Source organism: Melanerpes formicivorus, unplaced genomic scaffold (assembly GCF_026170545.1).
Source record: "Melanerpes formicivorus ecotype bairdi unplaced genomic scaffold, bMelFor1.0.p_v2 SCAF_1, whole genome shotgun sequence".
Classification (NCBI taxonomy): Eukaryota; Metazoa; Chordata; class Aves; order Piciformes; family Picidae; genus Melanerpes; species Melanerpes formicivorus.
Genome location: NW_027142353.1, coordinates 52,681,104 through 53,207,819, shown reverse-complemented (window position 1 = coordinate 53,207,819; position 526,716 = coordinate 52,681,104). Strand labels below are relative to the sequence as shown.

Genomic DNA, 526,716 nt, shown 5'->3' with positions numbered 1-526,716 from the left:
CTTCCATCTGACTCCTATTCATAAGTGACACCCTAAGCTAAGAATTTAAGCCTACATTTTCCAGTCTTCCTGCTCCTAGCTGTGTCCTTGGAAATAAAATAGTTATGGACACCTTCCTCCTCATCTGCTCACATCATGGGGCAAAGAACCCAGAAGTTTCTTTCCTGAAGAGAATGACTCATAAGAAATCACCTCCTTCAGTGGAGAGGATAGCAGCTGGGAAACAGTTGACCAGTGAGGACAGAGCAACCAGAACTAGGCCACTGGCCATCCTGACAGTTCAGACCCCCTAGGAAGGAGCAGGGGCTCCCTGTGGAAGGAGCTAAGAGAACTGTATGTCCCTGCCTTTGACCTACCCAGTGCTGAGTACGTGCTGAGTCTAAGATGATGCAGATCCCATCACAAGTTCAGCTGCCATGCCACACCAGTTCCTCCCCACTCTCTTCACACCTCCTACATCACAGCTGCATTCAGTCATGGCCTTCCAAAGGCCACAGAGCTTTGGCAAGATACATCTCCTTCCTTCTCCAACAGATGTCATCAGCTCCTGATCCACCCAAGGAACTGAGGACCAAGGGGGGCAAAACTGAAATCTGTTCCTAATCCCTCATCTTCATATGTTAAAGGCAGGGAGAGATGTGGAGCCTGCATGGAAACTGAAAAAACCTCAGTAGTAAGATATGGGGAAGAAAGAGGCAGCAGACATCCCAATAAAGCAGAATGGGACAGTGAGAAGCCTGTATGTGGCTGGAACAGGATGAAAGGCACCTCTAAACACATAGGCCAAAAGCATCTTGACCGATGGACAGTGTGTTTGTGAAGGGGAGAGCCTATTTGACCTTATTTATTGCGTACTACCATGTAACTGGCAATACTTAATAGGGTGAAAACTTATTTTGGAGTTTAAGGTGCTGTGGCCAAACAAACACTTTAAGGAACTTGTCAGAGACCTGTTCCAAGCAAATGTCCATTCTGTGGGCAATATAATCTCTTCATACCAGAATCTCAGGGCTTGGTTGATAAGTAGTGGGTGGCATAGAGTAGGACAATTTTTACCCTTGGAATAAAGGATACATAACAGTTGTTGAGTTCCCTTCATCTCTGAAATATAGGAAATTTATTTTTCCTAGCATTTGTTATGAAGGCTATTACTAAATGTTAGAAAGGAAATTAGCCAAATTTAGCAGCTGAGAGTAAGGCCTCTTTGAAACATATCCGGCAAACATCCTTGCTGCAAGGCAGCTCATCTGCTCTATCTCAGCACTACAGAAACTGCAAAACAAGAGAGGAGAAACAATCTTTACAGTAGACAACATCTTTTTTTCAGTGTTCACTTGCAGCACAGCAGTACCTCGTATTGTTGAATTTTACCCTGATCTGGAAGAAGATGGCATCTACCAAGCCTTTTGCTTGAACAACCCACACACCATGACATTGAGCTGTCAGGCAGCAGGAGTACCCAGTTTCCAATATGCATCCCTTACCCCTCCCTGGCCAACACTCATTGGAACAACACAGAAAGTGGGCAACAGGAAATTTGACTGAAAGATGAGTAATCAGAGCATTCAGCTTCTGAATCTGCCATGAGCAGCACAGTACCATGCTGCAAAGAAACACAGACACCACCATGAGCACATAGAACCTTTCACAGCTGTATACTTAACCAGGGCATTACCTCTTGTCTGCTCTCTACCAGTCTTTATGACTCTTGCATGTCTGGCTTCAAGAGTTAGGTGGAGTAGAAACTCCTCTCAACCCGGATATGACTTAGTCAAGTCACTGGGATACATCCTGAGGTTGTGGATTCTACCCCCCGTTGGAATTAGGACACTTGGAGCATCCTGTGTTAAGGCTTTAGCCAAGTCTCCTGGGAGGAATCACTCAAATAGTTCCCGTGGATCGGACAAAAATACAGATCCTGGAAAACCCCACTCATACCAGCAGCTGATACCCTCTCAGCCTGATTTGACTCCTTCCAATCATGAAAGCAATTTATTTGGTTTTTTTGCACCAGTGCTCAAAATATTTCATTGTGGCACTGGTTCCAATGATCAGAGCATTACACAAAAGACAACAAGCAGCACCTGCACAGCAGGTGCTTGCCCATAGAAGAAGATTGCATGGGCCAGAGTTACAGCTGAGGGACCTCATGGTATCTGCTGATCCTGTTACTCATAGCAGAGAGATAGACACCTCACAGGAACAGTCTAGACTACCTTTCAGATGGTCCCAAGCTCCAGCTGTTGGGAGAGAAGATGCCAAAGCAGAGCAGATTTGATCTCCCTCTGCAGGTCTTCTGCGGAATCTGCATCTGCCAACTGACTTCCTTTAAGAGGGCTGGGTGCTCCCAGGACCTAAAAACTTGAACTGATCATCCAAAAACATTACAATTTTTGTTGATAGCCAGCAGGAAAGGTTCTGATGCTTTCTGTCCACCAGTGGAAGCCTCTTCCATCCATAGGGACCCTTGTCAGCTGAACTGGCACAACCATATGGACTCACAACTGTTTCTGAGGGTCAGTGTAAAACAGTTTGGTCAAATAACTCAGGATGTAACTTGCCTGCTTTCTATGGAGGGTCACTTATGACCTGGGTAATTTCACTGATACTGATTACAATACACCCACACAATTGGAGACCCAGTGAACTGTGACCATCACAAGAATATTGGAGCTTTTGATGCTGATCTAGCTACTGGAAAGACTATAACTTGGATAAATATCCTAGGGTAACATGGTCTGGATCTCTCTACCCAAGGCTCTGACCCTCTTTTATTCTCTCTCTCTTTTTTTTATTTCTTTTAATCAGGTGTTTTCAATCACCATTAGTTTGACATACTTTGATCCCAGCTCCCTGTTGTGGGCACAGAGTTTAAGCAGCACACTATCAAGTAAATCCCACTTCCCATCATCACTGTAATTTTGCCTGCTGCTGTTACTTGGATCTTCCTGCTACACTGAAAGCTGCATGCAAACCAAAGTAAAGTTCTCTTTAGTTTTATCCAGGACTGTGAGGACAAAAACCTGAGACCTCTTCTCTGTTCCATAGTGTTTGCTGGGATGGCCACTTATACCTGCCCACCCGGCACAGTCATAGGTATGTGATAGTGTCACCTCTTCATCTGAATTTGCCACTTGTATCAAAAACAGATCCACTTTTAAGGGCAAGGAAAGCAGGCAGATGTCTAACCATAGCAAGAAAGTAGAGACAGTGGGGACATGTAATTTGCCACTGCTCAGTTTTTATCATTGTAATTTATCACGTGGCACAAGCAATTAATCAAATTACCTGGTATTTTAATGGGAGATTAGACAGCTAATGAGTAAGAGCTCCTGCAATATTTGGGAATGCAGGACAGCCTCCTTCTAATGGCTGGGTTGAGGACCTTAGCTGATGGAGTATAAAATCAACACTTCCTGTGTCATTAGCTGTTGTGGAGCAAGCTGTAGGTGAGCATCTGCCCCCAGTTTCTTGGGAGCTGCTTTTAAACTGAGGCCATAACACTGAACCCTGCTTATGCTACGCCATGGTTCATAGCAGCTCTATCCATGCCTGGGTTTTTACCACCACTGTGGCCTTGCTGGAAGATCACCAGGCACTGTCTGGCCCTGACCACTGTCTCTGGACCTGATCCTGACCTGGACTTGGTGTTCCTCATGCTGGCTCCTTGGTGGTGTAGCAACTGCTCCCAGCTGCCTTTTACTGCTCTTGGCTCACTTGGGAATTATTCCACCCTCACTAGTCCCTGGCATATCCAGCATGATTTTGGCTCTATCTGCATCTCCTTTTCCTGTCAGGACCATAGGGCAGAATGCCAGTGATTTCACTCCCCTTTCTGAAAGCAAACTATGACAATATACCTTTTCTTTCAAAATGCTACACAATTGATTTTATATGTGCATTCAGCATTATTTCACTGGACAGGAAAAAAAAAAGAAAGAAGAGTGGAACAAGAATTTTTTGTCCCTGAAAAACATAAATACAATAGAAGAATGCTAGTAAGCATTTCCACTGTATGCTGGACCCCACTCACACACATGCACAACTGCATCAATATGGGAATGACCTACTTTTGGCATAGCTGGGTTAGTGTGGTGGTGACATAGTGCTTTTAGTTTCATCTCACAGGCATCACAAATCCAGCCTTCAGCCATCACTTCATCCTTTTATCCAGGATATATTTATGTCTTTCCTGAAGCCATCAGTACATGAATGTACCAGGGTAAGTGTTTAGAAAGAGGCAAGACCACATGAAAAGACTGATTGCATCTCCTTTCTGTGGAATCAGGCCAAGGTCACTGCATTTCAGTGGGAAAGACAACCAAAAGGTCAGCAAAAGAACCACAAAACCAAACCAAAACATGTCAAAAAGGGAAAACCACCCAAGAAAATACTGGGCTATGAAAAGAAAACCTGCCTCACAATGAAAAACTCTTTTCCTTTTACCACCCAAAACACGAGCCCCTAGGGACTTGGTGTTTCCCTCACCGTAATGTAAACCAGGCCTCCGTGCCGGGAGCCTGTGCAGCTGCTGCTCACAGAGAAGCTGGTGACTCAGTGATGTGCACTAATGCCTAGGTCCTGATTATTTTGGAACAAATCAAATACAAATTGTGAAGAAAAGCAAACAGTTATCTGACCACAGAAATTATGTTCACAGGAGTATCTTGGGAGCTATAGTGGGAAATGTGGGATACGTGCAGCACTGACAAGGTCCTACAGCACCAGAATAATGTGCATGGTTACACCACAAGTGCCCCAAATAGCAGGTTTGGTGTATTCCCTGACCCACTGGTGCCAATTCACTTACGTGATTGCAAGCAGAGCAATTTCAGAAGAGGATCCAGAGAACAAGTTTGGAGCTCTGGTCCCAGGGATATTCAACTGGGCTAAATGAGCAGCAGTGCAAGTGGTGGAGGGAAAGAAAGAGAGCCCACTGCACTGTTGGCCCAGAACCATGTCAGACCTATCTCTAGCTCCATCTGCAAGTAGCAAGGATGATGTTTTACAGAGGAAAGCAAAGGAGAGCTGCACTCATTCAAGGGAGTAAAAAGCTTCCTCTGAAATATACTAGAATTTTCTTTTGTTCTGTTGTGATTTAAATTGTCAAGACAGTTTTAAGTTAGCTCTTTCCCACAACTTATTTCCCTGAAAATAAACACAAATTTAAAAGATAACAAGTGTTTTTTAAAAGTTTATATATATATATATAAATCTAGCTCACAAGAATAGTTAAAAGATTGTTTCATGTCCTGCTCCTCAAGATACTCATGGTGATGTAGGCAGCTATTGGTGTCATTTCCATGCTATGAAATGAGTATTTTTCGCTTTGTACAAAGGTAACTGGCAGATCGGCACAGCAGAGAGGTAGAAAAGGGTGGCCTGCTGACTCAGAAGGCCTCAGAGATGAGCAGTACTGTGTCCAGTTCTGGGCCTCTCAGTTTAGGAAGGACATTGAGACACTTGAATGTGTCCAGAGAAAGGCAACAAGGCTGGTGAGAGGCCTTGAGCACAAGCCCTATGAGGAGAGGCTGAGGGAGCTGGGATTGTTTCACCTGGAGAAGAGGAGGCTCAGGGGAGACCTTATTGCTCTCTACAACTACCTGAAAGGTGGTTGTAGCCAGGAAGGGGTTGGTCTCTTCTCTCTAGCAACCAGCACCAGAACATGAGGACACAGTCTCAAACTGTACCAGGGGAGGTTTAGGCTCGAGGTCAGGAGAAAGTTCTTCACTGCGAGAGTCATTTGCCATTGGAATGTGCTGCCCAGGGAGGTGGTGGAGTCACCATCCCTGGTGGTGTTCAAGAGGGGATTGGACGTGGCACTTGGTGCCATGGTCTAGCCATGAGGTCTGTGGTGACATGTTGGACTCGATGATCTTTGAGGTTTCTTCCAACCTTGGTGATACTTTGATCAGATGCTCTGAAACCCTGGGAATGCACTCTTGTCACCAGGTCTGGCAGACAGGATCCAGCATAGGTCTAGGAGGGGGAATGATCTGCACATAAACTAAACTCATAAGTACCCTACAGGTGATGCTGATACACTTTATCTGTCCTTACTTAGCAAAACTACCAACTCATCCCTGAAGCTGAGGTTTAAATTGTTGTTGGCAAAAGGGGAAAGACACAATGAGCAGACCAGAAGATTTTGGTGACAGGACTTTTCTTGAGATCCTCGGAGTTTGCACTGATTTCTCCTCAGTCCCAGTAAAGGAAGATGAAGAAGCCAAGTCTGGGTTGCAGTCACTGAATCAAAATCCACATGTGCCCAAACACCACAAGGCAATGAAGAAGAATCACAGAACTGCATAACAGCATTAAAAGAGCAATTGTAGAATGTGTATTATACTCCATACACACAGAGGCTTTGTTGAGGTAAAAATTGCCCCAAAGGTCTATGTCTATACAGGACTCACCAAGTCTTTTTTAACCCTGTAATAGAAGGATTTAGCGTTTCCTGGGGAGAGCCAGATTGGAAATACATTTTAATGTTCTGTTAATAAATGTGTGGCCTTTCTGGGACAAGCATTGTACAAAAGCTAATACCACTAGAAGTTTTTTTCATGGAATCAGATTTTACAGGTAGCATGAGCTGTCAAAGGGCAAGGCTGGCGGTCTCATTTTTTTAACTCTCCAAAGTCTTTGTCTTCTTGCCCTCTCCTCTCCGAACCTCTCCTCTCCTTTCATTCCTTTTCTTTTCCATCCCACCGCTCCCGCCCCCAAAAGGAAAAGATACGCAGGCTGCATCCTCATCCAGAGAACGAGGAGCCGCCGTGACTCGCCGTGCCCCCCTCAGCCCAAGGCAGGCAGAGGGAGAGCGGAACAAACCCAGGCTGCCCTCTGGCACTAAGGAATCCCCTGGAGACCTCCCCTAAGCCCGAGGCTACCCTAGGCGGGAGAGGCGGCCAGAGTGGGCAGGCGGGACTGTGGCGGTTGGAGAGGGAAGGAGCAGGGCGGAGCGGAGCAGGGCTCCCTCCGCGGCGGCGGCCGTGCCCGGGGGCAGCGGAGCAGCATTCGCATCTTCCCCTGCGCAGGGCAGGATGAAGAGAGGAGTCTGCTGCCGCTTCCCTTCCCGAGAGCCAGAAAGCCGAATTTCCCGGGGTGTGTACGGTCAGCAATAAAAAGAGAAACGCACGATCCAAGCTAATTTTCCACCCCCGAAAGGAAATGCTGCTTCCTGTATTATGCAAGGCTGGTGCCAACAACACTGACACAGGAGTCTATTGTCCTTTTCACAAAGCCGTGGTGGGGAAGGACGCCTGAGAAAATAGTCCTTCTGCAACAGCAAGGAGCTTTTGATCTTTAGTGGGGAGGGGGGAAGAAAAAAGAGAGAGAAGCGGGCGGGCGTGGGGGGTTGGGAGCGATGCACCGGGCGGAGCGGGGAACGCTGCGCGTCCGGCCCCAGCCGGTACCAGGGTGCCCATCGCCGTGCCTCCAGTCCCGCTCTGGAGGCCAGGATGCGCCAAAGTGCCTGCAAATGTCTTTCCTTTTCCATAAAAAGCGATCACACAGCTTCAGCTCTGCTTCCGATGTGTGCGAGCCGGAACAAAGACACCAGGGATTAAGAGCCTCTTCCTGCCTTCCCCCTCCAACCTCCATCAACCCCATCCCCCAGTTTGAAGCAGACGATTTACAAAACCTGGAACACCGGGAAGGAGCTAATGTCTCCCCCGTCGGTGCCGGCGCTGCCCCGGCTACCCCTCTGCTGGCCCGTGCCTCGGGGACACGACTGCGCAGCAGTCCCGGTCCTCCCAGGTGGGAGACAGGCAGTGCCGAAGCCTCCCGTTCCCAGAGCCCGGCAGTTTGGCACACGCCGGGGGCTGCCACCTCACACGGTTCCAAGGTACGGTATCCCAGCCACTGGGCCGTCGGGCTGCCCGGGGGGTCCCCCAGACACACTGGCCAGGGCACAGCGTACACCGTGCTTGGGCCAGCTGCGAGCCCCAGCAGGTTCTTAGAAGGAAAAGAGAAGTACTACCTGAAGAAGAGGCACGATGTTTCCAAAGGCAGCCTGGGAGACGTACTGTCCCTATCAGAGGCTTTAAAATCATCACGCCTTTCTTTCCCTTAAATAAGTAATAAAGGCTGAAAACATTTTATTCCTACTCTAGATCATGTCAGTCTACAAGAGGCTTTTTGGATCCTTGAATATACGGGTTCATTCAACGTTGCTGATTCTATCCCTTGTTAAATAATTGTTAAAGAGTTAATCTTTCCTTAAACGAGCTTTTAAAAGAAAATTCTTGTTATTAAAATAGTTCTTATAAACTTTCTTATTATCTCTTATTAAAGGCAAGTTCCTGCCTTTCTTAATGGGACACAAAACCCATTTCCAAGGGAAGTCTACATCCAGCAAGAGCTGCATTCTGGCAGCTGCCTGCAGGATGGAATCACTTTGGCCGACTAATGACTGACAGTGGCTCATTACGAGAAAATGCAAATCATCTTCTTTAAATGTGCCTGCTTGCCATCAAAAAGAAAACCTAATGTTCCTCTTCACACATGTAGATAGCTTGATTTGAAGACGTTTTAGGGAGAGGGGATATGGGGGAGCTTCATGAACGAATCTTTTCTCTATAAAAATAGAACGGAATTTCCTATGACCAAGAGCAGGTTTGTTTTTTGGTGTTGTTTTGTGGTTTTTTTTATTAATAAAAAGTTCTGAATATTGCAAATTTTTTTTGTGTCTCCTTTGCTGTGAAAACAGAACAGAACAAAAACCCCGAAGTAAAACAGATCATCCGTGTTTCCATTATCTTGTAAAGTGCTTACTGCTGAATACAGCTGCTTGTGAATGATGATGAGTATCACTGAGAAGCTTCCAGCTCTGTAGCTGTACCCGCACACCCTTGCCTCCTTCCACAGAGACACAGGTTTGGATCTGCAGTTTCTAGCACCGTGCCTAACTTTGGTCCACGGTCCTTACTCCTCATCTAACATCAGATACAGTCGTTTTTAAAGCTGCCAGCATGCCCTCTCTTCAGGCTCTTTCCAGGCTTCCTACGGAGGCTAAGCATACTGCAGGCAAGAAAAGCTGCGGTCTTTCTGCCTGTGATAGTACCTACCCTTCCCCCAGCCCTCAGATGTGGGCAATTGAAGTTTATCTCCCAAAGACTCTGCCATAGGCTTCTGTTATCTGGAATAAGCCCCAGAGGCACAAATCCTTAAAGGCATTGAAGTGCCTAACTCCCACCAGAATGAGGGATGTAGTTGTCTAAATACCGCTGATAATCTACAAAGTTGTTCACGATTTGTATAACAGAGATCACGTAAGTACCTACAGTATGACACAAGCCAAACACTAAATAAAGTTTCCTGTGTTATTGCTGCTGCTACTGCTAATATTCCACATCCATGCTAGAGTATACTCACTAGTCGGAGTCAGGAGCTCACTGGAAGGAGGGGCACAAGGAGATTTCCCACAGAAGAGTATGCTGAGAAACAGCAAGTGCTTCTGACACAGAAGTGATAACAACAGAGAGATTGTCATGAGCTGTCTGAGACCAGGAGTGCATTCAGCACCCCAGCCACCGTCTGCTTTCAAGGGATTTTCAGGGTTGGCAAGAGAAGTAGATTTGTAATGTCATAAATATGTTTCTCCTGCCTCTCTGATGATGGCTGGTCACTGGGTATCAGAAGATGCCTACTGGAACATCTGTCATCAAGCCACAGAATATCATGGTAGCCCCTGTTCAGAACAAGTCGGAAATGAGAGGGATCCCTTCCTTGCACCCACCTATGTCTGTGTGTCCAGCCTCCTCGTGACAAAATACAAAGCATGCTTGTGAATTTAGAACCTTGGGAAATGGCTAGTTATCTACTGCTTTACCCTGGATTCAGACAGCAACGGAGTTATGATGTCCATTATTTTGGTGAGATGGATGAGGCTCGTTAAGAGAGGAAATAGGCACAGTCCTAAAGGATAGGATATACCAAAAGAGCCTAAAAATAAACTCTTTGTTTTCCTGTTTTATGAAAGCTATTGTTGAAGTTGCCACAGAAATATTTCATAATTGTCAAATAAAAAAACACCCAAGAGGCAGTCTCTCCTCTACCTGCAATTTCCCAGAACATTAAAAACTTTGTAAAAAAAATCAGTATATTTGAAGTAATCAGTCCCTCTCCGTGGGGGCAAATTTGTAACTGTTTAATATGAGTAAAAGAACTCAACCAACCTACTGTTACTAACAGATCTAATTCAAACACTTTTAAGCTGAAGGTGTCAGCTTGTCTGGTCTGTGAGAGGTAAAGCTGGACAAATGTTCTGATTCTAAATGCCATGTGAGGAAGAAATGAGGTCTCTCATTTCACACAACACAAGCAATGGGGTCTGAAAATGAATTCTCTCAGTCAAATCATTAAAACCATTCCTTCTGCAGATAGACGCATTGTTTAAGCCTTTTCAGCACTTACCAGTCTGAAATGTAGTGCTGTGACCACAGGAACTACAGAAACTTGGTTTCCTACTTAGCTTGAGGTTTCTGTGTTTGAGAAAGTTTGAGCTCTGCTCCATGCCTTTCCCATGGGTGAGCATGCATGAGGCATTTAAATGCCCTAGGAAGCCCACGTGGGTAACTAAGGTCTGGCTTCACACAAAAGCCTTTCCCTCAGTTGGTTCTCATATCGGTTCATTCTAACCAGGTGGCCAAGAAGGCAAATGGTATCCTAGCCTGTATCAGAAACAGTGTGGCCAGCAGGACTAGAGAGGTGATTGACCCCTGTATTTGGTACTGATAAGAGCACACTTTAACACTGTGCTGTTTTGGACCACTCACTTACAAGAAAGACCTTGCTGGAGTGGGGAGCAAGAGAAAGGGCAATGAAGGGTCTGGAGAACTAGTCCTGTGAGAAGTAGCTGAGGGAATTGGTGTGGTTTAGTCTGGAGAGAAGGAGGCTGAGGGGAGACCTCATTGTTGCCTACTACTACTTGAAAGGAGCATGCAGTGAAGTTGTTGTTAGTCTGTTCTCCTAAGTAGCAAGTGACTGGAGGAGAGGAATTGGCCTCAAGTTGCACGAGGGAAGGTTTAGGTTAGACATTAGGAAAGATTTCTTCACTGAAAGAGTTGACAACCACCGAAAGAGTCTGCTGCAGGGAAGTGGTCAAATCACTGTCATTATTTAAAAGACTTGTGGTGCTTAGGGGCATGGTTTAGTGGAGGACTTAGTGTTGTTAGTGGTTGGACTGGATGATCGTAAAGGTCTTTTCCATCCCAAATGATTTTATGATTCTGTACTCTAACTACCCCCTATTTTAATGAATACTGTAGGAACATAACTATCTTTAAAACATACTACTTCATATTAGCTTTAATAGAATAGAATAAACCAGGTTGGAAGAGACCTTCAAGATCATCGCGTCCAACCTATCAACCAACACCACCTAATCAACTAACCCATGTAACCAAGCACCCTGTCAAGTCTCCTCCTGAACACCTCCAGTGACGGCGACTCCACCACCTCCCCGGGCAGTCCATTCCAATTAAAATTGATCAACAGATTCCAAAGGGAGGAGGAATCTTTTTTGGTGAGGTAGGAGCCATGTAGGTATACAGTGATTGCTCATACAATTCATTTCTTTATAAAACAATTCTATTACTTAGATTTTCTCCCAGATCTTTCTAAAGACAAGCTACCGAAGAACCTAATTCCCCTACTTTAGAGAATTTATTCAGATTTCTAGCCTAAGTGAATTACTGCCAAGTTTGTAATTTTCTGGGGTTATGCTTACATTGTGTTTCAGGCTTAAATGCCAGCTGTTTGCAGATATTTATGCCTCGACAAATACTTACATCAGACATAGAATCAACTTTATTTTGACTAGAATTGCCTTCTCTCATAGGACAGGAATCGCCTAGTAGACATTCCCTATACCTATCTCAGGTTTATCTCATCTTTCTTGAACATGTGAAAAGCAAACCCACCATGCCTTTTCCTCGCAGCTTTGCTGAGATGTTGAATACAATTCATTGTTCTGTTTTGTCTTCTTTTTCCCTGTTATTGCCAGTTTATGATTGCCAAACTTACAACAGATATTTAGAGGAATTTTCTCAGAAAAGAAGTCATTGAATTGTTCTGCTTCCCAGTCTCATGAAGTTGTGAGCATAGCCTGACTCACAGATTTTGGTAAGCTCTTTTAAGCCTTATACACAAAAAGTTTCCATTTTGAAAGCTGGATTTACTGGAGATTTTCTGTTCTCTCACTCAATATGTACACAGAAATTTGTAATGTGAAGCTTGTGACTACAGGGTATGAAAACTAGTTCGGGTTCACTTTGCCAAGAAAAGATATCAGTGCTATCTGCAGAAAATCTGCAGAATGCAATATTGCAAAACCAAACCAAAACAGAGAGCTATTCCAGGAGACAAACCTCTAAAAATGTGACTGAAACAGTTTTCAACCACCAAGATTCCATACCCTGTCAGAAGCCAGCTGCACAACTGAAACAGAAATGTGTTTGCAAAACCATAGTCTGTTAAAAACCAAATCTGTGAATCTGAAAGTGAATGCTTAGTTCTGTTTCACAGAAAATGTACTTGGTTGCATTTCTGTCTCTCTTTCCAGGCAATGATCTTGATACTTTAAAAAAAAAAAAAAAAAAGAATAAAAAATATCAGCAGATGAACATTTGTGACACTTTGGAAACGAGAAACCTCTTCATTTCTGAACCAGTGTACTTCTCAGTGATTGCATGCTACTGAGGGCATGAAAAGGCTTTACAGGCCCTGCCTGTCCAGGATGAAGTGTTCCTTCAAGATCTGTGACGTGAAATATTCTCCCTTGAGCCCTCCCTGCTGAGGAGAGGAATCTTTCAGTCAGACACTTCATGTTCCTTCAGCATCTCTGCCATTCTGGGCCACACACAACACTCAAATTTTATTGCCAAACATAGGTGTCTAATCCCATCAGTAATATCATGGGGCATGTGAGCTGTCCACACAGAGGAGGCACTGATCCAGTGTGCCCAGGTCTCTCAGGAGAAATGGCCATAGTTCAGGAGGGATTCCCTGGAGTTTGTACAATGGCTGGATAACTGAATTATCCTCAAATTCCTTTTTCCTTTTTAGCATGTTTCATAACCTTCTATTCTCTAGCTAAGACACTGCTGAATTCTTTTAAAATGTGTTGTAATTTAATACCACTTAACACCTGAAACGCCTGATATTTTCAAAGCAATTTACTTTCAAAGGTATTTAGACCTAGATTTAGGCTAATTTCTTGTAATTGATATTTTGTACTATTTGCACACCTTTGAAGGCCTAGAGCAAGCCAACAGTAGCCACAAGCTATGGGAACCAAAGACAGAACACAACCACAGTCACACCAGTAGGTATAGATAGATCTCAAATCACATTGGTACTATTGTTAACCTTTCAACTGGAAATAATGAGGAGTTGAGTTGACTCAAAAAAACCCCAGCCTGGGTAGGAAAACAGTAGACTAATTTCTAGCTGAAACTATTTCTCATCTAAGACACCTTAATGCAACCAGTATATAGGCTTTGACTTGCTGGAGCATGTCCAGAGAAGGGCAATGAAGTTGGTGAGGGGTTTGGAACACAAGCCCTATGAGGAGAGGCTGAGGGAGCTGGGGTTGCTTAGCCTGGAGAAGAGGAGGCTCAGGGGTGACCTTATTGCTCTCTACAACTACCTGAAGGGAGGTTGTAGCTAGGTGGGGGTTGGTCTTTTGTCCCAGGCAACCAGCACCAGAACAAGAGGACACAGTCTCAAGCTGCACCAGGGGAGGTTTAGGCTGGAGGTTCTATTCTATTCTATTCTATTCTATTCTATTCTATTCTATTCTATTCTATTCTATTCTATTCTATTCTATTCTATTCTATTCTATTCTATTCTATTCTATTCTATTCTATTCTATTCTATTCTAAGCATCTACCTTTCAGGCTCTCTTGGTTTGTGGAGATACTCATGTTGATTTTTCCCTCCCCCTGCATTTTCTTCTAAGTGAAGGTGGAACAGCAGCTAAGTTGGAAGGTCTTTAGGTCTCTATTTTAGCAACCAATTCTGATTGAAGATGGTGAATGCAGTTGCTTCACTATCATTAGAAACATACATCTTAGAAGACATGAAAACAGAAACCCTTCCTGAACCTTTTTGCTTTCTGAGAGAATGTGTTTAAAAACTCTCTTTTTTTTGTGGTGCTGCACTTCCAGTGCAATCAAGATTTTCTAGCAATGCCTGTTCTGTGCTCATTTATGCTGCTTCTCTCAGTGGTGTCAGCAACAATTCAAACCAGAAGTAGTAAGTAATGGATACTGATTTCTATTCTTGCTGAAACCTAAATTGGATGCAATTTCTACTTACATAAAATCTTACATAAATCCTTGATGAAGATCCTTGCTACAAAGGCATACCATAGCACCTAAGATATTCCCAAATATACTGGGGTGGTGGTTGCCTAAATGATATCTTTACACCTAAAACCAGAGTGAGAAACACCTTGTATTGCCTCCCCCCCCACACACACTTGAAATTCTCTTTCAGGGTTTGTCAGTCTTTTGGTAATGTAAAGAATACCCAGCCTTTTAGAAATAAGGCATATCTAAAGACAGTTGCTAGTAGGGTTGCTACAGAACTTTTCACTTAATTCAGTGAAAAGTTAGCTAAACTGCTTTTTTGTTTATTTTTCTATAATTCATTTGGCTTGCCTGTTTGAGTGAAGAATGTGTGCATGTGTGTTCTTCTGGCTGAGATACGGAAATTAAAATCACTCTGTGGTTTACTGTTTCCAGGATCAAAATTAACCCACAGGCAGTAGCTTGAGGAATTGTGGTTGAAGGACTGATCTTCCTTTTTGATATTCAATATGTGCTTCCCTTTTTTGTCAGCAGTTGTTTCCTTTATTTTGCCTTGGATAATACTGCAGAAGGCCTCTCTGCCTATGAACAGAGTACAGCACACACTCAGATGCCAGTCACTTTGGTCACCTTTCTTTGCCATTGTGTTTACAACTTCCTTTCATTTCAGAGAACAGAGACTTAATGATATTTCCTCATCACGACCATCAGGACCTTTAAGTGTTTCTCCATAAGTCAATCTTCACCTGCAGCATTCTAATTTGGTGGTTTGGGTTTTTTGGGGGGTTGGTGGTTTGTTTTGGGTTTTGTTTTTTGGGTTTTGCTTTTTTTGTGGTGGTTGGTTGTGGTGGGTTTGTTTGTTTGTTTGTTTGTTTGCTTGTTTGTTTTGGGGGTTTGGGCATCTTTCACTTCCATTGTGCTGGGAATTGCGACAGTGTCCTCTGGAGTGTTTCATTTTCTGTTGGCACTCTTTACAACTGTCATGCCTATAGTTTCTCTCTGCTGTTGTTTTGGTTTGTTTGTTAGGTGGTTGTTTGTTTGGAGTGCTGTTTCTTTGTTTTGTTTTGTTTTTAACATTTACAAGGACTTGTTTGGTGTTGATTCACAAGTCAGAAGATCTGAAAGACCATTTCACTCTTCTCTTCTTCACAATGGAGTACAGCTTCCTTGATGAGGTTTTCCATGTATTTCTTCTTCTTTCTTCTTGTTAGTGCTTTGGTTCTTATTTAATTGAGACTTTTATCTGCTTCTTTGTTTAGAAAGGCTACTGTTTCCTTTCATTTATTCTACTTCTTTCACACTGTTCTATCCAAATTTAAGTTATACCTGCCGGGAAGTCAAGAATGGGTATTGAAGGTTCAAAGCTATTAGCATCAGCTGGCAGGGACTTGGCATCTTCCATGCTGTTTTGTTTTTAAAGAAAATTAAATTACTTGTCTGTATAATAATAATTTTAAAAAATCTTTCATGGAACAGCAAATAGAGCCCAGGACATCTGGCCAATGTATCCTAACCACACATATATCTTTTCTTCAATCTCTCTTTCTAGTTGCTGCAATTACAGAAGAAATATGACCAGGTCATAAATCACTTCACCCTTTTAAATATCACTGTATAAATATTTAAGCCTTTAAAAAATGTTTTTAATAGCTTTACACAGTACTTCCTCATAAGCTATATCACCATCACTGCTCCAGAATATGGCGATACTTCATTTCTGAGCTTTTCCACTAGGTGTTTCCAGATGGTAATTTAAAAAGAAAACATCAAGTCCATTGACAGACAGAAGTGGCCCTGGGCACAAACCCCAGTAATATGATTCCTATAGAAATGGAAGTAGTCATTAACAAATCAGAGGAGGAAACAAGGGAAAGACTAATATCAGAATCAAAGAATATTAGAGACACTAATGCTGTAGAATGAGGCAAGACTTAACATTCTACAAAAAATCAGCTGATTGGGTGATTTGGTGATTAATAGCAGGTAGATGAACCAATCCTTTGTCAGTATATGTTTTTAATAAGAAGAAATATGGAAAACCTACCTTAAAATCTATCTCTTTGGCTCATGCAACAAAGTAAGAAGTTACATTTGCATTTTGCTCATAGCAGTTAATAGTGCACCCTTGAGCACTGTGAGCAGAACTTGCAGAACACATATAACCAACTTGCAGAACACATATAAGCAACATAAGACAGGAGAAGATTTAGGAACGTTACTAAAATGTGTACAAAAATGTTTGTTTCGGTTTGGTTCAAAATACCTGCTTAATGTTTGGGGTTTGGTTGGTTGGTTTGGTTTGTGAAGAAAAAGGCAAAGAACAGAAGCTATTTATCCCCTTCCTGCCAAGAAAGACTGGGGACATCCACAGACCCATGTTGCACAGATCCATGTTGCACAAACCCATGTTGTACACGTCCCACAGAGCTTTCTTAACCTTAACCTGACTTCTATTCAGCATGATTTTATTCAACTGGCCATAATTAAAGCCATTCTTGAATGCCAAAACACAACTTCTGTGCTGTATAACTGAAACAGGTTATTGCAAACTTAGATTTCAGTGACTACAGAAAAGGATAAGCAAACAATTATGAACTCATTCATGCATCCTGCTTTGCTGACAGCATATCTCAGCTGAAAGGCACATGTAATATGTTCTTATCACTTAACTGCCTGATGGTTGCATTAGTTTGCCCTTTTTTCTTTATATCAGTTATCACACCCCCACTTTTATTGCAGTGTATCAACGTTTCATTGAAGTAATGGATCACTGATGGATTTTCCTCTGGGTTCACGGGCTTCAGTGGATGAGCTGGTAGAATCTCCACAGAGCGTGGGAAGTGGTTGTATACAGAAAAAAACAGTCATTACATGATGGGCTTCTGTATCCTTGCAGGATCTTGGCAATGAACAAGCCACCCTATGTCAAATGCTTATTCTTGAAAGAAAGAAGTGCACTAAAACTTACTGTCAAATACAAGCAATGGATCTGGAAACACCTGCTCAGGTACATCAGTATCATTATAAAGCTTCATATGCTTCAGAAGTAAAGAAGACAGGCTGGAAGCAAATTGTCATGGGGTATCCCTTGCAAAAGAGAAAGAAAGCATCAGTAATGCAGTGATAACAGTTGATATCATTATCATACTTGGAACATGAGAAAAGTGAGATCCCTGACCCAAATCTCAGTCTCCACATTGTGAGAATACAGAGAAAAGTGCCTCCTTGCTAAACAGCATTAATTTGATGAGGGAATGGAGGCACCCATCACAGAATTACCATCAGTGAAGTGCTTAACTGGAAGATTTTCAGAAAGCATCAGGGGCTGACAGTCAGGGCTTGCAGAGACTGTCATGTAAGCTGCCTGCCCACGAAATTAGGCAACAAAATCATCTCGGATGATCAGTAAATGTAGTAGTTGCTTCACTTTTTCAGAAGAAGTGTCAGGGAAGCAAGAGATGACACTAATGTCAGGAGATAAGACTGCAATAGTGGAAAAAGCTGTAAACCATAGATACATTGGTGACAGCAGGGAAACTGTTAAGCTAATGAGGAAGCAACTTGAGGAGAAGTACAAAAACTCCTCCATTCCAACCCACACAGTATCTGTAGAATTGCCTTTTCCATTCCTGTTACTAAATGCAGTCATTTGTTGATCTTAGATTCTCAGACCATTGACCAAATAAATAAAAATCAAATTAGATAAGAGTGAAAACAGAACACTAGAGGGTTTAGTTTCCCCAGCCAATGGTCAGGTAAAATGTACACAGCATCACTGTGCTCAAACACCAACCCTGCCAACTCCAGCCACGTCCAGTGACAGTATGAGATACCCTCCAGCTCACAGAGTGCAGAAGCTCATTGCACTAACCTCCCTCTGCAGCTGTCCCTCCAGACAGGTGAGACATGATCTTCTGTCCTGTGATTTGGCTGCAAAAGCATGACGTTTCTCTAACCCTCCTGAAAGCATTTTTTCATGAGATACAAAAACAATATTTGTGAGAAAAAAAATTAGGAAAAAATATTCTTACAGACTTTCAGTATCTCCTGTTGACTGTTTTTACTGTCAGATTGCCTGTATTGCAGTCTCTTCCTAAACACCTCCAGTGATGGTGACTCCACCACCTTCCTGGGCAGTCCATTCCAATGGCCAATCACTCTTTCTGTGAAGAACTTCTTCCTACCATCCAGCCTAAACCTCCCCTGGCACAGCTTGAGACTGTGTCCTCTTGTTCTGGTGCTGGTTGCCTGGGAGAAAAAACCAATTCCCACCTGGCTACAACCTCCCTTCAGGTAGCTGTAGACAGCAATAAGGTCTCCTCTTCTCCAGGCTTGAACAACCCCAGCTCCCTCAGGCTCTCTGTTCAAAGTCTATCTGCCAATGAACATTTTGCATTTCTATATGCTCTGTAAAATGTGCAAAAATGTGCAGCACATCTGTGAACACTTTGGGAAGCCTTTAGCAAGCCTCTCTTTGCGCTCCTTTTGCCCTTGAAACCCATCTATCCAAAGCCTTCTAGAGCAGCAGTACAATAAGTAGGTAACAGCATTTGGAACACAAGTTTACCGCTGAAATGTGGTGGTTTTGTTTTTTGCTGAACAGAAACCAAAGGCCCAATCTATTCAGTAGAAGGGTTAATATGAAGTATGCATTGTGTTTTCTGCCTGAGTTCTAAGAGTGACATGGGTTAAAAAGTTCACTTAGATTCTTGTCTTAGCATGAAAATACACTTCCTTAACTCTAATGGTGCTAAGAATTGACATTGTTAAATGAAGTTGATGGAAGGTACAAATGTTCTGCCTCCTTAGGAATAACAGGACACAGTTACCTTCTTGGTTGTCTAGTTTTAGATATCTATGGTTAAATCAATTTTAAACAGTATACCTTGTGGGGTCAGAACGCAAAGAAGGTAAGCCAAAAGGAAGTGGCAGCTGAAGTAAGAGGTAGGATATAGCATCAGAATAAAAGGGATCAGCACAGCATATTTTTAGACGCTTGGGAATGGGGCCCAAAAAGAACATAACTGTGCAATCAAGGACACTGCTTCCCCTTCCAATCACACACACTCTCTCTATATATTGTATCTAATCGCTCACAGTTATAGAGTCATTTCCTTGGGAGTTCTAAGGGAATCACATTTGGATTCCAAAATGTGTAAGCAATGCATTAAATTGATACTAAAGAAACTTGCATCAGATGTCCTTGACCAAAATATTCGTCACTATGAGCATGGTATCATTCGTCCAGTCCCTTCATATTTTTCCATCTGGTATGTTTTGGAAGGATGTGTATTAGCTTAGAAAACAAAGACAATTGGTAGTAAATTTACTGTAAACTAGTAATGAATCCTTGCATGTCTTCACAGTCACACCAAGAAATATATTTCAAGACACACACGACAAAAGGAATCTTGCCTAATTTTATTGTTTCTGAGAAAAGGCATGCGGAAGAAAGAGTGGGTGGCTGAATAAGATCCCACAAAACAGTCACTATTTATGACACAATGGAGAATCTGTTGATAAATGGAGTGAAAACTCAGTGTGTTATCACTGAGTCACACACAGAGAGGCACATCTGTTGACACAGAACATAGAAAATATCAGAAGAATATAGGATAACGCCAAACAAGCCCTTAGAGGAGCAGCAGAATGTGAAAGACTTTACACACAAAATCAGGTAACATCCACACAATCTGGCACTTGTGCTGGTCATTAGGCCAAACAGAATTAAAAAATAGTAAAGCCATTTAAAGCAACTACTTGTGGACTGAAGGGTTACAAAACATCTTTGTATTTTACATTAGTACTAATGTCTGAAACTCCACCTTGTTTGAAAACTCAGTGTAGTTTTGAACGCCTGCCAACCGACTGACAGTATAGTGCCAACTAGACATATGGTACAACAATACAAGCACTGGAGTAATATATATTTATTTATATATATATATATATATACAAGGAGACATGATGATTGTTATTACACTTTTCAAAGTCTCTATGCCCTAGGGCATAATTAACAGGCAATAAATTCCTACACGCTACTGAAGTTTAGAGATTAGCGTTGGCCTGTCAAAGCATGGAAACACATTTGCACCTCATAAACTAAGGCTAATTAGCTGTTTAAACGATAGGAAATGTCAGTCAGGGGCCACAAAAGGCTATGAACAATAACTAAACCCACCACCAAAAATTAATAAGTGTGTTTAAAGAAAAGTTAAGCATATAAAAGAGTCTTAAACATTTGCCAAGTTATCCAAAAGAGAAGGAAATTTACTTAAGTGATGAAAGCAATAATTTGTGGTAGAAACTCACACTTACACTCTTCAGTACAGTAGAGTGTACAGAAGTACAGTAGGGCACATGTCACTCCAGTCATAGAATCACAGAATCATAGAATCAACAACTTTGGAAAAGACCTCAAAGATCACAAAGTTCAACCTGTCACCCAACACCTCATGCCTTCTAGACCATGGCACCAAGTGCCTCATCCAATCCCCTCTTAAACACCTCCAGGGGCAGCGACTCTACCACCTTCCTGGGCAGCACATTCCAATGCCTAACAACTCTCTCAGTGAAGAACTTTCTCCTCACCTCGAGCCTAAACTTCCCCTGGCGCAGCTTGAGACTGTGTCCCCTTGTTCTGGTGCTGGTTGCCTGGGAGGAGAGACCAGCCCCCACCTGGCTACAACCTCCCTTCAGGTAGTTATAGAGAGCAATGAGGTCTCCCTTGAGCCTCCTCTTCTCCAGACTAAACAATCCCAGCTCCCTCAGACTCTCCTCACAGAGCTTGTGCTCAAGGCCTCTCACCAGCCTTGTTACCCTTCTCTGGACATGTTCAAGTGTCTCAATGTCCTTTCTAAACTGAGGCCCCCAGAACTGGACACAGTACTCAAAGTGTGGCCTGACCAGTGCTGAGTACAGGGGCACTATGACTTCCCTGCTCCTGCTGGCCACACTATTATTGATGCAGGCCAGGACGCCATTGGCCTTCTTGGCCACCTGGGCACACAGAGTGATTTAGGAAAATCTTGTACATACTGGGCAGGAATTCAGCAAGAGTCTGGGGCACAGTAAAGCTTATTAGGCCATGTTTTGGTCTTGACCATTGTAGGATTGCATGTAATATCAAAGGGTATGTCTGAACCACAGGGCAGATGCACTCGGTGGAGTGCTCTGCACTTCCCATCTCCTAGCTAGATACATCTGCTGGAAGATGCAGTCAGCCACAGCTCTGCCCTATTGTTCTCCTTCTGTTTTCTCTCTCTCTTTTTTTTTTTTTCCCTCTAGTTTTGCATTTCAAAGAGGTTGAAGCCATCATTACCCAGCACTTATATAAAAAGTTGAGTAGCATCATTTCTCATTGATTTAATGGTTTGGTCTTCTACTCTGTGAATCCCCAAATCTAATGTGATTTTTCCTTGGGATACTTGAGGTTGCCAAAATTCCATTGAGCACAACCCTTACTCAAAGCATTCAGCACCTTTCACAAAAGCTAATGAGAACAATTTGTTGTTCAGTTGAGACTCTCGGAAACCATACATTAAAGTAATACATTGCATTAAGCAGAGGTAAACTACAGAAAAATTTATCAAATACATTTTTGAAACAAGAAAGGTTTTGGAAACAAAGGTCAAAGGCAGTTAGTGTTCACTGAATTAGTGGACTTTTCCCAATCTTGCCTGTGGCAGGAATCAGCCCTCAGGTAACAAAACAGAAATGGTCTCACATGGCTATGAATAAAAACAGGACATGCCTAATGCTTGTGATATGTCTACTCTTCTATATTGTCTGCTCTGCATCAGTATTCCTGTGCACTCCCTGAATGATAACCACACACTGCATTAACGAGAGCACAGCCAGCAGACTGAGGAAAGTGGCTTTCATGCTCTGTTCAGCATTTATGAGATAAATCATAGAATCTGAAGTACTAACTCCATTTTAAAGACCCTCAGTTCAAAAGAGACAGACAAACCAAAGCAAGACCGGGAGAAAGGATACAAAATGTTTAAGGGGATGGAGTACGTGACATAGGGTGTGAAGGTAGGGAGAACTGGGTTCATTCAGCTTGGAGAACAGAAGCATAAGGAAAGGACTAAGTGCTGTCTACAGTTAATTGGTGGTTATAGAAAACAGTTTCTTCTCAGACAGGCAAGCTGTAGCTGGGGAGCTTTTATTAGATATTAGGAAAAAAATTTCCCAATGGGATGCTCCAGTGGGAGAAGAGGCAGCAACACAATCCTCACAGATAACCCAGGCCCTAAGCAACACATAGTTTCAAAGCCAGCCCCATTTCTAGTGGGAGACTGGATTTAGACCAAATGAGGTCCTACGATACCTTCCAGGCTAAATTATTTCATGATTTGCAAGATGATGACAAGAATGCAATGTGGGGAAACACCTAAGTGACATGATAAAATGCAGTGTAGTTTCAGTGGCATTTAAGCATGTGTTTGAATTATTCCTGAAACAGAATCAACAAATAAATATAGCTACATGATGTAAAGGGAGAAAGTGTCTATAAATAGCTTCAAAAATATCTGAAGAGGAGAAGGATGCTTAGTCTAGCCTGCCAGACTGGAACCAAGGAGACCATTTGTCACTTCTGATGTTTTTTATAGGCTCTTTTGTGATTTGGGGCAAATAACTTAATCTCACTATTATTCAGCTGTGGATTTATTAAGTAACAGGATAAATCTAATAATACTTAGATATTTGTGAGCCCTTCATATAATACTAAAATTAAGTTCATAAGTAGATTCCAAGTGGGCAAAGGAGAGTTAAGTTCTGAGTCATGTATCTTAGTGTAAGACAAAAAAAAAAGAGTGTCATTGAAAGCAAAGCTGGGAGGTTTAGCTCCAGGGTAGACGTCTATCATATAGACATCTGCATTTGGTTAGAAGAATCTCACCCAGGAAGCTATGATGCAAAATTGTTTCCTCATGCCAGAAGCCCTCAGATGTAGAATTAATCAGAACAGAATAAGAAGTAAAATGGATGTCTCTTTTCTCCAATCTCTCAATAATTGCAATTGGGGAAGTGTTGTTTTTTTGGGGGGTGTGTGATTTTCTGTTTGTTTCAGGGGGGGTTGGTTTTTTTTCTGTTTATGTTTCTGGCACTGTTGTAAATAATACATTGACAAAAACACACTGTAATCTCTGTATTTAAAACCCTAGATTATTACAATCACAAGTCTGCCCCAATGACTTCCAAGAAATACACTTCTGGATGAAAAAAAACCAAATGGTTTCAATTAAACTTGGTTAAATATGAATGATAGCTGGGAAAGAATATCTTTGGAATTGTCCTAGGAAAAGTACATTGACTGCTTATATACACAGAGATCTTTGCTTGTTCTTTAAACAGCACAAATCCCTTGTACTCTTCAATTTGCACTGTGCTCTCTTAATGCCAGGATCACCACAAAAATGAAACATGACTTCTTCCACATGAAGTTTAGTAGATGCTGTGTTCTGTGTTTGCAACTGGTGGTCTATCTTCTTGCACTTTCCACACATCCAAATGTGATGATTACTTCTCCAGGTGCGATGCAGTAGTTGAAGAAATACGTAAGTAAAGGAAAAGTGGGTCTCTAGCACAACCCTGAGTTCAGTAAAAGAAAAAATCCATCTTAGAGCAAAACGCTTCTCCAACTGCTTTATCACTGATATAAATGAATGGAGTTCTCCCAAAAGCAAATTAATTCACCAACATACCATGTGCTGCCACATCTATTTTCCTACCCATGCTTCTAGAAAGTCCTGTCTCAGCTCTCTCTTCTGATGTCTACCACTCCAACATTCTTCCCGGAATTACAGCTAGCCCAGCTTAATTTAATTGGCATAATGATGATGCACACATGTTCCACCACAGTATTACTTACAAGCCCTATGAGGAGAGGCTGAGGGAGCTGGGATTGTTTAGCCTGGAGAAGAGGAGGCTCAGGGGCGACCTCATTGCCCTCTACAACTACCTGAAGGGTGGTTGTAGCCAGGAAGGGGTTGGCCTCTTCTCCCAGGCAACCAGCACCAGAACAAGGGGACACAGTCTCAAGCTGCACCAGGGGAGGTTTAGACTCGAGGTGAGGAGGAAGTTCTTCACCGAGCGAGTCATTCGTCATTGGAACGGGTTGCCCAGGGAGGTGGTTGAGTCATCGACCCTGGAGGCGTTCAAGGGGAGATTGGACGTGGCACTTGGTGCCATGGTCTAGTCATGGGGTCTGTGTTGATAGGTTGGACTCGATGATCCTCGAGGTCCTTTCCAACCCAAGTGATACTGTGATACTGTGATACTTACAGTCTCATAAGCATGTGTCTCTATCCCCAAGAGCTTCTTAGTCTATGTCTAGGGCAGTTTAGATCCATGTCACTTACTCAGAATGACACAAAAACATTAAAGGTTGTGTTTACGGTCTGCAAACTTCACCTCCTGAGTTTTCTTAAGAGGGAAATTATTTGTAGTTTAAGAAACCAGTGAAATCTATGCATTCAAGGATAAGTAAAATCCAGGAGAAAAAAAAAATATATCTCAAAATCCATTTTTGCTGCTGGTACATTTTAATGATGGTAATAATGTAAAATGCTTAAACCCCACACTGATTGGGTCTAGGGAAAATCGTAAGGCAGATTCAAGCAGATGAGAGCACCAGCTATATCAGCCTAGCTTTTCACCATTGTGGGCTGCTACAAGGTCTTGGACAAACCCACTGAACCAGTGTGTGTGAAGCACGCTGGCTTCCTTATGCTACTGTCTGATTTCCTCCTCCCTGAGAACAATGCAATGAATGGGACTGGGAGGGTAGGAGAGCAACTAGCCCTGGAGGACAGCTATTCACACTGCTCCAGCCAGAGGCCTGTCAGCATTTCCACTCTTTCACACGCATCCCAGCTTCAGACAGGGATTACATCATTTCAACCACTTTTCTCACATTTAAAAAAGTCAAAATTAGTCAAAACAAAAACAGCAACCATGTGTGCTCAGGGATGTGAGCGGAGAAATAAGGATAAACAAATCTGCTGTCTTGCATATCCTACCAGCAGTTTGTCTCAGCGTGATCCTTAAAAACAGCAGGGTGCCTAGCCTCAGCTTTTATCAAATAACATTTAGAGGACACCCCACATTCCCTACCAGTGGACCACAAAGAATCAACAGGGAACTAATAGCTTGTCCTTTATTTTTGAAATGTTAGGATCCAGCTTACTCAGAAAATACTATGATGTATTTTATTTTGTTTTGGGCATTTTTTATAGCATGGGAAAGAATGAATGAGAAGTGACCCACACAGGCTAACGTATGAAAAATTACAGTTCATGTTTATGAAAACAGCTGTGTGTAAGGACAAATACCCTTCAAAATCACAGCTCTCCATCTGAATGGACACAAGAAGTTTGCTGTAAAGTCTGTTTTAAGGGAATGTGAATTTTCCAGTATAGGAAGAGGGAAGGCAGGCTCTAGTGTGTCTAGACAGATGTGTTCGGGGGTGTTGTCCCTAGACAGCAGAGGATATATGGCATTTAAAGAGGACAAAGATTGGCTTTGCTATAAAAGAACAAGCCACTTCCTGGAGAGGAAGATGCACTGATTTTTTAGGAAAATGCAGACACATTGTGAGCTCCAAGGAACAGCAATGTAGAGAGGAAGGAAGAGGCTGTAGTGTGAGGACTAAACATTACCTACCTATAAACTTTGTAGTTAAGGCTCATAGCCTGCTATAAATGAGTCTTTGTACAGTCATCTAGGTGGCAAGAAGCAATGCCTTATTTTACATCTTTATTGTTTTCCTCTTTTGATTCTCTTCTGCTTGAGCTGGGGAAAAAATCTCATAAAATACACCTGTAATATGGATTTCACTGCTTGCAAGGAGGAAAGGCAAAGCATAATATGTATTGCAGGAGAAGCAAATGGCTCTTCACTCAGGAAAAGACAAAGAAAGGAAGAGGCTGTAGAGGTAACCTGATAATGCAGGGAGACTTCCCAATGAGGTGTCATGACTCCATGCTCAAGAAAGAAAGAAAATATGAAAGGGAGACAATTAAAAATGTTTTTTTAGCTTCCACAGTCCAGTAAGCAAGCTCATAACATCCCTCTTTTGGCTATAAGATAGCCATATTCTCTAATATTTTATTATGAATAAGCACAGATACGGGTTCAAGGAGTTCTCTTCCATGATTCCTGCTGCAGTTTTTTACTTCCAAATAAATGTATTGAATTGAGTTTCTCCATAATTCTCCAAATATTGAAATTGTGTTAACAATGCTATGAAGACTAATGTATTGATGTTTTGCTTATCACAGGTCAGTAGCTTGCAATGTTCTTAAAATGCTAGTAAAGGAACTGGGGGAGTAGGACAGATGTAAAATCCTTTGAACACAGAAGTAATCCTGAAATCTTCTCTTTCTTATCACCTGCCATTCACCTCTTATTATGTTCAAATATACCAGACAGAGGTTAATAATAGATAAGTGTATCTAGAATGAAGGCCAAACACATCATTTCATGCTCCTTATCTCTGTAATCTTCATTCAGAGGAATTCTCTTCTTCTTCTGGAATCTGGGGCAGCTTTTGTGGAAACAGCAGAAATAGCAAACTCAATACGTTACCAGTCCCAACAACATGTGTGAGTTGTGGTTGGAAGCAGAGCAGACGAAGATATTGACTAACTATTGTTTTTTCCATAATATCTGTCATTAGACTAAAGAAAGCAAGAGCATTGAGTAGGAGAAGAAGGGTGAATAACTTCACAAGGCGCTAAAGAAAACAGAAAAGGCATGCCAGAAAAGGCATGGGGAAATGTGCCATTGAAAGAGACTAGTAAGGAATTAGCTGAGATTGTTAATAAATTAATTGGTGGTCTCCATTTAGTAGACTTTGGGGAACATAACTCAAGGAGAGAGTGCAATTTTTAGTTTGTCTTTGAAAATCATCCAGGGAAATTGCAGAACCACGTGTTATAGGCTGGATCTGAGGACTGCTTCAAGGAATAAACAAAATACATTGGCAGGCAGACCTGAATATGGGTAACGCAAAATGCTAAGGTTTTAGTCCTGATGTCTATAATCTTGTCTTTATTTAATAAAGAATGGGGAAATGCTTATCTGAGGGGCTTTGGGAACACAATGGATATAATTTTCTAAATAATTTTGTGACCAACACCATCACAGCACAGTTTTTGTCTCTGTATGGTAGCTGCATGTAAGGCCTGGTGGGTTAGTCCTGCATTCATGAAAAAGACTTGTGAAATAAGAAAGAAGTATCTCTCTTCTGAGGGAGAGAATGGTTGAAACATCTTACTACCCAAACCCAATGCTACTTCTCAGCATTTAATAAAAATAAAGTTGTTTCCCTTGAACACATAGAAGATCCACATGTCACCTGTAGACTAGAAAAAGAAGATCTTGTCCTCCCTTAGCCAAATCTTGTGCATTGAGAAGCAACAGTACAGCACACCTTTTAGGGCATTATCCTTATTTATGCTCTTTAGACAGAAATATCCCAGAGGAGAAGGCTCCAGACACTTTCCTTCCTCTCTTTTTCAAAGGATTTTTTTCATCTTTTCAGGATGGTCAGCCTCCTATTCTCAAACAGAAGGCAACAGTAGCTTTTACTACAAACAGATTTAACAGAAATGTAGAGGGAGAATCAAACTTGGAAAAAAATAATAATCATAGTTTTAATGTAGACACAGTTGTTGAAGTCTAGCGTAGATCCAATTTCTAGCAAGAGACGCCCAAAATGTGCATTCTGTCTCATTTTCCAAGCAGAATATGAAGATGCAACATGGCAGCAAGGATGGATGATAAGAAGAAATCTGTACAACTGTAAAGGTCTATTTCCAAGGTGGCAGAAAATGTTTAAAACTCAGATAGACTCCATTGAATAACTTAGGTAATTTTCATCTTCCAAAGAATCAGCACAGCATTCATACATCTTAAAGATTTTTCATTAACTCTTATAAATCTGTAGTGCTGTTGTCTATTGAGTAGTGGTTCGTGTAGGGGCTGTATTTAAGAAAGAGATGGAAAGGATAGATTTGACTCTAACAATATGCATAATTTTAGAATAAACTTTGGATGAGAGGATAATTAGGCTTTGAGTAATTGGAGAATAGAATAGAATAGAATAGAATAGAATAGAATAGAATAGAATAGAATAGAATAGAATAGAATAGAATAGACCAGGTTGGAAGAGACCTTCAAGATCATCGTGTCCAACCTATCATCCAACACCACCTAATCAACTAACCCATGTAACCAAGCACCCTGTCAAGTCTCCTCCTGAATATTTTCTAAGAGGAGGTTTTGTCAAAGCCACATAACAGCCTTCCTTGATTGTGTAAAGAAGACTCTGAAAATAGTAAAGTACAGCTCTCATCTATCATAATTTTAGCTTAGTATTTGATACATGTCACAAGGAAAAATATTGGTTATTATGGAGAAAAGGGGTGCTAATGGTGGAACTGAAATTTGAATAAAACACTAGTCAGAGAGAGGACTGTAATGAAGCACCTTGGAATGGGATGATTGGACATATTTGACTTCTGAAATCTTATAGAACATTTCCGTAACTGATGGTCCCACAATTAGAAATACGCTAATAAAGTTAATGGTAGCCCAGAAAATCAGGAGGTGTCAAACCAGAGGAACATCAGGGTAATAACCTGTGGATTACTTTGGAATAATAGAAAAATAACAGAATAAAACAAGGTCATTGACTAGAGATTAAGAACAAGACTTTCTGTGGCAAACTAGGAGCCTGCTAGTTAAAGGTCTGTGGTGAAGAGAAAGCCTGTGAATAGCCTACGAAGCACCAGTGTGAGGCAATTATTAAAAACCCCACATGATCCTATATGGATATGAGAACTGTATTACCATAACTTTGTAGGCACTGGTGTGACCTCATCAGAAACACTCTACAAAAGTCTGACTACCTGTGTTCAATAAATGACAAAGTGGAACATGTTTTGGGAAGTGTTACTGGGTTTGTGAAAGGAGCAGATGGCCTGGAGACTTCATGTCCTCTTCATGAGGGAAGAATCATGTGAACTAAAATACGCTGGAACAAATAGGTATAAACTCTCTTTGAATGATTTCTGCCCAGATAAGAAGTTTTCACTATTAAAGCAATGAGGTTCCAGCACAACCTCCCAGAATAAGAACACTCAAGGAAGAAGAAAGAGGAATGATATTAAATTAATATGTAAACTTATTAAGAAGTTATGAAAATAATTATATAGCATGACTCTGTGTAACACCAGTGGACAGCACTCAGTAAACCAAGCAGAGCCCTTGAATCCAAATGTGATCCTATGTCAACCTCCCTTCCTCCTCCTCATGTCCCTTGAGCCCATATACTACTTTGATCTGCCCACTCTGATCCTCCACCACAAAGGTATTCACACAAATTTACTCTCAGAGGAGGATATGACAGTCTCTCTTGAAATGTCCACTGTATATATTTCCCAAACCCCTTCAGGAGTGTTTGCTCCTTTGAATAAATGGCTTGGGGTTTGTTTTTCCGGCAATCTCCTGCAACTTAAAAAAATCCTTCTGAAGAAGAAACCACACAAGTTTTCACAGCTAATTTGCATCTTCTTTGTTGTAGCCTACATCTAATTCTTTAAAATATTTGCCTTTCTTTTTTTTAAACCTGGAATTTCATTCTGAATCCAACTCACAATCTTACATTACAAAAATGGAGTTCCTTATTTTTCCCTAAATTAAAAATATGCTTGATGGTATTATTGTAACTGGTTTCCTTTCCCTTCAGCATTAGTTCAATATGTTATATAAAAACCCCCTCTAGAAGACTGCAAGGTTGTAAAGGTATGTGCTCCCATAACTCTGTGCAAATAACCTTGTATCAGCTATCTGCTGCAATGTTCTTTTCCTAATAGGCTGCCACTCTTTGAATTCATTGACAGCTTCTGTCACTAGCATTTCCTAATGGTCCTATATAGACAGAATAGGAAATCTCACTGTAAAGCAAAGTTTCAGCTGCACGCTTTCAGCACCTTTCAACAGTAAACTTGAGCACAGGGGCATGACTTAAGCTGTTGGCATTGCACATATAATAAAAAAAGTAATTAATGTCATAAACCAGGTAGCTGTACGGACTCAGAATTAAGAGATGCAATACAAAGAGCAGAAAAAAGTTAAGGCCATTGTGTGGAAAACCTGCAGTGAGGAAGTATGAATAAAACCATCCATGGAAAATGTATAATCATAGCTTCCAGAAAAACGAACAAAAATAAAAGTTGTTAACACATTATTTTCTCCATAGAGACAATTAATTAACTGCCAACACCCTCTACAATATCATAGCATTGAATTTCATACAAGCTTTTCCTGAAGAAACCCTGTAATAGTTCTTCTGTACAAAAACAACGTTGCTGTTTTGCTCCCGCCTTGACTCAGAGAGGTCAGCTCCATGGGATGATTGCACCTATGCACAGCCCTTTTGGAATTCAAGCAAGCAAGCTCTCTGCGTGTGACAAGGTTTGCATACAAGCTGTTTACTGCCAGCTACAACTTCTCTTTACCTACATGCAAGCAAAGTACAGTTTTCTGTCAGAAATGAGTCATCAGATTCAAACACAAGCCCAAGCTTGGCCAAAATTCAGGAGGCTCTAGACTCACTTCTGATTTTGCTGGCTAAACCTGGGCAAGCTGGCTCACATCCTGAGGAGTTCAATGCATAATTATCTTTGAAGATTTGAGCCTTAACCATTGCTAAGACAGCCATCACCATGCCATCCACGTGATTAATGACTTAATGTTCTTAAGCAGCGCATTGTGGTTGGATTAGAAGCTGTCACACTTTTGGTTTTAAAATGACAGAAAAAGTACGTGGAGAAAATCTTCTGTTGACAGTTTCTTGTAGGGAAAAGAAATGTTCTTTTCAGTGATACCTTTTTATTTTCTTTTGCTTCCCCCCCCCTTTCCCTGAAATTCTCTATTTTCTGTGCAAAATGCCAGCTTTTCAGCTTGGTGACTATTGCCTCATTGTCTTCAGCTGTTACAGGAAATTAAGGTGACTGCTGATTATCTTGCTGCTTAATGGATGTGGTTATGAGTCACAGCAGTCTCAAACTCCCTTTTAGCTGCCAGGCATTTTGGTAAACTCTTGGGTGTTGTTTTTTTTTCCTGCACAGTAGCAGGAATGGGAAGTGATGTTACATTCAATTCTTTCAGCTGTGACTACTATTAATTATTTTCAAGGTTTCCCTTAGGAAGACCCTCTCACAGGAAATGTGCTCTTAAGTCTTACCTATATGTAGCGGTTGGTTATGCTTCTAGGAGGCAAATCACTCCAGGCTAAGAGGGAAGGCAAAAAATATTTTTTCTGTGATTTCTCATGAGGGATTTGGTTTCAGTGTCAAAAAAGGGGTTATGGAGCAGTGACGTACTGACTACGTGAATATTGGCTAGGGTAAAAGTTGGACTGAAGGATTAGTTTAATACTGTCACCAGGAGGTAATAGAGTTTACTGAAAATAGTTATTCAGTCCTGTAACAGGGAAATACATTTGCCATCATTCCCCCAGGAACTGCCTATGTAACCTCAGCTGCTGTGTATACATTGCTTTTTATCCTTTGACCTTGGGTTGTGGGGTTTTTTTCATAATTCGCAGAGCTTTGTGAGCGAAGAGAAAAAGTACTCGAAATAAGTTACAAGCGTCTAACTCCTAGCCAGCCTGAACAGAAGTGGCTGGCAAACGCCGAGGAAGTAGGTTCAGGGTGTTTGGCTACTGAGCATCCCCTAGTGACTGGTTTTCTCCATTACAGCCTACTGCTTTTCTGAGACCAGAAAAAAGGAGCAGGGAGAAGACAAACCCAGGTTTCTCAAAGTCCGAACAACAGATTACTACAAGTAAAGAAGCCCTAGACCTACAAAAGCATTGACAGGCTACAAAATAAGTCATACCTTCCAAACAACAAGGACTTATTTGTAATCCAAGTGCATAAATTGGATTAAAAAACAATCAGTATCCCTTGTTTGACCTCTCAAGTCAGGAACTGAAGACACTCCTACAGACATACTATGTTTTTACTTAAAATTACCTAGTGACTTATAAATCAAACAAGGAAATGAATGATTGTTTGTATTACTCCCCTATTGGATCTTACAGCACATTAAACCAGTTACATTTCAGAGAGAGGCAAAAATGTACCTCTTCTGGTCACCTATTTGACCGCTTAATGCGTTTGAACGATGAAGTTGGGCAAGTTTCGACTCAAGAAAATCTCATCAGCTGTAGCATTTGCTGGTAAACAAACAGGGTAAAAATCATCTGCTTTGGCAATATATGGGATTCTTCTTCTTCTCTTCTTCTTCTTTTTTTTCAGTCCCTGCAGCAGTAACTTTTTTTCTAAATACTTTCACCAGCTTCAGGAAAGGGTGGGTTAGAGTCAGGGGTTTCCTGAGCCTTTTCAGAACATGGCTTTAACGTAGCCGTGTGTTCAGAAGGGCCCCTAGAGAGTCTTGTTTTGGAACACTCTGACGCCTACACATTATTATCTTTGCTACGTTTTGCAGTTTTGTGTGAAATTTATTTTTACTCTTTAGCAAAACATGCCCCTGTTTATCTTAAATTCAGAAAAGGTTTAATAATTTAAAACAAAATAACTTGAAAATAATTAGATTTACAATGAAGGCCAAAACATAAAAGTATAAAGCAAGCTAACAAGAAAGGACTTCTGAAAGATCAAAGCAAACGTGTTTATTTGATTTGATTAAAAGCAAATAAAAGGTACTTTCACTTTAACAGGTTATAGCTGGCTGTTGACAGAAAGCAGCAAAAGTTTCCTACTCCCACAGGACAAAGGTTTTCTGACAGAGGTTCACGTACTCAGAACAGATTGCCCACTGACACGTCTAAGGAATTCTCTTTGGAAAAGCAGCAAAATTGCATCAGTGTTAAAGACCATGGATACAAAGGCAAGTTCCCTTGAACAGTGTACTCCTTCTGCCTACATTATGAAGTAGGATTGATGCGATGTGATGTGAATCAATGGGTATTTCTATCTTTCATCTCTCTATACACAAAATGCATTAGCTCAAAACCTGCTCTAACATAGCAGCAGAATTCCCAGAAGAGAGCTTTCACAGATCTCCTCTTTTATGGGCAGAGGAGGCTGGTATGTGGCAGCCTTTGACCCACCAGCCATGTTGTGCTTCTGTCATTACCAAGTTTTGACTCTGCTGGTTAAGTCTCTCCCTGAGGTTTCAATGAGAAATGTACAGACCTCTCATGAAATGATGCCATGTTGGGATCCAGGCAAGATAAAGCTAACTAATTGAAACAGGAATTTGCTTTATGTCAGGCTGTCTAATGTTGTTTAATGAGGGTTTTGTGTTTGTTAATACCAATTTAATTGCTAAAAGAGCATTTGAAACAGCATGGGGAGGGGGAGATATGGGGTATGGCTTTTCTTTATTTTTAAAGAAAAGATTAAATTCTTACCTCATTCAAAAACATATCAAAGAATCTATGGTCTAAAGATCACTTAAAACCTCAATGAAGTTTCCCAGCTAAATTGAAAAGACCAGATTTGACATGCCAAAAATGCCAAGATAAAAACCACCCAGAAAATATTTGAAACATTCATCTGTTTCAGACCTCCTACACAAAAAAAAACCCAAAAACAATAAAAACAAAAAAAATAATAATTTGCAAAGTATCTTTAAAAGCACCATGCAAAATTAATCAGCCTAACTTTACAGAAATAATTATTTTAGAGGAGCAGTAGTCATTTTCACACTAATTTTAGAGTGACCACACATTTCGAAGTATGTCTACATACTCTTTTAAGAGTGTTCACATACAAAAATGTCCTCTTTAGTAACCACAGCCACTGTATCTCACTTCCTACCCTGCCACTATTGGCCTTGCAGAGTATCTAGACCTTCAACACTCCCCAGCAGGAGGTTTCAGCACAGGAGCCTGCATGGTGGTGGAGTCACCGTCATTGGAGGTGTTAGGAGGAGACTTGATAGGGTTCTTGGTTGCATGGTTTAGTTGATTAGGTGGTGTTGGATGATGGGTTGGACACAATGATCTTGAAGGTCTCTTCTAACCTGGTCTATTCTATTCTATTCTATTCTATTCTATTCTATTCTATTCTATTCTATTCTATTCTATTCTATTCTATTCTATTCTTATCTTGCTGGGGGTGCTACAGCAGGCACAGTGCCTACAGGGCACTCTGGAGAGTCCAGTGCTGGGGGTAGCTTAACATAGAAAGCAGCCATGCCTACTGCTTCTGAGAAGGGAAGACACTCACTGCTCACCATATTCTCATTTCTGATCAAAGGTTTGGTCAGCCCAACAGTGGCTCATGTTCCTCCTCTTAACTTGCAGCAGGGCTGCAAAGAGAAACGAGATACTATTCTAATCATCCATCATTGAGATCCTCACTGCAAGAGCATTAAAACAAAGCTGGTTGGAAAAAAAAAAATCAAGCCTTGCTGCAATTGAAAATACTTGGTAATTTGATGAGAAAATATGTGTGTGATTTGTGTTTATGTCTGGAAGCTTTCCCTAGCTTGAAAGCCTTTAAAGGAAAACCAGATCTTTCTTGCAATGTATGTTCTTTTATGTTATGTGGCCTAGACTGTGGATTGCAGTGATGTCAAAAATGTACATGGAGTGATTGCATCCTGTCTGTGTCCTGCAAGAATTACTTTGAAAGTTAGATGTTTCATCTCTACAGTCATATCCTGGATCAACAAACTCAGTCAATAAATAAATACATTTAGTGACAAACCCAGCTTTTTCTGTAAGCTGCAGTTAAACAGGAACTTGATTTGTTGTTTTGTATTCACATCTATTCTATAATAGTGAATTCAGCACCACAATATCCGAGCACCCATTATAATTATAAGATCAGAGAAACCTTTGTGGCACCCGTTTTCCTAAAAATTATTTGAAAACCCCAGTCCTCCATTTGCTCATTCTTTTGAAGTCTTTGCTTTAAGCCTAAGAGCTGAATACAAAGGGCCAGAACTTCGGTTGAGAATGTGGGGTGTGTTTTTTTTTTTTTTTAAAGTGGTGAGCTAATTTTGCCTGAGAAAGAAGAAAAAAGTGCATAAAGCATACGGATTTTTCAGTAGTTTTTTCAAAAGCTGTGTATGCTGTTAAAACACACACAAAATTACCATTGAAACATTACTTTTTGTGTAAGATTTGGTGTCCCGTTGTCATGCGCAGAATTTGTAGCACCAGGGCAATCTGGGACAAGATTTAAAAACATTGAGTGAGCTACAGGTCTCAGCAGAAATATGTGAAACAAATACACCTCAAGCTATGTAGCAAAATGGAAAACTTTCCCATGATTGCCAGAGAGTCTTTCAAATTTCAAGCGCCAGCTAATATTAATCCCGTTATCATACTGCTGTTGTTGCTATTATTATGTGCATGCAAACCAGCATTTACCTACTCTTCACAAAACTAATTTCCAAAGATTAACCTGCCACAGACCTGTCCCTGTTGATTCCTGACAGGCCAGGGCCCTGAAGGCTGCCCAAGGTCCTTGGTAGCACAGTGCACCTCAACACCTGCTGGTCACGCAGCGCTGCCTAGGGAGGCTCTGCGGCTGGCCCAGCTCCTGAGGAGGTGTTTACCTCAGGAAGCTTTGCTGCCTCATTTCACTATCTTGGTCAGTCAGTGCTGTGATATTTTGGGGTCAGTCAAGCTCTCTGCATTTGCTGCCTAGGGCCCATAGCATTACAATGTGGCAGCCCTGGCCTACTGTGGGAAGCCAACTCCAGCTCCTGCTGGGGGCCAAGGTGATACTGTATCATGGGCTGCATCAAAACAAGTGTGAACAGCAGACCAGGAGAGATGATTCTTCTACTTTGCTCTGCTTTGATGATACCTACCCTGGAGCACTGTGTGCAGTTCTGGAGTCCTCAACACATGAAGAACATGGACCTCCTGGAGCAGGTCCAGAGGAGGGCTATAAAGACCATCAGAGGGTTGAAACACCCTTCTGCAGCTGACAGGCTGAGAGAGCTGGAGCTGTTCAAAGCGGACAAGAGAAAGCTCCAGGGGAGCCTTATAGCAGCATTTCAGTATCCGAAGGCTGAGGGAGCTGGGATTGTTTAGCCTGGAGAAGAGGAGGCTCAGGGGTGACCTCATTGCCCTCTACAACTACCTGAAAGGTGGTTGTAGCCGGGAAGGGGTTGGTCTCTTCTCCCAGGTAACCAGCACCAGAACAAGGGGACACAGTCTCAAGCTGCGCCAGGGGAAGTTTAGGCTCGAGGTGAGAAGAAAGTTCTTCACTGAGCGAGTTGTCCATCATTGGAATGGGCTGCCCAGGGAGGTGGTCAAGTCACCGTCCCTGGAGGTGTTCAAGAGGGGATTGGATGTGGCACTTGGTGGCATGGTCTAGTCATGGGGTCTGTGTTGATAGGTTGGACTCGATCCTCAAGGTCTCTTCCAACCTTGGTTATACTGTGATACTGTGACATACAAGAAAGCTGGGAAGGGACTGCTTAGAAGGGCATGTAGCGAAAGGATGAGAGGCAATGGTTTTAAACTACAGCAGGGTAGATTTAGGTTGGACATTAGAAGTTCTTTGCAGTGAAGGTAGTGAAACACTGGAACGGGTTGCCTGGAGAGATGGTGGAGGCTCCGTCCCGGAAGACATTCAAGGTCAAACTTGACAGAGCTCTGAATAACCTGATCTAGTTCTGCATGGACCTGATGGAGTGGGTCCAGAGGAGGGACATGAAAATGATCACGGGACTGGACAACCTCTCCTACAAGCACAGGCTGAGAGATATGGGATTGTTCAGTCTGGAGAAGGCTCCAAAGAGACCTTCCAGCTCCCGAAGGGGGCCTACAAGGCAGCTGGAGGCAGACTGTTTACAAAAGCCCTGCAGTGATAGGGTAAGGGGCAATGGTTTTAAATTACAGTAGATTTAGCTTGGTTGTTAGGCACAAGTTCTTTACAATGAGGGTGGTAGAACACTGGAACAGACTGCCCAGGGAGGTAGTTGAGGCCCCATTGAGATTTCCAAGATTAGGCTCAACAAGGCTCTGAGCAACCTGATCTTGTAAGTAATAGGGAGTTGGACTAGACGACCTTTGGAGGTCCCTTGCAAACCAAACTATGACTATGTCCCTGCTTACTTCAGGGGGGTTGGATTAGATGACCTTCAAGGTTCCCTTCCAACCAGAACAGCCAGATTCTCCTAGCATATAGGGACAGGTGGTCAGCCTACGAGCAGAAGCCCGACAAGAGGGCAGGCCGTTGCCCCTCACACCGCTTCTGGCCAGAACCAGACACCCACCATCAACCCCCATGACTCGCTAAGGGAAGCCACCACTTCGCCCCCAACTCGGTCGAAACGCCTCCCTTCCCTGCGTCTGACGCAGCGCGCCAGCTACGGAGCGGAACTGAGGGGGAGGAGGCGGGAGTTGGGAGGGGAGGAGGCGGAAGTGGCTGAGCGTGAGCGGCCAAGATGGTGAGCGCGGGCTGGTAGCGGTGGCGCCGAGGGGGGGGTCGGCCTCGCTGGGGAGCGAGATGGATCGGCCCGGCGCGCGGGTGCCTGTCTAACCCACCCGTTCTCTACTCGGGCTTTGGGGTCAGCAGGGTGGCGGCCATTGGGCGGGGGGCGCTAGGACCGTGCTGAGTCATGGGGTGTCCGGCGTGGTCATAGCGGGCGCTCATACTGCCAGGCTGGGGCCCTCATACTGCCAGGCTGGGGCCCGCACCGGGGGAGAGGCACTCCTCGTCCTCTCCTGCGCGGTCCGGTCTCCGCTAGGGATTTTCCTGGGCATTTGGAGCCAGGAAGGGGAGAAGGGTGCCTGGCCGCGTTTAAAACCCTTCTTGTTGGGGGCGGGGGGAGACGACGGAATGAGGAGGCCGAGAGCTCTGGTAATCCTCAGCCTCATGGAGCCGCAGCCAGCTCGGTAGCTCTCTTGGCAGGGTATCATCCCTCAGTCCTGTGATGTGACCTCCTAAGACGAACGGGGCACTGGCGTGACTCGAGAGCACTACTTTTGGGGTCTTTGGTTTTCTCCTAACGTTTGACGTTCGCTTCCCTGTTGTCACATCTGGGTAGTGTATCTTTAGTACTTACAGCAGTCTCACAACGGTCTGGTAACAGCTGAGTACGTTAGTTGGTGTGCTCTATATGCATATAGTAACAGGTATCTTAGGATTTTCTAATAGCTGTTAAGTTATTGGCCGTTAACTCGTTTGTACAAAAGGTCTTGACTGTAAGCATGAATTTTCAGACGGGTCCGACAGCGCTGCTGGCGGAAACTCCTGTGCTGAACAACTCAGTGCTATTGCCTTTCAGAGATTATTGCTGCCACCTTTCAGAACGTGTTATACATTGGCCTATTGCTGCAGCAGTTCCTATGAACAATCCTAAAATCACTTCACTGAAATCAGGCAAGCTGGCATGAAATCAGTGGCCTGGGTTAAGATGGCTTTACTTATTAAGTCATTGGAGATGTGTGTTTTGTGGTCTCCTGCTACAAGTTGCTGGGTTTACTTTGTTTTTTTCTCTTAACTGGCATATTAGACTGCTTCAATACAGCCTGTCCTCTTCATGGCAGCTGTAAACCGTGGACAAAATCACTTTCATCTTGATTGTATCTGTATTTTGGAGTCAATGAAGGAATGCTCAGACATGTTCCTTTCTGTCCTGTCAGCTGAACACGACTTGCCTTCTTCCTTTCAATCTCTGTAGCCCAGGGTGGGAATGAACAAGGAGTAATTGTGAGTTCAGCTGTTTCAGCCATATCCAAAAAATGTGTGATCTCTGAAAGAATTCTGATTTAGTGTGGGGTTTGTGTTTAGATGCTTTTTGATTTGGGGTTTTTTTGGGGGGCACACATGTATATGAGTACTTTGAGTCTTTGTTTCACTTGCCTGGCCTAATGGCCCATACCAAAGGGATCTGTTTTTGTTAACTAATCTTTGCTCCTTTTTCTTTCCTTTTTTTCTTTGTTTTATTTTTTTTCCTTGCTCTTTTTTCTTTTCTTTTTATTTAATTTTTTGGTTGTTGCAGAATTCCAGAGGTGCTTCTTCCCTGTTGAAGGATAGTATCCCAATTACTGAATTTTCAGCTTCAGAAGCACTTGAAGGTCATGATCTTCTGCGCAGAGGGTACACTTGACTTTTTGTTGAATTGTGCCATAGCTGATGTGTAACTTAAGACAGAGGAAGAAAGGGTGTATTAGATGTTGACTTTTAAGGAAGGTTTCAGCAGATGTACCTTGGAAGCTGTAGCCTAAAGCACATATATTTAGTCAGATTGTGTTTCAAGTTTGAATTTTCCTATGAAGCATTTCACTTCAAGAAGTAGGTAACATTAATGTACTTTAACCTGTTTGACCCTTTTAGAAGGAAGCTGACCTAGCAAGGTATGCTAGGTATAAAATACATGTATATGAGCGTGCCGTAGCTCTATGGGAAATTAATTTCAGCATTGGTCTAAAATATAAAGTTAATGTAGTAAAAATAGCATTTTTGTTTGCTGATGTTTTTCACGAGTCTGAAACTACTACATGTCTTGGATAATGAAATTAATCTAAATTAATGAAATGAATGTAAAATAAATCCATGTTGCTAAAAATATAGATAATACAACTCTGAGAGGGATGTACAGTCTTTGGTTCTAAAAGCTTGGAGACTTCTATCATCAGATGCCATGTAGATTGGAGATGCCTAAACCTGTGATGTTTTTACCTATTAATGTTTTCCCTTATTTCTGAAGGTGATGAAGCAACAAAAGCTATCATTCTGTTTTGTCAAGCATAAAGGAAAGGACACTTGAAATTGATTAGAGATCTTATTTGCTGCTTCACACTTAAGCTTTTAATTTTTTTTCTGTAGTTCAAAGTGTGCTAAACTTATGTGCCTCTAGGTTGATAATTGTGTCCAGGATTAGTTTTGGAACACAGCTTAAAAAGTGTGTGTGTGTATTGTTATGTTTTTATGTCATTTTAGCTTTTTGCTTGTATTTCTAGGTTTAGGGCTGTGAAAAGTGAATTGTTGCCCAGCCACCCTCTGGAGCTGTCAGAAAAAAATGTAAGTAGAACATTACATTTAGTTGTCTTCTCTTAACTAATTTTGAAGGTCACATTAACAATGTGGTTACAGGGACCACTTTTTAAGGTAACCAGTAATGAGTAGGGTCTGGCCTTTAACCAGAAGAAAGATGTTAACAGTAACAGTTTCATTTGCAAATAACACTGTTGCCAAATTTCTTTAACCTCCTGCTTGTAACTTTCCCCATTTAAACCCATGTAAAGTATGTAAGCAGGTTTCCAAGCAGAGGTTTACTTAGTAAGGTCCAGTTATCTAGAAACTACTGAGCTAGTTGCATATGCAGCCTCTATAAGCTAGATGGAGGTCATTCCTGTCACCTCTGGAAGGCTGATCCTTCTGTTTTTGTCTGTAAGTTTGCCATATATCTTTATTTTCAGACTCCTTAGTCTGTGAACCTGTAAACACTGTTCCTTAAATTATTTGATCTCGTCTAGAAATTCTGCACATATGATTTGCCATAAGTGTACAGAGTCTTGTCTGGCTCAGTCATCACTTGTGGATGGCTTAAGAGTGGTCTGTGGACCATAGGTTGAAAGTAAAGGAAGATGCCTGACAGATTTGGCTGAAGAGTTGGTCGAACTGAATTTTGGCTCTGATGCCTCTTATCAGCACAGAATATCTGATGTAATAAAATGTTCTGAAGCAAAGGCAATATTTAGGTGTAATGTCCCAAACTGATAAGCTAATCAGCATGACAAGGTCTGAATACAATGTCTAACGTGTTCTAATTTTAACCAGTGCTAATGCTGCCTTGTGTTAAAAGGATGATGTGAATGTGGCACCTTTCACAAGCTTATTTATAAATACAATAAATGAAACCTGCATAGTTAAAAGGTTACATGCTAGAGAGAAAAAGTGCAGAGGAATTATTAAAAGAGACTATGTGACCCCTCCCCCTAAGAAGTATGGGAAACTTTTAAATCATCATTTCCACTTACTGTTTGATTAGTATATCTGCAAGTTTTTGGCTAATTGAGCCAACAGTTATTTTCATGTACATTTGAATGGGCAAAGGCTTAATTTTAGCCTGAGATTGTTATGCTTGTTTTCACTGCCATAAATGGTAAGTTATTCAGGTAGCACTGGTAGAAACCAAATCTTTCTGCTACCCATATAAGGGCTCCTACATTTATAAAAGAAACAGAAACCAACGTAACCAGAATTGCAAGTTTGGGGTAAGGCATATAAATAAGTATCTTCTAGTAACTTTGAAGAACATTCAATACAGATTGTTATGAAGGCATTTTATGCCTTTGACTTGTATTTTCCTGGATCTCCTTTCTTTTTTTTTCCTTTCCTTTTAAAATCCCTCTGCATAAACAGGATGCTGCTCTCACATTAGGCTTTTGTCATGGTGATTAAGTACAGGTTTTAAAATAAGAGGTTTGTCATTTTTGTTTTATTTCACAATATTGTCAACACTACAGGCATGCAGTCACTACTCTAAAAGCCAAATTTGAGAGTGGATTATTTAAGTCTAGGTTTAACATTAGGCATGCTACTTTTGTGTGCTTCAGTATTGGTGAGCCAGCACTTTCTTATTAAAAGAACCCTCTACTACGCAGATTTTTCTTTGTCTTTTTGATCAGGTTTAGAGCAGTTGGTAAATTTACCAGTGCTTTTTTTTTGCCTTTTAGAGTCATGTGGAATATATGTGGTTCCCTGTCTTTGTACTTGACCAGAAAAATTTTCAAGTGTTTTCAAGTAGAGTCTTTAAAGCCACAATTGATGTTACTGTTAGCCATCAAAGGTTGTGTTCTTACTTTAAACCGCTTGGCTTCCAGTTTGTGCTGACAATATTGTAGTACAGTGCAAAACTGCACCACTTGGTGGTGTTACGTGTCCTGATTGTCAGAAATAACAAAATAAATTTGCTCTGACTGGTTTATAATAAAATCCCACAAACCCCAGTTTTGGTTTCATAAAGCAAGTATTGCTGCATCACCATCTTTTGTGTCCATTTGAGACAGGCGTGACGGTATCACTGAATTTTCTTGTGTGAATTTAATGTGTGTTTGTTTAAGTAGGATATCATAAATATTGTGTGATGGCACTCAAAAGGAACATTTTCTGAAATAAAGATTGGTGTTGTTTGTGTTAGTTCCAGTTAAATCAAGATAAAACAAACTTTGCTACACTGAGAAATATTCAAGGAATTCATGCACCTTTAAAGCTGCAGATGGAATTCAGAGCAGTGAAACAGGTAGGCGTTTTTATCCAACTGGTACACCTTAAATCACCTGAAAAAAAATCTCCTTTTGAAACATGCTTGCAGAGAGACATCTTTCTTTGTGGAAATACCTTATGGTGTTTCCAAAAAAATTCTTTCACTGGACTGCTTTTGTTAAAACCAACCAACAATTTCTGGAGCAGTCAGTATGCTAAAACCTTTCGCCACTGGGTGTTTTTGTTGTTTTGGTGAAGTGATAACTGCTGTAGTTTTTCTCTAGACTAGCTTCCTGTAAGTCTTCAGAGAAAAGCAGGAGGAATTGAATGTTAATTCCTAAAATGAATACTCTCTTCTGTAGAATGTGTGACCTTCATGGGAAGGAATCTCTGCACCTGCAGAGAAAAGAGACATAGAGGTCTGAAGCGGGTAGTGATTTGGGAAGCATGGTTGTGTGAAGTGTGAGGCAGAGAATTTTCTGTGTGCTTATTTTGTTCCACAATCTTTCTTGTAAGATGACAGGAGGTCTACAGGGAGTTAAGTTCAAAGGTTTTAACTCCTAATTGTGAAGCTGGGTCTGTGGGGTTTTGCTTGGTTGGTTGGTTTGTTTTGTTTTTTTCTTAGGATGGAGAGTAGCTAGAGGGAGACTGACTTTGTCCATTAGGAAATGTGGAAAGCTCATTGGCCCTAGTAAACCTTCTTTGGCTTGTTGATGATTGTCAGGCTATGAAGACTTGTTTTTCCAACTGTTGATCAGATGCTACTGAACCACAGGGAACTGCATTCAACTTGGCAGAAATACTGGGTTCTGAAGACGTGAAAGTCAGACAGGATGTATGAAAGTACCACTTGATTTTCAGATGTGCTTTCTTGTAAGAAAAAAACACTTTCCTAACTTGTTAGCACATGGCAGGAAATAAGACAGGTGAGGCTTCATGTTAGATAATCAAATTCTCCTAGGGCTTAATTTCACTGCTGTGAAATATTTACTGGAATAGTGTATTGAATTTTGGACAACTGTACCAGCAGTGATTATGGAAATCTGATGTCTTATCTGTAAAGAAATAGCTACATGATAATTTTGTGGTTGTCAAAAGGTGTTCATGGTGTGACTGAAGTATCACTACTGTTAGTGAATGCAGTTGTGAGTAGAGATATGCCATTCTCGGCATACTTAGGATGTGAATGCTGTGTGTAGCACTTGAAACTCTTTTGTAATACTATGGGTGAAATGTACAGAAGAGAGTGATGACAGTGACTGGACTTGGAGCTGGAGAATTGGTGGGGATCAGGGAAATAATTATTGAGACAAATTGCAAAGAGGATTATGCTTAAATGTGAAATTCAATATAGCTCTTTCACTTACATTCCTGACTTACGTCAGAGATGTAGGAAACTTGGAATGTTGCTTCCAAACACTACAATATAGATCAATTGCCCAAGACTGACCTCAGGGTATAGATGTATGTGTTGCAGTCAGCCTCCCCAGCTTTATGTGATCACAGAGAAGAAACTGCAGGGAAAGCTACAAATCTAGTGAAAGGCTGTTTATTTTAACAACAGAGATAATAGAAGACGGTGGCACTAGGTCAGTGTTGCTATCTTTTTGTGAGCTACTAAGAGTAGTTCTCTAGTTTCCTCCTTCAAAACCAACAATGAAATTACTTCATCTGTTGCTTTTCTCAGTCACTTCAGACTGAGAAATGCAAATATAAGTCCTCTCAATTTCAGACTTGCAGAAACTTGAACTCTTGTCTTTCTACAGGTCCAGCGTTTCCCATTTCTTCACAGCTCGAACATGGCACTGGATACTCTGAGGGGAAATGATGATAGCATCAGCTTTGAGGATATCCTTAATGGTAAATATATTCTGGTTTGAATATTATGGAAACATTTAAAGGTAAAATTTGGGAACTGTTGAAGTTCTTTGCCTCTATAAAACAAGAGAATTAAACACACAAAATACAAGTTAAAAACTGAATTCCTAGAGGCTATGTATGGTTCAGGGGATGGAGCAATGGCCAACATAATTTACAGGAATTTGGTTATTTAACATTACTTTACAACAAGCTGTTACATATTTATAAAGTGCTAAGAGTGTATCATAGTAGTATCATAGAATCAGTCGAGGTTGGAAGGGACCACAAGGATCATCGAGTTCCAACCCCCCTGCCATGGGCAGGGACACCCTACACTAGATCAGGCTGGCCAGAGCCTCAGCCAGCCTGGTCTTAAACGCCTCCAGGGACAGGGCCTCAACCACCTCCCTGGACAACCCATTCTAGGGCTTCACCACTCTCACAGTGAAGAACTTCCTCCTCACATCCAGCCTGAATCTCCCCACCTCCAGCTTCATTCCATTCCCCCTAGTCCTATCACTACCTGAGATCCTGAGAAGTCCTTCCCCAGCCTTCCTGTAGGCCCCCTTCAGATCCTGGAAGGCCACAATGAGGTCTCCTCAGAGCCTTCTCTTCTGCAGACTGTACAGCCCCAACTCCTTCAGTCTGTCCTCATAGGAGAGGTGCTCCAGCCCTCTGATCATCCTTGTGGCCCTTCTCTGGACACGTTCCAGCACCTCCACATCCCTCTTGTAATAGGGGCTCCAGAACTGGACACAGTACTCCAGGTGGGGTCTCACCATAGCTGAGTAGAGGGGGAGAATTACCTCCCTTGACCTGCTGGCCACACTTCTCCTGATGCAGCAGTGAGTGAGTTAAAAGTTTTTTTGGAAAGGTTCTATTTATCAGCTGGAGCTGAATTATCTAATTTTGGCATCTCTGAAGGAATCAGAGGCATTAGCATGCCTTATATAAGGAAGGAAAACACTCTTGGTTATACCCATTTCTACTAAAATGCAGCCACAACCTTTTTTGTGGGCTTTTGGTTTTTTTTTCAATCCAAGTTTTTCATAGGGAAATGAAGATCATAGTGTCAGTGGTATCTCTTGTGTCCTCTGCTTGGTAACCTTTGAGTACAGTGGCTAATGTCAACCATACTTTTCAGAATGAAGAAAATCTTGGAGGTATTTAAGGGTATAGCATTTTTGTGAAACTAGGCAGTTAGGTGGAGTAAAGAAACAAAGGTGTCCCAGCTAACAGGAGGAAGGAATGTGAGCTTATGTTGGGCAGTGAAGTTGCACTGGAAGGATATGGGGTACCTGTGGGGAAGGGATTCAATCAGATCCAAGTTTTCTTAAATGCGGAACAAACAGTCTTGAGATTAAGGCTATGGGAGACTGTGCTTCTGTATAACTACTTGGTTTTACTTGAAGTGTGTATAGGTCCTTGGGAAACAGTGTTCCACTATAGATGTATTTGCTACCAGATCATTGCTTTGCATAAGGACTTGGGAGTTTCATAGTTTCATAGTTTCATTCAGGGTTGGAAGGGACCACAAGGATCATCTAGTTCCAACCCCCCTGCCATGGGCAGGGACACCCCACACTAGATCAGGCCGGCCAGAGCCTCAGCCAGCCTGCTCTTAAACACCCCCAGGGACAGGGCCTCGACCACCTCCCTGGACAACACATTCCAGGGTTTCACCACTCTCATGGTGAAGAACCTCCTCCTCACATCCAGCCTGAATCTCCCCACCTCCAGCTCCATTCCATTCCCCCTAGTCCTATCACTACCTGAGATCCTGAGAAGTCCCTCCCCAGCCTTCCTGTAGGCCCCCTTCAGATACTGGAAGGCCACAATTAGGTCACCTCGGAGCCTTCTCTTCTGCAGACTGAACAGCCCCAACTCCTTCAGTCTGTCCTCGTAGGAGAGGTGCTCCAGCCCTCTGATCATCCCTGTGGCCCTTCTCTGGACACGTTCCAGCACCTCCACATCCCTCTTGTAATAGGGGCTCCAGAACTGGACACAGTACTCCAGGTGGGGTCTCACCAGGGCTGAGTAGAGGGGGAGGATCACCTCCCTCGATCTGCTAGCCACACTTCTCCTGATGCAGCCCAGGATCTGATTGGATTTACGGGCTGCAAGTGCACACTGAGAGCTCATGTTGAGCTTTTTGTCCACCAGCACCCCCAAGTCTCTCTCCTGCCTTGCGCAACACTGTCAAAAATCAGTCCAGTGACTAGCACTAAGCATTATGAGAAAAGACAATAAAAAGGTCATTTTTGTAGTTATTGTAGCTTGGTAAAAGCCTCATGCTGTTGATTTTATTTTTTTTTTTTTTTAATTTATTTATTTATTAATTATTTTTTCCCCCCCAGATCCTTCACAGAGTGAGGTTATGGGAGAACCACACACGATGATGGAACACAAGCTTGGGTTATTGTAACGAAACGTACTCCCCAAAACTGGTTTCTTTGTGTGTCTTTATACTGCAGATCTAAGTGCATGATACTAAATTGACACTCAAGAGTGTTAAGCAGTCCTACAGTTAATTTGCCTTCCTTGATGAAAAGGCACATTAAATGTTTAAAGTCTATAAAGTGTTCTGTGCTTGTTGTCAATTATACCAATGTCCTGTAACTAGGTAGTTTAAATGATGTCTCTTCCTACACTGCTCAGGATGATAGCTTCTTAATTCTGGAAATGCCATATATGTGTCCAGGAAATCAGAAATACCCATGCATTTTAAAACTGATTACTGTTAGGTAAATGCATTTAATGGATGTTCTTGCAGAAGAACTTTTTATGAGGGGGAATTACAAAAAAAAAAAGGTGTTTTCCACTGAGTACCTCTTTGTTCATGAAAATTTCCATATACTTTTTAAACTATTGAATAAAAGTTTGCTATAAATGCTACTGCGTTCCACAATATATTTAATCATAAAGCAAGAGTCTCTTATCCCCAACACAAGCAGAGTTCACATCTTTAAAGATCTTTAACTTTTGCACTGCTGATGGAGTCCTCCCATGTATGTATTATCACCTTCCACCCTCTGCCCCGTGGAGTTTTTCCTGAGTGAGATGTTAAGTTTTTGTGTAGGATTGGAGGTATCGCTGTAAGAAGGGAGTTACATGGTCTGGAGTTTTGTATCTGTGTCCCTGAGAGGATAATGTGGTTTCTGAAACCAGAAGTAAGTTCCACTTGGAATTTAAAGAAGTGTTTTAAAATCCATTTGGGTGTATAATCCAAAAAGAGCACCCCTAGGTCTAGGTATTTTAGTAGTCAGACATTAAGAAAGAGTGCAGTGCTTAATTATGACAGTGCCTAGTAGAGCTGCCACAGTGAGAACATGAAGATAGGATGGTGCTAGATGATAAATGGGGTTGCTTAGCCTGGAGAAGAGGAGGCTCAGGGGAGACCTTACTGCTCTCTACAACTACCTGAAGGGAGGTTGTAGAAAGGCAGAGGTTGGTCTCTTCTCCCAGGCAACCAGCACCAGAACAAGGGGACACAGTCTCAAGCTGCACCAGGGGAGGTTTAGGCTCAAGATGAGGAAATTTTACACAGAGAGCGTGATTGCCCATTGGAATGGGCTGCCCAGGGAGATGGTGGAGTCACCATCACTGGAGGTGTTCAGGAGGAGACTTGATAGGGTGCTTGGTTGTGTGGTTTAGTTGATTAGGTGGTGTTGGATGTTAGGTTGGACGTGATGATCTTGAAGGTCTCTTCCAACCTGGTTTATTCTATTCTAAATACATAAATTTCTTGTGAGTTTACCAAAATCTCCCTTCATTAATGGAGAATGAGAGATCTGTACTTAAATACACTTTTTAAAGGAGCTGGCCTTAAGGTGGAGGTGTTACTAAATTTAGGGTTGTAACAACTTTTCTGATATCGTATGAGTACGTTTGTTACAACTCCTACAAGGTAGCTCGATACTATGTGGCATGTTGGGAGGGGAAAAAAGTGGCTCAAAAGAGGTAGGAGCTGCCTTTATTCATCATTTTTAAAATTATTTGGTTAAAGTTTTAACTGCACTTAGTGTTCTTTTGTAGACAGTTTAAGGAGAAGGTTGTTCTACACCTCCTTTCACAAGCCCAAATGACTTCTGGTGCTTTTCAGTGTGCTTAAAGCTGCTGCAGCTTCCCTATCCACGTGGGCAAAAGCCTTGAGCTTCCATCCTGTGGATTTTACAGTGCTTTTATGTGCATTTATTGCAAAACATTGCAGTGAATTAAAAACATTGAGATGAGTATGAGGCATTTTATTGGTGGTATTATTTGGTTTAATACTTAAATGTGTTTAAGAAGTGAAGCTTCTAAAATTGTGGGTTTTGTGCTTCAGAGCTGGAGAGATTAGGGACTTGTGCTATGAAATACAAGCTATTTAATGTACCTTGCTGAGGTTAAACAGTGGACCAATACATTGAATATGCACATGTAGACCTACTCACTGTTCTGTTTTCCATAGCTGTCCTGGCCCTTCTGTCAGCTGATACCTTTTATTAAATATCAGAATCAGCTGTTATTTTATAATTGACAGGTTTCTTGGCAATTTTGTACAAAGCAAAAGTGAACAGTTGTTATAATGCAAGCTTGGGGTTCAGTAGCCTCTTTTACTCTAGACTCAGGACAGAAAGGCTAAGGGATTACCCAGCCAAGTCTGGGGTAAATTAAGGTACTGACATGGATTTTTTTGGAGGATTTTTCAGCCTCCCTTCCTACGAGCACTGTTCCAGAGAGCAGGGAGTCATCACATAGCTATATATTACAGTACCAGTACATTACAGTACCAGTAACTATACCTTTATGGTACCTCAGCGGCCACCCTAGTTGGCCTTTCCTGGTGTTGGTTGGAAGGTGGATGCTGTTGTATCAGACCAAAATGACACTAAGACAAGTAACAGAGTTATTACTGAGTAAAATGTGGACAGGGATTAGGAGGCTGCATGTAATTTCTAGGTGGGTTTCTGCAATGGTTAGTATACTGTATTACAGTCTTGGGTGAGATTGAGTCATATTCAGAGCAAGGAAGTTGCATTGTTCATTATGTCTCTAAGGAAGCTTATTTTAGGGCTTAGCCAAGCTAGAAATCAAAACAGTACCTCTGAGCAGCTTGCAGAAGAATGTATGCTGTTCATAAAGTAATGGGAGTCAAACTGGACTGAGGTAAAGAACTTCTGAAATGAAAGGGTTGCATTTGTGCACTGTTGTAGTGTGTTCGGCTGCAGAACCAACCTCTTCTGTTTCTACAAGCCTGGTTCTGCAAAGCAGGTCCTGGAGGTAGTGACCCATGGAGGCAAGGTGGGCTGATGAGTGGAACTGGGACAGAGCCAGCCTTTGTTTTGCATTGGATCCAGCCAGGGCAAGGGGAGTAAGGCACTTGCAGATCCTGACAGGTGCAGTACAAGCCCCCACAGTGGCTTCTTGCAAACAGCAGTGCTGTCCCCACTCTGCAGTTCTCTGCCTCCTCTTGATAGTGATGTTATATGCAACATCTTTTCCTCTCCCCAAGTGCAGGAAGGAGAAGGAAAAAAAAAAATCTTCTTGCACTGCTCTTTGTTATGACCACAAAAAGTAGGTGATACCATAGTGCTGCTGTTATTGCTGTTTCTGTAAACATTCTTCCACCAGTCACCCCACTGGCCATTTATCAAAAAGAAAACCAAAGCAAGAACGACAAATACAGAGTTTTAACAAAACAAACTTCATTATTAGTTTGTCAAAATAATTTGCATTTATGTACAAATATAGCAAGTATTATAAACTTGGAAGATTTTGATTCAGTAACCTGAAGCACATTAGTACCTGGTTTCCTCAGCTTGCACCACACTAGGCACTTTAAAAACAGTCCATATGCTTCATGTGTTCTGACCTAAACTTACAGCTCTTCTTAAATGCTGTGTCTACTAGAAATATTTTGCAAACAGTAAGTACTTCATACAGCAAAATCAAACCATAACAAAGCCATTCCTGAAGTGTATGTCCTTGTTCTCATTTGGACTGACTGGCTTGCTTTGCTGTTGCCTTCTGAGTGCTAGCAGAGATGTGCATTGAAGGGGAAGTGAAGGCACACATGCCTTCTTAATTTGCTTTGCTTTTTTCAGGCAGTTTTGGGTGAAACAGTTAATTTCATAAAGCCTTACATAACTGCATAATGAAGAGGCAAGGGAGACAATGCCATCTTTGTGCAGAAATCCTTTCCATCAGTGTTTTCTTAATCTCTCTACCAGTGCCCATTATGTTTTGGACCCACTGATTCTTGTAAAACCTTAGCTCTCCAACCAGTTTGCAGCATCTTGGGCACCTCAAGAGAGGAATGAAGCAGTTTTATTTACTGGCTAGTACCTAAGCTAGCTAGGAAAAGCTAACAATCTTTAATTGCCAACATCACCCTTGGTAGTTCAGGAAATGCTAAGAAGCATAAGACCTGGCTCTAAGTGTTAGCTGTGCAATTATTCATTCCCCCTGTCCTAGATAAACAGTTCTGTTTTCACCAGTGCAGGCAGCGTGGTCACCAAGATAGAGTAAACTCACTTTTATTTCAACCTTCTTCCAAACTGCTTCTGACCACATAGCTTGGAGACAATGTTGCCATTCAAACAATGAGGAGATCTACAACAGTGTCATCATGATGTGGAACTGATATTTTTTTTTTGGTGGAGAACCACTAAGAAGTTGTGCAGAAGTACTCTGTTCACAGGATGGATATTAATGGCTGTAAGCAAAGCATTGACCATACAGCATATATTATGTGCATGTGAAGTCAATTCCCATCCATCTGCTTTCCTACAGTTTTCCTTCTGTAAATGTGACCCACTTCACATTGTTTTGGTTTCTCTGCATCTCTGTTTTGGGGGAAGACAGTCACATACCACCTACCTGTACTTTCAGGGACGAGAACAATATAGACTGTCAAACTCTCTGAAAAAAACACATGGGAGCTGTCCTTAACATGATGATATATTCACACTTCTGCTGTGCATTCCAGAAGACAGCACTGTAAATAATTTCTGCTTCATTATCTCAAGCAAAAAGGTGGAAAGTTCATGCAGAAACTGCCTCCTAGGTTTGGCAGTCTCAGCAGTTTGCACTGTGGCCCTGGGCAAGTCACTTGTCCGCTCTGTTAATGGCTCCCTTTCTGCAACAGGAAGGGTAGTATCCCTTATAGAAGGAAGTTCTTAATGGCATTTACAAAGTGCTTTGAAGATGAGAAATACTGTTCAAGTTGCTCATACCTTGTGCTGCATTCACTGCAAGCTGTTTAGATCCATTATGCAGATTCAGTCACCTCATTTCAGGGTTGTTAAAACAATAATCAAAGATCCACTGAAAAGAAATGCTATTGCAGCCTTGCTCTGGAAGAAACATTCAGGCTAAGTACAGCCAACATAACCTGAAAACAAGAGATACCTATAGGGCAAAACACAGAGGTGCCGGTGTGCACTCTCCAATGCATGGAAAATGGTAAAAATAAATGTGAGGTGTAGCCTCTGCAGAACGTAGGCCTGGGCCTCACTTCACACTCTGCAAGCTGGGTATTTTCTAACTATGACAGCTCCGTGTGAAAATCCATTTTAAGAACTAAGTCACAGGCAGGGCCACACATCGCACATTAAACTTGCACAGTCTGTGCTAACTGCAGAGCAGTCTGCTTACAGCAGGTGCAAGCATTGCCTACACTTTGGTTGCTTTCTGAAAAAAAACCCAAACTTTAGTTTGGTAATTTTAGACAGATTTAGTTTGGTAATTTTAGACAGATTTTGGGGCTTTACCATTAAGACAGGCCTACACAGTGGACTGCATCCTCAGCTGGCAAGAGCTCCACTGGCTTCATCAGTACTGCCAGCACCCTCTGAGTTGAGAAGCTTATCTCTGTCACCTCACTTAGAATGATACAAGAGTGTGTCACACTCCCCTGCTGACAATCTCAAACTTGAGAAAGGGTAAATAGAGAGTATCATCCTAATGCATTTTTTTTTTCTCCATGCTGAAAGCAGCATTAAAATCTCCACTGTCAGCCTATTTGCATAGTTAAGAGCTAGCTTTATTCAAGTGCTACAAAAAGACTGAAGAGAGTGCTTGCTACCAGTTTAGTGCTTACTGCTGCAGAGCTGCTTTGAGATTGCATCTGCAACTGTTGTGTTATCTTTATGGTCTCTGTATGACGTCATGGGCTCTGCCACTACATGTCAGATTAGAAAACCCAGGTGGGTGAATCCTTTGTTCAACTATCAACACTGTCTATGCTGGATACTTCTTCAGGTGTAAGCAGAGCCAAGTCTTCCCCATGCCAGCTTGTGCACAGAAGCCAGCTGTAAGGACACAGATAAGACATATCTTTAGCTGAGACAGTTAAATATAGCATGCTGTTTCAGCACCAGCAAAAGCATCCAATAGCACTGTTACAGATATCTTTCATGGCACAAAGCTGTTGATATATCTTAGTAAACAAAAGCAATGTCAGTACTTGCCCTTATTGCACAAGTCAAAACCACTACTGCTGTCTTTGGTAAGTATTAAACTACTATGCCTGATTTATTACTACTGGACCAACTACAATTTCTGTTCTCAAACAGCACCACTGCATGACGCTCTCAAAAAGAAAGGTTTTAGAGAAAGGTTATTCAAAGGGTGGGATATCTGAGACACTGGTGACAGAAGGAAAACCAAAATAACTTAAAAATGTATGGTGATAATAGACGACAGTCCTGAGTGCAGGATAGACTGCTGATAAATACCCGTTTACCTTTTTGCACAGAAGAGAGTGCTTTTTTAACATAAACTTTCTCTACAGTACTGAACTAAACAAAATAATAAAGCAAGTATTTACTTTGTTAATATAACTGAATTCCTTGATTTTTTCATTATTTTACTGAAAAGTGTCCTACACACACACAATCCCTTCGCTTCAATTCCCTCAGGTCTGGGACCCATCACTACCTTACTCTTAAGTTACCATTAGCGCAGCTTCTCGGAATAGACTGTTGAACACTGTAGTGAGGCAGACAGAGACTTGAAATTATATGAAATGCTCTAAAAATACAGCCTTATCACTGCCTATTTAAAATTCTTAAATGAAGCTCTTGTAGAACTGAAAAGGTGGTTGAGATAAAGTCCAAGCTTTAGGGGAAAAGATACGAGTCTCCAGCATGAGTGTCACACTCTTAAGAAAAACATATTTTTCTTCCTGAATATTAACCTGTCTAATGAAAAAGGATCCTTCTGCCACTTAGAGCTATGCTCCAGCATGCCCCAAAGACATAATTTATATTAGAAATAATGTAAAGTGAATTTTGCTTTTGTGAATACTCATGAATATCTCACTGTCAGTATTACTTGATGGTCATTAGATATGATTAGATGCAAATACTTACAGAGGCATGTGTTTTCAACCTGTCTAGAGGCTTATCCATATGGGCCTTAAAGCTAGTGTAGATCTTTTACAGATTTTAATGGCACTGGGTCACAAAAGGTACCCATGACCAAAGACCAGGACAGACTTTCCAACAAATTCACTGTGTCATGTTTCTTACCCTCATTAGCATCTAGAAGAGCTCAGATAGTGAAACTAAGCTCACACTTTTCAAGTGATATTTGTTCCTCATAGAAGACTTTCCTGTAAGAATGACTGTGTAGAGGTGCCAAACCAAGGGAAGGCATGTATATGCAGTCAAGGGTAGCTATCCCAGTAGTAGTACATTTAGAGTAGAATTCAGTTTGGGGGAATTAGGTGACAAGTTCACAGCATGGAGCTCAGGAGAGGTACTGCATCAGAGCCATAATGGAACTGATGATGGAAAATCTGCAGCAAAGGTGTAGGGGAGTAGGTGTTGAAGAGAGAAAAAGTGTGATACTAGAGCACATTAGAAAATAACTTAAGTTTGAAAACTACTGCACTAAACAATCAGCTTCAACTCATGTTAAACCAAAAATTACTGGTAAGAGCAGTCAGAAGCACTTCCCTGATCTGTACTTACCATAGGACAGCCAGTGGAATTAGACAAAGGCCTGCTGATAGGAGGAAGCTGAAGCCTGAAAACCATGCAACAGTAGCTGCATAGATAGTGTTAAAAACTAAAAGGGCAACAGTGCCGGTCACAACTTCTAAACAGGCAACGCAAGCAAACACAGCACCTGCCAAAAACAAATGGACAAATTACAAACAAAACAGGTTTTCTGAATGATCTATGTACAGTTTTTTATTGAATATGCAAGTAAAAAGCACCCAAATATCACATGTCTTTGCTATGGAACCTGATTCCTGCATCAAACTCCTTAGGTAGTCAAAGCCCTGAAGAATGCCAAGAAATTGCAAACCCAGAGGTATATGTTAACATAGTTAAGTACAAAGAGATCTTTGTTTTACTGTATAACAATACATTAAAAAGATTAAACCAAACTCAGGAAAATGCTTCTAGAAAGTACATGCTCCTCAAAACAAAATCTGGCATACTAGAACCACCTTCTGAGGCCTAACATGCCCTTTCCTGTGCTTGAAAAGGAAAGGACCTTGAGAAGCAATACATTGTATTTTTCAGGACATGTTTTAAGTAGCTGCAGGCACCCTGAAGACAGGTACACAGGTCCAAGTATTTACAAGTGCTCTGAGGGTTTGCCACCTACTGCTTACCTTTCTAAATTACTAAGTGTGACAGACTAAATAATCAAAATGTATCTTTCTCTGCATGTCAAAATCTTCTGAATGTAGAAGCACATGTGAAATCACATCTGTATAAACCCCAAGCATTCCTCTGCTTTCAAGTTCCCCATGGTCTTTATTTCTGGCACAGTAACTCCTTTGAAGGTCGAAACTTGGAGTAGTGTTTAAACACAATCTTGTTTATATTAAGTGAAAAAGCCATTAATAGCAGGGCACAGGGTCATATTAGATGGATCTGGAAAGAAAAGTGGACCTAAAATACCAGCAACTATCTGAAATTCTGTATTATTGTATTGTTTCAAATCAAATTCTACTCACCCTGCTCACCAGCGAGAACCACTTTTGACAGCATGGATCGGAGAACCGGAAGAGGCATAAAGCAGAGCAAAGATGGCAATCTTACTGTAAAGCAAAGAATCAATCCTCAGACATTGAACTAATAATAATCCCAAGATTTTATAAATACTTTGCAAATTAATTAGCCATATTCTTTTGAAAACTCAGTTCCCCAGGCAATAGAAAAGTCAAAGTAGACATGCACTGAGACACAGTTATCTAAGCATAGGGAAATTAATAAATCAAACATATCTGCATGGCACGAAACCCAAAACCTAAGCAAGTAGTTCCATTCTCTCTCCACAGACTTCATCTTTTAATTAAACATTAAATCAGTCTGAACAACCTTGCATATTTTACCTAAGACCCTTTCAAGCTGGTACATCTAGCAACTATCATAGTAGTATCATAGTATCAGTCAGGGTTGGAAGGGACCACAAGGATCATCTAGTTCCAACCCCCCTGCCATAGGCCGGGACACCCCACACTAGATCAGGCTGGACAGAGCCTCATCCAGCCTGGTCTTAAACATCTCCAGGGACGGTGCCCCAACCACCTCCCTGGACAACCCATTCCAGGGCTTCACCACTCATGGTGAAGAACTTCCTCCTCACATCCAGCCTGAATCTCCCCACCTCCAGCTTCATTCCATTCCCCCTAGTCCTATCACTGCCTGATATCCTGCATTCACTACACATAATACAGCAGTATTCTCATTGTTGACCAGGGAACAACTGATTCCCAACTCACCTAAAAACATGAGCAGAGTAGTTTTGGCAAAGGCAGCCATGACTATTCCTCCAATGTAAGAAAATATCCCAATAAAGATGATATAAATGTCTTTGAGACATTTAGAAAATAAGTACACTCCTATAAAACTGGTCAGGAAAATTGAAGTGGACGCAGCAGCTCCATATCCAATGTACACTTCATTCCAGCAGAGTGGCTCGTCCAGTTCATACAGTATAAAAAGTGAACTCCCCCCAGTCACCGCAAAGAGGTAACTCATAAAGGCAAGAAGTAACATAATTATTAAAATCCTTTTTTTATAAGGGGCAGTTTTAAAAAGCAGGTACACTCCAGAAAATGTTTCTCTGAGAAGTTCTTGAAAGGATGCCGGTGCCTCGTGCTGGAATTCAGATGCGCCTACTGTATCTCCCAGAAAAAATACAATATATATAATATTAATGACATGAAGCAGAGATGATGTGACAAATGTCCACGTGAAGCCTATTCCTCTTAGAAAGTAGCCAGATGACAGTCCTGCCAATCCAGATACAACTCCAAAGATCAAATCCACCACAGCTATTCGCGTTGTTTTCTGCTTCTCATCATGACACAGATCTGCTATAAAAGCAAAGCCTCCGCCAAGGAAAGTTGCCATACTCCCAAATAGTCCAGTTACAAACGCAACAGCAAACAGGACAGAGAGTGACAATGAAAAATATGATATTACAGTGAGACAAGTATCAGCAATCAAGGCTCCCACTGATGGTAACACAAGAGACCTTTTGCGCCCCTGGCGATCTCCATTGGCTACAATGACAAAGGCAACTATAAGGCTGGGAACTGCTCCAGTTAAGTCCAACTGCATAGTTAAAACAGAGGCTTTTCCTTGAACTTCCTGCAAGCAGAAACAAAAAATAATTGTAAATACTACATGACATTGTAAAAAAGCTTTAAAATCTGCACATAAGAGTATTACACTTACATAATGATTAGCATGCAATGTATGGTACACATTTATAGGTTATAAATTGTATTATTACAAAAGATAATACATACAATGTAATTTTATATGATTATAGAATCAGAGAATCAGTCAGGGTTGGAAAGGACCACAAGGATCATGCAGTTCCAAACCCCCTGCCATGGGCAGGGACACCTCACACTAGATCAGGCTGGCCAGAGCCTCATCCAGCCTGGTCATAAACACCTCCAGGGGCCTCAACCCTGGACAACCCATTCCAGGGCATCACCACTCTCACGGTGAAGAACTTCTTCCTCACATCCACTCTGAATCTCCCCACCTCCAGCTTCATTCCATTCCCCCTAGTCCTATTGCTACCTGATATCCTAAGAAGGCCCTCCCCAGCCTTCTTGTAGGCCCCCATCAGATACTGGATGGCCACAGTAAGGTCACCTCAGAACCTTCTTTTCTCCAGACTGACATTATATTTTGCTGCAATAAAATACATTATCATATGTTTATAAGAATCTACTATATTAAGTAATCACTAGTAAATACAAAGGAACTGCATATTCAAAGACTCCTGCTTTTGCCATTATACTTCCAATATCACCCTACATTTTAAGCCAGAACTTACTTCTTAAGATACAATTTTATGAGTACTCTTGACAGAGAGGTTTCAATGGAGACAAGACGACAATTTGTTTGGACTGTCTTTTTACAAGAGCTGGTGCTTACACTGTATCTCCTTCAGTACAGGGTATGGCAAAAGGACACTGGGCCTATTTTTATGTTTCAGAAATCAGCAGTAAAAGAGTCTCTGACTGAGAAACACAGCCCATGTTTCCTACTCACAGGAGATAATTATTTCCCCCCAAATAATCCTGCTAAGGGGGTTATGAGAAACAATTCACTGACTAGCACATTGTGCAAGTAAACAGCTAAGGATCCCAGCCTACAATGTTCATAATAAAACCCACAAATGTGAAACACAGCATTAAAAATTACACCAGCTCACAGATGTGTGAATTAACTGCTCTTAAAACCACTGGAAAGCTCTGAGTTCAGAAACTGTCCAAGTGAGTGATGTCTCTATAGATATGCTACAGCACGCACTCAGATGAGGAACAGCAGCTAACGCTATGACAATAAATCATAAATACCCACTAGGGGAAAAATTTCTGAGGTCTTTCTTAACAGAAATGCTGAAAACCCACCAGTTAACAGAACATGAATGGCTGGGGGAAAAAAGAAGAACTGAAGAAGGAAAAAAAAGAAAATCTTGTAATGCAGACAGCTGATACATGACACTCAGCAAGCTAATTCAGATCTCTCTTTTAATGCATCAATGCAGGCTTAGGCAGCAGCCACAACAGCCTTTTCAAGGGCAACTGCCTGATCAGACAGAAAAGCAGCAGGAAAAAAGGAAGGAACTTCAATCACACAAACCCTTTATACTCTGTAACACAGACTTTCAGACAAAGTAAAGTTACTTTGCCAGTTTTCAAGTTTCCTGAGGTATCACACTGACCTGAGCAAGGGTTGCACTCTTCAGTCAGTAGCAGACATAGCCATGTAAGTTTATTGTGTCCAGTTTTGGGCACCTCAATACAAGAGAGATGTTGAGGTGCTGGCATGAGTGCAGAGGGAAAAGAAGCTGGTGAAGGGCCTGGAGAATAAATCTTATTAAGAGCAACTGAACGAACTGGGGCAGTTTAGTTTGGAAAAGAGGGGGCTGAGGGGAGACCTCATTGCTGTCTACAACTACCTGAAAGGATGTTGTAGAGAGGTTGGTGCTGGTCTCTTCTCACAGGTAATTAGTGGTAGAACAAAAGGGAATGGCCTCCAGCTATGACTGGGTAGGTTTAGACTGGACATTAGGAAGAAGTTTTTCACAGAAAGAGTGGTCAGGCATTGGAATGTGCTGCCCAGGGAGGTGGTTGAGTCACCGATCCTGGATGTGTTTAAAGGTGGTTTGGATGTGGTGCTTGCAGATATGGGTTAGGAGTGAACCTTGTAGAGTAGGGTTATCAGTTGGACTTGGTGATCCTGAAGGTCTTTTCCAACCTGAATGTTTCTGTGATTCTGTAATTTCCCAAGCCATTCTCAGCCTGTACTCAAGTCATCTATATTCCGTGTTTCAGCTCAGCTGTTGCCTCTGTAGCTAACATAATTTTAAGTGAGTAGCATCCAAAAGACGAAAACCCCCTAGAATTTCCAGGAATGTACTTTGAGCAATTAAAAAGCTGCTGAACGCTTTATTAACTTCATATTTGTATTTACTGGCAAAGACTATCAATTTCTAGTTCAGTCTCTTCCTTGCTCTGCAAAAAAGCAGGATTTATTGCAAGAGGAAAATTCAAGTGATCCTGAGGCCCTCAAGGAAAGCAGTCAAGATCCCCAGCACTCTGGAGTGTTTTACTCCCTTTTCTTAAGGTGTCTGACTACTTTAGGATTAATTATGTCCTGTCCACCAAGACACCACTTTTGTCACCCTGGAAGGGTCAAAACTTTGGAAGACTGAACAAGCTGAGGTGGAAAATGATACTCTGATCCTTAGCTCCTCCGCTGCTGACAAAGAGAACTCTAGGTAATTGTAAGTATTGCTTCTTTACTAGAATCACCATGTTCAAAGACATGAGCAACAAAGAAATGCTACTACATTAGAAGTAATACTAAATGTTATTATGCATCTCAACACAATACAAATATTGTTGCCAAGCCATAATGAAGGAACAAAGGAATGAAACAACAAAGACTGTACATTTTGGAATTAACTATGCAACATAAAGAACATGCCTACATATCGAGATACCACAAATGACCATAACCTCGCTAACATAACTTGCTGTGTACTGACAAGAAGACTAACAGACAGAAGTACAGGAAAATTCCATTTGGAGTGCAAGGCACTCAACTCTGGTTGGTCTCTTCTCCCACGCAACCAGGACATGAGGATACAGTCTCAAGCTGCACCAGGGGAGGTTTAGGCTGGATGTTAGGAAGAAGTTCTTCATAGAAAGAGTGATTGGCCATTGGAATGGGCTGCCCAGGGAGGTGGTGGAGTCACCATCACTGGAGGTGTTTAGGAAGAGACTTGATGGGATGCTTGGTGCCATGTTTTAGTTGATTAGATAGTGTTGGATGATAGGTTGGACTTGATGATCTCAAAGGTCTCTTCCAACCTGGTTAATTCTATTCTATTCTATTCTATTCTATTCTATTCTATTCTATTCTATTCTATTCTATTCTATTCTATTCTATTCCATTCTATTCCAACTCCCTCAACTCCCTACTTTATGTTTTAATAAAGTCAGTGGAAAGGAACATGGAAAACAATGGGTCATACCCTCAGCTGCTTTAAACCCATGTAATGCTATTAAGTAATCCATGGAACTACATAAATTTGAAGAGAAAGGTCCAGTTTTTCAACCTGTAAATTCATACTACTCTGAAAAAATACTCATGGTGGACAGAAATAGTTTTTAGAAGTGCAGGTTGCAAAATCGAAAGAAGGAAAATAAGGAAGCAATTTGCTTATAGAAGGATTGAGAAAGGAGGATTAAGAAGTGCAGCATCTGAGACTCACCAATGTACAGGACAGGATAACCTGACAGGCTTATAAAATTTAAAATTATTACTGAGCAAAGGAAAATGTATGGGTTGAATAGTACATACAGTACTGTATGAGGATAACAGATGAAACTGGAGGATAAATAATGCTTCATTATTAACAACACATCTCTTTCCGAGCTAAAAACCCCCAAACATTATCCAAGCCAGGGACTAGAATGCTTCAAATGTTGCATTCAAATTACCTTCTGGCTCTTCTTATTACAAAACAACTTATCTCCTTCAAATTGAAAGACTATGCTTTTTGAACTACATTTGACTTTTTTGGAAGGCTCCAAATGATTTTTGTTTTCAATTTCCTTTCACACTTTAATAATAATAATAAACCAAACCAGGTTGGAAGAGACCTTCAAGATCATCGCTTCCAACCCATCAACCAATCCAACCCACCCAAACAGCTAACCCATGTCACCAAGCACCCCATCAAGACTCCTCCTGAAAACCTCCCATGATGATGACTCCACCACCTCCCCAGGCAGCCCATTCCAATGGGCAATCACTCTTTCTATATAGAACTTCTTCCTAACATCCAACCTAAAACTCCCCTGGCGCAGCCTGAGACTGTGTCCTCTTTTCTGGTACTGGCTGCCTGGGAGAAGAGACCATCATCCGCCTGTCTATAACCTCCCTTCAGGTAGTTGTAGAGAGTGATAAGGTCACCCCTGAGTCTCCTCCTCTCCAGGCTAAGCAATCACAGCTCCCTCAGCCTCTCCTCATAGGGCTTGTGTTCCAAACCCCTCACAAATTTTGTTGCCCTTCTCTGGACTCATTCCAGCAAGTCAACATCTTTCCTAAACTGAGGGGCCCAGAACTGGACACAGTACTCAAGGTGTGGCCTAACCAGTGCAGTGTGCAGGGGCAGAATGACCTCCCTGCTCCTGCTGGCCACACTTTTCTTGATGCAGGCCAGGATGCCATTGGCCCTCTTGGCTGCCTGGGCACACTGCAGGCTCATGTTCAGCCTAAGGTGAGATTAGTATAAAGCCTCTCTATTCTCAGAACAGAAGGACTGATACTAAATTAGCCGTTAAGGGAGATGTTCTTCTGAAACTTATGGCCAAACAGGGCCTATTTGGAACAGTTCACAGCAAAATTTACAGCATCTGTAAACATAAGTCATTTAGGGTGCTCTTGGAAAACACAGAACACCTACTTCATATATTCTCAGGAAAGAGCTTGAGACTGAGTTACTGGATCTATTCTTTGCCCCTACACAGGACTGAAATTAATGTGTTTTGAGCACTTTACATTCTTACACTACAGTAACAAGTGGTATCAAAATGTGGCAAGACATCCAGACAAGAGCATAATTGTTTAAAAGCTGGCAATCATCAACAGAGATGGAATACAAAGGTTGAAGGAAAGGGAACAAATGAACTTGTTGGCCATTATTCAACTACCATCTTAAATGCTTCATTTTCTCAAATATCAAATCAATTGTACTGTGTATCCTTTATGCCAAAAATCCTGTAATGATTGGTCTCGCCACAACAGAGACACTATGATACAGCTGAGATTAAGCACTCTGCATCAGTGTCTTGCAAAAACCAATATGAAGTCTTGAATCCTGAAACACAGGTGATCAGGTTGAATTTGGGGGATTTCTACCCAATCTAAAATGCAGGAAGGTTTGTGAAAGGTAGGATTGTTGATGGGCTCTGTGACTAGAACTGCATACACCACATACAGTTTTCTTAAGAGTTGCTCCTTCTACATGAGAAAATGCCCCTACAGAGCACTAAACAGAGAGCTAAAGGTTTTGTTGTTTGTTTTGGGGAGTAACATGCAAGCATTACTCAGGAAATTGGTTAACATCTCCAAATCAATTTCAGTGGGTGGCATACATTACTTTTACTTGGCTGATAAGACAGACCATAAGGCATGCTGGACTACAGTTCTGCTGACCTTTTTACTTTCGCATTCTTTCCACTAAGATCAGTTTCAACATGAGGAAGAACCTACTCCACGCTTGAAATCCTGAATTAGTTATTTGATCATCTTCAATGGAACCACATACCATTAAAAACTTTCTTTTATATATGACAAATGAGGCAGAGAAGCTCAGATGTTCAGCCCTGTGCATATGCAGCACATCAGAGATGGAAATCTGAGACGTGAGCAGAAATTTTCAAACGCCATCCTTTCAACAGCATAGGGGAATACCAGGTGACTGTTTCATAGTATCATAGTATCATTCAGGGTTGGAAGGGACCACAAGGATCATTGAGTTCCAACCCCCCTGCCATGGGCAGGGACACCCCACACTAGATCAGGCTGGACAGAGCCTCATCCAGCCTGCTCTTAAACACCTCCAGGCACGGGGCCTCAACCACCTCCCTGGACAACCCATTCCAGGGTTTCACCACTCTCATGGTGAAGAACCTCCTCCTCACATCCAGCCTGAATCTCCCCACCTCCAGCTTCATTCCATTCCCCCTAGTCCTATCACTACCTGACATCCTGAGAAGTCCTTCCCCAGCCTTCCTGTAGGCCCCCTTCTGATACTGGAAGGCCACAATTAGGTCACCTCAGAGCCTTCTCTTCTGCAGACTGAACAGCCCCAACTCCTTCAGTCTGTCCTCATAGGAGAGGTGCTCCAGCCCTCTGATCATCCTTGTGGCCCTTCTCTGGACATGTTCCAGCACCTCCACATCCCTCTTGTAATAGGGGCTCCAGAACTGGAGGCAGTATTCCAGGTGGGGTCTCACCAGAGCTGAGTAGAGGGGGAGGATCACCTCCCTCGACCTGCTGGCCACACTTCTCCTGATGCAACCCAGGATCTGATTGGCTTTGTGGGCTGCAAGTGCACACTGAGAGCTCATGTTGAGCTTTGTTTCCCTAACTCCAGCTTCTGTGGAATTTACAGTCAGAGTAACCTACTATTCTGACCCTACAGTTGTTTCACATTATGCTTAATTCAACGTAACTGCTACTTGTTGGTGCCAAGGCTGGTTCTGTTGTACCTCCTCTGGAAGCGTGTTCCCTTTGCCATACTCATAGTAGATACAGCAATCATGTGGCCACAGTGGGTCAGAGCAATGCACTGCTTCAAAAAAAAAACCTCAAAAAATTAGATGAGCTTTCTGTTGAATCAGTGCCCAGACCAAATTCAAATTGTAACCTGTAAATGTAGAACTGTGAGATAAACAACGGGGACAGCAATAACAGGGAAAGGAAAACTGACTATTATCATCTTTTCTGATGGCAGCCTACAATTAGTTCTGCTTAAGTGTAGCATTAAAACCACACTGGAAGTGTGATAGCAACAACTTGCTATCTGGCATGCTGAATACTGAAAAAGTGATAAAAATGTAACTGACCATGGGATGCCCTCATCTTGATGTCTTTGGATCTCAGCAAAGCAGACTAGCACTTTGAATGATCAACTGGACTATATTTGATTGTGCAAAGATCATTTACCCTTTTTTTTTTCCCCATTTAAAGAATCTTTTTTAAAAACATTTAATTTCCTCCATTCTCATTCTTGTAATTCCTCTGAGATAAATTTATTCTCAGATAGATCCTATTCCTGAAAGTTACAGGGCATTTGTTAAACTTTACACAGTTACAAGGAATGCTAGAAGTCACAGGGACAACTGATGGCTCATAAATACATACACAACTGTTACTGGAATGAGGAGCCTTCAGTGGTACCTGTTGTAATGTCAGCCTAGTGCCACCTTAGGCCAAATCCTGCCCAGTCCTCTCAGATGAGTTTCAATTCCTCCTAAAATATGAGTTTATCTCAACATCTTCCTGGAGACAAATCTTTGTCTTTAAAGCACTACCTCCAGGATGAGAGGAAATGACCTCAAGTTGTGCCAAGGGAGGTTCAGATTGGATATTAGAAGAAACTTCTTCACTGAAAGGGTTATTAAACACTGGAATACGCTCCCCAGGGAGGTGGCTCTAACCCCATCCTTGGAGGTGTTCAAAAGACTCATATATGTGGTGCTAAGAGATGTGGTTTAGCACCAGACTCAATAGTCAGATAATGGTTGGACTTGGTAGTCAGATAATGGTTGGACTCGATCTCAAAGGTCTTTTAATCTTTTCCAGCTGAAACTATCCTATGATTCTAATTACCTACACCAGCACAACAGGGCAGTGATGTGACAGCCGGTTACAGAACTACTGCTTTTCCATAGAGAAAAGGTTAAGTAAAGTTATATAAAAAGGAAGTTACACTGAGACAGCACCTCCTGGCTGCAAGTTTATTTACCGTTGTTATTCTTTTTTCCCTTCTTACCTTCTGCTTGATGTAAGCCGGGCTACTTTTATTCTGCTCACAGTCAGTGACATTGCTGTTGCTTATGAAAGTGGAGTTGTACTCTTCCTCCCACAGCCGCCGGTAGATGAACTGCTGTGCCAGCGGTCTTGTCAGAGCAGATGCAAATATGTAGATAAAAATGACGGGCTCCACGAACATAACCTTCCTCATTTCTGGGTTTGGGGTTTAATCCTGGGTACCAGAAAACAAAACGCAATTACTCACAAGGTGACGGGCGAACACCCGACTTGCCGGAACGCTCCACGCCGGCTGCTGACAGTTCCTACCTGCTTGGCAGACCCCAACAACCAGCCCCCCTGCCCCGAGCGCACCTGCCCCGGCCCCCTCCCGCCGCCGCTGCCCGCCGCCCGCCGCCTTCGCCGGCCGGCTGTGCCCCGCGGAGGACGCCCCCCGCCCGCTGTCCTCCGCCCCGCACCGGCCCGCGGCAGAGGTCACGCAGTGCCGCCGGTGCGTAACACCCAGGAGTGGGACGAGGAGGACAGTCGCGTCTCTCATCAGAGAAGTGTCCCCCGCCCCCCGGGGCCTGTCACCGCCCCCCGTCCGCGGCCGCTGGGAGGGCGAAGCGGGGCGCCGCCATCTCACCCCGCTGTCTCTCAATACCCCGCGGCCGGCGGGCGGGGCGCTGCGGCAGGCGGGCCCGCGGCCTGCTGCTGCGCGCCGAGCCAGGGATCCGCGGAGCAGCGACTGGCCCTGCGGAGCCCTGGCAAGACGAGGGGCCGCGGCCCGCTCTGCAGCCGTAGGGCAACGCTCACCTGAGGGGCCGAGGCGAAGGGTCTCCCCCGCGGTGTTTGTACTCATGCCGGGAGTGGCTTGGGGCTGCTGCACTTCATGACAAATCAGCTGTTTAGTGATTTCACCCCCGAGCAGCAGCGTGCCAGGCGCTGCTGGCACTCGGTGTTTATTGGGCCACAGCGTTTGTTTTGGTCCCTTACGCAATAAGGCTGTTTCTTATCGGCGTTGCCTCGGCCTCAGCTGACACCGTGCCAGTGACCTGGTGCCGCAGCTCTCGCTGCCTGGTGCTCGGCTTGGGCCCGCGGGGTCAGCCTGACCGGGGGCAGGGCAGGGGAGAGATCCGCACGACCCCGTGTCGTGGATATGCCCTCAGAAATGCACGGCAGATCCATCAACGAAAATAATAAGTTTATTTATATATATACAAACTCTGTAACGGGGTATTTACAATCGCCCTTCACAGGTATCAATATTCGGTTAGTGGAACTATCTTTACAGAATGTTACGTATGGGCATTTAAACCAAAATGATTCACAGAACTTAGAACCTAAACTGAGTCAGAGAGTGGCGGGGGAGGGGTTGGTCAGTGACCGGCAACCCTCCACCCGGAGCAATATAAACGCTACCCTAAACGAAGCTCTACAAAGGGCTCGGCTTACTCACAAGCTGAGAACTTCGTGGAGTCTTTCCTCAGTAATATTTATAATCCAGACAACGTGGCACGGATGTGCCGTAATAAGGAGGCAGGAAATGGTGCTGGCCGCGTGGCCGCACCGCGTGGCTCTGCTGTTCTCTCCCAGGATACAAAATTCCTCGCTCAGAGGGGGGGTAGTGGCAGGTCAGCAACGCTGGTTCACACGGTCTACCAGGTTTTCTCCTACGATGGATCACGCAGCGGTTGATCCCACGGAGTGCTGTCCACGGCACCGCACGCAGCTGGGTGACGGTGGCAAAAGGACCACGAGGCCTCCCGAAGCACTGGCTGGCACGCACGCACACACAGGCTCCAACACCGAGGTGGGGGGGCTCATTTGCCAAACGACCCCTATTTACCATTTGCCCCAGTGAATACTGGCCCAATAAGCATCTGTTGCCAACGCAAACATTAACCAATGAACTACCAGCTACCAAATGTGGCCTGAGTATATGCTATACTCGGGGAAACAAACATATAGCCTGCCTCTAGTACTGCAGGGGTGAGACCACGCCCAGGTAGGCTGTTTACCTGGACTCAGTGGCGCCAGGATCCCCCCTGCTGCCTCCAGAAAGGAGGGGGGGGACAAAGGAGGGTTAACACATACAGAAATATATTCTGATCATAAGCATCCTTCACTACACCCCGCTGTCCCGAGGAGAAAGCTGGGGGTTGTTTCTGCACTATGCTCGCAGTTTCCGCTCACAATTAACATGATTTACAGGGTTTGATTCCCCACATGTCTGCAGGGCACATAAACTGGGTGGAGTGGCTGAGGGTTGTGCTGCAATTCAGTGAGACAGGCTGGAGAGCTGGGCAGGTAGAAATTGAATGAAATTCCACAAGGGCAAGTGTAGAGTCTTGCACCTGGGAAAGAGCAACCCCGTGTATCAGTGTAGGCTGGGGACTGACCTGTTGGAGAGCAGTGAAGAGGCAAAGGACCTGGGGATCCTAGTGGATGGAAGGTTGACCATGAGCCAGCAATGTACTCTTGTAGGCAGGAAGGCCAATGCCATTCTGGGATGTATTAGAAGTGTGATTAGTAGGTTGAGAGAGGTTCTCTTCCCTCTCTGCCCTGGTGAGGCCACATCTGGAATATTGTGTCCAGTTCTGGGCCACTCAGTTCAGGAAGAACAGGGAACTGCTTGAAAGAGTCCAGCACAGAGCCAAAAAAAAATTATTAGGGGAGTGGAACATCTCTCTTATGAGGAGACAGTGAGGGAGCTGGGGCTCTAGCTTGGAGAAGAGGAGACTGAGGGGTGACCTCATTAATGTTTACAAATATGTAAAGGGTAAGTGCTGAGAGGATGGAGTCAGGCTCTTCTTGGTGATGCCCAATGGCAGAACAAGGGGCCATGGGTGGAAATTGAGGCGTAGGAAATTCAATGTAAACATGCGTTAAAATTTTTTCACTATGAGGGTGAACACTGGAACACTGGAACAGGCTGCCCAAGGGGGTTGTGGAGTCTCCCTCTCTGGAGATATTCAAAACCCATCTGGATGCATTCCTGTGTGATCTGGTATAGGTGATCCTGCTCTGGCAGGGGGATTGGACTAGATGATCTTTAAAGGTCCTTTCCAACCCCTAACATTCTGTGATTCTGTGATAAAAGCAACATCTGTTAGGTACCAGCTGATCCCTGGTTAATACAGCTCGTTCTCCCAGAGTCTGACATAGCTGGTGGCATGTTTCAGGGGAAAGGTGAGGTAGCCTGTGCCTCTGAACAGCTGCTGTGGCACATACTTTGGCTCTACAGGAAAGGTCAGAAAGGCCACCCTGGTTAGGTATGACCTCTGCCCACCTTGATGTACACAACAGAGGGAACATGCCGTGGCATCAGAGCTGTAAAATTCAGGGTGTGTTTTCTGGTACAAACTACAGAAGACCTCTGGTGATAGCTGCTTGTTGCGTTATGGATACTGTTTTTTCTCAGTTTTGACATGGAGTGCTCTGGGACAGACATGACAGTACCTCCGTTCTCTTCTTTCTTTTTGGTGCATTGTCATCTTAAAACACCAAGTAGCGACTCTGACTCCTCACAAGTGTGGTACACCACAGAGAAGTGGCATAGCTGGGGAGTCCCAAAGTCCTTTCAGTCTTAAATGTTGCTTTTCAGTTACATATATTGCAAAAAGGCATGTTTGCCAAAAGCACATCAAAACTTCAAAGGTTGTCTGATGTATCTTTTATCTTAAAACAAGTAGTACATGTGACATGTCATTCATTCCCAAATTTAGAGACAATACTGGCCTGTCATATGTCTCATCATAGAATCAACCCGATGTACAGACTCAGTGGCCTTGATCATTTACTTCAGATAGTGGACTTGTTTGGACTGTCATATAGACCTACTCAGAGAGACACACAGGCAGACAGTGCTTCAAAAAAAGAAAAGGTGGCTCTGGCCTCAGATCAGCTGTAGAGAGTATTGTCCTTCTTCTCAAACCAGGTCCAAAGTCTGGTTCATCCTGTGACAGCATTTTGTTTGTCACAAGGTAAAGAAGCAAAACAGATCATGTGAGGGTTGCAGGCAAATGGGTTGCTAGATGACAGCATTGGCATTTAACAAGTCCAAGTGCCAAGTGCTGCACTTTGGCCACGGCAATCCCATGCAGAGCTACAGGCTGGGGTCAGAGTGGCTGGAAAGCTCCCAAACAGAGAGGGACCTGGGGGACTGATCAACAGCCGCCTGAATATGAGCCAGCAGTGTGCCCAGGTGGCCAAGAGGGCCAATGGCATCCTGGCCTGCATTAGGAATAGTGTGGCCAGCAGGAGCAGGGAAGTCATTGTGCCCCTGTACTCTGCTTTGATTAGGCCACACCTTGAGTACTGTGTCCAGTTCTGGGCCCCTCAATTTAGAAAAGATGTTGAGTTGCTGGAATGTGTCCAGAGAAGGGCAACAAAGGTGGTGAGGGGTTTGGAGGAAAAGCCCTATGAGGAGAGGATGAGGAAGCTGGGGTTGCTTAGCCTGGAGAAGAGGATGCTCAGGGGAGACCTCATTGCTGTCTACAAGTACCTGAAAGGGAATTTGTAGGCAGGTGGGAGTTGGTCTCTTCTCCCAGGCAACCAGCACCAGAACAAGAGGACACAGTCTCAAGCTGCACCAGGGGAGATTTAGGCTGGATGTTAGGAAGATGTTCTTCCCAGAAAGATTGATTTGCCCTTTGAATTGTCTGCCCAGGGAGGTGGTGGAGTCACCATCCCTGGAAGTGTTGAAAAAGAGACTGGATGAGGCGCTTGGTGCCATGGTTTAGTTGATTAGATGGTGTTGGGTGATAGGTTAAACTTGATGTTCTTGAAGGGCTTTTCCAACGTGGTTAATTCTGTATTCTGTATCAGTATCACTGAAAATGGGGTCTTGTTCTGAGCCCCTCAGCTGCAGCACAGGCACTACCACTGACTGTAGTCTCCATGTCATGATATTTGTAGCCATTCTTAAGAGCTGCCTTTAAATTTTTTACTTCTTTGAATCCTCAGGCACGTGTAAGGCATCAGGATACAATTATTTTCTCTGAATTTGATAACTGACATTCTTGGCTGGCCTCTCATCATGCACAGCACATAGCAGCAGCCGTTTCCAAATGGTGTGCATTATTAAGCACTTTTGCTTTTCAGTATTTTCCTCTCATTCTCATGTCTGTGCAAATCCTCAGCGCTCATCTCTGACTGTTTCATGTTTCAGATTTGGATGTCTCCATTGAAAGCCTTTCACTCTGGTGGCTTTCAGTGGAGGAGAATTTTGCAGCTGCCTTCACACTGGGGTTGGGTGATACTTAGGCAGACAGCATGTTAGGGTTTTATCCAGTGCAAAATAAAGCTACAAGGAGCTACCTGCTGTGGCTCACTTTTAGGCTTCTTGGGGATTTAAAATTTATTTAATACAACTACTTGATTCCATTTTTGTTGCCTGTTTGTTGTTGTTGTTGCTTTTTTTGTTGTCTGTTTGCTTTGGTGGTGGTGGTGGCTTGGGGGGTTTGTTTCTTTGTTTTTCCTTCCTATTCTGCTTTCAACTACGTTTATGTACGAGACATGTGATAGTCCTTCACTGTAGACAGGTGATGTAACTTGTGTAAGTCTGACAGCATTGCTTAACACAGAATTTCTACTGAGCCATTCTACAACTCCAATTTAGCACCTTTGTCTTACTTTGCAAAACTAGTTTGAAAGATAGCTAATGGCAATGCTGCCCTGCCTGCCACTCTACCCCCTCCCTGTGAAGCTGTTTATTGGGTGGGGATGATCATCAGCAGACTGAGGATATTTCTGACTACCATGACTCAGCAAAGTGCTTCTCTCTCTGGTCTGTATACCACTTCATTTGCAGAAGTGGACAAAGGAGTTCTTCTGCACAGGAGAATGTTTTAATCTGGAATAGTGGGTTTCCTTCTTTTTATCTTGCCCTTTTTAATTTTAAATACCAACTCATGTAAACAATTTAAAACAAGGAACTGAAAGTGAGCAGCTGAAGCAGGGCAGGAGTGGCTTTGTCTAAGTCACATGACGCTCTGTTTCACAAGGCTGTTAAATTTTATCTGCTCTTAAAATTTTGCTAAAGCAAAGTGCTTTGCCAGTTTGTTCAAGAGTGCTTTTCACTCCTAGTAAATTGGTGGGACTGGCCAGCTGCATTACTTTTTCAGAGATAAGGACTTATCATCTGCCATCACCTTCAAGAGAAGCAGCAGTGTTTTAGGGAGTTTCACCAGCACCAGTAAGCAGAATGCAGTGTAGTTAAGATACAAGAATATAAATGGAGTACTCCCAGGAAGACTTCCTGGTGGTGACAGATGACAAGTTGTTCTTGTCCTTCAAAGCCAGTAGAAGATTTGCTGCTGTTCTTCCAGGGAAACATGGATCAGGCTTGAGCTGAGCAGCCCAACATAGACCCTGAGACCAGTGACAGTGTCTCTGTCACTCAGAGGAGTTTGAATTACAATGAGTGAGACTGTGCCCATACCCCAGGCAGGGCATAGCTAACCTCATGTACTATTTCCAGCTGTATATTATCTGGGGGGAAAATCATCTGGTGTCACAGGGGAAACCTGTACAAAGTTTCAGTGGAAGCAGCCCTGTCTTGGTTTTGCTTAGGTACTGATGGTGTTTTTCTTCACCAGCTGACCACCAAAACCATTCTTGAGATTCAAAGCATCAGGCAACACAATTATCAGTCCTTATTTCCTATCTGTAAGAAAATACCAAAACACAATGTTTCCCTCATTTTCCAAACATCTGTCCAGAGAGATCTGCAAAGCAGTGTTCATTGTGCCCCATTACTTCTTCTGGCACGAGTCTGCTGTGGATTTATGCACATAACATCACTGGATTTTCATCCTGGTTGTATTTTGATTGTTTGTTTGTTTGTTTTAGAATAGCTGTGGGGACTTTAGGCTTCCTGATGGCCTTTCAGGCATCATGGAGTAGCAGCAGAAAATGCCCTGGGTTCTTTTCAGTATCGCAATGCCTGAAGCAGATTTGTCACACACTGTTTTCAGACAAATTTCTTGCAAGATTTCTTATGCAGAAAGATGGGGTAATAATGTTGAAAATAGCATGGCACTTGAATCCAGCTTTGGCCATCATAATAAGTGATTTTTTTAAATACAATAGTACTGAGTATTGTTTACTGCTTCCTCAGGGACAGTAAATAACAAAGCTGCTCCATTCCTTTGGAAACTGGGCCACTTAAAAAGGGGAGGTGCTCAGTCTATATGGAACAGCAATGCCATGATGGGGCAGGAAGAAGAGATGGATGAAGTGATGATGATAATAGGTGAGTGATAATAGGGAAGTGCTGGATTTGGAAATAATGAGAAGAAAAGCCCAGAAGCTTCCCTCCACTTCCCTCTCCCTGGAAGACTGGACCTGGTTGCTAAGAAAGGACAAAATTAGAGGATCATAGGTTCAAGAAATAGTGAGATGATATCTGAGGATGAGGAATTAAAGGTGAAAGGGGATGAAATGTAACTAAGCAATGAAGAACTGAAGGAAGACAAAAAGTACTGGAGAGGACAGGGAGATGGGTGCAGCTGGAGAAGACCTTGAGGTGTTCAAAAAGGGATTGGATGTGGCACTTGAAGCCATGGTTTAGTAGTCATGAGGTCTTGGGTGACAGGTTGGACTTGATGATCTTTGAGGTCTTTTCCAACCTTTTTGATTCTATGATTCTATGTTAGGTTGGACATGATGATCTTGAAAGTCTCTTCCAACCTGATTTAATCTATTCTCCTCTCCTCTCCTCTCCTCTCCTCTCCTCTCCTCTCCTCTCCTCTCCTCTCCTCTCCTCTCCTCTCCTCTCCTCTCCTCTCCGAACCTCTCCTCTCCGAACCTCTCCTCTCCGAACCTCTCCTCTCCGAACCTCTCCTCTCCTCTCCGAACCTCTCCTCTCCGAACCTCTCCTCTCCTCTCCGAACCTCTCCTCTCCTCTCCTCTCCGAACCTCTCCTCTCCTCTCCGAACCTCTCCTCTCCCCTCCTCTCCGAACCTCTCCTCTCCTCTCCGAACCTCTCCTCTCCCCTCCTCTCCGAACCTCTCCTCTCCCCTCCAAACCTCTCCAAACCTCTCTGAACCTCTCCTCTCCAAACCTCTCCGAACCTCTCCGAACCTCTCCTCTCCTCTCTGAACCTCTCCTCTGTTTTAATGATAAGTGTGAAGCCTCAGTTTAAACACCTTAAACAGGTGACCTATTAAACTCAACAAATTAGCCATGACAGATGAAGTTCCTGGTTCAGGAAGTTCCTGGTTCAAAAATTTCCTGAACTGCTGATTCCTGGAGGCAGAGAAGACATTCTGAGAACAGTCAGCACATCTGCTTGCTCTTTATCCTGTTTCCTAAGCATCTGTTATTTGCCACTGTCAGAAAAGGGAATATGAACTAACTAGCTGAATTTGAAATAGCTTTTAGCTACTCAATATGGCCATACTTATTTTAGTAGGACTTAAGTGCTGATTGAAGAGGTAGCATTTTGAGACAAATTCACAAAACCTAGGGGCATAACACAGGATACATGAGGAAAAGGCTGTATGAATTAATGAAGAGGAGAAGACACTCAAATAAGGTTGTGTAAAGATGCACACTTTGGATTATAACATGGATAGTTACTTACAATATTACACTGAATCGTTCAGCTGCACAAATGCATGACATGGCATAAATCCTGGAGAAACCTTCAGTTCTCTGCATGGGCCTGGGCATGTTGGTTTTTCTATGAGAAGGTACAAGTATTGTCCTGATAACTTTGCAAGTGACTTTCTGAACCTGGCCAGAACTTGCTGAGTGTTAAGCCTGCCTTGCTGTGGGGCAGTATGCTTTGGCCTCAGTCTATTTTCAAAATGAGTTTTGTGTTGGGGAAACTGAAAACCAGTTATCAACTGCTTTTGCAGAACACTTGATGTTAAGAGTGTGCCTTAGAGATTCTCAACCTCCTTTTCATACTATGCTGTACTGGTGGTGTTGGATGATAGGTTGGACATGATGATCTTGAAGGTCTCTTCCAGCCTGGGTCTATTCTATTCTATTCTATTCTATTCTATTCTATTCTATTCTATTCTATTCTATTCTATTCTATTCTATTCTATTCTATTCTATTCTATTCTAACTGTATTTGTGTGGCATGCCCATGGATGCTGAAACTGCATAGTATGAAAAAGAACTGCTAGTGAAGAACTTAGAGGCTTGATTGAAAAATCAGCTTGGCAAGCAGAAAAATAAATGAATAAAAATCTATCTAAGTCTTTAAGGTCTATTTTTCTTTTTGTTTCCTTCCCAGCTAGCTGTTCTCTGCTGATGATTCTCATTCTTGTTGACTGTGTCATGATGGTCTTCCTCCTTGCACCTCCAAACTTGCTGCCACCCCATGCCCTCCTTTGGTACATCTTCTCCTAGATTCCTATATCCCTTCTACTCTGACCACTTCTGCTTGGCTGAGTGTTTGTGATGGCCTCAGGAACTTCTGTCTGCTGGCATGCCTGCTCCCTGGGAATACCGACTGTGATATGTGTTTTATTTCCCAGCATTGACACCTAAGAGAAGCAGCTGGGCTCCCTACCATAATTGTTTCCATTTGTTTGCAGATGTGTCAGACAAATGACATCTGGAAGCACAAAAAGGACCTGGAAATGAAAAAGCTGAACTGTCATCAGCAGATCTATGAAAACAGCTGGTGCCCTTAGCTTAACTTCTGTTTTTCACTGGTTTCACTTTCTGCCTGTCCTGTTCTATCACACGTGTTTCAACATTAGCAATCCAGTCTCTGTGTTGAAGTGGTTATACATTCTTGTGTCTTTTATTTCTAAACTTGAAAAAACTCTGCTTATTCTATGTCGTGAAAAACTCCTTTACAAGAATGCCATCTTGAGCTCAAACTTGTGTGCATCCTCCAGGGCAACAGAGTAAGAGTTCCTCTTTCAAAATAGAACATTTCCGTTGTTTGTAAAACCAGAAAGGCATTAGTGAAGACTTTGCTAAATTGCTTCAATGATTCAACGAGAATCATGAAATCAGTTTGTGAACAGAGAAGGACTTGTGGGCAATGTAAGGGTTGGGCACAGCAATCAGAAAATGATAGAGTTCTCCGCTGTTGGAGAACAAAGAGGAGGGTCAGCGGAACTGCCACCTGGGACTTCCAGTGGGCAGACTATGGCCTGTTTTGAAGACTGGTGGACAGAGTCACTTGGGAGGCTGTTCTGAGGGGCCAAGGAGTCCAGGAAGGCCAGACACTGTTCAAGAGGGAACTGCTAAAGGCATGGGAACAGGCTGTCCCCATGTGCTGAAAAATGATTTGGCAGGGAAGAAGGCCATACTGGCTGCATAGAGAGGTTTGGTTTCTGCTTTGGGAGAAAGGGAAAGTCCATGGTCATTGAAAGAAGGGGCAAGACACTCAGGAGGACTAAAAGATTGTCATGAGATTATGCAGGGAGAAAATTAGAAGAGTGAAAACTCAAATGGAAATCCTGTTAAAGACAACAGGAAATCCTTCAACAAATATATTAACAACAAAAGGAGGACTAAGGAGGATCTCTGTCCTTTGTTGGATTCAGAGGCGGAACATAGTGGTCAATGATGAGGAAAAGGCTGAGATACTTAATACTTTCTTTGCCTCAGTCTTTAATAGTAAGACCATTTGATCTCTAGACACACAGCTTCATCAGCTGGAAGGCAGGGATGGGGAGCAGAATGAAGCCCCCATAGTCCAAGAGGAGATGACTGGTGACCCCCTGCACCACTTACGTCTACATACGTGTATGGGGCTGGATGGCATACATCCCAGGGTACTGAGGGAGCTGGCAGAAGTGCTCACCAAGGTAGTTTCCATTGTTTACCAGCAGTCCTGGCTAACTGGCAAGGTCCCAGCTGATTGAAGATTTGCAAATGTGATCCCCATCTACAAGAAGGGCCAGAAGGAGGACCCAGGAAACTACAGACTGTCAGTCTGACCTTTGTGACAGGGAAGGTTGTGGAGCAGGTCATATTGTGTGCCATTATGCAACACGGCAGGGCAACCAGATGATAAGGCCCAGTCAGCATGGGTTCATGAAGGACAGCTTCTGCTTAACAAAGATGATGTCTTTCTATGACAAGGTGACCTGCTTAGTGAATGAAGGAAAAGCTGTGGATGTTCTTTATCTGGACTTTAGTAGAGCCTTTGACACCATTTCCCACAGCATCCTCCTGAGACATTGGCTCCTAATGGCTTGGATAGGTGGACAATTCATTGGCTTAAGAACTGACTGAGTGGCCAGGCTCAAAGAATGGTGGTGAATGGAGTTAAAACCAGTTGTTGGACAGTTACTAGTGGTGCTCCTCAGAGCTCAGCATTTGGGCCAGTTCCCTTTAATATCTTTATCAATGATCTGGAATTGAGTGTACCCTCAGTAAGTTTGCAGATGACACTAAATTGGGTGGGAGTGTTGGTCTGGTTGAGGGTGGGAAGACTCTGAAAAGAGATCTGGATAGGCTGGATCTGTGGGCCAAGGTCAGTTGTATGAGGTTTAACAAAGCCAAGTGCCAGAAGTTGCCTGGTGGAAAAGGACTTGGGGGTGTTGTGTGACAGCCATCTGAATACGAGCCAGTAATGTGCTCAGGTAGCCAAGAAGGCCAACAGCATCCTGTATCAAGAATAGTGTGACCAGCAGGACTAGGGAAGTGATCATACCCCTGTACTCTACATTGGTGAGGCCCACATTGAACACTGTGTTCAGTTTTAGGTTCCTCACCATGAGAAAGACATTGAGTTGCTAGAGCATGTCCAGAGAAGCATGCTGATGAAGGGTCTAGAGAACAAGTCTTATGAGGAACAGCTGAGGGAACTGGGTTTGTTTAGTCTGGAGAAGAGGAGGCTGAGGGGAGACCTTATTGTTCTGTACAACTACCTGAAAGGCAGTTATAGTAAGGTGGGGGTCAGTGTCTTCTCTCTAGTATCAGGTGACAGGATGAGAGAAGATGTCCTGGAATTGTGTCAGAGATGGTTTTGGTTGGATATTAGGAAAAGTTTCTTTATGGAAGGAGTGGCCAGCCATTGGAATAGGTTACCCAAGGAGGTGGTGGAGTCACCATCCCTGGAAGTGTTTAAGAAATGTGTGGACACAGCACTTCAGGATATAGTTTAATGGTCATGGTGGTTTTAGGTCAATGGTTGGACTCAATGATCTTAGAGGTCTTTTCCAACCAAAACAATTCTATGATTCTGTGACTTAACAATGCACATACTGTGTGCAAGCATAAATAATGTTCACCTCAGGAATAAGCCAGCCATGTGAGACAGTGAGTACTTGAAATACCATTTTTTTCCCCCTCTTACTTTATTTAAAACCCTCTGATGACCGGACTGTCACATCACTTGATTCAATATTGCTGTTGTATTTAAAAAGCCTGAAAATATTTGAAGAGATAAGTGGAGGCCCACTCAGAAATATCACAGCTTGAAGTTTCTCTTTTCTATTGCATATTTCCTGACTGTGGGTTATGTTTAATCTTTAAAATACTGTATAAGAACTACTAGAGACATTTTGTGCCTGTCTCTGCATTTCCTGAGGGCCTAGCACTCTTGGGCTCCAGGAGAGTACAGCCTGCGCAGGAGTTACCAAGCTTATGCAAGTCTACAACCTTAGTAGGGAGTGCTTTGCTTTGCCTAAATGACAGCCATAGTCTATCTTCCTTTGTTGTGTAAAGCTAGTATGAAAATGTGAATCTCAGAAACTTCTGTTTTGATTTAACTTTATTTAAGTGTGACTGCAATGCCTACAGCTAATGTGGATCAAGTTGTGATGTGATCTGGGAGTCCATAATTCATAGTGAATATGAGGGTGGCAGGGTGTTTTGCTTCCTTGGCCTGACTTTCTGGCATGTTCAGAGGGCATCAACAATGAATATATTTATTTAAAAGATCTTTACCTGATATATTGTATGAATCAAGGACATGTTATATCTTCACACTCAGCCATTTCTTTTTAATCTCTGATAAGTGACACTGCTGACTGGTGCTGTTATTGTGCTCAGACCCTGGGTTAATAAAGCAGGAAATCCAAATTATCGTGGCTCATCCCAGATCCAAACCACCAATGCTACTTCACGCTGATAACATTTATCGCAGGTCAGATAATATCTGACCAAACCACTCCAATGCTTTGCCTAATTGACAGCCATGGCCTAGCTTCCTTTGTTGTTTACAGCTAGCATGAAAATGTGAATCTCAGAAAATTCTGTTTCCATTTAACTTTGCTGAAGTGTGGCTACAATGCCTACAGCTAATGTGGATCAAGTTGCGATGTGATCTGGGAGTTCATAATTCAAGGACTGGCAGTGTTAGAGAACTCGAGGAGACCCAGCCTGGACATGCTGCCTCCTCTCTTCAGAATGCCTGGAGCAGCAATCCACCCGGCAGCAATGAGCTGTTGCCAGCACAATTCCCTCTTCACAGCTCATGAGGAGCCAAATGTTCTGTCAACTGTGCATGGAGAGGCACTTCTAGTGCTTTCCCATGTAAATTAGATCCATTGCCTTTTGGTGGCTGTGCTGAGCTGAGCCAGGTCTCAGCCTGCTCTTTGGTTGTTTGCTTCTGCTATCACTTGTCCTTTCCTTTTGTTTGTTTGTTTTTTGTCCACATAAGAGGCTGAAGTCAGCTCAGTTAAATCATGCTTTTTTTCATGGTATGACAAGAAGAAACAGGCTTGTGGTTAAAGATACTGAAACTGTCCATTAAGCTGTAGCTTTGGTGGCTGTCACACCAGAGTTCTCTCTGGAAATTGTTCATTATTGCTGTGAACAAATTCAAGTCAAGTTTGCAAGAGCCTTGACTTAATTGCTCTTGCAGTGTTTTTTGCACTGTCATTTCTTTGGGTCCTGAGCGAAGCACAGGTAATGTGATACAGAATACAGGATGCAGAATTAACCAGGTTGGTAATGACCTCAGAGATCATCAAGTCCAACCTGTCACCCAACACCATCTAATCAACTAAACCATGGTACTAAGTGCCTCATCCAGTCTCTTTTTAAACACTTCCAGTGATGGTGACTCCACCACCTCCCTGGGCAGCCCATTCCAATGGCCAATCACTCTTTCTGTGAAGAATTCCTTCCTAACATGCAGCCTAAACCTCCCCTGGCGCAGCTTGAGACTGTGTCCTCTTGTTCTGTCACAGGTTGCCTGGGAGTAGAGACCAACCCCCACCTGGCTACAACCTCCCTTCAGATAGTTGTAGATGGCAATAAGGTCTCCCCTGAGCCTCCTCTTCTCCAGACTAAACTACGCCAGCTCCTCATAGGTCTTGTGTTCCAAACCCCTCCCCAGCTTTGTTGCCCTTCTCTGGACACAGGCTAGCTATTGACTGTTTGTCAAAGCCTGGACATAGAGAGGAGAAAGGTGGCTAAGATGGGGCTGCATTATTTCCTGGAGGTTCCACTTTCTCTTTTCCCCACACTCTTGCCTGGGTGTATGGTGTAGACTAGATATCTCACTTCAGAATGATTGAGTACTTGAGTACTGTGTCCAGTTCTGGGCCCCTCAGTTTAAGAAGGACATCGAAACACTTGAGCGTGTCCAGAGAAGGGCAACAAGGCTGGGGAGAGGCCTTGAGCACAAGCCCTATGAGGAGAGGCTGAGGGAGCTGGGATTGTTTAGCCTGGAGAAGAGGAGGCTCAGGGGTGACCTCATTGCCCTCTACAACTACCTGAAGGGTGGTTGTGGCCAGGAAGGGGTTGGTCTCTTCTCCCAGGCAACCAGCACCAGAACAAGGGGACACAGTCTCAAGCTGCGCCAGGGGAGGTTTAGACTCGAGGTGAGGAGGAAGTTCTTCACCGAGCGAGTCATTCGTCATTGGAATGGGTTGCCCAGGGAGGTGGTTGAGTCATTGACCCTGGAGGCGTTCAAGGGGAGATTGGACGTGGCACTTGGTGCCATGGTCTAGTCATGGGGTCTGTGTTGATAGGTTGGACTCGATGATCCTCGAGGTCCTTTTCAACCTAAGTGATACTGTGATACTGTGATACTGTGAGGTAGGGTGAGACTGTCTTCATCCTCACATTTGGTCTCCAAGTGGGATTAATGCCTGGAAAGGCTCTGGGGAGAAACCAGCTCACACTTGTTTGTAATGGTTACAATCAAGGTTCAACCTGAAAATTTTGAAATATTTTTATTTACTGTGAGAAATAGATATTCTGTTGCCATGTCACAACCTCCCAGAGCTTATGGGGACACAAAGACTGTCCAGAAGAGGCAGCTGACAAATATTAGTCATTCCATATCAGGCAGATAAAAGCATCATAAGGAAAATGGGACTTTGGACCTGGTAGGTATAGATCACATTTATTACTGCATGCCCGTTAGGCTGACACTATTAATTGCAGCTGTAATCAGCACATCAGCATTCTGCATTTTCAGAAGAAAATTTGATACCAGTATTTTAGCTAATTTGCACTACATTCGCTTCTTCCTTCTTAGTATGATTGGCATTATTTACCTGTCTTTGAAAAGCTGCAAAAATGGATGTAGCCTCAAGGCTACTTTAATTGAGGGGAACGAAATTCATTTTTTTAATAAGTAGGCATCCTGAAGTCACTGATTAAAGACCGATTTAATTTTCCACCCTAGTGCAATTTTCAGCCTAAGTCAGATACAATTTCACAGTTCATTCATGCTGAGATCAGCATAAAATATTTTATACCTTCTGTGTGAAATCACCTCAGACTCTTACAAAAACATTATACTAATTACCTTTTTAATGAGCACAACTGAAGGAAGTGTCTGTGCTTACAGGGCGCAGGGAGCACCGTACTGAAGAGAGAACAATATTTTTCTCAATGTTTCGAGACTGGATTTTGTTTCAGCGCTAGCAGAAAATTCATCTCAATTTCAGAATCACATAGCGTGAAATCCCGTAGTAAATGGTAGAAATTTATAGTGAGAATTGAAGAACCACGCTCTCTACAATAAAGAAGTGAAGCTCCAAAGAGTCTTGCTGGATTACATCCGTTTCAATAGCCAGACTTGTTAGAGGGAGCAGGGTTTAAGAGAATGTGAAGCAGGTCAGAACACTGAAGACAAGACAACTCCAGGAAGGAGAAGGGGAAGTCTTGGGGATAGCAGTTTCTCTACTGCTGCTTCCTTCAAACTCTAGGTTACTTGGTGAGGTATTCCAGGAAACACAAAGCAAAGGCCATGTGCTTTATTTTCTCTTCTCTCTTTTCTTTCCTTTTCTTTTCCTTTTCTTTTCTTTTCTTTTCTTTTCTTTTCTTTTCTTTTCTTTTCTTTTCTTTTCTTTTCTTTTCTTTTCTTTTCTTTTCTTTTCTTTTCTTTTCTTTTCTTTTCTTTTCTTTTCTTTTCTTTTCTTTTCTTTTCTTTTCTTTTCTTTTCTTTTCTTTTCTTTTCTTTTCTTTTCTTTTCTTTTCTTTTCTTTTCTTTTCTTTTCTTTTCTTTTCTTTTCTTTTCTTTTCTTTTCTTTTCTTTTCTTTTCTTTTCTTTTCTTTTCTTTTCTTTTCTTTTCTTTTCTTTTTTCTTCTCTTCTCTTCTCTTCTCTTCTCTTCTCTTCTCTTCTCTTCTCTTCTCTTCTCTTCTCTTCTCTTCTCTTCTCTTCTCTTCTCTTCTCTTCTCTTCTCTTCTCTTCTCTCTTTTCTTTTTTTTCTTTTCTTTCTTTTCTTTTTTTCTCTTTTCTTTCTTTCTTTCTTTCTTTCTTTCTTTCTTTCTTTCTTTCTTTCTTTCTTTCTTTCTTTCTTTCTTTCTTTCTTTCTCTCCTCTTTCTTTCTCTCTTTCTTTCTCTCTTTCTTTCTCTCTTTCTTTCTCTCTTTCTTTCTCTCTTTCTCTCTTTTCTTTCTCTCTTTCTTTTCTTTTCTTTTCTTTTCTTTCTTTTTCTTGAAGTGCTGCAATACACTTTAATCATGGTGAAAGCTCTTCTTCCTTGGAAAAATCAGAAGGAAGGCATGGCCTCAGTGTCACTCCCTAGCCATCCTCAAAGGCTAGGTTAATGGAGCCCATGCAGGTGGGCAAAACTCAGTAGACCCAAGGAGACCTGCCTTTCTGGCATCTCTGCTCAGTGACGTGGTAAGCACTGATCCTATTTGCTTGTGTAGCTGAGTCCTACCTGGCAGGGATCTAGCAAAGGAAATCCAATTTTAGTAAGAAGCAGCTCACCAGAGCTGTGTGTGGCCCAGAGCCAGGGAATAAACTGGAGCAGAAGAGGAAAGTGGATCACAGTGCAGTAGCCCACCTGCTGTGGTCCTGTATAGTGAAGCAAGCTGAATTCAGGTAGATGATGCATGAAAATAAACAAATGAATAAGACACCTGAATATATGCACATGGACAGGAGCAAACAATGGGGTACCTTGAAATGGAGGTTATGAAGTGTCACCTATGCATTTAATTTTCTCTTGTCCTCTTTGATAGAATTATGGCCTTTTATTAAACCTTATAGCAATGGTATAAAAAGATTTCTTTCTGAAAGAATTAAAACATTGTAAGGTATATTTTGCCTTGCCTTTGTTTGACTACCACTTTAGATTTGTAATTAGGAGTTTAAAGCACATATATGCCACTTACAAACAGTTTAGGGAGGATGAGGAAGATAAAGAGTCACCTGCTGTGCAAGTCAACTTCTTGTCTCCCTACTTAAAACAGATTAGGAACAGTAAAGCAAAGGAAGCCTTGTAGAAATCGGATCATTTCTCATCACAGCCCCACTCACCTTGTTAATGCAGATGCAGAGTGTCAGGTACTGAGGCAGAGTTACCACTCCTGGCCCTGCATCATCTACACTCCAGCTATCCCTTACCATGTCCAGGCAGCAACACAAAAACTCACACCAATTCTCTACTGAATGCTGCAAGCTCACCAGGATGTTGAATAGTAATACTATTTTTGAGTAGCAATTTGTTAGAATGCAATGAAAATTCTCTTAAATGATTAATTTGCAATGGAAAAAAAATGTGAGCAAGGTGGGACTTGTAGTTCTATTTGCCTTAAGACAAATTAAGATGATGTGAAACTCCATGACTATTAGCAATAATACCTGTGCAGCAACCATGTCCTCACTGCACACGATGGATGCAGATTAGGGACAGGAATATAGCTATTGTGATACATTGATGTGTTCTGAAGTGATATAGGAATTTAGGAAGACAAAGTGAGTGGCTGTTTGCTTGTTGATGATATATTATGCATCCCCTTTCAATAATGGGCATGATGTAGAAATATCTCAGCAGGATGAAGAAGCTGCAGGTAGAGAACACCTGTGGTTACTTCAGGAAAGTGAAAAGTAAGGAATGATTTAATATCCCTCAGGAACACATCTGATGGATGCAGCTGCTTCAGTTTCCACATCACTGACTCTTGTTAAGATGGTATCAGTTAGATGGTCCTCTGTGTTTTAGGAATTCATGAGAAAATAAGCTGTCACCCTCAGAGTGTTGTGACACTTCCAGCCTGTCTCAGTTGCTGAGTCCTACCAGCTAGACAACAAAACTGAAATCAAGGTAATAATTACTCCTCAAAGCCATTTTTTATTGAATGCTGACAATTCATTCAGCCAGCAAAAGCTGTCAGAGAATCTCTGTTTTCTAATTGTACTTTGAATTTCTCATTTTCCAAAATACTGACTATAAATGTTTTTCCTTGCCTATGCACATGTGTACAACGCTGAATGTGATCAAATTTGCTCCAGTGTGTGTGAGAGCTGTAACAGCACATAGCTTTCAGCCACAGCTGTGCTGTACATTTCTGTGTAATATTCCTTCCTTCCACCCCGTTTTCCATGCTGATGAACCTGTCCTGAATGCCATGCAACACCTTATAACCTCTACAATGGCTATTAGGGAGCACTTGCTTTCATTTCACTCATGCTGTGTGTGGGACTGGGATGGTGGCAGCTGGCAATATTTGATTTTTGCAGCTGTCATAATATCCTATCTTGCCCATCTGCCTGAGGCTGTTATTATTGTCTAGAATCATCTGCAGGCAGCCTGATATGGCTTACAAGCAGACAGATCTGAGAATTTTTTGCTTCTCCATACTTTGAATATTTAGTTGAGAAAGCTCTGCTTTTAGAATTTTTTTTTCCTTAAAGCTGTTGTCAGCTATTGTTTACACTTCTTCAGTTTGATGGGAAAGCACAGAGGAATGCTCCAGCCTCATCTTTCTGTGGCTTGACTTCAGTCCTAACAAGCTGGAAACAATATATTCCTATTAGCATCTCACTGTATCCTCTTCCTGCTGATTTTCCTGATGTTTAGCCACCAAGGCAGGATTCCCCACTGGACTGTGCCTGGTCTGACCTTCAGCACTTCTCCAGTGGTAATTGCTATAAAGTGATGCCTGGCTGCTGAGCATGTTAAACAAGGTGAGGTGAGTTGTGCCAAAACGTCTCTGTGCAGGAAGAAGAGTTTCTTCAACTTCTGATCCACTTTCATGTCCTCTATTCATCTTCTCGACCCAGATGCAGCCTCTGCACTACAGATGGATGATACAAAGATAAGGAAACTCCAGACTGGGCCATGCAAGGCACACAAAACAGGGCACAAAGCCAGCGTGACAGGTACAGTGATAATCACAGTACTGCCACGATCTGGTCATTGAGTATTAGTTGGCCATCCTTGCCCTACATCACCCTGTGATTTACAGGAGCCACTGACCTGTGTTCTTCTGTTGTAGGTGTACCAAGAATGTACTCAGCAGCTGTCTGGGTACAGCAATACTGCTCATTAATATCCTTAACTGTTTGTTTCCCCAAAAACATTCCTGTCTGCTTTCAGAAGGAAAAATCTAGCTACGTATCAGAGCTATCATCACTGGATCATTCTTCTGAAATCTGCTGTCATCTTTGCCAAGCTTTTGCTGTTTAATAGTGGAGAAAAACAGGTAGGTCAATACATCTTGATTTCAATATGGCATTATATTTGTGTCTACTATTTTAGGTTGTGGATGCCTGAAGTCAGATACATCTGAAAGCAACTGGTATGTATTGATCTCTTTGATTTGATGCCGCCCATCAGTACTGGGAATCTAGAGGGTCTTACAGTTTGTAGTGTGGACCTCAGAAGTTGGTTTAGATCACATCCTTTCTATTCTGGATTTCCCCATGAGTAATATGAACATGGTGATATTCTTCTGGTACAAGGAATACAATGCAAGTTCATTGGGACCAAATGCTGTTCAAGGTTAAAACATAAAACTGCCTCTGGAACTGATGAAGAATCATGCAAGAGGAGAATACCTTTAGTTCCTCTGGTCTGAGGGGAGATTTTGAGCTGTCAAGTCATAAAGAGCAAAGTATAATCTCATTTTCTCTGCAATTGACAGAGAATGATTTCCTTGCTTTACAATATCTGTTTTGTGAGTAATTGTTTTATTTTTACCTACCAGGTCATTTACTGTGGGTTTTGTCTTGTACAGTGTGGATTGCAGCCACAGCCTAAAAGTTTCCTTTTAAAGGAAACTATAATGTCCCAATCTGTTTTTTTGGCTTTATGTCATTTATAGACAAAACGAACAGGATCAAACTACAGCTTGAAGAATCATGGCATTTTTAGCTAAGGAAATGTTCTTGATGAAAACCCAGATTTTATTAGTGATACTACAATTAAATAAGCCATTATCAACTTCCTACAGATCTTCTAAGAGCAGCTCTCTTTCATTCTGGAGCCCAAATTACGGAAGCAATCTTCATAAAGGCCACTTCCCCAGCTATAGCGCCTGCTGTGATATGATTCATGCCTTTTGTCTTCTGCTTGGAATTTGGGGATGTTTATGAAGGACTGTTATAAATACTGCATCTAATTCCTCCTTTCATAAAATGCTTTATTCACAAGGAAAAAAAAAAAAGAAAGAAAGAAAGAAAATTGCATCACGTATGAACGTCATATCATTTCCATTCCCATTGCCATCTGGCACTATTCTTGTTGCCCCCTTCAAATACGTATTGAAAGGATGTTAGAGTTGTGTCAGGCAGACATTCTGGAGCACACATTTCATGTTTGACACAATGAATCCGTGTAAATGTACATTTGAAGGCTGGAGCTGGGATAATACATGCTCAGGAGCAGAAGTAGAAGTAATGCATAGGAATCCCATTCTCCACACTGTGCATTACTAATGACCTTACACAGAAGGTATGAAGGTCCACGAAGATGATCAGAGGGCTGGAGCACCTCTCCTATGAAGACAGACTGAGAGAGTTGGGGCTATTCAGTTTGGAGAAGAGAAGGCTCTGAGAAGACCTTATTGTGGCCTTTCAGTATCTTAAGGGGGCCTACAAGGAAGCTGGGGAGGCAATGACAGGACTAGGGGGAGTAAAACAAAAGTAGAAATGGGTAGATTCAGACTGGATATCAGGAAGTTCTTCACCATGAGGATGGTGAGACACTTGAACAGGTTGCCCAGGGAGGTGGTGGAAGCCTCATCCCTAGAGGTTTTTAAGTCCAGGCTGGATGTAGCTCTGAGCAACCTGATCTAGTGTGAAGCAGGGTGATTTGAACTAGATGATTCTCGAGGTCCTTTCCAACCCTAACAATTCTATGATCCTATAAGATGAACAGCATAAATAATTCAGTTCTAAACTGTCATCTGTACCTGGAAAATACTTGGCTGTTGATCTACCCCCAACTGTTGTCTAAAAACATGGGTCAGATCTTTTTTTGCATGGTAATCTCTTTCATTCATTAGCCACCATGGTATGTCTATATACTGGTAATTACAGCAGAATCCTTTCCTAAACAAAAAAAAGTTTGCAATGGCTGAGAAAAAATGGCAGATAATGATTGCAGACCCACCGTGTTCCTTGCACCTCTTCCAGGTGAAGGGTGATGGCAGTGGTTGCATTCATATTCAAGCAGCATATTGTGTGTGAACCATTATGCTAATCACAGACAAAATTACTGGTTATGAAATCCACATAAATTATGGTCATGTGACAGGGGAAAGGAAGGAATTTAGATTCCAGGGATTTCATATCTGTGCAAAACACTTTGAAAGGACAGAGAAATGATGTAGCCATGGATTCAAACACAGAGGTGATCCTTCAATAAGGATACTTAGAGGTTACACTGCTATGATCTCTTCTCTCTGTCCATCCCAAAGTCAGTGTTAACCTGCTGGCAGCTCTGACAGAGTTGGACATGCAAAAGTCTGTGTTGACTGCCTTAGCTTCTGTCTCCCCTGACCAGCCTGGAGCTCCACAGCATTGACTTAGAAAGTCAGTTCAGCTGTACCAGGCAGCTGTAGCCTAACAGCACCGCCTAACAGCCTAACACACATAAGGAGTGCACGAGTGGCCAGAGCCTGGGAGGAGCTATTTTGGAGATCAAACAACTCTCAGCATCACTGAGATTAGCCCAGCTCAGAATCGTTGTGGAGCTCACTGGATGGAAGAGCAGTGTTTGACTGCCCTCAGGGAGTGTAGCTTGTTTAGGCAAGAAAGCTAAAACTGCAGCTCTAGAGCCTGCCGGTAAATGAGACCCAGCAAACAGTGCTACAGATGGAGCATAAACCCAAACCATTTTGTGGTGTTTTCTTGTGATTTTCTATTTTAAAACCTTCAGATGAATAAAGGATCAGATGGATTATTACACATCCTATTTTGTGGTCTGGCATTAAGTCATTTAAAGTGATGTATCTTTGCAAAGAGTGATCTTAATCATCTGAGCACAAATTAACTGAACTAGAAGCAACAAAACAGGAACTTGTGAATTATTCATACTTAATAAGTTAAAGGCTGGATTCTCTGAGTAACTTTGTGCTCTGCCCTGAAACCCCAAAGAAGACCACAAAGTGAAAGCTCCCTTGATTGTGGCTCTGGGGTTCCTCTAGCTGATGTGTCACTACTGATACACAGGACGGATACTGTAAGAGAAACAAAGTCCAGGAAGACAAAATATAGCAAACGTGTCTCAGTGATCTGTGTGACTCTTATGTCCTTAAACCAGCATTTGGGATTATCAGCTATAAAGGAACAATTAGTGGAATTACTCAAACTTAAGGAAATACTTCTGGAGAGTTCCCTGAGTTCAGATCCTTCAGCTGCAAAATTCCCAGATAAATAACAGCAGATTTTTAGTACCACTGACAGTGCCTGTGTAGGCATCTCAGAACAGGGTCTGCTGCCATGGTGGGTGAAACTTTGACTGGGTGAAACTTTGTCTGACAGTGGCTGGTGTTTGCCACTGTCAGACAGGGATTGGTGTTTGTCAAGGGAGCAGTGATGAATGCTGTACAGCAGAGTCGTGTTTCTAGAGGGCTGGAATTGGATTAATTGGTTTCCCAACTGTAAAACAAACTTTCCACTCATCAACTTTGATGTGATTAGGAGCAGGAGCAATAAAATCAGTCTAATCCAGAGCAAAGATATATCCATCCCTGAAGCTGCCTGGAAGTAACAGTTCCCCATGATCTGTATAACATAATCTATGCAAAATGCAGTTCCTAACCTCTTTTTATTCTATAGGAATTACAAAGCTTGATGCACATATTTTCCTTTCTAAAATTACTTCAAATCAGAAAATTTTTCACTGAGGGGGTTCTCAAATGCTGGAACAGGCTCCCCAGCAAGGTGGTTGAATCACCATCCCTGGAGGTGTTTAAAAGATGCATTGATATGGTGCTAAGGGACATGGTTTAGCATCAGACTTGGTAGATAATGGTCTTTTCCAGCTGACTCAATTCTATGATTCTGTGATTAAGGCACATCATTTCAAATAGGGTAGGAGAACAGAGAGCTCCCACTGGTAAAATAAAGACAGTTGAATATAGCCTTTTGCTCTGAATCACTTTTAAAATCGGTGCTTTCTCTTGATTTATGAAGGGAAAACTGAGAGTGGCTTTCAATGCAGATGATGCAACACTGCCTCCCACTGTTGCATCTCGTTCCTCTGATGTGTCAGCCACCCCTAGCCAGCATAAGCCCTCTAGTGCTTTAGTGGGAAGGGAATGTGACACAAGAGATGAATGCTGGAACCTTTCTCATTTTTTTCCCTATGCTGTTGATTTTACATGTTCACATGTAAATATCTAGATGCTTCTGCTGGGCATAAGTCTAAAAGCTGCTGGTGACCTTCAGTGCACAAATTTAGAATGCCATCTCTCTTTGCAGAGGGGGATTTCAGGGAGAGAAGATAGCCAGATTACAAGTCTCTCAGAGACAGTACAGGATAGTGTTTCTTAATTTTTACTAATCAAAGGGCCATTTGCAAAGAGCATTTGCATGGACAAGCCTCCACGCTGCTGACAACAGTTTTCACCTACAAACAAACAACTTTTTTGGCCACATCTAAGATATTTGGAGGGGTTTTTTCACCTTAAGGAATCAGTATTTTGTATACTTCCATGCACAAGAATGCATACATACATTTTAAAATGTATCTTTGCCATCATTTCACTGACCAAAGCCTAAGTCTGAAGGCAAACCAGAGGCTGAAAGGAAGGACCTCCTATGCCAGTGGAGGCAGGCAGCACGGTGGTTCACTGGAGGATACTTGTTTTTCCAAGCTGGGAGCTTCCCTGGGAGCTTCCCTGACTCCATGGCAGGCTGCCTAACTTGCCTTGGCAAGTACATATGTGTAACCACTTGCCACCAATTCCCAGGAGAGCCTTTCCCTCCCCCACAGATGTTCCCAGAGAAGAGAAGACACTAAACATACTTTTGACACTGGCATTGACCTGAGTCTGTCTGAAAAGAGATTTCTGTTCTTCAGCATAGGTTTGATGGAATGGATAGGAAATACCTTACTAACGTTTCCTAGCTTTGTTCTGACCTACCTAGGTTGCAACAAGCAAATACCAAAGCATCCTGCTGAGTTTCATAAACTCTCACAGCTTTTCATATTTAAGGAGATCTTGGGTTTAAGATTGCTGATTCCACAATATTTATGTAAGATCAGCTTTCAGAGACTGCGTTACACAGTGTGTCAGGCTCCTGCATTGCCCTGGTCTACAGTTGATGCTGCTGTGGGGGATTCACTTCTGTTCTGCTCTGCCTACCAAACCCCGTGGGCAGCTGGCAGCAGGACAACAGGCCTTACAAAATTTGACCCTGTAATCCCTACTTGTTAATCACTCAAACAGGTTTAACTTGTTTAGTGAGATAAAGGTGTTATTTCCAAAAAACCAAACACTTAGAGTTACTTTAACCATTTCCTACCTCTCCTATGGCAAAACCCAGTGTTCTCTAGTGTAGAGGCTGTGTGTTGGCTCAGCTGGCAGCCTGTTCTAGTTGAAAATTGCAGTGCCTTTACATGGTTTGGGGTAGAGTCTGATATTTCAGTCCTGGGAGACCATAAAATTTGAGCATATGCCCCCTGACAGCCTCTGGTTTTCTTTTGATTTCATAGGTAGGTTTCCAGTGACATGCAAGATTTAATCCCTTGTGTCTGGTCTTGCTTTGATGAGGTTGCCTGTTCTTTGATCCACTGGGATGCTATGTTTTTCCTGGCAGTCAACAATGTAACACTCATTAATCAGTTTTGAAACTATCCCGTGTCATCTCAGAGAGAGAATTCAATAACTAAATAGCTGGGGGAAAGGAATCTATGACTTGTACTATTTTTTTCCCCCAGTCCCTTGATAACACATCTGTATAATTTCTGCCTTTTTATGCCTTCACTTCTCCTACTGTAAAGGACAGCAAAATGAAACATGCAGCTGATTTGTCTTTCTTACAGAGCTTGGAAGTGCAGAGCTCTAAGTTGGTGCTTTCTTTTGGGGTGAGGTAAGTTGCATCCAGGAAGCTGAAAAACTCCTTAGTATCTTGCAGTTGTAGGCTCGTGATTCGTCCTTGGGCTGCGTGCAAGTCCTGTGGGGAAGCAAGGAGAGGAAATCCTTCCTCCGGTCTCCTCGTACGTGTGGAGCAGCGCACAGCTGGGGTCCACGCCGGCGTGCTGGGAGCGCCGTGGTCAGCGTGCTTGCCTGCAGACACGGCCGCTGCTCTGCAGGGAGGGGTGAAAGCATCCCTGCTGTGCTGCAGGTCTTGTGCAGGCTGCTCCTTATCTGCAAGAAGAATAGGCATTTTCGTTTCCTCCAGGCATTCAGGGGCTGGACCCATGCGTTCGTGTTTCAGAGCACGGCACTGGCTCTGGCAAACCCTGTGAGATGCTGCATGGCCTCACAGGCTACGTGTATTGGCAATATAGTCATGGAATCCTACAATCATAGAATTGTTTAGGTTGGAAAAGACCTTTAAGATCATTGAGTCCAACCATTAACCTAGCATTGCCAGGTCTGCCACTAAACCTTGTCACTAAGCAGCATATCTACATGTAATTCACACACAGAGACATTATTCCTGGATGCCAAATACTAGCTGGTAATATTGATCTAAAAAAGCAAAGTATGAACTATATATCAGCCTGCAAGAACATGCATCTCTCCTTGTTTAATGCAAAAAGTGCAGCAAACTGCCATGCTTTGGAATGCAGAGGGACACAGCAAACCCAAAGCCTGCCACAGATTTTACATAAATGCTTGCAGCTAGAGTGAGCAGATGGGTAACACCCAAAGCTACAGATTTTATACTTGTGCTTTTTCCCATTCCAAAAATGGAAAAGTCTGTTCAAGGATCCTCAGTGGTTCACTGTGTTTCATAAAGAGAAGAAATAAAAGCAGCTAGTGGTTGTTTGCTCAGAAGCTATATAGAAAATGCAAACTGAGTAATAAAGACCTGAATGGGGAACAGCAGCTACCTGTAGTTTACCAAATGCTGGAGGCACTTCCAGGCCCTGACCACAGAGCAGCATGCTGTTTAATTAGGAAGTTCATAGTCTTTTAACAGCAAAAAGTAAACTGAATTCCGTAGAAAACACATTGTATCCGATATGCTGGAAAGGAATGAAGAGAAAAGAAAGCTGTGTGTAGCTTGGAAACCTGAAACTGCCACTATGGGAATGAGATCAGAACAGATGCCGTTAGAATCAGATGCAGGATGCTGTGTCACAGAACTGGGCAAGAGAAAAGTATTTGTGAAGCTTTTCCTCTCTAGGGTGGGAAATAAAGAAGAAGGAATGGGTTTTGTCATCCTTTGATTTTCATTAGTTTCATTTGACTTCTAATTGTCATTAATCTAAGTTATAGGAGTATTAAAATTATTGTGTATCTTTGCTGCCTCATGATAATGCAGATAGCAGCTGCAATAGCATCCACAGTGATTCCCTGCAATAGTCACATGGGAGGTCCAACTCCCTTAGTTCTGAACTGGAAAAGCTCCTGAGTAGGATGTCAAAAGTGGACAGAGTTGTTTCCTTACACAAAAGGTGTAGTCCTGGTTCCTGGAAAGGTGTGACAGAGGAAGAGAACAAGGCAGTCTCTGAGTGCTGGGGCAATGGAGAACAGGGCATGGTTTTCATCATCTCTTCTGGTAGCAGGCACTTGAAGGAAACCATCAGATAAGAAGTTTCAGGGCAAAAACTATGGTGGCTCTTCAAACATCATGTATGGTCTCTGTGGAGCTCCCTGCCACAGGAGATGGAGAGTGATAAAGGTCTCTATGGATTTAAGGAGTCATCAGAGGAACCAACAAAGGGCTGGTGAACATGAACACAGTCCATATGGGTCCAGGCAGTCCCTGCTCTGCAGGTTATTACTGGTTGGCAGGATGTTCTGGGTAGTATCTCTACAGGCATTTCCTTGTCTCCTCCTTATTTCCAAGCATGTTGAAAACTCCACTATCTCATTGTCGCTGCACCCTAGACAGCCTCCCACCATCACATCTCCCACCAGCCCTTCTCTACTTGAGAACAGCAGGTCAAGCAGGGCCTCACCCCTGGTAGGCTCGCTTAACAGCTGCATCAAGAAGCTGTCCTCCATACATTCTAAGAACCTCTGGACTGCCTCCTTTCTGCTTAGTTAAGCTCTCAGCAGTTGTCTGGCAGGTTAAAGTCACCCACAAGGACAAGGTCTGATGATCTTGAGACAGCCTTCAGTTGCTTACAGAATATTTCATCAGGCTCTTCATCCTGGTTGGGTGGTCTATAACAGACTCCAACCAGGATGTCAGTTTTGTTAGCTCTCCCTCTGATTTTAACCCACAGGCACTCAATCCTTTCATCCTCTACCTCAAATTCTATGGCATCAAGAGATTCCCTAACATACAGGGCCACCTCTCCTCCTCTTCTCCCTCACCTGCCTCTCCTAAAGAGCTTGTAACCACCCAGTGCAGTACTCCAGTCATGTGAATCGTCCCGCCGTGTTTCTGTAATGGCAACTACATCATAGTTTTCCTGGTGAACCAAGTTCCTCTTATTTGTTACCCATACTCTGTGCGTTGGTGTACATGCACTTCAGCTGAGCTGCTGATTTCTCATCTAGCTCTAGTTTATGTCCCTCTCTCTCCTCTCCAGAGAGACTGGTTTCATCACCCACCCTCTTCAAACCTAGTTTAAAGCCTTCCCAATGAGCCCTGTGAACTCAGGTTTTCATATTCTTAGAGACTTGGCATATAGGCAATGACTATTTTTAAGAAGAGGCCGGAAATCTCCAGTGCCTCTGTCCTTCCAGGTTTCCTATCTGTTATTTCTGCCTGGCTTGTGGCTCTGGTGCACATCCTCACTGTGTTAAGCGTCTGCTCTCACCTGAACCCTAATCTGACACAAACTCCACCCTCCACGAGGTGTGGGGGGGAACCCAGGTGCAAAATGGAAGTAATCCATCCACAGTGCCTGCCCTTTGGATGCCAAGGTACCACCTAAGTGTGTGTAAGACACATTGCCCTGAATTATGCACCCTGGATCTGGTCCAGTATTTATACCGCTGCTGTCATGGTTAAAACTGCTTTCTTACAAGTTTATTTTCAAGGCCACACCAGAATTCCCATTTGTTTAGTTCTGCAGCTTAGAATCTGCTCCATTTTGCTCTGCTGAACTCACATTTAAAACTCATGTAGCTTGTTCACAGGTTTTACTGCAGTCGATTGCTGCATGGTTATTACATAGAAATTCAGAATTATTCTTCTGGGACCTTGATAACTCCCTTTGGTTTTCTTTGTGTGTGTGTGTGTGTATGTGTGTTCTTTCATTTGCTTATCACCTGTATTTGGAGAATGTTTCATCTTTGTCTGCAGTAGGTTGAAGCCTGATCCCACTCACGTTAGCAGAAGGAGGTCGGGGTTTGGATTACACATTCGTGAGGAGCCTGCGAAGTTATTCCCGTGTTTTTGTGCCTCTGTTGCCCTCTGCTGACAGGTGGCAGTTTGGAAGATCCCGAAGATGACTGCAAAGCAGCTAAGATGACTGCAAAGCAGCTCAGATGCCTGCAGGCATCTTTCAGCTCCCACAGGGATGTGTGCTTGACCTGGGATGTCAACTGCGCTCTTCTTCTATCTACAGTTAGCTGTGTAGCCATGTTATGAATTCCCAGTAATTCAACAAATAGAATATCTCCCCTTGCAATTAACATTTTCAGCCTAGCTGACATTTTATTTAAGTTTTATTCTAATTAGCAAGTACAATTAAATTGATGAGGCTTTAAAACAGGCTCTTTATCACCTGTGAACAGTGTCTAATGCTTGTGTTTAGAAAAGCACAACATGACACACTGTATGGAGAGAGGCTGGAATCTGACATTAGTTGACACAAGAGCTAGTTTTCAAGGACAGGAAAGGGAAACAGCAATTATTTGAAAATAGATGCAAGTCTGTGAAAAGAGAGAAATCCATCAGGAAATGTGAAGTCAGAGATGATTATGTACTCAGAGCATGAACCACTCCAGGCTCATCTTCACGAATGAAAGAAAACTCTATTACTTGGTTAAAATGTGCTCTCTCTTGCCTCCCTACAGAAAAGCAGTTGTCCTGGACCCTTATCCTTTCCCAGGAGGTGACTGAGGCATGGCATTTATTCAAATGTTTACAAAGATGTGTGTGTCAGATGCAGAAAAGAAATTTGCCCTTTGACATGGCAGGTTCCTATCTTAAACAGTCTCTCACATAAAACCAGCCTTGAATAGCTCTACCAAGATTTCAGCAATATCTTGTTAATAAAGCTTACCTCCTATTTGTTGTCAGCTTTGAGAGCTACAATTGAAAAAGCAGAGCCCAAGCTGGAGGCAGTGTTTGTTTTATCTACAACTGAATGCAGAAAGCAAAGCAAGATTGAACGATGCTGGTAGACAACACAACAGCCAGTAACAATCCTGCAGGCACAGATGCCCTAGATCTGACTTGCAATTTCATCCTGGATTATGGTCCTTTTTAAATCATCCAGGCTCAGGACAGGCTGAGCTGAGTATGTAAGATCAGTTTAGCTAGAGAGCTAACATCTCGGGCACTAAAAAAACTCTCAAATCCCTGCAGAAACCACTATTAGCTTGGATAGTGCTATTCACTCTTCCAATTTAATAAAGCTGTGCAGTAAAGTCCTGCATTTAAGATTGAGGCATTTGGGCTTGAGCTCTCATTTGGTTATGAGAGAGTTTCTTGCTAATAAGCACTACATTTTAGAACCTAAAGGTAAGTGCAGCTGCACAGCCCTTTGATACCAGAGTTGCCCCTTTTCATCTATGCTATAAAATCCCATCTTGACAGCGATACTGCCTTTTCATACATGATTTCAGCTTGTTCTATGTGGTTTTTATATCTGATTTTGAAAGGGAAAAACAAGGCTAAATGTGGATCTGTAATATCACATGCAATAATGAATGTTACATCATGCTCTGACAGGAAACAGCTGATTGATGCGGAGCATCAGTCTGCCCCTGCTTACATTAGGCTCAGCAGTGCTGCTGTTCTCTCTCTCTCTGAACATCCAAAACATGTGGGTAAGCCCAGGTATAATGATACCTGCAAGCCCACCTGTCATGGGTTTGAGAGAAAGTCTCAGCCTTCTCCCCCCACAAAGAGAAAAAGAAATAAAAACACAGCTAGCCACAGCTGGAGAAGCAAAAGTAATGCTATATTTACAAGCAATTTTTAGGGAATGCAGGATATATATATATACACAATTTACAGTATTTACAATATAGACACAGAAATATACAGCAAAGTAAAAAAACAATAATATAGGAATGAAATTCCCCCCCCCCTCTGGAGGAGGGTTCCCCCCCCCCCGTACCCCCTTCTCTCCCCTTTTTCCCCAAAGAGGGTTAGAAAGAGAGAAAAAGAGCAGTTGTTAATTAAAGTGTTAGTAGGCCACGCTTATCTGTCCAAGGTCAGTCTGGCAGAGAGCCTAGAAGTGGACAAGCTGGAAAGGGAGGGAAGCACTCAAAACTTAAAGTTGCATTCTACCAATGAAATTCGTTTAGACCTGTCTTTTGTTTACAAAACATTCAGCCACAGTGCCCCAGTACTGTCCCTTTCTTAAAGGCACAGCCTCAAACGGTCACACCACCAAAACAAAAAAACAAACAAACTTGTTTCAAGTGTACAAATTTTCCTAAAGAAAGAAGAGAGAGCTTCAGAGAGCTGCTTCCACCTGTGATGATAGAAGAAGAGGTGTATTGTCATAAACATGAGCTAACTTCAGGGTCAGGTTAATTATGGACACTCAAATATGACACAAAGTTTTGCACTCTCTAGATGAATAACTTGTGGTTGATTCACTTCTTACTTGAAATGTGGTTATCACTAATTGTTGTACATAGTGGAATGACTTGTCCAGGGAGGTGGTTGGGGCCCCATCCCTGGAGGTGTTTAAGACCAGGCTGGATGAGGCTCTGGCCAGCCTGATCTAGTGTGGGGTGTCCCTGCCCATGGCAGGGGGGGTTGGAACTAGATGATCCTTGTGGTCCCTTCCAACCCTGACTGATACTATGATACTATGATACTGTGACTTCTGACTGTGTTGATAATGTCGATAGTGTTTTGGGGAAGAGATATTATCAGTTGTCACTCCTTAAGGACAATGCAGATGTCACTGTAATTAGGAACTATGCATACTGCTTATGTTTAAGAATAGCAAGATAAGGATGGTCAGGTTTGTTTGTTTACTTCAAATCTGATTTTTAGCTTGGAGAACACTAATGGGATAAGAACGGCTGCCAGGGGTCCTCTCATCTTCTGCCCCTGAGGATTTTTTTTTATAAACATGAGTGCTCTTTTTATTGGCAATTACATGAAGTGTATTCTTCACAGCAAGTGGTTAATCCTTGGGACAGAATCATAGAATCATAGAATCAATAAGGTTGGAAAAGACCTCAAAGATCATCAAGTCCAACCTGTCACCACAGAACTCATGACTACTAAACCATGGCACCAAGTGCCATGTCCAATCCCCTCCTGAGCACCTCCAGAGACGGTGACTCCACCACCTCCCTGGGCAGCACATTCCAACGGCTAACAACTCTCTCTGTGAAGAACTTTCTCCTCACCTCGAGCCTAAACTTCCCCTGGCGCAGCTTGAGACTGTGTCCTCTTGTTCTGGTGCTGGTTGCCTGGGAGAAGAGACCAACCCCCTCCTGGCTACAACCACCCTTCAGGTAGTTGTTGACAGCCATAAGGTCTGTCCTGAGCCTCCTCTTCTCCAGGCTAAACAATCCCAGCTCCCTCAGTCTCTCCTTATAGGGCTTGTGCTCGAGGCCTCTCACCAGCCTCATTGCCCTTCTCTGGACATGTTGAAGAGTTTCAACATCCTTAAATTGAGGGGCCCAGAACTGGACACAGTACTCAAGGTGTGGCCTAACCAGTGCTGAGTACAGGGGCACAATGACTTCCCTGCTCCTGCTGGCCACACTATTCTTGATGCAGATCAGGATGCCATTGGCCTCTTGGTCACCTGGGCACACTGCTGACTCGTGTTCAGCTGGCTGTCAATCAGTACCCCCAGGTCCCTTTCTGTTTGGCTGCTCTTCAGCCACTCTGACCCCAGCCTGTAGCATTGCATGGGGTTGTTGTGGCTAAAGTGCAGCACCCAGCACTTGGACTTATTGAATGCCATCATGTTGGACTCTGCCCATCTGTCCAGAACTCCTGAACAACACATACAGCTTTTGTTTATTGGCATGTGCACTGTAGTCTCTAACTGAACAACACAAGGAGGCTGCAAGTAAATTTATATCAGATTAATACTGAATTTATTTTACCTCATCCTACATTTCCCCCATACTTTATGGATTTTTCCATTACTTGGTTATTCCCAGATAGTCTCTCTCTTTTCCTCCCCCCCCCCCTACTATGTACTATGTATGCTGCTCCAGTATCAGGACACTCTCCTAGTATGGTTCACCTCCACCTTCTTTCTCTACAGGAAAAGCTCTCACAAGCTTCACCAGGTACCACCATCCTTTCCAGGCACTGGGACATGGTCAAAGGGGTGGGCAGCAGCCTGAAATGGATATGTGTTTAGTGGGGAGAGTGCCCAGGAGTGTGCACTTGGCTCTGTGGGTAGCAAGAAGAGAGTCCTTATCTCTTGGCTGTCTCTGTTCTTTATTGCATACAACCCTATGGAGGCTTACAATGCCTGGAACTGTGATAGTCCCTGAGAAACCACCAGTCCTGCACAGGAAGGTGGGCTTGGGATTCAGATAGCCTTTCCCAACCATCCCCTTTTTAAACTGAAAACCCTGTTGGCAAGCAACTGCCTTTAGCATCTGCAGGGAAATCTCAAACCCCATGATGTCTCTGCAGCTGAACTCTGGCTCAGGGATGTCCTTTGAAAACTTGCCCTGGTGGAAAGTGAGGAAGGAAAGGACCTCAAACACTCTGCAGTCCCCATGGAGCAGAGAACTGGAGGCTCTGGTCCCAGTTGCTGCACCCCAGCATATAGGGAAATGCGAGAGTCAAAAGTTTGACACTAAAACACTGGGATGGTACTGTATGGTACTGTGAAGCCAGAGCAGCTTGATAGAGAAAGCAAGAGAATGGAATAGGTTTTAACATAAGCATGGTGCAAATAGTGGTCCCTATAAGATTCTAAGTACTCTGTGGCATGCAGAAATCTCTGTCAGCCCTGTTCTCATCACTCCTCTTTGTGGCTGCTGGACTGAGCTGCCCTTGGGAGAGAAGCTGCAGCCAGTGTGTCACTGATGCTTGCCAGCCTTCTGAAGCATCCTCTTGCCTTGGAGCTTGTCAGAGTCACTATTATGATTTTACCTTCTTCCACTTCATTTGCAATATAATTTTCTGGAGGAGAGTCCCTGCCATTTAGGGCTGCTGATAAGCCCTACTGTCAATCATATCTCCACAAACCTCATTATTCCACATCCACATGAGTGTCAGTTCTTTTTCCTTTCCTGATTGTGACTGTACAGCTCTTTTTTCCCCTCCTGGTCTTCATTTGTGGCTATTTTCCCCTCCTCACATAGTTACACACAATGAATTTTCCCTGGAAATTACCCACTGCAGCTCTTCCAGCAGGTAATGCCACAGGTCTTCCATTGCCAAAGGTAATGGCAGCTCCACTGTATTTTCTTTAGTGTTGTTTTCTAAATGTACTCCAAGGAAATCTATCTGATACCACGATAAAGCTGAGCAGATCCTGCTTTCAGTTTATTCTTGATTTTAACAGTTCCCAGCTCTCCCGGGAGGACAAGCAGAGAAAGGCACTTGCATGCCTGTAGATCTGCCATTGCTCCAGCAATGCTGGGTTGACTCAACTAGAACTTTACCATGCTCTGTACTCCCTAGGCACTATTTACACTGCATCCTAAGCAGTGAGACTTCAAAAGAAGCAATCCTAACAGAAACTTTTTGTTAAGAAACTTCTCTGCTCTTTTCCTCAGTCTGATTTATCACAGGTCCCAATAGTGATAGCTGGAAGGAACAGGGTGTGGTGTTCTACTGCTGATTTGCAAAGCCCCAATGAAAATCAGACAAGCAGGCACCTGAGGGGGCTGTCTTTGGGCATGACTTTACAGCAACCTGCTCAGACCATTGCATTGCTAGCAATGTGTACAATGGGAATGTCCAGCAGGTCTGGCAAGGTCCATAATCCTCTGAACAAACATCTCACTGCAATGCCATCTCATAGGTGACCTTCCTAAGTCCCCACAGCAGGCCTGACTCCCCAACAGCATAAATACAAATACAAAGCTCCAGTTTTGAGTGCATTTGAATTTTCCTGTCCACCATGCAGCAACATCAAGTGTCTCAGAAGCTGAAAGCATGGGCCCCAGAAGCGTTGTGAAGTGCCTTCAGCCCTTACTCTGGTTAATATGGAGCAAAACCACAGAGCCGTACTCCCTTTTCCCACTGAGAATATGTTCCTGAAAAGCTGCACAGTGGACAGCATGGCAGTTTCCCCCATCAGAGTTGATGAGCATATCACTGTTTGAAATTGTCTTGGCTGCTCTGTCTGGGAGACTGAGCGCCCAAGCATTATTTGCCATTTCTGTCCTTCACGCTGCATTGATTTGACCGATCTTGATTCATCTGAGGAAGATGATAGTGACTGTGGCTGTTCAGAAAGAGGCACCAAAGATGCTCACAGTAGGAGATGTGTGCTGAGTGTTCATTCTCATTGATAAAATAGCTAAGACAGTGGACTTGCCTGTGTCCCCTGCAGGTGATGATCTGGACAATCCTGCTCCTGCCTCTTCACCCTCTACATTATTTTACACTGTTCTTGTGTATGTAAGCTCTCTCCCTTAAGTCTGTGACACATCCTCCTCTGTTTCATTAGTTCTAAGGGGGAAACTGCTTTGCCCTCCAATGAATTCAGTCACTTTATCAGTGAGGCTGAATGCCTGACGTAAAATTTCTGAGAGCACTCTTACTGTTGCTTTTTAATAGTCACATCTTCCTCCTCCTCTCCCTCCTCCTCAGATGAATCAAGAGTCAACCAAGGTAAAGGATAGAGACTGCAGAAGTGAGGATGGCTGGTGGAGCAGGGGTTTGAACAATCAGTGGTGGATCTCCAAAGCAATGGATAGGAGTGTGATGGACAAAGGGGTGCCGCTGGGCTGCCAAAGTAGAGCTGGCTGCATATGTATCCTTAACTTTAACATCCTGTAAAATTTAGGTCCAGGTTCTTCTTCTTACCTGTGGTTTCTGAGCAGTGGTGTGTCTCTGCTTTCTGCACAGGTAGTTCCCCTCTCCCTCCGCAACTTTGATGCACAGGTCCTTTCCTTCTGCCCTTCATTTCTGTGTGTTCCTGGCTGAGCAGCACGGCAATGTGTCTGGCATGCAATGTCACCTCATGAGTGGGCCTCTGCATCCCACAGTCTACAGACCCTTCTTCTGCCTCTGCTCTCTTATTTGTGGAAGTCCAACCATTTGTTGCATTCCACACTGTTATAATTCATTTCACACAAGAACAGTTTTTCTAAAATTATTTTCTTGGAATGTTAAAAATCAAGTCTCAGTTCCCTAAGGCAGCTCAGGGTGTGCTGTGAGTTCTAATACTCAGGCTGTAGTTTCCCAACTGATGTTAGGTGGAACCAGAGTTCCTGATAGCTATCCTTCTGCCTCTCTGTTCTTTCCCACCACATTCCTTGTGCAGTCCTCTGGAAGAGCTCTCAGGGAGGAAGGGGAGCCATCCTGGCTGGTGGGAAGGGAAGGTTTTCTGGCCAGTGAGCTTTTAGTAAGCAGAGCTGAATGATACAACTGAGAACATCTAAACAGTTCTACCAAAAGTTCAAGTCCTTTTCCTCTTCACTCCATATCCTTCTTTCCTTCATTCCCAGTCTGGCTCTCCCCATGCCATGTACCAATGCTGGCACTCACTGAGTTCTGTCCCTGGGACAGTTCAGTTTCTTGGCCTGGCAGAAAATGAACCTCTTCCCAGAAGGACTAGCTGTTAGGACAGCTGAGGATGTATGATTCTCCAGGCCTCTCCCCACTCACAGTCAGCAAGGTGCAACTTGGACAGAGTGTGTCACTAATCTGATGGCAGCAGCCCAGTCTGTGCAAGCAGCTACCAAGGTGCAGTCTGGGTCTGACACTGCAGATTCTTGTTTCCTGATTCTGAGCTCTGCTGATTTCTAAATCTCACCTTCTGGCAGAGGAGAAGGAGGGAGGTGGCTCTCCTGGGATGTGGCCATTCTGTTGTCTTAGACATTGCTAACCCTGTGGAGTCACTGTCCCTGGAGGTGTTCAAGAGGGGATTGGACGTGGCACTTGGTGCCATGGTCTAGTCATGAGGTCTGTGGTGACAGGTTGGACTTGATGATCTTTGAGGTCTTTTCCAGCCTTAGTGATACTGTGATACTGTGAATATTTGGATTGCCTGTATCTAAGGACTCTGTTTTCTGTGGCCCAAAAGACACTAGATGCAGTCCTAGAAACAGATTCCTGGATACATATACGCATATATATGTGTATATGTATGCAACTGCATAAATCCATGACACCATCCTATGCAACCTGCTCTAGGTACACCTGCTCTGGTGTGTGTGGGGGTTGGACTGGATGACCTTTAGAGGTCGCTTCCAACCCAAACCATTCTATGATTCTACAATCTCCAGAGCTTCCCTCCAACCCCTATCCTAGAATCATAGAATATGATCTCTGTGATTCTGGGTAACTCATAAAATGCAGAGAGTTACACTGCTCAGGCTATCACAACAGCTGACTTTTCCTCCACTGTAATGTTTCCTTGATACGAATTGGTGTGGCAGTTTTAGGCTGATGCCTAGGAAATTTGGCACAGATTGAGTACAAAGTGGTAGAATGTAAATAAATTACCATTGGACGTAAAGGGAAAATAATGATAAGGTCTAAATAATACCACTGGTCTGATAACTAACATAAAGTTAGTTGTATAAACTAACTCTCTCTTTCATGGTTCTTCGCTCTAGCAGGTACTAGCTGGTTGCTTCTGCTGGCTTGCTGACCTTGGCTGTGTTTCTTTGTTGTGGCTAAGTACTAACAAGCTACTCTCTTCTTTTCTCCTCTTTGTCCTTCCCTTGTCTAGGGGGCAGAGGGGGAATCTATTGGTAGCCTCCCCACCCCTGGTTTTGTCCAGAGGGGTTCTTGTGTTGTTTATAAATTGTAAGTACACGTAAATATTGTATATTTTGTACATATTCATTGCATTTCATATTTCTAGATTGTAGTTTTGCTTGTAAATATAGCTTCATTTGCTTCCATCAGCTGAGATGGTCTGGCAATTTTATTTTAGGGGGTAGTCCTTTCAAATTAGTCAGGGGGCAATGTCAACCTGCCACAATTGGGAAAAAAAGAGAAAAAGAAAGAACTGTAATATGTCACTTAAACTGTGCAATCCTTTCTCATGATGATTAGAAATTATGCACAGAAAAAAAGTTCCCTTTTGTCCCAGAAAATGTGTGCAATTGTATCTGTTCTGATAGGGAGCCGATACATCGAGTGAGCTGCCATTTTTAACTGACCGCAATTACTCTTCTTCATGGTTGAGATTCCTCAGGTCCCATGGGACAGATTTCTTCCATGGTGTCATTCACAAGAGCTCACATCAAACCGCTTTATCATCTGTCTGCAGTGTTTCACTGCTTTTATCAAGCAGTAACACAGCTCAGAGAGGCAACTATTGTGATCCCAGAAGACTTTGAATTTATGTCTTAAAATAATCCGAGCAATTTCAGAAGAGCATTTGAAGTCACCCTCACCATTTGACTGTACTCTCCTCAAAAAATGATCAGGTTATTGCTGTTAGCGTGCCTAATGCAATATGTTGTTTCAGGACTATCAGTCACTAGCAATTTGAGCGTACAAGATGGTCCTCATAATCTGAATAAAAGAGCAATCTCCTTCATAGATTAAGTTAATATTTTTCTGGCAAGACTGTGTGCTTTACGTGGTAGATTAGCCCTGGCTACAGCCTTTTATTTCTCATTAGTTGGCCAGCCAACATTCACAAATGAGAGAATAAATTGGTTAAGCTGTCATTTATATAGAGCTCCACCACAGCTTTACAGCACAGGTTTATTTGGGAGACTGTGGCAGGTTTATTTGAGGCTGTGAGGCAGAAAGGGACCTAGGGATACTGGTTGATAGTAGGCTGAACGTGAGCCAGCAGTGTGCCCAGGTGGCCAAGAAGGCCAATGACATACCAGCCTGGATCAGGAACAGTATGGCCAGCAGGAGCAGGGAGGTCATTCTGCCCCTGTACTCAGCATTGGTTAGGCCACACCTTGAGTACTGTGTCCAGTTCTGGGCCCCTCAGTTTAAGAAGGATATTGAGACACTTGAACGTGTCCAGAGAAGGGCAATGAGGCTGGTGAGAGGTCTCGAGCACAAGCTCTATAAGGAGAGGCTGAGGGAGCTGGGATTGTTTAGCCTGGAGAAGAGGAGGCTCAGGGCAGATCTTATTGCTGTCTACAACTACCTGAAGGGAGGTTGTAGCCAGGTGGGAGTTGGTCTCTTCTCCAAGGCAACCATCACCAGAACAAGAGGACACAGTCTCAAGCTGCATCAGGGGAAGTTTAGGCTGGACATTAGGAAGAAGTTCTTCACAGAAAGAGCGATTGGCCATTGGAATGTGCTGCCCAGGGAGGTGGTGGAGTCACCATCACTGGAAGTGTTTAGGAAGAGACTGAATAGGGTGTTTGGTGCCATGGTTTAGTTGATTAGATGGTGTTGGATGATAGGTTGGACTCAATGATCTCAAAGGTCTATTCTTCTATTCTATTCTATTCTATTCTATTCTATTCTATTCTATTCTATTCTATTCTATTCTATTCTATTCTATTCTATTTCATTCTATTCTATTCTAACAAGCCATTCTCTTCCATGATAAGAATAGCAGCAACCACAGTTAAAGCCAGTTCCTTGGTGTTAATTGAGATACAAGAGTTGTCTCACTTTAATTGCACTGATAATAGTTTAAGTGACACAGTCACCCTTCATGTTGATGCAATAGAAAAGAGCTTATGATGTTACAGCTATTCAAGACCAGATGATACCTAAGTCAGTATCAGATACATTCATTCTGGGACAAGTATGTCAGCACTTGAGTTTTAGCTGGTGTCACTGAAATTTAAGGTGGCACTTAAATAGCTGACAGGACTACAGTAATTATCTACATTAATACAAACAAACAAAAAACACCCCCCCCCCAACAACCCTCCCTCCCCCTGCCCCAAACTCAGCAAAACCCCAAACAAATAATCCACAACCTCAAACACAAACCAAAGCAGCAGGAAAACATACTTTCAGCTGCAAAAATGTTGCTGATAAAATGTGTGTGGGCCAGACCTGAAAGGCTAAGGAAATTTCCCTTTGGAGATGACCTTTCCTAGCCAGAGCTGGGCACTGGCAGGCAGGCTGCCAGCTCTAGACATCCATGTATCTGTGCCCTCAGGCAGCAGCCCTAACCCCTTCTCCCTGCTTGCTGCAGGCTCTGCCTGTCACCTACCTGCTGGTAGGGCTTACCAGGGTCAGCTAGGCAGCTGTCAGCTCTTTTTGTGCCCTGAGTACTCTCACTCCTGGCAATGCATCCCAGGAGCTGTTCTGTGGATTCTCCCTTGTGTGGATCAAAGCTGCATCCTCCCTGGTACAAAGGCCTTTAAAATATCTTCTGGAGCCAATAGCCTTCATATGATGTTGCAGATGGGGAGAGGGGAGGGTATTTTTTTCCCCTGACTTACATTGTTCTCAGGTAATCTGCAAAGCTGAATGCTGACTGTGCCTCTTACTGATTTCTGCAGGGAAATAAGCCTTGTGCAGCCTGCTAGCTCTGTGTTCACCATTAAATAAACAGAGCCAGGAGCTGCTCTCTGATCCCTAGGCCAAGTGGCACAGACTGGTATATCCATGCTGCACAGTGCTTGATTCTGGTCTTCCATCTGGTGCCCCTGTGGCCCTAAGACACTGGTATTAATGTGTAGATGTTTCCCTCCTTTCGCTGTGTATGTTGTAATTTATGCTGTTTGAACTAAAGTAGTAACTGGGTTGCAGCCCACAAGAATCCTGTTTTATTCTATGAGACAGGGCTTTTATTGTGTGAATTAGGGTGTGGAAGGAGGGAAGCTTGTGGCTGCAAAGCCTCCTGAGACAAAGCTGGAAGTCTGTGTAGGGTGAAGGCAATGGGAAGCAGTGCAGTCTCATTTGTGCTGCTCTCTGGGACGAGTCTCTCCTGAGTGCCAGTTCACAAGGCACTGGCCAAGACAAGCAATGTATTTGATCAGCAATCCATATTGGTCCTTGGTCCCACCATGTCCCTTAGTGCAAACACAGACACTTAAGATGTCCCAATGCTTGTTTAAACACCAGGGATGAAGCTTGGACACACAGCAAAAGGCCACTGTACCAACTATCTATGCCCTTAGGAAAGGGAGGGAAGACTTGTGGGGCTTGTTGTGTGTGATCATGGACAAGACATGTGGTTACTCTGTTCCTCAGTTCCATCAAGGGCCATATCCAGTCCTGTGTGCTCACTGACAGGGTGTCCATGCTCTGGGCCATGGGTTCCTCACAGCCTTCTATTTCTAGGCGTGTGTGTGAGGCTGTTCTGCCACCTCTCTGTAGCTGCAGCAGCTTGCTCCGAAACACATCAACAAAGTGTTTCTGGCTTGAAACTGTGCTTGGAACTGCTCTGCCTACATTCCTAAAAGCCATCCACCGCTTCAATTTCTCATCATATTATTGCACCCTTTAGAGAGTAAGCAAGAAACTTTTGTTATCCTTTCTGCTTGTTGGAGTCACACAAGGAATCTTTCCTTGTACATTTGTATGGGCTACAGATGTCTCTTCCACATGTTGAAGAAAAACAAGTTTATGTGAATTATCTACAGCAGATAATTTAAGTTCTGCACAGAATCTAAAAATAAAGCTGAGCCCACATTCTACAGCTAAGTAGCTTTTAATTAGGTGTGATAATGGCATGAATTATCTTTGAGAGTGCAGTAGCTCCGTGATCAGAAGTCAAGTGCTGGGAGTGATAATTGTTTGCAAAAATGTTGCAAAAATTGAAGGAAGAACCTCAATACTGGCATGTATTCAGGCTCTTTTCATATAATAGGTTTGACAGACTGATTAATATTTTGTGTGAATTTGGACTTTCTCAGTTATTGCCCCTGCTTTAATACATCCAGCATGTCCTTTCAAGTACTAATAAAAAATGAGGACAGTAGAAGCCTCTAAGTCCCTGTCATCAACAGTGCATGGTAATGCCTTTGGACAAGACAAATGGCACTGCTGCTTTCTTAAAATCAAAGGCTGAGGTGCTGGATGGCTTCATTCATTTCCTCAGGATCCCCTCCCATTATTTTCACCATAGGTAAGCTCGAGGTTTGAATATAAATAATGTGAATTGTGAGCTGAGGGGTGCTGGGATCTGGGAAGCTCTAGCAGAGATGGGGTTGGGGTGGTGGTTCATGCCATAAACCACTACAGCTAAACCTCCAAGTGCCTGTCTTGTCAGGGTCCTCCTCTGTGCATGCAGAGGCATGCTCTCAGTGACTTTACCAGCTATGATGCTTTATCTTCATTGTCTTTGTACCTCAAGCATAACGTTTAGCCTAGTGCAGTCGGGCTGGGGATAGGGAAAACATCTTTGTTCATAGGGGAAGACAAACCTTAAAGGAAGGTCTTTTAAGGATAAGAGGCGCACTTACAGAATGACAGAATTGTTTCAGCTGGAATAGATCTCTAATGGTGCCACAGGGATGGAACTTGGTACTTCAGACTGGAGACAGAGAGGCACGATGTGTTTGAGCACAAGCAAAAACAAGGCAGTTATTGCCTGCCTGGGCAATAAGGATACATCCTGTGACAGTAACTGTCCTGCCATATGAAGCTGTAGCATCAGTGCAGTCAGACAGGCACTGGGTAAGGGAAGTCTTTCTACAACACTATACTAGATCTCAACTGCTGAAGGATCAGGCTGCAGTTGGTATGCAGACCATGGACATTTCTGCCCAGGTCTTCCCAGACTCTTAGGCACTTGCTGTCCCATGCTCCTTGCTCTCCTCCTAGTGCCTCCAGGCCTTGTTTGGGGGTTCTCAGGAAGGAGGATGCTGTGTGCCATCTGGCCAGACATCATAACTGGGAACCCCTTCATCACCTTTTCCTTCATGCATTTGCCTAGAGGACTTAATAAAAATTAATTGAGTTGCCCAGCATTAGACACAGATCATAAAACTCCCATCTGATCTCGTGCTTGCTGCTGACTTTAACAACTGGTTGAAACAATAAGCACTGGTTTGTCAGGTCCATAACAACAATAGGCATGAAGACAGCGGTAGCTCAGGCTGTCCATGCAGATAAGGCTCTAAACAGAGAGCTTCTGCCTGTATTATGAATCTTGCTGCCCTACCTAAAGGAGCAGAACCCCTGGGCAAGAGTTTAAGCACAGTGAGAGCGATGGAGATTACTGCCTGAGTTGGGGGTTTTGCTGAAAAGCAGATATGTGTGTCTGCCTGTTTATTTGGTTAGCATTTTGCCCACTTTAAGGTGAAGGAGAAATCACCTGAAAGTGAGGAAGAGCTAGAGAACAGCTGGGCAAGGAAGGGAAAGCCTTACTGTGGACAAGTCCCATTTCTGTCTGATGTCATTTGAGGCATCGTAACGCCTTCCTTGGCAGCCGCTGACCTGCTCCTGTCATTTCTAGCCCCAGGAAAATTCCAATAATCCGCTGCAAACCATCTATTCGTTGCGGGGTGCTAATTTGCACGCGTAACCACGGCGGTTCCCAGGGATGCCGGGCAAAGCCAGAAGCGTCCCACAGACGCGGCCACGAGAACTTTCTGTATTACGTACATCGCCGCCTCTGTCCTGACGCCTGTATCTTCACCGGCAGGTCCTTCTGGGGGCTATCGGTGACCGGCAGCCCGGCGGGGGTCGGGCAGGGGGAGGGGGTGGCCCGCCTGGGGCGGCTGCGCAGGGTGAGACGCAGTCCCGCAGGGGGCGCTGCGGGCCGACCCGGCGCGGTGCGGCGGCGGCGCGGGCGCGGGCGGCGGCGGGCGCTCTGGGCGGCTGCGCCCCGCCGCTATATAAACACGGCCCGCGCCCCGTCGCAGCTCCGGCCTGCCGGCAGAAGGAGGCAGCCGCAGCACCGGCGCCACCGGCGCGGAGGCAGGTGAGCACCGCACATCCCCTCCGCCCGTGCATCCTCCGCCGCCCACGCATTCCCTGTCCCGCTGTGGGCAGCGCGAGCTCCGCTCCCCTCCACCTCCCGGGGGTGGGGGTGCCCCCTTCCTGCCCCGCATCACCTCCTCTTCAGGACTGAAGAGGGTACCAGGGAGCCGCTCTCCGCTTCCCCTGCCCGGACGCGAGCCTTCCTGCCCCGCGGGGTCTGGGCTGCGCCTCCGCAGCGTCGTGGCTGGGACAGGGGCAAAGAGGTCTCGAGATGGGGAACGGCTCGTGCGCGGGGGATACGCGGGTGCCGGGATGCGGCAGGTCTGTAGGCTGTTCCTCATCGCTGCCGGCGGTGAAAGCGCACGTTCAGGCGGTGAGACAGCGAAGCCAGCCCAGCTTGTGAAGGTGCATAGTATGTGTTCTCAAATCTGTTCAGACAAAAGTTTCGAGGATGCTAATGAGTGGGCTTGCTAAGCGGGCATCACTTGTTTCGCGGCAGCGGCGCGCTAGCGGCATGACAGTGATACATACGGGAAGCCGGATCCCGCGGCCGGTTAGGGACCTCCGGACCTAGGCGAGCGCCCAACAGGGGCAAGTGGCGGCGAAGTGCTGAGCTGCTTCAGCTCACCGGCTCCCGGACTAAAGGTACAGATGCTCTCTGACTCTTCCGGGAGTTGAACGGCGTCTTATTATTTCTGTCAAGAACGACATAAGGTAAAGCAGCTACTGTGAATTGCAAGATGCTGCTTCGGTAGGAAGGGAAAGGTAATAAATTCATGGAGGATAGTGCAGCATGTCCAGCTCTCCTTACAGGAAGCATCACTGCCCCGAGAGCTGTTCATTTAGGTCTGTTGTTTCCACTCTTTAGGTGTGTCTGGGAACCTTTTTCTTCCCCTCACTTCATCTCCCTTGCCACGTTTGCCTCGACTTCTTTTTGCCCGGTCCCTGTCACTGCAACCCGAAGGTGACAGAAGTGAAGAGGGGGCTTGTGTGCTGTGCCTTAGCCTTCACGTCAGCCTGTGCTCCCTAACTGAGCCAAGTGATTTCTGATCACTCTAAACATGAAAAGAGCAAGCCAGCAGGAGCTTTGACATGCATCCTTGCATTAAAAATGTCAAAGATCAGAAAATTAATAAATATTGATCAGGGTCAAGGATTAGAAATATTTACCGTCATTAAGGCATTGGTAGCAAAATAATTAAATGTCAAGTGTTTGTATACAGAGTAACTTTGCAATGGATGACTGCATTAAGGAGGCACTTGGCAGCAACTGAGCTGGATATAACATGATGCATACATGTCTTGTTCTGATGTGATTTCATACAGGAATTGGTTTATGCTCTGTACCTTCATGTAGCATTTCCAGGTTTTGCTTTTTCTCATCCCCCAGTTTTAAGCAGGGATGTGGGCTTTTCTATATCTCCTGCTGCATAAACTCCACTAGTCTGCCCTTTTCCAATGCAATTAAATACACCCAGCTACTTGTTTCCTATTTCTGCAATCTGTTGTGATGAGCACTACAGCCTGTGCTTCGGCTGAGTGGTAGCAGTGAGCTACATGTACTCAAGTGAGGTTTAACTTCCCATTGTACTTTATTTATCATCACCCCAAAAATCTGATTTTAAGGTACAGAAGGGGGATTCTGTAAGTGATGCTTTGAGCAATGCACTGTCAGTTTGGAAAGCACTCCCTGACATGAGAGGGGGTTGAGAAAATCTTTGCAAGGCTGTGTCCATGTGGTTTGTTTGAAGTAGCTTTTGACATGGTACCCTGTCTTTCCTTGCATTCATTTCTTTCAGGACAGAGGTAGATGTTTGGCTACTGATACAACAAATGCCAGAGGAGCAAATCTTCTATGGTAATGTTTTCTAGAGTGCTTCCTGTTGTATTAGTGATAGTAGCAAACAAAAAAAGCAATTTAAATCCTGGCTTTGATTTTTGGGAGTGTGTTTCTCTGCAAAATACATTGATGGTAGAGTAAGCAATGCTAGATACTTAGGAAGATGTCCATCTACTGCAGAAGTGCAGTTCTCCACATCTGTAAAGCACAATAGCACATCTAGTGTGGGGTGTCCCTGCCCATGGCAGGGGGGTTGGAACTAGATGATCCTTGTGGTCCCTTCCAACCCTGAATGATCAGAGACTGTGCAGAGAAACCAAGCAGTTTTTCTTCATCAGTGAGGAACAAGACTTACAGCTTCCAGTGTGCATTTTTTATTTCCTAAGTTCATGCAGGAAGCATTAGAAATTAGCATGGGACAGAGCTGTAGCCAGAACTGGGGTGTCCAGTCAAAGTTGCTCTCTCCAGAGGGGCATACAGTGGTAGTTGGTTTAATATTTGATTAAGAATTCTGGAAGAGAAAAAAATTTAGGCATAACAATGGACATCTGGGTAAAAGTATTTGCCAAAATGACAGCAACAAGCAAGAGGATCTCTTCCTCTTAGTATTCCAACTTGCATACTGAGGTGTGCTAAAAAGGCTGTTGAGGCACAGCTGATTTAGCAAGTGCTTTCCCTACACAAGTACTGCATTTATCATAAGGTAGCTATAATTACACTGGCCTTGTTTCATGCAACTTTTACTGAACACTATGCAGCCAATTTTGTTACAGAAATCGTAAGTAGCAGAAAGTGGGAAGAAAGAAGCAAAGATCAGCAAAACTTAAGTGTGTGATAGCTTGTTTTGTACTAGCTTGCTATAGCAAACTCAAACGCCTTGAAACAGTCTTTAGAAAATAATTTGTGTAACTTATTCTGGCAGCATCCTAATATAAACAGCGTTCTCATGAGCCTGGGAACACGCTCACTTTGTGTTGCATTTGATGCTTCACTCTCTGAAAACCTTGTTTGTTTGTTTTGCCCATTGTCATTCTATGATGTCATCTTGCTATGCTGGATTTTCCAGTGAGGAACTTGTAAAAGGATAAGGTCTAACAATTCATCCCAGGTCAGTCACCAGAAATACCTCCCAAGTATGGCCAAATGCTGTAACCACCTGACTGTCCCCAGTCATTGGTTTAATGAGAGCCCCTACTTGGTTAGGGTCTGCAGGAGGGGAATGATTAACTGTTGTAAATTCCTGAAACTTCACAACCAAGTGATTCATACCAATTAAAGCTCTGTCCCTTGTTACTCTGTTATGATATAGAGCCTAGTTAGTATTTTGCAGTCAAAAGGCATATCTGTAAAACCTGAAAAATAGGTCTTCAGTACAAGTAAGGGCTGTTAAAAAAACTATCTAAGCAATCACCTTAGTGATTTCTTAAAGGAATTCTACTCTTTCAATTAAGTGGCTACAAAGCTGGCAGGCTAATAAGTTCAAAGATCCTGGGGTAGTGAATCTTCACATATCAGGGCAGGAACTCTGTTCTGCTCAAGGAAAAGTTACTGCTCTTGTGGTGCAGTGTGGCACAGCATGTGCTGCTGTATAGAAAGCGGCATCAGTGATGAACTGGCTGAAAGGTAAGCAGATTCAAGTTATCTTTCCATGTAATTGTGGTAAAGTCAGTTTAAGACTGTGCCTTAGCTTCCTCTCCAAAAAGTGGGAGGAGTATGCCAGCCCACTCTTGCAGTGTGTTTGGGCACCTGTGGATGGAGAAGTTAATTTTGTTCCAGCAGAGGCATCCACATCAAGTGTCTTTGCAAATCCTCAGAAGCATCTGGTATAGCTGCAGTTATCAGGCTTTTGTTGTTAGTGACATCACTTGCAGATCAGTGATTTTATGCAATCCTCAAAACTAGCTAAAGCATCAGCTGAAAAAAAATTCCTTGAATTCCTCTCCCAGCCTGAAATCATGACTCTTCATTTAGATGATGATGTAATGCAGGTTGCTGCTCCTTATATGAGCCTGAGGGCTATTCTGCCCAGGGATAAACTTGCTTGAAACAGCTATAGTATGGGTTGCAGAGCTGGAGGAAAGGCATAACTTCTTTGCACAGCTGTGAGTTTCACTTCATGGGCATAATCACCAAACATTTACAGGAGAGGAACTTCCTTTGAAATCATAGTTAAAAAGCAAACAAGCTTCTCTCCTTTTTGAATTTTAACTGTTTGATAGCTTTTACTAAATGAACTGGCTTCTAAGTTTATTATCCCCCACAGGGTGCTCCAAGTTATGGCAAAATGCTAATGCTGCCCAAGGGCCAGTCTGGCAGACAGGGACAGCTTGAAAAACAGTGATGCTCCGGTAGTGCTTTCACCCTCTGGCATGTGTGTGGTCTCTGCCAAATTTTGCATAAGGCACGTGTAGCAATAACCCTTTAAACCACTTGAGTCTTTTTTCAGTCCAGGGCAGTTCTCATAATACTTCTCAAGTTTATACTGCCAGAAAACCTCATAGGGACTGGATGATGCCCAATTGGTATATTTCTGTGCTATGGGGTATGTTAGTCTTACTGAACAAGAATTAGATTGTGGTGGAGGAAAAAAAGCTTTCTATTAAGCATTTTCAAGCTTGATGCAATTTGTTTGTGCCAGAATGCTGGAAGGAATCATGATGTGCTTTGTACAGGGAAAGCTGGCAGGGTGTTGGGCACAGATAAGACATTCAGAAGTAAATTACACTTGAGTGTGCTTGGCAGAGCACACTCAGAATTAATATATTCCTTCTGGTCTACCAGGCCATCAGGATTTTAGGTTTTTCTCTTGCTGTTGTGCTGAAAGATTGGTTAGCTATTGGTGTGATATAATAGGCTTTAAAAAGGGGAAAGAAACAGTAAAATAATCTCTGGAGACAATATACATGAGCCTTGGTGAAATCAAACAGTTGCATGCACAAGGTTAGAAATGTTACAGAGATCAAGAACAGGTACTTAGGACAGGGTTGCTATATCATGGTCACAATCTGGGTATGTTATTTGAGAGTTAATGCTATGACAGATATGGACATGCTGGGACATGTCCTCATGGCCCTTCTCTGGACAATTAGAGGGTGGGAGCACTTCTATGAGGACAGGCTGAGAGAGTTGGGGTTCTTCAGTTTGGAGAAGAGAAGGCTCTGAGGAGACCTTATTGTGGCCTTCCAATATCTGAAGGGGGCCTACAAAAAGCTGGGGAGGGACTTTTTAGAGTGTTGGGTAGTGATAGGACTAGGGGGAAGGGATCCAAGCTAGAGGAGAGTAGATTTAGATTAGATGTCAGGAAGTAGCTCTTCATGAGGTGGGTGAAACACTGGAACAGGTTGCCCAGGCAGGTGGTAGAAGACCCATCCCTGGAACTTTTTAAGGCCAGGCTGGATGTCTCTGGGCAACCTGATCTAGTGTGAGGTATCCATGCCCATGGCAGGGTGGTTGGAACTAGATGATCCTTGGGGTCCCTTCCAACCCTGACAATTCTGTGACAACACAAACAAATATTCAGTATGGGCTGTATTCACTTCAGCTATTTCTTCAATGTGTTAAAAGTTGAAGGGCTTGGAGAATAGGTAGAAAATGAGATCTATGTGAAAAGAGTGCTGTTGACATTTAAGAAAATTTTAAAAGGCTACATGTAAAGAAGGGAGAATGTTATTTGAGCATAGTTTGTAAGCTGGAAAGACATTAGTAAGTTTCTAAACCTAAACCAGACTGGGTGAAATGCTAATATTGATACAACAGGAGCTTGAGCAAATTACCAGCTAGGGCTTCCTAAAACATCTGCATCTACCTCTCCTTCATATTGCTGGACCATGACTCAAATGCATGAATTAAGTTGCTTACAGCTGGGTCAAATAATAGACTTTGTTAATATGCATATGATGTGGATGTGTAGATGTGTAATGTAAAGCTGGCTGTGTATACATTACTGTGTTACCATAAGTATTATTTTACAGTAATAATTTAAGATGAGGAACTCTGGAGACTGCCAAATGAGCTTGCACTTTTCACTGATGAAAGCTTAAGTGTCAGATGCTCACAGCCACCCTCCAATCCATGCAGCAAAGTTCAGGGCCAGGTCCATGGCCTGAATTCGTGTGAGTAAGCCTGTAATGTCAGTAGAACAAAAGCAATACTGATGCTGAAGAAATTAAAGCCCTCAGGCTTGATTCAGATGATACAAATTCAGGCCTGCTCAGATGTCCTGGTGGGAAGGTGGACGAAGGTTGCTTTATTTCACCTTTCTGGATCTTGAGGCCTCAGGATGAGAGCTGAGTCACTGTCCCTATAACTACAGCAGCTTTAAAGCTAAACTGATTAGAGTGAAAAACATAACACTGAGTTTGACAGACCCACAGTGTTCATTTTTAGCTGCTCAGCACTTTTGAAAAAATCAAATCACAGAAAAGCTGCCCTGTTTGATTGTTCCTATTACATAACAGCAACGTCTTTGGGATTTGAAAGAAGCCATGAGCAACATGTCCCTTACATAACAAATCCAACTTGCTCTAATCCATGCTGTGCTGCTGCTGACCCAGGACAGCTGGGAATAGCATGGGAGTGGTTCTGAGCTACTCAGGCTCTCCTCTGGGGATGCAGGGTTGATGTGGAGCAGAGGTCCTTTCTTCTGAGAGTTTTTTCTGCCACTCATGCTTGCAGTCTGTCTCTGCTAATAGGGTCCAATAGGCTGAAGCAGATATCTGCTTGCTACTAGTGGGCAGAGCTCACTTTTTAATGAAATGTCAGCCTTTATTTCCATTTCCACCTGGAAACAGGTTATCTCATGAGCTTGGTACCTTTGCTCCCATGCCTGCTTAAAAAATGCACTAAAGGCCAGACCTTTGAAGCAGGTCATGAGACTTTCTTCTGCCATGACCTGATGTCTGAAGTGGTATGCTGGGCTTGCCAGGGTGGGTGCTGTGAGGGAGAAGAGCTGCAGCCAGGTATTACCTTGTATTTTGGGACCTCCTGTGTCTAGCTTTGGTGGGGTGTCAGTCTCATTCCTGCCCTATGATTTCATGTTCTGTGTGTGAAAGTGGTAGACCAGCATGGGGGGCTCCCAGAGCAGGAGGCAGGCTATTAGGAGAAGTCAGCTGCCTGTGCCTGAGGCTCAGTGTCAAAGCAGAGGGTGTGACCCTTCCCTTGAGCCTGTTGGGCTCGTGGGTTGTCTTGATTAAAGTGAGTAAAATTGAAGAGTAGTTTAGCCCTGACCGGCAGGTGTGTGTGCCTTGCTGGCTGCATCTCCTGCCTTGCATTCTCCATGGGAAAGCACTGCTCTGCCCTCATCACCTTGGCTGCCTCTAGTGTAATTAGGAGCATTTGAAGAAGGGTAACACAAAAGAAAAGCAGTGTTGTGAGATTGTTTGGGGGGTAGGACTGAGGTAGCTGTGCACAAAGAGACCTATGTAATTAAAACCACAGGGGAATGGAGATGGTGGCTAATGAGGCTGAACATATGACTTAATTTAACTGAATTATTTGGAAAGAAGCAACCTGCCTTGCTGGAAAATGGAAGATGGGATCAAAAATAGAACATACCTGGAATTTCCTATTAAATATATTTAATTGTAATTAGTGCAGGTTTTGCTGCAAGTTATTTTGGATTTGGATTGTACACACTTTGTGAAATTTATTGTAAACAGCAATCATCGCTTGCATGTGAATAAAAGCTTTTAAAATCCTATTTGATTAAGTCTCTTACCTAAAATCCCATTTGTATCTTTCATCTTCTAATATTTTCTAACCTTTTAATCTAACTCTTCTCCACTTTACCATAAGGAAAACCAATGAGTGTCACATGACTCCCCCCTTTTCCTCAGCTGTCTTTCCCCATTCTTTCTGTCTCTGCCTTTTTCCTGTCATAGTCACAAGTCTCTTCTGAACTCCAACTGCTTTTCTCGTCCCACAGTCACATCCTTCTGGTCTTCCTTGCGCTAATATTGCTTAATTCTTCACTCTAATACCTTCTGTCTCTTCCTCATCATGACACAAGTAAATAGACATCACTGACATATTAAAAAGACCAAAACAACTCCCAAAACTAACCAACAACAACAAAACCCCAAATAAACAAAACCAACAGAAAACAGTTGTAACTTTCCAGCATTTTTTCCTCACACTGATCTAGTCAGTCCTGCTTGGGAGAACTTTTTCTACTTTCATCTTTGGTTCTCAGCAGTTTCATTTTGGCCCCTTTTACCACTGGTAAAACCACATCTCATGACCACTTATCAAATCTCAGGATTGGCTTTGTTTCCTTCTCTGCCTTCACACATCTTTTGATGTAAATATCATTCTCTGATTCATAATGTCTGTTTCTTGTGATTGTAATATTTTCTTCACTTCTGGGAGAAGTCTTCTGTGTGTTTTCAGGATGATCTTCTTCACCCTTTCTCGATTCTCCCCTTTCCTTTTTATACTTTTTCTCAGTGCTCCCCTCACAAGCAAATTCAGCTAAACCTCCCTGAGTAACATGTCACCCTTATCCCATGAAAACATGGTGTAGGGATAAGGTGTCAAATAGTATGGAGGTCCTTAAAGCAATGATCTCTGAAAGTATATTAAAACCTGACTAGGTTTAACTTGTGCTTCCTTTTCAGCCTGTATACCTAAATTTGACTTGAGATCATTAACTAGAGATACTCCAAAGGAGGAAGAATAGAAAATAGAGTTTTTGTTTTGCCAAGTTTTTGTATCCTTTCCCCCTTTGGGGAGTATTATAGAATCAATAAGGTTGGAAAAGACCTCAAAGATCAAGTCCAACCTGTTACTCAAGACCTCATGACTACTAAACCATGGCACCAAGTGCCATGTCCAATTCCCTTTTGAACACCTCCAAGGACTGTGACTCCACCACCTCCCTGGGCAGCACATTCCAATGGCTAACCACTCTCTCAGTGAAGAACTATCTCCTCATCTCAAGTCTAAACTTCTCCTGGCACAGTTTGAGACTGTGTCCTCTTGTTCTGGTGTTGGTTTCCTTGGAGAACAGACCAACCCCCACCTGGCTACAACATCCCTTCAGGTAGTTGTAGACAGTAATAAGGACTGCTCTGAGCCTCCTCTTCTCCAGGCTAAACAATCCCAGCTCCCTTGGTGCATTGTTTCATTTCACTCCTAACAGGGAGCAGTTTATCTATGAATGTCAGGAAACATGGACAGGATCATAATCAGAAGAGCAAGAGGTTTAATCTTGAGCGCTGCTTACAAAAAAATTGATGGTGTATTCCCTTTACTACCTATTCTAATAATTCTTTATTTTTTTGAAGGTTTCCACCCTGGGACTGTCTTCTAGGGCAAATTATCACCAATGGAAGTAAAATTTCTTCTTCCACAGTTCTGGGTAAGCTCATCTTCCATATTATAGTCTGTTTGTTCCCTTGTAAATACACTTGTCACCAAAGAACTCCTCACAACTGCGTAAACAATGAAGTTAGAGGTAACTCTTTTACTGAGGGGAATTACTGAATAAAAAAGACCTTTACTTTGTTTTTGGCTTCTGTCTGGTAGGTAGAGTGCATATTGATAGTATAAAGATCTAAACCAATGTATTGTTTATCTAAACAAAATCCAGGGTTGAGATAATATGCCCATATTTGAGAGCAGCCTTTTATGCTTGGAAAGGTAGAACCTTATTGGCTGGGAGATGACTATGATGTGGATCCTGGTTATGTTGTGTTGTAGTGTCATGAGGTTGTGTTCGATCATGAGCAATAACGCCTTCTGAAACCTCTGAGATGTCAACAATGATGTTTTACCTGGGAAAAAAGGGCAGCTGTGCTGGCAAGTTATGGAGCAGTATTTGCAACCTGGCTGGCAGTGTTGGCTGTTTAATTGCCCACTAGCTGCAGTCTGTCAATGGTCCCAAAATGGTTCAGGAAAATGAAGATAGTACATAGTTCTCCACAGGGTTGCTGACTGTATGGGGTACTGCCGAAACCTGGAGGGGATGAGGAAGGCCACAGATTGCCTCATTCCAGCCTTACCCTTAAGAAGGCTGGCCATTTGCAGTCTTGGCTTTGGCCCTGTTGGGTCAGACAGACCAAAACAAAACCAAGGTTTGGAAGTTGCTTTTTCTGTGAGGACCAGTTCATGACAGGACAAAGCCTTTTTTTACAATCTTATGCTGTCCCCAGTTTTACAGCAGCCTCTCAGCTGATTTTCCCTGTGCATTAGTAGAGTGTGACAGCCTGCTATGTCTTGCTGGTTGAGTAGCCATGTGGAGGAAAAAGAACTACTGTCCACATACTCCCAGTATATGCATCTCCTGGGGACAGGTCTGATCCTATCCTTCAAGTATTAAAATACAGTGAAGTTCTGATGGCAACCTGGCATAAGTGTTGCTCTTTGGGGAGACTTGGACCTGGTCTGACCAGAAATCAAAGGTCTGGCAAGTACAGCCAGCCCTGGGAGAGGGTCGGGATCCCAACAAAGCCTGGGAAGCATCCAAGAGGTGACATTTGTGTGGTAATCAGGCAGAGGGCAGAAAGCAGATGGGAGCAAAGAGAAAACAAACCCAAATTCATTGTCTGGGATGTTCCAACCCAGATTACAGGGCTGTTACAGACTGTCAGGGTGAGATAGGTGAAGCAGACATTATGGCATGATCCCTGGCTTTCAATGAACTCTTGATATGCGAAGGAGTCCTTGGGATCTGTGCAGTGTGATAGAAACTGTATGGCTGTAGGAGCTTGGAGCGGAATATCCCATCCCTTACACAAGTGAAGAGCTGTTTCTTTGGCCACACTCATGCTCAGTCACAGATTATGTGGTTTTGGCTATGAAATGCATGCTTGAATTGATGTTTACTGTCTTCTGAGTAGCACATGCATCAGGCATCTGACACTAAATGAGGGAAGTCCTGTGTTTATTGGCTGACAGGTGGTGTGTAGTGCTCCAGTGCTCTGTTGCCTGATGTGAAGGAAGGGAATACCTAGTGCAGTGAACGTGTTTGACAACAGTGGTAGGACAGTGCACTGAATAATAAAAGATGTACAGAAGTGCTTTTTATGCAGTTCTCATACAAATTACTTTTCCTTTAAAAGCAGTTGTAGATGTTCCTGTCTTTACTGGGGTTGTAAGTGTCATAACTCAGCTCTATGTGAGCTAAAGCTGTATGACACTCGTGTGTGCAAAGAGTCGCTGTTTGGACCCTCACAAAGAGTGTTCCAGTGTACAGCTCTTTGTCATTAATTGGGCAGGGTCAAAGATTTGGACACTGGATTTGAAACTGCAGAACTGAAAACAGGAGCTCAAGTGAGAAATACAGAGGAAACCTGTTGAGTATTCTTGATTTGTCTGTGTACGCCTGTGGATTTCCCAGTTTGGTTGAGGATTGGTTCTGAGAAACTATATCAATATGGAAAAAAGGAATTGTACAGTGTTTCACTGCTCTGTAGTTGCATCTAAAGGAGATAAGATTTTAAAAAGCAGAGGAAATGATTTCACAGTGGTTTTCTCCAAAAGGTTATGTTAAGGCAGTTCCTTCCATGCAACTGTTTTCCCATTAACAGCTATTGACTACTTGGTTTACTAACGTGTCCTCTTCCTTTCTGAGCTGACATTTTTGAGGCCTGTGAGAAGCACCTTGAAGCTTTTGATTCCTTGTGGTTAAAAGGATTGGAAATCAAAGAATATCAGCTGGAAAAGAGCTCTGAAATAAGAATTTGCTCTGTGCTGAGTGTTAGAGAAGCTCAGCTTCTGAGGGGGAAAATTCTACCAGAAGTAGATGTTCAATACAGCAGGAAACATAAGAGGCTATTTTGCAATTTGAGCACTTGCTCTCCAAACCTGAGAATATAGTTTCTTGGTCCATTCCAGAGTTGTCTACAACTCCATTTCAAATCCCTGTGTTCTGTTTCAAATAGACAGGAGCAAATTACATGTTTGGTGGAGATAATGTAGCATTTACCTCTCTTGTACTGATCGTAGAGCACTGGATGGGAAGATGAGTATATGAGAGCATAGCCCTGTGTAAGACATTCCTGTGAAGCTACTGTCAGTCTCAGCTGTACCTGATGGGAGGCTTTCTCACAGGTCACAGAAATACTCTTCTGATAGCACATACTGTAAAACCATTTCCTAAGGAATAGAATAAACCAGGTTGGAAGAGACCTACAAGATCATCCCGTCCAACCTATCATCCAACACCACCTAATCAACTAAACCACGCAACCAAGCACCCTGTCAAGTCTCCTCCTGAAACACCTCCAGTGATGGTGATTCCACCACCTCCCTGGGCAGCCCATTCCAGCAGGCAATCACTCTCTCTGTGTAAAACTTCCTCCTGACCTCTAGCCTGAACCTCCCCTGGTACAGCCTGAGACTGTGTCCTCTTGTTCTGGTGCTGGCTGCCTGGGAGAAGAGACCAACCTCTGCCGGTCTACAACCCCCCTTCAGGTAGTTGTAGATGGCAATAAGGTCACCCCTGAGTCTCCTCCAGGCTAAGCAGCCCCAGCTCCCTCAGGGCCCCTCATAGGGATTGTGTTCCAAGCCCCTCACCAACTTTGTTGCCCTTCTCTGGACACGCTCCAGCAAGTCAACATCCTTCCTAAACTGAGGGGTGGTCTGCATGGGAAGTTGTGTATTAAGAGCATGATACAATACCTCTGCATTTATGCAAGAAGATAATGAGGTACTTCAAAGAGGGATAGATTTTTGCTGCTTTCAGCTAAAAATCAAAAATTCAGGGAAGCAACTTGATAATATTTTAAATTGTCCAGTAATTTAAAACTGGATTACAGTTCAAATCCCATAGAAATACTCGAGACACTTTATGCTGTATCAGATGGATTAAGCATGATTCAGTTACTTCATTAAACTCCAGAGGGATTAATAATGTCTGGATCATTGTTTCCTAGGTGTATGAATTTAAAGACCAGAGGGACCTGCTCAGTGCAGGTCAGAGAAATGCAGGATATATCAGTAGTAGTCCTATAATACTTTCTTCTTGTAGCATATCTTACTGAGAGACACCAAGGTCTTGATTTTATCAAAGACTACCAGTAGTAGTGAGTCTACCATTTCACAGGTAAATTGTTTCAGTAAATGAGTCCTGCCTTTTGAGGTAGTCTGAAGCTCTTTCAAATGCTGTACATCCTTTTTCTTCCCTGCTGGACTGACAAGGAATTTATCTGAATGCTGACTCCCCGTTTAGTTGGCCACTTCCAAAATTAATTTACTATGAGCAATGTTGATGTAGTATGGAGAATCTTTTCATTCAGGATTTTATGTATAGTATGGCTTTAAATTGCTGCATAGTGTGACATTAGGACGAGAAATATGTCCTGTCAGCACACTCCCATTATCAAATGGTGATGTAACTGCATATAAATGATCAGATTTACATGACCAGGCCTATTTTCCATACAGTTGTGTTGATTGGTGTTAATTATGCTTCTGTTTTTCAATGCCTTATTGATTGTGTCCCACAATAACCTTTCCCTGCTGTTGCTTACTACTGATGTCAAACTGTTTGATAGGTTATCTCACTTAACCTTTTTAAATACTGCTGTGATATTAACTCTTTCCAGTCACCAGGAACTTACAGCCTTTCTGTGTTTAAGGGTAACTGAACCAAAAGGTGAAAAGTTACTGGTTCATCTGCTTTCTACTATAGAATGCAGGGTTTTAACTGAGAAGCTATGTAAAACCCTATCCAGTTACTGATGGCATGGTAGGTATGCCATTATCACTGTAAGATGTGAAAAGATGCTATCATCATGATCTTTCTGAATGCAGAATAGAAGTGGTTGTCAAATACATTTGCCTATTTCTGAGTTGTTTGATAATTATTTTTCTGGAAGTTACTGAAGTCATTGGGTGGCTCTCACTCATTCTTGTTCCATTTAGGGAGGATCTTATTGTTGTAAACATCACTATAGGTTTTTTTAACGTCTTTTTTATTCCAGAATTTGTTTGCATTTCTGCAATGTTAATTTGTATTCATTCCTATCACTGTCTCTTCCCCCCATCTGTTATGTACCGTGGGTTTGTTTTGCAGGTTTCTCTGTTGCTGTCATTCTTCTTAGCCAGGATTCTTGAACCAAAAATGTTTTCTTTCTTGAATGTAGCACAGTGGGTTTTCTCTCTTCTTGGCACGTAATAAAGCGTCTCTTAGCAGATCCTTTTTGTATTTTCGTGTGACTGTTTTTCCCTGCTCATGATTGTTTTTTTGTTTGAGAAATCCTTTTTAAACATGTCCAAACAAGTAAAATAGATATTGGTGAAGATTATTGTATTTGCAAAACAAATTAGAACACTGCCCTTTGCCTGTAGTGAATCATAATTTTCTAGTTTAAATGGTTCACCTGTATCCAGTAGGAATCTGATATAACATTAGCTAGAGTTGACTTTGCTACTCTTGTACCTTCTGTTCATGGCTCAATACAGATTTTCCAGAAGTCTTACTAGCAAAGTGGTTCTTCCAGAACAGGTTCTCTGCTAGAATAAAAGCCAATGTGACAGTATTTTTCATGACTTCAAGTGTATATGTTTGAGGAGTGCTTCATTCTGTTTCCTTACTTCATTTGATGGATTTCTAGCAGCCCTTGGCCTCAGCTTGTCATTTGCCAGTGCTTCAGATTCTGCTCTTCTCTTCGCACATGCAGAGTCCCATGGCTTTATCTTCTGCCCATCCTGTTTCTCTAAGTACAAGGCTTTTAAATATTGGTTCTTATGTGTTTTATCTCTGTACCTTCTTAACCTTTAATAGCATTGAGCTTCCTTTTGAAAATAGCAATTCTAATTTCTATTGAAATGGAGCCCAGTTGTTGTTGTAAGCAAGCTTTCAGGGGAACAAATTGTTTGCCCTTTAAAAGAAAAAGCTATTCAGATATTATCACTGTGATGCAAACATTGCTTTCTGTTTCTAGCTCTGCAATACACAAATCACAAGTGTTTTTGACAATTTGTATTGACATGGAGAGGCTTTTGTTTGTTGGTCAGACCTCTACAGTAGGCAGCTCCTGGTCCGTGTGGCCTTTTGCAAGCGCTGTGGCTGCCAGGCTGCTGCACAGGCAGGATAACATTTTGAGATGGAATTCATACTGCAGTTAGTTTTGGTGCTGGCTCTGGAGAGCATGAGGCAGAGGGAAAGGACAGTAGCTGAGGTCAAAAGGTGATGTACTTTGTCCTCTTATACTTTGTGAAAATCTTAGAAGTATAGTCTTAAATGAGATAACCAGGTAAACTTTTATTAGTGAAAACAGCATGCACTTGGAAATTAACTTCTTGTGATTTGAAGCAAGTGACTTGTCAACCTGTGGTTTTGCTGCTACCAGAACTGACTTGTGCATCCAGCCTTGATGAGGGTTTGTAAGGACTTGTGTGGGCAGAAGATGATTCACATGAGGTGGTCACATTCCAATGCCTGAGTGTCCCAGTTGGAGATCCACACCTTTCAGAATTATACTGTGCTGGGTTTGTGGTTGGACTCAGTCTTAAAGATCTTTTCTAACCTAAATGATTCTATAACTCTAAATTACTGATTTCCTTATAAGCACAGTATTACTGAATTGTTCCTAAGGAGCAGTATCCTAGCTGGGACTGAGTCCACAGAGCAGGAATTTGTTTGTAAAAGCTTTGGGACAAGAACAGTTTTTGTTCAGTGTTGTGTAGCTTAGTATGAGGGATGCTACTCTATCATCCTTTCAGTACAAAGGTGTGGTGGGTGGAAAATTCCCACCCAACATTAAATTTGCCAGACTGGCTCAGCCGGAAGCAAATGAAAGCTGTATTTACAAGCAAAACTACAATCTACAGAGGAATACAATTAATATGTACAAAATATGCAGTATTTACAGTATTGACAGGTATTTACAATTAATAAACTGCAGAAGGAATCCTCTGGTCAAAGACCAGGGGAAGCTAATAGCTTCTCCCTGCCCTTCTTTACCCTCAGACACAAAAGGGACAACAGAAGGGAGCAGAGAGATGTTAGACTTAGGCAAAACAATGCAACCAAGGTCAAGCAGAAGCCAGTTAGTATCAGGAGTGAAGAAGCAAGAGAAGAGTGAGGAATTGTTTTGCAAACTGAATCTTATGGTAGGTAACTCTCCAGTGGGATTGTTTAGAACTGTTGTCATTTTTCTTTTTACACCCAATAGTGATTTATTTATATATTACTACTTTCTGTTCAAGATCTGTGAAAATTATTTAAAGGCTATAGCCTAAAACTACCACAAAAAGATTAGCCAAATAAAATGAAGGATATAAAAAAGGGCTAAGAAATGACAGAATAGAAACAACTTCATAAGCTCCCAGTTTAGCCTGCTTAAAGTTACTTGCAAAGAATCTTCTGATATGTTAATTATATTATTCATAGTGTTTTCCTGAATTTTAAAACAAAGTGTGACCTTGATTTCAAAGTAAAAGTGCATAAAAGCATGCTGTGCTTATTTTTCATAATTAATCATGTATGAGCCAATTTTACAGCAAAGCAGATAAATGAGATGTCAGAATATTTGTTTGTAAATACTTTGCTACAAGATGTTAGTGCAGTTTGGGTTTTAGCCCTAATAGAATCCGGTATTTGTTTTGGTTTTGCTGCAGGATAAAAGCACAGTGTGCAATACATACTGCAGTTAAGCTCTGAATGGATACATTATAAGAAGAATATACATTTTCTTGGTGTTGTATGTTTTAGTGCTCATACTACAATGAGTAAAAATATTTTCCCCTGTAATGGACTAGAGGAGTGATTCTTGTCCCCAGCATCCCTATCAATCACATGTGCAGGTCAGGTTGCATGAGACAGTGGCCTGGGCTGCTGTGAGGCAAATATTGAAAGGCTTGTTCAAGGGAGGCTGCTGCTCAAACCAGTAAATGCCAGTGACCTCTCCTCTGAATGTCAAGGGGGATCCTGAGGCTTCCTTGGAGGCTGAAGCCAGTGCTTTTCTAGACATGAATCAAAGATGGGCTTTTCCTCCATTAAGAATAGAAGACAAGCTTATACACCTGTTTGCAGCTCATTATGCATTGATAACCCTTGTATGGCATGGCAATTGACCATGGTGTGATACAATAGAATCATAGAATGGTTCAGGTGAGAAGGGACCTCCAAAGATCATCCAGTCTGACCTCCCCACTGTCAGCAGGGACATCCCCTACTAGATCAGGCTGCCCAGGGCCTCATTGAGCCTCACCTTGAATATCTTCAGGGAAGGGGCCTCAACCACCTCCTTGGGCAACCTGTTCTGGTGCTCCACCACCCTCATAGTAAAGAACTTCCTGATAGCCAATCCAAATCTGCCACTCTAGTTTGAAGCCATTGCTCCTTGTCCTGTCACTACAGGCTTTTGTAAACAGCCTCTCATCACCCTTCCTCTAGCCCCCTTCAGGTACTGGAAGGCTGCTATCAGGTCTCCTGGGAGCTGCCTCTTCTCCAGGCTGAACAGCCCCAGCTCCCACCTGTCCTCATAGCAGAGATGGGGCAACAAAGTTGGTGAGGGGCTTGGAACACAAGCCCTATGAAGAGAAGCTGAGGGAGCTGGGGTTGCTTAGCCTGGAGAAGAGGAGACTCAGGGGTGACCTTATTGCTCTCTACAACTACCTGAAGGGGAGTTGTCGACAGGCAGAGGTTGGTCTCTTCTCCCAGGCAGCCAGTACCAGAAAAGAGGACACAGTCTCAGGCTGTGCCAGGGGAGGTTCAGGCTGGAGGTCAGGAGGAAGTTGTACACAGAGAGAGTGATTGCCCATTGGAATGGGCTGCCCGGGGAGGTGGTGGAGTTGCCATCGCTGGAGGTGTTTCAGGAGGAGACTTGACAGGGTGCTTGGTTGCATGGTTTAGTTGGTTAGGTGGTGTTGGATGATAGGTTGGACACAATGATCTTGAAGGTCTCTTCCAACCTGGTTTATTCTATTCTATCCTCATGGTCCTGCTCTGGACCCTTGCCAGGGCCAGGCTTGAGGCCAGTGCAGCCTCCTATCCTCATCACAGGGAGGGGTGAGCTGGAGTGCTGTGTCAAACTGTAAGGCCATTCCAGAGTGACTGGCTGGAGACACAGGATCCTTTACACGGTACCCACACAGGCAGTGTAATAGTGTGGGGATGCTGTGAGGTGAGCTCAGAGGTGCAGAAGAGCCACTGCCAGCAGGGATGGTTTTAGATCTCCAGTAGACCTTGGGTTTCCATTCTCTCAGGGCAGCCAGAAAGCCACACTGGAGCAGTGTGTGAAGCCATTTGACTAAGAACACACACTCGTGAATGTCAAATGAGTAATTTTGCATAATGAGTTAATAGCTGATAATAGGTGTATTAGAAATGCTTTTTAAATAGGACTCACTGAGTTCTACTGTAGTGTCACAAGGTCCACTTTCTGCCCACTTTAGTTGTCTCTACCTCTAAGAAGTCCTGCCACTTTAGATCTGTTACATAGGCAGTGCAATAGGTTTTGGCATTAGCATTCAGTGCTAGTATTAGTAGGAGTCTTACAGCCCTTCCTCCTGAGTTGCCAAGTTGGTAGAGGATATAGCTGTGATGAGAGGAAACAATTTAAACTTTCTCATTGAACCAGTTTTGAGAAGAGTTTTTTCTCTCAAATGCAGTGTTTCACATTGAAGCAGTGTGATTAAAAGCCTATGGGGGAATCAAGCATGGGGATGGTTTTAAGGAAGATCAAGGGACTGTGTGCAATTTTTTCTTCAAATGATAATTAAAGAAACAGCATCCTCATTAGCATAATGCAGTCAATGATAAAAAGAATTGGACAGATGCCTAATCTTGAAATGCTTCTTAATTTACAAGTACATATTTTAATAAGAAAGCAGTTGAGGTCTGTTCCTTCTAGCTGCCTGTCTGAATCATCAGAACCACTGCTTATGTAAGTTACTGTCTCAGAAAGGAAAAATACACAAACAAGTAGTGATCCACTTCAGGACACTGTCCATACAATGTCTGTGGCACATATATAGGTATTAGAGCATCCAAAATACTTCTGGTCTTCTGAGACTGGATGCCTACCAGACAAAATTACACATTTGAGCAGAGATTCTCACTTGGGCAATATGTGGCCCCAGAGGAGTCCAGAAGCAGCTACCACAAAAATTAAATACTCATTTTCTGTTGATCCTTGACTCTGCTTATCTAGAAGGTGACCCAGTACTGGGTGTTTTGTGATTGCATGAGAAGCTACAGAGAAATGTATTCAAGAGTCCTATCAAGTTTAGGTTTTGCGAATTTGTGAATTCTTACTAAGGACAAAATTTTGCTTTCTGGTTTTAATGAAATTGTGACTCAGACGTGGCAAGGAGAAATAGATGACATACACACTGGTGCCTCTCTGACTTACCTGTATTCTGTTGTGGTCCAGTATAAGATGCAATGGTGCAGTTTCTGTGTTTCCCTTTAAATATTCTGGTTCTCTTCTTATATCATCACATCCACAGATTCCCAAAGGGTTTTGAAGTGAACCAAAATTTAGTGAAGCTTGAGTTACATTGCCACCTGCAGATGTGAGGAGGCTCATTAGGCTGTGCCTGCAGTATTGAACAAGACATGAGTATGTGGCAGGGAGTGAGCTGCCTGTACTGCTCAGTCCACTTTGCTCTGTGCTGGGAGCTGTTTTGCTCTATCCAGCACTCAGCTGGAGGTCTCTTCTGGGAGTCATAGAGTGCCCTGTACAATATAACTATTGTGGTGTGCAGGTTTTTTCATTCAAAACTTGTGAAATATGGTGAGCATCGAGTACTTTTTAGAGTGTGAAACTGACAGTATGTGCTGGGGGGCAGAGAAGGTCAGCAAGAACAGGTATTGGGAGTGATAAAAATCATTGAGCTAGTGATGAGAAAATGTGGTGTTGGGTGTGTAGGAGCCAGGTCTGATTTGGTCTTGCCTATGCTGCTACAGAATGCTCCCTGGTTAAATGGTCCTTTGGAGCACACTAGGGTATTACTAGACTGTTTTAAAGAAAGGCTTATCTTAATTAAATGACAGTCCTTTCTTTGTCTAGTAGTGCTAGCATGTGCATCTCCAGAAGACTGGAGTGAGAATTACACTTTTAATAAGAGGAGAAAGCTTGGATTCCTCAGTTGGAGCTGACTTTTGAATTATTCTACTTAAAACCCCAGTGCAAGATAGAGACTGGATGCACATGGACACAGCTTCTCTAGCTGGAATGAAACATCCTTTTCCCAAATCCCAAAGCTTCTCCTTAGAGAGCTAGTAACCACCAGCTTGTGAAGAGGTAGTGGCAGCCAGAGATTCAAGAGAGAGGCTGGAGTAGGCAGTCTCTACCAAAGCAGTATCCTGCCTCTTTGAAGCTTACATGTTGGTAAGAAAAAAACCTCTGGTTGAGTAAGTTAATGAGGAAACTCCAGAAAGTTCAGAAGACTTTTCAGCCCCCTGCTATTACTGGTGATAGTGCTAACTCTGTTGTAGTCTGGGTTTGTGTTTGGCATCAAGACTGTTAAGAAACAAGGCGGATGATTTAATGTTTTAGAGTAGATATTAACACTGCTCAGAAGATATGGCAGGCAAGTTATTCTGTTTCTGTCTTAACCTCCAAAGCAATTTGGAGTCAAAGACATGCCTGTTTGATTCTTTTTTTCCTAGTGTCTTTGCACATCAAGCTGAACCTGATCCCTTTATATCCTGCTAGTCTTTCATATATACTGAAGTACTAACTGTGGAACTGGAGAGTTCTGATACATAAAAGGCAACACTATTGATCTTGCTGATACAAGTTCAAAGCCTCATATGACAGTTCTGGAGAATGAATAAGTTGAGTGATAGGTGCTAGGATGTGCATTTTTGAGGCCATGCTGTATCCTGCTCAGATCTGTAATTGCTGCTGTTGAGTCTACTAACTCTAAGGCATGAGCACCCTTACTGTTATCTGGTCTGAATGCTGGCACCACTTCAGCTATTAAAAAATCAACACTGCAGTCTGTAGGACTCTGCAGACATTCTGATGTCTGCATGCATCTCTCTACTCACTGTGTATGCACCTGCTTAGTTGGGCACATATTATGGAACTGGAGGGTGACCATTCCTTGTCTAGCTCAAGGACTTTGGGATACACCGGGGTCCGTTATTGGCATTGCATGTGGGATTCTAGTGGATGAGAAAGGTGGGGACAGGGCAGTGTGGAAGTGTGGTGCTCTGCTGGAGTTGGGATTTAGTGGGAGTGCTCTTCTGAGCCTGGGGATTCAGTTCTTCCCCAAACTATACATTTTCATAGTCTGTGTTCATGGAGGGCTTGCTATGGCTTCTGCATCTACTAGGACAAAGTTTGAAACAGTCTTTCTCTCTTTTTTTTTTTTCCTAGTAGAATTTGATGATGATTATCAATCTCACTAATTTGTCTTGTGGGTCTCCTGATATTTCATAATTTTCTTAATGCCTCATTTGCATACACATTATTTATATAAATGTGTTTAAGCTGCTTCTTGTTCCTACAGTCTGAGGGGGAAACCCAAGAAAAATAAAGCAACTGCCCTCAAAGGCTGACCAAACAATTGACAAATGTATTATAACTTGTTTTTAATGATTAGGGCTTAGAAGAATTACTCAAATTTGTAATTGCAGGGCTTTTCAATATTAAATTTGTTTTACTCATTCATTTTAATGACTCTTACAGGTACATCGATGCATGCTGGTATACTTCTACTGGAAGCAAATAAGATTGTAGTCTAGCATTTTAATTTTTCTAGCATTCATGTAACTCCTGTCAGATCTCATCTAGTTACATCTGAGCTGCTGTAACAGATTTTTCTGTGCTCCTCTGTTGAGATCTATCCTTACTGTAGCCAGGAAGTTTCTCAGAAACCTCAGCAATGAGGTGTCCTTTCCCTTTCAAAGGTTTTAATTTTTCTGCAATTACACCTTCTTTCTCCCCCTCAGTTTACCTCTAAATACTGGAATACAACCTTCTGTGTGAATTTTGACTTTCTGAAAAAGAGAAACATACCAGAACTTCATTATAATCTTTTTGTATACCCAAATGTAGAATCATAGAATCAATAAGGTTGGAAAAGACCTCAAAGATCATCAAGTCCAACCTGTCAACCAAGACCTCATGACTACTAAACCATGGCACCAAGTGCCACATTCAATCCCCTCTTGAGCACCTCTATCACTGAATATGAACAGTTATCAAGTGCCTCTAAAGGAGAGATTCAGGCTGCTGCTTGCTTAAGTGAATTTAACTCTGAAGGCAGGGGAGGTACTTGTAGACATAATAAATCATTAAAAAATAAAAATGTAGGAAACTTGGAGGCTCTTCTCTAGTTTCTGATTTGCAAGAGCCCCTGATGCTTCTTAAAAATTGCTTCCTGTAAATTTCAGGAATTTTAGTTTGACTTCTGACTCCAAAGGGACAGTATTCTAATGTATGCCTTGCATGCTGGGTCCATCAAAACTAGAAGAAAAGTAAACAGTTGTTCCTCTTCTGAATATCACAGTATTACTTAGGTTGGAAAGGATCTCGAGGATCATCGAGTCCAACCTATCAACACAGACCCCATGACTAGACCGTGGCACCAAGTGCCACGTCCAATCTCCTCTTGAACACCTCCAGGGTCGATGACTCAACCACCTCCCTGGGCAGCCCGTTCCAATGATGAACGACTCGCTCGGTGAAGAACTTCCTCCTCACCTCGAGTCTAAACCTCCCCTGGTGCAGCTTGAGACTGTGTCCTCTTGTTCTGGGTCAAGAGTATATCAAAGGCCTTTTTTAAGAAGTAAAGAAAAAATAAAATCATTCCTCTAAACCATCTTGAAGAATGTATTTGTTAGATGTTTGTCACTTAAGGATTTTCTCAACTAAGGGATCCTGAGTATAGGTGCATAGCTGGCTTTAAAATGTGTATTTTTTCCCCTCTGTTTACACTCATAATTGTAATAAATATGAAATATATTTAGGGGTCTCTGCTACTTCTAGATTAGAATATATGGAATTGTGAAGATGCCACAGTTCTGAGAGAAACCTGCATTATTCTATGTTGTGGTGTGAATGCACATTCCACTCTTACTAAATTTCAAAGACTACACTGCTAAAATTTAGTGGGCAATTGATCTGGTGTCTGCTAATTTAATGTCTGTGTAATACTGTGATACGATACAAATTAGAACTCTGGGGACTACTGATAATGTTCAGCAAAGATGAAACTTTGAAGGATGTGAAAGGGATTTCTTTGCTTATACTGCAAGTAGTGATGGAGAGGTAGAAGAAAGTTTGGGGTAGTAAAGGAGCTTGAACTCTTTTCCTTTATCAACCTTGACCCCAAGTGTGAAGAATTTCTTTGCACCCAAAAATTTCCTTGTGTCATACAAGTGATTGAGAGTAAACTTGCTGCCGTGACTGAAAATGGTTGTTGACTGACAGAACCTTCTGTACCCCAAAAATCATCTACCAGGTTTTTCTTTTACAACTCTCCCTCCTGATCTTCCTAAGCTTACTCATTCCCTTACCCTCTCCTATAAATTCCTGGCCTCCTCAGTTAATTCATCCTTACCCTTCTCAGTTAATTTACTATCAGTAAAAACTTTAGAATAAACCTTTATTAGAATAAACCAAACCAGGTTGGAAGAGACCTTCAAGATCATCGTGTCCAACCCATCAACCAATCCAACCCACCCAAACAGCTAACCCATGGCACCAAGCACCCCATCAAGTCTCCTTCTGAACACCTTCAACGACGGCGACTCCACCACCTCCCTGGGCAACCCATTCCATAGCGCAATCACTCTTTCTGTATAGAACTTCTTCCTAGAACTTCTTTCTTCATGTCATATTTTTCCCTCACCTTCCTTTAGGTGGGTTGAACATGAGGGTGAGGGTTAGGAAATGTCTTGCCAAAAGGCTTAAATCCTAATTAGACAACAGGACACAAACCCTACAGATTCATATTGAGATGCTTTGAAAATGTTTTGATTCAGTTGGGAGAAAACTTTGATGGTCCTCTGACTTGAAGTTATTAGGTGGTGTCAGAGCTGCAAATTTGGATACAGGCAAGAGGGAGAGGGAAAGGTTAACTGTTGGTAAAGAAGAAAGGAAGCAGCCTGCTGGTGGTTTGCCATTTTGGGGACACTTTTGGTTGCTGATTGTTTTATTTTACCACTATTGATGAATGTCTTTGTATCTGATGTGCCTTATCTGTGACATTTTCTTCCTCAACTTTTTCTAGCATTTTCATTGAACAAATTAAACATTCTTGTATTCACATTCCTGTTCTTGACATTTCACTTAATATGAAAAGCTTTTTATTTGGAAACCTGGTCATGTTGTTGTCTAGCCCTGGCTTATAAATCCATCTTCTCCTCTCCATCCTGGGACAGGGGCTTTATTTCTGTCTGGGACTGACCTGCTTTTACCATCTTTCACAGCTGCAGTTACTACTGCTAGGTCAGCTCTTGCCAAGACTACCTTTTTAATCCTGACCTGCCTGATCTCCTGGGAAGCCATTCTGCAGCTTAGCTGTGTCAGGTTCTTCTCTGTGAATGGCTCATCAGTGTTCCAGGCATGTAGCTAAAATAGATATTCTTCTCCTTTTTCTCTGCACATTTTTTACGTGCAGAGGGCACAGATGACTATTTGCTGTCCACTTCCCCAGCAGGGAGTTGCCTGCACATCGTCCTACTTCACAACTTGCAACTTTTCCTGTAGTGTCCCTTAGATATTTAGTGTCCCACTTCTGATGCAACTGCTTCCCTGTCACATCGCTGTACACCACTCACCTGGCTGATCTTTCCTGCTGCACCACTACCTGTGCATGCCTCTGCTGCCTCTGTTCCATGGCCAGGAAAATACGTGCTTATCCTCAGCCATGAACTCCCTTCGCATTTTCACCTGATCCTTGGGCAGTTTGATTCTTCACTAATCAATCACTTCTCTGTTCTTCTCACAGCATTGTTTGTTACACTTGACTGTGTTTATCTCCAGAGATTGTCAACTCATCAAAAGAGTGAGGATGCTGGTAATTTTTTTGTGTGTGTAGTAAGTATTGTGATTTATCAGTAATGATAGGTCAGTTCTAATATTGTGGTGCGCTTTTTTTCCCTAAGTCTGCAGGAAATCACTAGCAAGAAAGTTGAAGAAACTCAGTTTTCTGCCCTTTAACACAGTCTTTGCCTGGCAATAACTATTCTTCAAAAAACCCCCAACAGCTTAAGTAGACAGTGGACTTTTGTACTTTTGTAATTAAGTATAGAATAGAATTAATGAGGTTGGAAAAGACCTTTAAGACTGAATCCAACCTATCTAATCAACTAAACCATGGCACCAAGCACCCTATCCAGTCTCTTCCTAAACCCCTTCAGGGATGGTGACTCCACCACCTCCCTGGGCAGCCCATTCCAATGGCTAACCTCTCTCTCTGTGAAGAACTTTCTCCTCCCCTCAAGCCTAACCTTCCCCTGGCACAGTTTGAGACTGTTGTCTTGTGCTGGTGTTGATTGCCTGGGAGAAGAGACCAACCTCCACCTGGCTACAACCTCCCTTCAGGCAGTTGTAGACAGCAATAAGGGCACAACCATTGGTTTTGAATAAGCAAGAAAGTTACTCGGGGCTCGACTGTATTCACTCACTTTGTACTGAGGCAGCTCCAGCAGCCGTCACAATGTTATACATGAGTTATACAGTGTTCAGCTATGGACACTTGATTTACTGGTACAAGGTCTTTTAGTTGATGCTTTGAAATGATCTGTTTTAATGTGTGCTGGCAGAAGAGGGGTTTTTAAATGGAAATATAATGATCCATAATGATATTCATCTTTGAGAAGTTGGGCTTGTCAAGACTCATTTGCTTCACTAGCTGTTTGGAAGAATCTGGCCACACTGAGGGTTCTGTCTTTTATGACTTGGTTGTTGGACACCCTGCCACTGCTAGCCTTTTCCTTTAAATTCTCTGGAAGGTGTTGACATGGGTATCATGTCTGCTTCAGATAATCCTATCTTCATCAGTGAGAACAGAAATGTTTCTCAGGCCTGTAAGTCACTGCCTCAGAGACCCTTTTTTCCCCTTTTGCTTTCTTTTCCTGGCTTCAAAAGGCAGAGTAAATTGATTGGGAATTCAGTTTTCACATATTTACAAGTTCCATTAAAATTTAATTTCAGTGCATTAAGACCATTGGGTCTTCATTGATTTATTGTATTGAGAATACAATCTGTACCCTCAGGGCTATAAAACCCTCAAGGTTGTATTTTTGTAATGCACCAAAATTTATTACCTTTTGGTAAATGTTGTTAAAGGAATTTGGATTTTGCCTTTAAGTTGCTAGGTTGTAGTGCTGCAAACTGCATTGAAACAGTGCTGTTCCTGTAACAGCTGGCTTATGAGTGGAGGCTTTTTTAGCTGCTGGAGTTACAAAACCTGCCATTGCCACTTGATCCAAAGGAAAAATCAATTGCACTAATTCTGGAGAAAATGGAGCTGTAAATCATTGGCAGGAAAAGGTCCTGAAGAGAAGTCTGCAGAATATAGTGGAACAGACATGGAATCCAGTATTTTAAGTGTGAAGTTCTCTTGAACTTGGAGATGTCCTTTGCAGCCATATTTTATGCTTTTCAAGGACATTACAAGGAGGATCCATTTCTGAGCACCTCCTGAAGTACTCTTGAGTCATCCTTCTGAACTTTAATGTAAGAGTGACTACACCTGCATGAGAGGACAGATTAAGGCAGAGGTTTCTCTTTGCCTTGAACTGCCTAAAACTGTAAATAGCTGCTCTTCACTAGAGGAGATGATTGGTCTCCCTTCCTAGTGCAAAGGTCTGGCCTTGCTACATAATCTGCAAGCCCTTTTCCAGGCACCATTTCCTCTATCAAGCCTCATAGTCAATAATGGAATGGCCCTTCTTCCTTTTGTAAGAGCAATTAAGTGTATGCACTTCATCAAAATAAGGTGGAAGAATTTATGCAACCTTATGTTGTTGCTGTAGTAAAAGCCTTATGAAATAACTTTTTCAAGGTCAGAAAAGGTTTTTTTTCCTGCTGAGAAGTCAGCTTCACACAGATCTCTCAGCCATCTCTGCTGCTTATGAATTTTTACACTCAATATGTAATTGTATTTGATATCAGTGGTAGGTGTATACTGTGGCCCTTCTTGTAGTCAGGATATTCCGCTAGCGTAGTAACTAACACCTTGCTTCCCAACTACATGAGTTCTTATTTATGCAGCTTCAACTCTTTATTCATTCTTCTAACTGATCATTTGGCAGACTGGCTGCTAGCATGGTCAGGCTCTGTGGGCTGCAGGAGGATGCTCTGAATGACACACATCATTACACAGGCTCTGCCCCTGGCTGCTGGGAATTGTGTAGAAATAACATGAAAAAATATTTAGCTCACTAAGGGTGAAAAACACAGAACTGAAGCACTTGGCACTGGTTAACTATCAGTGTCAGTGTCTTTGGGCATGATGTTAAACCACAGTAGGCGTAGTGAGCGAGTAAAAAGAATCTATTAGTAAAGCTGCAGGTCCATCGTAGCCAATTTAATCCAGCTGTGCAAGAGAATGCTTGGCAGTTTTATCTGTTAGGATGGTACTTGTCACTTGTTTTCATACATAATTTAATTAAACAATCAGTACAGTATGATCACAAGCATGTTTTAATGTTAAGTGGAAATACAGAAGGGAAGGCATAAAGCTGAGGTTAGAGAAAACAGACTAAGGAGAATCCTTAGGTGAGAAGACTGGGTGAGGACTAAGGGATGGGCAGGCAAGACTTGAATGCATGCTGAAGAAATTAAGTCCATGAACCTAAGAAAAGCTTTCAAAGAGGAAGATGAAATTGCCTGCAGTACATTAGAAACAGATACGCTCAATACAGACTTTCTCAATGGTGTATGTTATAGAGTCAGAGGAGAGCTGGAAGGCATCTTGAGACATCATCTTTTATTCTTCTCTTCCCCAGGGCAGGACTGTCAACTTTAAAATGTTGCTGACCCATTTTCACGTGTGCTGAAGAGAACGCATAGCGCTCATTAATTGCACGGGTACTCTTTTAGACTGCCTCTGCTCAGGCGTCTGGAAATATTTAATTGATGCCAAGCATGACTAGAGGTTGAATCCAGGTACTAGAATTGTCCCCTCAATACAAGTAACTTGGTAAGTAGCCATGTGTGTACATCAGATGCCAAAATTAGAATGGGCAAAGCAGCTCTTCAGGAGAAAAATCAATCTGTGCTGCTGGGAATAATTTAATCTTCCACAGCAATATAAATGAACTGAAGTTGTTTTTGTTGAACATTGTGGTTTTCAGCATCCACAGAATTGGCAATGGAAGGTAGCTAGAGAGAAATACATTAATTAGAGCTGCTCTCCTGATGTTTGGAAGCTTTGGTTCTTGACAGAGAAATGATACTAGAGTGATTTGTGACCTTTTGCCGGGTCAATGGATGTGGCTAAGCTTCTGTTTCTCTAGTTGCCCCATGTTTGAGTTATTGATCCTTAAAGCTAGAGCTAGAACAAAGTCTTATGCTTGTAAATATAAGAGTTAAAGAAGATAGGTCATGCATATAACTATTTTTTTAGGACATACTTAAAAGGGTATAAAGTAAAACTTCAAACACAAGCGCTCATTCAATCTCTAATGGCTTGATCTGAGATCATAGAATCATAAGCAAGGGGGTGTTTATTCCCTGTATAGTCTTTGCATTATTTGTACCTTGCCCTCTGGGCTATACTGCTGTTGGAGATCAGATGAGAGGCCAGATGGGTTTCACCTTATTGCTCTCTACAACTACCTGAAAGGAGATTGTAGACAGGTGGGGGTTCTCTTCTCCCAGACAACCAGCAAGAGAACTAGAGGACACAGTCTCAAGCTGTACCAGGGGAAGTTTAAGCTCAGGGTGAGGAGAAAGTTCTTCACAGAAAGAGTAATTGACCAGTGGAATGTGGTGCCCAGGGAGGTGGTGGAGACCCTGTCCCTGGTGGGTGTTCAAAAAAGGCTTGGATGTGGCATTTGAAGCCATGGTTCAGTTGTCATGAGGTGTTAGCTATTGGGTAATAGGTCGGTCTTGATGATGTCTGAGGTCTTTTCCAACCTGGTTGATTCTATGATTTCTGATTCAGGAAGGCAATTGCTGAAAATACCTCAAAAATACCTTAACATTCCTTTATAGAAAGATAATCAAAGCATGGAACACTACAGTGAACATCTGAATACAGTAAATTGCAGCCAGTAAACTAATCCTAGGCAGTTCCCTCAGAAAAGTCTGATGGGAATGTGTATGAAGTAACCAAGGAGCTCTTCTGGACATGACAATGGCTGAAACCCTCTTTTGAGACTGTTTTCCAGCTGGAGGAGGACTTCAGCCTCTAGAACTTCAACATAGCAAATGCTGCAAACACCAAAATCGCTTGGATTAAAAAAACAAACCAAAAAACACCCCCCCCAAACATTCTACAATTGACTACTGCTGAAGTACACCATAGACAGCTGGGATTTCTTTTCCAGATGCTTGTTTTTTTCTGTCGTGGGAATTACATGTATTTGTCAGAGGAAAACTGATTCCTGTGGTGATCTTTGCTCGTTGCATGTGTAGTCTGTGGTTCACAGTGACTGTATTATTTGGATGCTTTCACATTAGACAAAAGATGGTTAAATATGCAAGTCTAAAACTAAAATACAGTCATTTCTAAAGCAAATCAGTGATGTTGTTTTTCCCAGAAACTGGTTAAGAAAACCTAACCTTTAAAATGTCATGTTTTATACTCATAATACAAAGCATTTCAGATTGTTTCTAGTGACATTATCCCTGTTTTTGAGCTGCCTGAGTTCAGAGTATTCCTCTTGAGCATGATTTCATATTTGAATGATTCTTAGCAATATCCTGTTTTGGTTAAAACAGTTTGTATACAAACAAGCTTTGTACATTTTGTTGCTGCAGGCTTGGCTGGTAAGGAGTGATGGTAGCTGTCACTAGTTTATTTCCTAGAGGAAAACTGGGTGTCCTCTTTTGCTGATTTGGTGGTCTTTGTGCAAGGTGGAAGAGCATCATTTATATCAAAACTGTGCTGGTAAATAAGCTGTCTGTGTGGTGTTGTCTACAAGGAGATTCCCAGTTAGTTATCAAGAATTAGTAGCTTTGTTCCTGGTAGAATAAAGAACTTGAGACAGTTTTTTACTTGGGCTGGTGGTAATGGGAAGATCAGATGTCCAAGGCAGGTTTTTAGCTGTTGAAGTGATCAGAAACCTAACTCTGGCAAGAGGATAAACCAGATATTTAAGGACTCCTTGCAAGTTAAAGGAAAGACAGTGGAAGGTGCTGTTACCGTAGGGGTCTGCTACAGGCCACCCGACCAGCAGAACCAAGCAGATGAGGCCCTTGACAGGCAAACAGAAGTCCTTTTGAGGTCCCTTCCATCCCTGACAATTCCATGGTTCTAAATCAAATAATCCATTGAACAATTTGGGGAAAAAAAAATATATGTAATAAACCCCCCAAACTGAGCAGGACAGTAAATTGTATTAAACATACCTTAAAAATTGAACTACACTTTTATGTCAACAAATTTAGATGCTAAATCTCAGAAGCAGCATTATGTAGCAGGCAGGAATACTGTTTGCCTTTGCGTGTTTTAAGCCATAAATACATCAAAATTTAAAACCAATTAAAAGAAACCCATCTGTTACTGCTTTTATTTTCTTATTTGAATGGTAAGCATCAAACCATATATATTTAAACTGTATTCAACTCTTTGTCTAGAAAATCTGATAACCGCTCACCTTATTCTTAAAGCAGTGTAAACCACACACAAATATAGGTCTGAAGTCATCAGCTGCTTCATGCAAATTAGTTTTCAATGAACTACCAAAAAAAAAACAAACTACCTTCTGTTCATATTTACCTATTTTTCCAACTTGTTTCTCCAGGAGGTAACTCTAGCTGATACAAATATTTAAAGAGACATTTTACACCCTGTTAATGTTTCAAACAATTTTTAACTGTCCATATATGCTTTGAGTTTGCACTTTGGGACATGGTTTAGTGGTCATGGTAGTGTTGGGTTGGTGGTTGAACTTCACAGAATTGTCAGGGTTGGAAGGGACCTCAAGGATCACCTAGTTCCAATCCCCTGCCATTGGCAGGGACACCTCACACTACATCAGGTTGCCCAGAGCCACATCCAGCCTGGCTGTAAAAAACCTTCAGGAATGGGACTTCTACCACCTCCCTGGGCAACTTGTTCCAGTGTCTCACCATCCTTATGGTGAAGATCTTCTTCCTAAGGTCTAATCTAAATGTACCTGTTTCTAGTTGGGATCCATACCCCTAATCCTATTATTACCCAACACCTTTAAAAGTACCCCCCAGCTTTCTTGTAGGCTCCCTTTGGATACTGGAAGGCCACAATAAGGTCTTGTCAGAGCCTTCTGTTCTCTAAACTGAACAATCCCAACTCTCTGTCTGTCCTCATAGGAGAGGTGCTCCAGCTCTCTGATCATCCTTGTGGCCCTTCTCTGGACACATTCCAGCACATCCAGATCTTTGCTGTAGTAGGGGCTCCAGAACTGGACACAGTACTCCACATGGGGTCTCACCAGAGTGGTGTAGAGGGGGAGAATCATCTCCCTTGACCTGCTGGCCACATTTGTCTTGATGCAACCCAGGATACAATTTGCTTTCTGGCCTGCAAGTGTACACTGGTACCTCATATTGAGCTTCTCATCCACCACACCCCCAAGTTAATTTCTTTACTGCCACTCTTAACTTGATTTTGGAAGTCTTTTGCAACTTTAATGATTCTATTCTATGAAAAACTTTAGTTTAAGCACTCTCATGCAACATTGATTCTTGTCTAACAAGGCAACGTAATCAGAAAGATATGCAGCATTTTTCTGAATACATTTTTTCTTCCTGGAAAACAACAAATTAATGTGTGAGGACTTTCTGAGCAGAAATTGTTTAAAGCTGGCCATTGCTGTTGCAGTTGTTTGCATCAAATTTAAGTTTCCCTTTATCTTTGCTGTCATTCAGTATATCTTATCTCCCTGAACCCAAGGGTTTTCTATTTCAGCTCCATCTCAAAACCAATTTATTCTAGTTCTTGAGTTTTCCTACTGTGACAAACACTGGTCTTACTGTTTTGGTTTTTTGTTTGTGGTGGTTTTCTTTTTCTTTCCAGAGTAGCTGAGACAAATGAAGTGGGATGAAAAGAACTCTAGGTTTTATCTCAACAGCCACAGTACTATGGAGAGCTGCAGGCTTGTCTCTGTTAGCACAGTGTGCTGCCGGGGGAGAGGCGGGCTGTTTGCACAGGGGAACTGCTGGAGCAAGTCTCTGGGCCTGAATTTGGTCCCTGCCAGCCAGCTTTATCCCGTTGGTTTCCCAGACCTGTTTAGCAGTTAGAAGTTTGAGGGATGTCCCCATTAGGCAGTCTGCCTGCAGTCGCCCATTTCAGTCCTGTCTTGGGAGGTAGCCTCATCGATGGGAAGCTTAACTTGGGCATGTTTATTTTAATTGGATGGATGTAGTCTAGAAGGCTTCCTCAAGCAAGCTGAGCTAGCAGTGCTGGCGTCTGGTGGTCAGGACAGCAGCTTGCCTATAATACCTGTTTGCTCTGAAAACATTAGGTGCCTTCTTGACCCAGGTCAATTTAGTGGTGATGTGAGAGGTGAAGCGTGGTGCCTCCCCACCAACACTGCTAGGAGCCTCTTGTTGCCTTGTTCTCAGGAATACCCTCCACCTCATCCTGGGTGTGTGAGCATGTCTCTGCAATGGTTACAAGGAAGAAAACAGGGAATCAGGACATGTATCAGAGCATGACCCTCTTGGGTTCAGGAGATTTTATTGTTCCTCATATTTTTTGGATTATTTTTTGGAGCAGTGAGCTTTCCCTTTCTCTCAAATCATTCTTTGATTTCTCATGAGGGCTTTTTCTTCCTATGCCTATTCTTTCCCTCTGTTTTCTGATATCCCTGGCTGCCTACTCCTCTCTGCTTTGCTCCCCACCCTATGAAACCATAGCACTGATGCTCATGCCTTTCCTTTTTACTTCCCCTCACCTATTTCCCCCTATCCTTTTTATCAGATTTGTGTAGGATTGTCTCCCTTCCCAGACTGCCATCTCTAGATGAGCTCAGAGGGTCCTTGCCTATCTCAGCTCTGTCCAAGCTGTGGGGTTTCTCAGGGCTGTCCTGTTGTACCAGCAGCCACAGACCTTGGTTCCTGGGGACAGTAGAGGTGGTGCTGGCTAATCCTTCCTGCTCAAGCAGCTTTAAAAAGCAGGATTTTTAATCCTTCTTTTTCCCTGGTGCAGGTACAGTAAGGTTAGGCTGTTTTCCAATTTTAGAAGAAAATGAGACTTTGTTGCCATACAGAGAGGGAGGGGAGAACAAAGGATTATTAAATGGTGGCAGCTGCACAAAACTCATGAATTTAGCTGTTTTGTATTTTTGCATCTAAGTTGCATAAGTGACAGGTGACAGCTCTGTGCTTGCCTCCTTGTGGGCTGGTAAGAGCAGTAGAGGACTGTGTGAGGTTGCTCGTGGAGAAGAGGCAAGGTGGCTGCCCAGATACTTCAGGTTGGTGCTTTGGCAATGTTTTCCAAGCCATAATTTCTGGATATCCCTGCTGGTGCAGGGAGATCTGCTAGCAGCAGCTTTCTGGCAGGATTCTGGGAACAGCGTCAAAACCCACGACAGGCAGATTTTGTGCTCTGAGTCACAAGTCTGCCGATGCAGTCCTCAAAGCACCTACCCGAGATGGGGAAGGGGATCTGTGCAAGAATGGTGCTTCCAGCATGAGGTCCAGAGCTTGGTGGGGACCTTTTCCTTCTAGCACATTCGGTGAGTCTGCGGGTCAGCTGCTGGTGTCGGTGAAATCACAAGGGAAGGGAGGCTGCTGCCTTTCACCACCACCCTGAGCCAGCTCATCTTTCTAGCTATTTCTGTCTGCGCTTATCTATAGCATCACCCCCTTGTGCCTGTGTACCTGCCAAGCATTCAAAACAGGCACTGCTGTGGCAGCCTCCTTTCTCTCCAGCCTGGAGGATAAATGACTGGATTGCTATTTTTTAATTGTTTCTTTGCATCAAGAATTTACAGTGGGAAAGCTAAACTGGAGAAATGCTTTCAGGAGTGGGTGGCCAGGTTGATAGATCCCTGCTTGTTCTTAACCCCTAAAGGGGTCCTGCAGCCTGGCCTTTATCAGCTGCTCACTGCATCAGTGCTGCCTTTGAAAGAGATGGTTTCCTGGACTGAGATGTGGTCCTTGGTAATGACAACCAAAGCCTGGGTGCGACAGAGAAGACCTGGGTCTGACTTGCAAGGTGACCAACAACAGAAAGCTGAGTGCTTGGGTGAGTTCACAGCAGCCAGCTGTCCAGTGCAAGACTCTTCTCTATTATAGACTGAGTTATTCAATGTAGAAAAAATGTTTAAAATAACATTATAAAAGCTCTTAACATATATACTATATGCTGTCCATATGCTATGTGTTGTGGTGTTCAGTTTGGACTGTGAACTAGACTCTGCCGTGTCTGGTACAGTTTGTGACTTGTGACTTTGTTCCTAGCTGGGAATCTCAGTGTTTGCATCTGCAGTCATGCAAACACACACAGATGTGCAGAACTTGCATCCTGCCTTTGAGTCTGCTACAGCAGTGGCTTGAGTCAGTGAATATCACTCTGGAAAACAGGAATTGAAGCATTTCCTCTATCACTTCAATATATGACTTCAGAGGCACTGAAGTGTATGTAACATGTCTATCTGTAACATACTGCTTTTGATTGTTAAAATGCAATGTGTAGATGCAATGAGATACAGTTTCAAAGCACCTTCCCCGCAGTTGCTTGATTGGAGAGGTGAGAAAAGAGATTGAGTAATCAGAGTTCTCTTTTATAAAATAATCAGGTTCTAAAGACAGAATTTTCTTGTATGGGTGTTTTGGTGTTTTTACTTAGTAATCAAATCCTATTTCAATGCAAGGCTGTACATCTGGGCCCCAGAAACGTTCTCCTGTCCTTCTGCTGACTGAAACTCTTATTATAATGCTTGAAACAAAACTTGCATTCAGACATTCTACATTGATATTTTATTGATGTTTTCACCTTCACTGATATTTTTCATATGGCTTCATATGGCATTCTTATGGATGTTGTCTTGATGAGCAAGAAACATCGCAGTATGTGGAGTATCTAAGTTTTTCAATTACTATTGTTTCTTTTGATGTTTGGTTAAATAATAAATCTCTATGCTGTAGGCAGCTACTGATTTACAACATTCAAATTTTAAACAGTGCTGGGTTTTAGCACTTCCACAACAGTGTAAAGATATTTGTAGTTGGCTTGTGCCCAGATATGGTGCATCTAGGCTGAGATGATTTTGCCCTGCCAGCTATGGCCTAGATGATGCTTCTGCCCAGAAGCAGTTCTCATTTTTTTTTTTTGGCTTAGTTTCCTACTGAACTATGAGGTTAAACCTGGCAGGTAAGGAAGAGTTTGTTTTAACCTGAGTGCTGGAAATTATCCACCTTTACTTGGGATAAGTCAGGCAGGTTTCACTGTATGTGTACATCAAGTGTTTAAGTCTGTTAGTAAGTTCTATACTTTTCTCAATTCATAAGTACAGCTAACCAGTTCTTACACAGACCTTGTAATGAATTGGTGAGAGGGCCCTTTACAAATGGGATCACTGCCACTACACACACTCAGATATGACAGCACAGGAGGTTCTTTTGTCCCTTCTGAAAGGGTCAGGCTCCCACCACATCAGAGAGGTGCAGAGTTCATCACACTCTGGAGGAGCTTCATTCCCTTCTGAGTATGTGATGTCTACACAGTTAAAAAGCCTAATTTACCTGCTCAGTCCAAGGTCCTGGTCCCCTGGACTGGATAAACTGGCTTTCTTTACTCCAAATGCTTATCTTTTAGAGACAACTAATTTGCCTCTGAGACAGAACTCCTGTTTTGATGGCAGATTACTGAAGGGGCTGACAGTGGAGCAGTTAAGGGTGACATCACACCAAATCTGACTCCCTGTGCCACATAGTCCTCCATGCTGTCCCTGCAGTTACAGAAAGTACACATATGCCTATTCATTTGTCCCAGATGTACAATACACCCTTCCTGCAGATAAACTCTGTTCTGAGCTTCATCCCAGGTCTCATTTTCAGACAACTTTGGAGAAAATGATCAATTCCCACGTGGCTCCTTGAGATGTGAGCAAAATTCTTAGTGTATGAATGTGACTGGGTGGATATAGGTAGGAGTGGCTGTGTTGGTGCTTTGGGGACAAGAGACCTGACTGTGGGGTGGGTGGTGTTGGCAGGCTAGATGCCATCTCTGTTGGCCAGGGAAGTGCTTACCTGCTGAGCTGGACTAGATGCGATTCAGGCAGCTGACAGATGGAGCAAATCTCACCTGGTGTGACTTGCATGAAGTCACTCATCAGGTGAGTGCCAAAGCTGGAAGCAAAAGCCAAGTCCGTGTGTTAGTCCCTAGGACACGTCACCTCTCCAGACCCCCAACAGCCCTGCTTTGTGCTTCCCTCATGCTTGTGTGGTTTGTGCAATGTGGACTGAACTGCTGCCTTCAGACCCCCACAGTGTGCCTGGGTGAGCAGTGTTTGGCACTGTGGCTATGTGAAGATATGAAACCAGCCACACCTGCAAGATGAGACAGAAACCGGGAAAAAAAGGTCCTTTCCCTAGATTTTTGCAAACCAGAGCTAAGGTCTTGTTGTGCAGCAAAGGCAGCAGGTGCCTGGCACTGTCAGAGTGGTCGAGGTGGCCTTAACCAATCCTTCACAAGCCACTATAGCACCCATTTGTGAACACTGCTGCAGTGTGCTCCTTTGCATTTCAGTTCCTATGGAAACATGCTGTAAGAATTCTAAAATAAGTACAGTGCTTTGAAACTATTATTATTTTGATCTTTCCTTTCCCCCAAAATCTTATCACCTTTCTGGAGGAAATTTGAACACATTAAAAAGGGCATTGTTGTTATCTGGCAGCACTATGCTACCCAACTTATCCATGTTTCTATATCCTGGGATGTAATGGACCACAGGATCTGATATGGAGATCAATGCTCCCTTCCCCCACCCTCCTCATTCAATGGGGGGGCAGGTTGTGGGTGTGTTGAACATATGTGTCTGTATGTGTACACACACTGAAGGAAGCTTGGCTCCAGCTCCCTTTCTTCCCCATATAGTGAACAATACTGTTGCTTGCCACAACAGGTGAAGGCACAAACTTACTCCCAGCTTTTAGGATCACAGTATAATGTTGGCTGGGAAGGAAAGCTGGACGTCACCTAGTCCAGCCACCCATAGAAGCAGAGCCTTCTTTTACTGTCAGCGTCAGAGATGGTTGTGAGTAAGATGGAGAGATCCTGCAGGTCCCCTTTGGGTTTGGGACAGCTCTTGCAAAGGCAATTACTTGTTCCTCCCCAAAGGATGCTCATTCTGACAACTGAGAACAGAGCTATGTCTTTAAAGCACTTCCTCAGTGCTCCTGTGGTTTCCCTTAGTAACATCTAAGATTTTCAAAATGGCCACATCTCATTTTCAAAGTCAGCTGCAGGACAGCTAGGGCTAAATCCAGTAAAGGGGTAAAAGGCTTTATTTAAAAGTAGGTGGTAATTCTTGCTCATTTTTAAGTTTCTGGCATCTTGCAGTACTATGCCCCAGAACCCAGTATTAGGCACTAGAAAAAGCTAGAGATTCATCTTTGCATTTGGGTGGGAAGCAGGCATTTAAATCCAGAAAAACAATTCAAGAACTTTGGGGCAGTGCCAAAACCCATGACACTTTTATGTGCTGGATACATATTTAAACCAGTATCTTTAATTCCCAAGCATTTTCTGATCTGGGGAGCCATATGCCTGCTGTTTTTCTGTATGGCCCTGCCTGGTGTCAGCAGTGGAAGTAATAAAAAAAGCAGGTTTAAGATAAAGAGGAGTTGATATTCGGGGCAGTATTTTTTGACTGTACATTTTAGACAGTATGTATTGCAAAGTCATGATGAGACACAGTCTTAAGCTGTGCCAGGGGAAGTTTAGGCTCGAGGTGAGGAGAAAGTTCTTCACCAAGAGAGTCATTCATCATAGGAATGGGCTACCCAGGGAGGTGGTGGAGTCATCGTCCTTGGATGTGTTCAAGAGGGAATTGGATGTGGCACTTGGTGCCATGGTCTAGTCATGAGGTCTGTGGTGACAGGTTGGATTCAATGATCTTTGAGGTCTCTTCCAACCTTAGTGATACTGTGATATTATGGATCCAACTGATGCTGTGCTTCACCATTAAGCCAAGTTTTAGCCACTTGAGGAAAGTGGGTGTCTGTTTCAATACTATTCCAAATCACCAGGTCAAATTTTCACAAGGTTAAAACTGCAAAGCCAGCACATTCAATGCTGTGTAATTATGCACCCTGCTTTGTTGCTGTATGTTTAGTCTTTGCATGATGTTTTATGTTTGTGGTAAGTGTAGTGACAACTTAAGATCTGTTTTATTTTGGTGCAGCATCAAAGGCCAGAAGAAGTGTAAGTCTAATCTTATCGACAGAAGAAAGCTTAAACTGATTTCAATGTTGTCACTGCTCATTAACCCAGCAAAGTAAAATGTTAATGCTGGTCCAAAAAAAAGTGTTGTGAAGCTTGACATTTACATTTCATTTACACTTCCTTGCTTAATGACAAGCACTGGCTCCAGCACAGAAGCAAACACCAGAAGATGAAAATAGTGAACTCTGGAGCAGGAGTGGATTATAAAAAGAAATTGTTGTTTTAACATGGAAATGCAAGGCTGAGAATTTGATTGCAAGGGCACTCTTTGACCTGATTTGGAGCTGGGCCACTGTAGGTGTAACCTTTCTAACCCACTTGATAAGTTCCTGCTTATGCACAGTATGTAGGTCAGTCACATTTATCCTAAGCAGCCCAGAAATGAATGCAGTAAGACTTCAGAATGTGTCATCTTTTGACCCTTCCATTGTAGCAGATTTCTCACCCCTTGTTCTTCTATGCATTTTATGCTGAACTTCCCCCCTCCCCCCCCCTCCAGCAAGCTGTCACCTGATATGCACAGATAACTGACAAATGAAATGTTGAATAAACAGGTACAGTAATGAAAGTAAGCAGCGTCTGGTGACGCATATAGCTGCAAGTGTTGAGGGGCAGGCACTCTGAAGTAGAACATTAGTCCACCTCTACTAAATCATTCCAAATCTGTTTAGCAGTCATGGAAATTTTGGAAACACCTTCATTTGAGTAGTGGAATATCATGATGATTTGAAAGAATTAGTACTATACTATCCTGACTGTAGCCAAGTAGTTGTTAAACTATTTTAAGAGAAAAATAAACTTGCAGGTTACAAACTCGTGAGAAATGTGTGTATGTGGTTCAATAAAGGAAAATCATGGAATATGAAAGTGATTTTTGTCAAAGGTGACATTTGCACGTGTACAGTATTACTAATTTTTCTCCTTGTATTGAAATATTTCATACTCTCCTAGTCTGCCCCTACCACACCAAATTTTCTTGTGCCCCAAGAATGAATGTGATGTAAATGGTAATGACATAGGGTCAGACTTCGAAGGTGTGAGCAGAAGAGCACTACCGTGGAGCCCGATTAAGGCAGATGGGGAGAAAAGAGCAGAAAAGGAAAGGGAAACAGCCCCTGATACAGAGGCACTCTCACTGAAAGATGGGTCTCTTAGGTCACATTAAATTGGGTAAGCAGGCACAGCAGTCAATGGAGGTTTTGATGCTGGAATTAGTTTGTATTGATCAATACACTTTGACTAATCGGATATCTATATGCCTTCACAGATTAACAGTTTAGTATTTATCTCCCCCTGATTAGGATCAGAGTCAAGGTAGACTATAATAATTTTCATGTTGGCTCTCTAGTTTCTTGGTTAAGACATGACACTTTGTTGTCTCAGAAAAGGTTTCTGTGGATACCGAATGCATGTGTTTGTGTGTGGCCAGGGAAAGGGGGGGAGAATTCAAAAAGCATCCTTTTTCTTAGATGCCCTGGGGAGTTACAGTTTAGCACATCATTGTTTGAAATTCCAGATTTCTTAGAGGAGGCTGCAGGTTCACTTTGTCTTCAACATAAGGTACTGTTTTTTGTCAGATTAAAACAATGAGAGTCTTAAAAGAAAGATCTGCTAGCAAACAGAGCACTGAACTGGGCCATCAGGAGTTTATGGGCGCTTGCCTCTTTCTGTTATTTCCCTGCTTGGTGACCTGGGACAAAGTATTTCACTGCTCTATTTATTTCACATGACTTTGGAGTTTCTCCACATTTTGTTTTAGCTCTTCCTACTGGGAACTCTTTGAGCTGGTGTCTGGTTCCTACTCTGTATGAAGTCTAAGCGCCTGTCTATCTATGAGCAAGTGAAAGTGAGGTCATATCTGTGAGTGACAAAAAATGTAGAAGATGCATGTCTCAAGGAGTTAAACATAATAAAGTAGCTGAGAGAATAAAACTTCTTTTCAGTTGGGCCTAAGATGCATGCCTTAGTTCTGGAAGGAAATTGTTTCTAGTAATGGGAGTACCTTGGATGTAGTCCACGGGAATTCAGCTGAAGATGGATACACTTGCTAAGAAAAACCTGTTCTGATGAGCTGCAGTTCTTCATACTAATATAGTTTATAACTTGTTATACCTCAGAAACAGTGATTTTTTTCTAATATGCATAGTTGGGGTGTGTTCCTTCAGATGTCCCTGGGAAGGGAATGTAGTTTTAGATTTGCACTGTCTTAGCTTTGATCCCTATGGTAGCTCCATGTTCCCCACTTAGGATTGGGACACCTGTTCTGGAAATCTCTTCCTCCTCTCTTCTCTGCTGGGTAGTTGAGAGTAGTTACAGAGATATGAGGACTACAAGAAGGAAATATGGCCACTTCTTTACCCAGACTGCAAGAGCCCATGGTGACAATACCTTCTCTTGCTTTCTCTCTGCCACTGGAAAAGGCATATCAGAATTTGTTGGACTGTGCTGCGCCTTTTTTGTCCACCTTCAAAGCCCTGCGGATGCTTCTGTGAGCATTATTACTGCATTCTTGCATGTGGAGAGAAGCTATGACAGAGACCAGTTGATAAGAGTACTTTGCTTTGATCAGATCTCAGTGATTTTTCTCAAATACTATTGATAAAGCAAAGACCAAACTTTCCTTAGCTCTCAAAAAAAAACCCAAAAAACCAACAAACCACCCATCTACCTCTCTGATTATACCCAGACCAAGTACCTCTGAGAGTTAAAGAAGAAAAAAAATCTTCTGGCCTGTTTCCTTCTCAAACATATTTCATTATAGGACAGGTTGAACATAGAGGAGAGATTAAGTTTTGGTAATTTTGATCACATGCATATTGGGAACAAATGGGTTTTGTGAGATCTGCAAAATTACTCTTTGAAAAGTAAATTTAATTCCTTTGAGCATATAGAATAGAATAAACCAGGTTGGAAGAGACCTTTGAGATCATTGCGTCCAACCCATCACCCAACCCACCTAATCAACTAAACCATGCAACCAAGCACCCTGTCAAGCCTCCTCTGAAACACCTCCAATGATGGTGACTCCACCACCTCCCTGGGCAGCTTATCCCAATGGGCAATCACTCTCTCTGTGTAGAATTTCTTCCTGACCTCCAGCCTAAACTTCCCCTGGCACAGCTTGAGACTGTGTCCTCTTGTTCTGGTGCTGGTTACCTGGGAGAAGAGACCAGCCCCCTCTGGCTACAACCTTTCTTCAGGTAGTTGTAGAGAGCAATAAGGTCTCCCCTGAGCCTCCTCTTCTCCAGGCTAAGCAACCCCATCTCCCTCAGTCTCTCCTCATAGGGCTTGTGTTCCAAAGTTGTGCACTTTATACCTCTTAAATGATGTTTAGGATCCAAGTTCTGTCAATGTTTATGAAAAATAGTCATCATTTGCAAAATCATGAGACTCTCTCAAGTCTGCTGGCTGTCATGCAGTCAGTGGGATATTGTTGCTTTTGATTCTAGCTGGAAGATAAGGTTCTTCTGCCACTGGGAAATGTTCCTCTAAATTGTCCTGCATCCTACTTCATTGATGGATGCATTTGGCATCAAATTGTGATATTTTAATCTAAGATGTTTATTAATTCCAACAAATAAAAGAAACAAAACCAACCAAACCAAAGAACAAAATCCCAGTGGCAGTGAAAATGTATCATTGAAGATCACCACAGAAGCTATATATGCAAGAATCACAGACTATCTAAAGTTGGAAGGGACCCCTAAGGATCATCGAGTCCAACCTAAAAGTGTGTGACTAAAAATGTTGATCAGGCAGAGACACTTTGAATTCCAACAGGCTTGATGTTGTGATCACTTCCTTTGGGAGTTTGTTCCAGTGGCTGACCAACCTCTTGGTGAAGAGCTTTTTCCTTAAGTCCAGTCTGAACTTCCCCTATCTCTGGTCACCAGACTGTAAGGTTAATTGCAAACAAAATTCAAACAATCTAGAAGCTGCATCCCAAATTATCCATGTATTAAATGAGTGCTGCACTACCCTCATCCAGCACTTCTTTGGTCTTTTTAAATACAGAACTTGGTATGGAGTTACAGGCTGACGTAGCAAAACAGCATTGTTAGGCTGATTTACACTGTGAGATGGGATAGATGTGGGACAGTGTGTTCTCTTAAAATGCCATCCACACAGATAAAGCATCCACTGGTGTCCTAACACATTTCCACAGGGAAATTAAATAACACAAGGAAAAAAAGGCAGTGCATTTTGAGAGGCTGTGAGGAAGCAAACTGAAATTTGTGGATTAGTTTCCAAGAGGCATTATTCTGTCTCTTTGGGAGAACAGCAAACATTTTACACTCTGTTCTTCCCTGGTGTTTCACTTTTTGTAAGCACGCAAAACTACAGCAACGGGTTTTAATCTTTTTGCTTCCCTTCATTGTGCCTTATCTTTTTTCCTCCTACGTTTCTTTGAAAAATAGGATTTGGAAGCTTTAATAGGGGATCAGATCAGATAAATCTGTGCAGGTTTTCATCTGATTTGTACTGAAATTACACTCTGTGCAGTGCTGTGGCAAAAACACAGGGTAAAATTAAGGCTACACAGCTCTCAGGAAGTATTGAGATTTAATAGCAAGACTGAAACCTGATGTGCCATTCCTAGTCCTACTGAGCTTTACAGTGTGGCATTTGGATGCTGTTGTAAGAGTGTTTCAAATTGAGTCTCTGCTTGGTTATGCAAATTATTCTCCTATCAAGGAACCACTATGTGCTATGAAATTAAAACTGGGAGGAAAAATAACCGCTGTGGGATGATATGCAATAAATCCACTGAAGCTGCTGGCTCTGGTGAGGTAATGTCTTGTCCCTCTATGGGTGGAACATTTCTCTATTGAATCATTACAGTTTTGCTCAGAAACATCCTACTGTTTGAACCACTGTGGGAAGAACAGTAATGTCAAGCAGATATCAGGTTTTCCCAGTAGGAGCATCCTGCTGGGAAATGGGATGCACTGGCATGATGGTCTGAAAAGCTCAGCTGCGGCAGCTCTCTGTAATTGCTATTCCCTTCTGATTTCTTTGCTGAATGCACAAAACTGCTTCTAAGAAACAGATCTGAGAACAAAATCCTTGACTTGTCACCAGTGTAATACCCTGCATGCTAAGCTGGGGTTTGCGACTGGTTTGCCGTCACTGTTTCTTGAGATCACTGTTTCTTGAGATCACTATTTGATATTGAGTCTCTCATCTCCTGTTATGGCGCCAAGGCCTGACACTGACAATGCTTCTGTTTCAATTGGTGATGTTAAATTTTTCATGATGAGTGCTGTTTAGTGCCTCCCCAGGTAGGAGGCTCCAATGCTAATTAGCAAGCAATGTTTTCTGCCGTAACAGGACACATGTGCTCTGCATTTTGGTCCTGTGAAACAGCTGAGCTGAATGGGATTGATGGTGGTTGCACTGAGCAGGCTCTTACTACTATTGCTGCTTGAAGAAAACACTGCCTCAATTTTCTCTTCTAGCCTGCACAGCTGCAAAAGAAAGTCTTATTTTATGTGGAGGCTGTTGAAGGAGATGTGTAGTCCTGCTTGGGAGCTGGTAAGCATCACACCCCATAGAGAAGTGTTGTGTTTGAGTGCTGTGAACAAAGGGCAGGCTGGGTTTGGTTCTTGCGTGTATTATTTAGTGGCAAGGAGCTTGGTCCTTATAATTCTAGTTGGCAATTGACCTACAGTAAAAAAATCTGAGATAATTTATAATGTATTTAAAGTTTTGGAGTTTTTGTCTTCTGCATTTGATAATAGTTTAGAGTGACTGCCACTTAAGATTTATTTTCTATGACTGTACTGGGCTGAAAAGAATGGTAAGGTTTATCTTCATTTTTTTTTAATGAGCTCACATCAAGGCAGTTGGGTAGCACAGCAGTTATTATAATCCCACTCAAAGGCTGTTATGTAGAGTATTCTGGGCATTGCTTTCAGGGGGTTGTTTTGAGGTATACTTACTCTTTGTATAAATTCCTAAACTGTTGTTTAGCTCACCATTCATTTTTGAACAAGTTACACAGAATCCTGTTGTTCTTTGATATTGCATTGTTTTCTAGGAGGATTTTCATCAGCAGTGTGTTTCAGTCTACTGCACACAGAGTAGAGCATTAGTAAATATAAGTGGAGGAATTAGAAATATCCAATCATAATTTTTTGGGCATGAACCAGATGCAGAGCTTGCTTTTCAGGGTGTGTAATTGGTTTCTCCTATGTCCTTATTTTCTCAGCCAGAGCAGGGATGGGTCCTGTGCCCACAAAGACTCCCTGTGGTCTTGGTGCCTGTGAGTCTTGTGGTGTAAGTTTGACTTCTCAGTGGGGTGTAAAAGTATCCTTCCCTTCAGAGAATCAAAGAGGGTATCTTCAGCTGGGTTGGATGAACCCCACAATGATGCTTTGATGAGGGACAGCATGCAGGGCTTCTTGCCTCCATGTGCTTTGTGACAGCCTGCAGACAGATCCCATAAAGGATGTGCATGCATTTTCATAGACTCCAAGGTTTTTAGAACTGCTATAATTAATTTTAAGAGATTCTTAGGTTGGAAAGCAGAATTTTAATCTCAGAGCCCATGTCTAGGGCTGGGAGTGCTCACATTAGAGGTTTCTAAAACCATGGCAATTCCTAAAGCTGTGCCTTTAGCACACTTAGGGATGTTAGTGTCTGAAGGAATGTAGCAAATCAAGCCCTTAGGAGTGAAGTTAGATTCTAAAGGACTTGCAGAGCTGGCAGTTTTATGTATCCCCATTGGCCTCATGCGGGAGGTAGGTATATACATGGACAGCTCAGTTTCTCAGCACTCAAAAGGGACAGGATTATGAGCACTTAAGAAAATATTTAACAGAAACTCCAGCATTGGGTGGGGTGTTATTGCCCACACTGAAACTGGCCAAGCCTTCCTGGATCACTGTCCTCTTGAATACTGGTGCTAATTCCACTTAGACAGTGCTTGGCTGCTTGTACATGCAGCTCCAGGTCTTGCCATTTCTGAACAAAATGAACTGCTTTGAAACTGTCTTTTCTCCACAAAATTACAGGTAGCTTTGTTAATGTCTTGTAATAGCTCAGATTCTTATGCCAGAATGGAAAACTTGAGCAAAAATTACGTTTTTGCCAAAATAAACCACAAAAATCTTGCTAAAAATAATTGGAGTGGCTCATTGCATTTCTTTCTAACTGATGAGTTATTTTAGTGTGAAGCTGGAGTTCCTAAGAGAGCAGCATCAAAGCCAGGTGCTATGTAAGTATCTGAACAGGACAATACAAACTCCAGCAAAAAGGAAACGAGGCTCTGTGTAGTGAGGTTTTTAGCATTTGCTTTCTGATTTTTGGATGGTTGTATACATTGGATGAGCTTAAGAAAGAGCCCACAATTTCATGCCATTTACACATTTTGACCTAATCCTCTTAAAGTAAATAAATGAGAAGCTGGCTGAGAGCTCACATGTCAGTGAATGGCTATCAACTGACAGCTTCTTCCACCTTGGCAGTGGTAATTTGAGCAGATCTTGCAGTTTTCTGCAGATCCCATAGAGTTTGGTGTGGTCCCTCCTGCAGGCAGACATAGGTTCCAAGGTCCCAACTTTCACCGGTGGCAGAAACTGAGTCTGGACTTTATGGTGAAGAAACTGAAAATAGGATTTGCAGACACTCAGAGAAAGAGTGGTCATAAAAGCATCCCTGTCTCAAAGTGTGGTACTACAAATTAGTAAAATTCCACTTTTAATTTAGGCTGTGGTATTAGCTTTTATTGATAGGATGTAACCTGGTGAAATGAGGGGTTTAGAGCTCTGGGGAAATTTTCTCGGCACTCATGGAGGCTAGAAACATATTTCAAATGAAAGCTTTCATTCTTGCTTAATCTTATGTCTTCTGGAGCCAAGTCCTTTAAGAAAAACACAAATATGAAAGTCAGCAACTTGTCACTGCTCTTCAAGGATTCTCCAAAACTGATTTTGCCTGACTGCATTGTGTTTGGTCAAAATTAGTGAGCTGCACTTGCTGTGGTAAATCAGCATGATTTGCTGAGCCCCCAGCTGCTCCTTTGAGTCAGCAGAGCATTGAATCCTTATTTTGGGCTATGCTTTTGCCCTGGTGTGGGGGCAAGGAAAATAGTTTGGTGTTTGTTAGGCCACTTCTAATTAGGTCAGTATTTTCTGTACTCAAACTACAGGGTGGAAAGGTTGTTTTTGAATAAGTATGCTTTAAAGCTTTTATTTCTGTCAGCTACAAATATTCCCTTTGGACGATGGCAGACCAGCCTCACCGAACTGTGTGAGGTGTGTAGCTCCCAGCCAAAGTCAAGATTCAAAACACTTTGGTTTGTGGGAGTAAATTTTATTATTGAAACATCCTGTGCATGCCTCTTCAGCAGAGCAAAGCAGCCTGTCTCCTAGGGAGACACTACCACCAATAAACCTGAGCTGAATAAATTCTTGTTTTGGGTAACTGGGGAATATCCATATGTCACTGATGAATTCTACCAGCTCATATGTTGAGGTTCTGGGTTTAATATTGGGATTTAATTTCCAAAGGTATTTACATTAAATCAGGGCTGTTACAGATGGGAAAGCACGTAAGTAAACACAGATAAATTGATTCAGGAGAACTGAGCTCCTTGCCTGGGAGGAAAGTGTCAAGGTGGGATCCTGTAATGGATGACTGGGTGTCAGGGTAAAATATTGATGATTGTTTCTGTTGTTCAGGTCACTTGAGTGGATGAGATGATATAAGAAAATTGATTTGCACTCATTCGTGTTAGCGATGCACAATTTAGAGTCCTGTCTCCTGTTTACTATAATATTATACATTCAATTTCTGCAGTATTTTACCTGAGACTATTCAGATATCTAGAAAATTGCTTTCATAAATGCACAATCATGAGGAAATAGTAAGAAAACAAACTTCAAACAAACAAAAAACTCCAAACAAAACCCCCAAACAGACAAAAAAAAACCCCACAAACCCAAAAAAAACTCAAACCCTGTACACCTCTCATTTAATCTCATCTAGTCTTTAGAACAGCAAACCACCAGGACATCAGAACTGTGTCCAGTTCTGGGCCCCTCAGTTTAGGAAGGATGTTGACTTGCTGGAACGTGTCCAGAGAAGGGCAACAAAGTTGGTGAGGGGTTTGGAACACAAGCCCTATGAGGAGAGACTGAGGGAGCTGGGGCTGCTTAGCCTGGAAAAGAGGAGACTCAGGGGTGACCTTCTTGCTCTCTACAACTCCCTGAAGGGAGGTTGTGGACATCTTTCTTCTCCCAGGCACCCAGCACCAGAACAAGAGGACACAGTCTCAAGCTGAGCCAGGGGAGGTTGAGGCTGGAGGTCAGGAAGAAGTTCTACACAGAGAGAGTGATTGCCCATTGGAATGGGCTGCCCAGGGAGGTGGTGGAGTCACCATCATTGGAGGTGTTTAGGAGGAGACTTGATAGGGTGCTTGGTTGCATGGTTTAGTTGATTAGGTGGGTTGGATAATACATTGGATGCGATGATCTTGAAGGTCTCTTCCAACCTGGTTCGGTTCTGTTCTGTTCTATTCTGTTCTGTTCTATTCTGTTCTGTTCTAAATTCTTCACACACAGTAGTGAATGACTTGTTAAAGATCTGTGATTTTTAGTGTCCTACTGCATTACATAGTGACAAACCGGATTGCAATGTTAACTTGCAATTCCATTTTGTCAGTCTATATATCTCTTTTTCTTTAGGTAAGAAAGGCAAAAATTTAGGGTTCTTTTTATATGAATGCACCAAAAAAAAGTAGTTAGGCTTATTTCCTTTAAAAAAAAAAATATTATTTCATACCTTCTGATATCCCAGCTGTGAGTCTGTATAAGAACATTTTACAAGAGCTCTGACCAAGGTTTTTTTTGGTGTAAGGATTTGTTTTTGTTGGTTTTTGGTTTTTGTTTCCCCCTCAGGAAATGCTGATGGATCAAACTCAAAACTGTTTAGATGAAGGTTTTGTTTTATGGGACATTGAAAAATATTTTCACACTGGAACAGGATGTCTCTGCATTTTCAAAATATAACCTGATTCTGTTTGTAATTTAAGAACTGTTTTATTCTCCCCAATGCTACAGCTATTACTGTCCTTTTCTGAACATTTCAGTCGTATTCATTTACTGCTTAACCTAAGAATTGAAAATAACAAAGACTCAGCCCTTTGGGACTGCACTTTTGCCATTGATTATGTGAAAGACAGACTGGCACCACTGTGAGGGATGGCCTCATGAAGCTTGTGACAGTTACAAGTATGTGATAATGACAGATGAATATGGAAACATACAGGTAGCAGCTGGTGTGCCATGAAAGATGCAGGGAACCATATCAAATTTGTTGTATTGGTTAAGACAGTTTTATTGTCCATCAGCATACTGTGGGGAGTTTATCACAAATGCCTGCTGCTGTGTGCTCCTATCTTGAATAAGTCTTGCACTTACTCTGCTACCAATAGCTTTTTGTTAAGAAGTACACATCTTACTTGCTGTGCATTTCTGCCATTCAGTTTTAGGCTATGTCCCATTTCCTCCGCTGAATAACGATGTTTCTCCCTAGCCTTTTTATTCCTTTCCTTGAAATGAAACAGCCATGTGCATTTTTCAGGGGTGTTACACACCCACCTAGGTACCATGTATATATTTTTTTTTTTGTCCTTGGTTTTGGCAGTGTGATGAGCAAGACGAGATGCTGTGCTGGGAATGTGCGGTGTGGGTCCCACGTAGTACAGGGACAGCCCCTGCGAATGTGTTCCGACGGTAGTTATCAGTGGTCTTGTGAGTACAGGCTGGAAAATGTGACACAGCATCCAGTGTAATGAAAATGGTTGTGTGGACAGTATTGGAAACCAAATCCATGCCTCTTTACCAGCTGGTCCTGTGGTGCTGGTACCCCTCAGCATCCATCATACTGGCCTGCTTTGAAATGCAAGGGATATTTTGGAGCCGGTGACTTTCCCATTGTACTCTCAGCATTTGCCAGGGAACCTCAGTGTTGTCATTTTGCCACCAGTGGCTTGTTTTAGACATGGCACCTGGTATTGACTAGAATTGATTAACATTTCTACAGTGCTTTTTCTTAATGTAGAACTAAGTGTCATTATGTCTGCTTGACAAATGGTAATTTGCAGCCTGCAAGGGTAAAAGGTCTGGTCCTCAATCGAAGAGGTGACAGTGGTGGTTCGGCTAATATGCCATGGTGATACCCAGAGATCCAAAGGAGAGCTCTCATGAGAGTTCAGTGCCCTCACCTTGAGGGTCTCAGGAGATCCTCAAGGCAGAGGTGGGATAGAGACATGTCTCTGCCCTTGCTATGCTGATGTTTATCTATTGTATCAGAGCAGCTTCTTGAAAAAGAATTTGTACATAAAACAACTTGCTTTGGACATCAGCCTTGGAGCAACTTAGCACTCAAACATTTGAATAATTGAAGCAGTAATCTACTGATTCTGTTAGTGATCTGATACTGAGAAGAGTTGCTGCAACATTTCCTAGATTTCTTCTTAATGTCTTCTTTTATTTACACTTCTGATTTCTATAGAGACAGCTCTAGCAGCAAACTAGAAATTGTAAGGTGCATATTAACTTACTGATAAACTGCTCTACCTCTGCCTTCCTTGAGTAAAGCAGGTCACTTCTTGGCTTACAGCTACAAGGAAAAGCTCCTTGCTTTCTAGGAATGAAGGTACTGGCTGCTGTTGGGCATCTGCCAGCGTGCATGTACCACTTGGCTGAGGCAAAAGGCTTGTAATGATGTTGGCCTTCTGCAGGAACTGTGCTTCAATCTGAAAAGCCCTGTGACACAGCAGCTGCTCTGCCAGAGGGGCCACCTCTGAAAGTCAGACCTCTTGGTCAAGTGTTTCCTTTCCTGCTGTATGAGAGAGCAGGGAAGGGGCAGAGGAGAGTGGGAAGAGGCACATGAAGACATACATGAAGAGGGGCTATGTTGCTTATCCTGTGTGGGACAACCCTGGGAAGAGCTGGAGAATCTGCATCCTCCTCATGCTCTGGTAAAAGCTGGCTCATACAGCAAGGTGATCTGTAGGAGAAGTGAAAGCTAATAATTGTGCTTGTTTTTGCTTCATCATGATTATTCAGGAACACTTGAAAGATTTTTGGATTTCTTCTGCTCAATTTGCAATGTTGTTTTTTTCTTTTTTGATAAAGCAATGTCCTGTCTTTTCTCTCCTCTTTGGAATCTCTCAGAGGACTTAGATATGAATAGCTAGGGGTTGTTTTGCCTTCCTTAATTGAAAGCCTGGGAAGTCTTGATCTTTAATAAGCATATCTTTTCCTCTAGCTATTTGTATGGTGTCTATACAAAATAGATATTGTAATTGCAGAAAAAAATGCACAGCATTTTTAACTTAGTTGATCAAAATAATTTCTTTTCCTCAAGCAGTGGTCACTGTCATGGTTGTGATGGTTCTCCTTGTTCCCCACTCCTCAAGAGCATCTTTCAAGTAAGTAGGGCAGACAAGGACGGAAGTTAAAGAAAACGTGGCAGCTACTCTTTGAAGCCTTCTCTGTACATTTTAAAGAAGCAAAGAGAGCCAAGTACAAGATTGCATCTAGTACTCCTTGAGTCTTAATTTGGCCAGGCATGTCCTCTACTGCTTTGGCATTTGTGGCGCATCATATGCTCACAGCTGATCTTACACAACATCAGTTTCCAAAAGGCTGTTGCCACCACCTTAACTCTCAGGAGTGACTGCACATGTGCATCCTGGGTTTGTGGGTGGCTCTGGGGAGACTTCAGTTGCATTCCAGTTCAGATTCTGGATTACCATTAGTCAAGACTGATCAAATGCTCATTCTTTCTGCTGGTCTCTGTCTTCAGGGGCTGTGAGCCCTGGCCAGGGAGGGCAGAGTTCAGTATCAGAGTTTCCCAGCTGCTTGAGCAGCTATGAATCCTAGCACTGTTTGCTAATTCTGAACCACTGTGCTGTGTGCCTTAATATGAAAAGAAACTTTTAAAAGTACTTTGCACTTAGATGACATGTAAGTTTTGCTGCAGTTAGTTGGTACTATTTGTCAAGCTTGGATGAATTATGGAGTATTATATTTGGCTTTCTTTGTATAGGATGCTGCTGTACCATTAACAGAGAACACTTGGAAACACTGTCTGCTGTCTGACTGGACAGTAATGGAAGTGCTGTAATGAGTCTGACCTAGGCAGCAACTAGGGAATCATCAAATGATGCTCATGTTTAAAGGCCCTGCAAATTCATCTGGGAAGCATCTTTGCCAGGGAATGGACTAGCTGCGCATTCAATGAAATTGGCCTTGGATTTGGAGATGTATAGAGGTTGTAGTAAGATTCAAATGCATTCAAGTCAGTTACTCACAGTTTAATAGTTTCCAATACCCCATTCTTCTTAGTACTGCCTTTAGCAAGCAGAAAACTACCCTGAGGTGATGGCCACATTTTCTTGGAGAATCATATCACTCGTTTTTCACAGGTGTCTGTGTTGTGTGTAATGCCTCATTTGCAGAGCCAGTCAGACAGCTACTATTCTCTGGAAAAGGCAGAAGCTAAAATCTGCTGTGGACTTACGGCATGCTGGTTCCTTTTTTTTCTGATTGACTGCTATCTAGGTTAATACATTATGCATTCCCATGTATTATAAATATGCCTATTAAAAAGGCTATAGGAGGCAACGACCGTAGATAAGATTGCAGAATAGTTTTCATTACACAGTTTCCTGGATTCAGATGGCCAGAACTTTGTGAAACATCTGCCTTTCTGGGCGAGATACCACAAACATGGCTTATGTCCAAAGAGGACAACTTGATTCTAGAAGTTTTACAGATCCACTTAATATTGTTCAAGAGAGGCGAGTGGGAAAGGGAATGTTTGTATTGATAACAATTTTTGTAATGCTTTCTGGGGAAGATGTGGGCCATGAAACTTGAAATCTGATGAACTGATAGTACTTGTACAGCACAGGGTTCAGAGTGCTGCAGATTTTGGGTAGGTTATATTGATGATCATTTGAAAAGCAGGTGGTATTTGCACTCAGCACAAACCCCGTGATCTGTGTTGTCAGTCTCCATGTGAATTTGGTATACATGCAAAGCCAGTCAGTTTTATAATTAGCAACTTGATCCAGTGCACTGCTCCAAGCTGTTTTAGAAAGCTTTCCAAGCATTTTAGGAAATGCAAGGTCATGGCAAACAGATCTTTGTCTTGTAGCAGTGCGAGCCCTTCGCTGCCCTGCTGGCTGGAGGGGATCAATGTTCTCAAAGTAAATACTCAACTCTATAGAGGGAGTTTAGAGGATTCTTTGAAGACTGGAGCCCCCACCATCTCCAGTGGGGATGTCAGAGCCCTAGATACTTTCTGTAGGAAAGTCTCTAAGCGAGTCTGCCCTCCCCCTCCCCCCCCTCCCCCCAATCCTGAAGCCTGCTGTGCTGCAGGTGCTTGCATGGATCCATGTAACCCTACTGCAGGGACACTCTATTAAAGTTGCATAGTGGGGCACTTAAAGCCAAATACGTGTCAAGAATAAGGTTAATGACACAGTTTTACTCCCCCTGTTCCCTTTGTATCGTGAATTCGTTCTGTTGCTTTAGTTGCCTCACTGCAGCATGTTTTTGTTTTCCTGGGTAGAGCGCAATTAGGTTGGTGAAAGAGTGCCCCAGGGGAAGCAGAGATGCCGCTTGCTCGTGCGAGCAGGCGCTGCGCAAGAAGCTGTGCCGTCCCGGGGGACTGCCCTTGGAATTGACGTGGAGTGGTGCCATCACTTATTGAGTAGTGTTGTGGCAAGCTGAGCTCCTGGTTGTTTTTAAGGAGGAGGAAACAGGTGATGCTGTCAAACCTCCTGGAAAGGGCAAGGGCTGTCAGTGTGACAGCAAAGCCTGTGCACGGAGGCTGAGAGGCAATCTGTCTGGGCAGCTGAGGGCTGGCAGCATTACCAGAAACAAAACCAAAGGAGATGTGTTGTGACAGGGCCCAAACTGAAATGGCTTATTGCTGGGAAGGCATGGTGCGTGTTGCTTTCCTGGGGGAGGTTACTCAAAATTAATTGGTGTGTGGACCTGTGCTAGAAGAGTTTACTTTATGAAAATCTGAAGACAGGAGGCTGCGGTGTGGGGTGAGATGTGTGCTGATGTGGTTGGAGCATAGCCAGCGTGTCTCTTCCTCACCAGACTCAGCTTTGTCATCTTTGTTCTGTCCTCAGAGCTGATGGGCGTGTCCTGTGCCTGGGCCAAGACACCTACCTCTGCATACCCAGATTATTCTGCAGACCATAAAGATTACATATATCTTAGAAGCCAACACAGAGGACTTGTCATTGGGTTCAGGGTATTAGTGCCTGCTGAGCAGTGTCTGGCTTCTTTTCCACTCACGTGATTGTAAGAAAAACATCAGGTGGCTTGTGCAGACTTTCCCCTGGCTGGTCTGTAGGTCAAGTGGTGTTAGCTGCCTTCAGGGATAGGTCTTCCTGCCACTTACTTGCCTGAGGTGCTTGCTCCCTGTGAGACCTATGAGAGAGCTGAGCAATTCCTTAACTGCTGCTACAGATGTGCTGGCATGTCCACACTACAGCAAGGCCCACAGGTAATAGAACTGCATTAACAGGGCACTGCACTAATAAGCTAACAAGTAATAAGCTAAGTCTCTCAGGAGATTCCAGAAGTAGTTTATGAACAGTTAACCTGAAGATCCTGTGTCACACTTGGTGTGTTTTAAATGTACCTTTTGTCTCTTCTGGCGCTTAGTGCCCTGGTTTACCAGCTGTCTTTCTCCCAACCATTTATCATGAGGCAGCAAGCTGTGGGGAGCCATGTGCGACCCAACAACTTGCAGGAGCAGCAGCTGGAGGTCACACTGTTTCTCTCTTCACATAGTGTACATGCTGCCTTTCCAGGCCAAATGAGGCAATTTGTTATAGGGAAGCACCTTGGTGCAGGTGGCTGCTTGAGACTGCTGAACTCTTTTAAGTAGCGCTTGCTTTTTGCGCTGATGCCAACAATTGTACTGCTCAAAAACTACAGTCGGGAAGTTAAACTCTGCAGACATCTTTTCAGAGGCTGTTTCGTATACAGATCCCATGCCTGTATGGGATACTTGGTACTGGCTCCACTGGAACTTACCTTCTGCATCAGACACTGTTTCCTTTAGGACGCCTTTGCTAGAGGAAGCAGCATTGCTTACTTTTAATGAGGCCAGTTTGCCTGAAGCAATCCACCTGGCTGCAGAAACAAGTTCTGTGTGCTGCTGCTTTTCTTCCTCCAAATAGTTAACTGTAGAGCTGAAGCACCTGGCGAGGCTATAGTGAAAAGCTGGTTGCAGTCTCTGAGTGTATCAACTACAGGATAGCAAAAGTAGATGCTTTGTGCCTTTCTTTGAAGAATTTGTATCTCTGTTTTTAAAATAATACTAAAAAAGTTACAAAGGTGTAGAAAGAAACCATGGAACCAAGGGAAGAAAACAGTGACAGACATTGAATACCTCAAGGAAAGGCTGAGAGGTAACCTGATCTCATAGCTAAATGGCTATAAAGAGAGAGTGACAGTAAAGGACTAATGAAGAAAGGGTCATCAAGGACTAATAGTTGAAAGCTGATACCTTTGAAATTTGAACTGGAAGTACGTCACCACTTCTGTGCCTCAATGGAGGGGCTAATGAATGAAATTTAATAACTTGTAATGACAGAGGTCAGACCAGATAATTGTTTCATTCCTGTGGGCTTAAATTCTGTGAATCCAAGAACGGAGGTAGCTTCTGCAGCTTCCATCAAGGAAAAAACACGTACTAACTAGCAGAGACAGTTCCTCAGCTCTCAACCAATCTGAAAATGTTTTCTGCAGTCTATAATGCAGTTTCAGAGTGTTAGAAGCTCAGAGGCACTTTTGCTTTACTTTATTTTTTTCAACTTTACCAAGAAAAAAAAAAAAAGTTTCTGAATTGAACAGTATTTTTGTCTTCTGGGTAATTAAATGGTTTTGCTTTCAGACTGGTATAAATTAAGGGTAATTAAACTGAAGTCAGCAGAGCGACGTTTGTCAGATCGGATGTAAGCGAGTTTATGTTGCAGTTGACCAACAAGGAGCCTTGCAAAATGTGCTCCTTGTGGATTTTCTGGTCAGCTGTTGTTTAAGGCTGCTTGAATTATTCAGGATGTAAAAATTAGCTGACAAAGTTTATCTTTATTCTGTCAGTGAAAAATGTGCAGACTGCCTCTGAAGGCTGGAAGTGTTTTCAAGCGCTGGGTGTTTGTGGAGTTCGCTTTGACTGTTTGTATTTAGCTACCTGTGGTCTGATAGCCAGTGGGTCTTGTTCATCATGTGTTATTGTCCCAACTTGGCACTGGCATCTTTCCAGCAGACTTATACATATATGGTGAGTGGAAGTCCCTTGAGGAAGTGATGAGGGGGTAGAGTCCTCCATGTTGGTGCATGCAAGACGCATAGGCCCAGCTCTGTCTCAGCCCCTGCAGGCAGTTCCTGGGCTGCACCCAGGACCTTCTGCCTATCCTTTGTCCTCTCCATCCTCAGCAAAGCCAGTTTACCCATCTGGAGCCCTTACTTGGAGTATACAGGATGTGGAGTCATTGTCTCTCTGGAGTGTGAGCCCTGCTGCCTGTCTCTGCCCTGCAACTTACCCATCCTTGGTGCCTGAGCTCGTGCATGGGAGTTCCCACCAGGGGAAAGCAAAACACAAGGGTCTCCTTGTGAATGGTGATTTTTTTTTTAGGCACTTATATTAATGTGTATATTCATATGCACACATAGTATTCATAAGAGGTAATCAGTAACCAAAGTCTGGGGAGGGGAGGAAAAGCCTTTCCTCTGTGGCTCTTCTCTTCATCTCTTTTCCTCCTGTGTGAGGCAAAGTGTGGGAAGAGCACGTCAGCATGTACTTAGGAAATAAGCATTACCTGGTATGATTGAATTAGTATATTGATAAAAATGTGGTTTTGTTGTTTGAAATGCTACCCTGAAGCACTCTTTGTTTCCCTTACACTACCCTCTATCAAGCTGTTCTCAGAATAGCCCTGTACTTGGAGCATCTGAATTGAATCACTGTTAACACTAGAGGTATTTAGTCTCACTTGAAGGAGATGAAAACCAGAAACTTTTGGAAGCAGAGACAGCTTGTAAAGGTAGCAGCATTGAAAGGTTTGTTAGCTGGTCTGTAGTAATTAAGCTTATTTCCATAGCAACATTATCAGTTCAGCTCCAGGATTTTGAGGGTTTTGTGCAGCAAGTAAATAGAATTAATATCCTAATTTTGACAGAGAGATCACATTTGCATTTGGTATAAGTCTTGTAACTAAGAACACTGATAGGAGATTGAAATAGTGTTCCATTTTTCTTAGATCACTTCAGGATGCTTATCTAGCCAAAACCAAATTGCTGCAGTCTTTCTCAGTACCTAAGGCTACTTTGGCAGAGCCAATGTACATCAGCTCATAATACCCATACAGTCCTCATCTAAATTGCCTAAGATTAAGAGTGATGACTTCTCTCAGATTTGCATGGGATACCTCTGTGCCCAGGAAGGGAGACTATCCTGCTTCCTCACAGGCCTTTCCAGCCATGGGATTGTACAGTTGGGGTGTGCAGGGAAGGATATCTCCCATTTCATCTTGGTCTCACTCCACATTTGCGCTTCTTGGCTTCCCTTGGACTTCGCACTGACCTCACCAGAGGCCAGGCTGCCCTTTGCAGGAGCCATTCTTATGACTTTCTCCAGCAATAAACACCTGATCAGATGCACAGCAAACAGGCAATGTTTTGGCAGCATGTAAGGGGATATTTCTGAGCCCTGTAGAAGTCCCCAGATGCTGGGGTAGGAGTCTCCAAGGTGGGAAGGGTGCCTGCCCCTCATCTCCCCACTGTTGTTCCTCTAGGTTTGAGGACTGTGATCTTCTCTTTTGCAGAGCAGACCAGCAGCCACCTTTTTAATAATAAACAAAAGCACTAGAGCAAAGCAGTAGCACCAGGCGGCTGTATTTCCATTGAGGTCAGTACAGTGACTCCTGCTTCTATCATTTAGCCCTCTATGACCAGATTCTTCCTATTTGTTATAACCAGCCTGGCAGAATATACTGTTTCATAAATATATGTGCTTGCATTCCAAATTGAAATGTTTAGGTTTTCTCCTCTGGATGTTTTCTCTGAAAAGCCTTATGAAAAAGCAAGCAGCCTCAGTAGGAGGGTTTATGTGGATTTGTCCTCCATCCCCTAATCCCTCTCAGCTTCTGCTGCATGCTGTGCTTGATCTGAGTTCCCAGCCTAGTGGGCAAATGTTAGTCTGGGCTGTGGCTGATTTGAATTAGGAGTGCAGGACAGCCAGTGGGTTGCAGCCTCACAGGATGAACAAAATACATCTCTGTATCTTGCATAACCAGCTTCTAATTTTCATAAAACTTTTCAGGACTTTTCTCTTTCCTGTTGCCAGCTGTCAAATTTGCTGAAAACTGGCCAAGAGGTTCAAAGGTTAAGGAAGGCCTGATAAATCTATATACAACATAATCAGGTACACCTCAGTTCCCTTAGAAGTGAAGTTATAAACCAAATCTGTGGTGTTCTGACAATAAATCCCTGGGTCTGGGTAGAGATCATAAAGACTTGTTAGATCATCTACCTACTGTGTCAAAATTCTTTTTCTTCCAAAGATTACTCTCCCCCTACTCTTTCAATTTGTTTTTTCAATTCACTCCTTAAAATAAGGCTAATGTTGGGAAATGTCACACTTCTGAGTGGCACAGCAGGTTCAGCATATGCTGTGGCTATATAGTGGAAAACAGCATCAGAGGACTTCCTCCTGTTGCTAATGAGCTCTGAAGGTAAGAGAAGAGTTAATGTATTCATAATAGGCTTATACTCCAAGATTTGTAAATAATTTATGGCTTCCTGTGAGTGGGAAGCCAACTGCCACAAACCTTGGACCCAAATAGAAAATAATTTTGTAGCAACAAAGGACTTTGGATTTTGCAGATGCAGCAATTTGGCTGTAATCCCCCTGGCAGAGAAAAAAAGTTATTCAGTAGGTTTGCCATAAAATATCTGGGGACTTATAATTTAATCTTTGTAGCCTCCTGGGGTTCTATCACAATTTGATATCTATTCCCAAAAAGGAAAGTTGAATTTCTTGTATTATGACCAGGGTTTATCTAATAAAACTCTATTATAAATCTAAACTAAAGGCAATGGAGAAATACACTGTTGGCATCTGAACCCCTGTTGATGATGGATTCTAGGGCCCCTCTCTTTCAGAGAAGGGCCATGAGCAGAGGCCTGGAGCACCTCTCCTGTGAGGAGAGGCTGAGAGAATTGAGACTGTTCAGTTTGGAGAAGAGAAGGCTCTGAGGACACCTCATTGTGGTCTTCCAATATCTTAAGGGAGCCTATAAGAAAGCTGGTAAAGGACTTTTTAGGGTGTCAGGTAGGGATAGGACCAAGCTAGAGGAGCATAGATTTAGATTAGATGTCAGGAAGTTCTTCACCATAGGTGTGGTTAGACACTGGAACAGGTTGCCCAGGGAAGTGGTGGAAGCCCCATCCCTGGATATTTTTAAGGTCAGGCTGGATGTGGCTCTGGGCAACCTGATGTAGTGTGAGGTGTCCCTGCCCATGGCAGGGGGGTTGGAACTAGATGATCCTTGTGGTCCTTTCCAACTGTGACAGTTCTGTGAAGTTGGCAGAAAGTAACTATTCCTAGGAAATACTAGTGAAATAGGCAGATGTATTTTGCAGGTGAATCATGGCAGCCTTTAGGAGTCTGGAAATCTGATTTCTTTTACCATGGATTTAAATGACCCAACTACTGTTTAGGTACAAAAAAATTCTATGAAAATGCTTTTCTGTGAGATTGTAAGTCAAAAGTACAATGACTGCTCAACAATAGCCTAATGGGACAGCTTCTAGATTGGACCCAGAGAAATTGTCTTTGTTGGTAGTTGAGATCTTTTTTACAAAGGTAAAGTAAAGGTATGAGCAAAGTACTGCTGTAACCAAGACCTATTTTAAAGTCAGAGAAGGGATCACTGCCCTTCTAGTTACTGTGAAGCAGTATTACTTGTACTTCACAAGAACAAAATGACTGCAACCTTTGTCCCTTTGCTTTGGCTCGAACTGGACAATTTTAGCTATAAGAAGGAAAGTCAAAAGTGGAAGGTCATGGTGGTAATAAACAATAAGTTCTGGTTCTCTTATTCATCATTAAGAAGCTTGTGTGAGGATACAGCAGCTCTCCAGTTCATCCCGACTGGATTGTGGAAGTTTGCCTGCCTGGAGCTCCTGAGGGAGATGGAGAGTTTGAAGCTTCTTGCTAACAGCCAAGTTAATCTTTCTTTAAAACTTATTTGTGGCTTTTTTTTGGTATAGATTTTTGTACAGGTAATTAGTGATAGAAAAAGAGGGAACAGCCTCAAGCTGCCCCTGGGTAGATTTTTCAGACCAAAATAATACTCATTTTTCTGGTCATTTAAATGACCACACAAGATGGCTGTCCAGATAACAACTTGGCTGGTTTAGTTTTAAAAGTATGCCACCACAAAATAGTCACACTAACCTGGGAAAGATAGGCTAGAGGACAAGGCGATTTGTCTTCAGCTTATTAGAAAGTTGTGTGCTCAATTTTCAGTACAAATGGTACAGGTAAAACTCTGGGCATTGCTTATTGCTTCAGAGCAATTGCCCTGTCGTTTGTGAAATCCATAATGGAGATGGAAAGGAACATGTATTGTTCAGGTGTACTTAAGATCTGCATTGCTGTGAAATATGCTCTTAGAAAAAGCAGCAGTGCTTAGTAAAATCAGCTAAATCATTTAGAAGACTTAAAGTGCTGACAAGTTAATACTGGCCCCCCTAATTATTGAATAAATTGCTATAAAGGAGATAATGCATTCCTGGATTTACAACTGAAGGTTATTTTATTAGAATGGCAATTTATTGCATTGGGTTGCTTCTGAATATTCAGGTGTGACTTTATTTTTTGTAGTGGGCAGTAAGAAGGATGCATAGAAATGAAATCATTAGAGAAAGTATACTGCATAGAAGTAATTTTCAGGATCAGGATCTCAGGTAGTGATAGGACTAGGGGGAATGGAATGAAGCTAGAGGTGGGGAGATTCAGGCTAGATGTGAGGAGGAGGTCCTTCACCATGAGAGTGGTGAGACCCTGGAATGGGTTGTCCAGGGAGGTGGTCGAGGCCCCGTCCCTGGGGGTGTTTAAGACCAGGCTGGATGAGGCTCTGGGCAGCCTGATCTAGTGTGGGGTGTCCCTGCCCATGGCAGGGGGGTTGGAACTAGATGATCCATGTGGTCCCTTCCAACCCTGAATGAAACTATGACACTAATTTTATTCTATTTCACCAATCTCATGGAATTGGTCATGGGCTTTGTAGATTACCTTTTCTTTCTGCTTGCCTTAATTACACAGCTGGAATTGATCCCTGTTGAGAGAATCTTGCTCTTCAATTCAATAAATATATTGACTTCCAAATAATTGATGAAGAAAATGAAGAAGCTTTTAAAAAGTTTCCTTTTTCTCCCCAGGTTTACATCACAATATTGTTTGGATTAATAGTGTACCCACATTCCAGAATTCACATGTTTTCCTATAAAAATACATGAAGTTGTGTTCATGATGCAGGGTGCAAGAGTATTCTGTGAAACTACAGGAAAAAAAAAACCCTATAAATTAGAGGTGATAGTTTTTTTTCCCAGTTTGCTATTTTATTTACTGCTGTGTGCCAGATGTCAGAGCAACGAGTTGGCTCTGGTACTCAGACCATGCTTGTCTCATGAATTTCACATGTCTTCAGTCTACAACCATGTGCTGAAATAGAGAGGTAAAAAGAAAATAGATGAATGTTATCAGACTTGCTATTAGGTTCAGAGGATTCATACTGTTAAGTCTGTGCACTGATCAGTCCTCAGTTTAGATGACTGGCACTGTTGTAAATAGCAGTAAAAACTGCTGAGCATATTGTCTAACCTTTTCTTGTCATGGCAGCATCAATCACTCTATGATTAACATCCTCACAGGCACTATTTTTCATCTTCTGCCATAGTATCTCTTCCAGTAAAAAAATGGATTAGTAGCTGAGTGCTCTAGGAAAAAGAAGGAACCTTCTCTGAAGGAAACTCTATGAAAATCCATAGAAAAAGCATAATTTCTCATGTGTCACTTGGAGTGATGAAGCACAGAGAGATACCCTCCTCATCCAGCAGAATCAATAGTTCTTTAAATATAAATGGTAATGTATAACTGAGAGGATCATTTGTCCATTGAATACCTGTAATTGAATTACATAGTGACTTATAAATGCCTTTTTTTTTTGGGGGGGTGTGTGGAATGAGGAGAGTTCAGTCTAATTGCATTACACATTTCTCATTTTCACAGCCAAAATCTCATTCTTCCAGGATATATCAGTCAGACACTTGCCTTCTTTCACCCATGTCTTCAGTATGAGTAATTATCTAGAAAGATTTGGGAGCAGCATGTAGCTAAGGAAACCAACTGCAAATAACAAAGCAGAAAGGAAATAAAAACTTTACCTGCATATTAAAATGTAGCTTTCTATTTAAGCTGGAAGTAATCAATTTGCATCACTGCTTGATGTCTGAGTGAAGAATAGTGTACACAACACGGTGTAAGGGGTGGGGTGTTTACTGCACTCTCAGAATATTTTATTAGTAATTTATCTAGCATTGTCTTCCTCAGTCCTGTCCTAGGAGAGGTTTCACAACAGTTTTCATGGCCACTAGAATTCCTATAGTACGTGCAAATTTCTCATCAAGACAATCCTGAGAAATAGGGAAGTATTATCTGTGCAGGCTCTCTCCAGCACATAGCTCACAACAGGTCACTATTCCAGAGACTGTATCCTTTTAGGGCTGTGGAGTCACCCTCTGAGCTGAAAGGTTTGGTTTTTTTTTTTTTACTTCTAAGATTCAGGATTTCATCCTGATATAAAAAATGCTACATCCACATTTCAAAGTTTCTCAGAGTTCAGTTTTCATAGCACTGCACAAGCAAAAGCTTGTACTGAGTTGCAAACAGCAACTCGGGCAATACAATGAACAGAAAATCTTTTTGGTAAGGGAGTCTGAGTGTAACCTAGACCGGTGCTAGCATGAAGAAACCTCTGAACCTCTGTAAGAAGTTTTCTGTAACTTGAAGAACTTCCCTGTTAACCTAGAAAGAATTGGTTGGGTGTGGTTTTTCTTTTTTCTCTCCCCCCTTCTCATTTGATCTCCTTCAAAGCTTGTGATGATCAGAGGGCAAGAGCCTTCCCCAGGGAGCATCTTCAGCAGAAACCAGTTAGTAAGTAATTCAGCAGGCGTGCAGGGTACATTTTGTAGACAGCTACTTGATTCACATAGTCTAATAGATGCCTTCAGAAATTACTTTTGTGTAAGTGAAAAGCAGCATGTAATACCCAGTTTATGTACAGCTCCATCTTGTATTCTTGGATCTGCACTGGTGGGTCACTAATTAATATTTTACAGCCAGCTTTCTGTGTCCTCTGTCAGTTGTACAAACTGAACAAAATATCACAATATGAAAATGTTCTAAATGACTGATCTATATGTTCTTATCTCCCTTCAGCCAGTCTGGTTTTAGATGCTTCATGTTAGTTCAATGTCAAATCAGGCGATATTAGAATTAACCAGGTTGGAAAAGACCTTTGAGATCATCAAGTCCAACCTATCACCCAACACCATCTAATCAACTAAATCATGGCACCAATCACCCCATCCAGTCTCTTCCTCCAGTGATGGTAACTCCACCACCTCCCTGGGCAGCCCAATCCAATGGGCAATCACTCTTTCTATGAAGAACTTCTTCCTAACATCCAGCCTGAACCTCCCCTGGTGCAGCTTGAGACTGTGTCCTCTTGTTCTGGTGCTGGTTGCCTGGGAGGAGAGACCAACCCCCAGCTGGCTACAACCTCCCTTCAGATAGTTGTAGAGAGCAATAAGGTCTCCCCTGACCCTCTTCTTCTCCAGGCTAAGCAACCCCAGCTCCCTCAGCCTCTCCTCATAGGGCTTGTGCTCCAAACCCCTCCCCAGCTTTGTTGCCCTTCTCTGGACATGTTCCAGTAACTCAGCATCTTTCCTAAACTTGAGGGGTCCAGAACTGGAACATGCAGGTGTATTGAAAATGAAACTAGGTGCCTGTTATAAACAGACTTCAGTGCCATTCCTGATATCCCATTAGGGAATCCTAATCTTTCTGGAATTCCACATGTTGAATCTTAGTGGTGGATAGGTAATTTCTGGGTGTGTTAAAGAAACTTGGATAAAATTGTGAAGGTTCACCTAACTTCACAGTCAAAGTATCTTTTCTCTGTGTGTTTTTGTTCTACTTCTGAAAGAGCTGCAATAGATGATCCTTGTGAGCTTTCCTTCACCTGTTCTTGGAGACTTCCTTTGGGCTGTGGGTGTCTTGTGAGAAAAAGGTCACTTGCAGAGATATACAATAGACTCATCTCAAATGGAGAAGAGAAATGATGAATTAGATGATTTTTTTCCCTGAACTTGACTGTGAAGGTTTGTCCTACTTTGTCTGACACTTTATGCAAATTATTTTGAACACTTGTGTATTAATTAGAAGAGGTTTATATTATCATATTTATTATCTTCTTGACAATACATGTTCTGAGCAATATGAAAAAGCTGGCAAATTGGTTGTATATTAAAAGTTGGCAGGGTTACCAGGAAATTTCAGAGGTGTTGGTAGTTATCAGAAGTGTTCAGTAGGAAAAGGATGCCCTTATTGATTGAAATATGCCAAAACTCCTGGTTATGGGTGTGAAGGACATGATACTCCTATTCCCTAATAGGACTAAAGGTTGCTGTTTGCTGGGGTGCATCACATCTTATCCATTTTCCTGCCTGGCCACTGGTTTCTACGCATGATCTGCCACAGAGACAGATAAAGAAATGGTGCCTGGCTCATCAGCAGCTACAGCTGTTGTCTCGTATGTATCTCAGCTGCCTGTAGAGAAGTTCAGTTTCAGGGTGGGTGTAACAGAGCCAGCCATTTAGTGTAGCTCAATGCAGCATAATCCTTGTATCCCACTTGGGATGCACTCTGGATGGGTGGACAGCTATAATGGTGAAAAACTGTCTGGATTATTTGTCCCACTGACTGATAACGGGTCACACTCTACCTGTACCTAGTTATGATTCCCCACATGTCTGCGTGGGGACACATCCTCTTTAATGCTTTTATTAGTGACCTGGAGAAGGAAACATGATGCCCCCGCCATCAACTCAGTGGATGACAAAAATGGAAGGGAGCCAGATGATATGCTGGAGAGCAGGGCTGTCATCCAGAGGAACCAGGTCATGCTGAAGGAATGGGCCAACAGGAACCTCTTTAAACAAGGGCAAATGCAAGCTCCACTGCTGGTATTGAGCTAATCCTCTGATGGGTGGTAAGTTGGGTACAAGTCAACAGTGTGCCCTGGTAACAAAGGTGGGTAACACCATGTTGGGCACTATTACAAGAAGCAAACCAATTAGATGGAGGGAAAGGATTATTCCCTCTACTCAGCACTGGCTACACTGCATCCAGTTATACTGTGTCCAGTGTTGGGCCTTTCAATACAGCAAACACATCAACAAATGTCTGATGTTTGGGAGAGTTCATCAGAGGCTCTTAAGATGCCAAGGGCTACCGTATTTCCCATATGAGGAGAGGCTGATAGAACAGAGTTTATTCAGTTTGGAGCAGGGTCTGTTTTGGGTAGAGAGCTGACAGCAGCAACCAGTGGACAGTGGTGTGCTCTTCATGGTGATCCTTAGCAGGTGGACAAGAGACAGTGGGTATAAGATGAAATGAGATATTCAGATTGGTGATAAGAAGAGCAGAAGACTATCCCATGAGGTCAGTGAAGGTTCTGCAGTCTCTCTGTCCTTAGAGGTTTTCAGGACATAATTCTTGAGTAGCGTAGTCCTGATTTCAGTGGTGACTCTGGGCTAGATTCTGAAGTCCCCTCCAGTCTTTTCCTTGTTGGTAACATTCAAATTGTGGGTGAGGCTTTGCACATTTAGGAGATGGTTATTTTCCAGTTTTGATAATTACTTTATATATAATTTCTTCCAGTCATTACACACAAATTGCAGTACTTTGCAAACAGAAGATCTGATTTGTAGTCTGACCTGACTAGCAATGAAGCATTTTGACAGTCTCTGGGCTAATTCCCTGCTGTGTAAACATATGTAGCTCCTTCAAAGTGAATGGCACTACATTGGATTGTACTAGTGGCAAGTTTGACCTGTTTTAAATAAAATACAATAAATGGGGTTTGTGCTTGTAAATTATTTGAATGTTCAGGCAAATACTTTCTGATGGGAAATAAGAACATTTTTCCTCTGTCCTAAGAAATGTCAGATATTTCCAGGAAAGCCAAATGAATCCGATCTTCAGAGCTAAAAATGTTGATGTGAAATACATCTGTTAAATAGGTACAACACTCAAACTGATGCACAATTCTGCATCAACTCCAATGCTATGCACAGTCTCTGAGCCTGTTATCTAGGCTGTGAGATACTTGATGCACTGACCTATCTTAGGACTGATTGAAACTCCTGTGGAGGTGGTTCCTGCTCTTTATTCACTGTATGGAGATACCTAGTGCAATTAGCTTGGGCTAGACACCTAAGTTTCAGATTTTTAACATTAGCTGAGATAAATTCTGCCCACATCCATTACATTTATGTTCAGCCTCTCTCTTTCTATTCTGCTTTTGATTTGATACTTTTTGACTCATTTTCTGTAGTTTTTCTCTAGATTCAATGTCCTGTATGTACCTGTTTTTTCCTTATGCCCTTTAACTATGGTCTCTGATGCTGGAATGACAAATACGATTCTGTGATACTTCTGCTCCACTCTATCGGCAGAAACATTGATTTTCTTAATTCATGATGTACTGAAAAAAAAATCGATAAGAATATATACAAGGCAGAAGCAATAATGTAAGATGATCTTCCTAATTTACAGAGGAGCCTACTGACAGAGTTGAACATCATTCAGTGAAATAGAAACATCTGATTTAGAATAGAAGGTTAGAAGAGACCCTCAAGATCATTGCATCCAACCTATCATCCAGCCCACCTAATCAACTAAGCCATGCAACAAAACACCCTATCAAGTCTCCTCCTGAACACCTCCAATGATGGTGACTCCACCACCTCCCTGGGCAGCCCATTCCAATGGGCAATCACTCTCTCTGTGTAGAACTTCCTCCTAACCTCCAGCCTAAACCTCCCCTGATGCAGCTTGAGACTGTGTCCTCTTGTTCTGGTGCTGGTTGCCTGGGAGAAGAGACCAACCTCTGCCTGTCTACAACCTCCCTTCAGGTAGTTGTAGACAGAAATAAGGTCTCCCCTGAGCCTCCTCTTCTCCAGGCTAAGCAACCCCAGCTCCCTCCGCCTCTCCTCATAGGGCTTGTGTTCCAAGCCTCTCACCAACTTTGTTGCTCTTCTCTGAACACATTCAGTTTCTGACTGAGGGCAAATGATAGCATGATTCTCTGATGTCCTGCATTACACACCTCACCATCTGGGATAGCCACAGCCCTACAAGCTGCAAAAAGTAAGCTCTAGAGAAACGACATGATTCTCACCTGTAAGTTGGTGGCCATAATAATTTTCAGGCCATAGTCAATGTGCAGGATCAGTCTTTTTGTATGAACACCAATGTAAACTTCTTTGCAAATCAGTAGAAATTTGCAGATGTCTTCAGTGGAAGCTGATTTTTGTGTAAGGTCCCTCTACCTGCTGGGGGGTAAGAACAGGCTAATATTTCATTTGCTGTGTGTAACAGCCACTGAGATTTGAGTGTTTCATCTGGAAAAATGGACAATGTCAATATATGACAGTGTTGCTTTTTTACAGATGAAACCTCATCAGTTGAGGGATGAATTTCAGGTACAGTCTTCCGTGATGGATGAGCAAGGAAAAAAAAAGTTTGCTTTTTTAGAAAGTTTATTTAATACCCATTTTGGACCTCATCCACTAAAGCTACTTGACAGGAAATACCCTTATAACAGTATGCAGGTTTTTGAGGAAGAGAAAGAGGATACTTTGGGCCTGGAGCTGCAGGTTTTCTTACCTAATTTTTCAAATGTTATCAGACAAAGGTAATTTTATAAAAGTGTGCAGAGTGTACAGCAGAACTGCAGCCACGTTTTTGTCTGTTGCTGCATTCCCATGCACCATGTGCTCCTATAGCTTTTAAAGTAGTCCTTCAGACACCTCTCAGAGAAATGAGTCACATCATCTTTCATTCTCATGTGATTGCAGATTTGGCTGGAGAAGGAGGGAACACCATGGAGGCTGTGGGGAGATCTCATTCTAGATGCATATTAGACATCACAGATACTGCGTTTAGCATGACATGCATCCAAAGGAAGACTCTACTCATTGTGAGGGTTGTGTGTTGGAGGTTGCAAATGCTGTGATAATGAGAGAGATCTCTATACATACAAGGCCTTGGAGCCCCAAGGAAGGGGATAACAGCAGCAGAATTATAAACAGAGGGGGCATGGGGAATGCCCCATCTCAAGAACAAATTACAACCCAAGCTTCAAGGCCAGAAATGTTTAAGTGCAAGGATAACTGATATTTGCAGAGATAAATTTGACTCCTGGTGCATGTGATGTGATTTTCCCATTTACTTGCTGCAGAGCTGAGGAAGCAAAATCTAGAGTATAAGATTATAATCAGATTAATTTGTTTTTCAGTTACTGCTGGGTGTATTTGAGTTCTGAGGTTGGGACAAACCCCAGGATTTTTAGCCAGAATGTGGATAATAAAGGTTACAATCTATTCCTCAAAGTGTGGGGCTGCTTATTTTTCCTATGTTTGACGTTATATGATCACAGATATTATAATTATAGGTATTCATTCTTTGTGATAAAATATTGTTAGTGTAACAACAGTCTTTAAATAGCTGTATCTGCTTCAGTGAGAAATAAATATCTGGCAATATACTATTCTGCCATGTAATTAAATTGAGTTGTGTGAAATATGAGATGGGACAAACCCACGAACTCTTAAATCCCAGAACATGTGAACTGGACGTGTCTGTCATGGCCCAATCCTGCTATTAGTGCAAGTGGTTTTGTTGCTGTAATAGAGAAGCTGCAATAAAGTAGGAGGAAATGCAGGGAGAAATAAGTTGGCACCATGAGAGCGGTATAATAATGCAAGGGAAACACACCAGCTACCTACCTGTCATCTGAGTGAGTGTGGCTGAGCTTTAGTCACAGCAGACCAGTAGTAGGAGGCAGAAGATGTATTTGCTACAGGATTTCTCTTTCCATAATGACTCAACAGAGATCTCTAGAACTGAAACAAAAACATTTCCCATCCCCCAAAGTGGGGATAGAGAAGAGAAATAATTGCTGGTTTTAGATGTCCTTGTCAGAAAGAATTCTTTCCTAAACCTACAAGCCAGAATTATTTTATTTGTGCCTAAGTATGGATGCATGTGAGTCCCATAATATAAACGAGTTGACTAATTTCACTCCATTTAATAAATGCAGTTCATTGTATTAAGGCTACTTACTGCTTTAGACTTTGAATGCCTGAGAGGGTAACTTCTAGAGGACTGCCTTCATGTGTTCTATTTGCTAATCTGCTTTTTCTCCTATGTCTAAACTAGGACATTGGCCACAGGAAGGCTAGTCAACAGTGTCATGTTAAGCAGTTGAGTATCCCAAGGGAGTTAAGCTGAGCTTTGTCAGGTTTGCTGTTCTGTGTGTTTCCTTCAAGGATGATGATGCTTCGCTCCAGAAAGCATTGAATTATTAACCTCACTGATGCAATTTCCTGTGTTATATTGTAGGATCCATATTTTGACATTTAGACAATCCAAGCAATATTCTGTGAAAGATTGTCTGTAAATAGTGCAAGAAGGGTCAATAAAAGAGGTCCTCTTCTGCAAATGTGGTAACAAATGTCTAGAATAAATGAATAGGGAGGAGCTGGGATGTGGCTGCTTTGATAGCATAGGTTTTTGCTTCTTCTATGTGTTTCTTACATAGGCTTCACACTATGAAGTCCTTTATAATCTCCTTTATCCACACAGCCTTGCTACGTGTTGTTTTCATCTTGTCCTGGGATAAGGCCTCAAACTCAGTGCTGGAGGGAAAAAGTTGTCCCTGATGGCTCAGTAACTTGAGGCTAAGGCAGATACATCATTCTTGTAATAAGCCAGGTAGAAGTGAGGAGGAGTGGGTGGTCTGAGGAGATGATGTTGGTTTTGGACTTCTGAAGGTCTCCATGGGAGCTCCCAGTGGTGCTCCCTACAGCCACTCTCATCCAAGAATACAGTGTAGTTTCTGGGAACAAGGAGCCCCTGCTATCTCTTGATGTACAGCCACTATATCCCCATGGCCTCTGAACTTGGCTGAATGCTTCTCTCAGGCAGTCTTCCACAGCCAGAGCATTTGTCCTACCCTTTGCACCAACACACTTTGTCTTCTAGCAAAGCTTAGTAGCCAGTTCATCCCCTTAGGAAGTCTCACCCCTGGACTCTGCATTGCTTCTCTTAGATTGATATGGTTGTCTTAGCAACGGCAAGAAGTTCAGGGCAAGGGTGAGATGTGATCTCTGTTGTATACAGCACAGTGTAAGATTCACATGGCTATACAAAAGATTTGTGATAATTTCCCTTTCCTCAATGTATTATCCTGCTTTTCTTTCACCACCTGAACTCATTTTGTTATTTGTTGCCTATTAGGACTGCTTCTAGGAAGGACTGACAAAACTGTTACTGAAATGGTTCACTTGAAGTTATAGATGGTGTTCAGAGCACCTGCTGTTTTGTTGAAATCTGCAGTTCAGTACTTTTTCTAGCTTCACATGGATTGTGGGATGTTATGCTCATGACAGCAGCATGTGACAACATAAGCACCACTGCTTGTATCAAACCAGAAATGAAAACCAACTGAGAAAATGGTATCTAGTGTCAGGAAAGAGCTCTGCTAATAATGAAGCACAAGTGCAGGCAGAAAGCAGGACATGATTCCTGAGAGAATTGGCAGAGCAGAGATGTAGGCTGCTGCTTTTGAAGAGAAATCTCTGAGAAATAGGTCACGTGCTTGTTTGGTAATGAGAAAGAAATGAAGATGAGATCAAATATAAGCACACATATGGCAGGATTATTTTGAAGCAGCATATTTTCCATAGGAAGTTGCATTCATACTTTCCTTGCACCTCCTAACATAGCCTCTACGCATCCTTGTCTCTGGCCCTCTGGCCAGGGGACTGGGCTGCCCTCTTGTATGTTTCTCTAATAGCTTTGCTTCTGGTCTTGCCAGCATGGAGATTATTTCCTCAATGTTGGGAGTTTGACTATGGTGGCTCATTCAGTCCAGGACCACTTAAATGTCTGTGCTCTCTGCTTCCTGGTGCTGCTAGCTCTCAGAGCATGGTACACAGCCAGCTCAGCCAGGACAGAACTGATAAAATAACTCAAAAAGGCTGCTACTGCACCTCACTATTGGGATTTAATTGGCCAGTTGGGAGCCAGGGGTAAGGAGAAAATTTGTGTCCTTACAGCAGAAGCAGTATTTCTTCCTGAGGGATTCCATTCTTCTGGTATTCTGTGAAGATGGTGCTTGTGATGTCTAATCAGCAGCGGGAGTTGTGGAAAGACAGAGCGTGGTCAGAGGAGATTAAATCTTCATGGTTTCCAGCTGCTATAATAGCTTTCTCAGCTGTAATATCTTGACTGAACTGTGATTTAATTTTATTTTTTTTTTAAGATGCTCATAAATTGGCTGTATTTTGACCCTAGAAGGACAAAAATTGCACACAAGACATGAACCGCTCTCTGCCAAACTGTAAGCAGCAGAGGACAAGGACAGTAAAATTTGTAATAGAACTTGCATCATGATGATCTCTCTGAGGCTGATGCCTAGAAAGGTTTACCCTGGTTTGGTTAATATTCCCTAGAAAGATTCTAAAGGAGGTATTTAGTTTAGGAAAGATGCTGACTTGCTGGAACGTGTCCACAGAAGGGCAACAAAGTTGATGAGGGGCTTGGAACACAGGCCCTATGAGGAGAGGCTGAGGGAGCTGGGGTTGTTTAGCCTGGAGAGGAGGTGGCTCAGGGGAGACTTTACTGCTCTCTACAACTACCTGAAGGGAGGTTGTAGACAGGCAGAGGTTGGTCTCTTCTCCCAGGCAACCAGCACCAGAACAAGAGGACACAGTCTCAAGCTGCACCAGGGGAGGTTCAGACTGGAGGTTAGAAGGAAGTTCTACACAGAGAGAGTGATTGGCCATTGGAATGGGCTGCCCAGGGAGGTGGTGGAGTCACCATCATTGGAGGTGTTCAGGAGGAGACTTGATGGGGTGCTTGGTGCCATGGTTTAGTTGATTAGGTGGTGTTGGATGATAGGTTAGATGCAATGACCTTGGAGGTCTCTTCCAATCTGGGGTTTATTCTATTCTATTTACTGCAGAGAAATTTAACTTCAGCGGTCAAAGGAGCAAGGAGATGCACTCAGGGTGGGATCAAACCTGGGGGCTTCTGTGGAGTGCACAGCCTATCAAACTTGGCTGATATTTGGGGATGGAATCCAGACTGCCAGCCCTGCTGCTTCCAAGGGAGGCCCTGATGCTTTCCTCAGCTAAGCCCTTGGATGCTGCTGGCTTTAACCTACTTGGCACAGCAGAGCTCAGGCTCAGTCAGCAGCAAGAAGGAAAGTTGGCTGAGTTTTGCTTTTGTTTAGAGTCAGTTACTCCCTCTCAAGTGAGGTATCAGACCTCTCCTAGATGTGAATTAAAAATGTTGGGGGACTATGTTTATTTGTTTAGAGAAAGCCCTAGCTCAAATAAAATTAAACATATAAACACTTGTTTTGCTCTTATGGAGTATCAATTTAGACAATGTTTTCCATCTAAAACATTTGTTAGTGTCTGAAGTTATGAAGGTATGTTGTATAGGTATATAATGTGTTATCTCCCTGTCATTTATGATATTGAGCAGATGACAAAACTAAACTAGAACAAAAAGTAAAAAAATAATAAAGGATGGAGCACCTCTCCTATGAGGACAGACTGAGGGAGTTGGGGCTGTTCAGTCTGCAGAAGAGAAGGCTCCGAGGTGACCTAATTGTGGCCTTCCAGTATCTGAAGGGGGCCTACAGGAAGGCTGGGGAAGGACTTCTCAGGATCTCAGGTAGTGATAGGACTAGGGGGAATGGAATGAAGCTGGAGGTGGGGAGATTCAGGCTAGATGTGAGGAGGAGGTTCTTCAGCATGAGAGTGGTGAAACTCTGGAATGGGCTGTCCAGGGAGGTGGTTGATGCCCCATCCCTGGAGGTGTCCCTCTGGCCAGCCTGATCTAGTGTGGGGTGTCCCTGCCCATGGCAGGCGGTTTGGAACTAGATGATCCTTATGGTCCCTTCCAACCCTGAATGATACTATGATACTATGGAGAAGGTAGGCTGGCAGGGATATTACTGGTGAGCAGAGAAAATTGGAAGTCAGGCTGACAGGTGAGGACATGCTGCTTGGTTTTTTTGGACAGCCATTATTTCGGCAGGGAACATCTTCACTGAGAGTTGAGTTTGCAGCAGCTCACCAGTAAAGGTGAAGAACCCAATATTGTCTCGTCTTCAATGCATATTGTACCTCATCAACATATCAATTCCTTCTGGCTTTTTCTGTTTTCAAATTTAAATACAGTTATTGGGTTGCTGATTAAAGTCTCTTCTGTGGACAGGAGGTGCCATAAATCCAATGGAATGCTTTGCCTGAAGTGGTCAGGATGTACAAATCTGCTTGGTGCACTCTTGCCCCCATGTATGGCATTCATCCAGATGATGCAGCAGCTTTTTTCACACAGCTGAAGGGGGATATTGAGGTCTAAACTGTGTCCAGAGCTAATTAACACAGATCACTGCAAATACATATGGCATCACCTAACACCAGCCTCTTCTCTTTTGAATGATGAGAGTTCAGTAAGAGCAGCTGTCTTCAACATCAGAGAATGGTCCCATGAATGTTTAATTTGTATAAAAACTGATGTGATTTATCACTGTCTAGATGTAGCCTCTGGGTTACTTGTAGAATGGCATAAAACAGCACCAGGAGCCATTCCTGTGGACCAAAGTCTCAGGAGTCAATGATCTGTCATCCACAGCAGGCACACTGGTGCTTCCAATAGAGAACCAGTGAGGAAAAATCACCATTGTTATGAGCCAAAATAGAAGCAAAATAGAAGTTAATCTGCATAGGTAGAGTTGAGGGTGTAAAACATGGGATGTATTTCTATTAAATAAAAATGGGTAATACAGACACAATGGCAGAGCTGGTCACCCTGGATTGTGCCTTCTGTCCTCTACAGTCAATAAGGAGAAATAAGGAATTTTGGGGCAATATTCATGTATGATCTGTTTTATTCAAGATGAGATGAATCCTTCTGTTCCTCAAGTTACTGTTCTAACCCACTTTGGGCAGAGGGCATATTTTCCTGCGTTGTGAATATCTGAGTTTGGCTGAATCCAGCCCTGAAACGTGGTTTGGTTGCTTTGTGACACCTAGCTTGGGAGCTCCTGAAAAGCTACCTAGATCTTGCTTCCACCTCTGTATACCTCAATATCTGTGGAAAATTCCACATCCACAAAAGTCTTTAGGTCTTTACTTATGGAGGGGCAAAGGGCTTGGCATTCTGAGCATGTTAAAGGCTTTCTTGCTACTGGAAAAGTTTAAGAAACTACTTGTGTCTCCTGTGTGAATCTGTCTGTAAATATATGAAGGCACTTCCTCAAACCCATATAGTATCAGCGTACGTAGCAGTGCAAATACCAAACATTCTCCCTTTGATATCTTCAAGGGAGTTGAAACAATCACTGTTAATCACTCGAAGATATGGAGATGACTTATCCAAGCAAAAAAGAAAAGCCACTTCCCAATCAAAGATAACGGTTCTTGACTTTCTATTTAGTTACACTGGTGCAAATTGAGAGCTGCTGGTGTCAATTACATTTTGTCTAGATTCTCCCTGGCTTAGCAGAGATAACAATCAGGCCCCTGGCTTCTAATCAAGTTTGATATTACCCTGGTGAGTTGTTATAATCCCTTAAATGGCACCATGTGGTAAGAAATCAATTGCGTTATGAAAATTACTCAGCTTTTCAGTGGAGCTAGTGTAGTCTGGTCTAATGGTCTAATTTTATCTGCTAAATAAAGAAAAAAAAGGTGCCAGGGAAAATGATGGAGAAGGTTATCCTGGCGGCAATAACTGCGCACCTGAAGGATGGCCAAGGGTTCAGGTCCAGCCAACATGGATTTAGGAAGGGCAGGTCCTGCCTCTCCAACCTGATCATCTTCTATGATCAGGTGACCTGCCTGGTGGACATGGGGAGGCCTGTGGATGATGTGGTCTACCTGGACTTCAGCAAGGCCTTTGACACCCTCCCCCATAGCAAACTGCTGTCTAAGCTGTCAGCTCGTGGCTTGGACCGCAACACTCTGTGCTGGGTTAGGAACTGGCTGGAGGGCCGAGCCCAGAGAGTGGTGGTGAATGGTGCCACATCCAGCTGGCAGCCAGTCACCAGTGGTGTCCCCCAGGGATCAGTGCTGGGTCCTGTGCTCTTTAACATCTTCATTGATGATGTGGATGAGGGGGTTGAGTCAGTCATCAACAAGTTTGCAGATGACACCAAGTTAGGAGCAGATGTTGGTCAGTTGGAGGGTAGAAGGGCTCTGCAGAGGGACCTTGACTGACTGGACAGATGGGCGGAGGCCAACGGGATGGCATTCAACAAGTCCAAGTGCCAAGTGCTGCACTTTGGCCACAGCAACCCCATGCAGAGCTACAGGCTGGGGTCGGAGTGGCTGGAGAGCTCCCAAACAGACAGTGACCTGGGGGTGCTGATTGACAGCTGCCTGAATATGAGCTTGCAGTGTGCCCAGGAGGCCAAGAAGGCCAATGGCATCCTGGCCTGCATTAGGAATAGTGTGGCCAGCAGGAGCAGGGAGGTCATTGTGCCCCTGTACTCTGCTTTGGTTAGGCTGCACATTGAGTCCTGTGTCCAGTTCTGGGCCCCTCAGTTTAAGAAGGACATCGAAACACTTGAACGTGTCCAGAGAAGGGCAACAAGGCTGGTGAGAGGCCTTGAGCACAAGCCCTATGAGGAGAGGCTGAGGGAGCTGGGATTGTTTAGCCTGGAGAAGAGGAGGCTCAGGGGAGACCTTATTGCTCTCTACAACTACCTGAAAGGTGGTTGTAGCCAGGAAGGGATTGGTCTCTTCTCCCAGGCAACCAGCACCAGAACGAGGGGACCCAGTCTCAAGCTGTGCCAGGGGAGGTTTAGGCTCAAGGTGAGGAGAAAGTTCTTCACCGAGAGAGTCATTCATCATTGGAATGTGCTGCCCAGGGAGGTGGTGGAGTCACCGTCCCTGGAGGTGTTCAAGAGGAGATTGGACGTGGCACTTGGTGCCATGGTCTACTCATGAGGTCTGTGGTGACAGGTTGGACTTGATCCTCGAGGTCTCTTCCAACAGTGATACTGTGAAAATATTCACAGTTGCTTGTTGTACCACAAATCCAGTGGGCACCTGTATTTGTAAATCTCAGTATAAAAAAAAAAAGAAGAAAAAAGGCAAGTATTTTTGGTCAGGGAAGTGTTTTGAATATGCAACACAATAACTAGTCACTAGTAAGTACATTGTCTTAAAAACCTGGTAGTTAAATTAGTACAAATTGTTTCTGATTGCAAACACCTCTCTAGTATTATATAAGAAGTTAAATAACTAGTGAAATAGGAGAGAATTTATACAGCTGATGTAAAAACTGTACCTTGCTTTATTGTACTGATGTCCCTTGGCATCGTCTTTGCATTTTGCTCATTGCCTTAAGCTGAAGCTCCAGCTTTTGTGAGGGTTGTCAATACTGTGGATCTTTTGGAATATGTAAAAATAGAGTATTATACTGGATAGAGGCAACTTGGATTCCTCTCCATAAGCTGCTCTTGGAAGTTCTATAAAAAGTTAAAAGGTATGGTTAAGGTATGGTTAAGGTATTTACTCTATTAGTAAATTTTGCTTGTTTGGGGTTTTCCCCCTCCTTTTTTTAGCATTTACAAACATCTATCAGCTTTGGTAACTTAAGAGGAGTATTCCATAATTAGAGAGGTCTCCTAGGGGGAAATTATCAGAGTTTGGCTTTTGAAGATGTGAGGTTTCAGGCTTGCTTTTGATTGCACCATTCAGTGCAACTCCAACCAATTAGGAAAGTCTAGAAATAGTCTTTTCAGAAGCTTCTGTCAGACTGTTCCCAAAGAGTTGAATCAAGTGCAGAGGTTGTGTGTTCAGTACCTCAGAATAATTCAGTTCAGGAATCATTCAGTTCATGAAATGAGCTGCTTGAAAAAATACTGTGAGTTGGTAATGTACTTCAAACATTGGCAAAAAAGATGTCATGGTGTCCCTGAACTTATGTGTAATTGAGCAGTAGTTCTACAAGTTCTGCTACGCACAGAAATGATGTGCCTGCACTTCTTAGACAATTGCATCTGGACACACATTTTTAAATATTCTAATTTCTGTACTGGAAGAATACACAAAAATATTCATGCTTACATACTCAGTAGGCAGCTGTTTGGTGTTAGTTACCTAGATGGACATTTCTGGGTTCAGGAATATCTTGTATTTTGCCGTTGCTATGTCTGTGGCTCTAAAACCAACCAGTAGATTCAGTTCACTCAGGTGTTTGCTTGGTCATCCTGTGGCCAAGGTGAACAGATATAGTTTTGTTTGTTTTCTGTAGAAATACCAGTATGAATCACTGAACATTTACTCTGTGCTTGGAGTACTCTCTGCTGTGCAGAAACGCCTTGCTTGCATAAACCATGAAAGGTGACTGTGGCCTTTAGATGCCCTATGAAGTGAGAAAGTTGCAACAGCTTGGTTTCTAGAAAGCCACAATACCTTGCAAATGACCTGCCATGCTTTTCACTCTCCTGATGTCACAACACACCGTTATTCTGCCAAACTAAACTGCTATAATGTATTTATTGTGCTGCTTCAGGGTGTAAGACATGGTTGAGAACAAGTTGAGCAACAGGCATAAGCAAAACCTAAAATTCATTTGTCGTTATGTGCATAATCAAAGACGACCAGATTTGGTACACTAGGGAAAACTTCATGCACAGATCTGGATGTACGTGCTTTTCAAAGAAATCAATATCATTGCCATCCCAGACTGTCCTGGATAAGCTCATAGAATGGTAGGAGTTGAAAGGGATCTCAGGAGATCGAGTCCAACCTCCCTGCCAAAGCATGCTTCATGAAATCTGTCAAAATGCAGCATCAAAGCAATAGCACTTCATTGACTTTGGGTTTCATAGTATCATAGTATCAGTCAGGGTTGGAAGGGACCACAAGGATCATCTAGTTCCAACCCCCCTGCCATGGGCAGGGACACCTCACACTAGATCAGGCTGGCCAGAGCCTCATCCAGCCTGGTCTTAAACACCTCCAGGGATGGGGCATCAACCACCTCCCTGGACAACCCATTCCAGGGTTTCACCACTCTCATGGTGAAGAACTTCCTCCTCACGTCCAGCCTGAATCTCCCTATCTTCAGCTTCATTCCATTCCCCCTAGTCCTATCACTACCTGAGATCCTGAGAAGTCCCTCCCCAGCCTTCCTGTAGGCCCCCTTCCGATACTGGAAGACCACAATAAGGTCACCTCGGAGCCTTCTCTTCTGCAGACTGAACAGCCCCAACTCCTTCAGTCTGTCCTCATAGGAGAGGTGCTCCAGCCCTCTGATCATCCCTGTGGCCCTTCTCTGGACATGTTCCAGCACGTCCATATCCCTCTTGTAATAGGGTCTCTAGAACTGGAGGCAGTACTCCAGGTGGGGTCTCACCAGGGCTGAGCAGAGGGGGAGAATCACCTGCCTTGACCTGCTGGCCACACTTCTCCTGATGCAGCCCAGGATCTGATTGGCTTTCTGGGCTGCAAGTGCACATTGAGAGCTCACGTTGAGCTTCTTATATCCTTCAAGGCACAATCTCTTCACCGAACTACACCTGATACTGGAGTATTAGAAGGAGTTGCAACTGCTGATGCTCAGCCCTAGCACACTTCTGACACATTGATCGGTTTATTATCGGCTCGTGCTATATTTTTTTTCATTTGTTTCCTTCCTTTCTTTCCCCTCCCCCACAAGGCATATGGGAAAGAGGCACTAATAGTATTCCAGGATCATAAATTTATTATAATTGCTTTATTATGGTAGAAATCAAAAAAGCATGATAGAGTGTTTCATGTAAAGTGACAGTTGATTTTCCTCTGCTTGCCTGTAAAATACCATTTCATCCTGACCTTCTCTGAATATCACGCTTTATTTTCCATAGAGAAAATTCAGTGCTTGGGGCACATCTCATTAAATCTGATGCCCAGAATATGTTCTGCTTAGCATAATCACATTAATTCCAGTTTTCACAGACATATGTGTTCCACCTTCCATATCTCTCAATCGCTAATCCCATGTCCGTGTAGAGCTTTTTGGGAGAAGTGTGCCATAAAAGATGAAATAAAATTGTTCTGGGGCTAGTTTCCGACTGTTACATGGAAGCTTTAACTCCCAGCAACACTGTCATCAACTTGCCTTTCCTTCAGCTTTAAAGTTTACACATGAAGCAAAAGGCCACGTTTGTTTGAAGCCTATTATATCATCAAAACCCCAAACCAAAGCATCAAAAAACTCCCACCCCACACAAAAGTGAGTCTGTCCCTGAAAGAGTTGAACCTCAGCTAAAAGAAATGGCTTTAAAGTACAAGAAAAGGTGGCCTTCCTCTTTCTGGTCTCTGAAGACATTTAGTAGCTTGCAGTTCATGGCTTATGTTTCTGCTAAAAGTAGTCCTCTTGCGGGCAACCAGCACCAGAACAAGAGGACACAGTCTCAAGCTGTGCCAGGGGAGGTTTAGGCTGGAGGTTAGGAGGAAGTTCTACACAGAGAGAGTGATTGCCCATTGGATTGGGCTGCCCAGGGAGGTGGTGGAGTCACCATCACTGGAGGTGTTTAGGAAGAGACTGGATGGGGTGCTTGGTGCCATGGTTTAGTTGATTGGATAGTGTTGGATGATAGGTTGGACTCAATGATCTCAAAGGTCTTTTCCAACCTGGTTTATTCTATTCTATTCTAGATCCCTGCTCATGCATACCTTGGCAGAGATTTTGTATGAATGTGCAATTAATTGCTAAAGGTCTTCTGTTTCATATGGAAGTTTAATTGCTGTCATTTCCTTCATGCAGTTTTTCACTTTCTACTGCAATAATAATGACATAGTTGAGTAGTAATAAGATCATGCAATAGTAAGAAGGATTGTAACATGGAATTTAAAAGAAAGTAAAGTTTCGGTGTCAGCAACACAGCAATAAAAAGTCATTAAGGAGCAAATTCTTGGTCTGAGGGGGAGAAGCAATTTCTCAGGTACTAAAACTTTAAATTGTGTTGAAGAAGACAAGGATTTTTGCACAGATTATGATAAAGCTTTTACAGGTGCCCAAACCAGTTGGTACTTATGGTCTTCATGAGTCCTATTTGCCCAGTGTTGTTACCGTCTCCAACTAGAGGTATTTAAGGAAAGACTGGATGAGGTGCTTAGTGCCATGGTGTAGTTGATTAGATAGGGTTGGGTGATTGGTTGGACTAGATGATCTTGGAGGTTTCTTCCAAATTGGTTGATTCTGTGTGATTCATGATGCATGCTTTCCAGACACTGGTGGCCTCACGGGAGATGTTTAGGTGATCCATTTATTTTAATACAGCTAACGTAAGATTGTTTTACTCTAGACCTTCTACTGGTGTCACCAGTGTACCTAAGAGTGAGTCAGGTAGCCAGCATCTGCTGTATGTCATTTGTGTTGTTTGCCTGCTATGTTTTCTTTCTGAAATTCTCTCCCTTACTCTTGCTCCGTGATTTCTGTCCTTTCTGTTCCTAGAGCAAACCTGATTTTGCATAAAGAGACCTTTGATTCAGTCTTTGCTGAACATCACCAAGACCCATAATGTAGAAAGAACACTTTTAGCTCTTAATAATTTTGAGCACTTAATTCCATGATTTCCTTTAAACCAAAATTTGTAACTGCTCTGCAGCACCTCATTCAGATCCATCTGCCAAATGCTGGCCCAGATCGGCTGCTTGCCTGTGGAGTTAAAGGGAAGTTAATATACTTCTTTCAATTTTCTTTTTTTTTTTCTGGAGAGGTGCTTATAGGACTAATATAGGATCACACAGACATAAGGAGTTCTCCAAAACATGCTAACCTCTTTCTTGTCTAAATGGTATTTGACTGGGAGGAACAGTTGGAGCAACTCCCTGGTTATCTGCAAATGTTCTCAGGTGACATCATGCAACATTAATTGCCCTGCTGCATCCAGAGAGCTGTCATGAAAGTTTCATGGATCCTAGAGCATTGTGAGAAATCCCTTCCTCGGGGCATCCAGTCCTCCACATATTCCTGGGCTAGCAGATGCTCTGTGGGGTGGAGGATGTGAGCTGCAGACAGAGATTTACCAAAGGGAGTTATTGGCCAGCTCAGAGGCGTGAACACCTCTGCATTCCTCACAGATACCATCTGCTTCATCAGAAGACACTAGTCAAAAAGACTAGTAAAAAGGGATGGCTTCTAGCTTCTCTTCCCCAAGGAGCTTGGAAGCAGAGGGTGGCAGGGCAAATTTTAGGTTAACATCTCTGGTTAGAGGCTTGTTGGGAACCCAAATGCACCTCAGAACTGGGAAGGTTAGGACAATGAAAGATGCTTCTTACATTACTTTGCTCTTCTGTGTCTGGGATGCCAGAGTTGATCAAGTCAATTTTGTATCTCATCTTGGCAGATTTTCCAAATGCACTGCAGTTGGTAATTTACTACAGAGCACTTTCAGTAACTGTAACTGACATCTTAAAGTGGTTTATACTCTTTTAAAAGCCTGGGCAATGTAAAAGTTAGGCAACGTTTACAAAAGAGGCAATATCACATATCATAACAGCTGTTGTAGCTGGAAAGGCATGGGCACATTTCCAGTCACCCATGCCTATCTCAGGATTACTGCAGTGACAGACTAGAGAGAAACAAAAATTGTGCCCACTTCTCAAGTGTGGCATTTCTGAAATGCTTCCCAGTGCTGCAAATCAGTGCAAGCTTAGAGTAAGTCTGATTTAGAGCCATAGCACATGTTGTGAGTCTGGAAATTCAATAATGTTTTATTACCTACTAAAAGAGTTGTTTATTTAAATGATTACCTCTGTGGCATATACCATAGGATAAGTAGTGCATAAATGAGTAAGCTGACTGAATGCTTTGCAGCATTCTTCCCTTCATTTTATGACAATAATTTATGAAGTTGTTCCACAATAAATACAGTTCTAGGAAAAAAAAAACACAAGGGGTCTCTTTAGCTGAAGGAATTGGTGTACCTTACAAGAACCTTGTGATTTATCAGATTTTCATTCTGGTAGTCAATTGCAATTGAAATTGGTAAGTTCCTGTTTTCAGAGTAAAAAGTGATCATAATTCATGTGGTAATTCTCCTACCTAAAAAACTAGGAAGCTTTATTTTAGAGATGCATAATGAAACATGATGAGAAGATGTCTTATTTCATGGCCTCACATTTGGCATTTTCATTATTAGCATAGTATTTATGTATATAATGGGGAAAAATCAATTTTTCATCTAACAGAGTGCATTTGTCATCTGCTCATAATCCTGAGCTACTGTCTTTCCCCCCCAGTCTGTTTTTGAAAGTATTATTCAGTGTAAGCTTGTATCTGCAGCTGTTGTACTGTATGAACCCTCCATAACCCAATAGAAAATGATCAGTGACCTATTACACCATTTAGATGCACACAGGTCTATGGAGCTAGATGATCTCCACCCAAGGGTACTGAGAGGGCTGACAGAACTGCTCACCAAACCACTTTCCATCATTTATCATCAGCCCTGGATAAACTGGTTGGTGATAGTTGATTGGAGGTTAGTAAATGTGATGCCTATCTACAAGAAAGGATGGAAGAAGGATCTGGGGAGCTACAGACCTGTCTGTCTAACCTTGGTGCTGGGGAAGGTTATGGAGTTGATCATCTTGAATGCATACAGGACAACCATTTTATCAGGCTTAGTCAGCATGGATTTATGAAAGGCAGGTCCTGCTTGATGAAACTCATCTTCTGTGATGAAGTGACCTGCTCAGTTGGTGACTTGTGATTGTGGGTTCTGTTTACCTTAGCTTTCAGGAAAACTTTTGATGCTGCTTCTCACAGCATTTCTCTGGAGAAACCAGCTGCTTGGATATGTGTATGCCTCATTGGGTAAAAAACTGTCTGGATGGTGAATGGAATTAGATTCGCCATACAAATGGTGTTCTCAGGACTCTGTTTGGGGACAGATCTCTTTAATATCTTTAGTATCTTTGTCAATGATCTGGATGGAGAAGATTGGTGTACCTTCAGTAAGTTTGCCAATGACACCAAGTTGGGTGGGAGCGTCAGTCTGCTTGAGGAAAGGTCTACAGAGGGACCTGGACAGGCTGGATTGATAGGCTGAGGCTGATCGCATGAGATTCAGCAAGGCCAAGTGCTGGGTCCTGCACTTCAGTCACAATAACTCAACACAACATTACAGGCTCAGGGAAGCATTGTTGGAAAGCTGCTGAGAGGAGATACAAGTCAACAGCTGACTGAATATTAGCCAGCATTGTGCTCAGGTGGCCAAGAAAACCAATAGCATCTAGGCTTGTATTAGAAATAGTGTGGCCAGAAGGCCTAGGGAAGTGATCTTACCCCTCTACTCAGCACTGGTGAAGCCACACCTCAAATACTGTGTTCAGTTTTGGGCCCCTCACTTCAGGAAGGGGCTGGAGGATATGTGAAGCAGGGCAATGAAGCTGTTGAGTTGTCTAGAGCACATCTTACGAGGAGTAGCTGAGGGAACTGAAGTTGTTTAATGTGGGGAAAAGGAGGCTGAGGGGAGACCTTATTCTGTCTATGACTACCTGAAAAGAGGTGGTAGCAAGGTCAGTGTTGATCTGATCTAGTTGGAGATGCCCATGCTCACTGCAGGAGGGTTGGACAAGATGATCTTTGGGGGTCCCTTCCAACCCAATGCAATCTGTGAATCTCTTCTCCCAAGTACCAAAAGATAGGACAAGAGGAAACAACCTTAAGTTTTCCAGGAGATATTTAGGCAGGGCATTAGGAAAGAATTCTTCACAGAAAGGTCCATGATGCACTGGAATTGGCTGTCCAGGGAAGTCATTGAGTCACCATTCCTGGAGACACTGAAAAGACATATAGATGTGGTCTGAGGAACATGGTTTAGTGGTGACATGGCAATGCTGGGTTAACAGTTGGACTTGATGATCTTGAAGGTTTCTTACAACCCAAACTATTTTAAGGTTCTCTAAAAGGTGCTCTCCCTTTCCCACAGAGGTGTGCTATCTCATTTTGAAAACTCATGTGTAGCACTGGTCCCTTGGTACTTTTGCCCAAAGCAGTGGTGAAGGATCAAATGGGTCTTGATCTCACCATACTGAGAGTAGAGTTGCTGCTTACCCACTGACATGGGGAATGTTAAGAGCTTGTGCAGACAAAAGACTCTTTTACCTGATGGTCTAAGAAAACCTTTAATTGGGGAAGTTGTGTCTGGTGGAACTGAAGCTTTCCCCTGACCCTTTTTTGGCTGATTTTTTTGCTGCTTGCCGAGGAAGATCTGAGACTATTTGATTTTTACCCTAATAATTTCTTATCTTCTGTTTTACCTCCAGAGCTTTCTTATCCTATCTTCCACCTCCAAAACTGCTTTATTTCAATCAGTAGCTCACTGCTACCAACTTGGTGTTCTGCTAATTGCTTCATCAGACTTTACAGGTCTTTTGCTGGGGTAGGAAAGATAAGCAAGATCTGACACTGCCACATTTCTTCATGGTTGGGCATGACAGAGTAATGTGTGTTTGTAGTCTCCTCCTTTTCTTCTGGGCTCCAGCTATAGTGAACATTACATCTGTTACTGGTGAGGCTGGCTAATGAAACTCATCACATTCTGGCTGGCACTGTGCTTAACTGCAAGCACATACTGAGATTCATGTTGAGAGTAGTTGCCTACATTTCTGTTCAGTCAGTGCACAGACACTGGTATTTCTAGACTGGGATTCATGAGACTTTAATTTTTATAGTGAATATTTCTGCTCATGGCCTGTGATGGAAGTGTAAGTGCTAATATTAAATACCTAAGAGCCAAAAGTTGAGGTGTGGTGTCTACAGTATAGGCATGGAAAGTTAGGTGAGATTGATCCCTCTGCTGTTACACTTTACCTGAAAAGAGGAGATGATTGTAAAGTAGATAAATGTCAGCTGCTCCAGCAGCTCCTAATGGAACTAAAGTGGGAGGGGAAACACTTTACTCAGGACTAGTCTCTGTTCCAAACCCTCACACCCAGTGATCTGTGTACACTGATACACCTCCTCCTGACCATGGGTTGACAGGAGGTTGATCAGCAGGCAGACTTTAATTTCTGTGGCCATTCTTATGCCTTAATGTGAATGATGGAACCTAGAAGAATTATTTTAACCAGTTTTTACAATCCAAACTCTTTCTAGGAGAGATTTGGCAGAAGAATGTTGTTGACAATGTTCTTTCCATATCTTTGCTCAAGGCCTTTGCAAAATACTCCTCTGTTTCAGCTTGAACTGGAACAGCATGGCAAGCTCTGAAAGGATCTTTGGATTTCATATCCCCATTATCTATCAAATCAACACAGACAATTGCTTAATGCACTGATTCCAGTGCTTGTTTCTGATGTGCAGTATAGCTTTATAACAGTACTGCAAGATCTCACCAGGACATTAGTCTTGCTTTCTTAGTGACTTGTAATTGGAAAATTTGATGTTGTTTGACAGATTAGTCATTGTCAAACATAATCTAAACTTTTTCTCATAGCAATGCTGAGTGTATGGCAGAAAAACAATACCAGTGTCTGAACTGCAGCTTTCTGGAGAAATCAGTTATGATTTTACAACTGGGTTGTTAGAGCTTCTGCATGCTGTAGAAAACAGCATTCCTGCATGACCTGCCCTAACTGGTCCTGCTTTGCAGGGGGGTTGGACTCAATGATCTCTGCAGGTCCTTTCCAACCACTACCATTCTATGATTCTAATGTATTAACAAAGTTTTGTCTTGGGCAGAATGTGTGTAAAATACAGCAGTGCTGTCCTGGCTTTTTAAAAACAATCCTAAAATGTAATCACTGTTTTCTAGTACACATCTTAGTACTTCAGTGCTTCTCACAGCTCTGTATCTTCAGAAAACAACTTCTTCCATTGAAGTGCTGACATTTTTCTTAAATAATAAACTTCAAGCCCTTAACTTCATTTTCACAAAATAAATTATTCAATAACTCTTCTTCAATTGTCTCTTTGTTGCCTGAATTGTGCATTGCTCTTGCACAGAAAATGAACCCCTGGATATCGCTAATGCTCATTGTGGATGTCAGCCATAGCATGCAGACTCTTGAAAGAATCACCCCCCTGACCTAATCTCAGTGCTCCTCAAAGCTGTCCAGTGATTACTTACTGTGTTTTAGTAGTGACTGTGAGGTTGTGGGGAGTGCTCATTGATAGTTTTTGTTATCCTCAGAAAAGCTTTGTAGCGTTGAAATATGCAACCTGCATGGTGATTAATGTGCCAGAGACAACTAAGGTCATGGTTACATATAAAGTGGGAAGCTTGCCACATATTGATAAGATAATCAAACAGGATGGAAATTGAATGAACTGTGTGTAACAGATGTTAGCCACGTCACTTAATGGATTATTGAAGGTGCTCGTGTGCTGTTATGAGTAAGTCAATACAAGGAGCTGCGTAGGAAAGCTAGCAGTTAGCTTTCATCTTGCACCATGTACCTTTCTGTTTTCTTCCCTGTTTTCACAGATAAGTAACATGTCTGTGTGTGGTCTTGAAGTCTTCTCCATCTCTGACCTGCCAACAGGCTGGAAGCAGTAGCATGGAAAGTCCTAACTTCTTTGTTCCTTGCTTCTGGTGGAGCATTGCTGTTCAGGTTAATTGTAAGTGATCAAAGTAATGTGTTTGACAGAGTGGGATTTTGAGAGAGCATCCTGGCAAATCAGTACCTTCTGTATGTGCAGTGTAGGCTAGAGAGCTGAAACCTGGATGAGGCACTTAGTGCCATGGTCTAGTTGATTAGGTAAGTTTTGGTGATAGGTTAGACTTGATGATCTTGGAGATCTCTTCCGATCTGTTTGATTCTGTGATTCTGTGACTTACTTTTCCCTAGGAAGACATCCTGACTTTGGACATTACTGGGCAGGGTTGAATGCCATCAGTCAGCCAGTCACTGACTGACAAGATGGTGTCCTTCAGGCCAAACTCTGGCAACACATCAAACCACTGGAGCTAACTCTGGTGAGACTAGACTGGTGCACAACTGAAAACAATTATTTTCCTGTACCAAGTGCTTGGTGACTGTCAACACTGAATCTGCAAAGTCTAAGTTCTTTTTAATATGTTCAGACCTCAGGTCACAGAATCACAGAATGTTAGGGGTTGGAAGGGACCTCAAGAGATCATTGAGTCCAACCCCCTTGGCAAAGCGGGATTGACTACGGCAGGCAACACAGGAACACATCCAGGTGGGTTTTGAAATCCTCCAGAGAAGGAGACTCCACAGCCTTTCTGGGCAGCCTGTTCCACTGCTCTGTCAATGTCCACTTGTGTTGAGGTGGAACTTCCTGTGTTCCAGCTTGTATCCATTATTCCTTGTCCTATTGCTGAACACAACTGAAAAGAGATCATCACCTTCATTTTGACACCCACCCCTCAGATATTTATAGATGTTGGTAAGATCCCCTCTCAACCTTCTTTTCTGAAGACTAAGCAGACACAGTTCTTTCAGTCTTTTTTCCCAGGACACACGTTCAAGTCCTGCAACGATCCTCATAGCTCTCCATTGGATCTCCAGTGGATTCCCTTGACTTTCTACTGAAGACAAATGTGTCTAAAAGCCACTTTGGGCTTTGTAATCACTCTTTGCTGAAGTCTGCAGCTGTGGCACGCTGTAGACATTTGCTAAAAGCCAAGCAGACAAGGCTTTCTCTTTCCCCATAGTTTCCCCAAAAGAACAGCAGATTTTTTCAGAGATGTATTTGTATTATCAATAATATCTTCCCCTCCCACCCCCTTTCTCAATTTATTTATTTTTATCAACTTCACTCAGTCTTTCATTCCTAAATGTGACAGGTGAACTCTTTGGGCCAAGTTTTAACTTGCAGCTTGCATTTATGAGGGAGAAGTAGGCCATGGAAAACCAGGCTTTGAAATGGAAATTCTGCCTGAACTATAGCCACAGCAGTGCTGCTCGCTGCCCTATTTTGTTTTCTTTTTCCCATCGTCAGCCAAATCAGGCTCACACTCCTTGTTCAAAGAAGTGTTAACTTTCCAGAATTCCCTGTGCTGCTGCTTACAAGGCTTAAGAACGTTGTCAGATGCTATATCCAGCATTCCACGTCTTTGAGCAGGTCTTGAGTTTCTAAGAATAGTCTATTCTTCTGTGATTTCCAGAGCCTTGGAGCTAGCTCTAGGATACAGCGAACCCAAAGAAAATAGAAGGTGTGTTTTCATATTCCAGTGCTTGCAGGTTATTTCTAGGCCAGAGTATGAATTGCTTCTGGATAACCCTACCCCTGCTGTATGCTCCCATCTTATCAGGCTTCCATTGAAATCAGTAGCTGATCATACAGCATGCATAAACTAGAGTAAACCAATAATTGGTGTTTGTGGAAACAGTCAATATGTCACCAGAAAGTTCCTTCAATGTTTGCTCAATAACAAAGTGTAGTGAGATTAAAGTGAAGGTTAGTGGAACGTGAAGCTGGAGTTGCTACCTGACGGGACAGCCATTGAAATTGTGAGCTGCTATTAATATGCTTCTCTTTTCAAGCAAGTATGCTGCCTCTTCTGGAGTTGATTTTGCTTCTAAATATATGAAGTCTGAGCTCATTCCATTTGGAGAAGTCTTGTGTTTTGGCAGATGGCAAAACTTTCTGCAGAGTGGCTTGCAAATGTTGGGGTGCAAAGCACACTTGGCAGTGATGCTCGGAAAATGACGTGACGTGATCAGAGCAGCACACAGCACCGGTGTGCAGCACCTGGGAGAATGAAGCCATGAGCAGTGCAGCATGCCCAGACCTTGCACAGGGTAACATAAGCATAACTCCTTGGTGTTTGCTGCAGTGCTGAAACAGCAGGATTTTAGCTGACAATCTTGCCTGGCCATCTGGTGAAAGAGTGTGAAAGAACTTTGCAGGGACTAATTATTTCCTAGATTAATATTGCTGACAAGTACTCCATGAGGCAGTGTGTATGTTTGCAGGGTGTTATGCTACTAGAAACACTATTAATTATTTTGCTCATGATTCACTGAACACTGCGATTCTGTACGCTGGCATTCTGCCCCAACATCACCATCTGTGTATCACAGGCTATACCATAGCATCTATTTGGGATCTTTCTGGAGATTTTTCCATTTTCAGATTTAAGAACTTTGATTAAGTGATTAAGTATTAAAGAAGTATAACTTTATCCTCTCAAAACTTGTCCAGATCTGCTTACTAACAATATGCTCAGTGTGATGTTCAGTCTAACTGCTCTTGGGTACTGTGGCTTAAACCGAGTTTAACAGTTTTACGGATTGATTAACTTCTTCCTGTTTTTGGTTTTGGTTTCATTTAGCTCTGCTTTTTTGTGTGTGTTTTTGTTTGTTTTAACAGACATAACTGTGACACAATGGCTTTTTTATACCTTGTAACTGAGGTATGATATTTATTATACCTCCTGGCCAAGCTGTCAGCCCTTGGCATGGACAGCAGCACTCAGCCCTGAGTTAAGAACTGGCTGGAGGGCCGAGCCCAGAGAGTGGTGGTGAATGGTGCCACATCCAGCTGGCAGCCAGTCACTAGTGGTGTTCCCTAGGGATCAGTGCTGGGCCCCATCCTGTTTAATATCTTCACTGACAATCTAGATGAGGGGATTGAGTCAGTCATCAGTAAATTTGCAGATGACACCAAGTTGGGAGCAGGAGTTGATCAGTTAGAGAGTAGAAGGGCTCTCCAGAGGGATCTTGACCAGCTGGACAGATGGGCAGAGTCCAACATGATGACATTTAACAAGTCCAAGTGCTGGGTGCTGCACTTTGGCCACAACAATCCCATGCAGTGGTACAGGCTGGAGTCAGAGTGGCTGGAGAGCTGCCTAACAGAAAGGGACTTGGGGGCACTGGTTGACAGCCAGCTGAACACGAGTCAGCAGTGTGCCCAGGTGTCCAAGAAGCCAATGGCATCCTGGCCTGCATTAGGAATAGTGTGGCCAGCAGGAGCAGGGAAGTCATCATGTCCCTGTACTCAGCACTGGTCAGGCCACACCTTGAGTCCTGTGTCCAGTTCTGGGCCCCTCAGTTTGAGAAGGACATCGAGACACTTGAATGTGTCCAGAGAAGGGCAACAAAGGTTGTGAGAGGTTTGGAGCACAAGCCCTATGAGGAGAGGCTGAGGGAGCTGGGATTGTTTAGCCTGGAGAAGAGGAGGCTCAGGGGAGACCACATTGCTCTCTACAACTACCTGAAGGGTGGTTGTAGCCAGGAGAGGGTTGGCCTCTCCTCCCAGGCAACCAGCAGCAGAACAAGGGGACCCAGTCTCAAGCTGTGCCAGGAGAAGTTTAGGCTCGATGTGAGGAGAAAGTTCTTCATGGAGAGAGTTGTTAGCCATTGGAATGTGCTGCCCAGGGAGGTGGTGGAGTCACCATCCCTGGAGGTGTTCAAAAGGGAATTGGATGTGGCACTTGGTGCCATGGTCTAAGAGGCATGAGGTCTTGGGTGACAGGTTGGACTTGATGATCTTTGAGGTCTTTTCCAACCATGTTGATTCTATGATTCTATATTGTAAAGTAAATACAAAGCATACAACAGTGGCTATCCGTAATAAAATTATATATACTACATGTCAATAATTTGATCAAAAATATCAACATAATAATTGTAACCACTGGAGATACATTAGCACATAGATAGAGATGCTCCTGGTTGCAAAATACTATAAATATTTTGAGTAAATTTAAACTGACTTTGCTTTTGTGGCTTAACACCTCTCCTATGAGGACAGACTGAAGGAGTTGGGGCTGTTCAGTTTGCAGAGGAGAAGGCTCCGAGGTGACCTAATTGTGGCCTTCCAGTATCTGAAGGGAGCCTACAGGAAGGCTGGGGAAGGACTTCTCAGGATCTCAGGTAGTGATAGGACTAGGGGGAATGGAATGAAGCTAGAGGTGGGGAGATTCAGGCTGGAGGTGAGGAGGAGGTTCTTCACCATGAGAGTGGTGAAACTCTGGAATGGGTTGTCCAGGGAGGTGGTCGAGGCCCCGTCCCTGGAGGTGTTTAAGCCCAGGCTGGATGAGGCTCTGGCCAGCCTGATCTAGTGTGGGGTGTCCCTGCCCATGGCAGGGGGGTTGGAACTAGATGATCCTTGTGGTCCCTTCCAGCCCTGAATGATACTATGATACTGTGATACTAACAGGGTTTTGACTGATGAAAATTTTCTTCCTGAAACAGCAATCTGATGCAGTTCCATATCTAGTCAAAGAAGTGTTTTTTATTTCTTTGATTGATCTGTAGAGCTCCTATTATGAATAGCTTCAGATTAAAATACCCACAGGTTTTCTGCAACCTCCTGTGTTACTTACTGTGGCTTCAAGGTCTTTTAACGCTTAAGGTGTACCAAACCAGTCTGATCTGGCAAACTCCAGTAGGTTTTTCTGTTGTTAAAACAGATGTCCTGCCTTATTTACTGTAAAATGGAACAATCACCCAGTGGAGCAACACATATGGTCTAAATTCACTGACCTATATTCGCTGGTAAAAAGAAAATCTCTGGTGAAACCTTGGGGAGGGAAGAAACATCATGTTATCCCTTCAGAGAGGGAAAAAACAACAACAACAAAAACATGAATCAAAGAGTTTACAGAGCACTGGAGAGTTTATACTGAAGAAAAACATTTTCCATGTGGAAAAAGAAAACGAGTTTTAGACTCTTACAATGGAAACAGTGGAAAGTGGTGGAAATTATGTACGGATGTCTGGGGTGAGATAAAATGGGAAAGGTAAGATTTGTGATGAGATAGTAAGAAGCACCTTGGTAGTGGAACAGACATATCACAGTATCACAGTATCACTTAGGTTGGAAAGGACCTCAAGGATCATCGAGTCCAACCTGACACCACAGATCTCATGAGTAGACCATGGCACCAAGTGCCACGTCCAATCTCCTCTTGAACACCTCCAGGGACGGTGACTCCACCACCTCCCTGGGCAGCCCATTCCAATGACGAATGACTCTCTCCATGAAGAACTTTCTCCTCACCTCAAGCCTAAACTTCCCCTGGCACAGCTTGAGACTGTGTCCCCTTGTTCTAGTTGCTGGTTGCAATGAGGTCTCCCCTGAGCCTCCTCTTCTCCAGGCTAAACAATCCCAGCTCCCTCAGCCTCTCCTCATAGGGCTTGTGCTCAAGGCCTCTCACCAGCCTTGTTGCCCTTCTCTGGACATGTTTAAGTGTCTCGATGTCCTTCCTAAACTGAGGGCCCCAGAACTGGACACAGTACTCAAGGTGCAGCCTAACGAATGCAGAGTACAGGGGCATGACGACTTCCCATCTCCTGCTGGCCACACTATTCCTAATGCAGGCCAGGATGCTGTTGGCCTTCTTGGCCACCTGGGCACGCTGCTGGCTCATGTTTAGGTGGCTGTCAACCAGCACCCCCAGGTCCCTCTCTGTTTGGGAGCTCTCCAGCCACTCTGACCCCAGCCTGTAGCTCATGGTCCTCAGGAAAAAGGGTGTTTTTTTGGGGTGAAACCTCTCAGCTTTGCAAACTGTGTCCAGAAGTACCACCCAACCCAAACCCCTAAGCTAGTACACAAACTTTCCAAGACAAAAAATAAATAAGCATGCCACTGATTATTAAGAGGGGCAGGTAAGAGGAGACTACACAACTCAGTATCTTATATTAAGTTGTTTATGGGATACACTCTCTGTTCCTTGTCACAAGGACTGCTGCAGTCAACTTAGAAACCTCTTTTGAACGCCTAAATAAAACCTGTGTCCTTTGTGGTTTTTTACCTTTGCATTTGTCAAGGGTTTGCCTTATTTGTATAACTCTCTTAGAGCTCTAGCACAGCATAACTTCAGTTTATTTCTACTACAGTGTCTGCCTAACTCCAACTCTAGCTGAAGAGGTGCTTTATACTCTATCAAGGGGATCTGTCTTAAAGCCAGAGTACACAGCTATTAGCAATGACTTAGAGGAGTAGCTTCATTCTGTAGTCAGTAACTCACTGCTCCCAGTGTGGTGAGAGCAGTTTGTATTCCTCCATGTGGCTTTTAACTCTGAAGTAGGTAACATGAAGATGCTGAGTCATTAATGCAACAGGAGACAAACTCTTGAACATCACAAAGACAAGCATTCTTACAAACCAGACTATATGACTGCACTTCAGTTTCAGCTTCTATAAATCTGGGTGGTGGTTTTCCTTCAGGGAGTCAAACCAGTTTTTCAAAAGCTTTTCCAGAGCCCTGCCCATAGGATTCACCACTCTAACTACAGGAAATGCTATAGCAAAGCAAGGAGCCAGGATTTACCTGACTTTAACCATATAAAAGAGACAGGATGATTCAGGCTGCAAGTCCAACTTGAATTTCCATCAAGGAATGCATCTTTCTCTTTGCAGGTTGTGGAGTATGTCTGCATGACTTGACTAAAGTCCTTGCTTACCTCTTTGGCAGCTAAAGTTTCTTGAAAAGAAACTGTTCTTCAGAGATGAAATGAGTTGCCCAGCACTAAAATTCAGGAATTCAGGGACCAGAGTTCAGATCTTCAAGGCTGAGGCTCTGGCCCCATGTAGAGATTACATTTGAGGTGTCAGTGTCTGAATCACTCCTCAGGCAGTATTTGGGTTATCAGAGAAAATCATCTTATCCCAATCTGAACTAGATACATAGAATGAGTCAGATGGAAATACCTCATATTTGTTTTATTTGTTTGTAAAAGAAATTTAAGGTGTATTTTCAGCTGTATTTCAGCTGTACATGCTTGCAGGGAGGTGAGATGAGTCCAGCCTCTCATTGCAGCCCTTACTCTACAAAGGCTTGCTTTTGATAACTGCTTTAGGAAACTGCTCCTGATTCTCCGAACTTTTTTTCCTTTCAATACTGAACCAGTCTGATGTCACAGCTGGTGACTTGGGTTAGCTTAAGCAACGTGCAAGGGTCGAAGAAATGGAATAGAGCTGAGTTGTTTAGTGTGAAATGTCTTCCTGCTGAATGACACAGTGTTAGATGGGATATACTGGAGCATCAGAGATGATTTAAGTCTGTTTTCCCCTCACAAGACGATGGTGCCCTGTGTGCTTGAGCTATGTCTGGGCTGGGGGAGTAGGCTGGATATGAGGTCTGAGTGCCCTGTCTTAACTTTACAACTGCTATTTATATTACATTACCTCACAGAGCATCCAACTGAGAAAAGTACCTTACTGCGTTAAGTACAGGGAGTGTACAAGGAGTTTTGTACAGCCTTTAAGCAAAGACCACAGTCTTTTTAGCAAGTCTTGAACAATCTTTGACTAAAGAAAATCACACAGGCTAAACACATGGGGCAAAAAGGAGAGAAAATTCTGTGAAGAATGTACCATGAATCAAAAAGAGGTGCAGTATACATTTGTACTGGTGTCTTGAATTTTATCTTGTATTTTGGTCAGTTTTTTTCTTGGATAACTTTAGTGCTAGTCAAGCAGGTAAAAGGTATTGTGTGAATCAAAATTTAGAAGTACTTGGGTAACAAAAGCTGGTTATTGTAAAGGTTAGGGATTGTTTTCTGCTTTCTACCTGTACATATTGGCTGCTAGATTATACTTACTTGCTTTTATGACCCAGTTTTAAATACCCTTTTCCAGATACCATTCTTACAGCTTATATTCTTAGATTAACCCTCTCATGTTCCCCTAGAGAGAGATCATTCTGATCAGCTTTTGTTTGACTGGACCAAACAAGCCACATTCTTTTTCCTCTGCTTCCAAAACAGATTTCCATCTCCCTCATGTACCTGAAGCGGCATTATCCACATTGCCAGTTGGGTTGCTTGGTATCTCTCTAATGCTTTATACAGAAATATGTGTATTTGTGAATCTGTGTTAAAAATGCTTCTCTAAGGTTGCATTTACCTTTGTTTTATTTGCATTACACCAGAAACTCACACTTGCTTTAAGATCAGGTAGCTCAAGAAGATGCATTCGCAGCTGATGAGCACTCAGATTTTAGCTGCTACTTCTGTTACTAACACATAAGGGCAAGACAGAAATGTTACAAGCTTAACTGACTGCTGCAGAGAGCAAGTGCTGGAATGAGGACAGACCTGGACATAATCATAGAATCAGTCAGGGTTGGAAAGGACCACGAGGATCATTGAGTTCCAACCCCCCTGCCATGGGCAGGGACAGCTCACACTAGATCAGGCTGGCCGGAGCCTCATCCAGCCTGGTCTTTCTTAAACACCTGCAGGGATGGGGCCTCAACCACCTCCCTGGACAACCCATTCTAGGGCTTCAGCACTCTCACAGTGAAGAACTTCTTCCTTACGTCCAGCCTGAATCTCTCCACCTTCAGTTTTATTCCATTCCCCCTAGTCCTATCTGAGATCCTGAGAAGTCCCTCCCCAGACATTGCATGTCCCACCAGCATTGCATGTGACATCAGACTTTTCTTGTAAAACTTTCTAGTTTTAAGCAAGATAACATTGATACCATGGAAGTAATGGGACTAGATTATTCTTATTATTGTCTTTGTCTCTAAGATAACATCCCTGATTTGTGTAACAGTGCAGAACATGGTGAAGTCACATTCCAAACAGTTACTTTGCTTATCAGAAGGAAGCAGCATTATTTCTGTAAGGCACAGCAATGGCTAATTGCTTGTGTGATTTATGTTTCTCAGAAAATATCCCACAGTATATGATAAGAATAGTGACTTCATGCCACGGTTTCTCACCCAGTGATCCCTTTTCCAGGACATGGAAAAGGCTGATGACAGGAGAGCTTTGGATCCTTTTCTCAGGAGGTTCCTGTGGAAGGTGTGTGTGCTGCTTCTGATTATCATGTAATTGCAACAGGAAGGTAGAAACCAGCCTGAGCACAGTATTGAGATAGGAAAGATCATAGCATAATATTCCATTGACCAAACAGGGATTGGGCTAAACTGGGACTTGGCTGACCAGAGTATTCCTCTTGCCAAGGAAGTCAGAGCTGGGCCAGGCTGACTGGGAGCTGGCTGAGCAAGCCACCAAGGTTGTTTATTTACATGGCAGGGCAGGCAGAGGTTCCTTGGCCAACCAGAGGACCTCCTGAGCTTAGCAATGCTCTCCAGGTAGATGCAGGGGCACAGTCTGGGCTTCATGACAAAGGAAATGAACAAATGCAAGAGAAGTCTATGAGAGAGCAGAGTGAGGGAGGACTTTCTCAGTATCTAGTTTAGAAGGGAAAGGGGTACATTTGCTTCTGAGTGTCCTTTAGCAAAAGACATTAGCATTCCTCTTGGCTTTTTCTTTTCAACTTTTCCAGAAACCAAAGGCTTTCCTGTGAGTACTGCTTGAGAAAGGCAAAAGCTGTTATTTGCAAATGGGCATAATTTCTCCCCCTTCTGTGATTGTTCTTCATTGATGTCTTCCTGGTTTGCAGGCTCTTTTAGTTTCTTTTACTACTGATTTTATTTCCCCTTTTATTTCAAATAACTGATTTTTCAACTTTTTTTTTTTCCTCTCTCTCTCTTTTTTTGTGTGCTGTTGTTATCTCATTATCCATTTAGATTGATTAACTGCTTCCTATCTTCCTGCTTTCCCCTAGCTTTTCTATTGCTGTCTGTGCAACTATTCTTCAGTGCTCTGATATTGTCCTCCTGTTCATTGTGGGATGAGACTAATTAATACAGGCTTAGCAATTTTCTTATGGTAGGTCACAGTGTGGCTTCATGCCAGCTGAGTCAGACCCTTCTGTCCTGAACTGTCAAATAAAACCAATCAAAAAATATTGACTGTACTAAGTGCAAAATGCCTAAAAAATTATTTAGAATTTTAAAAAAATCTATTCTTCAAAATACTTTTTCAGAAAGAATGTCTTCAAATTATGCTCACCGTAGTCATTGCTCCTTTCTTCTTTTGTCTGCTTAGCTAAAAACAAGGCAGAAACTCTCCCACCAAAAGTAAAAGTGTAGAATTTTAATGGGGTGACAGGATTATTTTGACCAAAAAATCCACCTGCTGTAGTAACCCCACAGGGGTGGAAAGCTCTTTTCTTAAAGACAGCAGATGTTTTTCTGTGAACATGTCTTGCCAGGAACTCAATGCAAGGCTCAGGTGAATCTAAAGGATGGAAGCCCGTGCTGTGTTGTTCTCTAGGCAGTCGGGTAGGAAAAGGCATTTTGATACAGAAAGCACTTCCTGGCTCTGGCTCTAGTACCCTGTGAGAGGTGTGGCAGAAGACACAAAACTGCTCTCTGAGGGATTCCACTGACAGCATGTTTTTCAAAATCTGAAGCCACAAATACCGTGTGAATATATTTACCTGGGTATTATGTAAACTGTGATCCAGAGTAAAGAGAGACTGGAAGACAGAGTAAAGCATTTTTAGATTGCAGGAGGAGCAGGCTATTACTATTCAGGTGGCTGATTTCTGTCTTTTGGGTTGTATTGCATTGGGGTTGGGGAGCCCAGGACTAATTGAAGTTTTGGCACAGGATTGCCCTAAAGTTACAATGTTGGTTTCCTGCATTTTCGTACATGTCCCCTGGGCCCGGTCGACCTAATCGGCTCTCCCCCCTTCTCTCTTCCCCCTCTCTCTTTCTCTCTTCCCCCTCTCTCTTTCTCTCTTCCCCCTCTCTCTTTCTCTCTTCCCCCTCTCTCTTTCTCTCTTCCCCCCTCTCTCTTTCTCTCTTCTCCCCTCTCTTTCTCTCTTCCCCCCTCTCTCTTTCTCTCTTCCCCCTCTCTCTCTCTTTCTCTCTTCCCCCTCTCTCTCTCTTTCTCTCTTCCCCCTCTCTCTCTCTTTCTCTCTTCCCCCTCTCTCTCTCTTTCTCTCTTCCCCCTCTCTCTTTCTTTCTCTCTTCCCCCTCTCTCTTTCTTTCTCTCTTCCCCCTCTCTCTTTCTTTCTCTCTTCCCCCTCTCTCTTTCTTTCTCTCTTCCCCCTCTCTCTTTCTTTCTCTCTTCCCCCTCTCTCTTTCTTTCTCTCTTCCCCCTCTCTCTTTCTTTCTCTCTTCCCCCTCTCTCTTTCTTTCTCTCTTCCCCCTCTCTCTTTCTTTCTCTCTTCCCCCTCTCTCTTTCTTTCTCTCTTCCCCCTCTCTCTTTCTTTCTCTCTTCCCCCTCTCTCTTTCTTTCTCTCTTCCCCCTCTCTCTTTCTTTCTCTCTTCCCCCTCTCTCTTTCTTTCTCTCTTCCCCCTCTCTCTTTCTTTCTCTCTTCCCCCTCTCTCTTTCTTTCTCTCTTCCCCCCTCTCTCTTTCTTTCTCTCTTCCCCCCTCTCTCTTTCTTTCTCTCTTCCCCCTCTCTCTTTCTTTCTCTCTTCCCCCCTCTCTCTTTCTCTCTCCCCCCCCCCCCTTTCTCTCTCTCTTTTTCAAGGCTTAGCATTATGTAATTTCACTGAGACCTGTGCTATGAGAACACAAATTACTGTATTTTATGAAAAGCATAGATGTCAAGGGGCATCTGTGTTGTTTGGAAAAATTCTTGCCAATGTAACTTATAAAACAATAGAGAGAAAACAAATGGGTGTAAAACGTTTGCACAAATGGCAGTAATTGCAGCTGAAAGGTGTAATTGTCATATCTTTATGTGACATGAGGAATTTGAAACACCATTCACTATAAAAACAATTAAATGGGGCGCTCTGTGTAAACAAAGTAGTGCAGTTCATGTAGGATCATTTTCAGAGCCAGTTTCTTTTTATATGCAAAATGTGATCTAAATGTATCATTTTTGTTGTAGGAGCTATTGCACAGAACTCAAGTGTGCTTCCTGTAAGAGCACAATGTAGTCTTCCAGCTAAAGCAGGACATTTATGTTTAACAAGTAATCTGGTTAATAAATGTGGGCGTTTTCTCCCCACAGTACCTCTTAAGAGACTTTGCCTTGTATGAATTCATCTGCCTCTTGAAATTATTTCAGTGCTTGCTTTGGATGCATTCTTGTCTACAAATTCTTGCTGGTCTATTAATTAAATTCTCTCCAGTACACAGGGTTTGAACAAGGCAGATTTGAACTTCATGTCAGCCTTGTCTTGCTTACCCAGGGCTCCTAGCTACTGTGTTTAAGTCAAGACTGCTCGCACGTGGCTTCTTCTACCACCATCCTCACTGCAATATTTAGAGTCAGAGAAAGCTAAAATTAAAGAATTTCCAAGTAATCTCTGAGCACCAAGCTGTCTAGTTGATCCAAAGTAGCAATGCATAAGTATGGGAATATAATAGCTTAGAATTTAAAATTTGTTGATGTGATTATGATATAGGACTTCTGCTAGCAGACTTCATTGATCTGCTGGTATTTTTTCATCTAACATGCAATTTACCAGATGTTTGCTGGATTGATTTGTATTTGATGAGGGGTGGCAAGGGAGGAATGGAGGCTTGATTTAGCTTGTGGGTTTTTTTGCATTCTCTAAACAATCAGAGATGAAACACTGCTGGAGCAGGGACAGAAGTAATAGAAACAAGAGGTACAAACAGTCATATTTCTTAGTGACTTGACTGGTTAGTTTTTGTTCAGAAGTTCAGCTTCCAAATCTTGACCAGATTTTGGACTGAGAAGAAATTAGCAAAGACAAGAGAGTCCATAATTTTTTTTTCAGTATGTCAGGGAGGTTCACTGCCTGTCAGGAGCATTTTCTGTGCAGGCAGCGTATCCACTCCCTGCTGTGCATGAACCTCAGCCATTCTTACACTTTAATCATGAATGTCTCTGCCTAGTATCTCAGGAACTGAAATATATTAATTGATCCCTATTCTTGCTGTCAAGGCAGTGTGTCTTTGTACAGATGAGGTTCAACTGTATGATCAAATGCTATGGACTTTATGATCTAATATTCTGTTTATCCTTAAAATCAATGCACAGAATCCAAATCAAGTATGCCCTAATACATGTAGCCTGTCAATTCTGAAATCCTTATCTTGTGGTTTGGCATTGGTTTTGCAAGCTGATTTCAACTGAGCCTTGGGTTTTAACAGTTCTTATTAAATCATACAACCATAAAGGACATCCTAAAAATGCCAGTATGTACAATAGGACTCTAGTGAAGAAAACTTTGATTGCGTTTCAGTTGCTGCCAGTGCAGTTGTATTTGTGTTTGTGTGCAGTACTTTCATGTGTGTGATAGGGGTGTGGGTTTCATATCATGTATCATAGTATCATTCAGGGTTGGAAGGGACCACAAAGATCATCTAGTTCCAACCCCCCTGCCATGGGCAGGGACACCCCACACTACATCAGCTGGCCAGAGCCTCATCCAGCCTGCTCTTAAACACCTCCAGGGACGGGGCCTCGACCACTTCCCTGGACAACCCATTCCAGGGTTTCACCACTCTCATGGTGAAGAACCTCACATCTAGCCTGAATCTCCCCACCTCCAGCTTCATTCCATTCCCCCTAGTCCTATCACTACCTGAGATCCTGAGAAGTCCTTCCCCAGCCTTCCTGTAAGCCCCCTTCAGATACTGGAAGGCCACAATGAGGTCACCTCGGAGCCTTCTCTTCTGCAGACTGAACAGCCCCAACTCCTTCAGTCTGTCCTCATAGGCTCCAGCCCTCTGATCATCCTTGTGGCCCTTCTCTGGACACGTTCCAGCACCTCCACATCCCTCTTGTAATAGGGGCTCCAGAACTGGAGGCAGTACTCCAGGTGGGGTCTCACCAGGGCTGAGTAGAGGGGGAGGATCACCTCCCTCGACCTGCTAGCCACACTTCTCCTGATGCAGCCCAGGATCTGATTGGCTTTGCGGGCTGTAAGTGCACACTGAGAGCTCATGTTGAGCTTCTTGTCCACCAGCACCCCCAAGTCTCTCTCCTCAGGGCTGCTTTCCAGCCAGTTACTGCTCAGCCTGTAGTAGAGATTAGATCAGAGAGACTGCTTTCTTATGCACTCACACTGCTAGTGTTTTGCCAGCTTGTGCAAAATATCAATGTATGGTATTTCTGTGCTACAAGAGAGGCTAAAAACTGAAGGGACTTTTTTACCTCTGGTTGATGCATTGTACTTCCCCCAAGGATAAGATAAAAATATTTTCTGCTTGCTTGTGCTTTGAACAGAGCATTAGATTGTCAAGGCTGTGGGACAGGAAGGAGAGAAGATGAAAGCTGAAACATGATTAGGTATACATGTATCATGGAGGAAGTAATTAAGGTCATGTATAGGTTTTGCAAGGGTTTAAGACAGGCAGAAGTGTCCCCACAGCTTGTAACATCCAGCTTTTTCATTATGGCAAGGCCCACTGCTGCTGTACAGTGAAGGGTCTATTTCTGCCTGTCTTTTAAAAAACCCTTCTGTAAATTGTTTGTGTTCATTTGTAAAAACAAAACAAATTAAAAAGGAAAAAACAAACAAAAACTAAACTCAAACCCAGCCCCCCAAAACTCCAGGCTGAATTGTGCCATGTAGTGTGTTACACCTGGAAATGTATTTTAGCCATTTAAACTTAACATAATGTGCAAACAAGGGAAGGAAACCTTTCATGTGCTTATTCCCTGCTTCTGAAATGTCAAGGTGTATAGCAATCCACATGCTACATTTCCCAGACAAGCAGTCCCTGGCAAGGGAATATTTTCTTTCTTCCATTGTGGTTTTGGATATTTGTATTCCCTTTTTGCCTCATATAAGTTACTGTAAGTCAACAACGAGACTAAACGAACAAGCTGCTTGTATTTCACTTGTATTTTCACTTACATCTAGTCTATTCTGTAGCATGAGGGCAATAGTTTCCTCATGTTTATTTTGCAGTGCTCTCTTTTAGTCAGCTTTTAATGATTGAAGCAATAGACTTGGTTCTGTGCCACCTAAGGCAGTAAAAATGCCCCTATTAATGCTTATGGTGCAGAATTGAGTCACAGCAGCAGAGATGTTATTTGACTTTAATTTTCCTTTGGAGCATTGTATATTAGGTCAGTTTAACTGCTATTGTTTTTTTTCAGATTCAATCCTCTAAACAATTATGTAGAAGTTATTAAAGTAGTTATTTGACATAATGTGTATTAGTCCAGTAGAGAAAACAGGTGTGACTTAACAGTCTTTACCACTCTTTTTGTGTAAGCATTACAAAATCCCTAGCACTTTGTCATCACACTGTACTGTCTTTGCTTTGTCAAGAGACATAACAGCTCTCAGAGGTCTCACCCTGGGAAACACTCATCCCAAAAAGTCTGGAAATGGCTGGAATTATACCCTTAAATCATCACATTGACTCATATATTTTTTAGCTATATAAATGTGCTTGGTGATCTTGAACAATGGAGCTGCTGGAGTGGGTCCAGAGGAGGCCACAAAGATGATCAGGGGGCTGGAGCACCTCCCCTGTGGGGACAGGCTGAGTTGGGGTTGTTCAGCCTGGAGAAGAGGAGGCTCTGGGGAGGCCTTCAAGTACCTTAAGGGGGCTACAAGAAAGCTGAGGGGAGGGACATTTTGCAAGAGTTTGTAGTGATAGAATGAGGTGGAATGGATTGAAGTTGGAAGAGGGGAGATTTAGACTGGAGATGAGGAAGAAACTCTTTACAGTGAGGATGGTGAGACACTAGAACAGGTTGCCAAGGGAGGTGATGGATGCCCCCTCCCTGGAGGTGTTCAAGACCAGGTTGAATGAAGCCTTGAGAAAATGTCTCTGCCTATGGCAGGGAGATTTGAACTAGATGATCTTTAAGGTCTCTTCCTACCCAAACCATTCTATGATACCTCACTTCAAGCCTGACAACATTCAAATCTCTTTAGCAATTGTGGTAATAACATGCCAGTATCCTAAAACATTTAGTGTCAAGACATCCTGACTTCACCAGTGGGAGTTTATGACACTGAAACATCCTTATGATTTCATTTTCATCCACTTCAGGTGAATGTTCAAAAACATCACAAAGCTTACTTATTCACTGCCCAATCCCTTTATCTATGTCCAAAGTTCTGCAAATGTTTCTTGTAAAAACTAACAAAGCTCTTTGCTAGCCAGACGTTTCCAGACATTAATTACTTTGAGCTGAAAGCTCTCATACAGACAGCACAGAAATGTGAACAGTTGTCCTTCCTCATACTGTACAGAAGTGAGTAACTGCACTTGTAGTGCAAACGCTTTGGCATGTGCATAATTTTGCTGTTCTGAGTCAGCCTCTCAACATCTGTAAGTTAAGATAATAAAGTTCAGCATGTATGGAAGCATTTGCTGGACAGGCATTTATCGTTCTCATGGTCGTTATTTATCCATGTTGTGAATTTTAGTTTATTTTATTGTTTTTCCCCAAAGCTTCATAGATGAGTTAGAAAACAGAGGAAGGTCACATTATCCTTATAAGGATCCTTATCCTTATAAGGTTCAGGCTGGAGGTCAGGAGGAAGTTTTACACAGAGAGAGTGATTGCCCATTGGAATGGGCTGCCCGGGGAGGTGGTGGAGTCACCATCACTGGAGGTGTTCAGGAGGAAACTTGACAGGGTGCTTGGTTGCATAGTTCAGTTGGTTGGGTGGTGTTGGATGATAGGTTGGACACAATGATCTTGAAGGTCTCTTCCAACCTGGTCTGGTCTATTCTATTCTATTCTATTCTATTCTATTCTATTCTATTCTATTCTATTCTATTCTATTCTATTCTATCCATTCCTCTTCTACAAGACAAGATAATCTAGAATTGCTTCATTTCTTAGACGAGGTTGCTTAAAATGTTCTTTAAAATGTCCAATGGTAGTTAGAATAGAGTAGAATTAGACTAGAATAGAATTAACCATAATAGAATTGGGAAAGACCTTCAAGATTATCAAGTCCAACCTATCATCCAATACCATCTAATCAGCTAAACCATGCCACCAGGCACCTCATCCAGTCTCTTTTTCAACACTTCCAGGGATGGTGACTCCACCACCTCCCTGGGCAGACAATTCCAAGGGCCAATCACTCTTTCTGGGAAGAACTTCTTCCTAACATCCAGCCTAAATCTCCCCTGGTGCAGCTTGAGACTGTGTCCTCTTGTTCTGGTGCTGGTTGCCTGGGAGAAGAGACCAACTCCCACCTGCCTACGACTTCCCTTCAAGTACTTGTAGACAGCAATAAGGTCTCCCTTGAGTCTCCTCTTCTCCAGGCTAAGCAACCCCAGCTCCCTCAGCCTCTCCTCATAGGGTTTTTGGTCCAAACCCCTCACCACCTTTGCTGCCCTTCTCTGGACATGTTCCAGCAACTCAACATCTTTTCTAAATTGTGGAGACCACGATTGGACACAGGACTCAAGGTGTGGACTAACCAGTGCTGAGTACACGGGCACAATGACTTCCCTGCTCCTGCTTGCCACACTATGCCTGATGCAGGCCAGGAATCCATTGGCCTTCTTGGCCCCTTGGGCACACTGCAAGCTCATGTTCATCCTACTATCAACCAGCACACCTAGGTCCCTCTCTGCCTGGCTGCTCTCTGACCCCATCCTGTAGCACTTTGTGGGGTTGTTGTGGCCAATGTGCAGAACCCGGCACTTGGATGTGTTAAATCTCATGCTGTTGGACTCTGCACATCTGTCCAGCCTGTTGAGGTCCCTCTGCAGAGCCCTCCTACCCTCTAACAGATCAACACCTGCCCCCAGCTTGGTGTCATCTGCAAATTTACTGATGATGGACTTAATCCCCTCATCCAGATCATCAATAAAGATATTGAACAGGATAGGGCCCAGCAGTGATTCCTGGGGTACACCACTAATGACTGGCTGCCAGCTGGATGTGGCACCATTCACCACCACTCTCTGGGCTCAGTCCTCCAGCCAGTTCCTAACCCACAGTTCCATGTGTCCTTATCCTATCCAAGTACACTATTTGATTAACTACCTTACTGATATGCAGTGGTTAACTGTGGGTCACTGCTATCTTATTAAGCATCTATTTTGCTTTTTATTTCAGGTCCTCCAGTTTCTTATTGTCCTTCCAACCATTGGCATGCTCGGAGCTGTGAGGGGCCGATCTCTCCAGTTTCAAGCAAAAGTAATCTTTAGTTTTCCTGTTACTGTAATATTTATAATTCCAAGAGGTGAATTACAATCTACCTAGCACTCAAAACAACTTTTACACATATTAACAGTATTGAAAACATTTCAAAAACATTGGAACATCGAGACTACTTCATTTTGGGAAAATAAGAGGGGTGGTCCCACAGACCTCCTGAAAGTAGATTTTATATTGACACCATTGGTCAGTTCTTTATATTGAACATCAGTCCTGTAGTTTTAGTGGTACTGAAAAAAAGTGAAGGGAAAAAGGGCAGATGGGATATCTGCCCTGCTGCAAGTCAGACCAGAGCTTGGCCATCTCCAACTATGTATTCTTGCAGTGTTAGTCATTTCTCTGTTATCTATTGTATCATTACATATTTTTCAGGTTAGGAAACACATTTTGCAAGTGGTAGAGATGGTCATAGTTTTAATTTTGCTCCTTCTGACAGACTAAAATGGTCTGCTTTATTTCTTCTGTGTTTTTGTTTTTCTTCCTTTTTTTTTTTTTTCCTCACAGAGAAGACTTCCCATTCAGTAATATATTTTTTTTTCTTTTGTAGAATAGAATTTGCTGTTTAAACTGAATTAGAATCTAGGTTTTAATTAAATAAATATGCTATTGAGTCAGGTAGAATAAAAGAACTTTTTGAGCAATTTGGTCTCAAACTTTTACTTGTCCTGCAAAAGTGAATGTGAGCAGTTGAGTCTATTCTTGTCTGTATGTGACTGGCAGAATGATTTATTTAATATGTTGAAGGAAATGGGTACCATACTCTCTCAGGAATAATACACTGACAAAGATGTCACAGCTCTCTGCTATGAAGAAAGACTGAGAGAACTGGGACTGTTTAGTCTTGAGAAAAGAAGGCTGAGAGGGATCTTATCAGTGTCTATAAATACCTGAGGGGTGGGTGTCAAGATGAAGGTGATGACCTCTTTTCAGTTGTGCCCAGCGACAGAACAAGGAACAACGGGTACAATCTAGAACACAGGAGTTCCACCTCAACATGAGGAGACACGTCTTTAAAGTGAGGGTGACAGAGCACTGGAACAGGCTGCCCAGAGAGGTTGTGGAGTCTCCTTCTCCAGAGACATTCAAAGCCTGCCTGGATGCATTCCTGTGCAGCCTGCCCTAGGTCATCCTGCTTTGGCAGGGGAGTTGGACTCGATGATCTCTGGCTGTCCCTTCCAACTTCTATCATTCTGTGACCCTGTGATGTGAAACGGAGAGGCTTTCTTGTCATGCTCCTCTAACACTTTGTGATGAAGAAACATCTCACATATGAGGGTCATTGGTGCTAATATTTAGAGTAAGGAGGCATTTTTACCTTCTATTTTATTTTATTTTTTCCCCCACAGATGCCAGCAGAATCCTGGGACTGCCAGCCATTGCTAATTGATTGTACAATACTTAGTTTAGTATATAGATTCATGAGATGTGTGTTTTGAATAAAATTCTGAGGTTTGGCAAATGAGCTCACTAACAGTATGGCACTAATTTACCTCCACTGAGTAGATCTCTGCATGGTTCCCATTCCTTTTATGTCTTTTCTTTATCTCATCTAGCCATGGCCACACTATTAAATGTCTCTATCTGGCCAGGGCACATAGAGACAGCCTAAAATTCAATAGAATTAGAAATAATTGTGGCACTATCACAGTATCACTAAGGTTGGATGAGATCACGAGGATCATCGAGTCCAAACTGTCACCCACAGACCTCATGATTAGACCATGGCATCAAGTGCCACGTCCAATCTCCTCTTGAACACCTCCAGGGACGGTGACTCCACCACCTCCCTGGGCAGCCCATTCCAATGAAAAATGACTCTCTCGGTGAAGAACTTTCTCCTCACCACGAGCCTAAACTTCCCCTGGCACAGCTTGAGACTGGGTCCCCTTGTTCTGGTGCTGGTTGCCTGGGAGAAGAGACCAACCCCTTCCTGGCTACAACCACCCTTCAGGTAGTTGTAGAGGGCAATGAGGTCACCCCTGAGCCTCCTCTTCTCCAGGCTAAACAATCCCAGCTCCCTCAGCCTCTCCTCATAGGGCTTGTGCTCAAGGCCTCTCCCCAGCCTTGTTGCCCTTCTCTGGACATGTTCAAGTGTCTCAATGTCCTTCCTAAACTGAGGGGCCCAGAACTGGACACAGTACTCAAGGTGAAGCCTAACCAATGCAGAGTACAGGGGCACAATGACCACCCTACTCCTGCTGGCCACACTATTCCTAATGCAGGCCAGGATCCCGTTGGCCTTCTTGGTCACCTGGGCACACTGCTGGCTCATGTTTAGGCAGCTGTCAATCAACACCCCCAGGTCCCTCTCTTTGGAACCTCTTCAGCCACTCTGACCCCAGCCTGTAGCTCTGCATGGGGTTGCCGTGGCCAAAGTGCAGCACCTGGCACTTGGACGTGTTGAATGCCATCCCATCGGACTCTGCCCATCTGTCCAGTCGGTCGAGGTCCCTCTGCAGAGCCCTTCTGCCCTCTAACTGACCAACATCTGCTCCTAACTTGGTGTCATCTGCAAATTTGCTGATGACTGACTCAATCCCCTCATCCAGATCATCAATGAAGATGTTAAAGAGGATGGGGCCCTGCACTGGTCCCTGGGGGACACCACTGGTGACTGGCTGCCAGCTGGATATGGCACCATTCACCACCACTCTCTGGGGTCAGCCCTCCAGCCAGTTCCTAACCCAGCACAGAGTGTTGCAGTCCAAGCCACAAGCTGACAGCTAAGCCAGCAGTTTACTGTGGGGGACGGTGTCAAAGGCCTTGCTGAAGTCATGAAAGGAGATTCTCTTTGCTGAAGGCATGTGTGTGACAGTTATATGCAAGCTACTCACTGGTGAATCTTAGGTATCACATCTCTGTAACATCCTGAGTGGCTCCAGTAATATCACTGCTCCCCACCCAAGAGCAGCGCTCTTGACTGCAAAGTAGCTTTACATTATGGGTGGTCCTTGCTCCATTCTTGGAATGCTGAACAAATGATGATTGCTAGAGTTTTGGGGCACTGTTTTGGGCAAAAAGCACTGTGTTGGAGATACAATTTCATTCTTTCAAGCCTGCACTGCCCTGGTGTTTCCAGCAGTGCGTCATGAAAGTGTGCTTTATTCTTCCTCCTGTGAAGATGTTGTTGTTAGAATCAGGGAATAATTTGGTGAGAAAGTCCATCTGGAGGACACGTAGTCCAAATTCTGCTCACAGCTGGACCAACTTCCCTGTAAAGTCAGATTGCTTAGGACCTTTTTGAGATAAATTGTGTAAATCTCCAAGGATAGGGATTGTATAAGCCCTCTGGGTGATCTGTAGCAGTGCTTCATGCTTGTCACCATGACATTTTTTCCCATTATGTTAAATTGTTCCTTATTGCAACTTACTCTTCTTTTTGCTTCTTTTCCTTTGGCTGGGCAACTATGAAATGAGTCTGGCTGCATCTTCTCTGTTATTCCCCTTTTATGTAATTCAGAACATCTATTGGGTCCCTCACAAATGCTTCTCTCTTCTAGGCTGATCCCTCAGCCTCTTTTCATATGTCATGTGCTCCAGATTTGTAACCATCTCAGTGATTCTTGTCTGGATCCACTCCAGTATCAGCATACTGAGGCCTCACTCTTGGACACAATGATCCAGCTGCCTCATGCCTGCCAAGCAGATGGAAGGACCACTTCCTTGACCTGCTGCCTACTTTCTGGCAAATGCAGCCCAGAACGTGGTTAGCCTTCACTGCTTCGAGGACACACTGCTGACTCATGTTCAGCTTGTCCTCCACCAGCACTTGTCCTCCAACCAGCTCCACCAGCAAAGCTGGAAAGTCTTGAGCAGTTCCCTAGGAGACTACATCCTCACCCTTCAGTTTGCACACACAGTCAAACTGGGGGAAAAGAGAGAAGGGAACTTGCAGGTGTTTCCTTTGCAGTACCCCATTCTTTGGAGCTAATTTCTGTGTTTTGCCTGGTCTTTGGCACATACTGTGAAGCCTGAACCTCTTCCCAGCTTTGGAAGGAGGGAAGACTATTGTATGGTTGGGGTAAGCAGAGAATGCTGTAAGCTGAGACTGTAAGAGAGACTACTGTAAGCTGAGACCTGCAGCTTGAAAGAAGCATCCCTTTTTCCCTTGGGCTGTGGTGGTGAGTACTTGCTAGTTTTCATTCAGTTGGTCTGTATCTGATACATACAGAAGATGCACGACTGTGGGTGCTAATCAACAGCATAAAAAGAAAAGGGTAGAAAGCTTTTAATTCCTGTTCTTTTACTGTATGTAAATTTCTTGTTGAAAAAAAAATACAGTGGAGAAAAAAAAAGTCCTCAAAGTTCACTATGAAAACATTTTTTTATTGTATCTCTACGTGTAAGGAATGCATGGTGATAGAATGCATGGCAAATAGAAAGGTGATAGGATGCTGAAGATGAATCAAATTGCTGTTCCATTGTGAAAATGGGGATATGATCTTTTGACAGACAAGTTGATACAAGTGCTACAGGCCAGGGTCAGAGTGGCTGGAGAGCGGCCAGGCAGAGAGGGACCTGGGGGTACTGGTTGATGGTAGGCTGAACATGAGCCTGCAGTGTGCCCAGGCAGCCAGGAGGGCAAATGGCATCCTGGCCTGCATCAGGAACAGTGTGGCCAGCAGGAACAGGGAGGTCATTCTGCCCCTGTATGCCTCACTGGTTAGGCCACGTATTGAGTACTGTGTCCAGTTCTGGGCTCCTCAGTTTAGAAAGGATGTTGACTTGCTGGAACGAGTCCAGAGGAGAGCAACAAAATTGGTGAGGGGTTTGGAACACAAGCCCTATGAGAAGAGGCTGAGGGAGCTGAGGTTGCTTAGCCTGGAGAAGAGGAGACTCAGGGGTGACCTTATTGCTCTCTACAACTACCTGAAGGGGGGTTGTAGACAGGCAGAGGTTGGTCTCTTCTCCCAGGCAACCAGTACCAGAACAAGAGGACAGTTTCAGGCTGTACCAGGGGAGGTTTAGGCTGGAGGTTAGGAGGAAGTTTTACACAGAGTGATTTCCCATTGGAATGGGCTGCCCGAGGAGGTGTTAGAGTCACTATCACTGGAGGTGTTCAGGAAGAGATTTGATAGGGTGCTTGGTCGCATGGTTTAGTTGATTAGGCGGTGTTGGATAATAGATTGGACATGATGATCTTGCAGGTCTCTTCCAACCTGGTTTATTCTATTCTAAATGTTTTTGAGCAATACATAACTTTCTACAAAGCAGATGTAATTGTTTACAGAGCAATGGTTGCTAGGAAGACCTTGTAGGACACTTTCAGGATCAGTAGCAATAGGCAGGTAATGCATTAGTTGTGCTTGACCTTTCTGAATAATAAGATTTTACATTGTGCCTTCTGTGCTTGAATGAGACCTTCCTTGCCAATTTGCTCTTGGTGAGACCTCAGCTACCGCAGGCATGTGGTGCACAGCAGGCAGCATGGCATCTGAACTTCTAGCTTCTCCATCAGTCAGAGCAACTTGAGTGGAATAATTATCTGTGTTCCTTCTGCTTTCCTAACAGCTGGAGTTACACCTGGAAACCTATGTCATGTACTTTACAGAGCCTGGTAGGAAAGCACAACTGTGAACAAAAATGCACTGCGCTTTATGCCCTTTGGGAGGTGGTTGTGACTGATGTAACCGAGGTCCTCTAGTCCAGAGCCCAGTCTGAATTTTACCACAATTTAAAGAAATTGACGGTAGTTATATTCCAACTAAGATCTCAAGTGACAAGGAAAACTATTTTGGAAATGTAGATCAAATTATGTAAGATGGCTTTTAATAGAGCTGAAGGAAATGAGCAGAATTTCTGATAGTGCTTCGCATTAGCTTTGGTTTTTTGCTGATGGGCTGCCTCTGCATATCCACAGTAATGTTTCTGAAAGTTTGGCTGCAGTAATGCTTTTGAAAGTTTGACAGCATTACAGGCCTGGTGGTGGTAGTTCAAACTGAAATGTGCAAACCTAGCAGTCTAAAATTAGGGTTCTAAATTTCCTGTTTAGGTATTCAGTTAAGAACTGACACATCTACCTGCCGTTGAATTCAGCAGAAGTCAGAAAATTATGTGGAAAGACAGTTTACCCTTGGCTACACTTGAAGTGAAACTGAGTTCAGCACCGATTGTAACTGCTTTATCAGCAGTGGGTGAATTTGCTGCAGTAGACAAAGCTTCTGAGTTGTAGAGTTTCTGGGTTTTGCTCAGTAGGAAGCAAATTTTTTCATGTTTGAGCATTATAACTAAATATTTTTTTTTTTCTGTCTGACAGATGTTTATTGGAAGGCAGGAAAGATTTAGAAGTCTTGGCAAAAAAAAAACCCAAAACCCACACATGACAAAAAAACCCCAATCCAAACAAAACAAAACAAAAAAGAAACCCACCCCAAGAAACCAAAAACAATTATCGCATTGGAAACATTTCATGATCCACTTTCTGTGTCAAGATTTTGTGCTGTTTCAGAAATGAATTAAGCAGTGTTTTGGGGCCCAGCACACCCACTGTCCAGCTGTTGCAGATTGTATGAAAAACTGCTGTTCGTGGTTTTGGATTGAGAGGGACATAGTAAGCTGCTGGCTGGGCTCTGCAGGTTGAAGGATGTGCAGGATGCCCTTGCTGCTCCCTTCCTTCTGACAGGGAAGAGCAACAGAAGCTCATGGTGTATCTATCACCTTCACTACTGTCTCCTATTTATGTTGGTGGCTCTGTGGCCAACAGTGCAAAGTGGTGAAGCAATGCATGTATGATGGCCTTGCTAACATCCAGGGGCAAAATGAAGAATGCAGAGGGCTGTCTTCATGCCTCGTGTTTGACTCAATCCTGAGGTAATGTAATGTGTCTGTATGTAAGAGGTGAGCTAGCCAGGCTGGGCAATGACTGGCTGGAAAGCAGCCCTGAGGAGAGAGACTTGGGGGTGCTGGTGGATGAGAAGCTCAATGTGAGCTCTCAGTGTGCACTTGCAGCCTCAAAAGCCAATCAGATCCTGGGCTGCATCAAGAGAAGTGTGGCCAGCAGGTCGAGGGAGGTGATCCTCCCCCTCTACTCAGCTCTGGTGAGACCCCACCTGGAGTACTGCCTCCAGTTCTGGAGCCCCTATTACAAGAGGGATATGGACATGCTGGAGTATTTCCAGAGAAGGGCCACTGGGATGATCAGAGGGCTGGGGCACCTCTCCTATGGGGACAGACTGAAAGAGTTGGGGCTGTTCAGTCTGGAGAAGAGAAGGCTCTGAGGTGACCTTATTGTGGCCTTCCAGTATCTGAAGGGGGCCTACAGGAAGGCTGGAGAAGGACTTCTCAGGATCTCAGGTAGTGATAGGACTAGGGGGAATGGAATGAAGCTGAAGGTAGGGAGATTCAGGCTGGATGTGAGGAGGAAGTTCTTCACCATGAGAGTGGTGAAACCCTGGAATGGGTTGTCCAGGGAGGTGGCTGGGGCCCCGTCCCTGGAGGTGTTTAAGCCCAGGCTGGATGAGGCTCTGTCCAGCCTGATCTAGTGTGGGGTGTCCCTGCCCATGGCAGGGGGTTTGGAACTAGACGATCCTTGTGGTCCCTTCCAACCCTGACTGATACTATGGCACCGTGGACTTGGTTTGTTGTAATTTTCTTTCTGTTTGTTTCCACTTGTTTGGGAGGAACCAGTTTTTGCCTTGACTATACTTGCCTTTAAGAAAACTTCTTTACTGCTTGCTTTCTCGATATTCTCATTTGCTCTATGATGCCTTGCAGTGATCAGTGACAAATTTATTTTGATTCAAGGTTTTCTCATATCACCTGTGTTTTTCTCATGGCTGTGGCATTAGAGCTTTGTGTGGACTGGAGGTTCAGGGTGAGGTCTTGCCTTGCTCGATTTACCAGCTCTTACTACTTAACCAGCCAGAATGCCCTTATATAATTCTGTTTTTCTTCACAGTAGCTTTCCCTGAGGTTCTGCTCTTTGTTTTTCTTTGAAGTCAGGAATTGAATATCATTGTCCCTCAGAAAGTATGAGCTGCTCCTGTACCTTTAACTAGGTGTACTTATCTGAAATTTAATAGAACTAGACATTTGTACAAGATGAGTTGCTGTGGTTATCAAACAAGCTTCCTAGTTCCTGTTGTTAAGACAATCAGAGACTTCTGTCCTTTGATGGGGGATCTGATTAATAGGATTGCTTATATCAGAATATGTTGTCTTATCTAACAGTGAACATTTGAAGGCAGATAGAAACCTTAATAACTAATTCTTGAAGACAACTATGAAGGCTTGTGCCTTGTGGAGACTTGATTGATGTTAATAGTTAAAATAATTTGTCAGTTTTGATAATGAGAATCTTTAATCTCACATCCTTGAAATAGCAGTCGGCAGGATCCTTTCCACATAACGTGCTTTGGGAATTGAGCCCTCACAGGTAATGAATTATTAGGGTAGCTCTTCAGATTAGTATTACAGAATACAGTTTTGACCTAAAAAACAAACCAAAGCCCAGACACAAGTCTCTTATGAAAAGGAACTTACTTATATAAATTATCTGTGGAGGTTTTGGATCTGTTTGCATTGAAGACATACTGATACCTGTAGTGTAGCTGGGGGTAAATTGAGGAGCTGTACAAAGATTTTTGCTCTTTGCATTGCCATATCCACTGCCCCAGCAGGAAAAGCTTTGAGTCTGTTTCCTAGGGAGATCCAGCAGCCACAAGTTTCTTTAGCCTACAGCAGCTACAGTTGGTTGTGGCTGTTTCCCATCCGCAGCAGGGAGCGTCATTCATCATTGGAATGGGCTGCCCAGGGAGGTGGTGGAGTCGCCGTCCCTGAAGGTGTTCAAGAGGAGATTGGATGTGACACTTGGTGCCATGGTCTAGTGGTGACAGGTTGGACTTGATGATCTTTGAGGTCTCTTCCAACCTTAATGATACTGTGACTGTGAGATAAAGTGCTCCAGTGCTGAAAGGGGATATTTAGCGAAAAGGAAAGCAGCGCAATGCCTTTGCTCTCCCTGCTGCATTGATTTCCAGTTGCCATACATAAGCAATTTTATATGTATATATATATAAATGCTTCTAACATGGAACATCCTTTCCATTTATTCTTTTCATTCAGAAATGAAAGTTGCAGTGACAACTTATGGTTCTGCCAGAAACTACAGCAATTTCCAGTGCTAGGGTGTCATGCTAGCACCTGATTTTTCAGTCCTTTTGCTTCAGGACATGGAGAACGATGCTGTCAGCTCCCCTCCTTTGGGAAAATCAAGGGACGCAAACAGGGATTTATACAATCATTAAATAGAGTCATAGAATCATTTTGGTTGGAAAAGACCTTAAAGATCAATGAGTTACACAGAATCACAGAATATCTGGAGCTAGACCACATCTCTTAGCACCACATCTATGGATCCTTTAAACACCTCCAATGATGGAGATTCAGACAGCTCCCTTAGCCTGTCCTACTATTTGATAACTCTTGCAGTGAAGAAGTTTCTTCAAATATCCAGTCTAAATCTCCCCTAGTGCAACTTGAAGCCATTTCCTCTCATCCTATCACTTGTTGCTAGGAAGAAGAGACCAGCCTCCACCTCACTGCAACCTAATTTCAGATAGTTGGAGAGAGTGAGGTTTCTCCCAGCCTCTTTTTCTTCAGGCTGAACAACCCCTTAGCTTCTCCTCATAAAACTTGTTCTCCAGACCCTTCACTACTTTGATTGCCCTTCTCTGGACCCCCTCCAGGACCTCAATGTCTTTCTCGTAGTGAGGGCCCCAAAACAGAACAGTTCTCAGGTTTTGGCCTCATCAGTGCTGAGTACAGGGGTACAATCACTTCCCTGGTCCTTCTTGTCACACTATTCGTGATACAAACCAGGATGCTGTTGACCTTCTTGGTCACTTGTGCACAGTACTAGCTCATATTCAGCTGTCATTGCTAGACGGCTTTCCAGCCTCTCTTGCCTGAGTTGTTTTGTTTCTTCCCAGGGATCTCTCAGGGCTGTTGTATAAGAAAACTGCATTACTGCATGCCTGACCCCAAAATCCCTGGGGAAAGAAAGCAAAGAGAGCAAGCTCACAGGACTCAGAGGCTGAGGCTGTACTCTGATGTGGGTGTTTTCTGGTTGATTCTGGTGGTGGGCAGGACCTGGGCTGAGTCCTTCACAGCAGTGTTTCTCTGTTTATGTCACCATCTTGTTCATCATGGGCTCAATTTTCAGCACCTTAGGAGCCTGGCAATTTGTGTAGATACAAAATAATCATGTAAATAATGAAAACAGTAAAATTTATTTACTGTAAAGCATTAAAACCAGTAAACCACTGACATTCTGGAAATGCTACAGAATCACACTTTACAAAAGCCTCTAATAGTTACATAGAATGGTTTGAGTTGGAAGGGACTTTGAAGATCATCTAGTTCCAACCCCCATGCCATAGGGATGGGGATCTACCCCTACATCAGGTTGCTCAAAGACCTGTCCAGCCTGGCCTTTCAGATTGTTCCAATTTTACAAGTGAATAGGAATGGCTTTCCTATCATTTTCCAGTGTGTAAAAATTTAACACTTGCTCCACAGTCTCTCTGCTTATGTCTTAATCGCTTGCTAGGCAGAAAGTTGTCCATCTGAAGTACAGCCCTCTTTATGACATACAGTGACATTTCCATAGGATCTGCCAATGATGAGATTATGCTGTAATTTCCCCAAACAGCTGGGTCTGCTTCATTATGAATAGAAGCCGCTGGGGAATGTAGCCAAAGCTTAGTTCTGAGCCTTCCAAATCACATTAACAAAATTATCACATGCCTGGGTGAACCCTTCTCCACCGTTTTTAATTACCCACTCCAAGAAGTTTATTCCCTTTCTTCTTCTTCTTTTTTTTTTTTTTTTTTTTTTTAAACTGTCCTAGTATCAGCTTTCAACCTCCACCCCCTTTAGAGGGTGATTTGGGCTTCTCGAGAAAATATTCCTGCCTCGTTTCCTTCCAGCACTGTATTTGTTTCATCCGTTCTTGGCAGTGTGTAGCCCTGGCATTAGATGCTCTGGCGTCTCATCTCCCAGAGAAGGCCTCAGCAAGGCTGTCTGTGTTGCCAGTTCTCTCCAGCAGCATTTCTTGGGACAACTGTGCATATCTGGAAGCTGTTGTTCATGCCAGTTTTCTGTAATAACTGTAAAACCCACATCTGTTTCCTGCCTCATACAAATATATTCCTCATGTACTTTCATCCATCTTCCATCATCACTGAAATGGTCAAACAATGGGACCATCTTTCCTGTGGGCTGAAATGTCTTTCTTAGAGCCTTGTTTCTGCAGGAGTTTATCTGTGGGTGCTGTAACACAGTCAAAGATGCTCATCCGGTTTGATCTGTTCTGCTTGTGCAGAGTCCATCAGAGCTGGGACTCGTTCCCTGCCCTTGTCCTGAGTGCTGCAATTCTTAGTGAACTTGGAGCTCATGACCAGAGTAGACTCTGAGGGAAATGACTGGAGGCTTCTTACTTCATGCTCAGCTGAGTTTGATCAAGTGGTAGTAGCTACCTTCTGAGAGGATGAACACCCCATCACACCTCATGCTTCCTCCCTGTGTCATGACAAAGTGGGCTGGTATGCAGGTCCTCACATGCAGCCAAAAGCCTGTGTGATCCTCGTTCCTGAGCAGTACAACCCACTACCCCACTGGGGCAAGAACATGTACCTTGCAGGAGTGGGCAGATGATGAGAGGGTTTGCTGGCCACTGGCTGACCATTTACAAGCTCTGACAAAGCCTTCTTTTTTATTTTTTTCCCCATTTTTAATAACAAGAGACATCAATCGGCTCAGTGGCAGATGGTTAATAAGGTATTCAGGTGCTTCTCTTGCACTTTGTACTGAAAGAGCAATCAGCCTAAGCCATGCACAGTGTTATCAGTACTACCAGATGGTTTTGGTGTATCTATTTCTAGGAAGAGGTTCTTCATAGAAAGAGTGATTGGCCATTGGAATGGGCTGCCCAGGGAGGTGGTGGAGTCACCATCACTGGAGGTGTTTAGGAAGAGACTTGATGGGGTGCTTGGTGCCATGGTTTAGTTGATTAGATAGTGTTGGATGATAGGTTGGACTTGATGATCTCGAAGTTCTCTTCCAACCTGGTCCATCCCATCCCATCCCATCCCATCCCATCCCATCCCATCCCATCCCATCCCATCCCATCCCATCCCATCTCATCCCATCTCATCCCATCCCATCCCATCCCATCCCATCCCATCCCATCCCATCCCATCCCATCCCATCCCATCCCATCCCATCCCATCCCATCCCATCCTATCTTTCTGTAAATATTCTGATTTTAGACTTTCAATACTGGGATGGGTAAGCAGCCTGTATTAGGAAACATTTATACAGGGGCACATTTCAGGTTTTATTTCTCTATTTCCAGTTTTGTTTTCCACATGTTTTGATAATTGTTTTGCTTATCTCATAATTATTACTGTTCTATTCTTGTGGCAGATTGAAAACAAAATAGACAGCCAATAACATGGTAATGCTGTTCTGTTTTTCTATTCTTTGGTGCCTGCTGAGGATAATATTTCTACACTGCTTCTTTAACCAGGAAAAGCTGCTCTTACTACTCAGAGGCTGCTGCTTTCTTTATCCAGCCAGCTACAGTTTACAAACTTGAGCTCTGCTGATACAGCCCATGCTGTGTGTCATGAGGCAGAAATCATCCTGCTCAGCTTTACCTTCTCCCTAGAGCCTCCAGAGGCTAGGGTAGGACCTGCTGGCCAAATGTGTCTTAGGATGGAACAGAGTGTAGGGAAACAACTGCAGTAGCAGATGAGAAGAAATTTGTAGGCTTCTTTCCTAGATCATTATTAAATGGGCTCAAATTTAGTCTAGAGGCTCTTGAGAGAGAGGCATCTCAGAATGAAACTGATATTGCTGAAATTAAACAAAAGTATTTTAATTGTGTTTCTGGCTCCTTGAACTTTTCTTCTCTCTGTGGAATTCACAGCTAATCAGAATCTTGTGGATATCATTTTATTCTTCACATCATTTTGTACGGTTTATTTTTCACAATTATAGTTACTGTATCCTGCCAAAATGCTATGGCATGGAGAGCTCTCAGCAACTCAGAGGAGACATTTTTACACGATGCATTATGAAGAAATGTTTGTCTATCTCAAGATGTACGTATACCAAGGCCAGTCTTTAAGACTCGCAGTTGTATTTCTTGTCCAAGGTCCCCAGTGAGATGCTGCTAAGTAATGAGGTGTTGTCACTGCTGGGATCGAATCTCCTCTTACCCCTTGTTCCTGCACTGAAGAGGGCATGTGGAAAGTTAGAACGTTCACAGGTCTGTCACCTCAGAGCATTCCTGCATAGCAGGGAGTCACTTTAGATGTATGTCAGACAGCATCAGTCAAGAGAGGTGAGTAATAAATAGGGCAAGATCCAGCAGAACTCAGGCACAGCTGAATCTTTTCATCTCACTGACTCCAGAGAGCATAGCGAAGTTGAGCCTGGACAGTACCACATGAAATGAACTATATCCTGCAGAAACTGGATGTGAGGAGGAGGTTCTTCACCATGAGAGTGGTGAAACCCTGGAATGGGTTGTCCAGGGAGGTGGTTGAGGCCCGTCCCTGGAGGTGTTTAAGCCCAGGCTGGATGAGGCTCTGTCCAGCCTGATCTAGTGTGGGGTGTCCCTGCCCATGGCAGGGGGGTTGGAACTAGATGATCCTTGTGGTCCCTTCCAACTTGGAATGAAACTATGAAACTATGAAACTATGAAAAAAATCCAAGCCAAAGCTTCTTAAATAGGAGTTATTTACCGAAGAATGATCAAATCTCCTAAGGTCCCAAAAGCAATACAAAATTATACATCTTACTCCCAAGCACGCCTGTCACAGTAAGCAAGCATCACATTGATTGCACCAAAGACCAAAAGCTTCCATTCCTTAACAGGAAAAAATGGATTCATAAGGTATTAATTGGCCTAGATACTTGATTATATTTTTGTATTAATTTAGCAGGAGTCCTATGCTGTCAGCATGTTCTTATAGCAGAATGGAGTCTTGTGGTTTTTTTCAAACACAGAATCATTATTCTATGTATTCATTGTAATGGCAACTGTAAAACATGACAAAGTTAAGCAGTGTTCTGTAGAAGAAAATATTCTGGGGTAATTCTATGGCTGCTGAGTGAAAGGATGAAATGGGTTCTTCAAGTTTGTGATATCCATATTCTTGATGTCACCAGAAAAGAAGAATTTGGAAGGTTGAGTGCATAGGGTCCATCTTGAAATGTATTAACACAGGATGGACCACTTTTCTGAAGTGCTTGGCCTTTCTTACTGATTCTAGAGGAAGCACAGGAGCAATGCTAACGCTGCCCAAGATTAATCTCTGGCTAGAGAGTGTTGTACTTTCTCTTCTCTTTAAAGCAACATTTGAAGTCTATATCTCTGGCCAACACTGACTTGCTTTAAGAGATTAATATCAGCTGGCAGCACACTGAGGATGTGCAGTGTCCTATATTTGAGAAGGAACAGATCTTTCCTGACCCTCATATTGATTGTTTCTTACTAGCAGCATTAAAGCAAATTACTTGATGTAGTTTCTGAATCATACAAGCGTGGCCTGTCTTGCATGCTGCTGTGAAAATGCTTCCAATGAATGCAGGTGCTTCCACGATGTAGACGAGGAATGAATGACCTCTTAGCACCGTGCTCATGATCTTAAATGCTTCAATTAACTTTGTTCTAAACCCATGTAAGAGACCTAGGGAAGAAAGTAAGTGGCAAATTAATGTATTGCTGTACTCACACATTTGAAATGCATCAGCTTGGTGTGGTACTTAGGATTTAATGTATAGCATCATCATCCTTAGGATTTAATGTATATCATCATCATCATTTACCAACTTAGGGATATTTACAGCCATAGCACCAGAACTTTCAGTGTCTCTGGGAGCACAAGGCAGGGAAGGAGCAACCAGTGGTGTGGAGGAGACATCAATGAAGGAGTGAAGTTTATCCTGGGGGAAAAAAAGGGTGTGGATAGGGGAAGATGTTTTGGCTTTTTTGGTTTTGTTCCTCACAATCCAGCACAATCCAACAATCTATTTTAACTGGCAATAAAGGAAATTTATTTTCTCCAAGTGCTGTCTGTTTTGCCTGCAGTGGTAGTCAGTAAGTGATTTTCCCCTCTTTGGCTCAACTCATGAGCTTTATCATCTTGTTTTCTCTCCCTGTCCTGTTGAGAAGAGAGAATGAGAGAGTGGCTTGGTGGGCATCTGGCAACCAATCCTAATCAGCTCACCACAATCTGTTGAAGTTTTGGGTGACACTTTTGTTAAGAGAGGACAAGGTAGAGCAAGACAGATGAATTTCCTCCAACTTCTTCTCAGGTCCCCAAAGCTTTCCTTACTGTGCTTTCTATTGCATTCTTAGAATCACAGATTCATAGAAGAGATTTGGTTAGGAAAAGACATTTGAAGATCATCTAGGTCAACTTCCTTGCCATGGACAATGACATATTCTGCTACATCAGGTTGCTCAAAGTCCTCTCCAACCTGGCCCTGAATACCTCCAGAGAGGAGGCATACAGCTCTTCTCTGGGCAACCTGTTCCTACATGCCCTTGCAAAGCCTCTTTTCCCATCTGTCTTTATAAACCCCCTCCTTTTAATTGTGAAAACTGCAAATTCAATAATATTGAGAGACCCAGAGTTGTCTTATTCAGCTTGTATGCCTAGGAGAGGTGTCCCAGCTCTGTGATTTTCCTGGCCCTCACTTGTGATACTACATAGTGCCGCAATTTGAAAGCTGAGGGGGAAATATGAACTGGCTGAACTCATCTCTCTCTGAAGCCCATCAGTGGCCTTTCCTAACTAATGAAACAGTTAACAACAGACATGCTTTGCCCAGTGAAGAGCATTTAGAGTTCAGCTTTCGGGTTCAATATGTAATTCTGGTATTGTCATTTTTGAGGGGAAGATTTATTTTGAGTTCAATAAGTAAACTCTGGTATTGTCATGAGGGGAAAAAAGAAACAATGAGAAATGAAGCAAAAAAAACTACATAATGCATATATTTAATTTAATAAGTATTAAATTCCCTTTTTTTTTCGCCTCTGGGAATAAGGACAGAACACAGAATTAGTTTGAAAGGTTTGCTTTACAATGCTTTGTGAATGAGATCTATAATAACACAATTCTGTGGTGCTGAAGTGAAATTCTTAATACTGTGCTCTGTTTCACAAACTAATTTAATTAGTTATTTGCTGAAGAGCTGGAACTATGCCAGGAGCTGGAATCCAAACTCAACCAACATGTGTGCGCCCCATATAAAGGAACTGGGCTGAGCTCAGAGACAGATGTTGTGAGCAGAACTAAACTCAGTGCAAGGGCTGGGACCTGCTCATAGGGGGTGTTAGAAACACAAGCCCAGACCTACATCCAGATTCCATAGACAGAGCAGTGGGCTTAATTAGCACTTCTATTTAGTGCCCCTTTGAGCCTTGATTAAAAACCTAGCACAGCTAGAAGCATTGCAGGTGCTTTGAATTCTGCCTTGTGGGAACTGTGGAGCATGTTCCAATTTCCCATGTTCATGTTTCTTTATGATGAAAGTTAGGAGCTTATACAGTGCAAGAAATAGCTCAGAAAGTGAATTTAGGCATGGCACAGACAGAAATTTTCCCATCTTCTTGTTGGAGGATATAAAAGACAAAAACTGTGTTCCCAAAGCCACAGGTGGGAGGGAGCCAAAAGCACTTTAGTCCTTTATATTTGAACATACACATGCAGCTGTCTCAAAAATCACAGTTTATCTTTACAGGCCTCCAGCCATAGTTTCTGCTTTCTTTGCTTTTTGGCTAAGAAATGTTGAAGGGGATGTACAAGTACATCTGAGATCTCTACATGGCAAGGAGTGAAACCCATCAGTGTCTTATAAAGAAGCTGAAATGTTATTAGTTATAACTAGTCTATACAGTGGTGCTTTAATTGCATCAGTAGCTGTTCTGAGTGCTACAAGGACATTGTTGTAGGAATAAGAAAGCAGAGTCCCATCCTTGCTTGGCTGTTTATGCCTATTTCCAGTTGTAAATATATATGGCTTAAAAACAGTAGCAACCACTCTTGTAACCAGGACAGCTATAATTGTGCAACTTCTTAAGTCAGAGATCTGCTCTACACTAAGAGTCTTTCCTGAGAGCAAAGCTGTGCTTGAAACAGCATCTAATGTGTTTGGAAATGCTCTACCCTGGGGATGTACCTGGGAGTGGTGTTGATTTTAACTTTGGTTTAGTTTGTTACACTGACATCAGCCTAACACTGGTGGTTTTTTTTTTCTCTCATAGGGTGGCTGGATTGACTGCCTCTCAGTCAGAGGGAACCTGACTGATCTATTTTGCTTTCGCTGAAGCTATCTACAGCGGGTCATAAGGATTTCCCAGATTCAGAGACTGAATGAAAACACAGCACAAAAATGTGACTCTGACAAGAGACTCCAAGCTTTCTGACAAGGAAATTTCTACTGTTAGGTTTATAACTTAAATGTATAACTGAAGCATGCATATTAGTTAATCTGATAGGGGTGGGGGGAAAGCTTTCTCATTAATTAGGACTGCCAGAAAGGCAGTCACCTGAAGCTTCAGAATGAGTGCTCCGCTAATCCCCAACAAGTCATTTTATGCCCAGCTTCAGGACAACAACAGTGAAGTAAAAAATAATAATGAAAGCATAGTGAGTGTAGGGGATACCAATGCCAACCAAATTGTGACAAAAGTTAGAAGTACTGAAGAAGATGTTAAAAAAGGGAATCTAATAGATGAGAGTGGCAATATACACTCTGGAGGGTCAGAGAAAGTTACTCAACTCAATACGGAGCACCATAAACTTCTGACCTTCAAAGACTCTCGGCCCTGTCACACCAGTGTGCAGGAAAGTAAGCTGCCCTCCACCACAAGCAGGGACATGGGGAGAGATTGTGGTACCAGCGAAGCGAAGGATATACCAAGACATATCAGGATTAGTCGAGGACAAAGTCTGTCCAATTTAAAAAGTAGCACAAATGATGCCAACCTGGAGGTTATTTCTAAAGGTGACGTTGACTTCACCCAGAACTTTTCTAAGAGCAAAATATGCAGGACTGTGGAGATGGAGAGAATAAAAAGACTTTCTTTGGGAAGACCAAGTAAATTGTCTCCTCAGTCTGAAGCGTTTTCAAAAGACTGTGCTGGCCGCGTGCCGTGTAAACGTCTGCTTTCTGCATCATTGGACTCCATCGACAGGTCACACCATTTGATAGGAAACACAGAGAAATCAGAGAAACCATCCACAGATCATTTACTTGGGATGGTGTTTCATCCACTTGGCAATACCTCAGAGGAAAATGTTGTATTTTATTCCAAACCATCTACCTCAGGGAACAAGAAAATAAGTAAACCAGAAAACGTACCAAATGTTAACATTGAAAGCACACTGCAAACTTCTCATTCTCAACATATACCTGTTAAGTCCAACGAGATTGCTAGTAAATCAGAAGCACAATTAGGTCAGGGTGATAAAAGTAAAAAAATGGAGCTTAAGACTGCACCATCTCCACAATCTAAAAATACATGTCAACAAAAGATTGAGAGGGTTATGCTGGTAGAATGTCAAAATGATGAAAACACAGCAGTTCAGGAACAGAAAGACTCTGGGTCTGACACATTGAAATTTCAAGCATCCCATTTTCAAGACACCTGCAGTAAAGGGGAGGATACACTGTCAAGCCAGGTGGTAATGTGTCCTGATGACAAATTGCTGAGTGATAACATCACCATTGAAGGGGAAGGGGGACGAAGCGCTGACAGTGACAGCAGGGCAACTAGCCACATTGGTGAGGAATATTTTACTGACAAAGAAATGGAAAGAGTATTCCCACTCACCTGTGGTAGTAAATCCAGTGGCAGAGTGACACCTAGAAAAAATGAAAATTTACATGAAGTTGACACAGGATGTGCTGAAACAGTTGGTAAACCGATCTCTCTTATGCATAACATGAATCTACCTGACAGCAAACCCTTGAAAGGTAATGAGAATAAAGTGATGCAAGTCAAAGGAAGTGCTGAGGATGTTGCTGAGCCTGCTTCTGCTCTCTCTGATCAGCAAGGAGAGTGCAGTGCAGAGACAGTGTCACACCAACAATCTGACAACCATGACAGTGATGCAGAAACCTCACACTTTCCAGTTGCAAGTGAAAAGACAGCTAATGCACTGAAACATCCTCCAGAGGAAGCACCAGAGAGCTGTAACGTTTCGGCGAAGCCTGATGCCTTTTTATGTGCCCCAACTCCCGTGCGCCCAGTGGCAACGCTGGATGTTAGTAGTCAACCCACGTTATCAAACAGTAATTTGAAGGACCTTTGTACACTTCATGTTAGCAAACTGTCACCCTCCTCAGTCCTACCTCCCTCTGACAGTACACAGTTGTTAAACATAACCCCTAAAGTGCCTATCAAGACTGCTTGCAGCAGTGCCATCCCAAAACCTATCCTGGTCCACTCCAAGGGCTCCCTCCACGATAAGGCGGACGTGGACAGTGACTGCAGTGAAAAGCTGGAAGAAACCATCGAGATTAAACCTGCCATACCCAGGCCCAAACCTGTGAGACCTAAAATCATCACATACATTAGAAGAAACCCTCGTTCAATAGAGCAGCTCGACCCTTCATTTGCACCAGCAGGGCTGCCCTTCACTAGCCCTGCATGTGGCATGCCCATCTCTACAGAGCAGAAGGTGTCCAACGGAGGGGAGGCGAAGCCCACCAGCATCCTATATGACAAATTTAAACCTGATCTCCAGAAGCCAAGACTCTTCAGTTCTGGACTGGTGGTGTCAGGAATTAGGCCCACAGGCCATCACTTCAGCCCGATGAGTGAGAAGTTTCTCCAGGAGGTAAGAAGGCAACTTTGAGAGCATTGTTTTGGGGGATACTTTGCTTGCTTGTTGCTGCCAGAAGTTAGTTCTAAAACCTCAGATATAAAATAAATCCTAAATCAAGGAAATGTGTAATCACTAGAAATAAACTTACTTAACCATTTCTGCCAGTGACCCTGTTGCAAAGTCTGGTCTATAACTGAAAGTTATCATTGTGCTCCTCCAATGTTTTCCAGCAAATCAGTCATCTGCCAGTAGTATAAATAGGGATGTTTAGGAAGGACGAAACACACAGTTTGAATTTATTCATAAATGAAATTGCCTTTTTTTTTTCCTGAAGAATAGCTTTGGGAAATGAATGTAATATGCCTACAGAGACTTTTCCTCCTTAATGGGAAAGTTAAAATGTTTTTGCAGATGAGCACTAAACTCTAAAGCAGTTCCCTCCTGTTTATTTGTACTGAAACTCAGGGACTCTCAAAGTTCATGTAAGGTCATATATACCATACAGGAAAGTAATGACTTTGAATGCCATATTTTATATTGACCTGCCCCTCACATAAGAAATCTCTGTCCAATTCTGGCTCCTGGTATATCTCATTGTATTTCCACTTTGATAAGTTGGGCAGGAGTCTTGCTCCCCCAAAATACCTGCTGGGAGGTGAGCACAGCGGAGGAAGGCTGCCCTTACATGGAAGGCGAAGGAAGGGCGCAGAAGAGGAGCTATGTTTGGTTTTGTGATATGCCCACTGCTTGGGTCCTGGGGTAGCTCAACAGCTACACTTTTTATATAAACATTGAAGATAACACAATTTAAAAAAAAAATGAGGCAGTCCTTCTTGTTGTTGTTTGTTTTAAAAAAAAAGGAGAACTGTTTTTCACAGTTGTGTGTCTTGTGGTGTTAGTGAGGCTATTTTAACCCCTGCCTTGTTTTACATGTAGTAATTATCCAAGGAACAGCACTGAAATAACAAATTTAGTGATGGTGTTGACAATGAAAAACTGACCAGTACCCAAATTAAGATATCATGTGTGTGTCTAGGTAGATCCCTATGACATGATAACAGGCAGTCTACTGAAGTGATTATGGATTTTTGTGGAGCACCTTCTTATCCCAAACACAGAAAAGGCTCTCTGCCCTTTCCCCTCTAATTTCAGTTTTTAGCTCTGTCCCTTATATTTTGCATACAGAGCAGGAAATTAAAGTCATTGTGAACTTGTCTATGCCAGCCATTATTTGTTTATCTTCACAATCACAATATCACAGTATCACTTAGGTTGGAAAGGACCTCGAGGATCATCGAGTCCAACCTATCAACACAGACCCCACGACTAGATCATGGCACCAAGTGCCACATCCAATCTCCCCTTGAACGCCTCCAGGGTCGATGACTCAACCACCTCCCTGGGCAACCCGTTCCAATGACGAATTACTCGCTTGGTGAAGAACTTCCTCCTCACCTCGAGTCTAAACCTCCCCTGGCGCAGCTTGAGACTGTGTCCCCTTGTTCTGGTGCTGGTTGCCTGGGAGAAGAGGTGTGGTGGGTGGAAGGGTAAGGCCAAGAAACCTCCTCCCTTCCCCCTTTGTAAAGTAAAAGGAAAAAAAAATTGAAGGGAAAGGAAAAAAAAAACTCGCAAGCTGAATTAGCAAAGCAGTGGAGCTATATTTACAAAGCGATGTAGGGTTTGCAGGGGATTATTTACAAATTTACAATATCTACAATATATACAAAGATATACAACAGAGTAACACAGAAATGAGAGTGACCCCCCTCTGGACAGAGGGGGTTCCCCACCTCCGCTCTCCCCTCTCTCCCCCCTTTCCCCAGAGTGGGATAGGAAGAGAGAGAAAAGAGAGGAAAGAAAAAAAAATGTTAGAATCAGTTTGTGTTAATTGGAAAAGAGTTAATACAGGCCTGCTATCTGTTTTTCTCTCAAGGCCGGAGCCTTGGCAGAAAGCCCAGGACAGAAAGCTGTTGCCTGAAGAAGAGGCGGAAGCAAGACTGACTGAGAAGTGCTGGAAATGTCCAGTATAGTCCCAGCTCAGAAGTGCTTCCTCCCACTCGTCCAATGAAATTAGTTTAGACTATTCCTTCCGTTTACCAACTTCCGTCCACCATGTTCCCTTTCTTAAGGGGGCAACGTCAACCGGCCACAGTCCACCCCTTCTAAACAATTTCATTGGCTGTTCATACTGTCCATCTAATCCGAAACGATATTTACAGTTCGTGAGTAAAGTTCATAGTCCATTCCGGCTATGCTCAGATGTAGATGATTCAAAAGTCCAAGAAAATCAGAAAATGAGAAAAATGGAAAACAGTTCATTTCTTCACCGACGAAGCGAAGAAAAGGGAAACAGGGAATCTCAGGGTCTCTTAGTTGACTCAGGGCTCTCAGGGATCTCAGGGTTCGTGCACCGTAGATTCCTCGTTGATTCTTCCTTTGGACGCGATGTAGCTGTACAACAGTTCAAAGTTAACCTCTTTCAGCTAAAGTTAAATTTCTTTGTGGAATACACTGAATTTCACCATTCTCTTGCATTACCCAATAAGTGTGACCCGGACCTTCAGCTGAAACCACCCCTCGGATAGGTTTAGCCTCTCCTGAGGGTGAAAATACCCAAACAGTTTTACCTAACAGATTCTTTTCTCTAACAACAGGAACTCTATCACCTTCTACTTTCCGTAGCAAATCTGAATGTGCAGGTCCAGCTCGGTTCACTGAACCTCTACTATTTACCAGCCAGGTTGCTTGTGCTAAATATTTTTCCCAGTTTTTCAAAGATCCACCTCCCATGGCTTTGAGAGTGGTCTTCAACAAACCGTTGTAGCGTTCAATCTTCCCTGAAGCTGGTGCATAGTAGGGAATGTGGAATATCCACTCAATACCGTGCTCTTTTGCCCAGCTCTTTACAAGGTTGTTCTTGAAATGAGTTCCGTTGTCTGACTCAATCCTCTCTGGAGTTCCGTGTCTCCACAGGATCTGTCTCTCCAGACCGAGAATGGTGTTGCGTGCAGTTGCATGTGGAACTGGATAAGTTTCCAACCATCCAGTGTTTGCCTCTACCATAGTAAGCACATATTGCTTACCAGAACGAGAACGTGGTAGAGTGATGTAGTCAATCTGCCAAGCTTCACCATACTTGTACTTGGACCATCTGTCACCATACCACAAGGGCTTAAGTCGTTTTGCCTGCTTAATAGCAGCACAAATGTCACAGTCATGGATGACTTGTGTGATAGCATCCATGGAAATGTCTATGGATCTGTCGCGAGCCCATTGGTATGTCGCATCTCTGCCTTGATGTCCTGATGAATCGTGAGCCCACCGAGCTAGGAATATCTCACCTCGGTGTTTCCAGTCGAGATCAAGATTAGAGTCCATGTCTACTTGAGAAACTCTTGCAGCTAGATCTGCCTGATGGTTGTGTTGCTGTTCCTCAGTAGCTTTGCTCTTAGGAATGTGAGCATCGATGTGTCTCACTTTCACTGGAATTCTCTCGATTCGATCAGCAATGTCCTGCCATAGGTTGGCTGCCCAAATGGGTTTTCCTTTTCTCTGCCAACCACTCTTCTTCCAGTTCTTTAGCCAACCCCATAGAGCATTGGCTACCATCCATGAGTCGGTGTAGAGATAAAGCTTTGGCCATCTCTCACGTTCAGCCACGTCGAGAGCTAGCTGGACAGCTTTTACCTCTGCGAACTGACTGGATTCTCCTTCTCCATCTTTTGCTTCTGCAACTCGGCGTGTTGGACTCCACACTGCAGACTTCCACCTTCGCTTGTTTCCAACAAGACGACAGGAACCGTCTGTAAACAAAGCATATTTCTTTTCATCATCAGAGAGGTCATTGTAAGGAGGAGCTTCCTCAGCACGAGTTACTTTCTCCTCTGGAGGTTTAGCACAGTTGATGCCTTCAGGCCAACTTGAGATCACCTCCACTAGACCAGGTCTTTCAAGATTTCCCATTCGAGCTCTCTGTGTTATCAGAGCCATCCACTTGGACCATGTTGAGTCTGTGGCATGATGTGGTGTGGATCCTTTGCCTTTGAACATCCAATTCAAAACTGGTAATCTGGGAGCTAGAAGAAGTTGTGATTCAGTTCCAATCACTTCAGAAGATGCTTTTACTCCTTCATAGGCAGCTAAAATTTCTTTCTCTGTTGGAGTATAGTTAGCCTCTGAACCTCTGTAACCTCGACTCCAGAAACCAAGAGGTCGTCCACGTGTCTCACCTGGAGCTTTTTGCCACAAGCACCAGGTTGGACCATTGTCACTTGCAGCCGTGTACAAAATGTTCTTAATGTCTGGACCATCTCGGACAGGTCCCAGACCCATTGCTTGAATCACCTCTTGCTTTATCTGGTCAAAGGCTGCTTGCTGCTCAGGTCCCCAGTGGAAATGGTTTCTCTTTCGAGTCACATCATACAGAGGTTTCACAATCTGACTGTATCCAGGAATGTGCAGTCTCCAAAATCCCACTATCCCCAAGAAACGTAGGGTCTCTTGCTTGTTTGTGGGACTTGCCATGGTAGAGACTCTATTTACCACATCCACTGGAATGTGTCGGCGTCCATCCTGCCATCGCACTCCCAGAAACTGAATCTCTGTGGTAGGTCCCTTCACCTTGTCTCGCTTGATGGCAAAACCTGCATCCAGAAGAATGTCAATGATTTTGTTACCTTTCTTGAAGACTTCCTCAGCAGTTTTACCCCAGACGATGATATCATCGATGAACTGGATGTGTTCTGGAGCACCTCCTTTCTCCAGAGCATCGTGGATCACTGCATGACAGATGCTTGAGCTGTGGATCCAGCCCATTGGCAATCTGTTGAAAGTGTACTGGATTCCTCTCCAAGTGAAAGCAAACTGAGGCCTGCATTCCTCTGCTATGGGAATAGAGAAAAATGCATTAGCAATGTCTATGGTAGCATACCATTTGGCCTCTTTGGATTCCAGCTCATACTGTAGCTCCATCATGTCTGGTACTGCTGCACTCATCGGTGGTGTTACTTCATTTAGGGCTCGGTAGTCTACCGTCAGACGCCAGTCTCCATTCTGCTTCCGCACAGGCCACACTGGACTGTTGAAAGGTGAATGAGTTTTGCTGACGACTTTCTGACTTTCCAACTGACGAATCAGATTCTGAATGGGCAACAAAGAGTCACGGTTGGTTCTGTATTGTCTGTGATGCACAGTCTGAGAAGCAACCGGCAATTTAATGTCCTGTATCTTATGTTGTCCCACAACTGCAGATTCATCAGAAAGTTCGGGTCTGGCAGACAGCTTCAATTTTTGTCCATCAATTTCTATTGAAGCTACTCCAAAAGCCCATTTGTAACCTCTAGGGTCTTTGAAACGCCCTTCTCTCAGAAAATCAATTCCCAAAATACAAGGTGCGTCAGGTCCGGTCACAACTGTATGCTTCCTCCATTGTTTACCAGTTAAACTTATATTAACCTCTACCTTACTTAACTCTTGAGATCCACCAGTGACTCCCAGAATAGTTATAGACTCTGATCCCTGATAATTTGACGGTATTATGGTGCACTGAGCTCCTGTGTCAACCAAGGCCCTGTACTTCCGAAATTGTGAAGTGCCAGGCCACTGGATGTACACATCCCAATAGATTCTATTATCTCTGTTATCCCTCTCCTCCCCCTGGCGGGAGGCAGGGCACCTCTAGTTATGGGGAACATGCGCACATGTGCATTGCACATATTGCGCAGGGTTATAACTTTGCGTGTTATAACTGGAGCCACTGTTGGAGCCATAAGAGTTGTTCTGGGGAACTGTGGAAGTAACAGCTACCCTTCTGGTATTGCTACCTCGGGTTCTGCCACTTTGCAATTCCCTCAGTCTCCTGAAAAGATTAGAAGTTGGTTGGCCATCCCAGCGGTTCATGTTCTCACCAAACTGATCACGCAGAGTTATCCAAATAGTTCTACGTGATTGCCTTGGTGGTCTGTTTTGGAATGACCTATTTTGGAATGTCCTGTTTTGGAATGACCTCCTTGGAGGACGCGTATTCCTCACAGATGAGACTTGTATCCACCTGGAGGAAGAATTGAAATTATCCTTCTGTGCCAATTGGTATATGGAATCTTTTAGATCCTTCATGCAATTTTCAATTTTTCCAGACAGAGTTTCAATGGCTGAAACCAAAGAACCACGTGTCATGCTATCCTCCAATTGTCTCATTTGATCACTGAATTGGCCAACCGTAGGAGAAGCTCCACCATAACTTCTTGACACAATTCTGCTTGCCAGAATGTTTGCATAATTAGAAGGAGCAAGTTTGATGATCTTTTTAGCAAGACCAATACCCACAGGAACGTCATCAGGATTCAGAGTTTCATGTTCACCATAGAGTAGCTCTCTAACAGCAAATTCTCTCAAGCGCTTAATTCCCTCATCTATGGTAGTCCAGGGTTTAGGATTCCAGGGAAGATCATCTCGGGAAGGATATCTCAGGGCAACCGCTATTAAAAGGCGTATCCACAGATTAACCTTACCGAGAGCTTCGCCTAGATGTCTATCTATTCCATTGTCCCTTGAGAGAGTTCCTAACTGAGCTGCTGACTTGTCTCCAACTGTTAGAGCTGAAGCACCTGTATCATAACACCTACTAAGCCAAGCTAGAACTGGCTCCTTATCTGCCCTGGTGAAATCTTTACGGACATTTCTCAATTCTTCCCGTGGTGACGAACAGTCCGTAATATCATCTTCATCTTCATCTCCCTGAATTCTTTGCCCGTAAAATCCTGCTGTCATTCTCCTAAGGATCTCTTTAAACTGAGAACCACCTTTGCCAGCTGCTTTCCTAGCTTCATCTCTATCCTGCTTTGATCTCACTAGGTTAGCTAGATCTTTAAAACAAACCTTCTCTTCCTCCTGAGCAGGATCTTTTAGAGTAGAGGGCCCCTCACCAGGATCAGTCTCCACCTCTTCTTCTCCATCTTGGGCCTTTGCAGCTCTAGTCTTTAAAGGAGCCACCTTAACTGGAGCTGTGTTTGAATTTACAGCCACCTTAATGGAAGCTGACAGGTCCTGAGATAAATCAGCTGCTGGGGCAGTGACTTCCGGTCCCACCGAGGGAGTGGGTGGAAGTGACGTTGCTCCGTTAATGGCCGACGGAGAAGAAGAAGGAGAAGGAGTAGGAGAAGGAGTAGGTGCCATGTTGATACCAGCTGATGCCCTTGGCTGCTTGCTAGAATCAGCAGAAAAGTCATTTAGAGCTGCTTTACCAATTAACTTTTTAGCCTTCTTTTTGACTGACACGGGTTCTCCACAGTCCTCGTCACTAGATGACTCTGGGACTGATCGAGAGCCACGGCGTTTTCTTTTTGATCTAGTTTTAATAACAAAACACGCCCTGGACACCTTTTTCTCCCGACGCCAGGAATACAGAGAATATACATTAGTTATCACCAGCAGCAGAATTATACACATGAAATAAATCACCTTTGGATCCCAGGCATCACCTAAAGTTACTGTCTCCTCAGGCGGAATCTTAAAACCCTTTATCTCAATTGGGAGAGTGGTGGAGGTAACATTCCTGTATCTCACTGGCCATAATAAATTAATACATTTTCCATACCATAGTTTAACTCTATACATAACCCACATATAAATTGTCCGCACCAAATATTTACCCAGGTAATCCAAAATCAAACCCAAACAATATCTGTAAACCAGAGCCCCAAAAATTGAAAAGAATAATCGCTCCACAAACCACAATACCTTCATGTTTGCTAATTCAGCTAGAAAACACTAAATCAATCAAATAATAAATTGAACTAATTATCTGCCCCACGTTGGGCGCCAATAAAAAAAAATGTGGTGGGTGGAAGGGTAAGGCCAAGAAACCTCCTCCCTTCCCCCTTTGTAAAGTAAAAGGAAAAAAAAATTGAAGGGAAAGGAAAAAAAAAACTCGCAAGCTGAATTAGCAAAGCAGTGGAGCTATATTTACAAAGCGATGTAGGGTTTGCAGGGGATTATTTACAAATTTACAATATCTACAATATATACAAAGATATACAACAGAGTAACACAGAAATGAGAGTGACCCCCCTCTGGACAGAGGGGGTTCCCCACCTCCGCTCTCCCCTCTCTCCCCCCTTTCCCCAGAGTGGGATAGGAAGAGAGAGAAAAGAGAGGAAAGAAAAAAAAATGTTAGAATCAGTTTGTGTTAATTGGAAAAGAGTTAATACAGGCCTGCTATCTGTTTTTCTCTCAAGGCCGGAGCCTTGGCAGAAAGCCCAGGACAGAAAGCTGTTGCCTGAAGAAGAGGCGGAAGCAAGACTGACTGAGAAGTGCTGGAAATGTCCAGTATAGTCCCAGCTCAGAAGTGCTTCCTCCCACTCGTCCAATGAAATTAGTTTAGACTATTCCTTCCGTTTACCAACTTCCGTCCACCATGTTCCCTTTCTTAAGGGGGCAACGTCAACCGGCCACAAGAGGCCAACCCCTTCCTGGCTACAACCACCCTTCAGGTAGTTGTAGAGGGCAATGAGGTCACCCCTGAGCCTCCTCTTCTCCAGGCTAAACAATCCCAGCTCCCTCAGCCTCTCCTCATAGGGCTTGTGTTCAAGGCCTCTCACCAGCCTTGTTGCCCTTCTCTGGACACGCTCAAGTGTTTCGATGTCCTTCTTAAACTGAGGAGCCCAGAACTGGACACAGTACTCAAGGTGCAGCCTAACCAAAGCAGAGTACAGGGGCACAATGACCTCCCTGCTCCTGCTGGCCACACTATTCCTAATGCCAGGATGCTATTGGCCCTCCTGGCCACCTGGGCACACTGTTGGCTCATATTCAGGTGGCTGTCGATCAGCACACCCAGGTCCCTCTCTGTTTGGGAGCTCTCCAGCCACTCCGACCCCAGCCTATAGCTCTGCATGGGATTGCTGTAGCCAAAGTGCAGCACTCGGCACTTGGACTTGTTGAATGCCAACTTGTAAGGCAAGGAAAAATTACCAGGTTCTTACCATTTAATGTATGTCAATGGAAATGAAAGCCAAAATAACCCAGACTCTTCAACTCTTTGGCTGTTTATAAGGATGACACGGTGCTCTGAAGACCATAGACCTCTATGGCCCATACAGCTGGAGTTCAGGCAGGCAGGGTCTGCAGTCACATCTGGGAGCAAAGGACTGATTTTTGTACACTGTTGAGTGTCTTAACATGAGAAGGACTTGGGCTGTGGCAAATCGTCAGTATGATTTACTTTAGATTAGCATCTTCCCCCCATTCATCCAAGAAATACACCTTTGGGTGGGTATTTCAAGGAGGGAAGACTTGAACCCAAGCATCTTCAGAGAAAGTGGATTGTCTGGTGGAGAGGCTGGGAAGAAAAAGTTAATTAAACTACAGTTTGTGGTATAAGTTTGCATTAGCTCAAGAGTCGGGATGTGATAGCAGAGGGTGGCATTTGCTTTCTTAGGCTGCCACCCTAAAAGTGATTACTTTCCTGTTAGCTGGAGGAGTGCAGAGGGAATTGATTTGGCTCCTGTATGAATCAAGAGAAAGGAAAATGATGGATCCAGTAGTGGATGGATGCTTAAAAGCGCAGCTGTGCACAGTACGAGTTCATGGCAGATGACTGATCCTCAGTCTGAAAGAAATCTATTAGAATGGATTGAGATAGATGAAAATTACCCTGGTGAAGAGACATTGCTGAAGACCAGAGATTTTGGAGACAAGGAGATGCTGGAGCAAGATAGCTACTTCCTTTGTAAGAGAAAAAAACCTCCAGATTTCCCTATTTCACATATCCAGTTTAGGCTTTGGAGAGCTTTGAATAGCATTTTACAGCTCTTTACATAGCTATGACAAGAGTGTTAATAGCTGCCATCAATCAGATCTGTATCTCTAAGCACCCTTCAGCTTGCTAAGTGATAGGAACAAATACCCCATGACATGAGCTAGAAAATAGGAAGGTGCTGTCTCAGAGACTCAAAGGCTAGGACTGGAGAGCAGCATGAGGAAGACTTGAGGGCTGCCCCTGTACAGTGGGATTGAGTGCACCCTCAGCAAATGTGCTGATAACACCAACCTGTGTGGTGCAGCAGACACACTGGAGGGAAGAGATGCTATCCAGAGGGACCTTGACAGGCTGGAGAGGTGGGTCCATGACAACTGCATGAGGTTCAACAAAACCAAGTGCAAGGTCCTGCATCTGGGTCAGGGCAATTCCAGGCACCAATATAGGCTGGGCAGTGACTGGCTTGAGAGCAGCCCTGAAGAAAAGGACTTGGGGGTGCTGGGGGATGAGAAGCTCAAAATGAGCCACCAGTTTGCATTTGCAGCCCAGAAAGCAAATCACATCCTGGGCCGCAACAAGAGAAGCACAGACAGCAGGTCAAGGGAGGTGATTCTCCCCCTCTACTCCACTCTGGTGAGACCCCACCTGGAGTAGTGTGTCCAGTTCTGGAGCCCCTATTACAGAAAGGATCTGGAGGTGCTGGAATGTGTTCAGAGAAGGGCCATGAGGATGATTAGAAGGCTGGAACACCTCTCCTGTGAGGACAGACTGATGGAGTTGGGGCTGCTCAGTCTGGAGAAGAGAAGGCTCCGAGGAGACCTTATTGTGGCCTTCCAGTATCTTAAGGGGGACTACAAGAAAGCTGGGGTGGGACTTTTTAAGGTGTCAGGTAATGATAGGACTAGGGGGAATGGAGCCAAAACTAGAAGTGGGGAGATTCAGATTGGATGTTAGGAAGAAATTCTTCCCCATGAGGGTGGTGAGAGACTGGAACAGGTTGCCCAGGGAGGTGGCAGAAGCCACATCCTCAGAGGTTTTTAAGTCCAGGCTGGATGTGGCTCTGAGCAACCTGATCTAGTGTGAGGTGTCCCTAGATGATTCTTGAGTTCCTTTCCAACCCTAACAATTCTGTGATTCTATGATTCCCTGATACCTTGATCTGCCTGCACTGAAGTTTGTATTGAGCAGCTCAGACAAAAATCCCAACTGAGGCAAGAAGGCAGTCCAGCTGTGCTTAGAGACTGAGTCCATATCGGAAATGAGTTGCATTTAAATGGGCAGCCTTGCCTGTGGCATTGGCAGCTCCTCAAGCACTTTTATTTGAATCTTCAGCATGGTGTGGAGGTAGATCATTCATGCCTGTCTTAGTCCAAAAGCCAGAAGGAACAAAACTCAAAGTGAAGTCACTTTTTGGGGCAGATTGCTGCTGCCTGCCTGCTTCATCATAACATGGGCTCTTCATCTTGACATGGACTCAGTCTCTTCTATTCAGCACCAGCAGGAATTTGTGCCCACTTTGTGTTCCCAGTTACCTGCATGGAAAGTAACAGAGCAAACTGAGAGACTCAAAGGCTGCAGCCATGCTAGTGAACTAAATCATGGGAAGTCATGGCCTTAAAAGCTCACACAAGATTGCCCATACTGCTGGACCAGCAGCACACTCATCTCAGTGTTCACCTCTATCAGTGTGTGCTCACCCAGCAGCTATTTCCAGGGACCAGCATGGTTGAGACCAGCCTGGTATGCAGGGTGAGAATGTGCCCATGTGGATATTCTCCATGTCAGATAGTAGTTGATGGCTCACATGATTCACTGCTCTGTGGCTGCTGCCAAGAGCCCTGATTCTGGTGGGAATCTGCAAGGAGGTCTGCTGATCACCACTTCTCCTTCCTGCCTCCCCATGGCTGGGCCTCATGCATTCAATACATCCTTGGGTCCATTCCTTAGCACAGACATCTTTCTGCTCCTGAAAGCATGGACTAAAAGCCTGTGGATATGAAAGGCCTGTAGGGAAAAAAGTTGTGTTATACACAGTCAAAGCAGCAATTTCCCCTCCTAATCTCATTATCTGAACTTCCTGAACTGATGTCACCAGCTCTGTTCCCTGCCTGAAGCAGGCACTTGGCAAGAAAATTCTTGCTTGAGGCTTTAGTGTTTGATGGTGTTGTAAACCCAGTAAGGTGAAGGAAGTGCTGGGCATCCTTACCTGCTATGATAGCTGTGCTGCCTGCTCTGCTCAGGAATACCCAGCCTATCAAAATTCCTGTATAGTCTAAGTATATGATGCAGGCTTTCCAGTTCTTTCTAACAAATTTATTAAATGGAATGTGAGGGAAGTGGGGAGTGGGTGGAGGAATGAGCAGACAGCCATACACAAGCTCAACTCTGAGCTGAGCTTCTTTTCAGCTGACAGTCTGCAAGAGATCTTTTCTTTAAAAGTCTCTTGTACAAAAATAATCTAGTACAAGATGCTAACAGCTCTCATATTAATCTATATCTTTCTGAAGAGTTTTAATATTGCCTTGTAAGCAATTATTTCATACAATTATATTGAGAGCTGTTGAATTTTGCACTTAATGGATACACCTAATGGAAAAGAAAAAAATTAACATCTCTCCATGGCAAGTTTATGTCCCCCAAACCTGTATCTTTATTAAAAAGAAAAGAAAGAAAAGAGGTTTATTTCTGGAGAGATTTTTTGGGTAGAGTTCAACTTGATGATCTTAAAGGCCTTTTCAAACCTAAATGATTGAATGTGTCTAGAGAAGAGCAACGAAGCTGGTGAGAGGCCTTGAGCACAAGCCCTATGAGGAGGGGCTGAGGGAGCTGGGATTGTTTAGCCTGGAGAAGAGAAGGCTCAGAGGAGACCTTCTTGCTCTCTACAACTACCTGAAGGGAGGTTGTAGCCAGGAGGGGGTTGGTCTCTTCTGCCAGGCAACCAGCACCAGAACAAGAGGACACAGTCTCAAGCTGCATCAGGGGAAGTTTAGGCTGGAGGTGAGGAGAAAGTTCTTCACAGAGAGAGTTGTTAGCCATTGGAATGTGCTGCCCAGGGAGGTGGTGGAGTCACTATCCGTGGAGGTGTTCCAGAGGGGACTGGATGTGGCACTTGGTGCCATGGTTTAGTAGTCACAAGGTGTTGGATGACCGGTTGGGCTTGATGATCTTTGAGGTCTCTTCCAACCTTACTGATTGTATAATTATATGATTCTATTCTAAATCCTCACTTCTCTCAGCTTGAAAAGATGTTTTATGCTTGTGATTGATTGTTTAATTGATTGCTTGGTTTTGTGTGCATGTGTGTCGCCCTTCTGTGTTCCTCCTAGTGTGCTGTCAATAAAGAAAAAAAATGAGGTGACTGAAAGTTTTGTTAAGTTGACCCAGTTTATCAAAAATGCATGGCTTCTATATTTAAAGATTTTCTTGGTTCCTTAAACTGAAGTACTCAGCATAGGAATGTTCACTGCCAGATAAATATTAAATGATAGGAAGTATATAGTGGCATCTGATTGAAATTCATCAGGGAAAGGAAAGGTAACTGAGTCTTATCCAGGAAAACAATCTCATATCCAGAAGCTGAAAATAAGCTAAGCAACTTCTGCAGTCCAAGCCTAGAGAACCTTCTGTACAGTAAAAAAATGCATCCTAACTTCTAGAAACAGGTCACAGGAATATAATACAGAGGGAAACAGGAAGATGTAATGTCAGGAAGTAGGACTGCAAACAAAGGGAAAAATATAGAGCAAAAATATAATGCTCAGTGTTTGTTGCATCTGCCTTCCTAATTCCTGTCTGAAGACCTCAAAGATTCTATGTTTAATAATATAAGGTCAGGCTTGTCTCTTTTAGCATATTAAAGATTTGCTAAATTAGGATTAAAGCTCTTGAAGCAGCTAGGATCAAAGCTTTTAGAGCCAATGTTGAAGTGCATATTCTGAATGCTTATAATTGCTAAATAGAAATTGATTTGGCATATTATATGCATCATAACTTACAGCAGAGTTAATTAATTGGCAGTTACATTTCTTCCTAGGTAGCCTATGGCACTGTATGGTTAATTTTTAAACAAATTTAGTTCAGATTTCCTATTTCTTAAGCTTCCCCCCTTCCTCCCCCACCCCCCGCCCCGTGGCCTACATGGGATGCACAATAAAATAGTCATGGGCTCTTTCCCCATTACAATGATTTTGCATTTTATAAGAAAATGGTAAAAAGTTGGACTCTACACAGAAGAAGTTTCTTTGCAAATGAGAGAGATGAAAATCACTGACATTGCTCTGCGCCCTTGTCCCGAGTCACAAAGCAGCACAGTGAGGTGGAAATCAGAGCCTGGCTTGAGTGTAGAAAGATGCCAGGACTGATAATGGGGAACCAGGTCATTCTCCAACTGCAGATTTCCCAGTTGCAGCCAGTTTGGTGGAAATACTTCCAGCTTGGCACTCACTGTGCTGTCCTCACAGTCTACACCCATTAAAATACTGAGGTTTGTCACTGTTCTTAGCAAATCATCATCTACTTCTGATAACCAATAAATGCATCACATCTGCAAATTTGCCTTTTTTTCCCCTTCTTCTCCAATTAAAATGGGCAGCTGGGGCTTTTAGCTCTGATTTGGAGTATGCAATAACTCCCTGAAAATGTTACATATAGAAACGTGCCCACCTCCACCAGCAGGGCTCTTCATCAACTTCTGAGATTACAATGACCATTTTACAGTCAGTACATGAAGCAGTGGGTTTTTTTTCCCCCAAGGAAATGATTTGACAATAGCATTTCTTTGATAGAATGAACTTAAACTACTTTCAGATTTATTTTTAACTAAGACAAAACTGACTTCCCCCCCAGCTTGTATCTCAATGGGAATATTTTAAATAACTTGTAATAAAAATTCCACTTGCAGACTCTCTTTGTGTTTCTACCCCTGGAAATAATATCACCTTTGAGGACTTCGTGTCCAGTTCTGGGCCCCTCAGTTTAGGAAGGATGTTGACTTGCTGGAACGAGTCCAGAGAAGGGAAACGAAGTTGGTGAGGGGTTTGGAACACAAGCCCTATTAGGAAAGACTGAGGGAGCTGGGGTTGCTTAGCCTGGAGAAGAGGAGACTCAGGGGTGACCTTATTGCTCTCTACGACTACCTGAAGGGAGGTTGTAGACAGGCGGATGTTGGTCTCTTCTCCCAGGCAACCAGCACCAGAACAAGAGGACACAGTCTCAGGCTGTGCCAGGGGAGGTTTGGGTTGGATGTTAGGAAGAAGTTCTATACAGAGAGAGTGATTGCCCATTGCAATGGGCTGCCCGGGGAGGTGGTGGAATCACCATCATTGGAGGTGTTCAGGAGGAGACTTGATGGGGTGCTTAGTGCCATGGTTTAGTTGATTAGGTGGGTTGGATTGGTTGATGGGTTGGACACGATGATCTTGAAGGTCTCTTCCAACCTGGTTTATTCTATGTATTCTATGTGTTCTATGTAATGGACTTGACTTAATTTTCACTGATGGAAAATCTTTGTTTAGTCTATTTTCTTTTGGGGAAGAGATCAATGTGTTTGGGTTTAGTTGTGTGTTGAGAATGTGTTGATATCTGCGTTAATGATTTTTCTGTAGGTCGGGGAAAGGCCTGCAAAAGATGAATTTTGCCCTCCACCATATACTCACTACGAGGTCCCACCAAGCTTTTATCGATCTGCCATGATACTGAAGCCACAGTTAGGACTGGGTGCAGTGTCCAGGTTGCCATCTGCAAAGAGCAGGATTCTCATTGCAAGTCAAAGATCCTCAGGTAGCTGTCTCCATCAGCAGGGAGAAATTACGAGTGCTCCCAGCCTCTATCATCCTGATGCTTCAGGTAAAGTATGAATTTTCTTTCCGTTGCTTTAATTGTAGTCACTAATAAGATTAATTGTTTTTAATAACAAAAATACCACAAAATGAGCATCATTTCAACCTGGTACTACAAAGTTCCAACAGCAGTCTTTGAGGTGTGTCTTTTTATCCTGCAGCAAGGCTGACTATGAAGTCAGGGACTTGCACAAAGGTTGTTTAACAGGTTGTTGCCAAAGAAGGAGAATCAATTTCAGTAATAATTCCCATTGTGCTTTTTAAAAAATCTTCCTCCTCCTCCTAAATTCCTGAAAAGCCTTTGCTTGTGTCATGCTACTGTGTCCAGTTCTGGGCCCCTCAGTTTAGGAAGGATGTTGACTTGCTGGAATGAGTCCAGAGAAGGGCAACGAAGTTGGTGAGGGGTTTGGAACACAAGCCCTATGAGGAAAGACTGAGGGAGCTGAGATTGCTTAGCCTGGAGAAGAGGAGACTCAGGGGTGACCTTATCACTCTCTACAACTACTTGAAGGGAGGTTGTAGACAGGCGGATGATGGTCTCTTCTCCCAGGCAGCCAGTACCAGAACAAGAGGACACAGTCTCAGGCTGTGCCAGGGGAGGTTCAGGTTGGATGTTATAAAAAAGTTCTATACAGAGAGAGTGACTGGACATTGGAGTGGGCTGCCCGGGGGGGTGGTGGGGTCACTGTCATTGCAGGTTTTCAGGAGGAGACTTGATGGGGTGCTTGGTGCTGCCATGGTTTAGTTGATTAGGTGGGTTGGATTGGTTGATGGGTTGGACGTGATGATCTTGAAAGTCTCTTCCAACCTGGTTTGGTTTATTCTAAATAAATGTTTATTCTAAATGAGGGAGATAATGTGGCATTTATTCCATCATGAAGGCCCTGCTGTTCAATCTGAATATGACACTGCCCACCATGTTGTGCTCTGAAAGCCTGGGCAGTATTCAAATGTGCCAGCAGAGACCTTGATTCTCTGAAGCCGTGATATATAGCTCTTCAGAGACAACATTTCTAATATTTTTTTCTTCCCAGCTACTGCTCAGATCAGCATTACCCTGGGCAGAATTACAGAGGAGGGAAACGGAAGTGAAGCATCAGAAGTTTAGGAAAGACGTTGAGTTGCTGGAATGTGTCCAGAGAAGGGCAAGGAGGCTGCGGAGGGGTCTGGAGCACAAGCCCTATGCGGAGAGGATGAGAGAGCTGGAGAAGAGGAGGCTCAGGGGAGACCTTATTGCTCTCTACAACTACCTGAAGGGAGGTTGTAGTCAGGTGGGGGTTGGTCTGTCCTCCCAGACAACCACTACCAGAACAAGAGGACACAGTCTCAAACTGCACCAGGGGAGGTTTAGGATGAATGTTAGGAAGAAGTTCTTCACAGAGTGATTGACCATTGGAATGGGCTGCCCAGAGAGGTGGTGAAGTCACCATCACTGGAAGTGTTTAAAAAGAGACTGGATTTAGTGCCATGGTTTAGTTGATTAGATGGTGTTGGGTGATAGGTTGGACTTGATGATCTCGGAGGTCTTTTCCAACCTGGTTAATTCTGTATCAGTGTAAGAAGTGTATGTTGGCACAAGACAGACATTGTAATTATTCTATAGGACATTCCTTGGTAGCCTGGAAAAGCTTGGAGGCCTTAACAATGTGCATTTAAACAGCAGCAAGCTCACAGACAACTGAAAATCAGACATGGCCAGAGTGAAGCATAGCAGCTGTTTAACAGCCTGGAAGTTTGCAGAGATTTTTGAAAATAGTCATAAGGGATAAAGATAAGTAATGACTTGGGGTCATATGTCCCTTCTTTTGCCCCAGGATGGGATTCCTTTTGTCATGTATTTAATTAACCTGTTGCTGGAAAGCTATTTATAAAAATCTTCAATATAAGATCCTGCAGGCCCTGAAAGCAGTCTGCTACAATGCATCACCTGTTTTCAAGTTAGAAGTCTTCCCTTGTGTGTTGCCTGATTCTCTTGGTTGCAATTTGCATCCTCTTCTATCTGGAGTGGGCTTGTGCTCGTCTTCTCTTTGCAGATATTTGAAAACTATTATTCTTTCTCACCATTCCTCCATACTAAGCTGCAGAAGAAACATAAAGAAAAGCAGAATGGAAATGGGCCAGAATGTCTTGACACAGCCTGAGAAGACAGTCATTTATACAGGTTGCTGGGGTTTATCAGAAAATCAAGGTTCTCTGTAACGCTGTGCTTCTCGTCTCTATCCTTTGCTGTCTGACCAAGCAGCTGGAGTTCATCTATGTTTATCCCATTAGCAGAAGCTGACAAGTCTCATCTGTGGGTGACTTCCAAGACACCCCAAAGATTGCACACTGGCCAGCAAATACCAGTGTAGCCCTGTGAGTTCAGTTCAGCCAGCAATGAACATGAGAATACAGGTTCAGAGAGCAATTTGATCATCGTATTTTCTATTTAAGTGAAACTGCAAGAGGCTGCAAGTTCAGGATATGAGTGGGATAAGCTGTTGCATAACAGGAAAAGGTTTGGGAGAGAGATGGGAGTGCAAAATATGAACAAGACCTATTAAAAAATCCATGGTGTTTTCTGATTCTTGGAAAGGAATGTTGCCTTTATTTTCTGTCATCCATCCATCCTTCACATAATCCTGCATCACTGATGACCGCAGATGTGACTTTTCCTTAGCCATCTTTAATCCATATAAGATCTTGTCTTGTATATATTCATTTACTGTCTTTCTATATTATATAACATCCTAAAATCTGAACAATTTCATCCTATTTATTGACTGTAATACTGCCTTTAAAAATGCCATTCCATGAGGAGTGTACAGGAGGAAGTTGCATTAGCTTTTGTTATGTTCCCATTCCATGGAAACTACATTTCCAGAAGTTTTCCTGTTTCTCAGAAGTTGGGGTTTTTTGAGCTTATCACTGATTATTTCTTGGACCTTGTCAGCTTTGGAGGTCAAATTTAATTGATAGCTCTCCATAATTTTCTTCCTACAGCTGTTATTTTGTTTGTTTCTCTCCAGTCTATTGATACCTCACTGTTTCAAGGATGCTGTTAAAGATAACTCAGGATAGTCCAATAATCTGTCTGACATCTCTTTCAGGATCCCGAAGTCTCTCTTATATGGTCTTTGGACTCTGACTGTTTTTATTGATTTTTAAATTACCCAAGATTTGTTCTGGAAAGATTGCTAACATCTCTAGTTTTTCACTGCCCACTCCAGGATACTGCTTTCGCTTCTGACACCTCACCTCCCATTTACCTTGCGAGATGAAGAACACGCTTAATTTTTCCACAACATCTTGTTCTGTCTCAAAGTGCTTCTCATTGCTCTCTGTTGATTCAATGCCTACCCTTATTGACCCTTCTTATATATATATATATTTCTGCTATCTTAGTTACTTTACATTCTTTTTATTTTTGGTGGTTTATTTCCCAATTATTTATTCAAGATTGGATTATAATCACCTTTTCCTTGTTGAAAGCCTTTTTCATTGTGTACTTCAAATGACTCAGTCTTTCTCTTAGCAATGTGTAATTCATACATCAGCATGTCAGTCTTTTAATTTCTAATAGCTCCTTTTAAGAAGAATAAATTACTCATGAAAGAGGTTGAAGTGACAGCAAACAGGACAAGAGTAGCATAGAAGGGGAACAGCAGGAGACATTTTTTTCCTGTGGCTGTGTTCACACCAGCGCACAAATGCAGACCAGAGATGGATCCTTGGTGGCCATGGAGGGTCTGAATGGGACAGCAACCCCTGGCATGCCAGAGCTGGTGTGGGGCCCACAGGAGGGACTCAGAGTAGGGTCAGATACCATCTAGCCAATTGTTTCAAGGCACCCAACCACCATTTTCAACTGCTTTAATTTGGTAGTTAGTTGTGGCATTCAACTTTAACCTGCATTGTTTATTTTGATGCAGTATTTGAGAAACATTATTAAATACAGTTTCATTAGAGTCATATTTACAAATATAGGTAAATGAAATGCATGAATGTATGGCCATTGTACTGGAAGCAGGACCCTTGCTCACGGGCATTTGTGGGGTGTGAATGCTTGGCTGGCTGCAGCAAAAGCAGCAGGCGACTAGGTGGTATTTTTCTCTCATGAATACTGGTTCTTCCGTCAAGACTGCTGCTAATCAGCATCTCTTGCAGCTTGATCCTGAGCTTTTAATCCAGTTTCTAATCCCAGAGATTTCAGTCCTGCCCTGGAGTAACATAAGCAGAAGGATCTATCCTGTTGCCATCCAGTGACAAAGAGTGAGGTATCAGGCAGGCTTTTGAACTGGAATCATCATGGCACGGTATCGAGAACAGAAGCAGTTCCTCCATAATGAGGATTTTATTCCCCTTTGCCATGCCATTCATAATGTAGCAGTCTATTTAAGCAGCACTGATAAGCTGAGTGGTTTGGCCCGTGTATAACACTAATACTCATAAAATTGTCTCTAATGTAACTGGTAATTAAATCCCTGAACTGCTGTGATGGACTGCAAGTAATACAAGTACATTAAGGGTTTCCTTAGTTCTAAGACAGGCCAAGTAGAAAGTAAAACAATAATGAATGTTCCCAAGTGTGATCTCCAAGTGTGATGCCTAAGATGTGTCTGGAGCAGTTCTTCCTCCATAGGACATGGCACACAAGTATTGGTATTGGCTGAGATCTTCTTATTAAGCAATACTGCTCCTTAGGTGATGCTTTGTCTCAGATGGGTGAGGCAAGCAGCTTGACTGTAAGAATAAGCATTCTGTGCTCTGATTAAAACAGCAAGTTGTTGAATTGTGATGTATTATAAGGTGCAATAATGTCTCAAGAAGCTTAAGATTTATTTTATGTAAATTGATTCCGCACTTTCTATGGGAACCTTGTAATTCAAAACAAGTATTGAAGATGGTTTTGTCTCTAATGTATAAATCATGAATATGTTCTTCCTGGTTATAAAGACTTCTTGGAGCAAGCATGTTAGGATTTGCATTGATCATCTGATTATTTTGATGAGCTTAATGTCTGATTTTGTAAAGTTATACAGATTTCAGCCTTGAAACTTTACCCAATTCTACTCATTAACTTCATTAGAGTCTGTAGTTTTCAGTAGTGTTTATGATGTATTTTTTTCTCCAGGTAGAGGCAATGCAAGGTTGCTTCCTTATCACCTCTCTGTGTATTAAATTTGCTAGTCCTGAGGCTCTAGCAGTTCCTCTCATTTCTGTGCAAGTCAACTCTTGTTAAAGAGTCTTGTGTCTTGTTAAAGATACATAATACATACATAAATTGGGACAGAAATGTTTCTGATTACTCAGACATCCAAAGACAGATGTTTATTTGTGTCTTTGCATATCTATAATGTATTTCATCATGAATGCCATAATATGTCTGTGACTTTCTTCTGGTAAGAAAGCTTTGCTTTCATGGTGTTTTTTTTCCTCAGAAATGTCCAATACTTGAACAAGTAAATAAGATTTGATCATAGAAAAGGAATTTTGATGTTACTTCCTGAAATGTTGCATTATTACTACTCCAGCTGTGTGCTTCTTTTATAGGTTTGTAATCTGAGGTACTTGGATTTAAGATGTCAAACTTCCTAATTGTTTAAGGAAGGAGGTGACAAGAGGAGAATTTAGAGAAGAAAATATTCTCTGTCCTCCACTAATCTGAAATGTTTTCAGTTGGCACTCTCTGCTGTTTTTGGGGAGAGCAATCAGACTGTATTTCATAAAGAAAAATTAAGTGCTTCAAGGGGAGACACATATGTCCTCATCAGAGTTTTGCTAAGGACATTGTCACCACACTGGAGACTTAGCCATATGTCACCTCTATGAGCTCAACATTTATTGCATCTTCAGAGAACCAAAATGCAATGTATGAGAAGGGTAGTCTGTTGTACCAAATTGTCTGTCATAAAAATGGTATCAGTAACAATCCAGGTACTGCTTCATACCCTGCCTTCTCTCTGGCTAAGTGTTGTTGCTGGCTGAGCACTGGCAGCATTTCTAAGCAGCCCGTGAGCAGCAGGTGAGCAGATGAGACATGGTTCCAATGCACAGAGACATGGTTCTGATGCACAGAAAAGTTCTTGCTGCTCTGAGTTTTTGGTGGAAAAAGCAGTGAACATGGCTCAGGCACTGACAACTCCTGTGCTGGAAGTTTCTGTGGAATGCTGCTACTTTGCACATCAGCTACAAAGCTAATGCAGACATTTGCAGTTTAAATGAAATGCAAGCCAACAAATTCTCGAGGTGTTGAGAACATGCCAGCCAGCCTAGGGTTGCCTGGGAGCTGGGAAGGCACAGAGCAGGTTTTGTGGCTTCTAAATATGAATCAGGAGAAAATGAGCACTTCCTGCCCCATGATGGTGAACTGGCTGATCGGAAATTATTTGATGTTCAGCAGTGACAGCTGTGTTGCTTTTGGAACTGGACTCTCCTAGGCTCGACAGTGTTTGGATGAGAGACCATCAGGGGAGCTGTGCACAACTTGCTCACTGCTGTTTAGGTGTAAATCATTAAAGACTTTGTTTAAAGCTCCATTTCTCAGTTCTTCCTCAGAAAGACAAACTGTGCTTGCAACAGGGAAACCACAAAGGGAGTGGAAACATAAGAGGTTTCTTATTCATTCTAATCTGCAAAGGTATCATTGACTGGGTTAACTCTGAGGTGCGTTAACTCTGCTTGTATTATCTATAACTAATTCAGTGACATTGCAGGTTACTGCTTTGCTCTAGATTCTCCAATATGAAATGGTTTAGTTGTTTAGGTGGGTTGGATTAGTTGATAGGTTGGACGCGACGATCTCGAAGGTCTCTTCCAACCTGGTCTGGTCTATTCTATTCTATTCTATTCTATTCTATTCTATTCTATTCTATTCTATTCTATTCTATTCTATTCTATTCTATTCTAATGATGTTCAGAGCATTCTGTAAAAGACAGTGAGCTTTCTGAGAGAAAATAACAGCTAATTATTAAAGTTTTAATGAAAATGTTTGTTGAAAAACCCCAACAAACCTAACCCCACTACAAGAAAACAAAGGCTTGCCAAGGCTGAGTTGAAGTCTTGAACTGCTACTCTTTTTTCATAAGAACTTACCTGTGAAACTCCTTGCTTTAATTTCTCATTAATTTCAGCTGAAACATGGAAACATGGAAATTCCAGTTCATGTGCAGTGGCGATGCAATCTAGCTCAGAGTTTTCTTGAGGCTTCCCAGGCACATCTGGTTTGTGTCAATCAGTCACTACCTCAAAATGTTTACATGTTTCTAGATGGGAACAGCTTGAAATGTCATAGAAAATCACTTGTGCACCACACAGACAACAATACTTAATTCTATAATTAGCTTCAGGCAACGAGACAGCTGGAAAGATTTTTTTTTGCCAGCTTTTTTAGGCTTATTTTGGCAGGTTTATATTAAAAGGAAAGCCACTCATTAAAATAACTTTTGTTTTGAACTCCCAGACCTCGTTTGCAGGAGTGCTTCTATACTTCTAAGAAACAGAAATAAAGAAAGAACACCCATTGCAAAATTTGATGGTATTTACGACAGAAAATATGTGCAGTAGGCTGATGTCTCATGTATTTTAATGAGAAAGAAGACACAAAATGGCTTTAGCTTTAAAGATTTGAATGCATGCCTAATGAGGATAATGTCCTGCCCCCAGGTCCTCATGGTACAGAAGGAGCTGTATTACAAAGAAGAGAAGTGAAAAATAGTTTAAGGATCATGGTGAGTTCAAGATACAAAATATTATTAGTTCAGGGGGAATTTGGATTGAAGTCATAAACAGAAGCACACAGGGACGTGTGAGAAAGAACACTGAATCTCCTGCCCAGATCTGGGAGAATTATTTAAATAAAAGATAGAGATGACTGGGACTTTCTCATTAAAAGTTTGAATGAAAACTTCCTGCTTTTAAGGAATTTCTTCTTCAGCAATACCCATGGTGCTCCGTGTGCCATGGTCTGCAGGTGCTTGGCTACATGGTGGTGCAGAGAGAGGAGCGGTGGTGCAGAGAGCCTGGGGACTTGGTGTGGGCATCCCTGTGGTTGAGCTGGGGGCATGGAAGTCCCAGGTGAACCTCATTCGAGGGCAAGCACGTTTCAAATGCTTTTAAATAAAACCATTTCTAACTACTTTCCCTCCCTGCCCCTATGGATTTTCCCCTATTCTGCTGGGGCACAAAATATGTGCTATTTATAGTGTTTTACTGGAAAGTTGAAAGATTTCTCCTTCCACCTAATTTTCAGACATTCTTAGTGGGAAAAAAAAAAAAAAGGAATTTCAGCTCTGAGCTTACTTAGGGCAGGCCTGTTGGTGCATTTTTCAGAAACATGTAAAACCCATAAGAGACAGTCCCATACTTTCTCCCTGCTGCCACTGACCTGGGCAGGTTCCTTGGTTCTGCAGCTGTTTGCCATGGGTGCTTGCCACAGCTTCAAATCTGGAGGCTACCTGGCATGATCCTATCACCAGTGCAACACAGAGAGTATTTTGCACCCTGTGCCTGAGTTGTCTGCCTTATATCACACACAGTTGCCCTCGTGTAATTAGTCCTCTAGCTAGCTGGCAAAGCTGATGTTTGTCCATTCCCATACTGCTGAAGTGTTTGTATCAACCTTGGTGGGGGTATGACAAGCCTAATTGTGGAAGGAAGAGAGCACAGAATCCTCCTTCACAGTATCACAGTATCACTAAGGTTGGAAGAGACCTCTAGGATCATCGAGTCCAACCTGTCACCACAGACCTCATGACTAGACCATGGCACTAAGGGCCATGTCCAATCCCCTCTTGAACACCTCCAGGGACGGCGACTCCACCACCTCCCTGGGAGGTGAAAGTGAAGCCTTTCACCGGCATAAGCCAATCTGAGTTCTGCTGTGCTGCAGGTAACACAGGAAGGTATTAGTCCTCTGAAACAGACCTGTTCCAGGGGAGACCTTATAGCTGCCTTCTGCTACCTGAGGGGATCCTACAGGAAGGCTGGAGAGGGACTTTTCAAAAGGATGTCTAGCAATAGGACAAGGGAGAATGGCTTTAAGCTGAGGGAGAATAAGTTTAGTCTGTATTTTAGGAAGATGTTCTTCAGTGGTGGTGGTGAGACTCTGGGGTAAGTTGCCCAGGGAGGCTGTACATGCCTTCTCCTTGTGGTGTTCAAGGCCAGGCTGGATGAGTCTAGCTGGGAGAGCTGAGGGAGCTGGGGTTGTTTAGCCTGGAGAAGAGGAGGGAGGAGGCTCAGGGGAGACCTTATTGCTCTCTACAACTTCCTGAAGGAAGGTTGTAGCCAGGTGGGGTTTGGTCTCTTCTCCCAGGCAACCGGTGGCAGAACAAGAGGAGACAGTCTCAAGATGCACCAGGGGAAGTTTAGGCTGGAGGTGAGGAGAAAGTTCTTCACACAAAGAGTTATTTGCCATTGGAATGTGTTGCCCAGGGAGGTGGTGGAGTCACCATCCCTGGAGGTGTTCAAAAAAGGATTGGATGTGACACTTGGAGCCATGATTTAATTGTCATGAGGTAATAGGTAACAGGTTGGGCTTGATGATCTTTGAGGTCTTTTCCAATCTGGTTGATTCTGTGATTCTATGATTCTGAAGCCTCCCTGCCTGTGGCAGGGAGGTTGGAGTAGATGATCTCTAAGGTCCCTTCCAAACTAGCCATTCTGAGATTCTATGAATTCTGTCCAAAACATGATAACCACATCCTATTTAGCATTTGGGACTTTTAAAGCCTTTCAGTGAACACCTTTTTTCCCTGTCCATACATGAATATTGGTTGATTTGATTGACATTAATGGCATTTAGATGTGCCGTGAATGTCCCTGTCAGTGGGGATGGAAGAAGGACTTGATGGTGCCTTGCAGATAACTAAACCAGCTGTTATAGATGACTGTCAAAGCAATGCTGTACAAGAACATCACCACTTACCTGTTTTCTGTGCTAATGTGCCTACATTGTTCTTGACCTGCACCTGAAACCCACAGCTGCCACTGACCCCAACTTCACACCATCCAAATGAAGCCAGATTCTGGACCAGAGTCCAGAACTGGTCTGTGTTGGTGCAAAAAAGCAGCCAGGGATTTTAGCAATCATTCATTGTGCATGGTAGATATTTGCTATTTTCATTTGATTGACTCCCCACAACATGTCCTCCTTGGGTTGGTAATGGTGGTGTAGTCAGCCATCCATCTCCCAGTGTCTTAATAAAGACCTCAGCTTGTGAACAATAATGCATTTTGAAGGGTCTGTAATACATAAATTATTTTGTTTGTTGAGCACAGAGTGGTTTTGCTGTCTTTTATAGGAATGCATTTTATAGGATCTTAAAACTCCTTTTAACATATTCCTATTTCCAAAGAAAAGGCTTAGTGTTGTTAAGCAAAGCTGAGTGTTATTGTTGTGATGAGGTCCACAACTAGCTAACAAAATTCCCATAACCTCTTTTCTGCTCTGAGGAGTTAGTCTTGTTTTCTATAAAGTCTCCTCAAAGCCTAATGCTTCATTAAAATTAAGAAGGCTGTGACCTACATAGTTTACAAAAGAATTCAATACTGTAATAATGTGAAGACCTTATTAGCGTGCAGTTAATTTTTAGTTTCCCTTTGTCTTATGAATGTTCACTTCTTCCTTTGAAGTGTGTGTTGGGCTCATGCACAAATATCATTCACTGAGTAAGAATGGGGAAAAGGTGACTTTGTGGCCTTTTCTGGCAGAATACATGGATAATTTTAACGCTGCCTTGTCCTGATGACTGTATAAACGCTTTAGCATCAGGTTTAGAAGATTTATTTTGTTTTACTTTTGTTTTTCCAATTTATTATTTTTTTTTTTGGTACTTGAAATTCCACAAGGAACAAAACTCTGATATTGTCAAACCTACAAAGAACAGGTCTGTCCAAATGTCGTGTGCAGTGGAGGTCAGTATCCACTTGGTATCCAGACATTCCAGTCAAAAGCAAACTCTAATAGTTGGTCTTTGAAGACAGTCTTGGACCTTTGATCCCTAAAGACAACTTGGAGCATTTATGGACCTGTGTTCTGGTGAAGGGTGAGGGGCTTGGAGCACAAGCCCTATGAGGAGAGACTGAGGGAGCTGGGGTTGCTTAGCCTGGAGAAGAGGAGGCTCAGGGGTGACCTTGTTTCTTTCTACAACTACCTGAAGGGGGGGTTGTAGACAGGCAGAGGTTGGTCTCTTCTCCCAGGCAACCAGCACCAGAACAAGAGGACACAGACTCAAGCTGCACCAGGGGAGGTTTAGGCTGGAGGTTAGGAGGGAGTTTTACACAGAGAGAGTGATTGCCCACTGGAATGGGCTTTCTGAGGAGGTGGTGGGGTCACCATCACTGGAGGTGTTCAGGAGGGGACTTGATAGGATGCTAGGCTGCATGGTTTAGTTGATTAGGTGGTGTTGGACGATAGGTTGGACATGATGATCTTGAAGGTCTCTTCCAACCTGCATTATTCTATTCTATTCTATTCTATTCTATTCTATTCTATTCTATTCTATTCTATTCTATTCTATTCTATTCTATTCTATTCTATTCTATTCTATTCTATTCTATTCTATTCTACTCTACTTTACTCTACTCTACTCTACTCTACTCTACTCTATTCTGGATTTTCCTAGCAAAATTTGCCTAAACAAGAGCAGCTAAATACAGGTTAAGGCACAAGCAAGAGAGAGGTGAGCAGCTAGTAATTACTGCAGGTGGACACAGTAGCAGAACTACAGTTGTTGCCTAATTTCATCAGTTTTGAGACCACTGTTGGGATTTGTCTGAGACTTGGTTGCTGTTATTCACACAGGCTGAGGGTTTACAGGGAGAAGTCTGTCAGTGGAAGTGGCTGGTGGTACGTTGCTAAAGTACAACTATAGAGGTCGCATCCTTGTTCGCAGGCTTGGTGCAAGAAAAGGGCATTTTCTCTTTGCAAAATTTGAAAGAAAGACTTCAAAGGAGTGCTTTCTTTGATGGAATACAAAGAAGTCCTGTGTCCTTGGAGAGGATTGTTGGCATTCTACAATAGTTTCCAAAATTGGAGGCTGTGCATAGTGTGTTTGTCTCTGTGTGTGAGTTTCTTTTAATTGGAACAAAACGAATGTAAAATTAGAAAGTGATACAGGATAAAAGAAGATAAGGTTAAAAATAATTTTAGCAACCTTAAACTGCCTTACTTTGCTGGAAGTTTGATCCTCGTGGATCCTTGCTGCATTTCATGTTTTAAAAGCTATTCCAACTTACAGTTGTCCCACAGAACTTTTTAGTGGAGCAAAGAAGAAGACACCACTGCGGTTTGAGCAGCTGATAAAACTTGTGTTCAGTATTTATATTGACTTTATTTAGCTGGGTGGTGCAGGTGATGCTCAGTATATCCCAGCTTAGTTTATTTAATAAAACTATATGTTGTTTTCCTTCTTTCAGGTGATCTCAAGAAAGGCTCATGTCCAAGTGCTGCAAAATCAAATCTCCCCAAGCCCTGCCAGTCTGGACTTCGTCCTCCAGGTTATTCGCGGTTGCCAGCAGCTAAGCTGGCTGCATTTGGTTTTGTCAGGAGCTCAAGTGTGTCCTCTGTCTCCAGCAACCAGTCAAACGAGAGTGCTCAGAGTGATCAAAGCAGGACAACCAACCGTAAGTCCAAAAAAGCATCCTCCTTTTTGGAAGGATAGGAAATAGATGTATTCCAGGATTGTCCAGTCTGGAGTTTGTGTCTAAATTAGGACTGATGTAATCTGTGAAGCACTCACTAATCTCTTCTGTGCCACTGAGCTGTAGGTTTGGTATCTTGATTTCCCAGTGTAATTCTGTAAAGTATTGTTAATAATAGATGAGTAGGTGCTGAATGTATGCTGCATATAGAAGGGGCTGGTTTTCCTGCTGCAGAGAAAATCATACTAAGAGTGAACCTGAGGTGGTTTTGTATTTTGCTTTTACTTCAAAGGTGCCTTCTTACAATCTGCAGTAGCTAAATAATCACAGTAAACTGTGTTTGCTAAATACATTGCACCGATGCAGAACACTTTAGGGCAAGGATTATCTAAAATGAGCAACATGGTCTCTCACATCTGCTTTTCTTCTCCCCCTTAATAAGCAGTGTAATAAACTTAGTTTAGAAAATTAATCAGAGAATGCCACTGATTATGAAAGGGATCAGAACTGATATCATAGCTGTTATCACATCTACCAGACTTGGAAGGATCCCGTGACTGCAATGCCATTTCAAATCCCATTTACTTCTGTGAAGATTGTTAATTTTATTAGTACAAAATAATACCCACTGGATCTTGCAGCCCTTGGAAAGTGGGGGCATGCCCTGGTCTTGAAGTAGAAATTGGGGTTTAGGGATTTTCATCCCCATTTTTCTTTGAAGACAGGGTTGAGCCTGACCTGTGTCCATATCAAAGCAAGTGGTATCAGCACAGGAAGGTTAAGGTGATATGGAGCATCAGAGGAAGTAAAATGATGCAGACTCCAAAGTCTTTCAGTGTTTGTATTAATTAGAAATGCATTTTAATAAATAAAATAGGTAACTGAAGGAGGTAGCTGAAAGGAGGCAACTGAAATGCCAAAGGCTAATGTGTTCAGGAACTTCTGACTTTTCCAATGCCCCCAGACATACACTTGTGTCTTATTTTACTGTGGGACTCATCATTAATTTCTATTTATTTCCTAATCAATTGTACTATAAGGGTGATCAATCTCCTTGTGCTTTTATCCTACATTTACACCTTTGGGAAGCTTTTCCTTTTATCTGGTGTTGTAACATTTTTGCCTTTGGTTACAGAAAGCCTGTTAGGAAGAGAAATTCCTGATTTCTGATTAGATGTAAGCTGCATCTCTTCAAGAATTGTTGTTCTCTGGCAATTTCAGGTGTCAGTCTAAAAAAGCCCTAGACATCTATAGGTACAATACTATCCTTGAACACAGTGGATTCATGCAGGTTCCTACAATGGAGAATTCTCAAAAGGAAAACACTCCAAACTGTGGAATTTGAGTCAGTTGATTCCTATTACAGGAAAAAAAAGGTGGAAGAAGCATTAATAATGCCAAACCCAGAAACTTACATCTGACACTGAATTCATCTTAGAAGAGGTTGATTTCATTTATATATTGTGGTGTATCATTATAGTATGTTTGTACATTAAGCCCATAAAATCTGAAACCATGTTCCAGTCACTGGAAGGTTGTGGAATTATTTGGTGCTTACATTTTGTTCCGTCTCACTTGGTTGAAGATGGTGACTCTCTTCAGTGTTGAGATTAGGATGCTGAGACCAACAGGTGCATGTTGCAAGAACATTTCTGACAGATGTGAAAATTACCCAGGGGAAGTGTTCTGCTTGTACAAATGAATGTAGAGGCAAGCTCAGTCTGCCACCTGATGAAAAATAGGACCTATCACTTCTGTTAATGCTACTAAGATAGGTAGCTCATCTAAACAGTTGTCTAGTTTCCTTCTGCCTCCCTTCCTTCTATTGGATAACAAGAGAATGAGCATGCCCTGAGGATCATCGCGGTGATCTACTTCCTATGACATGTACAACTGTCCAGTCTAGAAGTCTCTTGTCTTTAACTCCATGAGGGTAATGCTTCCTCCTGCACTGGGGTCAAAGGAGAAGGTTTCTCTCCAAGCAGGTGAGGGCATGCCCTGTGTGTAGGGTGTCAACCCTCAAGTAAATCACCACATGAGAAAACATCTAACGACGCTTTCTTTGGGTTAAAGACAACATCACTCGCATTCATCACTTCTGATAGGGGAGATAAATAAGCAGGAGAAAATAATTTCCTTACTGTTGCATTATTAACTTTCATAGAAATGGTATCAGTGTGAAACCCTGTCAAAATTTTCTATTTACATTCTATCTGCCAGCAAGAGTTAAATCAGTTGCCCAATACCCAGGGAGCACAAATTGGTCACTTTCCATTCTGCCGCAGCTTATTTAACACAGAACAGCAGTGCACAGAAAGTAATCCCAAGGGTGGATGTAGAGAAGTACTGGCTCAGGAATCTTAGCATGACATATTATCTCTTCCCTTCAGTGTTTGTGGAAGAATGGTTTTATTTAGATACAATAAATAGCTGATTCTGTAGTTGCTACCTGAGATCACGTTTTTAACTAAATCAGGCTTCCTAGAGGGCAGGGTAAAGTTTTACTGTTAATTTCCTAGCTCAGTAGGGTAGAAAATGCAAAATGATCTTGCTCTAGAAATCTTCAAATGTATATGATAACACAATTTCCTATTTAAGCAGAATCTCTGCATGTCAGGAAGGCAGAAGTAATTGAAAACATCTTAAAAGCGTGGGCATATGTTTTAGAGAGAGGGGGCTGCTACTGTTGTGTGCATATGTTTTAGAGAGAGGGGGCTGCTACTGTTGCAAAGGGAGGGCCTCACCTCAAGATCTTGTATCAGCCAAAAAAAATAATCATGGTGTATTGTAAGTTGCTAAAAAGCAGAAAATTATGGCTGAGTGAGAGGAAAACACAGATTCCTTTTAGGGGCAGAGTGTGTTTGGGGTCCTAGTGAGATCCTGTTCTTGCTTTTGCCTCCTCTGCCAGATATCTCATGGTGCTGGCTCTCCCTAAACCTCTCATGGTTGCATTTATTTCATGAAATCCCAACTAGTTTCTCATTTTGGCAGACTAGTGCTGATTAAATACTGTCTAGAGAATAAAATCCCACTTGGTTAGAGTAAGGCAACATGATGTTTGTGTTGCAGGGAAGTTTGTTAATGGAGCTGTGATGCAGCTCCTTTCTTCTTCACTGATTTCTCACCTTCCTGTGACCACTCTGTAAACAGTAAGGCTGGATGTGTGTGGACACTGTGCTATCCTCCACAGCTAACTTTCTGGCAGTGGCTTGCAAATTCTGATTGAATCAGTTAAATGGATTTGCAGCACTGGGACTGTGCCTTTTTCCTGTGGCAGAGACAGGGCAGGACCTGCAGCACTTGCCTGCTGGTCCTCTGGACTTTCTGGAGTCTGCTCCCTAGAGTGTGGGTATAAGCCAGGCTGCTGTTTAGTGATAACATGCCAACTGTGACAGCATATGCAACCCAATTGTTCCCTGAAGGTGGAAGGACAGCTCTGGCATGAAAACTGCTCAGGATCTTGCCACTTACGTGACAGAGAGCTGACTTGCAAGCCAGGGTCACTAATCTACTTTGGCCATTTAAAATCCAGGTTTTGGTGCTTATGCATAACTTGTAGTTTGTACACAGGGGAGTCAGGGTCCATGAAGCTCGTTCATGATGACAGTGGCATAATGAGGCAGCTTCTCACCTTGCTGAAGGATGTGGGAGACAATGGCAGAAGCCAAAGATTGCTCGATTTTGAAGCTGTGTCCTAGGAGAGCTTGCCTTGGCTCACTACTGTCTGTCCTGCTGTGTTCAAAATGAAATGGTTAAAATGGTTTAGGGTGAGCTCTTTATTCAATACAAAGAACAAAGGCAGTCATGTTTGAATAAAACAACTCAGAGAAGTGGAGGCAGAGAGAGGTCACTGTGTCAGTGGAGGGGGTCCATCCGTTGTTGCTACTGATGTTTCTCTTGGCTTGTTCTGGAGCATGCAGCTCTCCCTGACACTTCCACATCTCTCAACCCAATGGTTTCCCACGTTAGAGCAGCTCTAAACTGCAGTGCAGCAAAACCGATGTGAGGTCTTCTGCTGGGGCAAACTTACATGGTCTGACACCCATAGTGTGGCTGGGAAACCCCAGGCTGAGGTTCAGCTCCAGGTCCTGCTATCAGCCCTCTCCAGATTTTTTTCAATAACATAGGTTTTTCCAGTAATAGTTTTGTTCAAGACTACCTCATGTCCTAGGTTTGGCCATGATAGGGTTAATTTTCTTCACAAGAACCTGGGAGGTGCCACAGCCAGGACAGCCAGCAGAACCATAAACATCATGCCTGCTATATAAAAGATGTCTGGCCAGGTTTGGCTGCATTGTTGCATTAGTGTGCAGCTGCTTGGGGCTCAATTGCACCCGGACCTCAAACCAAGACACCTAAAATGTTCAAGTTTGCCCTCAGCTGTGGTCTATTAGGGTTTTAAAATGCATAATATTCTAAATCATTATTCTTTATTGAAACAGAAGGGGGGTTTATATGCCAGAAAACTTCCTGAGGTTATTTACACCATCAGTGGGCTAGAATTGAAAAATTCAGATACTTCAGGCTGAGAGGAATGTGAGTGTTCTCTGGTAGACATAAGAAAAAGTTAATTACTAGCAAAGTCTTGTTAAGTTTGGAGTAGAGTGAAACAGTTGTGTAAACATAAAGAAAAAAAAACCCTCCTAAATAGCTAACTTATAAAAAATACCTAACCATGTAGTTTCCCTTGGAATATTAAACACACTGTATTGAATCTTCTCCTGTGTCTGTGCAGGTAAAATTTCCCTAAGAGGTTCCCATCATACACCAAAGTCTTACAGTTGTGACTCTGCAGTGTGGTAACACAGTGCCCAGGCTGTGGTTTCTGTTTTACTAGTTTAAGGGGTTTAGAGTTCTCTTGCTTGTATCTGCATTGCTAATGATCAGATGAGTATCCTCCCCCTGTAATTAGTTTTATGTACTCCATCAGAACAGACTCCAACATGCTGTAAGTACCACAGGGGAAAGAGTTCATTAAGCACCATGAAACAATTTGATGTGTGGAGGACTGGAGAATAGAGTAGAGCAGAGCAGAGCAGAGTAGAGTAGAGTAGAGTAGAGTAGAGTAGAGTAGAGTAGAGTAGAATAGAATAGAATAGAATAGAATAGAATAGAATAGAATAGAATAGAATAGAATAGAATAGAATAGAATAGAATAGGAGACCTTCAAGATCATCGCGTCCAACCTATAAACCAATCCAACCCACCTAATCAACTAACCCATGGCACCAAGCACCCCATCAAGTCTCCTCCTGAACACCTCCAATGATGGTGACTCCACCACCTCCCTGGGCAGCCCATTCCAATGGCCAATCACTCTTTCTGTAAAGAATTTCTCTTTAACATCCAACTTAAACCTCCCCTGGTGCAGCCTGAGACTGTGTCCTCTTGTTCTGGTACTGGCTGCCTGGGAGAAGAGACCAACATCCACCTGTCTACAACCTCCCTTCAGGCAGTTGTCGAGAGCAATAAGGTCACCCCTGAGTCTCCTCTTCTCCAGGCTAAGCAGCCCCAGCTCCCTCAGCCTCTCCTCATAGGGCTTGTGTTCCAAACCCCTCACCAACTTTGTTGCCCTTCTCTGGACTCGTTCCAGCAAGTCAACATCCTTCCTAAACTGAGGGGCCCAGAACTGGAGGTGGCACTTGGTGCCATGGTTTAGTCATGATGTCTGTGGTGATGGGTTGGACTTGATGATCTTTGGGGTCTCTTCCAACCTTGGTGATTCTGTGAAGAATAGCTTGTTTACAATAGGTTGAGTTATGTTAACTGTTAGAGTTTAGGAAATGTAAGAATATAGTTGTAATATCCTGAGATACTTTGTAGTCATAAGGTCTACTAGTCTGTTAAATAGACTTCTACCTCAAGCGATGAAATGCATGTTGCTTAAGATTCTTAAAATAGAATAATGGCATGGCAATTCTTCTCTGGTGAGGTGCTAGACTAAAAGACATAATACTATTCAATATCTACCCACAGCTTGGATTGCTGAAGAAATTTCTTTCCTGAATGAGTCATTCTTTTCAGAATGGTCATGAATATTTCAAAGCTTGTTTTAGTATCTCATGGCAGCTATTGTTTTGTTTAAAAGAACTGCAACACCAACCTTCATGTTTTAGGTGGAATTCTACCATTCCTTCTTCAACATATACATTCTGCACTGATTTTTGACCTTTCATTGCCTGGCTTTCCTAAAAGTTGGATTTCCATTCTAAAAAGCAAAGATGTCAAAGTGTCAGATTCAGGTGGGTGGGAAAATAGGGAAATTAAAGTGAGCACAGAAGCCTTGAATAGATGGCTAATTGCATCAAAAAAAATGGTAGAACGTTCAAAACTGTCACATGTTGGACTGATATACCAATTGCTCTTAAATACCTAAGTATGTAAATGCAGAGAGATTTTCCTACATGAAAATGCATTCCAATTATATTTCCAAGAATGATTTTCTGTTCATCTTTCTGCATGACAAATTCAGGGTGGTTGTGTTTTTTTTTCTATTCTGATCTTGTGCTGATATTAATATTTTGATGGAAGGATCACTTTATGCCAACACTCCACTCTGAATAGGACTAAAATAGAACAGTGTCAAGTTAGGATTTTCATCTTTGCAGGGCAAAGCATCTGGAAATTGCAGTGTGTCAGCCAGGGAGAGCAAGGGCTGAAAAGACATTTTAGCTGCCTTCCAGACTCAGCATTTACAGAATCACAGAATGTTAGGGGTTGAAAGGGACCTCAAAAGATCATCTAGTCCAACCTCCTTGCCAGAGTAGGATCACCTATACCAGATAACACATCCAGGTGGCTTTTGAATAGCTCCACATTCTAGTTACAGCTGGGGAAAAAAATGCACAACATTCAGTGAATGACTTTGAGGTGTAGCAAAGCAATTTTCCTCTGCCAAGATTGAAACAACAGAGCTGAAGTATTCATTGTCCAGTTGTTAAGTTTTAGATACAGTGCTTGTGATACTATTTTAAATGTGATAATATTTTAATGGTGTTTACCGTCTACCTATTCCCCTGCCCATTGCAGGGAAAAGGGAAGCAGTACCACAGTGGCAGGGTCTGTCATGCTTCCTGAAGTGAATAAGTGGAGGCAAGAAGACTAGCCTGCTTTGCAAATTCAGAACTACTTTTTATCTGAAGACCAAGCTGTGGGCAGGTGTTGATCTGTTAGAGGGTAGGAAAGCTCTGCAGAGGGACCTTGACTGGCTGGACAGATGGGCAGAGTCCAAGGGCACGAGATTTAACACACCCAAGTGCCAGGTTCTACACATTGGCCACAGCAACCCCATGCAGTGCTACTGCCTGGGGTTGGAGTGGCTGGAGAGCAGCCAGGCAGAAAGGGACCTGGGGGTACTGGTACTGGACCTGGGGGTACGAGAGGACACAGTCTCAAGCTGTGCCAGGGGAGGTTTAGGCTGGATGTTAGGAAGGAATTCTTCACAGAAAGAGTGATTGGCTATTGGAATGTGCTGCCCAGGGAGGTGGTGGTGTCACCATCACTGGAGGTGTTTAAGAGGAGACTGGATGAAGCACTTGGTGCCATGGTTTGGTTGGGTGTTGGGTGATGGGTTGGACTTGATGACCTCAGAGATCTTTTCCAACCTGATTAATTCTGTTCTATTCTATACCAACCTAAACCATTTGGAATCATTGCAAATTTACTGGACTGAAGTTCGTTAAAACTGGAAAAATCCATGAAACTCTTTCTACAAACCTCACTTTTTATGAGCGAAGAGCAGTTCATAGAATTTTGCCAAACTCTCTTGCCAACTCAGCTTCCACAGAGTGCTTAATCAGCATGTTATTTATTGTTGTAAAATGCTGTATAAAATCTGAATTTTTAGGTGTAAGGAGGCTGGTGTGGGAGATTCTATGTCTTCCTGCTAAAATCATCCTGCTTCAGATCTAGCAGCTTCAGTTCCAGTTTTTGGCACTTATTTCTGTCTGGCTTTTAAAAATTGACTTAAATTATCCACCTCACTTTCCTGTCTGTAAAATGGGGTAGGAGAGTACACAAGTATATGCAAGATGTGGTAATAGGACAACAAGGAAGAAATGGATAATGACAAATGCTCTTTCCTGGCCCATTTCCACACAGGATTATTTGGCTAATTATGAGTGCCTAAGTTAGTCACCAGGACTCTTAGTGTTTAATCTGCAGAGGGTAAAAAGCAGTTCGAATGACGCACACACCAGGCTGCCAGACACCAGTTTCACTGGAGAAGTTAGTGCATCATCCCAACAATAGGGTTATTCCCATCACAGAAACCCAAAACATCTCATTTCTTTTTGACTCTGTGGGGAGATACTGATCAAATAATCAGTTTCATGGATGTAGCTATTGTGGTAGCCTGCTTAGGTACCTTATAACAAGCTGTTTCATCAGCCTCTTCTGCATTTTAAAGATGTCATATGACTGTTTTTTTCCTGCCCTGGTCAATAGGAGACCATGCCTACTTTTTATTTCTGTGCAATACACTTCATTCATTTATTGGATATAAAGAAATCAGTGAAGCTATTTCTAAAAACTCCTTTTTTTGTTGTTTATTTGTTACTTTTAAGTCTTGAAATCACATTTTCTAAAGCATCTAGTCTTCAGAAAGCCTGAGGGGAATCCCCTACAGGAGGGTGTGGGACAGAGTGCTGTTCTCTGCTGCCAGGGTTTGAAGAGAGCTGGTGGAGTGCAACTTTTAAAGTCTGAGGAAAATCCACTGTCAGCCCAAAGCCTCTAACAGGGGCAAGCACAGCACGCAGCTTTCCAGATGCACAGCACTTGGAACAGTCCTTTAGAATGTCCTTTTGGATATATATATGAAGGCAAGCAGCAGCTGGAACATAACTGTCATATCCAAATTAAAACCCCTCTGAAGACCAGAACACTCGCTATAAATTGTCTCCTTTTCATGCTCTAATCTTCCTATTCCATCTGATGAGGGGGAAATATTCATTTAGAAGTTAACCCTGTGGGTATTCATGGGAATGGATTAATCTCTTAATTTAGCCCAAAGAAAAACTGTGAAATAGAGCTTTGAAGAAGTGAAAGCTCTTCCATCTCCTGTTTTCTTTTTTAAAAACTTTTCTTTCTTTCTTTATTTCTTTCCCCCCCTTTTTTTTTTTCTTTCTCCCCTCTCCCCCCCTCCATTCCAGACTAATTTGCCTTCTAATGGAAGGAATCACAGTTAGAGTCTTCATAGCCTCCCACTAATGAAGTATGACCTTGCAGGACTTTTGAGAACTTTTCCTCTCAAGCATGCCCTTCACATGTATTTCCTTACCATTTATGAATCAATAATTTGGAAGGGTTAATTCTGGATGTCTAACTGTGGGGCTCAACATAGGGTATTTTATTGACTTGATTTTGCAATTTTTTTTGTGCTTTCTGACATTCAAGTATGTGGAAATCTATAGAGACCCATCTCAAAAAAACACTGCTTCTGGAAGTCCATCTGGACTTCAGCAAGGCCTTTGACACCATCCCCCACAGCAAACTAGCACATCAGACCCTTAATGGGAAGGTCATGAGTTCAAGCCTGCAGTGGGCAGTAGTGTCCTCCTTACTCTAGTCATGAGGTCTGTGGTGACAGGTTGGACTCGATGATCTTTGAGGTCTCTTCCAACCTCAGGAATACTGAAATTCCTGGCCAAGCTGTCAGCCCCTGGTTTGGACAGCAGCACTCTGCGCTGGGTTAGGAACTGGCTGGAGGGCTGAGCCCAGAGTGTGGTGGTGAATGGTGCCACATCCAGCTGGCGGCCAGTCACTAGTAGTGTCCCCCAGAGATCAGTGCTGGGCCCCGTCCTGTTCAATATCTGTATTGATGATATGGACAAGGGGATTGAGTCCATCATCAGTAAATTTGCAGATGACACCAAGTTGGGAGCAGATGTTGTTCTGTTAGAGGGTAGAAGGGCTCTGCAGAGGGACCTTGACCAACTGGACAGATGGGCAGAGTCCAACATGATGTCATTTAACAAGTCCAAGTGCCGGGTTTTGCACTTTGGTCACAGCAACCCCATGCAGAGCTACAGGCTGGGGTCAGAGTGGCTGGGGTCAGCAGCCAGGCAGAAAGGAACCTTGGGGTACTGGTTGATAGTAGGATGAACATGAGACAGCAGTGTGCCCAGGTGACCAAGAAGGCCAATGGCATCCTGGCCTGCACCAGTAGTGTGGCCAGCAGGAGCAGGGAGGTCATTGTGCCCCTGTACTCAGCACTGGTCAGGCCACACCTTGAGTACTGTCTTTAGTTCTGGTCTCTTCAATTTAGAAAAGATGTTGAGTTGCTGGAACGAGTCCAGAGAAAGGCAACAAGGCTAGTGAGAGGTCTTAAGCACAAGCCCTATGAGGAGAGGCTGAGGGAGCTGGGATTGCTTAGCATGGAGAAGAGGAGGCTCAGGGGAAACCTTATTGCTGTCTACAACTACCTGAAGGGAAGTTGTAGCCAGGTGGGGGTTGGTCTCTTCTCCCAGACAATCAGCACCAGAACAAGAAGACACAGTCTCAAGCTGCACCAGGGGATGTTTAGGCTTGAGATGAGGAGAAAGTTCTTCACAAAAAGAGTGATTGGACATTGGAATGTGCTTCCCAGGGAGGTGGTGGAGTCACAATCCCTGGAGGTGCTCAAAAAAGGATTAGGCATGGCACTTGAAGCCATGGTTTAGTAGTCATGAGGTGCTGGGTGACAGGTTGGACTTGATGATCTCTGAGGTGTTTTCCTACCTTATTGATTCTATGATTCTATGTCTCAGTTCTATGTTTTGTATTGTCTTTAAGGTTGGAGCTGTTGAGCGCAGTGAGGGACTCCAGCTTTAAAATCCATGAGTCAAACAGATGCCCAAATGAACCAATTCCTGTCAATGACAAAAGTCATTACAAACACTATGACAATGGACTTTTTCCCAAAGGTAGTTTTTTGTCTAAAAAAGAAAAAAGAAAAAAGTAATTTAGAGATGTAAGAAGTTTGATACAGTAGCTGTGAACCGATTTTGAGCACAGTGAGACAAAGAAATGTCTAGGTTGCAGTTTTGAATTATAGAGATTTTGGAAGGATTTTTGAAATTATATTTTCCCTTGTGTAATTTCTTCTTAGGATCAGTGAGGCTGTCAGCTCCTTTTCCTAAACAAGTGGTAAACAACCTTGAGGTTCAGGTTTTCTTTGATCTTTTGCAAGAAGGACCAAATTAAAGTGGTGAGACTGAGATGATCTCATTGCAAGCATATTATTAATAGCTGTTGTCAAAGGTGAAATGTTATTAATTTGTTATGCACACAGTTCAACCCCCTCCATGCTTTACAAGCAGTAAACAGGGCTAAAGTTCCAAGTACTGTAAATAATACCAGCAAATCGCATTTAGACCAGAAGTTTTCAGACAACAGAGCTGGTCTCTTCATAGTACATGAAAAATCAATTAACAAATTGTTATGCCCTTGCAAAATGAAGTGTGGATAATGAACACAAATAAATGGGGATTTGAAAAAAAGCCTGTACACTTGTCTCTTTTGGGGATGGAGAGTGACTGATTAGTTTAGAAAAACCATGGTGGATTAGTGCAGGTATGTATTAGCAGTGGAGCAATGGAACCCAAACTTCAAAGAAGTTTCTAATCTTTGATCCCATTATGAATCCTGCAGAAGACTTGTGAATTCTAATTTAGCAGCAACAGGGGTGTTACATCCAGAAGAGTGCAGTGCTATTTATAGAGGAAAAACTTTTCCCATATAGACTCTGGGCTGGAATCTTGTGGTGGTTTGAGCCTTAACTGGGACTTGAGAGCTCAGATGGGGGCAAGGCTGAGAATCCCTCCCCCGTTCCCCCCTCCTCTTTCCCAATAGAGAGGAAAAGAAAGGAAAGGAGCAAATCCACCAAGAAATAATTTGGAGTCAGCTTGGACGTAGAGAGGTAAAGAATTGTCTTTAAACAATATATATATAAAAATATGTAACAATAACAGATAGGGTTCACAAGGGTAAGGAACAAGGATGGATGGAGAGAAAATATGCAATACAAAACCAGTCTCTTTGAAGAGGTGTGGGTGTGGCAGGGAGGACCATGTGGCAGAGAAGCAGGGAGCCATCAGTCCTCTTGTCCAGGCAAAGGCAGGGGCCAAGAAAGCTAATGGCTGCAGTGTCCTCCTTTTTATAGGCTTGCTGGAGAGACAGGGGGAGTGGAACAGACTAACTCAGTTTCCCAGGGGAAAAACCCCTTGCAGGGAGGGCAATACTCTCACAAGCCCTCCCCACCCTGCTTCCAGGATGGGCGTAACCCATCACAAATCTAAACCATGACATTTATTCCATCAAATTAATCTAGTCCAAACAGGTCAAAATTAAGGTAATTTATGTAAATCTTCCAGGTGCTTTTGAGAATATCTGGAATAAAAAGAAGATTCAGCATCTTTTGTGGCTTTAGCTGTTGCCAGAACTCTTGTTAGTTGCGACCCAAGAACCTGAAAATTGCAGTTTAAACAGCCTTTCCTTCTGGCTTGCTGCTTGACTATCTCTAGCGGCCGGGCATATGAGATTGTAAACAGCTCAAAATGTTGTGGTTCTTTGTATTGTGACAGGTGTGAGACCACAGTCTTTCAATTTGGGATACCCAAAGTTAATTTAAATGCTAGAAGAAAGCTGTCTGAGATCTGAAATAAGTAAATCCGGCACTGGCAGAAGAAATGACAAACTGAGATCCTCCAACCAACACCAGTAAACTGAATAAAATTGAAACAATTGCCCAATATTTTCTTCCCAGGAGGGTGCCATCACAAGCTGCAGGCTATTGACACAGTAGGCATCAGTGATACCACCACCACTTCAGTAGTGTGCTTCTCATAGGGCATTTTTAACAGTGCTCTTGTGGGACTGACGTGATTGGAGAAGAAAGCTGCTGCTCTTCAGGTTGAACTGTGATTTGCAAACAAGCCTTGATTCTGTTCCTTGTGGCAAGGAGACAATTAATCTGGGATACATGATGTATGCAAATCTGTAATTTATGCTGTTCCCCACTTGAAGGGCTGCTATGGTTTCATGCAGTATCGGTAACCATTGCTATGTCCATAGAAGGCCACACAGTCAGAAATACTTATGCAGGAATAGGAGCATTCAGGATGAGAGGATAAAGTGCTCTTATTCAGAGATGGGAACTAGACCTTGACAGAATAGCTGGCAGCATTCCTGTACAAACCTCAATGTCTGACTGCGTGGTGGTGAGGTCCAGCTCAGAATGGAGCACATTTCTGGCTGTGTGCAGATTCACCAAGTGGCCAAACTTACTGGGTTATTTTCATGCATGCTGTGTGAATTGGGCTCTTGGGCATTGCACAGTGTCTGCTAACTGGGATAAAAAGGAGATGATGCCTACACTGGCCAGCTGGCCTACTGATGCCAACGGCAACGACCACCAATACTATCTTTGCACAGTGGACCTAGGTGACACAAAACAAGCCTGGGTGAGTTAATTCTTGTATTTAGTGAACCTTTCTTCAGCTGACATGATGTCAGTCTTATCTTTTTTTTTTTCTTTTTCTTTTTTAAAGCTGTCTTCTCAAAGAAGACAAATTCTGTGATGTTCCTTAATTAAACTACCACAAAGAAAGAAAATGGCTTCTAAGTGGCAAAGAAGAATTGGGAGATACCCTTCTACCTCACCACTAACAGTAGAGAAGGAATATAGGAAGCAGAGGTTTAGAGGTTTCCTACCACTGCTTTGCATCTCAAAAATAGTGTACATTTTAGGTGGCATGGTAGGTTAATATTTATATTTATTCAGTGCTTAACTTCCTTTCTATCACACGTGACTGTTACGCTGTTTCCCTGACAGCTGTTCCTGCCAGCCTGCAGAGAAAACTAAGTGAGGAAGGAGGCTTTTAACAAAATGGCATGTCTTGATCAGGACTTTGTATGATGAACCTGGGAAACCCTTTTATTCTCTTCTGCTGCTGCTACACTGTATGGATTAGGGTGAGGCAAAGCCCAATTTATGTCCTGAATTGTGCGGTATGACTTCCCTGTGCTAGATGGAAGAATTAAAAATGCATTGCGTTTAACCAGGGTTTTCCTCCTAAAAAGAGAATATATGATTTAATAAACTCTCCTGCTCAGTTCTTACTTCGCTACATGAAATGATCTAGGAATTAATATTACTTTTGTAGTCTGGGGAAAGGGGATTTCCCAACGAGCATTGCTACAATACTTTTATTTAAACAGAAGGCCTATTTTTAGATGCTTAGATGTGTCCTGGGATAAAACGTTCCTTCTCTGACATGTTCTAATGTTGACTAAATGTATTATGTACTGCAACTAGATATCTAGGGAATTTTAATTGTCTCAGAGGTACACAATAGCTTTTTAGAATTAGAATATTTATCACTTGTCACGGCTCGTAAATTTAAGATACAGAACAGGCCTGTACACTGTCCAGCTGTATGGGAAAGTAAGAACAGTAAGAGGTAGCGTCATGGTCTCTGTATGCCTTCCAAACACATTAATAGTTAGTGTGTTCTAAAAATATCTAAGATGCTGTTTTAAAAAAAGAAAAAGGGAAAAAAAAAAATAAGATAAAACCTGAAAGTAAGATGCATTAAAATGTAAAAGAAAAAAAAAGCTGATGCTAAGAAACTTTCTTTTATGCTCACAAGTCGGTCCCCGCTCCTTTGGCAAAGTGATAATTGCTCTAAGAAATGCACTGAATTATGCATGGCTTACCAACAGTCCTGCACTGGAGCTCAGCTGAGATGGTTGGAAGCTTTAGGGAATGTGTGCACTCCTGAACTGTCTACCTGTTGTGCAAATCAAAAGTATCTGCAGATAAGAAAATTCAGATTAATTGAACAAACCCCCTGAGCAGCTCACTAAGTGATATAAACTTGCCAGCAGTCACAGCCGGAAGATTAAACTATGCACTGTCAGGCTGAACAATTTGCAGCTAGGATTAATTTGGTATTCCCCACTTCAGGGCATGCCAGCTATCATGTTAGAAAAAAGTGGTAAAACCAGCCTAAAACATCAAAGATTGGTTCATTTTAAAGCAGCCTGTCTTTTTAATGGAGCCCACAGTTTTGTAACCATGTCCTTTGTTTGGAGTTTTACATTGGTTTGACTTGATGACAAACCTTTCCTTAAGTGCTATCTTACTGTATGTCTTAAGCTGGTTTCTGCCTTTAGCTGGGGGCTGTGGGGAGTGCCCCTTCTCTGCTGTCTGGGCCAAAGTGAAGCAAAGTAGAAAGTTCATGCCCAGCCCTCAGGAGAGTCAGGACAAAATATCGCAGGTCCTTGGCCCATGGAATAACAATGTTCTTTAGCAGCTTGGCATGGCAGAACCCATACAGTAAAAGAGGGTAAATGCCTCTCATTTGTATTTGCACTCTTCTGATTTGGACAGTAGAGATTTAATAACTATTGATGGAAAGGTTGGTTTGCCAACTACCATTATTGTTTCCAGGTGAGAAATATTTCTGCATCACAAGAATGATTAGACACTAGTGTCACTTCTTAATGCTTCCCATATCCTGATACCTGCCTGCAGAGAGCCTCTCTTTCATCCACTCTTTCTCTGTGATAGCCAAAAGTGATCCCCTGATATCTGCAGTCATCCATCTATGGCTTCTCCCATTCCTGTATGACCACTTGGAGTAATCATGTGCTAACATTTGCTACATTCCCATTTGAACAGTTCAAAAACTGTGGCAATTTGATAGTGTTTCATTACAAAATGCCTGTGCACTACCTCTGTTTTGCTGGTTTGGCACATGCCTTTAGACAAAGGACTCCCTGTCCTGTTGATGCTGTCCATCTCTTGCATGGCATCATGCATGCTCCTGGTGATGCATGTCATTTGGAAGACTGACACTAAATAAGAACTGTGATAACATTTGTTGGCACTACTGCAGGCACAATGCTTCACTCTGCTCGTTTACAGTGTATAATTAACTGATGAAATGTATATGTAATTAGCTTTGATAATACATTCAGGAAACTACTGTATGCTTGCTTGAAAGATTACCTCATTGTAAAGGTATTTTTAGAGGGAAGGGGTTTTTTCATAAGGAAGCTTCCCTGGAGTTTTGCAGTGTTTTCTGCTGACTGGATTGTAAAGATTCAGGGCTTTCTCCAGGCTTGGCCTTCTGAATTTTTTGCAACTTCCATCACAAAGTCTTTTCATTGCTTGAAATAACGCCCTGGCTCACCTTGGAGCCAGGCTAGGGCTGCTAGGGCAGAATGAACTGCTTGTGGTGTGTAACTTGCTCAATCAAATTAGTCCCATGGTTTCTGAGCGTGCACAAATTCTGCCTGTGGCAAACAAGCTGCTGATGCCACTGATGTGCTTTCTCTGCCTGTGACTGTAGGAGGTGAGGAAACGTGCTCGCTGGCTGCGTTCCATTTTGAGCTGCTGCTAGCAGGAGCACTGCTGTGAACCAAATACTTTCCACTTTCTCAATCTCTGTCCTTGGTTTAGTATTGGCTTGATAATATGAATATAAATGTGCCTTGAGAGCTGAGATATAGAAGCATAGCACAGTAAAATAAACCCCTGAAACCTAGACTGCTATAGCACTAGTGTGCTTTATGTCCCACGGTATGTAGTGTATACTCTTGTGTCTCAAGTGACGTTTTGTTTGCAGCAGTTTGGTTATGTGCAGAAGAAATGTGTTTAACTTCTCTTTAGCATTAGCTTGCAGACCTGGAGACAAATAAGCCACAATTGACACTGGACTTCTGTTGCTTGGCAATCTGAATTCAGTTTAGCAGATTTCAAGCTATTCAAGTCTAGCAGCATTTTAGCAAAGGTACAGCAACAGGTTACCTTAGATCAATTACTATTCAGCCTGTAAGGGCTGGGAGGCTCCAGATTTCACACTTTTCTTCTGGCTTGGCAGTATTGTGCTTGGCGGTGTAAAGCAATTTTTTTGGTAGTGATTTGAAGGAAATGGGAAAAAGGGTATAAAAAGTTTCAAGGCACTCTACAAGTGCTGAGAGATGGGAAGGGATGTCTTAGCTGGAGGTGGCCTTGGCACCCACCCTGCATCAGGAGTCCTAAGCTGTTCATGAGCCATGGTGTTTTGGAGCACGGGGTTCAAGGCAAACTCTTCAAGATCTCAGAGTGGTTCATAGGAAGTAAACAATAAAGGTACAGGGAGTAATTAAGGGCTTAAGAATCACTTGCACTCATATTAACATGAATAATTTCTTTAATTGGCTTCATGGGGACTACTCAATCCCATATAGCTTAGCAGGAGAGGTCTCCATCAGACTGTGCTGCAGCACCAGCTGGGAATCCATATCATTTAGGGACTTTGGAACAAGGTGTTTCCACTGTGACTGCAAGTGGAAACTGCAGCAATAACAAATAATAAACCACCTACTTTTGCAAATATCTCACTTATGTTTAAAAGAAACCCCAAAGCACAGAACCAAAAAAGAAACACCAAAACCCACCAAAGCAAACACAATAGATTAGCAGCCACTTGAAGGGTAACTTATTTATAGCTGCATAAAGAGCTCCAGTTACCTGAAATATTGAGAGCTTCTCCACATGAGGCTGTTAGTGCCAGCTCAGTGTAGAAATTACCCTGCACTTTATTGCTGGCTGAAGTGATGCAGCGTGGTGATGGATTTAATTCTTTTTTGTGTCACATGGCACACCTTTATTTTCGGTGGACAAACCTGTTCAGTCAGTTTATTTGGTCTAAGTGCAGATTAATGTAGTGATACTTCTAAAGAAACTTTTATTGTGAAAAGTGTTGGTGGATATTGTGTACCTCAATTGATTTTCTGGCAGAAGACTGTTAAGAGGCAGTCAAGTGCTGTCAATGCATTGTGGAAGGGAGAAGTGAGGAACATGGGAACGTGCCACTTTTCTCACATGAGCCACTTCAGAGAATATTGGGAGGTTTATGAGGGATATTCGAAGCTCAGCTGACTCCAGCCCTCTGGACCTACTCTGTTCCAGGATGGTTTTTTTCAGAGACCCAGAGATGAGCTTCCTGGGAGCACAACATGGGAAAATTATAACCAGCTGTAGGAATGATGTGCTGGAAGAGATGTTTTTCCCTAAACTGTGTTAGGGAAAGCATGATAATGTTTCAGGGCTGTGTTTGAAGTGTTTTGACACAAATGTCACATTTAGCCACATATTCTCATCTCCAGTGGAACAAAAGTCTGCTTCCTTAGGGATAGTTTTAGGAACATTTGTGCCTTTATGTGATGCAACCATGTCCCCTCCAGACTTCCTGAGCTGAGGGAGACCTTACATAGAAGCACCCCAGCAGTGAAGTACACATAGTTCCTCATCTCTGTAAAGTTGGCTTTGGCATTTATCATATCAAAGTATTCAAATTTATGAAGCAGCTTTTTGGAGCTCAGTTAATCCCATGGGTGACTTTTTAACAGAACAAGCAGCCAAGCTGCCTCCCTGTTAACACTGGGTAGGGAAAAGAGAGAACTGTGTTATGTGAATGGCAGGGAAACTAGGACAAGCTAATCAAAGCAAAGCATAAAGGGAAGTTAGACATTGAAGGTTCTCTTGTATGGACCACAAAACATGGAACTATAAATGTGGTCCTAATGTATATTATGTTGTGGTGCACAGCTAAAAGTGTGTGCAGGCAGAATGCAGCCAGAAAAGACCATATTTGATAACAGAAGCCTTTTCAATTAAGGAATGTAAGACATTTCAGAAAGCTTCCTCAGGGATATCAGAGGCAACACAGGGTCCTTAAAACCAGGGCAGCATGGTTAGATGTCCTTGTGCTGAAGCATATTTGCATGATTTGGGGTAGATTTTCTCTACTGTTGTTTATAACATGTTTAAAAGATAGTGCTGGCCTAGTAAACTTAATCTTTTTTTACTTTTTGAAAATAATGATATGTAACCTATATTTCTCTCACAAGAGTTTGTGCCTATTTCTCTTGTTCTGTTTGCAAAGGATGCAGGGAATTGTTTCTGCCCAATGCACATGCAGAAACCTTCTTCTGCCTAATACATATTTGAAGACTGTTGTCATGTCTCATCTCATTTCCCTTCTGTAGAAACGAATCAGGCCAAGTGCTTCAGCTTTTCCTAGGTTATATGTTCAAAGACCTCTGATAATTTTCTATTCCTTATCTTTGAATGTCTTCTATTTTGTCTGACTGTGGTTCCCACACCAGACTAGTTACAGAGAGGTAATATAAACCTCACTTCGTGACACTTTTCATAATGGAAATCAATCACCCTTCCCCACAAGGACAGGGAAATGAAACCTTTCAGAGCTGACATGAGTTGCCCAAGGCTACTCATCAGTGAAACAGCAGAGCCTGGAAGAAGACTCCACACCACAACCCCCTGGACAGTTCTTGTGTTCTTCTGAAGGCTGGTCTCCCTTGTCAAATGCACTATACTCAAGCCTTTAATGAAATGTACCATGCAGCATCACTAAAATATCTGGACTGCCTGTAGGAAGTGATCCTCTTTTCCTTGCAAAGGTTAAGATGTAGTAATATCTCTTGTGTTTATGTGCTAACTGCCCTTGGTATGGCTACAGATTCTGGTCTCTTGCAGGTTGAGGGCACAAAGCTTTCAAATGTGCTTTATGTCTGCCCTGCTCCCTTCAAAACTTTTCATGAAGGGAGGTGAGCATCGAAGTTTTATTTAAGCTGTACTCAGAGTCAATTAGTTTCTGCCATTTAGTGATGGATTAGTGAAGAAAAGCAAAATGTTTTAAAAAAGAAGAGCTTGCATATTCTGCTTGCTCCAGCCAAGCTCACTTTTCTGATTCAAATAAAGTAAAAATGCAAGTAGCTCTAAAATAAAATTGTAGGAGAAGTTGCCCAGCATGAGCTGCAATTGCAGCAAATATATTTCTCCTTAATTATTGTGCAGTAATGAATACATTAAAATGTTCAGCCTTCTCCTTAGCTGTATGCTGTTTGCTGAGACAGTGTGCTCAGCTCAGCTCCACTGAGTAAACACATACTTATCTATCTGGTTTAAAAATATTCCAGTCATTATTCAGCTGATCCATATGTTTTATCCACATTTATTCATTTTCTTCTTGGCTCTATTAGAATAGTTTATCTGTAATTTAAGATGCAGGAACTTTCTCACCAGTGGAAATCAGTGTGCTAATTTAATGCCAGCAATTGCTTAGCCTATCCAATGCCAGAGGAATCCCAGTGCAAGAAAGGGCATACTAATACAGATTTATGAACATGCAGTACTCGTACGAGCACACTGCTGATTAAAAAACACAGGAGGCATTTCTTCAAAGGATTCTGAATAAAGCCTTTGCTCCCATTTCTGCACATGGAATTATTATTATTTTTTTTCATTGTCCTAAATACATTTGCTAGAATTCCTCATTTTGAATGGTAGCTGAAGCTGCATTAGCTTTTAGAAAGATTTTGCATGTCTTTAATCCATCACCAAAACCAATTGAGACAGATATATAGATATATATCTCTACATAGATATATTTGGCCTGATAAATATCTCAGCCTTTAAAACCCTTCTGAATCATAAAGATAGTGCTACTTAATCTCTTCAACATGCACTTGTAAGGACTTAAGAGTCCACACTCTAGAGATCTAGTGACCCAGTTGTGCGCTGCACTGCCATGTGCAGGAGTTGATTTGGATTTTATTAATCCAAATAATTTTTGAACCCTGGAAACATACTCAGGACTTAGCAAGTGCTAACGAGCATTGCTTGTGACCTTAAGCAAATAGTGCTCTCCATCTGGAAGCACTGTGGTGAGTGCATTGAACACTGCGGCGGTGAGCTCTGCCCTTAAAAGATTGTTTATCATAGCTACTGGGAAATACGTGTGCTGAAGCTTTCAGTGATACAGGATCCTGTGACAAAGAAACAGACTAGAGATTGCCTGGAAGTTTTGAACTCGAACAATAGTTCCTTAAAATGTAAATCTTCTCTTTAATATAGAAGAAAGTATAAGCTTTGCCTTCCTTTGAGATACAATGGTGGTATTAACATGATTTAAACTGCATTTCAGGATACTTGCACTCTCTGAATGCTTTATAATGTAACCCTAGTTAGGGTCCCCTGCTGTGGCCCAGCAATATGCTTACCTCTGAATTATTTTTGTTCCAGGGAGGGAGGAAGAAATTGTTGTATATGAAATTATATAATGCCTGGTAATTACCTCTGATGAAGCAATAGAGGTGTATCTACTGGTATGAACACATCAGTCTTGGTCACCGTAAAATCCACTGTATTCAGAAGGACAAGTGCAGGGTGCTGCATCCGGGTCAGTGCAACCCCAAGCACTGGTATAGGCTGGGCAGTGACTGGCTTGAGAGCAGCTCTGAATAAAAGGACTTGGGGGTGCTGGTGGATGAGAAGCTCAACATGAGCTGCCAGTGTGCACTTGCAGCCTGGAAAGCAAATTGTATCCTGGGTTGCATCGAGACAAGTGTGGCCAGCAGGATGAGAGAGGTGTTTCTTCCCTCTCTACACCACGATGGCGAGATCCTGCCTGGAGTACTGTGTCCAGTTCTGGAGTCCTTATTACATGAAAGATATGGACGTGCTGGAGTGTGCTGCCAGAGAAGGGCCATGAGGATGATCAGAGGGCTGAAGCACCTCTCCTATGAGGACAAGCTGAGAGAGTTGGGATTGTTCTCTTTGGAGAAGAGAATGGTCTGAGGAGACCTTATTGAGGACTTCCAGTATCTGAAGGGACCCTACAAGAAAGCTGGGGAGGGACTTCTTAGGGTGTCAGGTAGTGATAGCTAGAGGAGGGTAGATTTAGATTAGATGTTAGGAAGAAGTTCTTCACCATGAGGGTGGTGAGGAACAGGTCCCCCAGGGAGGTGGTGGAAGCCCCATCCCTGGATGTTTGTAAGGCCAGACTGGATTTGGCTCTGGGCAACCTGATCTAGTTAAGGGTGTCCCTGCCCATGGCAGGGGAGTTGGAACTAGATGATCCTTGGGGTCCCTTCCAACCCTGACAGTTCTGTGATTCTGTTAAAAATTGTCTGTTACGGGAAAACCATATGTATATGCTTATTCTCAGCTACCAATATTTTAATGTCTTGCCTCTAAGCTAGTTGTCTATAGAGAAAGACTGTCAAGTTAATGTTTCTTCTCTAAGTCTCAAGTGGTATATTCAATAGTTGAAATGAAATATTGCAATTAAGAAGTCTAACACTATTTGGTTTTACCTTCAGTAGACCAGCTGCTTGGATTGATTAGTCATCACCTAAGCAATTTAATTTCATGCATTCTGTCAGAGTATTTCTGAGAGGTGGCCCTGCACAGCAGCACTGTGAGGCTTCCTGTCCATCCTCAAACCTGTTACTATTTGCTTACAATGCTGTCCCAGTTTTTACACTACTACCTTGGTTATTTGCTCCATGCACACTTTGGCACCCAATGGCACTTGGTGCCATGGTCTAGTCATGAGGTCTGTGTTGATAGGTTGGACTCGATGATCCTCCAGGTCTCTTCCAACCTTAGTTATACTGTGAACCCCTGTCCCTCAGTCCTCTTAGCACTGGTGCCTTCCTGCCAAGCAAGTATCCTGAGGTGCTGCAGGGGCTATGAAAGAGGAAACACCACTCCAGGAACAACCTTGGCAGTAGTGTGATACTGGCTGCCTAACAACTGAAGGAGCATTGGCTTTATGAAGTCACAGGCATTTGGGGCTCACCTCTTTAGCAGATGGAAGATGATCCTTTCTAGAAGCAGCACAATCAGTGATGGCTGCTAATTACCATGTACTTAAGACTTTACATGGCAAAGAAAAATGTTTTCTAGAGAAGTAAAATGCTCTTTTCCAGGCCCCTCCACTGCAACTGACCATGCTGGACTGGGTCATGGCACTGTCAGTAGCCCACTGTGATCTGCTTGCATATTGTGAGCTGCTATGGGGTGCAGCTGTAGTAAGGGTACACCTGCCCTGAATATTGCCACCAAGTATTCTTCCTCTGAAGACACATACCATCATCTTTCCTCATCTGAGTATGTCAATTGAGGTTCTCCTTTGACTACAGACCAGTCCAGTGGTCCTTTCTGTCATGTAACACTCACACCCTTTGGATCTTCTCGAGGGATACTGAGTCACCTTGCACAGCACAAAAATCATGCATTGTTATCCAGTCTTATATGTTTTTATTTTATCAAGAGCAAAGAAATGTTTTCACTTCTCTTGTAAGTAGACTTTGGGAGTGAGCAAGCCCTTTAAGCCAGTTTGCAAATGATTATACTGTAGGATGGAGAATTCTTAGGGAGAAAAAAAGTGGGGTGAAACTGTGAGTGTGTTTGCATACAGATAAACTATCACTTTTCCCTAGGGTCTAACTCAGAAAACACAGGGAGAGCAGAGTACTCTTGATTCTATGATTTATAATTAATTGGACCAGCTCAGTTTGCTCACGGGTTTTTCTTCACTCAGACACAGCAATTTCCTCCATACACCTTCTGAAGTTAGTTGTAGTGTGGTCAGAATAAATGCAAGTGCAGACTCTCCCCTTGCAAAATCCTTCTGCAGCTTGCTCCAGCACAAGGAACATTAAAAATCCCTGTGTTACATCCTGGCCTCCAAACCAAATGAAATATGAACAGGACCTCTGCAGAACCAAGCTGTGCCCTTAAAAGTACCATGAACAAAAATCAGGGCCATGAACCTATGGTGCCTCAGAGTATCCCAGGGATGAGGTACTGTTTATGCACTTGAGCATGGTCTTGTCAGAGACATCAACATCTTTATACTGTAAAGTGAAGTTGGAAGGTTCATCTCTCACAGCTACCTGCTCAGGTCTAAGGATCGTCTGAGAAAGCCTGGTTGGGAAAGGACTTGTTTGGATAATGTGGCCTTGACTGAGGGATTGTTTATTCTCATCTGGCAATCAATGGATCTTTTTGTTGTGGCAGATTTTGCAGTGTCTTTTTTTGAAAATGAAAGATTGCTACCACAAATAAGATAGGTGAGCTGGGTGAATGCATGAGGAAGATGCAAGGAGAGATACTATGATTCATTTATGTAAGTTTCTGCTGTTGTCTTCAAGATCCCAGGGGATCCCCTCAAGCCTTTTTTGTCCACAGACGTCTGCAATGCCATGCAGATGCCTCAGGTGCATTAAGATATCTAAAAATGGCATTTGGATACCCATGACTGCATTGCTGAATCTCATCTCAAAGATTCAGGAATTCAGATATGCAGACTCTGGTACTTGCAATACTTCCTACGTCAGCTCTACATGTGGCACTAGCCATGTGAGAGCTGGCTCAGTATGGTCAGAGAAGCCTGAAGAAATACATGATGAAGGGTCTACAGTACAAGTGTTATGAGGAGCAGCTGAAGGAACTGGGACTGTTTAGTCTGGAGAAGAGGAGGCTGAGGGGAGACCTTTCTCTCTACACCTACCTGAAGGAAGGTTGCAGCGAGGTGGATGTTCACAGAATCACAAAATCACCAAGGTTGGAAGAGACCTCAAAGATCATCAAGTCCAACTTATCACTACAGACCTCATGACTAAACCATGGCACCAAGTACCATGTCCAATCCCCTCTTGAACACCTCCAGGGATGGTGACTCCACCACCTCCCTGGGCAGCACATTCCAATGGCTAACAACTCCCTCTGTGAAGAACTTTCTCCTCACCTTGAGCCTAAACATCCCCTGGTGCAGCTTGAGACTGTGTCCTCTTGTTGTGTCACAGGTTGCCAGGGAGAAGAAACCAACCCCCTCCTGGCTGCAACCTCCCTTCAGGTAGTTGTAGACAGCAATAAGGTCACCCCTGAGCCTCCTCTTCTCCAGGCTAAACAATCCCAGCTCCCTCAGCCTCTCCTCATAGGGCTTGTGCTCAAGGCCTCTCTCTAGCCTTGTTGCCCTTCTCTGGACATGTTCAAGTGTCTCAATGTCTTTCTTAAATTGAGGGGCCCAGAACTGGACACAGTACTCAAGGTGTGGCTCAATCAGTGCTGAGTACAGGGGCACAATGACTTCCCTGCTCCTGCTGGCCACACTATGCCTGATGCAGGCCAGGATGCCATTGACCTTCTTGGCCACCTGGGCACACTGCTGGCTCGTGTTCAGCCAGCTGTCAATCAGTACCACTTGACCAATTCTTCATGAGTCATTTGTCCTATAAAGCACATCTTCATTCTAGCAGAGCATATGATCTGTCTTACATGCTATTGATCCATTTGGAGCCTATGTCAGTTACTTCCTAGATGTTTCTCCCTCATTAGAGTCATTATTGTCTTGATCTTTTGTAAGAATGGAATCCAAAAGATTTTTTTTCATTCTAAGTATTCTGCATCATTCCCAATTATTTTTGAATCAGAGGTATCACAGCCTCTTGTAGGTTTTCTGACATGTTTGGCAGAGTGTGGTTTTTGTAATTTCTCAGGAAAAGTTGTCATGCATTTATGTCCCAAAGTGGTGTCACACAAGCTCTTGGGTATTCCAGTGTAGTGTGAATAAATTCCTGAGAGTACATTGTCAGTGGCTGTGCAAAAAGTAGGTAGATGATGTCCTTGACGACATCCTGCTGCAGTGAAGAGTTCCTATATGTTTTCTTTTGCTGCTTCTTACCTTAGATCTGGTGGGAAAATGTGTACAGGGCCATGATTTCTCACTGTGCTCAATAACATGCTCTGATGGGTTAGCAGGACATGCTTGGCTAGAGCAGCTGCTTGCTGAGGAGGTGCTTTTGCTTATCTTACAATGTTCCTCCTGTGCACAGGCTGAAAGGACAAGAGCTATGCTGAGGTCTTTGGAAGGATTTGAGGCCACATCCTCGATGACTGAATGTTTGCGGGTTCAAAGGAAGCAATAAGCTCCAAGAGTACCCTCAGCCCTCCTTTTCCTCTGTCTGGCTCCGTAAAAGATGCCTAAATCTGCTCCTTCACTTGTATTTCGATGGTTTTATTAACAATGTCCCAAGTGCATTAGATTGCTCACACAAGGGAATGGTTTTTCAAGCCAAAAATGATTCATTTCATTTGACATGTGCCATGTACATCTGGCTATGCCAAGGTAACCTGGTACCTTCTTGACGAGAGTGTTTGGCACCCACCCCTGCTACTGCACAGACAGTGCTGAGGTAGCCTGGGAGTGGGGCAGGGGGCCAAACTATTTGTTTCAGCTACATAAGTTACACTGTGGAAAATTTGCATGAGGAACTATTTCTTGTTTATTCTGTCTATATGCTATAATAACAACATACATAGGCAATGGCTCACCTGCGTGGGTATGCCCTGAAATCATTGTTGACTCAGTCTGTCCCTGCTGTTCCTCTTACTAATTTAGAGTTTATTCAGAAAACACAGATATTTCACTGTGGTGCCTTTGGGTTTTTTTAGCTGGCTTCTAGCCAGGTTTGCTTGTCAAATAAACTTTCTTTTCTTCTGGTGCAATATGTTTGTGCTGGTTGCTAAGCAGATTACTTCCTAGCTGCATGGTTAACAAGAATGAAAATGGTAACACAGAGTTCGGAGGTGCCGGATTGCAGCATGGTGTTTTTGAGTTAGGAAACAGTAAATAAGGGACTAAAATAATGATAGCTGCTGCTTCCTGGGATGAATTTTTTATGCATGAAGTCCTTGAGATTCTGATATTTGCTGTATTTTATGTGGTGTCTTTACTTCCATTAATAGCTGAAAATGTTCACACAGGCAGCAAGAAATTTCAGCTGAGGAAATGTAAGTAATGTAATATTTATTATGAAATAGATGTTTTTGAAAGCTTTATTATTTCCCTCCAATATCTTGTCAAAATCCTATTGGCTCTGGTGCAATTTTATTTATGCCCTTTGTGTAACCCTTTATGAATGCCTTGAGGTATAGGTTGCTCTGCTGAGAAGTTACCATGTTCTCTAAGCAAAGTGAATCCTGATCATGTCATTTCTCATCACACCATTTCAGTATAAAAACATGATTATACTGATTACAGCTTCCTAGTCCACAAAGCATCTGCAACATGTGTATTCTGGGACAAGAGGAAATCAGGCAACCAATATTCTCAGGATAATCATCTTGCTGTTGAAGTCGGGTTTTGGCTTTACCAGAGAAAGAGCTGCAGGACTTTACATTAAGATCCTATGGTCTGAATATTGAGTATTTAATTGGATTTATTTATTGGGTTGTTTTTTTTAATGTACCCAAACTCTGGTTGATGGAAATAGTTAATAACTGGATCTTTTATACTACAAGATGTCCAGGACCAGGAGTTAAACTTTTCAGTGCACTGGGACGTCAGCCTAACTAATCCCTGCAGAGCCATGAAATTCACCTGAAAACTTTGGTGTAATCACATATTTTTAAGTTGTGTTTCTAAAACTTAGGAGTTTCTCACTGAACCTGCTGGACCCCAAAGAAGCCTCTTATAGATAGAGGCTGATAATAGCTTGGTTGTCCTTTGAAGGGAATCTGCAGGGAAGTGTACTAGAGTGTTCAATTCAGATCCACATCTCTCTTCCTGCTCCATGAATCTCCCCTCAGTGAAAGGTCACTTGTGGGGTATACAGAGCCACAGCATGATTTCTTTCTTGCTTCCTTTAGGATGATGATACCTCCTGGGATGTTCCTGGTGGGCAGCTTTCTTTCACTTCTCCATAGTGTAACTGATGGCCTTACTGTACACCCTATGCTTACTTCTACACAAAGTGCAGACAAGCTCAGGTGCTATCACTTGCTGTAGCTTCTCTTCTTTGTGCTGTGGGAGTAGTAGTTTGCTTGTAGTACAGTTAAGGATGCACATCCAAAGGCCACTTCGAGTTTCTTGAAGGGAGGATTTCTCATTTGTAGCTGAACTGCAGTGTATCCATCTGAAGCAGGAGCATGTGCTTGGTATAGCTGAAATCAATGCCCCAGTGACTAAATTGTTGGATTTGGAGATAGAAAGCAGGATGAGCCCTAGTAGGATTTTCAGCATCTATTACTTCTGCCAGCAGGACTATCTGTAGGACCACCTACTCCATGGTAGTCATGCATGGACAAGAGGAAACAGCTTCAGGTTGCATTAAAGGGGTTTTAGATTGGATATTCAAAGAAACTTCTTCACTGAAAGGGTTATTGAACACTGGAATCTGTTCCCCAGGGAGCTGGCTGAATCCCCATTCCTTGAGGTGTTTTAAAGTTGCATAGATGGGTGCTAAAGGATGTGGCTTAGCCCCAGACTTGTTAGAGTTTAGTAATAGTTGGACTTGATGATTTTACAGGATTTTTCCAACTGAAATGATTCTATGATTCTTGGATTCTGTGCCCTGATATATAGCAGCCCACATCTGGCCCCAGCAAGGGTGACATTGTTGCTTATTACTGTTCAGACAAATCAGTTGATTTTGGCACTACAAGCAGCCCCCTGCACTTACAGCAAATTTCCTCATACAAAGGGGTGTGGCTTGCTGATGTATCTGACCAGCATTTTAGTGAGTAACCTATTCTGGACCAGTCTTGAGGAATTAGCATTATTTGGGTCTGGGAAGGATCTGTTTTGACCATGCAATCCATGTCTTACCTTGCCCTTGTGTCTCCTATTGACAAAAGCAGTGGCACTACTGCACTACTGTGAGCCAGATCCAAATTTGTCAGAGCCCTGGAAATTCTGAGGTTCTGAGAAATTTACTGCTTTGGGGAGACAAGATCTTACTGATACTCTTATTGAGGGAAAGCCTGCAAAATGAGCTTGTCATCTTTAATAGCAGAAAATCTTCACGGGAGGATGGCAATGGAAGTGTCCCAGCCAGCAGAAGCCTTCATGAAAAGCACTAGCCCACTTAGACACCAGGTGGTCCAGCAAGGAGACACAAGGCATCAGGCAGCATTAGCTCTACTGCTGATAAGACATCTTTCTGTCATATGAGCTTGGAATCACCTAATTGCTACCAGCTAATGTTTTGTTCTCCACAATCTTGTTCTTTCCACACACTTTAGAAAGTGGGGGGGAAAAAAAAGTCTCAATTTGTTTTTTACATTCTCAGGAGTTTTATTCCTCTCTACTCTCCTCCTGAAAAACTGAACTGCTCTTTCACGTGAGTCACAGACACTGAACAAACTGAGAGCAGACAGTGAGAAGAGGGTAAAATAATAAACAATACTCACACAGAGAAAAAAATTGCTTCTTGATTGACCTTTTTTTATCATACTGAGAAAAAGGTAGACAACATTACCACCATTGCTAGTGTATTTCCCCCAGAAGTGCTGGCTAAACAGTAAGTATAAAGTTGAAGTGTACATTTTTACTTACTAAGCATTGCCTCATGCCTACCTTCATTAAAATTTACCTACCATCACATTGCCCAATCACCCACTTTGATTAGATCCTCCTGGAATTCCTCTCCATTCTCAGTCATCTTGTGTAACTTTAATAATTGTGCCTTCAGCAGATTCACCACCTTGCATGCTGCTTCCTCCTTGAGACTACAACTGAAGTTACATACTGCAACAGTACTCTTTTGGTGAAATAGTGATAGGATGAGAGGAAACAGCTTTAAACTTGAGGCAGGCAGCTTTAGACTGGGCTGCCCAGGGAGATAGTGGAGTCACCATCACTGGAGGTATTTAGGAAGAGACTGGATGGGGCACTTGGTGCCATGGTTTAGTTGATTAGATAGTGTTGGGTGATAGGTTGGACTCAGTGATCTCGAAGGTCTTTTCCAACCTCGTCTCGTCTCGTCTCGTCTCTTTTCTCTTCTCTTCTCTTCTCTTCTCTTCTCTTCTCTTCTCTTCTCTTCTCTTCTCTTCTCTTCTCTTCTCTTCTCTTCTCTTCTCTTCTCTTCTCTTCTCTTCTCTTCTCTTCTCTTCTCTTCTCTTCTCTTCTCTTCTCTTCTCTTCTCTTCTCTTCTCTTCTCTTCTCTTCTCTTTCTCTATTCTCCTATTCCATTCTTATTCTATTCCATTCCATTCCTATCCTATCCTATCCTATCCTATCCTATCCTATCCTATCCTATCCTATCCTATCCTATCCTATCCTATCCTATCCTATCCCATCCCATCCCATCCCATTCCATGAAGAAATTCTCTACAGTTGATGTGATGAGACACTGGAACAGGTTGCCCGGGGAGGCTGTGGATGCCCCCTTCCTGGAGGTGTTGAAGGCCAGGTTGGATGCAACTTTGAGCAGCCTGGGCTAGTGGAAGGTGTCCCTGCCCATGGCAGGGGGATTGAGACTAGATGACCTTGAAGACCCCTTCCAACTTAAGCCATTTTATGAATCTATGAATCCATAAAGCCACTGAGCTGCAGAGATAGTGAAAGCACCTACATGTTCAGCTTCACAATAGAACTGTTTACTGTTCCTTTTCACTTCTTTGCTCTTTTAAAAAACTCTTGCACTTCCCCATACAATTACAAACTTTTGTTAATATCCTCTCATGGGTCTCTTTCCCAACAGACTTGGGTAAAACTAAATATGTGTGCGGCTTAGTAACTTTGTGCTTTCTGCCAGGTTTACTGCAGGTGATGTATTCTGACAGAAACTTTGTTGCTGTTTCTCTTGTTTGTATTTAAGCATGAGTTATTTATGTCTTCTGTGATCTTTTCTGTGTTGCCATTTACAGTTCAGAGTGAGAAAACACGTACTGCAAAACAGAGAACAGACTCCTCAATGTACCTCGAAACAAAACCTCACCATTATTCCTGTAAATAAATGGGGCATATCCATGCATTGCTGAAAATCCAATTAGCAGAAGGCTCAGGAACTCTCACAATGCTTTTGTGTCTTTGCTCTTTTCACAGAATATTTGCAATTTGTCACCTAGCATTTGTTTAGCTATTTCATTTTTATTGTTATTAATGAGTATCAGGAGAGGGCATATTTAGCTTACATGCTGTTAAAGGAGACTGAGCCAAAGCTGCCTAGGCTACCCAACAATGGCTAGATACATTTTTCTCTCTGCACATGTGGTTATGTTTAAAGCTGTACAAGTGCTTTAGAATTAGAAAGTCAAATTATTTTCATTCTTCTGTAGTGATTATACTAATTTTAGGCAGAAGAGCTGTAGAAGCATGGATGGGCTAATTGCCATTTGCATGAAAGGCAGATTAGTTGCAGCTGGTTTTGTCCTGTGTGACCTGTTCTGCTGTGGGAGCATTTGCATCGTGTCATGAAGGGCATCGATGGCGTGTTCCAGATCTGCAAAATGACAAAGAAAATAGTCTTGGCATCCTAAAGATGGAGCTCTCAGAGCAGTGGTTTACCAATAGTCCCACAGCAAAAAGAAATCTTCAAATCCAAATTTGATAGAGTTATTTTAAAAAACAACCTTTTTCCAGGATAAACTTCTGTATTTTCTTGGTTCCATGGGTCTCAACTACTAGAAACAAATGGCTAGTGAACTGAGTCACCCTGTTACCCTCGGGTGTATGGTGGTTGTGAGCAAAGTGTTCAACCAGAAGAAATCATTATCTCCACTGGCAATCTTCTAAAACATCACAACTCAGAAGGATAGATTTGGAGGAAGCACTGCCTCCCAACCCCTGCTTGATCTTCCTCAAAAGCCATAGGAGTAACAATACTTAAGAGGATTCCAACTACTTCTTCAGTAGCGTTTTGGCTCTTATACGTGCAAGGGAGCATAATGTTTTCATCTGTGTGTTCCTCTCTGAGAAAATTACCTCTTAAAAATTGTTTGCTGGAGTATTTTTGAGATTTAGCCGCAAATTATTCCATGCTGGCCTGCAAAATGCGCCACTTCAGCACAGTTTGTGCTCACAGAGGCTCCAATAGCTACAATTTAAATATAATGGCGAGTAATGTCTTAATAGCCATGAAATAAAAAGTAACAAATAATCACAATTCAAATGGCTGCCTGCTTTGCTTCTAGACTAAGCATTTTGCACTTGCAGAAGAAGGAGTATCCAGCAAATGTGTCTGTAATAGCTCATCTGTAAGAGCAAATAAAGGGAGAGTTTGTGTTTATTGATCAATTCTTGTGTGTGGTAGTTGAATGTGTAAGTCCTCACACTTCTTTTTTTCTAAATTTAAGAAGCCAACAACAATAACAAAACCACACCCAAACCCAAAACAAACCAAAAACAAAACAAAGCCAACAAACTATAAAATTAGTTTGGGTTGGTGGTTGTGTTCCAGCCACCTCTGCACAGTGTTTCCCATGGTAGATCAAAACAGGATTTTAACATTGCCCTGATGTCTTAATAAAGTAAAAGTAATTTTTCATTTCTGGCTGGAGCAAGTTCTACTTGACCAACTGATCATGATAAATTCTAAACTTTTGGAGTGGTTTATTAGCGCTGTCAGGATTTGTTTAAGTTAAATCTGCAACATTTCTACACGTTCAAACACCGGGAACCGAATGCATCTTAGAAATCGCAGTAACCGACAAACAAATTTAAGCACCAAGGTATGGGTGCAATGCCAGTAATATCAAGCTGTTGAAAAATGAGTGAGAGACATGTATGGAGCTTCGTGCTCCAGTACCTGAGAAAGCTGGGCTTTGAAAGTACTGCTTTGTGTTACAATATCTGATCCTAAGACTGAGGCACATTTTGGTTTAGAATTGTTCAGCTGTTAATCTAAGAAGAACTCTAGTGTTGCTTTCCACTCTGCAGCTCTCAGCAGAGCATATATTGTCATCCAAACAACTATTCTGACAAAAAAACCTTCCTTATAACTCCTCCTGTATACTGGCAAATAGAAATAAAAGAATCATGAAGCGAAATAAAAGAATCATGAAGCGTGTCCAGAGAAGGGCAACAAGGCTGATGAGAGGCCTTGAGCACAAGCCCTATGAGGAGAGGCTGAGGGAGCTGGGATTGTTTAGCCTGGAGAAGAGGACGCTCAGGGGTGACCTCATTGCCCTCTACAACTACCTGAAGGGTGGTTGTAGCCAGGAGGGGGTTGGCCTCTTCTCCCAGGCAACCAACACCAGAACGAGGGGACACAGCCTCAAGCTGCGCCAGGGGAGGTTCAGACTCGAGGTGAGGAGGAAGTTCTTCACTGAGCGAGTCATTCGGCATTGGAATGGTGGTTGAGTCATCGACCCTGGAGGCGTTCAAGGGGAGATTGGACGAGGCACTTGGTGCCATGGTCTAGTCATGGGGTCTGTGTTGATAGGTTGGACTCGATGATCCCCGAGGTCCTTTCCAACCTAAGTGATACTGTGTGATACTGTGATACTGTGATGAAGTTACTCCATGAGTTTGTTTTGTAATGTATCCTGGACAACCACAGTACCTGGGTGTGCTTGTATATTAGGATCTGAAAGCTGACATAGTCTTTAGATCTTTTTGGCCTCTGCATTTCTGATCCATTGTTGTTGTCTCTGTCATTGGTACCTAAGCATTGACCCTTCTGGGGTATTTGGTGATTTATTTGGTCTTATTCTCAGACTGTCCTTCTTCCCCACATATTCACTCTTGTCAGTTCTGAGCCTTATTTTATTTTATTGATTTTTTCAGTCATTGTGATTCTGTACAATGCAGACTTTCACTTTGGAGCCACACTCAGAACAGCTTTTTAAAGAATAAGTGGTACTTGTTTATTCATAGAGAAAGCCCAGAGAAGAGAGTTAAAATAACAAAAGGCCCATCGGCCTTACCAGACAAATCCGGCTCAACTCCAGCTGACTCTACCTGTTGCATCCCCAAGAAGTGGACCCTTTCCTTTGGAAGCCAGGCACGTGTGAGCAATTTTGGCAGCTGGAGGACAGGGCCAGACACATTTAAAAAGCACTGTGGAAGGTGGAGATGGAGCAAGGCATCTCTTCTCTGTCCTCCAAGCACAGAGCTTTCCCTGCAGTTTCAGCTCTCAGCACTTCACACTAACCAGACAAGTGGAGGTACCTGTGTTATAAAAGATACACGTACAAAAGAAAGAAACAGATATCCCTGAGGTCTTCATGCTTGGGAGCTGTAAATCTTAGAAATCTTATTTTAAATGGCAGCAAGCTCATGTTCTAGCTCTAATAATCTGAAGCTAAGAATTACTTTAATTTCCTTAATGACTTGTGAGGCAAGTAGCTAATTACCATCCTGTCTTTATTGTTTTGTTTGTTCTTGTTGCTAGTTGTGGGGTTTTTTTTTACATCTGTTGATGAACAGATGAAAGAAAGTCTGCAAGATACTTTACATGGATTTTTCTCTTGTTATCTGAGCAACCCCTTTTCCCAACCATGCCTTTTCTGTGCATTCATTTGCGAGAGCTATTCTACCATAGCTTTTCTTGGCATCGTAGAACTCTATGTTCTGTATCTTGTATGCTCTTAGCTATAAATCAACATTATTGCTATGAGAATCACCTAATACTCTGTATGTTCAACTGCAAACATTAATATGAAAGTACAATCAGACTCCCTTCAAAAGTGGTTGCAGATAAATTCTCAATAAAGCAAGGTATAACAAAAACTCTTTCCTTCCTGTCATTAGCTGCTGAAAGAAAATTAGAAGACATTTAATTACCTTGTAGTTGTTGTAGCAGGACACTCTCTGAAACTTTGTAATCTGAACTTGAACAATCTGCATGTCCTGGTTTATTTAGGTAAGATGTAGTCACTATTGGTGCCAAATGGAAGGAATAACTTTTATTTAGACAAGGAGGAAGAAGATGCTGCAGCTTGTACACATAGTAGCATAGCTAAAGTGTTTAGACCTGGATACATCTGTCGTCATAAAAATGGAGCAGCTCAAGGTCCCAGAAGCTCTAATGCCTGGACCATCATTTGGAAAGACCAGAAGTGGCAGAGTTCTCAAGTCTGGCAGGCAATCAAAGATTGTTCTTTGTGAGATGCTCAGTAGCTCACTATGTGTAAAAAAGACACAGGCAAACAAAATGAAGTCCAAGCTGAACCCTTGTTCCCCACCTCCATCTAGATATAGTTTGCACCCATTAAAAAACTCTGCATGTTTATGCAGTTGATTAATAACTAATGCATTGGTTTTGAAAGGCTGCCATGTCCACTGTGATTGATTTCATTTATGTTCTTTTTCCAACTGGATTCATTTGAGGGGGGGGGAAATTAAGGTTCTTTTGAGCCTCCTATAGTGACTGTAGGAAACTACAGGTGTGATATAAAAATTACCTTAATTTCAGAGATGAAAAAGTTAAGCATCTCTTGGTTATGCAGTTATAGTTTGCTTTTGAAGTATACTCATTCTACATATAGATCAAAATATTACACAGAACTTCATAAAATTTTTTACATACTATTCTCAGCCATCTACCCAGCCATCCCTTGTTACTGTGCAGTGTATTTAGAATAAACCTTTATTAGAATAAACCAAACCAGGTTGGAAGAGACCTTCAAGATCATCGCGTCCAACCCATCAACCAATCCAACCCACCCAAACAGCTAACCCATGGCATCAAGCACCCCATCAAGTCTCCTTCTGAACACCTTCAATGACGGTGACTCCACCACCTCCCCGGGCAACCCATTCCATAGCGCAATCACTCTTTCTGTATAGAACTTCTTCCTAACATCCAACCTGAACCTCCCCTGGCGCAGCCTGAGACTGTGTCCTCTTGTTCTGGTACTGGCTGCCTGAGAGAAGAGACCAACCTCTGCCTGTCTACAACCTCCCTTCAGGTAGTTGTAGAGAGTGATAAGGTCACCCCTGAGTCTATGGTGATGAGGTAGGTCTGAACTCAGGGCAGCAACACACATTGGTGAGTCAATGTTAGGATCAGGTTTGGAAACCATGACCAGGGCCAGGCCCGGCTCAGTGATCACCAAGCAAGCACACAGTGATGAGACAAGTCTGGGTCAAGTCCTGTTGGCCAGGGTCCTGGTGTGAAACAGACAGGTCTATGACCAGGGATGGGCATGGTTGTGATGCCACTATGATGTAGCTCAGGTGGAGCCAGGATGAGAGCCTCAGCCTGAAGACAGCTACTAAAAGGAGGAAGGATGCCCTTGCCTAGGCTTATTCTGACCCTTTCTTCACACCAGCCCCCCAACATCTGTAGGTCCAGACAGAAACAAATTTGGACTGGGAAGGCAAATTTGCAGTGTGTCAGAGGATTAAACTAAAAATTTGTAGTTGGATGATGTGAAAACCAAATCAAAGGACATGAGGACAGTAATCATTGTCCACAAGCATGGGAAAAAAAGAACAAAATATTGTGTCAGTTCAGCACAAAAACCATTTAACATCTCTAAGAGATGTAAGTGACATTATGGGCAGAAAAATAAAGTAGCTGTCAAAGTAGGTGAAACATCCCAAGAGTGACATGTGTATGGCCACATATCTGTCTAGGAAGGAGGTGTTGAAACTCTGTGGCTCAGAGCAATTTTTAATGGCCTTACTGAAGCTTTCGTCCTCCTTTTGTAAGGAGGCTATGACTGACTGTAGCATCTCACCAGTTGCTCCTTCGTTGGAGCTCTGGATAATGATTTCTAGTTTCCTGTCAGGCAACTCAAACCTTTTTTTGGCACTGAAGCACTGTGAGATGGATCCTTATGAAATATTGCTGGGGATTGAAAAATGTTTCCGCTGTGTACAGCCTCCTATTAGTTTCCAGAGTCAGTAACTAGTGGGAGCTGACTGAAGGCAGGACTCATGTCTGCCATTTGAGAACATCTGCAAATAGATATTTTTATCCTTTCTTCTTCAGTTAGATTAAATTTAGTACCATAATTTCTTGTATTTGGTTATATGCACAGCCATAAATTCCAAAGACAAGACAGTGGCGATAGAAAGTCTTGTTTAGCTAAATGAGTCCTGCAGGCATATGGGTGGGTGCTCTCCCAAAGTTTCAGATTGGCATAAAGACATCCTGCAAATGGGTGCAGCTTGGAACTTTTGTAGAAAAGTCCATTGAGTGAAGCTAATTAACACCGATTCTTAGTAATATTTTTACTTTAAGTCTCAAAGGCAAGCAATGGTGCATGATTAAGTGGTACCATAGTGCTATTAACTGTCCTAATAAAAGATGTAGTCTAATGGCAATGTGCTAATAGGACAAATACTATGTTTTCACTTCAACCGTCTCCTTCTCCCCCCCCCCCCCCCCCCCCCCCCCTCCTTCTTATTCATTATCAACATCAGAATACAGAATTAACCAGGTTGGAAAGACCTTTGAGATCATCAAGTCCAACCTATCACCCAACACCATCTCATCAACTAAACCATGGTACTAAGTGCCTCATCCAGTCTCTCTTAAACACCTCTAGTGATGGTGACTCCGCCACCTCCCTGGGCAGCACATCCAATGGCAAATCACTCTTTCTGTGAGAACTTCTTCCTAACATCCAGCCTAAACCTCCCATGGCACAGCTTGAGACTGTGTCCTTTTGTTTTGTCACAGGCTTCCTGGGAGAAGAGACCAATCCCCACCTAGCTACAACCTCCCTTCAGGTAGTTGTAGACAGCAATAAGGTCTCCCCTGAGCCTCCTCTTCTTCAGGCTAAACCACCCCAGCCCCCCTCAGCTGCTCCTCATAGGGGCTCATGCTCCAAACCCCTCATCAGTATTAGCTAATTTTAAATTTGCCCTTTTTCACCTGATCAGCAATCAAACAGATGTTATGACCTTCCTTCTGCTGATACAGAAGGACTCTATTGCGTGATGACACTTCTTGTGATAAAGTAGGAACACTCAGGTGCACTGGGTAACAAATACAGTTGGACTCAAGGCACCTCTTGCCTCATTTTGAAAGAAGGTATAAATGAAATTTCTGTGCTCCAGTTTCTCATCTATAAAGTGAGATTAGTGGTGTAGTGTACCCTTGCTGTATCAAGAATGCTTTCACTGTGAAAGCTTGAGTGTTTCAATGAGAAGTTCTTGAACTGCACGGAAAGAGCAAGGATACTTCACTTATTCTCTCAGTATTACCCAGGGAGGCTGTTCTCACTGCTTACACTAGCATCTGACCATGAATAATTGCTGTGCTCCTTTGAGGATAAAAATCTCTCACATCTGACTGATCTTTCTGTTGTGGTGGAGACAAACACTATCCCAGCTCAATCTCCAGCTCCCATGTAAAGCAAAAAAGCCCAACATGCATTGGAGCCACATAGTTCAAAGTCAGATCAAAGAAATTAAACTGCACTGATTATAGAATCATGGAATTGTTAGTGCTGGGAGGGACCCCAAGGATCATCTAGTTCCAATCCCCCTGCCATGGGCAGGGACACCTCACACTAGATCAGGTTGCTCAGGACCACTCCCAGCCTGCCCTTAAAAACCTCCAGGAATGGGGCTTCTGCCACCTCCCTGGGCAACCTGTTCCAGTGTCTCACCACCCTCATGGGGAAGAATTTCTTCCTAACATCCAATCTGAATATAACCTCTAGTTTTGTTCCATTCTCCTGAGTCTTATCATTACCTGACACCCTAAAAAGTCCCTCCCCAGCTTTCCTGTAGGCCCCCTTCAGATACTGGAAGGCCACAATTAGGTCACCTCGGAGCCTTCTCTTCTCCAGACTGAACAGCCCCAACTCCCTCAGTCTGCCCTCATAGGAGAGAAGCTCCAGCCCTCTGATCATCCTTATGGCCCTTCTCTGGACAGCAGCACCTCCAGATCCTTCCTGTAATAGGGGCTCCAGAACTGGACACAGTACTCCAGGTGGGGTCTCACAAGAGTGGTCTAGAGGGAGAATCACCTCCCTCAACCTGCTGTCTATGCTTCTCTTGCTGCAGCCCAGGATGTGATTTTCTTTCTGGGCTGCAAGTGCGCACTGGTGGCTCATGTTGAGCTTCTCATCCCCCAGCACCCCCAAGTCCTTTTCTTCAGGGCTGCTCTCAAGCCAGTCACTGCCCAGCCTATATTGGTGCTTGGGATTGCCCTGACCCAGATGCAGGACCTTGCACTTGGTCTTGTTGAACCTCATGAAGTTGTCATGGACCCACCTCTCCAGCCTGTCAAAGTCCCTCTGGATGACATCCGTTCCCTCCAGTGTGTAATGTCCGGTGATGTCTTGCTGGTGAAAAATCTAGTTCAGGTGTCTGTGATGACCATTTTACATCTACCTGACACAACCCATACTGTTGATCTGGGATATTTGTGTTGACACAACTGTAAAACTCCAGCGGGAAAGTGCAGAGGTTGTGTCAAGAGGTTCTCTTCTCTTTCTGAGATGCTACCAGGGGTTAAGCAGTGATGCACTCATACTTGCAGAGGTTTTCTGTTAGATATATTTAGGCACCTGTCTTGTCACTTTGCCATGACTGACTATTTTGCCTCAGCACCTCTTATTTTTTTGTGCAAATGAGTAAGCTAAGTAGTAGGTATGCCTAAAAAAATCAGAATTAGGAAAGTGTCCATCTCTCTTCTAGCTGAGACTTTATGTCTTTGTGCTCATTGTGGCAATTTAGGCTGGGTCCCTCCTGTTCCTCCCACATAAGCTATACCTCCAGTGTCCTGAGCGTCCAACCCAATAAGGTGAACACACGAAACAGTGTATTTAGTACCCATAATATCCTGTGCCCTATAAATCCATCTGCAAAGTTATTATCTTCCTCTTTCTTCCCTCTCTGCTACCATGGGAGATGCTCCCTGTCGGGTAACAGTGGGGGAGTTAACCTAGACCTAATGCCAGGCAGAGAAGGTGGGGAGGGGCAGTCTCAGTCCTGGGCAGCCTGAGACTAGCCTAGCAGGTGGTGGGGGGGAAAGAGCGAGCCCTGGGGGGGTCTGGGTACACCGTCAGGTAGGGAGAAGGGAAGGGTTGAGAGGCTTTTGGGTGTGTGACAGGGGACTCTGTATGCTCTGGGATTCTTTTGTCTCTATGCTTGTAACTTCTGTTAAACATGTAATGCTTTCCATTTAAACTTGCCATCACTTCTGCAATCCATTTGTGTGAGTGTCATTCGTTTGTCCCTCTCAGGGGCAAGAGAGGATCTGCCTGGCCTCAAACCAGGACAGCTCATAAGGTATAGTGAGATAGAAAGATTTTTAACCCTGGAAATTTTAAATGTTTATTCAGCTTTAATTATTCTGTGTGTCCTTGAAGATTTAATTCAGAATGTCATTGACAGATACATCGTTCTTACCAGCAATTTTTTACAGCTGCTCTGTAAGTGAGAATGACAAGCAGGCTGGGTGATACATCACAGTGTATGTAATGCATGTCTTTCCCATTCCATGGGAGAATTTGCAGTTCAGAGTGGTACTCCGTGAGAAAGCAAATGCTGATAATATACTACAGTGAGTGGATGATGCAGCATTTGAGCATGCTTAGGCAATTATTACTTCATCTTAAAAGCAGACTTCTTCATAGACTTGACAACACGATGTGTATCATGGCTTTCAACTAGCTCTATAATGCATGAGTCTCATGAGCTGCTCAGGTGCAAGCCTTGTGGCCAAAGCTTTGGTGTTTGGTCACTGAGCAGTCAGCATCTCTGGTTGTAGATTCAGTGAGCTGCAATGGTCTGGGAGTTTGACACAATTGTAAGTAAAACTGTCAGGGACTAATCCTGTCTCCAGAGTCAAGTAGTATGAATTGGCAACATACTAATGGGGAGTGGTTCCTTCTATAGCATGTCTGTGTTGGAGGGAACTCATTGGAGTAGTCAAAAACATAGTAATTGAGCTAATCATTGTGACAGACACCCAGTGACTGAGTTTGGTCCTTGTTACTCATAGAATAGAATTAACCAAGTTGGAAAAGACCTTTGAGATCATCAAGTCCATTTCACTGTTTAAAGACAGTGTCTAAGTATGGTCCCTAGGCCAGGTCTATCCTGTGGTGAAGATCCATCCGCCAGGGTTTGTTGCTATGCCTCTAATACAGTCATGACAGTGCTTTAGTTCAGATATATGCAGGTTTTATGCCTCTTTATAGAACAGTTCAGGATAGCAGGAATTCTGACCATCCTTGGGAGAGGTCCAAGTTCAGATAGTGCTCTCCCAAATCCTGGTGAAAGACAAAAATATTCAGAGGATCAGAGCAAAAGTAAACCATTTCTATATCAGGTATCAGGATGCACCATGATGGAGGTGGTGGAGTCACCATCCTCAAGGTGTTTGAGAGGGGATTGGATGTGGCACTTGGTGTCATGGTCTAGTAATCATGAGGTCTTGGGTAACAGGTTGGACTTGATGATCTTTGAGGTCTTTTCCAACCTTGTTGATTTATGATTCTATGATCAGAAGGTGTCTCTTCTAACCAGTTAAGTGATGGTACAGACAGCAAGATGGGGATAGCCCAGAAAACCTTTTAGGTGACTATATGTAGGTGTCTCTGAGACTGGGATGCATAGCCCACCAAATACCTCCACCTGTGTTGTCTTGGTTGTTGATGATATACTGGATGTATACCCAGCTCACACAGAGCTGGAGTGGCATTGCCATTCTGATGTGTAGGTGTCTGTGTAGGTGTCTGCGTTTAGAAGGGGTGGACTGTGACCGTTTGAGGCTGTGCCTTTAAGAAAGGGACAGTGCTGGGACACTCTGGCTGTATATTTTGTAAACAAAAACAGGTCTAAATGAATTTCATTGGTAGATTGGTAGAATGCAGCTTTAAGTTTTAGTGCAGTTGGAATTTTTCTCAGTTCCTCTCTGTTCTGCCTTTCCAGCTTGCCTGCTGCTGGGCAACTTGCCAGAGTTCTGACCTTGGATAGCAGATAAGCATTAATCCTTCATGTGCTTGGAGGCCTACTAAGACCTTTCTCCCTTAATAACTGCCTTTTCTCTCTCTAACCCTTTTTGGGAAAAAAGGGAGGTATGAGGAGAGAGTGGGGTACAGGGAGGGAACGCTCCTCTATCCGGAGGAGGGAATTTTGTTCCTGCATTTTTCTTTGCTGTATATTTCTGTATATATATTGTAAATACTGTATATATTGTGTATATACAACCTGCATTCCATATATTGCTTGTAAATATAGCATTCCTTTGCTTCTCTGACTCAGTTAGCTGTGGGGTTTTTTTTCCTCTTTGTGGGGGAGGGAGAGCTAGGCCTTCTCTCTCAACCCACTACAGTGTCTCATCTGTGCTGAATCCCACCTTTCTCTGTCTTGTGGAGTAAATCTTTGACATCAGGTCATGTCTGTTTCTAGGTTCACTTTGAAGTGATGGTCAAGGACTCTGGGATTTTCCTAAAGAAGGTCATATTCCTTGCTTTAGATTCCAGCTGTGTGGTTGTCACACAGAGTGATATGCTTAACTAGCTGAATAATCACCTCAGCACGCTATTAGATTAAGTCTCTCTTGGACATGCAGATCAGCTGCATCTCCCAGCTGCAGCACAGGCATATATCCTTCCACAAGAACCTGGAGGTAGAATGTGGGGGCTTAAATGGAGTGTTATTGAAATGAGCTCTCCTCCATCAAGACACTTTCATGCTTAGCTTTTGTTCTCAGGCTCTGGTCTGCTGGCACAGGTCTGTGCTGGGGAGCTGGCAGCTGCCACTGCTGTCATTGCACTTGCTGCCTTTGTAGCATTTGTTAATTTAGAGGGAAATCTGGGCACATAGGTCTTTGGTTTTTTCATTTTGCTCTCCAGTAGTCACTTCATTGTCTCCATTTTTGGAAGATGAGCTTCACTGAGTCCAGATGTTTTCCTGCATCCTTTTAATCACAGGAGGGGCATGCACCATTTACTTAGCACAATGTGTTTTGATTTACCCATACAACATGTTAGGGTGTATGCTTCTCTTGCATTTCCTTTACTTCGGAGATTACTGAAAACCAATTCATTGACAACAAAAGAAGGGCCCAATTGTAGTTTGCATACTTCTATCCTTTAGAAATCCTTCACAACCTTTAAGCAGTGGTGTTAAAAAAGAAATAAATCAGTGAGCTATTAAAAATAGAGTAGCAAGTAGTGCGCTCTATTTATTTTTGTCTCCCAGCTCTCCATGTTGGATTAGGAAACATTAAATATTTTAAAGTGAGGAGGCAAAGGATGATTTCTTGACACTAAATCCTGATTGTACCACCAAAAGATAAATCAAGCTTGTATACTATTTGGTAATGCATAAATACTCCAGATTGTTTAAAAATGCATTATTTGACATTGTTGTGGCTTTCCTTGCCAGCATGCTAATGCAGTCTTGAGGAAATAATTTAATAGCTGCTTCAAGATAAGAATCCAAAATACTCTAGAATTTCCAGTGCATGATGTGCCACTTTGAGCCTTGGTTTAGTTGTCATGGGGTCTTGGGTGACATGTTGGACTTGATGATCTTTGAGGTGTTTTCCAACCTTATTGATTCTATGATTCTATGATCCAAATCATTCACAAACCTGTACCTGTTGGCTTTTTCCCCCTCTCACACATCAGTAAAATTTTGCATGTATTTGAGAGTGTTTTCTTCTCTCTTTTCAACTAAGTGACCTATTGAATATTTTCTGAAACTAAGTTGCCAGGCTATTACTTAAAAAAATATCAGACCTGCTGGAGGGAAGGGATGCTATCCAAAGGGACCTTGACAGGCTGGAGAGGTATGCCCAAGCCAATTTCATGAAGTTCAACAAGACCAAGTGGAAGGTCCTGCATTTGGATTGGGGCAATCCCAAGCACTGATAGGTTGGGCAGTGACTGGCTTGAGAGCAGCCCTGAAGAAAAGGACTTAGGGATGCTGGTGGATGAGAAGCTCAATGTGAGTTGCCAGTATATACTTGCAGCCCAGAAAGCAAATCACATCCTGGGCTGCAGCAAGAGTGACTAGCAGGTTGAGGGAGGTGATTCTCCCTCTAGACCACTCTTGTGAGACCCCACCTGGAGTACTGTGTCCAGTTCTGGAGCCCCTATTACAAGAAAGATCTGGACATGCTGGAACATGTCCAGAGAAGGACCATGAGGATGATCAGAGGGCTGGAGCTCCTCTCTTGTGAAGACAGATTGAGAGAGTTGGTGCTGTTCAGTCTGGAGAAGAGAAGGCTCTGAGGAGATCTTATTGTGGCCTTCCAGTATCTGAAGGGGGCCTACAAGAAAGCTGGTGAGGGACTTTTTAGGGTGTTGGGTAGTGATGGGATTAGGAGGAATGGCAAAAAAAAACTAGAAGTGGGTAGAGTCAGATTGGATGTTCAGAAGAAAATCTTCCCCATGAGGGTGGTGAGACACTGGAACAGGTTGCCCAGGGAGGTGGTGGAAGCCCCACCCCTGGAAGGTTTTTAAGGGCAGGCTGGGAGTGGTCCTGAGCAACCTGATCTAGTGTGAGATGTCCCTGCCCATGGCAGGGGGGTTGGACCTAGATGATCTTTGAGGTCCCTTCCAACCCTGACAATTCTGTGATCTTTGTGTGGCCCTCAGAACTGTCCTTTAAAGTTGACTCTTGATGTTTATCACCCTCTGTTTTCTTCGCAGCCCATACTGTGGTTATTAGCTACCACAGTGCAAACTGTTCATACTGTTGTGCTATTCTTCTGGCAGAAATTGCAGTCACTGCAAGGTGTCATCAGAGTTGGAGGCTGCCTATATCTTTCACATGGAAAGAAGGAAGTTTATATAAATTGCGTTAATGAGCAGCTCTGTAGAGAGCAGGCTTGATTCATTGGATTGTTTGTATGGACTGACTGCAGTTATCCCATCCCTCACTGCTTAAATGAAGATGTTTATTTCACTTCAAAAGTATTATCAGCCCCAACCCAGCAAAATAGTGACAATAACAATAAGCACAGCAATAACTTGTAGGCAATGTGTAATCTGTGCTTGATGAGTGTGTAATTGATAAAAATTGCTTTCTGCTGGTAACAATAAAAGAATACATCACGCTCCATATATCTGTCATGATGGCTTGGTACTGGCTTTTGATGATCATTGAAAGCATTGCAGTAAGACAGAAGGTCAGTGCACTTCATGCCTTTTAAATTAATTTCCTTATGGTCTTTAGTGTCTAATATAAACAGCGAAGGCACTCCAAGCTTTCTTAGGAAGTGTCGTTTAGCTTAAGCTAATGCTAGCATGTAGGGACTGTTATGATCCCCTAGTCTGGCTCCTTGTATAAAGAAGGCTATCAAGTCATTCTTGTTTGAATAGATCCTCTCTGCCAGGCAAAAAAAACACCAAAAAATAAAAAACCAAACCATGAATCAAAGATGAAAGAGGCAGGATGAGTGAATGTGTGTTTGGTGGCAGAGTGCTCTGTCTTGCCGGCAAGAAGAAAAAGAGTGAAATCGAGGGATCAGGGTTTCTTACAAGGATGGGCAGACAAACATCCCTGAGGGAGTCATTTAGGCACAGCAAGTAAGAGAGAGGAGTTATATTCCCATCTCCTGTTCAAGGCTCTGTCTCTCAAGCAAACAGCCGCTCTGACCTCCCCTCTTACACACATTCTTGTGGTAGAAGCAGGATGAGGTGTAGCCAGCCATCTGCTAAGGCTGTGGTGCTGATTGCTTGCTTTGAAATCTGGGAAAAGTTATGCCTCTGGCTTCCCCACTGACCAAGACAGGGTAATATTTTCCTTTGTGTTTCATGGCACTGGAACACAGTCATATGGCTAAGAGAGTCAGTTCTGGTTCTTAGTGCTTCCTTGCAAAGGTGTCAGTTGGCTCTTTGGTAGGACAACAGGGTCTGTGGGCACAAGGGTCCAGTTCTGGGCCCCTGAGTTTAGGAAAGATGTTGAGTTGCTGGAAGGTGTCCAGAGAAGGGCAACAAAGCTGGTGAGGGGTTTGGATCACAAGCCCTGTGAGGAGAGGCTGAGGGAACTGGAGTTGCTTAGCCTGGAGAAGAGGAGGCTCAGAGGAGAATTTATTGCTCTCTACAACTACCTGAAGGGAGATTGTAGCCAGGTGGGGGTTAGTCTCTTCTCCCAGGCAGCCAGCACCAGAACAAGAGGACGCAGTCTCAGGCTGCACCAGGGGAGGTTTAGGTTGGATGTTAAAGAGAAATTCTTTACAGAAAGAGTGATTGGCCATTGGAATGGGCTGCCCAGGGAGGTGGTGGAGTCACCATCATTGGAGGTGTTTAGGAAGAGACTTGATGGGGTGCTTGGTGCCATGGTTTAGTTGATTAGATAGTGTTGGATGATAGGTTGGACTCAATGATCTCAAAGGTCTTTTCCAACCTGGTTAATTCTATTTTATTCTAAGAGATGTTAGTTCCCTGAACTATATTAAATCACTGATACAGTATCACTCAGGAAAGTAATGCTTTATCTAGAGAGAGTGGGAGTAGTATGGGAATTGTAATATTGGTGAAGAACTGGACAGAGAAAAGATAAGATCAGGTGTCCCTGAAAAGGGAAGTGTTAGGCTAAGGTGAAGATATTAATAGAGTCCCTCCAAAACTGATTTGGGGACTAATCTTATTTAGTATTTTAATTTCTGACCTTGGTAAGAGTGTACTAATGAAATTTGCTGACAATCTCAAGTGTGAAAGCTGCATCCATAGAGGAAGAGATTTGGTTATCATACAAAGAGAGTCAGATGACCTTGAAGTCTCTACTAATAGAAGTGGAATGAAATTCAATTGTAAAAAAATACAAGTTCCTGCACTCAGAAACTAATGAGAGGAAAATTTACTACAAGTTAGGACAGCAGAAGCTGAAAAAAAAACTGAAAGGGAAGATAGAATAGAATAGAATTAACCAGATTGGAAGAGACCTTTGAGATCATCGAGTCCAACCTATCATCCAGCTCTATCTAATCAAGCACCCCATCCAGTTCTGGTTGCATTTGTTACCCTGTGACCATTAACATAATCAAAGGCATACAGCCCTGAAAACGTGAGAAAGTACTGGAAGACACTGCTTTAGCAGAGGAATATGAACACCTCGTGCGACTTTGGTGAGACCTCTTTTAGAATTTCATCTTAATCAAAAAAGATTAACTCCAGCAAGGACACAGGCAGAAAAGTGCTGCTAGTGTGGTTATGAGAGGAAACAGTCTACTGCAGCAAGTGAGGTGAAATTCTCTTGTCTAGTTTGGCAAAGAGAAAACACATAGGACGTGTAGCCTGTAATACATATCAGTGGCCATTTAGTGATTGTGATGGTTTCTTTAGTACAACATACATATGTAAAAATATTATATATATTAATGTAATATATATATATATTTAATTTCACCTTCATTTGTGTGATCACTGTCAGCAAATACTGTAAAAGAACAGCTAGGCATCTGAGCTGGTGGCTGGAGAGCAGTGTCCACCATTCCTCTCTGGGCTGGTTGTTCTTTCCCCTGGATTCCAGCATGAATGTGTGCTTCACCCTAAAGATGTAGAAAAGGAGCTACTAAAGTGATCAGGGGAATGAAGAAAAGGACTTGGAAATGCTGGTGGATGAGAAGCTCAATATCAGCCACCAGTGTGCACTCGCAGCCCAGAAAGAAAATCACATCCTGGGCTGCAGCAAGAGAAGCATAGCCAGCAGATCAAGGGAGGTGCTTCTCCCCCTCTACTCCACTCTGGTGAGACCCCAGCTGGAGTACTGTGTCCAGTTCTGGAGCCCCTATTACAGGAAGGATCTGGACATACTGGAGCCTGTCCAGAGAAGGGCCACGAGGGTGATCAGAAGGCTGGAACACCTCTCCTATGAGGACAGACTGCAGAAGTTGGTGCTGTTCAGTCTGGAGAAGAGAAGGCTCTGAGGAGACCTTATTGTGGCCTTCCAGTATCTGAAGGGGGCCTACAAGAAAGCTGGGGAGGGATTTTTTTAGGGTGTCAGGTAATGATAGGATTCGGGGGGATGGAACAAAACTAGAAATGGGTAGAGTCAGATTGGATGTTAGGAAGAACTTCTTTGTCATAAGGGTGGTGAGAGACTGGAACAGCTAGCCCAGGGAGGTGGCGGAAGCCCCATCCCTGGAAGGTTTTTAAGTCCAGGCTGGAAGTGGTCCTGAGTAACCTGATCTAGTGTGAGATGTCCCTGCACATGGCAGGGAGGTTGGACCTAGATGATCCTTGAGGTCCCTTCCTTCCCTGACAATTCTATGATTCTATGAAAAGCCTGATACATAACGTGAGACTTAAAAGACTTGGTTCATTTACCATTACAAAGTGCTGTGTGTAAATATGGGGGGGGGGGGAAATATTAAAGGACTGTGTTGGCATGAAAGCATCTTGCTACATATGGCTATGAACAAATTTAGACCTGACATTTTCATAACTTTACCTATGAGAAGGTTATTAATACAGGAAGAGAAGGGCTCAGGAAGAACTTCTACGTATATGTAGCTAGAAAAAGACCACAACTTTCAAGATGGGATTTGTGCAGACTGTGAACAGGACTCTGTGATACAGCTGCTAGCCATATGAGAACAGTGAATTTCAGTACACAGATTCTCCAGTCAGTCCTGTATTCTTCTGTGTATTTCTAAGGTATAAGACACATAGTCAAGCTAGAATCTTTTGAAGCATTATATGAACATCTCAGCAGCAGTTAGTGAAAAGAGATTCTCCTGCTTTGATTTTTACACATACATAATAGCAAAGATCATTTCATCAGTTCTTTCATTAATCTCAGGTTGCTCAAGTATAATGGAAGCTGTCCACACTGACATAATTTTCTTTTCAGGACCACAAATGTGTCATCATAATTGTAGCTGTATTGCCTGTTTTATTTTTGCACTGAGTAGAAATAGTAGCATAGCCATAGTGAATTTTTAAGTTGCTGCTGCATACATTCATCTTGTGCAGAAAAATCATAGAATCATAGAAAGTTAGAGGTTGGAAGGGACCTCCAGAGCTCATCCAGTCCAAGCCCCCTGCCAAAGCAGGATCACTTAGGGTAGTCTGCACAGGAATGCATCCAGATGGGTTTTGAAAGTCTCCAGAGAAGGAGACTCCACAATCTCTCTGGGCAGCCTGTTCCAGTGTTCTGTCACCCTCACTGTAAAGAAGTTTCTCATCATATTGAGGTGAAATCTTCTATGTTCAACTTCAGAAAATCTGAAGATAATTGTATTTTCACATTTTCAAAGGAAAAGAAGTGAATTATTTTTGGCAGGAATCTCCAGCCTTTTCCATTTGGGCTTTTGACTTCTGGATTCCTTGGTTTGTTTTTCATCATAGCTATTATTTTCACTGAAAGACAAGGTAAAAGGTTAAAAAGCAGATAGGCAGAAGGAGGAAAAGAAATTTAATCTTGATGCAGTAGCTGGAATAAGTAAAGTTGCATTGCACAGAAAAAGGGAATGGAGAAAGGCAGAGCAAACCTCATTCCTTGTAATGAAGGCTCGTTGTCAGTTTGATAAGAATAGGATTCTTCAGTCTAAGGTGGAAAAGTCTGGTCAGATATAATAAGTCTTCAAATCATAAAATGGTGTTGCAAAAGTAATAGTCTGTTCTCAGTATCCAGAGTAGATAAAACAAGTAGTAATGGGTGAAAATTACAGAATTACTGAAGTGAGACATTAGAAAAACCTCTTTTAAAAGAACGGATGTTGTAAGCAGAGGAGGTCATGTTGGAGGTTGTGAAAGTGTTGACATCCAACTCAGGAGTGACATGATTGCAGCTGGCTCTGGGCAGCCTGATCTAGTTGAGGGTGCCCCTGCTTACTGCAGAGGGGGTTGGACTAGATGACCTAAACATGAGCCAGCCGTGTGCCCAGGTGGCCAAGAAGGCCAATGGCATCCTGGCCTGCATCAAGAATAGTGTGGCCAACAGCAGCAGGGAAGTCATTGTGCCCCTGTACACTGCACTGGTTAGGCCACACCTTGAGTACTGTGTCCAATTCTGGGCCCCCCTCTGGACACGATGATCGTGAAGGTCTCTTCCAACCTGTTTTATTCCAAATGCTGCGTTCTGCACATTGGCCACAGCAACCCCATGCAGTGCTACAGGCTGGGGTCAGAGTGGCTGGAGAGTGGCCAGGCAGAGAGGGACCTGGGGGTTCTGGTCGATGGTAGGCTGAACATGAGCCTGCAGTGTGCCCAGGTGGCTAAGAAGCTCAATGACATCCTGGCCAGTATCAGGAACAGTGTGGCCAGCAGGAGCAGGGAGGTCGTTCTGCCCCTGTACACTACACTGGTTAGGCCACACCTTGAGTACTATGTCCAGTTCTGGGCCCCTCAGTTTAGGAAGGATGTTGACTTGCTGGAATGTCTCCAGAGAGGGGCAACAAAGTTGGTGAGGGGTTTGGAACACAAGCCCTATGAGGAGAGGCTGAGGGAGCTGGGGCTGCTTAGCCTGGAGAAGAGGATGCTCAGGGGTGACCTTATTGCTCTCTACAACTACCTGAAGGGAGACTGTGGACAGGTGGGGGTTGGTCTCTTCTCCCAGGCAACCAGCAGCAGAACAAGAGGACACAGTCTCAAGCTGCACCAGGGGAGGTTTAGGCTTGAGGTGAGGAGAAAGTTCTTCACTGACAGTTGTTTGCCATTGGAATGTGCTGCCCAGGGAGGTGGTGGAGTCACCATCACTGGAGGTGTTCAAGAGGGGATTGGACGTGTCACTTGGTACCATGGTTTAGTCATGAGGTCTGTGGTGACAGGTTGGACTTGATGATCTTTGAGGTCTCTTCCAACCTTGGTATTTCTGTGCTTCTGTGACCTTAAGAGGTCCCTTTCAGCCTAGACTATTCGATGATTCTATAATCCTGTCTTTCCATACAGAGATGGAGCAGGTGACCTTGTTGGGTTCTTCCTGTTCCCATTTTTAAATTATTTTATTTGCAAACATGAAGGTATTTTAAAAATTTATTTCAACTTGTCTTGGAATTTATTAGTGTTCTGTACCTAACCACAGGGAATCAAAGCATTTAAAGAAGATCAGCTTTGATTCTTTAGACATTAATTTATGTGTTTAACTTTGCTACCAGCAGGGCTCCTCCTAATAGCAAAATTAAGCACATAACTCAGTTTTCCCAGACTTGCAAATACATCTCACATGGTATTTAAAGGCTTGGGGATTCTTCTGTGTATACAATGACCTCGCTGTTAGGGTCACTGAATGCTTAACTCAAGTTCTGAGCCTCAGATCTCTGTTATTAAATAGTCCCCAGAGACACCTTGGAGGGAAAAGATACAAGTACTATCAATATATTTCATTTACTTCTGATGATACATTTAGATTTAGGCATATTGAGGCCAGAAGAGTATATTTCTACTTTACTCTTAAGGGTTTATGCATAATATTACTATATTAACACTGATTAACGATAACCAGTCATATATATCATAGTATCATAGTATCATTCAGGGTTGGAAGGGACCACAAGGATCATCTAGTTCCAACCCCCCTGCCATGGGCAGGGACACCCCACACTAGATCAGGCTGGACAGAGCCTCATCCAGCCTGCTCTTAAACACCTCCAGGGACAGGGCCTCAACCACCTCCCTGGACAACCCATTCCAGGATTTCACCACTCTCATGGTGAAGAACCTCCTCCTCACATCCAGCCTGAATCTCCCCACCTCCAGCTTCATTCCATTCCCCCTAGTCCTATCACCCCCTGAGATCCTGAGAAGTCCTTCCCCAGCCTTCCTGTAGGCCCCCTTCAGATAAAGACAAAGAAAATATCTGAGCATCAGAAATCTTTGTGGAGTGAGGAAGTTTGCAGTTTTTGAGACATTTAACTGAGAACTCAGAAATAATAAGTAGCCATTATATAATGCTCTCATTCATCCTGTGGAGTTCTTGGTCTTTTGCTGCAGGTGAATTTTATGTTAACTGGAATGGGTTTTGCTTCCTAGAGCACTGAATTCTGACACCATTACTCCGTGAAACAGTACTTTAGTCATTTATCATTCCATCATGTCAATAGGTAAAGTACTTCATCATCTGAGCAAAGTTAAATGATCTGGTCCATACCTAGACTGTTGTGATTGGCAGTACAGTATTTTTGTTTCATAGAATCAAGGAATAGTTTGGGTTGGAAAGGATCTATAAAAGGAGGCAGAAAGCAGTGCCAGGCAGTTTTAACCAGCAACTCTGTAACAGGTTAACACACTGTAGCAGGTTAATCTGCCTGTTCCTCCCTAACACCAAAGCGAGGGAAAATTAATACACACACACACACAAAAAAAAGCCCTTTCCAGGTTGAGGTAAAGATTTAAGATAAAAAGAGTTTAATATAAAAGAGATAACATAATGCAGAACTACCTTAGCCTGTTTGCAGAAAAGGCACAGCAGAAAGCAGCAGCAAGCCGATGACAGCAAGCCAAACCCCTACATCCCTCCCCCCACATAGCCATCCCAAGGGGAAAGAGCCAACACCCAAAACACAGAACCCAAAAGCAGCAACCTGAATAGGAAGTCTCTCATGTTACAATCTGAACTTCAAGCCCCATAATACTCTGCTCCAGCCAGCATTTTCATTTTGAAGCTGGCATGAAGCAGGACAGAAAGACTGACCAGGGGAAAGCCAAATGGTTATGAGAGACAATGCATGGACACAAGACAAAAGAGTAAAGGTCAAAGTTATAAAAAATGTGAAAAATAGGGAGCTGTAAGTGAACACAGAGAACTTGTGGTGCCTGATGGGTGTTCATGTGGGCATTGCTTGGTGGCACTCTGCCCATAGGCATAGCAGAGTGGTGCCACCAGAGAGGTTGAATGTGAGATTAAGTAGGGGGCATATGCAGAAGACCTCCTCTTGCCAGAGCTTCTCCTCATTCCCACCATCTGAGCTCCCTGAGACATTAGAAAAACTAGTTGAGAGCTGCTAGGTATATGCACTGCCGAGGTGAGCACTCTGGAAGGCAGAGACGTGCTGAACTCATGTTGCTGCTGTGAATTGGGTTTCAGTGTGCCATTCAGCCACCACAAACGAATACAGAAAGGCTTAAAATCACCCAGAATAACATAAGGGGAATGTTGTGATGTGGAGAAACTTTTAACCATCCTGGTGGGGTTTGCAGCACTGTAGGTGGAGAGCTTATCGCAGCAAAGATGCAGGCTACCTGGCATGGTCAGCCAGGTTCACCCAGTGCTCCACCCTCCCTTTCCCATCAAACACCCACTGCTCTGTCACACAGCTTTGAAGAATTACCACAGTTTGTCTGTGTCCACCTCACAGCAGTATAATTATGTCACTTGTCTCCAGATCAGTCATGGTCTTAGTCTGCTGCTTGTGCCTGGAGCAGAGGCTGGAAATCAAACACACTCAACAACCCATAAAATCATTCCCTCCTTAGAGAATACTCTTGATGAGTACTGCTGTGGCCTTGTCCTGCTGCTGAGGACTAAGAAGTCATTCTGCATGTATCTATATGCACATGTATCTATTTGCCCACCTCCATTTCAATCAATAGTGTGAAACTGGAATACAGAAAAAAGTTATGTTCTTCCATGACCTTTCTTTTTCCTATTCAATGTACTTTGCTTACCTATTTTTAATGGCAAGAATTTGTTATATTTATCATGTCTTTATTTTGTGGTGTCTACAAGTTGTTATGCAATTTTCTCCAGTCACCTCTGAAATATCATTTTGCCAAGTTCTCCAGCTGTATGGCTCAGAAGCCTAATGGAAGGTCTGAAGTTATGAGCTTGTACTGTTTTATGGGCAGATATATTTAACACTGCCTTGCAGACTTGGGCAACCAAACTCTCCACAGGACCTCTGGCTGAAAGCAAAACACACACAATTAAAAATAGAATCAGAGAATCACGGAATGGCAGGGTTTGGAAGGGACCTCTGGAGATCAGTTAGTCCAACTCCTCTGCTAAAGCAGGTTTGCCTAGGTCAGGTTGCATAGACACACTTCCTGGTGGGTTTTGAAAGCCTCCAGAGAAGGAGACTCTGGCAGCCTGTTTCAGTGCCCCATGACTTTCAAAGTAAAAAAAGTTTTTCCTTATATTTAGATGTAACTTCCTGTGTTCTAGTGTGTGCCCCTTGCCCCTTGTTCTACCTCTGCACACCACTGAAATGAGTCTGATCCTATCCTCTTGACACTCACTCTTGTAAATATTGATAAGATACTTTCTCAAGTTTTTTTCTTTAATGTAGAGAAATATATTAAATTCTCCTGAAGTTAATGTTTCAGGTGATAGCTTTTAGGAGTAATTTATAATAAAAATTGTCTTGTGGCCATATTGACCTCTAAAACACCTGATGGATGTTATTGTGAATAATATTAGCAGCAGCACATTAGGCATAAACCGATGGTACCAGGGTCTTTGGAAAAGGAAGACATGCTCTTCTCTACAAATGAAGAGCAAGTTATCACTACAAAGCACAAGCCATCCCCCCTTTAAAACAACCCCTTTGATGCAACATGCAAAGCAGATCATGCAAGTCTGAGCTCCTCTGTGGTGTTAGTTGTTGTTCTTGTCTGTCTCTTAAATGGTAAATACGATAGAATTCAAAGCAGTGCACATAGAAACATGAAAGGGTTGATGGGGAATAATTTAAAGAGGGAGATTGACATAGTTGAATGCAATACAGCTTCTGAGGCAAAGATACAAGGCAATGTTATTGTGGCCTGAAATGGCTTGAGCAGTAATAGCTGGGATCGATGAAAATGATTGCACAGGGACCAGTGGGCTGAATTGAAAATTAATTAGGTATTAGGGAACTTGATTAGCAGGGAACTTGTGTGGGCAATGAAATAATTAGGCAAAAGAGATTGCTGCAATGTGTTAAAGCTTCCAAGAAAAAACCCAAACTGACAGAGTAGGGTGTGAGTCAACATTTTATACAGATAGTCAGGCTAATTGTGGAAGGAGTTGGTTTCTAGCCCTGCATTCTTTTATATAAATATGTATATATTTGGTATATACAAAGCCTTACAGAATTTGTGATACTAAGTAGTTACTGTTCCTCTGATAAACATGTTTTAACTCATTACAGGATCTAGCACAGACAAGGCCAGCAAAATACCCTGTGCTAATTAGGGTGAAAGTGCTGCAAATCTCTGTCCATTTTCTCAGTGTGGCTTGTACACTTTTTTTTGCCAAGGCATCTGGTGGCTTCCTCTTCCACAGTTCACCTTAAAACACCATTGCACTGCCAGCAACCCTTGCCCTGCTCCCTCATGCAAGATGTGCTCTCTTCCTAACCATCTTCTCCTTGTGCAATAGGGTGGCATAGATTGGTGGTGGGCCTCCAGGCTCCTCCTCCACCCGTCTCAGTCCACACCATGAATCTATTGGGCTAAAGAAAAACCGTGTTCATGGCTGCTTTTAAAGTAAAGGATCCTCAGGCAGTGTCTGGAAACTGGTTTGTATTTGCTTTTACCAAGGCAAATGGGGGAGGGAAGAAAAAGAAGTATTTCTACTCAGAATAAGGTTATGTATCTGGGACATGGCCTAAGCAGATTATTTCAGGTCTGAGTTGTACCTACATTTCTTAAACATACACGCAAAGTGTTAGACAAAGCAGAATAGTGCTTACTTCTCCTTTAAATATACTCAGGTTGTAGGGCTACATATAAATGTTTTCAGTGGTGACTACCTAGTTGATGATGATTTTTCCTTGCTTTCTCCTCAGCTGAAAATCTGTGTAAAGGGCAGGCTAAATAATTTACACATGTTTAATATTGGAGCAGTGAGTTATTCCTTGAAGGCCAGCGTTTCCTGGCTGCCTTTTCATGCTCGAGTGGATTCATCTGCACACACACCGAGAAGCCTTCATGAAGCACGCAACCAGAGATCTCACTTAGCTCTGATGCTTTAAAAAACAACAGAGATGGAGATCTCTCCCACAACCTCAGCAGGCATTTCCTTGCTCTCTTCTTTCTCTGTCATTCATAAATATGGCAACTGGTCATACCAGGCATGTGCAGCAGTGTTTGGTTACAAGTCCCACTGTATAAAACTGGCAGAAAGCAAGGCTGCACTTCCTAATGCTTCTCAAGTGGTTTGACTCCAATGCATAATTACTGGTTTCTTTTAAACATCTTAATGTTTCGTTTTGTTGGTTCAGAGTGCAAAGATCATCACCTGGACAGTCATATAAGAAAGGTCTTTCAGCTTTTCTCAACTATTGTGATAGCAAGGAAGATAGAACTAGTTCTCCCACTCACTGTATTTCTGATTGTTACTAGCAAATACCATAGAATAGAATAGAATAGAATAGAATAGAATAGAATAGAATAGAATAGAATAGAATAGAATAGAATAGAATAGAATAGAATAGAATAGAATAGAATTAACCAGGTTGGAAAAGACCTTAGAGATCCTCAAGTCCAACCTATCATTCAACACCATCTAATCAACTAAACCATGGCACCAAGCGCCCCATCCAGTCTCTTTCTAAACACCTCCAGTGATGGTGACTCCACCACCTCCCTGGGCAGCCCATTCCAATGGCCAATCACTCTTTCTGTAAAGAATTTCTCTTTAACATCCAGCCTAAACTTCCCTTGGTGCAGCTTGAGACTGTGTCCTCTTGTTCTGGTGCTGCAACAAGAACTACTGAATATTCATGGCACGTCATTTGGATCCACACATCATACAATGTTTTGTCATTGGAACGGGCTGCCCAGGGAGGTGGTGGAGTTGCTGACCTTGGAGTTCTTCAAGAAAAGACTGCATGAGGCACTTAGTGCCATGGTATAGTTGATTGGATAAGGCTAGGTGATAGGTTGGACTGGATGATCTTGGAGGTCTCTTCTAACCTGGTTGATTCTATGATTCTATGAAATCTGATGCTGTATTGCATGTTGTTGTATGCACATCGATTTTCAGAACAGAGCCACTAACTAAAGAACATGTGTCTGTTTGGTGCCATGAACAAAATCCCACAACATCTTAAGTGGTCTAAAGGGAAAAAAAAAAGAGAGAGAGAAAGAAAAAAATATATCCAGATGACAACTCTTTTTGCTGACTCAAGCCAGTGCTTATGTCTTTTTTATATCCTGGCATAGTAAGGCAGATAGGTTTGTATGACAAACAGTCCTGTAGAATGGTTAGGAAACTCTTGCTGTGCATCTCTTAAGTAGTCATAATCCTGATTTATCAAGAACATGTTTTGGCCTCTACCATCTTAATGTAGCAACACTAGTGTCTAAATTCTCCTGAGTATAATTTTCATTGACTATAGGAAAGAAATAAATGCACAAAGGACTGAACAAAATGATACAGCAAAAGTGCATTGCACATGAATATCTACACTAGATGAAGATTTGGTTATGTCTAACAGGTTATGATGTCTTGTTTTATAAATTTCCTTGATTTTAGAAGATGGAATGGAATGGAATGGAATGGAATGGAATGGAATGGAATGGAATGGAATGGAATGGAATGGAATGGAATGGAATGGAATAGACCAGGTTGGAAGAGACCTTCAAGATTATTGTGTCCAACCTATCATCCAACATCATCTAATCATGGTACCAAGCACCCCATCAGGTCTCCTAAACACCTTCAGTGATGGTGACTCCACCACCTTCCCGAGCAGCCCATTCCAATGGGCAATCACTCCATGAAGAATTTCTTCCTAACATCCAGACTAAACCTCCCCTGGTGCAGCTTGAGACTGTGTCCTCTTGTTCTGTCACAGGCTGCCTGGGAGAAGAGACCAACCCCTGCCTGTCTACAGCCTCCCTTCAGGTAGTTGTAGATAGCAATAAGGTCTCCCCTGAGCCTCCTCTTCTCCAGTCTAAGCAACCCCCCAGCCTCTCCTCATAGGGCTTGTGCTCCAAACCCCTCACCAGCTTTGTTGCCCTTCTCTGGACACATTCCAGCAAGTCAACATCTTTCCTAAACTGAGAGGCCCAGAACTGGACACAGGACTCAAGGTAGTTCCATGAGTCTTTACTTCCTTGAAGATTTTTCTCCTTTTTTTCTCTGCTGCTCCTTTTCAAGGTAGTTTTCCCTACCGGCTTTTAGTTACAACTCCTAGTAACATTCAAATTGTAGTGCTTATTTATGTGCACACACCACTGATGTGCTAAGTGTTCAGTATACAGATGTGCGTGCAACTCGCATGCACACTAAACCACAGAATCATTCTGCAGAAACTTACATCCTGAGCCTTTCAGAGGAATTGTCAGAACGTGCTAGATGTCTGCAAAACTCCTCTGTGTTGGAAAGTGCTTGAAATTCAGTGAATCTGCATGACATATATGTTCCCAGCTGCCCTTGAATTATTAATTGCCTGTTTGGCTAAGACTCTTAGCAAATCTTCTTATCTTCCTACTAATGAATTTCCTCGATGGGTACTCACATGTTGGACAAGTATTGGCTGTGCTCTTAGAGAAAGCACTGATTGTCTTCATTCATATCAGAAACACTCTGACATATACTCAGGGTATTTCCTTGTTTATTCTTGCCATTGATCTTCAGTTTAATTATTTCTGTTGAACTGATTCTAGTTACTTCCCAATGAAATTACTTACATATTAAATGTTTCCCTTCTAGCTATTCCTTGTCTGTCTGGTGCAGATTCCCAGTCCCTTGTGAGGCAGTGCCTTCTTGTTATGCAAACATTCCTGTGAATTCACAATCTGCATTATCCATATGTGTATTTTCTTAATTCCCTATGAATTGCTGGATTAAAGATTTCCAAGTCCAGACACTTGTGCAGCAGTCTTTAGTACAGTGCTCTATAAATAATTTCTAAATAACCCAACTGAGACAAATCAGAAGGCAAATTTCTGAGATTTCTCCGTAAGCTTTAGACACTCCAATTTTCTTTATCCATCAGCTTTGGACATGTCCTTCAGGCTGAAACATTAAAACATAGGCTCCTTGGCATCAGTGCCTGTTACTATAAGCATATGTCCTGTCAGTTCCAGAAGTCCTTACAGGTGCTCCTGGTCATTTGGTTGATGGCCTACAGATAGTTCTGTGAATGTCAAGAACCAGGATACAGCAAGACACAGCATTTTTAGGTGAGCAGCATATAAAATAATCTCTCTTTAACACTTTGTACTTGTTATCATTTGGTGAGCAATCTCATTATGACCACTACTTGAGGCAAGAGATGAATTGGTACTGAGCCCTCACTGCTCAGTGAGCACCCCTGTGGAGTTGCTGCTGACATGCTGCTGAATGAACCTTTCTTTACTCTATCTTGGTCTAAAAAAGGCATTTTGAACTAAACCACAATACTTTCACAACATTTGCAAGCCTTTGGAATAGGAAAGCAAGCACATGTTTGACTTCAACAAAATAGGTGGTGGACTTGCCATCATTGGGAGTGTTTAGGAGGAGTGTTTAGGATAGGGTGCTTGGTTGCATGGTTTAATTGATTAGGTGGTGTTGGATGATGGGTTGACCGTGATGATCTTGAAGGTCTCTTCCAATCTGTTTTATTCCAAGCGCCAGGTTCTGCACATTGGCCACAGCAACCCCATGCAGTGCTACAGGCTGGGGTCAGAGTGGCTGGAGAGTGGCCAGGCAGAGAGGGACCTGAGGGTACTGGTTGATGGTAGGCTGAACATGAGCCTGCAGTGTGCCCAGGTGGCTAAGAGGGTCAATGACATCCTGGCCAGTATCAGGAACAGTGTGGCCAGCAGGAGGAGGGAGGTTTTTCTGCCCCTGTACACTGCACTGGTTAGGCCACACCTTGAGTACTGTGTCCAGCTCTGGGCCCCTCAATTTAGGAAGGATGTTGACTTGCTGGAATGTCTCCAGAGAAGGGCAACAAAGTTGGTGAGGGGCTTGGAACACAAGCCCTATGAGGAGAGACTGAGGGAGCTGGGGTTGCTTAGCCTGGAGAAGAGAAGGTTCAGGGGAGACCTTATTGCTCTCTACAACTACCTGAAGGGAGATTATGGACAGGTGGAGTTTGGTCTCTTCTCCCAGGCAACCAGCACCAGAACAAGAGGACACAGTCTCAAGCTGCCACAGGGGATGTTTAGGCTGGAGGTTAGGAAAAAGTTCTACACAAAGAGAGTCATTTGCCATTGGAATGGGCTGCCCAGGGAGGTGGTGGAGTCACCATCATTCAAGGTGTTTAGGAGGAGACTTCCCTCCCCTTCCCTAACGTCTCCTCTCTGAACCTCTCTGAACCTCTCCAATCCTCTTCTCTCCGAACCTCTCCTCTCTGAACCTCTCCGAACCTCTCCGAACCTCTCCGAACCTCTCCTCTCCAAACCTCTCCACTTTCTGGTGCAAAGCAGAAAAAAGTTCTTTTTTATTTTTTTTTTGAGGAGGAATTCAGTAGATATTCATTTTGAAACTTCCAAAACCTGGTTGCAAATGAGGCTTTCTTAGGTAGAAAGAAGCTGAGCTCACAGATAAAAACCAAATATTGTGAACAAATATTGCTCCCTACATGCAGTCCATTGTTGTGAAAACATAATTACATTTTTTCCTAAAGAAAATGGTATTATAAAATTAAAATATAATTAATGAAGTGTTTTAGCTCTCAGCTACCTATAATAGAGAAGAGGAGGCTCAGGGGAGACCTTATTGGTGTCTACAACGAGCTGAAGGTAGGTTGTAGCCAGGAGGGGGTTGGATTCTTCTTCCAGGCAACCAGCACCAGAACAAGAGGACACAGTCTCAAGCTGTGCCAGGGGAAGTTTAGACTCAAGGTGAGGAGAAAGTTCTTCACTGAGAGAGTTGTTAGCCATTGGAATGTGCTGCCCAGGGAGGTGGTGGAGCCACCATCCCTGGAGGTGATCAAGAGGGGATTGGATGTGGCACTTGGTGCCATGGTTTAGTCATGAGGTCTGTGGTGACAGGTTGGACTTGATGATCTTTGAGGTCTCTTCCAACCTTGGTGACTCTGTGATTCTGTGATAATAAGCTTAGCAAAAGAGGGATTTATCTGTTTTCTCCTTTCTTGCTGTACATGTGAAACAGTGAGTTCTGAGGTGACTGTAGAGAGCAAGAAATGTTGAGCGAATATTCCCATTCTACTGCAGGCACCAAAGGGTGCCAGCCTCTAGGGTCGTGCCCGATATTCTTGGAAGATGGGAGAAAGATGCACTGGACCTGTGTGGGAACTTGGTATTCAAATAAAACAAAGTGCCAGATGAGAATCAGAGTGAAACATTATAGTGCAAACCATCATTTTCCAGTCACTAAAATGCACAATTTTATAATTGTGAATCTCAACCCTGAAGTTGTGGCTAAGGAAGAAATTGTGTGACTGCCTCTTTTTATCAGCTTGCTTTCTAGCATGGGCAGTTTTCCATGGCAATCCATCACACTGAAACACTGCTCCTCTGAGCCCCACAACACCATGGATACCTATGGCAGCAGGGAACCCCTATGTAATTACTACAGTGATATCCTCCGCCACATTTCACGAACTGGTCACAAAGCAAGGTCACAAAGCATTTTTGTGTGTGTGTTGTTTCTGCTGCCACGCTAAAACAAGCTCCAACATCAGAGCAATATATATATTTTTTAATCTTCCAAATTAAACCAGTATTTTAACTATAAGGCTTTGAAATCAAGATTGTATTTATTGCCTTTGAAAATATTAATGTACTTAAACGAGAAAAACACTACGAGGTACAAGATCTGTCTGTTCCAGTGCATACAAACAGTTCATAAAAGCCTTTCACACAATTAACTAGATTTATTTTTGTTGTAGGGTGGGTTGTTTCTCTCTGTAACAAAGAAAAGAGCAATCTCATAAGGGAATCAAACAAATAAGACATCCTTTATGAAGTAGAGCTGATAATGAGTATTTGAAGACTTCTATTTTCCTCTTTGCGTTGATATGAAACAGCAGGTGATTTCCTTTAACTGTGATGGGTACAGTAAATTAATATTGCCAAAAGGCATTGAGGAAGACACATTCCACTACTAATGAAATATTGATAAAGATGTGAAATTTTTGTTAGATTAAGTATGTCTCATGCTTGATAGGCTAGAAGAAAAACTGAGCGTGCAGCATTCGATCCAGCCACCATCTATTAATGAAAATCTCGTTTCAAGAGATGAAAGATGTTTGGAGTGAAGGCAATTTTTAAAAGATTCATATCTTTCTTCAGTTTTTGTACAGACTATGTCTGCTTGTTCCGTTGTGTGATCGTATATCGGCACACATATTATAGACACAGGAATGCTTAGAGCTGTGCACAAAAAACCCCACCAACACTTCAGTAAGAGCAGCTTAAAGGTTCAAAGGCAAAAGAGATTTTCACCATTTTGTGGCAGTTTCCTAGCTTAAATGTGGCCTCAGTCCTTGTTCATTATCTGCTTTCCAAGCCTGTTATGGACACGTAATGAGCAGCTCGATCTTCTCATTAGTTGCTGGAAGGACATTTCTCACCTGAATCCTTTACAGAGATTAACAACTGTGCCAGAAATCACATGAGAATGTCTTGGGTCAGATGCTTAGAGAAGGAACAGCATGCAAATTACACCTGCCTGTAAAACATTTGCTTTAGGTGACATACCACTGTCCCATACAGGTTGGGTCTTGGAGGGCAGGTCATTCTCCAGCATGAAAGTGACATAAAACTATTGTCCTTTCTCATCCTTTAATCCATTACCATATTGACTGTCAGCCTCCCAGTAGCTGAGAACCAGTAGAAATGTCTTTTCTGACATCAGCATGAAAACCTTGGGCTTCAGCAGAGAACATATTGCAAAGGTCTGTTTCTCACTGCCCAGCCTGGGTTTATTCCCTAAGCATAATCCAGCCTGTGGGTTTAAGGAGGCAGCACTGCTGAGGTAAAGAAAAATACTGAGTGTTTCTAGTTTAAAAGAAGCAAATCTAATGGGGAAAATATTCTAAGTTATTAAATCTTATTAAGTGATAGAGTATTGAAAGTGGGAATTTTCAATAGAAGTTGTCTGCTTACCCTCAGCAATATTGCCATCTTGGCCTGTGTATACATTTTTCCAGTTGAGGGGCAGTTGGTGAGAGAGATGGCTGTCCCTCTGACAGACTGCCCCCCATTATAGAGCTAACTGTACTTAGACATACACAATTAGGCTACGGTGGTGTCTCATAACCTCTTATCCATCAATACAAGATTTGTGGGGACTTCCATTACCATTATGTCTTCTGGAGAGCTTCAAATGACTACAGTGCTAAAAGGTAAATAGCTGTGGAGAGAATGTGTTTTCTTCTCCAGGTTGTGCTGGGTTCTGTGCAGAAGAGCTTCTCTCTCTTGTTTTGGGGGTTGAAGAGGTCCTGCCTGCTTTGTAAACTACTGTATCTGTTGCCTTGAAAAGCAGACCACCTGTAACACACACTGCACTCCCTCTGCTTTGTGGTTCAACCCAAGTTTTTTTTCTCAGTTTCTCTTTCTGGTTTTAAGCTCAGAAGAACAGGCCACAGGGGACCTGGTTCAATTTCTGAGTGTAGTTTACATGTGGCATCTGAGGCAAGTGGGCTTTCAAAGCTTGGTTGTTGAGATGGAAGAGCAGTCTAGTGAGTATGCTACCCAAGTCCCATATGTTGAACTGCGATGTTTTTCTCCCCATGGAAAATAGAGAAGTGAATTCAAAGCATAATGAAACATTTGAGAGCTGAAAAAAACACATCAGTTAAAAGAACATCTTTTCCTAGTAGTCCCCTGACTGTAAGTACCATAAAACATGATGAGTTTGAAATCCCTACTTGGGAAAAGTAATTTATTTTGTCATACATTCCCTATCTGTACATCTTAGACACCCCAGTTTGAGTTTGTCACACGTGATTTCTTTTCATGATCAAATATTTTTTTAAGGGATTTGATCAAGATTATGTAGTAAATAATTGATTTTTTTCCCTGATACTGTAGTTTTCATCTAGCTGTGGTTTTGGAGCATACAGAATAAATACCTCAAGAAAGCAGTAATCCTTTTAACCTTCTGCTGAAAGCTAAAATTAATCTCATGTCTTTTTTTTCTGAGATATATTTTCCCTGTTTTTCAAAGCAACACAGTGTTATGCTCCTATAATGACCGGTCTGTAAGGCATTTCAGAAGAAAATATCAAAGGCAAAATAAACCAGGATTTGTTCCCAAAGACTGGGGATGATACATCCAGTCAGTCTCACTGCCCACGGTCTTAGGTTGCTATTCTGCTCTCTAAGACTTGTTTTTCCCCTGGGAACGAGTAGGGGTTTGATCTTGCTGCCTATGGGGCTCCCACTTGCTGGTGTTTTTCAGGGAATACTCCACAGATCCTTCACTGGCAACAACAGAAGGAATGAGAGTTTATTGATGTTATTCTTTTAAGGAAACTGCAGGGAAAGTGCAGCAAAAGCTGCTGCTGTTGAATTTAACTTTTGCCTGTGTTTTGAAATAAAAATACTTTTCTGTTTTAAACAAAGAAACCAAGGTGGTATAATAGATACAGATATTCACTGTCAGACCTCACATAATACTGAAACTATAAACCTGTCTTTCTTCTAATTAAGCTCCTGAAGCAGTTAATCTTTTAACCAGAAGAATTATAGCTCTGACCTAAATGAGTGGAAGAGAATGGGCGAAAACCCCGCAATAAATTCAATCTCTCATATTTAATTATTTAGCGTGCCATAATATTTATGGGAGGCTTCTAATTTTTACATGTCTGTACGCCACAGAGCTTGTAATATTGAGCTTGTAAAATTGAGACTCTTAAACGTGTCCAGAGAAGGGCAACGAGGCTGGGGAGAGGCCTCAAGCACAAGCCCTATGAGGAGAGGCTGAGGGAGCTGGGATTGTTTAGCCTGGAGAAATAAGGCTCAGGGGAGACCTTATTTCTGTCTACAACTACCTGAAGGGTGGCTGTAGCTAGGAGGGGGTTGGTCTCTTTTCCCAGGCAACCAGCACCAGAACAAGAGGACACAGTCTCAAGCTGCACCAGGGGAAGTTTAGGCTTGAGGTGAGGAGAAAGTTCTTCGCTGAGAGAGTCGTTAGCCATTGGAATGCGCTTCCCAAGGAGGTGGTGCAGTCATCATCCCTGGAGGTGTTCAAGAGGGGATTGGACTTGGCACTAGGTGCCATGGTTTAGTCATGAGGTGTTGGGTGACAGGTTGGACTTGATGAACTTTGAGGTCTCTTCCAACCTTGGTGATGCTGTGATATATGTCAGTGCATTAAGGGCTCAAACACAGGCACAGCACTCTTTTATCCTGGTGTCTTGGCTTTCAGTCTCTGTGTTGCTGCATCCTTCTTTCAGAAGAATTCCCCTCCCTCAGTGGAATAGAATAAAAAGGTAGCTCGAGTTGCCATGGAAACCTTAATTTTGACTTCAGCAGCTTGTTTGCTGATTAAGATTTCCATCTGTAAAATTGCATTAATTTTTCAAAGTGCAATTATTCATATAAACACACTTCTTTTGCAGTGTTTGAACAGTTCACAGTGGACATTGTGGAAATGTAATTTAGAGTAAGGGTTTCATGTGGTTTGGGGTAATGATTAAAGAGAAACTACAGAAGTGACCTCTACACCTATTTACCCTTGATAATTTCCAGGGCTACATCTTGGTTGCTCGATCTATTTTCATAACTCAGTGGACACTCATGGATTTTCCTTCAGAAGAATTGATGTCATCCCTTAGGGATGTGCACATTGTCTTTGGAAATTATGGCTCTTAGCCTATTGGGGAGCAAACAATAAAAATCTAGAGAATTTAGCTTGTGATCTGTTTTATATTTGTTACACTTTTCAGCAACTGTTTTGAAAATCAAGCAGGTTTATAGTTCCTCAGCCACAAGCCCCAAACAAAATATTTTTTACAGACTCAAGGGATGCAGAAATGTGACTTTTGGTAATTTCCCAATCTAATGCTTTGCGTGTTAGCAGCATGAGCCATCTGCAAGTCACTGGGAGTCAAAGTAACAAAATGACTGATGGAAATGCAAGAATCAGACCTGAAGAGACACAAAATTCTGGCTTAATTTCAAAGGAGAACTATACAAAATAGCTATTATTTTAGATTTCATGGATTTTCTGTGTTTCATCTTTTCACTTTGAGAGAAGAAAGAAACAAAAACTCAATATAAAAATAAGACTGACTTCTTCAATAGTTTCTAATATATAAGAGGTGTCATGAATGTTTCCCATATCACTTATCCAGGTGACATCCACCCATCTAGCAATACCCACCTTTCTGAAAAACAGAAAAAAAGAGTAAGAATCAGGAAAATCACTGAGAGAGAAAAATCAAGGGCACAGGGGAAAGTGAAACACAGCTAAGAGGTGTAAGAGTCACAGAGGTGCCTGTAAGGTTAATTCTGTGTGGGCATTCAAATCCTTTTCAGCGCACAACTAAAGGGTGCAAACCACATCAGTACAAAATGGCTTTGCAAGCCTCTGCCGTGGGTTTGATTGAACACTGTTTTGGAAGCCCATGTCACCAACAGAAATACATTTGCTGAAGATATGCAAAAAGTTAATTCCTGGAATACACTAAGTTGAGAATGAGAGATTTCAGCCCATAATAACCACTCTTCTCTACTAGTGTTTGCCTAATGATACCTATATACATGTGTAACTGCTTAGTGCACTCTGGTGTTATTGTCCTTCCCCTCCCCCTGTTTTGCATAACTTTGGAAAGAGCTGCTGTGAGTGGCCTGGGACACCATAACAAAAAGGAACAATCTCTGTTACTCTGGTTTGAGGGAAATTCACAGAACTCCAAATTTTTCTGAAGTTTCACAATGACTCTTGCCTACTCCTTTTCATCCCAGCAGCAACGATTTGTTTCAGAGCTGAAGTGTGTATGCATTCATTGGTACCACTTGCCACTTTCTTTCTGTTTGGGCATATCCTGCAGTGTGGGATATTTCCATGATACATCTATCTGGCACTGTGTCTTGTTTGTGTGCCCACACCCCAAATGGAGAGGGACCTGGGGGTGCTGATCGACAGCCACCTGAATATGAGCCAGCAGTGTGCCCAGGTGGCCAAGAGGGCCAATAGCATCCTGGCCTGCATTAGGAATAGTGTGGATAGCAGGAGCAGGGAAGTCATTGTGCCCCTGTACTCTGCATTGGTTAGGCTGCACCTTGAGTCCTGTGTCCAGTTCTGGGCCCCTCAATTTAAGAAGGACATCGAGACACTTGAACGTGTCCAGAGAAGGGCAACAAGGCTGGGGAGAGGCCTTGAGCACAAACCCTATGAGGAGAGGCTGAGGGAGCTGGGATTGTTTAGCCTGGAGAAGAGGAGGCTCAGGGGAGACCTCATTGCCCACTACAACTACCTGAAAGGTGGTTGTAGCCGGGAGGGGGTTGGTCTCTTCTCCCAGGCAACCAGCACCAGAACAAGAGGACACAGTCTCAAGCTGCGCCAGGGGAGGTTTAGACTCGAGGTGAAGAGAAAGTTCTTCACCGAGTGAGTTGTTCATCATTGGAATGTGCTGCCCAGGGAGGTGGTGGAGTCACCGTCCCTGGAGGCATTCAAGAGGAGATTGGATGTGGCACTTGGTGCCATGGTCTAGTCATGGGGTCTGCGTTTATAGGTTGGACTCGATGATCCTCGAGGTCTCTTCCAACCATAGTTATACTGTGATGCTGTGATACTGTGATACCAGCTCTACATGCATCCTCCCAGCTCGCAGCCCACCTATGTGCATCCTCGGGGAGTGTGTTAGCGCATGGTCTTTGCTGTATTTCTAACGCTCCCTGACTGCTTCTCATGTTAACCTAATTTAAAGCAGCAAATACCATGTGTCAACACAAACCTGGTACTCCTCTTTGAAAAATCCATAAGGACAACACATGTAATCTCCAAATTCTCTTCTGGACTATAGATTGTGCTGTGAAAATCAGAGTGGTTATGTGAAGTTTATTGAACAGTAAGTGGCTCAAAATCTCTGGTAACATCCACGGACCGTTATAGATATTAAGCGAAGTGGCAGACACGCTTTATTAACTTCTGCATAACAACAGTGCTCTTCAGCAGTGTAATCTTTCAGTCTTGCCTTCTGCTGTCATCACGTGTTTATGACATTGCCACCGACGTTCTTCCCCTGAATCATATCACAAGCCACCAGCTGAAAAGATTATTCCAGGAAAGATGATTAGGAAAGAAAGATCTTGAGTCGTTTATCTGAGGCATGGCCAGTGCTGATAGGATTTATTTGTATAATAAATAAATTGTCTTTATTTTCTGGAAGCCTTAGTTAAAATGGACTTAAAAGTATGATGCTGGTTTGGTTGAGTTAAGAAGGGGGTTTTACATTTTTTTAATATATAATGGTATAATGGGCCCTACATTGAGTTTCACTCTAACTGATCAAAAGCCTGAAAAAATAAAGTGTGGTTTTCTGATGGACTGAAATCATCTAATCACAGAGTCTTAGAATTGTTGGGGTTGGAAGGTACCTCAAAGATCATCTAGTTGTAACCCCCCTGCTAAAAAAAAATTGGTACCAAAAAAAACCCCAAAACCAAAGAGAAAACCACCACCAGCAACAACAACAGAAACCCCAAACCACAAATAAATATTCTCCCAACCACCCAAACCCCAGTAGTGTAATCTTAATACTTTTAATTGAAAGTGAATGCTGGTGGACTGAAATCATAGAATCATAGAATCTTAGAATTGTTAGGGTTGGAAGGGATCGCAAATATCATCTAGTTCAAACCTCCCTGCCGTGGGCAGAGACACCTCACACTAGGTTAGGTTGCTCAGAGCCACATCCAGCCTGGCCTTAAAAACCTTCCAGGGATGAGGCTTCTACCACCTCCCTGGGCAACCTGTTCCAGCGTCTCACCACCCTCATAGTGAAGAATTTCCTTCTAACATCCAATCTGAATCTACCCATTTCTATTTTTTTTCCATTCCCTGTAGACCTATCACTCCCTGACACCCTAAAAAGTCCCTCCCCAGCTTTCTTGTAGGCCCCCTTCAGATACTGAAAGGCCACAATATATTTAAATTGCAGGAGAATTTATTTGGTCTAGTTTACATGATTTCCCTGTCACTTTGTAGAATAGAATAGAATAGAATAGAATAGAATAGAATAGAATAGAATAGAATAGAATAGAATAGAATAGAATAGAATAGACCAGACCAGGTTGGAAGAGACCTTCAAGATCATCGCATCCAACCCATCGTCCATCACCATCTAATCAACCATGGCACCAAGCACCCCATCAAGTCTCATCCTAAACACCTCCAGTGATGGTGACTACCACCTCCCCAGGCAGCCCATTCCAATGGCCAATCAATCTGTCTATGAAAAATTTCTTCCTAACATCCAGCCTAAACCTCCCCTGGTGCAGCTTGAGACTGTGTCCTCTTGTTCTGGTGCTGATTGCCTGGTAAGCATTGAATCAACAGTAATCTGAGAATCTTGGCCATTATTCCCCCTCTTGTTCATGGCTTTGGATTCACTAATCCATGTATGCTTAGTTGCAAGAAGCAATTCATTTGGAATTGATAATTAGAAACATAGAACCATAGAATCAACCAGGTTGGAAAAGACCTCTGAGATCATCAAGTCCAACCTATTACCTAACACCTCCTGACAACTATACCATGGCTCCAAGTGCCACATCCAAGCCTTTTTTGAACACCTTCAGGGACAGGGACTCCATTTAGTGGAAGCCTCTGCTCCTTGTAGGTTTTAAAGTCTAAAACATCCAATTAAAAAAATCCAGAGTTTGCAGCAAGGAAAATCAAAGGCTTTCTGCTCTGCTGGTGGACAAACCACAAGGGACCCTGAGAGAAATCCAGATGTGCAGCTCCAGAGGGGAGAGCAGCTGGAGTGCTGGGTGCTGCCCAGAGCAGCAGCCTTGAAACAGAGGAGGTGGCAGCAAAGCTGGTGCTGTAGTTTGCTTGTGCTTTGTCCCTGGCACCTGGGACACTTTTAGCACTGCTGGAGGGAAGTTTGGGTGTTCCTGCAAAGTGAGAGCTTTACTAGAGAGGCTTTGGTAAGTGTCTCCCAGCACCCTGCTCCTTCTCACTGCTTGTTGGGGGAGCGCTGATGAACAGCCCCAGAAAAATGCTATGTTGATGTGACATTTGGCCCTGAAGATGTCTATCAGGAGAACAATGGCCAATCTCTCTTTCTGGGAAGAATTTCTTCTTCACATCCAGCCTAAACTGCAAAATTGTTTTAGAATCACAGAACTGTCAGGGTTGGAAGGGACCTCAAGGATCAGCCAATTCCAAGCCCCCTGCCATAGGCAGGGACACTTCACACTACATCAGATTGCTCAGAGCTACATCCAGCCTGGCCTTAAAAACCTCCAGGGATGAGGCTTCCACCACCTCCCTGGGCAATCTGTGCCAGAGTCTCACCACTATCATGGGGAAGAACTTCTTCTTAACATTCAGTCTCAATCTACCCATTTCTAGTTTTTTTCCACACCGCCCCCCCCCCCCCCCCCCCCCCCGCCCAGTCCTATCATTTCCTGATACCCTAAAAGTCTCTCACCTGCCCCATTTCCCCCCTTTTTCCCCTCAAACCCAGAGCACCTGGGCTCATTGGAGTCTCCTCCCACCCCAGGTGTGGCCACTTGGCCCTGCCCACCCACTCCCCTATTTAATCCCTGCCAGGAAAAGCAGAAGCCCCAAGCTGAGCCCATGTGGGCTGAGGATCCTCCTCTCATCTCTGGTGAGTGCCCATGGTGCACACTGGGTGATGGTGGTGGTGACAACAAAGGCCGGGGGGCCTGGTGGCCCCCCGGTTGTTAGGGCAATGATTGATGACTCCTCCAATCCCATCCACGGGTGCTGGTTGGGGCTCTTTGTTGGGTGGTATCGGCTGGTGAGGGTCTTGCCCCCAGCTCTGGGCTGGGTGCAGGAGTGGTGGTGGTGCGGGAGCTGTTTGGGCAGATGATGTGATGCCAATTAGGCTCCTTTGACCTGGAGGCTCCTGGAGTCTGCTCTCCACATTCCATAAATCTCTGCTGTTGTGCCTCATTTTCAGAACATTTCTTCCCCCTCACTGCTGCATTTCAGAAGCAAGGAAGGAAAGGAGGACAAAAGCAATGAAGCAGATCTGGAGAAGGCATTCACTTACCAATCAGCTCTGAACAGGAAGCCCTCAGGAAGAGGGGCAGGGTGGAAGGGAGAATCACTTTTTGTGAATCACAAGACAAATGTCATAAAGCACAAGCAGGACAAGACTGCGTCTCCTCCATGGGGTTATGTTTCATGGTGCTAAATGCAGAGGGAAACAAAAGTTCAAGCTGCCTTGGAAATCTCAGTCACACTTCTAAACCATGGCACCGAGTGCCACATCCAATCTCTTCCCAAACACCAGGGAGGTGGTTGGGGCGTCATCCCTGGAGGTATTTAAGACCAGGCTGGATGAGGCTCTGGCCAGCCTGATCTAGTGTGGGGTGTCCCTGCCCATGGCAGGGGGGTTGAAACTAGATGATCCTTGTGGTCCCTTCCAACCCTGACTGATACTACACTATTATGATACCTCTGGGGATGGTGACTTCACCATCTCCCTGGGCAGCACATTCCAATGACCAGTCTCTCTTTCTGTGAAGAACTTCATCGTAACATCCAGCCCAAACCTCTCCTGCACAGCTTGAGACTTCATTCTCTTGTTCTGTACCAAAAACAACACCTTGGTACCCCAAAAACCAAACAGAAAACCACCACCAGCAACAACAATAGAAACCCCAAACCACAAATAAAAATGCTCCCAACCACCCAAAACCCGGTGGTGTTATTTTAATATTTTTAATTGAAAGTGAATGCTGATGGACCTAAATCATAGAATATTCGAATTGTTAGGGTTGGAAGGGACCTCAAAGATTATCTAGTTCCAACCCCCCTTCTAGTTCTAACCCCCCTTCTAATTTCCTTCTAACATCCAATCTGAATCTACCCATTTCTATTTTTTTTTCCATTCCTTGTAGGCCTATCACTCCCTGACGCCCTAAAAAGTCCCTCCGCAGCTTTCTTGTAGGCCCCCTTCAGATACTGGAAGGCCACAATGTATTTAAATTGCAGGAGAATTTATTTGGTCTAGTTTACATGATTTTCCTGCCACTTTGTAGAACAGAATAGAATAAACCAGGTTGGAAGAGACCTTCAAGCTCATCACATCCAACCCATCATCCAGCACCATCTAATCAACTAAACCATGACACCAAGTACCCCATTAAGTCTCCTCCTGAACACCTCCAATGATGGCAACTCCATGACAGAATGCAAGTGGTTTTGGAGATGCCTGAGCTGCACCTGCTCTATCCAGCAGTACCTGTGCATATGATGTACTGAGATCCTGGCAGTTACAGTATATTAAAACAAACAGCAAAAAAAACCCAAAAAAACCTGGAGATCTGAGGGTAGAACAAAGAGTTCTCCATGAAAATATGTGGCTGAACAAGCCATTAGCCATAAGGGTCTGTCCCAGTGACCTGGACACACACACTGGACTCCTTCCATGAGTATTCTCCCCCTGCTGCTGCTTCTCAATGGCCTTATGGGTGTTTTGTGGTGGTGCACAAGGAGGGCACTGATTGCAACCCTAGGGAGTGTGGTAGCCTTGCATGGGGCAGGTTAAACCACTGAGGTTTGGGGTTTTAAGATTCCACCAGCCACATTATTTTATGAAACATGTGTCCAGAGTCTGGGTTTTCTCTGAAATCCTTACATGCAGCACTTCCAGATGCAGGTCCTATGTAAGGAGTGTGAAATCCTTCCAAGACAAAACCGATAAGAGGAGTGACACGTGGCAGGTCACAAGTTGGACTGAAGAGGCAAGGACAGACTTACATAGTCTCACACTTTGTAGTCCTGTCACCTGTAAGGCTTTGTTGGTGTGTGCATGGAAACAAAGTGCTGTTATTTTAAACTCAACCTGGGAATTCTATATTTTGCTTCAGTGAAGCAGACTACTGTAAAACAAATGCAGCTTTGAAGAGCTAGCACTGTCTGCACAGGGGCTTTATAGGTTTTTGACTTTAAATAGCCATGGCATGTGTTCCCTAGGCTTTACCAGGTGTGAGTAGATCTAAAATAATTCTCATTTAAATTATACTATAGTTAGGAAATGTGGATGCTTAAAAGCATTGGTGTTTCTTAAAACCCAGGTGAATACTGTTTTGGAGAATGTCAGGATGCTATGGCAAAATAGTTAAGGGGAAAGGTAATTTTATCTGTTGGACTGACAGGACTGGGGAAACAATAAGCAGGGTTTCAGACACACAAGGTCTTCCTCAGGTCTGATACAGCTGTCATAACTTTTAAACCATGTTTAAACTACTTTGAGCTGAAGCTGATTAAGTTAATATTTAGATTATTTAAAAGAAGAAAAGTCTTTGGTGCTTGAGGGCTAGATGTGGATGTTAGAAAAGACAGAAGTGAAAAATGCCTTAGTTCTTCTAGGACAAAGAAAGAGAAGTAATAATCGTCTGTAAAATAGGAAGGGTCTAGCTGGAAGTGAGAAAAATTGTCCTGTGCCATAAAACCACCTTCCTCTCCACAAGTCCATAATTTAAAGTGTCCACTTGAGTTATGAATTTCATTTCCTAAACTGGCCTTTGGAAGATATTTTAAAGACTTTTGTGGGGCCAAGGGCTGAGAAGTCAAACGTGGAGTAATTGTGCTATGAAAACAGATGTCCCACAGATGACTGGGTATTTCTATCCCCTGCTGATTATCTGTAGTGTCCTTGCTCTTCTGTAGAGTAGTTCGTTTTTAGTAGGGCATCCAGTGCATTGAGTGGAAGGTAGCAAATCCAAAGCTTTAGAATGCTCAGTCCTGTGAAGCATTTACTGACTGGAACTGTGTGATGCTGTTGATGTGGTGACAGGTTAAGGATTTAGAGGCCTCTGACATGGCATTGTATTTCGGTCTGCAAGAATTTTGCTTCAGATGTTATGACTGACAAAATGGGGGAGGTGACTGATGATATGGAAAGACAGTGGTAGGAAAAGTCACTATAAGTTACAATCCTCCAAGCTGTTTGTTGATTCCTCCCCACACCGGTTTCCATACAGGTCATTTCGTGATGAGCAGAAGCACATAAGCTTTGAGGTTTTCATTTTGCATTCTGTTAAGTGTATACACTGTCCAAGCCTCTGAACAGAAGTCCTTTTTGGGAGTAGAGGCAGCTCTCTTAAGACAATTTAGATTGATGAGGTGGATTTTGCCAGTGATCTCAGGGCACACCAAAGGTGGCATAACCATAAACTCTTTTGTACATTTTCAATACCTCTTGGATTTGTGGAGGCTGGATTGCAGCACAGTGGGGATTGAAAATGTTTAAACATTTGACACTGCAGCAAAACCTACAGAGATGCAAAACCATACGCAGATCTGGATAAGAAAGGAGTGGAAAGTGAGAATAGACTAGACTAGACTAGACCAGACCAGACCAGATCAGGTTGGAAGAGACCTTCAAGATCATCGTGTCCAACCTATCATCCAACACCACCCAATCAACTAAACTGTGCAACCAAGCACCCTGTCAAGTCTCCTCCTAAACACTTCCAGTGATGGTGACTCCATGACCTCCTCGGGCAGCCCATTCCAATGGGCAATCACTCTCTCTGTGAAGAACTTTCTCCTAACCTCCAGCCTAATCCTCCCCAGGCACAGCCTGAGACTGTGTCCTCTTGTTCTGGTGCTGGTTGCCTGGGAGAAGAGACCAACATCCACCTGTCTACAACCTCCCTTCAGGTAGTTGTAGAGAGCAATAAGGTCACCCCTGAGTCTCCTGTTCTCCAGGCTAAGCAACCCCAGCTCACTCAGCCTCTCCTCATAGGGCTTTTGGTCCAAGCCCCTCACCAACTTTGTTGCCCTTCTCTGGACGCGTTCCAGCAAGTCAACATCCTTCCTAAACTGAGGGGCCCAGAACTGGACACAGTACTCAAGGTGTGGCCTAACCAGTGCAGTGTACAGGGGCAGAATGACCTCCCTGCTCCTGCTGGCCACACTATTCCTGATGCAGGCCAGGATGCCGTTGGCCCTCTTGGCTGTCTGGGCACACTGCAGGCTCATGTTCATCCTACCATCAACCAGCACCCCTAGGTCCCTCTCTGCCTGGCTGAATTTGGAACAGCCACCTCACCTCACCTGCAGTGCCATGGGAAATGAGAACAGCCTTCTTCCACAGCATATTAGAGGAAACAAGCAAACAAATAAAGTTATGTTGAGATCTGGGATGTTGGTCAAATTATACCTGAAGATCATATGCCTATGTGCCTCTTTGCCTCCTTTATAAAAAGCTATGCTTGTTTTTTCACCCATCTTCACAGTTCAATCACTTCTTTTTCTTTTTTCTTTCTTTTTTTTTTCCCCATTTTGGGAACAGCTTTATTTTTCCATGAGAGCTGGGAGCTTTTTTTTTTTGTTCCCCACTGGGGTTTTCTTCATGAAGTGAAAAACAGAAGTGAAGTGGATAAAATTGTGGAGAGTGTAGGTGTCACTTGAGAGTACAGCTTTCAGCTCCACCTGTAAGGTTGCACAAATAAGTGCAAAATGGAAGTTTCAAATGTTTGAAGATGGAACTGGGATATCTATTTTGACAGGGTCACATTTAAGCATAAATTTTGGAGAAAAAGTGTGTCCTGGGTTTCTGCAGTTTCTCATAGGCAGTGACAGGGAGACAGATCTTCTACTGACATTGTCCCATCGAAGACTGCAGTGGAGCTGCAGTGATTTACCCCATGGGTGTCTTCCTACCCCCTTACTTGCAGCACAGCTTCTACTGTCTCAGAAAGAATTTCCATTCTATTTTTCTGGAATACATTTACTTCTTGCTTTCTCCAACCGCCCACTGTCTGCTGCACGAGCATGCGGCAGCTCAGGAGAGGCACCGCGGGTCCTGCTTCTGGTTGACATTAACCAGAGCGAGCCAGTGCTGTCTTAAGCAACATTTCTTCTAACTGTGATTCTTTTAAGCTTTAAGAGACAATAACTGAAAAATAAGATATCATATTGCATTCATTATCAACTGATAGAATCTCAGTAGGTTTGAGGTACACCATTTGAGGACAACTTAAACATACCATAATTGGGAAAGATTTATTATTGAGGATAACTGCTGACTGAAATGAACCAGCTCCTCCCTGCGTAGCTTGCCCTGAAATTTAAATACATGTCAGAAGCAGTACTAAATATAGCTACTGGCATTATTGTTAGCACAAGAACAGCTGGTATTTATAAAACCAATATCCTTTCTGCTATGGTGTGCTAACAGCCTTTGCCTGATTAATAATATTTTCAGCTGAGGGAATTTTGATATGATGAATTGCCTATTACTTGGTGAGACATCTTGGATGCAATTTCAATTCAGTGTCAGTGTTCCACTTCAGCAATATGCAGTATTTTCAACGTTTTTTAATTTACCCTACTCAGTCCTACACAGATACTTTAAATTATGTCAAGACCAATAAAAATCCAAGAGCCACTCACACCCTTGGCTAATGGTGCTGGCTAAATTGATGCTACTGATCGCAGACCGTATGGTATCTGTGGGAGCATCCAACAGGAATGATACTGCCAGAAATTCTTTACTAAAAAAAAAAAGTGTATTTTTCAAATAGTTTATTCTGCTTTGTAAAATGATCCATTCTGCTTTGTAAAATGATCCCTTCTGCCTTATACCCAGATCACTCCTTATCTATTATTTTAACAAGGGTATTGAAATGTGTACCGGACTTCTGTCACTCACGTGGAACCAGTGAATATGTTATGAAGTTCTGTTTAATTTTGCTTTCCACCTCTGCAATGGTTGTGACTTTTTTCCCCCACAAGTGTGTGAATTTAAAGAAAATTTCTGGGGTCTTTTGCACTTTACCAAAGGAGTTAAAATCAACTCATTTAAATGTGATTTTCCTAGGAGAGTTACTGAGGAGGAGGATATGGTGTGGTTCTGTGTGGCCTGCATCAGGAATAGTGTGGCCAGCAGGAGCAGGGAAGTCGTTGTGCCCCTGTACTCAGCACTGGTTAGGCCACACCTTGAGTACTGTGTCCAGTTCTGGGCCCCTCAGTTTAGGAAAGATGTTGAGTTGCTAGAAGGTGTCCAGAGAAGGGCAACAAAGCTGGTGAGGGGTTTGGATCACAAGCCCTATGAGGAGAGGCTGAGGGAGCTGGGGTTGCTTAGCTTGGAGAAGGGGAGGCTCAGAAGAGACCTTATTGCTGTCTACAGCTACCTGAAGGGAGGTTGTAGCCAGGTCTGGGTTGGTCTCTTCTTCCAGCGCCAGAACAAGAGGACACAGTCTCAAGCTGTGCCAGGGAAGGTTTAGGCTGGATGTTAGGAAGAAGTTCTTCATAGAAAGAGTGATTGCCCATTGGAATGGGCTGCCCAGGGGGGTGGTGGAGTCACCATCACTGGAAGTGTTTAAGAAGAGATTGGATGAGGTGCTTGGTGCCATGGTTTAGTTGATTAGATGGTGTTGGGTGATGGGTTGGACTTGGTGGTCTCAAAGGTGTTTTCCAACCTGGTTAAATCTATTCTATTCTATTTTATTCATTCTAAGACTGAAAACTATGTTTACATTCTTTTGTAATAATGCAGGAGGGAATGACTAAATAGATAGTATTTCGTGGTAAGTGAAACAATTATTTATTCTCTGTGTAGCCTAAGCCACGCTCTGAAGCATGTCCAGAGATCAAGTCTTATGAGGAGTGGCTGAGGGAAATGGCATTGTTTAATCTGGAGAAGGTAAGACTAAGGGGAGACCTCATTGCTCTCTACAACTACCTGAAAAGAGGTTGTAGTGAGGTAGAGGTCAGTCTTCCCAGTATCAGGTGATAGACTGAGAGGAAATGCCCTGAAATTGTGCCAGAAGAGATTTAAACTGGATAATGGGACACATTTCTTTACAGAAAGAGTGGTCAGGATTAGGTTTAGGGTTAGGCTTGCCCAGGGAAGTGGTGGAGTCATGTATATGTTCAAGAAACATGTGGACATGGTGCTTGGGGGCATGGTTTAATAACCATGGTGGTGTTAGGTTGACAGTTGGACTCAATGATCTTAGAGGCTTTTCTAACCCAGACAGTTCTAGGACTCTCTGATAAGATGATGCCATGTGCTACTAGTACAGTTTTCCTTCATCCTTGCATGCTTGACTAATCTTAGAGAGGCTAAGGAAGTGCTGTAGCATAGGATGTGAGAGTCCTCAGGGATTGCCGTGTCAACAATTGCACTTGGTATCCCAGGAGGAGGAGGGATTTGAGATAATAGCTGAGATACAAGGGAAAACAACACCCTATGCTATTTTTGAACATTTAGTTTCTAGTTTATTTTAGTGTAATCATTGATTTTGTTATACATGGGTTTGCTAATGTTTCCTATACAAAATGAGGACTGAACACAGTGAAGGGAGATTGCTTGCAGGCTGTGAACAGGGAGAATCTTAGAATCATAGAATTGTTAGGGTTGGAAGGCGCCTCAAGGATTATCTAGTTCCAACCCCCCCTGCCATGTGCAGGGACACCTCACACTAGATCAGGTTGCTCAGAGCCACATCCAACCTGGCCTTAAATAACTCCCTGGGCAACCTGTTCCAGTGTCTCACCACCCTTATGGTGAAGAACTTCTTTCTAATATCCAATCTGAATTTACCCACTTCTAGTTTTGTTCCATTCCCCATAGTTCTATCACTCCCTGACTCTCTAAAAAGTCCCTCCCCAGCTTTCTTGTAAGCCCCCTTCACATACTGGAGGGCCACAATAAGGTCTCCTCAGAGTCTTCTCTCCTCCAGACTGAATAGCCCCAACTCTCTCTGTCTTTCCTCATAAGAAAGGTGCTCTGATCATCCTCGTGGCCCTTCTCTGGACACGCTCTAGCACATCCAGATCCTTCTTGTAATAGGAGATCCAGAAGTGGACACAGTACTCCTGGTGGGGTCTCACCTGGTCCTGGGGTCCAGCATTACTCATCAGAGCAGTACTGCCTTGGAAGGAAAGCCCTAGATGAGGGTTGAGCATTTAACCTCCGAGACGGAAAGTCTTATTTGCATTGTGTAACATGATCTGGTCACACCATTTGGGCTTCAGTTTGTCCTGTCTAAGGCAGGGAAGCTCTGGGCAAAGAGCCATCTCAAGGTACTACAGGGCATCAGTCAGAGTTTTGCTTCCTTAAGGGCTAGGATCAGCTTGCAGGGAAGAGACAGACAATTGAGGCTGGGCAGGGCCCACTGGGACAGTGATTCAGTGAGTGAGGGAAGAACCTCGCTGAACGTGGCAGGGGGAGCAGGAAAGTTAAGGAGTCCTTTTCCCCCTTCTCAGTATCACCCTGGCCAGCTCCAGTCCTCTCCCCAGCTGCAGTACAGGCCTGGCAGCTATTTATTGTCCCCAGCTTTCTGCTTCCACAGACAAGTTTTGCATTGCAAGTGCCTTGATCCTAAATGCTCTTTGAAATGAGCCTGCTGAAAGACTTGGAGCCTTTGAGGTGTGAGTATCTGCCAGTCTGAAGTCTGCTCTGGCTCACTCACTCCTCAGAGCAGTGACTTTTTAGTCCACTCTAGGGTAATTGAACAAACCCCACCCTTTCTAAGCCTTGGGCTGCATTCCCCACTGGAAGATGAATCATTATCTTCCACATTTAGGAGCAGAGTGCAGTTCAGTTTTTGGTGTTTCATCTTCAAGAGGAATGCACGTCCCTTTGTGACTACATGCCTTCTCTGTGTGCTTTGGACAGGTACCTGGCTTGATGAAGAATTATCATTTGAGTTTCATTGCAGTTGCAAGGACTTTGCTCCTTTGGCTGGGTATCCTTTATTGTCTCTTTTAAAAATGCTTTTTCCTAATGACATCCATGCTTTAATTACAAACATGTAAGGAGGGATACTGAGAACCACAGTGATGGTATGAATCAAATGCAGTATCTGAAGGTTTTATCACTTTCTGGAGAAGTATTACTGCACTGTGAAGGTCAATACAACCTATTAATATATTGATAAGTGCAAAACAAAATTCTTTGTAGAATCGTAGAATGCTAGGGGTTGAAGTGACCTCCAGAGATCATTGAGTCCAACCCCCTCTGCAAAGCAGGTCCACTTGGGGCAGGTCACACACAAATGCATCCAGGTGGGCTTTGAAGATCTCTAAAGAAGGAGGATCTACAACCTCTCTGGGCAGCCTCTTTCAGTGCTCTGTCACCCTCACAGTAAAAAAAGTGTTTTCTCATGTAGAGATGGAATTTCCTGTGATTGAGTTTGTGCTCATTGCCCCTCATCCTGTCTCTGGGTATCACTAAAAAGTGATTGGCTCCATTCTCCTGACAGCCACCCTTCAGATATTTGTAGACATTGATAAAGCCCCCTCTCAGCCTTCAGTTTGCCAGACTGGAAGGGGTTGCCCAGGGAGGTGGTTGAGCTCTGTCCCTGGGGACACAGTCTCAAGCTGTGCCAGGGGAAGTTTAGGCTGGAGGTGAGGAGAAAGTTCTTCACTGAGAGAGTCATTCGTCATTGGAATGTGCTGCCCAGGGAGGTGGTGGAGTCACCATCCCTGGAGGTGTTCAAGAGGAGATTGGATGTGGCACTTGGTGCCATGGTTTAGCCATGAGGTCTGTGGTCAGGTTGGACTCGATGATTTTTGAGGTCTCTTCCAACCTTAGTGATACTGTGATACTGTGTGAGACTGTGAGACTATACAGCCCCAGGTCCCTCAGTCCTTCCTTGTAAGAGAAATGCTCCAGTCCCTTAATCATCCTCATAATCACCTCTGTTGAACTCTCTCCACTAGTCCCCTGCAAGTAGCTAAGAAGCACAAATATCCCTGCAATAATCAGATGATCACACAGGCTTGGAGCTGCAGGGCAGCTTATGGTGGCACTGTGGCAGTGCCAGTATTCTGCAGGCACCATGCAGCAGGGCCCTTGGCCTCCCTCCTCTTCCCCCAGCATCCATCGAGATGTACCAAATCATGAGAAAATGTGGATGCCTTTAAGCCTGCAACCTTGCCCTTCAACCTCAGGGGTCAGGAGATGGAATGGGATGGTTTTGGAGCTGTCTAAGCAGCTATTGTACCATTTTTTGCAAAACTGTGTTGTATCAATATGTACAGACAGCCTCACAGCCTCCAGCCAGGGGAGCTGTGGAGCTGGGTCAGTGCAAGGACACATTCTCAGATGGTGACTCAGGTGAGGTTATATCCCCAAACTCTTTTGAAAATACTACACATGCCTTGTCTTTGCTCTGAGCTTTCCAGCCTCCTTGAAAATTAAACAGATGCTAGTTTTGTATTCCTGTTCTGCTGTTGGAGTGACACTGCAGTGCTGTGTCAGGTGCTGGGTTCAGGAGTGGTAGTATTAACTTCAGAGAAGTTTTGCTTCCTTTGTTTCTCTGTTGTCACAACATTAGCTTTTGTCTGAAACCTGCTTGTTCTGAGACTTTAGGCTGCTAAATATTGATGATGTCTACACAGATATTTACTCAGTTTGGAAGACTCTGAGCTCCTGACTCCCTGCCCTGGAAAGTTTACCACTGCTTTGAACCTTGTGCATGATTTGAGAAATCAAACAAGAGTGAAAGAGTCATGGCAATGAGTCACTAGACACAAGGTGCCTTGGATCAAAGAAGATGTCTCATCTTTGCCTGCCTATGACCTTGCATAAAAACCTTGCTATTAGATCCTGGCTGTGCAGGTGTGTAAATTATTCAAGCCAACAAACAAATTAGACACTGTACGTGCCAGAAGTGGGAAACAGGTAACAACAGATGTCTTAGCTGTGAGATGTGTTTGGGGCAGTGGAGGAAAACAAAACCTCTTGAATAAGGTATCTTTTTAATATATGCATCTTTAAATATGGTATCGTAGCCCATCTTCTGTGAGAAATTCTGGGTTCTGTTAACAAGTGGGAATGTGTGGGAGAAAGAGAAAGCAGTAGGGGATGGCTTAGACTGGGGGGCCTACAGGAATGCTTTCTGCCCTTTAAAGTCCTCTCTGTCATCCACTAAAGCACAATGTTCCTGCACTGCCAGCTGTAATCCTCAATTAACCACACTCTGCATTAGCCCCATGACACATAAGGTTTTAACCCATTGCCTGCAGCAGTTAAGCAGTTAGAAAGGATTCCACTGCCAGCCACCACTGCCTTAACATGCAGCTGGCTGTGTGGTTTCTGGGAATCTACCTCAACCTTTTTCCTAAGACAAATTAGAGATGTCAGTGCAGATGAATTCACTGTGGATGGCAACCTGAAGTGTCATAATCATCCTCCCTTAGATAACTGATCAGTCCTCAGGGTCCAAGTGATCCTTAAATGTTAGGATTTTCTGCCTGGGCACTACAGGCAGATGGCAGCTCCTTGCAATGGCTGCAGACATTTGATGGCACCATGGTGTTGCTTGCTCTCCAGTTATGGCAAGCAGTTATTCAGCTGAATGAATAAATGTGTATGCCTGCTTCAGGTTCTACAGCACAATGTTGAGATCTGGGGAGGGGGGGTGTGTGTGTCTGTGTGTGTACACAGGATCTGTATCATGCCTGGGGTCAATTTAGGTGGCTTTAAGCATTTGCTCAGCAAGTTGGATCCAAGTAAAATGGCATGTGAAAGGTCATGTGATAAGAACTGAACTGCAAAGCAGCATCTCCTGTTCATTTCTCTTCTGCTTGCCATTCTGTCATCTTTCAGTTTTAGAACTGGATGTGACATGGACATTCATAGAATCATAGAACCATAGGGTGTTGGAAGAGACTTGTAGAGGTCACCAAGTACAGCCCCAACCCTGCAATAAGTAGGGACATCCCCAACTAGATCAGGTTGCTCAGAGCCCCATCAAGCCTGACCTTGAAGGTCTCCAGGGATGGGGGCTCCACCACCTTGGGAAATGTATTTCAGTGTTCCACCACCCTCATAGTAAAGAACATCTTCCTAGCATTCAATGTAAATCTACCCTTCTCTAGTTTTAAACATTTGCCCCTTGTCCAGATGCTACACACCTTTGTAAATAATCCTTCCACAGCTTTCTTGTAGGCTCCCTTCAGATGCTGGAAAGCCACTATAAGCTCTCCTTGGAGCCATCGCCTCTCCAGGCTGAACAGCCCCAACTCTCTCAGCCTGTCTTCATAGAAGAGTTGCTACAGCCCTCTGATCATTTTTGTGATCCTCCTCTGGACCCTCTCCATCACATTCATGCTCTTCTGGTGTTGTGGGCCCCAGAGCTGGAAATGGTACTCCAGGTGAGGTCTCACCAAAGCAGAGTGGCAGAATCACCTCTCTGGATCTGCTGGCCATGCTTCTTTTGATGCAGCCCAGGATGCAATTTGCCTTCTGGACTGCAAGTGCTCACTTCTAGCTCATGTCCAGCTTCTTGTCTACCAGTACCCCCAAGTCCTTTTCTGCAGGGCTGCTCTCTATCACATTGCCCCCCAGCTTGTATTGTTAATGGTGATTGTCCTGAGCCTGGTGCAGCAGCTTGCTCTTGGCATGGTTGAACTTCATAATCATAGTATCATAGTATCATTCAGGGTTGGAAGGGACCACAAGGATCATCTAGTTCCAACCCCCCTGCTATGGGCAGGGACACCCCACACTAGATCAGGCAAGTTCACCTGAGCTCACTTCTTCAGTTTGCCCAGCCCTGTATGGATGGCATTCTGTCCCTCTGGCATGTCAACTGCACAGCTCAGCTTGGTGTCATCTACAAACCTGCTAAGGGTGAACTCAATGCCACTGTCTATATCATTGATGAAGATAGTAAAGAGCATTGGTCCCAGCACAGACCCTTTGAGGGACACCACTTGTCACCCATCTCCATCTGGTTATCAAGTCATTTACCACTACCTTCTGGATGAAACCATACAGCCAAATCTTATCCACTGGTTGTAGCCAGGTGGGGGTTGGTCTCTTCTCCTGGGCAGCCAGCATCAGAACAAGAGGACACAGTCTCAAGCTGCACCAGGGGAGGTTTAGGCTGGAGGTTAGGAAGAAATTCTTCCCAGAAGGAGTGATTTGCCCATTGGAATGGGCTGCCCAGGGAGGTGGTGGAGTCACCATCACTGGAGGTGTTTAGGAAGAGTCTGGATGGGGTGCTTGGTGCCATGGTTTAGTTGTTTAGATAGTGTTGGATGATAGGTCTCAAAGGTCTTTTCCAACCTACTCTACTCCTACTCTACTCCTACTCTACTCCTACTCTACTCCTACTCTACTCCTCTCTATTCTATTCTATTCTATTCTATTCTATTCTATTCTATTCTATTCTATTCTATTCTATTCTATTCTATTCTATTCTATTCTATTCTATTCTATTCTATTCTCTGAACATTTCCACCCATTGAATCCATATCTCGCCATCTTAGAGTGAGAGTTTCATTGTTTTCCTTGTTGGACTTTCTGACTTTTGAATCAAGATGTCTGTCTCAAGTTTCATCAGAGACATTTTTAGATCTGATATTGAACTGCAAGTTTGGAACAGTCTCTGCTTTCTTCACGTCTAGTTTACAACAAAAGTATTTGATAGCAATTTTTTCAGAACAATATATTTCTGATTGCATAAAAAGTGAAAGTCATTCATTTGCCTCAATTAATCTTTTAGATGATCTTGGGTTTCCTAAAGCAGCGGGTTTTTTTAACTGATCATGGCTTACATGTTGTCTGCCTTAAATGGTGCTTCTTCAATAGTGTTTATTTTAAAATAACCCACACTCACTTCAATTGCAGCTCTCCAAAGATGAGGCCCTTTTTTTCTCTGAAATAAGGAGGTTGCTATTTTTTGTGGATAAATCGAATACATGCTGTCTGATATTCATGCTAGTGAGAATACCATCATTAATATTATCACTTTGGAAAGAATGCTCCCTTTTTGGAAGCATTTATCTGTTAAATGATCAGTGCATTGGAGCACCTCTGCTACAAGGACAGGCTGAGGGAGCAGGGGTTGTTCAGCCTGGAGAAGATGAGGCTTTGAGGAGACCTGATAGCAGTCTTCCAGTACCTGAAGGGGCCCTACAGGAAGGATGGAGAGAGACTGTTTACAAGGGCCTGTGGTGATAGGACAAGGGGCAGTGGGTTCAAACTAGAGAAGGGCAGATTTAGATTGGAGATCAGGAAGAAGTTCTTCACTATGAGGGTGGTGGAACACTGGAACAGATTGCCCAGGGAGGTGGTTGAGGCCCCTTCCCTGGAGATATTCAAGGTAAGGCTTGATCAGGCCCTGGGCAACCTGATCTAGTTGAGGATGTCCCTGCTGACTGCGGGGAGGTCAGGCTAGATGTCCTTTGGAGGTCCCTTCCAACCCAGACCATTCTATGATTCTGTGATAAATGACCAAATTTCCTTAATGAGTGCCTTTCACTGTAAGTTTCTGAAGATTTGTTTAGGTTCCTGTGATTCAGGTGACATTATGCAATTTATGAATTCAGCACACACTGACCTGTAATTTTCTTTTCCTATGTCACATCCACACTGCAACATTAGCAGCATTTGGTACAATGTAAGTGTAAGGCTATGCACTCATACAAACCCAGTGTCACATCAGATGTCCTGGACCTTCCAGCAGTTTGTGGGTTTTAGTATCATATTCTTAATCACTCTTAATAATGAACACATAACTTAGAAACTATGACTTTGAATTATTTACAGGCACCAGTACAGGTTAGGGGCTGCTCTTCTGGAAAGCAGCTCTATGGAGAGAAACCTTGGAGTGCTGGTGGACAGCAAGTCTGCATGAGACAGCAACGTGCCCTTGTGAACATGAGAGCCAATGGTATCCTGGGGTGCATCAAGAAAATGCAGCTGGTCTAGGGAGGTTCTTCTCCCCTTCTACTCTGTCCTGCTGAGACCACACCTGGAATATGGTGTCCAGTTTTGGGCTCCCCAGTTTGAGACAGAGACCTCCTGGAGAGAATCCAACAGAGCGCCATGAGGATGATTAGGGGACTTGAGCATCTCCCCTATGAAGAGAGACTGAGATCCCTAGGGCTGTTTAGTCTTGAGAAGAGAAGACTGAGAGGGGAACTGATCAATGTCTATAAATATCAGAGGGGAGGATAAATATCTGAAGTGGAGGGGGCCAAGCTCTTTTTGGTGGTGTCAAGAAACAACGGCTTCAAGGTTGAACACAGAAGGTTTCACTTCAACATGAGGAGAAACTTCTTCACAGTGAGGGTGACGGAGCACTGGAACAGGCTGTCCAGAGGGGTTGTGGAGTCTCCTTCTCTGGAGACTTTCAAAACCCACCTGGATGCATTCCTGTGCAGACTACCCTAAGTGATCCTGCTTTGGCAGGGGCATTGGACTTGATCTCTGGAGGTCCCTTCCAACCTCTAATGTACTGTGACGATGCTATTATACTGTGTCATGTTAGAGTGCATCAACCTGAACGTGCCTTATGAGGAAAGGCTGAGAGACTTGGGGCTTTTTAGTCTGGGGAAGACTGAGAGGGGCTTTAATAAATGTTTATAAATATATAAGGGCTGGGGAAGGGACAGACTCTCCTCAATTTTGCCCTGTGATAGAGCAACGGGCAATGAATGTAAACTACAACACAGAAGTGTCTGCCTCAGCCTGAGGAAGAACTTCTTTACAATTAGGGTCACAGAGCAGGCTCCCCAGAGAGGTTGTGGAGTCTCCTTCTCTGGAGACTTTCCAAGACCCATCTGGATGCATTCCGGTGTAACCTGCACTAAATTCTATGCTACTGCTCTGGCATGGCATTGGACTTGATGATCTCCAGAGGTCCCTTCCAACCCCCCTAACATCCTGTGAATGACATATAAAGCAAAATACTTAATTGCTTGCTCAGATTTTTTGGTGTGTGGCTAACACTGTCTTGTTTATAGTTCATTTTGTGTATCTAATGATTTATTTATTTTCTCATTAGTATCAGTTCTCCATGCAGCTAGAGAGGAGAAACAGTTACTGTTTCTGTGATTAGAAAGAGGATCCCTGCATGAAATAGCAGAGGGGCTGAGGAGAGAAGGAATACTTGAGGCCACATACATTCCCACTGGCCTGGCTTCCTATATAAATGTAGTAAGGCAGTTCTGTGTATCTGCAGTTCTCCTAGTTCCTTTGAACTCTGAATTTGACAGGGGGTTAAGAACTAAATCCATACAAATTTCCTGAAAGTAAACATCTATGTAGAGGGAGAGCTACCCTCTAACTGTTTAGACAGAGGAAAGGCAAAAGTATGAGGTCACATACTGTTAAGCACCAGAGGAGCTGCATGGGATAGGGATTTTAATAAATATCCCAGCTGTGAGAAAACTTTCTGCTTTAGTCCATCATTTTGTAGAAACAGAGATCTAGGGGGAAAAAAAACCCAGTCATCATCTCCTCACAAAACAACAGGTATTATAATTGTAATCACAGTTGTGATAGCCATAGTTTCATTTCGCATAGAGAATCTTTCTTCTGCTAAGATAGAAGCTTTGCTTTTTGTTACTACTTATTTATGTATTTCTCAGTTTGAGTGCAATAAATAAATGGTACAAGTTACTCCTGGGGACATTCTGATTGGACTCCAGTTAGATATTGGAATAATCTTCCAATGGAAGTAGTGGGTTCCCCTACATTGGACAGTTTTAGAATAGAATAGAATACATAGAATAGAATACATAGAATAAACCAGGTCGGAAGAGACCTTCAAGATCATCGCATCCATCAACCAATTCAACCCACCTAAACAACTAAACCATGGCACCAAGCACCCCATCAAGTCTCCTCCTGAACACCTCCAATGATGGTGACTCCACCACCTCCCCGGGCAGCCTATTCCAATGGGCAATCACTCTCTGTATAGAACTTCTTCCTAGCATCCAACCTAAACCTCCCGTGGCGCAGCCTGAGACTGTGTCCTCTTGTTCTGGTACTGGCTGCCTGGGAGAAGAGACCAACATCTGCCTGTCTACAACCTCCCTTCAGGTAGTTGTAGAGAGTGATAAGGTCACCCCTGAGTCTCTTCCTCTCCAGGCTGAGCAACCCCAGCTCCCTCAGCCTCTCCTCATAGGGCTTGTGTTCCAAACCCCTCACCAACTTTGTTGCCCTTCTCTGGACTTGTTCCAGCAAGTCAACATCCTTCCTAGACTGAGGGCCCCAGAACTGGACATAGAATAGAATAGACCAAACCAGACCAGGTTGGAACAGACCTTCAAGATCATCGTGTCCAACCTATCATCCAACACCACCTAATCAACTAAACCATCCAACCAAGTGCCCTATCAAGTCTCCTCCTGAACACGTCCAGTGATGGCAACTCCACCACCTCCTCAGGCAGCCCATTCCAATGGGCAATCACTCTCTCTGTGTAAAACTTCCTCCTAACCTCCAGCCTAAACCTCCCCAAGCACAGCCTGAGACTGTGTCCTCTTGTTCTGGTGTTGGTTGCCTGGGAGAAGAGACCAGCCTCTGCCTGTCTACAACCTCCCTTAAGGTAGTTGTAGAGAACAATAAGGTCACCCCTGAGTCTCCTCTTCTCCAGGCTAAGCAACCCCAGATCCCTCAGTCTCTCCTCACAGGGCTGTGTTCCAAGCCCCTCACCAACTTTGTTGCTCTTCTCTGGACTCCTTCCAGCAAGGCAACATCCTTCCACAACTGAGGAGCCCAGAACTGGACACAGTACTCAACTGAGCTTGACAGGGTGCTGGGCCGCCTTATTTAAACTATGTTATCACCCAGAAAGTTTGGACCAGGTAGTCCTTGGGGTCCCTTCCACCCCTGGCATTCTATGATTTGCATTCATTTCAGTGAGACTGCAATAAGAAGGGAAATTGCTTACTTGCTCTTTCAAAAATTAGATCCCCTTAATCCATGAGATTATTGCAAATACTCACTTCTTGTTTATTCTTTTTAAATCATATAACATCCAATTATTGTAGCTTAATCTCTTACATCTAGTCATGCAGTGTATCTTCCTCATGGGTGGAAAGTAAATGGTGCTTTTCCAAAATAGAGAAATAAGTGGCTGGTCTTTTCATTCTACCTTTATTTTCTCCCCCTAAAAAGTTGTTGATGCTGTCGATCAATGACTGTACATCTTCCAGTCAAACTGGTTGGTTAAAGTTGTCCTGTTCCATACATTGTGCCTACTTTCATCGTCTTCAATCTCGAGATTTTACAGCTTCAGTTTGGCTATTTAGTATTTTATAGTTAATAGAACAGACATTAAATGAAACTGTATGCTGTGATTTCACCTAATGGCTTCATGCTTTAAAAGAATGAATCTGGGAAATATCTTAGATGTGGGGAATGTTCTGTCGTCAGGGTAAAGCTCAGCTCCTGCAACTTGCATTTGATAACATCAGAAACTTGGAAGGCTTGCTATAACTTCTGTTTCAGGATCTTTCTTACATGAAACAAGCAGACTTTGGTCAGACAGAGCAACTGATGAAAGATTTTTGCTTTTCCAGATAGTAAATTCCTGTAAATTCTCAACACCAAGTTAGGTTATGCCAGTACCCTCAGAAGGCGTGACATTTTCTCTGAGTCTATGGTACACATGCATGAATAAAAGTTGACAAATCTATGATGCTAAAACTGTCAAAAATCACCCAGAATAAATGGCTTCTTCGTGTACTCTCATAACACAACCCTCATACCTCTTCTTGCCCTGAAATTGTGCAGTTTCATAGTTGCAGACAAACCCACCTGCAGCATCGATCTGACCCACTGGGATAGGTGAGTCAGATCCGTGCTGATCTGGTCTATGATCAGATCCATGCTTCTCATGGAAGCGTAGTAATTTGAATGTCCATTCTCAGGTTATAATCTTAATAAATTTAAGGCAACCCTTAATTTTAAGCAGCATTACCCAAGCAGTCCCATTTAAATCAGTGATTTACTCAGACATTTATATCTAATGTGCTAAAGGGCTAAGCGTGTCCTTGGTTGGAGGAGGACTTTCTGATGGTAAATGGTACTTAGTGATAACCAACTGAGCTTCAAATAGCCATATCAGCAGGATGCATTTCTCTCTCTTTCTGGCACTTGACTGCCTTTGAGACTTTGTTGCTTACCAAAACAATGAAATACAATATTGTAATACTCCATGCGCTCCTGGATCATTTTTTACAGTTGAATAGAGCTGTGTTCTGTTGTCTCTGCGTTAATAGCACAATTATCATTACTTTTATTACTATGGTCCATTGTAGCATTTTGCAAATGAGAAATTAAAGGTCCAAGCAGATTAGATTTGGGATTCATCTGCCCTAAGTAGAGATCTCAAAGTTAGATTTCCTCATTTTGCAGTACTCATGATAGGCTTCTCTTTTAATCAGCAAAGAGGTATAGGCACCTCTTGAAAGTAGTTCAGATCTTCCTAGAAGAGAGACGCTGCAGGTGTGTTTTCTTCTGTGCTGATTCTAAAGAAATTGTGGAGTCATTGGTTCAAATTTAAAGAGACAGCTTTTTAGGGTAAGGGAATTTCGGTTTTGTGGAACTAAATCTAGTCACAAAAATGTCAGTGGCAAATGTGAAAACTGAGTACAAGTTCATTATTTTTTCTCCATCTTTTAGGTCTCTCCCTTGGTCACTTCACTGGTGAGAGGGTTTCAGGGTATTTTATTTCAGGACCCTGAAGGTCATGTTTTGCTAATTCAGATTGGACCTTCATGTCCAATACCACAAAAGACCAGAAACTGGTCTTGTAACTGTAGCCAAGTTTAGAGATATTTGTAAGCCACTGAAGACAAATACTGGTGGAGAATCTTGCACTGTTGGGTGTACATCCTCTCTGTATGACCACCCTCTCTGTATGACCACAGCTGGGTATATCAATATCAAATATCTGTGATTTGTACTCCCCACAAAAAACTGTAGTTGTGCAGACTATTATTTATGAGAAGAGGTTTGATGGTCTGATGCTTTGTTTTGCCCTTGTTTGTGTTTCATCTTTGTTAAAATTTCACTTTTCTGATGTGCAGAACCAGAAAGCAATCTTCAGTGTCTCCCTTGTGCCCAGTGAAGGAGACATTAGTGTATCCAGTGGAGCTGCCAAAATGGGTATTCCCACATAGCAAAGTGATGGTGAAGAAACTGAGTTCAGGGTTATGGATTTTGCACACTGGGCTGGGGCAACCATTGTTCTCAAAAGCCTCTTTGCATGATGGCATAGACTTGAGATTTTAAAGGTAGTTCACAGTATCACAGTATAACTTAGGTTGGAAAGGACCTCGAGGATCATCGAGTCCAACCTATCAACACAGACCCCATGACTAGACCATGGCACCAAGTGCCGTGTCCAAGCTCCTCTTGAACGCCTCCAGGGACGGGGACTCAACCACCTCCCTGGGCAGCACATTCCAATGACGAATGACTGGCTCAGTGAAGAACTTCCTCCTCACCTCGAGTCTAAACCTCCCCTGGCGCAGATTGAGACTGTGTCCCCTTGTTCTGGTGCTGGTTGCCTGGGAGAAGAGGCCAACCCCTTCCCGACTACAACCACCTTTCAGGTAGTTGTAGAGGGCAATGAGGTCTCCCCTGAGCCTCCTCTTCTCCAGGCTAAACAAGCCCAGCTCCCTCAGCCTCTCCTCATAGGGCTTGTGCTCAAGGCCTCTCACCAGCCTTGTTGCCCTTCTCTGGACACGTTCAAGTGTTTCAATGTCCTTCTTAAACTGAGGGGCCCAGAACTGGACACAGGACTCAAGGTGTGGCCTAACCAGAGCAGAGTACAGGGGCACAATGACTTCCCTGCTCCTGCTGGCCACACTATTCCTAATGCGGGCCAGGATGCCATTGGCCCTCCTGGCCACCTGGGCACACTGCTGGCTCATATTCAGGTGGCTGTCGATCAGCACCCCCAGGTCCCTCTCTGTTTGGGAGCTCTCCAGCCACTCCGACCCCAGCCTGTAGCTCTGCATGGGGTTGCCGTGGCCAAAGTGCAGCACTCGGCACTTGGACTTGTTAAATGCCATCCCATCGGACTCTGCCCATCTGTCCAGTCAGTCAAGGTCCCTCTGCAGAGCCTTTCTACCCTCTACCTGACTAACATCTGCTCCTAACTTGGTGTCATCTGCAAACTTGCTGATGACTGACTCGACCTCCTCATCCAGATCATCGATGAAGATGTTGAAGAGGACAGGGCCCAGCACTGATCCCTGAGGGACGCCACTGGTGACTGGCTGCCAGCTGGATGTGGCACCGTTCACTACCATTCTCTGTGCCCAGCCCTCCAGCCAGTTCCTAACCCAGCACAGAGTGTAGTGGTCCAAGCCACGGGCTGACAGCTTAGCCAGCAGTTTGCTGTGGGGGACGGTGTCAAAGGCCTTGGTGAAGTCCAGGTTGATCCTAATAGTTGGCATCCTATGTAGAGGTAGTCACTTATACTTTGGTATGGATTCCCATCCTGTCATTACCTATAGGAACAAGTGTAGGGAAATGTTGTCTGGCCACTGCTCTGTGCCAAACCAAGGGCAGCAGTGAAGCAGTGATAGATAGATGGGGCAAGGAAGGTTCAGTGTCTGCATCACAACCTCTCTCCAGACATTTCTGTACTTCCAACTAACTACATTATAGGTCACATTTGTATGTTATGGTGTTACTACACGCTGTTGTTCTGGTCTAAAACTCCGATGACTGTACAGCAGTGACATAAAGCTTGTAGCTTCATGACAGTATTGATTTCCAAAAGTAAAAGCCACTCAGTGACCCATGGTAATATACTTGTTCCTTCACAACAATGCACTGTGCTGGGCTGTGGACTCAACTATCACTGGAGCATTTTGTGCTGGAATGCAGAAAAGGAGCCCTGCACAAGTGCGGCAAAGCAAGGTCAGTGACACTGTTTAGCCAGCAATCCACGCGACTGTTTTCTCAATCTCTGCCCAGTGGAATGGGGAGAGAATCCAAAAAGTGAGAAAACTGGTAGATTGAGATAAAGACAGTTTAACAGGTAAAGCAAAAGCTGTACACACAAGCAATGCAAAACAAGGCATTAATTCACTACTTTCCATTGGCAGACAAGTGCTCAGGCATCTCAAGGAAAGCAAGGCTCCATCATGCATGATGGTTACACAAGGAGGACAAAATACCCGAATTCTGAATGTGCCCTTCTTCTTTCTTCACATCTCAGTTTTATGATGGCATATGGTATAGGATATCCCTTTGGTTGGTTGGGGTCAGCTGTCTCAGTTGTGTTCCTTATCAGCTTCTGGTGCTCCCCCCAGCCTGGCGCTCACTCCCAGCCCACCACTCACTGACAGGATGGTGTGAGAAGGAAAAAAAAAGCCCTGCTCAGTAGTGACTAAAACATCCCTATGTCATCAACACCATTTCCAGCACAAATCCAAAACAAGACCCATACCAGCTACTGTGAAGAAAATTAAACTGTCCCAGCAAAAAGCAGCACAGTCAGGCTGATCATTTCATGTGTTGGTGGATCAGAGATTGAACAGATGAATGTGTTTTGTTGTGGTTTCATTTTTCCACCAAAAAAAAAAAACAACAAACCAACCAAAACCCACACCCAAGTATTTTACCCTGCTCATATCAGGCATGTTATGTCAGTTCATTAAATGGTTACTGTTTTCCTCACAAAATTACAAGTTTACAGTGTATTTTTAAACTAAAGAAGTGTTTTCAGCATACTTGTCTCACTTCCACAGATGCTGAATTCAACGTCACTGAAAATAGTTTATCCTCTAGCATTTTTGTCATGTTTATTCCTTTTTTATCCTGTTACCTAGGCAAGCAGACTAGCTAGTCTGAGGTTTCCTCTATACATTTTCCCCGATGTTATCAATAATTACACATACACAGATAGAAGGAAATAGTAAACCCAGGATTTGACTACCTAGCAGGAAAACAAATAATCCTCTGTGTGTTCCTAGGCCGAACTCCACGTCAGGTAAAGTGAGATCTGAAGACTCCTTTTAGGCTTAGTTTGGTTTCTCAGAAGATAGCATCGCAGAGGCTGCAGCCATGGGTTTTGCGCTGCCTCCGTGCTGCGTTGTCAGGATGGTGGCTGCCCTCTAGTGGCAGTAGGCGTAAATTGCCGGTGGATCCCGTGGGCTTCATCCTGCGAACCTAGCGATTTGAAAACGTAAAGCATGCGTTATTGTTGAAAAATTAAAATCAATTAACGTAATGGGAAATTCATTAAAAAGGAATAGGAGGCTGGGCCTGAATTCAGTTGCTTTTACAAACATTTTTTCTTGGAGGCCGAGACTTAGAACAAAACTTTCAGAGGTATTTGCTGGTGAACATCAATGTGTACAAATCATTAAGGACTTTGGGACCTACAGGAAATAAATTTCTCTGCAATGTGCTCTGCGTATCCAGATGATCTGTGTGATTCTACTCAGCCTGGTTGGGTCCCAGGCCATTTCCAAAGCAAAGGAATGTTTTTCTTCTCTGTGACTGAAACTGCACAGAACAGGGCTCAGCAAGGCAAGCAAATGACTCATCCCTTGCGCTCAGCACCCCTCCATGACACACATAAGCCTTCACACCAAGAGAGCTGAAGAAGAGAAAGAAAAAAAGAAAGTTGAGGGAGACCACCCACCTTCTCTTTCAAAAGACTTTCCTGGTCACTGAGGCTTGGTCTTTGTGTTGGACTTGCCCCAACTGACTGGGAGCAAAACATCTCTTCTCAGAGAAGAGAAGAAACAGAGCATGGGGATCAAAATGTAAGTAGGAGCTGACTGTATAAATCAAACACTTCTGCATCATGTGTGCATTGTCTCACTGCGTACTTTGGCAGAGACCTTTGGGAATGCCAAGATGTAGTTTAGCTACTAATTCAGAATGCTGTTCAATGGTAGGAAAGAGGAAATGGCCTCAAGTTGCTCCAGGGGAGGTTTATGTTGGACTTTAGGAAAAGTTTCTTCACCAAAGTGTTGTTAAGTGTTGGAACAGGATGCCCAAGAAAGTGTTTGGATCACCATCCCTAGAGGTATTTTAAAGACGTGTAGATATGGTTCTGAGGTACATGGTTAAGTGGTGGACTTGGCAGTGTTAGGTTAATGGCAGGACTCAGTGATCTTAAAGGTCTTTTCCAACCTAAATGATCCTGTCATTCACTTTCCTAGAAACCAAGCCATCATATGCTCTGAACCGAGGTATTTGGGCTGATCTCAGTGTCAGAAAACTACATCCACTGAAGAAAGGTGGGAAGCAGGAATGCAGGGAGACAGCAAGGCCAGGGAAGGGCAAACTCTGGGAAACAGTTGAGCAGTAGCAGGCAGAGTGACAAGCAAAGCAGCACCATACTTGTGCAGCTGACAGCCAGGTCAGAATGCAGTGGCCCCAGCAGCAGAACTGCCTGGATGGGCTTACACAGTGGCTGCCAGCCTGCCTCTATTTTCACCAATCTTCTGTTGAGTCTGATTGCATATGTTTGCCTCATCAGAGGCATATTGATGGCACATCAAAATGGCAAGATCTTCAGACATGCAAAAATGTGGGTATGGAGCAAAGAAAAGGAGAGGCTAAAGTGTGCTGGGTACTAAAAGGTTACATTGGTACAAGAAAATACTGGAGAAAGCCACCAAGGGCTACTTTTCACACAGGAAGCACCTTGTACTCAGAAGCCCCCAAACCACCATACTTTTGAGGCTGGAAAAGCTGTGGGAGGAGGAGAGGTTTTGCTCTATTTTGCTCTATGTCTGTGCTTTTCCCTCAGCCTCTACTGCTGATCACCAGTGAAGAGAAAAAACTGGGTTAGCCAGATGTCTTGTCTGACAATAGGGCTGAAATTTTGCTCTTAAGCGACTTCCCCAAAGCTAGGGCTTGATGTTCTAAAAAGATTGAATTGTCTACTATTGTCCTGCACTTACACTGCAGTGGTGAAAAAAGGAGAACAACCAGACTCGGGTTCATCATACTAAGGGCTGTACAAACCGAAGAGCTTTCACAGTTCAGCTTTGTTTCTTACCGAGGTGTTTGCTACCTTTTAGCACTCCCATTTAAAACTCTGACATACTTTCACCTACACAGCTTTCCAAAAGTCATCATTGTCATTGTTACTGCTAGGTATCAGATGTCTTTGTAACTGTGACTATTTTATCTGTGTTTCGTATCGTGACTGAATTGTATCAAGGGTTCCTGGATTGTTTCCAAGCCCTGATAGAGGAGACCTTATATAGATTGTTGTGTTTGCAAAACTACTTGGTGTGCAAACAATTACATTTTTACAGAAGGGGGAGCAATAAATACAGAGAACTTCTCTCTTGAAGGCCAGTAGCAGTTATCAGATGCTGTTTGGCCTAAGTATAGGCTGATAACACTTGTTCATAAAATTAATTGGCGACATCTTACCTGATCTGGACTGTGGGAAGAAGGACATTGAGACTCTTGAACATGTCCAGAGAAGGGCAACAAGTCTGGTGAGAGGCCTTGAGCACAAGCCCTATGAGGAGAGGCTGAGGGAGCTGGGATTGTTTAGCCTGGAGAAGAGGAGGCTCAGGGGAGACCTTATTGCTGTCTACAGCTACCTGAAGGGTGGTTGTAGCCCGGAGGGGGTTGGTCTCTTCTCCCAGGCAACCAGCACCAGAACGAGAGGACACAGTCTCAAGCTGTGCCAGGGGAAGTTTAGGCTTGAGGTGAGGGAAAAGTTCTTCACTGAGAGAGTTGTTAGTCATTGGAATGTGCTGCCTAGGGAGGTAGTGGAGTGACTGTCTCTGGAGGTGTTCAAGAGGGGATTGGACATGGCATTTGGTGCCATGTTTGGTTTAGTAGTCATGAGGTGTTGGGTAACAGGCTAGACTTGATGATCTTTGAGGTCTTTTCCAACCTTATTGATTCTATGAGCCTATGATTCTAAGAATAGCATTTTTGAACCAGCAGCTGTCTGCTATTGTGATTGCTTGGCTTAAACCATAGCTGTGATACACTCCACAGCAATCAACTTGCAGCTCTAACCTTTGCCAGCAGTCCTCATGGGGTTATCTACCCGCTCTGGCAATCCAGTAAGGCTTTGTGTTGTAGATGCCAAACTACTGTCATTCAGGTTGTGGATGGCTGGGATGTTAGGTTGCCATGCTATAAACCCAGTGGTGACTTCTACAATACCAGGGGATCCAAATGCTCTCCATCCATTTGGTCCTTTGGAAGGGCCCAGGAAGGACAGCCTGTCAGCAGATCTTCTCCATCTCTTAATGGACTACTTTCTGCTTCTGGGTAGCAAATGGAAACCATTGCCCTGTATGAGTTCTTTGTGTGCAGGTGTGTGCTTGTTTATGTATAATGTGGGCTGCTGGGTGGTCATGGTTTTGTGGGCCCTGGGGAGTCCAGTCTCCAAGCTCAAGTAATCAGAGTAAGAGACTTGTGTATTTACATACTGAAAAACAGTCAGGCTTCCAGAAGTGATTGTTCCACCATGTGAAGAGTCTAACGACTTTGACAAATACAATCTAGGTTGATTTTTGGGTCATAATCACATTGAAAGCTTTAAATTAATAAGAAATGTATTAAGCATAGCTTGAAAGCACTTCTATTTCAGTAATCCACACAGTCTTAGCTTTTAAGGGATATTCATGTGGTGTTTAACTTACATCATTCTTAAAAATAATTCTTCTTTTAGTAGCAAGTGTATGACAGCTGAATTTATTGTCAAACCTCGTAATTTAAGGTTGTACTCCTGCTTAAACTGGAGTGTCTGTGTAGCATTAGAGAGGCTTCCCATGGCTCACCAGCTGGAAAGCCCAGACCCAGGCTTCCTGCCTCTTATCACTGCAGTCTTTTCAACAGAGACAGCAAAGGTCTTCTCCTCCTTCCCTTGGGTCCCCAAATCCATCCTTGTTGTTCCAGGAGATGTTCCCTTTTTTTAATGTAAAAATAACACATTAGGTATTTGGATTTTCTCTCCCTTTATTTTAGTTTTTGTCATGATTTCCCAAGGAAAGAAAATTTGTGCCATCCAGTAGGATTCGTCCTGTATTAATGAACTGCAGTAGCTCCATCTCTCCTGTGTTTTGAACTGCTCTGAGGCAGGAACCACTCCAGAACTTACAGGTTTCATAAGACTTAGCAGCTTGCTGAAGATCAAAATTAGTGCTTTAAGAAAAATCTTATCTTGTGAAGTCAGTGGTGTGACACCTGCTTGTCCTGCTAGCACAAAACTTGCCACAGACCATATAGTATAGCAGTTAGAGGCTGTGTAAAAGCAGTGTAAGTCCTCACTGTTATTTATTAAACCTCTTCAGGAGAGAAAGACTGAGACTGCAAATACAGGAAGAATCTGATGGCACCATGGTAGGGGTTTATGCTGTATTTGATGATCCCTTTGAATGTTGGGAGAGTTCTGATGGGAGTAACTAGTACTTGGATGTGCTGTCATTATGACTGCAGCAGGGATGTATCAAGCACACAGCACACAAATTCAATGGAGATGAGATTTCATGAGTCCTTCTATTCATGAAACAGCTTGCTGAAAAAAAATAGATGGGCAGAAGTTGGCAATGATACCAACATTGTTAAATAGAAATGATTTTCCAGATCACCCAAACAGCAGAGGTTTGATCGATTTGTTGCAATTCCCTGCATTCTGCTAACAAGAACCAGGTGAAATGCTCATGAAGAACCTCCACACACACATCATCACCTCCCCAGTAACCTAATTTAGAGGTTCTTAAGAAGATTCTATTACTTTTCCTAACTCATAGGATCCCTTTGTTAGTGTTTTCAATTTCAGAGAATACAAAAAGAATAAAAACACTCTCTGGGGTGTAACAGTTACATTTCATTATAAATTTGAACAAAATCACAGACCTTGCAGAGAAATGTCTGATGTGTTGACTAATCTGGAAAAGATCAGTATGTTTCTCCAGCTTTCCATTGTCTTTTCATAGTACAAACAAGACCCAAAACAAACTCCAGAGGAATATATCATGTAAACCCAACAGAAAAATTTGTTACTATTAATGAAAATTGAAGCTGTTTGTCTTTCCCAGCTACTGACAAGCCACTGACTGGTTTTAAGGTTGAGATTCTGGTGGAGTTTATCTTAATTTCTAGTCACAACTATACTTTGCTTGGAAGATGTAGGGCCTAAAATACAAAATATTATCTCTGTGTATGTCCTGCAGAGTTTTGCTCTCAGACAAAATTCTATAGGGGAAAAAAGTAATCTGAAGTTGTGTTGCAGAGCACCAAATACTGAATCTCTTTAAACACTTCTTCATAGCATTAGGTTAAATACAGAGTATTCCAAGTTGGTATGGTGATCCATTAGAATAGAATAGAATAGAATAGAATAGAATAGAATAGAATAGACCAGACCAGGTTGGAAGAGACCTTCAAGATCCTCGCATCCAACCCATCAACCAATCCAACCCACCTAAACAACTAAGCCATGGCACCAAGCGTCCTGTCAAGTCTCCTCCTGAACATCTCCAATGATGGTGACTTCACCACCTCCCCAGGCAGCCCATTCCAATGGGCAATCATTCTCTCTGTATAGAACTTCTTCCTAACATCCAACCTAAACCTCCCCTGGCACAGCCTGAGACTGTGTCTTCTTGTTCTGGTACTGGCTGCCTGGGAGAAGAGACCAACATCCGCCTGTCTACAACCTCTCTTCAGGTAGTTGTAGAAGCAATAAGGTCACCCCTGAGTCTCCTCCTCTCCAGGCTAAGCAACCCCAGCTCCCTTAACCTCTCCTCACAGGGCTTGTGTTCCAACCCCCTCACCAACTTCGTTGCCTTTCTCTGGACTTGTTCCAGCAAGTCAACATCTGTGCTGGTATTCTACCAGCTCATTCTTCATCTTGGATTTGGCAGGTGCTTGGTGAATTCAGCTCACACTGAAGGAGCTGGCAGTGATGAACAATGCCATTGGTTTAAGAGTGGCTGCCCACCTCTTTCATTAGAATGAACTGAAGGGTGCTGGATCACTAATTTAGATCTGTTAGAACACAAACTGGGAACAACACTATTTGAGAGTGTTTTAAACAACAGGGCATGAAAAGATGTACCTTCTTGTTCACACTGCTCCTTACAGACAGTTTCTTGCTTGGTCCAGCAGGTTTTGGTGGCTTTCTGAGCTCTGCCAGCCCCCAGCAGCTTGCAGATGCTGTCATCACTGAGGTCTGGCAGTATCACTCCCACTGGGTTCCTTGGAAATTTCCTGGTGTCTCCAAGGATAGGTTGTTACTCTTCCTGCCTCTCAACAGAAGTAACACTTCTTTCACAGGAGGATTGCTTCTCTGTCTCTGAGTTCACCAGCAGCCACCTTCTTTGCTACACCTAATTATCATGCACAAAGTGCACAATAAACTCTGAGCAGCTAAAGCAGATGTCCATCACAGGGAGTATGAGACATATTCCCAAAGGTTGGGCCTTCTTTTCCTCCATGTTTTACTATTATATAATTGTTCATTAACTCCAGAAGACCAAGCTGTGTTTCAAGAAGGATACCAAGCACAGTAGCTTGTCTCTGTGTGCTGTGAGACACGAGTGTTCAGGTACTATCTGGTCTGGAACCAGCACCACCAACAAAATCCTTTAGCAGCAACCTGGGCAGCCAGTAGTGAGTAACGCCCACCTCTTATTTGAGCAAGAGTAGTGTGACAGACTAAAAGTTTGTCTCTCTTGGTGTGACTCAACAAAGATAGAATCACTTGCTGCTTGCCCAGACAATTGCTCATATGTGTTGGGCAGAGCCACTGGAAGGAAGGTGCAAAGACCAATCCTGGATGCAAATCAGCTTGTGATTGCATCGTGATAACACTGGACTGCAACAATGGACCCAAGGACCCAGCCATCACGCCTTTAGGGCAAGATAATCTCCACCCATCAAGTACCCTGGGAAGGGTGACACAATGGATTCACCACCTGTTTCCTGATGTGTAAGGAGTATGGGGGCTTCTCTGGATGGAGACGGAGGAGGCGGAGGCCCCCCCCCCCCCCCCCCCTCCATCCAAAACCTTGCCCAAACACACAGAAATACACAGAAAGATTTCCGGGGGAACGATACCTGGACATTTATCTAAGGATGATTTCCTGGCCCTGGAATTCCTGAGGGACAATACTTGGACACATACCTAAGGACTAAAAACTGTATAAAAGACTGGAGCCACTACTGGCTACTTAAGAAGAAAAACGCGGAAGAACAATGTGGGGGGCTGTGTCTCCCGGACTGGATGATTAAAGGAAGGAAAACGCAGAAGGAAAATGGAGATGAAGGAAAACACAGGAGAAGGACCATGTCGCTGAGAAGGAAAAGCCTCAGCACCCTTTCTCTACAGACCCAGGCTGCCCAGAGGACCACAGCTCTTCTCCAGCCAGAGCCTCAGCACCATTCCTGTACCAACCCAACATCTCCCCAGAGGACCACAGCTCTTCTCCAGCCAGAGCCTCAGCACCGTCCCTGTACCAACCCAACATCTCCTGCAGCACCTTTCCTCCACAGACTCAAACTGTCTTGGGGATGTGATAATATAATTCCTTTCCTCTTCTCTCTCTCTTCTCTTTCTCCCTCTCTATTTTCTCCCTCTCCCCTTCTTATTTCCACTTTGTTTATGTAATAAATAGTCTAGCTGTTGATACTTTGGCCTCGTTTGTGCCTCTAATTTCACATCACGGGAATATTCATAAGAACTGAGTCTCTTTCCCTCTCCAGACCGAGACAAGTAGTTTCTTGTGCAATAGGACTGTAGTCACAACCCTTTTGGCCCTCAAAATTTTCAGGAGGTTTTAACTCCAAATTTGGAGTTTGCTTTTTGCTTTTAAAGAAGAGGGAAGAGAGAGAACTCTTCAGTCAGCAGTACTAGCAGACTTGTTATCCCGAATTCAGCTCAGTTCTTGCAGGGGAGGGTCGCTCTTGGTTACTTTTACACCCAAGCTTTTTCAAGGAACTGCTCTGTTGCAGTAACATGAATGTTCATGCTTACCGTATCAGAGGTCGCTTGTACGTGAAGCATCTGCTTTTTGCAATGTGAAAAAGATCGACGTGGTGTAAATGCCCCCTACACACACACACACGCACACACGTGCACACACACACACACTGGAAGCCCTTTGTCAGCTTCACTTTTAGGGAAACAGCCTGTGGTTTGGGAAATATGGGAAACATGGGGATTTCATAGCTTGAGTTCTAGATGTATTATCCAAAAGAAGTGTAGCTTTCACTGTTGCACTGCTTGGTGTACGACATCTCAAATTCCACCTGAAAATCTACTGCAGCATCTCCCACGTTATCTCTCTTAATAGCTTTCTGCTAAAATAATAACAGAACAAGCTCCAGCTTGCCCATTAGAGAAGTATATGGAGTAGTACTGCTGCCAGACCTAGTACTTCTGTTGTGTGTCATGGAATCAGAGAATGGTAGGGGTTGGAAAGGACTTCTGCAGACCATCTAGTCCAACCCCACTGTTAACGCAGTTAAGCCTAGATCAAGTTGCACGGGAACACATCCAAGCAGGTTTTAAAAGTCTCTAGAGAAGAAGACTCTACAACCTTTGTAATAGACCCCTAGTAACATTTTATGAATATTTTAAGTGCAATTTATTCCCTTCATATTTACACTCATGAATTAATCATTACTCAGCCCATCTTCCCTTCTTTAGGCAAACACCAGTGGTTGCCACACAGTTTTAAAGTGAAAGTTGTCGAGATAAAGGTGGGTTTCATTAATGAACAGCTACTGTGATATTGTACTGCAGGCACTAGCAGCTTGGTTGGAGGTGGCATTTTACAAAGATTTCTCACATTTACCAGAATTGCATGGGCACAAATGAAAGAAGATAAAGCTCACCTCATCTGCAAATAACCCTTTGTTCATAGCAGCATCTAATATTTGCTTAATAGCTTTCATTCTAAGCCATCTACAATTGATTCATAGCTCTCTTGCTAAAACAAAGGCTTTGACGAAACGATGATGGAGAAGCTAGGCTGATTGCTCAGGATTACACAGATGAAGGACTGTCTTGTCACATACTTAATTCCATTTTTCAGTGTGAAGAGAAATCTTGACAACAACGTGTAATCTGAATCTTTGCAGCAGATACTGTGTAACAGTGATGACAGGGTGCTGGTGGTGGGATTTTACTGTGGGCTGTCCGCTCCTGTTGTAGGGAAAGAAACTGAGTAAAGGACATCAGCTGAAACTTTCAGCATCGTCACTTATGGCAAATTGGTGTCCTGCTGTCACTTAGGTGACAGAGAAAAGATTAAAAAAGTAGCAAAAGATGAGTAGAGGAGCTGCGGATTCTCCCTGTTTGTGGCCAATAGTTGTAGTTCACTCTTCCAGTGAGCCCTTGTTGTGAGCCTGCATCCTTCCTTCATTTCCAGGCAGGGTTGAGGATAGGAGATGTAGAGCTGGGACAGGGTCTACCATTCTTCCTTGAAGGCTGTTTAGGGAATTCAGGTAGTGAACAGCAACTCTTTCTCTCCCTTTTCTCCACCAGTATATAAAACACTTCTCACTTGTGGGAGTCTCCAAAGTTACAACAGGTAAATTAAAAAGTGCCTGTATTATGTGGAAGTCCTGGTGACATCAGTTCTCATACACACATCCTTTAATTTTAACACAGGAGGGAGTCATATCCTTAATCCAAGGAGCCTCAGCAATACCTTCCACTTCCTCCTCCTTCCATCTGCCTTAGGAATTTTGGAGGGAAACATAGACAGGCTTGGTACATGCTCTTCTCTCCCTAGTCCTAAGGAGTTTACAAAGAAAATGCATGGAGTTTTAACCAGTACTGGCTTTTCTGCAGTGGGAAACCTGCTCTGCCTTCATTAAAAGTCTCTTCCTTTGTCTTTAGTCTCATTGCTCCGATCATGTGCTACTACCAACATCTGTAGATGTCAGGGATTAGGATTCAAATGGCCTGAGAACTTTGTTTATATTTAACTGAGAGTAGGAGAAGCTTCTTAAGCACTCCTCAGAGCATGCATGCCTTTTACCTGTGTGTTACCACAGGAGTGTAATCTGATGTCAATATTCATGTACTTCCCAAAAAAACCCCAAAGCCCTAGGGTATTTCTTTAAAAGAAAGAATTTAGAGATGCTCTCAGGCTACAAAAAGGAGTAGAAGTTTCTTCTGCAGTAAGAGTGGCTAACATTTCACATAACCACCTGCCTTCAGGGCCCAGGAATATAAGAGAAACACCAAGTGCTTGAGGTAGGCCTGCCAGACTGTGCCAGCATGGAAGAGAAGGAAAATCTGCAGAGCCAGCAAAGCAAGCCAGGAGAGTCTCCAAGGTAGATCTACCGCTTACGCTCTCTTGAGGCCTCTGCCATTTATTAGCAGCGCTAAGAGCAATCCAACTCTTTGTTATGAGTGCAGGGGCTTTGGAGACCTTTTCCTGCAACAGAAGTACTATGGAAATCACTTGAATTACAATTTTCCAGTAGAGAAGACTCTGGTTTAATATTCCTGCACTTGTACAATACATGCACAGTTAATTAAATGTGCCCATGGTACAAAAGGTCATTATTGGTGTTGGTATGTCATAATTTTGGCTGTACTTCATGCCTCCTTAAAATAGTATGGCCCCTTCACACTCACTCACCCCTCAACCCCTTCCCCACATGCACACATCCTTTCTTGATCCTGTTAATACTTTCAGGTATCTTACAGAAAAATTGAATGGGATTTGAAAATGTACAAAATGAGCAGCTGGCCTACATCAATAACCCATGTACTAAATGCATGATTAAAAAGCTTTCATTTAAGTCATCTCTTACAGGTCTTAACTACAGGATGATTCATACAGAGGTGAATTTAATAGGATATTTCTGGTTAATCCTGCACTTCATTTTTCACATGCCAGAGATGGGCAAGCCAATTTATCTTCAAAGATCCTAATTAAGAAAAAGCAAACCAGCAAGGGTACAGGTAATTACATGTCTTTGTAACGTCAGAACCTTGCTTTTTGAAAGTGAGGGATTTAGAAACACGATATAGAGGCTTGTTTCAAAACAAAGCAACCTATTCCTTCCCCAGCCTAAGCCCAAAATCCAACCAAGTACCCAAAACCTTGAAAGACCATGGCCTGTAAGCCCTGAATGGTCCCAGTCTGTTGACATTAATCAGGCTGCTACAGAACATGTGAAGAGTCACGACTCACAACCAGGATTTGAGTTCTGCTTTCTGTTTCATTGCTTAATTTAGTGTCAGCTCAATCCTTCACATCTTGGCTCTGGACTCTGTGGCAAGGACTCTCCAGGTTTTCTGACTGCTGTGTGTTGCTGAAGCCAAGCAAAACCACAGGAAGAATTCCCACTTGTTTTTAAACAGCATTGTTTGGGTGCACAGTTTTGATTTTGGGTGCATAAGTGAGTAACATTTATAGTAAAGCTTCAAGACTTTTGTTACTTACATTTGTGCAAAGCCTGGTAATTATTTTAACAGCCACTTTCAAGGGTCTTCTCAATGGAGCTGGAATAGCCTTGCAGGAGCATGGGGGGCAGTCCAACCAAACTGTATCAGATACCCCAGGCAAAGCAGGTGCAAGACAGCCCATCTACACAGCTATGTTCTCCTCTTGTGAAACTTGTCCTTTCAGAGAGGATTCTATGTTACTCCCTTCTCCTGGGGCTGTTAGCAGATACTGTTAGCAGAGGTTGTTGGAAAGGATGTGGAAGGGACATCTGCCCTTGGCTGAGTTTGGGGTCTCCGAGGTGTCTGGGTGGTGCATGCTCACCCTTCTCTCCTCCTTACTGGACATGCAGCTGTGATGTGGCAGGGATACACATAGCAGCAGATTGGGTCTTTTAAACTATTGGATATTTTCTGGGCTCCTACAATTAATCAAACTGTGCTGCCTTCAGGCCACAACAGCTTATATAGGTTTTTTCTGCTACAAAAAGACTAGGTGGGACATGCCTCTCCCATCGGGGTCATTGGGCAGTTTGATATATGCAACGAAAATCCATTTTATTGTGCTTCTTTACCATGCTTTCCTGATTACTGTGGAAAAGGGGGATGATACACATCCTAATTTCATTACAAACCATGATCCTGCTCTCCTACTGACTCTGAAGTTTTGAAAAAGAAAATGTTTTCCCACATAAGAGATGTTTTACTTCCTGTGAATGCTGCTTGGTGGTTTGTGTCTGACAATACCTTATAAGTTAATGTGCTGTTATGACTAAAGCAGCATCCAAGTGATTTTTAGAGAGGCTGCTGTGTGTTAAGGACTAGCTTAGCTGTCCTACCACAGAGAGGTCCTCCAGGAAATTGTAATCATTTGTTATTTCATCCCATCATGCCTGCATCTACTCTTCTCTGTGGAAGGACATTACTGTCTTTTCTGCCCTTTTTCCACTCTTTCTCTTTTCTCCCAAATGGACCTTATCTCTTGTTTGGTATTTTAGAGGAGGGTTTGGGCCTTGAGCAGCCTGGTTTGTCAGGGAAAAGCTAATTTCTTCTGCACCATTCGGGCCCAGAGGCAATGGAAGGGGGGGCAGCAGACAGAAGTAGAAGTGAGTGGGGAAATAAAGGCTTGAGGGTTTGACCTAACTGGGGGAAGTTTTGAAAAGGTTTTTGGCTTAAAGAGGTTATTGTAAGCCCAGGTCATAGGACTAGGCTGAGGCTGAATGTGAATTTGGGTATTGTAATTTCTGTATATAGGTTCCATTTAAATTTACAATGTCATGTGAGAGCATCTTTATTTTTACTTCCCTTTGGGGGGGTAAAATACAATTTCTGTACGCTCTTAGACAGAAGCCTTTAAGTGTTGTTCTGACATAAAAGAGCAACAATTCTCCACTGAGGAGTGTTGACAGGGAGTGGATTTGCCATATTAAAAAAGAATCACAGAATCACTAAGGTTGGAAGAGACCTCAAAGATCATCAAGTCCAACCTGTCACCACAGACCTCATGATGAGACCATGGCACCAAGTGCCACATCCAGTCTCCTCTTGAACACCTCCAGGGATGGTGACTCCACCACCTCCCTGGGCAGCCCATTCCACTCTCTCAGTGAAGAACTTTCTAAAATTTCTGGGACCAAATGTTTGTGGGAAACAATCTGAGGAGTTTTTATGTGCAAACATGGATTTTTTGAATGTAATTTCCTTTATCAAGTGTACCTGTAATTTGAGTATCAGTGGCACCCTCCAATCCTAAAAAAGGGTTGACCTGCCTGTCATAGTATTATATCATGTCATGTCAAAATGGATGTTGCAGTCATGTTGTCCAACCTGGCAGAAACTTGCCCACTGATGCTGAAGACCAGAAGTGGATTAATGACCTTGTAATAATTTGTGTAATTTCAATCCAAGCAACCAGTACTAGTCCAGGAAATTTTTATATTGTTGCCAGTGCTCTGGGATGTATTTATTAGCGTCTTGAAATAAGAGTTTTACTCACAAAGCAAATCCGGCACCTTAAAGTACTTTCAATTCAGCAGCCTTTGATTTAAGAGCTACTAAAACATCTGTACAAAAGTAGCAGGTACCATGATGTAACATGTTGATATGGATAACATAGCTGCTGCCCAGAAAAGCCATTTCCTAGGGGAAGACTCCCTGATGCCAAGGCATGTAGCAAGATCACTGCGGGGCTGCAGTTGGACGAGGAATTTCACGCCTGGCTGTCCAGGTTGTGTTTGCTCTCTGAAGTGTAGATTTCAATCTTCTGAGTAATCAGACTGGTATCTTTCACATCTGCCAACCCAGCAAGGCATATGTCTAGAGCATTAATGGTATTATAATACCATCCTTTATATACCATCTGGATCAAGGGGACACAGTCTCCAAGCTGCGACAGGGGAAGTTTAGGCTCGAGGTGAGGAGAAAGTTCTTCACCGAGAGAGTCATTCGTCATTGGAACGGGTTGCCCAGGGAGGTGGTGGAGTCACCGTCCCTGGAGGTATTCATGAGGGGATTGGACGTGGCACTTGGTGCCATGGTCTAGTCATGAGGTCTGTGGTGACAGGTTGGACTCGATGATCTTTGAGGTCTCTTCCAACCTTGGTGATACCGTGGTATAACAACCTTCTGAACAAGCAGTGGTGTACAGTCCTTATTCTAAGCCTGGCATCAGGAATTTGGATTCTTCATTTGTTGCTCCCCCGTCATAATAACCACATTTGAAAGGACCCTTGCAATATCATCCAGTCCTACCTTCTGTAGGAAAGGGAGCCTAGATGAGATTATCTAGCACCCTGTGCAGTCACATCTTGAAAACCTCCGGCAATGGCCACTCTACCACTTCACTGGAGAGGTTGTTTCAGGGATTAATTGTTCTTACTGTAAAAGATGTCCTCTTTATGTTGAGATGAAACTTCTCTCGATGCAGCTTCTATCTGTTAACCCTTGTCTTCTAGTCTTGTGAATTTTCATACCAAGTTTCAGGAATTCCTCTGACATCATAGCTCTCAGGCTGGGCACAGAGGTCCAGTTCCTCCTGTTTGTTGCCCAATCTACACATGTACTTGGCTTTGGAAAGGGCTGGTGAGCATTCTTCACTACTCTGGTAGTTGCACTCATCCACCCGATTGCGTATGGGTATGCAGGTGTTGCAGCTGTGGACTCTGCCCTCCAAGATGCACAATTCACTAAGTAAATCAATCTGTTACTGAAGATTCTACTGCTTCTTGTAAATTGGCGGATCCCATCTCTCCCTAGTAGGTTGTGTTCATCACAGAATGTCCCATGATGATAGAAACCAAGCCCTGTCAACAACATCAGCCATAAAGCCAGATATTGATCTCTCTATGATGTGTCAATTTCTGCCTGCACTCCGACCCCTTACTGGCAACACAGAGGACAAGATCATTTGACCCTGTGTCCCTTTCACTTGGGCCTCCAGCGCGCTGAAGTCCTTCTTGAACTTACCCAGGTTTTGCTTAACTGTGTCATATGGAAAAGAAATAGAGGATAATAGTCTGCTTTTAACCAGCTGTGACATTCTTCCTGTGACCTCCCAGATCTTGGCTCCCAGCAAAGTTCCCTTAACTATATGTTAGGCCAGCAGATGGGTGCCTCAGTGCCTCTCAGTGGAGAATCACCACTACTAGCACTTGCTGCTTCCTTTTGCAGCTGTTAGTATGTGGTGCTGGTGTGGTTCCTCCTTGTGAATCTTGCTGCCAGACACCTGAGAGGTGTTTGCACACCCTGCTCATGCTGCTCCTGAGGACTGACAGTCCCTGGGGACCGATTATGTGCGATGTCACTGTTCCACTCAAGGCTCTGCCATTATAAGCCTATGGAAATCACTTCTGCATGCTCCAATGAAATGTTCTTATATTGTGCTACTTATCAGTAGTATTTATTGAAATGAAGAGAGGCTACTCATTTGAATACTGCTACTACCAGTCAGCTAAATTCAAATAGGAAGGGGGGGTGGAAATTCTGTAAAGGGATCACATTAACAAAATGCTTGATACTTTGTCAAGGAGAAAGATTGCTTTTTTTCTATAAAGGCACTCTCAGCTTTTAGGGCCCTGCCTCTTCTATGTAACCTCTGTGTGTTTCCCCATATTTTGATTTTATACATTAAGAGCTTTCATTTGTTAAAATCTATGCAATTAAATATCTGTTCCCAGCAAAATACTACAGGCCAAGTGGTTTAGATTATTTCAGTTCATAGAAATATAGTCACAGCTAAAACACTTCCTAAAACTCACTTAACTGGGTCACTGGGTCACAGCATTTATGGTTAACTGTGAAAAATAGCATATATAGCAAACTGTAAAAATTAGCTTACTGTAAAATGCCTGAATCTTGCTTGAAGTCACCTGCTAAAGGCACTGTTTTAGTAAATGTAAGATGAGGAAAGTTTTAAACAGGTCACATACAAAATTTTTGCTAATTCTCCATGGATAATGCCATTTATCACAGACACCAGTTTTGCTTGTGGGGTTTTTTTTTCCACTCCAAATGTTATAGTTTTACTTCCAGTCTTGCTTATAACTGACAAACTGGCTAAGGTGCTTTATGAGAAAAGCATCATTTAGTCAGCAGAATTTGAGAAGTCAAGTTTATTTTGGGAGCCTTAAAAGACAGTATGCCCAGTGCATGTAGAAAAAGATAGGTTTCCACTGAAACATGTTTCCTGAATGTTGCAACTCTGGACTACACAACCATTCTTACAAGATTTTAATTTTGCTATAGAGATTTTTCTGTAGGACATCTACAGTAGCCACCAAGCACAAATCTAGGCAGGAGGGGAGGGGAGGGGAGGGGAGGGGAGGGGAGGGGAGGGGAGGGGAGGGGAGGGGAGAGGAGAGGAGAGGAGAGGAGAGGAGAGGAGAGGAGAGGAGAGGAGAGGAGAGGAGAGGAGAGGAGAGGAGAGGAGAGGAGAGGAGAGGAGAGGAGAGGAGAGGAGAGGAGAGGAGAGGAGAGGAGAGGAGAGGAGAGGAGAGGAGAGGAGAGGAGAGGAGAGGAGGGGAGGGGAGGGGAGGGGAGGGGAGGGGAGGGGAGGGGAGGGGAGGGGAGGGGAGGGGAGGGGAGGGGAGGGGAGGGGAGGGGAGGGGAGGGGAGGGGAGGGGAGGGGAGGGGAGGGGAGGGGAGGGGAGGGAAGGGAAGGGAAGGGAAGGGAAGGGAAGGGAAGGGAAGGGAAGGGAAGGGAAGGGAAGGGAAGGGAAGGGAAGGGAAGGGAAGGGAAGGGAAGGGAAGGGAAGGGAAGGGAAGGGAAGGGAAGGGAAGGGAAGGTGGAGGGCAGGGAAGGGAAGGTGGAGGGCAGGGAAGGGGTGGGAATGTTCTCACTGTGAAAACTCTTGCAGTTGTAGGCATGGGCAGTGGGAAATACCATGTTTTACACATTGTTTTCTGAAAGCTGTGGGAGTGAGAACTAAGCAGTTTCCTGGACCTGAGTGATGAGCGCATCTGCGCCTCTTTCCTTGTCTGGTGGTACACAGTGACTCAACTCCAATAGGATAGATAGCTGTGCCTTCTGGGACTGATGTTCTCCAGGGATGTGGGAGAAGGAAGCTAAGATGGTGTCCCAGTCAGCCAGGCTAACCCAACATATCCTGTAAAAGATGGGCAATTTTTTTTGTCGAACAGTATGTTGTCCAGGAGGAATGATCTGAGCACAGCAAGTGGCTGCTCTGAACACCTTAGATACAGCCCTGCCTGTCTCCAAAGCACAGTGACGCGTTGGTTCCTGTTGCCACCTTGTATTCTCCAACCAAAGCACTGCTCAGCATTCATAGAAAGTTCTGCTCAGCCACTTACATCCTTCATACTCTATAATGGAGACATCTGTAGGTCTGAAACTCCTTCAGGGCTGGGATCGTGATTAAGAAAAATAGTGTGAGTTGAATTTGAATGTGAAATGAAATAGGACTTGAGTTCCTAAGCAGCTTTGAGGATCTGTGCTTGAGCTCATAAAATGCAATTAATTAGTGTCTAAGTGAAGACTCTCTAGGGTTCTTCCATCTTTGAGGTTTCATTATGACATCTCTCCTCCTTAGCCCATATTGCATGCTCTGAAGTCATCATTATGCCAAGGAAAAAAGACATTTACTAGTTCTTCAATCTAGCATAATTCCACAAAACTGCAGCACACACTACTGTGGCTTGTCAGGAAGGGGCTGCACTTAATGCTGCCAGAACTTAAGCACTGACAAGTGTCTGGGTATTGTTTAACCTCTGCTAGTCTGGTGAGCTGTGGTATCCAGTATGGACTGTTAAAGTTGAAAGAAATTCATTAATGCCCTTGGAATGTCATTAACATTTCTATCAAAGATTATATCCCTCTAAGTGTCCAAATATGGTACTCTAGTCCAGTGCTCAAGCAAATTAGAAGCAGTAATTTCAGGAAAGAGGCATTTGTTGATGATATAAATCTGTCAGTGTCAACAGATGTCATTCCTCATAGTAAGGCATGTGGCTCTAATTTGGCACTTCTTGCCATCAGGAGGAACTTCTTTCAGAGCAGATGTCACTTCTAATCCGATCTTTCATGGGTGCCTGTGCCCTGTTAAAACTGGCATGCCAGTTCAGAAGCAGGCATGGTGCCATCAAAGCAGATGGTCGTGAGCACAAGTCATGTTACGAAACTGGTGTTTCTAGAAATGTAGCTGCTGAAGTACTACCCAGGAGCACCAGAATCTTCCTACCCAGGAAAATTCCCCTGCAAGTACGTTGATAAGTGTTGTTGATGTTTTGGTGCTATTGGGCTGTCCAGGGAGGTCGTTGAGGCCCCGTCCCTGGTGGTGTTTAAGACCAGGCTGGATGAGACTCTGGCCAGCCTGATCTAGTGTGGGGTGTCCCTGCCCATGGCAGGGGGGTTGGAACTAGATGATCCTTGTGGTCCCTTCCAACCCTGAATGATACTATGATACTATGGTGTTACCTGTATCTGCTTTCTGGTTGTTCTAACTTTTGGGCAGCCACTAGTGATCCCAGGGGCCATTCCAGCAGGTGAGGGTGTTGGAGCACAGAGCTGTCCTTGGCAAAAGTACCATCAATGCTTGGTGTTACTTTGACAGCTCTGTAGCACCTGGGAGTTGTTGCAGTGTGGAGGATTACTCTGCTGGGCAGCAAGGGGAGAAGTGGCCCTTGGACCTGTATCTATTCATCCCCTAAGACAGGTTATGACTCTGCCAGATAAATATGTGTAGTAAAACTGTGCTTCTGTTTTAATTCATGTGCTTTTTGCCTAGTGCAGAGAGTAGCATTTTTCCTAAAGCACTCGTCCTAAGTCAAACATGGCTTGCATTGAAGACAAGTCTTTAGTTGCCCTCACTGGGATCAAATACAGTATTCCTTACAAATTCAGTCTTCAGTAACAGTTTGTTTCAGTAAAGGTACTGAAAATCTGGTGCTTGGAGATAGCTACTTGTGTTCTCTCCCAAAATGAACCTGCTGAGAGGAATTTAAACATATAACTGATACATAATACGTTCTTCTTAATTTGTGTGGGCAAGTAAAAATTCCAAAAGCACTATGAGTACTTGCTTGCCTTTGAGTGTACCACAGATGTTAAGAACCAGCCCCTCCTGAGACTAAGTTCTTCACAGAAAGAGTAATTGGCCAGTGGAATGAGCAGCCCGGGGAAGTGGTGGAGTCACCATCCCTGGAGGTATTCAGAAAGGATTGCATGTGGCACTTGGAGCCACGGTTTCGTTGTCATGAGGAGTTAGGTGTTGGGTAATAAGTTGGACTTGATCTCTGAGGTCTTTTCCAACCTGGTTGATTCTGTGATTGATAGTCTTCAGTAATTATACAATAAGATCAGGTTACTCTGATCTGATATAAATCATAATTCCTAGCAGAAGTTTACAGCTACTGTGTTCCTCTCTTCTCAGAGAAGCAAACATTTCCCCAGTATGTAGTCCTGCTACCTCAGCTCCTCAAGATATCACACAAGACACTTCAGCAAAGTATTCACAATGTGGGATGTTTCTTGTCATGTCACTGTGATCAGTCATACTCTGAATGAAGGTTTGAAGGGAAGATTTGGTCATGAATGACCTTTGACAATCCTGAAGTAGTGCCAAGAGATGGTCTTTTCAGAAGGTGTCTATGCAGTGATGTCTCAGGTATATTTTAAAATGTTTTCACAGTTGTCTTTGGCAAGATTCCAATTACCTCATGTTTTCCTTTCTGACAAACATTATGACTGATGAGCAAAATACTATGATATCCTCACTCTGTACCCTAGAGACATTTAATTAGCCATCTATGCAAATGAGCCCAGCCAGCCAAGCAGCTATACAATTCCCCCACAACAGGCAAAGCTACCACCAATGTGTGGTGGAATTGTATTCCATAACAAAATGCTCATTTTGCCTTGTAGAGGTGTAGCATTTCCTAAGAGCCCAAATAAAATATGTTATTTTCATTCCAAAGCATGGCACAGTCAGCAAGTTGTCTGCAACTCCCACTAACACATACAGCAATGTTACTTTGTGGTGAAATATTCATCTTGCCCGATGAGGCTTGTAGCACTTTCGTAGGAAGTAGCAGGTAACTCTGCTCAAGTAAGAAATCCATTCATCTGGATCCTAAAATGGGTATTTTAATTGATGAGGTGAAATGAATAAGTTAGTATTGATACAAGGATGTGCATCAGCAGAAGGCTGTATTTCTACCATCTATTATGCATGAAGGACACTTGAAGATGGGTCTGTGCCACGAACAACTCTGAGTTATCAAAAACCACTGAAACATGTAAAGGAAGGAGCTTCAATTCCACTTGTCATAGAGAAAACATCTCCACTTCTTTTAAAACCACTTTGATTGAGGATAAACTGAATTACTTCCTTTGCTAAGGGCAGGGAGCACTTGCTTAGCTGCAAGTCTGCCTGTACTGATGAGCCTGGAAGCCAGACTAAGCCTAGTCTTCTGATCCTTCACCATGTTCTTAACACTGTGTCTGTGGTTTGGACCTGCTGTAGTTAGCCTGAGTGGCATCAGGATTAGCCAGCCTACACCACTTGGTCAGCTTTTATTTAGTAGCATAGACACAGTCTGATAGAACAAGCCTTAACTAAACACCATATCTGCAAAGGCATCCTGTTGTCAGAAGGGTTGCCAGTGCTGCTCTGGCAGTCCAACTGCCAGTTGAGTTAGGAAAGTACAGCCTGAAGAAGTGATACTTCCCTTCATCCTGCCTCTGTGGTTTGTCTGAAGCAGCTGGAAGCACCAGGTCCAGCCACTGAGTGCAAAAGCAGTCACAGGCAGTTGGAGGTGCTTTTGCAGCTTTTCCAGCAGCTGTCAACTTTGCAGAGTTCCCACTGTCCAGGTGCCCCAACAGCTATCTGCATTGCCAGATGTGAGGGCCTAAAATTGTCCAACAGCAGATGCCATAGGAGAAAAGTGCTTGGCTTTAAGACTGGAGGGCAGGAGAAGGATGGACGTGAAGCAATTTCTTACAGATGTAAAGTGGTAGCATACAAAGGCCAATACTGATCACATGAATCATCTCATTAATCAACCTTCCTCCAAAATACATATGTTATAGGGGATTATTGCTCAAACACCTTCGTTGGAGCCAAAAAAAAAAATGTATGTGAGAAAAATTCTTTGAGATAAGCAAGCTAGGTTTAAGCATTGTGTGAATGTCAATCCTTGAGCCTTTTCTTGTTCTGGATGGGAAAATAAAAGCTGTCATCAACTTGTCCCTAATCTGTTGCATGTTTGGCCGGTTGTGTCAGGAAATACCAGGCACTAGCTCTCAGCAAAGCAAAGGAAAGAAGGTTGAGACTCTTGATCACGTCCAGAGAAGGGCAACAAGGATGGTGAGAGGCCTCGGGCACAAGCCCTATGAGGAAAGGCTGAGGGAGCTGGGGTTGTTTAGCCTGGAGAAGAGGAGGCTCGGGGAGACCCTGTTGCTGTCTACAACTACCTGAAGGGTGGTTGTAGCCAGGAGGGGGTTGGTGTCTTCTCCCAGGCAACCAGCACCAGAACAAGGGGACACAGTCTCAAGCTGTGCCAGGGGAAGTTTAGGCTTGAGGTGAGGAGGAAGTTCTTCACAGAGAGAGTTGTTAGCCATTGGAATGTGCTGCCCAGGGAGGTGATGAAGTCACCGTCCTTGGAGGTGTTCAAGAGGGAATTGGACGTGGCACTTGGTGCTGTGGTTTCATAGTCATGAGGTCTTGGATGGCAGGTTGGACTTGATGATCTTTGAGGTCTCTTCCAACCTTATTGATTCTACGATTCTATGATTCTAATCCTATCTGCTATCACAACATTGTAATGGCATGGTGACCCCTCAAGACTAACAATCACATGTGGTCACTCCTTGGTACCCCTTGGTCAGTAGCATCATTTCAGCTTGAGTTGCAGAGCTGTACATTCAAACATGTCTCTTGATAATTACACTGTGAAACATTATCTTGGAATACACTGTTGGACTTTAAAGCAGTAACCCTGCTACAGCCCTGACAGGCTGCATATCATGTAATCAATCTATAAAAATTACTTACTACTTTGTAAGTAAAAATCAGAAATGAAGAGTGGATATTTACTGAAGGATGGGCAAGTGTTCCCATTTAGTGAAAAATGTGTCCTGTGAGTTTTTGTTTTAAACATCACTTGATTGTTCAAAGTATCTTAGGTATTTTCCTTAGTAGTTCATTATGCCTGGATGTGATTTTAAGTTTCATTTTGTGCTTGAAAACTGGGCCAACAGAACTGCAGCCTAGTAAAACCCAGAGGAATAATACATCCCAATGCTTTGTGGATGAAAGAAAAAAGTCAGTCTAGCCTTATTCACAGTCATGTTTTCATACTAGCTTTCTTGCCTGTCTCTGCTGTGCCCTTGCTGTGTGAGCATGCAAAGCAGCTCAATTTGTTTGTTATTCATCAAGCTCATTGAGTTCTGTGACTGGAATGTGCTTTAGAACTGCTAAGTGGGATCACTACTGCAACAAGTAGACATAAGCTTCATTGTCATTAAACTTGGTGCTAAGTGGTGTATAAGGATCTGTAAGATGAAAAAGGCTTTCTGTTTCCAGGGTAAATGTTTGTGCTGCAGTGAGTGGTCACGATGCCAGCATGTTCCTAGTGTCTTCTGTGTGATTACAGATGAAGTGAGGAGTTAACAGCAAGCCTGCTGCCGGTGTAGTGAATGCTTGACTTGCTATGATGAGCTGGAAACTCACTACTTTTTGATAGGCTTCACATAGCAGCCCAGCCCATGAGACAGGGAGCTTCGGAAGCAGCTGCGATCATGCCCTCTTTTGGGGCCTGTTTGTCATCAAAAAAGAGAGACCCATAGGCACTATGGGTCTATTTTTCTAGAAAGGAAGCAAGATCCCCAACAGAAGAAGATCCTATTGCCCTTGAGTGCAGAGAGAGAAATCTGTGCCTGCCTGGTTCCAGAACACAGCCATTTCTATCGCTGTCTCAGATCAAGACAGGTTTTACAGTCATGTATAATATCATAACATTGTAAATACCTCCAGAGAAGAAAACACAAACAAGAAACACAAGTCATGTGGTCTTGGATGACAGGTTGGACTTGATGATCTTTGAGGTCTTTTCCAACCTTATTGATTCTGATTCTATGGTAACACATGCAAGAGAACCTTCTTGTTCTGAGTGCAAGGACCCCCTGAAGCAAGCTGCTGCAGGGCAGAGCCAGATGGTAAGCAGGACAGTGGCAGATTTGGAGACACGGTAGCTGAAGCCTTTTGGAAGCCAGAAGGATTTTGACCATGATTTTTGTAGAACATGCAGCCTGCTCTATGTTGCCAGCCCTGACTTCTGAATATCTTTACTGGCATAACAGTGTAGGGGATGAGTGGATGCAGCTGGAACTCTCCAAAGTAATTGCAAGTCTTCAAGCACCTTTTCTTCTTCCCTGTGTTTTTTTCACAAGCAGAAGAGCAGGATTCCTTGGGGCTCATAGCGAGGAGATGATAAAAGTGAGGCTGAAGGCCTTTAGCTCCAGTGAATTGTTAACAGTCTGTTAAACACTCTACTGCAAAGTCAGCAGTGCTGCTCCTCGTAGAGCACAGTCTGCAAAATTACAGAGTGTTTTATGTAGGAGAACCCAAATGAATTGCCAGGTGCTTCAAAGGCAAGAAAAACCTCCACTGATTTATATAGAAAGCAAAAATAGAGGAGTAGGGGAGAAGAGGCATAATACAACAGGGGATGTGATAACCTGGAAACTGTGCACAGCCTGTCTGGTGTTTCTGTACAATCTTTTACTGCAAATAAAGGTATTCTGGGAGAGGAGGTGCTACTGACATACCCACTGCAGATAGTAGTGGAAGGCATTGTCTCATGATGGACTGACAAGTACCATCTCATGAATAATCTTTTTGATTTTTTCATTGAGAAGTTAATTTCTCCAAGTAAGTGAAAACCTTAATTTTCCTCTTAAATCATGAGGAATATGCATTTTTTTTTCTGGAACTTTAATTTATTAATTTAATCTTTGAATGATGCTTGAAAAGTGTAATCCAGCACCATGTAGCCAGGTAGAGCTCACTTTGCCCTGCTTCTAGGGAGCGAGGCATGATCTGAGATATTGTCTCTTATGTTAAACATTGACCTTATCTCAGCAAATCCTGAATATATTCATATTGATGTCGTTTTGAGTTGACCTTGACTCAATGCCAGACACCCACCAGGATAATTTCTTACTACCCCTCCTCAAGAGGATGGGGGCAAAAAGAGATTAAAATGGTCACACATAAAGACAAGGAGTTCATTTACCAATTGTGATCACAGGCCAAACAAACTTGACTTGAAAAAAAATATTTAATATATTTCCAATTAAATTATCACAGTATCACAGTACTTTAGAGGTTGGAAGGGACCTCCAGAGATCGCTGGGTCCAACCCCCCCTGCCGAAGCAGGATCACCTAGGGTAGTCTGCACAGGAATGCATCCAGGTGGGTTTTGAATGTGTTCAAAGATGGAGACTACACAACCTCTCTGGGCAGCCTGTTCCAGTGCTCCATCACCCTCACTGTAAAGAAGTTTCTCCTCATGTTGAGGTGAAATCTTCTATGTTCAAGTTTGTATCAATTGTTCCTTGTCTTACTACTGCGCACCACCAAAAAGAAATTGCCCCCCTCCACTTGACCCCCACCTCTCAGATATTTATGGACACTGATGAGATCCCCTCTCAGTCTTCACTTCTTAAGACTAAACAGCCCCAGGTCTCCCTTCATAGGGAAGATGCTCAAGTCCGCCAGTCATCCTCATGGCTCTCTGTTGGATTCTCTTCAGCAGGTCTCTGTCTCTCTTGGACTGGGGATCTCAAAACTGGACACAGAATTCCAGGTGTGATCTCACCAGGGCAGAGATTAGTTGAATGATGAGAAACAAAGACCAAAAAAGCTAAAACAGCGTCTCCCCAACCCTTTTTCCCCAGACTCCATTTCTTCCTTCCCAACTCCTCTACCACCTCTATCCCACATCCCCACTGAGCAGTGTGGGGGGTGGGTGGCAAATAGGGGTTGTAGTGTATCTACAGCATTTCCTCGCTGCTTCCTTGTCCTTCTCACAATTTTTGCATGCTCCAGCATAGGTCTTTACCATGGGCTGTAGTCTCTCAGGATAAACCTACTCCTGTGTGGGATTCTGTCCAGGGGCCACATCTTCTTCCAGGAGCCTGCTTCTAAGAGGGTTCTCCATGGGCTGCAGCTTCCTTCAGAGCAGGTCCACTTACTCCAACACAGGGTTCTTCGTGGGCTGCAGTGTGGATGTCTTCACCACTGTTGTCCTCTCCAGAAGCTGCAGAGAAATATTTCCTTCACAAAAAGTATGGTGTGGCTGTATAGCTGGCTGTCTCCAGGCTTTTCTATTTCAGGGGACCTGATGAGGCCATGTTTGTCACCCATTCATTTCTGTAATTAGCAGACCTTATATAATGTGTTTTAGTCAGTAAAAGTGTTTGCAGTTGGTGGCACTTCAGTAGCTACAAAAGCTTTTTAAGCTTTTTCACAAGAAGTTGCGTGTCTACTCTGCACACCTTACTTCAACATGGGAAAAACTTCCAGTCAGCCAGATTTGTGAGTTCAAGCATTTCATAATAAGGGTACTGGTGAATGAGAAGCTCAACGTGAGCTCTCAGTGTGCACTTGCAGTCCAGAAAGCCAATCAGGCTGCATCAAGAGAAGTGTGGCCAGCAGGTCAAGGGGGGTGATTCTCCCCCTCTACTCAGCTCTGGTGAGACCCCACCTGGAGTACTGTGTCCAGTTCTGGAGCCCCTATTACAAGAGGCATATGGAGGTGCTGGAACGTGTCCAGAGAAGGGCCATGAGGATGATCAGAGGGCTGGAGCACCTCTCCTATGAGGACAGAGTGAGGGAGTTGGGGTTGTTCAGTCTGGAGAAGAGAAGGCTCTGAGGAGACCTAATTGTGGCCCTCCAGTACCTGAAGGGAGCCTACAAGAATGATGGGGAGGGACTGGAGGTGTTTAAGACTAGGCTGGATAAGGCTCTGGCCAGGCTGATCTAGTGTGGGGTGTCCCTGCCCATGGCAGGGGGGTTGGAACTAGATGATCCTTGTGGTCCCTTCCAACCCTAACTGATACTATGATACTATGGAAGAGTTTGCATTAAAGAGCACTTGAATGGTATTTCTCTGCAAATAGTAAGAACAGTTTCCTCTTCAGAGTTAGCCTTTCCATAACTGAAACTTCTAAGCAAAAAGATTTTCTACAAGCAGTGCTACCCAAACTGATGAGGGGGTGAGCATGTATCTGAAGCCACTTCAGCAGTGTCTTCAGGAGTATGATACAGACATACTGAGGTGGACACACAGGCTGTAACACCCTCCCAGCACCTGGTAGAGATGTCCTTGTGCACAGCTGCAGAGGAAACTGGATCAGACTGGATTTTCTGCTGATGTGACTTCACTGGAGTCAGCAGTATTTTGTCAGCAGACAATTCAGCACACAATCTTAAATATTTGTTACATGAGTGAAAAAAATCCATCTAGCTTGGATATAAAACAATGACCTGGTGTTCTGAGATGTTGTTACGTGTACAGCAGTGTGATGGTGACAAATGCTTAAGTCCTTTTCTGCTCCCGTGCGGCGTGCAGTGTGCTGTTTTGTTTAAACATTTAATGTGGCTTATCATTCGAACAGAGGTCAAATGTGTTTGTGGCACTCCATGTATGCTGCAGATAGGCCCTTTGATTCAAAACTTATATGAATGCAGCCATAAAGACGCAGCAAAACTTAAAGCTATTTTGTCAGGGCCGAAAGGTATGTTATTCCTTTATCAGAAAAGAGGATTTCCTTTTCCAACCTGCACTTTTTTTTCCCAGTGGATTTTCGGTATGAAAGTTTAAAAGAATAGATCTCCTTTACCTGAATACATTTAAGAAGCCTACACCTTAAGAATACTGGAGACTTGAACATGCCAGTTATTAAAATAATGATATCATTTTCCTGCAGGCAACACCTACACAGCATTGTATTGTTTCTTTTAAGAAGAATGGGAATAAACATTACAGCCCTCTTCTGAACTCCTGTGTATTTCTTGCCACTATCTCCACTCATTTTTTCAAACAGTGTGTTCACCCTTCTGCAAATATTCAGGTCCAGATGTGCTGTAATCTTTTGCTCCTCTTAGGCTTTCTACTCAACAGATAAAGAAGACTATCTTAACTTTGCCATATTCAGTTGTTAAGAAAAGATTGATTTCCATATATCTACAAAGAACCTAGGATGTCATTATTCACTGGATGGCAAAGGCAGGAGGAAACCAAACCCATTGGAGGTTTTGAAAGAGGTTAATATAAACTGGAAAACTTGGCAACTGAAGATTCATGATGAGAATATGATTGAAGTGTTGAAGTGGATGTGAGTTAAGGCAGGGGGTTTTGTTTGTTTTTCATCATGTTATTCCAATATCTGAGTGTGGTCTAAGGACCTGTTTATAGGAAATCCCTCCTGGGTAGGAGAATTTAATGCCTTGTACCAGTATGCCCTTCAGTCTTAGTCTCAAATCTTAGAATGAGTGGGTAGGGTGACTCCTGTAGAAGCCACAAAGCCAAAAAGAGCTTGTCCACACAGACATGTAGAAATTCCTTGGTTTCTTTGTGAGTCTTGCAGCCAGATACCTTTATGGAGCTAGATCAAAAGCAGATGTTAAGGTCCTGTTGGAGCTGGAGTTCAACAGCCACCGAGACTTAGCATTTAAGTAAGTTGCTAGGAACTTTTTATTTCTATATAACAATTTGTACTGCAGAAATTCCATGCTACTTAGAATCATAGAATCAACTCAAATAGAAATAAGAATATATCTGTGTGGATCATAATCACTGATACAAGCTCAGTCTCTATGCCAGAGTTCACATACATTTTTCATGGACTCATAATTTTGGTCTCTTACAGGTTCCAGCTTTGGAAATGAAGAGCAAACTGCTCCTAAGGCATCTGCACCTTCTAAAGATGTCCCCAAGGGAAGCAGCAAGAGCATGACCCAGGTATCAAGCAGCACAGCAACTCCACGCAAGAGCTTACTTCCAGCACCGAAAACTGCTACAGCACCTACTGGTAAGTGCTCCAACCTTGAAACACCATCTGCATCAGGCCAGGAAATACAGAAACCTTATCATGATGTTATTTTACTGCTTACTTTGTTAATTTTCATGCCATTCTTGGGCATGCTGCCAGTGTGCTGATTTGGACTCTGCTGTAGACTCTTTGACACACAATCAGGACACAGCTATAATCTCACTTTGTGAACTGTGCCTGGAATTGAAGTCATTTAGTGTCCCTAATTACACAGGCCAGAGATATAGTATGCATCCATTATTGGTTCTCACCAAACAGCTTGTTGAAAACATTGCCTTGCTTTAGATACCAAAGCATTCCATTGAGCAGGTAAATTCATTGCTAGGTATACTTGTGAGCATGAGAATACTGCTCTGTTAAGCAATTTGTGGTGTTTTCACTCAGAGAGGGAGAAGCAGGTAAGTAAATAAAGCAAAAAAAAAATCCATAACAAACCAGCCCTAGTTTTGTTTCCAAATTGTTTCCTTAGCCAATCACTCTTGCACTTTGATTCAGCTCAAATCATCCAGCAATAATTCAGAGCATCTCACAGAGGGAAGTTTACTGTTTTCTGCCAGATGTGTTCTCAGTTGAAAAACATGCATCTCTCTGCTATCTCCTGCTCATGCTTGTTTCATGCTGCCCCTTACCTAGCCTGGCACTGGGACATGGTGCTTGAACTCCAGGTTCTGCTTGGCAAGGGTGTATCTTCTTGAACAGGACTCACCACCTTTGAGAGAGTAAGGAGTAATTGATGCTGTTTGCCCTTGAGTGATACTAATGCTGTCCCTTCTGCCTGTCCACTCAGTGGGGAGAATGAGCATCCTTTATACAATCAGCACTGACAATGTAGACTTGAGTTTGGGTGTAATGGGTGAGTGAAGGCTGTTCATTGCGACTTGCAAGTAGACTCAGTAAGATTATTGAAATTATGAAATAAGTTTTAAAACCTCTATGCTAGTTGCAGATGACATCTCCTCACCCCAGGCAGTTTCAAGTGCTTTCCTACCCACTAGTAGACAATGTTTCCCTACCCTGTTCCAGCTCCTGTTTGTCCCATTGCCCTTCTGCTTAATGTGATCCCAGCACTTACCTTTCTGCAATGCCATGACCCCTGGGCATCCATCAGCCAAGATCTTGGAGTTCCCTGAAGAATCTAATTTAAAGGCATGGAAATTCCTCAGGGTCCAAGAGATACTGCTATAATCACAGCAAGCTCTTGAGACCACAATCTTTATGTGTCTTTGTGTTCATTCCTGCTTCCTCATTGCTCAGGTCATCCTTCAAGCACCTGAAGGGAAAGATATTTTAAAATAACAGTAATTTTTAAAGCCATCATTGGAGGAGCTTACTGGTGAGCCACCTGTGCCTGAATTGGTCATTGGACTTTTGCATGTGGTCACTAAGGTCAATACTGCATCTTCTAATGTGGAGAGGAAGGAAGAATGTGGTTTCCAGACTTGTATTCCTGGAAAGCACTTTATGGATCACAATGGGATGCATGAGGTGTAACAGTATTTTAGTGAGTGAAACATACTCCACTGTTTGTATGACAGTAGTGAAATATGAGTTTGGGATAAACAGTACCTGTGTTTGCTTCACAGGTCTGCCAAAGGGTTACTCCCCACATCCAGCTTTGTTTTCAGAGAGCAAGGGTACAGCCTGCCTCACCATGGCTTTCACCATAGGCTACAGGGGAATCCCTGTTCCAGTGTCTGGAGCACCTCCTCCCCCTCCTTCTTTACAGACATTGATGTCTGCAGAGTTGTTTCTCTCTGACTGCTGCTGCACAGCAATTTTTCCCTTTCTTAAATGTGTTACCACACAGGTGCTACCACTGTTGCTGATGGGCTTAGCCTGGGCTAGCAGTGGGTCCATCTTGGGGCCTGCTGACATCTGCTGTATTGGACATGGGCAGAAGCTTCTGCGGTTTGGTTAGACAACTCCAGTAGAAGCTTTCCTTTTCCACTTAGTCATATTGGCATGGTAAGCTTCAAAGGGCTGTTTCAATTTTCTGTTGAATAATTCTCCTAGCTTCTGGGCTTCTTTTGTCACAGGCAAGCAGACCTTATAATGCCTGTACAGCCTCAAGTCCTTGCCAGGTTTCAGTATTGGAGCACTGCAGTGAGGTAGAACTGTGGTGTCTGATATGCAGTCATGCTAATGTGGGCACACAAAATCTGATGTAGACAGGACTAATTGATTCAGGCTGTCACCTCTGGGTTTGCCCAGGAGAGCAGAAATTACAGCTTAATGCAAAACAATATCCATCAAGCAGCAGGTTTCTAAAAAGAGAGTTTACCATCAGATCAGGGCATAAACACAGAAGGGTAAAAGAATTACAATGCTGTCAGAAAGCTAAGTTGACTTTTAATTTGGGGTTTTAAGCTACAAACTGAAAGACTAATTTTTTGCAGTGTTTTACTGCCTTTGGAGGCAAACCTGAAAAATAAAGGGTCAGAATTCAAATCATTATGAGAAGTTCTCCAATTTTCCTCCTTCCATATAATCTTCATTTGCTCATTGTCCTGACCTTGTCTGTGTCATCGCTTAGTCTTGGTGGTTTCCTTCAGAGCAGTTGTTAATTGTCTCTGTATGACCTTCCAGAAATCATGTCTGCTCTCATGGATGCACACAAAAGGAAATTCTTCTGTGCTTTGATTTGGTCAAGCTTGTGGGTCAAAGTGTGGTTAATGTCTAGCTGTTTATGACTTAATAGGCCTATTGGAGACACAGAAACATAGGTTCTGAATTGAATTTACTTCCCTCCAGGTTATCTAGCCTGCAATGTTCAGTGCTTGTGTCTGTGGGTGCATGGATCCATGCAGAAGATCAGGCTTGCACTGGAGAAGTGTCAGTTGCACTCTTCCCATTGCAAGGCAATTTGCCTGCTTCTGCTCGTGTTCCCTTAACTTTCTCACAGATGTGAAGCTGTCAGTGTGCAAAACTGTAGGCAGGTTTCAACCTAGCAACCTACCATAGCCTTTCTGTGCTAGGGATGTGATGAGAATTGTCCACATGCTTGCTTATGCAAGCCACAACAGCAGAGAGCCAGGAGAAAAGTTACCATACATGTTAAATCCATGACAACTGGAGAAGAGTTGACATTACTGTCTCCTAGTCTAGAAATCAGGGGCTTCAGTCACCTGGCCAGCCTCCTTCCAGCAAGGCACCAGCAAAGACTGGATGCATCAGCATATGGAACCCAATTTCCACCACCTTGCTGTATTTGTAGTGTGATGTAGATAGGGAGGCTCAGTCAACTGAGGTAAAACTTGCCTGTTTTGTACTGGAAGGAAACTAAACATGTGAACTAGAGGTACCTGGCTATGTTATACTGACAGTCAGACACAGATCCTGAATAGAGACAGCTGGCAAGTTGCTAGTACACACAATAGGCAGAAGCAAAAGCAGCTACATTACTCCAGTGCTCTGGTATCAGTGTATGGCACAGAGCATCTTTTATGAAAGTAAAAAGATGGCAATCATTTAAATATCAATAATATTTCTGAGGGAGTGCAATATCACAGATTCACAGATTGCATACACAGAAACAGAGGTTTACAGGTATCAGGTGATGGAAGAATTACAGTTGTATTTCAGAGCTATGCACCATTTAAATGGTGTTTGAGTAGTAAATTAATTCATAAAGGAACATATCTACCTATAACAATGAGTGGAAAATAACGAACAGTGTGGTAATGTGAAGGTTTAATCCTCCCACCACATAAAGCACAGCTGACTCAGTCAGAGAAGTGAATGAAAAGCTGTATTTTACAAGCAGAATGAAATGCAGTGGGTATGTACAAAATATACAGTGTTTAAAATATATGTACAAAAAATATACAGGAAAGAATGTAACACAGAAAGACCCTCCCGAGGAGAATCCCCCCTCAGGTTCCCCCCAGAATCCCTCTCCACCTTCCTCCCTTTTCCCCTAGTAGTTAATTGGGTGAAAAAGGAGAAAGAGAAAGAAAAGGATGTTAAAGGAAAATCGTTAGTTCAAAGCAGTTGTTAAGAAAGTTAGTTTTCTTTTCTCATCAGTTTCAGTCCAAGGTCAGCTGCATGCAGGCTGGCTGAGAATGAAAGAAAGACTGAAGACAGACTGTAAGTTCTTCAAGCTACATTCTACTGATCTGCTAATGAAATTCATTTAGAATTATCTTTGTTTTCCTTTTTACACCTAAACCTTCAGCTAGAGAATTCTGTAGCCGTCCTTTTCTTAAAGGCACAGCCTAAAACTGTCACAAACAGAAATCACACAAAGGCTTTCCTGTGTTAGATGGTAGCTGAGAAGACCACCTGTGTTGTACATTCACATGGAGGAAAAAAAAGAAACAACAAAGGAAGGAAGAAAGTGCTTGTCAGATAAATAGGACTACAGGGAATAAAACATGTTTAATTAATGAAAATGGACTTCTGGAATTGTTGCTGTGTAGTGATTCAGATGATCAAAAAAACTCTGGCGTGGGACAATAGCAGTGGAAGATCATTGGCATGCAAATTATTTTGAAGACATGAAGTGATTGCTTCTAAACTAGTCTATGGAAAGAGCACACTTAATTAGATTTCAGGGTGTTGTACATCCCTTTTTGTGTGCTGTTAAACCCCTTTCATATTTGCACGCCTGTAAGCATATAGAAAATGAAAACAAAAAGCATGCTTGACTACAAAAAGCGAGACAGATTCTTTACTTTCGTTTAAACATAACAGTTTCTTTGAGAAATACAGTGATAACCTAGCTAATATTTACCACTTCTATTGTTGTTTCATATTTTGTTTAAAGACAGGTGAAAGCAGCTTTCCATCAGAAGCTTTGCAGCTGAAATCCACCTCTGAAAAGACATATAAGCTTCCTCTTTCCACAGATGGGGATAAAAACGTGTAATCTTTGACGCACATGGCTACTGAATTTTCTGTTTTAAATTCCTCTAAAAACAGCACATTATCAGCTTCCCACCCTCACAGGGAATTTGCTTTACTGACCTCTTAGACTGCTGTTCATCGCAGAACAATGCAGATCCTAAATCAGACCAAGATTTAGTTTTGCTATGATTTGGGCAAAACCCTTTGATTTGGCATGAAGCAGTTAGTGGAATATCTAGTGAGCCCTTCAGGATCCATAAACCACCCCCCAGCATGACACACCAGAGTAGTTAGCAATGCAAGAAGAACATATCTGTGCTGTGCAGTGGAAAGGGAGGTTCAGATAGGCAGTGACTCCTGAGCTGGTGCTGACAGATCTGGAAAGTCGCAAAGTGCAGAACCATGCAGGTGCCCCTGCTTGGACCCAGCAGCAGCACAGCACATTCATGCAGTGCTGCCATCAGTTGATTAAAACTAAATTGCTTTAGAACTAGACTATTTCCTGTCCAGGAGCATCGGTTTTGACTGCTGCAGACTTCCAGTTCTAAAAGCGGCTCACACGAATAGAGCCTAGGAGTAGCATTCTCCACATAAAATCATGCTGGTAGCCACTAAACAACACAAGTGTGGCCTGAAACCTCTTTCCTGCAATTCCTTTCTCATGCCTAGGTTCTTCTGTGACTGGTCTAGGGAAGAGTCTCTGAGTATCTCAGCTTTGTGGCAAATAATGAGGTGGGTGGAAACTGGCTAGACCATCAGGCTCAGGATGTTGTGATTAGAGGTACAAAGTCCATCTGGCAGACTTTAGCATCCATTGGTACTCCCTGAGGAAGCTCACAGATTATAGCAAATCAAGGGGTATTGGTCACTATGCTGGAGAGTAGGGCTGCAGTTGAGAGGGACTTTACCAGTGCTGTAGAATTCAGCCTGCAACAAACTCATGAAGTACAAAAAGTGAAAAGTGAGGTCTTGTCCCGTGGAGGAATAATACCATTTGAGAGGAGAGGCTGGGGCCAGCTGGCTGAAAAGCAGCTCTGCCAAGAGGACCTGTTTGGAGGTCTTACTAGACGGCAAGTTGAATCTGAGCCTACAAAGTGCCCTTGCAGCAAGAACAACTAGAGGCACACTGGCCTACATTAGCAAGATTGTGGGCTGTAGCATCTGTGGTCCTACCCCTTCATTCAGCACTTCTGTGGCCGCTCACAACTGTGCCCAGTTTGGGGAATCCCAGGATAAGAAGTGTGCCATACTGGAATGAGAGCAGCAGAGCAGCCACTAGGATGGTCAAAGGACTGAGATGTGTGACAGAGCAGGTCAGGAGGAGAGGCTGGGAGTGCTGGGTTTGTTCAGAGAAGTCAAAGGAAGATCTTATTGCAGCCTTCAGTTCTCTAGAGGGAAGATATAAAAAAAAAGCAAAGGCAGACACTTCTCAGACATTCACAATGACAGTGCAAAACACAAGTTGGAACACAGGAAATTATCATTGTTTGACCATCTGTGAAGGTGGTGCTTGTTTGATCACCTGTGAAGGTGGTCAAACACTAGAGCACATTGTTTAGGAGGTGGTGAATGCTGCATCATTAGAGACATCTGTAAGTCAGCTGGTCAAAGCACTGTGCAACCTGCTGTAGTCAGATCTACTGTGTGCAGAAGGCTTGACCAAAAGACTTCAGAGGTCCTTCTGACAAAGCTGATTGCACAATTCTATGTGCTATGAACATCTTGGACCCACAGGTGAATAAAAGTGCAGGCACTGTTTTCTTTTGTAGTGCTAAGGCCTTTTTTGCACATTCAGAGTGAGCAACTTGAGAGCGGGAACATCTAGATAAAGGGTAGGTCTGCAGTGAGGAGCTGAGTGCATGGCTCCCACAAAGGCAACAAGACTTGGATGCAATTCAGAAGGAAAAAGAAATCAAGAAAGTATGGCTCAATCATTCTGTGTAAGGATTTGAGAAGTCATTCACATCTGACCATAGTTTTTATCCACTTACACTTTTTATTCTTTTATTGTGCATAGTTTTTTTCTCTTCATTGTTATACAGCTTCTTTATGGTCTCATCACTGTCTGGTCTTATTCAGCCACATACTTCTCTCAGAACATTGAAACCCACAGAAAATCCTGCTTGGCATCTCCAAGCTCTGCTGTCTTTTGAAATTTTGGTTCACCTCCAGGGTACTGAATACCGATGCAACTCTGGGCTCCCTTGTTTCCGCCCTCAGTCTCGATCCAAACTCCTGGTCATCGGGTTGCTGCTTGTTCCAGACCTCAGCTCTGCCCACCAGACTAGGCTCACCACCCAACAGTCTGTGAAGTTAGAGAACTGAAGGATACTATATTTTCTGTGCCAAGTTGTCGGGCTTGGTGTCTGTGTGTGTGTGTTACAGCATACCTGTTTCAACTTGGTTGTTACTCTTATTTAATGTTTATCTCACAGACAAATGACCTTTATTCCCCATAACAAATCTAATTCGAGTGCAATGGCACTAGCAATAAGGAGTTAATTTGAGCAGCTTGTTTCTGTCTGGCCCATTAAATTAAAGACAATTAAAATAATTGTTAAAAACACTAGCCCAGTCCATTCCTGCACTTTTACAAGCACCAGTAAATCATATGTAAGAGGGAAGGCTGTTAAATATAATCAGTCAAGATGAAAAATAGGAGGCCCGTGTTATCACAGCTCTCAGCAGCAAGCTCACAGTGTATGATATGTGTTTCTTTTAACCAGTTTCTGCAAAATCCAGACAACACAACCTCAGCAAGAGGGAGAGGGATGAGCTAAGATCAACTGAGAGGGGGGAAAGTGAGCATCAGTCTTGCAGGGACGAAGGGAGAAGAGTCTGCCATGGCTTTGTTCCCTTGGCAAACACTTTCCATGAAAAGCTGAATAGTCAATACATGGTGGGTTACATTCACCTTGTTCCTGTACTGAGAACAGGGATAAGCAGTACTGCACTGCAGGTGAAAGTGAGTCATTCAAAGACAAGTTTTCCAGGCTCTGTCCTGGGAACCTCTCTGAAACATGCCATAGCACAACACTGTGAGGAAACAACAATAAAATGCCTTGGGTTCCATGTAAAATGACAGGAAGAGTAGTTGCTGCTCTAACTCTTCAACTAATGCTGAATGTTCTGAGTTACCCTGGGATTTTGTATTCAGTCCAAAGCATGGTTTATTTTGTCAAGTTTATTTTTTTCCTTTAGTTTTCAATGTCAGTTAAAGAGGCTTTTAGTTCTAATATAAACAGAAAACAGTCACTTTCAGATGAGCCAATGCAATAGTCTGTGTCCTTTTTTTCATATCGTATTGACTTTAAATTCGATACAAAGGGAAGAGCACAAGGGTTAGAAGTTTCTACTTCAACAAATGTGTAGTCTTTCTTCTACATCTTCTTACTTATTCAGTCTTTCAGTGTCTCATAGATGACAAGAAGTAGAGTCTCTAGAGAGAATTAGGATTCTGCAGAATCCATCAAATTTCCAGCTTGGCTCATTTTGTCTCAAACAATGCGTGCATGGATGTGTCATCACTCACCAAGGACACAACCAATCATGGGTATCAGGGGGAAAGGCAGAAGGAGACCCAAAGTGGCTCTCTGTGTCTGTGAGTGACTTAAAAACCATTCCCTGGATTTTTTTAAACTTGCAGACTCCATTAGTTAGCTGATAAAGTACATGAGAGAACAGCTGGAATCCAACTGAATGCAGCCAGTCCCATTGAACTGTTAAAGGTATCTACAGGATGTTAGGATTTGTTTTGAAATAAATACTTGATGCATAATTTGTTAGAATCTTTTCAGTCTGAAGTGTGAAAACAAATTGAAGCCTACCCCACTGTGCTGGCTTTTAAAGATTCAGAAAGGTACAGGGGAATACAAGCACTGACTTTGCAGCAGGTCTCGAGAAGATGCCTGAGATAAATTGTACTTAGCTCTGGCTCCTAGGCTAGCATTCAGCAGTGGTGAAGGAATGGAGAAGTGGCTTTGTTTGCTGTTTTTCCACGTGATTGCTGAACGATTTAACATGTCTGGAGTGGTTTCCCTTGTATTTATAATGATTTTGCCTTTGCTCCTTCTGTTTGGTTTGAAGCAGGCTCTGTGTGTTAGTTAGGGAATGTAAATACCTTTAAGAACTGTGCAATTGGATGCCTTTTCCAAAAGCAGATGCTGTAACCACAGTAGTAGAAAGTATGAGCAAGGATTTATGATCACAGTTATCTTCTGTATACAGATGTGGTGGGTTAGCACCCATCCTGAAAACAGGGTGGAGGGCTTGCGAGTGCTTTGCCCTCCCTGCAGGGCATTTTCCCCCTGGGAAACTGAGTCTGTTCCACTCCCCACTCCCTACCCAGCTAGGGTATAAAAGGGAGGACATTGCAGCCATTAGCTCTCCTTTTTGGCTCCTGCCTCTCCTGAATGAGAGCTACTGCAGCTGCCTTTCTGCTCCTCTTCCACATGGTCAGGCCTAATCCTTCTCCCTGCTGCCTCCGTGCCTCTTCAGAGAGAGATTGGTTTTGTATTCTTGTTTTTTTCCTCCCCTCCCATCCATCCTTGTTACTTGCCCTTGGGAACCTTACCTGTTATTGTTTTATATATATGTATATATATAGATAGATATTGTTTAAAGAAAACTCTTTACCTCTCTATTTCCAAGCTGACTCCAAATTATTGTTTGGTGGATTTGCTTCTTCCCTTTCCCTTTTTTTTCCCTCTCTGTGGGGGGGAGCAGGGGAGAGATTCTCAGCCTTGACCCCATCTGAGCTCTTAATTCCCAGTTAAGGCTCAAACCACTACAGTTAGGGAATGTAAATACCTTTAAAGAACTGTGCAATTGGATGCCTTTTCCAAAAGCAAATGCTGTAGCCACACTAGTAGAAAGTGTGAGCAAGGATTTATGCTCACAGTTATCTTCTGTATACAGATGTATCCATTTCTGTATACAAGTATAGCTTTTAGAAAAGATGGGAGATTTGTAACCTCAGATGGCATGTAAATTCATATAAAAATGAGTAGGTTTTGTCTTTGATTTCTGTCTACTAGAAAGACAACTTCTCACTCCATTAGCTCCTATAGTAGAGCGGGTTCTCAGTCTTGGAAGCTGTTCTTGGAAGCCTGGAATTTAGTGGTTGTTCCCATTCTGCCAGGAGCCTTTTGATGGGAGGCTTAGTGCTAAAAACCTTGAGTAGGAAAAAAGGTAATGTACAGGAACTTAGCACAATGCTAGTTGGAGCTCTGGATTTCCAGCATGTGGATTTTGTGCCAGGTCAGTGTTAATACATACTTTAAAAGATAAATTTTGAACAAAATTATGACAGTGTGCAAGTTCAAGAAGTATACATTTGTGATGCTTAACAGCTTTTTTTATCATAGGATTTTACATATTATTTTAAGAATAGAATAGAATAGAATAGAATAGAATAGAATAGAATAGAATAGAATAGAATAGAATAGAATAGAATAGAATAGAATAGAATAACCAGGTTAGAAAAGACCTTTGAGATCACTGAGTCCAGCCTGTCATCCAGCACTATCTAATCAACTAAACCAGGGCACCAAATGTCCCAATCCTGTCTCTTCCTAAACACATCCAGTGATGGTGACTCCACCACCTCCCTGGGCAGCCCATTCCAATGGCCAATCACTCTTTTTCTACTTTATGATTCTACATACAACTCCTTTGGACAGTTCAAAATACATCTGGCAGTCAGGTTTTTGAGGTTTTACGTGTATTCAAGCCTGCAGTAATAACTGAAATGTTCGCTTTGTTTCCAGAGTTATTATGGAGTCTCTATCTTTTCATACACATCATAACCTTTCAGATACTTCCAGCGCACTCTGAGGTTGTAAATACCAAACTGTATAACCTCCTGCTGTGCCATAGTCTGCAGTATAACATTATGCTGATCATCATGACAATGCTCTCCTACAGATTTCCTTGAACCTGAAAATCTAGATTTCTGTGAAATGACAAATTCGGAGCCCAAACCCATGTCATTTAAAAATGAATTTTCCCTGCAGGACACCAACATGTTCCTCTTTTAAACAACTTACAATTGTTGTTTCAAAACAGAAAATAAAGAACAACCCCCATTTTTAGAAAAAACATTTAGCACAACCTCTTATTTAAGGCCTGATGCCAGAGGCAGCTCTTCCCCCAAGATTTCCCTGTGGGTGATGAGCTGAGCAGAATGATAATTGTATGCTCCTGTAGACTGTCCTTTCTTTTGCCTGTTGTGTGCTTTCTAAACCCCTCTGCACTAAGGAGGGCCACAGAGAGGCCATCAGGACCCATCTGCTTATGAAGTAGAAGTTGAATAACCACTTGCTCCATGTGCCTTTCACCTCAGTCCCTTCCCAGTAGGACTGTGCTGTGCACTGGCTTCTCCTTGCTACACAGACAGTTCTCATTTCCTTGGTTGCTGTGTTGCTGTGCCTACCACACCTCAGGAGCTCTCCTAATCTTACAGACTGAAGGAGGGTATTTATCCTGGTTTCACCACCTTGCTGTTAATCCTGCTGTTCTGTCCTTGCCAAGATACCTATTTGCATCTTTGCTCACAACCTGTTTCAATATTTGCTGATCTCCCACATTTCCAGGGCAGACATCTTCCATGCAGCTGCCTCTGCATGGCATGGATAGAGACTGCTGCAGCGGCACATTTAAATCCCAGGCGGACGAGCCAGGGCACATCTTCAACTGCACCAAGGCAGGACCCAGGCACCACACTATGTGAAGCGGCATATCCTCCCCTATCCTCTGAGCCAGCTTTCCTCTCCCGAGTGGCTGGCACGGTGTGGTGTCCCTTAGGGATCAATGCTGGGCCCAGTTCTGTTCATATCTTTATTGATGATCTGGACAAGGGGATTGAGTCCATCATCAGTAAATTTGCAGATGACACCAAGCTGGGGGCAGATGTTCATCTCTTAGAGGGTAGGAGAGCTCTGCAGAGGGACCTTGACAGGCTGGACAGATGGGCAGAGTCCAACGGCATGAGATTTAGCACATCCAAGTGCCAGGTTCTGCACATTGGCCACAACAACCCCATGCAGTGCTACGGGCTGGGGTCAGAGTGGCTGAAGAGCAGCCATGCAGAAAAGGACCTGGTAGTACTGGTTGACATTAGGCTGAACATGAGCAACAGTGTGCCCAGGTGGCCAAGAAGGCCAATGGCATCCTGGCCTGCATCAGGAACAGTGTGGCCAGCAGGAGCAGGGAAGTCATTCTGCCCCTGTACTCAGCACTGGTTAGGCCAAACCTTGAGTCCTGTGTCCAGTTCTGGGCCCTCAGTTTAGGAAAGATGTTGCGTTGCTGGAACATGTCCAGAGAAAGGTTGTTGAGAGGTCTGGAGCACAAGCCCTATGAGGAGAGGCTGAGAGAGGTAGGGTTGCTTAGCCTGGAGAAGAGGAGGCTCAGAGGAGACCTCATTGTTGTTTAGAACTACCTGAAGGGAGGTTGTAGCAAGGAGGGAGTTGGTCTCTTCTCCCAGGCAACCTGTATCAAAATGAGAGGACACAGTCTGAAGCTGCACCAGGGGAGGTTTAGGCTGGATGTTAGGAAGAAATTCTTCACAGAAAGAGTGATTGACCATTGGAATGTGCTGCCCAGGGAGGTGGTGGAGTCACCATCACTGGAAGTGTTTAAAAAGAGACTGGATGAGGCATTAGTCCCATGGTTTAGTTGATTAGATGGTGTTTGACTTGATGATCTTGAAGGTCTTGTCCAACCTGGTTAATTCTGTATTCCATATTCTGTATTCTGACAGGCATAAGAAGAGACTGGATGGGGCACTTAGTGCCATGGTTTAGTTGATTAGATAGTGTTGGGTGATAGGTTGGACTCGATGATCTCAGAGGTCTCTTCCAACCTGCTTAATTCTATTCTATTCTATTCTATTCTATTCTATTCTATTCTATTCTATTCTATTCTATTCTATTCCATTCCATTCCATTCCATTCCATTCCATTCTCCATCTGTGCCCACACACAATTCTCACTGTTCTCCGCAGAGCTCAACTTGACATGTACGAAACAGTGGTGCTTGCTGGGCTGCTTTGTTTCTTTTCTCTCTTTCCTCCAACTGAGCTCTAACTGGGGAATTGTTCCTTGCTTTTTGCTTAAGGTTAAGTGGCTGAGCTAATTTCCCAGGTGTTTTTCCTGTACAATGTCTCACAAACAAAAGTAGTTAAGTATTTATATGCCCCTTGTTACTGCTGAAAGCAGTAACGCTCTTTCCCTACCATTGTCTGTTTGACATTTGCCATAGCAAAATTTACAGAGGAACTTGGTATATGACCCATTTGTGCATAATATTTTTATTTTGAAAAGCACAGGAAAAAAAAAATCAAGGCCTCATTATCATGGAAAAGTAATGCTTGATTTTGTAACCATATAAACTGTACCTTACAAAACAGCCTCTGATTTTGTCTCACGGCTCCCATCTCAGATCGCTTTTCTTCGGTCCCCAGTAATTAAATGGCACCATAAACTTATTTTATCTCCTGCTTTGTAGTAGAGTATGCTGTAGTAGGTGGCAAACAGGAAATTTACATCCTGTTATTTCCCTGTAAAAACTGTTGATCACAGATGAAAATCATAGCCTCAACATTGTCCAATTTACCAACAGCAGAGAAATGGAGATGGACAAAAGTAAAAAGTATGAAGAAATTTTGGTTTTTTCCCTGTCTCTGGTGGCTGATGATGCTTTTGCCTATGATCAATGAGAAAGAGTGAAGGAGGGTCTTAGACCTTCTCTTGTGCCATCCTCCCACAAATAGATTGACACAGGGCTTGTGTGTGAGCATGTGCTCTTCATAGAAGTACTCTGCAAGCAAATTCTGAGAGCTGATGCTACAAAATATGAAGCTCAGGTTCCAGTGCATGCCAAATGCTGTGTCTGCAGCTTCCTCTTTGCAAGTCCTGGTTCAGAGAGAAGTGGAAGGGTGAATGATGCATTAAATACAAGCCTGATACAGCAACCATGACCAGCTGTGGCTTTGGAGAGGGCAGAAAATCAGTCATCCAGTAAGTGTCCCTGAAGATTATGACCCCCATATAAGATTATCAATTTTCTCTACTACCAAAATAACCAGATCACATTTGCATTAAGCAAAATGGAAGATAGTGTTATCTTTTGGACTGCCATTGAGAATAGAATAGAATAGAATAGAATAGAATAGAATAGAATAGAATAGAATAGAATAGAATAGAATAGAATAGACCAGGTTGGAAGAGAGCACAACCAAGAAAATATGGATTTGTTTTCCTGCTTCATATATTTCAGATTCTGTTAGACATTTCCCTACAAGTTGTCTATAAGCACAGGCAAACAGTGGTTTTGCTTTCTGACGAGTGTTTTGCCTTAAATCCCTTTTCCCAGTATATCCAGGGGCTGTGACACAATACTGCAGGCTAGAATACATCCCCCCAACAAACAGTGTAACAGTAAAAAAGGAAAGCAAATATTAATGTCTCTGGGATTTGCTTTTTCTTGCTGTTCTTTCTTACTTTCTTGGTTAGTCTGTTCTGCATGGAAGCCTGAGGCTGTGCCTCTCACACCACAGGCAAACCAGCAGGGCATGGCTTTCATGTTACTGCACTCAGCATGGTCTCCACAGCTATTTTGATGGGAGTTATAGGTGGGAAGGAGGGGTGAGCTGAGCTTGGGTGGCTGCTCTGGCTTTCAGATGAAGTTGTATCTCTCTGGTACAAGAGCCAGTTAGTGAATTCAAAGCTTGGACAACTGACAGACCCTCTTGAGCCCCTAAACAGAGAGCTCTGGTGGTGGGAGAAATAATAATAGACACTGAATTTCCTCCAGACAAAAAATTAAAGTGAGGAGGAAAGCTAGCACGAAGGTTCTGGAGATCACACACCAAGAGCCCTGGGGCACCCTGATTTTAGTGGGAAGAATTAGTGGCTGCAGAAAAAAGGGGTAAATGCAGAGCTCAGGAAGAATCTGGAAAGCCAGAAACACGGAGGGGAGGGGAGGGGAGGGGAGGGGAGGGGAGGGGAGGGGAGGGGAGGGGAGGGGAGGGGAGGGGAGGGGAGGGGAGGGGAGGGGAGGGGAGGGGAGGGGAGGGGAGGGGAGGGGAGGGGAGGGGAGGGGAGGAGCCAGGCAGCCTGGCACATTGTTGTCAATAGGAGGAAAAGAGCAGAGACATATAAAAAACCCAGAAATTTCTGCTTTCTTTACAATTGGCTTCATCTTCCTTGCGACATAATACAAAATTATAGGTTCAGATGTTTAGTTGTGAGTTTGTTTCACAATAATGGTTACAAATTACTGGAGAAAACACCCAAACCTCATAATGCCCCACTCATAAACCAAAAAGAACTTCCTGGGGATGAAGGAGTGTATAAATACTCACGAACGCCACTCGCTGATTGTGTGAAATTCCTGTTAAGGTCCCATTTTAGCAGAGAATTCTCCTAAGTGCTGTAGCTACTAAATCCACATGGAAGGATAATGTAACAGGCAAAATAACCTCCCAGAGAACACAGGAACCTGACACAAAGAACATTCCTCTCCGCAACTCTTTCCCATTTTGTACAACCAAGTTCAAGGTTGGCACACGTCACAAATGAGAGCAGTCCAAACACAATCAGGCAATATTACTCAGGCCCCAGAAACAGATTATCATCAGTTCCTGCAGCTTGTCCCCAGCAGGGGGTCTTTGGCACATGGCCTGGGGGAGGGGTCTCACGGGTTTACCCACCCACAGCTCTGGTAGAGAAGTGGTTCACCCCTGGTCCCCTCCATCTCAGCTTCTCCAATTCCCCTTAGCCCAGTTCCATGGGATAGGGAAGGGCTGTGGATCAGTCATGCCACACACATGCCTGAGGCATAAATGACAGTGAATCCAGGTATTGATTCAGCCTTGCAGACAGCAAAGTGATGGTATAGCCATCACTGCTGTGTCCTTCACTGGCACAGTGTGTGGTAGGTTTGTGCACCAAATGTGCCGCACCTCTTTGCCATGTACTGCACAGAGACCTACTTTCCTCTCTGGGGTGACGCATCCCTGACACATCCTGCCTACTTCTAGTTCTGCACAGCTCAGTCGCTCAGTCTCCTGTCTGTATGAGACCATCTTGGGAAAGGTCACCAGAAAAGGCAGTTTCCAAACCTGTGTAAAAAGTTGATAGAGCAGGGCCCTGCAGAAAACTTAAGTCAGCTTTGCATATCTCCTGGTTTTGCTGCAACAGAATTCCAGGCCAGCCATGGGCTGCAGGCCTTTATCAGTTCGGAATCAGCCAGGACAGCTGACTTGAGTTGGCTCAGAGGTGTATCCCAGACTATAATCATCACATTCACTACAAAGAGAAGGGAGCATCCTGTTAGAGCCTTCAATCTGGGTGTTTGGCTTGGGCCCCTTTTCTCTGTATCATACTTCACTCGTTGACTTTTGGACTGCCTTCCTTTGTATCGTGACTGCTACACTTTGCTGGGCTGAGTGTAACTTTATGTCTTGTATTGACATTGATATTAATTTGGCTAGTCCATTAAATCTGTTTCCATTTCAACCTGTTGGTCTTCTTTTCCTGATTCTTCTTCTGTACTGGGAGGGCCTCATTGGGTGACAGAGTAACCGCTGTAGTTTAGCCCCAGACACATGCTAAATGTAGTGTAAGCTAAAGAGCCCCAGCTCCCTCAGTCTCTCCTCATAAGGAAGATGTTCCACTCCCTTAATCATCTTCATGTCTCTGCACTGGACTGTGTTGTCCATATCAGCTCAGGCATGCACACACATTCATGTATGCAGAAGTGGCAGGTTGGCATCCAACACAGACGTATTATGTAGCATCTTGTGTGAAGCTCTGAATGTTGTATTAGCGAAATACTTACATTTTGCCCTTCTGGTACATATCTTAGTGACATAATTGCCAAGAATTATAATGTGAATTTCTTTCCAACTCTACTTTCTGTTGTGCCTTTTTTTTTCCCTCCAAAAACAGGTGTAAAGAAAGAAGTACAAAAAGATCAGGATGCTAACAGACCAGCTGTCTCATCTCCTAAGAGATCAGCAGTAACAGCTACCAAGCTCCATTCACCAGGTATTTATGAATGCAAAAGCACTGTTTCTGGGAAGATTTACACTCGCTGAGCTTGCATCTGTTGTTAATGCACTAAAATCTGAGAACTGCTATTCTTAAGAGAAGAGTGATTGTATCCAGGGTTCATTAAGCTGGCTGAATACATCAGGATTTATCATACCCATGCATGAGTTAAATAGACCTCTGTGTTCTTCGTTACAACCATGCAATCATCTCTCCTTCAAAACAAAGAGTTGTTGCTATTACATGTTTAACAGCAGAGGGGGGTATCCTGTATTGTTACAATTCTCTCTTATATAAAAGAGAACACATACAGTGAAATAATGCACAGAGGCACTAAATTTTCTGGGATATTTCTATGCATAACTGGAAAAAAGGATTATCTATGGAAATAACCTTCAGAGTGCTCCTGGAGCATGGTAAATTTACCTGTCAATAATGGTGCACAAACACAAGGGCTTAGTATTTCTAAAGAATACCTTTGTTTATTGTAAATAACTTATCTCTATGTCTGTTAAGAAGTGTGTAGGGTACCTAAAGGCTTTTCTAAGGCTAGACATTGGCTGATTTAATCGCTGCAGAAATAAGTGGATGTGGTCCCACTGATGTAATTGTGCTTGCTCTTTATAGTCTGTTCTGTTGCTTCATATTTGGACTTCAATTAAATTATGTAAATGTCATCTCTACAGCTATATGATACTTGAGTTATAATTAGGGCTGGGTGAAACTCCATATTTCTTCATTTGGTAAAGTATAAAAGATGTAGAACAGCTCTTAGACTCCCATAATTTGCATCAAGTATCTCTTGACGTTTACTAAACTCAATCCCTATTCTTCTCCTTCCTATGATACTAGAGTAAAAAGGTGAACTTAACACTCTCCTCTGAATCATGTGATTCTCAGGCTGTTTTGCACCTGGTGAGATCACCAAGAGAGATCCAAAGACAAATTTGCTGCAGAGAGTGCAAGACTGGCAGCTCACCGGTGTTTATAGCGGTGGGAGTTCAGTTTAAGCACCAGCACTGACTGTGGCTGTAGCAGCAGCAGAGATGATTTGTTTCCTCACTAGAACTAGAAAGCAAAATGAAACATAGGCATATTTGTATTGCCTTAAGAAGACCTACATTTCTATAGCTGACTTGACTTTCAAGGCTTAAATTTTTGGTATATCTAATTCCTGAGACCTCAGAAGTTTCTTCCCTCTCATGAGAGGCTGAATAACTGCCCTCTCTCCATCAGACTGATTCAGGACTTCTTAAGCCTGGGTGACAGAAATTATGGTAACCTAAAATCACTAAGGATCAAACAGGAAAATAAATCTCATCTTTGTTTATTTTTTAAAGTAGCTTTTAAAGTTCCTTGAAATAGAAGAAATAGCAATAACAAAGCAATAAAGACAATCTTCTCACCTAGCTAACAATGTCACAAAACAATCAAAGCAGCCATTGAATAGGACAAGGAATGAGTGTAACTGGGGCTAAGGCGCAGTAGCATAGGCTTTCTGGCATCAGGATCACAAACTCGTGTGACATTTACGCTTTGTGATAGGAGAGCGTGTGTGTTCCCAGGTAACTCTACCACAGCTACATGTGGCCATGGAACAGGCTTTAAAATGTGAGTGCTGTTTATAGACTGCTTTCCCTGTTACTGGCCTCCTCACAGGTAATCCTTTTAATTAGTAGTGACTTTTTTACTGTTCTACAGTTTTGTCAGCCTTGAATCTGACCTTCATAATTTGGACCCATCTTCTTGAAGACTTTCAAGGGAGCTTTGAAATAAAAGATCTTGTAGGGATCTCAGTTTTATCTATTGATGCCATACCCTTCCTGAAGCCCGTGTATAGGAGCAGATGTACATAGGTGCATTTACTGTATATAGGTGTCCAGCCGTATTTTGATGGTTGCAGTTGATGACCTTGGAGGCCTCTTCCAACTGAAACATTTATATGATTCTATGCAGGTGCTCTCCTTTCACTCCATTGCAGGACAGTGCTGTCTGTTTCTGGCATGTCACTCTACAGATTACTTCAGGAGAATTGACAACAAGCGGTTTCCTCTTTTCTTACCAAAATGTTGGGAAGTCCACAGTTAAAAGGCAAATGAATTGCATTCCCCATCTAAATCCTCATGGACTGTGTTAATTATGAGTATATACTTGTTATGTCCCCTCAGTTCAAACACTCAAGTAGATAAAAAACACCTGGGGGTTTTTAAAGTGGATCAAAGGGGTGCAGTGACTTCAGCGTACACTGGGTCTGCCCCCCTGGTGCCACCATCAGCAAAAAGGACACTCAGGATCAGGGCCAGCATCATTAATATATACTTTGTTTTGTGCAGAGCCACAGAGAAGAGACATCAGTGGTAGAATAAGCTTAGCAAGCTGCTTTTCAGACCAAAATGAACCAAGAAATTCAGGCTTATCCCTGAGGAGAATAGCACAGTTTAATTTACAAGGACAGCTTATAACACTGACAAGGACAACATAGAGATGTGCATTTCAAATGTTCCAGGGAACAGAGAAGCCAGAAAGATAGAAGACAAAACAACCTGATGGATTTCTGTCTTAATTAAAACTGGACTGATTTCAAGGGCTTCCTCCTACACTCCTCTCTATGCCTTCTGTTGTAACATCACCATGCTGCCCAAACAACTTGAAGTTTTTATACTAAAGAGGCAGATATTTATGGATGTTGCTTTTATGAATATCGTATTTTGTGATGATACCTGCTGCCCAGTTAAGAGCTCCTTTAAATGAATGGAAGAATCTGTAAGTATCATTCCTGCACAGAAAGGTTTTCAGGCTTTAACTAATACAAAAATGGATAAAGGTCAATAGCTGTACTGGCTGAACTCTCGTATAACAAAAAGTCCTTCTCTAACATCCCATCTTGGATTACTTGGGCCTTGCAACATCACAGTATCACAGTATCACTAAGGTTGGAAGAGACCTCAAGGATCATCAAGTCCAACCTATCACCACAGACCTCATGACTAGACCCTGGCACCAAGTGCCACGTCCAATCCCCTCTTGAACACCTCCAGGGACAGTGACTCCACGACCTCCCTGGGCAGCACATTCCAATGACGAATGACTCGCTCGGTGAAGAACTTCCTCCTCACCTCGAGTCTAAACCTCCCCTGGCGCAGCTTGAGACTGTGTCCTCTTGTTCTGGTGCTGGTTGCCTGGGAGAAGAGACCAACCCCTTCCTGGCTACAACCACCTTTCAGGTAGTTGTAGAGGGCAATGAGGTCACCCCTGAGCCTCCTCTTCTCCAGGCTAAACAATCCCAGCTCTCTCAGCCTCTCCTCATAGGGCTTGTGCTCAAGGCCTCTCCCCAGCCTTGTTGCCCTTCTCTGGACACGTTCAAGTGTCGCAATGTCCTTCTTAAACTGAGGGGCCCAGAACTGGACACAGTACTCAAGGTGCAGCCTAACCAATGCAGAGTACAGGGGCACAATGACTTCCCTGCTCCTGCTGGCCACACTATTCCTAAAGCAGGCCAGGATGCCATTGGCCTTCTTGGCCACCTGGGCACACTGCTGGCTCATGTTCAGGCAGCTGCCAATCAGCACCCCCAGGTCGCTGTCTGTTTGGGAGCTCTCCAGCCACTCTGACCCCAGCCTATAGCTCTGCATGGGGTTGTCGTGGCCAAAGTGCAGCACTCGGCACTTGGACTTGTTGAATGCCATCCCGTTGGACTCTGCCCATCTGTCCAGTCGGTCGAGGTCCCTCTGCAGAGCCTTTCGACCCTCTAACTGACTAACATCTGCCCCTAACTTGGTGTCATCTGCAAATTTGCTGATGACTGACTCAATCCCCTCATCCAGATCATCAATGAAGATGTTAAAGAGGACGGGTCCCAGCACTGATCCCCGGGGGACGCCACTGGTGACTGGCCGCCAGCTGCATGTGGCACCATTCACCACCAACTCTCTGAGCTCGGCCCTCCAGCCAGTTCCTAACCCAGCACAGAGTGTTGAAATGATGAAGTTAGCCTTGACATGCTGTCGTGGCACAAAGTCATGGGCACAGAGAATTTCAAAGGCTGTTTTGCATTTGTGGCTCTTCACAATAGAGACATGAGGGAGTATCTCTGCTGAAGCTAGCTCCCTGTAAGCTTAGCCTGGAATAAGAATGTAGTCAAACAAGTTGCAAGATATGGTCCCAGTGTCTCCACACAAGCTGGAGATTGTGGCGGGGGGGAAGAAGAAAAAAATATTAAAAAACCCCACCCACCCAACCAACCAAAAGGACTCATAGGGTATTACTCTGTCAAAGTCATGCTACTTCCCCACCCAATTCAGTAAAATTGCCTTAAGTATACACTTGCACATTCAGGCTACAGTCTTAAAGATCTAAAATATCTTCAAGCACATCTGTCAAAATTACCTCTGGACAATGCTCTGCTTTACAAATTGGCTCAAACTCATACTATCAGATGCATCTCTGCAAAGGGATTCTTCTGGTTTGTGGGAAAGGGGTAGGTGGTATCCATGGCAAAAGACCTTTCCCTGCTACATTCATTGCTGAGGACTGGTTGGAGACGTTTCTGTGTTACTCTTCAGGACCTGCATACTACAGGACTATAGAAATACAAGATATATTTTTTTTTTCATGTTCTTGCACAGACAAGCTTTTCTGCTAGTACAGAAATGTTCTTTTGTCTTCCATATCCAAATCAATGTCTACCATCTCTAGCAACACATAAGAAAAGGTATCTGATTCTATTCTCTCTCTCTTTCTTACTGACTCTACCTCCTATGCGAAAAGGCTGAGACTAGTGAGAGGAGTTGAGGAAGAGAATCAGAGATTTCTGGTCAGTATGCAGGAATGAGCTAAAAAGCATCAGCTGAGGACAGACTGAGGATAGAAAAAAGAATCTGTAAGTTGTGCAAAGGTATTGCCCAGCTGACCACAAATGTTTGCAGAGTTCTCAAAAAGCTAACATAAAGGCAAACGTGCTGTCCAAGTAGTGGCTTCAGCAACCTGACACTACCAAAACACTACCCCTTCTTACTTCATCCTTACAACAGAGTACATCCAGAGAAATGGATAGTTAAGCAGGATAGGAACTTAGCTTAGGATGAAAGCTTCGTTTCTCAGATTTATCATGAGTAAGCTTTAGGTTTTGTGCCATTCAAAGAAGAGTTCAAATCACACAACTGTTCGGTTTGGAAGAGACCTTTAAGATGATCAGGTCCAACACTGAACCCAGCCCCAGAACCAGGCCCTCATCCAACAGCTCCCTCCACAAATCAAAGCACATTTAAATGGCAGCTGCACATCAGGCCAAGTTCATTCAAGCCACTTTCAAAACAAACCATGAAGCAAACCATGAAGCATTCATGTGAGTATGACGCTGTTTCAGCTGATATCTCGGCCACAAGCTACGCTAGTGGTTTTACATTTTTATACATGATCAGGCTTGCTTCAAGCCAATTCAGAGGACACAAGAGGAGCCAGAGTCTGTCTGGACTCCTTTTTATGGGCAAGCCATATAGTGATTCTGGCATGACCAATGGTGCAGAGAGAGAGCAGCCATGGTGGCATTTCTGTACATACTTGGTTTGTATTGCGACTTTACAAGTGTTACAAAGGGTAGGGCAAGGGGAACTGGGAAGGTGGATTAGAATATTGTTGATAAAAAGAAATAGTGACACCCCCACAGCAAAAAATTCATGCTGTGTTTGCATTCGGGGAAGGACAACTCCAGCTCCACATTGTCCCATTTGGAAGCAAAAGAAAATCTGCACAGACAAAGGAAATCTGGCACCTCTGTCAGCTCACCAAGCCTGGGGCTCCGGTGGCCGAAGAAACTGTGAACGTAGAGTGTAAACGTCATCCAGCTGTTTTCAATATCCACAAGAGGATAAAGTGAACCTCAACCTGGAAGTGTCCCTTTCTCTCACTGCCATTCAGGAGAGTTCAACATCACATGTCAAGATGCATCCCGTAGATGTCTGAAATAGGTGAGGTGAATCCTTCCACTGACAACCTCAGTATGATACTCTTAAGAGAGCTCTCCTCAACTTGTAGCAGTCTTCAGGCTCAGAGCCTGTGGTGAGATGGCTTTTACAAGGCTTTGAGGTTTGGCCCATAGGGAAGAACATTGTGCTGTTCTCTTTTTGAAAGTCATTACAATCTGTGGGGATACTGCAAACCTTTTTTTCTTTTATAGGGCTGAGTCCAAAGGCCCTGGAAACACATAATGGTCATGTGCATGCATAAAAGTAAATGATCCTGATGATCTTTTTCTCTCTCCTTTGTAGGACATCCCAAGCAAAGACCAACCACTCCAAGGAACGGATTCTCCCCCAAACCAGGAGAAAGTCGAGATGCTGACAAGCAGTTCATTCAGAGACTGAAGGAAAAGTGTGATGAGCAGTCACGGCAACTAAGCAACATTCAAGATGAGCTTAAAAGGGCCATCTACGGCTTTGACGTCTTTGCTGTAACAACACAGCACTTTTTCAGGCAGGTGAGTACAATGGATACTTTTGACCTTTGGAAAGATAGTTTGCCTCTACACCACCCACTTGCCTGAATTTATTCCACAGTGACTGAAAATTTGTTCTTGGGACCAAAGCATGCAGTTCCTTACAACAGTTATTACGAGGAGGGAATTATTTATTTGATGCCATGTACTTGAAAAGCAAAAGTTCGGGAACATGGAGGAGCAATAATTGTGACTGGGCCCCTCAGTTTAGGAAGGATGTTGACTTGCTGGAACAAGTCCAGAGAAGGGCAACAAAGTTGTTGAGGGGTTTGGAACACAAGCCCCATGAGGAGAGACTGAGGAAGATGGGGTTGCTTAGCCTGGAGAGGAGGAGACTCAGGGGTGACCTTATTGCTGTCTACAACTACCTGAAGGGAGGTTGTAGACAGGCAGATGCTGGTCTCTTCTCCCAGGTAGCCAGTACCAGAACAAGAGGACACAGTCTCAGGCTGTGCCAGGGGAGGTTTAGGTTGGATGTTAGGAAGAAGTTCTATACAGAGAGAGTGGTTGGCCATTGGAATGGGCTGCCTGGGGAGGTGGTGGAGTCACCATCATTGGAGGTGTTCAGGAGGAGACTTGATGGGGTGCTTGGTGCCATGGGTTAGTTGTTTAGGTGGGTTGGATTGGTTGATGGGTTGGACGTGGCGATCTTGAAAGTCTCTTCCAACCTGGTCTATTCTATTCTATTCTATTCTATTCTATTCTATTCTATTTGTCACAAGCACAGATGGGTTTCAGGGTGCTTTTTAGGAGTGAAGCAGATGTATAAGCTTAGTAGTCCCAGCCTGACAGCTAATGCTCTGCGATGTACGTGTGAACAAATACGAGAGTAATCCATTCATTTAGTAAACCAAAGGTGTTGAATGAAGGAAAATATTTGCTTTCTCACAGTTTTATTTATCTACTGTTCCTGTTCACCACAGATCAGACAGTGTCCCTGATACAGATGTGCAAGATCATAAAGATGTTAGAACAACATCATCTCAGCATTTAGGAGCTTACATTCAGCAAGTATAGAGAACATAAAGAAAATGTCAGTGATTAGAGAAGCTTATTTATCCACTTCATCTGAGACAAAATGAGTGAAGTTTAAAAGATGACCACAGTAACCACAAAGGACCTGTAGGTATTGCTTGTTTCAAAAGCCATTTAGTCATCCAGGAAATCTAGCTGGGCTCTGCGGTCTGGAAGTGGTTCCTCTGATGACCATTTATTTTGTACCAATACCAGGTTATGCTGGTGTCCCAACTACTTTGTAACACAGCTAGCCAAGGTTTGGATTATATCCTTGATTGCCTGTTTGTCTACTTTTGAAAGAAACAAGAGTAAACTTCCACTGTTAAAAGGGAGAAAGACAACTAAATAAGGAAACACTGATTCAAACACATTCTGAAACACTTTGTTCAGTTGCTTTTTCTATTAGTGGGAAAGGTTGCCTTTGAACAAATAGTGTAGTTCACACTTTTCCCTAAGTAGGAGCTGATCTTGCCAGAGGGAGCTTCACTGAACTGAAAAAAAACCCAGGAAATTTTTTAAAAGTACTAAATATTTTAAATACCTTCCCAGGGGATTTTCCTTCTCTTTTTCTTTAGTCTTGACATTTTTAGGCTTGATGGGCATTTGAAAAGCTGCTTTTTTTTGCCCCCCCCCCCCCCTTTTTTTTTGGAAGCTGACTGTGGAGTGTCCTTGATTAAAGCAGAGGGAAACAAAAAAGGGCAGAGCAGTGTCTACTCATCTTTGTCTGTGCCGTCCACTGGGGAGAGATTTTTTATCTCATGCCTCACACAATTTGCTGAAGGAAATCTGGAAGCTTGGGCATATCTCCTTCATCTCCTCTGGAGAGGTTTTAAATGAGAACAGCTGCTGCAGCTGAGATTTGAGATGACTCTCATCCCATTGGTGCATGTTAGATTGGTCCTGAGAATGCCTCCTTAATTGGACACCTCAGGGGAATATATTTAATAAAACCCTCTCCAGGTCCTGGCTGGGCATAGCTGTGTTTTATGTTCCCAGCTCCTCTGCACTGCCAGGCCATCTAGGGGTTTGCAGTAGTGCTGCTCTGAGTGCCTGTGGAATTTAAGCACCTTCAGGCTTGGGCAAGATTAGGCGTAGATTTTTTTTCAGATGTACTACTGGACTTGCTTACCTATGTTCATCATGGTTGTCCAAAATGGGCTTGACTGGTCTCCCTGGAGTATACTTATCTGCACATTCACTGCAGTAGCCATTTGAAGTTGACCTCTCTCAAACAAACACACTCCTGGCTTCCTCGGGTGATGAGGTGCACAGTCAGCGTGAGCCAAACAGTTGCCCAGTGGGCACTCAGCTATGGTACCTACTTTAGGAGGACGGTTGTTTCAGGCTTCATTTTTAGTGAATGGAGGCAGGGCAGCACTTTCAGAAGACTTTTTACAGCACCAAAAATCCAGAAATCTGGATTTCTGCCTGGGGCACTTGATCATCTTAACCGAGGCCTCCAGGGAGACGAAAAGTCTGCCCCACTTTTAAATTCAATGCCTATGTTGAGAGCCTAGATGTAAGTGGGATGATCTGGGTCTACTCAAGCAGTTTTGCAATTGGGTAGCCTGTTGTGTTGCAACACAGACACAGACTTCCAAGGTTTTGAGTGTCATTCCAAAATACAATCTGCAGACATTTTCTGGGATGGCATTATTGTTTGAAACCTTGAGCAAAATCCCATCGGCTGGCTTCCAGACAGGGCCAGCATGGAAAAAGACATTTTTCCCATTATAAAAAAATAATAATAATAGTGTGTTTGTTTCTGAGAAGCCTGCAGGCCACATGGCTGAAGTCTGAGTAGAACTGCAGTTTGGCAAGGGAATAATACTCATTCAGGAATAAGTTGGGGGCTTATTCCAGAGAAGTTTGGGGCTGATTTGTCCGGCTGGCAGTTCTAATCTGCTCAGCTGAGGGCCCAGTCCTACTTTATGCTAGAGAGCCATAGTTACCCATAGCTTCATTTTAGTATGTGTCTCTCTCCTTACACCACACCAAAACAGATTTTTCTCCAAATTGGAACTAAATTCCATTGGAAAATGTGCTCCCAGGCAGCAAGGATTGGACTAAGTCTTAAAAGCCACCAAGGGACCAGTGTTTTGCACACAGGTAGGAGTCTGCTTGTGTCTGTGGGTCTCATTTCTTGCTCACGGTGCTTGCTCTCTCTCCAAAGCTGAGGAAAGCACCAATGCGAATGACCCAACAAACATGTTTAGATGAAGAAAGAGAACGTCAATATGTAGCAAAGAATGTTTGCTCACACTGTCAGTTTCTTGGAGTGCTTCCAATTTTAAGCTCTTGCTGTAGCAGCCTGAGGGTTGCATGACCTTTTTTCTTTGCATTTTGTTAGATTTGTTTTCTTGCTGTTCCAGGACACTGCTAAATTGTACCCTGGAATCATATCTCTTTACCTTTCTCATCTCGTCCTCAAAAATGGTCTTAATAGCCAAGGTTCATTTAATACACATCAAAGAGTGTACTACATGTAGCAGTACTTAACACAGACCCATTAAATGACAGCTAAATCCATTAGCTGTCTTGGGAATAAACCTCATCAGGTAATGGCTGAGGCAGTAGCCAAAAAAAAAATCCAAAGCAGTGGGTCTGACAGAAGCATGTAGCTAGTTATGAAAAGTAATGGTTGCAGTGCCTGTGGATGGCTTCTAATTGGTGTTTAATTAGCAGACTCATTAGCTAAAGCCCTCAGATAGGCATGCATGACTCCTGTTGGCTTTGTAAACTGATTCAAACTTATTTTGAAAAGGAAGAGATGGCATTTATCCTTAGTGCTGGTTGTTCATCACATCAATACAGCCCTTTATGCTGAGGGGTATCCCAAAGTGAACATGTGACTGGTTGGAGATGGAGTGTTGTATGACAAGGAGACCATGAAAACGTTTTAGAGCAAGTGTTACGAATGGCCGCCTCTGGCTTGGGTCACTCCCGACCTGATCGGGCTTGTAAACCCAATAATAATCACAGTCCTGGCCTAGTTTTGTCACTGTTCAGCGGAGTGGCCAGCAGCGATCCTTCTTCAAAGCGGTAACAGTGCCATCTAAAGGACAGTATCCCAAACTGACAAATTCTAGAGGGTAAAACCTGCACATAAACGAGGAGGAAAAATAATCGACTTTCACATCTCTGGTACACTCAGAGTAGGTGTGTTTGTGCTGAGGACTGTCATGGCTAAACTGCTCCAAGGCCCTGAAAACTGGGCTAATCCCTTTCTGCCAGCACAGCGTGCCCCAACACCTGAAAAGCATAGTCCAGTTAGCAAGTTCTGTCTCGGAAATGTCAGATTAGAACCCCAGATCCACAGCTCAAGTAAGGTGAAGGGATCTTTCCTGGGCTGCAGATCCCAAGGATGGGATCATCTAAGAGAAAGGATTTTGCTGGAATAGTCTGTCTGCTCTGTATGGACACAGAGAGCTTTCCAGACTTGCAGCACAGCCTTGCGCTGGAGTCTTCATTACAGAAGGGAAAACTGCTCAGGACAGGTCCCAGCATGGGAGCACAATTGGGCCATCTGGGAATGGGGGAACCACACAGATGCCCTGAACAACATTTAGGACAGCAATACAGTACTTGATGGTATCCCAGCACTTTGTGTTAACCACCATTGGAAGAGATGTGTCGCAAGTAGCCAGCATGTGTCTGTCTCCACACCTTAGTCAGGGTTACTTTCATATGGGTACACAATACACATTTTCCAGACAAGCACACAGTAGCGTCCTGCATAATCTAGGATGGACAAGGAAAACTTGTTCCCTTATTCCAATAACTGTGTGTGCTTGTATGTATTTTTCAGCATAATATATCTGTCCCATGAATGGAAAATATGCCCCCCAGTGTCATGTAACTACCTTGTCCAAAGCCTAGTGACCTCTGCAAAATGGATTGCACTGGTTATAGTTGCTTGGCACTTCCCACCATTGTCTCCAAACCAGTAATTTGGGCTAACATTTCAAATGCTTATCCCTGGCTGAGCTGCAGATTGTACATTTCCACAACTGCCTCTGAGAATGAGTTTAAGAGGAATATATCTAAATTTTGTGTCTGTTGGTGGCACAATGTTAAGAAGCCAACACTCATCAGAAAGACTGACCTTCTGGCTTTCAGGAGTATCACTTCCACAACATTTGCAAAATATGTTAGAATTTAGCCCAAAAATACTCCTCAGAAAAGTGTCAGTCTTCCGTCATCATTATTACAGCTTGGCTAGACCTCCTGTATTTAGAAAGTCCAGTCTTCGCTCCTGCTGGAGGCCAGAGCAGTCAGAACAACTCAGTCAATTTTGGACTTATCAGATTGACAGCTTAGGGATATGAATCTAAACTATTTTATTGCAAGGCAAACAAAACTGTTTACTTGGGAGGAACAAAATAGAAACTTTGTCATAATTTAGGGCTTTCTAAACTGCTCTTTCAGTAGAAATGCAGAAGTTTGGTATTGGGAGCTACTGGTTAGAGTCAAACAGAGCAGTAGGAATTGAGAGGTGCTGCTTTACTTGAGAGCATTACAATGGAAGTTCTATAATGTGACTGCTACAGGACCTGTGGTTGATCTGTCAAAGGAATGGATCAGAGTTTGTGAGCTGAATGAAATCGCCATCTGCAGGCCACCTGCTTATTTGTTATGGATGCTAAAAGATAGGCAGTGAGAAGGAGATGTGCTGTAGGAGAAGAAACCTTAAAGCAGCTGAAAATCTTTCCCCTCCTCATTCCCTGGGTAACTGAGCAACCCTGCTACAGAGGGCTTATAGAAAGATGATTTAATCCAAGCTCTCCACCTCCCTACCAGTGTGTCCCTCATTTTCTACCTGCACAGTACCTCTTGGTGCTCAGTGCTCCGCTGCTGCAGCTATGGAGCCAGACACTCCCTACACCGCAACCTTTGGGTCTGGTAGCAAAACCTACATAGGATCTAAGGGCCTCGGTGCCTAGCTGTCAGTTTGGGTCAGCAGAGAACTGCCATCACATGAGGGCGCTATGGAGGAAAAAAGAAAAATAGCATCCCGTTGCTGGTTTTCATTGCTGCACCTGGCTGCACCTTCAGTATTTTACTGGACAAGTGAAATGCACACCAGTGTCCTCAGATACTTTGTACTCAAAAGGGCCCATTTAGGTAAGACACAAACTGCTACTATTCCATCGCTAGGAAGAGCTTTTCATTAGTGAATACAAGCATCCTGGGGCAGCCTCAGCTGGAGCAGACAAGGATCTCTTGCCAGCTTTGCAGCCAGACTGGTGGCAAACACTGGACTTCTGCAGATACCCTATACTGCTCCCAGACAGCGTGGCCTGCTCTTCTCCAGTCTCTGAAAGACAGAGGAAGAAAGTACAGGGAATCTCTTGGCTTCTTTCTCTATTCTCTGTAGCTTTCTCACAGCCACTGCTATGACAGTGCAACTTTTAGTTTTGAAGGGTGGAAGAATGTGCTTCCTTGGGAAGTGCTGGGGTAATGACATGACCTTGTTTTGAAACACCTCCCCAGTTAGACTGTACTTCTGTCCCTCATTTGGAAAATAATTTTGTTAGTTGCACATAAATAGTTCAAATTGCAAAACTTGGAAAAAAAAACACACAAGCCCCGTGCATTTTAATGCTCCTCTTGAAGAGGTTTTAAATGTCCATTAAACATTAAAGATCTCTTTATTTACATGTTGTCCTTGAAGAGAAATATATTTAGTCTCTGTGCCAAGCATCAGGCAAAGGTAAATTTCTTTTTCTCCATTTGTTTAAATTATTGATCTCCATGTAAGCAACTGACTTTGACAGCCTTGATTTTTGCACTGCATTCAGAGGGAAAAAAGCAGAATGAGGCTCAGGAGTGGCTGCTGTGATGATGGCAGCCTCCAAGCTGGGTATTGGGCTTCTGGTGGGCTTGAGGGATTGAGCAATGTATTGGGAGTTGAGTGAAAAGCAATGAAGAGTAACAGGCTCCAGTGATATTTGCTCATGCAGGGGACAGAGCGAGACTCAAATCACAATGTTTTTATGCTGTTCTTTAAGGTCAGCAATGATGTAAGTAGGAAATTGTCCCTTTTGGAAATCTCATGCATTATAAATACCACTCTCACAGTTAGCCAGTGTGTCTTTTTCCAAACTGCAGAATGTCTTTTCCACTTTAATCTGGAGTATCTATTTTTGGTTGGGATCCTGTCACTTGCAAGAAGGAATGGTCATGCCATTCTCAGTTTATGCAGATACTGTGAGCTGCTGAATAAACTCTTCACTTTCCAACCTCTTGTTAGGTTTGGCCTTTGTTTCTGCAAGAGGGAGCTTGGTACCTCTGTTAGCTCTTTTCTCCAGGCCTAGATACAATGTGAAGATCTCTGTCCTGTTTGGTCTTAGCACCATAGCCACACAGTTCTGACCTCATCAGTGGTCCAGGTGTGCTTGTGCATACTGAACACGCCACTTTGTCCATCCTAGAAAATCTAGTGTGGATCTGAGCAGGGTTTGTCAGAGCCACAGGTTCAATCTGTTTATAGCAACATGTTCCAAAGGATATATTTTGGACTCAAGGTGCCTGATTTTTCCATGGAATTTTGTTTCATCAGGAAAAAAGGGGGGTGGGGAGGAAGTGAATTAAAGTTCCAGTATTCAGAGACTTTGACACTCTTGCTTTGAAGCTGTGAGCATATACAGAGAGAGTGATTGCCCATTGGAATGGGCTGCCCAGGGAGGTGGTGGAGTCACCATCATTGGAGGTGTTCAGGAGGAGACTTGATGGGGTGCTTGGTGCCATGGTTTAGTAGTTTAGGTGGGTTGGATTGGTTGATGGGTTGGAGGCGAGGATCCTGAAGGTCTCTTCCAACCTGGTTTATTCCATGTATTCTATGTATATGTTCTGGGGACAGGCAGTCTGGAATAGCTTTCATAGACTGGATGTGGCTGCTGTGGATCCTATTGTGGAGTAATTGTGGAACTGTTAAGTTCTTTGAATAAATTTGTAACAATAAACTTTATTCACCAGATAAATGGAACTTATTTTGAGCTGACTGGCAAGTAGGCATAGTTTCATCTGAATTAATAACTTTCTTGTCTCTCTCAGTTAACAGTTTTCATTTTCAAAATTGCCTGAACTGAAGCTGTGTTATTAGATGTTTCTAAATTACCTTTCCTGGACAGCTGAAAGGATGAGATGCCTGCACAAAGTGCTTGATAACAGACAGCTCCAATACCAGCAAGGTAGCTACAGAATTCATACAGGCCCCACAGACATGCTAAGCAGTGCGATACCACAGGTATTGCTGGACAAATACTTGAAAGGAAATTTCCTCAGACCAATCATCTGTTTAAATTTAATTTTCTTTGATTGTTTCATTGATTGCTCTCCACAGACATGTTGTCAATATTTCCAGCACGAATGTAGCAGAACAGAGACTTTGCAATTCGCTGTAGATCAGAGATTCATATATGAGAGTGCTAATCACACCAAACATTGAAGAATTTTCCTACTTCCATTACAGAACAGAAATATTGACCAAATCACATTTTATAGATGCCTTTCAGTCAATTGGACAAGGCTGGACAAAGTTTTCACTCAGAGCAAATAATGAGTCTCTAATTCTTGCTAGTCATGGGGTAGACAAGCTCTGGTCTGCCTGGGTAAAAGGGATGCCATCCTCTCTTTGGGAGTCAAAAAGCTGAGCCTCCCTTCAGAGACAAACCTTTCAGCACAGCTCTTGTTTTATACATATATTCAGAAGATTTCACTTTAACTTCATGGTTTAATGGCCGTGGTGGTGTTAGAGGTTGGACTCTATCTTAGAGGTCTTTTCCAACCTAAGCAATTCTATGATTCTTTAAGTTTGTTTAAGGGATCTTAGTGCTTCTGTTAGTAAGAGGAATGATGTATTATCTCTAACACAGGCCTGGCAATGCTAAATGTCTATCAAACTACCTATGTGCCAGCTTTTTAATAACAGCAATTACAGGCTGCTATTGTGTAATGTATAATTGCCCTGATTTGGTTGTAGCCATCAAAAATCATAAAGGTTAGCCTTCCTTACAAAATCAAAGGGGTCCAGGAGGGCTGGACCTACTTCAAGGAAGAACTGGTTGAAGGCGCAAGAACAGGGTGTGCCAATGTGCTGGGGCAGATGGCCAGCCTGGATGGGCAATGAGCTTCTGAACGAATTAAGGGGAAAAAAGAGGGTGTATCACCTTTGGAAGAAAGGTGAGATAACCCATAGAATGTTTAAGGATGTTGCTAGGTCATGTAGGAAAAAAACTAGAGGGGCCAAAGCCCATTTAGAGCTTAGACTGGCCTCTGCTGTGAAGGACAACAAAAAATCCTTCTATAAATATATCAATGGCAAGAAGAGGGGTTGGACATGATGATCTCGAAGGTCTCTTCCAACCTGGTCTATTCTATTCTATTCTAGTCTAGTCTATTCTATTCTAGTCTATTCTATTCTATATTTATCTTATATGCCAGTGCAACAAAATCTGTTTAACTTTACCTTGTTGTGTTTGACTTACACAGAACCAGAAACAAAAAGATATTGTTTGGATTGGATTGGGTGTGTTAGAAACAGCAAACACTTGGCTGACAGTGTATTCCTTTTAGTTAATATCTGACCTCTCTAGGACATTGTAATTTTTTATTATTCCACGGTTATCCCAACAGAGTGCTAGACATTTTGCAGGTGGTATAAAGATGATATTCCAGTCCTGTAGTGCTTAGCGTCTAAGCAGGCAATAACCCTGTACAAATTGGGCAGTCGACATCTCGGAGATGACAGAATCACAGAATACATCCAGTTGGAAGAGACCTCATTCAGTCCAACCCATTACACAGCACTGAAGGATCAATACTAAATCATGTCCCCAAGCTCCACATCCACACTCTGCTGAAACACCTTCAGGGATAGTGTCTCCACCAGTGCCCTGGGCAGACCATTCCAACTTTTAATAACCCTCTCTGTGAAGGAGTATTTCCTAATACCCAGCCTAAACCTCCACTGGTGTAGCTTGTAACTATTTCCTCCAGTCCTGTCACTTAACACCAAGGAGAAGAGACTGCCCCCTTCTCACTTCAACCTCCCTTCAGGTAGTTGTAGAGAGCTATGAGGTCTCTCCTTAGCCTCCTCTTCTCCAGACTGAACATTACCATAAGTCTAGTTTGTTCTGGGATTTATATGGGAAGGTAGTCACATAGTTATGTATCTGCACAGAGGTACACACACCGGCATACAAGCACACATCTACAGTCTGCTCTGCCATCTCAAGTATTCTCTGGGAAGACATGTTTGCAGTGAGCCTACAGAAATAGGGCTGAAGCTTCACAGGGCTTGGGTCACAGCGTCAGACACCTCTGAAGAAGGACCAGACAGTGCAGTGTCCTGCCAGTGCTTCAGCTGGGTGCAGTCATGAGGGCAGGCAAGAAGTCAAAGCAAAGCCATGCACATTGGGAAGCGTGGAAGCATCTATGGCTGTGTGTATGCAGCTCTGTATGAGCTGTAAAAGAGAGCCCAGTGAGTAGTTTCCTTTCTGCAGACAGGGATATTCCCACTGTTTGTGTTCATTCGCATCAAATGATTGTGATGAAATTTTACATCCCACACAAATTCATCCCACCTGCCTTTGATGGTGTTTCCTGTGGTGCAGCACGTGCCTCTGGGCTGCTGCAGAAATGAGGAGCAGCGCACGTCCTTGGCAGCACCACTGGGCTGATGGCTGCCTCCAAGGCAAACAGGCTGCACAGCTATTCTTTTTATCTCACTCTGATGTCCTCTGTGGGGGAAAAAATAAGCTTCATTTCTTCTCTTTTTGTTTTTTTTGGTTTTTTTTTTTTGGTATTGCTTAGCACACTGGCAAAAAAGGGATCTTGATATATATAGTGGAGAGAATTTTGTTTGGAGAGACAAAAAAGGAGCATGTTGTGCAATTGTGTAAAGTGAATGCTACTGGTGAAGTAAGGAGGCTGAAATAAAACTGCAATTGTATACATTTTTCAGAAACATAAACATCTTGCTCATTAAGCTATCAGGAGACAGTCCTCAAGTGTTGTAAAAGGAACCTAAGATACCTTTATAGACAAATCATAGAATCATTTAGGTTTTCTTAAGTAAAAATATTACTCCTTAATGAACTGTTTCTTACTTTGAGGTAGTGATGAAAAGATGTTAGAAAGCAAACTGAAGGGCTCTCCTCTGCTCTACAATGAACCTCCTGTGACAGTCAGAACAAGGGGCTTAGTCCAGCAGCCATGGTTGAAATGTATGTGTTAGGTGAAGGGAGTCTGCCTCTCACAGACTACTTACATCTGATCTACTGTCAATGGACAGACCTAGAAGGATGTTTTCCCTTAGAAGACATATGGGGGCTGTCTGCCTATGGATCACGCAAGAGGCCCTGGCACCTCTGGTGTTCTGGCTAGGCAATACTGGGGTTCACCACCACTTAACAGAGGGGTGAACTTGGTTTTGTTCGTTTCTGGAGCTGTGCTTGAGATGTGCTTTATACCTCTGAGGTTTGGTGCCCGAGGCACTTAACTGCATGCTCGAGAAGGCCCCTCTTGGTCCCATGACTCTCCTGTCCTGTGCAGGGACTTAGCTTCCCTAAGAGCAGAGCTAAGCAGTTTTTCCCTTAATCTGAAGGACTCCATTGCCTGGCACGTGGTGCATTCTTTCTGCACCCAGCATAGTTGCTTCCCTCAGGCTGAGCCTTAGTTCAGAGGATTGATCAGATTGCAAGACTGTTAAATAAGTAGTGAACCCTGTAGCAGCTGAAGTGGGCTCTATTTCTGGACATGGCTTTTGGACATTCTTGGAAAAGCTTGTGTAATATTGAGCTGCCTGCTTTAAGCTGCCCCACATTTAACTTCAGGCAGGAGTCAAATGTGCTAACAACAACCCACAAGTAATTTGCAGGCTAGGGAAAGAGATGCTTGACAGGGGTAATGGCCTGCAGAGTTATTCTGTCCTGGAAAATAGGAGGAAGGTTTTCAGGAGAGACTTGCACACAGCTCTCTGGAATACATACTGAAAAAGAAAAAAGTCCTGGGGTTCTTTCTGCTCTGACTGAAGGAAGAGAGATCATCTCTAGATTTGGCACAAGCATCCAGATATTTGTCTTGACCTTTTTTGTTTCATCTTTTGCTAGCTGGCATTTTAAAGAACAGACATGTTGCAAAGGAGCATAACATACCCAAAGCAATGGCTGAATACATTACACAGGTTCATTTGAAAGTAACTATGGAATGAATGAGTACAAAACTACTGAATATTTGCAAATTTTTTATGCAGGTGCCATGAGTATGATTTTAGTGTTTGAATCTCTTTCTGATAGTCCTGTATTAACTTCTGTTGCATGCATAACAGCACTGCACCCATCTTTAGGTAAAATTAAGTGCTAGAAGTTGCTGTGGTTTGGAAGCATTTAAAATGTTCTGTCTTCTCTCCCCTGCCCTGAAGGCATTTTTAAATGTCATTGGTAGAAAGCTTTCAGAAGATTATTTACTGTGTTCCCTCACCACTGCATATTCCTAAGATAGAAAGTTCTGCTGATACAGTGCTCAGTCTCTCCAAATCTACTGCTGCAGTCCCGGCGGACGAGACTGTAAATATCGTAAGTCTTCTTGTGTAGATACATCAGCAGATGCATTCTGAGCTGATGCATAAGAGAGATTTTGCAGCAATGTAGTGGAATTTCTATTGTTAATGTAGATTCCTGGCAGATGTGAGGTCACTCCAGTGCAAAACAAGGCTTGAAAATCAGATAGACTATAAATACAACTCCCACCTTTAAGCCTTTCAAGACTTTGTGCCACATAAGCAAACACCTCTCCTATAGATATGCTGATAGAGAAGGAGCACTTTCTTTGTTAGTGAAGTTCTGATTTGATCTTCAATTTTGTAGTTTCCTACTCCTATTCTATTCCATGATCAGGGTTACAGATTTTAGCAGCTAGGTAGACACATATTTGATTTGTAGACTGAGCTGCCTGCACTTTTAAGCCTGTAAATCCAACATGCCCACATTCCCACCGATTCATTTTTGGTAAGTGATGGATGCAGCAAAGCTAGGCTGGAAACACCTTTATCTGGAGCTGTCTTTCAGTACAATCCTGACTTGCTTCGGTGCAGAGCACAGCCCAGGACTTTATCCCTTCACCCTCTCCACCCCGAACTGGCTGATACCAACCACACAGAGAGCCTTGCTCAGAGAGTGTCTTTGGACCAGTAATTTAGATCATGCAGTGAGCTGGGCCCACTCAAACAAAATGTGTTGTAATGCAACTAGAGGTTAATGAATAAACATAAATGCAAGGAACAGGGTCATGTCTACAGAATGGTGATCTGGGCATCTCCTGGAAAGCAGTAACTCCAGGAGTAATTAGAATTTCTGATGTCAGAGCAAATCAATGTGAGCTCCTACTGTGAACATGCTTCATGAAACACTGTCAAGATCCTTGTGTGAATAAGCAGAGACATAGCAAGTAGAAGGGAGAGGGAGATAACACCTGCACATTCAGCACTGGGGAGACTGAGACTGGAATATGACGTTTAGCATTGGTACCCACACTTCTTCAGGAAACAATGAAAAAGTGGGAAGGAAACAGAGAAAAGCAACAAGCAACTGTGAGAGACTTTACTGTGAGAGACTTTACTGTGAAGGACTTTTCTGTGAGAGACTGCAAAGCACGATTGTTCTTTCTTTGTTGAAAATACAAAGTGACTTGAGTCCAAAGCAGAAGAATCACCATAAGAAGGTAACACTGTGTGTACCAGAGGGCTTCTTCCACCAGCAGAGAAAGCTTTAGCAGAAACCACTGATTGGAAACAGAAGCTTTGCCCCTTCAGCACGTGAAAGAAACACAGACTTTTAGCAGTAGAGATGATCAGCTATTAAACCATTGTGAGAAGAGAAAGCAGCACCACATCTTCATATGTGCAGTTCATGGCTAGACACTTTTGTAGAGTGGATGTTTTAATCAAACACAGAGAATATAAACTGTGTCAAATATAATGTCTTGCATGTTATTTCATTGAATCATCCCTTTGCCCCTGCATTGTGCAAAGGTCTTTTGGCAGCAAGAATATCTGGACATGGAACATTTGGTGTTAGAGGGGATAAATATCTCCATGAAGAAAAACTCTAATGCATGGCTTCTTTTGCCTTCTTCTGATATCTCTGGCAATTATCACTGCCTGGATGAAGGATCTGGGTTAGATGGACCATAACTTGAAGACATATCCACATGGTAACTATGCATTCCAGTGATGTTGACATCTATTTTTACTATTCTTTCAAGTGGAACATACATCCACTTGATATTTTACTCTGTGTCATCAGATACTCAAAATACAGCCTGTCTCTCTGATTTACCCCTAAAGATCTGAGCTCTCCAATTCCAGAAATGAACTCTAAAATGTTTCAGCTGCAATCTCCTGCAATTTCTTGGCCTTACTCTCATTCCTGAGTTCTGATTCAAATGATGCTTCCTACAATCACCTCTCACACATTAGAGAAATATTTTCAGAAGATGATGGGGGATTTTAATATAATGATTTGAGAACTGTCTATTATGACTTCTTCTTAAAAGTACCTCTAACTATGCAGATGCTGGAGACAGAGGAATTAGTATAAATTATACTTTTTTAAAAAAATAAGTTCTAAAAATCACCTGATTTAAGTTTTTCTTCAGATAAAAACATCCCAAGTCCACAACTAATAAACTGGATTCTCATTAATGTATGTGCTATTCCTCTCAGCAGAGCACTGGTAGTCTTCCCAATAGGGGAAACTTTGGTCCACGTGAAGCTGCTGGAATGTTTTGCCACTGACATTGCTGTTACAGAATGCCAGCACTTGTCACTTGCTCTGTTTGGCCTCAAAATACAGCAGCTTGACATTGTCATTGGATTTTGGCCAGAAAATCTCAGAAGTGGAAAAGAGGAGATTCCCTATTTGTTGGGAGAAGATTTGAAGGGAACATTTCTCTGCAAAGTTGATATAAGAAAAAGGCCGTCTGCTTCCAGCTACTCAGAAGTTTGGAATTTAGAAAGAGCCCTGCAGGGGATGTATTCCTGGGTAGAGGGCAGGTGAGGAGTTCAGTGAAAACATGCATTTGTTTTAGTTTCTTGTGATCTTGGTGTACAAATGGTGCTTCATACAAGGAGACACGAATTCCTTGTCAGCAAGAGCTAGTTCATTTGGAATTCACTTCAAATGCTTACTTTGCACCATTCCAGACATCAAGACCTAGAAAACATAGTGGTAAACTATTGTTCTCTGGTGCATATTAATCCATGGCCGTACAAGCTACTGACATAAAAATAAATGTAAGGCTACACTAGCAGAAATAACAGAAGTCTGAAGGAATTTTGTTTAGATCCTCACATTCTTTTCATATGAGAACGGAATTAAAGATGGAGTCCTCCAGCTGGGCTCTCCTCCTTGGGAAACAGAAAGCATATAGTCCATGTTAATTTGTTAAATTCTAGAGTAAAGTTTCTGCCCATCCAGATCTATGATACTAAAATTGTGTACTTTAAAACCTATATTAAAGAAAAAAAATTACTTCCATATAAGTTGCCTGAGGATTGCTAAAACCTCGTGGTACCGAGTGTGGTGGTGAGAGGTGCAGTTCCCCCACCCCCCACCCCCAAAAGAGAACCACAGCTAACTCAGTCGGAGGAGCAAAATGGATAAGCTACATTTACAAGCAGGATGAGATGCAGTGAATATATACACAATATACAGTACTTACAATATATACAGAAATATACAGGAAAGAACATAACACAGAAATCCTTCCCTTCTCCAAGGAGAAGGGTCCCCACAATCCCCCTTCTCCCCCTTCCTCCTTTTTTTCCCAAAAAGGGTTAGAGAGAGAAAAGGTAATTATTAAGGAGTAAACTCTGTTAGCTCAAAGTGTATGCAAGAATTAGTTTCTTATCTAGTTAGTTGAAGGTCAGCACCCGCCAGCACAGACAGAACACAGCTGCTCAGAGAGACTGAAACAGGCAGACTGAACTGACTGAGATTCAAACTGAACTAAAGCTAAAATTTAAAGTTGCATTCTACCAATCTACCAATTAAATTCATTTAGAATATCTTTGTTTTCCTTTTTATGCCTAAACATTCAGCCAGAGTGTTCCAGTAGCTGTTGCTTTCTTAAAGGCACAGCCTAAAACGGTCACGATCCACCCCTTCTGAACTATTTCATTGGCTGTTCATACTGTCCGTCCAATCTAGAACAGTATCTACAGTTTGTAAGTAAAGTTCATAGTCCATTCCGTCTATTCTCAGGTGTAGCTGATTTAGAAGTCCAAGAAAATCAGGAAACAAGAAAACAAAAAACAGTTTGTCTCCTCACAGATGAAGCAAAGAAAAGGGAATTGGGGACTCTGAGTTGACTCAGGGCTCTCAGGGTTCTCAGAGTTCGTGCACCATAGATTCTTCATGGATTCTTCCTTTGGGCGCAATGTATCTGTACAACACTCTGAAATTAAACTCTCTCAGCTGAAGTTAAATGTCTTTGTGGAATACACTGAATTTCACCAGAGCCTTCAGCCAGAGTGTTCCAGTAGCTGTCCCTTTCTTAAAGGCACAGCCTAAAACGGTCACACCAAGTAATACACAAAAGGGAAAATCTTCCTCTAAATCCAAGGGAAAATGCCATTCTAGGTACATCTGACATGACCTTCAGCTCTAGCTGAAACTCATGACAGACTGATATTTTCAGAAAGCTCCAAATCACTGTGTTACAGTTTCAGAATTAGTATTTTTTAAGTTGGGTAAGAATAAAATAGCCAACCCAACGTGGAAAATAATGAATTACATGTCTATGTCCAAAGACTAATGTGGAAACCGTGTTACTAGCATTAGAGCTGTATCAGAGAAAATCCGTATTCCACCTCCAGCAAGGAAGATGAAGTGTAGCAGTGAATGTGTTTGCTTTTCTGTTTCCTTGGGCTGCTGTGGTTTTCAATCTGACGAGATCAAGGGTGCAGGAGCTTGTGACAGGACTCTCCTCCCTGCTGATAGCAGAGTATGGAGGTTGCTACACAAACTGCACAAATGCAAGTGCCTGAGGAAGCTGGCCCTGTACTAGGGAAGTTCTCTCTCCCCAAATTTGGCACTTTCTCCCTCATTTAGTTTTAAAGCAAAACTGTTTTCTCTGCCAAACACTTTCTGTGACCATAAGGAAGAAAATAGGGACAAAGCAAATGACCAGGAGAGGGAAAGATGAAATCACCTCCTTTGACAGCAGCATTCATCTTTATTAGTTTCAAGCGCTCACAGCAATACAAAGTGAGTGGCACTCCCAAAAAGCAAATCTTGGCAAAGATAATTTAGGAGTAGTTGAGACTGTTTCCAAGTTACAGTGCTTGCAAAACTAAAAGACTAACAATACCAGTAATACCTTTATCAATGGATTGCAGGCTTTGAGGCTTGGCTTGTTGGAAAATAAATTCAGTCTCCCCAGTTGTCTGCAAGTCTCTCTAGTAGATACCAAAATTCTGAGGAAGTCCACCTGTGTGTTCTGTCACACAAAATGCAGCTAACCATGTTTGAAAAGAGTATGTGCAGAGAAATATGTTGCAGTAATCATGCAGGCAGTGCTGGCTGTTCCTTCTCCCTGCCTTGCTCTCCCATCTTTGTCATGTATGGTAATTCGTGGCATGCCACTCAATCATCTTCTGAGCCTCCTGTTCAGACTGTACTACGAGAATAGCTTTGTTTCACACTACCTCAGCACTGCCTTAGACAAAACCCTGTGCCTCCCCAAATGCCTCTTCTCCTTACATCATCCTGTGGAGGTACTTAATGTCAGTGTCACAGTCACCTCTCACTGTTGATTATAAAGAATGCCAGGAGGCAGCAGTTGCTGATAGCCTGACTTGTCCGTCACCCTCCAGAGCTGAGATATCACACAAGTTGCAGTGTCTCAGTTATGCACCAAGTCATCTGAATATGACCTTCATGTCTCTCCTTATGTCCTCATTCCTGCAGTCTCCTGTTCCTTGTCTTCCTTCTCCACTGCATAGCCCTTTGTTCTCTGAAATGCCAACTTCAGAACCATTTTTTCTCCTCTGTTTTATTGCTTCTTTGAATCCATCCTTTGGATTCATTGCCCAGCGACAGGACAAGAGGCAATGGCTGGAAGCCGAGGCACCTGAAGTTCCATGGAAACAGGAGGAAGAATTGTTTCACTGTGGGGGTGACAGAACACTGGAACAGGCTGCTATGGGGGCGTTGTGGAGTCTCCCTCTCTAGAGATATTCAAAACCCACCTGGATGCACTCCTCTGTGATCTGCTGTAGGTGATCCTGCTCTGGCAGGGGGGTTGGGCTAGATGATCTTTTGAGGTCCCTTGCAGCCCCTAACATTCTGCAATTCTGTGATTCTTTGATTCTTTACCAGGTGAAATAGTTTTCTAGCTTCAGGTATGCCCCACCTCAGCCTCCCCTCCCCATTCTCTCTCTTCGTATTTCTGTGATGTGTCCTAAGACTTCTTGATCCTCTCCTCTTATGACTGTCTTCTTCAGCCTTCTTGTAATTTCTTATGGTTATTGCCATACCCACTGGTACTGCCCTATCAACTTAACTCTCCAAACTGGCATTCCTCTTGCAAACAAATTCATGTCCCTTGAGGGTTTTGTGCTGCTTTTTCCTCAGGCTGTTATCTATTCAGCTTAAATTGAGTAAATTTTTTACGTACTTTACTTGCTATACCTGTCAGCAAGAGTTTTCTGTGTTTCATAGAAGATGAGTAATATGCACTTCACTTAGAGATTCTCCTCCTTGGTGACACACAGAGTAGTATGGTGTTACTACCTTTATCTCTCAGAGCTTTCCCAAGCCTTTGGCTCTGTTTTTTGTTTTTTTTAATTCTCTTGTCTTCGTGGCCCTCCATTCTCACACTTGCCAAACCTTTGCAGACTGCAAGTGTGAAGATCCAGGGAAAGCTTTATCTCTCTCCTAGAAGTGGTAGCCAAACTCCACAGAATAAGGAAGGCTTAAGACTTAAGAATCCCAAACTGCTTATATATTAGACTGTATGTTTGGAACCCAAACAAAATGATTCATTGTTTATCTTCTGTGTAACAGTCTATGCACTGATACATAAAGACCGTTATGGAGTTAAAGAGAATATTGCTCCATTTGGGAACCTTCGTGAGTTGTGAAAGATGGCTAATTAAACCCTACCCCTCCCAATTTAGTTCAGGTAAATGTAAAATATTGGAATTGCTTGAACAGTAAACAGGAATATATTATTCCCACCACGGAGAAAGGCATTGATTCTGTCACTGGAGAAAAAAATTACTTCCCATGGTCTCTCTTTACCATTAGAATAGGTTGTTTATAGACTAAGCAACTCCCCTAGGACATTTAACAAAATAGAGATGCCTTCCTTGGGCTTTAATTACCCATGAACTTTACCCTGTGAGGTGCTAACTACATTGCATTTCCGCTGAAGTCAATAAATGCTGGAGGACTTGATACCTTGTAAAACATACCCTGTTAAGATGCTTGTTGTTTGCAACCATTTTGATGCTTTAAAATCTACTTTTAATAGCCTTTGTTCTTCTTACCCCATTGCCCAATCCTATACCTAATAAGGAATCTTTGGGGACTTACCTCTATTTTCTGTTTCAAATAAGGAAACAAAGGTACAACTTACATGTAAAGTGGTTTTTAATTAACAACACAGTTTCCTCTAGGCCTTGTTGGTCTCTGTCTTATCCACAGACTTCTCCTTTTCACTTTGAAGGCCAATGTGAATCAGATCTGCTGGGATATAGTTCCATACAAAGCAGTTTGGTAGAGGCATGCACAATGTTTTGGATGTGGACCATCAGCAAGATGTGTAGCAATATATTGGTGACAATGCACAAACAAGCTGTACTACATGGATAGGAATGTAAGGCTAGCAAAGTTCATCTTGGGTCAGTCCCTTTGGTTGCCAAAAACCAAATCCTATAACCATTCCTTGAAATTATCAAATCCCAGCTTAAAAGTCATTATCTTTTCCTCTGTTTCTACCAGAGGACTTTCAGAACCTGTTGTGACTGAAAGATTCATAGTATCATAGTATCATTCAGGGTTGGAAGGGACCACAAGGATCATCTAGTTCCAACCCCCCTGCCATGGGCAGGGACACCCCACACTGGATCAGGCTGGCCAGAGCCTCATCCAGCCTGGGCTTAAGTTCATATCCTATTTTTCTTATGAAAATACATTTTTTGACCTTGAAGTACTTCTCCCTCTCCTAGTGTTCTCTTCCCTGATGTATTTATAGAAAGCTATCATTTTTCAAATTTACTATTGTTTTTCCAGGCAGATGCAGATGTGTTCTTATATGGCACTCCTGCAGTGGTATAGGCTGTATGTTCCCTAGGTCAGAACTGTTATCTCCAAAACTTGGATGACCAGAACTGTGTGAGTTTCCAGGTCAGATCTCTCTGGGGCTTTCCATAAAACATTTGAATTTCTCTTTTAGTGTTCCCTACAATCTAATGTTGTATTTGCTTTTTTTCAGAGCTATGCCATAGATGTAGTTCTTAGTCATCCTAAGAGTGAATAAGCAATACCTTTCTTTGCTGTTATTTCCAGCTGATGAGTCTGCATCTTCAGTTTGAAATTCCTGTTATTTGTACCTATGATTGTGACCTTGGACTTCCCAGTATTTCATGTTTCTTCCTATGACCTCTTCCCTAATACCTTCCAGCTTGTCAAGCATGTTGTTTTGACTTTCCCCTTGATGGAGAATAGAATAGAATAGAATATAGAGAAGAGAAGAGAAGAGAAGAGAAGAGAAGAGAAGAGAAGAGAGAGAAGAGAAGAGAAGAGAAGAGAAGAGAAGAGAAGAGAAGAGAAGAGAAGAGAAGAGAAGAGAAGAGAAGAGAAGAGAAGAGAAGAGAAGAGAAGAGAAGAGAAGAGAAGAGAAGAGAAGAGAAGAGAGAGAAGAGAAGAGAAGAGAAGAGAAGAGAAGAGAAGAGAAGAGAAGAGAAGAGAAGAGAAGAGAAGAGAAGAGAAGAGAAGAGAAGAGAAGAGAAGAGAAGAGAGAAGAGAAGAGAAGAATAGACCAGGTTGGAAGAGACCTTCAAGATCATCGCGTCCAACCCATCAACCGATCCAACCCACCTAAAAAACTAACCCATGGCACCAAGCACCCCATCAAGTCAATGCATCCCAGTATCTCATTAGCACTCCTCTAACTTTTTACCAGGGTCATAAGAGACTATAATTTGCCCCAAGGACTCATCTTTGAGCAGTTCCATTGATTATCTCCACTCAGCTCAGTGGTTCCATTTACTGCAGCTCCTTGCGTCTTTCCCAAAACAGCTTCTCCCTGCTGAACACTTCAGCAACTCCTCATCTCCCCCAGCCTAATAAGCAGTGTTGTGATTCACACCATATCTGAAGTCACTTGATCCCCAATAGGTGGGAGTTACATATTACTCTTGTCTAAACTCCCTCAGTGTACAAAGGCAGCAGTCTGCACTGCCATGGGTCTGTCTGCCTTTGTTGTGCTTCACGCTTTTGTTTTTTGAATGTATTATTCCTTTCAGTATTTGATCTCAGTGCCACATGCTGCTGAAATCAGGCAGTTGACTCTAACATTTTAAAATTTAAAAAAATAAAACCCCAAAACCTATAATTCAAAGCCTTAGTCAGAAACTGCTGTTTAGAGTGCCAGTTCTCATAGAATTTGGGTATAGGGATTGTCCTCTCCCATGACATGCCCACTTTCTGCTTCTGTCTCAGTTATCAGTTATTTACATTTCTACAGCCTTAATCCCATAGGCATTTAATGCCTTCAAGTCTGTATTCAAAGTCCTCCATATAGTAACTCAACTCCAACCTGGAACATGCTCCCACCTGTGATAGGTTGTGCCCATCCTGAAAGCAGGGTGGCAGGGAGGGCTTGTGAGAGCCTTGCTCTCCCTGGAAGGCATTTTCCCCTTGGGGAACTGAGTTAGTCCATTCCACTCCCTCTCCCTGTCCAGCAAGCCTACAAAAAGGAAGACACTGCAGCCATTTGGTCTTTTCTGCCTCATGGGGACTAAGAGAGTTGCTGCTGGCTTCCTGATTCCACGTGGTCAGTCCTTGTCCTCCTCTTCCCTGCTACGTTCACACTTCTTCAAAGGACTTCAAAGGACTGGTTTTGTATATATATGTTTTCCCCATCCATCCTTACTCCTTAGCCTTGTGAACCCTTCCTGTTATTGTTATATATATATATATCTTTTGTTTAAAGAAAATTTTTACCTCTCTACTTCCAAACTGACTCCAAATTATTTCTCAGTGGATTTGCCCCCTTCCCTTTTTTTCCTTTCTGTCAGGAAAGAGGAGGGGGAAGCAGGGGAGGGATTCTCAGTCTTGCCCCCCATCTGAACTCTTAAATCCCAGTTAAGGTTTAAACCACCACACCACCACAGAGAACCCTCCTGAATTCTTCTTTCTCCATCCTCCTTTATATTACATTTAACTGAGCTTTAGAATAGTTTCCATTTTCATTTTGCTTTCCTATCTTAGGTCTTTTATCACCTTAATGCTACACACCTTGACCTACAAGATGGAGCTAAATTTAAAATGAATGAGTTTGGACTGAGTTTATCCAAAAGGACCTAGGCTGACCAAATTGCCTAATAGCTTCCCCATCATGTCCTTATCTCTTATGAGCGCTATGTCCCAAGTAAAAACAGCTTGTGGGGACCCAGTTCACCCTTGCCAGAAGGACAACACATGGCTTCTGCTTAATTTAAGTTCCACTTGAATATTTTATCTTCCAGTTTAGTGATTAAGTGGTACTGAAGCGGTGCATAGACCTTGCTAACTAATCTCTATCTTGGATTTGTCACCACATGCAAACAGCAAATCTGCCATTATTAGTGGAGTGGCTGAAGGGGGACAGGAGGGAAGGGCATAAAAAAAGAAACAATGACAGCTTATTTTTCTTGCCTGATAGTCAGTCATGTTGCTTGAAATATCACAGAATCATAGAATCAATAAGGTTGGAAAAGACCTCAAAGATCATCAAGTCCAACCTGTCACCCAACACCTCATGACTACTAGAAGCTAATATTCTGTCTGGCTCTGAGAAATTACTGTGGTAGTTTGTCTACAAGTGGGAATATTGTTGTTGTTGTTGCTATTCTGTGGCAGTTAAAATCTTTCCAGGATTTAGACTTCAAAAGATCCAAATCATGGACCTCAGGTTCTGTGGCAAAAAAGCAAGTTCCTACTGTGAGGAGTATCTGTACACAGAAGACTCTCTTGACCTCCACTCTGTAGCTGTTCAGTTGTCAACTAAATTAATTTCCACATGCTATCAAGAAAAGTTAGGTCTTGAAGACACATGTTGAAACATATGTATCTTGAATGAGATTTTGAAGTTTGTTTGGGGTTTTGATATTTTGGTGGGTTTGTGTATGTGTGTATGGTTTGGTGTGGTTTGGTTTGGTTTGGTTTTTTATTACCTGTTCATGATATTCTGAACCTTTAAAGTCCTGACAGGGACTCCTGCTGAGGAAGAGCAGAGAATAAGATGACACAAACCAGAAAGTTACTTGAGCATTTAAATGTGATTTAATGCAAAGTTTTAATGGAGATCCTTGCTAATTCCTGCTGTTTTCCAAATCACTTCAAGCATCACCAGTATACAACACAACTAAAGAAAAAGAAAAACACCTCTCCAGAGAGGCAAAGATCTGAGCATTGAATCTTTCCTATTGGCAGGCAGAGCTGTTTGGCTTTAAGGGCAACTTACCTTTTCTTTATGTTTGGCAGTGATTTGGCTTTCAGAAAAAATAGTGGGGTTTAGATTTAAAGTGTAGGCATTTGCTGCACAAATTCTGCCTTGAGTGGAAATCATTGGACTGCTTTGCCTTTTTCCAGCCTTTAGTGTTAAGTTGCTAGAGGAAAACACCATGCCAGAGACAGCAGCCCAGGGGAGGTGAGGTTGCTGCAGCTCCAGGTCCTAAGTACAGACAAAAAAATTATTCCAAGAGGACACACATGCACAGAGCAGGCATATACAACATATACATGTATATGTGCAGGTTAGGATTAGGGTGAGGTTATGTGGTGTATGTACATATATATGGCCAAAAAGGCACCCCAGCCCTTAAAGATTACAGAAGTCTCTAGGTACACTGCAGGGATGTGTGCTTTGCAATCGCAAGCAGTGGCCGATGTCCAGAGGGTGGTGATCTTCCTCGGAATTTAATTAAATGCCTTCAGGAAGAGTCCTTCTTGAGAGGTGAGAGTGACTCGGGAGGCACCGGGGACACCTGAGAGCGAGAGGACACCCCTCACTCGGGGAAAGCAGATGTCTTGGAGCGGGTCGCTGTTCCACCTCACCACCCCGCTGGCAGCAGCGCCCGTCTGCCGCAGGCAGAGCCTCGGAGCATCCCGAAGAGCGGCTGGGGAGGGCTCCAGCGCGGCAGAGTCGCTGTCCGAGAGCATCGCAGCCGCGCTACGCGCATCCCACGCCCTGGGTTGAATTTGGGACCTGTGTGGGCGAACAGCCGAGCCGACAGACGTTCGGGTTAAAGGCACCATCCGAGCGGTTGTAGAGAGCGAGGACTGCAGGGATCAATGGCTGCAGATGCAGCGCGAAGATGGGAACCAGCCAGAGTCGGCTCCCGCGGAGAGCCCGGGCGCGCTCTCGAGTTTCAGCGCGCTTGGGGCTGTCGCTGCGAAGTTTCGAAGTCGTTCCCTGCCCTCTCTCTCTCCGGCACGTTCTTGAGATGGCGCTGCTGGACGTGCCCAGCTGTGGGCAAACGTTTGCCAGCCGGAGTGATCGGACCCTCTTTTCGGACGAGGCCTGACCAAGCCGGCGAGCACCGGTGCGCAGGCAGGGAGGGGAGCGGACAGCCCTCCGCTGGGGGCGAAACCAGTGTCCGCTCCACTGCTCCGCACCCGCTGATCTGTCTCAGCCGGAGGCAGCTGCCGGCGAGCCACCTTCCCGGTCCCGGCTCCCGTCCCGAACCCTCCGTCACCCCGGGAGGATTAGGGAGCCAAAGGGGGAGGGCGCCCAGCCCGGGCCGGCCTCGGCGGACGCGGCAGAGACCCCGCCGTTGGCAGTAACAGCGCTGGGGGCACAGGTGCCTCTGTCATCAGGCACTGCCGGTCGCGGTCCGGCGAGCGGTGGTCCGGCTGGGCGCCGTCCTGCCGCGATGGGCAAATGCTCCTCCAAGCCCTGTACTCGGTGCAAGGACGAGACGGTACTTTTGCCTCTTTTTATCCTTTAGGGAAAGGGCGGATAGGTCGCCGTTACCGGGAATCAACCTGAGCTGCTGCTGCTAGCTGGCGTCGGTGGCGTGTACGGTCCCGGGGTGGTGGAGAGGGGAGCGATGCTCGTCTTATTTACAGCATGCTGAACTCTCGTTCACCGGGGACAAGTCTAACCGTGGCTCTCCCGTGCACTGCAGCACCTTACATAATATCAGCCTGCAGCATGAGTGTAAGGGTTGGATTTTCGTGAAAAGAGGGACCACTGGCACCCCCTGTCCTAGCAAGCAGCTTGATTTCTTTGCTATTCTTTTCATACTATTCTAATAATCCTGCTGAGTACAACTCATAAAGGAAACTTGCACAGAGTTTTAAAGTTTGAAGAGAGATTAGTCAGTCTCTAGCTGACCTAAGGTTTTACCTCTGTAATGATCCTCTTCTCTGACAAAGGATTGATCTTTGGACCTAGGAGAAGTGAATTACGGCAAAACTCTTATGTTTTCATGTGTCACAGTGAATCTAAATCAAGCAAATTCCCAGGCACGAAAATGAGTCCTGTAACAAATGCCAGTGCAGAGGAAAGTGCATAGCTACAGGTAGTAGGAGAATAGCATGTGTGAGAGAACTTGTGGGATGTTTCTAACACACAGCTTTTCACACTATTCTTCTGGAAATTTGCCTGGATTTTAACTAAGTACAGAAGAGGGAGAGAATTAGCAGTTGTATTTAATTTGCTTAATAGAAAATATCTTGGCAGGAACACATGCTTGTGCTGTATATTTTGTTAAAGAGTTTGGCTTTAAAAAATATTCCTATGTTCTGTCTAATGGAAAGCTGATAGTATCTTCCATTTAACTAATAGCATGTTCAAGTAAAGCCTGAGATACTCTGCTAGCCAAGTTAAGGAAAAATGCATGGCTTAACACAAAACCTGTTAATGTCACTGGGGGTTATCTAGATGCTTGTAAAGTTTAACCTGAAGAGTATTATGAGGGAGGATTACTGGATAACTAGCATGATTGAAGCAGCAGTGTTAAAATACCTCTTTTTTGAGGAAATCTGTAGGTCATTTTGAACATCAGCTGCAGTGGGATTCAATTACTTCTTCTACAAGCATTGTCTGAAGTATTGATTTAATTTTTTTTATAAGAACTCCAGGGTATATGCTTCTCTTTCCAATGATACTTTAAGCCTTGACCCAGGGCACTCTGAATAAAGCACCACAGTGACTAAGCACCATTTGCTGGACACGTTGGGGCTGTGGTGGTGTTTTTGTTTGGTTGGGTTTTGTTTTGTTTTAAGATTTTGAAAGCATTGGATACAGAAAAGCTATTTCTGAAGGGATTGCTTTAATCACTGGTGCCACAAAGCATCTGTATGTAATGCTTATTTTTAGGAGGCATCATGGAGAATTGTGAAGTGTTTGTGGAGATACTATACTTATATTTAGACCTCAGAATATAAGCAAGCATGTAATTTGTCTGGGAGAAGAGACCTGTCATTTTGGGGAGGTAACTTTGGGGTCCCATGACTCTGGACAATTTCTGATGTTTCTTGCCTGATCTGACCCAGTTGTGCAGTGGGTCTATTATTACTTACCTATTGTTTAAAAAGTACCTGGAGGTTTAATTAATTACCATTTCTAATGGATTAGTAGCTCTCAGGTAGTTTGCAGTTCTCAGAGGAGAGATACTTTAAGGCAAACCTCAAATTTGCCTCCCCATCCCTCAGTTATTCCTGATCCAAAGTAAAATGTGGACCTTCCTCCCTGATGAGGTCTCCTGTAGGATGTCTAGCTGTCAGCTGAAGCTCTGCGCAACTAAAGCAGTGCCTTTCGTAGATTCATATGGTAGTTTGGATTGAAAGGAAACTTTAAAGGCCTTCTAGTCCAACATGCCCCTTCAATGAGTAGGAGCATCTTTAACTAGATAGGTTGCTCAGAGCCCCATGCAGCCTCTCCTCCAAGCCTTTGTCACTACTGCCCTTCTTAATCTAGACAACACCAGCATCTTGGCCATTCTCAGACTTGTATCATGGCATCTTTTGCTAAGTTATTTTTCAGGTCCCCATATGTCTAAATATTTCCCCCCACCTGGAGTACTGCATCCAATTCTGGAGCCCCTATTACAGGAAGGATCTGGATGTGCTGGAACATGTCCAGAGAAGGGCCACAAGGATGATCAGAGGGCTGGAGCACCTCTCCTATGAGGACAGACTGAGGGCGTTGGGGCTGTTCAGTCTGAAGAAGAGGAGGCTCTGAGGAGACCTAATTGTGGCCTTCCAGTACCTGAAGGGAGCCTACAAGAAAGCTGGGGAAAGACTTTTTAGGGTGTCAGGGAGTGATAAGACTGGGGGGAATGGAACAAAAGTAGAAATGGATAAATTCAGATTGGATGTTAAGAAGAAGTTCTTCCCCATGAGGGTGGTGAGACGCTGGAACAGGTTGCCCTGTTTTAAGTCCAGGCTAGATGTGGCTCTGAGCAACCTGACCTAGTGTGAGGTGTCCCTGCTTATGGCAGGGGGGTTTGGAACTAGATGATCCTTGAGGTCCCTTCCAACCCTAACAATTCTATGATTCTATGATTTTTTTTCCCTGAACTACAGTGCTAAGTTTGGGGCATTCTTAATTAATTGGACTAATTCCATCATCCTTTCTACCCCTCTGCCTGCCTGACTACCTGCCAGTTTTTCTGGAGCATCTTGGGTGTTGCACCAATATAAATCACACTTTGGTCCATTCTCAGGAGCTTTGAGTTGAATAGAGAATACAAAAATGCCATTTCCAGTGTCTGTTTCACTTGCTGAAATGTAGTCCAGCATTGAGCCTTTCATGGGAGAAATATTAGGAGGTCTGCATGACATAAAGGCTGATGACAGGAAAATTGGTTGCTACTGTGTCTTCTGGTCAACAGCAATTGAAGCACAGAGCAAATACATCATTCTACCTGTTCAATTCCACTTTTCTTTCTGTCTGAAGATATGGGACCTATTCCAGACACAAGAGTTAACCATTATATTGTAGAGTAGAGGAATGAGGAAGAAGATTCTCTTCAGCTCAGTCATGAGCATTATTTCATTTTATTTTGGTATCAGAGTAATTTCTCGGGTCACAGCCAATGGAAAACCTTTTTCATCATTTTTCCAAGCAATAGTGAAATCAATCATTCATTAAAAGTATCTGAAAAGTAAATGCAACACTGCAGTTAATACAAAACCTGCTGGTTTGGTTTCACATTTTGGCTGACAAAAATTAATCCCAAATAACATTGAAGCAATTTTCCCCTCCCTTGTCATTTAACTGCCACACTGAAATTCTGGCTATTTACACAATTTCCTGACAGTGTCTCTGACCTTTTCACCCCCTGGAAACAGCTGTGTCACTGGTAAGGTTGCTGAGCCTTTTTAACCCTAAATTGGATTTGGCCCTTAGTCAGCCAGCCTCAGTGGCTCAACTCCAAGCAGTGGCCTAGTAAAGGACACCTACAAAGCACCTTTGATGTGCTGAGACTGTTAGACACAAAGCGCTTGGGAGGGCAGCAGAGATTCCAGCTTACTCTGTCTTCTCTTTGAAATACTGTGTTGAGATGAGTATTCATGAAGATCATTCAATGGGATGTCCTGTTAATTTGGTGTCTTAGACATTTGTTTTGGCAGATTTTTCCTCTTATGCTTGTGAATTTTCTAAGTGCTTTGATATTTGACATTGAACTGCTATGAATCTGAGCACTGGACCTGATTGCTTTACATTCTCACCCCAGATCCAGTTTTGCTCTACTGTGAAGTTTGATCTCCCAAGAGCTGGCATTCCCAGTTCCCCAAGTGCACCAACATTGAGGTGCTGGTTACCTGCAGAGCTACATTGATGTTAACAAGAAGGGACTTTTTCACTTTGCATTAATGTTGTGTTTGCATGGGTTACAGGAACATGCGTAGTGTAAGCCTATCGTGTTACCCTGACAAAACAGGTTACAGTAACAGAAAATGTCAGGGATTTGTAAATTCACTGTGCATCCAGGAGAGAATGAGGCTAAGCCTTGCCCAAAATACCTCTTACCTCTCTTGCACAAGAGGAAGATAAAGACTCCTGGGCTGTTATTCTCTGAATGAACCCCCTGAGAAAGAGAGACTAACTTGAGGCCTTGGCACTGAGGGCAACCCTTCCACATCTGACCTCCCAGCAAACACAGTCCTGAGGTGCAGGCAAAAAGATCTAATCAAAATAAAATAGAATGTAAGAAGCATTGGCAGGACAGGCAACTGATCAACAAGGTACCTGAGCTGTACCAACATCGGCTGCTGAAGCTGCTCCTGACAGCATGGCCAGGCAGCCTGCTCTCCTCATGGGGTGGTGTCCAAGATGGAAACCGAGTTGTGGGATCCAAGAGTAGCACACACCTTATCTAAGATAAAGTATAATGTAAAAAGACCCAAACCAAACCAAACACCACCACCACCACCAAGAACAAAACTTTACATCTTTCTTCCCCCCCCGCCTCCCCCCCCACAAGGATGTCTTTTTATTTTTAATTGCTTTTCATTTTCAGCATGTAAGTAGAATAGTAATGATACCACTCTGCTTATCTGTAGGTGCTGGCACTGATTTGTACGAAGCTCTCTTGCTTTAACTGGACTTTGTTTCAAATAGTGGAAGCTGGTAATCTGAATGGGTGCTTCCCATCTGCAAGTCCCATATCCAGGACATCCCTGTGCATACACCTTCAAGGACACCAGTCCTGGCAATCTGTCAAGAACACCTCTTAAAATGACTCCAGTGAGTTAAGCAGACAGTATGAGCAGATGCAGTGGTGTTCTCCAAAAGGGTAAACATTATCTCTGTAAGCCTGCTGATTTGGGAATCTGTGAGAAGGGCTTTGTATTTTGTCATAGCTTTTTCACTGATTAAAAACAACCCAAGAAACAAAACAACCCACTGCATTTTACTCTGAGCCTAATGCAGTCAGTCAGGACTGAGGACTCTGCAGTCCTGGCACAAAACCCCTTGTGCATTACTCAGCATTGTATGGAGCTGGCTGTTTGGAGTAGCCCAGCTTTGCTTGCTTGGCTTCTTCTCATAGCTGAGTAAGAAAGACGCTGGCATCACCTGGGTCTCCTCATCACCAGGACTTTCAAATCAGCTCAGTTAATCACTCCATTTACAGCAAAACATTCCAGAAAGTGCATCCCTCAGATCTGGTAGAAATTGTCACCAAAGGGCATTATGTAAAAGGTTAATTTCAATTCCAGATTCCATATTTCTGGTATTACCAAAGCCACAGCTGTTGTCTTATTTCTCTTAGCAGAGTTAAATATTAGATGCAGGCAAAATAAAAAGAAAGGTTAAACTCTGAAATGTTGGGGGGGAGGAGTTTCCAAGTTTTGTAAGGCATAAGTAATTTGCTCTCCTACCTGCTTTGTATCCTGTTAATGAACTAAAATTTTCTGCTTCCTAAATTTTTCTCTTGAATACAATTTTCTGTAGTGTCCTTTAAAGATTCTTGGCCTTTTCTCACCCAGGATGTATTTATAGTAACCTGATCTAGTTTTCCTAATCATTAGTGATCTTCCCAGCAGGATATGTTCTTTTGTGTTCTTTCTAATGTGATTCATGACACATTCCCATTTAAAGTGCCCTTATGCTGAAATCATTATGCTGGGATTTATTAAGCCAAACCAAACTCCAATAGATTTTGCTGAGGCTTTCATTTGTCAGTTTGCACAGCACACTCATGAGACATCTGCTGTCAAAGTCATTGCGTTCTAGTACTAACACCTTAGCATTGTTAATGGAAATGTTTCCATTTTCCTTTAGCCAGCTCATCCATTTTAATTCCTTTAAGTGTTCAGATTTCTTTTGAGACAGATTGAGGGAAGAAGCTCTTGCACCTTATAGACAAAGACATACCAGAAATAAATCTGGGAGTAGGTATGAACATCAGGCCATTAGTGGTGTCTCTATGGGTATGCCCACCATGCTTAGGATGGTGTAATTACAGTATCTGCTCTGAAATTTGACCATGTGAGCATATTACTGTGGTTAAATGCAGACATAAGCAGATGAAATTAGTAAAACTGTCTTGTACAAGGTGGTGGAGTCATCATCACTGGAGGTGTTTAGGAAGAGACTTGATGGGGTGCTTGGTGCCATTGTTCATTTGATTAGATAGTGTTGGATGACTTGATGATCTCAAAGGTCTCTCCCAACCTGGTTAATTCAATTCTATTCTATTCTATTCTATTCTATTCTATTCTATTCTATTCTATCCTATCCTATCCTATCCTATCCTATCCAGCCATAAACGGTACACAGGTTGAATACAAAGTGATGGAAAAATACAGGTGTCTTTTTAGACACATGGGAGTAAATATTCTTTGCTGTCCTGTGCATGTGAGTGTGTACATGTGTTCATAGACATATGGGGTATTTGTAGCCAGTGAGTTGTGGCTGCTAAGGCTGATTTAAAGAATGAATGAGTTCATTATAATCCTCTACCCTCCTCCCCACCCTCCACAAGAAAAAAGAGGGGAAAAAATGAAGTGAGAAATCAGTCTACTCTAATCTGCTTCACTAAATGAACATGTGAAAGTGCTTATCTGGAGTAACTCTGAGGGCTGTACATATTTCTCTCTCTTTTTTTTTTCCCTTAAACAGAATGAAAATGCCCTTGTGAAAATAAAGGAGTTAGGATTCGAGCTTGCAAAGATGAGGGATGAAGTTGGTAAGTAGCAAAAGCAACACAACACCAAAATGATTTTCTCACTTTGCACAAAAGCAGTTATTCCCTGTGATCGGACTCTGGGGAGCCTGCACACATGTGATGAAGGGTCTTACAGAGCCCAGTGGCAAGTGGTTTTGTGGCTTTGGAGTGGACTGTAATTGTTGTGGGGATGGATCCATCACCACACACATTGTAGCTAGCTGTGCATCATCTTTACTAGATAAATTGTTCTTCATAAACCCATAGCTTCTGTTCTCAAATTGAGTACCAGCGCTGCCAAGGAGAAAGCACAGTGTGATGAGAAGTGGGAATTTGTGACTGTTGTGGTGCATAGTGACCAGGAATGCCTTGCTTGTGCACATTTACATGTCCCCTAAGAGGGTGGGAAGGCTCTGCAGAGAGATCTGAACAGGTTGTATTGATGGGCTGAGGCGAATGGGATGAGGTTTAACATGAGCAAGTTCCGGGTCCTGCACTTTGCTCACAACCCTAAGCATCCCTACAGGCTTGGGGAAGAGTTGCTGGAAATCAGCCCAGTGGAAAAGGATCCAGGGGCACTGGTGGATAGCTGGCTGAACATGAGCCAGCAGTATGCCCAGGTGTCCAAACAGGCCAATGGTATCCTGCCCTGTATCAAAAATGGTGTGACCAGCCGGAGTAAGGTTGTGCCCCTCTACTCAGCACTGGTGAGGCCACAGCTTGAGAACTGTGTTCAGTTCTGGGTGCCACAGTATAGGAAAAACATTGAAGTCCTGGAACATGTCCAGAGAAGAGCAACAAGGTTGGTGAGGGGTTTGGAGGGCATGTCATGTGAGGAGCATCTGAGGGAACTAGGGTTGTTTAGTCTGGAGAAGAGAAGGCTAAGGGGAAATCTTACTGCTCTATACAACTACCTGAAAGTAGGTTGTAGTGAAGCTGGTTTTGGTCTCCTCTCCCAGGTAACTGGTGATAGGACAAGAGGAAGTTTAGATTGGATATTAAGAAAAATTTCTATGCTGTGAGGATAGTGTGTTGTTGGAACAGGCTGCCCAGGGAGGAGGTGGAGTTGCTATCCTTGGAGGTGTTCAAGAAGCATGTAGATGTGGTGCTTCAGGATATAGTTTGTTGGTCATGGAAGTTGGGTTATGGTTAGACTCAGTGATCTTAGAGGTCTTTTCCAACCTTAATGGTTGCATGATTCTGTGTTTTGCAGTTCAGCTACAAAGTGAAGGGCACTAGGTTCAGAACTTGCTCATTAAAATCTCTGAGGTTTCTTCCTAGTTGAAAGACAGCAAAAGATGTGTGCCATTTAATCCATGCATTCCCTGTACATCTGCATGCATTGCTTTCCTTTTAATTTTCCAATCTAGACCAGAGACACAGGGAAGCTGCAACTCTTGGGAGAAAAGATGTGCTTTTGCACTGTCTTCAGCCAACAGGCTGAGATGTTTGGGGCTTAAATCTCACCAGAGCAGATGTGACATTCGGTTCTTTTAACCCCAGAGCAAAGGGAGAGGACAAAGGAGACCTGGAGGGAGGACCACTGGGGCAGGCTGAGTACCAAAAAGTGTTTGCACCACTGATGACTGGAGCTGTGATCGTGTGGCACCTCTCAGCTTTCCCTGCATGTGGGAGCCCAGTTGCTGGGTCACACATTAAGCAGAGGTTATGCCATGTGGTGGGAGAGTGACTTGGTTTGCAAAGGAGGTCTCAGGCCAAACCCCTGTGAGGTGGGAAGAAACATCAATCCTCCCTATGCTTCATCTTCATCTTGCCTAGGGCAGCTCCCTGCAGAAAAGCTGAGCGCAGCCCTTGCCTGATGCCCAGCAGCTTGTGCCCCCTGCTATGCCCCTCTGAAATTTTTTGGCTGTTTATCATTTCATAGAGAGCTTTATTGTCCCCACAGCTGAAGGATACTGCAGCAAAACCGCATTTCCAGATATTCCCTGGTGCCTGCCTTTACCTATCCTCAGCATCTCCACAGCTCTTGCAGAGGAGTTGTTGCCACTTGTGCATTCTTTGGGCAGAGCACACCCAACACTCTTCATTGAATATCCATTTCTTATTTGAAATCCCTACCTCTTTCTATCAGCTTGATTTTGCTCATTTTCCTGAGTGCTTTTGCAAGTGGCCATGACATGAGAAGGGGAAAAAAAAAGAGATACAGTGCTGGAAATAAAGAGTTCTGCTGTCATTTATGCCATGTTAGTACAGCTGAAGAGAATACAAATCGCTGGTGGTTTTGCTGGAGTACTTTACCAGGGATATAACTGCCTGCCTGTTTGGGCATCACAGCACAATATGTTCAGTAACAGGACATCACTGCACTGCCTGCCCTTGCCATTGCTCTTGTGCATACAGCAAGATACCTCTTCTGCACAAAACTGAATCAGGATGGAGTACATGGAGACACTTTCGGCAAGAATCCCAAATACTCCAGAAAATCAGGCTGGCTTCTCAGCTGAACTGTGCTGCTTCAGAAGGGAGACTAGCCATAGACATGTATGTGCTTTTGTTCTCTAAGAGGGGAAACACAGTATGAGATAGTCCTTTCCTCAGTGGTTGTGCATTGAAGAGGAGTCATCACAGGCCACCTCCTCCTGGAGAAAGCTTCTACACTCAGAGACTCCAGGATGTGGAGCAGAAGGTGTTTAAGACCCACAGGTGTGGCTGGTGATACCTCCTGCTTGTTGGAGGTACTCTTGCTTGTACAACCCTGAGGCTTAATGTGCCCAGGTAGAAGGACTCCCAGTAGAGGGGATGGACAAAAACATGAAGAGGTATTGCACTCCAGCAGCATGTGAAAAAACCTACCAGCAGTACAAATCCTGGTATGTATCCACACATATGGAAGGTGAATGTTTTGGGTTTTTCAATGTAAGTTGTGAAACAGCCAATATTTTAAATCCATGACCAAGGTGAAATGGCAAATGCTGTGTGCATGAGAGCAGCTCTTGCCAGTGCAGTTCTTTGCTGCTTTTAAAGCAGGGTGCACTGGGGCTGTGGGTGCTGCTGGAGACACACAGCTCACCTGAGCAATAGGAAAGTTGTTTTGGTCTCACTCTTAGCTGAATCTGTGCGTATTCTGCCAAGCTTTACATAAATAAAGAGTGAGGAAAATCAAGGGAAGAACATAGTATTTTGACTACAACCAAGTTTTAGCTCTGACTTGCCTCAATCACTTTCCTAAGTACTCTTCCATTAATTGGAGGTCATTGGAGGTGTTCAGGAGGAGACTTAATGGGGTGCTTGGTGCCATGGGTTAGTTGTAGATGGGTTGGATTGGTCGATGGGTTGGACGCCATGATCTTGAAGGTCTCTTCCAACCTGGTTTATTCTATGTAAATTTTATGTAATTTAAACATAACTCCAGTTAAACAGCATGGGCACTGGCCTGGAAGTTCTGATTCCTCATGTGTATATTCACCATGTAAGACTCACTGATGCAAACTGCTGATGAATCAGTAAAACGAGGCTGGACTAACCAGGGCTAATACAGGCGGTGTGCTCAACCTTTAGCTGCTCAGGCAATAATAGCTCTAATTCAGAATTATGACTTTGTTTTGAAAGCACACAGTCTTTGTTAACTTCAACAGCCACTGCTCAGAAAAGTCAAAATGTATTTTTAAGGAAATCTTTTTTGGTAAATGTGGTGGTTTGGCCCTGGCCCAGGGGCCAGATGCTCACCAAAGCTGCTCTATCTCTCCCCTTCTTAATTGGACAGGGGAGGAGGGGAAAAAGATATAACAAAATACAGTAATAAGACAGAAGAAAGGTAATAACAATAGTAAGCAAAGGCAATAGACCATGAAGAAGCAAAAGCAGGGAAAGAGAGATGTTTGCCTCTACTTCCCATCAGCAGGCCAACGGTCGATCTTGGGAAGCAGGGCTCTCTAAGCTTGGTGGTTCCTGAGGGGGATAGACACCATGGATGAATCCCCCACTTCCTCCTTTCACTTCATTCATGTATCTGAGCTGACCTCATATGGCATGGAATACCTCTTTGGCCAGTCTGGGTCAGCTGGCTCAGCCATGTCCCCTCCCAAGATCTTGCCCACCCCTCAGCATACTCTTGGGGCAGGGAAATGTTGATAAGACACAGCCTGGATACTTATTCAACAGTAGCCAAAACACTGATGTATCATCAACTACTGCTGCAGAACACGGCACTAGAAAGATGCTGTGAGGAGAATTAACTCCAGCTCAGCCAAACCAAATCACTGCTGAAGCAATATCAGTGATGGAGCATGTGTAAAACACCCAGAAAGACCTGTAACCTTCTGGGCATAGGCAAAGTATTTAGGTTCAGATAATATCATCTACCTTCACCCTCAGCACTGCTGCAAAGTATCACAGCTCATCTCAAATCAGCATGCAGTGAGACTGCAAACTGCTTCTCCATTCCCAGTCCTGAGAAGGAATGTGGCCTCTATAAATGCTGAGGAACTTATTATTTCATGCCATAAAATATGGTCCTGCATTCTGCTAGGAATACCAAGGCAAGCAATTGTTCTACACTCAAGATACCTATCTTGAGCAGGTCGAGGGAGTTTCTCCTCCCCCTCTACTCTGGCCTGGTGAGACCTCACCTGGAATATTGCATCCAGTTCTGGGCTCTTCATTTCAAGAGGGACAGGGATCTGCTGGAGAAAGTCCAACAGAAAGCTACTAGGATGATTAAGGGACTGGAACACCTGCCCTACGAGGAAAGGCTGAGAGCCCTGGGGCTGTTTGGTCTGGAGAAGAGAAGACTGAGACGGGATTTAACAAATGTTTCTAAATATCTGAGGGCTGGGTGTCAAGAGGGAGGGGACAGGCTCTTCTCCATTGCACCCTGTGATAGGACAAGGGGTGATGGATCCAAACTACAGCAGAGGAGATTCCACCTCAACATGAGGTGGAACTTCTTCACTGTGAGGGTCACAGACCACTGGAACAGGCTGCCCAGAGAGGTTGTGGAGTCTTCTTCTCTGGAGACTTTCAAGACCCATCTGGATGTGTTCCTGTGTGACCTGTGCTAGATTCTATGGTCCTGCTCTGGCAGGGGGGTTGGACTCAATGATCTCCAGAGGTCACTTCCAACCCCTAACATCCTGTGATCTTTATAATTATAAATATAAACATTTTTTTAAGTTGCAACACCGAGACTCCTGGAACAGAGAGGTTTTGAACACCAGATGTTTCTCTTCAAACTAATGGAAATTGAATGTCAGAATTACCTGCTCCTTTGCTGTCAGACAAAAGACATGTGAAGTAAGTTGAGAGGAGGTATGGTGTTGCATAAAAACTTAGATGAATGGAAGACAATCAGATGTCAAGTTAAAATTTGTATTATCTCTGTTCATGAGAGTTAGAAAGCCAAAGCCTGTGTGCCCCCTCCTCCTTGATATGCCCCCAGTCAGAGGACCCTTAACCTGAGCAACGTGGCTGTGATTTGCCTGTGAGTCTGTGGCTAAGGGTCAGGAAGAGCAGAGTCTGCATGGCAAAAAGTCCATTTCTCATGTCAGAAGCAGACAGTCCCTGTGCAAGGCCACACAACGCCAGCCCTCTGGTTCCCACACGAGTTGCTCCCCTGAATGCAGAATGCCAGGGCTGGGGAGACTGGGCTGCAGCTCAGGCTGGGTTTGCTCAGGAGGGTCAGCCCATTCATGACAGCCTGGTCTGAAATGGATTTTGCTTAACTGTTGCTCATTTCCTAAAAGCTGCTCAGAGCTCAGGGAACAGGGAAGCAGTGGCAGCCACTCTCATTTAACCCAGCACGCTGTCCTCTTCAGAAATGCCATGTTATGTCAGAGCCATTTCCAGCCTGTCAGCAGCAATTGAAATACCTGGAGAGAAGGAAAAAGAAAACCACTGTGTTACTCTTCCAATAGCAGCTGGTAACAGTTGTGCTCCAGTTTGTCTTGTTTCCTGTCAGTAATGCATTCATGTAACTTTTCTTAGTGATTCTTTTAAATCTATTTCTCCAAGAGGAGCTCACTGTCACAGCACCCATATGCCAGTGTCTGAAAGCAGAATGTGCTGCTTTCCAGCAACATTAGCAGTCTTCTGTTCAGACAGCTGTTGTTGAGGCCCTGCTGCAGACAGTTCAGCCTGGTTCACCAGTACCATCTGCTGAAGCCACAGCTGGTTAAATGCTATTTCCAGCAGGATAAGCAGCCCTACACTGGTTCATGTTCCCCACCTGGATAAGGGAGACACAGACTTCATATTAGGCTGCACAGGTGTTGCCTTCTAGCCACCTGTCTCAGTGAAGCCAGGATCAAAAGTCTATCTCCTTACTAAGAAGAGATTCAGTCCTTCCTCACCACTTCAATCCTGTGGTAGTGATCACAGCTTCTTGTGAGAGGTGCTTGGTATTCAGTATAGGGCCTTTTCCCTGGGCAATGGCCTCCAGGAGCATTTTTGGGTGCGATGGGAACATGCCATGCAGACACACTTTCTCTGCTTTCCTCTTCCTGCCATTCCTGCACCTGCATCAGGGTTTGATTTACAAGGTGCTAACAGTTTTGTGTTTCAGGTTACAGAAGGTGTTTCAGACGGACTTTCTTTTGGTTAGATCACGTCGCTTCTCTTCCCAGCCCTCTTTGTGTGCTGGGTAATTTCATTAGAGAGGCTGGAGAGAGAAGGGGTTCATTACAGCTCCAATTTAGAGCTTGAGTAAGTGTGAATTCTACTGAGCACAGAGCTGCAAGCATTAACCCTTGTCCTCCAGCTCTGGCATCGCTTTGCATGCTGAAGAAAATCAAGAATAACAACTGTCAGGAGACAAGATGTTTCAGCCACTTCCCATCACGTTTGAAAAGTCATGGCTGTCTGGTGAAGTTCCCACTGACTGGAAAAGGCCCCTTTTCAAAGCCTCCTTTTCAAAATGGGAGATAAGGGACACCAGGGAAACTGCAGACCAGTCTCGCCTCAGTGCCTGACAACTCTGCTAGGGCACGTGGACAATGAGGACATAGCTGTTGGCCACCAATATGGCTTCACTAAGCACAAATTCCACCTGATAAATTTGTTGGCTTTTCATGATGTGGTCACAGCATTGGTGGGTAAGGGAAGAGCCATTGACATCGTCTTCCTGGGCTTCTGCAAAGTGTTCAACACTGTCCCACTCAACATCCTGGTTTTCAAATTGGAAAGGCATTGGTTTGATGAATGGACCACTCGGTGGATAAGACATTGGCAAGATGGCCTCTCTCAAAGAGTTGCTATCAGCATGTCCAAATGGAGACCTGTGATGAGTGGAGTCCCTCAGGGATTGCTACTGGGACCAGTGCTGTTTAGCACCTTTGTTGGTGACATGGGCAGTGGGATTAAGTGCATGATGACACTGAGGTGTGTGGTGTGACTGGCATGCTGGAAGAAAGAGATGTCATCCAGAGGCACCTTGACAGGCTGGAGAGGCAGGCCCATGCCAACCTCATGAAGCTCACCAACACAAAATACAAGGTCCTGCACCTGGGTGGGATCAGTCTCAGGCACTCATCACGCTGGGTGATGAGTGGATTGAGAATAGCCCTTGCAGAAAAGGATTTGGGGGTGCTGGTAGATGAAGCACTTGACATGAGCCAGCAATGTGCACTGGCAGCCCAAAAAGCCAACTGTATCCTGGGCTGCATCAAAAGATACCAACAGGGTGGCTCAGGTTGGTAGCACATCAGAATGGGAAGGTCGTGAATTCAAACCTGCAGTGGACAGTAGTGTCTGCCCTACCCTAGTCATGGGGTCTGTGGTGACAGGTTGGACTCGATGATCTTTGAGGTCTCTTCCAACCTTAGGAATACTGAATACTGAATACAATCCAGGTCAAGGGAGAGAATTCTGACTCTCTACCCTTGTGAGACCCCACATGCAGTACTGCATACATCTCTGGAGCCCCAAACACAAGGACATGAATCTGTTGGAGAGGGTCCAGAGAGGACCACAAAGATGATCAGAGAGTTGGAACACCTCTCCTATGAGGACAGGCTGAGTGAGTTGGATCCGTTCAGCCTGGAGAAGAGAAGCCTCTAGTGAGACCTTATAGTGGCCTTCCAGTACCTAAGGGGGTTGCTGCAGGAAAGCCAGAGAGGGATTATTTGTGAGGACCTGTGGTGATAGGACAATGGACAGCGATTTCAAACCGGAGCAAGGTAGATTTCAATTAGACATTAGGAAGAAGTTCTTTACTATGAGGGTGGTGAGGCACTGGAATAGGTTGTCCAGAAAAGTTATGAACACCTCATCTGTGGAAGTGTTAAAGGCCAGGCTGGATGTGGCTCTGAGCAACCTGGTCTAGTGTGAGTTGTCCCTGCCCATGGCAAGGGGCTTGGAACTAGATGATCATTAAGGCCCCTTGCAACTCAAGCTATTCTATGGTTTGGCTAATATTCCATTTTTGGTATGAGTATAGTGGGAAAGCTTTCTACATGCCACTGCTGCAATGCTAAGTCCACTGGTTCAGGCTCACTTTCTGTCTTCTGCAGGGATCAGAGAGCTTGAAGGGGATGTGAATTCCCTCTTAGTGCTTCAGAAAATGTTGGGATCAAAACAGCCCCCAGTAGCTGTTCTGCCTGGGCATGCTGTGCAAGTCTGAATATTGATGTCCAGTAAGGTTAGGAGGAGACTTGATAGGGTGCTTGGTGCCATGGTTTAGTTGATTAGGTGGCATTGGACGATGGGTTGGATGTGATGATCTTGAAGGTCTCTTCCAACCTGGTCTGGTCTGGTCTGGTCTGGTCAGGTCTATTCTGTTCTATTCTATTCTATTCTATTCTATTCTATTCTATTCTATTCTATTCTATTCTATTCTATTCTATTCTATTCTATTCTATTCTATTCTATTCTATTCAGTATGGAAGCAGATCATAGAATCATAGGTATCTAAACAAAGTGGAAAATAGATATGTAGGGGAGGGGATGGTTAGCTTCAGTGCCCAAATTACCTTGCATGGGTGCACCTAACATGAACTGTGGTCACCGTAGTAGGTAACTTTGGTGAATTGTTGCTATCCTGAAAAAGGTGAGTGCAAGTCAGGTACCTGTAGTAGAAAGAGTCAGGAAAACAGAAGGGGTTTTGTCAGATACTGAGCAAATAGATGGTCATGGGGTAAATATGGTTTGGAACCCTTCAGAAGTTGTCTACCCAGGGAGGCAGGTGCTCCTAGTTCACTTACTTACAATGCCGTGCAGGTTTGTGCATGGTGTGTGTGTTTTGAAAGGCAGAGGAAGGATGTGTGGCTACTACAGATGGTACATTCAAAAGGTGCTCATTTTGCTCAACCAGCTATGACTCTAAATCAGAAAAAAAGGGTCTAGCAGTGCCATTAAAATCACAGCTTTTCTCCTCTGGTGTCCTTCTGACTGTTAAGGTCATGATGATTTTAATAACCTCCTAAGTGTTTGATCTTTGCAAAAGAGAAAACGTGCATTCTGAAGGTGGTCTGTCTGACCTTTTTCAACTTGCGTGGTGTCTTCAGGATCTGGATTGATTGCAACCATCCTTTATCAAAGCAAAAGGCTGAGGACACAGTATTCATGACACTGCTGTCCTAGGACCTGGAAGAACATATAGGTGAGGAACCACAAGGGGAAATAGGCTGAATATCCTTGGTGAAACTGTTGGAGTTGCACCTCCTGAAACTAGTTGTAGACATGATTGTGAATCCAGAGATATGATCTGTCAATTAGTTCACAAGAATAAAAATGTCACATACTCTGACTGCCTTTAGAACCAGCCTTTCATCTGTGCTTTGAAGCACACAAGATAGTGGTTTGAATATAAAAAGATATTAAGCAAGTGTGCATTCATGGATTTGAGAGGCCCTCAATGGACCTGCTGAGAAAGACAGTTTTTTGGGGTGAGCAGCTTCTAACAGCTGGAAAGTGGGATGTGTGAGATGTGTCTCCTTCTCTTGATCAAGTTTTCAATCATACTCCCTGCACAACTTGCATAGGATCAGCCCCAAGAGCCCAGGCACCTTCTGCCTTCCTGGCACATCACTGGCAATGGGGACTTAGCCATGACTCTGGCTTGAGAGAGGGAAGAAGAATTTTGTAATCCCAATAGAAAGGCTGTGTGTCAAGTTATTGTATCTCATACCCTTTTGTATATCCAAAGCAAAGTAACAGCCCCAAAGCCCTGATTTGTGGATCCAAGACCATGCTGGACAGGAAGGGACATCCAGTCACTCTACAGGCCCATGGAATTGCCTGCATCCTCCTCCTCCTCCTCCTCCTCCTCATTATCATAGTTTTACATGGTCTTTTGCATACTCTGCCAGTGCCTCTATCCAAACAAATGCCTGTGCATATGTATGTGTGAAAGAGTGGGGCAAAGAAAGAAACAACAGCGAGAACTTGTTGATGAATGAGAATTAGTGGGAGTCCAGAGTCAGTGAGAACCACTATGCTCAGTGCTGCACAAAAAGATCCAATGCCCCTGTTTACTCCTGAGATGCTCAGAGCCTGACTGTATGGTCTTGTCCCCACAGCCCTCAACACAGCAAGATGTGAGAAACAGCAAATAGAAAAAGAGGAGCTGAAGAGGTCCTTTGAGGAGGAGGTGAAGCAGCTGTGCAGGCAGCAGCAGCAGGATCTGCAGGTGATGGAGCAGCAGCTGCAGGAGGAGTACAACAACAAGAAAGAGAGCCTGCAGGAGCAGCACAGGCTGCAGCTAGAGCAAGTCAAATTGCAGCACCAGGATCAGGTCAGTCACCATCTGTTCCCTTTGAGGAGTAAACCATGCCAGTACTGAATGAGTTCAGGTAATGAAATACTTTGAACACTCCAGAGTTGTACTGTTTTAATTTCTGTACCTACTAGTTGGTGCTCATTTGCAGGGTTGTGACACAAAGGCTTTATGGACCTGGGCTGTTTTGTCCTGGACAAACTGTCTTTTTTCCGGTAGTGCATTGATTTTCAAAGATGCATTGGAAGGTGTTCTCAAATAGGTGTTTGTGTTCTAAACCAGCCTCTGTACATTCCTAGAGGTTGTGCTGAGCCATGGCTTTAGGTTCTCATTTCAGTTTATGTAAGATGGTTTTAGTGCAATATCCCTTCAACTTTCTGCTTTGCTCTCTGGTATGAAGGAGAAGTGGTGTTCCCAAAAGCTTTGGCTCTTTCGTTTTTAACTTCCACTGTGTCTGTCTATCAGTTTGGCTGTAGAAGATCTTAGCTCTAGCTGCAGCACTTGCCTCTCCTGGAGAGGCCTCACCAGACATTGGTACTTGTGAAGGAATTTGTTCCATGAGTTAATTTTTTGCTGAGGTAGTTTGTGGCTTATCTCTGCTGCTCTTTGAAGCATTCCTGCAAGCTCCCAGAGCCACAAGAACAGATGGTGGCAGCAGAGAAGTTGGTCAGTTCAAGAGAGGGTGACAATAGACCACCACAGGACCTGACTAGAAGTATACTTACTTTGCTCTTGTTCCCATCTGTTGATTCTGTTCTTCAGTACACAGAAACAATGGAAACCTATCTTTCCCCTTCTGCAAATAGTTCTCTTCTGTCCAGTCTTTGGTTTACTTCAGTGGCTCTTTGATCTCTGAATTACTGAAGATAACACAAACATTTTTCTCCACTGCTTTGAAAATGTTGCTGTGACCCTAATATCTTAGAGTTAAAGCTCTTCTTTTCAGTCCATGGTTCCATTAGCATTTCATGATGAGTTTTAGCAGTTTTTCCCTGTGAAGTCTAACTCCTCCATTACATTGATCCCAGGTAGAGCCTTCATGGATTGGAGAAGGCTGACAGGTTAGGCTGGAAAGCTTCTTGCTGGCAATGTTTCTTGGTCAAGGAAAAGGAGAACTTTGTTAGTATGGGAACCAAGGTGCATGAGGAATAAGGATCCCTAACAGCTGCTGACCCAAAGGTTTCATGATACATATTAGTGCAATGTTGTACTTTCTGAACATTTTATACATGGCTTCTCCACTTAAGGGCTTCTTGACCTTTTGCTTCCTTACATTCCTCTTTTATTCACCATTAAGGTGAAAGAACAAAACCACTCCCAGTAGTGTCTATACACTACCAATCAAGGTATTGTTTTATAATGAATAGAACTGACTCAGGTACTGGAAGTGTCATGCTCAGTAGATCTTTTTACTGTTCCCAGCTCACTGTCTCTCTCTCTCTATCAGTGGCTCATCAATGTGCCACAGCATATCTTATCCTGTATTTATGTCTCCATTCATTGTCTTTGGAACAGGTGGAAGATATCACAGCTATACATGAAACTGCAATGGTACAGTTGGAAAATAACCATTTAGTTGCTATTACAGTACTGCAGGATGAGAATGACTGCAAAATTCAAGGTAAGCCAAAGACAACCCAGTGGCTACCAAGCTACTACAGAGCAAGAATTAGTGCTGCAGTGAGATTCTGTTTGCCTTGATTTTTCTTCCTCCAAACAGGTGATACATAGAGTAGACCACAAGGCTCATGCTAAGAGGGAGGGAGAGCAGCATGTACAACATCTGAGTTGTATCTCAGACCATCTGAGGGTGTAATAAAAATGTATATTTGTATATATACATATTTAATTAATACTTCCTGGCAGTGCAAACACCTCTGTAACTTACTTACAAAATGTATTCACAAGTTCAATTATTTGGTTGTGGGTTTCACACTGCACATACAAAGACAGTTGAATGATTTAAGCACAGATCTAACCTTTCCAAAACAGCAATTCAAATTGGAAATACAGGTGCTGTGATCTGTGGTTTCCCACAAATGGGATTCCGTGGCAGATTAGCTGAGTGCTCACAACTTGCTCCTCTGTCTGGTATCTTCCCAGATGCTGTGCCTATGATTCGAGCTGTCCTTGGCTCAGGGAGGGCTAGGGGGCCTCTCTCTTGTCATGCCCAGTCACTGGTCTGTAGCCTCTTCTGGGACTCAATTTCCTTGGAGCTTTTCCCCTTTCTGCCTTGGTCCAGGTGCAAGGTTCTTTGGCTGCTACTCAGGCAGCAGTTGGCTCTTGTCTCTGTGTGGTAAGCAGGCCCTCAGTTGCTACTCCAGCAGCATTTGGCTCTGGGTGAGAACAAGGCAAGTTGCCTGACTTCTTGGCTTGTCCCGAGACAAGTAATACCCTTTGGTAACATAGAACCCTGATAACTGGACCTATGGGATGGGGCATATCCAAATGTGGCCAGGGGCACACACAGTTCACAGCTGTGTTACAAAGTTAATTACACATGGTACATGTTTATCTGGACCCCAGGAAGTGTCCAGGAAGCTGGTGAGGGGGTTGGAGCACCAGCCCTATGAGGAGAGGCTGAGGGAGCTGGGGTTGCTTAGCCTGGGGAAGAGGAGGCTCAGGGGAGACCTTATTGCTGTCTACAACTACCTGAAGGGTGGTTGTAGCCAGGAGGGAGTTGGCCTCTTCTCCCAGGAAATCCAGCACCAGAACAAGAGGACACAGTCTCAAGCTGTGCCAGGGGAGGTTGAGGCTGAATGTTAGGAAGAAGTTCTTCATAGAAAGAGAGATTGGCCATTGGAATGTGCTGCCCAGGGAGATGGTGGAGTCACCATCACTGGAGGTGTTTAGGAAGAGACTGGATGGGGTGCTTGGTGCTATGGTTTAGCTGATTAGATGGTGTTCGATGATAGGTTGAACTCAATGATCTCAAAGGTCTTTTCCAACCTGGTCTATTCTATTCTATTTTTCTTTTCTTCTCCTTCTCTTCTCTTCTCTTCTCTTCTCTTCTCTTCTCTTCTCTTCTCTTCTCTTCTCTTCTCTTCTCTTCTCTTCTCTTCTCTTCTCTTCTCTTCTCTTCTCTTCTCTTCTCTCTTCTCTTCTCTTCTCTTCTCTTCTCTTCTCTTCTCTTCTCTTCTCTTCTCTTCTCTTTCTCTTCTCTTCTCTTCTCTTCTCTTTTCTTTTCTTTTCTTTTCTTTTCTTTTCTTTTCTTTTCTTTTCTTTTCTTTTCTTTTCTTTTCTTTTCTTTTCTTTTCTTTTCTTTTCTTTTCTTTTCTTTTCTTTTCTTTTCTTTTCTTTTCTTTTCTTTTCTTTTCTTTTCTTTTCTTTTCTTTTCTTTTCTTTTCTTTTCTTTTCTTTTCTTTTCTTTTCTTTCCTCCCTACCAGTTCAGTATCTAGATTTGTGTCTTTGTACATGCTTTAGCTGACCTTAAAGAGTTGTCTGTACCATCTCCCTCTGTTTTGTTTTACCTGTAAGCATGAGGGTCTAATTGTTAAACAGCTCTAGCAAGTTTTCCCACAACTTTCCCCAAACCATAAGCTCAGCTCTGCAATATGACAGAGGCACGAGTTCAAAGCATAGTATGAGCCAGGAACAGTCTGTTCCTCTGTCCTAGAGGCAGAGATGGTATCTAGCACACCGATTTTCTATTCACATACACGATTTTGGAGAAGAGAAGGCTCCAAGGAGACCTTATTGTGGCCTTCCAGTATCTGAAGGGGGCTTACAAGAAGGTTGGGGAGGGACTTTTTAGGGTGTCAGGGAGTGATAGGACTAGGGGGAATGGAAAAAAAAGTAGAAATTGGTAGATTCAGATTGGATGTTAGGAAGAAGTTCTTCACCATAAGGGTGCTGAGACACTGGAACAGGTTGCCCAGGGAGGTGGTAGAAGCCCCATCCCTGGAGGTTTTTAAGGCCAGGCTGGATGTGGCTCTGAGCAGCCACATCCAGCATGAAGTGTCCCTGCCCATGGCAGGGGAGTTGGAACTAGATGGCTCTTGAGGTCCCTTCCAACCCTAACAATTCTATGATTCTATAAGCAGAACGGAAAGCTGTTCCTTGTCCTTGTTGTCAGTATTTTCTGCTGATAAAACTGGGCTGGGGTTTACGACGGTCTGGTGGCCGGGTTCGTGCTCCCCGTTCCTGGTGCGGGTATGAAACGCCCTCCTGTGCATGGAAAAGGCATTGCAGCAGCTGAGCCCCGGGGCGCTGTACAGGGCACTGGAGCATCGGTGTTGTTAGTACTGCGATTGTGGCTGATAAGCCATGGTTTGAGGGCCATGGGGCTGGAGGTAAACACAATCTCCATGTAATTAAAAGGTAGGTGATGCTACTGTACTGAACGGCAGTTTGATGTTACTGGTCTAAACTGTATTCCACTTTGGTTATTATGAAGTCTGGAATAAGTTGTTCTAGTATTAAAGCCCTTAATTATGTACCATAGAGAACATTTCTACCTTCAGGCTCCAGCAGTATCACTAATAAGCCTCACAGGTCACCTGTCACAACTCCTGGTGAAACTGCCATTTGCACAACTCCATCTGAGTTGCTAGTCCCCCTCTCTGTCTCCCCAAAGAAACTGCAACTCATTTTAAAATCTTTGATTTGGACATACTCTGAACTGGTAACTCTGAACCTGTTGCCAGACATTTTTCAGATCAGGGCCCCCAGGAGCTGTGAAGTTAAAGCAGTTCTGAAAAATCAGAGTCTAGTCTCATAGAAATAGAGGTATCTGCAACTAATGAAAGATCAAGAAAAGCTTATCCTCAAAACAGTTCACCATAGGATAGGATAGGATAGGATAGGATAGGATAGGATAGGATAGGATAGGATAGGATAGGATAGGATAGGATAGGATAGGATAGGATAGACCAGACCAGGTTGGAAGAGACCTTCAAGATCATTGTGTCCAACCTATCAACTAATCCAACATCACCTAATCAACTAACCCATGGCACCAAGCACCCCATCAAGTCTCCTCCTGAACACCTCCAATGACGGCGACTCCACCACCTCCCTGGGCAGCCCATTCCAATGGGCAATCACTCTCTCTGTGTAGAACTTCTTCCTAACATCCAACCTGAGCCTCCCCTGGTGCAGCCTGAGACTGTGTTCTCTTGTTTTGGTACTGGGTGCCTGGGAGAAGAGACCAACATCCACCTGTCTACAACCTCCCTTCATGTAGTTCTAGAGAGCAATAAGCTCTCCCCTGAGTCTCCTCCTCTACAGGCTAGGCAACCCCAGCTCCCTCAGCCTCTCCTCGTAGGGCTTGTGTTCCAAACCCCTCACCAACTTCATTGTCCTTCTCTGGACACGCTCCAGCAAGTCAACATCCTTCCTAAACTGAGGGGCCCAGAACTGGACACAGGACTCGAGGTGTGGCCTAACCAGTGCAGTGTACAGGGGCAGAATGACCTCCCTGCTCCTGCTGGCCACACTGTTCCTGATGCAGGCCAGGATGCCATTGGCCCTCTTGGCTGCCTGGGCACACTGCAGGCTCATGTTCATCCTACCATCAACCAGCACCCCCAGGTCCCTCTCTGCCTGGCTGCTCTCCAGCCACTCTGACCCCAGCCAGTAGCACTGCATGGGGTTGTTGTGGCCAATGTGCAGAACCCGGCACTTGGATGTGTTAAATCTCATGCCGTTGGACTCTGCCCATCTGTCCAGCCTGTTGAGGTCCCTCTGCAGAGCCTCTCTACCCTCCAGCAGATCAACTCTTGCCCCCAGCTTGGTGTCATCTGCAAATTTACTGCTGATGGACTCAGTGCCCTCATCCAGATCATCAATAAAGCTGTCAGTGTCAGGTCACAGTGTGTATTACTACCAGTTTCCTACTCGGCCTCCATGACCTAAAGCTGCATCACAAGCTGGGCATGGCTCACAAGGGCTGTGCTCTCAGATGCTCGTGTGCTGCTCTTCACTTAGCAGTGTCCTGTCTGTGTATCTTCCCCAGAACTGACTGCTGCTCACAAGCTGGAAAAGGCCCAATTAGAAGAGGCCTTTGAAAAGCTACGGCTGTCACTCCAGGTTAGTAGTTTTGTTATTTCCCACCCTGTAAAGGTGTTCTGGAGCAGCTGATGGGGCAGCCCCAGCCCTGTTGCCAGCTGCCAGCACACCAGGCTGTTGCTTTTTGCCAGCTGTAGTACTTGTCCTCTGCCTGTCCAGACTGGGATCTAGTAGCAAAGGTGCCCCCTCAGGGTTTTTTCTTCTCCCCTGTCTGGTTCAAAAAAAATGCTGTCTGAAAAAGAGGAGAGGGCAAATCTTAAAGTGAGGAAGAGGCAACTGGGTTAAGCAAAAAAATGTCCCTTTTGACTCTGCTAGCTGCTGGACCAGCACAAGGAGCAAAGATGAGCTCCTCCCTGCATGATGGGGAGGGCTCCAACACCTGTGGTGGCTGTGAGCATCACCTTGTCTACACAGTACCCTCCAGCAGGCAGCCCCACAGCTCAGAAATGCTGAGCTCTCCCTGCCTGGCCCTGTGCCTGCACTTTAAATTCTTCCCTGTTGCCTGAATGGGGAGGAGCTAGTCCCGCAGCTGGGGACTTCTCCCTGATGAGAGATGCCCCAGGGCTCACCCTGCTGTGCAGCTAGGCTGTGAGTGACCAGGGTCAGCCCTGTACATCAGATGTTCCACATTCCAAATGTCTTGGCTTTTCCAGTTCTTCTAATGACTCCACGCTGTTCTCACTCTCTAGACAATGAAATCCCAATGGGGTGGAGGGGGGAGTGGGGGTGGGGAGGTGTGGGCAGAAGCATGCCCCTGTGATTCACACTCAGTTTGCAAATCTTGTGTGAACAAGTGAAGGTGCCACAGCACATAATGCAGGCTCTGTTTGAATTTGCAGGTAGAGGTGAATTGGCCTTTTTAAAATCCCTAGCTAGCACGCACTGCTGTGGGCAGCAGCTGGCGCTTGCCTTCCTCAGGAGGCTGTGACAGCTCAAGGCCTGTCAGCAGTTTTGCAATAGGCACTGATGTAATTGCTGCAGCTGAGAAAGTACAGATGTAAAAGGTAAGAATTCCAGTTTCCCAGCAGCTGTGGCTTCTGCACATGGTGTATATTGAGAGGTATCAGGGATGCCTTTAATGGCAAGAGGAATGTGATTGCTTAAAATAGCATTTCGCTCCTACGCATGCCTCTGAGATGAAATGATGCTCATTGAAAGTCTACACCACTAACTCATCATTGCTTGTTACCATGTTAGAAGCCTGGAAAGGTGAAGGAAGCAGGAACAGGGTATCCACCACCTCATTCAGACTCTAGGCACCCTACAAATGATCTCATTTTGGCTGTAATACAAATGCTCCCTTAAGGGAAGACGTGCTTGTTCTCATCCAGCCTGAGGTGAGCAGGTGATTTAGCATCAAAGACATTGCACGAACTAGTGCCAGCCAGTGTCAGCCAGCTACAGGTGTTTAAGGGATTTCAGAATTCCCTGGGTTATTAAAAACCCCACTGCATGTTTAAATAGCCTTGCTTCTAAAATATCACCTTCCAGGGGTTTCTGAGCCTTGTTCAGCTCCCCTGATGGCTTCACGGTGTAAACTGGCATGTATGAATCTAAGAGGGACTGGTGTTTTCATTGGTGTGTCTCCCCTCCAGGACCAGATAGACATCCTCACCTTCCAGAACCAGTCTCTGAAGGCCAAAGCAGAGCGATTTGAAGAGGCTCTGAAGAAGAACAATGAGGAGCAACTGAAGGTAGATGTCAGCTATAACTATACACTCATCAAGATATGTTTCTAAATATGACTCACATCATATGATTCACTGGGTAGCAATGGGATCCTTACCCAGGGATGAGGGGCTAGGTCCCAGGCAAGACCCCACATCTTGAGGAGTCAGGAATCTTAGCCTAGTTCCTTCTTTTTTTGATTTTACTTCATTTTGTCAGTTTATTTCAAAAACATTTCATTGACTCCATCTATGTCTTTACTGCTGTCTATTCTCCTTTCCTTTCTGCCTCTCTTTCTCCTTACTTTCTGTCTTTTTACATTCAGGTTTCCTTTCTTGTGCCTTCTGAAGCAACTTCTTTGCTATCCTCTGTGTTCCCTCATTTTTTCTGGATTTTCAGGCAACACCCCTGTTATATGAAATGTTTATTCAACTGCTGTCCATTGGGGCCATGCTGTTTATTTACAGTTTGTAAGTAAACACACACTGCAGTTATGTATCTGAAATGAGACAACCCTGAAACAACCTTCCAAAAACAATTTTCTTTGAACTTGGGTCATTTCAGTGTGTTCACAGAATAGCCCCATGGGCAGCTGTATCAACATGGCAGAGGGGGCAAAATGGAAGTAGTGGGGTAGGCAAGGAGCTCAATAAGCTTTTGGATGAGTGAACTCCTTAGGAAAGGAGCACAAATGTCTGAAACAGGCATGGTCATGGGAATCAGGTAGCATCAGTTCCTTTCCACCTTCACTGCCATATTTAATTTACACAAAAGGACAAATCCTGCAGTGTCACAGTGATGTTGAGGCCAGGAGATGTAGTGGTGTGAAGGTGAGGCAGAGTGCTATAGTTTTCACCCCCAGTCCCCTTGTCCAGTTTCAGCAGTTTCCTGTGTGTACCTTACCCAAGCCATAAGACTCTTGAACATGTTCAGAGAAGGGCAACAAGGATGGGGAGAGGCCTCAAGCACAAGCCCTATGAGGAGAGGCTGAGGGAGCTGGGATTGTTTAGCCTGAAGAAGAGGAGACTCAGGGGTGACCTTATGGCTCTCTACAACTACCTGAAAGGAGGTTATAGACAGGTGGGGGTTGATCTCTTCTCTCAGGCAACCAGCACCAGAACAAGAGAACACAGTCTCAAGCTGTGCCAGGGAAAGTTTAGGCTTGAGGCAGGGAGAAAGTTCTTCACAGGAAGAATGATTGGCCATTGGAATGTGCTGCCCAGGGAGGTGGTGGAGTCACCATCCCTGGAGGTGTTCAAAAGGGGATTGGATGTGGCACTTGAAGCCATGGTTTAGTAGTCATGAGGTGTTGGGTAGCAGGTTGGACTTGATGATCTTTGAGGTCTTTTCCAACTTTATTGATTCTATGATTCTATAACTCCTGCACAATCATCAAACACCTCATGCATCTCCCAAGTTATGAATAGGAATGAGGTTGCTGAAGAAATTAGTGTCTCATCTTTCTAGCCATGAGGCTGGTCAAAAGAAAGGCACTTTTGGCTATATGGGCAAAGGACAGAATATCAGGGCTCAGAGGGGCTGCAGAAGCCCAGGTCCAGGTGGTTTTCACATCACTGAGACTCTAGGTACAAAGAGGAAATTTTATCTTATGGCTGCAGATGTGTTTGTGGCTGACAGATATCCAAATCACTGGTGTATCTCCTAGATCGCACGAGCCCCCTATCAGCACTTAGAAAAAGACCTGAAGAGCTTAAAATACGTTCTGGAAATGAAGAACAATCAGATTCACAAACAGGAGAAGATGATTATGGAGCTAGAAAAACAGGTAAGTTGTCATTTTTCCTCCAGAGGAGACATCAGAGAGGTAGCAAAATTTTGGTTACAACAAGGGTGAGAAAACATATGATGTTGATGTTAAAGAGGTTCATAAATGGCTATCTATTGTGCTGTTCCACTGTCAGCCTACAAAGCTGCTTCTACTATCCCATGTCTCTGGTTTTCACACAGAAACTGGAATCCTTTCCCATTCCTTCACCCACCCAATGATATCCTTGATTTCTCCCACACATCCATTGCTTTTCCATGCAATATGTTCTCAGCCCATTATACAGCGAGGCAAGTGGTGCAGGATGAATGGACAAAAGGAATCTCAGTGGTAGTCCAGGGCTTCTATTTTGTTCACCAGCCTGCACCATACACCCCTACAGGAGTCAGGTAACCATTTAGGAATGGAACAGGCAAGTGGAGAGGGATTGAGCAGGCACTTAGGGAGGTCTAAGCCACAAACCCAAATTAGCAATATTCAGCAAGCAGTCCCTAGCACAGCTTATGCTAGCAAAGGCTTCTCCAACCCTGAAGTAATGCTTTGTTTCAGCCTACTCTGTTTTCTCATCCTTTGTATATGGGAGTCCCTAACACAGAACTCACCAGTTCACCACCAATGACATTTTTTGTTGGAATGGGGATTTATTTTGGAAGGCAGAACCTGCAGTGACAGTAAACGTGTAATGTGATGACAGAATGAGACATTACCTCAGCTGGGGAGCCAGGGCAGCTGGTTCAGCACAGTATTCAGCAAGATTTGTTTCCATTTAGGGGGAAATTTGAGAACTCTGATGATTATTTTGCTGAACAGATGCTTGAGTAAATGGAGGTAGAGAAAAGCAACTCTCTACAACTGAGGCTTGTTAACTGTGCTCCTTCCAACGTGCTGCTCCTGGAGTTAAGACAGTATTTGAAAGCATGCACTGAAGTGTTATACTGGGAAAAAAATCCCCAGCAATGCCTTTCCTCACCCCATTTCTCCCCAACTTTCCCTCTTTTTTTCCTCTTTTTTTTTTCTTCATGGTGTTTTTAGTAGTTGACCATAGATGAGCACAAAGCCCTGCTCCTGCCCTTCATCACAGTAACACCCCGAGGCTACTGTGGTCCAAAGGCACAACTGCTTTCTGTAAAGATATACCTTTATAAGTGTCAAACTGCTTGAAAACCAAGACCCTCAGGATCTGTACTGGAACCTGTACAGTTTAATATTTTTATCAGTGACACAGACAGTGGGATCGAGTGCACCATCAGCAAGTTTGCAGATGACACCAAGCTTAGTGTCCATACACCAGAGGGACAGGATGTCATCCAGAGGGACCTGGACAAGCTGGAGAGGTGGGCCCAGGTCAACCTCATGAGGTTCAACAAGAGCAAGTGCAGGCTCCTGCACCTGGGCCAAACCTCACTATCAATACAGACTGGGGGATGAGGTGTTAGAAAGCAGCTCTGTGGAAAAGGAATTGGGGGTGCCAATGGATGAGAGGCTGGACATGAGCTGGCAGTGTGCACTTGCAGCCCAGAAGGCAAATCACATCCTGGGGTGCATCAAAAGATGTGTTGCCAGCAGACCCAGGGAGGTGATTCTGACACTTTACTCAGGTGAGACCTCACCTGGAGTACTGCATCCAGGTCTGGAGCCCTCAGTATAGAAAGGACATGGACCTGATCGAGCAGGTCCAGAGGAAGGCCACAAAAATGGTCAGAGGGTTAGAGCACCTCTGCTACACAGACAGGCTGTTTCCAAAGGCCTGTATTGATAGGATGAGGGGCAAAACTAGAGAAGAGCAGATTCAGATTGGATGTTAGGAGCAGGATCTTTACCACAAGGGTAGTGGAACACTGGAAGAAGTTGCCCAGGAAGGTGATTGGGGCCCTGTCTTTAGAGATATCAAAGCGAGGCTTGACAGGGCTCTGGGCAACCTGATCTACTTGAGGATGTCCCTGCATACTGCAGAGGGGGTTGGACTAGATGTCCTTTGGAAGTCCCTTCCAACCCAGACCATTCTATGATTCTATGATTTTATAACTAGGGTGATAAAGTATGTCCAATTCAGAACCTGGGGAAAATGGAGCATATGAGGCTGTGGTACCTAGCTATAAACATCGTGCTGATGTTTTCATACACTGCTATTGACATCCTCTAACTCTCTCCTTGAACTGTTCTGAGTAAAAGCTACCTGTGTTTGGGATAGGATTCATTTCACTTAAATATAGCTTAAAGCTGCTCGTCTAGTTTAAGCCTGTCCTTTAAGCTGACACTGTCAGCAGTGGAGAAGTGGCTCCAAGGGGCAGCCCACCTCCTGTCAGTGCTGCGCCAGGCTAAGGCTGCCACTGGGTAGGTAACTCTTTCCTTTCCATAACTGGGAAATCATAATCCTAGAGGTTGGACACCAAACATTTATATTCAGGACAGTTAGCTGAGCTGGATAATGCACCTCACACTACCTTGCACCCCTCCTTCTTTACTAGGCTGTCCACTCACACCACAGTGCCTTTTCCATGCTGAGTATCCCTGTGTTCCCCAAGTGCCAACAGCTTCCATGTCCAAGAGCAGTGGCTTGTAATGCTGGATCCCAAGGGAGGAAAGGGGCATAACTGAGGAAGAGGTTTTATTTGTGCTGGACAAGACTAAGATCCTCCTTCTCCTCAGAAGTAAGAGCTAGTTCATCTCTGCCCCTGCTCAATGCTCTGCAGATGACCCCACTTTACCAGCATGAGGTGGTATGAATCAGACCTCTGAGTCTCAGCTGCAGTCAAGATGACTACCTCTATCTACTCTCCAATTGCAGAAGTTACTTTAGGGACAAAAAAAACCCCAATCCAAATTCTCTTGGATCAGTCATTGGGCTTGCTTCAGAGTTAACAAACCTTCTTTCATTGCAGGCTGAAAAAAATTTAAAACTGGAAGAGAAAATCACCAAGCTGCAACAGCAGAACGAAGAACTCAGAGCCAGGATAGAGAAAAATACTGTCATAACAAGGTATGTGCTGGCATTTGCAATCTGTGTGGGCTTGAAAGGAGACTGCCCAAGGCTGACCCTTGGATGAGAGGCTGGTGAGAGGTCTCGAGCACAAGCCCTATGAGGAGAGGCTGAGGGAGCTGGGGTTGTTTAGCCTGGAGAAGAGGAGGCTCAGAGGGACCTTGTTGCTGTCTACAACTGCCTGAAGGGGGGTTGTAGCCAGGAGGGGGTTGGTCTCTTCTCCCAGGCAACCAGCACCAAAACAAGAGGACACAGTCTCAAGCTGCACCAGGGAAAGTTTAGGCTGGAGGTGAGGAGAAAGGTCTTAACAGAAAGAGTTGTTGGCCAGTGGAATGTGCTGCTCAGGGAGGTGGTGGAGTCACCATCCCTGGAGGTGCTCAAAAAAGGATTGGATGTGGCACTGGAAGCTATAGTTCAGTTGTTGTGAGGTGTTAGGTGTTAGGTAATGTGCTGGGCTTGATCTCTGAGGTCTTTTCCAACCTGGTTGATTCTTTGATTCTGTGATTCTTTGATTACTAAAAAAAGACTCCAGAAGCTGGTGTGCTGCCAGTGTGCTCCAGTGGTGCGCTGGTGCCATCAAATAGATCTGCTAGATTTCAGTATTGAGGTTTGCAGTGATTTCTACAATATGCACCTTGTAACAGATGCTAAATCAGAACATTCCAAAGTTGAAGCAGTGGCAAAAGAAGCATAACAAGACATGAAAAAATGTGATCATGATGAGCATGAGGTGTTCAAAAAAAGGATTGGACATGGCACTTGGAGCCATGGTTTAGTTGTCAGGAGGTAATAGGTTGGACTTGACAATCCCTGAGGTCTTTTCCAACCTGGTTTGATTCTGTGATTTCAGAAGGGGAAAAGCTAACTTCCTCCTGAAAGTGTACTGATGTCCCAATCTTCTTGTTTCATGAAACAATCCATTTTATATTGGGGGTTGTTGACTTTAACCTGTGGAAGGCCTCGTATCTGCCTGTGCGTGTTCATGATTGTGACATGCTGCTGACACCAAAGTTGTCAGTGCCTTGAGACCTGTTAGTCAGTGGGTAACAAGGGTGGGAAATGGGGCAGCTTCAGGAGGGAGATCCCGAGGATGGCACTGTCACCTAGGTGGGGTTATTCTTTGGTGACTTTTCCTCATCTGCATTGCCTGTTTGCACCCTTGATACAACGTGACCAGGCTCCTCCTGTTGGGTGTTACAGTAACAGAGAAGAGTAGGATAGTCCCTGTCCCAGTTTGTTGTCTGATGTAAGGCAAGAGACTGTAGCTGGAGCCAGGCAGAAGGGGTATCAGAGGGAGACATTAGAGCTGCCAGGAGTCTTGCCAAGGGGCCTACAATGCAATTTAATTTTTAGCTCACTTTTTGAAGCGTCAGTGTCTCATCTCTGGTTTCATTTGGGTTTTGTCTTTCTTATGTCTCCTTTATTAATGCTTCAGCCTTTAAACATTATCTCCTGCATGCAGGTATTTTAAAAGGCAGCATTTCTTGCACCAACACTCAGATGGGGGTGAGGTTTATGTTTCTTCTCACCTGATCGTAAATGCCTGTAGAACACATCTCACTGTCTGAAGTGGGTGTCTGCTGCCTTTCTGTGCTTGAAGAGGAAACCCAAGATTTTTTAAGGTCTAGATAACCAGACTAGTTTGAGACACCTGCTTTGGGGCTGAAAGAATTGTGGCTCCGGACTGGCACACTCTCTCCACACTGTGACAGCAGCCAGGGTGTCTGCATCAGTGCTGAGCATCTCTGCGTTGCAGCTACCTATCTCTGGCTGGGCAAAGAGCACCTTCCACTCCCTGCCAGAGTCTGGCTGCAGTGCTTTGCTTCTCACCTCTGTGTAGGAAATGGTTTTGAAGAGCATCTTTTGGGAGAAAGTCTGAATTTCAGATCAGCCTTGGAAGTCAATTTAGAGGACAATCATTTTCAACAGGAACAGTGTGGGGACAGCTATGGGAGCAGCTATAAGGGGCAGTGTCAGCCAGGACTTTAGAGCTGGAGTTACTAAAATGTGTTTCCACTGCTCATTTCTGCTGTACTGTCACTGCCTGCAAGTGCAGACAGGCAGAACTCAGGGAGCTGCCCTCGCTGGGGATTAGAGCTGTTTCTGCTGGTGTGCAGATCGGGAGCCTGCGCGGTTCTGACAGCCCAGCAGAGGCAAGAGGAGGGAGGGGAGCAGAAGGGGCGGGAGCCAGAGCAAAGCCAGCCCCTGCAGTACCGTCGGGAGGGGGGTCTCAGCGGTATCTGGGGCTCATGGATGCACCACAGAGATGCTTCTAATCATAGCCAAGAGCAGACACAAAGTGAGGGAGAAGAGCCTTGCAAGCAGATCATGCACCACCTTTGGACACAGATGTTCCACAGAGTCTCTACTGGGATTTCCCTCGAGCACTTGAAGAAATCATCTGATTTCCCAGCATCTTGGATTCTCACTCCAAACCAACCAGTGGTTTTTGGTTTTGGTGCTTTGGACTGGAGCTGTTTGTGGAATGGTAGTTTCCAACACCCTAGAGATGCAGGTGACTTGGTGGGGGTCATATTTCTGTTGGCACAGCCCCAGCACCTGCTCACCTTTGGGAGAGGCTTTAATGTGGGTCAAGGGCATGAGTCAGGCACCCTCCCTGGCATCCCTATCATATCAGTGTGCCCCTGCAGACCTCTGTGGTTTTATGGCTGATTTGTCACAGCTACTTAAACTGTCAGGAGGCAGGGAGAGGAGGATGTGTGATCATAAGTCTGCTATACTGGGGATAAAGGATTCCTTAGATGAATTAGGTCTAAAACTGGAACATGTATTTCAAGACACAAACATAGAAAGTGAGAACACATTTGCTTTTACATTGCCTCTTTTCCTTCTTCTGCCTGAACGGTGAAGAGGGCTAAATGGGCATCTGTGTCTTTTACAAGTATCACAGAATTGTTAGGTTTGGAAGGGACCTCAAGAATCATCTAGTTCCAAACCTCCCTGCCATAAGCAGGGACACCTCACACTAGGTCAGGCTGCTCAGAGCCACATCCAGCCTGGCCTTAAAAACCTCCAGGGATGGGGCTTCCCCCACCTCCCTGGGCAACCTGTTCCACTGTCTCACCACCCTCATGGGGAAGAACTTCTTCTTAACATCCAATCTGAATCTACCCATTTCTATTTTTGTTCCATTCCCCCTAGTCCTGTCATGACCTGACACCCTAAAAAGTCCCTCCCCAGCTTTCTTGTAGGCCCCCTTCAGATACTGGAAGGCCACAATAAGGTCTCCTTGGAGCCTTCTTTTTTCCAGACTGAACAGCCCCAACTCCTTCAGTCTGTCCTCATAAGCGAGGTGCTCCAGCCCTCTGATCATCCTCGTGGCCCTTCTCTGGACCAGTGTCAGTGTCCATCCCTCTCAATAGGGCAGCAGAGGCAGATGCAGGTTGGCTGAGCTGAAAGCAGAGGCTTCCCTGAAGGATGCCAGCACTGCTGGCTGTGAAAGCTGCCTCTCTCTCTGGGCAGTGTGAAGCTGGCTCTGCCTGTGTTCAGTCACACCACGTAAGGTGACACAGCATAATTTCCCAGCTCAGTGTGCACAAGGCTAATAGAAGCAGTGCAACACATGGCAGCTCCTTCCTCCATCTGTGTGCCAGAGCAGGTCTCTCTGGAGGACACATCCTCATGCTGCATGGTTTGGTTAAGAGGCACTTGGATGTAAGGCTGTTTTCTACTCAGATGTCTCCTTACTTACCTGCTGGTCGGGTGTGTAACTCACAGCCTGCCTCTGCCAGTGTGCATTAGTGCAACAGAGTCTGTTGGGAAAGAGACTGCAGAGGATAATGATCCTGGGCAGCCTACCCTACCTTTAGCAAGCAGCACTGAACTCCAGTGCAAAGGAGGCTGATAGCTGCTGACAGGCTGTGGGCTGTGCTTGTTGGCTGTTCAAACAGTGCCTTTAGCAGAGGAAGGTGAGCCCTCAGTGTGCTCTGCAGTCTGTGCTGCTGTGACTGGCCTGCTCCCAGCATCCAGCTGAGCTTTGCCAGTTAGCCACACCTTAAAAGCCTCACAAGGGCAAGGGAAGACATGTGCTTTGGTTTTTTTCCCTCAGCAAGTGCTGCCTGGAAAAAGGAGATAGTGGGACTCTGTATATAACTTTTATGGCCTCTCTTGTTAGCCACTGCAAATGAAAAACTCATTCCACATAGAGCAGGAGGCTTCCTGTGGAGCTACTTCTTTAGTACGAGCTCCCATGTGGACTTTCTTGTGCCTGTTAGACCACGAGCTCATGCCACAGCCGTTTCTCCAGTGGGATCATGAATAGGATCTCTGTCCTCTACAAGGCAAGCAGCGCTCTGAAAACTTCTGCCAGCTTGTGTCTTGGAAAAATCTTTCAACTCTACTAACCACTGTTTCATGGTTCAAAACTTCAGAGACTGGGAGAAGAACAGATACATTCTTGATCAGCTGAGCTCTATTTCTGTAGGAACCAAGGCTAAAAGACCTAAAACATTATATATCTCAGAAATGCCAGCCTCACCCTCTCAGAAACTTTTGATGACACAAAGAGTTTGAACCAGCAGTCCATGACCTCTGCTATGGGCTTCACGCTATACCCAAAAGAGTTGTGGACAATTCCATGTGCACATCCAAAGTCACAGAATCACAGAATTGTTAGGGTTGGAAAGGACCTCAAGGATCATCTAGTTCCAACCCCCCTGCCATGGGCAGGGACACCTCACACTAGAGCAGGTTGCTCAGAGCCACATCCAGCCTGGCCTTAAAAACCTCCAGGGATGGGGCTTCTACCACCTCCCTGGGCAACCTGTTCCAGTGTCCCACTACCCTCATGAGGAAGAACTTCTTCTTAACATCCAACCTGAATCTATCCATTTCTACTTTTTTCCATTCCCTGCAGTCCTATCACTCCCTGACACCCTAAAAAGTCCTTCCCCAGCTTTTTTGTAGCCCACTTCAGATACTGGAAGGCCACAATAAGGTCTCCTTGGAGCCTTCTCTTCTCCAAACTGAACAGTCCCAACTCCCTCAGTCTGTCCTCATAGGAGAGGTGCTCCAGCCCTCTGATCATCCTCATGGCCCTTCTCTGGACACATTCCAGCATGTCCAGGTCCTTCCTGTAATAGGGGCTCCAGAGCTAGATGCAGTACTCCAGGTGAGCTCTCGCCAGAGTGGAGTAGAGGGGGAGAATCACCTTCCTCAACCTGCTGGCACAACCAGCTGCTGCTGAACCCTGTGAATACCTGGTGGGGAGGTTAGGTGCCTCTTTGCTTACTTCTATAAAATCCTAAATTGCCTGTAAATCAGATTAGGTACATGCCCAGAGCTGCCTCAGGCTGATCACATCAGCACCTGGCTCCTGCCCAAGTGTAGTGGGGCTGCAGGGCTGCAGATGCCAGGTGTTCCTGCATGCATCCTCCGGGATGGTGGTGTTGCCTGTACATGCCCAGAACACACCTCAGTGAGGTCCCACAATCTGCCTGCACTGCCCCATCTCTTTTAAAGCAAATCACTTATTCAGATGAGAGCAGACTCCTTGAGGTTGTGGTGCCCACAGGAGATTTCCATGCCCCACCTGCCAAAAAGCCTCCAGGTTATAGAGCATTCTGGGGGAAACACCTCCCTGGTCTGTGCTGGTGAAGTTTCACATGTAAGGCACTTGGGAGCAGAGGGTTCATTACAACCAAGGAAGAAGGAGCTGGAGAAGGACACATAGCCTCATGAGTATTTACAGAGGACAGAGAACACCTTGAAACTGAGCTGCTTCCTTCATCAGATCATCAGCTAAAACAGGGAGCACTGAGAATGCAGACTCCTTTCCCTTTATATGAAGTAGCAGCCATTTGGAAAAGCCAGAGTTGCAACTGCCCTTTCTCACTGCAAGAACCTCTGGGTTGTGAAATGCAATCAGATAAAGGTGGCTGGAGCCAGACATTGAAAGTGGGGAGAATGCAGGATTTAAGGAGCCCACCTGCACTTCATACTGCTTATTGATTATCTGCAGGGGTGCCAGTGCTGGGACAGGCCATGTTGTGTTGATTACTGAAGCCCCTTTTCTTCTTGGTGCAGAAACAGAAGCCTGGGCCAAAGAGGCACATGTGCAAGGAGCACAAGTGCCCACTGACCTTAGGGCTCTAGGCTCCATCTGGGGGTGGGTTTGGCTACATGGAGGTTTGTGGGCACATTCCCAGGTAGAAACCGCTGTGCCAGTGAACAGGCTGTCCAAGCAGAGGCCACAACCTCATGTTGGACACCTGCTTCCTCCATGTACTGAGCCAGGGAAGATAATCAGCTTCATTGCCTGGCAGCTCTCAGGGGACCAAAACCAACTGAGTCACAAGCCAATACTGATGAGAATGAACTTACCTACATCCCCAAGCTAAGTACCTTTTCAGGCTGGAGGTCAGGAGGAAGTTTTACACAGAGAGAGTGATTGCCCACTGGAATGGGCTGCCTGGGGAGGTGGTGGAATCGCCGTCACTGGAGGTGTTCAGTAGGAGACTTGACAGGGTGCTTGGCTGCATGGGTTAGTTGCTTAGGTGGTGTTGGATGATAGGTTGGATGCGATGATCTTGAAGGTCTCTTCCAACCTGGTCTATTCTATTCTATTCTATTCTATTCTATTCTATTCTATTCTATTCTATTCTATTCTATTCTACCTGGTGTCCAGACACCAGCAGCCAAGGCTGGGTGTAAGTTTGGGACTGGTGTGCTCTGTGGTCCTAGTTGCCCACCATGGGGACCAATGGGGCTTGCTTCAGCTGCCACCCTGCTCACAAACCCCTGCACTGGGGGAGGATGAGCGTGCACATGCACTTTATCTCAGCATAAACTTCCAGTTGTCATCTTCACTTCCCCTGTCCAGGAGTGGGCAATCCTGTTCTTGCAGTGCACTGCAGCTTTGCATTTTCCTACTTTCAAATAAACAAATAAGCTATTTTTTCCTTTGAAGAAGTTCCAGTTTTCACTCTTACCTGTATGGGGAAATGACTGTTTCTAAAGTGTCTGACATGTGGTGAATGCACAAAACCCTTGGCACCTTTGCACGTCCATGCATGGTGCTGAAACTTGCATAATGCCATGGAGGAAGGCTGGGGCTCATCCCATCTAAGCTTTGGTAGCTGGGCTGCCTCAGAGAGCTGGACAGCAGAAACACAGGTGCATCTGGAGGCAGTCAGATGCTGGGGAGCTGCTGTGTCTTGTGGAGATGCCTTTCTTGCCTGGCAGTGACAAGAGCCAGGGAAAGCTGTGCCCCAGCTTGGGCAGCTCAGCTGCAGCCCTACAGGCAGGTGGATGGGATGGGATGGGATGGGATGGGATGGGATGGGATGGGATGGGATGGGATGGGATGGGATGGGATGGGATGAAGGAGGCAGGGAGGTGCTTGGAATCTTGCCTGTCTCTGCCTGTTGTACAGCACTGGCTGCATTAATGTCACCATCTTCACACTGGTGTGTCTTACATGTTGTCCTGCTTCTCTCTCCAGGCAATTGTCAAAAGAGAATGCCAACCTTCAAGAATATGTTGAGAAAGAAATGGAGGAGAAGAAGAAGTTGAGCAAGACTAATGAAGAGCTCCTCTGGAAGCTGCAGGAGGAAGACGCTACAAGCCCTGTGAAACTCCAGTCCTCACCATCCACTTCTTTTCACCGGTGCCCATCAAGAAACTCCTCTCCAGCAAAAGTCAGAACCTTGCAGCACTGACTCGGCACCTGCAGGCCAAAGGTCCCCTGCCTCTTATGCATCTCCAGTCTGCTAAATGTTAGCATCCAAGGAAATATTCCCAGCAGTAGGCACCCGGGGTTCACGGCTGCAAGCATGTGGCAGCTGCATAGCTTTACTCTAGGCAGGGCTCTCTTACAGTCCCCGGACAGAAGCTCTTGGTTCTGACCTGGCGATCAGAGTAGCAAGAAAAGCTAGCAGGTAGCTAGGAGAGTAGAAAGTTAGGACAGCATAACGTTTTGGTTGATGGGTTAACATTTTAACGATGGGTAGAGCCAAAAGCTGGAAAACACTCTATTAATGGTTCATCAGAATGAACTTTTGCTGCAGTATTTCAGGTTAGTTAGAAACAAAACAGAACAGAACAGTTGCAGTTGTGAATATTTCTGTATATGTGTCTGTGTTTATATACCTGCACCTACTGTACCTTCATGCCTATATATAGAGAGACTCACACACATATATAGGTAGCTGAAGATGTTCTGAATTGCATTTTTTTATATTATTGGATACTACTAAGTGCTGATCTATTTTCATGACAGTCAGCAGTTTTCTAACTCGTGCCTAAGACTTGTATCTAAACGAAATGCATTTCTGTTTAGTCTCCCAGGAATATTTATACCCAACCTATAAAGAAAGTTACCCAGACGTAGAAGCGCCTTCCAAGTGACCACCAAGTGGTACTCTATGTAACATGAACACCAGCGACTTTGAAATTCTGAGACAGTACTGCCTTTGAAACCACTACCTTTGCATTAAACACCAGAGAAGGGACACACACCATTCACCACTTTTTAACTCTTAGCATCAGTATTGTCAGTGGAGCTAGGCTAGAGATCAGAAACCTGAGGGGTTTAGCAAATTGGGTAGAGGTTACCGGTTAACACGGTTCAATTTTAGTGTCTCTGAGTCCTAGCTAGCTCTTACCTTGTTTTACCTTGTCCTGGTTTGGATACACTCAAAATCTCTGGTTGTAGGTTCCTGTGTATTTTTATTTATTTCAAGTTCCATAAACAAGGAGGAGAAAATAAATGGTTCATCTTTGACCTTTGCTGGCCAAGAGGTCTTCAGTATTAGGATGAGATACTGGATGCCTTAGTGCTGAGGCTCTAACCTCTTCCCACCTGAAACACCAAACAGAGCAAGCAGACTACATGGGCACAAATGAGGTCAGAGTTTCTTTCCTTCCACAGATACATGTATTATTACACATTGCTAAAGCTCACCCAAAGCTACTGAGCACTTTTAAATTCATGGGAAAGAGTGGCTGAACTACCTTTACCTTCCCTGCCTAGAAGCAAAAAAAAAATTCCCCCAGGCCTGGGGTGACCTCCAGCCCAGGGGATGACGAGGCCAAGGAGCAGCTGGGGTGGAACAAGGCTGCAGGACCTGCTTGTGGCCACTGCTAGCAAGAAAACAAAATATATATATATATATCCTTGAGTCTAATTAAAAAACAAAACCACAAAGATCTATGGGATGCTTTTTCTATCCAGCTTGGGGCACAGAGCCTGCATGCACTCCTGCTCTGAGCACCGAGGTCAAAGCAAGCAGGAGACGTAGGTGCAGCAGATCCCTGCCGTGCAGGAGCGCTGCAGGGTAGGCAGCTCTCCTGCCCTCTGTCCCTGCATGAGCAGAGGTGCGACTGCACAGCCCTGCCGCGCTGCTCGGGTGGGAGCTGTGCTACAGCTTTCCTGGGAAGAACTCAGGAGTCACAGACTGCAGCTTAGATGGAGCTTCAATCACCATCAAAGCACCTGTGGCCTGTTCCACAGCGTGAAATAAAAAAAGAAAAGAACAAAAAAGGCAAAAAAAAAAAGCTGATTTTTTTTCTCCTTTTTAGAGACCTTTATTTTTGTAGCAGCTTTTGCATGATACTGTGATACTGAGTACATTGAGCATCTTGTTAGAATAGATCACTCCACACTAACTACTACTGGTGAAATGCATTACTAGATTTTAGTGTGTCCAGCAAGTGCAACCTGAAAGTAAGATAGGCACCCAGCACACAGATGCACACAAAGCCCCTTCTTGCCAAGTACAGTTTGAACTACCTTCATCCTGGCTAAATGTACAGACACCTGCAATGCCTACTGCAGTGGCATGTTTCATCCTGATTCATAGGTGGAACTGCATTGGAAAGGACCTTTAAAGGTCATCCAGTCCAACCTCCCTGCAATGAGCAGGGAGATCAAGTTGCTCAGAGCCCCAACCAAGCAGGCCTTCAATGTTTCCAGGGATGGGGCATCCACAACTTCTCTGGGCAACCTGTTCCAGGATCTCCACCACCCTCATCCTAATGATTTTTTAATTCATCTCTAATCTAAATATACCCTTTTAGTTTAAAACCTGGCCCTTGTCCTGTCCCTCCCTGCTCTGGTAAAAGCCTCTCTCTGTCTTTCTCATAAGCCCCCTTTAAGTATTGAAAAGCCACAATAATTTCTCCCAGGAGCCTTCTCTTCTCCAGGCTGAAAAACCTTACCTCTCTCAGCTTTTCTTCATAGGAGAGGTGTTCCAGCCCTGGAGGTGAACCCTCCTCTGGACCTGCTCCAATAAGTCCATGTCTTTCCCATGCTGAGAACTCCAGAGCTGGACACAGTACTCCAGGTGGGGTTTCACCAGAGCAAGAGTAGAGGGGAGAATCAGCTCCCTTGACCTGCTGTCCACATTTCTTCTGATGAAGCTCAGGATGTGGTTCACTTTCTGGGCTGTGAATGGACAGTGCTGGCTTGTGTTCAGTTTTTCATCCACCAGGACCCCAGAGCTCTTGTCTGTGGGCCTGCTCTCAATCCCTTCATCACTCGGCCTGTATCCATGCATGGGATTGCTATGACCTGGGCACAGGACCTTGCATTTAGCCTTATCGAACCTCATGAGGTTCACAAGCCCACCTTTCCAGCCTACCAAGTTCCCTCTGGATGACTTCCCTTCCCTCAGGCATATTAGCTGCACCACTCATCTTGCTGTCACCCACAAACTTGCTGAGGGTGCACCCGATCCCACTGTCCATGTCATTGATGAAGATATTAAATGGTAGTAGTCCCAACATGGACCTTTGAGAGACAGGAGTCATTACTGATCTCCATTTGGCCATTGAGCTGTTGACTGCAACTCTTTGGATACAGCCAATTCCATGTCTCATAGCCACCCATCAAACTCCTGTCTCCCCGACTTAGTGACAAGGAAGATGTGTGGGACTGTGTCAAAGACCTTAGAGAAGTCTGGGTACATTATATCAGCTACTCATCTCTCATCCATCCTCCAATGATGTAACACCACTGCAGAAGGCCCCCAAGATTAGTCAGGCTGACTTGTCAGTAGTTTCTAGGGTCCTCCTTTATACCCTTTTTAAGAATGAGTGAGATGATACAACCAGAGTTGTTACCATGATGCTTATCTAAACTCTTCCGTGCTAAACACACTAGAGCATATTACCCACCCGGGATGAGCTGGCTGGGCCTGTTCTTTAATTTATTGATTCTTTCCCTCTATTGGTGCTTTCCTTATCACTTTGTACAGTTTAAATTCATATGCAAGAGATGCTTCCAGCAGTGAATTGGGAGTGGGGTTTTTATGATGGGAAAACTGGGACTGATCCCAGCTCTACTAGCATTTGGTGTCATTGCCAATCCCTTTTTCCATCTAATTTTTGCCTCCCAATCCTGCCTCTCACTAGATTCTTCCTTGGCACGGCCTCTGGGGCCTGCCCAATCGCTATCAAAGCTGCAGGAAGTTTTGCCTGACCAGAAGGGGCACAGGAACTCATCCCTGCAGGAGTGTGAAAGGTGGTTCCTTCTGGTGTGAGCCCAGAAAACACGGATGCTTTTCCTCCAAAGAAAGGTTATTCCTTTTTCCTGATCTTCCTCTGTCCTGTCCCTCCTTGCCTTTGTGTGCTAGAGTAATGTGAAAGGGAAAACCCAGGTCACTTGGGCCCAAATGGGGCAGCCATGCCTGGGTGCTGAAGATCTCTGAGTGCGTGTCAAAGCCCACAGGCAAGGCGAGCTTGGCTTTCCCAGCTCCATTGGGCCAACATCTATAGTCCTTGCTCCATGGCCATCCTGGCTCAAAGGCAAGCAAGGGAAAGCTTTTGCTTTCGAGGGGCTGGAGGCTTCCCAAACATCATGGCCACTGCAAGGGCTTTCCCACTTGGCAGAGTAAGGTGGCCTTTGGCAGGAGAGGGAACGCAGCCAGCGCTAAGCAGAGGAGTTTATTGCCCCAGTGTCTTCAGAAAAGAAGCCATTTGATTCGGTTAATCTTTGCTCAATGCAGAAGGCTGCAGCAGCAATAAAACCAGAGTACAGCTGCTCTGAATGGGCTCCAGAGGGTGGCACCAGGAGCAGATAACAGTCATGGGGTGGCAGAAGAGCCATGCCCCAAGCGGGGTGCTGGGAGGGGTGGAGAAAAGCTCCGTGTTTCTGCGTGAAAGCACCATTTGGCCCTGCTGGGACAGCACCTCCTGCGGCTGCTGGCACAGAGAGGCCACCTTGGCAGACGCGTGGCAGCAAAGCCTTGCAGCGGCGGCAGGCGGAGGGGAAGGGAGGGAAAAACTATCGAGTGCAAAAATCAGGTATTTTATGTCTCTGCACTGATGGTGGTTGTGTCCCATGGACACGCTGAGGAGCCTCTGCAGCTCCCCACGCAGCAGGACTGATCTGTGGTGCCGGTGACGATGTGGCTAAGGATTACAGGAAGAGTTTGTATTGTTTCAGTGATGCTGTACAGATAAGTGTAAAATATTCCTGATAATAAACACTTGCGCCAGCGCACGCAGGGGCTGACGCCTGCAAACCAGCGTGTCCTGCCCTGCTCTCTCTCTCTCTGCCTGTGCACACAAACTGCAGTAAGTGGAAAACCAAGCACAAGCCCATGGGAGGCTTATACTGCGATGGTAAAGCCAGAAGCCAGCCAGCCCTTTAGCCTCGTGGCAGTGGGGGTGGTTGATTGGGTTACCAGACTGTGGGTCTCATGCTATAAATTACATCAAAATTCCATGGATTCTTTTTCTAAGAGTGCTTCCCATATAACCAAGGCTTCCAGGAGACTAAGGAGTGAGGTCTGCAGTGTTTTAAGGTGTTCAAGCAGTGCGTGGACCTGGTGCTTATGTTGACCCTACAGTGCGTGGTTGAAGGTTGGACTGGATGATCTTTGAGGTCTCTTTCACCCAGATGTGTTGTGTGATTCTGTGTCATGCTTCAGCACACTCTAAGGAGAACATTTCTGCTGGTATGGCAGCAGACAAGCACGCTCTGTGAAGTGCCAGTCACCATTTCAACACCCCCTCCCTTCGCCCTGCCCTCCCACTGAGGGTGCCAAGTTCCTCTGGCTTTGCCACAAGGATTAAAAAAGGGCTGGGTACATCCCACCTCAGGAATGTGCCTGAAAACACCCTCGTTAAAGATTTCCCTCCAAGCCCCTGGCTTGCTTAGCACAGATGAAGTCATGACAACCAGGACTGAGGGAAGGAAAACAGGCCACTGCCTCATCTATCACAGGACACACAAGCAGGACATTAATGATGCAGGCAGTGGCAGAGGGCAGACAAGAACCCTCCTACCTGGTGACTTCAGTGTTGTCCTGCAGAGCCGAACCTGGAAAGCCCCACTAGCACAACTCGTTCATTCCACAGGCAAAGACAACCACATTTTGCAACACCAGCAAAATTTAAACCACCTGGTAAATTTTACTCTAACTCTGCAGGTTCCTGAAGTCCCACCTTGTACCTGAACAGGGAGACTCACACAGGATCACAGGATGTTAGGAGTTGGAAGGGACCTCTGAAGATCATCGAGTTCAACCCCCCCTCCCAGAGCAGGACTATAGAATCTAGCACAGGTCACACAGGAATGCATCCAGGTGGGTCTTGAAAGTCTCCAGAGAAGGACCCTCATTTGAATGTCAGCAGCAACAAGCTGCTCAATGCCAAGGACAGACCCCAGCCCACAGCACATTCCTCTCATGCTGTGCTGTCTCACCTGTCTCAGCAAACCCAGGAGATGGGGCAGCGCTAACATGAGCAGGTCTCAGGGCGGGCGCTCTCCTGCGGAGACTATAACAGCCAGCAGACCTTGGAACAAGCTGGAAGACAGAGGTGGGCTTGCAAAATATGAGGGTAAAGAACAGGTAACACTGATCTGGGGATTGAGAAAAAAACGTTTTAATGCTGTACCACATCATTACAGGTGAATTTCCTAGTTCCAACAGCATCATCCAGGGGACAAGTATCTACAGCGTCGCCAGAATACAAAGTAGCTGCACGCCTGCGCTGTGCTCTGGGGGCAAGGTTCACATTTTGAAACTCAACACTTGAATCTCTACAGGAACATCATTAAAAAAAAAACCCAACCCCTCTCCTCCCCCCCCCCCCAAAAAAAAATAAAACCAAGATAAAAACCAAACCAAACCAAAAAGATAAATATAGATGTTTGCAGAACAAGCATTAAAACTATTTATCATGCCCATAAGAAATTCTGAGAAATCATTAGGAAAATAGACAACAGAAAGTTATTTACATTTTGCTCAATAATTAAAACATAAAAATATAGACTCTTCCATGGCTTCAGTCAGCAAAACACCCTTCACTGACACGACCCAAACTCACACGAGGCTTGCTAGCACACCGCCTCCAGGCTGCCAGCCACTCCTCCTGCTCCTTGCAGCCAGCACAGCTGGAAGGCACAACATTCCCTGCAAGGGAACCCTTCGCTTCCCACTGTTGTCCCAACAACGTGAGTCACTCCCTCACCAAACCCCCACCCCACTGCAGTGTTGAGGAGAGGTGGCTCGCACTGGCTGGAGCCTGCCAGGCCTCAGATGACCTTCGCGCCTCAGAGCATGAGCCAGAAGAAAATACCCTGAGAAAAAAAAAATCGAGGTCTGGCTCTTGCTGGCAGAGACATTCCTGGATCATCTGGCTTCCAGCTGGGTGTCAGACACCCCATGGGACCCCAACTGCAACCATAACATAGAGCATAAGGCAGTCTAGGGGGGGTTATGGTGGAGGCATCGCTGCTGGAGTGGGAAATGAAGGATAAACCACGAGGCAGGCGACAGCAGGCAGCAACCAATGGCATCAGTGAGACAGCTTTGCTTTCAGCTTGCTTCTGGGATGCCAGCTGCCTGCAGTCTGACAGCCTCACAGGAAGGGAGGTGGCTGTGAGGGCAGCAAGTGTTGGTTCACTGCCCACATGCAGATGTAGCCTTTAACAAGTGCAATTTTCTGGCAAGGAGAAGTTAAAAATGGAGCCTGCCCATTAAGTCAGGCCCAGTGGATATCACAAGGTTATCCAAGGGTTTAGAAAGAGAGAGATGCTTTTTATGCCAGAGGGAAGAGGCTTCCTTTGAAAGGGGAGGTTGTTGAGACATGTGTAGGGGAGGGACTACAGGGGAGCCTGCTGCATGAAAACCAGCAGTGCTCTGCTCCTGCATGTCCCCTTCAAAGCAAGCCCCTCCAGGCTGCTGGACCTGGGAGTCAACCTTTGTACCCTCAAGCAGATGACAGCAATGCTCACTTGTATGTTGGCCTTCTGAGGCAGGAATCCAAGACATGCCACTGGAATTTATCAGTATATAAAATGCCATCACTAAAGAAGTAAATTCTACAAATACAAACAGAATATCCTATCATAATGCTCTCTATCTCTCAGGCAGCAGGCAGTGACAGGCACCCTCTGCACACTATGAGCAGTTTGCTTTCACCTGGGATGGACAAAGGGTGAGAGTCTCCACAGCACTGCTGCCAGATGAAACTTTATCCTAAAACTTTGTCAATAAACAGCAGCATGTGGCATCAGCACCAGCAGTGTCTTCACCAGCGTGTTCCCCTGCAGTGACCAAGAACAAATGGCTCAGAATAGTTCCAAACCAGCAGCACATCTCAGCCCCTGTGATGCTGAGACAGGGCTGGTGGGCAGGAGGCAGCCCAGCACCTCTTCGTGCTGTAGAGCTGCCCAATACTCAGCACAGAAGCTTGCTGCCCCAGCTGGTGGCAAATTCCACCCTGAAGCATGGGGAAAGGGCAAAATGAAGCTGAAATGCAGCCAGAAATGCTTTTCAGTGACTAAAGAATGAAAGTGGTAAGCAAATAAGTAAAAGCTAGTTATTTTTCCACAACACAGTTCATTTTGGGGGGAGGGAAGGGAGGGAAGAAAGCTCTTTTGACAGCAGTTTCCCATTGAGAAAGGCTGGCTGGCTACGTATCTGGATCACTATGCAACTGCAAACTGCAGCCTGACTGCTCTGGCAGTCAAGTAGGACCCATACAACAGCTTCCCTGGAGGGCTCTTCTCAAGTGAGCAGACAGGGAGCAACCAAATACACCAAAACAAAGTCAGCCTTCCAGGCCAGAGCCTGCCCCAAAAGATCAGGCAGGCCACTCCTCTTGGCTTGGCAGGTAAGGATCTGTTCTTGTGCCAGGCAAAGGCACCACTTCTCCCATCCCACCTCTTCATACAGCAAATGCTCTGCATCTGTACAAAAAGCATTCTTGTGACAGCAACTGGACTATGTACAAAGAAAAGCTCAAATGAATGAAAGTGTATTGTCCATAACAGGAAGGTCTTAGCAGCAGTTGCATGTCTTCAGAGATACTTGGCTTGATCTCTGTTACATGCAGACATCAGCAGGGAAGCAGAGAAGACAGTAAAAAAATTAAATTACAAAAAAAAACCCACCTATTCCACAAAGTCCTTGGTGTTGTCCTAGAAAAAGACAGCCAAAATTCCACTCTCAGCTCACAAAACACAGGAGAAAGGGGTGGATGCAGCCAGGAAGGGTTCAGGCAGGAGTATGCAGCTGTGTCAAACTCGCCACCTTCCAACAGGTTCACTCCCTGGGTCATGTCACACCAGGAGAAGGTCAGGAGGTTCCCAGGTGCAGCTGGACACAGGGGAAACAGGGAGCCAGAAAGCAAGAGAGATACACTTCCCTGTCACTGTGCAGGGCTGCAGGCTCCCTCCTTCTGTCTGGGGAGTAGCAACCAACAGCACAACAGAAAGCATCACCCAGCGCCGTGGAACAGATGGGTTGAAGAAGCCATGACAGAGGAGTGAGAGGTGAGCTAAGGCTCCTCACCTCCACTAGCACATCTGCAGCAGGTAACAGCTCTGGGGCTGTTAGAGGTAATGGCACATTCAGAAACCAAATCTGGTGAAGCTGAAAGGTTTTCCTACAAACCTTCTTGGTGAAAAGAAAACTGAACAAAAATTACACCCCCACCCCCCCCCTCCCAGCAAGACCTTCCCGTTCTTCTGCACGCTGCTATGATATGCCACAAAAGCTGAATTGAAGTTATGGAATATAGATCCCAGAACAGGCCCCTAGGCAGACAACAAAAATAAGTTAACATTTATATATATATTAAAAAAAAAAAAAGAAAAAGAATTTCCATACAGCAAGAAATCTGCATATTTTTAAATCATTTTCTTTGGAAATACACTCCCAGTCAGAATTCATCTCCAAATGGCCACTGCTGAATGTCTTAATTGCTCAGAAGCTGGTACCCAAGACGGGGAAAAACATCCTTACTTTTTTGGTACAACAGGAAAGTGCTCCCCTTTGAGTTTCCATCTTCTCCTACCACCACATCTCCAGTGCTTTAGAGCAGACCATGGAGTGTGTAGAGCTTGCCTGTGCTTGGATACAACAGGCCTCAAGCCTAGTGGCTCTTGATTTGCATATGCATGAGGAGGAAAGGCTTGGCAGATGGTCAGGACCTAGCGAATGGAGCAGACCCTGACTTAATTTTGTGGGGGGGAACTGCACTCACAACTCACCCTAAAATGCACCCTGGAGGCAATGCACACATTGCCTTTACTCCCTCCAATTCTAACCCTGGCAAGAAGGGCCTCTCAGTGTACCAGGAGGCCCCAGGTACCACTGATACTCTTCAGTGGGCAGAAAAGCTGTAAGTCTCTCTTAGAAACCTGTGAGAGATGGTCCATGGTCCAACCATGTCATCTGGGAGGTGATGCTCTGGTTCCCTGTTCTGCTGCACCAGGTGTCTGGTGAGGCCCTGATCAAGTCATGCAGGGATCTGTTCTTCAGTTTTCCATCTGAATGAGGGGGCCAAGAGCCCATCTGTTTGCTAGCAAGAACCATGCTGACAAACAGATTAAAGATTGTCTGGTGTCCAGAGGCAGTAGTGTGGAGGACACCTAGGACAGTGTCCACTCAGGTTGGAAGAAGGTATTCCTGCAGTATTTTTTTTGGGATGCTTCATCCCTGGAAGTGTTGAAGGCCAGGCTGGATGGGGCTTTGAGTGAAAGACGTCTGCCCCTGCCCATGGCAGGGAGACTGGACTTTTCAAAGGTACCTTCCAACCCAAACCACTGTGATTCCATGGTTGTTTTCCAACACAAGCTGGAGCATGAGTTTAAATCAGTGGCATTACATGGGCACAGCCCACCTTCATGATGCTTTAAGAAGCCTTTCTTAGGGGACTGAATTTGGCTGAGGAAAGCTATTAGAGAGAATTTTTCAACAGATTCACTTACAGCAAAACCAAGGCATTGCCAACCACAGACCCTGGTCTCCGTTCCAAATTTTCCACCTTTGACAACAGCCAGGCTCTGGAGATGAGCTCCAGCCCAAAAGGGGAAGTTTCTGTTCTCAGCAATTTGGAGCCTAGAGCTTAGCAGTGTTTTCTGGGCTGCCCACTCTACTGGGACCAGGGTGCCCCTGGACACCCTCACAGCCCTCCCCAGGGCAGGGGTCAGATGCCAGGCGCTGCTGCCCTCAGTTCAAGACCCTAAGGATCCTCCTGTATGTCCCTTTCTCAGGGCAGAAATGTGCTCCATCTGTCCATGCCAAATCAAATTCTCAAGGCCAAATGCTTTGCTAATGCCATGTATCTGGCACACAAAGCAGACACGGGGGGAGGAAAATAGGGCCCCATTTGATGTCAGAGCTCAGCTCACTTCTGTTAGCCACCCCACCACTGCAGCCACACTGCTGGTGATTTCCAAGGCAAGAGGTAGGATGGCTCTTTGGGGACACCTGTTCTTTTCAAGCCATTCAAGCACTTGCACCAAACAGCTCTATGGCTAGGCCTGGCAGCCCCTCTGCTGAGCGTGCAGTCAGCAGAAGCACCTGCTGGTGATAGCTGCGCGCTGGCAAATGACCGCTCCCAACCCGCACTCGCCGCACACTCTCCCAACGTTTCACAGCAGCTGCGCACTCCAAAGCGCATGAGTGTGCAGTTAAAAAGGTTAAACACAACAGAAACTATGAGAGCTGACACTTAAGAGAGCACAAGTTTTGCAGGTGATTCTGCAACCAGGTGAAAGCTGGTGTTGAGCGAGAGTATTTCTTTGTGTGCGTGCACGTGGGGCGCAGCTCACCTCGGGAGAAGGACGGACCCGGGCTAAGCCTGACAGTAGCGCTACAAATTCTGCTCCGTGTATAACCAGGCAGAGTATCTGTGGGGAGGTAATTCCTGGGGCTACTGAAAGACAGACCTCTCTGAGGCCTGGTTTCATAGCAGCATTTAAGGTTAACTGGCACACAGAAGCAGTTTTCTTTCTACGCACTGGAAACAAACAAAAAAACACAACAGGAGAAGGAGGAAGGAAAGCACAGAGCCCCAGAGCAGCTGACAGTGTTGCCAGGAGTATGCCAGGAGGTTTGGCTTTTTTCCTTGTGATCCCTTTTAACTGGGCAAACTGCAAGCTGCAGCAGCGGGCCGAGGAGTACCGCATTACACTTCCTGTCCCTGCATTAGTGATTGACCAGATGGAGCCCAGCTCAGGATCCCACCAAAAAGCTTCCTTCCCCGCCGCTGCTCCTCAGTTGCCCGTAAGCCGAGCACGCTGTCATTTACAGCTGTCCGACCCAGCGTCCGTGTTTCTCTCTGCCTCTGCCGAGGCTGTGTAGGTGGCTTCCACACTGTGCCAGATTCCATAGGTGAAGTAGATGACAAAGCCTGTGGAAGCCAAGGGGAGAGGGCACTGTAAGGAAATGGAAACCATAACTAACACCCCCTGACACAGGTCTCACCAGGGGGAAGTGCAGCCATCCTGACAGCTAACACAGGGACCAGTCTCTAAGAGCCAACCCTTTCAGGCCCTGGTTAGAGAATGACCTTCTCATGCTTTTCAGTGAGCTCATTGCAGCCCATTCTGCAGGGAGCTTTCTCTCTCACAGTATCACAGTATAACTAAGGTTGGAAGAGACCTCGAGGATCATTGAGTCCAACCTTATCAACACAGACCTCATGACTAGACCATGGCACCAAGTGCCACGTCCAATCTCCTCTTGAACGCCTCCAGGGACGGTGACTCCACCACCTTCCTGGGCAGCCCATTCCAATGACGAACAACTCGCTCGGTGAAGAACTTTCTCCTCACCTCGAGTCTAAACCTCCCCTGGCGCAGGGGAACCCACAGACTCATTAAAAGATATCTGCAACTAATGCCAATCTTACTTGTTTTCACTGTAATAAATTCCCTGGACATTTCAGGCAATTCAGCCTTCTCCACGTGGCTACTGGCAGCACCTTGCAATGCAGCTCAGCTCCTTCAGCTCCAGAAGCATAAGTCCTGCCACCTGGATGGCCAGCCAATAAGAAACACTGCACAGTTTCTTTCTGGCAACGAGACCTGCAATATGGTCCGTAGGTTGTTGCTTTGTCCTCACAAAGGCTTTGTGGCTCTTGAATTCAAAACAAAGCTTGAGATGCACTGCCTAATGGCTTCAGTTAAGTCACCAAGTTTGCCCAAGGATGATCAAAGTGCAGAATTCCTTCCTGGAGTGCTACAATACCTTTATGGTTAACAAAATCTAGTAACTTTGAACATGTTTTTACTCTCTGAAACTCACCTATGAGCATCCAGACTGCAAACCGTATCCATGTGCCTAGGTCTAGCTGCATCATGAGGTAAACGTTCACAAAAATACTCACAACAGGAAGAAGGGGCAAAAGAGGTACCTGAAAAAAGAAAGGGGGGTACATTACATCCCTGGGGATGATTAATGGACAGGCAAGAATATCACAGCCCTTGTTAGGAGGAAGTGATGGCTGTTAGCAACTTGTCAGCTGTCAGATCTGAGAAAAGGCAAGGTCAGGCCAAAACAGAGGACAGGACATCAATCCACTGTGGGAGAAGGAAGCAAACAATGTTGTCCAACTGTTTTGAGAATGGCTATCCTTGTTTTGTGGTCTGGAAGGAGGCAAGAGGCAAATTCTAGCACTAATAGTAAATACCTGTGGGGTGAAGGAGAGAAAAGGAAAACCAAGGACTGCATCATGATAGGCACCCACTGAAACCAGCTAAGGGGAATGTCAGAGGAACTTCATCCAGCAGGTACCAAGGTCACTGAGAATTATAGAATAAATTATCCCACAGCAGAGGAAAACCAGGAACTAATGTATGAGGTGAGTGTAGCTATACCAAGAATGCCTCAGTGATCTGAGATACAAAGGAGACAGTGAAGGCAAAATGCAAGAAGCAGAATATAGAGAAACAGCACAGGTGTGTAAAGACAAAATCAGAAAGGACAAATTGTTGCAATAGCAAGGTTTGTGAATATGCTGAAATCAAGAGGAAAATGACCTCGACTCCTAAGGCTAAAGGAGACTTGCAAAAAGAACCAGACTGAAATACTGTAGGCCTTTCTTGATTTAAGCTTCACCACAAAAAAAAACCCATTTGTGGTGAGCAGCTGCTCACACCATTACAGAATGGGTAGAAAACAGAAGGAGAATAGTTTTCTAAACTGGGCTTTGTCAACTCACTAGGGACACAAATGCAATTTCCCTAGGTGGGTGAGTTCCATACCTAGAGATTGCAGAAGTGATCTCTGAACCATTAATACGCACCTCTGAGAGATCATGGTAGACCAGTAAGGTCTCTAAAGACTGGGGAAGGCAGACAAATTACCTCTTAAAAAGAAAAGCAGAAAAAGACCTGGGGAGCAAACCAGTCAGCCTAGAATTCCCAGAAACTTTGGAGAAAAATCACTAGGCAGTCAGCTTGTAAACATCTAAAGGGCAGCAGGGAGATAAGAAACAGCCATTACAGGTTTAGCAGTGACAGGTCTAATTTTTTTTCCTCAGACAGGCTAATGGCTGAGGGGGAAAAAAAGGAGGTAAAACACTCTTGAGTGTAAGGGAAAGATCTCAGAACCAAGTTCAGAAAATACAGCCTAGTCAGCCTAAGTTTTCTGCTCCTGGTCAGTTTTGTTTCCACTTTTGGGACCATAACCCCAAGATGAGTTGCAAACGCTACTGTGGGCATCTCTGGTTGGATTAAATTAACAAAATCAGAGCATTTACTGAAAAACTGTAACTGAAATCAAAATGAGAGCAGATTAGAGGGTGGAACTAGAATCCAAAACTAATATAATAAACTGGGGAAACAGTCTGAAATCATGATGATAAAACATGGCTCTGAGGATTATACAGTGGGGGGAAAACCCCCATCCCAGTGTTTGTTTAATGTAGAAGGACAGTGTGCTTGGGCAGAGCAGGCAAATGAGAGTTCTTCATAGCTGAAGCTGCTCAGGAGAGAATGGTCATCCCAGGAACATGCGCTTTCTCAGAGCCTTTTAGTGAATACCCCTTTCATCCTCACACACAAGCTTTCATCTTGGGTTCTCTCTCTCCTTCTGTATCCATGATCTGACTTGGCCCTTCAAAATTCCCTTTTCCTCTAGTCTCTCTCTCTTCTATATCCTACAACCATCAGCTTTCAAAAGCATTGTCCTGCTCTTCCCTTCTGGCCACACCTCTGCACCAGGTTCTGCCCTCTCAGCTTCTGGACTTCAGCAGCATTTACATTTCTTTTCAAGTCCTCTGCCATCCCCTGTGATCTGACCATGTGACCTGGGAATCTCCTGATTCCCTCCTCCAACCTCTCAGCTAACCCCCTTCAGCCCCTCTTTCTGTGCCATATCTGTTCCTACCCATGGGGCAGTGCTGGGCAGCAGGCTTACCACAACATTGCTTTGGCCGTTCTGCACCTTGCAGCAGAGAAACTACACTGACACTTGAGGTTAAACCTCAAGAGGAAGCCACACTCAGAGGCTGCGCTCGGCTCTGGTAGGACGGCCCTTTACGCAATGAGCACAGACTGCCAGAGGTTACAGCCACACTGGCTGGAGAGCTCAAAACATCAGCTCCATTGGCAGCCTTTCATGGAAAAATTCACATCATCCCTGTATTCTCTACATGTCTGTATGGCCAAGCCCCACCTTCTGATAAAGGCCAGCATGAACCTCCTCACCCAACTACCTCACAAACAGCTCTTTTCTAGCTTGCAGGACCTTGCAGGTCACTCACCTTAAAGGAGAGCTTGGTTTTGCTTTCAGGCTGTTTCCATATAATGAAGCTGACAACAAGAACAAGGATGGTAGCAATAATCCATACAGCCTTTATCAGAACGCTCGGCTCAAGGGCAGTGAGGATACAACTACCCACGATTAGGAAACCTGTGAAGAGACACCAAAAGCTTACCCATTATTTTAAGAACGAGAAGGGGAAAAGAAAACCAACAAAAAACCCAGCAAAACCACAAGCAGGCGAAACAGGATCTGAAAGTTCGGCAAAGAAAACAGCAACACATGAAAACATTCTGTCAGAGACATGCCCTTCCCTCTACACAATCCCCCACCTGTGGATTCCATTTCAAGCTATAGATTAAATCTGTAGATCTTCAGTTATTTTAGCCATAACAAGAGCTCATCAAAATTAGAGACAGGAGGTGAGCTTTCCCACCACGGTGAGTGCAAGGACCTACCAGCTGGCTTACTGTCTCTGAGCCGCACTGCCCAGTACTTACCAATTATGAAGGTTGAGAGATTCACCACTGAGCCAGAGAATTTGGAAGGGTCTGAATTTGGGGGACATAGTATGGCTTTGAGGGAACACCTCTCTTCTTCTGGCAGAAATCCAGCCTGCGACTCACTGGTGCTCACAGACTCATTGTTATCTGTCTCCTCCGTCGTCCTAGCCATCTGGTATGCCAAATTAGGCTGCTCTGGCTGATACCTAGCAAAAGCGAAACAAAATAAGGACCACAGTGGTTTGGTTCAGAGTACTGCTCATTTAAAAGCCACACAGCCAGCCACTGCTGCACCCCAGACCACTGTGGCACCAGGACAGGCACACAGAACACCTATACCCTTCTGTTTTGGGGGGGAAATCTGAGAAATAACATTGTCGTAACACGAGCTATGGTCAGCTATTATCACCTACAGCTTGGCTGTAACATCAGTGTCCTAAACTGAACAGTGCACTTTCATAAGCCCTATCATCTGTGTCACCAAACGTAATCAAGTGACAGCAGTCAGAGAGACAGACAGACGGTCAAAAGCAGTCCACTGGGTTACGTGTGGCAGTTCTGCTCTTGTGTTTTGGCAGGGAGGTGGCCGAGCTAACAGCTCAGCAGATATCACACCCTGGCAGCTGCACATCGTACTCCACAGTGACACTTCTGCTGCCCCATCCTCCTTCATCCCTGACCCTGACCTGCCAGATTGTCTGATGCAACACAGCGAAGGAAGGGGTGAACAAAGAGCAGTATTTTGTTGCTGTTGCCCTTATGGATGGCACTTCCCTCACCAGGGCCCCGATGCACAACTATGTGTGTCTGTAAAATACAAACACTTTCAGCCTCAGCTCCCTTTTACAGGAGGTTTTGCCCAGGCCACAAGCCTAACTGAGGGAAAGAGCCATTTTGAAAGGCACCTTAAAATTGCTCCTGTGGGGATGTGTTTGCAACATGGGCATTTATGAAACACAGCAAATGAAGGAATGAAGTGAAACTATTGGCTCCAAGCACAGCAGCAGGACCTCACAGCTTTGGAAACAGTTCAGCTGCTACTTCATTGGGCAGTCAATGAGGCAGCCCAATCACTGCCCAGGCTGCCACAAAACAGTCTGTCAACTCTGCAAATCTGTGATGGGGAAAACACCAAGTAATGGGTACAGCTGCTTGTAAAAACAAACTAAACAGCCATTTACAACTGTATGGAGAAGAGGGGACTGGGAAATCAAAGGGAAAGTAAGAAGGGCCAAGAAAATCATCAAGGATTTTCAAGGGGCAGGGTGGACCGCACAGGCACAGAGCAACAGTATCACAGCTTTGGCACCTCCCCTGCTGCAAGGCACTTCTTGCTTCAGTGCATTTGCTGTGGGCTTGTAAAAAGTCTCCACCTGACTCTGAGTAATTCACTGAACACATACAGGTATTTTTCAGGTTGAGTGCGGTTGTCTGTGAGGTGCCAAGCACTGAAGATGCTCAATTTTCAGCTTAGGTTAGGGAAGCTATGGGAGCTCAGCACTTTTACAAGACAGGGACCAAGGCACAGATCCTGCAAACACATGCCAGCTAGACTTTGTCTTGAATCCTCTTTCAAAAGTCAGATGACCTGAAACTGTATCCCCAGTGGGAACAAGAGTGATGACAACACAGGCACCCGGGACCACGCATCTCTCATCCCTACCCGTTGGCATATCTCCAAGGGCATTCAGGACTGACTGCAGGACCAAGGGCTAATCAAGTTTAGAGGACACCTGTGTAGATCCAACTAGCATGATCTCCCATGAGCATAAAGAAACATGTTCTTCACATGCTTATAGCTGGAGATGGTCACAGTTTTCTTGGGTCCGTGGAAACTGTAAGGGCATCTGATCACTGTGTGGATTTCTGTCTGTGTGGTACCAAGAGAGGCTCTTTCTACATCCATACCTCAGTACCAACACGCAGGCTGCCACTAAGGAGTAAGCCAGGAGAGTTCCAATGGACATGAGATCCACAAGATCTTTCAAGTCGAAGAGAAAGGCCATAACAGCTGTAGGAGGAGACGAAGGTGAGAGAGGGAAGAAAAGTCAGTAACAGGGCAGAACATGTCAATCTCAGGAGTATTAGCAATAATGCAGCACATGTGTGACTGCTGCTCAGGGCTTGGTTGGGGAGCTTGAGCTACCCTGAGACCATCAGAGGCAGGACTTGGAATGTTAATGCTCCAAACCTCACTGGCTGTGCAAGCACAGCCTCACTAGCTGGAATCAGAGGAACCATTTTTACTGCAGTAAACACCAGCTTGTTTGTCTCATATGGGTATGTGCACTCAGCTACCACCAATGACAAGGTGTTTAAGCTACAGCCTCATTGCTGGAGTCCCCATTAAGACCACCAGGAGCCCAACAACCAATCCAACCTTCAAGCTCAGATGGCAAGTGCTGTCTCTGCAGTTCCTAGGCACTACAGACCACTCTGAGAAGACCTGGAGGGAAGGCAAAGCATGTTTGTTTTTCTTTTTACTTTATCTGGCCTCTTTTTTACCCTGGTCTGAACCTAAGGAAGCCTGAAGAGGAAGATGTGAGAGAAGCAGCTGTGAGGAGGTTCTGCAGGTTCCAGTAGCAGTAGCTGAGCCCTTTAACAGGAGCTCTGAGCCCACAGTGGCAGTCCAGCAGCACCTTGCCACCAAAGGTGGCACATGCTGACAGCTCATCTTGCATTTCCAGCAGAAGGTGAAGAGGAAGCAGGAAGGCTCTCCTCTTTGCTAGGCATTGCAAGGAAGAGGATGGCCTCAAAAAGAGTGTATATCTGGTCCTTGCCGTCTGGGAGGTTTCATTCCATTTTCCTGGGGGCTAGGAGAGGGATGGGGAGAACAGGATGCCTGCCAGCTGTGACTAACTGGTTCACAAATGCCAGTGACATGGGGGCCATCTGCCTGTCTCCTGCCTCTCTGGTGCCTTCTGCCAAGCTGCCACCCACAGAGGATGCAGCATGTTCAGCCAAGCCAGGCCAATAGCCACAAGAATGCTGAGACGCTGCTGGCTGCCGCCCTGTGGGGGGCTAATAATGTTTATGGCCGGCAGAACACCCTGGGAGCAGATAAAGGCATGAGAAAGGATGGCAGCAAGGAGCTCTGAGAAAGAGGGATGGGCACACAGCTTAATCACCCCTTGGAAAGCCAGGGCATGCTCTGGGATGTCATGCTGTGCAATATATCCGATTAATAAGTAAGCTAGAGACAGGTGGGCTTATCTGCCCCCAGCATGAGCTCCTTTTTCCACACCTTTGTACAAGTCTTTGGATCTTACCTGCAACAGCCCCTGATGTCACTGTTGCAATTATTGGAGTTTTTCTCTTCTCATTGACTTTAGCCAAAAATTTAAAGAGAAGTCCATCTTCTGCCATAGCATAAATTATCCGAGGCATCGGGAACATGGAGCCGAGAAGACTGAGGACACAAAAGGGGAAAATAATCTACTTATATCACCTCCTGCTGGGCACAGGCACACAAACCAAAGTAAGATCATGGCAGTACAAACAAGAACAGGTGGCTTTTCTTTCACTCCAGCTTCCTCTCCAAAGGGTCCCTCTGAACCCCCCTGTTACTGATAGCTGACAGCTGGGGTGCAGCTCTAAGATTCTGGATACCCAGACTAAGCCATGGGCATAAAACACCCTGACTTTCTGATAGCAAAAAGGTTGTAATTTCTATGAGCATCTCTGAGTTACTCACTTAATTGAGTATGTCTAAGATAACCTGAAACAACAGACTTCCAGGAGAAGATAACATATTCTGCCACCGGCCTGTCCTGCCTCCCATCCAGGTGGCTGTCCTGCAGGCAACAGATAGCCTTGGATATGGTTAAGTCCCATATGCTCCAGAATATGCATCCTGCACTACCTGACAGTAGTCAAGTCTGCTCTTCACTTAGCAGGATGTCTTGTGGGCAAGCCACACTTGCACTGTAGAGCTTTCTCCACAATTTAATCACTCAATCCAGATTCATATTATCAAGATGGACCTGCTGAGTCTGCTGCCTAGACAGGACTTTCTGAAGTGATGCTGGTCATGTACATCTCTGATATTCCAACAGAAACAAGTACTAATTTTGAAATCAGTAGCTCTGAATTTCATCCCTGGTCTTGGCTCACTTGTCCCAGAGGAACACAGAGTCACATAGAAGCACACAGAATATATCTGGTTGGAAGAGACCTCAAATATCATCCAGTCCAACCTTTGATCCAGTACTGAAGGGTCAACACTAGATGATATCCCAAAGTGCCAGGTCCACACACCACTTGAACTCCTCCAGGGATGGTTACTTCACCACTGCCCTGGGCAGACCATTCCAAAGTTTGGTAACCCTTTCAGTGAAGTACTTTTTTAATACCTAACCTATACCTCTCCAGGTGCAGCCTGTATCCATTTCCTTTAATCCTGTCACTTGTCACCAAGAAGAGGCTGGACCCTTCCTCGCTCTAACCTCCCTCAGGTTGCTGCAGAGTGATGAGGTCTCTTATAGGAAAAGCCCTGACATGCACCACTTTTGAAAGGACCTAGAGACACGTGCTTGCCTTGAGAGATGCATGAAGGAAAAGCAGTGACTCACCTCGTAGAAAGTGCACACAAGGAACCGACAGCTACAGCGTAATTGGCTCCGTCCCAGCCCACGTATTTAAAGGCATTGGGTAAAGGGCTGTTGGTGTCCAGCTGGTAGTAAGGCATCATGAGTGTCAGGGCAGCTGACACGCCAAAATAAGCCACGAAGCAGATGAGCAGAGATGCCACGATGCCAATAGGAATGGCCTTCTGAGGGTTTTTTACCTCCTCACCTAGAATAGAAGTTTCAGATAAACAACAAGCAAGAACTTTATCCCCACCTAGGGTGGGCTGGCTGGGGTTTTCAAAGGCCTTGGGAACAGTGAGGTGCTGCATGACCATGACATTGCTGATGGCCTGCCCCATCTGTTTAGAATACCCCAGCCTGTTTGCTCCCACTTCCACTCTCATCTCTCCCTCTGACAACCATTTGTGGAGCTCTTGGGAACTCATACACAGAAACAATCTGGATTAAAAACAGTCCTTTTCCCCAAAAGGTTTCTTTTAACCTCCAATTACTTCTGCTATCCCACTGATGGTGCAGCCCCACAAAGACTTTAATGATCACAAGTAATGGAACAAGAAATTATGTTGCAGTTGTAGGGCAGCTCTTTGGGTGACCATTTCAGTTACCATCTCCACCAGTGAACACAGCACCATAGGTACCCAGTTCCAGGGAATGGCAGGCCTTGCACAGCACCTGGAAATCATGCAGATCTTTGAAAATCCTTCTTAATATAAAGGACTCCCTCTAGTTTTTAATGCAAAAATTTTGACAACAAAGCTGGGATGAATGTGTCAAAAACCCCCAACCAACCAACAAAACCAAACTCAAAATTCACGCACAGATTAATTAAGAAACAGCTTCAAGCCTTCCCCTGTCCTACAAAGCTGTCCTCCACTGAAAACAAGAGCTCCTCAGGTTTGGCACTTTAGGAGGATGAACTGATAAGCAGAGACCCATACACCTCTAAGTTAAGAGCAGATGAATGTGTTTCTCCTCCAAAGAGAGACCCTAAGTCTGCCTGGAGGAATGGAGCCAGCACTTCTCAAACCGCTTGGAACAAGGGGCAGGAATGCTTTATCTCATTGTGATGATCTGCTCATTCTTCTGCTCCAGCTTTGACACAACTCAGTTGCCAAATGTGCAGTTAAGCCTAATCCTTCCGTTCTCCAGGGAACTGAGATTCTTCTTAACCAGGAGAAGTATGGCAGTGCTGGTGGTTTCTCTCTCAGAAGGAGATCTCTGAATCTTTGGAGATAAAAACACCCCCTGATTCTGAGCCACAGCTTTAGGCTGCAGAAGACTCCGCAGAGGCTCCCTCTTTCTTTGGCTCTTCAACTACTCCAACCCAACAAAGCTTCTTCAGCTGAAAGCACTGAAGAATCCTACTCCAGAATAACCTGATTAAAACATCATCTGGAGTTAAAGGTTCAAACTTCACCAGCATACAAGGCATCTGAACCTGGGATTTCCCTGTTTGCTTAACTGGTAAAGCTGGACATGTTTCCTGTGAAGTCTACCCTGGTTAGCAACACCAGTGACCATCCATGAGATTGGGTGCTGCAGGCAAAAAAGAATGGAGAAAGCTTGCTTTTGTGGGTTATACAGGCTAGCTGCCTACCACAGCAGCCAGAAGTCAACGCTCAGGGACCTAAAGGCTTGGACATACTCGGCACTTTGATTACTGGAAGCAGCTGTGCCAGAGGTGTATTTTGGGCTGAGCTTCAGAGGGATGATGAATGCAGTGCCCTGAACTGAATTACTCATTATCTGTGCTGTGCAACATTATTGAAAGCAAATCCAACAACAAGTGGGTTCATAACCAGAATGAGGAAATCTTCTCTCTTACCTGTTGTAGCAATACAGTCAAATCCCACAAAAGCATAAAAACAGGTGGCTGCCCCTGAGAGGACTCCTTTCCATCCATAGGGCATAAACCCTCCAACACCCTTGTATTCCTGTGTTTGACTAAAAGGATGGCACCAAGTTAGAAGTCATCCTGCTGAGGTGGGAAGTAACAAAACTATTCATATAGCTCACAATGAAACCCAAAGCTGGAGTATGAAGAGACACACTCTCCTATTCACACACACTGGCATACCAATGCCAAGCAAAATGCTAAGCTCTGCCCACTGCCAAGCTTTGGACTGGCCTGCAACAACCTGGGGAATGCATGGAATAAAAATGGTTCATGGTTTGTTCCCACCACGTGTTTTTGAGGGTGGATAAAAATGTCTTGGCTAAGACCATGATGAAATAGCATGAATATTAAAATTCCTCTCATAATATTACTGCATGTGTGTAGATAAGACATATTCATTTCAACATAAGCTTCTGGAAGAGCACGTGTCACTTTGAAAGCTGAAGGATGAGAAACGTAAACTATCCACTTCTCACCTAGGATGGGCTCAGAGAAAGAGTAGGTGAGCAGAAATCAAAGAGCAATGGAGGGTATCAAGACTGTCTAAAATCTGCCCACTCCTCCATTCTCATCTTTGAAATTCCCTGTGCCAAGCTCATAACCAAACTGTGCTTGCAACACTGAGGAAGGAGAGGAGCCTACATCCCTGATGCATCAAACACTTTGCTGAGGCTTACTGAAAGTTCATTAAAGTCAGCAGAGAGACACATACTGATTCCAGTGCACTCTGGATCAGGACTCCTGATCATGTGCCTGTGATCAGTCATGCAGAACATATCCTTCAGTTCAAGTGACTTAAGTCACTTTTCAGGGAAAAGCCTCTGTAAAGATGAATTAAGGCACCTACAGTAAACCCCAAATCTGCGAGTCTTACCAGGTGTAAGCATCTGAACTCTCTCATAGAAGCTCTGTTGAAACTGAGATGAAAACTGCCCTGTTATGTGCAGAAATAGCACAACCTAAATGTGTATTATTCTGGAACTAATGTTAAACCCCAGAGAGATTTTATAAAAATGGTAAGTTCTACAGGTCAAAGAGCTCCAGTTACATTTTGAAGCTACTGCACTAATTGCTCCTTGCATGGGAGCAGCAGTAAGGAAAGGGAAGGATCTTTCTTCCTATAGAAGCAATTCTTTTTGTAGCAGGCTTAATTTTGCAGAGGCTCAACAAGCAGCTTGTACCCAAGCCCAGCCTGACCCACTCACAACACTTAATATGAATTTCTATGATTTTTGTCAAACTGTAGGCCAGAATACAGGGTTTAGAGAGTAAGCCAGGACTGTGCTGATGTACATGGAGGTATTTAAAGGCCTTCATTCTGTCCTGTACAGTCTTGTGCAAAAATGAATAGCCTTCTATCACTGGCAACCCTTGTAAGCTTCTTAACTTTGATCTTGTATGGGTAGACAGGATATTGGCCAGGTAGCAAAAGGTCAATAGAAATGCATTTGTGATGTTTGCTACAATACATTTGGATAGTCTGCAAATTGCCTTCATTGCACTGGGGCATTTGGGACAACATCTCCCAAAGGTACAGCGGTGCCCAAAGGATATTGCCCAAGTGTCCAAAGAAGCTAGGGATCTATAATGGTCATGACCTCATAGAGGCACCAGAGCCAGCCTGGTGTAGCCTTGAGTAGAAGACTGTCTAAAAAACTCTTTTCTCTCAAATCTGGATGCCACATTGGTCATGATGTTGGAAATGGTTAGCTCTGCAAAAAGGTCCACACTGTACCAGCCTCTCTCCTATCAGTTTTAGCCCATCAGCAAAGCCTGCTTTCAGCAAAAGCCCACTGAAACCAGCTTTGCCTCCAAGGCATTTGGCAAAGAAGGGAGCCACCTCATTCACTGTTTTTCTAAAGCACTCCACAAACCCCACTCTGCACTTGCCATTGAAAATGCATCTATTTCAGAGCTGAGAAGAAAAGTTCCAACCTACTTGACTCCGTTAATGATGTGGCTGGTGTTGTAAAGGTCCTGTTCAGTCAGCTGCCAGTTTTTAACAGATCCTTTCACGAAGCCAGAGACCATGACGAAGCCGAGGACAAGGACGTTAATACAGGTGAACACTTTGTTCACTAAGGCAGATTCCTTCACACCAAAAATCAAAAGCCCTGGGGAAAGCATGGCAGACAGGTAGTCAGCTATTTCACCACCAGCAGCAGGCGCTGGAGATTTGCCGATGTAGCTCAGCGCTGTTCATGCTGTGCTTTGTCCAACTTATCACACCTCATTCCTCCACAAAGCCAAGTAGCAGGTCAGGATTAACTCAAAGGGAGGATGAGGACTCCAGCCCAGACATTCGCACTGCAGGACTGGACACACCCTGACACCCAGCATGCCCATCTGGCACATGCCATGACAAAGTGCTTGCTGAAACAGCTAAGCTGCTCCCACAGCTTTCAACACCAACTCTGGCCACCTCATGGCACTATGCTGTGCCACCTAGACAGATCATCAAACTCCATCCAGAGACCAGAAGAAAGCATCCCACGTGTTTTCTTAGGAAGGAATGTTGTCTTAGAGGTCTCAGCCACATGCAGAATTTACAAACAACATTCAACTTTCCTTAAAAGCAGGGGGAAATACACACAAGGATGGAGTGCAGGAAGACAGCTACTTCCAGTGCTGAAGACAGAGAAGAAGGTGACATCTCAGGAATGCTACTCCCATTTGCCTCAGTGGGAGCTGTGCCAATGACTTCAGCAAGAGAAGGATTTCAGCCTATGGTCTTAAAAGCATCTGAAGAAGAGCACATTTACAGGCTTTGGCAACCAACATCTCAATGAGGCATAGCTTGGCTTCTCAGAACAAGAAGTTCCAGTGACCTGCATTTGCTCTTCAGATGCCTCAAATCTAAGAAGGCAGCTGAGGGAGAAAGTAAAAAGCTTCACAGGAGCCTGAGTGAGAACAGAAGCTCAACAGGATGTCCTTAGTGCCACTCCAAGATACTTCAGGGACAGGGGAGCATTGTGTGCTCTCACCTTTCCTCCTTTTTAAATAGGAAGTAAGCTGAGACAGCCACATCAGGGAAGTGTTTGGTAACACTGCATACCTGCCCAGGAAAACTTGTAAGGTAACTTGCAGAAGCCTGAAGCTCAAGTTGGTGTCAATGTTTGTGACTAAAGCTGTTGATTCAGCAACTTTTTGTGGAAAAGATGCTTTACACTTTTTGTTAAAAGCCAGGGAATTTGCTCCATGCAGGGGGAATGAGGCCATCTGTAGAATTTTACAGCTCTGCAGTGTTGAAGTGAGGAGTTCTGCTTTTTTTTCATTGTATCTGAGATGAGAGGCCAGATTCTAAATTCAAACTACACCAACTCTTATTATACAGAAATGAACAAAGAGGAAAAACTCCCTCCTTCAGATGTAGTCATGAAAACAGAGGGCTGCTCTTGACTTCACCAGTCCTTGATATAGTCTCAGATCCAAATACAAATCTAGCTGTCAACCTTGCTTATGTAGCCTGTGGCCATGAGCCCAGCTGATGATGCAAGACAGCCATCCTGATCAGAGTGGGAAATATCAGGATAGCCTTGCTTGGGTAACACTGCACCTTCTGCATTCTGGAAACCACAGAAAGGTACATGAGAAATGTAGATTTTTTTAACTGGAGTCTTGCATTCACTACTGCAAACTGAAGCCCATGTATTTTGGGGGAAATAAACCCCAACCAACCACACAACCAAACGGTAGTACGTGAGGTTGTTCCAAAATCCCTTTTTGTGTTTTCCTCACTTTCCTGGCTCAAGCCACTGAGAACAGGTAGATTATCAAATAGGAATAAGGTGGATAGAGCAACAGAGTGAAATGTTTGTATAATAGGATTTGTAGAGTGAAGGATTAAACTTACATACCTGATTGAGGATAACAAGTCATCTTTTCTTTTCTTCCTTATATAACACTCGATTGAAGGCTTTAAAAGTAGCTCAAGAACACTCCCCTCTAATTGAAAACCTTGTAAACAGACTATGCCCCATGATAACTCCACTGCAGCTATATAGGTCAATCCAACTCTTGTAGCAAAGAGACTGTATATATGTTGTCCAAAATAAATAAGGACTTTGTGCCTAATCCAAAAGCCAACGGTGAGGTTACACAAGAAGGAAGTCCAACACTCAGAAACCCTTCCAAGGCTTTACCTGTCAGGATGATGATTATCAGCACAGCAAAGATGTCTGGGTATTTTGCTAGCACTCCAGGAGCATCCATCGACATGTATCTTTGACAAAATGTTGCAATGTGCTGGCCTATGATTTCATCAAAAGTTGCACTCCAGGCTCTGGCTACACTCGAGGTTCCTGCCGGGAGACAGAAAGGACACAGATCACCCTTCACGGCTGGCACGGGTTTTGAGCAGGAGGCATCTTGCATGGGTTTTTACCAAGAAGGCCTTCAAAGCGACCTTGCATGCACTCCCTTGGTGCTGGGAGCAGCCTCTCCTCTGCAGATCCAGCCTGCTGCCTGTAGTCAAGCCTGGTATCTGCTCTGATGGTGATACACACAGGTGGTGGGTCTCAGACTCCCACTCAGCTGACAAAATTGAAAAATCCTTACAGTGGTTTGGCTCCTTAGTAGATCTTGACTTTGCCTTAAGACCCAACCTAGACAGATTTTTTCCTCATGCCCCCAGCAGCCTGAACTTCCCCCAAACCTGGTAACTTTTGCTACTAGAGAAGTCTGAGTCTCCTCTCCTACCAGAAGAAATCCCTGGCAGCCCCAGCTGGGTGACTACAGCCCAGGCAGAGGGACCTTACATGTGAGGCTGGAGTACCAAAGCCTGGACCACAACACTCAGCCAGCTCTGTCAGCTCTGCACTGCAGCAACGCACAGGTCTGCTCTGACCTCTGAGGATAAAGCATCCCAGTCGGATAGAGACTCAGAAATCATTCAGGTGACAACATGAATAGATGAGGGGAGAGCCACTGATGTCACTTACCTGGACCTGAGCAAAGCCTTCAACACTGTCCTGCACCACATCCTGGTCTCCAAACTGGTGACACATGGGTTTGATGGGTGGACCACTAGATGGATAAGGAACTGGCTTGATGGCCGCACCCAAAGAGTGGCTGTCAATGGCTCCATGTCCCAGTGGAGGCCAGTGACAAGTGGAGTCCCTCAGGGATCAGTCCTGGGACCTGTCTTATTCAACATCTTTGTGGGGGACATGGACAGTGGCATTGAGTGCACCCTCAGCAAGTTTGCTGATGACACCAAGCTGTGTGGTGCAGCAGACACGCTGGAGGGAAGGGAGGCCATCCAGAGGGACCTTGACAGGCTGGAGAGGAGGGCACAAGCCAACCTCATGAGGTTCAATAAGACCAAGTGCAGGGTCCTGCATCTGGGTCGAGGCAATCCCAGGCACAAATCCAGGCTGGGCAGTGACTGGCTGGAAAGTAGCCCTGAGGGGAGTGACTTAGGGGTGCTGGTGGATGAGAAGCTCAACATGAGCTCTCAATGTGCACTTGCAGCCCAGAAAGCCAGTCAGATCCTGGGCTGCATCAAGAGAAGTGTGTCCAGCAGGTCAAGGGAGGCGATTCTCCCCCTCTACTCAGCTCTGCTGAGACCCCACCTGGAGTACTGTGTCCAGTTCTGGGGCCCCTATTATAAGAGGGATATGTAGGTGCTGGAACGTGTCCAGAGAAGGGCCACGAGGATGATCAGAGGGCTGGAGCACCTCTCCTATGAGGACAGACTGAAGGAGTTGGGGCTGTTCAGTCTGCAGAAGAGAAGGCTCCCAGGTGACCTAATTGTGGCCTTCCAGTATCTGAAGGGGGCCTACAGGAAGGCTGGGGAAGGACTTCTCAGGATCTCAGGTAGTGATAGGACTAGGGGGAATGGAATGAAGCTGGAGGTGGGGAGATTCAGGCTGGATGTGAGGAGGAAGTTCTTCACCATGAGAGTGGTGAAACCCTGGAATGGGTTGTCCAGGGAGGTGGTTGGGGCCCCATCCCTGGAGGTGTTTAAGACCAGGCTGGACGAGGCTCTGTCCAGCCTGATCTAGTGTGGGGTGTCCCTGCCCATGGCAGGGGATTTGGAACTAGATGCTCCTTGTGGTCCCTTCCAACCCTGACTGATTCTATGATTCACAGGTTATCAGAGCATAAGTCAGCCTATCAACCACAAACGGTCAGGATACTGGTGCAAGCAGCATGACTTCTGCCTGCAACAAGGGCTTAGACTTCCCCCTCTGGTGCCTCTGTTTCACTGTGGTTACCAAGAGCACCAAACATTGCACAGTTTGCCAGGGCGAGGATTGAACCTGGGGTCTCAGGATGACCATGTCTAGGGCATTGTCTGGGCCAGAAGAGTAGTTTCAGAGAACTGAAATAGCAACATTGAAGGGCTACCACCAGTCAGCAACAGCACTGTGTAAAATAAGTAGGTCTGGCTACAAGCCAACTTCTCCCTCTCCTGTGCTAGAGTGGCTGTCATTATACTCCTGATGTCTTATACAGAACACTAAATATAACAGCATCTAATTGCATGATATAATTACTGCTGTACATAATTACCTAGTTAAAAAAGGAGGTTGGTTTGGGTTTGGTTTGCAGAGCAGTTCCTCAGAGGATGCTGTCATGGGCCCCTTCTACCTAAAACAGCTTGTCCTGACACACTCACCTGTGGATGGACGTTCAGGTCCCAGCTCCAGCACCTGCAATCCTGTCAAACAATGTCCATGTTCACCTGCAGCTAAATGCTCTGCAGCAGCAGTGTGGACACAGAGAATGCTTTCAAAGCAGTGGGACATCAGAGCCATCAATTTAATCTTGAAAACATCCAGCAAGGTATTGCATACTGTGCTCTGATTTTTCAGCTTAACTTTGTTACAATTTGAGGGAAGAGATTATTTCTTTAGTGCTATTGGTTTTGCCCTGGTTCTAATATTTCATGTTCTAGCACAGGAACAACCAGCTCCTGCATGTGTTATGTTAGATGCCAAATGCTTGGATACCAACTCCATGTAATTATCAGCCATTTCATCCAAACTTTCTGCAACCAACAGCCTTGTGGGTGCAAGGAGTCTGACATACTTCCAAAATTGCAGATACCTAGTTAATATCTTTACTGTTGCTAGAGCACACAGTGCAAAGACATTCAGACTGTACCCAGGAAGATTTACTAGTTCTGGGTCAGCACAACCTCACCAGATCAAGTTGGCTCCTGCCTGCAGCACACAGCTCCAAGGATAGCTGCTGAGCTCAGGTGCAGGGTTCACTGCAGTAACAGGCACAGCTTTGAGGTCACTGCATGCTACAGGAAACTCCAGCAACAGCTACACACCAAGGATGCCATAACTCATTGTATTAGCAGCTCTTATCATCTTCCACTGCCTGAAATGCTTCCCACAGTGCAGCACTGCTCCCCAAACCTGCACCCTCCCAGACTAAAGTTCACACCAGATCCTGGTCCTGGACACCTTCTTCCTTCTGGCTAGATCACAAAGACAACTGATCGGTTGTGTGTCTATTACCACCCATCTCCAACAACCCTCACTGATCTTCCCTCAAGCTATTTGCCAGCATCCCCAGCTATGTCAGCCACTTTGGTGGTCCAGTGTCATAGTGGGAAAGGATGCATAACTAACTATGAAGACCATGGAGAAGACAATGTGTCATTACCTTTCTGGAAGAGAAAATAAATCACCAAGAAGCCTGCTCAATTTTAATACATGTAGCCCAAGCAGAGTCCATTATAGAAGTCCGGAGGAAATTATATGCTTACTTTAAAAAAAAACACCCCAAACTATTTCTATCCCCTCCTTGCAGTGTACCTGATTCACAAAAGAACACAGGTCTCAGATTTCCTAAGGAGATGACTTTAATTGGCTCTGGCTTTTCAACCTCTCATTTATTACTGAAAAAAGGGGGAGGAGGGGAGGACTAGGAGGAAGAAGGTTTCAGGGATCACAGAGAGCAGAGCCAACAGAACTTCAGACAAGCAGCTGCTACATCACTATATATATATATGTATATACACACACACATACTCTCTCTCTCTATATATATATACGTCAGTTTAGGAAGGACGTTGACTTGCTGAAACATGCCCAGAGAAGGGCAACAAAGTTTGTGAGGGGTATGGAACACAAGCCCTATGAGAAGAGGCTGAAGGAGCTGGGGTTGCTTAGCCTAGAGAAGAAGAGGCTCAGGGGAGACCTTATTGCTGTCTACAACTACCTGAAGGGAGGGTGTAGACACGTGGGGTCTGATCTCTTCTCCCAGGCAACCAGCACCAGAACAAGAGGGCACAGTCTGAAGCTGCACCAGGGGAGGTTTAGGCTGGAGGTTAGGAAGAAATTCTACACAGAGAGAGTGATTGGCCATTGGAATGGGCTGCTGGGGAGGTGGTGGAGTCACCATCATTGGAGGTGTTCAGGAGGAGACTTGATAGGGTGCTTGGTTGCATGATTTAGTTGATTAGGTGGTGTTGGATGATAGGTTGGACGCGATGATCTTGAAGGTCTCTTCCAACCTGGTCTATTCTATTCTATATTGATGATATGATTTTCCCTTCCCCAGCACCATGGGAACTAATCTCCAAGGTAATGCACATCCTGTAAAATACATTTTTTATTAAAAACTCCCTTCAATAATTTAGCATAACATCATTTGTCATTTTAACTAGTAACTCTCAACTATCAGCCTTAATTACAGGCACAGTGACAAGCAGGGTGCCCAGAATGTGCTTGAAAAGACTCAAGTTCTTAATTGGCAACATGTGGTTAGTTTTAATGTATCAGCTGAGCTGTACACTGCATGCTCTGAGCCTGACCCAAGGCCACACTCATAGAGGGAGTCAAGTGCTTAGGAGGGATTTGATTTGCAAGTTTCAGAAACTGAACCTGCAGATCATCCTAAACTTAATCCTGCATCTATTCATGAGACAAAATTCTGATCTCTAGGTACTTTAAACAGGTCTCAATGGGACTGGGAGTTAATCCTTCATCAGCTGGATGGTGCTGTATAAAAGCATCCTTCTGTATGCAGCTTCTTTCTCATCAGAGGGGACGTGATTTTGCTCCCTGGCAAGTATACAGCAGCCAGGGGATGCCAAAGGGATGAGGTGGAGATTTTGAAGAAGTCACAGCAGCAATAATCTATCAGCAGGACAAACCCTCAACCCACATCACAGAACTTACCTTGCTGGCTGACAGGAGCCACCAACAATGCACCCTGAAATCCTTGGTGAGTGCAAGAGTGCAGCACCTATGTTGAAACAGTAATGCAGGTGCCCACCCAAGACTGATCCTGCAAACTAGGCTGCCAGCCTAGACTAAAGGTAGGGTCTCACAGTGCACCCACCAAACTTACCAATGACATAGGAGAGGATTAAATTCCACCCTGTGATGAAGGCCCACAGCTCGCCCACAGTCACATAGCTGTAGAGATAAGCTGATCCTGTCTTAGGAACTCGGGCACCGAACTCTCCGTAGCAGAGGCCGGCCAGCACCGAAGCCAAAGCGGCAATCAAGAAGGAGATTACGATGGCAGGTCCTGCATTTTCCCGTGCCACAGCTCCAGCCAGTACATAGACTCCTGCTCCCAAAGTGCTGCCCACACCCAGAGCCACTAAGTCAAATGTGTTGAGGCATCGCGAGAGCCGACTGTCGTCTCGAGTGCAGTCCACATTCTTCCGGCGAAGAAGCTGGTTTCCAAAATTGATAATTTTCTGACACTCCATCTTTGTATCTGGGCCTGCAAGAAAGATGCTGCCATCAGTTCTTGGACCAGGATACCCCCCAAAACAGCATCACTGCACAGGTACACTGCTACAGCCCTGTCAGATTTCAACAAAGTAATCTTTCCACATAGCAAAATGTCTCCTTCAGCATCTTACTTAGCCTTGGAATTCAACAAATTAATCTTCCCACATTTCATCTTTCCACGTGGCAAAATGTCTCCTTCAGCACCTTACTTAGCCTTGGAATTCAACAAATTAATCTTCCCACATTTCATCTTTCCACATGGCAAAATGTCTCCTTCAGCACCTTGCTTAGGCTTAGAACAGGGAATTAAAACAGATACAACCAAAGCATTTTCTGCTTCCCACTCCAGCCACACTGCAAACTCTGCATGATCCCTGTACAGACACTGCACTGTGATTCAGTGCCCACTCCATTCCACAACCACCCAGTCCAGAAACAAGTAGGCAAACCAAAAACACAAAGCCTATCTTTCACATTTCAGAGTTTTGCTGGGCTGGGAGTTAAAGAAAAAAGAAAAAGAGAGATATATTTGCACATATATATTTCAGTCTCAGGGTGAACAGGGAGTGAACGTTACATTCCAGAATAAGGCACTACACATGCTACTGTCCCTAGAGTGTGAAACACCACATGCTGCAGTCAGTGACGTCATTTGCAGGCAGGCTGGGACATTTCCCCTCTCTAAGCTCCACCTCCAGCAACAGGCAGTAGCAGAGGCTGCTGGTGCCTACAGCTGCTCAGGCTGAAACAGATATCACTTAGGAAAAAGGACACGCAGAACTGAACTTTATTTCACTTGGTTTTGCTGAGGCAAAGGTTCAAGCCATTCTGAATTTGCAAGGACACTCATGGAAACAGTACCATTAGGGAGTCTGTCCCTTGAAGATTTATGTCCTTTGATAACAGGAGCAGCTAGGACATTCCAAGAGCAACCACTAACAACTTCAGTGGTATCTCTACCAGTGCCTCATTTCCTTTCCTAGTCCCTGACTTCTCATTAAAAAGTCCCTTTTGTACCATTTCAGTTTCCTACTAATCTTCATCTTTTTAATCAGCTTCCTCTGTGGCACATCAAATGCTTTACTTTTGACGTGGTAGATAAAGGAAAGCGATCACTCTTCCCTTTAACCTTAAAAGGTAAAAAAGCCATCAGCCTCCCACCTTTCCTCGGCTTCCTATCAAATAAAACTGTCAGGTGAATGCGCCAATCTCTCAGATGTAAACACAGTTTATTTCTTCACTCTTCTCCAGTCAACAAGCACCACCTCCTATTTCAACAGAGGTCTCACTTTGCTAGTTCAGTACTGCTTTCATGCCTTGCGTCTTTCTGACTACCTGTTCCTGACTCACCTGTTCTAAGTGTCACTCTCACTAACTGTAACCATTTTCCTCAGCCCACACTATCATCAAACCCTCATCTCAGCATCATCATCCTCATTCAGAATTTGGCAGCTAGATAATATGATGCTTCCACAGCTGGGATGTTTCTGTAGGGCCTGCTGGATTACTCCTAATTCAGACACATGGACAAACACATAAAGCAGTCCTCAAGAAGCTGTAACAAAGCACATTGATCTTGAATGGGCCTTCAGTAAAGAAGATCCTGCTTGTGAGAAATACCAAGAAGCTTTGAACACCCGTACAGAGCCACATTCCAACCAAAGACAACAGGCAACCTAAGCCAGAGTAACAGAGCTGGCACCGACAACAACCTACCACACTTTTACAGGTGCTCCAGGCACCAAAATCACTACTGTAAGACCTGTATTTAACTATTAAATGCCCATGAGCATTTCTGTCCTGAGCATAAGAGTACACTAAGGATGTCTCAGTTACTCCACTTATCTCACTTTGATTCATGCTGCAGAGAGCTCGTGGAGTGCACGAACCTCATACAACTGGGATGAACATAAAGCTGAGGATGCTGCAGGGGCGTATGTAACACATCCCAACACCTGATGGGAGATCAGCTTGCAGGAGCAGCTACTCAAGGATAATCTCCCCTCCAAGATGCAACGTGCAGACATTAGGCTCTCAGCAGCAACTACTTTGCTCTGCAAATCTATGGGCTGCTTTACTTGCTCACTTATGTAGACACAACCTACAAGGATGAACATCACCCTCCATTTCAGACTACACCCTGTAGCTCCAAGAAGCCCCAGACTGATACCCACACTGCACCATTAAGCCTGGCTTCAGCAGCAGTTTTATCATTAATTATGGAAAAGAAGAAAGGTTATTTTATTTAGATGCAATGCTGGACTGAGGCATTGACTTCCCAATGAATAGTACACCAGTAAGGGAAGAGCAGGATATATTGCACACTAACAGCACTTGTGGGCTGAGAACAATGTGTAGCAAGGATATTACTGAATGCAGTTTACAGTATGGTCAAGTGAAATCAGTATTTCATCAGCTTTAACTAAACCCAGTGTAAAAGGTGGGAAAATAAATGACAAGAAATTTAACTAAGTCAACTATTAAATCCAAGGCTTCAATTTTGTCACTGTTGTAGGTTAAGGACTAACTGTCCTACCATAGAGATAAATTCCTCCAGAGAACCAGAGAGCCTAAGGGGGTGTACAGCCCGTCCCAGAAGGTGCACATAGGATATAATAATTTGTTATTCCACCCCATAATCCTGCATCTCCGGTTCTTCCTCCTTCTCTCACCTCTCTGCTCGGGGCAAATGGCAGCTGCTATCTCTTTGGTTTGTGTGGGAGTGCAGCATTGCTGGCAAGCTTGGGGGGCCTGTCTTGGCGGGGGGGGGGGCAGGGCAGTGAGGCCTACTGAGGCCTAGTGTCGGAGGGAGGTTTAGATGGCTGGGAGGATATTTTTGATGCATCACTGAGGCCTGGGTTGGGGCTTAGCCAGGGGTGGCTAATCCAGGGCTGGTTCTGAGTATCTACATAGAACCATAGAATTGTTAGGGTTGGAAGGGACCTCAAGGATCATCTAGTTCCACCCCCCCTGCCATGGGCAGGGACACCTCACACTAGATCAGGTTGCCCAAAGCCACACCCAGCCTGGCTTTAAAAACCTCCAGGGATGGGGCTTCAACCAACTCCCTGGGCAACCTGTTCCAGTGTCTCACCACTCTCATGGAGAAGAACTTCTTCCAAACATCCAACCTGAATCTACCAATTCTAGTTTGTTTTATTCCCCCATGTCCTATCACTCCCTGACACCTCAAAAAGTCCCTCCCCAGCTTTCTTGTAGGTGCCCTTCTGATACAGAAAGGCCACAATAAGGTCTCCTCGGAGCCTTCTCTTCTCCAGATTGAACAGTCCCAACTGCCTCAGTCTGTCCTCATAGCAGAGGTGCTCCAGCCCTCTGATCATCCTTGTGGCCCTTCTCTGGACACACACCAGCACCTCCACATCCTTCCTGTAATAGGGGCTCCAGAACTGGACACAGTACTCCACTAGAGCAGAGTAGAGGGGGAGGATCACCTCCCTCGACCTGCTGGGTATGCTTCTCTTGATGAAGCCCAGGATGTGATTCTACATAGATAGATATATATATATATATATATATATATATATATATATTTGCCTTTGTACCCTTTGTATTTGATTTACTTTTGTAAACAGTATTTCTTTTTAACCTCCAATTCTATGTGAGTGTTCTTATTTACTCCTTTGGGGTAAAATACTTCCTGTGCAGAGCTGCTTCCAGCTCAACCCATGACAGTCACCACAGCATTAGCTACAAAATCAAAAATCCTCTTTGCTTTTCTAAGACACCAGCCATAAGCCCTGGCTTAAAGCCCCTTTCTCCTGGCCTTCCACTAACTCCCCTGCTATGAGAAAGTAATTACAATGGAAGGATCAAGGCTGAAGACAGGAATCCAACTGAGGCAGGAATTATCTCCACCCACAGCTCTCAAACACGCTCCCGAGAGATGTGGGTTTAGACTAATGGAGAAAGGCAAATTTCAGGCCAATCTTACAAAAAATCTCATTTGCTAAAGCACGGGAATTCCCAACATACACAGAGAGGAAAAGCTGTCTTCCTCCTTCAGAAGGAAGGCAGACCTCTTTACCTAAGTGCATTCATGTGCCAGTTCCCTCAAGCAGTCTCCTTCCCACTTGAACCTTAACCATATCTATATCAGCCAGGATTGTTTTCACAGTATATCTGCCCACCTACCCAAAGCAGTGACAGGGCAGCTCTGAACTTGGAACTGGGGTAAGGTGACAAGAAGAGCGCTGCACTGAGGCATCCTGCATGATGTTGTTGCTTTCTAGGAAAACACAAGTCCTAGGCTTTGCTTAACTCCCACCAGAGTGATGCAGAAATCCCATTGTAGCTGCATCATACGAAGACCACAGTGGTGGTGATTACTCATCCATCCTGCCCAGCAGTGATACTATTAGGGAGCAGGACAAGAGAGGTTATTCTTCCCTTGTACTCAGTACTGGTCAGGCTACACCTTGAATACTGTGTCCAGCTCTGGGCCCCTCAATTCAAGAGAAATGTTGAGGTACTCAAACACGTCCAGAGAAGTGTGAAGAAACTGGTGAGCGGCCTGGAACACAAGTCCTGTGAGGAGAGGCTGAGGGAGCTGGGGTTGTTTAGCCTGGAGAAGAGGAGGCTCAGGGGAGACCTTACTGCTCTCTACATCTACCTGAGGTTGTAGCCAGGTAGGGGGGGTGGGTCTGTTCTCCCAGGCAAGTAGCAACAGAACAAAGGGATAGAGTCTCAAGTTGTGCCAGGGAAGGTTCAGGCTGGATATTAGGAAGAAGTTCTTCACAAAGAGAGTGATTGGCTGCCCAGGGAGGTGGTGGAGTTACCATCCCTGGAGATCTTCAAGAAAAGACTGGATGAGGCACTGAGTGCCATGGTCTAGTTGATTGGATAGGGCTGGGTGATGGGTTGGACTGGATGATCTTGGAGGTCTCTTCCAACCTGGCTGATTCTATGAGTCTACAATTCTATTTTACATTTGGTCTGGAGCTCATGAAATGGGGAAGATTTCAGTGCTGTGCATCAAAGAAGAAGATGCCATAGAGGAGAGAAAAAAAGGTCTCCAACACTAAACACAAATTCCTGCCATAAACTGCAGCCAGCTATGAGCAAGATACCCACAGAATTTCTCTTCCAAAAGCTGGTGTGAAGTCAAGACCAGATTGACTCAGAACCAAACTCTGGATTTCAGGACAAACAGAGGTTTGTTCTGTGGTATAAAAATATCAGGAAATGCCAAAGGACTGGTGAAAAACAGTTTACTTCTTGCTAAGTCAATATTTACAGCAAAGTAAATGGCCTGAATAGAGGAGTTAGAAGCAGCACAGAAAAATGCAAGAAACATCCCACCGGAGGATATTAACAAAATATGGAAAATGGAAAGAAAGTAGAGATGGCCCAGCTCAGAGAAAAGCTGTGGTGCAGCTGGACAGGGCTTGCCTGCCCTTTGGACAGAGCCCCTGGGCAGGCCTAGATGTTACTCTGAGGCTGCACTGGACCAACCGTAAGGGAAGACCGGAGAAGCTTAGAGGATACCTTCCTGAGACATTTCACCCTGGATGAGGCTACAGGTCCAGACCTCTCCAAATCCCTGCAACTTAAGCATTATTTTGTGTTCCTTGGGGTTTCCACCTTTGCGTTGACATCAATTTTGCTGAGCATACTGGGTTTCACCTTACAAGGTGTTGAAAATTTCTTACATGGAAAACCAAGGTGGGTAAGGAGAGTGTCTTCTGGGGTTGCACCACGTAACGTGCAGAAGTAAAAGGCTTGTAATGTGCACTGATACTCATCCACACGTGAGATTCTATGATGCCTACACAACAGGAATGGGGCTAACCCAAAGAGCTAACTGGCACTAATTATAGACTTCCCCACAGTGTGCAAGTGACCTACTGTCCCTCTGCACTCCACAAAGCTCTAAGGACACGCTCTATGGTGAACCTGACATTGTCTTTGTTTGTCTAGGAAGTGCCTTCAGGTGGCTGTGAACCAAGTATCCTCACAGGTGAAAGCCACTCTTCTTCCATACCCAAGGAGCTGTGGATGCTAAGTCCCTTTCAGAATTTTGCTCGTGGTCTCTGCTTCAAAAACGTACAGTAATAATTCAGTAATGTTCTAACAATAATTAATTTCCTACCTAGCCATTTAGCTTACATTCATCTAAATCTGGTATCCTGCAAAACAAGCATGACCCAATAGTCCCAAACCAATGATAGTTTTATTTCTGCACTGAAAATGAAGGCAGATCTGATATCAAATCCCCTTCCTTGCCACACACATCACAACAAAGCACTTCTTCAACAAGAACAGGGATGGGGAGAGGCAAGGTCCCCAGGACAGAAAGAGGCCCTCTTTGCGGGGCAAGAGTATCAGGGCATAGACTTGGCAAAGTTTTTGGGTGTGTGTGTGGGGGGGGGGCCCTAGGATTTATTAATTGAAAAGAAGATAATAATCTACTGGATTCTTTCAAGTTTATATATCATTCAAGAATATCCCAGGAGAAACATATTTCAAAATTATTTCCTCCTGAAGCTCCCTCAGGCCTACTTGCATATGTTCTCAGCTGTACTACAGCTATCAAGAATAAAGCAGAACTGATGTGTTCAGAAGAGAGGCTGATTAACTATGATAGACCTGGAAATTAAGGCTAACATCCTGCAATTGGCTTAATACCAACAGATATCACTCATCTGGCTGATCTCAAAATCAAGATATCGGCTTTGTCCTGCCCCAAAAGCACCAGAAAGTCTGAACATCTCTTTTGTGATTAAAATACCTCCTGAGACCCCAGATGTTGGACAGGGAGCTGTGTGCAGGGCATGGTACTCATGCTGCAGCTGTGTTATGCTTCCCCTGTACAAAGTGCTGCCCTTCATCACACAGAAGGCCGATCACCATCTTCTTACATGTCTTTGTTGCCTTTTAAAGAGCAAGTATCAAATCAACCTTTCACTTTCAATTATATACTTCCTGGAACATGTCCAGAGAAGGGCAATGAGGCTGATAAGGGTCTGGTGAACAAGCCTTATGAGGAGTGGCTGAGGGAACTGGGGTTGTTGAGCCTGGAGAAAAGGAAGCTGAGGAGAGAACTTCTCACTCTTTACACCTCTGAAAGGAGGTTGTACTGAGGTGAGTCAGTCTCTTCTTCCTAGTAACAAGTGACAAGATGAGAGGAAATGGCCTCAAGTCGCACCAGAGGAGGTTTAGATTGGTTATTAGGAGAAACTTCTTCACTCAAAGTGTTATTAAGCACTGGAATAGGCTCCCCCAACAGGTGGTTGAATCCCCATCCCTGAAGGCGTTTAAAGACATGTATGTGGTGCTAAGGGACACGGCTTAACACCAGACTAGGTAGGTAGACAATGGTTGGACTCAATGATCTTAAAGGAGAAATGATTCCATGATTCTATATTCACTATAGCTTGGCACAAGGACCTTCAATAAAGACAAGGAGGATTATTTTTTCAGGAGAACAATCTTGGTTTAGCAGGATGCAGTACGGAGACCGTTACACTTCTACCCCAAACGTGTTATCTTTGTGATTGTATCAAAGGGTGATTTAGACTGAGATTGTGACTTTTTCCTCCTCAGAAGTTGGATTCACCTGTGATCTTGTTTTCTGAAACAGCCATTCTTGCCTTTGAAGTGAGGAAATGTGTTCTGGGCTGGTTCCTCTGGCTCCCACTCCCAGCCACACTTGAAACGATGACCCTTTTTGAATGTACAGTCAGTATTCCTGTGGCATAATGCAGTCCTAATCACATAAAACAATACACATTGCTTCAGAAATCTTACTGCATGACAAATAACCACCTTCAAGTCGAGGAAACTCGATCTGAATGAACATCGACTAGCTTTGTTCTGCACATATCGATCTCTCATCCCTGCTTTAGCTCTCCTTTCTCCAAGGAGAAGCACCAAGCTGCAAGCGCCAGCTGCTCAAACCCTGGGTAGGAAATGGCTTCACCCCAAGGCTCTGGGCACCTTCATGTTTCAGCAGGAGCCAAGAACTTTGAGAGGGGTGGGTCGGGAAGCGATGACGTACCTAGATAACCTAGCAGGGTGGACCCTGGGGGCAGGGGCCACATCCTCGGGTGAAATCCTGTCCCACTGAAGTTGATGGCAAAGCTCCCACCAACTTCAATAGGGGCCAAATTCCACCCACTGTTACAGGTCCTTGTCTTTTATTTACAGTGCATTTTATGTTTATTACTTTTGTGCCCTGTCCAAATTTTTGTGCCTTGACTGCATTGTGTTTTGAAATAACAGAAAATATTCTTCCTCCTTCCTCCTCTTATCTAATGGTTAACATACCTATTATATCAGGTTGGTAGATTTCCTTCCCATTAACAAGGTTTTAAAAAGGGACACTCTTCAAAACAATCTCATAAGAAAATAAGCAATCTTGCATCTGGTTAACAGTAAAAGTAAACCATAACAGACATCTGTCCAGCTGAACAGAAAACACCATGTGTAAAAATAAGCTGACATGGCACCATTTTACATAAGCAGGACTATCGCTTCCTAAACAGTTACAATTTGTTTCAGCTTCTGAAAAACCACTCCTTATCTACTCCAAGGTTTTGCTGCCCTTGAGAATTTTCTTCTCTGATTTGGAAAAGAGCGTAAAATTAAAGCTGATGGTGTAGAACAGGGAGTTTTCCCTCAAGAAAAGAAGAAAACCCAAGCCTGACCCTGATGCACATCCCGCAAAGCACTCGGGTACCTTGTCAGAGGAAACACAAGCAGAAATCTCTACTCAACATTGTCCCACATACACTTAAATCCATTTTGAAACATGGAAACCTCTACTGCCATCAGTACCCTTCTCTAACAGCAAAGTGATGGCCTGCGAACAGTCTTATTTTTCCCCAGAATACTTTTGGTCTTCAACAAATGCATCCCCTGGAGAGCTAGTAGTCTGCAGAACACTAAGCCTGTGCTTATGCCATGTTGGCACAGTTGGCAAACAATGTGGAATGGGTTTGACCCTCTATTTTTAGTTCAGACATGCTCTCTGAACAAGCACGTAGTGATGGCACCAGCTTTTTGATCAATAAACTGCTAACAAACTCATTTGGGAGCCCTTTCCGAAAGGCTGATTTTACTACTTTCATCCTCGAGGCACCACCATTCACAGGGAAGTCCTACACAGAGAAAGAAGAGATGGAGAGCCTCAGTTCCTACTAATGCCATTAGCATTACTGATACTTTTGGGATTCCTAGATGCAAAGAGGCTATGTTGTAAGGGACCACACCTGAACCGCTGAATGGTTTTTGAAGCATCATTCAGAAACACAATGAGGAAAACCAAGCCCCCAGTGTAGTCTACAACAGTATAAGGCAGGAATTCCTCTGCAACAAGTGATAGAGCAGAGACAAGATGGCTACAGCAGATACTGAATTTTCTCCATTTGGCACAGGTGTCAAAGACCTATTTCAAGGTTTTCAGAAATAGAAGCAGAGGACATGCCATCAGACCTTACAGTCTGGCTTTGTCTCCAAAACTGTACTGGAGAGGGCACACAGGTTAGAGTGGACATGCTAGGGACAAGTGCTGAGCTCAGAGGCTGTGAAGCTGGGAGATAGCTCACCATAGCATTAGAAATGACAAGGAGTTCAAGCCAGAAGCCACCAAGAGAACTCTAATTCTTCACAATGGTTTCACTGTGTGTAAAGGGATGCTGTCCTGCTGAAGTATTTTAACCAGGCAGGGAATGCCTTGCCCACGTGCTGCTGAATGGTTTCTCCTCTTGACTGTCACAACTTTTATTTTTGTTTAAATCTTTTTTTTCACATGTATGCCTGGATCCCAATATGCACTGCAGAAATGTAGTTGCATCAGTTTTTATACACAGATACCAAAGGTTACATTCTTTACCAATTCTGTCATTAAAAACCAAGTCAGCCCCTAGCAAGGCATTTGCTACTCCAAAGAAGGAAGCTATCCAGTTAAACATAAACTACACATGCAACACAGGCAAGGGTGCACATGCACATGGCTGTGCAGTGTATACAGAGGACAATCTCAATCACCATCTTAAAGACACACTGCCCATAAGAATGGGACATTCCTCTGTTTAGCAGAGCTGCTTTAACAGCACAAGGGAGGTGGTGCTGAGGGACCAGCCCTCTGTCACCAGTGGCTGGGAATGGTGCACATTTCTGTTCTTCAAGCTCCTGAGTATCATGAACATTTCCAAGGCAGCATCTTCTGCTCTTCTCCAGGTATCTCACAGGCCTGGAGAATTTCTTCCACTGGAAAACAAGCAGTGAGGTGCTCTCTCTAATCCCTATGCCACTCACTTACCAGCAATCAGTTACTGAAACAGGAACACTGAGTCCCACTGGACATGAAGAAGGCTCCAGGCTCCCAAGACTCACAGGCCTTGTGGGAATGGTAGGGCTTTCCAAACTCTCACAGCTAGTGGCTGTGCCAAGGTCAGAAACTCCTCTCCTGTCCCAGGACAGCTTTTGAGAGGACAAAGATCATCCTTTTCTCCAAGCCCAGATAAGAAGTCTCAACTTCCCCAGAATATCACAGCAGGCAAACTTCGATGTCTTGTCTCAGTACCTGCAGAAAAAAATTAGTCTGGGTTATTTGTGAGGATACATGAAACCCATTTTGAAATGAGTAGTGATTTTTGACCAAAATAAAGGGCAGAAGTTCCTACTCTGAAAGGTCCAAGGGATAAACTTCATCCTCCCAAGATTTCAAGCTTCAAAACCCTCCAAAATGGAAGTTTGGTGATGCCTGTTCTTCTCCATAAAGCTTCATCTCAACAGGTAAAAGGTTGGATAAGCATTAATTATCCTCCTTGGCAAGGGCAGAAACATATGAGGCTTAATTTGCAGTAAGGAATTTGATGTTACAATAGCTTTTCAACTGTGAGCAAAATGGAAGGCTGGGACAGGATACAAGATAAGGAGTCTCCACTATTCAAGTGTGCAGGAATGGGTTAGAGAAATACCTGACAGACACAAACTGGATATAATGCATCCTGCCTCAAAACAGGGAAGACTCAGGTGCAGCCTCATGTTTGTGTTTGGCAGGGTTAAACCATGAAAACACATGTTCCTCTGCCCAGGCAACTGCATATCAATCCTGTGGCTGTACCAGAATAACTACTCGGGAAATCGTGCTGCAAACATCATCTCTGAAATAAACCCAATGCTGCAACTACAACCAAACAAATGGCAAGCCACCACAGCTTAGAACAGAATAGAATAGAATAGACCAGACCAGACCAGACCAGGTTGGAAGAGACCTTCAAGATCATCGCATCCAACCCTTCAACCAATCCAACCCACCTAAACTACTAACCCATGGCACCAAGCACCCCATCAAGTCTCCTCCTGAACACCTCCAGTGATGGTGACTCCACCACCTCCCCAGGCAGCCCATTCCAATGGGCAATCACTCTCTCTGTATAGAACTTCTTCCTGACCTCCAGCCTAAACCTCCCCTGGCACAGCCTGAGACTGCGTCCTCTTGTTCTGGTACTGGCTGCCTGGGAGAAGAGACCATCATCCACCTGTCTACAACCTCCTTTCAGGTAGTTGTAGAGAGTTATAAGGTCACCCCTGAGTCTCCTCCAGGCTGAGCAACCCCAGCTCCCTCAGCCTCTCCTCATAGGGCTTGTGTTCCAAACCCCTCACCAACTTCGTTGCCCTTCTCTGGACTCGTTCCAGCAAGTCAACATCCTTCCTAAACTGAGGGCCCCAGAACTGGACACAGTACTCGAGGTGTGGCCTAACCAGTGCAGTGTACAGGGACAGAATGACCTCCCTGCTCCAGAGGAAAGGGATGGAACACCTTCTCACCCAAGAAGTACTCTCACTCAGGTAGGCCATATCTCAGCCAGTGAGAAGTTCTCCAGCAGCTCCATACAACACCCAGCTATTTGGAGGAGGAGGAGAGCACCACATTTGCCATTCACAGCTCCTCAGGGATCAAAAAATTAAGGAGATGTCTTCCTGCCTAGGCAAGAAAGGGTGTCACACCTGTTTCATTACATGAATCACTGTTTTCTGATAAAAAAAGAATGTAATGAAAAGTCTCCCAGCAGCTCTAGTACAGTCTCCCCAAATAGATCCTCAGCATGCCTTCAAATTAAACTTTGCGAGAAAATTGCTTGATTGAACTCCCTCAATTTGTCATAAAACCCAAGGGGATCTCCACCAATAATTAGACTTCCCAAATGAAAGCCTGAGACAGACTGCTGGGGATCTACTTGAAGTGACATACCGCCTGTAACCTTCCAGGGACTTGGCCTCGGTATTGAGCAGAACAAAGTGTGTGCTCTGAGAAACAGTATTAGATAAGTGAGCTTCTGTCTTCTCAAACCCAGATTAAATGAAGACAAAGCCTTGCTTAGCCAAATCTTCCAGACATTCCATTTAGTACGCTCCAGCTATAGGCCTTGGACAACAGTCCTTGGAAAGAGGTGGGAAACGTTCCTTAGGAGATAAGGAAGGAAGTCAGATGGAGACAGAAGTTGGTTTGTTATTAAAACAGTAGTGGGGAAACAAACAAGTAAACAATGAGGAGCCTGGGTCTTCACGTAAAACAACAAACATCATCTTGCACAGCCGTGGGAGATATCCCATGAGCCAGACAGAAGGAAGGGGAAGACTCGCCCAAGTACAACCATTTCACCAGGAGGAAGGGCACAGCCGAGTGGGGATTTCCACATCTGGACAAGGGGCAGATCAAAGTGGGTATAATCAGTGGGTTTTGCTATGGCCCTGAGCAGCAGGGAGCGATTGGAGCTTAGCAGGTAGCCTGCGGTAAGCAGCTGGAAGCAAGACTGCCTGCCATTAATCCAGGAGTTCTGCCGATTCAAAGGCCATTCTCAGGGCTTTGCCCCACATGGAGCTCCAAGTCAGACCTGCCAGTCCTGTACCCTGATGTGGCTGTGACTTGCTATAGTGGAAGAATGAGGAAAAGCTTCCCTTTTCTGGAGAATCCAGGGTTAATTTCCAGATAAGCAAGCCAGTTGCATTCAGAAATGTATTACAACCTTCTGAAGGCACTTGCACAACTACAGGCCTGAAACTAAGCTTTCTGCAAATATGATTTACACCATGCCACAGAGAAGCTTAGAGTGAAAGGAGCTGTTTGCCTTTTGACCCAGTATTCCCACATTCCAGCCATAATTCAAGGGCTGGGAAGGGATCAGCTCCTTCCAAGCCCCACGTGCTCATTATTGCAGGCACAAACAAGCACTTCACACCCCCCTCACTGATGTGTGCAGCCACATACTCTTGCACCTGAGAGGAAACTGTGTCTGCAGTTTCAGGGGTGGGTCTAATAGATAGTAATTCCCATGGGAGAGAGTTCTTCAGGAAGACCTTCCCCAAGAGACAATGTCCCAACTCAAGCTGTATTAAAAGCAAAGACTGAATGCTACTATCTGATCAAATTACTATTATCCCTTCACCACATACCCCATTGACTGGAGTCACTCAGTACTCAAAGGAGCCAACAGGGCATGACTCTGAGAGGCTAACCAATGCCCTAGCTGCCTAGGAACAGCACAAGAAGTGAAGCATCTCCCAGGAGGAAGCCCTAACTGAAGCAGTCCGGGCAGCCCAAACCAAGGCAGAAAGAGATGCTAAGCACCAATGGTGTGGCCACACTTCTAATGTAACTGGGATACAGTGATGTGCCAGTTCCCTGACCATTAATGACTGCTCCCTCCCCTCCAGTCCATGATGCATGCCTCACCAGAGACTGCTGTTTTGGGATGGGAATTGGGCTGGGCAGGGCAGACAGGGCAGGCCTGGCTGCCAGGACCACAGGATGTGTCCTCATCAGTGTAGTCTAGACAGACACCCACAGCAAAACGAAAGCTGAGGATAGTGCCAAGAGGTGCAGCAGAGAGCATGGAACTGTGTGAAGAATAAAGAGGGGAAGTGGTAAAAGCCACCTGACACCCTACATTTGAGGTAGGGGTAACTCCCCCCTGGGACTGCAGCTAGCACATTCAGAGATGATGGACACCACACTCACATCCCCACCTGCAAGGAAGCATCTGCTCCCTCACCTATCTCTCACCATGGCTGGGCAGTGGGCATGCCCAAGGCCAAATCATCTCTGACTGCCCATTCTGGCACTCCCAGCACAGCCAGAGTTACTAAGTCATGCTGCTTCTAGGCCTTCATTGCATCATCTTCCCACCTTCCTCTCTCTTGCCAGGAAACTGCCCTCTGCAATATTCCTGGCCATCATGAGCAGAAAGGGCAGTTAAACCCAGACTCGTATTTAGGAATAGCAGCGATGCCAAGTTGGGTCTTTCTTGCAAACACTACATGCAGTTTCCATGGTAGCCCCACCCATGCACTTGCCTGCTCGCTGTTAAAACTTCGGGCTGCACAAGTCTGCTTTCATTTCAGTGTCTGACCTAATCCTGCCTAGCTCTGCAGTTTGCCAGTCATGAACACCACCAGAGCTAGTAAAATACCCTTATCCTGAAGGGCAGGAGCACCCAATTAATAATTTTAAAAGGCATATTAAATGGGATTATTGGTCTGACTGTGGGGAAAAAACCTTCAGTCTCCGAAGCGTTTTGCAAATAATCCCACAAGCCGTCACTGAAAAGACTTTGCAGCTCCTAAGTGCTGATGGATTTACAGCAAAATGCCTCTGAAAACTGCATTCATTTCAGGCATTTAAGTCTGAAGTAAGCACAGAGGATGGTAAACAATACAAAGGTAATATTTGACCAGACTGATTGCAGGGTAACCAACGGTCACGTTTTCACACAGAGCTATCAGAGCCACGGGCTGATATATTCTACCTAAGTAAACCTTATCAGAAAGGAGGTGCAACACTGATGTGGAACTCCATTTCACAGTAAGGTAGGTGTGGAGTGTGTTTGCTCTGGATAAATGCTCTTTTTTCAGACATGAGCTCACCATTCAACTCTGCCCTGCTCCTCAATGGCTGCACTGCAGGAGGAAAGAGGCAAAGTCAATGCCTGGGGTGAGGTCTCGGGTTTGAGACGGGACCAACAGAGCCTCCAGGGCCCCCACAGTTTGCTGCCATGTGCAGGGGCACTGTGAAGGCTGCAATGTCAGAAACACAGGTAGCTGGTAGTGCTCAGTGTTAAATCAGTGCAGCCAAAGAGGCTGCTGTCTAAAAGCAGTTTTATCTCCATCTAACCCAAGTGTTCAGGACTGCACAATGATGATGATCCTCGAGGTCCTTTCCAACCTAAGTTATACTGTGATACTGTGAACTGTTGATGGGGAAGGGCTGTACTAAAGGGCTGTCCAAACACAGCCAGTGTCATATTTATCTCAGACACTTTCTCATGGTATGACAACAGGCTGCCCACCCCAGTCTGGGATCGAATCAAAGCTTGCTCCAGGTTGGTTTTATTGTTTTGTTGGGTTTTTTTTTCCCCTTAAAAAAGTAAAAGCCAAGATGACACCCACAGGATGCACTAGGAACAAGACCACAAGCTGCGCATTTCAGGTCCCACTGCCGATGGTGCCTCACAGAGGGAACGTGCATCCTTTCAGGACAGGGCCTACATGCTGGCAAGCCCAAAGAAGGATTTGCACAGAAAGCTTGCAACTACCACTAACATACATCCTTGCTGAGGGAGCAGCAAGAGCAGAGTCAATACAGAAGTACCAGTAGGTAAGAAATGCAACAGGTTGGCAGGTTTCACTGAACTTCTGCTGCGAGGCCACTACAAAATACAGTGTGGACACAGCCCCCTTTGCATAAGAATAGGCATATATGACCTTTTAGCCTGCCTTAGAGTTATGTTTGCTGTATGTACAGCAAAAAAAAGAAGGCTGCTTTCAACTCACACATCTCCATGACAGGAGCTTGTTCTGGCTTGCTTGGAAGCGCAAAAAGAGATCAACTCTCATGAGCAAAACACGTTGTCATTCAACACCATCAGCCTACTAATTGTCTAATTTGTAAGGTCAAATCTTACTCAGATTTCTCATTCTATTGAAATTGTCACCTGCACCCCCTTGTTCCTCACACAGAAGCCTGTTCTGCTCCAAAATCAGCACCTGCACCCCACTGACAGCAGAAAGTGAAGACACCCAGGACACACTTCTGTTAAGGGATCCAGAGAAGGGCAACAAAGTTGGTGAGGGGTTTGGAACACAAGCCCTTTGAGGAGAGGCTGAGGGAGCTGGGGTTGCTTAGCCTGGAGAAGAGGAAACTCAGGGATGACCTCATTGCTCTCTACAACTACCTGAAGGGAGGTTGTAGCCAGGTGGGGGTTGGTCTCTCCTCCCAGGCAACCAGCACCAGAACAAGAGGACACAGTCTCAAGCTGCATCAGGGGAGGTTCAGACTGGATGTTAGGAGGAAATTCTACACAGAGGGAGTGATTGCCCATTGGAATGGGCTGGCCGGGGAGGTGGTGGAGTCACCATCATTGGAGGTGTTTAGGGGGAGACTGGATGGGGTGCTTGGTGCCATGGTTTAGTTGATTAGGTGGTGTTGGATAACAGGCTGGACACGGTGATCTCACAGGTCTCTTCCAACCTAGTTTATTCTATTCTACTCAGCTATCCTTAAAAATTGTTTTGACTCTATCAGGATAAGTACTGTGTTTGGGGTAAGAATGCACTTCAGCAAACATCCAGCCTGACAACATATGATAAAAACTTTACTGTATTTTTCCACATCATCATTTGGCATCAAAGGAAATCACTCTTCATTATATTTACAGGGCTGGGGGATGTATGCAGAGACCTAAATATGACAGTCTCTGAGAGGTGTTGCATTATACATTTCAACTTACCTCTCTTGAGCACACACAGTGCCATCTCTCCCCCTGTCACTTATCTAGAGCAAGAAACTTTGAAGTATAATAAGCTCTGCTGCTGCTAGGGTCTTTGAGTGACAGCAGGAAGAAAACAAGCTACTGGTTCTAACTATTCTCCTTAGTTCTACTGCACTGGGACTGGGAGGGGGGTAAACAAAAAAGAGGAAAAAAAGTGATTTTAAAGCAAAGTAACATATGGAACAAATGATAATTGTCCCCCAAGGGTCTGAAAAGCAGCATGAATAGCAAAGAGCTGCTGTTGTGGTTTTGATGGTGCTCTGCACCACACTGTTCTGATCTCCAGGTATTTCCTTCGAAGGAAAAAGCAGGTTCAAAAGAACTCTAAGATCTCTGATAGTTTAACTGGAGCAGCCAAAGCACAAGTGTGGCTTCAACACTCATAGATGCTTCCTTGAAGGATATCCCTGTGTTTTTCCACATGCCAACCAGGTTATGAGGGGCAGAATTCCTCTCAAATAGTTTTAGCCAACCTCAAACCAGATGTTTGGGCTTCATGTATCATCGCACCCCTCTCCATAACAAAAGGGTAGAGACAAGCACCTCCAAAGACAAATTATTATAGTTTCATAGTTTCATTCAGGGTTGGAAGGGACCACAAGGATCATCTAGTTCCAACCCCCCTGCCATGGGCAGGGACACCCCACACTAGATCAGGATGGCCAGAGCCTCATCCAGCCTGCTCTTAAACACCTCCAGGGATGGGGCCTCGACCACCTCCCTGGACAACGCATTCCAGGGTCTCACCACTCTCATGGTGAAGAACTTCCTCCTCACATCCAGCCTGAATCTCCCCACCTCCAGCTTCATTCCATTCCCCCTAGTCCTATCACTCCCTGAGATCCTGAGAAGTCCTTCCCCAGCCTTCCTGTAGGCCCCCTTCAGATACTGGAAGGCCACAATTAGGTCACCTCGGAGCCTTCTCTTCTGCAGACTGAACAGCCCCAACTCCTTCAGTCTGTCCTCATAGGAGAGGTGCTCCAGCCCTCTGATCATCCTTGTGGCCCTTCTCTGGACACGTTCCAGCACCTCCACATCCCTCTTGTAATAGGGGCTCCAGAACTGGACACAGTACTCCAGGTGGAGTCTCACCAGGGCTGAGTAGAGTGGGAGGATCACCTCCCTCAACCTGCTGGCCACACTTCTCCTGATGCAGCCCAGGATCTGATTGGCTTTGCGGGCTGCAAGTGCACACTGAGAGCTCATGTTGAGCTTTTTGTCCACCAGCACCCCCAAGTCTCTCTCCTCAGGGCTACTTTCCAGCCAGTCACTCCCCAGCCTGTATTTGTGCCTGGGATTGCCTCAACCCAGATGCAGGACCCTGCACTTGCTCTTATTGAATTAATCCCTTCAGAAGAGAGATGGCAGGAATGACCCTCCAGAAACACCTGCCTTCCCTAACTACTGGTCAGGACTCTAGCAGACGTGTGTGAAAACCCACCAGGAACTTGGACTACTCCTCAAGACAGAAAATAGTTGTGAATCTAGAGCCAGCAGAAGCAAAACCACCTTGACAATGTCTGACCTGTTTTTCTGTAGGCAGTCTCTGAACAGTTTGTGGGGCTTTAGTAACTCAGAAGTCCACTTCCCTCACGAGAACAGTTACTCCTCCTAACACTTGTGTCCCTCAAAAATTAGAAGGTTTTCTGAACAAAGTTTTGGATTCCAGGACTGCCTGAGCACTGACCTCAGTGCCCTCAAAGCAAAGCACAGATGTTTTGTTTCTGCTCTTCTCTAGCTGCTTAACTGCTACGCTCTTCATTCTATTGCTTGTGTTGGTACCTTTCCTGAACTGAAAAGATGCTAGAGGCCAAGTTCCCACTCTAATTTCATGTAAGTTCTTATTTCCAAAATCTCAGCAAACACCTATTGTTCTTCTACTTCAAGATGTGGCATCTCCACCCTAATCCATCATTCAGCTGATGAATTATGGGTGTTGCACTTTCTTCTAGGTCAGGGTGCCAGAATACTTTGCTCCTTTCTTTCAGCAAACTGCACAGCCTAAAAAGGTCCTGCCTAATGCTCCTGTGGTCAGCGTGGGTGGATATTCAGTGGTGCGGCACCTCTGAACTTCAAACCTCTATCACCAAAGCTGAGGTAGTGATTGTAAGACAAGACTTTTAAAAAACCTGCTTTGATCACTTTCCATACAATATTCAATGTGTCTCTTTATTTAGTGGGTTGCTGGAACAGTAGTGGACAAGGTAAGTTTCTCAATTACATGACAGTTTTTTTCTGTCTTATACATTCAGTGCCAGTATCTCTGAACAGCCACATCATTCCTTCTGCAAACAACTTGCAAAACAAAACCCTTCTGTTGTTGCTGTAGGTAAACCAAAAACATGGATAGGTTGATGATGGATGGACTATTCAGGGGATAAAAAACTGGCTTGATGGCCGCACCCAAAGAGTGGCTGTCAATGGCTCCATGTCCCAGTGGAGGCCAGTGACAAGCAGAGTCCCTCAGGGATCAGTCCTGGGACCTGTCTTGTTCAACATCTTTGTGGGTGACATGGACAGTGGCATTGAGTGCACCCTCAGCAAGTTTGCTGATGACACCAAGCTGTGTGGTGCAGCAGACACGCTGGAGGGGAGGGAGGCCATCCAGAGGGACCTTGACAGGCTGGAGAGGTGGGCACAAGCCAACCTCATGAGGTTCAACAAGACCAAGTGCAAGGTCCTGCATCTGGGTTGAGGCAATCCGAAGCATCAATATAGGCTGAGCAGTGACTGGCTTGACAGCAGCCCTGAATGACTTGGGGGTGCTGGTGGATGAAAAGCTCAACATGATCCACCAGTTTGCACTTGCAGCCCAGAGATCCAATCACATCCTGGGCTGCATCAAGACAAGTATAGCCAGCAGGTCGATGGAAATGATTCTCCCCCTCTACTGTGCTATGGTGAGACCGCACCTGGAGTATTGTGTCCAGTTCTGGAGCCCCTATAACAAGAAGGATCTGGACGTACTAGAGCGTGTCCAGAGAAGGGCCACGAGGATGAGCAGAGGGCTGGAGCACCTCTCCTATGAGGACAGACTGAGGAAATTGAGACTGTTCAGTCTGGAGAAGAGAAGGCTCTGAGAAGATCTTATTGTGGCCTTCCAGTATCTGAAGGGGGCCTACAAGAAGGCTGGGGAGGGACTTTTTAGGGTGTCAGGTCATGATAGGACTAGGGGGAATGGAAAAAAAATAGAAATAGGTAGATTCAGACTGGATGTTAGGAAGAAGCTCTTCCCCATGAGGGTGGTGAGACACTGGAACAGGTTGCCCAGGGACATGCTAGAAGTTCCATTCCTGGAGGTTTTTAAGCCCAGACTGGATGTGGCTCTGAACAACCTGATCTAGGGTGAGGTGTCCCTGCCCATGGCAGGGGGTTGGAACTAGATGATCCTTGAGATCCCTTCTAACCTTAAAGATTCTATGATTCTATTTTGCTGTATTTTTCCTAATGGCCTGCTCTCAGCTTTTGGAAGATATAAGCACACAAACCAGTCATACACAGATTGCCCCTGCAAAGACAGGCAAAGAATAAAAATCTTCACAATGCATGTTATAGGTCACTCTGGCTTGTGAACCTTTTTGAAAGCAAAAAAATAAATAGCACAGCATGCAGCAGCAGCAGCCTTTGCTTGGGAATCATCTCACATGGGTCACCAAACAGCTCTTAGGCAGTGTGCAACCCTGAGTGAAGTTTCATCAGCAACCCAGGGATGAAAGACTACACTCTGGTAACCTGAGCAGACTAACCTCCTCCGGGGTATTTTCTGGAGATACTCTACATTATTTACTTTGCTATCTGGAAGTGCTTTATGAAAGGGTCACTTTAAAAAAAATAACCTAGTTCTACAAACTCAACTTTGGTTTTTCAGCAAGTTTAAGAAGAGTTGAAGAGCTTTGTCTCAGCTTAAAGAAAATGTTCATTAATCAAACCACAGTAATTTCTGGCACAGTAAGACTAAGGAGGTGAATCTGCTTTAGATGATCCCCAGAGGTCCCTTCCAACTAGAAATTAGTAGGACTAATTTTTTTTCCTCTAGCAGTTCCTTTAACTCCTGGGCACACAAAAAATCTGAACCCCTGCAAAAAAAAAGAGTTTTCTGAACTGTTTTTCACTTCAGAAAAAACAAACAAACAAACCAAAACAAAAGGCACAAACAGAAACTCGTCAACATACTTGAAACAAAAAAAAATCTGACGCTATTTTCTTTTGGCAGCTCCGAAATAAGGCACTTCTGTATCAGATGCCACCCATGAGATCTATGACTCTCCACTGTGGTGGTCTCCAGCAGAGTTATGGACCCTGGCAAGAGCAGCAGCTGCTGATTCACCACCAAGGCAAGGTCGGTCAGACCAGTGCTGCCAGGGTAAGCAGGCTCCCAAGGCTTCCACGAACTGCAGTGGGAAGGGTCAGGGGCTCCTGATCCTTGACACCCTAAACTGCCCAGAAACCACAGGCACTCTTCAAGAATTCTGTAGTTGGGGCATAATCACAGGGTAGGTGTTGGCCTCTATTTTGTTTTACCAACAGCTATGCTTTTCCCTTCTGTAGGTTTAAGTTGATACTGCAGCCACAGCACTGTGGAGTGCTCAAACGACAGAACGTACCCACCCATAGCGCAAACAGCTACAACTCTTCCTAAAGTCACTGAGGAATCTGAAAACCTCACAAGCTCATTGAGAAAGACATTTATAGTGCAGATTTTTACATGAGCTAATCTCCCAGTGCCTCCTTTTATAGTCAGTGGAAAGCAGCTTTCAAGTCTCAACTCATCTGCTTCAGCAAACTGGGCTGAGATGAATCACACCCCAAGAACGTTCACCCCTCCCCTGGCTGACCGTTAATGGGAGTCAGAGCTGCCTGCCTTCGACGTAGATGACTCCGTTTCACCAGATGAATGCTACCTTAAACACCATTCAGCAAATGACAGATTTGCAAGGCTTTTGGCCTTAGGATAAAAATTGATGAGGATATAGCAGGAAATGGCAGACACCCCAGGATACTGGCAAATGCAGTGGCATAGACTGCAGAGATCATCTACCCCAGGTTAATAACTCTGGGTCAGCAGTTGACCCCTACCAACTCTGCCCGTGACTGCTGAGCTAGTTCTCCACACTGCCCAGCCTCCTGGTTCTGCTGCTTGAGGCCTCTATTTTCTAGACATACTTGGCTAAGTCAGAGAGACGACTTAGCTTATTGTTCAGGAGAGGCAAAGGGCCTCTGTCTGCCACATCCCCATCTGTCCCTTGGCACCACAGTATCTCAGCCAATAAACTTTGCCAGGATCAAGCCAGCATGCACCAGACACACTCGCAGGAAAAATAAATAACCCTCTCTTCCTTCTGCTCCTCACTCCATGCATGCAGTTATCTTTTGAAATTATAGATGTCAAATATAAGAGAAGACAATGAAAGTAACCACTTTGTTTTCTACTCTCTGAAAGACGGGTTACAACTAGAAATGACATTTCCAAGGAACCACTGCAGTCTCATTAACCTGTCAGGGACACCTTTGGATGTCACTTCCAGCCTGGACCATTCTATGATCAAGGGTAATTGCAACAAGATACCTGTCCTCCTTAACCCAAGCAATAATTCTCACTCTCTTCTTTCCCATCTGAGATTAAACAACTACCACTACAACTTCTCGTTCTCCCTCTCGCACAGCCCAGACCATGAATTGCACTCAACAACAGCTGGACTGGCACACACCACTCACGCAGTCACACAGCCTTAAGCAGAGATACAGAGCCCAGGTACAACACTGAATGGGGATAAGCCCTACCTGAAATCTAGCAGAGGATTACACAGGAAACAAGACTTTAAAAAATAAAAGAAGAGGGAGTAGCAAAGGTGTTATCAAAATCTGGAACTGGTTACTCTAATTACTAGTTAAAGAGTTACAAGTTCTCTTTTATCTAAGCTAACTCCTTCTGTATAGCAAATCCTTCCAGCTCCCCACGGAGTCAAGAGCCTATTTCATCAGTGCAATTACCCACGACTCGCCCACTCTCACAAATGAACTGCTTGAGTAAGAAGCCTCGCTGGCCTCAGGGTTACCACTCAAAGCAACAAGTGCCTTCTGAACACATCTCCTCACCGATAAGCGCAAGCCTACGAGCAGCGAGGCTCATAACCACACATCCCAGCAAGCCAGCATAAATTGGGGACTAAACACACAGCCGTTTTCCTGCTCAGGAAATGGGTTTATTTTGAAGCCAGTTTGAGCATCTAAGGCAGACATGCTGTGGGGCACAGTCGGTCTTCCTCCTCCAGATCACTTAAAACACAAGACACTCAAAGTACTTTAAAGTAAAACCACTCTTGAGGGTTGCTGAGATCAATGGGCTTGCTCCTTCTTTGCCAATATCTGCAGCTATGCAGTCTGGACAATTACACTTTTTTTGCATTATATGGAAATTCTGTCGTGAAAGCATTTTGGCTGCCTGCTGAAGGCAACAGAAGTCCACAAAGTACCTGATCAGAAAGGTGAAGTTTCTGACTCTTCTCTTCACATGTTCATTGTCTTTGCCTCTGACATGGAGACAGAGGCCGACAAGTGTCACTGAGTCAGCTGTCTGGCTGCAGGGAGTCCTGCACAACATCTGCATGTGTGACTGTCTTCCCCTCTTGTCCCCATGGCTTATTGAAGGCCACAGAAGCAGAGAGAGGGAGGCAGGACATCCACGCTTGTCCTGATCTTGGACATCACCACTAGACTGTTGTTCAGGTGTAAAGTTAACAGTGGCAAATGCTCACACATTAACATGCAGGTGTCAAAACCACTCGGCTAAAAGACAGCTAACTCATAACGCTGCAGCACCGTGATCACTTCGGGTCTTCTGCAGCCCGTGAAATGTTTAGTCCTGCAACTACCTTTTTGTCCTGAGTCCATACAGTACACGACCCTGATCCAAATTTAAGGCTTCCAGCAGCCAACACAACTAACATTTCTGTACATAGTCCCAATCTTCCTGCCAAGCCTTAGCCACGTTTATATAATCCCTCTTGAGGTTTTTTAATGGGTTTCATCCCTTACCATATCTGCCGCACACATTCACACGAGCATGTGTGAAAGAAGAAATCTGTTGGTCAGGTCGGCTGCCTGCAAAACGTTGACAAGCAAAATGGAAACAAGCCCCTGTCCCCCTCACAAGCACAGGTTCAGAACTGCAAGCAGCCACAACTCGCAGGGCATGGGGCTGACTCGGGCACTGCAAACGACACCCACACTCTCCCTAAATTCTCTGCCTCTTTGACAGTTTGAAAGAGGACGCAAAGCCCAGCTCAGTGGTGATTCAGGAGCTATCCTGGACATGGGAAGAACATCAGAGAAACGGTCCAGGGCTTCTCCTTGACAAGTGGGCCTTCGCGTCTTGGCGAGCGCTGCTGCAGAGCAATCCGCATGAAAACGGCTTGAGCTGGGCAGCACACATACACTTACATAAGTTTCCCAACTCTTTCCCGGATTGCGGCTCGCTGTGAAAGAGAGGAAGCGTGGCTGGAGGCTGGCGCAGGGGCACACGCTCCGGGAGCCGACCACGGCAGAGCCCATCCCCGCACCAAGAAAAGGCCCTTCCCGCCTGGCGCTGCTGAGGATCCAAAGCAAAGGGGCTGAGACACCGTTCCGCTAGCAGGGGGTCGGGGAGAGCCAAGGGGGAGGCGAGGAACGGTTCCCAGCGGAGCTCAGGCAGAGACTTGCCGGGGGGACCGCCACCGTAAGGAAGCCACGGAGAGAAAACGGAGGGGCGGCTGTTTTGGCGGGAGGGGAGCCCTCCGCGCCACCCTGCTAGTATCACGCAAAATGGACGCCCCGGCGTGGCCGGGGCCGCTGCCGCCACCCGCGGCCCTAGCCCGTTCCGCCCGCCGTAGGGCAGCTTCGCGCCCCGCACTCACTCACCCGCGCCGATGGGCAGCTCGGCACCGGCGGGCTCAGGCGGGAAGCGAGGGAGCACGGCGAGCCCACGCTTGCTTTACAACACGCTTCCGCTCTTCAATGAATGAGAGGCGGGTGGTGGGCGAGGCCACCGCAGTCCTTCCGGGACAGCCTTCGGAACCAAATCACCAGATGGGATGTGGGGTGACAGCTCGGAAACATCCAGGTTTAAGGACTTATCCGGACAGCCGCGTGGATGGGGTGTGTCCAAGAGACATGGAGGTCACCTCCGCGGAGCAAGAAGGAGCTTATTCTTCAAAGACAGGTTACAGGCAAACAGTTCGTACATTAGTTCAGTTTGGACAGAAAACTGTTTCCCACTCTCTCCCTCCCCCGTCACCCGTCCTGTCTCCCCGCGTCCCCAGGCTCTATGGGAATGAGATCTGAGGGGCTGGGTTGGACTGAACCCTCTGCTCAGTCGTGGTGCGCACCGTGTTCTAATTAACTGCTGCAGAACATGGCTGACCGAGTGATGCAGGGATTAAATGATGGCAGCAGATAAAGGTGGACAGCGGTGGATTTGGATTAGGGTTTTGACGTTGCCTCCCATAAACCACCATGCCCCTAAACAAGGAATTACACTGCGGATGAAATCGGCCATGACTGCCCCCAAGGCTGAGTCAAGCAGCCAAAAAGAGCCGTGGATGTTGGAAAGGGAACAGCATGGTGTCTGTGTTGGGCTTGGTTAAATCTCATTTCCATTTGTAAAGTCCATGGTAAGACCAGCTATGGGAAAACTTTCATGTGTGCCTCAGGATGAGACAGCACATCAACACGGATCTTAAGGAGACTGTCCAAAATAAAGTGGCATTCTAGAAGGGAGGAGAATGATAGTTTATGAAAGAAAACGAAATAAGCAGGGGGAAACAGCTGGCTGAGAAGCCAATTAGAAAAAGAATTTGCATGTGATTACTGCATGACACTAATGCAAAAAAAAAAAAAATCCCAACCAACCAATAAAAATCAAACAAACCACCCAAGACCCAAACAACTCTGTCTTTCTCGTGAAGGATCTTAATGGAAATGTATATAGGATGTAGACAGGAATTAGGAAGCTGTAATCAATACTGCTGAAACCACAGCCGGAGTACTCTGCTTATTTTGACATTTAACTATAAAGAAATACACCTACCTGGGGGGGAAAAAGCCTGATAAGAAACACATTAATGAAAAGCTGAAGGAATTGTTTTTCTTTTCCAGAACAAAGGTGGAACAGCAGAACAGTCCTTCAATGAATGAGCAGGCAAAGGCGTAAACAATGAAAAAATTGTTTAATGTCAATAATAACTGCACCACACGCATTAATGATTGCCCACTGGAAAGGCTAGGGCACATTTTGGGTTTTGAACTGACAACATTTCCT

At 43.8% G+C, this 526,716-nt stretch overlaps 4 protein-coding genes across 11 annotated transcripts; 2 read left to right on the top strand and 2 right to left on the bottom strand.

Annotated features, from left to right (window-relative positions):
• The first annotated feature begins 33,218 nt into the window (after positions 1 to 33,218).
• POMP (proteasome maturation protein) lies at positions 33,219 to 47,299 on the top strand. 3 transcript variants are annotated; one of them, XM_068143370.1, is made up of 6 exons: positions 33,219 to 33,245; positions 39,336 to 39,433; positions 40,297 to 40,357; positions 42,480 to 42,581; positions 44,311 to 44,404; positions 46,762 to 47,299. In XM_068143370.1, the coding sequence occupies exons 1-6, from the start codon at positions 33,234 to 33,236 to the stop codon at positions 46,827 to 46,829; spliced, it is 435 nt and encodes a 144-aa protein (XP_067999471.1). In that variant the 5' UTR covers positions 33,219 to 33,233; the 3' UTR covers positions 46,830 to 47,299. The 3 variants fall into 3 exon arrangements, with proteins under 3 accessions (XP_067999471.1, XP_067999479.1, XP_067999461.1); XM_068143378.1 differs by lacking the exon at positions 33,219 to 33,245 and adding an exon at positions 37,724 to 37,778; XM_068143360.1 differs by lacking the exon at positions 33,219 to 33,245 and adding an exon at positions 37,801 to 37,858.
• A 2,770-nt stretch (positions 47,300 to 50,069) lies between these two features.
• Positions 50,070 to 65,908, bottom strand: SLC46A3 (solute carrier family 46 member 3). 4 transcript variants are annotated; one of them, XR_010987944.1, is made up of 7 exons: positions 65,749 to 65,908; positions 64,955 to 65,167; positions 56,133 to 57,006; positions 55,365 to 55,448; positions 54,364 to 54,520; positions 51,622 to 52,698; positions 50,070 to 51,524 (listed from the first exon to the last, which is right to left on the bottom strand). XR_010987944.1 is itself a non-coding variant. In XM_068143329.1 (6 exons), the coding sequence occupies exons 2-6, from the start codon at positions 65,144 to 65,146 to the stop codon at positions 52,611 to 52,613; spliced, it is 1,395 nt and encodes a 464-aa protein (XP_067999430.1). In that variant the 5' UTR covers positions 65,147 to 65,167; positions 65,749 to 65,908; the 3' UTR covers positions 50,070 to 52,610. The 4 variants fall into 4 exon arrangements, 3 of the variants coding, with proteins under 3 accessions (XP_067999430.1, XP_067999450.1, XP_067999441.1); XM_068143329.1 differs by having other exon boundaries at positions 50,070 to 52,698; XM_068143349.1 differs by lacking the exon at positions 65,749 to 65,908 and adding an exon at positions 65,412 to 65,603 and having other exon boundaries at positions 50,070 to 52,698.
• A 42,785-nt stretch (positions 65,909 to 108,693) lies between these two features.
• On the top strand, positions 108,694 to 473,441 carry MTUS2 (microtubule associated scaffold protein 2). 3 transcript variants are annotated; one of them, XM_068143299.1, is made up of 16 exons: positions 108,694 to 108,746; positions 117,869 to 117,942; positions 230,625 to 233,205; positions 248,554 to 248,794; positions 261,185 to 261,391; positions 382,355 to 382,516; positions 399,334 to 399,432; positions 405,702 to 405,910; positions 437,798 to 437,864; positions 448,316 to 448,530; positions 450,028 to 450,133; positions 454,470 to 454,543; positions 456,118 to 456,216; positions 457,857 to 457,976; positions 460,859 to 460,956; positions 468,419 to 473,441. In XM_068143299.1, exons 3-16 carry the CDS (start codon positions 230,923 to 230,925, stop codon positions 468,633 to 468,635), a joined length of 4,197 nt encoding a protein of 1,398 aa, XP_067999400.1. In that variant the 5' UTR covers positions 108,694 to 108,746; positions 117,869 to 117,942; positions 230,625 to 230,922; the 3' UTR covers positions 468,636 to 473,441. The 3 variants fall into 3 exon arrangements, with proteins under 3 accessions (XP_067999400.1, XP_067999416.1, XP_067999407.1); XM_068143315.1 differs by lacking the exons at positions 108,694 to 108,746; positions 117,869 to 117,942 and adding an exon at positions 136,582 to 136,646; XM_068143306.1 differs by lacking the exons at positions 108,694 to 108,746; positions 117,869 to 117,942 and adding an exon at positions 142,497 to 142,844.
• A 4,570-nt stretch (positions 473,442 to 478,011) lies between these two features.
• Positions 478,012 to 525,469, bottom strand: SLC7A1 (solute carrier family 7 member 1). The gene is made up of 13 exons (XM_068143296.1): positions 525,318 to 525,469; positions 510,908 to 511,171; positions 500,231 to 500,614; positions 495,058 to 495,216; positions 492,855 to 493,029; positions 490,844 to 490,962; positions 489,001 to 489,223; positions 487,699 to 487,838; positions 486,338 to 486,440; positions 484,427 to 484,635; positions 483,928 to 484,076; positions 481,467 to 481,575; positions 478,012 to 480,570 (listed from the first exon to the last, which is right to left on the bottom strand). Exons 3-13 carry the CDS (start codon positions 500,598 to 500,600, stop codon positions 480,461 to 480,463), a joined length of 1,866 nt encoding a protein of 621 aa, XP_067999397.1. The 5' UTR covers positions 500,601 to 500,614; positions 510,908 to 511,171; positions 525,318 to 525,469; the 3' UTR covers positions 478,012 to 480,460.
• Between the last annotated feature and the right edge of the window lie 1,247 nt (positions 525,470 to 526,716).

Excerpts from the sequence above, each read along its gene's own strand:
- SLC46A3 (XM_068143329.1), bottom strand. The coding sequence starts at position 65,146 with ATGAGGAAGGTTATGTTCGTGGAGCCCGTCATTTTTATCTACATATTT. Across the intron at positions 55,449-56,132 it reads TACTCTGCTCATGTTTTTAG|TAAGATTGCCATCTTTGCTC; the intron begins GTGAGTTGGGAA and ends TTTGCTTTACAG. Across the intron at positions 52,699-54,363 it reads ATTCCACTGGCTGTCCTATG|CTGGCTTCTGTGCACAAGCT; the intron begins GTAAGTACAGAT and ends GTGTCCTTACAG.
- SLC7A1 (XM_068143296.1), bottom strand. The coding sequence starts at position 500,600 with ATGGAGTGTCAGAAAATTATCAATTTTGGAAACCAGCTTCTTCGCCGG. Across the intron at positions 487,839-489,000 it reads TTGTGTGCACTTTCTACGAG|TCTTCTCGGCTCCATGTTCC; the intron begins GTGAGTCACTGC and ends TTGTGTCCTCAG. Across the intron at positions 484,636-486,337 it reads GCCTGCGTGTTGGTACTGAG|GTATCAGCCAGAGCAGCCTA; the intron begins GTATGGATGTAG and ends CGCTTTTGCTAG.
- POMP (XM_068143360.1), top strand. The coding sequence starts at position 37,838 with ATGGATCGGCCCGGCGCGCGG. Across the intron at positions 40,358-42,479 it reads TGGAGCTGTCAGAAAAAAAT|TTCCAGTTAAATCAAGATAA; the intron begins GTAAGTAGAACA and ends TGTTTGTGTTAG. Across the intron at positions 44,405-46,761 it reads CTTTGAGGATATCCTTAATG|ATCCTTCACAGAGTGAGGTT; the intron begins GTAAATATATTC and ends TTTCCCCCCCAG.
- MTUS2 (XM_068143299.1), top strand. The coding sequence starts at position 230,923 with ATGAGTGCTCCGCTAATCCCCAACAAGTCATTTTATGCCCAGCTTCAG. Across the intron at positions 261,392-382,354 it reads TCAAAGCAGGACAACCAACC|GTTCCAGCTTTGGAAATGAA; the intron begins GTAAGTCCAAAA and ends GGTCTCTTACAG. Across the intron at positions 450,134-454,469 it reads GAATGACTGCAAAATTCAAG|AACTGACTGCTGCTCACAAG; the intron begins GTAAGCCAAAGA and ends TATCTTCCCCAG.